At 38.0% G+C, this 576,716-nt stretch overlaps 9 protein-coding genes and 1 pseudogene across 12 annotated transcripts; 5 read left to right on the top strand and 5 right to left on the bottom strand.

Moving 5' to 3' along the window:
• The first annotated feature begins 49,608 nt into the window (after positions 1–49,608).
• prag1 (PEAK1 related, kinase-activating pseudokinase 1) lies at positions 49,609–89,985 on the top strand. 2 transcript variants are annotated; one of them, XM_088911935.1, is made up of 6 exons: positions 49,609–49,763; positions 63,496–63,914; positions 64,290–65,950; positions 75,994–76,148; positions 84,738–85,468; positions 87,971–89,985. In XM_088911935.1, the coding sequence occupies exons 2-6, from the start codon at positions 63,615–63,617 to the stop codon at positions 89,003–89,005; spliced, it is 3,882 nt and encodes a 1,293-aa protein (XP_088768061.1). In that variant the 5' UTR covers positions 49,609–49,763; positions 63,496–63,614; the 3' UTR covers positions 89,006–89,985. The 2 variants fall into 2 exon arrangements, with proteins under 2 accessions (XP_088768061.1, XP_088768060.1); XM_088911934.1 differs by lacking the exon at positions 49,609–49,763 and adding an exon at positions 51,043–51,129.
• Positions 89,986–99,535: 9,550 nt separating this feature from the next.
• mboat4 (membrane bound O-acyltransferase domain containing 4) lies at positions 99,536–102,870 on the bottom strand. Its single transcript, XM_088912304.1, has 3 exons — positions 102,749–102,870; positions 101,781–102,005; positions 99,536–100,508 (listed from the first exon to the last, which is right to left on the bottom strand). The coding sequence occupies exons 1-3, from the start codon at positions 102,868–102,870 to the stop codon at positions 99,536–99,538; spliced, it is 1,320 nt and encodes a 439-aa protein (XP_088768430.1).
• A 4,752-nt stretch (positions 102,871–107,622) lies between these two features.
• On the top strand, positions 107,623–119,722 carry oaz1b (ornithine decarboxylase antizyme 1b). Its single transcript, XM_088910805.1, is given in 6 exon segments — positions 107,623–107,878; positions 111,052–111,103; positions 111,105–111,191; positions 116,953–117,125; positions 117,801–117,886; positions 118,771–119,722. Coding segments are annotated over 6 exon segments (654 nt in total). The 5' UTR covers positions 107,623–107,753; the 3' UTR covers positions 118,902–119,722.
• A 6,762-nt stretch (positions 119,723–126,484) lies between these two features.
• gldc (glycine dehydrogenase (decarboxylating)) lies at positions 126,485–183,451 on the top strand. Its single transcript, XM_088910806.1, has 25 exons — positions 126,485–126,928; positions 127,214–127,292; positions 138,542–138,677; positions 145,067–145,231; positions 145,948–146,025; positions 148,851–148,998; positions 152,743–152,939; positions 158,513–158,609; positions 160,496–160,601; positions 161,061–161,200; positions 162,427–162,507; positions 164,247–164,344; positions 164,898–164,982; positions 165,075–165,116; positions 165,695–165,837; positions 168,913–168,988; positions 170,111–170,236; positions 170,562–170,711; positions 175,333–175,445; positions 176,236–176,377; positions 176,672–176,783; positions 179,799–179,894; positions 180,358–180,530; positions 180,802–180,882; positions 182,802–183,451. The coding sequence occupies exons 1-25, from the start codon at positions 126,632–126,634 to the stop codon at positions 182,940–182,942; spliced, it is 3,102 nt and encodes a 1,033-aa protein (XP_088766932.1). The 5' UTR covers positions 126,485–126,631; the 3' UTR covers positions 182,943–183,451.
• Positions 183,452–186,675: 3,224 nt separating this feature from the next.
• On the bottom strand, positions 186,676–333,868 carry uhrf2 (ubiquitin like with PHD and ring finger domains 2). Of its 2 annotated transcripts, XM_088910809.1 has the most exons (17): positions 333,556–333,868; positions 304,430–304,506; positions 293,470–293,715; positions 266,376–266,650; positions 222,527–222,745; positions 206,806–206,915; positions 202,370–202,556; positions 201,185–201,308; positions 199,392–199,499; positions 198,482–198,586; positions 196,544–196,650; positions 196,147–196,309; positions 194,920–195,057; positions 192,560–192,740; positions 192,079–192,233; positions 190,827–190,925; positions 186,676–187,767 (listed from the first exon to the last, which is right to left on the bottom strand). In XM_088910809.1, exons 3-17 carry the CDS (start codon positions 293,713–293,715, stop codon positions 187,621–187,623), a joined length of 2,364 nt encoding a protein of 787 aa, XP_088766935.1. In that variant the 5' UTR covers positions 304,430–304,506; positions 333,556–333,868; the 3' UTR covers positions 186,676–187,620. The 2 variants fall into 2 exon arrangements, with proteins under 2 accessions (XP_088766935.1, XP_088766934.1); XM_088910808.1 differs by lacking the exon at positions 304,430–304,506 and having other exon boundaries at positions 333,556–333,858.
• Positions 333,869–338,599: 4,731 nt separating this feature from the next.
• Positions 338,600–339,773, bottom strand: LOC148837800 (uncharacterized; annotated as a pseudogene).
• Positions 339,774–346,905: 7,132 nt separating this feature from the next.
• On the top strand, positions 346,906–377,697 carry brd10 (bromodomain containing 10). Its single transcript, XM_088911980.1, has 8 exons — positions 346,906–348,740; positions 352,658–352,858; positions 355,659–357,253; positions 358,562–358,641; positions 359,014–359,103; positions 364,344–364,459; positions 367,279–367,469; positions 371,076–377,697. The coding sequence occupies exons 1-8, from the start codon at positions 347,305–347,307 to the stop codon at positions 374,819–374,821; spliced, it is 7,455 nt and encodes a 2,484-aa protein (XP_088768106.1). The 5' UTR covers positions 346,906–347,304; the 3' UTR covers positions 374,822–377,697.
• Positions 376,421–384,879, bottom strand: mlana (melan-A). Its single transcript, XM_088911981.1, has 5 exons — positions 384,824–384,879; positions 384,205–384,296; positions 381,376–381,472; positions 380,953–381,072; positions 376,421–379,561 (listed from the first exon to the last, which is right to left on the bottom strand). The coding sequence occupies exons 2-5, from the start codon at positions 384,276–384,278 to the stop codon at positions 379,493–379,495; spliced, it is 360 nt and encodes a 119-aa protein (XP_088768107.1). The 5' UTR covers positions 384,279–384,296; positions 384,824–384,879; the 3' UTR covers positions 376,421–379,492.
• A 4,180-nt stretch (positions 384,880–389,059) lies between these two features.
• Positions 389,060–427,181, top strand: ermp1 (endoplasmic reticulum metallopeptidase 1). Its single transcript, XM_088912169.1, has 15 exons — positions 389,060–389,361; positions 390,792–391,096; positions 392,116–392,243; positions 394,657–394,762; positions 395,621–395,767; positions 397,959–398,051; positions 410,139–410,351; positions 411,637–411,857; positions 416,400–416,574; positions 417,253–417,443; positions 418,650–418,802; positions 419,000–419,202; positions 419,365–419,480; positions 419,782–419,945; positions 420,328–427,181. The coding sequence occupies exons 1-15, from the start codon at positions 389,060–389,062 to the stop codon at positions 420,493–420,495; spliced, it is 2,685 nt and encodes an 894-aa protein (XP_088768295.1). The 3' UTR covers positions 420,496–427,181.
• Positions 427,182–428,608: 1,427 nt separating this feature from the next.
• ric1 (RIC1 homolog, RAB6A GEF complex partner 1) lies at positions 428,609–557,601 on the bottom strand. 2 transcript variants are annotated; one of them, XM_088912301.1, is made up of 26 exons: positions 557,079–557,601; positions 528,607–528,714; positions 481,319–481,398; positions 470,352–470,459; positions 464,290–464,432; positions 463,080–463,216; positions 459,827–459,915; positions 458,297–458,385; positions 456,992–457,136; positions 456,449–456,497; positions 455,329–455,481; positions 450,176–450,364; positions 449,246–449,284; positions 448,641–448,751; positions 447,800–447,889; positions 447,178–447,338; positions 446,914–447,052; positions 446,023–446,139; positions 444,747–445,466; positions 444,170–444,328; positions 443,880–444,016; positions 442,839–443,125; positions 438,872–439,066; positions 437,676–437,853; positions 436,583–436,771; positions 428,609–433,513 (listed from the first exon to the last, which is right to left on the bottom strand). In XM_088912301.1, exons 1-26 carry the CDS (start codon positions 557,217–557,219, stop codon positions 433,231–433,233), a joined length of 4,236 nt encoding a protein of 1,411 aa, XP_088768427.1. In that variant the 5' UTR covers positions 557,220–557,601; the 3' UTR covers positions 428,609–433,230. The 2 variants fall into 2 exon arrangements, with proteins under 2 accessions (XP_088768427.1, XP_088768426.1); XM_088912300.1 differs by having other exon boundaries at positions 459,827–459,918.
• Positions 557,602–576,716: the final 19,115 nt, after the last annotated feature.

Below are 576,716 nucleotides of genomic sequence, written 5' to 3' on the forward strand. Positions count from 1 at the left end.
GTTCATCTTTATGTGTAGGTTGTGTGGCCTCCCGCGTTTTTTTGGCTGAAGTTGTAAATGACTTCAAGTCTCATATCAAGCTCTATCACATTGTCTAACACCGCGTACACAACCATGTTAACTGTAGTGGGTAGCGGTAGCGCGAAGCGTATTTCAGCTCTCAGATTACCTGTTTTGATAAGTGAATAATGACCTGTGCACTCGTCGTCGGGGCTGAGATTGAAAGCGAACAATGTGTAACCGCGCGCATACTCCTCACGGTCCACCAGAAGTGGTTTGTCTTTCAGATGCTTCCCGGATGTTTCCACCAGATTAAAATATTCACGGACGCAATGTCCATTCTGGAAGTCTGGTTGAAGCGGTTTAGTGGGGATTTGTTCACCGTCGCCACCGTTCACCAGAAAGTTCACCAGAAAGTTAACGTTGTAGTGTTTAAAATTGAAGGGGTTTTGTGTAAAACTGCTACTGAATGCTGCGTTGTCCACGAACCCCAAAATTACCACTTTGGGTAACTGCCCGAGAAAGAGGTTTTCTTGGTTACCACATGGCTCCCTGCAGGCAGACTGAAGACTTTCATCTGTACGTGGTCTATGGGGTATTTAGCGTTGGCCGTCAGGAGTGCTTCGGCGTGTCCCAGTCTGACCCCTGGTGACACTCTGACTCTTTTCACAAACAAAGATGCCGAGAGTACGCTCAGTTTGTGTTCTCCGACGTTGTTCATTAAGCAGAAAACATCTCTGTTGCACGTGAGTTTTATTTTCAGGTCAACACCATTCAGTAGTAGTTTGTCCTAAAAAAACAGGTCTGCGTGAATGTGACGCAGGAGCTCCAGTTTTCAGCTTTGCGTCGTGTATGATGCTCTTTTTCGGAACCCCTGATTGGGTCCATCCAAAATTGTGGACTCGTGTTGCCCGGCTGTGTCTTTGTAAAAGAGCCCGGTTGAATACTGTGTCTTCAGCATCTCTTTACTGTAGTTCAGGACAGAATCTATAAAGGCTCTGTAAGGATAACAGTTGTTGCTCTGGCTGATCAACCGGTCTCCTACGGTGATGTCAACCTGGCTGAAGATGGCAACGATGGGGTAATTCACCAGACTCACACGGGCTGCCGCATCAATGTCCCGACCGTCAGCTTCCGTTATTTTACAGGTCAAATAGAGCAGCGTGTTGTTTAAATCTAAATAATCTTCTCCGTTGCCTGCGATGTAGAACTCCAGAGGTACGTTTTCTGTTAGGGCCATGAGGGGCAGAACTTCTATGCAAAAGCTTTTCTTGATGCTTGTTTGGGTAGGCGCTAATTGAAATATGTCCAGCTCCGACTTTGCGCATTCTGCAGACCCGCCATGAACAAAAGCCATATTTAAAATATGTCTCGTTTCGTATCTCGTTGATTGCGGTGTGTCACGGCCCTCTTCTTGGTCGACCTAAAGCTTTTATGAGATGACTGTCTTCTCCTAGCTGTTCTTTTATCAGGTTTTGGAGGCCCCTGACGGTAAGATGATGACGTCTGTCTTTTTCTCTTGACACCTCTGCGGATGTATGCTAGACCCAAACCTTCCTGCTGATGTGCAGCCACCTTAGACATGACCGCGCTTGTAACGTTGCTAACCACGTCTTTGGCGATGTTTTTAGCCGCAGATGCCATGTGCGGCTTAGCTATTTCAAACCCTCGTTTCAGAAAAGGCACGGCTTTTCTAAAAAGTGCTCTGAAAATACCCCCTATACCCGCGCCATACTGAACTGGTAGCCCAGAAAATCCTGGTAATCCGTAACAAGCCTGTTGTTTGTAGTAGTGTGTATACAAAGAAGGATCCCCATAGCTCTTGATGACCGTCATCCGTTTAGATGTTTGTCGCTTTCACAGGTCTGAAATGCAGCTTGACGATGACCTTACCAAATGCAAATGACACGTGCTCGTTTTGATCCATCTTTATTTCAATAGTGATGTTGTTAAAATGATCGATGCTCACCGGCACATAATGGGGTTTGTCGTACAATACTGTGACGAATTCACCATCCACACCTCTGAATGGCACACAACGCAAAAGCGGTGCGTAGACGTCGCCTATTAACTGGTGTTCTATGATATCAGTGTATATATACATGGTGTTAAATCCGCCAGTCATATCGACGGGGTGCGGTGATTTTACACTTCCAACACCCGATTTGAAACCCAACATCCTTGCCAGACGGTTATGCACATGTATAACAAACCGGTTATCACTAACAATCTTTACCGACCGGCTAATGGGGTTGTATTTAAGACTTACAGTCGTTAACTTGGATTTTTCCGCAGCCCGTTTCATTTCATGCAAGAGAATGTTGCTGTAGTACCCTCTAGGTAAGGTACATGTCCATATAGTCTTGAGCTCTTCGCTGACGAACAGAAAAACTTCGTCTTCATCAAACGTGTTTAGCGTATGCGGATAGTGTAGCTCGACCAGGCCCACTTCCCAGCTCCCGTCCAGGTCAATCGCCTTTGCTAGATGCTCTGTGAAGCACGCGCTGGTGTTCTTTGGAAACATCTTTGAGGATGAATTACTGGCCAGCGTAACATAGAAGCCATTGGGGTTCATTTTTCACCACCTCTATATGTCTCTGACCTCAGAAGCCTTTACCCAACTATTGAATTTATTGCTCCAACCGCGCCACTTTACCAAAAGCTGTTTGTTTTTGCCACGCCCCCTGGCTGCTAAAATCTTTTGGATGCGGAAGACGTTCTCAACATTGGGGTTTATCTTCTGTAGCTCTTCTGCATAGAAGGAGCCCTTAATGTCGTCGCCTGCGTAGTCCTGCAGTTTGTAATAGGGTCTCAGAGCCGTGGTCCGCTCTTTGACAATGAAAATTTCATCTGTGAAAGTCTGTTCATATCCCTTCTCAAACACTCCCTTTATTTTGGACACCCGCACGCGATAACCCACATTAAATGAAATTCTCTTAAAGTGTTCACCATAGACCATTCTCCACACCTCCAGGGAGTTGTCGGCCGTAACCGAAGCCGGGGTTCGTTTAATAGTCGTGTGGGAACTATGGTTATAAGAGTAAATAAGATCTGATAGGACGTCGATATATCGAAAGGTGTTTTTGTGTGGCAGGTACCTCCACATTTTTGTTTTAATAGTTCTGTTAAACCTCTCGACCACGGTAGCCTTCACATCGCTGGCCGTAACGAAATGTTCAATATTCTCACGTTTGAGAAAATTTTGGAAGGTCCTGTTAAGAAATTCTTTACTCTCATCCGTTTGTAGCTTTTTAGGAGCACACCCCTCTTGCAGTATATTTCGGAAGGCGCCTGTCACGGCCCCTCCAGACTTGGTTTTCAGTGGCACGGCCCAAGCATATTTAGACAACATGTCTATACATGTCAAGATGTAACAGAAACCTTCGTTGAACGCGCGGTTCTCTCTCATGTCCACCAAGTCAGCCTGCCAATGCCAGTCCATTTCAGACACCAACGTCCTGTTTCTCTTAAAGCGTACGCGCGCCGGCTTGTGCAGCGTATAAGCCGCCTGGCCAGACAACCACTCGGCCACCCGGCGGTGGCTGGTGCCACTCACACCCTAGGATCTCACGGCCCTCACCAGACTCCCCACGCCACCGTTACTCCCCGATTCCCTAGGTTTATAATAAAGCGCACTCAACCCCGCGGAAGACATGGTCCCCTTCCAAACCAATACACGCTTTCATACACATAAATCAAGGGATGCAGCGGCTGGGGCTTTTGGACCCTGAGGCTCCGGCCCGACCGGCAGGGGGACAGCGGGACTTCCGACCCTTCACGACTAACCACTGGCTCCTGAGGGGGTGGGACATGCACCCATAACAACCCACCATTGGCTGGCAAGGGGGCGGGACATCCACCCACCGCGGACTCCCACTGGCTGGAAAAGGGGCGTGGCACCTGTCAAAAAAGTTTGACAAAAGGTGTCGCTTTATACTACTCATGTAATAAGTCTGTTGCATTTGTAGACAGAACAGTGGATAATGGCTCCAGGTTTTTGCATTTTATACATTCTGTTTAAGTACTTGTACCTCTTTCTTCTCCAAGCAAGCTTAGTCACAGTTTCACAAATCTTTTTTTCCAGGTTTAAATCATGGCAACCTGCTGCCTATCAGGGACACACAGGGACAATTAAGAGAAACCACTTAACAGGGACCGCAGTCCCAATTTCTCAGATATTAAATCTAAGTAAAAAAAATTCATTGAGTTCATAGAAACAATTTCAAAATTAAGCACAAAACCATTAACTTTTAACAGCTGATCAATCGCAAGAATGTTTGGCAAAAAAGAAATGGGCCATTTGACTTTTTACTTTTTTTTAACATCACATTCTCTCTACTACGCATATCATTTCCATACCTCCTCCCTACTTATCCAAGATTTCTGGTTCCCTTCTCTCCAGCTTCTCTCTTCTTAACTCAGCATCCCTCAAAAAATTATTTACACACATGAAACCCACCACATCTATTTTAGGTCCCATTCCCACCACTTTATTTCAGTCCTGTTTCTCTTCTCTCTGTCCCATTGTCCACAATATTATAAATGAATCCTTGAGCACTGGCGTTGTACCAACGGTCCTCAAAATTGCTGCCATTACCCCCGTGCTAAAAAAGCCTAACATGGCTCTCAACAATCTTAACAATTTTCGCCCCATCTCCAACTTACTCTTTCTTGCAAAAATTCTAGAATGTGCTGTCACATTTCAATTACATAACCACCTCATGACAAATAACCTATTCGAACCCCTCTAATCTGGCTTCCGTCAACTTCACAGCACAGAAACTGCCCTGGTCAAAGTCACTAAAAATCTTCTAATAGCTCCTGATTCTGGTTCTCTTTCTATACTCATTCTTCTTGATCTCAGTGCTGCTTTTGATACTGTTGACCATGACATCTTACTTTCTTGTCTTCAGACTTACCTCACTGATCGCTGTCACTTGGTCTCTCTTAATGGGTATAGGTCTGAAATTGGTCTTGTTAAGTCTAGTGTTCCTCAGGGCTCAATACTGGGCCCCATGCTCTGCAGCATTTACATGTTTCCACTTGGTCAGCTTTTAAGATCACATGGCCTCAGCTATCATTTCTATCCTGATGATACTCAAATATACATCCATACCAAACCTGACACTGATGTGGCTTTCTCTATTCTATCTAATTGCATCTCTGACATAAAAACTTGGATGACTTAAAATGTCCTTAATCTTAACTGTGACAAGACTGAAGTCATGCTTATTGGCACCCCCCATCAACTTTGTAAAGCCAATCTTGTAACCCTCTCTGTAGATAGTTCTGTACTTGAGGTTCAGTCTAAATTGAAAAACCTTCGGATGATATTCGATTCTGGCTTAACATTCGATCCACATGTATTGTCAAAACATATTTTTTTCACCTCAGAAATATTGTTAGACTGTGCCCTATGTTATCACTAACTGTGGCTGAAAAGCTGATCAACACATTTGTGTTCTCTCAAATTGACTACTGTAATGCAACTCGCCTGACCAGGTCTAGTGCAAGTGATCACATTACTCCTATCCTGGAGTCCTTGCACTGGCTTCCTGTCAAATTCCTTGTGGACCTGTCTGAACTAATATCACCCTTCTCCCCACCTCACAACCTTCACTCTTCTAATTCTGCTCTCCTAACTGTCCCCCAAGCCCGTCTACATTGTATGGGTGACAGGGTCTTCTCCTGTTATGCCCCCAAGTTCTGGAACTCTCTGCCCAAGGATATCAGAGAGTCACCTTCTCTAAACACCTTCAAATCCAGACTCAAAACACTCTTCTTTAGAAGAGCCTTTACTTAACTGGTTCCATTTTGCTCTGCTTCTACTTTTCTTAGTACCACCATCCACGGTCTCCTCTGTATATTGTAATTGTGTTTTATCTTGTGTATTATTTTATTTATTGTTGTTGTCATTCTGTAAAGCACTTTGAGAAGCCACCTTTAAAGGCGGTGTATAAAATAAAGTTTCTTCTTATTGTTATTATTATTAAGAGGGAAAGCAGCAATCATCGCATCGTTCCATGTGAGCCACGTCCTGGCTAATAACAAAAAGTAATTCAGGGATCGAGAAGTAATACAAAAAAGCATTTGCTGATGCTGCTGACTTGCTGTTTGGAGATTTCAAAAACAAACATTTTTGACGAGGTTCAGACAGGTGTGGCCTGAAATCAAAGAGTTTCTCAAGTTGTCTTAACATGCCCAATTAGAAGATGCAGGGACAAAATAAAAATGTCATCGACATGATCAGCAGTGTCAACATGTTCAAAAAAAGTCAGCTTCTTAGTGCCAATACTTGTTCACTGTAACATGAGTCCCTTTTTTTGTTGTTGTCATTTTAGTGATGGTAGAGTTATTCTACTGATGTGCCCACAGTCTGTTTTTCCTGTATCAGAGCTTCAAATTCACACTGGTAGATTGCACTGGACTGGCAATGAAAAAGTAGATCTTACATTAAAAAAGGTTGGGCACCCCTGATTTAGATGAAAAGGCTAGTCTGCATTTTTAGTTTAATTTTGTTATTAACTTCTTATAAGGCTTTTTGGGGAGTGGAATGGTGGATAGTAGTTGGTGCTACTGACTCACTATTTTTTTTATTCCAGACTTGGAGACTGTTCTCCACATTCAAATGGATTTCCTGGGTAATCTAGTTTTTTATCCTCTCCCAAATACATGTTGGATAGCTGCGATAGGTTGCCTGATGTCTAACCCTGGCCATGAGAAGTCTTGGGTATCCAGTTCTGCCTTTTGTCCTGTAATCTCCAGGATAGATTATGGCTGGTCACAATAATTTTCTTACTGTCTCCTTTATTTATTTTTTCAGGGCTCAGTCCTATTAATAGGCAAAACAAATTAACACTGACTAGATTTTTTCCTTTCTTTTTAACCCAAACTTGCACTTGCAAATTTCTTATGCAGACATTTCATTGACCCTACTTATTACTTATATTGGAATACCTGTGTCAGTCTTGCTCCTGCCATTGCGGTTGTCCATGTGAAGCAAACTAGTGCTGCTATAGCAGCTGGCCATGCCTGTACTCATGTAGTTGTTTCCATGTATATGTGATGAGGTAAGAGACCTAAACCACCTGTGGGCAATACATATGTAGAACCATGCCCACCTCAGGTGTGGAAGATGATTAAGGTCTGTTGTGAAAGTGCTGTGGGCTCTGGAGTGCTGTGTCTTCCATCAGGATTTTAAGATTATTCCTATGGTGTCCCATTTTAATTAAAATTAAACATAAACTGTTTTTTTTTACTTTGTTTTACTCACAGACTGAATACTCTAAGTTCAGTTACAGTACATGCCAGCAAAAACTGAAGAGGTGTTAATTGCAATATTTCATATCAATATCTGGTAACAATTACAGCTACAAGTCTTTTTAGATAAGTCTATACCAACTTTGTCCATTTATGTCTATTCTTCTTGGGAAATTTGCTCAATCTCTCTCAGATTTACAAACAGCAGTTTTCATTAAGTGACATTACTTTAATGTTTTTCCACATTGTTTTCCTGTGTTCATTTCTCCAGAATGTGTTTTAAAAAAAAAAGGTTAATCAGTAATGATTTCCTCAGCAAAAAAACAGCTTAGTTGTTAAAGATGGAGACAACAATAAGCCAATGTCTTGATTTTGTTCTTTATAGTAAAAAAACAATATTTCTGAACAAATTGCGAGTCTGTGTTGGAGGGTTTATTTTTCCTGAAGCACAAAAAATAGCCTAATTACTGTCACTTTCTGCAACACAAACAGTTCAGGAAAAATTGTTCAGTACTTAATTCTAACCATTTAAGAAAGGACAATCTACATTTCTTTATATAAGAACAGACTGTTACAATCCCTGCCTCCTGGCAACGGAAGAGGCAGAAGAAAGCGTAGCCTTACTCCATCAGTTTACCTATCAGTTTTCTTATTCACCACCACACCCCTGTCTCATCCTGTACTTAAACACCTGACTTTCCCTACCTCCTTGCTCAGTACTGGTTTTCCTTTCGAGCTTCCTGGTTGCGCTACTCCTTCTTCTGTCTTGTATCATGCTCGGTTTTCGGATTACGGATTTTCCCCCTTTGACAATGGTTTTTCGGATCACGGCTTGGCTTCGGTACTCACGCTCTGTTTTGGATCTCTGGCTTCCCCTGGACTCTCGGATTGCTCTATTGTCTACGGTTTCGGATCACGCTTTGGCTTCGGTAACTCATTCCCCATTTGGATCTCTGGCTTCCCCTGGACTCTCAGTTCATTTCTTCGACTACGGCTTTCTTTGGATCACGGCTAGGCTTTATCAGCTCCTGCAAGTGGGTTCTTTCACTGGTTTCGGTTTCTCTTACCAAATCCGTAACAGAATACTGAGCCATTTAACATGGACCCAGAGGAGCAAGAGGAGATTCGCTCGGTTTTGGATCAGCACTGGCAAGCCTTACTCCAGTTGCAGGCTTCCATCCAACAGATTTCCGCGCACCTGTCGGCAATGCCGCCCATCGGCAATCGAGAAAGCAACGCTGGAGCTACCGCTTCGGCTCCGCCCCCGCCAGCTCCTACACCTGCCCCTCGACCTCTTCCACTTACTCCACCTGATAGGTTTGACGGCAACCCTACAAAATGTCGGGGCTTCTTAGCACAGTGTGCGCTGGTTTTCAGGCTCCATCCGGAAACTTTTTTTTCTCCTCAGGACAAGATTGCCTTCATAATATCACTATTAACCGGCCGTGCTTTGGAATGGGCTACTGCCCTGCTAGATCGTGGGGCCCCCGAAGTTCAGGATTATGATCTCTTTTTAGGAAAATTTAAGGTTTTTTTGTCATCCCTTAGTTGGGCAAGACTCCGCCTTCCGCCTCTCCTCCATCCACCATGGCCGCAGGTCTGCACAAGATTATGCCATAGATTTTCGAGTAGCAGCAGCGGAGACTCACTGGGATGATGAGGTCCTTATTTTTCTTTTTCGTCAAGAAATAAAGGACCACCTGGTGAATATGCCGCAATTGGGCAGAACCTTGGAGGAAGTAATATCCCAGGTGTTGGAATTAGAGCTTAGAATTCGTCAGAGGAGTACAGAAAGATCTCGGACACCAATACTAGAGGCTCCTCGGCCATCACCTACCAGAACTTTAGACTCAGAACAACCTATGGAAATTGCCCGCACCCGGTTAACCCCTGAAGAACGAGAGAGACGCCACCGAGAGGGTCGCTGCATGTACTGTGGAAAATTAGGACACTTTAAAGCTGACTGCCCTGCTTCATACTCATCCTTGAGGCGCCGCCCACCTTCTCAAGATCCTAAGGTGAGTGAGATAACTCAATCCCCTCAGTTTTCCTCAGGATTTTCTATTCTATCTACACTATTCTGGGGTAATCAACGGAAGCCTCTTCTTGCTTTTATTGACTCAGGGGCGGCAGGAAACTTTATAGACGCCTCCATCGCTCGAACTTGGAACTTACCCTTGACCCTGGTGACTCCACCTCTTCGTGTTCAATCTATTGATGGTTCCCCAGTATCTCCAGGACTTATTAGGTGGCAAACAGAAACTATAAGCTTGCAGATTGGCGCCACCCATGTGGAAGACATCTGGTTTTATCTCCTTGAGACCCCAACACATCCCCTTGTACTAGGCTTTCCTTGGCTACAACAGCATGACCCTAACATTTCATGGTCCCGTAAAGAAATTTTAACTTGGGGACCCAGATGTATTAGGAATTGCTGTCATCTACCCGTAAGAATTGCACTCACGGCGATGTCCCCTTCTGGTGTTCTTACCATACCCCCTCAATATTCTGATCTACAGGAAGCATTTAATGAGCAGGAGGCCTTGGCCCTCCCACCTCATCGACCATATGATTGTGCAATTGACCTTTTGCCAGGTACTATCCCTCCTAAAGGTCGTATATTTCCGCTCTCTAATTCTGAATCTGAGGCCCTGAAAGTTTACATACAAGATTCTCTGAAGGCTGGACTTATACGTCCATCCACTTCACCTGCATGTGCCAGTTTTTTTTTTGTGGAAAAGAAGGATGGTGGGCTCTGTCCCTGCATTGATTATCGTGGCCTCAACGAGATCACAATCAAGAATCAGTACCCTTTGCCTCTAATTCCAGCAGCACTTGAGTCTGTGCATGGGGCCAAGATCTTCACCAAACTGGATTTACGAGGGGCCTATAATCTAATCCTCATTCGGGAAGGGGACGAGTGGAAGACGGCATTCATGACTACCCATGGACATTACGAATATTTGGTCATGCCTTTTGGTTTGGTTAATGCCCCAGCAGTGTTTCAGTCTTTTATTAAATACATTTTTCGTGATCTGCTACAAAGATTTGTCTTGGTTTATTTGGATGACATTCTAATTTTTTCTAATTCCTTCCAGGATCATGTTCTCCATGTCAGAGAAGTACTCTCCCGGCTCATTAAGAATAAACTTTATGTCAAACTGGAGAAGTGCACCTTCCATGCTTCTAAGATTCATTTTTTAGGTTACGTCATCTCTCCAGAGGGGGTGGAAATGGATTCGAATAAAGTCTCCGCGATTACTGATTGGCCCACACCCAAGAATCTCAAACACATACAACGATTTCTCGGCTTTGCTAACTTTTACAGGAAGTTTATTCGAAACTTCAGCTCGGTGGTCGCTCCTATAACCTCTTTAACTCGAAGAGGACCAAGACAAGGTAAATGGACCCCTCAAGCAGAAGAAGCATTTCAGCGCCTGAAACACCTATTCACAACAGCCCCCATCCTAAAACACCCTGATCCTTCTTTGCCTTTTGTGGTCGGAGTGGATGCTTCTGGCCATGGTGTGGGTGCTGTTCTCTCTCAACGTCATGGAGAAAAACAGATTCTTCACCCCTGTGCCTTCTTCTCTAAGAAGTTATCCCCTGCACAGATGAACTATGATGTTGGTAACCGTGAGCTCTTGGCCATTAAGCTGGCACTGCTTAATGGAGGCACTGGCTAGAGGGTGCTCATCATCCATTTTTGATTTACACTGATCATAAAAACCTGGAGTATTTGCAATATTCCAAACGTCTTTGTCCTCGCCAGGCCAGATGGTCCCTTTTTTTTACCAGGTTTAATTTCCTTATCACCTACACTCCAGGCTCTAAGAACATCAAAGCAGACTCTCTCTCACGGATCCACGACCCTTCTGAGGCCAAATTGATTCCTGAACCCATCATCCCTTCTGGTAAGTTCCTGGCAGCTGTAAGATGGGACATTGAAGTAATTGTTCGACGAGCCTTGGTGGGACAGACGGTACCTCCTCAGTGACCTCAGGACAAATTATTTGTCTCAAATCCAGTCAGATCTGCAGTTTTACAATGGGGACATGACTCCCGTTTCGCTGGACACCCTGGATTCCAACGTACCTTGGATTTCATCTCCAGAGACTTCTGGTGGCCAACTATGGCCAAAGATGTCAAGGAGTATGTCCAGGCCTGCTCTATCTGTTCTCAAATGAAGTCTTCCCGGATGAGGGCGGCAGGCCTTCTTCAACCCTTGCCCATCCCTGACCGCCCCTGGACCCACCTCTCAGTTGATTTTATTACTGACCTTCCACCTAGCCGTGGACACACGACTATTATGGTAGTGGTAGACCGCTTCTCCAAATCTGCTCATTTTATTCCCCTGCCTTCTTTACCTACGGCTCGGGAACTAGCAGAATTGTTCGTACTGCATATCTTCCGTCTGCATGGCATCCCTAAAGATATTGTTTCGGATAGGGGCCCTCAGTTTGTCTCCCGATTTTGGAAGGCCTTCTGTAAGTCGCTGGGCGCTTCAGTTTCACTTACTTCAACTTATCACCCTCAGGCCAACGGTCAGACGGAAAGCATGAATCAGGAACTGCTGACCTACTTACGGACCTAAATCTCCTCTACCCATGATAATTGGGTGTCCTTGCTTCCATGGGCAGAGTATGCACACAATTCGTTGTATACTACATCTACTGGCATGTCTCCCTTTAAGTGTGCCTTAGGTTATCAGCCTCCTCTTCTCCCAGACTCCCATCCCGACACGGAGGTCCCATCTGTTCAGGACTATATCACAAACCTGCAGACCTTCTGGAGAAAGGCCAAAGCCACCCTTCTTCGCACCACAGCTCAGCAGAAGAAGGTGACTGATCGGTGCCGTCGAATCCCACCCAGATTTCGACGTGGTCAATTTGTTTGGTTGTCTACCTGTAACCTTCCTCTAAAGCAACCTTCTGGCAAGCTTGCTCCCAGGTACATTGGTCCTTTTCGTGTCCTCACCCAGATTACCCCAGTAACTTATCGGCTGGCCTTGCCTCCTACCCTTCGGATCCACCCTACTTTCCATGTTTCCCTCCTTAAGCCCTTTCACAGATCCACCCTGTCTAAACCACAACAAAAACCCCCACCGCCTCGAGTAATTGATGGACTCCCTGCTTACACTGTCAATAAGATCCTGGATTCCCGATGGTCTCGTGGATCCCTGCAATATCTAGTCGATTGGGAAGGCTACGGTCCAGAGGAGCGTTCGTGGGTTCCGGAGAAGGATATTCTGGATCCCAACCTCATCCGAGACTTCCACCTCAACTTCCCTGATTGTTCCGCTAGGGCGTCAGGAGCCGCCCGTAGAGGGGGGGGTAATGTTACGATCCCTGCCTCCTGGCAACGGAAGAGGCAGAAGAAGGCGTAACCTTACTCCATCAGTTTACCTATCAGTTTTCTTATTCACCACCACACCCCTGTCTCATCCTGTACTTAAACACTTGTCTTTCCCTACCTCATTGCTCAGTATTGGTTTTCCTTTCGAGCTTCCAGGTTGCGCTACTCCTTCTTCTGTCTTGTATCATGCTCGGTTTTCGGATTACGGATTTTCCCCCTTTGACAACGGTTTTTCAGATCATGGCTTGGCTTCGGTACTCACGCTCTGTTTTGGATCTCTGGCTTCCCCTGGACTCTCGGATTGCTCTATTGTCTACGGTTTCGGATCACGCTTTGGCTTCGGTAACTCGTTCCCCATTTGGATCTCTGGCTTCTCCTGGACTCTCGGCTCGTTTCTTCGACTACGGCTTTCTTTGGATCACGGCTAGGCTTTATCAGCTCCTGCAAGTGGGTTCATTCACTGGTTTCGGTTTCTCTTACCGAATCCTTAACACAGACTTACTGACTTTCATAAGGTCTAGTCATTTACTGACTTTCATGAGGTCTTCAAATAACAAATGATTCCATCAGATGAATACATTTCATGACATGATCTGTAATGTCTCCTGTGTAGTTTAATTTTCTCCTTTTCTATTTTCACGAATCAAAATGTGGGTGCTTTGAAGAGGTGTATCAATTTTTTTACTAAGGTTTAAAGTGGGTTGTAAGAGTCAGAATTGTGTTTTTCCTTGACATTTGCGTTGAAAACTTTAATGGATAGTGGAACAAAGGAATATTTGTATCTGTTTGACTTACATTTGGTAACCCTTAAGTATTTGCCAGAAGGAAGGAGGAGGATGTAGGAAGGATGTGATATAAGTTTTCCTGCCTGTTTGATTACGGATTTTTCAAATTTTTTGAAAATTTGTTTTGTCTGCAGGGAGGGATGCTGTTTCACTCCTATGACTTTCAAAGCTGTCTGGATGAGATGGTTAATTTGAGATTTTAAATGAACTGATAGATTACCAAACCATACTGTAATACCATATCTGATAATGCTCTCGATTACAGCATCGTGAAAGAGTAGCATTACTTCCTGTCAAACCCCAAACACTCTTAGTCATCGCAGGAAATATAAGTGCTGCTGAACTTCAGAGCAAACACTCTCAACAGCACAGGTTACTGTCTATGTGTACACCTAAGTACTTATATGAATCAACCTAAGTGATAAGTTCATTGTGGATTACTGCATGTGAGTGATCACCAACTGCTCTGGGATCAAAAACAATTTATTTTGTTTTTTTTAACATTCAGACTTAGGCTATTGTTGTCACACCATTGCACAAGCCTTTGGATTTCTGACATGTATACAGATGAGCTGCTACCTCTATGCATTAAGCCAAGCACAGCTGTATCATCTGAGAATTTGAAAATGAAGTTGCTTTGACTACTGCTTGTACAATCATTTGTATAAAGTGTGAACAGAACTAGAGAGCTCACACAGCCTTGAGGGGCACCTGTGCTAATAGATCATGACTTGGAAAGTTTTGTTGATCCTGACAGGTACGTATCTAAATAACAATTCAGCACATACAGTATAAGAAGTTTGGCATGACACACCAAATCAATCAATAAATAAATCTTGCTTTCTGTTAAAGAAACTAAGATGGTCATGGTGCATTTCATCTCACTTTTGTACAGATATCAATCCATTATCAAATGGTTGCCAAATATAGTCCTGGGGGTGTTGCGGTCAAAATCCAAGTCCAGAGGTTTCAGAAAAGGTCCAATGGTGGAGGGGTCGAGCACTCCGGAACAGCTAAGCAGGTGTACTAAACGTCATGTTGGAGCTGTCAGCTAGCAGGAATGGATTTAGTTAGGGTGAAAAAAGGTTGGTGACATTGTTGGCCACCAGTGTCGAGCCTTACTTGACCCAGCGCAGATGACGTGTCTGTTCGTGGAACCAGACCAGGCACACACACTTCGTCAGGGTGGACTCCCAGAAGGGAACTAGTAGCCAGGCTGATTCAAGGAGCATGCCCTCAGGGGGGGTCTTGTCCAGAGAGCAGGCCAGGCATGCACTCTTAGAGCAGTCTTCTCAGGTGCAGTCTTCAGGGAATGCCCCTGGAGCCAATTGCAACGGACTTACCACAGATGCTTCCTTGACTGGATCGAGGACAGGATGCCAGTTCATTGAGGACCAGGACATCTGCAATGGTTGTAATGTAGATAGGTGGAAGAGTTAAACAACCTACCTATAGCTGTGGATACAAGTGATTGGGAAGCTTGAATCTGGATACAGAAGGCTAGGTGCTAGATGTAGGAGCATTCGTGAAGGGCAAATCTCCCAAGAGTGCACCAGGGTTTTGAGCTTCCAACGGCTCTGTCCAGATTCCTAGCAAACTAATGATGAGCCTTAGACTAGTTCGATGGATACATTCACAAATGGTCAAGTCCACTGTAGGGCTAGGGGAGGAAGACAGGTGCAACAGGGAAAGAGCAGGACCGGATGGGACAAAGATGCTGATTAGTAGTTGGGCTGAGGCAGTCTGAAGTGAGGGCAGGTCCAGGCGGAACAGGAGTGGTCTGAGTAGGTGTTGAGTAATCAGCTAGAGGGAGACAGTTGAAGGGTGGTGTGGTAGGGCCTACTGCTGGAAAAGAGTCAATGATGGAGCGCCCCTACGGAGGTACTTCTGGATTAAATAGGAAAGGAAAATTAGAAAAAATAGAAAAATTAGATGCCTAATTATTAAGGAAAGCACACTGGCAGAAAAGGCAATCTGGCCAGGTTGTTAGACCACGGAAAACCATGAAAAACATAAGAATGTTCTCAGTTTCCTGTGGCAACAGCAGACTGCCGCTAGCCAGCAGTGTGACAGGGGACCCTGTTCTGCTTCTTCTCTTGTTCTCATTCCAGCTGAGCTGCTAATCACTGGTACTACTTTTATCTGATCCACTTGATTATTTTGACTTTTATTTACTTGTTTCTGCATTGGCCCTTCATTTCCAAAACACAGTTTCCAAATAGTACTTTGAATGTATTGTTCCATCAACGCCAATATGCAGAACTTTCTGCAATCTCTCCTTACCATTTTGTAATAGGTAACCATTGTCTGATGAACAGACATAGGTGGAAATGATGATGTATTAAATTCCCACTTCTAGAAATGCATTTTCTTTCTGCAGAGGTATGATTGTTTACATTTCAGCTAACACACCCAAATGAGGGAAGTTCTGAAATTCAGCGACGAGTAGGATTTTGATACCATTTACAATCCCATTCATATTTTTAAGAGAATGAAGCAAATTTATAAACAGTATAAAACTGTTACAGGAACAGAATTGAGAACAATTGCATTATTGTTCTGTTCCAGTAAACTCCCTAAATCAGGCCTTTTTAATAAAGTCAAATTATATATCTATTCTGTGCATATGAAGCAGACATTTTGGATTAAAATTATCTTTTCATGAAAGTTAAATATATGATTAGGAGAGTCATTCTCAACATTTAAAACACAGCCTATTGATTTTTATACACAAGCAGTTCCACAATAATTGTTTAGTTAGTTAATTAGTTTCTAAATCTTAACAGTTCAGTAAGATTGCCTCTGGTATGAGTTGCAGCAAGAGGAAGTCTACTCTCCCCCCTGAGATGCCAGTCTATCATTGTTTCATACTAAAACACAATTTTTGGAAATTCTTTTCATTATTTCAATTAAGAGAATGTAAAGCTATGATTTTGCAATTGTGTATGTTGTTATAACCAGTTATGTGCATGCATCCTTTAATTTTAATCTTCTTTTAATTTGATAATTGAAATAATGTTTTCTTCAGAAATGGAGACCGTTGACACACCTTCACACTAATGACAATTCTATAGACATTAGAATTTATTATTCTTACCCTGGACTATGTGACTTCCCAAATAAGAAACTGTGAATGCATTAGGACCTTGTTAATGGGCTTGTGTTTGTCTGCCAGATGTGCTCACCCAGACTTTGGATATTAACTGCTTTAGTTTTCTAAATCATAGTCAGGAAACCTTTAGTTAAACCATTACTGTACTCAATATACTCCCTGTAGTAGATCACTATATTCACAATACTGAACTAGAAAATGTCCCCTTGTAAATAGAATTTTAGATGGCATGAATAACTAAAATTTAGCTGGCCAAAATAATTTAAAAGAAATGTCAAAGGCTTTGACTTTCCATTAATGAATTTTTTGTCTGCTTCATGAATAAAACATCTTTACCAATAAGTACTAGTGTTACATCCGCTGCTAATAGGAATCCTCCACACAAACGGTCTCACCCCAATCATACACCAACTGGAGGCAATCCCCTCAGACGTCGCTGATCTACCCTTCAATCAGAGCGCCTCACTTGCTAACACACCCTCCACTTCCAAACCTACTTAAGCCTTCTCCGTTTCACTAAACTTTGCTTGGTATTGTTAGCTTCTTTGAAACTTCTTGCCTCGCTTGGATGAACCTTTGGATCTTGCTTTTAGATACTTGAACCCCAAACTCACCCTCGACCTTGACCGCTTTGGATTTGTCTGCCATTCTCCTTTTGGATAACCTTTGGTATCAAACCTGGAATTTGCCCTCGACTACGTCTCTGCCTAACGTTTTGGGATCACCTGAAATCTCTCCCGACTCGGCTCCTCAACTCCACATAGGGTTCTTCATTCGAACTACAACGTGCCATGTTACAACTAGTCAGAAACTCAATGATAATTCTGGATTCCAAAGGTTACCCAATGGCAATTGTGCCATTCTATAAAAGCCAAAGTGATTTTCAACATCTTTATTGAAAAGTTCAGTCTACTGCTGCTCCATAGTTTTTCAGACATGACAGATTTGTGAAACGTTAACACCAAAAAGTCTTGTAATCTGCCTGTACATTCTGATCTGTGTGGGAGGTAAGAACAATGTCTTCAAGGACTTAGGACAAGCTTACCCACATGTGCCTGTTGGAACAAGACCTGTGAAAAGAATATCCGTGAGAACCTCTTAGCTGTTCAGGAGCCGGCTATGTAATTCTGTTCCAATTTCAGAGATCAGTATTTTGTTCCAATCCCAGAGATCAGCCATGGAGTTAATTTTACAACCATATGGTTTTCTGTGGTTATAGTGCTGAAAAGAGAGCGTATTTACACACAGACATGATGACTCAGTTCTGCTTAAAAGATGTATACAGGGAAACGCGTGATGTAAATGACTTTCAGAAATTAAGAACATTCCAGCAAAGGTTTTGTTCCAGAATTAAACACCAAAATGTCAATCAAGTTACTTTAATAATATAGATTTACAGTTTAATATGAAATAAACAAATTATCTTTATTATCTGCTTCTCACAATAATTTAGGTTATTAGAAATGGTATGTGTGTACCATACTGCATGGTATATACTGTAGCATACACATGCAATTTTCAGACCTCTCAGAGTGCTCATTGACCTGAAATGGAACAATATTTGTTGTTCAAAATAGCTAATAGTTTAATGTCACATATTTAAGTCACAGGGTTCTGACAGTAAAACACAGGATTGGATTCAAGAATGTAACAGTATTGAAATACCAGTGATACTGTTTTCTAGAAATTTACAAGTTTCTAATGACAGTACATCTTTATAAGGAATGTGACAACAGATTAAAAGTCTTCACAGGATGAATGTTGAATTCCTTACACAGTATAATTTGTATATTTGTCTTGAAACTTCAGAATAGAACAGATGACTCCCTTATACAAATCACACAAAAGATGTAGGAAGCTTTCAGCCATTTTCAGCAAAAAAGAGACTGTTTAGTACTGCATCCACTTCTCTTTTCAGTGTGCTTTTTCCTTCCTTATACACAATGAAAATTTAGAAGATGACATTTCTAATCTGTGAAGAAGGACTGAGAGATAAAGGAGATGAAGGCATTTCTAATATGTGGGTCATTTTTCTTTTTGGAAATATGATTAGTGCTTCATTTGTGATACATCCCAAATATTTAGCTGTGAATTATGCTATGAAGGTTTATTATTTTCTATTAAAATGTAAAAAGCAAGTTAAATCCTACCAAAACTGTAGCTCAATAACATGCTTTTGATGTAATGAAGCTGCAGCTTTTCAAACATTACAGGTTTGCCTTTGCTTCCTGGAAACAGTCATTAATGCCACCTCCTAGCATTACGTCTCCCCTGTTTACTTCTCAGCTTTTTGCTGTGTAGTCTAGTGCTGACTTGTACCTCACATTGTACAAAGTACACCACACTAGCAATAGAAAATGTGATTCCTATTAATAAATGGTGATATTTACAGAACCAGAGACTAAGGTTTTTGTGAGTCTTTACAGTACATGTTTCTGCAGAAATAAATTCACATTTCTGTGCTGTTTATTGCACAGGGTGAATAATAGAAATGTTTTTCACAGAGCACATGAGTCACTTTTGTGCAAGTGTCCACCACTAATACTGAAAATACTTACCACAGTAACTAGTCTCAGCCAAGGCTAAGACAGACATGGTCTTTCTTGTGCATAAATGAAACAAACTAATATGTATTGTAATAAAGGTCACATTCCTATATTAAGTGCATGATATAGGGAAAACAATGCAATTCTAAAAGTAATGTGGTAGATTATATATAATATCTACATAATGTGTCACAAAATTTCCTACTTGAACCAAAATTCATGCCTTCTAAACAAGCATTAGTTGGTTTCTAAACAGAAAAAAGGGAACATTTTTATTTACATTTCCAGCATATAGACAGGTATTTGTCACCATACAGCAGCTTTAAAAATACTTTCATCTTATTACTGTATGTTTAAACTAGTATTATCTGTACCTACTATAACTACTCATTTGTCAAGAGCACTTAACCAAGGCACAAATGGGTTCTTCTTGTAACAATTTGGGAAGTAACAGTAAGTCTGTAAATCCGTTTCCTAATCCCCTTACCAGAGGTCACACACATGCCCATCCTTCAGGATGTTGGCTTAAAAGTCTGGCACTAATGAGATAGGAAATGTGTGGCATCAATCCTGGTATTCAGCTTCCCAAAGCAGTCAGCAGGGTCAGGATGTGAACGACTGACACATCTCCACTAAAACCCACATCTTATCAATGGATCGTTACAGTCATGAGTTTCTCATACAAAACAACTGTGCCCTCCTGCTTGGATAGATTCACAGGCAGTTATTCAGTAAGTGCCAGACTAGTAGGCTTTTCATAGAAGATGCTGGGAATCATTCATGCCTAAAGAAAAATCTTAGTTTAACAATATTTTGTTTTTTGAATTGCATCACATTAAAGTACAGTTGCTGGAATTACCATAGTTTCTAAATAATATTTAATATACAATTTTGTTGTTACATGAATTATAATGTATAAAAAGCATAATTTTAAGCTGAAGATGTGGAGGAAGAGTTTCTATGTACAGGGGTCAACAAAGACATTACAGAAGAGCTTCTTTGTAAAGGGAAGCCTATACACAATAACAAAAACATTGCACTTGACACTTTTTCACACCATATTTAACACAGCAGGAAGGTGTAAGAGGACCCGGGGAAGGGTCATTTATAACCGGTATTTCCGGAACGAAACACTGAAAATACTCGATATAGACCTGGGCAAGATGGCCACCCAGGATGACCAGCTGACCCGCTATTGGGAAAAGCCTACGCAGCAAAACAAGGAGACACAGCTGAACTACATCAGGAAACAGGATATAAATGCCCCAGAAGCGATGAGCCGGTGCGGAAGTCGATAAGGCGAAAGTGCCTTGGAGGAAGGAGAGATTTAGGAGTGTACTGAAAGGAATTTAAGAATAACGGACTATTGGATACGGTTTTGACTAAGATTACGGATTACGGCTTGGATACGGCGCAGAGTAGTGTGGACATACGGATTTAGGAATTTAGATCGTTTAAGGAAACTGACAACAGATTGTGGATCGGATTTGGAAAGACGTACCGACGAAGAACAAAGAAGATCAGTGTGGTGTGAGTTAGATCTCTTTTACACCTGTTTTCCCCCGGCGACACCACAAAGGATAAAGCAGTTTCTGCAAAGCCAGAATTCATAGATCCGCTATAAAATTTTAAGAACCCAATTAACCCGGAACAGTTCTGGAACAGAGGAGTATCTGGAACAGAAGTATCTTTGTAATGTCCTTAATACAATAATGTGGATATTTTCACAAAACTAGCATTCTGTACAATTAAATACAGTTTAAGATGGAAACAACTGTAAAAGAATAAAAATAATTTTGGTAATTAAATTCAGCTTACAACCTTTGGACATCTGAGCTTGACATAATTAGATTAATTTACTTAATTAGAGTTTTAAATGCAGGTGATAACCTACATCCAAAATCTCTAAATATGAACTGTTGCCATGAGGAATGTTTACCTATGATTAAAATGCAAAGCATATAGACATTGCTGTGCAAATAATTTCAGTTAGCTCTGAAAACAATAGGTAGGATTCCTCTGTCAGCCACAGGATTTGAACTTTACAGCCACAGCCACAGATCCTTAGCCACAGAGCCACCATTCTGCCTCCATTTTTTTCAAAATGATGGAAACTAAACACACCCGTTATAAAGTACATTTACTTTGATTAAATAAAATGAATTCCAACATTTCTACATATTCCAAAAGAAACTATTTTTTTCTTAAAAATAACACTTAACTTTTTGTAATAGATATTAAATCTGCACTTAAAATTGACTAATTTTGCTATGTGCCACATGGTGAAGCAGTGTGGTAGAAATTTAGGAGTCCCTGTTTCTCATTCTTCTGTTTGTTTTCTTATCCTCAGGGCTCTCGCATTCCTACAACTAGTGAGAGCTGTGGAAAACAGGTATCTTTAGTAAACATGTAATTTGCTAGTATAGTGGAGATGAACAGCTTTAGAAAATTACACGAAGCTTATATGTCTGGCTTTCACAACACAGAAACCAAAATGTCAGACCACAGCTGACCCTTGTAACAGGAGTTATAAAGAAAGTCACATATATGACCTTATTAAAGTCCACTGAATTGTTTTCCAAAACATATCAATTATAGCAGAAGCACAGAAGATCATCTAAAATATAGTGAAAACTCAAGTGTTTTTATCTCAGTCTACTTGATAGTGAGGGTTGAACTGGAGAAACCACCTTTCATCTTTATAGCCAGAGGACGTTTGGGAATATAACTTTAACAGTTATAAAACTGAGATTTCTATGTCTTTATATGTCAAGAAAATAGTAAAGTAACATATACACGTGTATATGTAAAACACTACACTGAAACAATTGATATAGAGACATCTATACATCCAGGAAAAAATATAAAACAAGGGTTATTGAGTGTTTCAGCTGGTAGAAGTCTTCACATTGAGCAATGCTACTGTACCTGGAGGTCATAGGTTGGTGGCTTGGAGGCTGTGGGAGTATTAAAAATGTGGACAAACTCCATTTGGATTGCTAGTGAGCATCACAAAAAGCCTTTCATGCTCTTTATAATTAAGTTCCTCTTCAGAATACCAAAGTAAAATAACAAGCACCTGTCTCAGAGCAGTCATGTGTATGCTGTATATTCAGTTTTCATATTTTGCTTCAGAGATTCAGTGCCAGACAGAACTTGACTTCAATGAAAGACTCCAAAACTGTATGAAAAATTGAAAAATGACAGCCAGTTCTAATGTTACTAATTTCACCAGGGACAACACCATCCAAGAACTGAATGCTTTGTGAATGTTTGGAAATACTTGGTGAGGATATGTTTGGCTTAACCTGCTTGGTTAACAGGTAGCCACGGGGCGGAGCAGTGGCTCTGTGGCTAAGGATGTGTGCCTGTGGCTGGAAGGTTGTCAGTTCGTAGCCTGCAGCCGACAGAGGAATCCTACTCTGTTGGGCCCCTGAGCAATGCCCTTCACCCAAGCTGCTCCAGAAGCACCGTATAAATGGCTGACCCTGTGCTCTAACCCCAAGCTTCTCTCTCCCTGTCTGTGTGCCTGTGTGTCTCATGGAGAGCAAGCTGGGGCATGCGAAAAGACAAATTCCTAATTCAAGAAATTGCATATGGCTAATAAAATAATATGATCTTATCTTATCTTAGCCATAGGATGAGGAGGCTTGAACCCCATTCAGAAAAGGCAAACTAAGAAGTAGCAACAGGGTGAAGATAGAGGTAGTAGAGGAGAGATGCCTGAGATGAATGTGAAGGGACGTGTTTGTGTTCTATATATACAGTACATAAATAGCAAATTTCGTAATGATGGTGATTAGGTACAGCTATGTATGATTGACTTGCCATTGTTATCCCTCCTAAACTTCTGTTAATAACTTCCATGTATTGAAATTTAAACTTGTTTACATGTTGCTAAAGTTAAAATAGCAGGACTTAAATGTATTAGAAATGCATTATGCGAAGTTCACTTCAATATATTTCAGCTTCTGTCTGAAGTTCATTTTCTTTGTGACTTGTCATAGGGTATCACTTTCTATACCTTCTTTATATCTATAATATATTTATGAGCTCTGTAACATTACAGAATCAAATGTAATGTAATAAGATGTTATTCCTTATGCAAAGTGATAATATTTTATCATAAATTTGACACAACTGAGTGAATGAGGGGATGGACAAAGGGATCAGATATGGCTGTTAGTGTATCATGTTGCAAACATGTGGAGTACGGACAGGAGCAAAAGCATTGTGAATGTACAGTGGACAATGGCTGTAAATAAAACCACTGGAAAATTCAGATGTCTGGGGAAGTTAATTTCAGCCCATGCTGTGTTGTTCATGGAGGACACAGTATAGAGGCTGGCATACAATGTCTAGTGTGAGTCTAAAACAAACATCAGTGGTAAGAACCCTTATTATTGTAACTCATTCATCTGGAGACACCAGATGATAGCACACTTAAATATTTACAAATTAAGATATTAAAGCATATGATAATTCTAATGATACCAAGCTAATGTTAAACATTTCCAAGTTATAGATAGTCCCTCATAGACTTGGAGAGGTTTTTAATAAAAAAAAGGTCTCGCATATTTTAATGTTGTAAATCAAAAGTCACTGATATTACGAATCATTAATAAATATTTAATCTCTACAGGAATACAATATGTTTTCATAATTCAAACAATATTACTTGATGCTGCACCATGGTCAGTTTATACTGTATACAGCACTCTTCAACTAAGTTGGGTTTAAGTTTCAGTTTCAGAGTGTACAAGGTGTAGTGTACAAGATTTACATTTCTCATGACTCCCTTACCTTGTCAATGCAGGTCTTTTTAATAGGGGCTTACATATCTGAGAAAAGACAAAAGCTTACTTTCATTTAAGGAAAGGATTAACTGCCAAAGGGGCCTGCACTGTGCTCACATAACTGATCGAAGGTAACAAAACATGCCTGTTGTTTGAAGCAACTGATTGAAGCAACTGATTTGCTTGCCTGTCTCCTGTTTCATTGCTCATAAATGTCACAAGTCATTACTAGTCTAGGATCTGTGAAACATCTTCACGCAATCACATCCTTGCAGTCACTCCCTTTTTAAAGAAGTATAATTCTCCCAGCAGTTGCCCACATTACCTCTGCTTTGTGTGAAATGTGTGCTTTTTCTTGTGAGCTGTGCTCACACAGTAAATAGATCACAATGCTAGATACTGCCAGGAATAGCACTGACCGAAACTGTGTTTTAAATATTGGAGGAAACAACTAAAAGCTCATTCACTCACAGAGGTTAAAAGGCATTCAGGGTATTTCTTAGTTGTTATATAAGATATTTCAGGTTTGGTTCTGAACAGTTCTCATTTTGGGTCAGAACGTTTGAACACATACTGTATCACTGGTGAAGTTTGATTTCCCATTTTTAAATGACCTTCCTTTAAAAAAATCAATATGTTTTAATTAAGAATGGTTGATTAACAGCATGTATCAAACCTCCCAAACTGCTTAAATAGTGGTGTACAGTAATTTAAAAACTGATAAAAGAAGGAATGCTATACTTATGCCAAAGTAATAAAAGCCTGTGTGCATGACATTAGTACAACAACACATTACTGACAGAAACTAAGAAACAATTAAATTGGAGAAGAAAACTCTGATTTATGAATCTATTCCTAATTTAGTTCCTAATTATAAATTTGGAAACAAATAATTTATCACCTTTTCATATACTAAGATTCCAGCATTTAGGGAACCCTTAATTCTCCATAACATAAAAAACAATTCTCTATTTTTTATTTCAAATTTTCATGTATTACTCACAGAAGATCATGAGGCAAACTTCAATCTGCATCAAGAGGAAGAAAAATGATATGACTTTAAAATCTCTGAAATTCTATCTGTACACCATGAAATTGATTTCTTTGGTCTTGGAATTCAATAGTCCAAGAACATTAATTTGAAAGAAGTATTCTTTTTTCTGTCATTGTCAGGATCCTATTTGGAACCTTTGGAAATGAAGAAAAATAGTATTATGATAAGTTATTTTGTCATTTTGCCAAACCACAGCTATGTACACCATAATTCAATTTTCCTGTCTCTCGCTAAGAACACACATCACAGCTTTCAACTAATGATTTTTTTAAAACTCTTGAAATTTTTTGAAAGAGAACCAAAGCTCTAAGCACACGATAAGCCTACATTTATCCAAAACACCTTAGGTTTCAGAGAAATAGTTACTGCAACAAAGAAAAGAAAGATATATTTCCTCTGAAATTTTTGAAGATGACATCTATGGCATACCATAAGTGTGGTTTACCTATTTTTTTCATCACATCAACATCAATATATCAGTTTAAAGGGCTAGAGCATAGTAATTGTTTTTAAAAAAAGCTTTTTATTTTTGCTAAATTTGCTTCACATCCTGTACCGAAATCATGATATAAATATATATGATACAAATTCTATCTCTTAAAAAGAAAAAAAAACTTTCAATTCAATCACATTATAAAATCAAAACCAATTTTAAAAGACAAAAATGTATATTAAAGCATGACTGCAAGACATGCAGTTATTATTGAATGCAAGTAATTTGTGTCTTGTGTGGCCATTTTCTTCTAAGTCAGTTATAAGTTTCCACTGAACAAAAAAATTATAATCCATTTGTACTTTGTAAAGAATAAACATTATTCTGTTTTACAGCAAATATAAACATTCAGTATTTGTTTAATTCGGAACAAAGCTTTTTTTGAATAATGTTCTTGTTTGTTGATAGTATTTGCAATTTTCTTTCACATAGGCCCCTGGAAGAAAGCCTGAGACCTGCAAAATATTAAACTCAGATTATTATAAATGAATACTAATTCTGAGGACTAAGTATGGCTATAGGCCGAGTCTTGGTTATCAAATTGATACAATGATTTGCAGATGTATATCAGTATTTCAGGTACAACCCATTGTAGGTTTAAAGCTAATTTGTGCATTTAATTATGTATTTAATTACAGTATGTGACTTACTAATATGCTCTATTTGGACTAGTGTCAACTTTCATTGCTGTGCCAATAACATTCATTTACAGGGTTACTGTAAATCTGTGTAATCTACCATAGATTCTACTATTTCTGTATATCCATAGTATGTGATAAAGGTGTGGTAACATGTGGATCAAACTAGATTTGATCCTGACTCTTGTCTAACTTAACTTTGTTTTTACTTAATGTGAGCTTAGCTCCTGATTTTTCTAATACGATTCCAAAGAGTTAGCATCAAATAGGAATTTCCCAGTATGGGACCCAGGGTTCAATTCCCAACCTAAGGTCCTATCTGCACGGAGTTTGTATGTTCTCCTCATGTTCGTTTGTTCTCCTTATGTTCACCACTGGGTGCTCCAGTTTCGTCTCACAGTCCAAAAACATACAGTAGGTTAACTGGTTTCTGGGAAAATAAACCTTAGTTTGAGTGTGTGCCTATTTGTGTCTTGCCACACCCTGTGGTGGACTTGTATTCAGTCTGGGGTCTACCTTGCCTTGTACCTGTTGAAGTCAGGATAGGCTCCAGCTCCCCAGAGACCCAGAATTCTCGGGGATTGAATAGTCATTCTTCACCTGGGTAGCACACACCCCTGGGGGAAGGAGATGCCCTTTCTGGGGTGTGAGATGTCAGATTTTTTTTTAATAATTAAAAACACAAACTACTTCAAAAATGTTTGACGAGGGGTACAAAAACTTATTTTGAGAACCAAAGGTTGCATTAAAGGTTAGGAACCACTGGGGAAGAAGATTGATGGGTGGGTTTAGTTAAGGGTGCTGCTGTGGTAATGACTGAAAGCAGTTTGTTTTTGCCATATGTTTGGTGATGAGAAACCTTAACTTTTTTATTTGTAAAGTAGTGTCCATTTATAGCTTACATACTTGTTTAAAGTTTTGTGCATGTGAGATTAATAGAAAATGTAGGTACTTTTACTGAATGGGAACTGCAATGCTATTTTTATGAGTATTGATAAGTGCATTTCAAACTGCAATAAAAATAAAATGTACAAGGTAACTTGTAAAACTTCCAATTTACAACACAAAATAGAATACATTTCTACATTTCATTGCAACACCATTTTCTGCTATTCAGAACAAGGCAACAAAACTTCCACTGACGTGTGCGGCCCTATCACATCATAAACAAGCAGGCTTGTGAATACATCTCTTATAATCCAATAGAAATATTGCTTTCGATTTCAACACAGTCTTGCCGACAAATACTACTACTGTATTTTGCATCCAGATCATGTTGTAAGGGTCTGCAGTGAAATGTCTGTTGCACAATCTGTATTTTATATGGTCCTTCATGACATTATTATTAGTCTTTATGGAAAGTAGTGAGGAGGAAGGGCCGAATCATCTTGCAATTCGATTTACAGTACTTTCACAAAGTTCACGATTTTGGGCTTAATTCAAAATGTGTAATTTTTTCTATAACATCAATGAATTTATTTTGTTACTGAGATTTAATAACCAGTCTAAGAAATTGGAATTGCAGTTCTTATTTAACCTACGTATTGAGTCTGACTGAAACATTTTCCACATACAAACAAGATTCAATACTGTAGGGAATTCCAGATTTAATGGCATGGGATGTCCACGGGATGAATCTCTGGACCTATTTCTGCAGAACACTGTTTCAGCAGAGATCACAACAATAGACAAGAAAAAAATGCAACAATGCAAACAATTTAAAATAACTAGGCTGGAATAGTGGGAAAAGGAGCCAAATTTGTTTGAGGAATAAAAAACAAACAGACTCTTCTGCCATCAATAATCCTGAGTAATGTTCAGTCTCTTAGAAACAAGGTTAATGTGCTACAAGCAAATGTCAACTATCTCATGTACAGGGACACTGGTCTACTGGCCTATACGGAGCCTTGGCTCACAGTAGCAAGAAAAACACAGGGAGGAGGTGTTTGTCTGTATATCAACAAAAGACAGTTTAGTAATGTTATAGTATGTGAGAGGATCAGTTTGCCTGATATTGAGTTGCTTGTCAGTATAAGTAAGACCTTTTTGTCTACAGAGAATTCCCACAGATATTCATCGAAATGTAAATGAAACAAGTGCGGTTAGAGCTTTTGTAATGTAATTCACTCTCTGCAATGTCTGTCCCCTGATGCACCTAATTTGATTCTAGGTGATTGTAACTACTACAATATAAGGATGTCTTTGAAAAATTTCTACCAATATGTCAACTGTCCAAGTCAAAACAATAGAACTCTGATTTTGTGCTACAACTCTACTCATACAAGGCTACTGCAAAAGCTCCACTTGGTTCATGCAAGCATAACACTGTGCTCTTAATGCCAACCTGCAGGACATCACTGAAAAGTGCAAGTGCAGCAAATAAAGGTCTGGTCATATACAGTAACAGTGCAAAGCGTCTGCAGGACTGTTTTGATTGCACATGTGGGTCTTTTTTTTTTAAATATTGTGATGAACTCACAGATGTGGTTTGAAGTTATGTGTGACCTGCCCTCTGTTTGTGCCACCTTATTTAAGCTGGTGCTCTCGCTACTTCTGGCTCTGCATTGGAAGATGGATGCCCAGAGGCCCACCTAGCATCAAGTCACCCATTCATCCACGGCTTGAGGACATAGGCCAACTATTAGCCAGTTATAAATGGTTATCACAATTATGTCAAAAACATTTAATCAATATCCAAAATATTTATTTTTTTATTTTTCTAAAAATATACTTGTGAACAGAGTGTCAAATTGTAATGCTCAGCAGATCCGATTTAAGTATATCTTCATACTACTGAAACTATAGGCCTCCACTGTAGAAACTGTAGGTATGCTTTGCTACTTCATTGCTGATTACATAAGAAAATCTAAAATTATGTATGCAATGTTGCCATTCTGTGAAGAATGGAACGTCTTTTAGCTTAGTTCTTCAAAATCAAGGTCCTGGAGTACTGTTCTGTCTTGTGGTTTTCATTCCAGCTGAGCTTTCTTAATTATGCTTATTGAGTATTTAAGCAGACTATTTGCTTATTTAAACAGCTTCAGCTTTGAAATAGTAGGACTGTGTTAGAAATTACCATGAACTCTGTGCCAGATGTTGAAATTGTAGATAACTTCTCATTTAGGATTGTTTATGTGACCAGGTGGAAGTTAACCAGTGAGACTAAACTGCACTAAGAATGCTTATTTGGGGGGAGTTTGACAATCTCACTTGCTCTTGGTTTTACTAACAGAGATCTGCCAAACTTCTTGGAAATAGTATGCATAGAATAGAAACTTATTTCTAAAACCAAAACAATGTAGCAAACAGTTAAAAACAAGGAACAGGTTAAATTAAGAATGCAAAAGGCATATCTAAGATTTCAGATTAATCAAAATCTACAAAACATGTTGCTACTCTAGGACCAGAACAGGGAAACTGTTTTGAGCCATACTCATTGTTGTCCCAAATAGAGAACAACATTTTTTCCTTCCTTTGTTCAGTTATTATTTTATTACTCTCTCTTTGATCTGCCAGACGTGTTTGTATGCCCAAAGGTGTCTGGCTTTGGCAGAAGAGGAAAGTGAAGTTTCAAGAAGAGCAGCTTAAGACAGCGAGCAAGGTCTTGCTCCGAGCTCTTTAAACCTGTCTGTGATAAACATGCTTTCTATGATAAATGAACTTTTTTTTGCCCTCTAGCTAAAGACAGGTAACATCACCTTTCAGAACAGACTTTGTGTGGTCGTCAGTAGATCTACAATAACAGGAAAATCATATTTACTCTTTGGCTTTTTGCTAGATTCTGGACAGAAAGTAAAGAAAAGAAAAATATGCAAGCATTATATTTATTATAGACAGGGTAAATATAACAAAGGAAAACAAACATAAACAAAGTGTCACACATGAATAGGGCTCCATAGCCAAAATGTTGCGTCTCTTTTCTCATCTTTACAGCATGGAATAAACCTTTACCTGTGCCTTTGCAGCCTATGCATGCTGATGCAGCTACTGTACCTACTTGAACATCTATGTGAATATAACAAGATCATCTTCATATTCATTTACAAAAATGTATTTTGTCATGTTAAAAGGGCATGTCAGTCATACTAGATAGAAACTAAATTAATATCATCAGGCAAAATAATAGTCTAATGTTAGTCCTGACACCAATTTGATTACAAGCAGTTTTTAAAGTTGAATGACACACTCCCACTGGTCTGAGCACTGGTGTGAGGTCAAGTGGCTTCTTTAATTCTCATGTGAACAAATTGTTGCTGGAGAAGTAAATGGGTAATATTTTAAAAGAAAAAATATTGTACAAACGTACAAATAAACTTCAAACACACAAACTAAAACTTAAAGCTAACATATTCTAATTGAAATGAGTTATTAAAGCCCAGCAATAGAACTAACAAAGGACCACATTAATACACTCAGAGGTTTATAAGGGAAAGTAAGACTACATTATGAAAAAATACATATTTTCTACAACATGCCCTCTAACGTGATGCTTAATAGACTAAATTTGGTACCTAACAAAAATGCATCCAAATAAACAACAGTGAGACATCTATCTGTCAAATCTCAAAAGGAAAAGTAAATAGTAAAAAAGTATTAAACATCTAGTCCCTTCCTTACCCGTTCCTGACAAATTTTGATTTGTCAAAGAACCCAGTGGTGAAAATCAGCTGTAAAGCTGTAACTTACTTTCTTCTGTTCTCCTATATTATCCTTCTATTCTTTTTTGGTCATCTACTGGAAGTTCCTACCTGATTGTTGTGAAGATTGTTGGTTTTCACTCAGCAAGGATCCATTTATCTAGTTAAATATCATGAGTTTTTGAGCTGCTTATCTAATGAAATAAGTCATTATTCAACAATTATACTCACTCAGTAGCCAGAGTGAGTGGCTCTACCAAATGAAGGACAATAAATGTTACCAGTCTGTACACATTCGTATGAGACCCAGAACACAACATTAACTAAAATTACTTAGACTTTGCTATTGATATTACTATAGATGTGAGTAGAATTTGTTTGAGGAGAGATTTATATACTGTATATAGCATATAGCAGATACAAGATAAATACATCTTGCGAATCGTTCAAATCTTATTGATGTCTTGGAAATTCACAATTTATATATAAAATATAATTCTACAGTTTTCTTTTTCCTTGTCTGGTCCGAACTTAGGTTGTAAAATAATATTGCTCCATATTAAAAAAAAATAAATAACTTTTAGTGAAAAAAGTGTAGGTACAGTGTAAAAACTGTAAGGGTTTAAACTGGTATTTGGTATATAGTCATTTGGAATGCATTGGTATACATGTATATTAACAAAGATTAATTGTATATCCCCAACTTCCATTTTTATATAAATATGTAATAATTAAAAATACATATTTAAAGGAGAAAATAGTTATTCCTTACATTTTGTCTAATGTATGATAATCAGATCTCAAACTGAATTTTGATATTTTACTTTTTTCTTAGCTTACTAGATTTGTACATTCTTTACTCCTATGTATCACATTTGTTCACTTATATCCTGGACAGCACCTGAAACACCCAATTATGTAGCAGGTGTTTATCTTAAAGTAAACCTTGGCCTCTATTGCTTTCTGGAAGCAAAGGTCCTGTTACCTGCAAAAAACAAAAAGTTTATACTTAAACCAGTTTCTTTATACTGTAGTTAAGTTGTTTGGAGTACAACTAACTTTGTACCCCACTCAGCAGCAAGTCTAGAACATGTCACAACGTGTAAAGAAGTGAGTTTAATCAACTTGTATCAGCAATTTCTAAAAGATTGAAAATGATCCTGAAGAAAGGAAGTACCAAAAATATAGGTACTGCCCCATTCCATATAAAAACCATCACATGTGGTTGAAAAATATCAAAATTAATGAAAAGATCTACACTTATTTTATGGAGAGTAAAAGGGTTGAAGTCTAGTCCAGTAAAGATACAAAATAGTTGGGAATACATATTAGATATGCCAATTCCATGGAATCAAGTTTTTAACTTGATATATAGAACTACCATCGATGTCTGTATTAGGATTATTCCATTTAAGTTACTACAATATTAGCGACTAAAAAAAAAAAAAAAAAAAAAAAAGCTAAATCTATGGGGTTTGGAAAACTCCCGTCAGGGCGGAACTGACTGCGGAGGATAGGGATCCTATGCGAGGCTCTTGAGAGAATAAAGGTTCAGAGACGATAGGCGAAGGCGTAGAAGGAGAAGTAGCCGAGTTCAGAATCCGGGTAAGCGTTGTAGAAGCGTCGGTACCGAATCGGCAGGCGAGAGCGTAGTCGAGGAACCAAGCAGGGTTCGGGATCCGAGAAGGCGTTGAGGGAGCGGGGGTACCAAAACAGGAGGAGTAGGGGTCATCGATGAAGGAAGGCAGGGTCCAAATACCAGGAGAGCGTAGAAGGAGCATCAGTACAAATCCAGAAGGCAAAGGCGTTGTCGAAGGAGAAGGCCAGTGTCGAAATCCAGAAACCAAACCGTAGAATCAGGAGAACCGTTCGTAGGACTAGAGCTCAAGGAGAAGATCTCAATCGTGAGCAATCAAAAGGGGCTCTGGTGAAGGTTTAAATAGAGGAGAGGTTGGTGCATGCACGTTTGGGAAGGGAAAAGCTCGTGGGAATGCGGGAGCGCTTGCACGCGTGAGTGCGATTCGTGACAAGTCCCATACTGTATGTGTAAGTTTTGCCATATACAGGAGGAAGATGTAACACACCTATATAGGTTTTGTTCAAAGGTGGCTTTATTTTGGACTCAGACTGAGCAATGGATTTCTCCATACAGTGTTGCCAAGTAGATCTTGTAAATGTACTTTTGGGAGACTTAAGAAATAATTCAGATGATACTGGAAACTTAATTATAATGTTAGGAAAAGCCTTTGTCTTTAATACAAAATCCACAAGAAACTTAAACCTAAACAGTTTCAAGATTTTTCTAAAACACCACTGGCACCTTGAAACACTAATTTCAAGTGATCAAAATATATTAATTACCTTCAACATAAATGGGAGAAACTAATTGAGGGGGAAGTTTGGAACCCACCTTGACAGAATAAGAGATTCAGCCTTATACACAGTTGAGAGGAATGCAGATTGGGTCAGGTGGCAATATGTGGGAGAAGGATAATAGTAAGCTGGCTGCTTCTCAAGTTGTCTTAACTCTGTGGAAGTCACTGCTTCCTTTCTCATCTGCACCACCATGTACAATGATTAACTGTTGTAACTCTATGTATCTGTCTTGTGTATTCTTTGGTGTTCTATAAGAAAATGTAAAAAAATTGGTTATTTGTCCTTACAACTACTTAATATATTCTATATATCTGTTTCCTGTTAAAACGTAGAGATTAGTGATCTAAAGGATAGAGAAAGGATATTGCTTAATTGTCACTTATGAGCAGTTATTGTAATTTATTGTTCCTGTGGAAAAAAAAGACACAAAGTTATAAATATCGAGTGTTGTGTAGAATATATGGAAAGGAAGGAAATTAAAATGGTTTGGTAAAGGAAGTAAATGTATTAAAAATAAAAATATCCTCCGATGCTTGTGGGGGGGTGGAGGGGAATGGGGAATAAAAAAAAGACGTGAGGAGGGACAGTGCTATGGGGGCTATATTGACTTTAGGTATGCATATTATTGTCATATTTGTCAGATTTTGTTTGTCTATCCAGTTCTATTCTCCTTTAATCAAGGTTCTCAAGCTTTCCTGGCACAAGCAGTAGGACAGTTGGCAATCAACAAAGATTGACCAACACGCTCTTTGCCTAGAAACGCATTAATAGCCCCACAGTCTGTGGCGAAACTGGGGGCTGTGGAACAGGCTGAACCAGAGAGGAAGCCCAAAGAATAAAGGAAGAAGAGATGATGCAACATTATGCCTGGTCAATGGCACGCAGTTTTTTAATTAGCCCTATTTGCTGGGTCTAGTTATACCTGTGATCACCAGACCACTACTGCTCCTTATTTCAGCTCTGAGCTCTGACCAGAAAGTGGATACATAAGCCTTGGCCAGGGGGACTCAAGAGAAAAAGGATTTTGGACACAGATTTTGCACTACTGGGCAAAGGAAAGGACTCAGAGACCGGGGGACTCAACAGAGAGTAGCAGAGGTAAGCTCATTCATTTATTTCTACCTCCCCTGCATTTGTTGCCAAGAGACAAGATAGAGGGAAGCATATTAGGTCATATTGTTTGGGACTATAGGGTCTGGAGAGAATGTTTTTGGCACTAGAGGGACTATGCAGAGTTTTGTCTTTCCTTGGTATGACAGAAGGAGGCTCCCCAAGATACTGGAGAAAGGTTAATCGTGAAAGGTGCTGTTGGACTTTTTTCCTTTTAGGAACTTCTGTTTGGAGTTACTCTGGACAATGAAGTTCTTGCCTGTGTGTTGTTGATACTTTGTGTCATATGTTGTGAGTATCAAGTAATCAGTGATAGCTATTGTAATTAAGTGAGGAAAAAGAGGGCAATTATGTACAATAATGATCTGTGAGTCAACTGGTGGCTCTGGAGGATAGAAAGAACCTGTTGCATGTAGAAGTGTCCTACCACCTTTAAAATTGCTTTGGCTACAGATAGGGGTCACTATCTGTGACACCTGTACTGCGACATACTTTGAGCCATTCAACCAATATTTGAGAATCACTTAGCAGTTGTGTATTGAAGATCAGGAAATAAACGCCACTTGAAAAAGAATGCATTAACACTGGGCAGCTTCAAAACCAGTAGCTCCATCACATTGCATATGTGGTAAATGCAAACAAAACAGTTTTATGTGGGATATGTAGAACATTTCACACTTTTACATGTAATTTACATTAAAAAATACAGATACTTTTTTAATGTCCAAACATTAAATCAATATAAACAAAAGAAGAATGCACTTTTGTGATTGATTCTTGATGTGAGATGATCATCTAAATATGCTGTACTAATCGTGGCCTTACTGATTTCAACAGCCTTTGGGATTGGACAGGGCAGCTCTTTGAAATATTTGTTGTACAAAATGTTTCAAACCTTAATTTGATTAAAATTCAAATACACAGCTTATCAGTTCCCATTTAGATTTTTGCAATCACCTTAAGAAATTGGCATCATATTTAATTCTGTGTAAAAACCGTTTTGAAAATCAACTTTTTTATATTTTCAAAAAAGAACAACTTTCACACCTTTTTTCCTGCCGCACTATTTGATCTATTCTCTAGCAAACATCTGAGAACAAATTCTGTCCAAATTACAAAAATTCTGTTTAAATAAAAAGCTTACTTTCATTATTCATTTTTAATACCCAGTATTTTTCTTGTCACAATTTTAAACAAATTATTTCCAGAAATCAGACAACAAATATTTCCTCTGGAGAATAGTGTATATTATTTTTTTATTTTCATTTTCAAATAAACTGAAAATTAATAAGATGAACTACCACACCTTCAGAGGAAGAAACTTACTAAATATTATTAAACACAAGACCTTCATGATGTTAAACAGTCAATGTTTTGACTGGTTACATTAGTCAACATGTTAATTATCTCTAATCTCTTAAACCATCTCTGCCAACTAAACAAAATGCCATAATAATTATCTCCTGGCATTATCGACAGTATACTGTATGTGTATGTCTGTGTACTTCATAAATGAATAAACAAACCTTTTCCTGGGCACAATAGATATGGAATTAAATGTAGGGATCATAGTGATTTAGAACAAATCAGGCTGATGTATTTGAATTAAACAATACTGTTTTCCAACATCTTGAAATATAGAAGGATTCATTCTTATTCCAAACCATAATATTCATTTTTATTGTAAAGACATCACAAATAAATCTAAATATAAACCTGAATATGACTTAAGAACTTTTACCCCCTAGATTAATCACTCATTGAGACTTCGTGAGCTGAATCTGGTAGAAAAATAAAGTGAAATATGTTGCATAAGCCATTAGTATATCTCAAAACAAACATCCACACCAGATTATTCTGAAAATGCAATTATAAGAAAATATTACAAACCATTAAATTGCAAAGTCATGAAGGTAATAGGAATCTATTTTAACAAACATGCTGTGCAACTTTATGTTAAAGATAATGGCATGATTTGTTATAATATAATTTTATTATTGGTTAATTACTATTAATATTTATTGTATTTATTCTTGCTATGGTTTTAAAATATTTCTGAAATGATTTTATTTTTCACACCTTTACTTCTGCTAGTGTGAGTAGATCCCATAAGTCTATTTATATGCTAAGAATACAGAAAAAACATAATACCAATTTTTGATCACATTTCCCTTTGTTTAAAAAATGTTCTTATGGTCTGAACCCTTTCCACATTTTTTCTTTCTTAGCCATTAGGTTACAGGTCAAAGCCTGCCCAGAGAGAAACCAAAGCTTAATGCGTCTAGCAGCACCATAACCTGATACACCAGTTTCCAGGGAGATTAGACTATTTCATGTATGCTTTCCAGATGTTAAATGAGCCATGACCCTAGATTTGCCCTTCACTAAATTTCCCAATGAAAAGTACAGTTCATCCACCCAGACACTGACAAACCAAGGATAGTAAAGAGATGACTAAAAATGAGAATGCAAAATGCACAACAGAGTATATGACCGTAGAAGACACTGGATGTTCTTAAATTGTGGGGATTGTCAAGGTTAGAAGGTTATGTTCCTGTTTTAAAAAAGTGGTGGTGTATAATATGTATATCAATCCAAGAAAGGCTGCTTATAACCTACATAGGGCATTAAAAATCTTAATTGGACAGAAACCAATCCGTTTAAATAACATCAGAGTGTCAGACTGTGACATAATTAATTTAATTTTTAAGGCCTGGAGGTTTGATCAGACAGGGAGACTCCAGATGATGACGGCATCATCCAGATGCCTTCAATACATTGGATGAAGTCTAGATGTGACCTATTTACAAGCCGACAATGTTTAAACCACATGCTGGTGGGGAAGCAGTCATTTGGTTAATACCCTCTGTTTTGACTTATATGACACAGCTTTCTATCTATAAACCCCCTGGCACTTTGGTTTTAGGAGCCAGAAGTTTAATTCATGAGGAATCATTTTTTATCTGGAGGATATGTACGGGTTTTGTTCTAGCAAGGTGCTGAGTTTATTATGGTCTTTTCATCCAGTATTTTTGGTGAATAGAGAGTTGAGGCAAGAGAGAAGTGCCAGTCATCTTTGCAGCTGCACACTAAATTTGTTGTGATCAGATTGCACCAGACCTGTAAATAAGGGCAAAACCTTTTTTATTTACCAAACTTAGAGATGTGAATCTGAAACATGAAATATTGTAAGTGTAAACAAAACAGAATATATTTAAAAATTAAATCAAAAGAGTGGAGTGGTGCAACACAGAAGCTGGATTATATAAATGTGAGATCTTACAGAAATCACAAACACAGGGAATTGCAGATTTTTTTTACTCTGTACTCTGGGAGACCTAGAGATGGCAAACTTCAGATTTCACTTTGTTTAACTGTGTGTGCAATGCTGAAAGTATTGTTGATGCGTTGTGAAACATATTACATTTATTTAAAGAAGGTATTTGAATTGTCAAAAACATGATAAATGCATAATAGCTTGAAAGTCGAAGTGATCTTAATCTTTAAGACTTAATAACTGGAAGAACAATCAGGGACCCCTTGCAATATCCTATACTCTTGATCATGGCTATTCACTTTAGTTTATTAAATGCCTGGAGGATTCTTCATTTTTTTCCAATACAGGGGAACTTTTCTCCCCTACAACCTTGTAAATGTATTTAGCACACAGGGATTGCTGGCCTTGTCTCAACTTACAAAGTCTGCCTGGTTGTAAGAACTCTGAGTTTTTGAAGGATAGATGCCTCCCACTCAGTTGTAAATCATTAGTTATAAGCCCAACAACCTCTTCTTTTCTTGAACGGAGGCTGCAGTTTGACACTGTTTAATACAACTACTTTAGAAGTCAATCAATAGTGAAGTGTCGATCTTGATGAGTGGACTTAAAACTGCAAAAACTTCTTGTGAACAGAGGTGTCTGCTTTTTTTACATGAGGACTTTCTAAAGCCCAGAATCACACAAGGAATTCCCACCTGCCTGGAACACACTTCCATCCCTCTGATGTAAATATCTGTCTAAACAGATAAAGGAATCTAAATTGCTCTGTGGGGAGTGTTTAACAGAATACACTATTTATTCCACAAGCACATTTGCTACATTCCTGGAGCCAAGTTCACAAGGAGTGTCACTTTTTTCTTTGTCTGAGCCACATATCTAAATGGCCTCTGCTGTTCTCTAAAACTGACATATTTGTGAGCATCTTTCATTTAGGCCTTGCATCTAAATATATATCTCTAGTGTTTTTGGGTCCCTTAGAAAGGTATGAAAATATAGAGAGGATATTTTAACTTAGAATTTACTGCATCTAATGTCCCCTGAGACATCCTTGAGTGAAAAAGGACTTCTGCTTGTGTTAAATACTTGAACAGGCATAGCAAACTCAAGAGTTATATTTGTTTCCTCTGCATGTAGCCTGACAGCTTTTCCAGGCTACTGTGTTGTTTTAGAACAGAGACTGATAATTAAAACACCAAAGAAATATAAACTTTTGAACCATAAAACTCGTTATAGCCTGTCTGAATACTGTTAAGTTGAAGTTAAGTTAATGGAGTCCTTTTCTACAATAATACAGTATGAACTTATACAGTATGAATTTTTCTAACTTAAAACAGAAACTTTAAGTTCTAAATTACCACTAAGGAACAATGTTATGTGTGTGAATCCTTTTGCAGTAGCATAAAATGGTAGTATAAAAAGTGTGTTTTTAGACATCAATGAACTGAAAATAATCACATGACTCATCTAATGGAAATTGTGGAAGGTGTTTCTCATTCACATGTTCAAGCTTCTGATTACAATGGATAGATGCGTCAGAATGTATAATCACAGTTCAAGAATGGCATGCTGGCATGCTATCTCTGAATTCCAAACTACACCTACCTACATATTTAAATAAACATAGAGCTACTGAAGGAAAACAGTGGAAAATTAAATTGAAATTACTACCCTGCTTCTCACAATGCTAGATGCTCAATTTTTTGTTTTACTTTTTGTTATTCTATGTCATATTGTGTAGAAAACTTCAAGAGTGTTAAGAACCCCAGAGGAATTTAGATTAAACAATATTTTTGAACTGATGTTTCTACTATGTAACTATTTCATAATTCCCAGACTACCACTGTTTGCAACCAGTACAGGCTTTTAGGCAACTAAAAGGCATACTGATCACTTCCCTTCAAATAAAAACTTCCAATTTATCTCTCTAGCATATTGTGTTTTTCCTTCTACCTCAGAGCAAAAACCCATCTTTGGAAGAATTGTACACTAGAATGTTTGGAGTACTCATTTAATACCCTAACTGAGTTATAAGTTCATTATAGTAGCTTCATTTGACATGATTACACATCAATGAACAAGTAAAGGTTTATTCTGTGATCAAAAGAGAAGAAAGAAACACAACATTTGACAATGTTCATGAGACACCCGAAGAAGGTTCCACAGCCAAAATGTTGTGTCTCTTTTCTTCTCTTTTCAGCATGGAATAAACCTTTACTTGTTCCTTTGCTGCCTGATGCAGCTACCTACTTGTACTACTTCACTTACATTGCATGTTTTTGCTCCATCAAATCCGAAATCATCTGAGTGATCTTCAAAACCTAGGTGAATTATGTGATTAAATATTAATTATATATTAATTTATTTGAAGGCTCAAAAACCCTGTAATAACATAGAATGGATGTATAAAAAGTCCATTTAAGTATGTCTAGTATAAGTGTAGGTAGAACAGTGTTGCGGTGGTTTGTATGTTCTCCCTGTGTTCACATGGGGCTCTGGGTTCTCCGGTTTCCTCCAAAGTCCAAAAATACATTGGCAGGTTAATTGGCCCAAGGTGTGAGTGTGTACATGTCTGCGTTGTTGTCTGTGTGTCTTCCCTGAGATAGAATACTGTCCTTTCCAGGGTGTACCCCGCCTTTTGCCCATTGCTTGCAAGGAACGGTTCCAGCTCTGCCCTGACCCTGAATTAGGTTCTTCTTTCTATTGGGGATTGTGAAGGATTATTATATAAGAATGCATTATCATAAAGCTTCAAGAGACTTCTCACAAAAAGTCCTACAAATAGCAAAACAGCACAATATACACATATATGATTATACTTATATGATAGTATAATTATAATGATTATAAAAAATGCAACAATGGGACATAAAAGATTATAAAAGCCAGCTCTTTAAAGAGGTTGTTTCAAGCTTTAGGAAAATTCAAGAAATGATGGAGACTGACTTTAAAATAAGATTTGAAGAGATCATGGTATAGTGACCTACAACCTGCAGGGGGGACTTGTTTTTCATCCTTAAATCACCAGAATAAACACAATGAAAGAAAATGTTCGGCATGGAATACAGAATTACAATTACAGACAAATGTTTACAGGCAGAATGTAGCAAGTACCAGAGAGGAAATCATTACACAGTTTGCTTCAATCCAGCATGTGAATGCAATTTTCAATTCCTTACATTTATTTATACTGTACTTTTTACCCAAAGGATCTCAAAGCACTTTAATTATAGGAAGGGAACAACTTCATTCACCACTGAAGCATTGTAGCTGCAAGCTGTAGCTGAAGTGTTTTGCAGCAGCCATTTTACACCAGTAGCACCACTACACAAGAGATCAGTTAGAGAAGTGAGCAATTATTTTACCAAATGAAGAGGCGCTTGGGGAAGGTCAAACTGTCCTTTACTCTTTTGAAAAATGCCTTGTGATCTTTAATAACCAAGTAGTCATGACTTCAGTTTAACATCTCGTTTGATAGGAAGCCACCTCCTGCAACAATATCCCATGTCACCATACTGGGGGATATCATTGTCTGGAAATTCTGGCCCCTTGGGAAAATTGTCACCAACTGGTCCTCCAATACCACTTGGCAGCAGAAACCTGATTTTACTAAGATGTCTGCCAGCCTTACACTGGACAGGGCTACCCTTGCTTAGTTTCTGAGCTCCTAACACAATCAGGATAATATGATCATGATAAGGAATTAATAGTTCTTGCACTCTTCGTGATCAATGGTACTTGAATGCCAACCAGTATTACGTGATTAATTCATTTAAAAAAAGCAGTCTGGCAAAGAAAATGAATGTAGAATTTTTTTTAGTTTTTCTAAAGTACATAATGAAATGAGCGTTTGATTATTAATAAAGCATTTCAGACAGTTATCTCCTGTATTGCTACAAGAGTTGATTGCAGTAAACAATCAACCTTGTCACTTTGCTTTATGTACAGAGTAGCAAGCTTGGTCATTGTGGTTAAAGTTTTTTTGAGGAGATAAATAAGAGTCATAGAAGGCCAAATCTGTTTTGACCAGTGACTAAAACCAGCATTGAGAGTCAATGAACCTTGGGGATTACCTGTTACAGGGTGGGTGATGTGTGTAGGTGGAGCTCTGGGGACAACAAGGCATTTCCTTTTGATGCAAAGGAACATGGTTTATTCCATGCTGAAAAGAAAAGAAAGGAAACACAACATTTTGGCTGTGGATTCCAGGTTACATAATGGACTTTTATATGGACTGCATGGTTACTGGCATTCTGGGAAGGACTGGTACCAGACCTCCCCAAGGCATTCACAGACTGCTTGAATTGGATTTAACAGAAATGTTCTGCTTCACTGGGATTCAAAGCAGGAGCCCACTGACCTGATTCTGCCCTCCCCCCTGAGCCACCCCCTCCCCTGCAGGCACAACACACTCTCTCTCAACATCCCACACAGACACTCAAACACCCCCCACTCCCACTGCCTTGTGAAACCTGCCAGTAAACAGCCTGAAAAGCTGTTTTGTTTTCATTGCCAGTTGCAATTGTCTCAAGCAAGGAGTGATAGAGAAGAAAACTGAGTGAAGGAGGAAGGAATGGAATCTCAATAACACCAGTTGGAACAGGCTGAGCCAGTGTGGTCAGGTGGACAGAGGCAGTCAGAAAAGTTTCTCCTTTTCTCTACAAAGCCAAAATATAAAGTCACTTTAACATCCCAATACCACCCACTCTGCCAAGAACGTGATACAGACATACAATTAGCCTTCACAGTAAAAGCTTATTAGCAATACCATACAACGTCACCAGGAAGTAAGCTTTTAGAATATACAATAGAAATGCATTTGATGCAATGGAAAAAATGTAATAATAATAGATAAACAAAAAAAGATGAGAAGTTGGATTGCTCTGAAATGAGAATTATGAACCATCGATTGCTATATTTTTTTCTATCTTGAATTTATTTGCAAAACAATCACAACACCTTATAAAGGGCTGTTGTTTTCCTACATGAAAATGTAAAAAGATCAGTTACCCTATATAACCTAACTCAAAGTTGCTTATTGCTGTCCATGTACCACAGCACATCCACATAACCCCCACAGCACATACTAGCAAAACAAGCACAGGAGGGTATTGCTTGATGAATCACTTTGACCAATTACCTTCTAGCAACAAAACTATCAAATCAGTCTCTAATCTCTAAGACACTTTGACTAACATTAAGTTTTAAATCTTCAAATTAAAAACTGCCTGATTTGCCTTTTTAAAAATCTGTATTCTCAGTATACATTCTCAGTATAATGTTCACAGATATTTAAAAGTCTCTACTACAGACTGACCATTAAATATTATTGGCTGAAAAGGTTGCCCATAGTCAGATTAAATAGTGAAAATGAGCTTTTTAGTTTTGGACACATTTATTTTCAGTGTACTGGACACATTTATTTTCAGTGTACTGGATTGCCACCAATTTCCAAAAGAACTGATGAACTCCAGGTAAATCACACATATATCATGTGTATATTTATCATCTGCATATACTGTATTAACAACACTACTCTGAATTTCATCTCATTAGTACGTTTTGAGAACAGAAGTGGTGACAGTACACAACCCTGGGAAGTACCTGTGTATAAAGCCAATTCATCTGAAAATATGAATCAGAGGCTCTGAGGTCTGCCTGCGACCTCTGAACCTCTGAGAGTTGAATTGTATGTTGCATAAGCCAGGATTGTATCTAAATTTTTTAGTGAAGTCTTTGCTGCTTCAAAGGTTTTCACTACCTCACTTATTTTTGTCATCTGTCAGTTTGACAGGTTTGCTGACCATATCTTAATCAGATATGATTTTATATATAAAATATGTACATTATTTTATTAAATAATCTTATCACAACCAACAACCACACAAAACACTATAATACCTCATTTCCTGATATGTGGATTAACGTTAGTGTAACGAAAGCGTTCTTTCAGGACGCTATGCAGATAACACAATCTGGGGAGGAGTGAGGAAAACACGGGAAAAAAGTCCCTTATCCCGGACTCAGTAGGTCAGGACGTTGTGATGAAGCCTATGCCGTCGAGTCGCTCCTAGACTCGTGGGTAGGTGGACTTCCGGGCGTCCATCTTCCAAAGCTGAGCCCCGATGGGCGGAACGTCTGGTTTATATAGCACGGGGGGCTGGAACCGGAGGCAGGTGCGGGAGATGAGTATAAAACAAGGAAGGGCTGGAGAGTCCTTAAGAGGAGGGGTTTATGATCGTGACAGTTAGGATGCTTTATAATTGCAGAAAGGTCCTTGAAAACTATACTGACCACCATCACCATCACTATATCCAGGTGGATGCTGCACATTGGTGGTTGTGGAGGGGAGTCCCCATTACCTGTAAAGCGCTTTAAGGGAATGTGTCCAGAAATTATTATTATTATTATTATTATTATTATTATTTTATTATTATTATTATTATTATTGAGGCATTGCTAGTGCTCTCAGTGTCACTTGCATACTGGAATTCACTCAGTGCTAGAAGAGCAGAGGGGGTGCTAAGAGTACAGTTGATGTTTCCTACGTAAAAATGCAAAATGATCAATTGGGAAATAAAATCAATCACCAAAACTGTTTTCCTCTTTTACTCTGATTAAATTTAGAGTAAATCTAATTTGTAAGTGACATTCTTTAAATGAGATATAGAATTTGAAACTGTGACCTAATCTGGACTCATACTTCCTCCATATTTGACATAGTAAGCTGGTTGTGGTGTCATTTTAAAACTCCTTAATAGGTTTTTTGTTCTTATTTATTGGTTGTATGAAATGTTCTGTGAAAAATGGACAGTTAAAACTTAAAACTATATTACATTTAGTATATTTTCATATTAGATTTCATTTTTTACAAAATCCTCTACAGTTTTGGCAAGCTTAATTTGTATAGCTTAATTGGCTTTAAAGCTCTAAAGCCAATCTTTTTGTCAGGATAGAGTAATTTGAAGAAAATTATAAGCCACTATAAGATTACCAAAAATGAATTGTTTAAATCAGCATGCCCTTTTTCCCCAAATTTAAGTTTTGACCAAATCAATGGAAAAATGTTTTGTTTAAATAATTGAAAACATGAGGGAAGATGTTAGACAACTCAAGACATTTTGTTTTCATTCCAAAAATAGTGAGAAAAGGAGAAACATCGACAAGAAGGGTCTTTCATATGTTTCACAAAAGTGTTCTGGATTACTAACATTATATCAGTTGTGCAATTGTTTCATTTATAAGATTCCCATGTTGCCCTAAATTCAGCTCTTTACTGTCCCTGGAGTCTAGACCAATGATGACCACCAAATGAAACTGAGGAAGGGATGAGAAACATAGATGAGATTTGGTGTTTTAGATGTGAACAACATTTTATATAATGAAATGACAGTTGTATAACAGTTTTCACACAACAGCAAAACTGTTCTCCTGAATAACAGAGGAAATTCATTAAAATGATGGATAGGTGAAAATTTTGATATTCCGTGTCTGATGAACAGAACGCCACCCACAACTAAAATTTAAATTTTCCCTTTAGCCAAACATATAACAATCTTTTATATGGAACGACCCACCTCTCTTGAAAAATGTTTGTGAACATTTTAAAATTGCACCCACAGTATTGTGTAACATTAGTATAGGACATGAAAGCAAAGGATGAAATTGGTATCAGCAAAATTCTACATTTATCTCTTTAGCTTTCTTTCTATGTTAAGAAAGTTAAGTCAAGACATTCAACTGCTTCCTAGAGCATGTGTCCTACTGTATACTGTATGTAATGTCTCACAGTCCCACGGCACCCTGGCAGAGCAAGTGATGTAACATCTACATGATAACTTTTAATGATACACAAGTAGCTCATATGTGTGGCTTTATCTCCAAGGTATACAAGAAAATAAAATCTATGTGAAAATAATTTAACAGTCTGTATTCAGTCAGAGGTCTTGTAATGGTTCATTTAACACATACTATTTTTAATTGACACCAATTAAGATGAACAAGAGCTAACTGGTTTTCATTCAGTTATCAGAACACTAATAATCTAATCAGTACCTGTCCATCTATAAGGACACAGCATCTGTAATTCTATTTCACTTAGCAATATTGTTCTTTCTGCACATTAACTGCAGACATCCTTATAATTAAAATATTTATTTTCATCAGGGCTCTTCTGGGATTGAGTTAACATTACCTCTACCACCTGTTTTTTTTTTTTATTTGAGGAGAAATATCCTGTGTTAGCCCTGAAGGACAGCTCTTCAGAGTTTGCAATTGACATTAATAAAGGACACTCAAACTGAGAACAGATTTGAAAGAAGTGAATCCATTTTGATTTCAAACTTCTTACTTTAAAGCTAATAAGACTAAGTAGACAGGACAAAAAAACCTTTTTACTCTGTTATAATTGAATCTCAGTCATTTAACTGTCTTATAAGTCACTTTAATAAGTGACACCTGAAGAAGGCTCCACGGACGAAACGTTGTGTTTTATTTCTTCTCTTTTTAGCCTATTACTTATTCCTTTGCAGCCTACACATGCTGACACAGCTACCCACCTGAACTACTTATAACAGTAAAAATTTATTTTGTTTTTTATGTCTCTTTAAATTGTCATCTTAAGTCAGTGGAGAAGGGATACATTAGTATAGTTAACTGAATCTGCTTTAAAACCTGCTGGTTTCCAGACCCTGACTAAGTACATTTGGGAACCACTGTGTTAAGGAGTTAAAAGTCTATTTAAAGCAAACACCATTCAATTGCAAATTTGATTTGTAATGAAACATTGTATTTAACTTTTCAGCATAGCATCATCACAAACATTTCAAATAACCATTTTTACAATGCCTTCCATTTATTGTGCCCAAACAAACAAAAACACTTAGTTGAGTGGTTTAGGTTTTGTAAATCTTAAACCTCCCTTTCTGAAAATAATTTAAATGTAATTACTAGTCAAATGTAATCATTTGAAAGTAGTATCTTAATTTGATAGGATTCTTTGACATTTTATAAAGAAAGAAAATTAAAGAAGATAGTTGTTTCAGAATGGAATTTATGGAATATTTACAGCTCTCAGCAGAAACAGAATATAATGTACACAAAGATTGCACATAATTGTTTTGAGAGATCTTTTTTTTCAATGAAAACACAGACACTTTTACAAATGGTGGTTTAAAAGCCTTTTTCTGTATACCATCCAGCTGAAAATAATTCAGGCTGATTTCCCTATTAATAATTCATCTAATGGAGAGATGCATGGGTTGTATTTATACATTTATCAGCTGTGTTGGAAACATTTCAGTAAAATGAACATGCTTTTAAATAAATTCTATTGTATGTATCACAGCAACTAAAAACATTAAAAACAGTCAACAATTCTTCACAAAGTATTTACAAAACACACTCTAGAATGTTTGAAAACAGCATTATTTTTGTAAACACATATTTGGCTGTGTACAGAAAAATTTTAACTTTAAACATTGAGTATGTATGTTGTATTGTAAACTTTCATTAAAATATTAGCTATTCTATTATTCTATTCTTTTCATTTTTTCTATAAAATTGAATATTTTTTCTATTCTTATATTTTTCTATAGATGTTATAAATGTGATTTTGTGGCTTTGTATTTGAAACTGTTCAAATTACATTCTTGAAAGGCCATTTTGTTTGTCATCTCTGATAAGGAAAGGGGGAAATTAATGACTGAAAGCATGTGGAAGCAGTCTAGCCACAGGCACTACGATTTAATCCTGGGCAAAAGCCAAATTTGCCACTTCTTTTATACAATACCAAAGAAGGACAGTTGCCATCCCTGTTGTTTGAGTTATTCACTTGAAAATTAGAATTACAAATGTGAAAAACACTGACAAAAGGGACCATTGACCGATGTCTACAGGGCTCTCTCTGTCATATATATTCTACTTTATAGTAACATTTTCAAAAGGAGGAAAATGAAGACTCCTTCAATGAAGTCTCAAGTCAGTAGAAGTGGTAAGTGACATGACATGAGACATTCTCAATACACCAGGCCAGTCTGTGGCTCACATCAGAAGAAGGCTCCACGGCCAAAATGTTGTGTTTTTTTTTTCCTTCTTTTTTCAGCATGGAATAAACCTATTACTTGTTCCTTTGCAGCCTATGCATGCTGACACAGCTACCCACCTGAACTACTACAGTCTGTGGGTTGTTCTGCCAGAGAAGCTGTACCTCTTTGGAGTTCATTTGCAGCTAATTCCACCAGCTTTGTGGAAACTGAAGAAAACTCAGCAAGATGACACGTGGGCCATGTGTTTTAAGTGATTACTTTCAGTTTTCACTCTGTGACTGTTTTTTGTCTTCTAATGGGGAGAACTTCACCAATTAAAAACCCAGTTTGCAGGCAATAAAATTATGTTTAAAGGCACATATGTCAGTCTTAGGCAGATGAAACATAAAGCATATACTCAAAATATATAAATCATTTTACCATTGTTGAGTAAAAAGAAACAAAAAATGTATATATATATGTTTCTTATTCAGCTTCTCAATTATATGGACTCCAAGAAATATCCATCCAGGTGGCATGGTGGCACAGAGGCTAGCATTGCTGCTTGACAGGCAGGGGTCCTGAGTTTAATTCTGGACCTGGGATGCTATCTGCGTGGAGTTTGGATGATCTCCCCATGTTCGCTTGGGTCTCCTTCAGGTGCTCTGGTTTCCTCCCATGGTCCAAAAACATATAGGTAGGTCAATTGGCTTCTGAGAAAATTGGACCTGGTGTGGGTGTGTAAGTGTATCTGTCTGCCCTATAATGGACAGGCACCCCGTCAAAAGGGTGTACCCTGCCTTGCTCCTGTTGCTTGTCAGGATAAGCTCCATGAACCATGTATTGGATAAAGTGGTTAGAAAATGGATGGATCCACACAGTGCAAGAATGTTCTCAAAAGGTATTTCACTTTTTTTTTCCCTTGGACATTTAACGTGTACATTGGATTATTTAATTCACCTTACATTTACTAGTTTGGTATTTTTCTATTTTCTAATTTACCCTATTAAATGATGCTTTACCTTTCTAAAAAAACTCCATGAACAAGATAAAAGCTGAAAGAACTACTTTGACTGATTTCTGATTTGACTGTTGTGATTGAAGACTGATGTGTTTCAAGCTTAACCACACATTCTGTTTGGTTTCCCTTACTGGAAAATTGCCAGGCATGATGCTGATTAAAATAATGAGGTGATGGCTTTGGAAGTTGGCTGTCTGAAGCTAATGAATGGGTTTGTGTTAGAACTCCAGTGACAATTAAATTAGATTGTGAGTAAAACACAGTGGGGTGGATGTGGTTTGTTTAACCAAAGACAAGGGCAACACTGGAAATTGTTTCATTCAGTGCCCACAAAAGGCAGGGAAATGCATTGTTATTTCCCACAATGGATTCCATTGTGCTGGACACAGTGAATTCTTGAGGCGGAGAACTCAGCAGGTGAGCTCTGCAAGAAAGGATGAGTATGGGCATTACACAAACATTGTAACTGCATGCCTTTTAGCCCCAAATGGTACTGCTACCTCGAGTAACTCATAGAAAATATATTCTATCCATACGTGCAATTTAGATTTCTAGTTAAATAACACTGTAATATTCAAATATGGATGGCGTATTTCTAGTACTCTATATGCATATAACATAATACTATTCAGAAAAACATAGTTATCATTCACACTAAAGCTGGTTTATGGGGTTAAATATCTATTGTGCCAATTTATGAACAAATGATCAGAAACATCTTAAATCATATAATTGGGTGTAAATACGAATGACTCATATTTTTCCTGCCTTTTCTATTGATTTATAGTTTTACAGATTATTAGGGGTATGTCAGTATGACAGTCCAAAATTCTATTGAAATTCGTTCAAGGGTGGGGAAAAAATAGCTTTCAACAATTTATCCTTTTTCCATCGTCAAAACTTTTGTGCTCTTTCAATCATCGATTGAGTTGTTCTTCCCCTAGTCGTTCACACCCCAGACCCCAACCCCCACCCTGCTTCCCAAGTACAGATTTAGGCTGACTCAGCCGCGGCATATCAATTCACACATGGAGCTCCACCTCCCTTTTCCGTAGATACCAGTTCAATTTCTCCCTCTCTTCGTCATCTTCTTCTGAAGTGGTGTACAATTTTAAAGATTCACCGTGGAGAAAGCTGCTGATGGCGGTTTTTGGATGGAGGTCTAATAGCCTGTCGGTTTACAAGCAAGGAATTTTAAAGCAGCAAGAGAAAGCTTCAGACCGTCCGCAGGTTCGGTTCAGGAAGCATTGGCTGTTGCCAAGCGAATCTGGGAAACAGCAGGTAAACAGAAATGAGACCGTTTAAACTCTCCTAATTGACTCATTCACGCGTACTGACTGACTGGACTGCGCGGTGACTACAGGACCCCGGTTCAGACGTGCTAACAATGAAGGAAAGATTGCAGGATATGATTAATTGAAAACAATAGCATTTACAGGGAATGTGTAATTCAGTATAAATTACGAACAAGAAGAAATGCGACTGTGTGATAATTATAGGAGTTTATGAGTAAAATGCTGGTTCAGATTAGTAGTTGGAAGTACCATGCCCTTTTCATATAGTATCATGTTTGCAATTTTTGAGGTTTTCTGAGGAATAATGTATATTGGCAAGCAAACACGTGTCTTAAGAGAATTGATCCAGACGCGAGGAAAGTACAGTAAATTATCCTCGGTTTCTTCGATATTTTCCCAAAAACATCGATAACCTTTAGTGACGTTGTAAAAATGTATTCGAAAAAACGTCTGTGGCGGAACAGTCATTATTTTGTTTTACCAGGAACAAAAAGTTGTATTTTGATGAAGCGGTACTTTTACAAAACACAGATTGTTTAGGGGTATTAGGGGTGAAATACGCTAGTAACATAGATTTATTAATGATAAACTTTAAACTGATAAAAAAAAGTGACTGCGTTGGAATCAGTTTTGCACGGTATGTTATTTCCGTTGGATTAGCAAATACAAGGACTTTCATTCTCCTAGCCTGGTCTCTACTGTACGGAAAAGCACTTTAATCCAAATACCTTCAATTTAAATAAATGAACACTATTGTAGAAAGTAGAAACTTGGAGTCTAAAGTCGAAAACAGGGAGTTGTTGTTATTATGATGATGTGGTATGCAACTGTATGAATAATTAAAATATCTTACTCAAAATAAAACGTAAACATTCCTTTATGTTAGTTGGGAATTAAAATTCTAAAAAAAAATCATCTGGTGTACCAATAACACTTTAATCTGGAATCGAGTTTAGCACCGTTTTCACTAGATTAGAATACATAGTGGGGTTTTTTTTTAATTAACGTGTGGTAGCATTTCTAAACTTAATTTTCTGAGGCCAAAATCACCATACATTTTTAACTGACAATACGGGTAATGGACAAATCGATATATAACATAGGATATAAGCATTTCGAGTAAGAAACCGTTTTAGTTCTAAATGAGAGAGAAATAAATGAGTTCAACTGACTTGTCTGAGAAACTTCACGTTTGAGACGTTGGCAGAGAAGAGGGAGTGCCTTTCTGTGTAGTTTAACAGCAGGCAGGGAAAGAACCGCTTCCTGTGCAAGAAAATCAGTAGCTGCAGAAGTTACTGCAAGACATTACCTGCAGGGACTAATTGGAGGCTGAGAGTGAACCCATTTTTACGGTTAGTAAATGTTGTTCAAGTCATGAGCAATGTTTGGTGTAGCATCTAGGTTGCTTTCTCCTTTGTCGTTCAGCCATCGGCTTCTGGAATTTGGTGTTGAACGCAGTTCAATAACGGAGAGGAAAGTCTGCTATGAGGCGTTAGTGGCGGGTCTAAGATAAGACAATATCCGTTTAATTTCTTTCGTACGTATTGAGACTTCTACCACTGCTCGAGTTAAAAGGCTACAAACCTTTCTGTAGCTAGGTCCATCGTCGATTTTAAACTTCTTTATTTAAAATAATTAGCTGAGAGAATCGAAGGTAGAATCCGTTTTCGGTTTATCGTCAGGTGCCCCCAGATCTTGACTTTCTGTTTCACCTAACATTGCATAGCGTGTGACTAGAACCATCCTGTCCTCCACAAAACAGGGTTTCGGTCAAGTCTGTTAAGCGTAGGCATGTTGTGTTGCGGATCGCACCTTTATGAAATTTTGTTGCATACGATTTATCAGTGGTTTCGCTCTTGTCGGTTGCACTCAGTATTTGCTGTTATTGATATGATCTTTCATTGTGATCGCCACTTGATTTGCTATAAATGTATAAGATATTTAATTGTCCTTCATATAATAAAATAGGTAAAACTTGGGTCGAAGTAGTTCAAATAGGTAGCTGCGTCAGCATGCGTAGGCTGCAAAGGAACAAGTAAAGGTTTATTCCATGCTGAAAAGAGAAGAAAAGAAACAGTACGTTTCGGCTGTAGAGCCTTCTTCGGTTGACCTCTGTCATTAACCCTGTTGCTTTGCGAATCTGTTTTTCCTAAAAATTGCTTTTCCAAGTATAAAATTTCCACAGAAAAGCACAGTACAGCAGAATTTATGAAAGTACTCATTTGTATATTGTATATTCGCACTTTGTACCTTGTTATTATCATGAGACAAGCTATTAGTAGCAAAACCTATACAAGTTCAAGTTGAAGTTTATTGTCATTATACTCATACACAGGTATATGGTATAACAAAATGCCATTTAGCTAGCTCTCAGACGGTAAGAAAGACAGAGACAACAGGCAATGTGCAAAACAACAACAGGAAACTGTTAATGTGAAAAACAACATCAGTTGTGCAAAATCATACATCAGCAGAATGAAAAAAATTGAAAATTATGCGGAGTGAACATCTTGACATGTGAGGTAGAGGTAGATTTCTATGTGTGTTTGAGTTTTGATAAAGAGAAAAGGCACTGTAAGGGTTCAGATTGTGGGTGAGAGAGGCTGGCTGGGAGTTTAATAGTTTGATAGTGCGGGGGTAAAAACTGTCTCTGAGTCTGGTAGTCCGAATCTTAGCCTTCTTCAACCGTCTTAGGAAGTACAGGCGCTGTTGCGGTTTCTTAATCGGACAAGTGGCGTTGAGAGACCATGTGAGGTCCTCAGTGATATGGATGCCAAGGAATTTGAAGTTACTGACCCTTTCCACTTCAGTCCCGTTGATGTGGTTAGGGGCATGACCGTTTTGCAGGTTTCTGAAATCAACGATCAGCTCCTTGCTTTTGCTGACGTTGAGGGTGAGGTTGTTGTCTTCACACCACATTTTAAGGAGATTGACCTCTTCCCTGTAGGGCCTCTCATCAACTGTGGTGTGATCGGCTAACTTGTTGATGGAGTTAGTGTAATGTTTGGCCTTACAGTCATGGGTGTAGAGGGAGTAAAGCAATAGACCCCTGGGGGACCCCAGTGTTCAGAGTTAGTGTCCTGGGGGTGTGGTTTCCAAGCCTGACAGCCTGGTTGCTGCCTGTCAGAAAGTCCCGAATCCAGTTGCAGAGGGTGGTGTCAAGACCCAGTGCACTGAGTTGTTGACTAGTTTCTCTGGAATGATGGTGTTAAAAGCTGAGCTGAAGTCTTGCGTATGTGTTCTTTTTATCCAGATGGGATAGGGCAGTGTACATGGCAATGGAGATTGCGTCATCTGTGGATCTGTTGTGCCAGTAGGCGAATACCTTTAATTGGGATAAATCAATTCCATTGCTTCTTTGCTGTGTGCTTTTTATATCTTTTTCTACAAAATTGTATATGTCAGTATTTTCAAAGAGCTCTGTGCTCAGTTATGACTTCAGAAAAAACACTAAAACGGTCATTTACTTTATTGGCAAGATTACTTTGATGTTTTGAATGTTTTTAGACATACAGAATTCATTTTAAGATGTTTTTGTATGTCATGTATGTAGGTCATATTTTATATATGTAATATTATAAATTAACAATTAATAGGTTTATTCCATGCTGAAAAGAGAAGAAAGAAAACACAAGGTTTAGGCTGTGGAGCCTTCTTCAGATGTGAAGTATAAATTGAAGTATACATAGTATGAATTAATTCTACTATGCATCACATTTACTTTGGTGGTCCTGTCATATATACAGTATATACTTCCCCTTAGGATACAATTTAAGATACTTCTTTAAGTGTTATGTACAGTATTTCAACTCCCTATTGAAATAGTAAAAATTGTTATTTTATGCATCACAGTAAATGGAAAGTTAATTTTTATTTAGATTTGAAAGTTTTACATATCTTAGATTGACTACTGTTTAACTTTATCTCAAAGTCTAGAGAATCGAAGCACATGATCTTACTATAATAGTACCATTTTAGGTTATTTGGCCTGAATTTTTGCTTTTGTGTAAAAAATTAGAAGTTCTCATTAACTATAGGAATGCTTCCTTCGAACAAAATGTTTCAAAGACTGCTATACAACACTTTACAGGCAGCTGGACTCCCGACAGGTCTCACTGCACTGTGTTGAATGTTGAATATGCACATCTTGTGTAAAATAATAAGAGAATATTTTGTTTTATACATACATAAAAAATTATGCATTTTTATACATACATTTTATACATTTCTCAAGGGTAGTATGTAAAGATGAATAATGATTCAGTTACAAACAATGACAAAAATGTAACAAATTTCAATAAAAAATATTTATGTGTTGAAAAAACGTAGTTCAGTTTTTCACTCACGTTAAGTAAAATATAGGAAGTGCAGTGAGACCTGTCGGGAGTCCAGCTGCCTGTAAAGTGTTGTATAGCAGTCTTTGAGACATTTTGTTCGAAGGAAGCATTCCTACAGTTAATGAGAACTTCTTATTTTTTACACAAAAGCAAAAATTCAGGCCAAATAACCTAAAATGGTACTAGTATAGTAAGATCATGTGCTTCGATTCTCTAGACTTTGAGATAAAGTTAAACAGTAGTCATTCTAAGATATGTAACACTTTCAAATCTAAATAAAAATTAACTTTCCATTTACTGTGATGCATAAAATAACAAATTTTACTATTTCAATAGGGAGTGGAAATACTGTACATAACACTTAAAGAAGTACGTATCTTAAATTGTATCCTTAGGGGAAGTATATATATATATGGAAAAAACTATAGGGAAAAAACAAGGTTGCTGCTGGAAGAGGTGTTAGTGGGGCCAGCAGGGGGCGCTCGCCCTGCAGTCCATGTGGGTCCTAATGCCCCAGTATAGTGATGGGGACACTATACTGTAAACAGGCGCCGTCCTTCGGATGAGATGTAAAACCGAGGTCCTGACTCTCTGCGGTCTTTAAAAATCTTAGGGTGTTTCTTGAAAAGAGTAGGGGTGAAACCCCTGGCCAAATGTCCCATTGGCCCTTACCAATCATGGCCTCCTAATAATCCCCATCTATGAACTGGCTTCATTACTCTGCTCTCCTCCCCACTGATAGCTGATGTGTGGTGAGCGTTCTGGCGCACTATGGCTGCCGTCGCATCATCCAGGTGGATGTTGCACATTGGTGGTGGTGGAGGGGAGTCCCCATTACCTGTAAAGGGCTCTGAGTGGAGTGTCCAGAAAAGTGCTATATAAGTGTAAGCAATTATTATTATTATTATTATAGTGGAGTGTGCATCTTGTGTATCTGAGATTTTACATTTGGCACTTTGGAATACAAATTTTGGGCAGTGTCCGCCTTCAGTCATGACTTTTGACATGACTTTGCGAGCCAGAAGCTCAAGTCTATGAACTTTGAACTTTTTTACTAGCTGGACTTTCAAGGGGCTTAAACAGGGAAGATTTTCTGAGGAGCTCAACATGAAGCAATTGGTGCTGCAGTGATAACAAAGAAGGGTGTCTCCTGTTGTGGGCTTTCTCTTATACCTCCATGAAAACAACACTCAAATATATGTATTTATAAATAATAGGGAAGTTCATAAACAAACTGTCTTGCTGAGGGTTCTTTTTTGTCATGAAAGGTGTATATGTAGCCCTTCTTAGAACCATACAGTCGCAGTACTATTGCAAAGGCTTTTATTGTCAGTTTACCTTTGCAGTTTGTTAGACCAACCCAGAGCAAACAGTTTAGTCATTAGCACTGCAAGGGGAATGTTTGTCTTGCAGGTGCTGTTTATGACTGCAACATTCACTCAGCAGGTGGCAAGGCAGAAGGTCAGTGTTGGAATAGATAGGAATAAACAGACTGAATACAAAGCAGATCTTTATTTTGTATCGGAATGCTCTAAATGTCTAAAGGACAAAGTTGGAGACCTGTGCCATGAATGGGTTGAAGAACTGATTTCCTCTATTATTGCGAATGTTTGACACTGAATGTTTTCTTGCTCTTCAACCAAAATCTAAAATCAGATAAAGGGAACTTGAGTGAACAAATAACACATTTTTATACTTATTTAATTTATTTAATGAACAAAACCAACTGGCACTGTGTGAAAAAGTAATTAGTTAAATCAACCCAATTAAAGGGATAATTAGAGTCAGCTGATTGAACACAGCAAGGCTTGATTACAGCCAGCCCTGCTCAATATAAACCTCACTTACTGTATTTTGACCCTTACTATCAGAGTCAAGTTGCCAGCACAAAGATTCAACAAGCACATTATATCACGATCAAAGGATATTCCTGAAGAGATCAGAAAAAAAGTTGTTGATATCTTTCAGTCTGGAAAGGGTTACAAAGCCAATTCTAAGGTTCTGGGATTCCACTGAACCACAGTGAGAGCCATAGTCTCCAAATGGAGAACACTTTGAACGGTAGTGAATTTCCTCAGGAGTGGCTGGCCTGCCAAAATTCCTCAGCGTATAATCATCCAGGAAGTCACCGAGGATCCTAAAAAAACATCCAAAGAACTGCAGGCTTTTCTTGCCTCAGCTAAGGTCAGTGTTCATGACTCCACAATCAGAAAACTGGGCAAAAATGAGCTTCATGGGAGAGTAGCAAGGCAGAAACCACTGCTAACCAAGAAGAACATAAATGCTCATCTCTCATTTGCCAAGAAGCATCTGCATGATCCCCAAGCCTTTTGGGAGAATGTTCTATGGATAGATGAGTCAAAAGTGGAACTTTTTGGACGACATGGATCCCATTTTGTCTGGCGTAAAGCAAACACGGCATTCCACAGTAAGAACATCATACGGTCATCCGTCCATGAGCTGAAGCTTAAGCACAGTTGCAGCAAGACAGTGATCCGAAAAACAAAAGCGAGTCCACATAAGAATGGCTGAAAAGAAGCAAAATTAAAGTTTTGGAATGGCCTAGCCCTAGTCAAAGATCAGACCTAAACCCAATAGCGATTCTGTGTAGGTTCCTGCCTGATAATGCAACTTTAGTTCCCAAAGGTTTACATTGGTGTGGATGAGGTGCTTTACGCTTACATTTGCATAATCTTCTGTGTTCACTGGTATGCGTCTAAATAAGTACTTTAAAGTTTTTTGGCCAATCATCAGTGGGATTGTATTTTTAACTATACATTTAAAACAAACCTTTTATCAGCAAGGCCACAATACTGAATGCAAGAGGAAAACAAGAGTATATTAAACAAGAGTAGCTCAAGTCTATTGTAAATGCTAGCAACAAGATAAAAAAGACTTGATGAAGTACATTTTAAAGTACTATTGATAAAGTACTTTGCTCCTAAGCATACAAAATTACATTCTAGGGTCTCTACCTGATCAAACAATGTATATTGAGCTGCAGGTAAATAGTTTGAGATAATATGAGTGTGAAGTAAAAATGGTTTGGCCAGTGGTAATTACATTATAATTAACATTTAATGATTACGATTTAACATTTAATTTATTTAAAAAGCAATCCACTTATACAGATGTGGCAATTGTGTATTAAAGAGGCTAGTCCTGTGTTGTTATAGCTAGCAGTTAAGGTATAATATAATATAGGTATAATATTAAGACTGGATAAGACCTTGGATAAACCTGTTTCCACTGCTGACGGAGTGAATGAAATCAGTAAGTACTTATCTCTTGGCCTAATAGGTTGCAAAACTAACAATTGATCAGATCAATTGATTAGTTGAGTGGGAGACTGTGTGACAATATTAAGGAGGGAAAGCAATATTAAATATTATTTTAATATGATTAAAGTGTACATTAATGCAAAATAACAGTAAGAGACAGATTAAACTAGTTCAAGTAGGTTGCTGTGTCAACATGCATAGGCTGCAAAGGAACAAGTAAAGGTTTATTCCATGCTGAAAACAGAAGAAAAGAAACACAATGTTTCGGCTGTGGAGCCTTCTTCACACACCTTAATTTTATTTCCTCACATTGCTCATTAACTTTAAAGCATCACAGTACTCTTTATACAACATTTCAGCTGCCCTTACTGTAGACTATTATTTTTACTCTTTTACACCCATGTACACATAAGCATGTTCCATAATTTAATATTGATCTATACTCTTGTACGTTTTGGGGTAAGTACAGTTTTATTCTGGGAACTTGGAGCCCTTTCTTGTGGAAGTGCCAGAAGTGCACATTCTTTGTAAATTGAATGTATATGCACGTGTCTTGTACAGCATTAATTAGAAAATAAATTTTCGATTTCGATTCCATTTTGATGTTAGTTACCAGAAAGGGCAAATGTTCTGGAGTAAATAATTCATTATGAAACTACCTTGTGAAACTCTTGTGAATGCTCTTTTTTAAAATCATTTGCGTAGTTTCCTTTCTGAGACTTGCCTACCCTGTCTTTGATCTTTGAAGTTTTTTTTAATGATGAGGCCCTAGATTGTAGAGCTTGCTTTCATCTGCTTAATGGCCTATATTTAGTAACTTATTTGTAGTTTTGCTTTCCCCTATTTTGAGCATACAAATAAGTTAAATACTCTGAAGTAAAAACATTGATACACTTTTTGTTGGTAAGGTTGGAAAAATATAAATACTCAACTCTATACAGGTAAACCTGCATTTAAAAAAATCCTATTAAACCCCTTTTAAGGATTAAAAAATAGTTTTTTTTAAATTACTTGATGAGAAGAATCAAAAGGCATTTCATTTTTATCTACATTTTATTTTAGTTTTATGCAGAAGGATGCTATCGCACAATATCAGTTTAAAATGTTAAGTAGCTTCCTGAAAAAAACAACTGTTTGCTGCCAAATACTTTTTGACCAAATTATTAATTTAATATGTTAGATAACATTTAAAAGATGAAAATCATATTATAATATTCTATAATATTGCAAATAAGCCTCCACTTTTTACAGATAACTGATAGCTTTTGATCAGAGCTACTCTTAATAGTAATTATATCTATCAGGTAGGTATCAGAAAACAAGTAATGTAACACATATATCCCATTTTCAGCCTTAGATCACTTCTAAGAAGGCAGAGGAAATAATGAAAAAAGTGTTTTAGGATCAGTAAAAACCTTCCTGGTAATGAGATAAAAATAATACTATAAAGAGCTATAAAGGTTTTAAAATCCTTTGTCCAGTGTTACAGATGTACAGTTTTCACCCCTGAGTGACATGATGTCCTTCAAAGGAACAAGTAATAGGTTTATTCCATGCTGAAAAAAAGAAGAAAGAGAACACAACGTTTCGGCCGTGGAGCCTTCTTCAGGTCTTCTTCAACAATCACCTGAAGAAGGCTCCACGGCCGAAACGTTGTGTTCCTTTGCAGCCTACGCATGCTGACGCAGCTACCCACCTGAACTATGATGTCCTTCATACCTGTCATTCCACTCAAGGCATTGTTGGTGGCACTGTGATAATGTTTACGATAGTATCACTTTAAGAATGTGGATCAACAAAACTGAAGACTGCTTCTATACTCTCCTTCAAGTCAAGGCATGAGGGCAAAACAGAACCTGAGAGAACCACTAATTCAGTCAGCCAGAAATGATGGGCAAAGTTAATTATAACAAAATTCTTCCATTCAAGTAGGAGTTAAGTTTGCATAATTCGGGAAATATATAAAGTTTTCCAGTTGTGTATTAACTCTTATTGACCTTTATATCAGTTTCTCACTTTTGTAAAAAAGCAAGACAAAAAAGAATTCTGATTTTACTGTTGGAGTTTACATTATTTTCTTTTTTACTACAATAGCAACCAAAGCAAGGTATGTGTGCCTTATTGCAGATGTCTATGTCTGAATCTTGATTTCACCATAAGTATTGGCATTTACATGGAAAGATGAGCTGCTGATGGGGAAGCAAAGGTACCTGATTATGACATTCAGCATTGGGTATAAAATGACTCCATCCTGTTTTTTAAAATATCTCTTAACCTAATTTGACAGTTGCATGCAGTTTTAAGTTGTGCTCTTGTGTAGACATTAATAATTTTAAATTCTCTGTGTTCCAAATTGTGACTATCAGCCCTAATCTTCTCTTTAAAGTCTATGATGGTGCAGGGTTTTTGAAGCCGGAATCAAACACGATAAATGTATGAGACCACTTTCCAAATCCTAGTGCTCCAAGGTTCACGTTTCTTACACTTTTCTTTCTTGTCTGTTTAGTAGTGCAGTTCTTTTTACAAGTACTTTGGTAACGTTCTTTTTGTGATGAATGTGCATACGATTTCATGCAGACTCCTGATGAATAGGAGATACATAGGTTTAATATGTATGCAACATAAAAACAGGAATAAAACAGTGCCATCAAAAGAGTAGGCAGCTTTTTTAAATCATGGATTTAAATACTTTTTTACAACTTAAATTAAATAGGTAATAAATACAAGGATAAGTAAGTTTTAAAAACCTTTTAATTAATATATTGAACTATTACTGTCCATGTACTAAATTCTGAATACATCTGCAGAGGGTTTAATGCTCTGAAAAATAGGAAGGCACCAGGGGTAATATTCCTATAATGTCTTACTCTTGATCAATGCCCTGATGTTTAGATATTGTAGAAATTGTATTGCAAAAATTATTATATAAGGAATAAAATACTCTCACCTAAGACTTTTGCCTTTGTACACTTCATATACACTTTCAGTTGGTCTTATAATTATATTTCAGTTGGGGCTGTTATTATTAAGTCTGGAAATTGTTTAGCTGTGTATATACATTTGTTAAAGATCCAGAAAAAATTAAGTTTAGATTAAAAGACTTTCTCTGCAAGTAACATACTCTTTCACTTTAGATAAAGTTAGTGTAGAATTTAGTCTGCATACCAACTTATTGTAATGCAATGTAATGCTTTGCAAAGTAAGAATAATAGCCTACATTGTTTCATATAGTGAAAACTATGTAATAAAAAAAGATAAGCATCTATTTTGGTATATAACTATACCCAAAGTACAGTTTTCAGAATCCTTAGAATGTTAACATTTTACATTCCTGAATTAGATCTATAACTATGGCACTGTTAAAACTTTTACTTCATTTGAAAAATGTAGATAAAATTTAAATAAGAATTGATTATTATAATCACATCTGGTTTTTATACTTTAAAAATGACAAAGAATATATAACAGCATGTTACTGTATTGTCTGTTCATCATGCAAAAAGCCAGCTTTAGACAACTGGAGAGGAAGTGAGTGGCATGGCACTTAACACTGCTGTCTCATGGTTCTTGGGTTCTGGGTTCAGTTTTGGACCGAAGTTCTTTCTTTGTGGAGTCTGCATTTTTCTTGTGTTTGTGTAGGTTTTCTCCATGTGGTCCAGTTGGCTACCACATTCTGAAGATTTGCTGACTAGTTTTATTGCTGACTTGTTCTTGTTTTTGTTTTTACCCTGCAATGGACTAGTGTCTTCTGTAGGGTGTAGTCCTGCCTTCTACGATGGGCCACAGACGGCCAACATGCCTACGTGGAATAAGCTACTTGCTTATGATGAATGGCTGAGTGAAATTATGGGGAAAATATACTGGACATAAAAAACTATTACTCTAGAAAAATGAAGTACAGTCCTTCCTGCACGCTCATCCTAACATGAAATTCTAGCAGGACTGTGCATGTCTTCATGCTGCTCAAGTGACAACTGTCTTGCAAGATAAGAATGTGATAGTTCTTCTTTGACTGTCCCACTCTACAGACTTGAACATTTCTGGGAAGAGCTAGGATGATATGTGGAAAACAGCTCAGAGACCAGTGAGCAGGTACATGCTTTATGAGGGGTATGGGTAGGTATCCCACAAAACAGCATTTGCAAACTGGCATTAAGCTTGCATTGCAAATGTAAAGCTTGTACTGCATCCAAAGGTGGCCACATGCTACTAGCCTGTGACATTCCACAGTGATCCCATGTGTTGATGTAGCTTGCTGATAACTAATGTTAATTAGAATAATTAATTTACCTGTGTCACTTCTGTTTCTTTAAAATGTCAATGTACTGGGTACAGAAAGATGTTCATGATAATAGTTCTGATAATAGTGTATTCCTGTGAATATTTAAGATGAAGATTACTTTATTAGCCATATACAATTTCTTGCATTAGAAATTTGTCTTTTTCACATACCCCAGCTTGCTTTCCATGAGACACAGACACACAGACATGGAGAGAAGCTTGGGGTCAGAGTGCAGGGTCAGCCATTGTACAGCACCCCTGGAGCAGTTGGGGTTAAGGGCCTTGCTCAGGGGCCCAACAAAGTAGGATTCCTCTGCCAGCTACAGGATTTGAACCAGCAACCTTCCAGCCATAGGCACAGATCCTTAGCCACAGTGCCACCACTCCACCCTAGGGCTCTGCCCTCCACACATATTTTGCAGCATTTTGTATGCTTTCAATGTTTCTTATATATTATGGGTTACCTAACTAACCTAATGGGCTCTGGATTTGTTCTATAGCAGTGTAGTAACAAGAAAAAATCTATAATTCTACTCTGGAAATCAGTTAATTTAAAATATTATACAAAAAAGGATATGCAAAAATAAGTTGCAACTTGTACACAAAACCTGTAAAACACGGACAATTCTAAACTTCTATGAAAATTTAGTACTTTAAACATTTTATTTTCCTTTAATTAGTCACTAAACTGTTATTCATTTCTTCAGCTTTTTATTTACTTTTATTTTTTTCAGTATGATACCTTCTATTTCTTAAGTTGTTTTTCCAAGAAAAACCTTGCTTAACAATGATCCTAAGCTGTGTGGTTTTAATTTAAATGTTTTGCACTTGGCAGGAGAAAAGATTACTGTGTATCCTTATAAATTATTTCCAAGCACTGAAACAAAGACACAGATGGTAGTGAACCAGGCATTTTCTTTTGATCATTTAGTTACTGGTTTCATTGGTCAGGAGGACTTCTAATCTTTTACATTTTTTAATGTTGGCTTTGGGGCAATTTCACTTAGCCTACATGTACTGTATAAAGATGTTTTCAAAGTGCACAGTATGTGTGACTGAAGTTCATTGTCAAATCAGGTTTTACTTTGGAATACGTAATGCTGACTGTGTTAGTGCACTTGGTCAGTTAAATGGTTTATTTGAAATTAATTTTTTGAGTAAGAATTTGAGTGTTTATGTTTGTGATAAGGAGAAGAAAAATCAGTGAAACTGCTGGATGCTTTTAAATAGCACCTGATTAAAACCTGGAAAACTCAGCTGATTTTGACTTCTTATCCAGTTACTCACTTTAATAAAATAATTAAGGTTTGATATTGAATGGAAACCAAAAACAAAGGTGGTACTCAAGGACTATGGCTATCTACCACTGACCTTTGTTGGTGAAAAATGAAGATAAAACCTGAGAGAGCTAGAGATGAATATGTTAGAATAAGTTTATAGAGAAAGGAATTGCAGTTACAAATTCAAAAATGTGTATTTGTTACCACATTAATTTCTAATCTGCATTTCTGACCATATTTAGATTAGTGTATAAATAAGTGACACATCAGATATGTTTTTCGCACTTCCTGGTCTGGTTTCAGATCAAAACCTCAGCCTGACCTCCATTATTAAGGTTGTTGTGTTAAGATTGAAATTGCTTAAAAAATTTCTGCTGCAAAGGTCCTTGAAACAATTAACCAGTGATCAAATCTAGTTATCAACATGATTTTAGGACGACACAGTCAGCTCCAGGTATTCTGGAAGCTTATTCTTGGTATATCTTTGCATGAAATCTGAAGAAATGCCTTTATAAACATGCATGAATGTCTTCTCACAGGTTTGGAACACTGACAGCTCTGAGTCCAGGGTACTTTGTTGCATTTGGTGCACCATGTCAGAAGACACCCTGTGTTCTGGATATCAGCTGGCTTTGCAGTGATAGTGAAGGGACTGAAGATGTCTGCGTGTGGAGACTTTGCCGAACACGTGTGGAAACCGGGCTCCTGCAAAAACTGCTTCTATCCCAGAAGTGCCCACAGACAGGCAAGGCCTATTGAAACCACTGCTCAGAACGGCATCACCTTACAAAGAAATTATGTGGATCGAAGGAAAACAGATGCAGCACAGAATGAGGATGACTGTGTAATTACCCCCCCGTCCTATTCTAAGCCCACAATTGCAGTTAAGCCTACGAGAATGAATTCAGAGACATCTGATGTGTGGACCGATTTGAATATGAACACTGACCTCCAACAGGTAAACTTTTAAAAGTTTAGTGTGAAGCACTTTAGCCTCCATATACATGTCATGGCAGTACCATATTATTGAAGGTCATTTAATGATTGATCTTTAATTTCTTATAAAACAATTGTTCCAAGAAAAAAGCTGCTTGCAGTTATGCATGAAGGAATTTATGTTCTGTAATAATGTTTCTTTTGGAAATTTACATTTGTGGTTGGTGTTTTTATAATAGTTCTGTTTCAATATCAGTGCATTTTCTCATTTCAGAAGGGCCCAAGTTAGTTATAACCACAGAAGAAATAAGACACAGAAGAACTACTTAGTAGATAGACATAAAGTATTACTCTCAATGATATGTCTCATTAATTTTGTGGATTTCATTTATTTCAGGACAGTCAGAGTCCGAACGAAAAACTTTGTCATAAGAAGATGTTGGGCCTCACACAAGTTTACATGGACAATCATAACAGCAGCAAAACTTTAAAAGAAGCTGTTTTTCAGAATGCAGCTGGAGATAAATGCAGCTATTCAAGTCTGTGTTCTGCCAGCACATTATCCCCTTCAGGTCTTCCAAAGGAGTCAGTTTTCATTAGCAGCATCTTTGTGACTCAGGAGGATGTACGAGCACCTTTGACTCTTGGGGAGAATGGAACAAGCCCCTGTGAAAGCTACCGACCACAGATCACAAAAACAGCCATGAGCACTTATACTAACAGCAACTCCAGAGGCTCTTTACCAAAGAAGGAAGACAGGACACTTCCCTTGAACAGCTCTGACAGTTACAGGGAAGCCCTCTGCTATGGCTCTTCTGGACAGGAGCAGCAACCAACATTGGAGATTGCAATCAACATACTCACAGCTAACCCCACCACCACTGCTGGAAACTCAGTGAAATCAAGCACTTCTTTCTCCTCTGGCTTTCCCCAAGAGAGGGGGCTTCAGAACTCTCATGGGAGCCATGGGCGGCTCTCCAGCAGGGTTTCTTCAATGGTGTCTGAATCTACTAGCCTGTCAGACTCCTGTTCTTATCGGAGCAGCGCAGACTGTCTCATCTGTTCTGAGGGGCTGGACCAATGTAGACAGGCAGGGTGTGAATCGTTTGCCTCTCGTGATGCACAAGTCAAGGAGAGGCCTCAGAACCTGATCTCTCCTCCCAGTCCACCAACAAAGAGCCAACCCTTGCAGTTAAATAGTGAACCCATTTATGCTGAGAGCACCAAAAAGAAAAAAAGGTCCCAAAATGAGAACCCTGTCCAAAAAAGGTCAGATATAGAGGTAGACCTCACAGGTGACAAAGACTGCCAGAGAGCTAAGATTACTGTCATGGCAGCTCACACTGAGGAAGACAACCGAACATTTTACCTAAGCAGTCCTGACTCAGCTGTGAGCACACAGTGGCCACACTTTAGCCCCACTTCCACGAAAGATCCTAACAGCCCTTCATTCAAGTGGCCCTCGGACAGTTCTGATACAGCTTCAGCCTTACTGCAGCCCAGACTTCAACCCAGTCCACCAATCCCTCCTAAGAGAGGCAGTCGATCTCCAAAATCATTTTCTTCCACTCCAATATCAGATATGGAGGCTGAGTCTTCTTTTCAAGCTGAGGCGCAGAGTTCCTGCTCCTATTTACAGGTCCAGAGCAGGTCCACAGGGGACACACACAATTTGGGAACCTCAATGTCAGCCACAGAAAAGAGACACAAGTTCTTTAACACAGCCTGGAACTGGGAAGGCAGAATAGAAGAGGAGGAGGAGGGGGGAGAAGAGACGGTGCATCAGTGCAGGCCACACGGTCTCATTAATGGTGCCGCTGTCTCGGAGCCGAGCGATTCAAAGCCTGGGAGCCCTGCTGCACACAGCAAGGAATATAATCAGCCAGGCAGAGCTCACAATGGTGCCAGTCATTACCACCCAGGCAGAGCATCAGAAAAGGACAAACATAACAAGAACATGTTAGCTAAGGCAGCATCTTTCACTTCAGACTTCCCTGCAGAAAAGAACAAGGCTAATGAACAGATACCACCTCCCCCACCGCCGAAAAAACACCACAGGTATGATATTAATCTCTAGTTTATTACTTTTATTAATGCTGATTTTGTACTGAAATAAATACAATGTTGTAAAGCATATTCTGGTATAGTGTTGTTCAGTATTTTATGTGTTTATTACTGTATCGTGTTTCAATCTGTTATTTTTAACTCTAGTGTCATTAAATGCTATTTACAAATAAATGCCTTTTCAAACAAATAAATACAAAATGGTTAATTGATAAGTAAAAATACAAGAGTAATTAGTGTTTTCTGTTTATTTTAACCCACTTTCTGTTATTTGGTTTTGCCTTCTGAATGATAGCACATTGTTCCAGTATGAGCTCTGGGTTATTGTGACTCCTGGTCACCAAGAAGAAGTTGGTTTCTAATGATAGAGTATTAGTAACTAATGATTGTACAGTAACTCTAATCCTAGTGTTTATAGCCTAACACTAAGAGTAAAGGGTTCCTTTCTAGTCCATCGGACAGCATTGCCAGATTTATGCTTTCTTGCAATGTCAGCTTTATAACTACATCACGACAGAAAAGGTTGAACTTGAACTGGACATAGAGAAGCAGCGTTGGACCTTGAGACATGAGCTCTTGGAGGGTCAGTGTGAGGTCCAAGATATGTTTCCCCCTTTAGTGAATTTTAGAAGTCAGTGTTTCGAATATGGAATTAAGAAGTATTAATCAAAAAGACAGTAAATGTATTCAAGATATACTGTATAATACAAATTGGAGTGCACAATCTCCTCTATTGTTTTTTTAGTATTTTTGTACTAATTGCTATATCATTTTTCTTGTGACATTGCATTAGTTTTTATTGAAGAATAAAATAAAAATGTTTTGATTAGGTATTCAGTTGATGATATTTCTACCAAAAGTAATAGCAGTTTTTGTTTTAAGGTGCTTAATCTTCTTCCTGATGATATTGGTATAATAGATTCAGGTTCAAAATTGACTACATTGATTCTGTGATTTAGAACTTTTTTATAACAATTGAATTTTATGTCTTTACACTGGGTAAAAATATAAAGTATATATAAAGAAAATGTATTAAGTAAATTGATAAAGATAAAGTGTTAGATAACTAGTGTTTAAAAAGTGATGATGATTTCAAAATATTTAGTTTCCAACACCTCAGTCTTTCTTAAAATCATTCTTCTCATGTGAAAAACATGACTAGAATGGAACAGAAGTGCTTAAATCCACTATTTGGAATGTGGATCCAGGCCTGTGTGCCTGATATACAGTATTTATTAACCAAGACTTTAATTATTTGTAAGTATCATTAAGGGATGATCTAACAAAATGCAAAACAGTCAGTATATTAGTAAATTCGGTGATATAGTTATATTTTTTTAATTTAGGAGAGAATCAGAAAGGGGTGATAGAGGCAGTATGTGAAACAGTCTTGTTTTTAATTTTCTATAACGATCTGAAAGTTATCTGTGTTTTCTTTATCCTACTTGCTGTCATTTCCCATTCTCAATTTTAGCTCTGCTGAGATCTAAAGTCTTTTCACAGAAGATAGTCTGGAATGTGCCTCAGAGCATGATGTATTTTTTTTCTTTTTTTAAAGAGAAGAAAGAAAAGATTGAATAACTAATGGCAGCTGAGAGTTTTGTGATAAACGTGTGATGTTTTGACAAACCTTACATTGTTTGTTTGTGTCTGTGCACAATGGAGTGCTGTCCTTGACCATAAAGAGGGTTCTCTTTAGAAATGAACAAAGGAAATATTGGTTAGATAGTACACTACATGGTATTTTCTCAGGATCTTTTTGTCGTCATGCAGAGATCAGAGGAAAAATACTCAAGGTTTTTCTTTTTTACTTACTCTACTGTATGTGCAGTACAGGTTTCCACAGGAATGAAAGTTTATTTTGAAATATCATTGTAACCTCAGGGTGCTTAAAGTGCATGTGAATGACAGCATGATTGTCCTGTATTTAAAGTATTACAAGTCATAGCTTTATTTGTAAATTGCAGAAGTTGACTTTGAATTGTATATATAGTCAAATGTTTAATTTTATGTGATTACTTGTTGCTTTAATTGTGTTATTGTGTAAGCATTTGCTGCCCAGTGTACCGTATGAAGGTTTAGTGTGGTATAATATGATACATTCTATAGTGAAGCATGGTATAATAATTGATGAAGAAGTTGTATAGTGAAGCAAGATGCATTTCAGTTATGGTATGAATAACTCGAAATGTCAGGAGGCCTTTGTTTTTTTAGATGAAGACTAGAGATTTATTTGTACTAATGTTTTTCTACAAGGTTGTGTTTTTACTCGTCCAATATACGGTCCTATATATCGCTTTTTTAAACTGGTTTATCCACAGAGGGTATTGATGAGCAAAAAGAGGCCTTACTTGGCAGGCACGGGGTGCAAGGCAAAACTAAACTCTAGATGTGTCACCAGTTCATCACACACACATTCACTCACAAGCATATGGTGGGCAATTTAGAGATGCAAAATAATTTGGATAGCAAATTTAAAAGGATCCTGTGAAATTCCATGCAGCTGTAGGGAGAATATGCAAACTCCATAATGTTAGTGCCTAAGATCACAATTGAAACAAACCCAGGATCCAAGAGCTATGAGGCAGTAATGCTAACCACCATGCCACCATTATTTTTATATTCCACTCAGCCACACTCAGTGCCATCTCAGAGACTTTCATACAGACAGAGACGTACTTGAATGGAACACTTAAGTGCACTGTACCACTGCACCGGGTTATGTTTCTGATTTTCTATGTCATATTTAAGTTAATGAAGTATGGAAATGATCCTTAAATTTTGGAAATACATAAAAAATCAGTTTAAAAACCTGTTCAGTTTATCTCCTTATGTGTTTACATACATTCTGCTGACATAAAAAGTCTACACTATAAAGCATCTGGTGAAATCAAACAGGCATTTTTAATTATATTGTTTCCTTAAAATCCTCACGTGTTCATGGGTTAGGCTGCAATACTACAGGTAAAGGTGCCTCTATGATAAACATCACACGGATTAAGATAGAGTGATATAGATAGTCTTGACTGATAGTATACTGTATGAGGGAGCCTCTTTGAATTCTACTTTCTAACACTAAAGGTCTGACACTAAAGGTATCTTTCCACAGTCCATCTGTATTACAGAGTCTTGGAAAACGACTGGAATTCTAAGCAGTTAGGGGAAAAGCTTATACTCAGATTAACGAAGAAAAACAACAGGCCTCCTGAGAGGTTCTATCGGCATAGGCTCACCTGAGTTTAGGTTGAGCTCTTGGTTCAAAGGGTCAAGCAGTTATGTTGCTAGCCGACCTGGATTCTCCAAGCAGGGGGCTCCCATCGGTGGTAGGGTGGGATTAGTTACAGGTTTAGGCAAAGGCTCTGTCAGTGCTGAACATCCTGCACAGCAATGTGATAAAAGATTACTTCAAAGGTGTTCAGGTCAGCGGAGTGTACCTAAATATACTTGTTCTTCACTATGTGAGGGCACTTGGGCACTTGTCTTGTGAGCCAAGAGATGAAAAACACACAACTGTCTATCCCAAAATGGGTGGGTGTAACAAAAATTGTTGGCTATACTATTTTTTTAATTAATGATTAATGGAATTCAAATTATCCTGGCACTGTTAAAGAGCAGCACATAGCAAATTGCTTTTGAGGTATCAATTTCACACAGCTTTGACATGTCAATCTAATTGCTTTTGCAGGTTTTCTCAGTTTTTCAACTTTTTATCAACAGTCACCCACACAACACATCTGGAATGATGATCATTTTACTGGAAGATACATAGTTTTCTTATTTTATAAAATTAGTAATGAAACATGTCTGCCCTTGTCCTGTGACATTGCATGTATGTACAGACACATTAAACAGACACGTTCAGCACAACTACATATTTCTTCAGAACAGGTCTTGGCAAGTACATGGTGTTGTCTGAGAAAAGTGGTGTGTGTGTACAAGCTTATTATTCCTTACTTTATTGGTATGCTTAGTAAAAGAATATTTAGTGAACAACAACATAATTAGAAATAAAAAAATCACATTTACACAACAAATTTCTTCTGAAGAGAAAATGTGGAGAATTGCTATAGTTGATGTTGATTATTGCTTTTATCTAATGCCTCCTTGTCAACCCAGTGATAAGTAACTCTCAGCAATGCAATTTTCTAGTCAGAACACATACCTAGAGCTTTAACAGAAAAAAACAACATAAATTTGGATTATGTAGATACTACAGAATTTTTTCCAATTTAATGGCTGATGTCAGATACTGCAGAATATGTTCCAATTTGGTGGCTTTATTATGGCATGAGCCCTTAAATATTTTACTACTGTACTAGTAAATATTGTTCAAGAAGTATTGTTTTACTGTATTCTTGGTCCTAAAAGTAAACATAGTATCTTAGCTGAAAGCTTTTTCATTGTGTATGATGTATATAATAAAGCCTTTGTGTACAAAAAAATACATATTTATGTGTAGTACTATACAGTGAACTGTATGTTCTGCTCTGAAGTGCAACCTGACTGTACTAAAATATATTTCTGCATCACTACAGTGTTATATTCCTGCCTGGTTGTTTTATTATCTAAATATATATATATCTAAACGTCCAAAATAATAGGAATAATGTTACAAACTAGTGGCAAGTCGTTACTCTTAAAGTTTTGATTATAGTGTTTTTGTTTTCTCTCCAGATAAATACTTTGTGTTTTCTCTGTGCAAAGGACAAACCTATTTACCTCAATTATAAACATTCCATATCAGTGGCTTTTGGAATTATTGTAGGAAAATCATTGCATGTTTTGTAAAGCTGAATTGGAAGAATTTGTATTTCTATTCTTTAAAAGTTTTATATGTCTTATGTATCATTGCATTGTACTTAAAAAACAGCAACTGCATTTTAAATGTGAAGAAATGAGAAACTAGAATATAATGTTTTGAAGGTAGCTGATGTAAGTGAGTATTGTTTTTAACTATACTTTTAAACTCTGCAGAAATATATTGTCAGTGCCCAAGAGCAATGTGGGTGTGATCATTCCTTACCATGTCCATGTAATTATTCACTGAGTTGGGCAACATGTTTGAGATGCACATGACTGGATGTCATTTATTGTGGAAGCATCTTTAATCTGAATCTCGTTTAGGTGAAATGCTAATGTAAACCTTACTGAGGGAGATGTACAGTATTTAAATTGTGGCCTGATAAGCAGGTTTATTGTGAATGTACTTAAATAAAAACAGTCTTTTCAATTAAAGAAATTTCTCAACAAGCAAATGAAAATCTTAAAATGACGGGAATTGCCATGAAATTAAAGATTGCTCGTATCTTATCTGCATTAACATGTCTTTGATTAACAAAATTATATAAATCATCAATATCATGTCTGATGTCTATTCCTAGCTACCATGGATTGGTATATTATACTGAAAAAATTGATATTCCAAAACAATTTGCAAACAGCAATTTCAAGGTATTGAATAGGTGGTGGTGCCAGCTTTTTAGTAGAAAGGTCAATGAAATATTATATGCACCTCTAGTGATAGAGCAGCACTTATGTAATTTTGTAGTTCAACCCTTTTTTTGGACAACTAGGTGAATGCCTGTGCCACAGAATGTCTCAGTTAAACAAAATGTTCACTACTGGGTTTATCACTACTGATAAATTCCTAGTTTTTGAAACCTAAAGTTACATTTACATTTACTTTAATTTTTATTATTCTATTAGATTAGAATTCTATTACTGCAGTGGATGATGGCATTAACTGGTTGTGACATGTACAGAAGAATCATAGGGTATTCCAAAAGCAAAAAATAGGGTTAAAAGAAGAACTATTTTTTTAAAAAAGGAATGCAAAATAAATCATGAGGACATTATAGTTGCCAGTCTTAAAATACTTGACAACACATCTCTCACCATAGTTGTGACAAGGTGAAGAAGAATAGGCCATGCAAAATGCAAACAATCAAGTGCAGAAAGCAAATTGTAAATAATAATAATATGTTTTAATAAATATTAATTAATAATAATAAATAGTACGATATAAAATGTATATGTAGATTCTAAGGGGGCGCCAGAAGATTGTTAGATATTACTCTTTGGTAAATTGTTTAAAATATAAAGCACTAATTTTTTAAAATAAGCCTTAGCTTGATAGACAAAATATCATTTGTAACATTATCTGACAATGAAATGTAGCTGATGCAAGTTCTTAAATCATGGAAACTTCTCAAGGTAAAATAATTTTGCCCTTACACAGTTGCTTAAAGCTTTCACTCTTTTAGGTGGGAGTATAAATGTTTTTGATTTTTTTTAGAAAAGAATGGAAACAAAATTCAAAGGGCACTTTCTTATAATCTATTCCTATGTTTTTTTTTTAATTATAGATGTAACAGAAGTGCATTTCCAGGTGTCCTAAATCATTTATTTAGAATTTGACATGATAAATATAACTAACAGCATCAGGAAATGGCTTTGTGCTTTGGTTTTGAACATACTGCTAGATGTGTCGCACCAAAAAAAGGTAATAGACTCAGGAAGTTAGCTTGAGACTGTTCTCAGAGTGTTCTCAGATTTTAAAAGTGACCTATTTTGACAAATGATGATCTGCAACTGCTACACAACTTTGTCAGATTTGTCGTATCAGCCTTTGATTGTGTTTGTGAAGGCTCTGTACAACCCATCTCTGAGGTAAGAATGACATCTTACCACTACATTTGTTACCAGCAAACTCTTGTGGTTACAAAACAAAATATGTAAGGTTTCTATATTGATTTGATTGATGACAATATCTTTTATTTAAAGATGCAGTAGAAATGCAAGCCCATATCAAGTACACAACTACCAAAATCCATTCAATTATCTTTTTTGAGCCAGCTTCTTTGCTTGCAAATGCTGAAATGGCTTTAAAAATAAGCCCCATCTGAATTTACACAAGACAAATCACTAGACAAGATTTATTAAAATATTAAAGGCCAATAGTATTTTCTTAGCAGAAGAAAGGCTTAGTTTAGCATATCCTGTTACTAAGAGCAACTGTTAGACGTTGCTTGAAAAACTATTTTTTTAAGAGGAACTAATATTTGATAGAGATTAATAGAGATTAACCGTTTTAAAAAAAGTACAAAATAATGATTATTGGGTTTGTGTTAACCTTTCAGTTGTTTTTTTCCTATGCTTTATTCCACCTTTCAACTGGTAGGTTCCTCTCAGTGAGGCTAGCAACCTTTCTCTTTTCTAATTGGTTAGAGAGAGGGTTTCAGTCTTCTATATGATTCTTCAAGCTTTTAGCTTTAATAAATACATTTTGAAAAGGGTATATGTTTTTAACTGAATACGCTGAAAAAGCATAACGAAAGAGTTGCACACCATCAGACCATTTTTTATGACAGAATTACATATGCATGATAGAACTTGAACATTATTTTTGTACTCAGTCTCATACTGTATTTCAGGTTACATTCTGGTTTAGTGTTGGCAGCCTTAATTTATTGATCAATCCGATAAATAACCAATGGATGAAAATCCATTCATCCATCTATTTTCTTACCACTTCATTCAATACAGGACCGTAGGAGATAGGAATCTGTCCTGGCAAGCTGTGGGTACAAGGTGAGATACACCCTGTGCTGGATGTCAGTCAGTTGCAGGGCACACAGACACAAACAGACTTTTTCCCAGAAGTCAGTTAACCTTCCAGTATGTCTCTGGATTTTGGCAGGAAACTTTGGATGAGGGTGTCAGTGATGGACTGGAGTCTCTCCTTTAGTCAGCCCTGAACCTCCACTAACTGTAGTCTGTGGTGTTTGGCTGGTTCAGATTATTTCTGTAGGAATTTTAGTGCTGGGAGTAAATTAAGTACATTTTTTTTGCTTACTTTGTCCTGAGAAATGCGAAGTGAAGCAGACCTTCCTGCTCACTTGTCACTGTAATGACTAATGTAATGTCGTCAGCAGACATTTCACGGCAGAAATCTTCCTATGTAATATGCGAGCAGAGTCAACAAGTAAGTGGTATGTGGAGGCTAAACCGTCTCAAAGTGTGCAGCAATATTTCTGTTAGATTAAAAGAGATGTATTTGCAAGTTTGCTTCTTTACAATGTAATAAGGCTGCTTTACGTCTGCTTTACATACCACTAGTACGCCAGCTGGTACGCCATATGATCCTGGAACTTTGTTGTTTGCACTGAAAAATTGGGATGGGTTTTCATATTTTCTATTTTAATATGTGTCGAATATGCAGCCTACGTACTATGATACAGCGCGCTAATACTTGAGTGGACACCAGAGCTACTGTATAATTTTATACCATTGTATAGGAATGTGTGCTACGAACGCAAGTGACCAATTGTATTTAAAAAACTTATCTCCAGCAAATAGGGAGGTAGGAGAATGTGCGTGATTTTGGAACAATGCCAATGTTGTAAGCACAAGAATGCATAGAAATGTGTGCTACAAACGCTGGCAATCTTGTGAGCACAGGAACGCATGATAGATAACAGAAAAATATTTAAGAACTGTTCTAGGTTAATTAGGTCATTGAGAATTTCTGGGGTTCCTATGAGAAGAAGACTTGTAGGTGGTACTTGGATGATTTGGTTTGATCAGGGGTGGTACTTGGTCCAAAAAGATTGAGAACCACAGAACTAGAAGAATAGATATACAATTAATTGTTTGAGGACTTTACACAACATCATAACTGTTATGTGATAGGTTCACCCAAACAGGAACAAATGTCTAAGGACAGTATCCTCTTTAAACTGAAATATCATAAAACACCATATTTAGAGAATGGTGCATATGTGTAGATATAGGAAAGAATGTTTTATATATTCAAAGATAAAAAAAATGTGTTTGACTACAAGAGCCACTCATCCCAAAAGAGAGAATTGCATCCTTTAATCCTTTTGTAAGGTCATGTAATTGAAATAGCTTAGGCCTTTTTAATGGATAGTTAGTTTATCTAACCTGTTCATTTACTTAGAATGAATGTCCTTAGGTCCAGTCTTTGCATTCTCTCTGCTTTGCTGTTTTGTTTTGACTTTTAAGGAATTAGATGGGCTGAACAGCCTCCTCATTTTGGCAGAAGTTATGTTCCTATGGTCTGTGACAGAGAATCTTTGACTTTCCATTTATTTTAATGTTCAAGAACATTGCAAGTTATGTTGATGTTTTGTTGTGATCTCATAATTTCAGAATTGGAAGATAAATCTACTGGATTTTTAAGATATTTTTGTCTCTGAACTAACACATCCGTTTCTCCCAAACTAAACAAGTCGGCAAGCTAAACAAATCTTTCAGTGAAATTCTTGCCTTTTTTTCGCAGGAGAAGTGATTTGTTTGTGGGGCTGGGAGAGTCACATCACTGCTTATTATAATAAATGTGGCTGCAGGACTACAGTCTTCTTAGTTCAGAGATCAAAGAAGGAAATAGGAAGTTGAGAAACATTTATGACAGTTCTATGATGAAGAGCTAGCAGGCAGCTAGTGCCACTTGCTCTGACAAGTCTGTGGTGCAGACAACTTGACGCATAAAGTTCATGGAGTTCTGAGAGCCAACTTTGACAAGTTAAATCAGGCTTGTAAATGTACAGTTTGCTTGCACATAGATAAGAATTCTGACTGGTTTTGTTTAAAAAACAACTAGTATTGGACTGGTATAGGGCACATAACTAACTTTGTAGAGATGTAGTTAATGTACATTTTACTAACTGAATATAAGTAGTACAGTATGAAAGAGCAACACCTGTAAAATGTGCTTTTGGTGCATACATTCTCTTGTAGAGACTTTTAAGTTTTACTTGTTGTGTTCTATCATGTGTGACTTGTGAGAGTTTTTTAGCAGTCAGTGTGCAATGTAGAACAGAGGGTTGGAAAGTATATCATAAATTAAGAGGTAAGCTAGCAGAATTTCTAACTGAATTGCAGTGGCATATCTAAGGAGCATAGGAGCTGTGTGGCACTTGGAGATGCTGGAGTTTGGATGGTAACCAATAAAAGTCAGCATAATGTGTTCTCGATTTCATGGTTACTGACCTATGCCTTTGCCTTTTCTGCAGAGTATCTAGTAAAATGAGTCAGAGCAGTTCTGACTTGGAGAAAGCCAGTCATGGTTCAGTGGAGAGCCTTACCCAGTCCCTGAAGGGTCTCGGCAGCAGCTTTGCCACAGCCTCCTCCGACAGCTTATCAGACTCCAGGATATTCGGTGATGTTGGTGAGTGTCAGCTTTTGCTTTTTGGAACATACAACATGGTGACAGGAATACTACTTCACAGCTCTTTGATCCTGGGTATAATTCTGGTCTAAGGTACCTTCTGTATGGAGTTTGCATTTTCTCTTCATAACTTTCTGGATTTTTTGTTTGTTGCTCTGGTTTCCTCTAACAGTCCAGAGACATAAAGTATAGGTTAATTGGCATTAATTGTGCCCTGTGATGGACTGGCATCTCACTCAAGATGTTTGTTCCTTGTGCCCATTGTCTGCTGCGATAGCGTCCCATCAGGACCCTATTTAAGTAGTTATTGAAGATGGATAGAACATAATGGAGCAGAGCGGTGGCTCTGTAGCTAAGGATCTGCGCTTGTGGCTAGAAGGTTGCTGGTTCAAATCCCGCAGCTGGTAGAAGAATCCTACTCCGTTGGGCTCCTGAGCAAGGCCCTTAACCCTAACTGCTCCAGGGACGCCGTACAATGGCAGACCCTGCGCTCTGACCCCAGGCTCTCTCCCTGTCTGTGTGTCTCATGGAGAGCAAGCTGGGGTATGTGAGAAGATAATTCCTAATGCAAGAAATTGTAAAGGGTTAATAAAGTGAATGTTATTATTAGTATTAATAACAGTAATTGATGTGAGTTTTCTTCAAGGAGAGTGATATCTGATAAAAGCACCTTAGATGATTGGTATCCAGTTCTGGACCTGAAAGGCCAATGTATCATTTACTCTTTAAAACAGCAGCAGACACCTCAGGAGCTGAGAGAAACTGGTTAAACTGATCCTATTAAACCAATAATAACTTGATTTACATTTCAGGTGGGTTGCTGCGTCAGCATGCGCAGGCTGCAAAGGAACAAGTAATAGGTTTATTCCATGCCGAAAAGAGAAGAAAGAAAACACAACGTTTCAGCCATGGAGCCTTCTGCAGGTAACACCTGTAGAAGGCTCCACGGTCAAAACATTCTTCTCTTTTCAGCATGGAATAAACCTATTACTTGATTTACATTGTTAAAAGTGGTGTTGAAATGAAAACCTGTAGACACACCAGCCCTCCAGGACCAGCATTGGACTTTCCTGTCTTACTCAGTCAAGAATTTAAATATATATGGGCATCAATAATTTACTCAATTTACTCATTAGGTGTTATTACAGTATTGTTTTTAACAGTTTTGGCTGTTACAATAGCTTAGTTTGGGTGAAAAGAAACAAATCTTATCATTTAGTAATGTTTAATTCTCATTGATCAGAAACTTTGTGATCACCATGAGTAGACATAAACAGTACATGAGCTGACAATACAGTAAGCACTGTTATAGTAGCTTACCCACCACATTTACACTAAAGATAAAAGGGCACTGCTCACAGCTTAATAAACTATATAATATTTATCTATACATTTATTTATGGAAATATCGAATAAAGTAGTTTACATTATAATAAATGTTCAGCATTGTTTAAATTTATTAGAAGTAAATTGGCATATAAGTATTGACTTCTGGCATCTGTTTTAGCTGTAACTTATAATGTAAAATAATTTTGTTACAGAAGAACTGCAAAAAAATGCAGCAGACGTGTTCTATGAAGCAGTGTTCATGCACGTGGACAAAAGAAAACCCTTAAACAACAGGCAACAATAACAAGGTTTCTGATATACAAACAGAAGCTTTTATGGTTTTTCTTCCCTTCTGAATTTCTTTGGTTTGAATTCAAGAGGAACCACTTTATTCTCCTTTTACTTGTACTGAACCAGATGAGATTTCTCCTCATTAGGCCATCAATTCACAACCCAGAACAGCCAAGCCACAGTAACCCTTCCCCCATGGAGGACTTTCTCTGAGGGAGATTCTGACAGTTAAATCAGTAAGTCCCGAGGATTCAAATCAAGGCCAAATCCTTACCCTCTCATAGTCTGCAGTTTAAACTGCTTTATCATACAGAATGGCCATTGCATTTTTATGGTCTCTTCTGCGTAAGTAAGTAGTTAGTGGTCTCGCCACTAATTGTATGTCTTTTCCATGGAGGATAATACAATATTAAACACCCAGACTCCTTGTTGCAACTCACAATGCTATAATTTGGGAGACTTGTGAACTGGAATGACTTTGTCATTAGTGTTTTTTGTGAAACCATCATGCCCAGGATTTTCCTCAACTCTTCAGGTGATGCTCTGCCTTTACAGTATATGAGAAGCTCTGGTTACTTTTAAAAAGTTTTTTTTAAGATTGTGTAGCATTTTTAAGGCAATCTAGTGGGACAGCTTTCTAGTAGTGATTCCAGTGTACACCATTACCTGCACATAAGTGTTAAGTAACCCTTCAAAGTTGCTTGAGATCTGGTCTGTTAACATGAATCATTACTATGGGGATATTTTTGAAACTTGATCTCTAGTGATGCATGTAAAGTTCAGAATTTTCTTGTTTCCCCTTTCTTTTACAGAGGAAGTGTTAAATTACAGACCATAATAACAAGAAGCATCTAACAATTGATATCTTCAGTTTCACTTCACTTCCTGATCTCTTTCCCAGAAATAGTCTAAACAGCTAGGTTTGCAAAAGATAAAATCAATAACTTCCCTTTTATACGAAATTATTGACCATAGTCTCCTAGGTCAGTGGTTCTCAATCCTGGTTCTGGGGTACACCTGTGTCTGCTATTTTTATTTCAACTAGGTCGTTAATCACCAGTGCTGATTGGTGTCTTTAAGTGATCTGCCTGCTGGTTTAGACTAATTTTTTCTGCACTCATTCTCCTTGGTTTCAAACATACCTCAATCTCAAACAACTTCAACACGAAGAACTTTCTGTACTAGGACCCGTATATCTAAATTAAGTGTTCTTGAGAGGTAATCAGTTGATGATGAAAAGATGCGGATGGGAATAACACTGTATCAGACGATTCTCTCAGTGAGTCACTTTTTCCTTCTTTCCTTCTAGACAAGACCGATAGTTGTATTTCAGCTAGCACACCTGGATGAGTGCAGTTCAGAAGCTCACTATTAAATACAGAGTTCATACCATTACAAATCCCATTGGACTTTTAAAAAGCGAAAAGAAAATTTAAGGGCATTAAAATAAATTAGTACCCATGATTAAGGGCTCAATAGGAACGAAAATCTTCAGCCATTGGGGTTCACATGGCTCCAATTCTGGTAATCAGCTTCTCATTAGCGCATGTAGTGCAAAACAGTCATGGATTTTTGTTTTCTCAGTTCACTACCTTTCCCAAAAAAAATAATTATTCTATTATACTTCCCATTTAGAAAATGCTGATTGTTTTTGTCTACTTCATGTCTGCAACCCTGCATCGACACCACAACTTACCAAATCTAAGTATAAAGCAGCTTCTTAAAATCTGTGGATGAAAATTTCTTTTCTTTTTTTAATGAGCAACCAATTTCAGCATCAGCGATGCTATAATATCTGGTTTTGGACATGCTTTTTATGTACCATTAAATCTTTATCACTGTGCTGCTTTTTGGTGAGTTCTTCTCTTTTGTTGTGTTTCACCTATTTATTGAAGATTGAGAAGTAATACAATTTTACAGTTGACAATTGGAATAGTACAAACTCCATAGCAGTTTCAGGCAGTCTCCTACTGTTAGGCTGTTGCAACATTGTTTAGCTTTGCAGCACTGCATTTCCTGAACCATGTGCATTTGCGTATGTGTGAGTGTGTCTATGAAGAGATAGTACAGACTTATAGGAATCCCATTGCCCAGCAGCAGAGGGCAACAGGAATAAACCAGCACCATAGCCAGCAGCCATATCACTCTGCAACTCACAACTGGCAACCCACTGAAGCTAAGCAAGTGTGAGCCTGGTCAGTACCTGGATGGAAGACCTCCTGGGAAAAACTAAGGTTGCTGCTGGAAGAGGTGTTAGTGGGGTCAGCAGGGGGCGCTCACCCTATGGTCCATGTGGGTTCTAATGCCCCAGTATAGTGACAGGGACACTATACTGTAAACAGGCGCCGTCCTTCGGAAGAGACGTAAAACCGAGGTCCTGACTCTCTCTGGTCATTAAAAATCCCAGGGCATTTCTCGAAAAGAGTAGGGGTGTTACCCTGGTGTCCTGGCCAAATTTCCCATTGGCCCTTAGCAATCATGGCATCCTAATAATCCCCATCTATGAATTGGCTTCATTACTCTGCTCTCCTCCCCACTTATAGCTGATGTGCGGTGAGCGTTCTGGCGCACTATGGCTGCCGTTACATCATCCAGGTGGATGCTGCACATTGGTGGCGGTGGAGGGGAGTCCCCATTACCTGTAAAGCGCTTTGAGTGGAGTGTCCAGAAAAGCGCTATATGAGTGTAAGCAATTATTATTTATTATTATTAAACACTTGTGCAACATAAGCTGGGTTAGCTGCTTCTTAAGGAAAATGATTCTGCTTAAAGATGAGAAGGTGCAGAGACACCAGGAGGTGGTTGCCAGGGAAATGCATGCAGGGAGCCAAGAGGCATCTCACAGTTACATAGCTGCTGCTAGATACAGTCATTTGTGGTCTAAACTGTTTCAGCCCATGCAAGGGTTACTGAATTAAGGTTTTTTTTTCTTAAAGATGGGCTCCAATTAGAATGGTAATGTACAGTTTTGTATTGGAAATAAGTTGAAGTTAAGACTAATGTCCTTTAATTTAAAATATCAAAATGAATGCTATCACAAGTGTCCTGTATTTACCAGACCCAAGGAACTAATTTCTGCCATTGCATGTAATTTTACTCAATTTATGCATCTTTTATTGTGGCTCTGGACCTCTTGCTTACCTATTTTGTCTGTTCATTTAAGTGTATCTTTTGCTTAGATTTACCACCATCCATCCATTTTCTAATTGCTTTATCGAATGCAGGGTCACTGGGGAGCTGGAGCCTCTCCCCAGCAAACAGTGTGCACAAGGTGAGATTCACCCTAGATGGTATGCCAGTCCACATCAGGGTGCACTCAAACAAATTCAATTTAATTAACTTTAAAAGTGTAAACAGCATTACACCTTCCTCCTTCTCAATACTGCATGAACTTGATTGACATTTTGTTTTGGATCATTATCTTGAAACCATAGTTGGATCAAAAAAAATTGAAATCACCTTTGGTAACATGGTGCTGTAGCAGTTAGTGCTGCTGTTTCACAGCTCTTGGATCTTGGATTCTTTACCTAGGTTTCTTTTGTTGCATGCTCTCCCCATGTTTGTGTAAGGTTTTCTCAGGGTGCTATGGTTTTCACCCAAATACACACTGGCTGGGTCAGATGAGGTCTCTAAAAAACATCTGTCTCTGTCCTGTGTGTCTGAAATAGATTGGCATCATGTCCAGAATGTTGACCTGCCTTGCACATCATGCTTCTGGTATAGATTCAATGATGCCATTACTCCAGCAGTATGGATATAATACAAACTTTTCCACAATATAATATACAGTGGTGTGAAAAAGTGTTTGCCCCCTTCCTGATTTCTTATTTTTTTGCATGTTTGTCACACTGAAATGTTTCAGATCATCAAACAAATTGAAATATTAGACAAAGATAACACAAGTAAACACAAAATGCAGTTTTTAAATGAAGGTTTTTATTATTAAGGGAAAAAAAAATTCAAACCTACATGGCCCTGTGTGAAACAGTGATTGCCCCCTAAACCTAATAACTGGTTGGGCCACCCTTAGCAGCAACAACTGCAATCAAGCATTTGCGATAACTGGCAATGAGTCTTTTACAGTGCTGTGGAGGAATTTTGGCCCACTCATCTTTGCAGAATTGTTGTAATTCAGCCACATTTGAGGGTTTTCGAGCCTTAACCGCTTTTTTTAAGGTCATGCCACAACATCTCAATCGGATTCAGGTCAGGACTTTGACTAGGCCACTCCAAAGTCTTCGTTTTGTTTTTCTTAAGCCATTCAGAGGTGGACTTGCTGGTGTGTTTTGGATCATTGTCCTGCTGCAGAACCCAAGTGCGCTTCAGCTTGAGGTCACAAACAGATGGCCGGACATTCTCCTTCAGGATTTTTTGGTAGACAGCAGAATTCATGGTTCCATTTACCATAGCAAGCAGCAAAACAGCCCCAGACCATCACACTACCACCACCACCATATTTTACTGTTGGTATGATGTTCCTTTTCTGAAATGCTGTGTTACTTTTACGCCAGATGTAATGGGACACACACCTTCCAAAAAGTTCAACTTTTGTCTCGTCAGTCCACAGAGTATTTTCCCAAAAGTCTTGGGGATTATCAAGATGTTTTCTGGCCAAACTGAGACGAGCCTTTATGTTCTTTTTGCCCAGCAGTGGTTTTCGTCTTGGAACTCTGCCATGCAGGCCATTTTTGCCCAGTCTCTTTCTTATGGTGGAGTCATGAACACTGACCTTAACTGAAGCAAGTGAAGCCTGCAGTTCTTTGGATGTTGTTGTGGGGTTTTTTCTGACCTCTTGGATGAGTCGTCGCTGCGCTCTTGGGGTAATTTTGGTCAGCCGGCCACTCCTGGGAAGGTTCACCACTGTTCCATGTTTTCGCCATTTGTGGATAGTGGCTCTCACTGTGGTTCGCTGGAGTCCCAAAGCTTTAGAAATGGCTTTATAACCTTTTCCAGACTGATAAATCTCAATTACTCTGTTTCTCATTCGTTCCTGAATTTCTTTGGATCGCAGCATGATGTCGAGCTTTTGAGGATCTTTTGGTCTACTTCACTTTGTCAGGCAGGTCCTATTTAAGTGATTTCTTGATTGAGAACAGGTGTGGCAGTAATCAGGCCTGGGTGTGGCTAGAGAAATTGAACTCAGCTTTCCAAAGATGTGATAAACCACAGTTCATTTATGTTTTAACAGGGAGGGCAATCACTTTTTCACACAGGGCCATGTAGGTTTGGATTTTTTTTCCCTTAATAATAAAAACCTTCATTTAAAAACTGCATTTTGTGTTTACTTGTGTTATCTTTGTCTTAATATTTCAATTTGTTTGATGATCTGAAACATTTCAGTGTGACAAACATGCAAAAAAATAAGAAATCGGGAAGGGAGCAAACACTTTTTCACACCACTGTATATCACTTAGTTTGATTTCTGTGAGTCGTTCGGTTGAATAGTGATATATAAGGGGTTTGGCAGCATTTATACCTTCACTGCTATAATGTCTGTAGTACCGCAGTGATTATGCCTACCCCTCTTAGGAGAGCAAGATGTTTGCTTTAATTTCCGTTGTTTAATGTTAACTATATACTGTATGTACTATTTTCCTTTTATGACCAAGGCACTATTATAATGTGTATGCACAGGTGTCATTTTTAACAAGAATTATTTGAGGGTAAAAAACTATCTTTTTAAGGCCCAAACAGGACACTTCTTTTGTTTCTTCACATTAATACTCATAGCTTTCAAGTTTTCAATGTCAGTAATTCTCTGATCACAGTTCTTTTTTTCTTTTTTTAAGTACCACTCTTATAAGTGCATTTTCTCACAACATTATTATGGGCCATAGATTTTTTTTCACCTCTGCCATTATTTTAAAAAAGCTCTGGGAAGTTAGTATGACAAAATAGCAAAACTTGTCAAACTGCAGAATGGCATTCAGAACATTGTTTTGGTCTGTAAAGGAGCTGGAAGCAATCATGTCTAAGATAAAAACAATCCAGCATGGCTTAGTGGATGACTGACATTTTTGCATTATGCATGGAGATTTTGATGAAAATCACTTTAATGTCACACCTTTTTAGTGCCAGTTACAGAAGATATTTAAATTGTATGTTCTCAAGAGTATGTGAAACATTTTGTACAGGCATTTTACACATATTCTGTTGAACTGTATAAATCAGGTAACTAGTTAAACCTAGGCTCCTTTGACAAATATTTGAAAAATTAAAAGGCTTTGATGTTCTTTAAAAGTAGATGAAACTACAATAAAAAAAAACAGAATAAGGAGGTGATAAAAGTTTTAGAAATCTCTGTTTTCAGTTTAAGAATTCTCTTTATCACTTTTAAAAATCAGATCCACAACCAGTTCAGTGAAAAGAGTGAAAGCGTTGCACATTGCAAATCATCACTAAGAAAAAACATATTGATGTGTAGCATGAAACACGCAATGGCAATTTGGATGTTCTAAATTATAAAAAGATGCATACACATTCACTAAGGAAACTGCAAAACTACATGGAGAGGTACTTTGATTTAGAGGGCGGAGACAGAAACTGAAAGACAAAGAACTAGAAAGAGTGATCTGAAAGTTACGTAAAATGATGCATTGTGGGCAAGAGAAACATCTGATAATATTAGTGATCTGAAGGATTTAAAGTTAATGGGTGCCAAGATGAGTAACATAGAAAAAGAGCAGATTGTGAAAGGTAGTGTAGAGAACCTCAAATCCTGTGGTTTAGAAGTTTTTTATTAATTGGAAGGTGTTTGGCTGTGTATTTTTATTCTGAAATTTAAGGCCATTGCCCTGTGGGTCCCATTGGAATAGGGAGTTGAGGGTTGATTCAAGAGCCCTACATTTCCTTATTTTAAACAAAGTTTAAGATCTATACTGTAGTTACCTGAAGAAATGGGTTTGGGCCAAATTGTTCTATGATTCCAGAAGGGTTGTTTGACAATAGCTTTTTTCTCCACATTTCTAGGTTACCAGGAAACATCTCATCTGCCGAACCCATCCCACATCCCCAGCAGCCCTCTGACCTCCTCCCCAGTTTCCCCTCATTCTGAAACCTCGAACAGCCCTGGTCGGTCCCTGCTGCCTCCTCCTCTCCCAGAGAAAAAGCTGGTAAACAGGACCGTGTCTGCCCCGGATGGCTCTGCAGGCAAAAGGGGAAATCCTCACCTGAACTTTAGCAGCTCGGAAGGTAATGTCTGCAGCCAAGACGGAACACAGTTCAGCTCTCCCTCCAGTCCAGTGGACCAGCGGCATTTGTACTCCTCCAGTGAGTCTCTAGAGAGGTGCCATCCTCATTTGAGCTGCCAGCTGCGCACCAGAACACTGGATGAGGCAGTGGGAAAGAACAGGAATCGCCTGGGCCCACGCAACAGGTCCAGGGTCTCCTCCTCTTCCTCACCCCAGCTCAGTGCCCCCAGTTCAGGCTCCAGCCTTCACCTCCAGACACTTCTCTGCAATATTGATAGCAGGGAGGGCATCTACTCCAAGTTGGGTGGCCTGTACGCAGAGTCTCTGCGACGCCTGGCTCTCAAGTGTGAGGACCACTTTGCCCGCAGTCAGAAAAACCCACTACGCTTTGATGAGAGCAACTGGTCTCTCTTCAAGTTGACCTGCAACAAGCCTTGCTGTGATGCTGGTGATTCTGTCTACTACTCTGCGTCCTGTGCTTCAGATCCCAAGAATACCTATGCTGTTAAGGTAAGGGACTTAAATGCACTTTCTTGCACTATTATTACAAGGGCCATAGGTTTTTTTAACCTCTGCCACTCTAAAAAAAGCTCTGGAAACTTTAAAACCTTCATATTTATCATAGTTAGTATGACAGAATAGCAAATCTTCTGAAACTGAACTATGACATTCCTCAGGATTAATGTGGGAATTCTGCATTTTGAAGCATTTTGTATAAATATATACAGTACCTGTTCTGCTGATTACTTATATATATATTTAGATAAATCCCATGAGAGAAGCATAATTATTATCCTGAGAATTTTGGTTAAAACCAGTGTTTGGTTAAATTCTCCAGTCCACGAAATCAGATTGATTCCCAGTTACTTGAAATATACATTATGCAGCAAAATGAGTGAATGTGAATAGAAGCTTTGCCAGACTAGTTTGAGACAAAGATAAACTATATTACCACAAATGTGTAATTTTTTGAGTATGTAGCCATTGACTTAGTATAAAAATCCCAGCATTCTTGATTCGAAACGATGGCTAAATGTATCCAGGATAACCTGGATTATGGAGCTCAAGCCAGTTCTGAATGGCTTAAAAGACTTTTGTCTTGACTTTTGAATCCACAAGGTGTGCTTTGCTCTTCATTCATCAAGGACTGTGCTTCATTTGCTTCATCAAGGACTGTGCTTCATTTGCTTTTCCAAGTGTAGCCCTGTCTTAAGAGAGTAGGTTATAAAAACTGGCTATGATTGCTTAGTAGTGTTGGTTTAAGAACTCCTATAAACACACTGAGCGACTTCCTGATAGCGTCAACATTACAGTCCCTATTCTGCCTGGCTGTTGCGATGTCTAGCAGGTCCCTTTCAATAGTGGCACCTGTACAGCTGGTTGTCTCCTATCACCAGCGCACACAGAAGGAACTCAAGCGGGATTCCTTTTAAAAGGTTATTTTCTAAAAAATTAGAAAAAACCATGGGAGGGTTTCCAGAGATATTTACAAGTTGGAAATACTAAAAGCTGGTAGCGAGATCTAACTCCTGCCTCATAGATGTTATATTTTTCCGTTTAAAACTTCTACTACACTATAACACATTTAAACACGATACAACATAATAAGTTCTAACATTACTATTACAGAGGAACAAGTAATAGTTTTTTTCCACACTGAAAAGAGAAGAAAACACAACGTTTCGGCTGTGAAGCCTTCTTCGGGTGTAAGAAAGATAGGGCAGTCAGCAAAGATAATAGAGCCTGGGATAACAAAAGCCAAGAGAGGAGGCGGGAGCAGGGGAGAGGCAGAGTGGCCAATCACGTGGTGCGAGGTTGAGAGAGGTAAGGAGAGGTGTGAAACGAAACCTACAAATGAATAGAGAGAATTAGAAGAAAACAAGTCTGTCAGTGAGAGAAGGGGAAAGGTGTGAACCAAGTTTCAGGATAATTTTAGTTTCTGATGTCTTTCTGCTATAGGAGTTAAGAAACCCTACTTTAAGAACGCAGATGAAGAGATCAATGTGATCATGGCCGTCAGAGGTGAAATGAGAAACTAAAATGGAGAAAATCTTCACAACCCTAACATGTTCTCTGAAGCGGTCTCTGAGTCTTCTTCCTGTTTCCACAACATAGATAGCTGTGCATTTTCTGCAAGCGATACAGTAAATAAGGTTGCTGGAGGTACAAGATGCCATCTGGGTGATCCGGAATTGTCCTGAGGGGCCTTGAATGAGTGTGGTGTTAGATATGTACTTGCAGGTGATACAGCGAGCTCTGCTGTAGGGGAAAGTTCACACCTTAACCCTTCTCTCAACGACAGACTTGTTTTCTTCTAATTCTCTCAATTCATTTGTAGGTTTCGTTTCACACCTCTCCTCACCTCTCTCGACCTCGCACCTCTTGATTGGCCACTCTGCCTCTCCCCTGCTCCTGGTTCTCTCTCTCATAGTTTTCTCTCGCATAGTTTTCCCATGCTATATTATCTTTGCTGACTGCCCTATCTTTCTTACACCCAAAGAAGGCTCCACAGCCAAAATGCATTTTCTTTCTTCTCTTTTCAGTATGGAATAAACCTATTACTTGTTCCTTTGCAACCTACGAATGCTGACGCAGCTACCCACCTAAATTTCTATTACAATACACTTAATTCCCAACAGACATTTTTTTTTACCTAGTGGCTTAACACATATACCTAACAGAATTCCATATTCATCTCTGACAACCTGCAGCCCCTGAATACACTTTATTTAACTACCTGTCAGCACGAGGCACAATTCCTGACTAATGTGTCCCCACCTCATCACGTGGTTACACAAGAAAAAGAAATATATTGAGAATCATTCCTATTCTTTCTTCCATTGCCATTGAAATTGTATCTTTAACATTGAAGTTTGAGATTTGGAGTTTTATTGAAATTTGTTTTGTGGGTTACCTTAGAAAAGGGTGAACAAAAGTTGATACATGTTGAACATATGTTAGCCCACTGGGATTTACTCTTGAACTTAACATGTCCTCATTTACCATTTGCAGATCTGTAAAAGCCAGACTCCAGATGCCAAGCAGGGTCATCTTTATGGCCTGGCTGTGCAGCAGACCCTGCTCCCTCACTTCAATCTGCAGCAGGACTGTGGACATTTCATTGCTTGTGTCCCTCAGAGCATGCTGCCCCCTGATGAGGCTGCAGAGCCAGCAGGGCAGGTTGAGCAGGAACGAGTAGTGGTGATCACACGGGAGGTGCCACACCAGAGTGCAGCAGACTTTGTGAGAGAATGGGCCGTCTTCCACAATGCCCAGCCAGAGGTTTATGAGCGGCGTGTCTGTTTCCTGCTGCTGCAGCTCTGCAATGGCTTGGAGCACCTGAAAGAGCACGGTGTGACCCACCGTGACCTTTGCCTGGAGAACCTTCTTTTGGTTCATCATAGCCAGCTCAGAGACAACAAGGATCAAAAGCAACTCCCTCGGCTGCTCATCAGCAGCTTCGCAAAGGCGAAGCAGAGGGCAGCCGACGATGTTGCCTGCGATCCCAAATTCAAAAAGGACCATGCCAGACTGGCACCCGAAATAGTTTCAGCCACGCAGTACAAAAAGTTTGACGAGTTCCAAACAGGCATCCTCATCTATGAGCTCCTCCACCAGCCCAACCCCTTTGAAGTGAGCCCTAAACTGAAGGAGCAGGAGTACTACTGCGAGGACCTGCCTCCAATCCCCGTCCTCTCCATCTACTCTTCTGGCCTGCAGCAGCTATCCAGCCTGTTGCTCCAACCCGATCCCATCAAGCGCATCCACATCCAGGAGGCTAAGCGGATTCTGCAGTGCCTGCTGTGGGGCCCTCGCAGGGACCTGATGGAGCAACAGTGGGAAAGGCCTGGTGAACTGGTCCGTCATGAGGGTTTGTTGAACTGGCTGGATGTCAAGAGGGCCCTTCTGATGATGAAATTTGCTGAGAGGTCTCTGGAACCAGAGCAGAGTACTGAGCTAGAGGACTGGCTCTGCTGCCAGTATTTTTCCTCTTCCAACCCAGTGTCTCTCTCCCACACTGCTGAGCTGCTGTATTTCTTGAAATGACCTGTAAATTCACAAGACACATTTGCATCTTATTTTCTTGATTGTTTTTGCTAGTAACTAATCCACCCAAGAATTCTGATTTCCACTAAACCCCAATGCAGCTTGACTCTTGGCATGTGTGGAGTTAATGAATATTTTTTAATTCTAATCTCACCCTTTTTCAGATGTTTACAGATAAACAATAACAGAACTGTTTGGAACTGTGCTAAAGAAATGGATTGAGCCCTAGAACAACCAAGCATCTACAAGCACATTAATGTCTGAACAAAGAATTTCAGGCAATCTGTCTGAATTAAGATAGTCCTGAAAATTAACATATACTGTAAGTAGAATTGAGTGAATTTACTAAATTCATAGACATATGTTTTGTTTTTTTAGTTGTATAGGTTACAGTGCCATTTGTTCTCTGTCATTCAATGGAACTGGAGAACTTGGTTTCAACCCCACTTGATCACATCTTAATCTGAAACCACTGGTACGTGACTTGAAATGTCATTATTTAATCTTTTTTCAAGTCAGAATTTTAAAATATGTATGTCACCGAACAAGCAAAGAGCCAAGAATGTCTTAAGTACGATGGATCAGGTCATGTACGAAGGTACTTCTAAAAATCCATTGTATTTTCTTACTTACCACTAGATTGTTTGTTTTTTGTTGTCTTGATTTTAATCATTTTAAGTGACAAATGAAACAACTGCTCTTCTTATGTTTCATTTTTACCTATAGTGCTACAGTATATAGTACTGAGAGGTTATGTTGGTTTTCATTAACAAGGACTCTTTTCCTGTTGATAGCATGGACAAACTACTGAAACAGTACAGCTTTTCTGAAGCTACAAATTTGCTGATAATAGCAAATTGCTGCACATAATCTTAAAATGTACTATTTTTGTTTCTGTAAATCCTGCTTATAACTTTGAAATATCCTTTAGTAATTTAATGTTTCAACTAGATTTGCAAATAAAATGTAAATATGTTTTCAGCCTTTTTTGAATTACATTTTGTGTTTCCTTCCCTATTTGTGAGGTTTTGTTCTTTTGTATATCTGGCATTATAATAAAACAGTGATGAAAGTCCTAATGAGCACATACAAAGTTATAAGCCAGAGGTCATTTTGGTTGTTTGTTTGCCAGTAGTTCATTGATCAAAAGATCTCATACAGCCTTTTATTTAAGGATCCCAAAGGGAATTTGCGAAACCCACAACCTTTTGTGTGAATACAAGTCTTTTGTTTGCACTTATAAGTGCACATTCTCTTATTGTTATGGATGTCAGAAGAGTATTGGGAGATCCTGTACCGAGTAATAAGCCAAATCCTAAAATACAAATCTGAAAATCTATAGCGAGCGTAGTTGATCCAAATCATAATCCAAAAGGCAAAGTTAAAAACCAGAAAAAAGTCCTTTAGTCCACAAAACCAGAAAGAGTAGTCCAGAACAGCAAGCCAGAGATGTAATCCAAAAAGCGAAGTCAAAAAGGGGAAAAACAAGTAAAAAAAAACAAGGAGCGATTACATAAACAAGAGAACGCTGAGTACTTGGGGTGAGCTACCAAAATATTGAGCAAAGAATGAAGGAGAAGAAGGTCCTAAAATAGTGAAATAGTGATTAGATGGGACAGGTGAGTGGTTAGTTTTTTTTTAAAGGTTTACGCCTTCTTAAAGGGGCCGTATGGGAAGCCGGAGATGTAACGCTTATTTTCTACTTCTGTCCTCAGGTCCTTGCTTCATTATTGATTCTAAAGTGTTGACATTGTCAGTACCATTCAGGATTTTAAATACTTCAACAAGTACACTTATAGCCACCTCTGTTCAAGACTGAAAACATTGTTACTTTACCCTGTCTATATGACATCCCCTTCAGGTTGTGAATTAATCTTGTTTCTTTTCTTTAACTGAGACTTTTATAACAAATGTCTCCAGCGCTAACGAACATGGAAGGATAGGTGAACCGTAGTGCTAACATTTTAAATATGTTAATCTAATGATTAATTGGAAGGCACATCAGCAGCCTGTTGTGTGTTTGCACCCCTGTTCATTCCATCTTCTCTACAACTTTAATTTAGCCAGGATAATAAAATAATTTGTCTAGATTCCTTTGGTATTGTTGTGTAATTAAGATTGATGTTCAGCCTTACTTAAACTGCCTTTATGGTTGTCCAGAGTCATACTGCTGATGACATAGAAAACCTCTGTAACAATGAGTTACAGGGGGGTAGGTGATAGGACCAGTTACTGTCACACCCTCCACATCTAGAGGGCGCTCCTGCTCTGTCCTGTTCCAAGTTTCCCTGTGCTTTACTTGTTCTTCCAGTGTGTCTTGTTGTCTGGGGCTTTATATTTCCAGGTCTCTCTATCCTCCTCGCTCGGCATTGGGATCGGTTGTCGAGAGGCTCGCCTCACCAGGTCACCCCACATCTGCTACCTAAGGGCTTATGGGCTTACTCCACCCAATGCCTTGAGCCCAGACCAAACCCCCTTGTTTGCTCCGTTCCTGTCTCTACGCATAGGGTCCTTCTGTCTTGCCAGTCTCTAGCCCCCGGCTTCCGTGACAATTATCTTCCAGATTATGGCACACTTCTTTGAACGTCTGAATTATTGAAGTGAGATTTACAAAGACTCAGATCAGAGTTCTCCATTAGTAACTAAAAAGGTACGATTTCAGTTAGTGAGAGAAACATCCATCAAACAGATCATTTTCATTAACTAGCAACCGACTATTTCCATAGACAGTCAAGACGGTTTTACTTCCAAGAATGAATAAAGTGCATCACACCTGGGATCACATTCTTAACCTGCTTTTCAGTAGCTGGTTACAAGAAACAGCACACATTCTGCAGAGGACATTTTTTCTAATTGTTTTTGTTTGGAAATATTTGTGCTGTATGATATCCAGTCTTTTAGTAAATACTTGTAGGTATCCTTATAAAATAGTTCATACTATAGGGTCACAACCTATAGTTTTTGTCAAAGTCAGTAATTTGAATCTTGAAAAACAGTATTAAACTGATAATCCCTTTAAAATGTATCAGTATTAGATATATGAAATTTGACTTGCTGTCATCTCATGAAATTTTAGTTTTAAAATATGTTAACAGAAGGGATTTTATATCCAGTATGCCATAAAACTAAGGCCAATTGTATCTTTGCCAAATATCTAATCACTGCTTGTTAGAGAAAGACTCAGTAGGATGATAGAAATTCATTGTCAGGAGAGGGGATATTTACATTCTGATCCAGTTAATACTAGAGGTTTTTGCCAGGCCTTTGCAAAGTCTAAAGTTTTCAACAAAGTGAAATATGTCTGGCGGTGATTATTTTCCTCAAAGGTGGAATGACTTTTGTTCTGTGTAATATTCCTCATAAATATCAAAAGATTCCTCCATCCTAGGCAGATTTCGTTGTTGTGGAATATAGACTAGTGGTGTTACACAAGATGGCTTTACATCTTTTGATCAGCAAAAGTAAATATTGTGCCTTTTATTTAAATCTTTAGTAACATCTTGCTGAGCACACCACTTAGATCAAGGCAGTTATGGTACTATTTCTACTTGGATATTTAAACATCTTGCATTATGCCTTTCAGTTTAATCTTGTCAAAGGTTTCATGATAGAGTTTTTATGGAGTTATTTCAATTTTGAATGATAGTGTACCTTTACATATGTTTAGAGAGCTGCTGTGTTTGTGCTGCCATCTGATTTTCTAAGTATAAGTCTGCCTTTTATCCATTGCATTGAAATTTCAAAAGCTATCTTATATAATCTATGAATTAGACTAAAGGCAGTGCTGAATTCAGTATGAACTTCAATTTACATGTAGTTTGTAGAGGCTCTAAATAATGTTTTACTGTACATATGGCATGAAAAATCACAAACGTCAACTGATACAATAGGATTCCTGTGGAGATCCTTGATGAAGGAACTGGACATTCTTGACCAACATCCACCAGACTGCCATCATTTAAGCTATCACAAAATGAAAGCCTTTTCATGATTGAACTGTGGAGAAAAGTGCAAAGACACTTTAGTAACTGAGGAAAAGTTCTGAAATGCATAACAAGACATTTAATCACTCTTATTAGATACAAATCTCATCAGAATTTACACTTCTGCCTGTGTTAATGTTATCAATAGTTTGGGCATAAGAAAGTAAAAGAAAAGTTACTGTCAAATACTTTTCTACCAGAGAATTTAGAGATCGTGAGTCAATTATAATGAAGAACACACTGGAATACAAACAATAACTTGGGAAATAAACACATTTTCCTAACAGACTGCACCATTAATAACTGCATAAAAACTCTCATAGATATTCAGAATTATTCTTCATTAAAACACATTGAGAATTGTTTTGCAATCATTCTTAGGGAAGTCCCTAAGAAAGATGGAAGACTGTCTTAGGTATGGGAAGTCCCAGTTATCAAAACCCATGCAGGGAAGCAGAGGTGTGGGAGATTCGGGTCTACCCTTGCTCCCCAATTTTTTTCCCCAACATTGTTAAATTCCTTAAAGACGTTGCTCATTAAAAACATAAACTGCAGAAAACAGAATTTATGATCTCACTTTTCAAAACTATCTTCTTTATATACTAACTTCTGTTCATTTTTTTTTACCTTTTATCGTTGATGATCGCTGACTGCTATTTTGTCCATTCTTGTCCTGCTGGACTTCAGTGCTGCCTTTGATTCCATTGATTATATTATCTTTCTGAATAGATAAGAGAGGGTTGTTGGTATTACTGGAAGTGCATTGCTGTTGTTTAAATCTTATTTAACTGAGTTTGCAACCCTGAAAATTTTAATCGCTATGCCTTGAAGTTTTTGCTGTAGCCAGGTAAATCTATATAAATTTATTTCAATTATCTATAAAATTAGTATTTAACATTTTTGTTTTCATTCAAATTTTAAAAAGTTGTATGGGGCTTACAACTTGTATCGGAGCTGTGCAAATTCCAGAGTTTCAAAACTACCCTTATTCAAGTGTACAAGCTGAAATGGCTAATGCAACATAAGAAGAAGGAAAAACCACTTGTCAGAGGAGAATTTGATACACTGCTACATTGCCAAAGCTACTCATCTTCAGTTGATCAAATTGATAGAGCTTAAGGTCCTGTTTACTGATTGCTGGAATTGATGTACATGAACTAGGGTAGTTTTTATGATTTGTTATTCTTCAAGCGGGTAATTGAACTAATTGGGCAAACACTGCAGGGGATGTGTGAACTTGAGATGGACAGGGCTTTCTTTGCTGGGTGTCAGTGCACTTGCAGTGTTGCGACCAAGAGCTGCACCACTTCTACAGGTGATGCTAGCATTACTGTAGAAACTGTGGGGCTCACAGTGTGTTAAATGGTGAATGACTTAGATGGCGTATGTTGGATTAGAAATATACACTGTACTTAAACACTTCCACTGCTATCTCCCCACCACCAGCAACTGTGTAACTCTATAGAGTAGAGGGTTAAATCTTTATACTCATGGCCACGTGGTTGTGGGTTCAAATCCCAATGAAACCTGAAGTTTGTTTTGCCAGCAGCCATATCACCCTACAACTCACAACTGGCAACCTTCTAAAGCTAAGCAGGTGTGAGCCTGGTCAGTACCTGGATAGGAGACCTCCTGGGAAAAACTAAGGTTGCTGCTGGAAGAAGCATTAGAGGGGTAGTAGGGGGCGCTCATCCTGAGGTCTGTGTGGGTCCTAATATCCCAGTATAGTGACAGGGACACTATACTGTAAAAAGGTGCCATCCTTCAGATGAGATGTAAAAACGAGGTACTGACTCTCTGTGGTCATTAAAAATTACAGGGCATTTCTCGAAAAGAGTGGGGGTGTTACCTGGCCAAATTTCCCATTGGCCTTCACCAATCATGGCCTCCTGATAATACCTGTCTATGAATTGGCTCCATCACTCTGTTCTCCTCCCCACTGACAGCTGATGTGTGGTGAGTGTTCTGGCGCACTAATGCTGCCTTTGCAATATCCAGGAGGATGCTGCACATTGGTGGTGGAGAGGAGTCCCCATTACCTGTGTAAAGCATTTTGAGTGGAGTGTCCAGAAAATCATTATATAAGCATAAGGAATGTATTATTATTATTATTATTATTATTTTGGTACAAGGATCATAGGTGAGCAGAGAACTCAGAATTGACAATTCCATACCCACTATAAAAATCTTACATATCACAGATAAATAAAATATAATCTTAACAAAGCCTTCCCATTCATGTGGAAACTTGCCATCTCAGTCATTATACTTAGAGGACTCAATTTGCTTAAACTGTGTTAACAAAACTGTAGGCTGACATTGCTACCAGCATTCTCTTTTTCACTAATATCACATCTGACTGATAATTTCTAGCTTCACTTTTTGTGGGAAAGGTTTTGGTCTGATTTATCACTTATTTGTATTTTAAACACAATATTTTGATTATATTTAAGCACATATTGGCTATAGGCAGTAATAAATTAACAATACTGACAAAATGCATGTTTACCACTTTTTTTCTTCTAATATTCTGTTATTCCGCTATCCTATATTAAACAAGAAATATTAAATAAACATTGAAATTTGAACTTGTATTTTTACAGTAACTCAAAGACACAACTTTGCCTATTGTGACACCTTTGTTTTATAGAAATGTCATTGCTTCTGTGAAGCAGAAGAGTACTACAAATCAGTTTATAAATATTTTCATATGCATTCTTCAGTATTGCAACCAGTTATCCCATAGTTGAAATGTGTCTGCATGCTGTGTTTATTTACAGCAAAATATTCAGTGCGTTTGTTTTTGTTACTTTTGTATTATATCAGATTAAGTTGTTTTTTATGTGGTGTTATACAATTCAGATCTGTTTAGGAATAGATGAATAGGGATGTTTCAGCATTTAAATATGCTTTGGCAATACACTTGATGTGGTCAAAGTTTGGTCCCAGAATACTTGTGGTTGGTGAATTCCTGCCACGAGTTTGCAAAAAAGCTTGCATAAAAGTACTTTCTGTATTATTTACAAAGCCACCTCTAAAAATCATTTTTGAAATATGAACATAACACAGTGAGACACAGACATTGGTCTTTTGATCATTTTTAAAAACCTGCAACATTTCTCAGACTACATAAACAGCTAGCATATGCTGGTAAGAAACATCTGGTAAGCTTCGCACAGTATGGAACCTTAAGTAAGTAGTCCTCTGAGTAAGTAGCATTTCCTTTATTAATGAGTCACTCACTATCTCATTCTGTAAATTAAGGATATGAAGTCAGAAATAAAAATGATCAACAATTAATTACTGAATGAAGTGAATATTCCAACAACATGCACACCTGTTATTTATATCTAATTCATACTTATGGGTTTGGTACCTTGTGATTTATTTTCTTGGTGTGTATCTTGAAGAGATGCAATTCTCTTGTTTCCTCTGTTCTCTACACTTCACATTCTGAGTTTCCTGAGTGTGGCTTTTCAAAGTCCCTAAAATAAGTTATATAAAGCCTCTAATTTAGGAGATTGTACTGAAGCTCAGAATAAATTCAGTGTAGAGAGATTTCTCATTTTTTTAAATCTTGGAATCAGTCCAAGTATTCAGGACAGAAATATTGGATGCTATCTTTTGCTATCATGCTTTTGTCTTTTTCAGGTCCGATATTGTTACACAGTGTTTGCTGATGAATCCAAGCATATTTTTAAGACTTTTAAGTATTTTAGAAATTAGGCTGCTTGAATTTAACTCAAGCTAAAATGCCTGAGCAACTTCTTTTTTCAGCTTCCTCACATTGCCTCCCTTTTAATTTCTGAATAAAATTTAATTTATTGCTGCTTATCTGAATAACTTTGCTCCTGACTACATCAGTGAACCGTTAACTCCCTATACATCTGTACATCATTTGTACTGACTGTGGAATTCTTCCAGTTCCCAAATCAAACTTTGAACATTGGGAGACACTCCCCCCAGTGTGCTTTCAGTTCTGTTGCTCAAGATGTATTGTTTCTAGATTTGTAGGGCCTTGTGACTGACAACTTTGGCCAGCATCACATTCCCAACACCAAATTTGCTTCTGGGAAAACTGGCCCTGGTGTGAATATGTCTGTGTGTACACTAGAATAGACTGGTGTCATGTCCATGGTGTACTCTGCCTTTTGCCTGTTGCTTGCCAGGTTAGGTTCTGGCTCCCCCCAGTGGCCCGGAACTGGAATCAATGGAGATGCTTGGGCAGGAGTATCCAGTTGCTACTGAACTCCACTAGTAATGATTGATAGCAACATGACTGTATGGCACTACTGGAACTCATCTGCTGCCTCTCCTGTGGGTTTACACAGTTGAGACAATATCACAGCAGAACAATGCATATCCTTATGCTTCTTGTGAAACCACTGCTATTTTCTATGTTAAGAATGTGATACAATAAAAGGTAAGTGGACCGGCTATGAAGAATCATAGTCATTGTCAAGTCACTTTCCTTATAACTTGACCCAAACTTTTATCTATAGTTCGTAGTAGTTATAGTCACCTTACCTCACCTATACACACATTTTGTTCTACCAATTTACTGTTTGTATTAAGTAGATTAGTTTTGTGTCACCTGTATTATGTGCTCATTTCAGTTCAATTTCAAATCCTATTATTATGCTTTCTGAATGATCCCTCTCCCACTCAGAAAATTCTGATACAATACAAATTATTTTCTTGCAGTCACTGAGATAAATCTCTGATCATTTGTTAAATTTGTATGTATTGACACCTGCTGGTGAGCATAGTTTAATTACTTATCACTCAATCTCACATCTGAAAGATTTAACCATATGAGAGGAATACAAATTCAAAATTCCCCAACATGATGATGGGGGGCATGGATGACTGATGGATTTTAACAGTAGTTTCTGTATACTTCTTGAAGTTAGGTACATTGCTATAGTAATGAATGTGACTGAATCATTAGATGATTTTGTTTCTAAAATAAATAAAACAAGCACCAAAGTTTGGTATTGTTTGTTTACTCAAGCTCCATTAATATATCATCAGGCCCCACATGAAGGTCTATTTACAGTCAGTGGAGAAAATGTGCAAAAATTCAGAAAACCTGAAGGGGGTGACTACTTTTTCATGAAACTGTAGAGTACATCCCACAGGAATCTATGAAAACGTCCTGCTGTGGTCACTCACCCGACTAGTTTGCTGTTAATAGGAAGTAGCCTAGTTAGTTTCTCAAAGAGGAGATTATGCTCTTTGTTCTGTTTTGTTTACCTGACCAACCCTCAGGTGTGTCAAATTTGGTGAAGGATGTGGGCATAGGCTGTGATCTGGGAAACTGTACACTCTTGTGGCTATTGTAATGTCAGTATGAGGGAATTTTATTTTTTTAATTAAAACATAATTGGATTTCGAATGAATGAGGGATCCCAGAACTCCATTATGGCTGAAAACAGAGGGCAGGAAACATCTTTTCCACAAACACTGTAAAGACGATTCTGGAGATTTTAGAAGCAGTGAAAGGTTTTCAGGGGAAAGCCATAAAACAACAGTCTCCCTACTCATCAGAACCCTTAATGTCAGGATAAATGTCATCTAAGAGATGTACACAAGTGGCAGAAAGAATAGTTTTGCCCCATTATGCTCATTCTGTATGGAGTATTGCATGATGCACAAGCCTACCCTTATGAAAAGGAAGATGGAGAAAAGAAGATGAGCCAGCAAAAAGAGAATCACCACATGTGAATGTAGAACAGATGAAGGTGATGCCTAAGGTCCTGGAAGCCTTGAAGGGAAGAAGGAAAAAGAGGAAGAAAAGTCAGACACAGATGTTGTGTACTGAGGGAAAGAAGTCACAGGCTATTGATTTGATCGATCACCAGACAAGCAGAAGGCTAATTTGAAGAAAACTGAGTGAGGCTCAGCAAGCTGAACAGCAGAAAAAGTCTTGAAACCAAGATGGTCACCTGTAAGATACAGAATATGAGAGAGCTTTTTCCACCACCATCAATAAAACACTAAATAATGGAATTTCTCGTGGAAGAATGGTGTCACATTCCTCCAAAAGAGTTCCTGACGCATACTGAATGTATGCCAAGGTGCACTGAAGCTGTTCTGTTAAAATCTCATGAAGGCCCAATGCCCTATTAAGACCTTTTATGTTGGTGTTTCTTTTATTATGGCAGATACCTGTTGTACTGGCAGACCGTGTTTTTGTAAATCCTTTTTTCTAAAGGTATTTTGTAGTGTGTTTATACATTCAATACTCATCAGTTTGGTTCAGTGCAAATTGAAGTACACCAAAAGGCACCATGGAAATGCTGAGGAGGCTCCACTGATTATATTTATTTGGCACTTTGGTCATGTGCATTTATACAGGTGTTTTGAAACATACAATTAGTATATAGAAAATATACAATATATAGTCTAAACATCATGGTAGTTTACTGTAAGTTTTAGTTTCAATGTTTAGCATTTAGTACACTAATGACTGTAACTTCCAGTTAAGCCAATATCATGTGCGTATTGCTAATTATACTAAATGCAAAGATGAATGAAACAAGGCCTAATAAAGAACTTTAATTTGCTGTTTTCTAGGTAGAACAACCAGTACCAAGCAGTTAAGTAGAGGGAACAGGCCAATATAAGCCTTGAACAGAAGCCACACAGAGGAAAGACATCTTAGCTCAATGATGACAACAAAGCATGCTATCACTAACTGAGTCTGGAACCAGGTCAGAACTTTATATATGAGCCTCTTCACTTTAGAGTCCATATAGGGGCTTAAATAGTGATGAATGCGGTAGTCGGCTTCTACAGTGGCAGCCCAACACAAAAACCCAACCAATTGCCCTGGGTGAAGCCCATGCCACCAAGCTGAAAATCCAAAAGTAAGTAACAAAGGACTAACATGACACTTCTGAAACACCAGTCTGCGAAGCCATTCTGCTGTGGTCTTATTCCACATGCGAGCAAAATGAGATATCCTGGTTAATGTCTCCAGAGTCAAGATATTGCCATCAGATAAGGCATCCCAAAGTGGACTGCCATGTTTGTTGTAGCCTCTGAATCCCAGGCCTGCTGCATTATTCAGAGACTCGCTCAGGGTCCAATGAGAATAGTAACTCAATTTATATAACAGAGAAATACCCCAGATGAACAGAATGCCTTCAAGGACATTAAAATGAGCTTGGCTTAAGGAACTGCTACTTAAGTGGCACCTTAGAAAAGTTTTGGCTCCTTCCAAAGATAAGACCAGCAAAGTTTTTTGGAGAACAGCTCCCAGTGGAAAAGGAATAGAGCTGAGACCGTTCTGTTCCACAAAGGACCTGAAGTAGCTAAAAGAGCACAGGGGTCCTCCAAGCAGTGCGGGAAAAAACAGAGTGTAGCTAAGGTAGGGGATCCATAAAGGAAAGTTATAATGAACAGAGCTCTGTGCCTTGGTCTGCAATGATTGAAGTTTCCCATCTTGAATATCCATCGACAGGGATGTCACTCTCTGGGTGAGCAGCATCAGTGAAGAAATGGCAACCAGGAGCCTAAAAACAATGAAGCAATCATAACTGCTTGGAAATAGGTTCATTATAAGTAATTATAGGTACAGTACACCTATGACTAGAGCACACTTGTGATCTAAGATTCACAGTTGAGCAGAGTGTACAACTGCAAAGACTAGTCTAGATAGAAGAGATGGTTCTGGGATGATGTGATTAAGAAAAAATGTGTAATGTGCAATGTCTGCCAAGATACTTTTAATTGGGATTTTTAGGTATCTATTTGCATATCTCCAGGCCTTTAGGTTTCTGCCTCTAGGCTGGTCTTTTAAGGTTATTTTTAAGTCATTTGAATATTTTTCCTTAAATCAATGATGTGTTCTTTTGCTTTCAAAACATTTAAGTCCAAAGAATGGAGCACATGGATGAATTGGCCCATGGTGATATTCTGAGTTTCATAACAAACTGACGACTCTGTGTCTTCAGCAAATCTAATAAGATGTCTATATATGTGTTTGCTCTTACAATCAATAGAGTATAAAATACAATAAAGGGGACAAGTGCAATGCACATCAGATAACCACCACCTCACTTTGACATGTTGAAACCTGTGCATTAATAATATAAAACACATCTATCTGATTAGGTTTTGTTTTAAATTCTTTGAGAATTTGTGTTAAAAGCAGAGGAAAAAATAATGAAATAACATACTAAAAATGACTTTGCTTGGTCAACAAGTTTATAAATCATTTTGAATCTTTAAGGCATGTTCATTCAATTCAAGCTTTATTATCCCATGAGGGAAATTTGCTTAAGTGAATATTTACATTAATATGTCTTTTTCTATTCGTCTCCCTTCACTGTATACAAACTGCAGGGATGAATTAAGTCCTATGTGTCCTTTATAATGTATCATGTTAGATAATAAAATATATTACAAAAGCCAAAACTCTTTTAGGCTGAAGTGGCTATTTGTATTTATTTACCCTTCACTACAAATGCTATACTCCCTCCAATGTGCAGTCATCAAACACCTAATAATTTTAATACAAAATATTTCTTTACTGGCAGAATTAAAGGGGAACTACAGCGCATTTCAAACAACAATAAAAGTAAAATGTACTTACAGTACTTTAACAAAGTTCACAATTTTGTGCTTAATTCAAAATCTGAATTTTTTTCTATAACGTTCTGAGAAATTGGAACTCCAGTTCCCTTTAAAGCCAGAAGTATCTGTGTCTCAACATAATGAAAAAATAATTGAAAAATGTCATTTCTATCAAAAAAAATTAAAGCAATATTAATGTAACACATTACCTGTTGTCTATGGATTCCTGAAGCCAGTGCTCCTTGTAATGGATGAAAAGATGCCAAAGAGTTTGCCAGCACATTTGTATGAAAAATCCCCAAAAGTGAACATGCTGGGGATGGACTGACAGTACAACCAGTACAAAAGTTGCAGCAGGGGTCAACACTATCAAACAGTATTGGCCCATTGTAACAATAGCTAGGACACATCCTCCCAGCAACAGGTAGATGTACCTGAAAAATACAAGATTTTTACTAATCCCATATTCTGAAAGAAACACATTCATGAATGTTTGAAATACTATATATAAATGTATAAATTGTATACAGTCCCTACTAGCCTTGTCTTTTTGCAGGGAGGGGGTTTCTGTTGTTTCATAGCATTAAATTCAGTATTTAACTTGGATGTTTAACTGACAATACTAAATATGAAAAAGTGTAGTTTATTTTTTATATGAAATATGAAAAAGTGTAGTCATTTTAATTTTTATTATACTGTGATTTTTTTACATATACATTATACACTTTTACCAGTAACAAAATCAAACTGCTTTTTAAAACATAAAACACACTTAAAATCAACATATAAATCAGTGATCTTTCAAGATAACTAATATAAACTTTGACAAATTCAAAATGAACTTGAAAAAGAACATGTAACACAGTATCTCAAGTTACAGCATCTCAACTACCACTTAGTAGAATTACTATTGTATTTCAATACTCATACAGAAGCTACAGCTCACAAATGGCTTCAAGCCTTATCCAAATTATTGCAAATGAGCAAAAATAAATATAGTTTAGCAAACAATACTCATCACAATTAATAAATTCATTAACCTTTTTCCTAGACAAGGTGTCAATATTGTAAAAAATACAGTACAAAAATGCCCTTGGTCCTTAATCTAAATCAGGACTACTAATTGTGGTTGAATATGTTTTTATATGTACAAGAGAAGCAAACATGAAAAACCTACCTTGAAATCACACCAAGGCATTTTAATTTAGTGAAAAAGTAAAAAAGCAAAGCAAATGGAAGAGCAGAAAACTGATACACTATTTGTGGATGTAGGTCAAAAACACACCAGCTCAAATCCATGTTTTTGTGAGTTTTAACTTTTTTCTTTGCCTCAATGACTGTGTAACATAGCCAGCTTGACCTTATATCTTAGCTAACATCTGCTTCAAGCTATTCTCTTTACACAAATATTAACATAGATTTCTAAAATGTAAAGCTGTACATAAACATCTTGTGATAACAGCAGTGCTTCTCAATTGAAATGACGCAAATTAAAAAGAAATTCCTCTTTAGTGCTGCATGAATAGTGTTCCTGCTGTTTATCCAAGGTGCAGACATGGAAACATAATTTCTCAGCTACCACAGCTTTTTTAAAATGAATTTCTCTATTTTAGCTCTGTGATATACTGTATCAGTGTACACAATGAAATCCCCTAAATCATATCTTTGTTACCTGAGGGAAATTCTTTTTTATCCATTTACCTTGATATATGTGGCTGATGTTTGTATGGAATGGTGGCACACTCTATCTGTTAGATAATTGTGCTTGAATAGTAAATGCAACTAGTGCAGATATATACTCCTTAAAAAATCAAGTATGCTTTCTGTTTTTGTGCCATTTAGCTATGAGTTATGGGTCACGAAAGTCATTAACTGCAATTTAGTTGAACATAAATTTCAACAATTCATACAAACTTAAAAACCTTGCAAAAAAGGGAACAGAGGGGAAGCAGCACCATAGAAAGTTTCCTAACTAATAGTATCACTGTATGATATGACAATGGAACATGACAAAGACACACTACAAAGGGTTGTGGCAATGGCACAGAGGATTATAAGATCTGACTTACCATCAATCGATGAGATCTATGCCACCTGTTGTCGTAATAAAGCTTGATTCATTATTCAGGATCCCAACCATCCCAACCACAAACTTTTCTTCCCCCTACGCTCTCCCAAGTGGTACAACACCATAAAGCACTGACCACTAGGTGTCATGCCCTCTGCAGCCAAAGGGCGCTCCTACTCTGTCCTGTCTCTAGTTTCCTGTTTTTGCTCTCCTTCCGGTTTCTCTCTCTCTCTGGGTCTACTGTATATATTTCTGGGTCACTTATTCTGCTTCGCTCAGCATTGACGTTCGGATGTCCTGAAACCTGCCTAGCACCAGGTCGCCCCATGTCCGCTGCCTGAGGGCATAGGTTTCTATATGGCATTTCCTGAACAGCTGAGCCCGGGCTAATCCCCGTCTCGCCGCTACGCATAGGGACTTTTTCGTTTGCCTGCCTCTCCACGGTTTGTCCTTTCTGACATCCGTGACACTAGGCTTAAGAACAGTTTCTACACTATGGCAGCTCATTAACAGCTTACTGTGTAATGCCTTAGAATTCAATGCACCTCTGCATTCTGCACTTTTTAACTTAGCTATCACGAATCTATTCTCCTGTGTGTTGATTGTTCTGTAGTACCCATTGTATGTTGTTGTCCTATGTTGTGCATGATGGTCTGCTGCAACTGTCATTATTTATTATTTAATGTTTTGTAATGTACTGTGCACATTGTGTGATGTTGTCTGTTATACTGTGTAGATCCTGAGAACAGCGTGAATAACAATCCCAAAGTACATGTACATATGGCAAAATAAACTCCTCTCTCTCACTTTTCAATACATTTACATAGTATTTACTGTAAGTCCCTGTCCTCACCTATGGTCCTCACCTGTGGGTAATGACCAAAAGAACTAGATCACAGATACAAGCGACAGAAATAAGGGTTTTTCCACTGGGCCGCTGGGCTGACTCTCCATGACAGGGTGAGGAGCTCGGCAATCCGGGAGAGCCTCAGAGAAGAGTCGCTGCTCCTCCGCTGCCTTTCTTCCAATAAGTAACAAGGATAGTAGATAACACTACAAAGCATATAATATGTTTATAATTTCTAGAGGGATTGTGAAAAGGTCCCTGATAAAATGTTATTACATTAAGAGCCATTGCAGTTAAGAATAATATATGCAGATGCCAGGTTTTCCCAGACTCCAGTTAATCTACCACTATGTCTCTGGACTGTGAGAGGGACCAAAGGACACAGAGAAAACCCATGTGAAGCTGGGGAGAACATAAAAACTCCACATGCAGAGAGTAACCCTGGAATTGAAACCAGAACCCAAGTACTGTGAGGCAGTAATGCTAACCACTGCACCACCATGCCACCCCACATGTATCCTCTTCCTGATCTACAGTATATAGATTAAACTCTGATATACTTAGCAAGAGAAATTTTAAGATGTTTTCAGAAAACTTCACAAAAAAAAGGGTGAGTAGAAAACACAGATAGGATTATAAAAATACAGATAATTTCACATATCAAAATTATAACCTCATCAAAACAATGTGGGGGAGCAATAAAAAGCAAACAGAATGGCATTCTGAAAAAAGTCTGAATTATTAATCCAGGGAAGTAAGGATACACTAGCAACACCCCCTTTAGAATATTATGTTCTGATTTGGCCACCACAAAAATGATATTATAAATTAGAAAGATCTGGCTCATCAGAATGTCTTATAAAGTATCTATTCATTGTTACATTGCAGGCGCTGCTGAACAGTGCTGTAGCAAGCTGACAGGCCGAAACCCAAGCACTGGACTTTGTACATCTCCAGAAGATTCCTGGAGAACTGGGGATGCAGCAGCTAGTGATGAGAGTTGAGCAGGCAGGCTGACAATCAAGCAGAGAGAAAGGCTGTTGAAAGACTAAGTGAGAACTGTCTGGATTAAGGGTAGTGAAGTGGCGGGTTGAGCTGGTGGAGGGCTGTCAGAGATGAAATTATTAAAGTGAATCTCTGCTAGATCTACATTGTTGTAAGCTAATGCTTGCGATAGGAAGAAGAGCATAGAGCTAGTGTCTCACAGCTCCAGACCCTCGGAGCATCGTTCTGGAAGAGAATTAAGCCTTAAATTGGCCGATCAATCCGGCACCTGATTACTAGATTGGCTGCCTGATTGATAGATTAAGCGTTGAATAGAGAGAATGTCTATTAAATGCAGCAGGTGGCAGTTGGCAAACGTTTATGTTCATCACAGATTTCTGCTTTGCTCAGTTTTGGTGTTAAAGTGAGGCACTTGCCTAAACTGGTTTTGGAAACATGATGTGTATCATGTCCTTGTTTATGATTCATACCTGAAGCTATATATGAACTGATACTTTACCATGGGAGTATCCTTATTTATTTAATCTAGGGGTATTTCCATAGACATCACCCTAATGCCTGCAGCTCTGCATGTGATTACATTTTTAAAATCAGTGTTCTGGGCTGTAATAAATAAAATTTAAAACACATATCTAAGGAATGAAAAGAAAAACTGCACACTCATTACTTAAATGGTTGGGGAAACATAATAATCGATTATATTTTTACAGAACTGCAGTATTTACCTGATATACTGTAAATAGGGCTTCCAATAATAGTCTAGTAAACATTATAAACAGTTCAGACCTTCTCACCTGCAAATGGAAGAGTGTTTTTTCATAAAAATAGGAATACATTTTCTGCTTATTGAGGATTTCAGAAATAAAAATACATTTTCCTAGTAACATCAGAATAGTGCCATACATTTGGACTAACATTAGCATAGTTAAAATCTTTTTTAAATTAATCTCACCATTGCAAGAATGACACATTTTGTTCTTAATTTTAAAACAGATTTTTTTCAGAATGTGAAAAGTCTAAAGAGAGTTTACTATGTAAAGGATCATATTATATAATAAATATGTAGTAAATATAACATAATATAGAAACATTGCTTTAATATTAGTTTCTAAGAATACTTATAAACGTATAATTTGTTGATATATTGTCTAGGGAAAGCATTTACATATGTTATGTATTGACAAAAAAGATGTATCAAAAGATAAATTAAATACCTGCAGTATTTAAATAGTATAAACCTTAACTGCTTGTTAAAATAGGCTACTGTACCTCCTTATGTTTTAAACAATATAGTTTTTTCTGAATATTAATAATATAATAATAATTGCTTACACTTATATAGCACTTTTCTGGACACTCCACTCAAAGCGTTTTACAGGTAATGGGGACTCCCCTCCACCACCACCAATATGCAGCATCCACCTGGATGATGCAACAGGCATCATAGTGTGCCAGAACACTCACCACACACTAGCTATTAGTGGGGAGGAGAGCAGAGTGATGAAGCCAATTCATAGATGGGGATTAGTAGGAGGCCATGATTGATAAGAACCAATGGGAAATTCTGACCAGGACACCAGCATTACACTTTTCAAGAAACACCCTGGGATTTTTAATATCCACAGAGAGTCAAGACCTTGGTTTTATGTCTCATCCGAAAGATGGTGCCTGTTTACAGTTTAGTGTCCCCATCACTGTAGTGGGGCATTAGGACATGGACCACAGGGTGAGCACCCCCTGTTAGCCCCACTAACACCTCTTCCAACACCAATCTTAGTTTTTCTCAGGAGGTCTCTCATCCAGGTACTGGCTAGGCTCACACCTGCTTAGCTTCAGTGGATTGACAGTTGTGAGTTGCAGGGTGATATGGCTGCTGACTTATTAAATTTTCACACTCTAAAACAAGAAAACGGCAGGCATTCGAGAAATAATTACATTGACTTTTTGCAGAAGCTGGCGTTTGTGATGTTATTTTTGACAACATGATGTGATTTACATATCAGCTGCTGGTAATGCTTAGGGAAACTCGAGTGCAATACCGACTCCAGCCACTCTTATAGATGCGAGTCACAGTAATTTTCCATTCTCTGATTGACGCCCCCTCACTGTAGAGCGTCCTCACCTCACTGGATGACAAAATAGCTTGTTTTTCTCGCCACCGCCGCACGGAGTTTTGAGACCGATCTTTAGTCCCATCAGCTTCATTCCCAAAACGACCATCGCCCTGAAGAGTCAGCTCGTCGGTCCCCTCACCGAGGCCGGATGGTAAAATCCAACCTCCAGCGGATCCTAAATAGTCATTGCTTTGCCCGAGAGAAAGAAGGAAAACAACAGTACCACACCGTCATGGCTGCTTTAAGTAGTAGTATTTGTGACATGATGGACAAGTAAGTGAATGTAAAAAAAAGCTGGGGGCGGGTAGGTTTTATATAGCCACAGTGTCTAAGAAAATCGCAGATGTCACCGATTAAACGTTTACGAATGAAAATTATTATTTAGATATAAGAGCCGTTTTTCCTTTTATGTGTTTATTAAAATTTTCACGCCGTCTTTTCTGTGCGTCTATCGTTTTTAGTAAAACATGGCCCTCTTTAAACCTCTTCCTTATTAATAAAGCATACGTCACAGTTCATTTGGGGATCTACCTTTTTAACTAGTAGGAAAATATCGATATGATCAATGAATTTAATAGTTATAAATAACTGTTTTATTGTATAACTTAGCACATTAATTTGATTTTGTCGATAAATTAAAGACAGGCCCTGTTCAGAAGAGCTATAGGAGGGAAACGTGGACACATTTTTGGACTTCGATTATATTGTCCGATATAATTGTATAGTAAAATTTGTAAAAGTGGACTATTTGTATGGATTCTTTCTTGTTTTTTTTTTGTTTTTTTCTAACATTCAGCTCCATTCTAAGGCCTTGTTCTCCTTGAAGGAGACGACGGCTACGTCACAATAGTCATCCTACTTCCTCTTTCACGTAACTTGCGCCTGTGGTTAATTGCACAGTAGTGAAATAACTGCTGCCCTGCATTACGGTTTCATTCCCAGTGCGTCTTCATCGTATAAGAACAGTCTCGATACGTTTCCTGTTAAACAAACACTGGAGAGCTTGTGGTATTTTTTGAAAAACAAATGGATAGTCTAGTTCGTAAACACAACTACAACATTTATGTAGTCAGACAAGAACGATAGAGCCTTATTAAGACTCACAATATGTACCCCAAAGAGAAACACTCACATTATTGCAATTTAGATACCTTTTACTAATCGTGCTTACACTCGAATAATAAACTGCGGTAATTGTACGTTCGTAACAAGACATCGGTTTTTGATATTTTGTGTTTTGCAATTGCTTTAAAGCTGTTTAATTGAATACAAACTATTCTGCTAATCTGTAGGATTTACTGTTGCAGTCGGACACTATGGGCCTCCCAGGTGGAATTTCGTAGGGGAGTGGCCATGTTTCTGGGGCTTTATGAATTTTTGGGAGGAGGTAGAATATCCTCGGTCGTGGCGATTCCTCTCCTCTTAGGTAGAATGCCTGTTTTTTGGTTAGGTGTTTTAGTTCTACCAGAGTTTGTAGGATTTGCCCTATTTCTAGTGCTGTTTGTTTGTACAGCGGTTCTTCTAAAGTAGTACAGTGTTCCTGATTGTTTAATTGTCTGTGTGCTTCTGCAATGTATTGTTCCCTATCCATGATAACTATTGCACTCCCTTTGTCTGCTGGTTTTATGACTATATGTTTGTTTTCCTTTAAATGTTTTAAGGCTATGGTTTCCTCCTTTGTTATGTTGTGTGAGTCCCTGTATGGTCGGAGTTTTCGTAGAATTCTGTTGTCCTCTTGAATTATTTCCTGGATTTCTGATGGCAGTTGGTTTTCCCCTGGTTCCCAGCTGGATTTAGGCAGGAAGGGAACCCTTTCTGTGTCGGTGTCTTTATCCTCAAAGAAGGCGGTCAGTTTAAGGCGACGGTGGTATTGCCGTTTTTTTCATTGTCGTATTCCTTCATCCTATATGCAATGTTTTTGCATTAAAGCATCTGTGTTTTTCTGAAATAAGTTTTTTATTTATATACTCGAAACACGGTTGCGTTTAATCCAAGAAATTTTTTACGCTGTCTAGTTTGTGCACTTTGCACTCTTCTAGTGTTGCTAAGATACCTGGATCTATTTAAGTCTAGTGCTGAGCATAAACTATAATAGAAATGCTCAATCATTTTCATGTAAACAGAGGTGCCTTTCAGGCGTTACTCCGCACAAACAAAAAGCTACAGATATTTAAAATTAACTTTCAAACAAATCAGTATTAAATAGTATTTTTTATTGTTGTGGATTAAGATTCAACAAAATTAGTCAATATATGTTCTAAAATTGGTTTTGATGGGTGTATTAATCTCTGAAATAATGTGTAAAAAATAAAATGAATGTATAAACTTAAAAGCGCTGTATAATAGTGCTTGCATAAAACATAGGGCAGAAGTTGAAAAAAAAGTAAAAGGGCCAAATAGACTAAAGTCTTTAGTGAGAAGATAAGTGTCCAAGGGATTTCTGTCTATAGTTGCAGGAACTCTGATCTAGACAGTGGGTTTCACAAACATGGTGCAACACAAGAGAAGGCTGCATTGCCCATTGCGTAGAGCTTGGTCTTCAGTAAAGTAATTTCTGAATCTGCAGATCTCGGGTTAAGTATTGGAGTGTACTCATGTAGTACATCACATTAATGAAAGAGGAACCAGACCCCAGTACCTAATGAGTCAGCAGGAGAACCTTAAAATCCATTCACATGTAGGCAGTACAGTGTTACCCTTACCCCACTGCATTTTAACATCAGCATTAGAACAGATGACAGTTGAATCTCGTATTTATTTTTCTTTGTGTTTTATTTGGTAGTTAAAATGGGGTATTATTTTAAATAAAAATTTAGAAACCCTAGTTTACAATTATTGCTTATGGATATTCATATGAACTTGAAATATCTTTGTGTAAGAATCAATAGGTAGATTGACCACTGCTTTTCCTAGTTTATGTCACTGATATAGATTTTGGTATAGTTCACAAACAACTCGAGTTGGTTGATCAAACTAGGAGGATTCAACATGCATTCAGATGTTAAATGCATGTCCTAATCCTAGTGCTAATGTCAGTTTGCAGTGGTTTAACAATCTTGCTTTATGGTTGGTAGTGATTCAGAACAAACCTGTTTGTATATGTGTAAATCATTCTAAACCTAGGAAAAACATTGAAAGATGGATCTAAAAAGCGAGATGCTAAAACTTTGGCTGTGGATGAGAGAATGAGGGATAGCCATAAGATCTTTGAGAAATGTATACCTAGAAAAAGACAACTTTTTTGACAATACATAGGATATGTTTAAAATGGAAGTTTAACAATGTAAAATGGTTTAAAAGCTAGAAGGGCTGATTATCACTAGAAATGCTTTAATAAATTTAGACCTGCATTTGGGGTTATGTCACATGAAAAGTCTCTACCTAGTGATGGCAGGAATAACTGAAAAGTTAGTGTGGTCTCATCTAACCTGTGTACTGTTTTCCAGCCTGTCTCTGCACTGTAGCAGTACCCGTGGTCCGGGGCCTCTGTGGTGCTCCTGATGCCCCTCTCCCACCCCTGAAGATCCCAGGTGGGCGAGGGAATGGTCAAAGGGATCACACTCCTTCAGCTCGGCTGCTGCACTCAGTACGTATTTCCTACTGTTGTATCTCAGCTGGAATGCCTGTGAACATTGGTGAATCCAGAAGCAGGGCTGTCTCATTCTGAACCTAGAGCACGAAAATCGAGTGGGTTGTACAGGGCTTTATGAGTTATTACCTTCTTTACATCTGTTGTAGGAGTGGGAAGTTACTTGGTAATTGTGACTGATATTTCAATTTGGAGCTCAGCTGGAATATAAGATGAAAAACATTTTCAAGGCTCACACCTAAATTCCCTGATACTTCTTTAATTTTCCAAGATGGATAAATTTTAATTAATATTTTTATTAATTTCTTATATAAGAAAGGTGTTCAAAATTATCAGGCTGTTAAGCCTATTGCAAAACCCCTGCCCCTCGCACAAAGTGCTCCTGCTCTAAACATATTATCATTTTACTTCAAACTTAATACAGCCAGGTTGAGTGCCAACAGGATAAATATCATATGCAAAAATGGGATTTGTACATGAAAAAGATGGTGGTCCAACCATTCATCTGTTCCTTCTTTTTCTTTCTCAATGTGTGGCCACTACAATTTCACCAATTAACTGTAAACTTGATAAGTACCATTGCAGTTAGCAGCTAACATCTGATACACTGCTATTCCTGCTTATATGGTGGCTATATTTTGTTTTCACAACTGAAAATGCCTCTGGCTTGGAAACTGGTGCTCTGATAACAGAAACTTGGCGGATGTCATGGGCAATTAGCTGACATGAGCTGCTTCTGATGTGCACTTCATGCGTTGCAACGATAATTTTCCCTCCTGCATTGGGTTGTAACCTGTAATATTAACTGCTCCTCTTAAAATAGCTTTGCCATTGCTCTGTGCACTTTATATATATAATTCTAGTGGCACTATAAATAAAGTATTGTGAAATGGGGTTCATGCAAAAAAGAGAGGGGCATTTTGTTCTCTTCTCTTGTCCTTCTCCTGTTCAAGAAACATAACGTGTCATGTGTTGTTTAGAAGGTGGCAGCAAGAGCACAAAACAAAGATCACAGAAAATCCCATGTGTGGCACTGGTGACAAATTTCTGAGCAAAATATCCAGATGCATAACAATATATATGTTATAGTTATAAATATATGTTGCTTTGCACAAAAAGTTTAGTTAAATTACTTAATGGCATGAACTTTGGAGACATTAAAAAATAAGGTGCAGAAACACTTTCTATTTTACAATGTATTTACATACAGTTGTTTTTTTTTCCTGGTTATAAATTTGTTTCACAAGGTAGGTGCTGAAAGTGGTGTTTTTTCCCCTTGCTGTTTTGTATAGTTTATAGGCGTTCAACACTGCCATATTAGACCTAGATGCTTTTTTTGACAGATGTTTGCTGATATGTAGATAACATTAAGATGTTTTTATTTCAATATTCTGAACAAGCCCATTGGCAATAACTTTTTCATTGACTTTGAGAATTTTGAATTCTTGAATTAAGTCTTTAGTCTTCTCTATTAAACGAGGTTCAGTTCTAAAAATCTAAAAAGGTGACGTTCAGGCTATGCAGAACATAAGAAAGGTTAGAAACAAGAGGATGCCATTTGGCCCATCTAGCATGTTTGGTAAGGCATTCCTTTAAACCTGGGTGTAAATATGGTTGTTCTTCTCTGGACTGATTCCAAGAAATGGATGGATATAGTGGCTATTGTTAAGAGCACATCTTACAGTACAGCTAATCATTTTAAAATAATTGGAGTTACCTTTGTCTTTGAGGGCCAGTATAAATCTCTTGTCAAATATTTACTATTCAAACTGATTCAACTTAAATGTTTTTGTGCACATCTAGAATGTAATCTTAGAAAATGAGATGAATTGTCATTGGCTCTGTGATACGAGCTTGAATATCTAAGCTTTGTAATGAGGAGATGGCTGGAGGTAATATATCCCTTTATCACCTATCTTAGGCCTATACTTTCTGGTTTAAGTTTATTAAACTAGTTAATTACAGGGTGCACATGTGAAGACGGTAGGTAGAAGGTAGTGGTTCAGGCTAGTAGTGTTAGAACTTTCACCAAAATTCAATGAAAACAAATTACTTGGAATATTTGCAAAACACTGCTCTTGTAGCCACATTGTCCTGTAGGTGGCAGTAATTCACAATTAAGTCTTCATTCTTCTTTGATTGTTACTTCTGGGGGGAAAAAAGCTTTCCCTGTATTCCGTGAAGAACACCAGTGCTTGTATAGTTCACAAGTTCTATACAGCCCTGTATTTTCCCCAAGTGACTTACATTTATACAGCCGGGTAGTTTGGAACAGTCCTTACTCAAAGTACAGAAGCAGTGTTCTACCCAGGATCTGACAAAACTAAACCATTTTTACATGTTTTAACAGGATTTTGTTTCAAAACTATCTTGGGTAAGAAGTAAAATGGGTTTTTATCCTGTAAAATGGCATTATAGCCACAGCAGCAGAAACTGGACTGTACATTTGTGAAAAAGACACAAAAGGCTTTAAGTGTAGTCATGGGGAGGACAAGCACTTAAGAGATTTGAAAACCTACTGCCTGTGATCCTTTATATTTGTTAATGCACATACCAGAAAATAGAGATCTATTTGGCTATCTGACAAGTGTCCTGCTCAAGGGTACAACAGCAGTCCCCACCGAGGATTGGAAACTGCAGCCTTCCAGTTCAAACTGGTGCTGCTCCACAGAGCAAAAGCAAAATTGATCTAATATTACTGATGCATCAGACATTTTTTAAATTTGTTAAAGATTTGCATTTAGTTTTTTGTGTGTCTCTCCTTGGTATCGTAAAATTTGAAAAATTAATTGAAAAATTGAAGAATGCAAAATTTACATATTCAGATTTTTCTCCACTCCAATACCCTGATACAACATGGTTGGTAAAAAAGTTAATGAAATTTGGAAGCCATAATTGTAGAGCAATATCTGTGCAGAGTCCTCAGTAATCCTGTGAATATCTGGGAAATATGGTTATCCTTATTGGAGGCTAAGCACATAATTCAGTTTCTGGTAACTCACATGCAATGTTTCCTTGTAGTGCTCTTATGTACCTTTGTTGTCTGAAATCTCCATACTGTTAATGGCTGTATATAATATACTGTATGTAAAATAAACACTTACCAGAGGTTAATTATACTTTATGAATAGAATCTAATTTTTGCATAGTGTTGCTTCTTTGGATGAAGTAGGAATAATGGAAAATAACTGCCTAATATATATAACTATATTATATAAGAATTGAAGGTAGTATTACTAGGATATAGTTTATATCTTAGCAAAAAGAAAAATGTAACATGAATTGTTTTTTATAAATGAAGTATAATAACATAGCCTTTGTTGCTAAGAACTATATGTCTAGATAATACCATAAACCTCTTTAAAAAGCAAGGTTATTGGAATAAGTCAACTTAAAAGATACAGGACAAAAATCACAATGTCATTAAAGGATGTAGAAGATTCAATTATTCCTGACACACACAGGAACAGAGGCAGAAGTATTTAAGTACACCTCATCCAGACAAGCCAGCTTAACTGGGGTTCCCCTAGTAATTCAGTGTCAGTACTCATATTTAAAACTATAACGCACATCTTCAGATAATTTCTGCAGTTTCCTCCAGAGGGGGGCACAAGAAAAAAAACCTCAGTGTCTCAGTGTAAAACTAGGTCATTACTTTTGTTCTGTCAAATGCGGCTCATTATTTAGTACACAGAGAAGGCATCATGAAAAGAAAGTAAGTTGCTTGCTTTTACCACATCCTTTCATGTGACTCACAGAAAGCTGTGAGATGGACCTCATGAGTTGTGAAAGGATAGTGTCTGTACTCATGTAAGAGCTGCCAAACAATACTGATATTGTAAGATGATTCAATGGTTGAGTTATCAATTCAGCTTGCTGCTAAGAGGGAGGGCAGTCACATTTTGTTTTCTCTTTTTCTCAAGTGCTTAGCTTTGTTGCTGGAGAATTCAGTGCAAATCTTCTCCCGGATGGCTACATGTTTGGAAGGAAAGCGACAGGGATTTGAGGATAAGTTATTAGTACCTTAAATTTGAGGATAAATTATTAGTACCTTAATCAAACCTCAATGTTTAATTTAGTTCCAGTGTGAAACTTGGATTGAATTTTGTCAATGTGGTGAAAAAACTCCTGGGAACTTAAAGTATAGTAAATAGCATGGGGTAAAAACCCCTGGGACTTATTCCAGTGAAGAACATCTTCTGTACTTGGGAAGCAGCACTTGGACAAAACTGTTCTGACACAGAAATCCGTATCTAACTCATGACATCGACTCAACTGCTGGCTATGGCTAAGAATGCTGAACACGTTTCTGTCTACAAGAGAAGGAATTATGGCTTACATCTCAAGACTATTAGCTCATTTAAAATTGGAGGATTTCGGAGTCATGTTTCGTTAATTATAAATTTGCCGCAATCATGGTTTTGGGTGGAGGGCAGCGACAGACAAAATGTGGAAGTCAGTTATCAGCACTTACAAAAGTTGGGGCACTATGCGGTAAAATTGTGGCATTTATGCTTGAGAATTCACATATGAGTAGATTTAAGAGAACCTTTTCATTGTGTTTAATATTTCATTTTGATTGCATGAGTTGCATGTCTAAACAAGCTTGGAAATGACGCTTTATGATGCTTTATCTTTTACAAAACTCCCTTCTAACTAAAAACTTTTATTACACCCACTCATCCCTTGGTCTTACACTATTTCAACAATTATAGGCTCTGCTTTCCCTCCCTTATCTTTGCACAGCTGCATCCCTTGTTAGTCTCTTTCTTTTTGGGATGATTTTATCTTTGCATTTTCTGCTAAGTATACCATATAGGAAACTGGATTAAACCATTAGTTTATTTTGACTTTTTTAGCGTTCTAGCATTTGTCTGTGAGTGATTCTAGAAAAAGCGAATAGAATGCAGAGTTTTAAAACATGTCTAAATACTGTAAAAATTGCACTTTCAGAGCAATTTCTGGAAGTTCTACTTTTCCTTTTTTTACATTTGAAATTGCAGATTACAATTTACAAACTTGAGTATAAAATAGCTGGGCTTTCTGGCTGTAACGCCTGTCCAACCTACCTGCAGTGCCATTCATCATTTGGTGCACAGTAAGTTTTACAGTGCTAACTGGAGTAGCAGAAAGCTAGGGACTCCAGGCAGAGCTATCCCAGCATGATCCAGTGGCACTCCATTATTTGTGTGAGGCCAGAACTGCAGGAATCCTTGTCGCAGTCAGCAAATGACATGGATGGCCACAGACCAAGCTCTTTTACTGATTGAGCCACTCTGCAATCCTCTCCTTCTTTTTAGTATAAATTATACTGGCCTTCTTGAATGTTCAGTGGTATTAAACAAAATCTAGGGTTTACTGGCAGCCTTTGTTTTTGCCTTTTGGGATGCATGCTGTCCGCTATTAAAGTGAAATTGTATTTCAACTTGGAACCAAGTTTGAACACTTTGGGTCCAGCACGTCTTGGAGAGCACTGTATACTGACTACTCTGCTGAATCGTGTGTCAGTGTAGGTTGCTTACACAGTGGGAATTTAAGGATGTTTTATTTCTGAAAAATGTTATATTATGTCCTCTGTAGATGGAAGTGTGTGGAGACAAGTGAATGCTGGGGTACTAGTGAAGTGAAGGCTGGGGATTGGTATGACAGGATGCGACACATGACCTCAGATATTGTTGTGATAATAATTGGAAAGTAAAAAATCTGAAACTTATACTTGAAATATTTCTGTATATCATTACATGTTTTTCATTCCCAGGATGGGAAGCTCACTGTTACAGAAGAGCCCGCTGTGAATGGACGACCAGGGCTCCTCCATTTTCAGAGCAAACCTACCCACTCCAAGGTTATCCAGTGGGATGCAGTGCTGAACGGCAACAACTTGTACGTAGAAATCCCCTGGGATGTGCTACCTGAAGGCAGCAAGGAAAGGTGAGTCCAGCAAGCCTGGGGTACAAATAAAAATAAAAAAGTTATTGTACAGGCCTGTCTTACCATTACTGTGTGTGTTCTACAGTTTATACTTTGAAATAAGTTTCAAGAAATGTAAAAGTTTTTTTTAAATGCTTTGAGATTATCTTAAAGGCATTCTATAAGAAATGTCATACTGTAAATTCATTTTGCTTTTGCCTGTTCTGTTACAGTGTGGTTCTAAATTGATGTTTTGTTTATTATTTTGCATTTAGCTACCTATTCAAGAAAAAAAGCTTTAAAAACAACCTTTGAAACAGTTTTCTTCTGGTTTTCAGATTGACCTTTTAGTTTGAACTGTTAAGGCTGCATATGACTTGGAAGTCAGCTTTTTTAAAAAGTTTGTTGTCAGTGTTTTTTGCTTGGCAGGCAGTTTATATGCATAGTGAGAAATGAAAGAACAATGGAGTGTCTTGTGGGAGAGGGTGGAAAAAATTAAGTTAGTAGTCCTTTTTTACTGGTGCAATAAACCTAAAAATTATTGGATACAGCACGTTTGCTAGGCCAAAGAATTGACTGTATTCCTAGTCCTCAGAGTTCCACCTCATGCTTAACATTATACAAACTTTATCTGTGCTAAGGACCTCTCGGAGCACATTGTATTTCACTGCTTTCCATTTTTTATCTGATGAACAGCTTTGTGGCCCTCTTAGAGTACGCTGAAGAACATCTGAAAGTTGTCAAGGTTTTCCTTTGCTTTTACAAGAACAGAGAAGATAGAGGTATGTACTGAAACTGTGCTTGCAATGTCCTTGTATGACTAAGATGTTTATTCACAAAATTATACAAGGACTTTTTCATATTCAGCTAGTTGTTTGTTTCAGTTTGTCATTAAATTAGTTTTTTTAGAAAGAGAAAAGCACAGAATGCATCAGTCTCAGCATGGTTTGAAATTTTATGTAATTAAAGATTTAATATTTTAAATAGACTTAAAAGTTTATTAAGTTTTTGCTGTGTTTTCAATGGCTTATCTTAAAAATAATTTTAAATTTGTGAGGGTTACCGAATAATATTTTGACATTGTTAAAAATATAACATTTTAACTGCTTTCTACAGAGAAATGGGGAATTTCTGTTTACATTTTGGGCAGCTGACCCATAAAGCATAAAAATAATGAATATGTTTACTGCATAAAAACAATTCAGTAAAGTCTTATGCTGCATGAATCTTTCAGGATGCCCAATAAAAAAGATTGTAAAGCAATTTTGTTGTATTAGGTTCTATATGATTTCTTCCTTTTTTAGAAGTGTTGCAATGTATTACTTTGTGCAATTTAAAAAGTGCTGAGTAAAATGTAACCCTAAGGCAGAAAGAGATTTGAAAACGGTTCATACTGCTTCATGATAAAGGCTGTTTACAAGATCAGACTACCATTGTACAAGCTGATTGTAAATGTCTTTGCTGTTGGGCCTTTTCCACAATCTTTACGCTGATACTTGTAGCTGTGATTGTGCTGGCATGTATCAACTCTTAAAAGGTTTACCAGTTTTGCTGCAGTCTATCTGTGGTGAGATTTGGTTATAGTTGGCAAAAGGCAGTGAAAGATCTGCTTTGATTTAATATCCATGCAAAATCAGTGCCTTAATAGATTTTCTTTTGTCTGTAGCTAAACTGCTCCGAACCTTCAGCTTTCTGGGCTTTGAGGTTGTGAAACCAGGCCATGCCCTCATCCCCCCTAGACAGGATGTGTTCTTCATGGCATACACCTTTGACAGAGACTCATCTGATGAAGAATGAAGCAACCAATCCATTATGTTTTATGTGACTCAAGTGCTTATTGCCTTCTGTGCTTTTGTGTTCTAAAGACGCTTCTTGTTATTGTTTTAGATTATGTTGTGTCACAATGTTTTTTTGTTGTGAGCTTGGTTGATAAACCTTAAATAAATCAGTACTTTCAAAACAGCTGTCCATTTTGGGGAATTTTCACAAGCTTATTGTGATTTAATAAAATCAGACCTAAGGTTGATGCTATTATGTTGAATGTACAACATGTCTATTGGTTTATATTTGCATATTACATTTCTTAGTTCTTATTGGCTTTCAAATTGAAAAATCATAGTTTTGCCCCAGAATGAACATAGATTTTGGTTTAATGCACGCACTGAGGATTTAGAAGCTGAAATATCTTGTATGGTTACTGGTAATTCAGTGCTCTAGATCTTTTTTTTTTAATCACCTCACTCTTATATAAGCAGTCCTAAGAAATAAGTGGTCAGCTGAAAAGGAAGTATCATTGTTTGAATGAAAACATGTACTGTATGTGAAAAAGATTTGGCTTCTTATCTTTCTTTTTGCTAGAAAGCCTTATAAGGAATGAACATTTGTGAGAGGCGCAATGATCCCAAAGTTTTCCTCTTGTTTTGTCTTTGGTGAACAATGTGATGCATAGTGTTGCCAACCTTTAGGATTTTGCTCCATGCTGCACTCAAATTTGAATATATCTGGCATTCCTTGAGTTTTTTTTTATTTTATTAGTTTGACAGGTATTCAGGATTCACCGGCATAGTGGTACCTTTATTATTGTGCTTCTGTGATAATAAAAGTTTTAAAATTGTGAATTGCTTATTTGCTTGTCTGCCAACCCTTGGTTATTATCCAAAACTGAAATGTATCAATACATTTCTGAAAACTGTTCTAATAAGTAGCATGTACAATACGAACAAGTAGAGATTCATTTCACACTAGAAAGGAGAAAAAGTGTTTTGGCTATGAAGGACAACAGATACTCAAATATCCTTAAAGTTGGTCCATACTCTTCCAGTACTCAACAATTAATCTAGTTCTAATCTCTCCATTCATTTACAGATTGCTGCCTTCCATTTTCCTGGGTATTTGATGCTCAAATACTCCCTTGTGTTGGGTTTTAATTAATATGCTCATTCACATTTTCTTTCTCCCCCTTTACTCCACATTACCACTTATTTCTAATCTTTCCCATCATACACCTGACTTAGTTTCCACAACCAACATGTGTAGAATTAACCTCCACTTGTACTTTTGCACCTATTCTTTCCGACCTCTATACAGTGGCTATCAAAAGTATTTTCCCCTTTTGGACTTTTTAACATTTTTCTGCGTTAAAATATAGAATCGCAGTGTATTTATGTGGGATTTTCTGCTCTCAATAACATCAAAGTGAAAAAATTCTACAGATCTTCCTAAATTAAAAATATAAAACATAAAATAAATGAATGTGTAAGTATTCACTCCCTTTACTATGATACACCTAAGTAGGCTCTGGTGCAACCGAATGTCTTTAGAAGTCATATAATTTGTTGAATGGAGGCCACCTGTGTGCAATTAGGTTGTTTCACATGAGTTCATGATAAATATACCCATTTGTGGGAGATCCCACGGATGACTAGTACAGCTCCCAACAAACACTACATCATGAAGACAAATGGACTTTCAAAATAATTTTGGGATAGGGTTATTGTATCAATCGGAAAGGGTATAAGAAAATTTCCAAGGCATTACATATCACCCAAAGTGTAGTCAATTATAAAGAAACGGAGGAAATATGGCACAACACTGAAGAACAGTGTCCTCAAATGCCGAGATTCCAAGCAAGATGTGCACAAGTCAGGGAGGCCACCAAGACTCAAGCCTGGAAGACTTGTACAGCTAGAAGGAAAATGGATGCAGCAAAGTACATGGCTGAGATGGGAGAAATTGTACATATGACAATTGTCTTGGTGGCTCACAGATTTAGGTTTCATGGGAGAGTGACAAAAATCATCAAATCTCGACTACACTTTTCCAGGAGGTGTGTGGAGACTGAGACCAAGTGGAAGAAACTTCTATGGTCTGATGAGACCAAAATTGACCTTTTGGCCTCAATGGTACATGCTGTGTTAGGCACAAGTGTAACAGTGAACATCGTCCTGAGAACACCATCCCTACTGTGAAACATGGTGGTGGAAGTATCATGCAATGGGGAAGCTTCGTTACATTAGGGCCTGGAAGACTGAAGATAGACGATAAAATGGAGTGCAAAGTATAGAGAAATCCTGAAGGAAAATCTGCTGCAGTCTCCAAGAGACATGGGAATTTGGAGAGGAATCATCTTCCAACAAGACAATGACCCAAAACATACAGCCAAAGCCATGCTGAAGTGGTTTAAAAAGAAAAAAGTTCTGGAATGGCCCAGTCAAAGCCTGCACCTCAATTCAATCTTGAATCTGTGGCCATCCAACCTGAGGGAGTTTGAGCAATTTCTTAAACAAAAATGGGCAAAGGTTATAGCATCCAAATGTGCAAAGCTATAGAAGCTTATTCAAGAAGACTTATGGCTGTAATTTCTGACAAATGTGCCTCTACCAAATATTGTCTCAAAGTTAATTTTGTTAGTATCTGTAGAATTTCATTTTCACTTTGACAATAAAGAATGTTTTTTGTCAACCAATAACAAAAACTCCCAGTTAAATATATGATTCCATATTGTAACACAATAAAATGTCATAAAGTCCAAGGGAGTGAATGCTTTTGATAGCCACTGTACAATATAAAGGTAAAAACAATAACCTCTCTCCTGAGGCCTAGAATACATACTCATGTTGTAAAGCAATGTGAGTATGGGGGGTAGGAAAAAATGGGAAAACAGTTCAAGAAACTGGATTTAAAAGGAGGCTTAAAGAATCTTTTTCTCTTTGGAAAAAAAATGGGTTTGTTTTATACAGTCTGTCTTAGGCTATTATGATGGCATGCTAGTTAATGGGTGCCACATGGTTCTTGAGTCCAAGTCTACTTTATAATTCCTTCTGTTTGGAGTTTGCATGTTCTCCCTATGTACCTTTCTTTCTACCTCCCAAAGATTTGCTGGCTAGTTAAAGTAGCATCACTAGGTTGTCCCAGTGTGCATGCCCTGCAATAAATTGCTGCTCTATTCAGCATGTGTGCTGCTACACAAGACTGCCATTCCATCCATCCATGCATTTTCTAACTGCTTTACTCAATACAGAGCTGCAAAGCAGGATACCTAAGATGAGATGCCAGGCAACCACACATTCAACCAAGGCCCATTTTATTACCTACCAGCATGTCTTTGGACTATAGGAGGAAAACAACGCACACATGGGGAGAACATACAAACTCTAAGCAGGTAGACTCCAGGAATTGCACCCAGGTCAGAGGCATCGATGCTAACCACTGCACCACCATGCCATCCTTCCACAAATCTCATGAGGAATAAATGGCATTATGATGATGGATGGATCTACCTCCCATGTACAAAGAGATAGAAAGCTGACTGTTCCCTGTAGTTGCATTGCTGAACCAGATCCTTATTCTGCAATATACTGTAGTGCATGGGTGAGTGAGTCACAATCAGTTTTATTTTTATTACATGGAGAGCATCATCTCTGAGTGGTATAACGTGAGTGGTATTGCCACAACATAGGTTGTAATGACAAAAATAGCAGTCACGGATACAGTCATATTTTAAATGCAATATCTAAGATTTGGAGTAACACACTAGTCTGTGAGCCTGGACAGTACCTGGATGAGAGACATCATGGGAAAGCTAAGGTTGCTGCTGGAAGAGGAGTGGAGCTATCGGGGGGTTCTCACTCTGTGGTTTATGTAGTTCCTAATACCCCAGTATAGTCATGGGAACACTATACTGTAAAAGAAGTTCCGTCCTTTGGATGAGACGTGAAACCGAGGTTCTGACTCTCCAAGGTCATTAAAAATCCCTGGGCATTTCTCGAGAAGAGTAGAGGTGTTATCCCAGTGTCTTGGCCAAATTTCTCCCTGGTGTTTACCAGTCATGGCCTCTTAATAATCCCCATCTATGAATTGGCTTCATCACTCTGTTCTCCTCCCCACTGATAGCTGATGTGTGATGAGCATACTGGCGCACTATGGCTGCTGTTGCATCATCCAGGTGGGTGCTGCACCTTGGTGGTGGTGGAGGGGATCCCCATTACCTGTCAAGCACTTTGAGTGGAGAGTCCAGAAAAACACTATATAAGTATAAGGATTATGTTTATAAATATTTGCATGTTGGGTTTTGATGAACATTTTAGATACATTGATGCCACCTATAAGAAACAAAGAAACATTGCTGAAGAATGTTATCTTCAGCAAGCAGTTCTGCAATATAAGATAGTTGATTTTAACTCGCATAAGTAGGCATGCAACTCGTCTCTCAATTTAGTTGCTTTTTATGCATTCAAACAAACCACTAGATGGCATAATTTCTTCATGTCTTGCAGAGTCTAATATTCACCCTTGCGTTTCATAAGAATTATTTACATAACCATCCATCCATCCATTTTCTAACAAAATCCAATTCAGGGCCGCAGAGCCAATCCTGGCCAGCAATGGGCGAAAGGCAGGATGTACCCCAGATGGGACACCAGTTCATCACAGGCTAGACAGACATACACACTCACATCTAGGGTCAATTTTCCCCTAATCTGCCTTATCTGCAGGTTTTTCTCTCTCCCTCACACCTGTAAAAGACTCCACAGCTGAAACTTTGTGTCTCTTTCCCTTTCCTTTCAGCGTGAAACCTTTACCTGTTCCTTTGCAGCCTATGTGTGCTGACGCAGCTACCTACCTGAACCTACTAGTACTGTATGTCTTCGGGCTATGGGAGGAGACCAGAGCACCTGGAGGAAACTCAAGCAAGCACAGGGAGAATATACCAACTCCTCCCAGATAGCACCCCAGGTCCTGAATTGAACCCTGGGCCCTGTGCTGAGAGGCAGCAATGCTAACAAATGCACCATTGTGTCACCGCCCTTTACACACCCATACAGGAAATTCCACTTCACAGAGAACAGAATTTCTCTTAACAGGATGAAGCATGACACATCCGGACTCCTTAATGGAATATCTATGTTATTTAAGGTTTTTATTTCAACTGGCATCAACCCAACCTACCACTCAAAGTCTCTGAACTTGATGCAGTGAACTTTATATAGCGTTCCATCAAACAGATACAGTACGCTTATGGCAATCAGCAAGCTGACATGAAGTCACCAAGCTCAAGTTTTGGATTAAATCCATACCTACAACTATGACACGGGTAACAGACAAACATGATGCTATTTATCTTATACTTACTGATTTCGCAGTTAGTATGAAGGACCCCAAAAACTACCCTCTTCCGGTGTCATACACAATGTATTGGAATAAAGTAGGGACTCCCATTCTCATCCATGAATTTCCTTGTGCTTAGTTCCCCTTTGTATCTTTCAGGTCCATCTTTATGGGGGGGGGAGAGTCTGATGTCATTTGAATTTGTAAAGCCCCTTCATGAATAGTAGAAATGAAAAGGTGTTCTTTCCTACTAGGAGAGACTGGTTTATTTTATTTGGTTTATGGACATAGCTTCTATACATTTAGGCCGGAGGCATCTGTGGGGAGTTTTCAAAATATTCGAATCCATACAGGGCTTGATGAAATATTGGTGAACAGCAGAGGTGGGTGGTTCAGAATTAGTTTGGGAGGTTGGAGAAATTTCAGTCAACACCTAGAATGCACAGGTTCTAGGGGAAGGGCCTAGTGTTCATTGTACTCACGAGAACAAATGTCAGAGGAGGCAGTTCAGTTTCTACAAGAGAAATCCTGGCACACCCTTACTGACCAAATATGGTGGTATTCTTGACAGTTTTAGGTCTCTTTAGTTTAGTCACTCTTTATAGAGGTCTATAGATATTACTTATCATATCCTATAAATTAGAGGACCCTAATCATATTTACAGATGGCCAAACTCTATAATTTTGCAGGTTTACTTAACAAGATTTGGAAATGTGCAGCAAATGTGCTTTCAGAATGGACAGAATGGGGGCCCTGTCCCAAAATTGTGCAGTCCAGGTTTGTACTGCTAACCTGCTTGAAAACAACTTCTACTACTACTAGATCAATTGAATGTCACAAATAATACTTTGTAAAGCCATTTGCTGCCCATAATATGAAGGATTTTAAACTAAATGAAATAATATGCAGATTTTACTAAACTAATTGGGGAAGTAAAGTCCCAGACCACAAAAAGGATCTAGAAAATATACTGAAGTGGTTTGAATCATGTCTATCATAATTTCTGTATAAGCAAGTACAAGACATTGCAAAAGAAACTCAAATTTAAATGATGTACTAAGGAAGAAAGTTAAGCAACCACTTGAATATATTACCATGGATGGTTGACCTGAAATCAGGATGCATTTAAAAGTTATTTACAGTAATTTACAGTACCTGCATAACTTGTGGAAGATCCTTAATTGTAACAACATAGCTTATAGAGTCCACCCTAATGGGACCTTACTAACTTTAGTAGTTCAGGTGGGTAGCTGCGTCAGCATGCGTAGGCTGCAAAGGAACAAGTAATAGGTTTATTCCATGCTGAAAAAAAAAGAAAAAAGAAAACACAACGTTTCGGCCGTGGAGCCTTCTTCAGGTGTGTTTTTTCTTTTTTCTTTTTTTTTCAGCATGGAATAAACCTATTACTTGTTCTTTGTTGCTTACTAACTTTACTTAACCAGTATCCCAAGGTGGCCACCATCATTCTACAGTCTTTCAAAATAGATTAGATAGGTGATGGTAGCCACTAACTACTAACAACTACCAGGTGATGGAAGATTACCTTTGATGTACGAACAACCACATGAACAAACACGACAAGCATTCCACATTCTTTACATGAGGACTTTTTTTAAAAACAAGTTTTTTTAAACAAACTACACTTACTGATCAAACATTAGGAAGTACTATCAAAGGGACAGATTCTTTCAGGGGCAGGCAAATTATGGAGAGCACAATTTCAGTCTTCTCCCTACCTCTGTGGAGCTTGCAGCTCAAATCTCACACAGTTCCTTACTCCATCTTAACCTCACTTTTCTTATGTTCTTAATTCATTTTCTTATAACTGGAAAAACTAGACTTGCCCAAATTATTGGAGTAAAATAATTTCAATGTTTTACAAATAATCAAATATTTGTAAAAATCTAAATTGTCATAAGTGCATACAGCTACTAAGTTATTCACATATCTCTTGAAATATTAATTTAAAAATAAAAAAACTGCAATATTAAAAACGAATAAACGGCTGGTGTCTGGTACGTGTATTAATACTGTATGTTTATTTTTACGACTGGAAAAATATAATTATCTGGGATATTGATACAAGGACAGCGCACACATTTCCGATATAATGGCAGATGCTTGTTTTGTTTGCTTCAGCTAGTGCTGTTGCTCAAGCTCTGTAAGGAAGCACGTGAGAAAGTTCAGAGCAGCTGTTGACGGGGGCTTGTCTCTGCGTCAGTGAGCTTTCTCGTATCGATTGGTTAGTTCTCTTATAAGCAGGAGGCGTGTTGAGCAGGCACCTTTTAAGTACTTTAGAAGGGTACCTCCGGAGAGTTCTCCATCACCTGAGGAACAATACACGCAGCAGACAAGCAGGAGGCTTATTTTGTTAACTCATATTTCTGTTCTTTAAAAGTTTTATAAAGTTAGACTGAAAATGCAAAGTTGTGTAAAATCATGGGGTTTCTTCTCTAGGTCTGTAAGCTTTCAGCCTCCTTGCAGCAAGCTGTGTAGTCAAAGCCGCGTTTTAATGGGGAAACAGCGAGGGAAATCAATTGCACACAGATATCAAAACATGATGCTTGTTACTGTCCGGGGATTAAGAAGCTCTGCAGTTTTTTCTTCATCCAGGCAGATAGAGAAAATACTGCCCCGACATGACGACTTCTCCGAGAGGCATATCGGACCAGGTGACAAAGAGAAACGAGAGATGCTTGGCATTTTGGAGTTTGAGGTATGGTTGACGATAAACATGGTATAAAAATACCACTGGAGAGATGCGTTGTTCGTAATCGTTGTCTGAGCGGATTATTACACAGTAACACTTAATAACATTTCTATGGAAGAGTATTAAATAAAAACATACATATTGAAACTGTTAGAGCGCACAATAAAACGAGCACCTTAATGGGGAAAATAGGACATGGATGGCATTTTTTACAGTTTCTTCACCGTGCACATATTGTGCCTTAAATCGTATTGTGTGCATACACTTAAAACTTTCATGTTTTGTTTTCAGAGTATTGATGAATTGATTGACAGAACTGTTCCAGCCAGCATCCGTTTGCGAAGAAATCTGAAAATGGACGATCCTGTTTGTGAGTTGTATACTTTTGCATATTCTATAATCACGGCACATCTGTTTTTGATACTTTTGTACAACGCGCTTCTCTCCTTGGGCGTATATGCATTTAGTTCATCATGTAGTGCATTTCTAGACGAAGAACAACCCTGGTTGTAAATATTCGCACCCGCTTTTAACTTTATGTAAATCTCATCGGATAAGAACGATTATCTTGTGCTGTGTGCCCCCTCCTCCACTTATTTTTGCTCAGGTTTGTCTCAAGTTTCAACTCCGCCCTGTTGCTCGGAAGTGAAAATGAGTTTTTTTTTAACATAATACTGTTACAAAGAGGTAGTGCTTTGTTTAAATAATGTTCTGGATTTTATCTTTTTTCTTCTTAAGTGTCTCAGCCCTCTTGCATCAATGTATATGTAATACCGCTCAGTGCAAGTGGACATTGCTGGGGTGTTTCGTCTTGTGAAATGTTCCTTTGAACATATTTGGAGTTGTTTTTGTGAAACCCGACTAGGAGCTCTAATCTCCTGCTGTGTTCTATCCATGCTAATAGGACAGCAATTAGAGTGTAAAGTTCAGCCTTGAGCTGTCGGGAAGCACGGCCAGTTCAATCTGGTTAGCTCGAGCATTACATCACACCCACAGCAACACGCGATGCGCTGGAGTGCAGAGCTACAAAGGAGATGGCTGTTTCCAAAAATGGCCTGACGTTTATTTATGCTGTTTTTTATGGATTTATTATTTGAATCTACGTTTACCCCCTAGAGAATTTTTGATTGTGTACATTCAACCTAATCAACCTTATCTTTGAACATATACAACCAGATAACGTTTTGAATATGTAAGCATAATTCATGTTGGCTGTTTTTGTACAGACGTTCATGAGACACAAAGTCAGAAAAACCACAAAGCTGCTGGGGTATGCACAATTCTATCAAAGACAGAGAGTTATTATTAAAGTTTATCGTTCTGAATTCAGTAACATTTTGTTTGAAAGTAACCTCTGAGTAATCTTTGGATTTTTGTGATATGCAAACTTTAATTACAAAAACAGTGAAGCTGCATTATGTATTTTATGTCTGTTTATGTGCCGTTTATAACTGTAACCAGGGAATAATCCAGTCCTTCCTTTTAGTTCTTGCCTTTGGCCAGAATGTTTGCATTGGAAGTGAGGTTTGTTTCTTGAGCAAAAGTAAAAGTGTTAGTGAAAGTGTGTACTTCACAACATTGTTTTATAAACCCTGAAGTCCGGACGTTAAGAAATAATTTGTTTTCAAGACTTTTTACTATCCATTTTTATAAGTGTGAGGGGAATTGTGTTTTCTTATTCTGCCTAGATTTGGGTCTATATTTAAATTCAGGTAAATGAGCTGCCCCATGCTTGAGGGTACTGTAGTAGTGTCAGCAGTGTGTTTTGGTATTTCATTAATTCTTGACTGCATGACTATAGACTTTATGCAAACATATATGAAAAGAATCCACTAACATGAATAAGAATGACATAAAAAACACAAAAAAACCTTTCTGGTATGATAATCCAAGGGTTGAATAATGATAGTGTTCTGTCCTTAACGAAAGTTAAAGGTAGTGCAAGCAGGGTCCCAAAATCGAATACAGTAACTTAATACCAACCATTTGCTACTCATTATTCTGGACATTTCTCAATGATTTTTGTACTTGAGAGCACTAACAGCTCTTCATATACAGTATGTGAGTTGTGAGGCACAGTCTGGAAACTTAATCCGTTTCCATAGTGGGGAAGAATAAATATTTCAGTCTTTTTGGTGAAAATGTAATATTTATGTTATAGTTGTGAGCATCACATTATGCAATTTGTGAAACCAGTTTATTTTCACATTTTCAGTTTATTTTCTGTAGCAGACAGAGAACTATATAACCCTGTTGGCATTGGCTATTGCTTATAAAAATAAAAATTGTGAATCATAAAATGACAGCATATATTATACCTAAAAAGGTGTGAGTGAAGGTTTGCACCTCTGTACAAACCCTGTTCACATGAGCTGAGGAATTCAATTCTTTGCAAGATATGCAGTTCATTATAAGCTTTAGTCCTGAAATTAAAGTTGTGAGAATATAAAAATCTGTATTAAATTTAAATTTGGTAATTTTCTTTTTGTGCCCAAATAATGGAGTTTGTGGAGCGTTTTGAGTCCCATTTTAAATAGGAAGGAGTTAAAGGAAAGAAAACTCTCGACAAATGGATAAGCAGGTTTAACATACAGCCTGTACTGTTGGTGGTAGAGCTTCAGACTGAGCTTGCAGAGTGACACAAATTGTCGAGGATGGCAGTTTTATAGGAGCACTGGTGTAATTAATTTTAATGGGTAAATGATGGAGAAATGATGGTCTTTCAGGGCTTCCAGTGGCTTGAGCTCATTAAACTTTCTTACCCTCTGTATTCACTGAATGATGACCCAAAAAGTCTGTCTGGGGAAAGAAATTGTTAAGAATTCCATGTTATTCATTAATTTGTGGGACTGCTGCAGAGGGCAGCCTGAATGTGGAGTGATGCTCACACACAGAAGCAGAAATGGATTCCACACAACTATAATATATTAGCAGCTTAGTGATATGTCAGTTAGCACCACTTCCTCACAGCTCTCAGTTCTTGCATCATTTGTGGTACCTTCTGTGTGGAGTTTGTGTGTTTCCCGTTAGGTTTCTGAGGCTGTACTGTAGGTACTCAATTTTACTCCCATATAGAAAAAGAATGTGTTGGTTAAGGTAATTTGTGTCTAATTTGTCTGTGTGTGCGTGTGTTTGTGTGTCAAGTGAATGGCTTGTCAATCTGGATGTGGTGCTGTCTTGAATCTAACAGAACAGGCTGTGGATTGACTTTACCCTTTACAGGAATAAGTGGATAGATGGATACAACATGCAGATGAAAAACAAAGTTGAATTGTTATAGTTTATTTGAGGCTATATAACATCCCACTTCTGATTAAATCCTTGCTAGGGGTCAAGAGTGTTATAACAGTGCATTGAACTTTGCCTTTTGCCCAGTCAGCTACCAGATCCTAGCTACTGACAGATTCCATTATGCAATAAGCTGTCCTACTGAAACAAAGAAGGGGCAATAGCAGTGTCTGCTTAATCAGCAAGGGAAAGCTTGCCTGGTAATACCTATTAGAGATTATGTTGCTCTGATACTCATGCCAGATCATTCCATATCAGTTTTCAAATTTATTTTCTGCTGCCCCAATGAGTTTTAGATTACTGTGGAAAACACTGCTCATAACAGGTTTGAACAGCATAGCGTACTGTAATAAAGTTCTTGGGATTATATTGTAGGAATGTAGAAAATCTGTTTATTTTGTATTTATTAGAATTGGCTACAAGAAATGAAAATGGCCATGCTTGCAGAATTTCCAGTAACACTGCTACTTCCTCAAAAAATGGTATTAAAAATATTTTTAAAAAATACATGAGTTGCAAAGATAGTTTAAACCTGAATGATAGCTTGACTGCTCTGTTAAATTTGACTTGATTCACCTGGATATGAAGAGTTTGATTGCATGCATATATCTCTTGTTGAGCAATAAGTTGTAGATGTTTTCAGCTGATTGGAATGTGACCGTTTTAGTTGCTAATCTTTTCTAGACCAGATTTATTTTGTCACAAATACTTGCTAGAAAATAGCTAGTGCCTGGTTACCCTGGACACACTATGATACGCGGTGTTACATCCATTTACACACATTTCCATTTGATTTATTGTATTGTCTAACTTTGATAGTTGTCAGGCACAGACTCTGTATAGTCTGTGTAAATAACTGAAAGCTGTCTGTGATAAGGTCAATGTAAAAATAAATCGAATAGAAAATGAGCATAATAATGTATACTCTGTTGGCTTATATTTGATTTATTGAGTTGTTATGCCTTTTCGTTATTTTGAGTTGTGTATAAAATGTTGTGTATAGTGTGTATAAAAGAAACGTAGACTTGCTGATGTCCATCTGAGGATGGCCACAAATGAGAGCAGGAAATTCAGTCCATCTTGTTTTATTGGTGTACATTTACTGAACCAAGGAATAGTTATAGCTGCATCTATTGGAATCACACTGAATCAGCTTTTGTAGTGTTTTTGAATATTTTACCATGTTGGTGCTATTAGTAATATCTGAAATAACCACAGACTTAATCTTGTCAAAAATGGACAATAAAGTCACTGAATGAGCACTGACATAATGTTGACATATTGTAAAGTGTCAAATCAGATTTCAAGGTGTTTTGTATCCTGTTCAAATGAGCTATAATGAGCACAGTAACAGTTCCCATTTTAAATAATTAATCTTAAAAACACTTGACCATTTTTAAAGCATTTCTTCAGGGAAAGAAAAGAACACACAGAACATCTGCCATTGTGAAAGATGCCTGGAGCACAAAGAGCAAGAAAGAAAACATCTGAGTTCACAAATCAAGAAATTGCTCACTATTATTGCCCTGCTTTCTTAAGCTTAAAGACAGTGTTCAGTATCCAGTATACTTGTGTGGATAGACAATACCTAGTGCTTTTGTTGCAGCACTGTTTTTGGATGAACTTGGACACAACAACAGCAATACATTATCATCGGTATCTAGAAACTCTTGACAAGCAGAAGAGGAAGTGGATGTGCCAGGCATTCATCCAGATGATCTTTTGATAAGGGTGGCAGCACTGCTACAGTTGTGAGAAAGAGTTTGTGAATCCTGTGGAATAATTTGTATTCCTACATTTATTGTACCAGAAGTGTGATCTGATCTTAATCTAAATCATAATAGATAAACATAATCTGATTAAACAAATAACACGCAAACATTTTTTTCTTGTCTATATTGAACACATTGTTTAAAAATTCACTATGCTGGAAGAAATGAACCTTTAGATTTTAGTAACTGGTGGAAACTCCTTTAGCAACAATGACTTCAACCAAACATTTCCTCTAGCTATTGTTCAGTTCTGCACATCGGTTTAAAAGTATTTTGGCTTATTATTTATTTCGTATGACAAAAATAAAGATCAGATCACATTTCTGGAGGAATACAGGAAATTACAAAGGTTTTGCAATTTTCCTCACCACTATGATTATTTCAGCCTATTGAGGAAAGTCTGGACGCTGTTGATCAACATTTCCATTTCCATTAATGCTTAAGTACACTGCCTGTATTTTAAAGGGCCTACACCTTTTAATTTTCCTTCCTAAATTTCTGCTGCAGCTTTGTCTTGATTTGCAATGTGTTTTTAGGCATGGTTTCAGTTATGCATGTTCAGTTGTGAATATTTTTCTACACAGTATGGATTCACCTTGTATGACCGCATATTGTCTTGTCAGCCTCAGTCAGAGAGGACACTGGGGGAAGGTTGCTTAAAATGTACATGAAACGTAAAGCATATAAAAAGTGTCATGTTACAATATTAGTAACAGTTATTGTCACGTTTAAATTTAATTTAATATTTTAATATTATCTGTATAGAATAAATTATGAATGTTAACTTGTAGGCTTGGATGAATTTAGTTTCTTTGTGTACAGTTGTTTTGCACTATTTTCAGGAATGTAACCAACATGTAAATTGAGGCTCAACTGTACAAAAGTATATCACACAGTATAAGGATGGATGTGACAGAGAAAGTACAGAGTTGTACTGAAAATGCCTGACTGAAAATATAGAAAATGAAACCTGAAGGTGAACATTTGTGATGTAAAGTGCAGGTCTTCGTCATTTAACCCATTTGTAAGTATTCAGGTTTAAAAAGCAGAAAACACCCATAAGTTAATCAATACCTTTGATCATGTTTAGATTAGGTTGAGCTTTAAACCTAATTGAAATTGAAATGAACTTTTTTGGTTATTTTTTGTATTCAATACTGACTGGGTATTCTCCTCCATCAGTATGAAGTGTTGTTATGCAGTGAGTAAGTGCTCAGACCAATGTGTACTGGCAGAACTCCACTCAGCAGCACTGAGAATTAAACTAATTATCTAGCTATCAGGAAATAGGCCATATGTTGTTAGTCTTTCCACTTGAGTAAATGATTGAAATCCATATAGACAAATCAGTAACACACTGTTAATAACACACACTTAAGGAAGCTTACCAATCCACCGTCAAAGCACCACTGGGATCATCTGACCACAATGCTGTGCATTTGATTCTGACCTACAAAATGGCCCTGAAGAGAGGTAAAGCTGAACGCAGAGTGGTGCCGGTCTGGGCCAAGGACTCCATACAGTGACTGCAGGATTGCTACGAGTGCACAGACTGGGACATGTTTAAGCACTCATGCTCTGATCTCGATGAACTGACTGATACAATCACCAGTTATGTTTCTTTTTGTGAAAATACTGTTATTCCTCTGAGATCTTGCAGTGTATATTCTAGCAACAGGCCCTGGGTGACCAAATCTCTCAATTCAGCTCTTAATTAGAAAAAAATCACTTTCCTTCAAGGTGATGCTGTTTTGTTGAAGGATGAGCAAAAGAGTGATTGAGAAGGCTAAACATAGGTATAAGGATAAAGTGGAGGAAGCAATGTGCAAGGGTAACTCATGCTCTGCATGAGAGGGTATTAGGTCTATGGTGGGAGTGCACAAGAGTGCAGCAGTATTAATACAGGTGGTAAGTCAGACACTGACTTTGCTGATGATCTGAATCAGTTTTATCTTCGGTTTGACACAATTTTTAGGATGAAATTAGTGCATTCAGAGGCAGGATCTCAGCTTATGCAATTAGAATTGACGAGTCTAAGGTATGTGAATGGTTCAGTCAAATTAAGGAGAGAAAGAATCCCGGTCCTGATTCTATTGGGGGGCAGAGTATTGAAAAGGTGTGCTTGACTGCTGTGTGGCATATTTTATTTTTCAAATGTCATTAACCCAACAAAAGGTTCCTAAGGTGTGGAAACTATCAGTCGCAGTTCCAGTAGCTATGGTTAAATCTCCCAGTTCAATCGATTACAGACCAGTAGCCCTCACCTCTCTAGTTATGTAAAGTCTCACGGAAAGATTATGAAAAGTGAGATTTTGGCCAAAGTAAAGAATCAACTAGATTCATTACAGTTTGCTTATAGGGCAGGGAGGGGGTGGAAGATGCTACAGCATGCTTTCTCAATCTTGTCCTCCAACACCTTGAGGGAACAAGACACATGCTAGACTGCTGTTTGTGGATTTCTCCTCTGAATTGAATTATATCCAACCTCATCTACTGGCAACTTAGCTGTTGTCAAACTTTGGTCTTGATCTCAATCTTGTCAGCTGGGTTATTGATATCCTAACAAACAGAACTCAGAGAGTTCTGTTTTATCCAACAAAAAGCATTCTTCTACTGGTCCCCCAAGGATGTGTATTATCTCCCTTACTCTTTGTCCTGTACACAAACGATTGCAAGAGTCATCACCACTCAAGACACATAATCAAATTTGCAACTCTGTCATTGCTAGCCTGCTGCTGGCAAACAAGAGGAGCCACGGACCAATCGTTGATGAGTTTGCCACCTGGTGTGAAAAAAACTTCCTCGAGCTAAATGTGTCCAAGACCAAAGACATGATAACTGACTTTAGGAAAAACACCCACACTCCCACCCTAACCTACTTCGGGAGACTTCAGTGGAGATAGTAGAACGAGGCAAGTACTTGGGGACTGTTCTGGACTCCAAGCTAAATTTCGAAGCCAATACTGCCCTGATCCTCAGAAAAGGTCAACAGCTTCTTTTTTTTCTTTAAGGAAGCTTAAGTGTTTTAAAGTTGATGATTCATTGTTGATTTTGTTCTATCGATCCTTCCTTGAATCTGTTCTAACTTTTACTCTGATCTGTTAGTTTGGCAACCTGAATCTGAGAAGCAAGAATAAACCGGGCAGTCTTGTGAAAATATGTCAGAAGATCATTGGTGCTGACCTTCCAGCCCTTTCCTCCATCTGTCATTCACATGTTTTGCGTAAAGCAAAATCCATGATGATCCTTCACACACCTTGTTTAATAATTTCCAGTTAGTCCCATCAGAATGCAGATACCGATTCCCCAACTCTAAAACCAACAGATTTAAGTTCTCATTCATACCAGTAGCCATATTGTTACTTAACACTTAACCTTCTATGCAAATATGTATATTGTTGTTCCTGTCGTTTTTTTCTTCTGTCTGTACACCAGCGCTGCTGCTGTAAAACAGCTTGACCCCCCGGGAATAATAAAGACTCTCTCTCTCAAATAAATATTTATTTTAGTTTAAAATTTTTAGCTGAGTCTCAGGTGTTTGTTTGAAGTTAAATGAAGTGATTAAACAATTATATGAAGGTCATTTTGATTAACTGATCAACTCACCGTGACATTATGTCCAATAGGGTAAGGAATCAAAATATTTTACGTCACCCCTCAGTACTTCTTAACTTAGGTTAAACAGGCTTTAGGCTGTGGGGAGTGTTTCTTGTCACTGAAGCAGTCACAATGACCAGACAATGACAAATGTCCAGGCAATTGTACTAATATTTAATGATTACTAAACCATTTCTAGTGGATCAGGTTTGGATTCTTGGGAATAGAGTAGGGAGAAAAGTAGGTCCCAACACAGTATAATTGAGTATTACAGTAAGATGACATGAAATAGACAGGAGAAAAACAGAGCAATTAGAGGGCTACTACAGGATGCATGCAAGTAAATAGTGCACTGAAGAAACCAACTTTGGTATTTAGATAGGGTGTATGGTGCTATCATTGTGGGAATATTTATTAACCTTTTGTGGTATCTAAATAGTGCGTGAGTAAACTAAATTTAGTAATGCACTCTTTTGATCAGGAAAAGATGTTCCCATTTGTTTTGCATCTGTTTAGAGACTGATTAAGTCCTATGGATTTAGACCTTTTATTAGAAAAGCAGGTTCCCCTTTTACTGCATGGAATTTGGGCCTCATTTGTAGGGTTCTGCTTTCCTGGTTCTGTAAAAGGCAGGGTCCTGGTATGCTGTATTGGTACAGAGATTTACAAAATATGTGAGCTTGTAAATATTTGTCCTTTAAACTTTGCTGCCTAGTTTATTACATTGTTACCTTACTGTGCCAGAGATCAAAGAAAATGTGGAGCTGAACATATACAGACATGCATTTTCTGAAAGGTAGGTACAGTAGGTTTGTTATTGTTAACTTTTATAATTTGCTTGAAAGGCAAGCTGGTGTCAGGTTTCTACTTATTATTTTATCATTCTCTCTTTAATTATTCACATCCCTTAGCTTGTAACCATACACTTGAGTGATTTTGTTGCCTAAACACTCGATCAGTTACCTCATCAGTGCGACAGCTGAATGGGCTCCGGTGATGAGGTTATCTTAACCTGGTAAATACTAAACCTGTTGAAATAAGAAAATTGCAATAAAGAATCAACATTCCATCTAGTCCTATACTTTCATGTTATTGGTATGTTGGTGGCTGAGTCACCTCTCATGGATTTGCCAGTAATGTAGCAAAGTCCTTTTTAAGGATGAATCAAGGTTTTGTTTAGATCACCCTGGTGAATGATTGAGTATGGTGCAGACATGTAGAACAATAGGTATGATACTCTGTGCAGCAGTGTCTAGTCAGTGCAGAACCATTTTCCAGCAGAGCTGTTGTATAGTCCTCATGTTGCTTGCTTGATGAAGAATTTCTTGTGTGATGAGAATGGATGGTTATACTGTGGATGTATTGATTTCCTGATTTGAGCCTCCTTACATGTTTGTAATATAAACTGAGACAACATGTGGCTTTTATAGCTCAGAGATCAGCATCAGGCACTTACTTGTCCATGATCTACAAGAAGAATGAGTCAGAATCTCACAACAACCCCTTTACAACCTGGTTTTACAGGTATACAGCTGGAGTTGCTTCCAGCAGCAGCCAAATTTGAACTCAATATATTGTGTATGTTCTAAATATTTGCTAAGGATCTTTTGTTGACTTATGAAAATGAATGCTGTTTCTATTAAATTATGGTATTTTACTGTAGATTCTCAATGATTCATTTCACCTGTTGGCATGAAAGCCCATTTTCAAGTCCATTGCATGCATTTCAAAATTTGAAATCCTTTTCATCTCCAGAACATGTCAGAATCTCATCAGTTTTTCTTTTAAGATTCACAGCTAACTGGCTGTGAAGTTCTGGAAACACTAATTTATCAGAGGCATCACCATCACCTTTATTGCCCATCCCCCCCCCCCCCCCCCCATTCTCCTGTGAAAATGCAGGTGAAGTCTGCAATATAAACTTAATAATGTCAGTCATATGCGCTAGTGTTGTTGTACTTTTACTTCCTACTGAAATTCTTCCATTCATGAAAATTCCTTATATTGCAGGCTAACGGTCCAGTTAATCTCTATGGAGACCAAATGTAGTATATACTCTCTCACTTATTACAATGTAAATGCAGATGAGAACTCAGTTCACCTCTCAGTTTGTTGTTCACTGTTAATAATTATTCCTTGTTTGTGTTGATCTTTTGAGATTAGGTTTTTGTACAATGATGAGAAAAATTTAGTTTTGCAGATTTTGACAGGCCCTGCCTGGACTGCCCTCTAGATTGTGAGTTCATAGATCTGTAAAGTTAGTCATAAGCATAAATTAAACACTAAAGAATAATAAACGAGTCTCTTACTATTTTTAATTTGTCTTTATGGAAGAGTACATACCTCCATAATTTTGTGTAACAGAAGTTGTGTTTTTTTGTATAGTATTGGATTTTTAACTAGTAACAGGACCATATTATGCTCTTAAGCTGTCGTATATTTTGTGATGCTGAACGTTTGCCCTCCAAGTAGTGTCATGTTAGGATGGGTTCTAAAACTGAGGAAGTCATCCATCTAAATACATCTGAATGAAGCACACTTTACTATATACAAGATATATAATATTCTGTATCAAGGATGAGCTAGACTGAGCATAGCAAAATATGCACAATTTAATATTTAATAGGTTTATTCCATGCTGAAAAGAGAAGAAAAAACGCAACGTTTCGGCTGTGGAGCCTTCTTTAGGTGTCCTGAAGGCACCAGAATAAGGCTCTAGAGCCAAAACGTTGTGTTTTCTTTCTTCTCTTTTCAGCATGGAATAAACCTATTACTTGTTCCTTTGCAGCCTATGCATGCTGACGCATCTACCCACCTGAACTACAGTTTAATATTTGCGTGACAAATGATAAAGAAATTAATTTAGCTTGGGCTATTTAGTGTAAAAATATATATCCTTTATCATGTCTTTAGAAATGCAGTCTGAACTGATAACCTGAGTGTTTGTTTTTCTATCTCCCAGGTGAAAATGAAATTTTGGAATCTTTGCATAAGATTGCAAACAAAAACAAGCTCTGGAGATCCTACATCGGCATGGGCTATTACAACTGTTCAGTTCCCCAGGCCATACAGCGAAACCTGCTGGAAAATTCAGGATGGTTTGTTTCACTGTTTTAATTTCTAAGCCACATGCAAATCCTAAACCAGTGTTGCCTATATTGAGGTTCGGCAAATAATGGGTTCATGTTTATAGGCACAAAAAAGAGTAAGAGTAAAACTTAATACATTTAAGTTTTGTTTTTTTTTGTAGTTTTTACTGACATTTTTTACGTCCCTTTTTGTCCATAAATTTTCAGTTTGAACATTCAAGGTTAATTAAAAATACCCACTTTAAATAAGTGTAATATTTGGCTGTAGGTTACCGTTTAAGTCAAGCAGTGCCCTCAAACACTGCACAGCATGTACATGTTCAGTCAAACTACTTTGAAGACCACTGTATCCCCCAATAGCTTGTTGGCTCATGTTTGACAGTGATGACTGCCATGGCATTGATCCCACTAGATATTCAAAAGTGTCAATTTTCTTCTCATAAAATGGGAAATCTGCCATCTGTCCCTCTGACAGGTTTAGTGGCTTTTTACAGCCTACACTGTAATCTTATCATTTACATCTTGGAAACCCGTGCCTCTGTTTTCATATGACACATTAGACAGGTCTGCTGTTGTTTTCTGCAGTGCATCAGAGGCATACCTGTCAACAATTATATCTCTTGTAAGATCACCTAAATCAACCTTTTTACAGCGTGTCACACTGAGTAACAGGCCTGGTCTGCTACTGCTTCACAGTCCTCAGGAATCACAAGACATAGCATGTTCTGAGCCAGACTCACTATTTTGGACAGGAAAGGTCACTCATCTACACTATATCATTCTCTTAATTACTGGTACAGCAGCCTAGTATAAAAGATTCTAAAGCCTGTAATTTGCACAAAAAGTCATTTTGTGTTTATATTGTTTCTCAGAATTTAGAATACATTATTACCATCATCTGCATTTCATGTATTTCAAACATAATACTGAAAGTCTGAATTAAAAAATATGTACTCTTGTAGACTGGATTCCATCTCTATAATAAATTGGGATTTTGCTTTCCTTAATGCAGTGATACTGTATGTGGAATTCCATTCATGAAAAGTGAATTAAGAAGTAGGTTCCATATTGCAACAACACGCAAGGTAACGTTGTTAGCAATTTATTTAAAACATATCATATGTCCTGTTCTATCTGCAGCACACAGGGGGGGAAGTTTTGGAATACTGGAGATATTTTAATTACCTTGGCTAGCCAGAATGTTCTCAAGGTGGTTCTATTGAAGTCTAGTGATGTATTATCTTTGTTCTTCTGTTTATTGTTGCAACTACTGAAATTTGTAGGCATATCTTACCTAGGTCTTATCTGCTAGTTGTTAAAATAACTTACACAAAATTACTTTGTGTGTTGAGCTCCTTTATTCTTGTTTACTCTGTAAGGTTTTATGGAAAGTCTAGTTTTTCCCTCCCAGAGGCAAACCATCCCCTGTTGAGCAATATGAGCTGTAGAGCTCTGGCTCTTATGAGTCAGTGAGAACTATGGGTTTCAGTCCATCCAAGTAATTGCCTTATTAAAATGATTGCTAGTTTAACCACTTGAAAGAATTTAATCCTTTTTCTTTGTCTTAAGTTGCAAAACCCAAAACCTCTGCAAAACTGCATCTCTAGCAAGAATTATTGTCAAGCAGAAATAAGAGAGGGGCTAAAGACACTAACACTATTGCAATATGCAGTTGTTGAAATCAATATGTTTTGTAAACCATTCCAAATTGCCCTCTAGACCATGAAATTTTGCATAAAATACTTTTAAAAATCTAATCAAATAAGAAAGAGGTAGTTAATAATAACTACTCCTTTAATTTATATAGCACTTTTCTGGACACTCCACTGAAAGCACTTTACAGGTAATGGGGACTCCCCTCCACCATCACTAATGTGTAGCCCCACCTGGATAATGCGATGGCAGCCATAGTGCACCAGTATGCTCCCCAGGACACCAGGGTAACACCCCTTCTCTTATCAAGAAATACCCTGGAATTTTTAATGACCACAGAGAGATGTCTCATCCGAAGGACAGCGCCTTTTTACACTACGGTGTCCCCATCACTATACTGGGGCATTAGGACCCACACAGACCTAGGGGTGAACACCCCCTACCGGCCTCATGAACACCTCTTCCAGCAGCAACATTAGCTTTCCCAGGTGGTTTCCCATTCAGGTACCGACAATGCTCATACCTGCTCAACTTCATTGGGTTGCCAACTATGAGTTGCAGGGTGATATGGCTGCTGGCTAGTTAATATGATGGTCATTTTGAAATTGTCTATTTCTAAAAGTATATGTCCCTTAATTTAATTTCAAATGCCACCTGGTGGAATGGCGGTCATCAGCAAACAAGCATTTTAAGTTGCATTGTAGTTTAACAGATTGGAGAGCATTGGTCTTCCAGAAGAAGTGGCATTATGTGTGTGAGCAGGGGTAAAAATATCCTAAATCTGTTTATTGTGAGGTTATGTTGTGTTGGCCATGATCTAGAGTGTTGAGTGGGTTCTGGTGTTTAAACATGGCAAAGTGGCATCAGTCCATAATATATACCATAATATTTGTCCATGATGAGCTCGATAAATGCTATGTGATGAGATTTTTAATTAGTTTGTGGATGGGAATATATTCCTTCAGTCACTGGTGACAAAATCTGTTTACCAGCCCAAACCAGAAAACTCTGGTTTAAAATCCTGTGATGGTTTGTCTTGTGATCTTGACATGCAAGTGCCAGGTTGAAAATAGATTTCTGGAGTATATACAGTGGTGTGAAAAAGTGTTTGCCCCCTTCCTGATTTCTTATTTTTTTGCATGTTTGTCACACTGAAATGTTTCAGATCATCAGACAAATTGAAATATTAGACAAAGATAACACAAGTAAACACAAAATGCAGTTTTTAAATGAAGGTTTTTATTATTAAGGTAAAAAAAAAATCCAAACCTACATGGCCCTGTGTGAAAAAGTGATTGCCCCCTAAACCTAATAACTTGTTGGGCCACCCTTAGCAGCAACAACTGCAGTCAATTGTTTGTGATAACTGGCAACGAGTCTTTTACAGCACTGTGGAGGAATTTTGGCCCACTCATCTTTGCAGAACTGTTGTAATTCAGCCACATTGGAGGGTTTTCGAGCCTTAACCACTTTTTTAAGGTCATGCCACAACATCTCAATCGGATTCAGGTCAAGACTTTGACTAGGCCACTCCAAAGTCTTCATTTTGTTTTTCTTAAGCCATTCAGAGGTGGACTTGCTGGTGTGTTTTGGATCATTGTCCTGCTGCAGAACCCAAGTGCGCTTCAGCTTGAGGTCACAAACAGATGGCCGGACATTCTCCTTCAGGATTTTTTGGTAGACAGCAGAATTCATGGTTCCATTTACCACAGCAAGTCTTCCAGGTCCTGAAGCAGCAAAACAGCCCCAGACCATCACACTACCACCACCATATTTTACTGTTGGTATGATGTTCCTTTTCTGAAATGCTGTGTTACTTTTACGCCAGATGTAATGGGACACACCTTCCAAAAAGTTCAACTTTTGTCTCGTCAGTCCACAGAGTATTTTCCCAAAAGTCTTGGGGATCATCAAGATGTTTTCTGGCAAAACTGAGACGAGCCTTTATGTTCTTTTTGCTCAGCAGTGGTTTTTGTCTTGGAACTCTGCCATGCAGGCCATTTTTGCCCAGTCTCTTTCTTATGGTGGAGTCATGAACACTGACCTTAACTGAGGCAAGTGAAGCCTGCAGTTCTTTGGATGTTGTTGTGGGGTTTTTTCTGACCTCTTGGATGAGTCGTCGCTGCGCTCTTGGGGTAATTTTGGTCAGCCGGCCACTCCTGGGAAGGTTCACCACTGTTCCATGTTTTCGCCATTTGTGGATAATGGCTCTCACTGTGGTTCGCTGGAGTCCCAAAGGTTTAGAAATGGCTTTATAACCTTTTCCAGACTGATAAATCTCAATTACTCTGTTTCTCATTTGTTCCTGAATTTCTTTGGATCGCAGCATGATGTCTAGCTTTTGAGGATCTTTTGGTCTACTTCACTTTGTCAGGCAGGTCCTATTTAAGTGATTTCTTGATTGAGAACAGGTGTGGCAGTAATCAGGCCTGGGTGTGGCTAGAGAAATTGAACTCAGCTTTCCAAAGATGTTATAAACCACAGTTGATTTATGTTTTAACAGGGGGGGGGGGCAATCACTTTTTCACACAGGGCCATGTAGGTTTGGATTTTTTTTCCCTTAATAATAAAAACCTTCATTTAAAAACTGCATTTTGTGTTTACTTGTGTTATCTTTGTCTAATACTTCAATTTGTTTGATCTGAAACATTTCAGTGTGACAAACATGCAAAAAAATAAGATATCAGGAAGGGGGCAAACACTTTTTCACACCACTGTATTTTGTCTAATGATGTAGATCTAAGATTTTTTTTCCTTCCCGACTAATACTCAGCTGCAGTATATCCCTCACAAAGAAGGAAAGTCTTGTAAGGGTGTATTAGGTACAATTTTGGCTTTATGGTATGGAAAGGTGGACTTCTAGCAGACAGTTCACTACACTAGCCTTGTTTCAGAACCTGATCAATATCTGCAAGAGCTGCATTTGAATACCATTTGCAATTTGTCGATAGTACTTTCAACTCTCTGGATTTGCTCTTGCTTTGGATGTATTGACTACCGCGCAATTTGTAATAGTGCTCTTAGTTAATTAAATGTATTACTCAGCATCCAGAGTTTCCATTTGAATATACAGTAGGCTGCTCTACACTTTTATTTGCCATATTAAAGACACCTTCCTGAAAGTTGGCCTGAAAGTTTAAAGGTAACAAATGTACAGTATATAAAAATCGGAAATGGCAAACCTAAATCGGTTTTGGTGCACAAAATTCTTAACAAGTTTATTAAGTAGCTAAATGTGGCCTGTCTGTGTGCAATAATAGTGGTTCATGTGATTTCAGAAAAGCTTGAAAAAGCTCTGGGGTTGACAAGGCAGAAAATGTTGATGGGTCAGCAATATTCTGGTCACCCCATAATGGAAGCTTGTATGAAACATGGAAATAAAAGCTCCCAAATTGTCTAGTCTGCTTTCTAACACTTTACCTGCTTAGTAACCCTTTTCTGCAGATTTGAGCTTTTTAAATTTACAACTTTTATCTTCTGTGGTGGTCAAATACCAATTTCAATTTATGTACACTACACTGCGAATTGTTCTCCATTTATGTTGATTCTTTTTACTACCGTGGCTGATTTTTGAAACCTGTCCTTTTACACCTCTTAAAATTAGTGGTTTGAGTGGGGAGCAGTGTCAGTATGTTAGTTGCAAATGAACTTGCATTCCATTGCTCCAGAAAGACACCAGACGTCAAAATTGTATTTAAATTAGGAACATGCCTTCCACCCGCTCTCAGTGACCGACCAGTTTCTTTTTAAACCTCTCCATTCATTTACCTCACCTGGACTTTGTCTCAAAGATTACCATGTGTTTTGACACTTCCTCACTTGCTCTGCCTATTTTCACATGCTCTTGTTATCCTTTGCTTTGTTTCCTTCTCCCTCAGTCTTTTCCCCTCATACCTTTTTTTTTATTTTCAGCTTGCCATTTATCTCTGTATTCATTTTAAAATATGTGGTATAGGAATAACGTTAGATGCTGCTAGTACATACTTCACACCTGACTTTTTTACTAACAGTTTAGCTGTCGAACTCTTTCTTCTAAATTGGAAAATAAATATAAAAATGTTATTCAAATTTCCTGATATCCAAATTTTTTCTGGGCTGTTTTCCCATTTAAATCAAATTGTACTTGCCTGTTTTAAAATGTGGAACAAATTTTAAAGTAGCAAAAAATAAAAATAATAAATTCATTGGTACTGCTGTTGTACCCTTTAGTAAACACTCTGATGGCATCAGTAAAACTTCTCACATATTTTTGGTACGAATTACAGTTGCTTTTGATAAAAGCTTAAGCTAAGCGAATTAAAACATTAGTTCATAGGAATTAAGGTGGTGTGGAGTAACTTGGTAGTTTAGTCTTTGCTTTATTATGGGTTTAAGAAAGCTTATGGAAAAGAGGTCAGTTGTGAACTTCTTGTGAAATATTCAATTTAAAATACTTTATTCATCCCAGGAGGGCAATTTTTTTAATATGGCATTCCAAATGGGTTCCAAGTGATTTACATGAGAGTAACCTGGTTTTGGAAACCCTATTTGAGAACCAGTTCTCATTCCAACTGTGCACTAAATTGTTAATTTAATTGGGTTAAGTAGTTGGGTTAGGTTGGGTTAAGTAGTTGAAAAGCATTTGATCAATACTGTAACTTTGAGCTCATCTGGAGAAAACCAGAAGTAAGGTGTGGTTGTATGAAAAAGAATGACATCCAAAGTCTCACCTGCTGTCTTACCTGTTCTGACCCTCTCTCATTCAGGGTGACTCAGTACACTCCATACCAGCCAGAAGTTTCCCAGGGGCGCCTAGAAAGCCTGCTTAACTACCAAACCATGGTGTGTGATCTCACTGGCATGGCGGTTGCCAATGCCTCTCTCCTGGATGAAGGCACTGCAGCTGCAGAGGCTATGCAGTTATGCCACAGGTGAGAACAGTATTATGTCTGTAAGGGCCTAAAGAGTAGCCTTTCAGATGTAGTTAACCTCATGTACATTTTGCATTTGATTAATTTTTTACATGTTTAATCGTAGAAGAAAGTTGCATTTAACCCAAAAGAGGAAAACATCCTCTCAATTCTGCAGAAAACTGGTATGTCTAGCAAGATTTCAAAAGCAAGGCAACAGTGTGGCCACAAGGCACAGGTAAAAATAGTGATAACAGACAATACCTTGTTAGAGAATAGGGGGCTTTCCAGGTGGCAAGAGTGAGAGTGAAGTGGCCCTTCTTGTGAAGCAACAGCTGCATTCCAACTGTAAGGAAACATGGTAATAGAACAGGACATGAAGAACAGAATTAACAGGAATATATAACTACTTAACTGCAATGTGTCAATTTACATAAAAATCCTAGAGACCATGGATGCACTTTTAATAATTAATTTATGTGGATGCTATGTGGATAGATTTCTTTAAAGACCTTGGCCAAATGACCTCACTTGTAGCTGTAAATGTAGAGATTTAAACAGAAAACTTCCAAGAATATGAAAAAAAGCTAAAGTATTTTAATGAACAGCTTTACCTAGTGTAAAGAACAAAAATATGCAGGAAGACACTGCTCCGTTGATTATGTAACATCTTTTTGGTTTTCCTGGACATGTTTGTTTTTAATGGCGAATGCATTTCTTTGTTCCATTAATTCCAGGCAGAATAAGAAAAGGAAGTTTTACATTGACCCTCGCTGCCACCCTCAGACAATAGCTGTGGTGCAGACCAGAGCCAAGTAAGAACCTATGATTAATATACATTTATGCCTTTACAATTCTTTTTGCGCTAGTCACACAAATTGTAATGAACCCCCTTCCATGGTGAATTCTGGTCCACTCCTCCTTACAAAACTACTGCAGCTCAATGATGTTTAAGGACATTAGTTTATGCACAGCTCTTTTTAGGACCTGCCACAGCAACTCAGTGAGGTCTGAACTTTGACTTGGCCATTCCAAATCCTGATTGTTTTCTTTTTCAGTCATTCATAGATTTACTGGTGTGTTCCAGATCATTATCCTGTTGCATGATCCACTTTCGCTAAGCTTTAGCTGTTCAACAGATGATTTCACATTTTCCTCTTGAATGCGCAGGTATAGAGAGGAATTAATGGTGGACTCAATGATTGTGAGGTCCAGGTCCTGTGGCTGCGAAGCAGCCCAAATCATCACCCCTCCACCACCATGCTTGACAGTTAGTATAAGGTTCTTGTGGTTAAATGCAATGTTTGGTTTTTGCCAAACATATCATTTTGCATTTTGACCAAACAACTCTACTTTTGTCTCATCTGTCCAGAGGACATTGTTCCAGAAGTCTTATGGTTCATTCAGGTTGTTGTGCAAACTTGAGCCATGCAACAATGCTCTTTTTAACAAAGTTCAGTTTTTCCTAATGGTAGAATCATGAACTCTAATGTTTGCCATATTGACAGAAGCCTGTAGATCCCTGGATGTAACTTTGGGGTTCTTTGCAATCACTAGGTGCATAACGGTCTGATCTTGGGGTGAATTTGCAGGGATGCTCACTCTTGGATAGATTGGCAAAGCATCTTGAATTTTCTCCATTTGTAAATTCTTTCAAAGAACTTTGGAAATGGCTTTATAACACTTCCCAGAAAGATGAGCACACATTTTTTTCCCTGAGACTGTCACAGATATCCATTGACCTAGGCATGATGTTACCAAAAATCTGAGTGCTCCAGAAAGAAACTGACAAAGTTTCTGATTTTTATATTCAGATGGAAGCACTTCTCGATGAAATGATAATTATGTGTACTTGTTAATTAGCACCTGATGCTAATTACTTAACTGATATAGAAGTAGTAAGGGTGAAGACTTCTGTATGTTGGTTGATATTTTTGTTTAATAAATCACAAAGTAAAATTTGTGTGCGTTGTCACGTGAAGTTAGATTTATCTACTGTTATAACTTGGTGAGGACTAGGTGAAGATCAGATTTTTCTTAATATGTAAAACCATATAATCTTAAGAGGGTGTACTTTCTCACAGTGTCACTGTAAAATTGGGAAGAATACACAGAATACTTCTAGCTGTGGATTAAGGACTTTCTCATTTAATTGTGAGGTCAAATTAATTTGCAGGTGTTACAAATAATACAACATTAATATTACGTTAATGTTTTTACAGTCTTTGCAAAATAAAATGTAACACTATAAACATTTCTTAATACTTCATAATTAAAAGGGAAAAATTGCATCTATAGACAAAGTTTTTCAGAAACTAAAGACATATTTAATTGTGAGGAAAAACCACCAGTCCACAATGCTTCTATGTGATTGTATTAACTGTCAATATTCTAACCAACTTTTAAAGTCCAGTACTACAGTTTGCTGTTTATTTTAGGTGCTTGTCCCTTAAATAGCAGATTGATTAGAATATATTTCTTCATGTACATCACAGTACAGTGCTACAAAAGATCAATTTAATTTGAGCATGATCCTGTAAAAATAATTCATGTGATTATACCATATTGTGCAGCAGTTATGGAGGGATTAGGGAACCATTATGCAGCAACATTCAAAGAATGCATTACCTCAGTATGTGTAAAGAACAGCTAGACAATGAAACTGAAAAATGTCCAGTTAGCTAGTCTACCAGTTAGTTTAATTTGTCCATTCCAAAATGAAAAGCTGAGGTGGAGTCAGAAGTAAAGAGCAGATTGTTAGAAGTAACTACTGCTGCAGTTTACATTTTCAGACTTATCTTTTTAGAAAACACCTCAGATTTAAAGTCAATACTGAAATTTAAATCTAGGATACATGACTTGCTTTTAAATGTTCGAATCTGGCATTTTTCCTCATAATGCTTAGTTCACTCTTTGATATTTTTGTAAGCTATATTTTTTACAAAAGTGACAATTAAGGTTTTGAAAAAAGCTTAAGCATTGCAAGTGCTATATATCAAGAAAACACTGTTGACCCGCACACCTTCTAACATAGAACAGAGAACTGTATGTGTAGAATTTAAGACATGTTATTTCAGCAGATAGAAGCCGCACATGCATGTATATTTCAAGAACTAAAGCACATATGTTTCTAAACATCTCCCTGTTTGATACCTATAAAATGTTGACAAATGAGTGTGATCAGCAATTGAGATCCCCCCTAGGTAGGAAGATGGCTAATCAAACCAGGTGAATGTGTAGCTTTGGTACACTGATTACTTAGAATTCTCAGTAGGTTAGGGTCTGAAAGACGTTTTAAGGCAGATGGTTTTCATCCGCTGACTGTTGTGTGCAGCCAATGCTTATTGATGAGAAATATAATAACAACAAACAAGATTATGTAATCATGACAATCAGAAAGTTTGTTAACACTTTCATATATATAATTATTTAATTTCTGCTATGTGATGAATCCTTTAAGACTAGGAGGAAAAATCTGCAAAGCCCTTTAACTTTTCCAATCAAAGCCTCGTTATCTTTAGGTAATATTAATGATGACCTGTTAACAGTTATGGACAGGAAAAACCACAGACAGTTGCCAAGTGGAAATACAGTAAAATGTCATACAAAAGAAATAACTTGAATTCTTTGTTTGTGGTAGCTACATTGGGGTAAAAACAGAGCTGAAGTTGCCCCACGAGATGGACTTCAGTGGAAAGGATGTCTCAGGAGTCTTGTTCCAGTATCCAGACACTGAGGGCAGGATTGAAGACTTCACTGGGCTGGTGGACAGAGCTCAGAAGAGCGGGGTGAGAATCTCCTGGCAAGGGAAAATATAGGGTATTTTCATGGGAAGATTTATGGCCTGAAAACCTTCATATACAGTGGCTTGCACAAGTATTCAGACTCTTGCAGTTTTCCCATTTTGTTGTTTTAAAGCTTGTAGACTTTGAAGTAGCAATTAATATGTTATACTGTATAATGTTGCAGAGCGTCACCATGTCAGTGCCATTTTTTGAGCTATTTAACAGATGAGTTTGCAGCTTTTCTGTTACCAAACTTAGTTTATGGCAATGTGACTGGATAACTGTCCCATGTTCAATCATCACACAACTCTGGGGAGAATAACCTGAAGTCTCTATCCATTCCCAGAGCATGTTTATTCCAGCTTCCAGTGATACCTACTTTTACAAAATCAAGAACCTTGCCTTATTTGGTAGTGATTAATCTCCAAAATTATAAATTGTTTCTGTGTTTTTCCATCCCTGGGGAAGCTCTTGTCTACCCACTGAAATGACAAAAGGGGGAAATTTATTTTGTAACTAGTCTTGATCCACATATAATTGCTGCAAAAGGTACTTCCACCAAATTATGCAATCAATGCATTTAAAAAATTTTTCTGTTGAAATTTGCTGTAACCCTTGGTCTTCAGTCTGACCATTCAGGTTTTGAATAAAATATTAAGTTTAAAAAATGTGTATGTATCATTTTGTAATTTCACCATATGAAAGGGCTGAAGCTTAAGACCAAAAACAGGTTGTACTCTAGGATATGCTGATGCTTTAATTCATTTGTTTCCATCAGTCATGATAAGTTTCCTGTTCCCTGCTTATGAAGAGCTGAACTATTACAATGCTGCCACCACCATGCTTGACAGCAGAGATAGTCTTGACTAAGTGATGTAATGCTTTGCATTTAGACCACAGTGTTCCATTTTTTCTAGTCTGACCGCAAAACCTTTTGCCATGTTAGCAGTATCTATTGCGTGCTTTGTTCTAACCATTATGCAAGATTTGAAATGTTTTTTTTCATTTCTACATATGACACCTTTGTGGAATCACTAGGATATTACCCAGATTTTCTCCCATGTCTGTCTCTGAACTCTTTATACTGTAAATTGGCCTCATGGTAGAATCCATAATCAGTTTTCTCCTTGTCTGGCTGCTCAATTTGGGCAGGACAGCCTAATGAAGCATTGTCTGTGTGCCTTCTACTTCTCAATGGTCAATTTCACCAGGCTCAAAGAAATACTTAGTCTCCGAAATGCTTTCATACCCTTCTCCTGATCTGTGTCTGTATACAACTTTATCCGTGAGTTGTTTTGAAAGCTTCTTAGTCATGATAGAATCTTTGCTTTAAATTCACAACCTGACTGAGTGACCTTACCGAGAGTTGTGTTCTGAAAACCTGTGAACCAGAATAATTGCATGCAGATAGAGCCACTCAACTAATCTGTGGGTCGTTTTAATTTTTTGTATATAAATAAATTTAGGTTTGAATGCTTATGGAATCATTTTTCTTTCATATTAATTATCTCTTTTGTATTAATTTTAATTCATTTTCTTTTTGTATTTTGCTTTGAATGTGTGGAATAGTTAGTATGTATAATAAATAATTGCTACTTCAAAGTGCCATGACTACAAGCTTTAAAGGATCTTAAAAGTGCATATTGTTTTCCAGCTTCCTTTTTATAGAGGAAGCCTTTATTCTCATCAACCTCTCACTACATTTTTGATCTACTTTGTTCTAAGGTTTTTGTTCCTGTCATATTAGTACATAAAACAGTAAGAAGTCCTAAAGTCCACAGTGAACTGTACAGCTGCAGAGGCTGGTCTGGGAATCATGCCCATGATCCTTTGGACTTCTGCCTTTTCTTGATCATGAGACCAGACAACATGGCCTGACAATCATTTGATTGGAATTTGTGACGTACCTTACGTATCCAAGAATGCCCCTCCATAACTGCTGCACAATTCCTTCAGGAGTCTTTAGTGTGCCTTGCCATTCTGACCTGTTTCTGCATTGCAGTTTAATTCCTGTCTTAATTTTGAATATAGTTATTTCCTTAAAGCTGTCAAATGTGTTTACTGGGCACTCAGTCAGAAATGCCTAAAGGTCTACATGCTTAGAAGGCTAGATGCCAGAGCATTTATTTTAAGATTTGCTGGGACAGGGATACTTCCTATAGGGTACGAGTTTATGTCAGCTCATCATTAGATTTTTTTCCCTCAAACCAGCACACTTTAACCTGCACCTGAATTAATTGCTTTTCTTTCAGCTGTGTTTATTTACTTGAGTTTAGGTTACACAAATCCATCCATCCAATTTCTAACTGCTTCATGCAGTTCAGGGTCTCGGGAGAGCCAGAACCTATCCCAGCAAGTATTGTGATGCCAGTCAGATGCCAGACAGACATAAACACACACACTCACACCAGGGGCGATGTTTCCAGACGCCTCTTAAATTACAAACTCCACAATGAATTGAACCCAGGGCCTCGGTGCTGGGAGGTAGCAATGCTAACCACTGCACCACAGTGCTGCCTTTCTAGCTGAAACCTTTTAAATTAAAATTAACATGCAAGCTGCAAAATGTGTTTGAATTTTTCTTCATTGTCGATCTCCATAGAATTTTTAATATTTAATATTTTAATATTCCAGTTTTTGGTGAAAAGACTTTGTCACTCAAACATCTAAATCTTGGAATCTTTGAATGGATTTGTGTCATTTGTGACCTTTAACATGATTAAGTCTGCATTAAATCAATGGTCTGGTTGTATGGTTTAATTTCATAGTTGATCTTTAAAGTTCAAAAGCATACATTTGCTAAACAGATGTTGGCTATATGTTACTCCAGCATATGTTCATATGTAAAAGAGCTGACAGAAATGCATGTTCTGTCAGTTAAAAAACAGCTTAATGTCTTTAATATATTGATTGTATTATCTTATTATACAAATGAATAGAATCCTTTGAAATCTGTATTTAAGATTTTAAGTAGAAGCATAAGAAGGCAGTTATTTCTGTTATATCATTGCATCATTTGAGAAGAAGGGAAAGGCAGTTAATCTTGCTTTGCAGTTAACAAAAAGTTCAACCTTTTCAGTGATCTCTTTTGGTTTGAATGATTTCGAAATGGAGTATATGGAAATCCCTGGATGCCATGCTCTGTCAGTGGCTACATTATACCACTGGATAGAGGTAGAATTATGACTGTGTGTGTATTCCTTTTCTCCTTACAATGCTTATAGAATTGCTTATAGGTTTAGCATGAAGGATCTTTTGTATTAATTTTATAGAATACAGTAGACTGGCAGACTAGACAATTATTTGATTTCAGAAAGAACGTGCTTCTGTTGCTAGAAATGGAAATCATGACTCGCGTTAAACTTAAAGCAGTTTTTAGTTTAAATCACAAGAAAAAAGTGAATTGAAACTAGTAGGTCTGTTTTTTTTTCTGTCCATATAACTCACCCTGCCCAAATTGCATAATCTGGCTTGTTTGTACAGCAGATCACACCAATCTGAAATTTGGATCTAATTTATCATCTTCTAAATTGTAGCACGCTTCCTTTTTTGCTGAAACCGGCCCTGACTTAAACCTACTGTAAAGACTATAGATGTTTTTTTGTCTGTTAGCACATCCTTCAATAACAGTGGAGAAATTATCTGAGGATTGGCGCAACCCAACACATTCTTTTTCAGATTCCTGGGGGCAGTGTTTGCCACATTGAGACATAAATAATAAATTAACTCCACTCTTCATTCCTCTAGGCCTTAGCCTGTTGTGCAACAGATTTGCTGGCCATGTGTGTGCTACGACCACCAGGGGAATTTGGAGTGGATATCGCTCTGGGGAGCTCACAGAGATTTGGGGTGCCACTGAGCTATGGGGGTCCTCATGCTGCCTTCTTTGCTGTGAAAGAAAATCTGGTGAGAATGATGCCAGGCAGGATGGTTGGCGTCACAAGGTATGTTTTCAGTTTTTTGTTGTACGCATATTTTGGTGAAACAGTTTCAGAAGTGAACCAAAGCTTGTTCGAACCTTTAAAGGATTGGGTTTTAAATGAGAATTAGAGGTGAGCAGTTTGATTCTTTTTAGTAAATTAGTTCATATGATTCACCAAATCACTTAAATGAAAACAAGCTACTGAATCATTGAAAAGATTCATTAACGCTGTCCCATTGTATTACTGAAACCTAGTGCAGTTTGAGAAATGAAACATTCATAAAAAATCTAGAGACTAATAAAGTATATAGAATGTTTAGTTGATGAAAGCAGTAATCCATAAAGTAAAGAGAAGTAAAACTTGCCAGACCATTAATAGAAAATTAGGCACTTAATAATGTGGCACTGTTTAAACTGGTGAAGATTTTTGCATATTGCATCTAAAACTGAGCTGAGAAAGCTAAGAAATTTGACTGCCAGCTCTTGCTGACCTAATTCTTTGCTACAAAATTTACTGTTTTGAATTGCATCAGTTGAAGGGCCCAAAACCCCCTGGCAAGTAGAATAAGTTTTTCCTATTGTCTTATTCTAAATGAATTCCCTTTTACTTTTCAGTTGTAACCCTTGTTTCATTACTGAGTATTAAATAATCCCTAGGCTTGTCCTACCTATACCCTTATGATCTTGCACACTTGTATCAAATTTCACTTGCCTTTGTTCTGGACTGAATATGAGATCCTTAACTTACCTGACAGTTCCTTGAAACCAGGAATCATTATTGCTGTTCTTTAAACTCCCTGAGCTTTATAAGGCTAGAAGATCTGTTTTGTGGTAAGACAACCAAAATTGAACAAAATAATCTGAATGGATAGAACTTTACATTATAACATTATAGCATAATTTACCTGAATTTAAAATCCATGCTCTGTCATGTAGCCTTGTATTATGTTTGTTTCTTTTCTTTCCCACATTGTTTGATGTGGACAGAGAAGAATCTAAATAAACAGCAAAATCCTTTTTGGTTTTAACTTCCTGCAGCTCCAGATCAACCAGAAATATGTCTAGTGTACTGTACTTCCCTATGGCCATTGTGGAGCACTTCAAATTTGTCAGTGATACATTTTATGTCCCAAATGTCTGCCCGCTCCGTGATTTTGTGTATGTTTGCAATTCCCTTTCCAATGATTGTGTTTGCTACTTATTTTATTAACAAGATTAGGTTTTTATGTTGACATAATGTACATCTATATGAGGAAGCAATTAAAAGGCAAGCAAAATGTTAGGGTATGTAATTCAAAATGTAGAATTTAAATTTAGGGATGTTATGTTAAAATTGTATGACGCACTAGTAAGGCTTCGTTTAAATAATGATTACAATTTTGGCTTTGAGAATAGCAAACAGATTCCAGGGTTTAAAGGAATGGCATCCTTTAGCTCTATACCGACAGACTGAAGCAACATAACCTTTTTAGTAAAGAACAGAGATTACAAAGTCACCTGATACACACAGGGCCAAGAACCCCATGAGTTCTCTTTGTACAGTGAATATATTCAGTTCCTCTTTAATCTGACTGATGATTTAGGGGAGAGAGCCTGGAGGAGGGATCGAAATAGAAATGAGAAAACCACAGATGCAGAGAACTATGGGTAAAACAAAAACTGATAAGGGCATAACATTTGAACAGATAATAAAAATTGTAAAAGGAAATGGTGCTTACTCAGGCACATTTCCTGTTTAGGCTGTTAACTGCCTTGTTCTACAATTGACAGAAATGCTTTGATAGAGTATTGTTACAAATAATGGGTTAAAAATGGAGAAAATCAGGAATTGACTGAGCAGATTGACTTTTAAATTTTACTTATTGATTAAACTTATGAATGATTTTGCCAAGAATATACACAAGCATTTGGTATAATTAGAGGCACACAAGTTCTTGGTTCTTTGGCACAGCTTTGGTGAAAACCATAATAATGCAGGCACGCTACACACTAACCTACACACAACAAAGACCAAAATAAAAGATAAGCTGCCTTATTAACTAAGTAGAATACAACCTGCAGTTTAATATATCTCTCTCTCTCTCTCTCTCTCTCTCTCTCCTCTCAATTCAATTCAATTCAATTCAAGGTGCTTTATTAGCATGACCGATGGGTACAATCAGTGTTGCCAAAGCAAATGAAAGTAATGATATTTACATGAAACAAAACAAAAATAGAAGTAAAATAAAATCTACAGACATATTACAGACATTTACAACAAAGACATATTATAAAATATTGACATATTCTGTAGGTGGCTGGAGCATTATTGGGAGACAGACTCACTGTTCCTCAGGCTGTGACAGGAGATCACATACTGGGCTGCCAGTTCAACTGAGTTCCCTCCTCCCTCTCCCAGTAGGATTGGGACCCGTTGTGATTCTGGCAGGTGTGGGAACTCTGGGATTAGATTTCTGAATTTCGGGAAGAATGTTTCTCTAATCCCAGAGTATCTGTCACAGTGCAGTAGGAAGTGCACCTCTGTCTCTATTTCTCCCCGCTGGCAGTGGGAGCACAGCCTGTCCTCTCTGGGCAGCCAGGTCTGCCTGTGTCACCCAGTTTCTATGGCCAGGTTGTGGTCACTGAGCCTGTACTTCGTCAGGGTCTGTTTCTGTTTGTTATTTTTTATTTTGGTCAAATATTCAGCTAGTGTGTATTGTCTGTTTAAGGTTCTGTAACATTCCAGTTTATGTTGTGTTTGTGTGTGTGTGTGTCCCAGTGTGTGAGATATTGCTGTTTGATCTGTGCTGTGATGTGGTTGAGTCTGGGTTGTGGTGCTCTAGCAGTGCTGTCCTGAGGCTGGTTAGTGTCGGTGTGGCTCAGGTCGGTGAGCCTCAGGACCAGCTGGCTCAGGGGGCTCTGTTTTGGGCTCAGCTCTTGGCTCAGCAGGGCTTTGTGGTGGTAGGAATTTTGGTCACTGTTTTTTAGGTGTAGCCAATACTTTAATATTCTTTTCTGTATGTTTATCAATAGTGGGTACTGGCCTAATTCGGCCCTGCACCCGTTGTTAGGTGTTTTTCTCTGCGCACGGAGGATGTTTCTACAGATCTCCATGTGCAGAGTTTCTATGGGGTGTTTGTCCCATTGGGTGTAATCCTGGTCTGTGAGGGGACCCCACACTTCACTGCCGTATAGGGCAATGGGTTGGATTACACTTTCAAATATTTGGAGCCAGATTCTTGTTGGTGGGTTGATGTTGAAAAGCCTCCTTCTTATTGCGTAGAAAGCCCTGAGTGCCTTCTCCCTCAGTGCCTTCACTGCCAGGTCAAAACTCCCGGAAGAGCTGATGGTGAGACCGAGATACGTGTAGCTGGATGTGTGCTCCAATGTGTTGTTGTTCAGTGTGAATTTGTACCTGTTTCCCTGAGGTCTGGCTTTCTTCTGGAAAACCATAACTCTGGTCTTGTCCAGATTGACTGTCAGTGCCCAGGTCTGACAGTATTGCTCCAGCAGTGCCAGGTTCTGCTGCAGCCCCTGTTCTGTGGGCGACAGCAGAACCAGGTCATCTGCGTAGAGCAGGAACTTGATTTCTGTGTCGTGTAGTGTGAGACCAGGAGCTGCAGACTGCTCCAACATTCCTGCTAATTCATTGATATAGATATTGAACAGTGTTGGGCTCAGGCTGCAGCCCTGTCTCACCCCGCGGCCTTGGGTGAAGAATTTAGTCCTTTTGTTTCCAATTTTCACTGCACATTTGCTCTCTGAATACATTGATTTAATTATGTCGTACACTTTGCCCCCTATGCCACTTTGGAGTAGTTTATAAAACAATCTCTCATGCCAAATCGAGTCAAATGCTTTTTTGAAATCGACAAAGCAGGCAAAAATTTTTCCTTTGTGTTTTTGGTGGACGTGTTTGTCTATCAGTGTGTGTAGGGTGTAAATGTGATCAGATGTGCGGTGATCTGGCAAGAAGCCAATCTGACTTTTACTCAGGACATTGTGTTCGGTAAGGAAGGCCAGTATTCGTGTATTTAGGATACTGCAGAATACCTTCCCCAGGTTACTGTTCACACAGATGCCCCGGTAGTTGTTGGGATCAAGTTTATCTCCACTCTTATAGATGGGCGTGATCAGTCCTTGGTTCCAGGCCTCGGGGAAACATCCAGCTGTCATGATGAGATTGAGGAGTTTGAGCAGGGCTTGTTGCAACTTTGGGCTGCTGTGTCTCAGCATCTCATTTATGACACCATCATGGCCACAGGCTTTGCGTGGTCTGAGGGCCTGGAGTTTGTCCAGTAGCTCCTGCTCAGTGATTGGGGAGTCTAAGGGGTTTTGGTTGTCTTTGATAGCCAATTCCAAAATTTTGAGTTTTTCATAAATGGTGTTTTGGTCTGATTGATTTGTATTTGGGAGCTTTTCATAGAGATTTTCAAAGTATGTTTGCCAGATTGTTCCATTTTGGATGGCCAATTCTTCTGGTTTTGATTTGTTTAAGTTGTTCCACTTCTCCCAGAAACAGTTCTGATTTAGTGACTCCTCAATTTCTGCAAGTTGTTTGTCTATGTATGTGTTTCTTTTCTTTTTCAGCGTGTGTTTGTAAAGTTTTACCATGTCACAGTACCTGAGTCGCAGATCTGTGTTGTGTGGTTGTCTGTGTTTTTCATTTGAGACTTTTCGTAGTGCATTTCTGATGTTTTTGCACTCCGTATCAAACCACTTTTCTTTTGCTTTTGTGTTTTGGTAGTTTTTTGATTTAGTTGTTTTTAGCTTAGATTTTGATGCTAGTTTGTGGAATAGGTGATTTAGTTTTTGTGTGGCCAAGTTGATGCCTAATTTGTTGGTTTGATACAGAGTGTTTAGGAATGTGTCCATCAGTGTCTGAATTTCGTCATGGCCCAGTGCAGTTTGGTATCTGTCTAGGCTGTCTGTGTCCCATCTGTATGCCTGGTTGAGGTCATACAGCTGGCTGGGCTGTGTCAGTGTGTCTCTGTACTGGTGTGCTCTCTTCATCTCTCTCTCTCTCTCTCTCTCTCTCTCTGTAAAACCAAGATGCCACAAAATAAATGCGGACCTATTTCTCTATTTTAAAAATGTAACCAGTAATCAGAAGAGGGTGGGTTTAACCAATGGTTGCATTACTTATACACATTATCAAAGTTCAAATACTTCACTGTTATCTGGTCCTATCAAGTGATCTGGAACAAGAACCTCTTGCTTCTGATATATTTTGCTTGTAGCCTTGTCTCTAAAGGTAAACTTTACGACTACTTTGATCATTGAATCTGGACTCCCTACTACATCTTCAGCCAAACATCCCTTTGCTTTGAAGCTAGAAATGTTGACACTAGCCAGGTACCCATTGTATCTAGAGTCTCAGAGACACTTCCATACTCACCTATACCTCTAACAGTATATTTGCATTTCTGTCCAATTAAACATGCACATGCACAGCAATGCAAGTGGCTTCCCATTTCTAGAAACTCCTTTAACTCTTACAGTTAATTTCAAACTCAAGGCACCGAGGTACAGAAAAGTCAAACAATTTCATTATTTTGATTATTTGCTGTCTTTCAAGCACTATTTCCCAGAGAAAATCTATTATTTTATTTCTAGAGATGCAGCAGGGAAGGAAGTATACCGTCTTGCTCTTCAGACACGGGAGCAACATATCCGTAGAGATAAAGCCACAAGCAACATCTGCACTGCCCAGGTAAGCAGAGAAACATTGGGGAGATCAGTCTCCAAAATGCTTGAATGAAATATCCTAATGTGATCTAAACAGAAAAGGGAGCATTTGATACATGATAGAGTTCGATTTTCAGATTTTTTAATGTGGAACTTTCAGAATTAAAGGCAGCAGATTTGAAGATCATACGTATATTTCTTATCTATGCTTTAAACAGTTTTTAAACCAAAGTATACTGTATGTTACGATTAATAATCAAATTTGGGTTAATAGAATACGACAGCGTTATTGTGTTCAGATCCTGCTCTTCCTATTTTATTTCAGTAATCTTAATTCTGGTATAGTAAGTAAATTAGTCCAGACTGATAACAAAATCAAAATGAAATGATCACAAAACAGGAGAGTTTGCAAACAATGCAAAGGCATTTTAAAATGCTTAGACAAAATTGAAGACGAGGCAAATACCTAGTCAAACCTCTACCCAGTAATGTTGTTGAAACCTTTTGTTCTTGCAATCAAAGTAGATTGGTCAATGTAATTTGCTACAGTGGCCCAGCTGATTCAAATGTCCTTCAAATATGTCAAACATACCATAAATTATTGAAAAACTATGCACAACTCTTAAATATATTACTTATTTGTAGTGTTTCTTATTTTTGGTGTTTATTTAATAGTGACATACATCCTTTTAAAAATGCAATTTATATTATCTTCACTAGATGCCAAAACCCCTCTGAGTTTCCATTGTTTTATTAACTATAATTATTTAAATGTCTGAGTCCTGATTATTATGTAGTATGCAATTCTCTGTTCTGTTAAAATGTATATTGTTGGAACATCTTGTTTAACAATTGATGACAATAAATGCACACATTGAAGTAACTCATACCCCGCTACACAAAGACTTTGATTTTTCACTTTAACAAATCTATGAAGATGTTTCTCACGTGTTTCCTGATCTCTGTAAATTCACAGCTATTGCTAATGCTCTTAGACAACCTGTCATAAAAATCAGTCATATCTACTTTTTTTTACTTCTACAGAGTGAAATTACATATTTTTTCTTCAGTAACATAATTACCAGGCCCTTATTACCATATTCAAACATATCCTTTTGAAATCAAGAGAACCTCACTGGTACAAATTTAGTCAGACCACTGGTTCAGTTGCTGAGGTGGCTCACTTTCCAGGTGGCCTTCCCTAGTTTTTAATCTTCGTTGTTTTCACTTGGCATGGTGAGACGGATTGCACAACATGCTGTGTCCAAGAATAAAAACTATATTCTTTTGATAAACATATTCTTTTGATGTGCTTCTTATCTAGAACAGACTAAATCTCCTCTCTTCTGTATAGAGTGACTGTACAGGGCTTGAAGTTGACAATGGCTTTAAAAAGTGTCCTTGAAATTATTTCTGAATTTCAACATTGCATTTTTGATGTTAACAAGTATTACCTAAAAAAATATTTTTTTTACAATTTGTAACATGACATTCATAACTATGAACTCTGTATAATATGATGCAACAGGTGCTAGATGTTACACAATGGCTGATCCGGCTTTCCATAAGCTGACCTCTAACTGTATAACAGGATAAACTATAAGACCACACCTGTCTGGTGATCGGGTCTAGAGGAAAGTTGATAAAAATAGTGATATTAAGATCATTAATGATGCTTTATCATTAATATAAAAAAAGTTTTAATCTGCAATGGATCTTAACTTGCAATAAATGTATTTTAATAAGAGAAAGAGAACAAAGAGAACAAAAAATACATTTTTGATGGATTAAATGATCTTTTGAGTATATAATATTTTATTATATATATGTTAAGTCTTTTCATATTGAGTTTTGTATGTAAAAATTGAATGCACCCACCATATGCACCCATCATGCAATCCTTTTTTTCAGGCTCTTCTAGCTAATATGGCTGTAATGTTTGCAGTCTACCATGGGCCTCAGGGGTTGAAGCACATTGCCAAGAGGGTGCACAATGCTACCTTGATATTGGCTGAAGGTATAACTGTATCATCTTATAACTGTGTGCTGCATTGAGTGATAATGGTTTCTGGTAATGATTAGTTATTGAAGGAGAGAAATGATCACTGTTTCAACATTAGATGGGAGCTTTTTAGAATGTTAAGCATTGGTGTATTTTCCTTGCAAGTCAATACATCAATTGATTTGTTTTTGTGTTTGATATTAAAACCTGTAATAGCAATACATAACAAATAACATCCTGACATAATGACTTATATGGTAAAACAAGCAGAAAATCAGACATTTGTCAAGACAGGTCTGTCTTGTACTGGAGTTGTCTAATGGCCAGTCATGGAACAAGACTACTCAGTTATGCATCAATTATTAAATGCTGATGCAATTCTGTATTACAAATAAAAACAGTTTGTTTTCATGAGATCATTTATGGCCATGGAGTTGAACTGGAACTAATGCTCATGTAATTCTTTTCCCATAGGTCTGAAGCGCGCTGGACACAAACTGGAACATGATATGTTCTTTGACACGTTGAAGATTCATTGCAGTGTGGCAGCAAAGGATATCCTGGCGAGAGCAGTGCAACGACAAGTCAACCTCCGAATGTACAGCGAGGGACTGGTAGGTGCTACCTTTAGTGTAGAAATTAAAGAGAGCTTGCTTCTGATACGCAGAATATACTTCTAGCGTCATGGTGACCCAAAACTGAATATAGTAATGTAAATTGGGTCTTTGTAGTGGATTATAGAACTTGAGCATGGATCTTGTATGTTCTCCCTGTGGTTGTGTGGGTTTCCTCTGGTTGCTCTAGTTTATTCCATCAGTCCAAAGACCTACTGGTAAGTAAATTGGCTTCTGGGAATATTGGTCCTGATCTGAGTGTGTCTTGTATCGGTGTCTGCTTGTGCCCTGAGGTGGACTGGCATCCTCTCCAGGGTGTATCTTGCCATGTGTCTGTTTCTTGCTAGGACAGGCTTCAGCTCTCCTGCAATACTGCATTGGATAAAGCAGTTAGAAAATGGATGGATGAATTTATGAATACAGTTGGCTCTCAACATTCACAAAGGTTTGATGCAGAGAATCATTACGAATAGCCAAATTCACGGAAAACCAAGTCCACCCCTATACAGTCCCATAATGTATAACAGTACATAGTTTGTGTCAAAAGACAGTAACCCTCCCTTATATGCTAATTAAAGTACTAATGCATTGATCAACTAAAAGAAACAGTAACTGCAAATTTATAGTAATCAGCTAAAATAAACAATATGAATCCCTTCTCTGTGTCTAGCTTGCTCAGCCTTTTCAACATTTAGCCTGTAACGTCATCTCCTGCCTGTCATTCCCCCAGAACCTGGAGTGTGGACACGGACTCTGGAGTGTTCATAATATAAAAACAAGACCCGGTTGAGATGCAAATGCTATGTAGTGGGTACCTGGGCTGGAAGAGGCTCACTTACTAGCTATATTCCTCTCCTAGTGTGGTGCACTGCTCATTTGAATGTTGTAGTTGACAGAATTCAGCTCAGTTTCATCCCACTCTTCTCTTCTTTCATCCACCTTGACCCAGTCGGCCAGATCGAATTGCAAATAAGCCTTTAACGCATGTCAATTTTGCAAATGTTGACACCCTACTGCAGTTTCTTTAGGTCAAAGACCCTTTTGAACACATCCTTTGTGCAGAAAGAAGCATTACTGTATTGTATCACATTCTTTAGTGTTAAATGTTACTTGTTTAAAGAATTGCTAAGTTTGGTTTATGAAGTTAACGGTTTACACAGTATTTAAAGAAACAAAAGTTTGATTATCCATACATCAGTTCTAAAATTGTCTCTGTACTTCTCCAGGTTGGAGTGTCACTAGATGAAACGGTGACGGAAAGAGATTTGGATGATCTTCTCTGGGTGTTTGGTTGTGAATCCTCATCAGTAAGTAATGGTTTTTGTTAACCCCTTATGTTTTGCTAAAAAGCACCTTAAAGATGCTGTGGTGAGATGAGACCAAAATTGAACGTCTGGTAAAAACCCAGTACATCTTCCCATCCAAATAACACCATTCCTACAGTAAAGCATGATGGTGGCAGCATCCTGTTGTGGGATTCCTGTCCTTCAGTCACTTCAGCTGAGACTGGGGCATTTGTCAGGATAGAAGGGAAGATGGTTGGTGCAAAATACAGGCAAATTCTTGAAGGAAACCTGTAGCCCTCAGACAGGAAGTTGAAAATGGGAGGATAGTTCACCTTTCAACATGACAATGACCCAAAGCACACCGCCAAAGCAACTGTATAGTGACTGAAGAACAGGAAGGTGAATGCCCATGAGTGGCCTAGTCAGAGCCCTGACCTAAATCCCATCGAAAATCTTTGGAATGACTTGAAGAGGGCAGTCCCAACAGTCACCATGCAGTTTGACCGAGCTTGAACAATTCTGTAAGGAGAAATGGGCAAATATTCCTCCCTCTAGGTGTGCAAAGTTGGTAGATTTATCCAAACAGACTCAAGGCAAGCAAAAAGTGCTTCCACTAAGTATTAACTCAGGGAGGTGTTCTCTTATCCAACCCAGTTATTCTACTTTTTTGTTTTTCGTTTTTTTCAGAAATGTAGCTTTCTTTTTTCACTTGGACTTGGTTGCAGGGTACAATTTGTAAATAAAGCTGGAAAAAGTCTGTTTTTGTCTTCTTTTTGGGCTTTAGGGCAACAAAAGGTGAACATTTTGAAAGGGGGTGGTGAATTTCTATTTCCACTGTATACTATTTCAGCTACAGTATAGTGCATTAGGAAACATAATACTATAGGAGCAAAATACTGACTATTTCAGTAGATTAGCAATCTTTACAATACTCTGAGGCATACAATAGAATGTGTTGCATCAGTTTACTTATTATAATAGATATATACCTTCCTCGATAAATGTACTATGCAGTAGTGAAGTGCGGTGCATTTTCAAGTAGGTCATGCAGGAATAATATGTTTTAATTGATACCAACTAACAACTTAACTAGTACAATACACACAGAAAATAACTATCACCTTACTTGTCGATGAAATTCATTTGTTCATCTTTCTTCACGTTTTTAGATATGGAGGTGTTCTGTACGTGTAACTGTCCTACTATTTTAATTCTGCATGATGTCAGCTGTTTTGCTAGTCAGTGTCGCCAATTGCACAATATGGTTACAGTACAGTCGTGGAAGTGCTGATGTAACACAGCGTTGATTGGAGAATTTGTTCTGTGATGACCATACTAGCCAGATATGGCATAAACCAAATGATGTGCAAATGAAACAATAACAGTTTTATGGGATGTAAATATTGTACTGCACACACTGTACAGTATGTTACAATGAAGGTATACAATATAACAGTTCTGAAAGTAGAATATTGCTGCCTATTGGTTTATTAACTCTATTTTGCCTTGTTTTTGGTACACAGATGGTGTTTCTTAGTGTACATTTTAGTGTGTCTGTGGACACTGCAATGGATGTGATGTGCCATAACACATTGGTGCAATAATGTCTTCTTGTTGTCATACAGTGTCTTTTGTGTTTTAAGAGGATACAATGAGAGGGTATAACTTTACAATATGAGAAAAGTATTGCTTCCTTTTTTATTTTTGTAAGTGCTTGAAAGTATTGAAGACTGTAACTAATAAGTTCTTGATTCCCCCAGGAGCTCATTGCTGAACAAATTGGAGATGGACTAAAAGGCATCATGGGAACACCATTTAAGAGAACAAGCAAATTTCTTACACACACAGTTTTCAACAGGTTTGTCTGCATGTGCATGAGGTGTAATTATCTTTCTTTTGCATTTAACAATTCTGGAAAATTCTCCCCACAAATACTTTATTAAGTTTGGTTTTTGTGCAGAGATGGAAAATAAAAGGAAGAACTAGAGATGGGGCATTTCTTTAAAAAAGTGTTTGAATTGAACTGTGCAAAGTTAGAAAATAGGAGGGAGGGAGTGACCTGTTGATAAATGAGGAGATATGATATGATGAAAAACAGTGGTACAAAGTGACAGAGACTAACTGAGCTATGTGAGGAACAGAAGAATGCGCAACACGCACTAAGAGAAAATATAATATCAAGGAAAAAATGTGAGGTAGTAGCTCGCCCAGGTACCAGTACAAACAATTCAAAATTCTAAATAACTTTTTCTTTACACATGGCACTTTTACTAGATTATTAAAATTGAAGTCCCTTCTCCTCTTCTGGCACGAAACTGACCTCTTCTGTCAAGGCTGTCATCAAGTCAAAATGTTCTTTCTAGCCATGCTGTTACATAGTTTTGATTTTTTTTTACATCTGTCCACTGCAGCTATCACTCTGAGACTAATGTTGTCCGCTACATGAAACGACTGGAAAATAAAGACATTTCTCTTGTACATAGCATGATACCACTGGTAGGTATTTAATTAGAAATTTACAAACCCATCCTTTCTCTTTTAGCACTGTATTCTGAGTAATTTTTGTTTTGTTCTGTTCTCTGACTCAGGGTTCTTGCACAATGAAGTTGAATAGTTCCTCTGAACTCACAGTAAGTTTTTTGCTGTTCTCTCTAATGCATTGCTTTAATGAATTTCATCAATATGACCTTTAGACAGGAATTAATGGGGAAAAAAAGAAAAAAACAAAGACAAGTAATAAAGTTTCAGTATTTCTTTTAGTGCCAAAACTGCAAATCAGATTAATAAAACTTGAATTTGATTTGAGGGGTAGGGATTGCTAATGGATGTGGGATATGGAATATTACTAATGCATGATATCCTGACAACAGAAGTATTATATAGATCTTATTGCATTTGCTACTGAAACTGTAGAACACCTTGCAAATGACTAGGTAAGATCAGCACAGCATTCTGGAAATTTGTCATTTGTTTTTTTGGCCTTTTAATATTTAGTATTTAAATTTAAAACAAGAAGTCCAATATAAAGTATAATGCAATATAATTTTATCCCAAATAGAAGCTTGATGCATCCAAAGAGCTTGCTATGTTTGCCTTCCCCATACAGCAAAATAGAGCATGTTTCAAGATAGTGAAAAAGAAGTCCTTTTCAAATACAGAAACCATTGAAATACTGGTTTTATTTGATGGCTGATATTTCTTTTGATAGCCAATCACTTGGAAGGAGTTTGCAAACATCCACCCATTTGTGCCACTTGATCAGGCTCAGGGTTATCAGCAGCTCTTCAGGCAGCTGGAACAAGATCTCTGTGAGATCACAGGGTATGACAAAATCTCCTTCCAGCCAAACAGGTGAGCTCTTCCTGGTAGAACTAAAACCCAGGTTCCACTTTGGCAATCACATATTGTGTTTGTACAGTATATATTGTTGGGGTAGCAACTGCAAGTGCGTAATGTGGATTGTGTACACTTCTCTAATGTCACTTAATGTTCATGGTTTTGAAACTTATTAAATGCCTTGGAAGAAAGGAATGGGATAACACCTTCTCTAAGCATTCACACTACAATGTTCCTGTTACACCATATAAACATTTAAGGTTCTTCAATTCTTAAGGAACAAATTAATTCACACTTTTCATCACAAAGGAACCTAAGGCAATTTAAATATAAGAGGGGAACCACATCATATGCAACAGAATAGCAGCACCCACCTTGTTGACTTATGGCAGACATTATGTGCCAGTAACTCACCTCTATAGTTTTGAAATGTTCCATGCTATCGTCAATGATCAAGTATTCAGGACCTTGGATAAAACTCTTATCAGTGTCCCTGATCCCTTTACTTGTGAATTGGTTTTGAAAATTCTGATCCAGAGAGTAATGTCCCATCTACTGGTCCACCAACACCCCTTGCAGCACTAACTTGGGTTTTCCTTGAAGGTCTGCCATTCTAGTATTGAGCAAAAGCGAGAGAGTATCTTTTGTCATCTAACAAGATAAAATTACAAGGTGGTAACTCCCACTTGCTGCCAAAAGAAATCTTTACTGGAAATGTTTGCGAACGGATGGATTAACCTTATTAGCAGTCGGGAGACTGCAATCTGAAAGTAGCACCTGAGGCTTTCAGCCATCGTGGTTGATCAAATTAAGATGCATGTATCCATACACAAGGAATTATTTTCATGAATGTGAAATTCATTAAAGGTTTTAAAAGGTTTGTTCAAAGGGGTGCGAAACACAATCAGCTGATACAGAAAGTCTACCAAGCTACAAAGCGGAAACCACTATAATAAAAGTGTCTATTCTATCTTCCAAGACAAACTTCCTTGCCGCTTCCTCTCTCTGATTTCAGTTCCACATCAAATCCCTTTGTGGTAAAATTACATGACAGTCAACCCTTTGAAAAGCTCATTTGAAACAGCTACAGATATTTTCAGAAAAAAAGTATTTTTTCTTAGTATTTAGAATACAGTTAAATGCCCAAAGATTTTTTCTCTTGGTCAGCAATAAAATACAGAGGTAGGGGAGTTGTGGATTCTAGTAATGGTAGAATTCCTTTCTCGAACATCATGCAGTAGTTTCAGTTTCAAGATGGCAACTTGTGGCTGAAACCTTTGTTTTTCAAAGTGATCAAGACTTTAAACACATTGCTGTCAAGGGAGGCATGTATATACTGTAGTTTTGAAATGAATTGGTTTGCAATTATTGTTACCAGCTTTATTTTGGAGAGGATTCATGATTTTTAAAAAATGGGTATATCACATTTTAATTTTTTTTATTTAAAATGGCATTTATCCCTACCCTACTTTCATGTGACTTCATGTGTGTCTGTGTTCAATTCAACTGCATAACTTCACACGTGGCATCCTTCGTAAGTGTTTACATGAACGTTTAGCTATGGATCTTGAGCAAGTGGTGGGACATGTATTTTTATGATCCAACAATTTCTCTTTACTAGTTTGCTTTCAGATTTGCAAACTGTGTTGAAAGCAGTAAATGTAGGTTCTTCTTTGTAAAATACATAATGATTTGTGTAAGAACAGATTATTCTCTGGATACTGACTTTCCTTCTTTCGAAATGTTTGGCAATCGATTTACTGTGGATGTTTGGCCTATTTTCAGGTACAATAGGACCCAGTTACTCAATGTTAACCTTCAGATTTGTAGTCTGTAATGTAGAAAGTGCCCTGTTCCATCTCCGGTACATTTAAATGTTCATAGTTTGGGTGTCATGCCAATTAGTAATGGAATTTTAAATTTTACACAGTAATTTTTACTGCCTTCAGATGATTTTCTGTTATTTATGTATTTTTTGGAGTCGATTTACATGTGTTAAGACATAATGTGGCCTATCCAGTAACATACTGGATACAACAGATCTAATCCTGAGAAGATTTTACCAGCAGTAACAACAATTCTAAGTGGTTTTACATCAATAACGTGAACTGACTGTGATTGCTATTGCCTTAAACAAGCACATATTAATGTAGCATTGTTAGTAACCATTGAACTTATCTTGTGTACATACACAGAAATTTACTTTTGTAGATAGCATGCATTTTATTTTAAGTGTACATTTAAAGTATTTATTGTAATTGAACACTCATGTTAGAAGTTGTAAGTTAAAAAATTAGACTGCAACACTTGGAAAAGAGTGAAATTTATCATAGACATTAACTGCCACTATTGTACAGATATGAGAACTAGAAGCCATAAGCATGGATATGAATAATCATCATAATAAATACTTAAGCATCTTAAGCCTTTTAATGACCAGAATGAATTTTTCATTTTTGTGGATATACAGTGCAGTAAGTGCTATAATAAAGTACCTATGGTTTCTCCAAATGGGAGTGAAGCTTCAGCTTACAATTCTTGGTTGGGATTTTTAAGCAATGCCAATCATACTCACTGACATGGACAAACATTAATGTGACTAATCTGCTTCCCACAATATTTATTACTCATAACAAATGGGAATCCAGAATGTGATAACAGATACAAGCAGTAAGTGATACTAATCTATGAAACAGAGTGATTTAGTCTTTAAAGTCACAGAAGACCTTCAGTGATTTGTTTGGTTGACTGTCACAGCATCACTCATAATGTTCCATAGTGCAAATACTAGGATTCACTAAAGATGCAAATGGTTATCTCAGAGCAAAACATTTTTGTCCTCAACATTTTTAAATGATAAAATGCAACCTTTTATAGGTGTATACATTGTGCATCATCCCAAAAATGTATTTTAAATTTTTACAACACATAAATCTAAAATAAGTTAAAACTAATATGAATGTATTGCTCTTATTTTTTATAGGTCATATATGGAAGAAGGTAGCTTTGAGCTGTGTCATTGTGTACATTGTGTAATTACTTTACACCCTCTACATTTGTAATCATATTAGTTGTTTTTTTGTTTTCCAGTGGTGCACAGGGAGAATATGCTGGTTTGGCTGCCATTAAGGCTTATTTAAATGCAAAAGGAGAGACTCACAGAACGGTGAGTCACAGAAACTCAAAATATTTAAAAATAATTTTAAAAATCAGCAAAATCTCTTGGAAAAAATACATGCCCTATGATAGGTCATTGCATGATGCATGATGTCTTGGATCTCTAAGTTAAGGTATAAGTGTAATGGGATCATGTTCTTGACTAATTTCTAAAACGTTAAAGCTGTTCCACTAATTGTAACTTTTGAATAGTTCCAAAAAGAGGAACACATGGTTCTCCTGTTTCTGTTAGGACAGGGACTATATTATGCTGTAGCACTTTAAAACCTCAACATTAATGAAAGTATATTCTGTTTTCTTTTAATGGTGCAGAGCTGTTCAGCAGAAAGCCATGTGCTTAAACTTCATCTCCTATTCAAACCATTTTTTTGGTGCTGTTTGGGTCTTTTGTTAATGTGAATAGAAAGGAAAAAAATAAATTAACACAGAGAATAGCTTGTGAGGATAAGTGTCTTCACTTTTCACAGCACAAATTTAGTATTCTCTTTAAAGGTAGTTTCTCATGCTTTTTTGGGGGTTTACCTTATAAGACCTCCAGTCTCTTTGAGATAGAGTCCCTCAAGTTACTGAACTAGTACAAATCCAGAGTCCAATGTACTGATTTTCAGCAAACAGAAAACCGCCAAGTCATTATGATGACTAGAGAGCGCATGCCTTGAATATCTTGTATAAAATTCCATATTTGGTGATTTTTAAGATCCACCAAGGTGCCACCTGGTGGCAGACATTTCTCATTTCTCTTTAAAAGGAAAAAAGCAATCAGCTGACCTTGTCTTACACAGAACATTATCAGTGCCCTCACTGGTCTTGCAATCCAGTTGTGTGTTATTGATAATTTGAAGTACATAGCTGCTAGTGATCTGTTCATGTTATGTTTAAGATTGCTTTTAGTCTTACCAAGTAGTTGCATTGCATTTTCTTTTTTAAAATTGAAAGTCGTCTCCTTATGTTCACTTAAATTAGCAAATGTAAATGATTCACGAATGACTTGCCCATCTATTACAATAGGTATACTGAATAATAAACCAGTAATAATTACTTGCCCATGAACTTGGGAAACATTTTTAGTATGTTGTGTAGAAAACATGGAAACTTTCTCTCATTTTCAAAGGTTTGCCTCATCCCGAAATCGGCCCATGGCACAAACCCTGCCAGTGCCCAGATGGCAGGAATGAAAATCCAGTCGGTAGAGGTGGAGAGGGATGGAAGCATTGATGTGGCACACTTGAAGGCCATGGTAGGTGTTCACTTCCTGTTTTGCTGCTGTTTTATCCTGCTTTTATATGTTTGATGGGAAAGCTTTTCTTTTGGCATGAATACTTTTCATTTCACTAATAAATCTGATATTTGTGTCCTAATTCTAAGAACAATAAGTATACCTGTTGGTTAGGATTTACCTTTTCCTTTTGTCCTGAAACCCAAATACTGTGTCTGTGATTTAAATTTGCTTTAAAGTTGGGATTATAGGGAATTACAAGATTGATTATATGCAAACTATTTAAGTGTGTAACCGTCAACCCTGAAATGTGTTAGCTAACTGTTTATATTGACTTTATTCTTAGGTGGACAAACACAAGGAAAATCTAGCAGCCATTATGATTACCTACCCTTCCACCAATGGTGTTTTTGAAGAGAATGTCCGTGACGTCTGTGAGCTGATTCACAAGCATGGAGGCCAGGTTTACTTAGATGGTGCTAATATGAATGCTCAGGTGAGAAATGCTACAAACCCAATATGTCAATTACCATACTGTTAAGATAATAACTATACTTTGGGGCCGGCTGTACCTCACCCAGAACACCTGGTGGATCTTATATTCTTTGAGTATTTGTTATAGGAGTTACCTATATAAAGAAAAAGTCAGTTCTTAGTTTTATGTAAATAGCAGAGTTTTACAATTTATAATTTATAACAATATACATATGTTTTTTAAGGTTAAATGATAAGCTTTGTTTATTAATAATAATAATTGCTTACACTTATATAGCGCTTTTCTGGACACTCCACTCATAGTGCTTTACAGGTAATGGGGACTCCTCTTTAGCCATGTTTGCTATTTCATCTGCAGTATGAGTTTTTGAAAATTAAGTTTGCCTTTCATTTTGAATGAAAATCTCCACATTCAGAAGGACAAACAAAGGAGAATCCATATCGTGCAATGGATAAAAATATTTTGGATAAAATATCTAACCAAAAAGGATCAAATTAGTTTTAATTAGTTTTAGGCAGCAGTTTACAATCAGAAAAGTAACTAAGTAAGTAATTTAAGATTTTCGTATTAACGTTTTCGTGATCCGTGTTAATTAGCTCATTATTAAATTCCCGCTTTTCTATATTAAGCTGAGGCACCGCTTTGATGGCACTTTGTCATTTTTTCCCACAAGCACCCTTTCACTTGCACTTCTGTCTCACTCCACATTTTTGTTTGCTGAGCTAGACAGTCTTGTCTGCATTTATGTTGCAGCCCCATGACTGCCCTGAAGCCCGTTTTTTTATTAGGCTTGCTGTCCTTGTACCTGAGTCTCCCTTTTATTTTTATTTTTCGCTTTTCAGGGTGCTTGTTATTCAGTTTCTCCATACCCAAGCCTCTTTTTTATTTTTTCTGACCCATAGGCTCAGTGGCATTTTTTTTCTGAAGCCTGCACTTTACTCTGCGCAGCTTTCCCTTTTTCTGGACGTTCACTATTTGGTCTCTATGTACCTGAGCCTCCCTGTATTTGTTTTCTGGACGCTTGCTATTTGGTTTCTCTGTTCCAGCGTCACCTGGCGCACACAGCCAGCCTTCAGTCAGCACAGCAGTTTCAGCAACTTCAAGTCTGCCCTTCTAGCCGTCTGGTTCCTTTCCCAGGAAGCTCGCAATTCGGCTCCTACCATACATGAGACTCCCTGTTTTCTAACGGACTGATTCTGTGTGGCAGCATCCCAGCTTCCAGTCTTTGCTCTGCGCTCCAGCCTCTGCTCCAGCGTGGCCAGTGCCCCAGCCAGGTCTCAGAATCACCTGACACAGCGGCTCCAACTCTTAGCCTGCCCCCCAAATCACCTGAGGCAGCAGTCTATACTCTAGCCAGCACCTTTAATTTTCACTTTCTCTTTTCATTGGTCACTCCCTCAACCCTCGAGTTTGCTGATCTGCACCTGGCCCGTTCGGTTCCTTTTTTAGGGGTCTTGCCCTTTTCAACAGGCTGTATTCAGCAGCCTTTCTTTTTGCCAGGGTTGCAGCAAAAAGCCTCTCCAGCCTCTCCTGGGATCGATGTTTTGCCCGTTAGTGACAGTCCTGGGCTGATTAGCCACACTGGCCAGTAATTAATTCTCATAATCACCACCTGTGCGGCTGTATCCAGCCACAGTATTATATCTACTTTAAAAGATATGAGGCATTATTGAACATTGAATTCTTCTTCAGAGTACTTGGTGTTTTGTATATTAGTATCTATTTAAGTGCATAGGGCTATACTAGTTCTGCTTCTAGTTGTGTAACAGAAGTGGTTGAGTTGAATAATTTAGTTTCAGTAAAAAATGTGTTTCATTTAGTTTTCACCCTACCATAAAAAGATATATTGATAGTTATTACACCAATACATATCTAAAACCAGGACAGGACCCCAGCATGTAATTCTTTTCTGTAATGTCATTTACAGTTGTCACAGTTAGGAATAATTGAAAAATAATTGGTAGTTTCATTTTTAATGGTTGTACTTTACATTACTTCATCTGATGTATAGTGGACATCACTGTACAGAAATTGTGCTTAATGGCCTCACCACTGAGTATGGAAGTTATTGATGCTGTTTTCCAGGCAAAGAGGAAGCTCTCAGATGAAGTGATCTCTGAAAGAGAATTTAAAACAATGGCGGACTGTCTCTTGACATGATAAGTTACATAACAAATGATTAATCCCAGAAAATGACCCATGAATTCTACAAAAGTTTACAATTTAAAATTTGCTAACAATTTTACAATTTAAAAATACGCTAACAAAATGTATTACTGGAGTGTGTTTCAACTTTACAATCAAGCCAAGAAAAACTTAATTAACTTAATACACAGTTTTGGAAAAGCCTGAGTATTGCCCTACCTCTGCTGACCAGAATGTAATTTGTATTGAATGTGTGCTTGAGTGTTAAAATCCTGATGATAAACATGCTTAGGGGGAACATTCTCTTTGAAGTAGTGTCAAACTTGCAAAAGGGAGGTACATGTATCTTTTTCAACAAACCATTTTTTCTAAATGGGTGTCATGTAATGGAGACCCCCTGGCGGCCATTAAGGTGTATGCATGTGTCAGATTAAACTCACATCCTCAGGCATTTATTTTTCATTTACTTGCAAAGATTAAATCATCTTTCACAGTGTTTGTTTTTATACAGGCTCATTTATTTTCAACACCCCTTATCTAAGGAAGGGAGAGTTACTCTGGCATTGGAATTATTGGAATTGTTAGATAAAGGGAGATAAGATCTGTTTACCCTCAAGCTGTGTTGGCATTGATTAGGTTGTCTGAGAAGCAGTCCACAATTCGGTGGAGACAACAGACCAGATGACTGACCACTTATGAAGCTGAAAGTTCTTGAATTTCACCATTCAAGCTTACCTGACCACTATATTTTAAAAATAAAACAAAAGAGGAGAGCAGAGATAACACAGAAACAAAAGCAGTGGAAGAAGTCCTACGTGATTGTTTTTTAGAAGTGCACAGAGCATGTGCTTTAATTTGCGGTCTCTCTGGGATATATTTCAACATTGTATTAAATAACTCTCCGGCTCTATGTAGCTATGCAAACCAACTTTGAAACAAGCAATGTCATGAGCAACAAGTAGGAGAAATTTAGTGTTGATATATTCAGAACTCTATGAATTGGCTTCATTACTCTGCTCTCCTCCCCACTAATAGCTGATGTGTGGTGAGCGTTCTGGTGCATTATGGCTGCCATCGCATCATCCAGGTGGGGCTGCACATTGTTGGTGGTGGAGGGGAGTCCCCATTACCTGTAAAGCGCTTTGAGTGGAGTGTCCAGAAAAGCGCTATATAAGATTAAACAATTATTATTATTATTATTATTATTATTATTATTACAATAAATGGATTGCCGTTCTGGGAAGATGATGCATCTTCCAGTTTCTTGTTGAAATGTTGAATGTTTTGTCCAAATGCAGTGAAAATCACAGACCAAAAATGGAGTGACAGTACAATCTTTATCATTCACATAGCAAAACATGGAAAATGTAAAATAATTAAATCTTGAATTTATAGCAAAGGTTAAATTAAATAAAGTAAATGATCTTTTTAAAAGTAGCTCTTTTTAATAAATGAATACATTTGTACGTCAGTTTCTTAACATACCATATGCTTAACTAAAGTGCTGAAATCTTAGTAAATTTTATTTATGAATACATTTTTCGATTTGGCAATTGGTTTTCTGCATGTGGTAGAGTAACAGTGGTGTGAGCATAATACATGGAACAGCAGGCAAAATGAAGGAGAAAGTATTTCAAGTGTTGTACTTGTCTTTGTTTTGCACTTAGACATTTCAGACAAGTCAGATGTGTTTTGATGGTGTGTAGACTGGACTGTTTGTGGCCCAATAAACAAGGTCATTTTGAGCTATGAACCAATTCACAAAAAGTGATCTACCAAGTGGACAACTGTCAGTGGAGAAGAGATTCATTTTAGACCAGCTACTGGTCTAAAGACAAGGCTGGAATCTTTCTCCTTTATCCCTCTACCTTAACATTTCAGGAAGTATAAAGATTATTCTCTGAGCAGCTACAGCAGAGTGGTATTCAAGCATCAGACCTGATCAAACACCAAACCATTCCCAAACTACATTATTTCATAAAAAATGAAAATTTAGGTCATGACAATTACAGGTGATGTTTAATAGTGAATCTTCTGTAATTTGATACACATTATTACTTGTGAGAATGTATAGAAAACAAGCAACATTTTATGCATGTTTAGTAATTCACTGATCCTATTTTAACATTTTAACATTTAAAAATGCTTAGAATTCAGAATGTACATCTTCTATGTTTTCTCTTTCATGTGTCCTGTAACCCCACATGTCAGGCAGAAATATTACAAATTTTTTTCTTTAGTAGAAGTTTCTGAAATAGAACTTGTAATTTCATTAGTTCAGATTTGTATTGTACTGCAAGTCCTGTTCTGTTCCTATCTTTTACATGTATGTTCCTGACATAGTTATAGGAATTAGTGATTTTTGTCAATGGTCAGTGAAACCACTGCAGATACCATGCTTTTACTATGCACATCTGAACCTCTGCCCTATTTCTTTGAAGTGAAATGTCTCCATTTCTTGTGTTTCCTGTGGCAGGTGGGCCTGTGTCGCCCAGGAGACTATGGCTCGGACGTCTCTCACTTAAACCTTCACAAAACCTTTTGCATTCCTCATGGTGGGGGAGGCCCAGGCATGGGTCCCATCGGAGTGTGAGTATCTGGTTGCCTTTGTGGGGTTTAAGCATATTAGTGCAACTACCTCTCCACTTCAGAATAGTCATAACTTCTGCATTTTCTTGTTTTCATATCCATTTTTCTTGTGCAACTATATACATTATGAAACATAATTTTCATTGTTTTGAAAATGTGCTGATTCACATTCAACTACTTTAGGCTCATTTCCATACTATCCCAGCTCTCAAATTAAAGGTTAATTCAAATTGCTTGAATTGAACAAGAAAAGAGAAGAAAGAAAACACAACGTTCCGGCAGTGGAGCCTTCTTCAGGTGTAATTGATTTTGAGTCTTTGCTTTTCATCATATATTTTCCTAAATTACATGTTGCCTGTTTGCTCTTTTAATTGTTTCACCACATTGTTCTGAAGATGTAGAAGGTGTGTTAAGATAAATATTTTTCGTAAGTAACCTCTATTAGCTTAGCATTTTCAATTTTGTATTAAAAGTTTGTTTTTCCAACCTGCACAAACAACCCTCCACTTGTTTACATTTAAAACTCATCTTCCAGGCTTTTGCCCAGTCTTGAATTTTATCTGAATCTTGGATCCCACACCAAAGTTTTTAGTGACATAGAGGATGATCAAACCTTTTACTGAAGATATGTATTTTAGGATAATTAAGATGATTAATTATGGATTAAGGTGAAATCCTAGGATTAATTTACTAAACCACTAGTAAAATGACAGTGTGATATGTAGGGAAATACTTCCCCTTTTTAGGTAATCATTTCATATTGAGAATTGCATTGAATTTGTCTTTTCAGAAAGAAACACCTTGCTCCATACCTACCCAGTCACCCGGTTGTTTCTCTCCAGTCTGACAATACTGCTCGATCTCTTGGCACCATCAGTGCTGCACCTTGGGGTTCAAGTGCAATTTTGCCCATTTCCTGGGCATATATTAAGGTAAATTAATTTATTTTGCAGAGAAAGCACCATGCTAGAATTTAAATTATACAGGATTATGGTCCAAAAAGATAGCATCTAAACAGGTCTCCATACACTGGCATCTGCCCCAATAATCATTTCAGCAACAATTGTTCAACAAAAATGTTTTGTTTAAAGTATACTGGAATGGATCTTTGTGTTTTTTAGTAAGTCCTGAATAACTGAATAGTATTTTCTTTTAATGCTCACATGAACTGTTAAAGATAATAAAAATTGTACCACTGCCTGCATATTTTTCTTCCTGAAATATAGATGATGGGAGCTAAAGGACTGAGACATGCCACAGAAATTGCCATACTAAATGCAAACTACATGTCAAAGAGGCTTGAGAACCACTACAAAGTGCTTTTCAGGGGCAAAAGAGGTAAGCACCATCTTAATGTCTCTTCCATAACAATTTCAAATACACTCTATTGAGAACTGATTTCTGTAAGATCTCTCCCTCCCCAAAATAGATTTTTAATCTTTCTGAGCAATAAAGCAATTCTTGAAGACACATGTGAAGACAGATCAGGCGAAGGTATAAAAAACCCCTTTGAGCACAGTAAACCTGATCATTAGGAAATGAAAAGTGTATCATATCACAACAGAATTACCTAGATATTGCTGTCCCTCCAAACTGAGCAGCAGACAAGGAGGAAACTGGTTAGAGATGCCAACATTGAGCCAATGATAATTTTGAAAGAGACAGAGCTCAGTGGCCAAGATGGAAGAAATAGGTCAACATATTGCAGTTACTCTATAGAGTTGCCCTGCATTGCCAAGTGGCAAACCCACCTCAAGTGCTCTATTGAGTTTGCAACACAAAACTTTTTAATTGATAATGCAAATATATGGAAAGCTTCAATTTTTCTAATCTCGGGAAGTGGTACTTGTTAGGAATTTTTAATGTTATTCTGCCACCTTGTAATTCTTCTTTTCTAGTGCTAGGGATGCACAAAAATGTACTTCAAAGAATAAAGATCCTGAGTGCAGTTAATCCTTTTTGCAAATTTGTAGATAGTTTTTAATCTCTGTGTGATGGGTCCTTACTAAAGCATTTTTCATAAATACAGAATCTGCAGTCCATTTTTATTATATACAGTCATGCTTAAAAATATGTGAATCCATTGCATAATTTGAGATTATTTTGTTTTTTTAACCACAAAATGCGATTTTATCAGAATTTGTACCTTCCTAATTGAAATAAAGTATAATAATTCACCAATTTGAGTGTTTTGAAAGAAAATGTCCATGCAGCAACATAATACACACAGTATTATGAAATTGTGCAGGTGCAAAAATAAGTGAACCCTTAGTTCTATGACTTACATCAACGTAAAGCAGGATCAGGTGGGTCAATGACAGTGTTAATAAATTAACCGAGATAACCAATGAAATTGAAGATCTGAAACGTGTTTTAGGAGCAAACAAATAATTGCAAGAAAGCAGGTCAGTTACTCTTCCTACGAGTATAGCATCATGCTTCAAACTAAGGAAACATAAGCAGAACCGAGGAAAAGTAGTGGATGCTCATCAGTCTGGACAAGGTCATAAAACCATTTCAAAAAGATTTGGACTCCATAAATCCACTGTTAGGCAAATAGTATACAGGTGAAGGGGATTTAAAACAATGGCATCCCTGAAAGAGGTTGATGTCCTCCTACAATTTCACCCACAAGGAGAATAATAAAAGAGGTAAAAGGTAATCCTAAAATAACATGCAGAGATCTACAAGCCTCCCTAGCTGCCTCTGGAGTAGAGGTGCAAAGATCAACAATAAGAAGAACCCTGAACAGAAATGCCATCTATGGAAGGGTCACCAGGAAGAAGCCTCTCCTGTCAAAAAAGAACAGAGCTGCCCATCTGAAGTTTGCCAGAGACCACCTGGACAAGCCTGAAGAGTTCTGGAAGTCTGTTCTCTGGACAAATGAGTCCAAAATGAACTATCTGGGCAAAACAAGAGCCAACAGCCTACCACCAACAAAACCTTTCCCCTACTGTCAAGCATGGTGGTAGCAGTGTCCTTGTATGGGGCTGTTTTTCTTACTCTGGCCCTGGGCAACTTGACATCATTTAGGGAATCATGAATTCTGAGAAATAGCAAGGAATTCTTGAGAAAAATGTCAGGCCATCAGTTCGAAAACTCAAGCTGGGCACAAAGCTTTAGGATTGTTTCAACAAGGCAACAATCCTAAACATTGAAGTAAGTCCACTAAAGAATGGGTTAGGAATAAAGAGGCTCTGTGTCCTGAAATGGCCAAGCCAAAGCCCTGACCTGAATCCTATTGAAATGCTGTGGCAGGACCTGAAGAGAGCTGTTAATGCAAGACATCCTTCAAACCTCACAGAGCTGGCTGAATTTTGCAAAGAGGAGTGGGAAAAAATCCCTCCAGCAAGATGTCAGAGACAGATAATTGGTTATAGGAGGCCGCTGTGTGAAGTTATTGCTGCTAAAGGAGGTACCAAAAGTTATTGACTGAAAAGGGTTCATTTACATTTGCACACAAGAATATCTGGTGATTTGTTAAATATCACAGTCTAATAATCTCTTAGTTCAAATCCCTTTTTATGTGTGGGAAGTCTTTATTTAGGACATTCATTCTATGTATTCATTAAGAGTTCAGGGTCATATAAAATATCTCTATAATATCTAAAATAATGACCACAAACTTTCAAGCATGACTGTACTTTGTTTTAATATAGAATAACCCACTTTGGCATAGGCACTTGCCTCTGTTTATCTCGGCTCACAGCAATGACCCAGGTATCCACATGGGGAGAATTAAAAGCTCCCCTTATCAGTCACCTATGGAGACATTAATCTTTACATGCTGCAAACTCTGTAGGGTGAACTCCTATTGAAAGGAAGGTACATCATCCATCAACTTCACTATGAGTCAGCAGGCACCTAGGAATCCTTGGCGAACTATTCCTAGCCATGCCCTGGGTGGCACTAACTCAATTACACACCACCTCATGGGAGCTTGCTGTCACAGTTGGCTAGCAACATAATCCAGGCTCAAAATCAAGATGTCTGGATTGCAAGTCTGTTATGTTGTGTCTTCGGACTGTGAACCTTTACTGTTTGAACCTTTTTCCCCATGTTAAATATGCGTATTTGAAAGGTTTCTGAAACAAGATCAAATTAATACTATGAAAATAATTAATACTTTAAAGTAAAATTAGTACTATGAAAATATGCCATACTTTGTCTTAATATTCTACAGTGTATTGACTTTTCACAACAAACTAATTTTGTCTCTTCACATTATTTGCGTCACTTTTCTTTATTGCAGATTGTGTTGAGTTTGAGTCTTTTGATGTTTGCATTTCAATTTGTATTTCATTTCAGTAAAGATAATGTTCTCAAACTCAAAACTGCATTCTTTCTTGGTAGGTTGTGTGGCTCATGAGTTCATCCTTGATGTGAGACCATTCAAAAAATCAGCCAACATTGAAGCTGTGGATGTGGCAAAGAGGCTGCAGGATTATGGTATGATGATGACAGCTGCTGAGCAGGGGCTTGCTGTTTGCACATATATAAAATAAAAATTAACTTTCAATAACTCTAAAATTGTACTTAATCCTAGTGGTGACTATGTATTTTTTTTTCTGACTTAAAAAAACGACAAACCCTTTGTAATAAAAAAACGTTTTAACCATTTTTATCTTTGACATCCTGTACAAGAAAATGCCACTCTTGGCCTGAATTCTTTGAATATACTTATTTTCTTGACTTTGGATCATTGCAGTGTGTGGTACCATAATATCAGTATATGGTTTAATATACAACTGTGTAACATCTTTAAACTACTGCGACACTTTGTGTGTGACCTTGTGAACATTCAAGTAGTGGCATGATTCTGCACACACTGTGCATGTGATGCTAATGAACTGTGTTGGGAGGTAATGAATTCTCATTTCAGTCCTAACTCTCAGATCCTTCTTTCATGCAGGTTTCCATGCTCCCACAATGTCATGGCCAGTGTCTGGCACTCTGATGATTGAGCCCACTGAGTCCGAGGACAAGGCTGAATTAGACAGGTTCTGTGATGCCATGATCAGCATCAGACATGAAATTGCTGAGATTGAAGAGGGAAGGATGGACTCCCGAATTAATCCTCTAAAGGTCTGTAATTATTTGAAAATTGAACATATTTTTAAAACCCACTGACATTTTTTTTCAGTTGGAACTGATTAACTTCACAATAGTACCCACATGGGTATAGTCCCAAACTATAAACTACAGTGCTGACCAGCCAGAAAAAAATGAAGCTGAATAAAGTTGTAATAAAGTTGAACAGAGAGGTTGTAACCTGTGTGGTTGTAGAATATGTAGAATTTGTGAGCAGATGCCATTTCTACTCTGCACTTTAGCTTAACATGAGATTTCGTTCTAGATGGCACCTCACACTCTGGCCTGCATTGCGTCTTCTAATTGGGACAGACCCTACTCCAGAGAGGTTGCTGCATTTCCACTGGTAAGTACCTCTCTGGCTGTAACTGAAATACTATGGCCCTCATTTGGATAAACTGGAGAAACTATGGTTTCAGAAGACTCAAGAGCCAAAATGTGCTTTTCTAGTTACTATTTTATTTTGTATGAAATTAACCTCTACTTGTGCCTTTGCAGCCTACTGTACATACTGATGCAGTCATTGTGCTACAGTAGCTGTAGAGGGAGTGGCATGTGCTAAGGGAGGTTTTGAATAAGAGTAACATAATAAAATAGGTTTGCACTTTATCAGTTACTGCAGAGTAATAGAAGGTATCCAGTCATGAGCTAACATGGTCTTTTGAAAGGCTTTTTATTAGAACCATTGGACATTCAACTCTTGCCTTTTGCATCTTGCAGCAATCATGAGGAGGCATCATTATTCAAGTGGTGATACAGTAGATATAGATTTAAGATCAAGAGTCCAGCCCATCTGAGGCAGGGAAAATGAGTATATACATCAAATGACATTGTCCCCCATGAGAAAAATTGAAGGCATCTTCATTGCTGTACTGTATAATAATATCTATTATTACTAGACACTATGACAAGCATTTGTATTGTATGTGATAAATACTGAACTACCAGCATACAGTGTATGATTATTTAAAGCATGACGAAAGAATTAAATACAACTTGCAGTGTATTTTACCGTGTATCGTCTAGTATTTATCTGAAGTATCTGGCAGATATTGTCATTGCTTATATTAAGTTATCATTGATATACATATCTACTCATTGTTTTCGAAAAACAAAGACAAGGGTTGTCCTTATTAACATCTTACCAGGTATTACAGTTACTATTTTTGTCTCTATTTTTCTCTTAATGTATGTTAATTTACCATTTTCTTGTGTTCTTGAACAGTTCATGGTCTTTTTGCCTATTTTTAGTCAGTGTTTTGTCCAGAACACCACACTGAGTAATGACCTTCTCTTCTTCTCTGGCTTTTTCAAAATACAAATACAGGACACTTAAGCACTTTATACCGTCATCAAAATCACTTTAAAAGAAAATGTTAATGAATCCATGCCTTGGCTGTGTTAGCACTGGTAATGATCCCATGTGCAAATCATGGTTTCAAAATTATATTGCAATGTGATTAAGACTGTCTTTAATAATAAAGTTTAATAATTGGGCACCAAAACATTTTGTTGAGTTAAGAAACCCTTCTTTGAGAATGCAGACGGAGAGATCAGTGTGACCACGGCCGCCTGAGGTGAAATGAGAAACTATGGGCTTGGAGAAATCTTTAATCTTCACAGCCCTAATATGTTCTCTGAAGCGGTCTCCTAGTCTCCTTCCAGTTTCCCCAACGTAGATAGCTGGGCATTTCCTGCAAGAGATACAGTAAATGAGGTTGCTGGGGGGTACAATAAGTCTCCTAGGTGATCCGGAAGTGTCCTGAGGGGCCTTGAATGAGTGTGGTACTTGCAGGTGATGCAGCGATTTCTGTTGCAGTGGAAAGTGCCTGGTGTGGATGATTGCTGAGGGCGGTCAAGGGAGCTGTGAACAAGAAGGTTATGCAGATTAGGTAGCCTGCGATATGAGATGATGGGGCAGTCAGAAAAGAGGGGACCTAGTGGAGGGACCAGGGGATTTTGTTAATGGTACCCATAAATGTATACAAGTAATGTTAAGTCTTTAAAAAAAACAGCATTGCAACACTCTGCTCCCCTAAGGTTCTGACCTCAGAACTAGAATGAAGTATGCAATTTTATAATGCTTATCTTTTTCCATCTTCCTCATGCTGATATTTGGTGTTTGTGTTGTTTTTTTCAAATTAACATGTGAGAACACACTAGCTCATGTTTATGGTTTATTGGGCTTATATTTGAGCTTGTGTTCTTTAAAATTCCCCAGCCTTACAAAGCATATTAAGGAGAATATTAAACATTGTTTTCCAGCCATTTGTGAAACCAGAGTCCAAGTTTTGGCCAACAATTGCTCGGATTGATGACATTTACGGAGACCAGCACTTAGTCTGCACTTGCCCGCCGATGGAAGTTTATGAATCGCCATTCGAAGAGAAAAGGGTCTCTTCATAAAAACTTGTTTGCATAAGATGCCGAAAAGCTGCAGCATTTGAACTTACTGCATTTCTGGAACTGTGGAAGTTCTTCAGCATTTACAAGACTTGCTTTATATTTTTTCCTTTGGTGCCATTTTCCATTAATGTGCACTTGGTGCCTCAAGTTTTTACTGCATACTGTATGAATAGTTGCCTTGACATGTTATTTGATCAAGAACTACTGCTTTTGGTATGACTTCAGTGTAACATTTTCTTGTTATAGTTTTTTGGCATTCAAGTCATTAGATATTGGTGAATTTTATTTCTGTGTTGACTATTGTGTGATTCAACCACATAATGCATTTCCAAGAATAATTGTATTCATTTTTTATGGGGATAATTCATTTAACATTTTTTTAATATTCTTTGTAAATAAAGCTTAAACTGCTTGTAGCATTCCAATAAAATATAGTTTTGAAAAGATGGCCTTTTATGTGATCATGCAAAATTGTTAATGGGATACCAAGAATAAATGCCTTTGACATATGACATGCCTATTTACATATTTCATTACATTTCAGAATTAAAAACTGAATTTGTGTGGTAAGATTGTGTGGAAGGATTTATATTTAGAATTCCATTCAGATGTTTCATCCTAAGCCTCTAGATTTTCATTGATGTACCTCCTGCAGTAGATCACTTTAGGGTACATGACCTACTGGAATTTCAACAGCGTTTGATAAAATGCCACATTAAAGACCAAAATGTGTATGTGTGAAGTGGAGTCTACTGGAATGCATATATATAAACAATGTAAAATATTTTCATTCATTTGTAAAGAATAAAAAAGATGCACATTTTCAGATTCTTTAGGCTCCTGGTAGTGTATGCAGTGGACAAAGAATAACTGGGGTGCCAAAGGGTTGCTGCTCAAAAATAGGTGGGGTTGCTGATAATGTCACAGCAGCACAAGCAACACAAGGGTTTAAACAAAATTCAGGACTAAGGATACTCTTGACAAATTACATTTTAATATGTACAAGAGCAGCATATTACATGCAGGAAGCAAGAATGTGCTTTTCAAATTTCAAATGGGAAGCATTGAGCAAGAAGAAATGCATGAGAAAGAGCGAGAGATTGTTGACTTCATTCAATAAGGGAACATGGGGAAGCAATAAAAAGGTAGGTAATATTCTTAAATATGTCCTTAAGAGAAGGGAATTTTAATCAAGGGAAGTAATTTTACAAGAATACAATCTGTTATTTGGAATAATGTGTTGATTTCAAACTGTATTCTACAAGAATATGATGCTGTTCTAAAGGTAGTACAACACAGAGCAACCAAATTAATTCCTGGTCACAGACTGGGGAATCACAGACTGGCCCAGTACATGCAAGATTGCATTTGGACTTAATTTTTTCAAATCACTTAACTGATGTTAGTGGCTCCTAATCAAGCAACATCAGTAGGGTAAAACTCTCTCTAAACTGCGTCTAAGTCTAAATCAGAATCAGAATCCCCCCTAAATTGTGGCCAATTAACCAATTAAGTTGTCAATTACCCTAAATATTTTTCAAATATTGAGTATAATGTTTTAAAACAAAAACATAATACAAAAGAAGAACAATATTTCCTTAAGTATTCAAAATCATGAAAGGCAACAGAAGGACCCAGCAAAATGAGTGTAAAAGTTTAAGGGTATTTGTGACCAAAAAAAGGAGATGCTTCCATAGCAGAAAATTGAGAGTCTGGAAAAAATTGTCATATGGTTGATGCATACTCCAAGTGATCCTGTAAAATGGACTCCTATCCTATGGAATCATGTCTTACCCATCTTCTTTGGTTACTCATTTGTGTTGAAGTTGAACAGGGAGTGTTGCTATCCTGAGAAACTGTAAACATGGGCAGTATGTGCATACATAGAATGAATCATGTAGAAGTACCACTTTAAAACTATTACTAAATGTATTTCAAGAGATTATCAAGATACCCGAGTTCAGTATTTCTAATAAAGCTTTCAGAAACTAGAATATATGTGAGTGATGAAATTCATAGGTGACTAGAAAATGTGTATAGTTCCTTGCAAGATGACAAATCTAGAATCCTTAACACTTCAACGAATAAATATTTGTTTTTGGGTTTTAATAAAATTGTTTAACAAGTTGTACTTGATGAAGCAAGCAATTTTTTATTTTATGTGATATTTTTATACATATAGGTCCTAGTGGTTTTGTAGCCTTTTTATCATTCCAATGGTTTAAAAGGTTTACCAAGTTAGTTTAAGCTTATTATTATCCCACTACACAGTAGATCAAGGAGTGAAATGAGAAGTTATGCCAGTTGAATTACGACACTTTCACAGAGGTCTGACTGTGGAAGACTGGAGTGGACTTTAGCCTGGATACAGGGGTTAAAATGCTCTCATTGTGATAAATATTGTCACGGAATATTCAATGTTAAATTCAGGACCTCAGTTTGACTCATCCAAAAGCACACCACTTCCTACAGCATGCTGCCCTGTTACCTGTTACCTGTATATTTGGTTCATGAAACATGGTGTAGTCAGTAAAAAGATAAGCACTGTTTTATGAATATCCATTATCAACTTTTTAAACAATAAATGAAAATAATACAAAATAAGTACAATAAATTATTCCAGGGAACAAATAAATACTCGTAATAGCCACAAGAGGACTCACCCCATATTAGACTTGCTGGGGAAAGTGATAGGCCGTAGCCACTAATTTGCATCATAGTGCACTCTTTAACAGCTTCAAACCTCAGGTTTCAACTGAAATTATTAACTGTTGCCGTCCTTTTGACAATTGGTGATATAGAGGGAGTCCTCAGACAACAGTCACGTCATTGTTTTTTTTTACTGGTTTATATCCTGCTTCATCTGTTCTTTTTTTCTTCCAACATACAATGAATCACTAAATACAAACTCATAACTGGGATAAAACTGAATATCTCATAAGGGCTCTTATTTTTCCTGGGGCATGCTGTAGGCAAAATGCATAATCCATAGTAAAATAACAGATTGGTCTTTGCCCAGATTGAATATGACTAATGTCAGGTTTTGTGACTGTTTGTGGAGGGATCAATTATATTTCCCAGGTAGCCAAAGGTAGACCTGTTAAAGGTATCCTTTAACCGACAACCTTTTTAATCCACTTCATTGCAAGAACTGTCTTCAGTCCTGTAATTTAAAAAAAAGGTACTGGCAAAGATCTACACAGTAATAAGCAATACAGCAATTAAAGTTTAAATGGACTAAGCTGGAACATGCACTCTGGCTTTGGGCGTCACTGTGTTTTAGTAGCACATAAGGTACATTTTAAAATATGGATATGAACTTCCAATGTTTAAAGTAGAAAAGTGAGTGTGTTTGGAGAGAGGAACTGTGGCTTTGAAGCAGTGAATAACAGCATGTAATTTAGTTTTATTCTTTCAAAACAAATCTCGTGTTTTTAATTTTCACTTTTTATACTTCCGTACTTTCTGTTTAAAACCCTAAGATAATTATATTTTTTAGCTCTTAGATTACTTTTAAAAAAATACAGATATTTTAAAAACTTTCTCATTGTTCATCTACAGCCAATTAGTTCACTGTTTAAATGTTTATACAGCAGGAAACCTACAGGCCCTTAAATACTGGACTTGTGCTTTACTAGTATATACAACAGAAGGAAAAGATGACAGTTCAGATCTTTAGAAGTCAAAGCACTTATGAATGAAAGGGTAAAGTCACCAATAAAAGAGACAGGCCTTTCTGGAATCAAAATATTTAATAGGTACATATCAAGTAATATACCATGTATAAAATTTCAGATCACAATATGAAGCAATGTAACCCTCTTCAAGCTGACTGCTGTAGGTAAGATCGCCACATACAAAGGAACTAATGATTAAAATATAATATGCAACTAAAATATATAAAAGTGGCATATTTAGTAGTAAAAGGAATTTAGACGTGACTTTTTTTTCTTCAGTAAGTGCAATAAAAACATACAACACAACACTAATGCAAGAGCAAAGCTTCAATTTGATCTCTAAACTGTTAGTAGTCGACTGTAGAGCACAAGAACGAAGAAAACACAATGAAGCTCACAAAAGTTAGACTATTAGCTTGCCATTCGGTGCAGAAAAAAGTACAGAATTATGAAGTCAAAGCTAAAAAGGGGTATGCACATCACAGTTTTTGTAAGATATACTCATTAAAACATTATTTTGTATCTTTTAAAATGTTGTTGTATTCATTGCAAAAAAAAAGAACAGAACAGCAACAACAACAAAAAAGCATTTATGGATCGGGCACAGACATTACCAGGAAGCAGCAAGGAGCTGAACTTCAATGAACCAAAAAACAAAACTGAAACCCCCAACCGATACCTTCTCCTGTTCCCTGAGGTAGTTGTGAAATCTCAAGCACCTGCTAAATTTTTGCTGCTCTTGTTTTTCTTTTTATTTAGAATTTGACTGGCAGCTACTACCTGGGATACTGGTCTCAGAGATAGATGGTGTTGGTTGTGTGGAATCCAGTCTCCGGTTTAGGAGCAAAAGATACAGGTGTGGGGAGGTATGAGCTGTTGAACGGCTGTGGAATCCATTGCTGGCATCTCAGTACACGAATGGCAGGCCGGTGTGATTGAAGAGCTGGGTTAAGAACTGTCAGTCCGTGTCGGTTGAGAAATGACAGCCTTGCACGATCGTCTCATCGACCTTTGCTGTAGCCCGGGAAGAACTGGTCCAGCAGCGACTGAAGGATCTTGTTTAGAACCATGATGTAATCTTTCCCCAGGTCGTGACGGCAGGCTGGACAGGTGTAGACCTCCGCACGGAAAGACCTCTGCAGGCAGGTCTGGTTCAAAAAGTTCACAAAGAGAGAATGGACATGGAGAGGTTAGATTCATACAGTGAAATCATATAGCATGGAGAAGTTAGATTCATACAGTGTAATCATATAGTTTTTAGAGGATTGTTACTGATGGTAACATAAACTTTCAACCTAACCCATCTCTTTATATAGTTTCTACAGCAGGGGGTGCCCAATCCAGGTCTGGTTTGGAGGCATTTTTGCCAGTTTTCTAGGTGTCTAAAGCAGCAGCATCTGAGGAGCTCGGAGAAGATGTCAAATTAGTCTAACTAAGTCGAAAATGGGCTGATTGAGTGAAATAAAAGCCTGCAGATAAAATGGGTTTCCAGGACAAGAACTGTACATTCCTGCTGTAAAGCAATTAATTATGCAGTGCCATATTCTTCTTTTTTACCAAGTATATTCAGTGCATGGTCTGTCAACTTAATTGATTACTATTACATATACAGTAGATAAAGATGAAAATGTCCCCTTCTCAAAAATTAAAAGTTGTATTCTTTATTTTCTAAAACCACATTAATATCTTTTCACAACTGAAATTTCATGAGCCACATAAATTACTGAGGTGTAACATAAATTCTAACTGGTGAGTTCTTATCACCACAAAATTATTAAATTCCAAAGTGTTGTGAAAGTAGACTAATTAGCAGCCATATTTCCACCGCTGTACCTTCTTTATTTAAATTTAGCTAAATATGAGGCTCAAAGACAATAATGGGTGATCTTAATAAGAGTATATGACCATGGCATTCCAAGAAACAATAACATAAAAAACAAAATACTGTTCATTCTTATTTTATGCTCTTAACGTGAGCCTGACAAATTTAACATTTTAGATTTAAGAAATAGAATGTCTGATCATGCTACTGATTGTTCAGGTATCTTGGATTCCATGCAAACAAAGCCACATTTCTTTTGCCATGAAACATTGCTGCTGTAAAATTTAGTCACACAGTCACCTGATGTTTGTGTTTGAAAAGTTTCAGAGTTGTTGCTTTGCATGTGAATTTTCCCTGGATTGATAAGAATAAGACTTTGCCACAGGCAACTATTTTATTTTTTACCATGTAGCTTTAATTAGCATTCTTTCTATTATTTTGGATATCACTAATATGAAATATGAGTTGTAAAAATAAATGAAAGCATTAGAAATTGTAAGATTATCAGTATTGGATACTGCATACAGCCCTCCTCAAAATAAATACATATTTTTGTAAATAGAAATATACAATTATTCACAACCTCGAAATATATTAAAAATGCTGAAAAAATGTTATCTTATCATTTGGTAGTTTCACAATGCCACAGAAAGTTTCTAAAAGGTTTTTACCATTATCAGCACTGAGAATTAAAGGATGTTGAATACAGAAGCAAAATGGAGTAGAACTGTGTCATCATATGGCAAGTCAGAGAACTGCCAGAATATCTAACATAAAAGATTACCAACCTCAATAACTTATTATTGATAACAAATGATAATAAAAAAAAAACTCTGGCATCATCAGAATACAATGTCTTCAAGACTAACGTGTGGCTGACCTCATGAATCTGAATTCCATGGCAACATAAAATGGAAGGACCATTTTTGACTTTTGATTTCAAATGAGACCACATGAAGCAGCTGTATAAAACTTTTCTCAATATTTTAGTTTCACCAGGAAAATGACCAGCACAGAAAGGGCCAGCCCATGTTATCCTTTGTGTGGAGTATTGAGGTGTACTGTAGTGCCTTGCATAAAACCTCACCCCTTTCAATGATGTCCCATTTCGCTGAATTACCAAATGATGTATACTGTACATATAAAATTCAAAATTTCAATGCTCAGACTGAATTTTATGGGTGAAGGAAGTTGAAAGTCAGCAAAAATCACAATGAAAATAAAAACTAAAATATGCTTATTGCATGAGTATTCACCACATGCTAATACCACAGTTTAGTGGAAGTTCCTTTCGCCAGCAGTTACAGCTGTGACTCACTCACAAATCTATTTGTGCCATTTCTTTGCAAACTTGGTTAAGCTCTGTCATATCGAATGTGAATTTTTGATGGACAACATTTTTCATGTCTTGTTGATTTTCTATCTGATCAAAGTACACACTTTGACTGGATTAGTCAAGTAAATTCACTTATGACCTAATTATGGAAAAAGGTAATCAACATCAATTTTATCAATTTAATCAACATATTTTAGTATTGAATTTCCTTTCCAGCACTTCTTGCGATTTAACTTATTTCACCCACAAAGGGTTTAGTTTATAGATTCAAGTTTTAATTAAAAGTTTTCACTTTAAATATGTGCATCATTTTGTTAACAATTTCATTATTGCTTTCTAGTTCAACAAAATGGGACATCTTTGGAAGAGGGTACATTTTTACAAGGATAAACACTATGATAATACTAGGATATTTTATCTAAAATTCTGTAGACAGGCAATTGAGCCTTCCAGCTGAATGATAACCAAAAATACAAAATCTCCAAATCTACTACAAATGGTACTCCAAAACATAAAGGCAAAGAAGAATTAATAAAATATAGACTAATTTACTGACAATGTAAATAACTTTAAATTTTTTTACTATATTAAGAAAATCTTAATGTTCTGCAATTTCCCTCATGGGATAAATAAAGTATCTAAGTATCTATCTTATCTGGGGCAGATATTTTTTACAATATCCAGCATTGATAGTCTTACAAATATTCATGTCTCCATAATCCACACTTACATTTTTTTTGACGCCAATATTCCCACTTACATTACATACATTACTACTATTATGCTGAATAAATTTGATGTCAACTGTATTTTTTTTGATGGTACTCAAATAAAGTAAGATTTTAACACAACTATTTTTTCAAGTTAAAGTTTCAAATGTTAAATCCCTGATTAATGCAATTTGTGCATAATTAACTTAAAATGCCTCCCCTGAGAATTAATAAAGTATTTTGAACTGAATGTAATTAAATAATTAACTGTTGGTTTAATAAACTCAACAGCAGCTAATACCCTTTGTACATGGCTAATACCCGCAGCCTTTTTCCTACCTTGCAGACATTGTGAAGACACTCTGTTGTGATAGGCTGATACACCAGCTCCTGGCAACAAACACACATGAAGATCTGCTCCACCTTCCTAAGAAAGTTCTGGATGAACAAGAAAATAACTGTGATCAGGTACACACCCGTGGTTCCTAGCTACCAGCAACCCATTATCCCAGATACTACTGACTTGCATGGTACTATTAAGACAATATGCACACCAGTACACATGCCCACTAAAGTCAACCACCATTTTCAGATAAAGAATTTTTGAGAAACAAAATATATAATTGGAGATCAATCACAATACTTTTCCAACCTTTCCACACCATATTCCAATGCCCTTTCCTCCACTCAAAACATATCTGACAACAGAGAGTGAGACTCTGAAAGAAGTCCCCCTGCTATTAGTCTAAGTGAATAAATGTATTCATCACTTAAAACTGAATGAGTCAAATGTACCAATGGCTTAAAGTTCTTCAGGATAATACTATATATTATTATTGCATATTAATATAAATAAATTATATTATCACATATTTCTCTTTTCCCTTATTCATTACTACTGTATATGTGGTTTCCATAATGCTATGCTAAATTATTCCAAAACATGCTAATACGCAATCTCAGGAACTCCATTCAGAGCAACAATTGAGAGACACCAGTCTGTTCACAAATGTTAGAGATGAAATTACTTTTAGAGACTCATCAGGGCAAGACAGAGATTGTATTAGTAATTATACCAAATATAATTTAAATAGGAAAAAATATATATACAGGGTCTCTAGTGGCTATTTAATTGAGCTCCAAAAAATAAAAAAGACCACAAGGGATATGAAAATAAATGTGGTATTTAAGTGATTTTTCTCTATTTATTAGATGGGCACAAAACACAAAGCAGCAACTGTAAAAACCTGGTCAGCTAAGATGCTGCTCAATTACTCAATTACTATGCTGCTTAATTACTTAATGATACTCAATATTGGTAGTGTTCCTCAGTTTTTTTTTAATTTTACGAGTCAGGTGCAATCCATGTCCAGTAATAACATCTCTGAAAAGATGTCTCTTTTTGGGTCAATAGGCTGTCTCCTGTGAAAAAGATGTGAAAACTGATAGTTCCAATACATCATTTACGGCAAAACTAGAAGGCAATATTAGTTAATTATTTTTTTCTGTAGCCCATATTGCACTAGCACTGCCATAACATCCTAGGCTGCTGGTTCCTGTTACTTCTCTACAGGAATGAATACTGCCTTACTGGTCCCTCCATGATGCAATTGAGGGCTTCATCCCAGAGTTTCCTGTTGAGGCAGTCCTCCCTGATGAGCCATTGTTGCTCTGCTGAAAGCTGGAATGCTTCTCCTTTTTCTGCCAACTTCCCCACCTTGGCTGGAGTCTCATGATCTTGTGTCTCTGAGACGCAAAAAAAAAGAAACACAAAACAAACAGTACAAAGTTACCCTCCAATGTACTCTGGCAAGACTGCTCAATAGAACAAAATAACACTGAAATTAATATATCTCATGTTGCTGCTTTTCAAATCGCATTTTGAGTTTTGCTACAAGGCCACCATAAGTCCTAGTTTTAAGTCTTATCTAATCCTCAACATCTAAGAAGCAACCTCAATATTAATACAAATGCTTAAATGCTTGCTTCACAGCTTTAAAAAGGTGATCTGTGGAAACTGTCCTGGTTATACAAGTGCAATTGATAACTGGGTCTGGGGTGATGGTGTGCACCTGTCTCCTGGGGTCTCTTCTGACTGCCATTGCTCTGGGGGCAGGTCTCTGGCTCTTTCTTCTCCTCCTTCCCTTTCTCCTTCTTTTCTGCCTTCTCTGGCTTATCCTGTTTCCCAGAGTTCCTCTTGCCTCTGTCCTTTTTAGACTTGTTGGCCATAGCTTCCAAGTAGCCCTCAGGGTACTGCCCAAGAAAATAAGACATCAAAAAGATTAGAGAGTGTTTCCAGATAAAATTAAAGACAGGAAAGAAATCAAGATGAAACAAGTGAATAAGAGAAAAAAAAGAAGGAAAAAATAATAAAAGAAAAATACAATGGAAAACACCTAAACACTCTAAAGATTTTGTTTCTATCACTTTAGAGCATAAGACAACTACTGCACTCATTCAAAAGAAACAGTTCAAGAAAATACATATAGATCTTTGAGGGCGTGTAGTACTAATGGGGAAATTATGCTATTTGATCATCATTTTCCAATTAGTACTACATAAATGTTATTGGTATGGGTATCATTCTGGTTTTATATCTCTAAAACATAACTAGTGGCTGGACAGATACTGTACATCACAGATCTACTAAATAGCACTGTTTACTCAGAAAGACTAAAAAAAGTAAATAATATAGCCATCAGAAGAAAATATAATCCAAAATAAATGGGAGATAGAAAATCTACAGCTTTGAAAGAAATTAGTAAGGGAAACTGCCAACTAGAGAAAGAGACTTAAGCTAAGGCAGGAAATATAGTATATCAATGCCTTTTGTAAACTTTACGCTGAATTATATAGCAATTATATATATTGCTATATAATTCAGTAAAGTGCTCTGTGACAATGGTTTTGGAAAAAGTGATATTGCAAATAAAAGACTGATATGTTTTTATCTTTTGCAAATGGACCAAAGTCCACCTACCCATTATCAGAAAGCAGATTGTTCCTGTTAAGGTTTGTGCCAACCTCAGACCTATTCTGAAAGCACAAGGCACAGGTGGGACTACGTCCTGAACGGAGTGTCAGTTCATGGCAGGGCACACACACAGTTTAGATACACCACATAACCAGATCCAAGGTGGAGAAAACCCATTTGAACACATGATGAGTTTGCAGTCTCCACACAGAAAGTATCCCAGTCCAGAAATGAACACAGAACCTAAGAGCTGTGAAGCAGCATGGCTAACTGCCACAATACCAACCTTCTCCTGACAAACTGCAGTGAAACCTAAAAACCGTGATGCCAGTGAACACTGTTTCTTATAAAATTCTGTAGGTTTTGCTTGAAGCTGGCACTAGGAAGCAGCAAATAGTTTGCAGTAATAAGCCTGCAGAAGTGAGCTATAACCCCAAAAACAAAACAGAGACTTACAACAATGGATAGCCGAGTTTCAGTGATGACTTATTCAGCCAGAACAACATTCATCATATTGTTGGATTTACAAGACATTTATATTTCTTAGAATAAACTTGTACATTGTTGTAATAAATAATCATTGTACCTGCTCCCTTTTTGATTGACACACATATCATTTTTAACACTATACAGACACTGTAAAACTAGTGGACAGCTATTTCTCTCACATTTCTGTTTCAGCATTGACTGTAAATCACCTTATTCTTTGTAAAGAAAAATGTAGTTTGTTGTTGATCTATGTGTAGTGAGTATACTTTTCTTGCAGATTATAAAGAGATTTACATTGGAGTTTATATTCATTTTCTTCTCCCATCTACTACTCTTTAAAAATTAACACACAAATTGAAAACTTCAAGTGAAAGATTTGTTCATTTTAATACTGAAATTGCATTTAAATTGTCAATTCATACACAGACAGTTTACATTTTGTTTTATTAAATTCAATTAAATAATTGCAATTAAACAGTGCACCAATCTAGGTTACTGCAATTTGCAATGCACTCCATCAGATGCTCATTTACTTTCTGTAGAAATTTAAAGATACAAAATTAAAAATTAAGAACAGTGTAAAACTGATATGAATACTCTTAAAAGGTTTTGTACCAATGTAAATGGAACTCTATTCTTACATACTCTTCTATAACACCACCCTTGTGAACTGCCAGTTTGATTGCCAGTTTCACACTTGGCAGTACGTGGAGGGCAGTACAAAGATAAAATAAAAAGTGAAATCTAATTTATATTAATTCCCATAATTTATAGTGACTGTTCTTAAACCATAACCTTGAAAGATATAGACATAAACACTGTATTTCAGCCCTTTCAGACCAGCATTTTAACATGGTTTTAAAAATGGAGGCATTAATGAGCTGAAATTGTGTAGGTGTCATTTGAATGAGTTACAAGAACGTTTCAGTGTCTCTGACAGACAGAAGTCTCTTGTCAGGCTCTTCTTACCTGCACAGACAGGCCCAGTTTCTTGATTCGCTCAGCCCCTTCAGGTGTCCAGGGTGCTGGCTCTGAGTCATCACGCCTCAGCAGGTAGCGCCACACCAAGAAACCACACTTACCAATTTCTGGCCAATACTTTACTACCTAAAACATAGGGCACCATTATAAGTTGACTAGTTAAAACTTACATACAGTTAAATAAAATCTGCTTTACTTTTGTTTGACATTTTCCATAAGTAAACATTTTTTTAGTCTGAAATCCCAGTTGGAATCCAAGTAAAAGGCAGCTCTGGTTGCTGACACTGCATTGGCTGCTCCACATTCCTCCTTCTGGCATCACTGGATTCTAGCTTATCCTGATATTCCAAAATGGAGCTTGGATTCATGGTGCTGGTGGAAGGACAGTGGAGGATTAGAGTGCTGCTGTTTACAGTCAAACAGGCAATAGGAAAGCTCCATTACAGCTACCTGTATTTTAGGGGTTCCTGGGTAGAAGCTTGGAAGAGGTTGCACTGAGGGAGATAACAGATGGGAGGTGTTGTGTGGTATGGAAGGAACATTATAGTTGGCATTTGTTGAAAAATGATCACAAAAAGTCATTGCTAGAACACTAGTTCTATCAGTTCAGGTGGGTAGCTGTGTCAGAATGCGTAGGCTGCAAAGGAACAAGTAATAGGTTTATTCCATGCTGAAAAAAAGAAGAAAGAGAACACAACGTTTCAGCCATGGAGCCTTCTTCAGGTGTGAGGGTGAGGTGCTCTCTTTCTTCTTTTTTTCAGCATGGAATGAACCTATTACTTGTTCACTAGTTCTATCAGTTCAACACTTGGATTTATTTTGAACCTGCACAGTAAAACCTTGTTTTCTTGGCTAGCTCAACAGGTCATGAGCTAAGATAGGATAAAATACAATAAAATAATAAACCATGAACTTATTATTCAGACGTGAGCGAAAAAATGAGCAATAGCTTATCTGATAATAGATATTGTAATAGTCATATTATTGAATTTCTGAAACCCAGCTATTTACCTCTCTAGCTTCTCACAATCATGAATTAATTATACAAAATCCTTTGGTTCTCCTGTGACATATGCAGACCTATATTTCCATGTGTCTGTACATTATTTATTTTGTTTCAGTTTGGTAAAAGAGTGCAGGGTACTGACATTTAAACTTGGCCCATGTCTAAACCCCTCCATGAAGCATCTGCCTCAGACTGGAGAAGAGGCCCACCTTGTAGATGCCATCATAGCGGTTGCCCTCTTCCGGTGCGTACTTGCTGATGCGCCTGCCTTTGGAGCTCCGGACCACACGCACTGGCTTCCCCGCTCGCCAGTTTCTGGACTCCGCCCCGTCTTTGTCATTGAGGGGGGCATCGCAGTTCAGAGCTAGAGCTCTTTGAAAGGTGTAGAGAGTGAAAGGCTGAGGTTGGATCAAGACTGGTCAGTCAATGAAAAGTCAAAGTCTTTTAAAGTTTGCTGACCTCAATACAAAACATTAGAAAAGAGAACTTTAAGGCTGGACTGCTTTTTTAAACAAAGACAGATTTTAATGGTCTAAGAGTGATAAAGGTCAAGAGAAAACAAACACTCTGAAACAATAAACATTGGCTGAAAATCTTGACAGGTACCTGTTCATGTGGGTCAAGGTTTGGTCAAATGAATGTTCTCCAATGCGCTTATTTCCTGAAAGGTCTCGCCCCCCACTCCCGGTGTAGGTGAACTCATCTCCCCTGTCCTTTTAGGAGAGACAGGAGGAAAGCCCAATCATTATTAAGATGGGATTGACAAAAAAACAAACACTATAATCACCAGTGATTCCGCCACGAGTCACCAATATTTCCTAATGTGAAACTATAGTGGAGTCTTTCTTATTTTGCTGATGTCAGCTCAAAACTAAATTCTCAAAAGAACAGAATTCACAAATTATTATTAAAATTTGCCTCCTATATACAGTAGCAGGGCGTCAGATTGACCCAGAGGACTGACACGGCTCCAGCTCAAAGTATCCTGTCTGCCATTTGACCAGACAGGAGAAGAGGCCAAGGGTGCAGAGTCCACAGTGGAATCGACTCCATTTAGCCACAAAAGCACTATGTACTGGAGGAGGAAGGCCTCGTTCTTAAAATGTTGCTCTCAACTGGAAATCTTAGAATACAGGGATATAAGAATACAACTTGCATTCTAGGACTGAAGCTCCAAAATACCAGTCCTCTTACAAATTATACTTACATCTCAAACACCTTTATAGTTTTCTTATACTGAGGTGCTTTTACAAATTATTATGATTTAATTTTGGAATAACAATAATTCTATTTTTCATATTTTATACTATTCTATTTTTCATATTTTCATGTTTTTATTTATATATATATTAACTATATGCTAAAGGGCCTGTCTTGGTGCTCTGAAGTGGCTCAACAAAGAGTGTTCACTGGAACTGTTCTTTTGAGCCCCTTAGACCTGAAAAGTGTAAGTAGCTACCAGTCTCTAGGGTTGCAGTTTTTTATTTTACAATGTGCAATTTAGCATTCTGTATCATTCTAATACCTTGTGTATTATAATGCTTGATTTGTTATGGCTGTTAACCTATTGCTAGATGTAAACCTATTAAGGTAATTACTTTTTCTTCTCGTTCTTCACCTTTTTTATGCTCTTATTTCTCACTGATCTTCTGATTTAACAATCTCAAATGTTGGTTTTATCTTCCCTCTTTAAAGCTAAACCATATTAAGATACAAAGGAGATTTTTCATTAAAAACGTATCTCCACACTGCATTTTTTTAAATAAAAAGATATTTTGAAAAGTCAAACAGAACAACTAATATAAAAATAGAATGGGAGTTCATACATGATCTTAAAATAATACCTGATACCACTGTTTCTGCACTACAAAAATGCAACCCGAGAGTCTTGTGTGCAGGGAGCAGTCAGAGGTACAGTAAAATCACATCACGCACATCTGAGAGCACATCTTAGGTACACATTTTTAAAAGTGCTCCAATATAGGACACTCCCAAAAGGTGTATTATTTTGATACCCTGTGTATAATTATGCTTTATTTCTTATGGCTGATACACTTATGTACCAGATATAACCTGAGTGAATCTGTTACAGCATATACAGGAGAGATCTTCATCTGCAACTGCCAATGTGAGGACTTGGGATAGTGAATCTTCTAAGTACAAGTTTAAAGTGAATGAGCTGGTGTACTAGGTCTTTAGGGGACGTTTCTTTAAGACTTCTAATTTAAAATGCTTCTCCACAGGTTTTTATTTTTTCCCTATCTGCCGACAGGAGATTTATATGCGGGCACAGCAACATTTGCAACTCAAAGGAAGAGCTCTAAAAGAGGATGCAGGAGCAGCAGGGGAATAGAAGCCTGAATATAGTTATCAGGGTACAAAGCTCATCTGTCCACAGGGTCAGCACAGCTCGCTGTAATGAGATGACAGAACAAACAGCATAGGAAATCACAATGCCTGCCAGAACATCAAATTAAACCCCCCCCCCTCCAGACAACACTGCACTACAAAGCCTCCCCCATCCACCCTGAACAAGGCACTCACCACTTCGTCTTCGAATCCTCCGGCCAGCACCAGTGAGTAGGAGCCGTCATTGCTCCGTCCATGGATTCCACCCACGTGTGGTCTATGGACACCAGCTTCGCTCACCTACCAGCAAAAAGACACAACAGAAACCACAGCAGCTTAGGTGTGTGAAAGGGCCTGGATCTTTTTCTACTGTTCTGCTTGTTTAACAACATGTGGCTGAATAGTGGTTTTATGGTTTAGATTAATGCTTTCCACTTTATGTACGTTTTAAAAAGTATCTTTTTCATCATTGCAGTTAAGTCCTTCCAGAGGAGATGGCCCTTATTTGCGTTTTAAAATAAATATTACTGCAGTGAGTAAAATATTGCCTAGAATTTGTGGAGGGGAAAGTCATTAAGAAACAACAGGACTTTAAACAGGATGTCTGATGCCAAGCACAAAAAACAAATGCAACGTATATGGCTCTTGTTGCTGGGTATTTCAGAATCCAACAGTTTTTGTAAAATATGTCCACCTTCTTTACCATTAATCTCAAAACAATTAACCTTATACACCTCAGAAATATTTAATAAGTCCTGGAGTTGGCAGTCAGTGAAAAGATTTTTATTAAGACACAATGTTGTTTTGGTGGGAACTTCAATCTACAGAGTGTAAGTTGAGCACGTTGTCTCCAACACACATTATAAGGAATTTCAAAATTAGCATTCTGGCTCAATGAGAATATTTGGAGATCAAAACCTTATGTGTCACACCTATGCTAATACAAAATCAAATCTACTAAGAAGGAGAATATACAAAGGAATATTATATTCCTTTGGCAGAAACACTACATTATCACTGATATGCCATCTAACATAGCAAAACATTAACAATGCAAAGCAGTAAAATCATAAAAACTCTTGAAACATCTCTTAAACTTGCTTACTTGCACTCTGAACTTCCATGTTGTTCCTACAGGGATTCCAGGTATGGGCCCATAGTGGTTTGAGGGGACAATTGTGCATTCTTTAGTGCGACCAACACAGGCCATCCCCTGCAAAAAAACAGCAGCACAACAAACATATTATTTAGCATTTTGGCAAGGTTAAATTCTGTTGATGAAAAAGAGTGGTTATAAACAACAGTACAATGTAAAATGGGCACATTTTAAATTCTTTCCTGCCCTGTCTTTCTCACACCTGAAGAAGGCTCCACAGCCGAAACGTTTTCTTTCTTCCTCTTTTCAGCATGGAATAAACCTATTACTTGTTCCTTTGCAGCCTACATATGCTGACGCAGTTACCCACCTGAACTACTTAAACCTATTAAACTAAAGGTCTAATGTATTTCTTTCTCCCCAAAACACTGTATCACACATCACAACAAAAGTCTTCACCTTTATTTCAGTTAGCTTATTTGCATATAAAATACATGCTTCTCACAGTTGTAACAGGAACAAAATTAATGAATGCATTATGTGGTGGAAGATATTTCAGTACTTTACCTGAAGAACATTTGGACCTTTTCAACCAGTCATGTCTTGATTGCTTTTGCCAAAACTTAAATTCTAATTATTTCTTGTCCAAAAATTCGAATTATTTCAACTAAAACACAAGAATGCTATTTTATAAACCATTAAAATATACAAATAACTGAAATTATTTAAAAAATCAAAATTTATAAAATAATATAACTTGAAATAAAATACAACAATGGTTTCAGCATTAAAAATGGGACTAAAATAATTTAAAATGTGCCCATTTTACATTATAATGTAGTTGTTTAGAACCACTCTTTTTCATCAACAGAAAAATTCAACCTTGCCAAAATGCTAAATGAGAACAGCCGAACAGTGCTTCATGTTTGATTCAGATTTTCTGTTTATGACCATGTATGATTATGGCCAGCTAGACCCACTAGCAGTTTCAAATGTTTGTCTGCATTTCATTGTGTCTTATTGCTTCAAGAGCTCTGCTTGGAAGGAAATGAGTCAATATCAAGGCTGACTTAGTATTAATGGTTTGTTTTCCTCATTTTCTTTTCATGCATAAGAAAGTTATTACCATATCATATGCCCCCAAACCCTCATGAAGAAATCACTAAATACCTGGGCTAAGGAAAGAGAGAGTTCTATACTAAGCAATATTAGAAATGGCAGAAGAGGTATAGGAGCTACAGTACACATTTCAGCAGCACTTAATCTCTTAAGCCCTATCACTACAAGAATGTGGTCTGAACTCCTACTGCCCTCTATTGCCAACGTCAAGATTGAATTGCTCTGCAGTCTTTACATATTCTTATTCATAACTGTATTTTTGTCAAGTTTATTCTATAGCAGTAGTCTTTTAATTGTATCTTCTATATTGTACTTTACAAAAGTTTACAATTTATCCAACTATTAGTAATATGACTATTTCACTTGGTAAATTAACATTTTGTCTGTAAAAGTGAGCTATTCAAAGGCATCTGACAAATATATAATAACTAAAAATAACAATAGCTAGGCAATATGCTGCAAAATAATATGCTGTTAAAGTACAACTGTTGTTAGATGCCAGCTTTAATGCTACATTGTTTAACTCTTCCCATCAATGAGTCTAGGGAGACACAATGTTTCATTAAATGGTGAGACAATTTCAAAGTTTATTGGAGTGGACAGATACCAGTAAAGAGATCAAGCAGCGCTCACAGCTGACGGTCTATAACCACACCCACAGATCATTTACATCACAAACTCACCTTGCCCCAGTCCCTTTGGCTTTCAGTGTGTGCAGAGGGCATCTTGGCCTTCTTCTTGCTCGCCTTCAGTTTTTCACCTGCCTTCACAACTTCACTGGTGTCATTTTTGCAAGTAGGGCAGTACCTTCAAAAAGGCAACATGAAAGTCTTAGCAGTGCAAATAACAGGAAGACTGTCCCCAGCAAAATTTTAAAAATGGTTCTCCCAACATTTTTTAAATTCTAACAATTATTTATAACACGTTTTTTATTTTTTTTCTTTGTTAGATGTAAAACTTCTAAATTTAATGGATTCTGTCTGCCTTTATGATTATATTCTGATATTGTATATTTATGATTCTGCTTGGGTATGCTGCAAAACTAAACTTACTTTCAAACTGCATCTTCATGTACTTTTTTATGCTATGCAGTTCAAATACAGAAAACTGAGTTTTCTGGGATAATACTGACAATATTACATATACTATATGTGGAGAAATTCACCTGAGGAACAAGTGATTTTCTCAATGATTAAATAATGAAATTAACATTAAATCTATGGCATCATGTGCTGGAGCCCAAGGTTCAATTCTCAGCCTGGGGTGCTATCTGTGTGGAGCATGTATGTTCTCCTCCCACAGCTCAAAAACATACTGGTATGTTAATTGGCTTCTGTGAAAACTAGCCCTGGTGTGAGTGTCCAGGGCTAGTTTTCCCTGGTGTGAGTGTGTGAGTATAATGGGACAAGTAATAGGTTTATTCCATTTGAAAAGAGGAGAAAGAAAACACAATGCTCCATGGAGCCTTCTCCTTCTCACACCTGAAGAAGGCTCCACGGCCGAAACGTTGTGTTTTCTCTCTTCTCTTCAGCATGGAATAAACCTATTACTTGTCCCATTATATTTTTAGATAAATTTGGCTTTAAATGAAACCACAAAAATCTGCACTGGACTAATTAAAAAGTCTTGGCCAGAACCAAAAAGAACCAATGCAGTAGACTAAACTTTTGTTATTTCGGTGGAAAATAGTCACATACCGTCACATTTTCTTTGACACATTTCACTGAATTGAAAAGTTCCCATAATCTTACACATAACAGAAGTAAAATCAGTCCTGATAGAACTCCAACAGCACTTAAGATTCCCCATTGTTATTGCCCTGAGCTTTAGTAGCAACTCTTCTGGTTGATAACATGAGCAAGATTTACCAGTCCTCGTCCTCGGGTATCTTGGAGAGAGGCGGGTTCAGGCAGTAGATATGAAAGGCCATGTTGCACTCATCACACAGCAGCTGCATGTGCGCATCTTGCTTCCCTCCGCACACACAGCATGAGCAGAACCGGCACTCTGCCTCTGGGTCAGCCTTGCAGTGCTTACACTCCGGCCCGCTCTTTCCTGGAGCAGAACACAAACACAATGTTATGAACATTCTGGGCCTCTGCACTAGAAGGTGGAAGAAGAAAGAAAAATGAATGCATAACAGAATAAAAGGGCAAGAAAAACAGTGTATTTTCTTTACAATGCACAAAACCAACCAGGAATTTTACTGCAACCCCCGAGACTGTTCCCCTCAAAACATCTATAAATCTGTAAACAAGGATTTGCAAAGACTGACTTCAAGAAATAGTTCTGACAATGACAAGGATATTGATAAGCATTTCACTAAGAATATACATTCAAAAAAACTTTTCCTTATATTTTAATAGTAACACCGAAACATGACAAAAATGACCTTTTCATTGTTTAATTACTTTTATTAATCAATATATTTTTACATTGACATGTTGGGCGTGATATGTGCATTTTTTTATTGGTGTAGAATGAAAAAATCCAATAAATTGCAATCGGCCTGATTTGTTTCTTTCCCCAATACAACTTTTCATGCTGCTAACTACTGTACAAATTTCAGTAAACAGAAAGGAGCTGCAAGTGAATAATTTCTTGAATACTTTAGAGTGTAGAACATAGGGACCAGCTATTACTCTGACTTAAAAATGTCAGAGTACAAAAGGTTACAGAGAGAAGGCCTTAAGAGTTACAAGTTGATACAATATGACTATGTAGCTTCCTCCAGATAAAAAGTACCTCTTTTGAGGTATTGAAGGCTCTTATGTTGTTTCTACTTGTGACTTCTGTATAGAGTTTTACTGTTACTGTACACTGCATGCTAAACAGGATCTTTTTAGTGCATAGTTCAATTTTAACACATTCCCTTTATTTAAACTCTGTTAATTAATTAAATTCTACATTTTAACTATATAACCAAACAGGTTGACATCAACTGTAAGTTTTACTAGTTTACTACCTATTCCACAGTCTCGATCATTGATATAAATAAGAGCGGTGGTTTATTGATTCTTATGGTACTCGATTGTTTACAACACCCCGAGAATTCATCCCTGATATTTGTCGTTCTATTAACCAGTTCCCATTCATTGAATGACCTTGAATGACTATTGCTTACAATTTTAGAATCTTCTATGAAGAAATTACTGTTTGTGAGAAAGTATTCTAACATATTAAATATTTCATGCTATATTCTCATACAATATACTGTATCTATTTGTATGTTGATTACTGATGCCTTTTCAAACTTCTCTAACAAATTATTTAACCTAAATCCCCACTGACACATTATCTTCTAGTTTCTAATTATTGTCTTCATAACCTTATATATAATAGACATAAGACTTCTTGGATTATGTCTTCTTGGATTACTTCTTCTGAATTACTTTAGCAATTTTCTAACCAGTGGGTATCAACACTGCTTAAAATAATTGCTGGAAGGGTTTTGCTAATGAATTTGTAGCATTATATGAATAACATCTTCCTTACGTACAATGGATAGAATATCATCAGACCCTGGAGATTTATCTTGATGATTCTTTAATAATAATATTTAATTAAACAACCTTGTCCTGGGTTATCCTGAGGCATGTTGTAAATTATTTCTTTTGTAAACACGTGAGTGAAATAATCACTTAATATAAAAGCTACTTCTCTTTCATCATCCAAGTTTTCTGTTATTATGTCTGAGACACCTCATTTCATAGATCACTCTTCTTTTGCTGTTGTAATACTGTGTTAGCCTCCACTGCACTATTCTTTTCTTTGGCTTGGTCTTACTTTGATGATGTTGTCCCCCCGCAATGATCAAGGGAGAGAGACTCATGAAAAAATTGCCCCTGTCCCAACAGTGGAGGCAAATTCCCCACAAATTTGAAAGGAAGAAAACTAAAAAAATAAAAAATACCAAAAATATTTAAAAATATTAAGGAAAGATTTTCTTGATTGAATGAGAAATCAAAAAGAACATAGATTTTAACCTTTTGATTAAATGTAAAAAAAAGTAGATGATTCAAACACAAAAAAATAATAGCTGGTTTTAACCTTTTAACTCATTCAGTAGTATACTCAGACTCCTGGGCTAATCTGTATCTCTATATTAGGGAATCTGAGAAGCTCACATACAAGTTCACATTCCTGACAATACCCTGAATGTAACACACCCAACCACACCTTAAGGTAAGAGGACTTTTCTAATTGTACAAAAACGAATAATGAAGCTGTAGGGATGAGCATCTGACCCTAACCCTAAACCTAACCCCCCCCCCCCCGCCTCTTATATTCTCGCAGGAAGGAAAGTCCACAACCGCAAGAGAGGAAGTCCATAACCTGATTGAAGGGCTGGAGAGACAGATACCACTGATAAATCTGAGCATTATTATCCTTTATGCGGTAAAATCATTGGATCGCCAATAGATTTAAGGGTGTCCAGGGCCCCTTTAACTGTCAGGCATTCCAGCTCCACCACAGAATACCTGAGCTTCCTTGGCAAGAGCTTCCTGCTAATGAATAAGACGAGCTTTTGATTCTCCTCCTCTCCCAGTAGCAAAACTGCACCTAAGCTTGTAATAGATGCACTGGTATACAGTACATGCCAATACTCCATACACAAGCTGAAGGTACTGATGAAAGTGGCTTTCCCTAGTCTCTCAAACAATTTTGGGAATTGGGTAAGTATCAAATGTTGAGACGCTGTTGAGTGATCTGAAATCCACACAAAACTGGATTCCCATCTTTCTTCAGGACCAGGACCACAGTCTTAAAAAACATGAAAAGGTTATAGTGTATTGAGTATGGTACAAAATCCAATATTCGGCTGTCAGTTATAATCTTTCATCCATGCTTCTGTGATTTCAATTATGTCATAATCATATGCTGAATCAAGAGCTTTTATTTCTTGCTTTTTGTTTCTGATTATTTGGCTTCCAGAATTTCTTTAGATTCTCCCCTCTTACATTCATGTTTAAATATTTTTGAATTTCACTGTAGATCCTTACTGGTACTCATCTTATTCAAAAGTAATCAACTGTTTTCTAATACAATTTATACAAATGGGCTTTGTCATAAAAAGGTTTCCAGTAGGTGAAGAAGATGAAGTTTTCTTTACCATGCATCTACATACCTCAGCTGCTACCTCATCTACAGTATATACTGTACATCTACATAACTCACACTCCCAGTGTTTCAGTAAATTATCATTTACAGTTGTTCATTTTTACCAGGTGCAAGCAGAATCACTGAGAAAACCACTGACTGGGTTTGTTTGCAAGGTCTTTTGAGTTTGTTTTTTATCATAAGCATGCTGTTCTTGTTTGTGCCTAGATTATAAAAGTGATTTATAAAATATCAGAGGGTGTGTTCCTTCCAAACATATTCTGGACATATTTAATATTTCTTTAGTGTTCTGAAACGCACAAAAGAACAACAAAACTTGACAGACGTTACAACAAATTAGGAATAGACTTTAATAGAATTATTTGTTTTATTGTTTTAGTTAGTAGTATTCTAATAGTGTATATTTTGTTTCTTTCTCTAAGGGTTTTGAATGTTTCAGAATCATTAATCAATTCTATGCTGACCTTGGTATGAGCTCAAAAGCATGTAAATATTGTAATAAGCTACTGGTACAGAAGCATCAGTGTACTAAATTTTAAAAATTGGTTATACTAAGCACTCTTTTCTTTTTAATATGTGACCTAAATTATTTGATTAGTATACTGTAATATTAAAAAATAATGGAATTTTCCAATGAATGCATCTACAACGAATTGCAATGAATCCATCAATTTTTAAAAAATTATATTATTATTTAATTATTTTATTATAATGAACTAGAAAAACAACTATAGAATTTCCACTGCATGATCATATTATCTGTGGACAGAAGCAGTGTTAATCTCTTGTCCTGTGCAGTAACAGCAAAAGTAAAATGATAAATGAAAGCTGAATTAAACAGCCTGAGAGAATGTCAAAAGGGCATCCTGGACTTCCTTGCATAAATGCAAAACCTAAAATTTATTTCTGGGACAGCAACCAAAATAGTTTATAAAGGCAAGACAACACTCTGTCCTTTATTAATTCAATGTGTAAATTGCAACCAACACTCCATTTTCACTTTGGATGTTGGCATGATTTTATGTGATTCCAGACATGCCACAGCCACTTTGTGATACATTAGTGTCATTAATTTATTACTGGCTGTGGGATTGACTAATCTTTCAACAGCAAATTCTCAAAAAAGTGCTACTCACTTTTCTATAGTAACAAGAGTTTCTTTAACAACACCCTGAAGGCTTACGTTTAAACTGCCCATCAGCAGATGTCAATGGTGGTGCCCCTGGCTTCTCAATCTTGTAAATTTCCTCCACAATGAGGAGCTTGCAGTCACTAATGACATCATCAGGGCCTCTGAAATACAAAACAGAGAAACACCATATGTCAATTGCAAACTTCACTACAAACTGTAATAACATAATCGACCTTAAGAGGACTTAAATGAGTGGTTAAAATGTTTGCCTTTTAATTTATTTTTTTTTCCTAGTGTGTCCTGTACTGTTCAATTTTGGTATCATATCACTTTCTGATCTGCTCTGAAGCCTGGCAAAGAGGGAATGTTAGGGAAATATAACGATTACAGAAAACACTTCTTCAATTTAATTTTTATGACTGGTAAACACACATGCTTGTTGCTCACCAGTTGCTGTTGCTAAAAGAGCTAAGTCACTATGAGAAGCAGGAACAGTCACAAGACAAAACTGCTTTCACCCTGTGATACGTATAATTAGAATAAAAATAATGTAGGTGATCTAAAGTGTTCATGAAAAGCTAAGAATAAACACACAGCAAAGTGTTTTGCTATTAAGGTAAGGTGAAGTGTTTCCTCTTACATTCCAGAAAGAATTGAATATTTATTTTTGGCATCTTTTTGACCATTCTCAGAACTGGGAAAAAGTAACAACTATGCAAATATTCAAATGAAATTATACAAATAGTCTTTCTGTCACTGGAATAGTTTCTTGAGTATGAAAATATATGGCATCTTTAGTTTAAAAAAAAATCAATCTTGCTACATACTTTTTAAACAGAATTCACATACCAACACATCAAATACATTTATTTAACACTTAAATAGAGCTAGAATTAATAATGGACTACAAAGTTAAAAAAACTGCCATCTGATCTTATGTTCTCTAAAATCTGCTAGGGCTGCTTAGGGATCATAGCAGGGCTACTGGAGGCTTGAGCAAAGAACTTCACTCAGATTGCATACTGTATAAATTAATACTCTCCAGATTCTCATTGTACTCAAGAATTTGTTCTCCGGTAACTTACCTGGTAAAAAAATTTAAAACATAAACTTACGGGTCATCTGAAAGGATTAAGGATTCGAGATGTGTGTTCTTGAAACAAATTAGGCCCCATAGACAACTCAGATCTGGGCTATATCATTATCTTATTATGACCAGATTTATCTAAAAAGATGTGCATAACGTCTGTGTGAACTGTAAGGTCTATAGCATGAAAAGTGAGAATGAAAATGCACCCTTTTCTCATTCAGTGACATCTCAGACAGCATAACAACAGGAAGATTTTTGCAAACTGATCAATCTTAATATGCTCTAGCACAATAATGTTAAATTTGAAAGTTTCTTGTTTTTCAACATGGCTTCATCAACAGCACCTACACTGTATTACAGACTTTTTATTAAAAATTAAAATCTTGCATCTAATAACATTTGCTGTCTCCTACAAATCATGCATTTATTATGAAATGGTTTAAACCTGACACTCATTTTACTGTATATGGTGACCACTTGAAGATAGCCTGGTCTCTGTATACAGACTCTTTTTGTAAGTTGTAAGTACTAAATTACATTTTATCCATATTTCCCAGGTACATATCCTAACTTTCTTGTGTGCCAGGTTGATAAATGTCAACGACGGTTCCTGAAAGGAATCTACTAGTTTCTTCTTTGGTATTTGTCTATTCAAATTGAAACTCTAGTCCAGTATCTATTTTATTGCCTCTAAAATGTGTCTGTCCACAACAGGGTAAATGGACCCTCAAGCCGATGATGCCTTCCAACGCTTAAAGGGCCTTTTTACCTCTGCTCCTCTTCTGAAATACCTGGATCCCACCCTTCCTTTTGTTGTTGAAGTTGACGCCTCAGGCCACGGTGTCGGGGCCGTTCTCTCTCAGTGTCACGGGGACAAAGGCATCTTTCATCCTTGTGCTTTTTTTTTAAAAAAGTTGACCACGGCTGAGATGAACTACGGTGTCGGAGATCGTGAACTCCTAGCCATCAAGTTGGCACTTGAACAATGAAGACACTGGTTGGAGGGGGCACAACACTCTTTTCTCATTCTCACTGACCATAAGAACCTGTCTTACCTTCAGTCGGCTAAACATCTTTGTCCCAGGCAAGCAAGATGGTCTTTAATTTTCTCAAGGTTCAATATCATAATTACCTACACCCCAGGTACCAAGAACCTCAAATCGGATGCCCTATCATGCCTCCATGAACCTCCAAATGTGCAACAACCCCTGGAGCACATTGTCCTGCCCAGCAGGATTTTGGCTGCCGTAAGATAGGATATTGAACAGATAGTAAGACGTGCTCCTGGAGGCCCACCCCATACCCCCGCAGTGTCCCCTGGACAGACTTTATGTGGTCAACTTGGTCAGGTCTGCAGTCGTTCAGTGGGTACACAACTCCTGCTTTGCTGGACACCTCGGTATTAAACACACTCTTGAGTTGATTTCTAGAGACTTCTGGTGGCCTACAATTAAGAAGGACGTTGGACACTACGTCCATGCATGCACTATCTGTGCCAGAATCAAGACTCCTCACACTAAGACCCCTGGATTGCTTCAACCTCTACCCAGTCCGGAGCCCCCCGGGAGCCACCTCTCGGTAGACTTCGTCACTGACCTAACTGTCAGCCAGGGTTGCAACATTGTCCTAGTTATCATCGACCGGTTATCGAAATCTGCTCATTTCGTTCCCCTGTCCTCTTTGTCCACCACACAGGAACTGGCCAACCTTTTCATTCAGAATGTTTTCAGACTCCATGGAATCCCCAAGGACAGGGTCCTTTGTTTGTTTCCAAGTTCTGGCATGCCTTCTGCAAAGCTCTTGGAGCCTCCGTTCCTTGACCTCTGCATACCACCCTCAAGCTAATGGGCAAATAGAACGTACTAATCAAGAACTTCAGACTTTTCTCAGAGCTTACATCTCTTCCATGCAGGACAACTGGGTTTCCCTACTCCCCTGGGCGGCATATGCCCACAATTCCCTATTCACCACTGCCACTGGTTTGTCTCCGTTTCAGTGTTCTCTTGGCTACCAATCCTCTTCTCTCTTCCTGGATACCCTTCCAGAGATCCAGGTGCCATCTGTACAAGATTTTATCTGCAACCTTCAGCACCTAACTCAGAGGATTTAAAAATTTGCCTTAAAGACTAAGCATGCAAGCTAGGCGTCATATTAGACACAAGGCTCTCATTTGACTCTCATGTTAGAACAGTATCTAAAACATACTTCCTACAGTTAAGAAATATTGCAAAACTAAGGCAGTTTCTCTCCACTCAAGACACAGAGAAATGAATGCATGCTCTTGTATACAGCAGGTTAGACTACTGCAATGCCCTACTATCAGGGAGCACCCACTACTCTTTCAACACCTTACAGCGAATTCAGAATGCAGCAGCTAGAATTGTTACTAGGAGCAGAGAGTACAACCATATAACCCCCATACTTAGCTCTCTTCATTGGCTATCTATCAGGTACAGGGTGGACTTCAAAATCCTTCTACTTACTTACAAGGCTCTCAGAGGTCAGGCACCTGTTTATCTAATGGAACTTATTAATGTTTACCATCCAAGTTGCCTGCTTAGTTCACAGAATGCAGGTCTTCTTCATATTCTACGAATTAATAAAATAACAGTTGGCGGTAAAGCCTTTAGTTACGGGGCCCCTAGCTTATGGAACATCCCATGTTCGGGACGCTGAGTCAATCTCAGTATTCATATCCAGACTGAAGACCTATTACTTCAGCCTAGCCTACTCACACCTTACATTATAGCCTGCTGCAACCATGGCTGCTGGTGCTGCTGTACATGCCATTGTATGTCTCTATGTTGGCCCACCAGGTAGATACATCTGTTCTGACCAAACTATCCACAACCAATTGCTGATTTCCGCTGGCATCTCTCCAATCGATCCTCTGGGGCGTTGGGAGCCGCCCATGGGGACAGGGGTAATGTTACGCCATGCCCCTGGAGCACTCGTCATTCCACCTTGCATTCCAGCACAGTTCCCAATTAGCCCATTTACCCCAGCCTATTTTATGCTGCTTCACACTCTCCCCTGTCCTCAGTATTAGGGTTTTTCTCTAGGGTTGTAATCCTGCTACTTTCCTTTAATCACACAAACATGGATCCGTACAGAATCAAAGATGTAAGATGGTTGTATGACATCATGTCTAGAACTAGGCACATACAGATGCAGCTATTCAAAGTTAGCAGTACAAACCTGTACCTCGGGAAACTACACGTGCGTCACTGTACCGTACCGCAGTACGTAAGTGATTAGCTGGCCAAAATGACCAACAGCGGCACTTGTGGTGCATTGGTCGGTAGTGGAAAGATTTAATCATTTAATCTCTTTACTGTGCACGTTTTAATCTGCTTAGTATTGAATATTTAGATGGAATTTTACAACTAAAGGGAAATTTTAGTAGCTGAGCATAAAAAGAAGAGTGGCATAATGCATCTGAAGGTCATAAACGATATTAATTTAGGAACACAAACATATTATGTAAACCGTATATTGCTGGTCTTGGTAGTTTAAAGAAAAATACACCAGTAGTCCATTTCTCCCTAAACATTTTAAGCATCAAAGTCTTACATGTGGTTATTTCGGAAATGTTTTTACGTGTTCCTTCTGACCATATTACTGTAGGTTTATATACTTTGTGAAAATTGATCGTTTTAACCTTTTCTGCGAATACGCTTGTTATCGGATTAATCAAAAGCATAATTTTAGAATTGGATTAATAGGGAATATAATATGAATTCGCGTATCTAAATAAATTAATAAAGGTATAACTATATTCATGCACTGTTGCACAAACAATAGTATAAGACTTTTCATTGATATGCACTTGTCACATGAGTGCTTTGGTGGCGTGATAAGTTAAGTGACTGATAACCTGGAGGTTGAGTGTTTAAACCCAGCTGTTACTAGCTTTCTTTTAACAAAAACATTTCTTTGAAAAACTGAAATAGCAAGTATTATTGGCATTATATTGACATTTTTTATATTTCTAAATATCACAACATGTTCGTACTGTATGTACACAGCAGTACCGCAGCGTGTAGGGCGCAAATCCACGAGAGCCCGAAAGCCCTACATTAATGTTGTGCATTCGCCTGGCACTGCACGGTTTTCATCTCTCTCTCTCTCTCTCTCTGCGGGAGTGCTGGCTGTGAAAACAGTAACCTGTCCCCACACACCCTGCCCCCACTGCGATTAGAATATACACAAAGCACTGAAATCGTTAGAGTAGACGATCAGGTGTTTACTGGAGTAAAGTTAGCTTGAAGTTCGAGAATGATTTTGGCACTTTGTTAAAAGAAAACTGAGTGACAGCTGGGTTGGAAAACTCAGTCTCCAGGTTATCAGTCCATCACTTAACCTATCACACCACAAGGCGCTCATGTGACAAGGGCATATCAATGAAAAGTCTTATACTTTGTTTGTGCAACAGTGCATGAATATAGTTATACCGTTATTAATTTATTTAGATACATGAATCCATATTATATTCCCTATTAATCCAATTCTAAAAGTATGCTTTTGTTTAATCTTATAACGAGCGTATTCTCAGAAAAGGTTAAAACGATCAATTTTCATAAAGTATATAAACCTACAGTAATATGGTCAGAAGGAGCACGTAAAAACATTTCCGAAATAACCACATGTAAGACTTTGATGCTTAAAATGTTTAGGGAGAAATGGAATACTGGTGTGTATTTTTTCTTTAAACTACCAAGACCAGCAATATACAGTACAGTTTACATTCAGTAATATGTTTATGTTCCTAAATTAATATCTTTTATGAGCATGTGAAAGGCATACTTTGTATGATTGGAAACGAATGCATGATCAGATCAATGAAATGGTGTGGTGTTACCTTTTGTCAATGAAAAAATAAAGTATTTTCGTTTACAAAGATGGTTACAAAGAATGTAGACCAGGGTAATACTTTTGAGTTTACAGCTTGTCCAAGGTCATTCATTAATGCAATTAGTGAAGACTTTGATGCATAAAATATTTCTGCATAATTAAAATATTTATGATAAAGGTGGTAGGCTGTGTACTTTTGTCCAACTGAGCAATCTTGCTTTCATAAAATATACCAACTTTTTAATGTATAATGATTAACATGGTGTAATACACAGTTTAAATTTAAATGTTTAAAGAGTATACAACTTAAATTCTTAATTGAATAAAGATTGTCCCTTAGCAGTGATCAGGATTCGAAACTGGATGTTTTCTGGTGACAGCTCAAATGCTGTACAGGAGAGGTTAAGCTTTATTAGCTCCACCTGCCGGTTTTACAAGGTGATTCCGGATACTATTAACACAATCTAATTTGCATACGGTACAGCGCGGTATACTGCGACACGCCCACCGCGTTCTACCACAGCATACCCCGCTTGTTTTGAATGGCTGCATCTGTATGTGAGTCCTGCTGCTGACTGTATTAATTCCCAGGAGAAAGGATTAATAGAAGTGACACTGACATGTGAGTAGAACAACCTTCTTTCTAGTTGTCTTGCGAAAGACTTCTAGACTACTGGAAGTTTATACTGAAGTGAGGCACTGCGAAGAGCTATCGGTAACATAAGCAGAGCATATCAGTTGGTTGTATATTATTTGGAAACTGTGTTACAGTACGTGTGTCGAGAGAAGTACCATAAAGGCAGAAGAAAATGGAGCAATATCTAAAAGAAGGGGACAACTGAGAAAGGGAAAATGAAAGAGAGAATAAGGAAACTAAGAAAGTAAAACTGAAAGAGAGGAAAATAGTAATAAGTAATAAATCCAAACTAAAAGAGAATGAAATAAAGGAAGACGGACTCTGGGCCCCATTTTCTTTAAATTTTCTCAGATCAGGGGCAGAGTAATCCCTAGTATTTAGGTAGACGAATCAGTGAGATAGAAGCTCCACTCATGAGCTAATGTAGGTTTTTGTTTTGTCTTTGTTTGTTATTGTTGCTAATGGTTGTGATAGAGTTGTTAATATTGTGTGCACAAATAAATCTCCCATTAAATGTATTTCTGTCTCAAGGAGCTTTGTCTCAAAACCTGCCTACTCAAGGTCTTGTATGGTGACCGCACCCCCAGCAGCATCACAGTGGCCAGAATACTGAAAAACATGCCAGGAGGAGTGAAACCAGGATCAAAAACTCTGACTTGTACCATCCTTAGTTCACCCTTAGCTGCAAGGTATTCTTGCTACAAACACAGAAGAAGCTTTGAGGGCTGCTGTCAATTCCATTTTCAGTCAGCACCACAACTGGGGACAGTATCCTCTGACACTATATCTGGTGACACGTAATTTTGTATTTCCCTCATGATTCCCTTTGCTCCAAAGTGAGCAGAGTGTCAAAGGCCATGAAAGCTGGGATCTGTACAAGATCTTTACACAACCATAAGCCTCCTGCGGACAATTTTTAGACTTGCCATTATCAGTTTCTTTTAAGGCATAATAAGCAATCTCTCAGAATTTCCTCACACTGACATTTATTCTAATCATGTTTTGTATGTGTCACGGAGCCTATAGAAAGTCTACACCCTTTCAAAAATAATTTTGTAAATCAGAATTTATTTTACCTTTATTTACACTTTGTAAAATATGACCTGAAAGTGAAAAACAAATGCTCAGACATTCTGAAAAGTAATTACCAATGAATGCTTACAAAAACAGGTTGGATAAGTGTACACACCTACAGTATGAGTCAGTAGTTGATCAAAGCACCTTTTCTGGAATTACAGCCCTAATTCTGTATAAGTTTTTACCTACATAGCAAACCTAGATCTGGCAATTACAGAACTGTTCAATTTATAAAGGAAGTGTTGATAGATTTAAACCTTACCTACAAATCATTCCCCAGATTTTCAGTTGGATCAAGATCAGGAATCTGACAGGACTACTCAAGTGCATTTACCTTTCTGTTCTTTAGCAGCTCTACTGTTGCTTTAGCTGTGTGCTTAGGCTATTTATCATGCAGAAAGGTAAACTTCCTTCCCGATTTCAGCTTCCTTGGATAGGGCAGTTTTTTTTTCAAGAATACATCTGGATTTTGCTCTATCCAGTTTCCAGCAGTCTCTGCTGCAGAAAAACACCCCCATAACAGACTGCCGTTTCCTCCACCATGCTTTACAGTACGTTCTGTTGATGATGTACTGTACTGCGTTTTCATAAAATGTTTTGCATTTAGCTAAAAAATGTCATTCCTGGTTTCATGAGACCACAAAATGTTTTTGCACATGGCTCCACCATGTTGCTTTGTATGCCTCAAAGGTACTCCCACATAGCCCAGATTTGCAGAGAGCTGGGTTACTATTTTGACGTGTACATACTGACCAGTCTTTGACATAAAGGCCAAAATCACTTCAATCAAACACAGGTGGAGGCTAACTAACTTGTTTGTGATTTGGAACACATTAAATCAAAATTGATTGGAAGGCAATTGGTCACACCAAAGTTTTCATTTATAATAACTTTTCAGAATATCTAAGTTTTTTTTTTCACTGAAAGGTTGTGTTAAAAAACAAAGGGTGTAAATTCTGATTTAATATCTTGATTTCAATTGTTAGGGCACAAAGTGTGTTACTTTGGAAACAGTGTGTATACATTTTATAGGCACTGTGGTTTCATTCTGTCAAGTCAACTCATTATTTAAACATTTTAAATAATTGCATTCAAAAACTGAGGATCCTACAGAATAAGGACACTACAGAGGACACTACAGAAACTATAGTAGAAATCTGCAGTAAGTTACCTAGACATATTATTGAAGACAGCACCCTGTCTTCTTTTATGAAATGGCTAAATTAGACCCTCTAACTGATTCTGGCAACCAAACAAGTAAGGGGAGAGGGTCCTTCATTTTAATGTACAGTGCCTTCAGAAAGTATTCACCCTCAATTGATTATTTATCGTTTCACTGTGTGCAAAGTCAAATGAAAAGATGTTTAAATGGGATTTTTATCCACTCCTGTATAAATAATTCTCTATAATGTTAAAATGAAATAAAGTATTTAGACGTCTTCAGGATTATATTAAAAATAAAAATCTGAAAATTATTTAATAGATAAGTATTCACCCCCTTTATTTTAACAACCCAAATTGGGTGAGGTATTCAATTATCTTGAGAGATCACACTAAATACGTTAACAATGTCCTGATTGCACAATAAATATCACTGACTGTGAGGTCTCACAACTAAAACAGCAGATCACATCAGTCCTTGAGAAGAACCTGGTTCAGTCAGCCAGAGATCTGTGTTTAAGGCGAAGATTAATTTTCCAGCAGGACAATGATCCAAAGCACACTGCAAAAACTATCAAGGAATGGCTTGAAAAAAAGAAGGTTAGTATTCTGGAATAGCCCAGCCAGAGTCCAGACTTGAATCCAATTGAAAACCTGTGGTATGACCTGAAAATTGCTGTCCACCAACGCTCTCCATCTAATTTGGCAGAGTTGGAGCAAATTTACAGAAATGGCAACAATTCCCCAATCTAAATATGCAAAGCTTACACAGACATCACAAAGACTCACGGCTGTAATTGCTGCTAAAGGACTATGTACAAAGTTTTGACTCGGAGTGGGGGAGGGGGGGTGAATACTTTTGCAAATGAAAAATGTAAGTCTTTCATTCTGGAGCAATGAATCTTCTTGAATAAAAAATATATTTTTTGATTGTGTTGAATTTATTGTGTTATATAAAAATATTTCAATGTGTTAAAATTTTGAGGTGTAACGGGAACAAAATGTGAAAAAAATTCAAGGGGGTGAATACTTTCTGAAGGCTGTAGGTTAATCTAATGTTTTCTGACCATAATCGAAGGGAAAAGGACACTAGCGTTAGAAAAGATTTGTGTGCCTTAATTGGTTACTGTGCTTCATATGGATTATTTTGTTCTGAAGAACCAAATCTTACCTGAAGAGAAGTTTCATTTAATTTCCAGCCAACTTCTCAATTAACACAACAGATCACAATGGATTCTAAAACGTCTTTAAAGACAGGCTAAAGGACAATGTTGTAAGAAAGCTAAAGAAAGAATGTGAGAGAAACTTTAAAGGTCTCATCTGTAAACATGCAAGAAGTGCTACAAATGAGCAGAGACATCTGTCATGTTTGATTGCTAGTACTTATCTGAGGATTCAATTTCTTAAAAGAAGACAGGGTATCTATTGGCTTCAATTCTCAGTATTCTTTCTGCATACAAATACCTCATGTACTCCTCATGATTTCCACTTGTGTTGTTTGGTTATTGTTTCACTGTTGATTCTGGAAAAAGTCCATTGGGTTATTTGTCATACCTTTGAGGATTTTGAATCAGGTCCCTGCAGTCTTGTGTTCAAAGTTCAAAATATGTCAGCTTAAGATATTTTAAGACAGAAAGTGGTTCTTGTTACTTCAATTGTAACACATACATGAGAAGATCTTTGTTTTCTGGACTTTAATTCCATAGCACTTGATAACAACAGCAAAAAGTTGACAATGAGAGTTAGAAAGTCCATGAATGATGGAAGAGTCTAATTTTCAACAGAAAGCAAAAGCAAGCATGTGTATATAATTTGTCAGGAAACAGTGGCAATTATGAAAGAGGTGAATGCGAGAAAGCGCTATCAAATAAAACAAAAATCATCTCTTAATTTCTATGTATACAGATCAATCATAAAAGGCAAAATAGCTCAAGGGAAGTTTATCTTCAGGTAAGCTTATTTGTTCAAGCAAATAAAACACAGGTAAGAGCTAATAAGAGAAGTTATGAAGTGTTATGCCCAAGCAGAGCTCCCAGTCTTCGGTTTCCATGGGGATCGACTCCATCTGACCCCACCTGAACCCAGTACCGCAGGTTTTCTCAGCCACCTGCCATCAACTGATTGACAGAAATAACAGAGCCAGACATTGGAGATTCTGCAGACACCAGTGCATGGCCACCCAGCAGGGTTTCTCCTGATTTACCAAGAGGAACATCTGGAACCACTGCAGCTGAACTGTGGAGTCCTGTGCAGCACCTACATTGTTCCAGGACATGTTTCAACTTCCCACCTGTGAATCTGCACAGTTCCCTGCCCCTGCTGGTGTACCAGCACAGTTCGCTGCTCCTACACCGGCTCCATTTCCTGGTCCTGGTCTGATCTGTCCAAGGTGGTCTATATAATATTGCTGCTGTCCTGTAAAGCAGTGGTCTGGGCTTCAGCCTTGTGGCAGAAGGCAGACCCCATCCGTAGTAATTACCTCCAGTTTACTCAGACATCTGAGTGGTCAGAAAGGACTCACAGGGCTGGCTTGTTGAGTCTACACACCAGATACTCACCTGACACAGAGGGATGCCTCAGCTCCTGGATCTCAAGAGCATTTCTACAGTAGAACAACAAAACCCTGTGGAATTTTTTGAAACCATGTTAACTGTGATTCAAAACTTCAAACTGACTGCCTTGGAATATATTGTGTGGTGTAATAAATTACGGACCTTCTAAGCTTTAATTTGCAAAACATTCTGGTGGCCATAAAATGGATACTGTGACACAAGTACACATGTCTTGAGCACTCACAGATAATTTCAATACGTCCTTTACTTTATGTGGACACGATTTACCACTGAGATGTGTGATGGTGTTTGGCACTTCAGTTTTTAAACATTTTTTGTACTCATATTAACTTGAGTTAAACCAATTTCTGCATAGAAAAAAAACAAGTCAATAAGCTTAGTGATTCTGTTTGGCTGGCTGCTCTAGATTTTCTACCTGACAGCTGTTACAATTTATGTTACGAATGCTCTCAATGATAACAGCTTTTATTGTGAAACTTTGTCTTTTTGAGAAACAAATCAGAGACCAGAATGCTGTACAATTATCTTCCCTGAAATAAAGTAATCAATAGTTTTCCCATTGAAAACACTGCTATGCACAAATATATGCCTGTCATAGCTGATTAGATAACAGTTCAACATGCACATTATTCATGATTTTGAAGTGATGGGAAAAGGCATGTGGCATTTTCACGCTCGTTCATGCTGAACATTGAGGAAACACCTTAGAAACTATAATTGGAGTTACAGTAATTTAAATGCTGTGTGATGACCTACTACACAGCCACCACCAACAGCACCCACTTCCAGAATTCTACCAGGGTTTTGGAAAAAGACAGATTTCCTAAGATATACTGTATATTCAATTATTAATGTGAAAATTAAAATATTTTCAAATAATTCTGAGCTGTGCATGTGTGAGACTGTAGAGGTTCCAATATTGTTTTGCAAAAGTGTTATGAACTACCTATGTCAACTCGGTACATAGTACCCCTTTAAAAAACAATTTCCTGGTTCTTTTTCACGTTTGCAAATTTGCTTTTCATAAAATAGATAGTACAACAATGGTCTGGTAATACAGGAAGTTTCTAATTCTACCTTTTTTAAATATGTGGCTTCAAAGATGGGTCCGATGTTTCAAAGTCCCTTTATTTGTATATTTATTTAAAAACAACACAATGAAAAACTGATCATTTCTTCAGTTTTAAAAAAAAATTACACAGCTACAAAGTATTATGATTTGCTAGTTAAGGCCTTTTTTAAGAACATGCAATTGTTAATTTTGCTTTTTAAGGCTAAACTTGCAACTCTTGCGATTATGGTAAAATTCCAAAATATTTTGACCCAATATTTCCAAGACCATTGATAAGGTTATCAAACAGACAAAAAGCCTCTTCAGCTGTTGTCCAGGAAAGATAATGTTTTCTTGTACATAACCTTCATAAATTATTTTTTATATACTGTACAAGGAGAAAAACCAAGGTCACCACATTTTTTAAAAATTAAGTATAGTGAGTTGGAAATTTCTTATCAGTTAAAAAGTAAAAAAGCAACTGACTAAAAATGAAAATAATGGAAAAAAATAAATATTAAATCTCCCATTACAAAATATCTCTCAAAATACCCCATGAAGACACTGAGCACATACTACAGTTTGGGAAACACTGCACACACTTACATTCTAATGAACACCATCTGCGGGTGGTTTCCCAGTGATGAATTTTGTCTAAATGTTTTCAGACTTCATTTGCAGCTTCTATAAAGTTTACTAATTACTACTGCCTCCCACCTGAGAATATCTTTTATGAGAAACTTTTTCAAAAGCTTTCTGAAATCTAAATATACATGAACATATGCTCGTGCATGACCATGACTGTTGTAACTCATTCAAGTTTGTTACACATTGCCTTCCTTTTCTAAATATCCGCTAATTAGCCCCTAGGAAACTATTCACATATAGAAGATCCTATAATTTAGTTTTGATCATTCCCATAACAGTACATATAATAGAAGTAAGAGATATAATTACTGTATTGGCCTGAACAGAGTTTAAGGTGATCTTAAATAATATAATTTAAATACTCTCATTCCTCAATTCTGTTAAATCATTCAAACAGAACAGATGAGACAACTTTAGAAATGAATCAGGAAAAATAAGCATCATATTTACTTAAATTTAGATCCAGTCAAGTACTAAAAGCACATTTTTATTAGTGGTATTTATTGGTATGAATAAGTTCAAACAACCCACCAATTAACATCTAATGATTAACAGCAGAATGTAAACTGTCTTGTTAAAAATACTGCTTTGACAAACTGATGTCCACTGGGTTTTGCTTTAAAAGGCACTAGTCACCAGAAGATCTAAGTTGAATCTTTTTTATTGCAATTTTCACTTGGTGGGCATTACGTTCCAGAACTGATCACGACAGAACATGCTCTTTTATAAATGTTTTATTTTTCTTTGGAACCAAATTGTTTTGAACTGAAATAAAGCACTAAATGCAGAATGTGACTGCGGACTTATCATATAAACCTTGTGGGGTAGAGATGCTTTAGTGTAACAGAACTGAAGACGGCACTGCAATACTGGTAAAAGAAATGTGAGTAGCCAGCTACAATCTGTGAAAGCATGATAATACATTCTATTTTGGATAGTGGCATAACCTTCTTGCAGATGCCATATCAAGCATATTACACACTACACACACAACATGCTGAATCTGTTGAAATAGTCTGGAATAGTCTTCCGCTGTTGGTAGCCTCTCACTTCTATTTTTAGTTTTGTTTAGTAACAGGACAAAAACAGATTAAGAATCTTTAAAACACATGACTAAAACAGACTATGCATCAGGAAGAATACATAAAAAATGGGACAGGTGTGGTGGTTCTCTTGTCACGTTACCTGTTACCAAGGAGAATCTTAATTCAAGAATAGTGTTGTTCAGTAACCCAGGCTGTTGCAGATTTCTTTGGAATGATGATTTGTTATATTATGGGTATTACTATTGGTTTTGCAGTAACACAGAGATAACTTTAAAACTTTAGTATGAATATTGAGGCCCATTCGCCTGGCACTGCGGCTGAAGAGTGCCCGTCTGGGGTACGCGGCGAGGGGCAGGATGGGAGTAGTTGTGGTCAGGGTGGGGACTAGGAAAGCCGCTGACCAGTGCAGCTGACCCACTGCAAAACAGGCGTACAGTTTGATGAGATCGCCCGGATTCTTGTAAATAGTTCCCTGGTTTCGCACCCCCGTTGTACTTGTACCCAATTGCCACCCTATCCCTGTGTAACAACCTGAATAGACCCGAGTGTGTTGCTCTCCCTGGCACTCCCTTGTTCTCTCTCTCACTCTCTCTGCTGGCACGCGGGCAAGGGGGTGCTGTGCTGGCTGTGCTGAAAAATAAAGGGCCATTTTTTACTCAACGAATGTCTGAGTCACTGTGTCCGTCCTCACCGAAACCGAAAATACTACATTGGTGTGAGAAGTAGGATAGGATAGCCCTTCGCTGAGGACAGCGAACTACGCAGGGGAGAGTATAATGCATACGGCCGACACGACAGGTTGTGTGAGCTGGCTTGCCAGCGCGGTGACGTCACAGCCCTTCCCTTGACCTCAGCCGCCAGGCTGACAGGAGATTTCCCTTTAGCTCAGCTGGCTGGTTCCCTGTTGAGTGACGCTGGAGGCCTGGGTTCGTGTCCCCAGGGGTGGGGGGCTGACCTGAGGCGGCAGCGGCGAGGGTGCATACCCACGTGAACCCAAAAGCGATACAATATGTTTTGTTCTGTGAAACTCATGAAATGTGCATCGGTAAACCTAATCATTTTTCAATTGTATTTACAAATACTGTGAAAAGAAGGCTATTCTCTGAACCCTGATGGGCCATTTTGGAGAGTATCATTCTATGATTCATCTTCGTAACAAATGATATAAACACTGCCAAATATAGGGTATTATCATACAGAACAGTATGTTGAATTAAACACAAATGGGTGGCATGAGGTATAAGTATTGAGCAGTATATTGGACTCATTTAAACCATATCATAAGCTGACTACTAAAAATGTGAAAACTTGCATTTAAACAAATTGTTGAGGGGACTCCTTCTAATGTGATTTCACTTGGCATGTTGGAAGAGAGTACTAAGCTAAGTACAGTGAACTGTATGTGTGCAAACAGTAACTTACAGATTGTTACAAAAGTGGTTGGAAAAATTAAATTTGATATAATCTAATAATCTAAAAATACATACTACTTTATGCACTTACATTTGTGCTTTTACTCCTAACAATACTGGTTCCTTCTGTTTTTTACAGATGTGAAGAAAATCAGAACAGGTGAAGTAGTCGAACCCCTCCCAAAATACCAGATCAGAACAAGTGTCTTGTATAAATTCTTACCCTAAAAGGATTTTCACTCTGACTTCCTTGTTTGATCTTGAGATCTCTTTCAAAGAGGTGATTTCCGCATCAAACCAGAAGCCCCTTTCCTCTGGAATCTCGATGTTGTAGTTTACCATGACAACCATGCCAACTCGTAGATGATCCCACTTCAGCAGTGTCCGAGCACGAGGCCTCACATCGTTTGCACACATTTCGACAACCCCATTTTCAGGATAACTGGAGAGGAAGGGAGAAAACAAAGAAGTAAAAGTAAGGTTTATATATAAGCACCAAATATAATAAATATAATATTATATAATAAATAACTGAAAAGAGGCAATTCAACCTATCTAGCCCTTTTGATTGCCAGCAGCTAACTGAACTGACAATATTATCCAGCCATTTCTTGAAAGAAGTCAGCATATCGGCTTTAACAACATTGTCGAATAGTTTGTTACAGACACCCACAACACTTAAAATATACATTTAAAATGTAACCACCCACCCACACCCTGGTACGCCTTGCAGAATTGGTCCTCACACTAAATGCCTTCTTATTCAATAACCTTTTTTACCAACAGGTGAGTGGAGTTGCCATGGGCACCAGAATGGTACCCAGCTACGCCAATATTTTTGTCGGCTGGGTAGAAGAACGCTTCATCGCTTCCTACACTGGCTATGTCCCTTACCTCCACAAGCGATACATTGATGACTGCATCGGTGCCGCCACGTACTCCAACGACCAGCTTGAGTGCTTTCTGCATCATTTCTCCAACTTCCACCTGTCCCTCAAATATACAGTTAACATATCTTCCACTACTCTTTTGTTTCTAGACACCAACTACTCCATCAACTACCCCAGACTCTTCGGTTTATTACAAACCCATGGATTCACACAGCTATCTCCTGTATAGCTCATTTCACCCTAAACACACTAAAATCTCTCTCCCTTTTTCACAGTTCCTTCGGCTACAACGATTATGCAGCGACGACATCAACTTCCAGAACCAAGCCCTCAAAATGTACTCTTTTTTCATCAACAGAGGATACCCCAGCAGTGTTATTGACAGGGCCCTTGCCCGAGCCAAAAACACCCCTCGGACCATCAACTCTATCAGGAACTCCCGCCATAACAACCGCATTCCTTTGGTGCTTCCCTACCACCCCAACACACTTCCTATCCCCAGGACTATTAACGACAACTCTTCCACCTACAGGATGATCCCTCCATTGGGGCCCTCTTTTCTGACCGCCCCATCATCTCATATCGCCGACCACCTAATCTGCATAACCTTCTTGTTCACAGCTCTCTTGACCGCCCTCAGCAACCATCCACACCAGGCACTTTCCCTCGCAACAGAGCTCGCTGTATCACCTGCAAGTACACATCTAACACCACACTCATTCAAGGCCCCTCATGATAATTTTGGATCACCCAGATAGCATCTTGTACCTCCAGCAACCTTTTTTTCTGTATCTCTTGCAGTAAATGCCCAGCCATCTACATTGGAGAAACAGGAAGGAGACTCGGAGACCGCTTCAGAGAACATCTTAGGGCTGTGAAGATTAAAGATCTCTCCAAGCCCATTGTCTCTCATTTCACCTCTGACGGCCATGACCACTCTAATCTCTCCGCCTGTGTTCTCAAAGACAGTTTTCCAAACTCATACATCAAAAAGACTACAGAAACCAAAATTATCCTGCAGCTAGGATCACACCTTCCCCCTTCTCTTAACGACAGACTACTTCTCCTCTAAATTTTCTCACTAGGGCAGGCTGTTCCTTTTCACAAGTTTTATTTTTATTTTTGGCCTTGTGCTCCCTGCCTGCTCCCAGACTGGACCCCACTAAACAGGGCAAGTCTATTCTGCCCCCCCGCCAAGGAGGGTTCTTTTTCCAGGCTAGACCCCATTAGTAGGGTAAGTCCAGCTTGGGCGCTGCTCTTCACCGACGGCGCAGTGTCACCCTTTGTAACGGCACAATTTTCCTTTTGTTTTCTTTCGGTTCCCACTAACCTCACACCGCCAAACAAGAGGTGTGAAGTCAGAATAGGTGTAGAGAGGTGTGAAATGAAACCTCCAACGAATGGAGAAAATAGCCATAATTATAGGCAACCAGGCCTGTCCAGAACATATACATGATAAACATACTAAGCATGACAGGATTCAATTTGCTTAATTAACATATTAACCACACTGGATTTGAAGCCCTTGCATTCAATATATTTCACTATACTTGCTGTCCCTCATTTACCGAGGTGTTACAATTTTTTGGTTTACAGATGTGATATAAGAAGTTACAGATGTGATACAACTACACTGTAAGCAAGCAAATTGGCTTTCCTCTGTTAAAGTATATTAAATGCAGAACTCATGGAAAACATTAGCTAAATAATAAGATAGCTGGACAAAACTAGATGTTGGGTTGTTTTAAGATTTCAGCTACTGTACTGTAATTTGATCCCACATATCATAATCTCACTCAATTTGACTTCTGTTGACCATAAATTAAATCATTGTATTAAGTTTCACAGTACATTGTGAGAATCTAATACAGACTATTAGTTAAAACTTAAAATGTTCAAGATTTGTGGATCAAAGTGCATTAACCATCTATAATGATATAGATTACCTACTTCCATAGAATTTTAGAAAAAGTGCATTGACTTGATTTCAAGATATTTCACATTTCAGGAGAAACGCAAAACACAGCCTTGAACCAAGTCCAATCAAAAGTATGCCAAGGAAAGCAGTCACTCTTTACATGATATGTGGAGAAACACTGCCAGGGGCAAAATTCAAATCTCGACCAGAGCCTTGTCACTTGGCAACACTTGATACTGTGAAATTAATACAAGTCAGCAACAAACTGATGTGAGAAGGTCCAACACAATATGATTTCACTGCCCTGAAGATGCTCTTTTTTCCCCCAATATGGAAATCACAGTTCACTTTGTACCTTACAATTTAATTAAGGCTCTTATTGCACAGGATTCATGAACTAAAAAGTCTTGTACAAAAGATCGGTTTACAGAAAAGCAAATAATGTTATCTAATCATTAAACTCCACTTCTGTTATTTTAGTCAAAATAAACTAATAATAGTATACAAAATCAGAATCTAGTGTTTGTGAATTTTCAAAATAAAGTTTATAAAGCCCCAATTTTAATGCAGCGCAAATGTGATTTTAGTCTGTACACCAAAGTGTTACTGTCTCCTGTTTCACCTGTTTTGCACAGCTGCTATATCTGGGCAACTGTACTTTGACTAAGCTCATAAGATTGTTCTTGCTACAGTCAATATTTTGTTGATCATTGTGATAGAATAAGAGCACTAGATGTCATCCATCCATTTTTAGTGGTTCTTCTTCTTAGAAGGGGAGCTGGAGCCTATCCTGGCAAGTTAGGATGTCATCCCAGACTCACCCATCAGAACCAGTAAGTTGTCCATTGCATGACTCACACCACACCATGTGCCATGCTCTTTAAACCTAGTGAGTCCCTGAGGACACTTTTCATTGCATTTCATGATTATCATGATCATGAATATTCTTCTTTTATTTCACTTGTCTGTGGTCATATTTGCCAAAAAATCGAGTCCTAAAACATTCTATTATACAAATTAATCTGCACTTTATATATAAGTTTCCTCAAATATCAAATAGTTTGTTTTTATGGAATCCATATCAGAACACAAATTGTAAGTATTCAATAATCTGTGTAGAGCTGCATTTCATTTTACCCATCAATAGAAAACATATCTGCAGTGGCAAACAGTTTGAACTCCTAAGAGACCAGGAAACACTGCACTGTCCAATACAACACTCTAAAACAGAATAAGCTTGAAAACACTTATCAATCTCTTAATAGTCTTTTTGTGATTATATAAGGGAAGCAAAAATACTGCATGCAGTAAAAAAACAAAAAAATTAAAGCGAATCACAAAGCAAATCACAAGAAGAAGATATTTGATTAACATAGTTCCAGACCCTGAAATACAAGGTTAATGAGGAAAAAGAAAATGTTTCAGCTAATGAAGATCATAAAAGACAGAAAAGTTGAAGCTAAAACCTACCCTTCAATATTCAGAAAACTGAAGGAGAAGGACTGAATTCCTACAGGCCTACCTACAGCATTAATATAGTATGGTCATGCATATGCTATGTATAAGAGGTAAAATAAAATGTATTTTAAAAATATTTTTCAGTTTAAGCCGGAATGCAACAAATCAAATACAGAAATCCACACAAAACAATATTACCCTCCTCTACGAAGAGTGTTTTTTCAATCTTCCACCTGGCATCATGAACCCAGAAAACAGAAAGCTCTATATAAATAATATATAAAAAGCCAGGATCCAATGATGCCAGGGGAAGGGAAAGCAGAATTGTCCAACACCAACATCCTTTTAGCTTCAATGCAGCCAGACAAATAGATCTGTTCCTGGGGCAGTAAAAGACTAAGACTATGACCAGAATCATCATTCAGCAGGAGCACCACTTGTGTGAGCAAGCACTAATCTGGTCTGGAACAGACACATGAGGACACAGGTCAAGCTCACGCTATGAAGAAGATTGAAAAAGTTGCTTACTAAGATATTTGGAAGGCAAATATTGACCAGGAAAACACAGTCATCTGTAATATTCCATTTCTTCTTCAAAACAGTAATAGCTGTTTTTTTGTATGAAGCTTCTAACAGAAAAACAGAAGAAGCCAATCTCTTTGGTTTAGCCCTGAAAAATAAACTTTTATACATGTATAATACATATATACTATTATATATGTAGTCAACCTTACACACAACCTGCCCAGGCAACATTAGACATAGTGAAGATTGCAGAATGAAAAATATGAGATTGCAGCTCCTGGAACAATGAAGACCATCCTTCTAAATACGTAATCTAGAAAGTGAATCCCTCTCTTTCTCTAATGAAAAAGCATTATTTCTTGGACAGATACTCATTCAAACATTCATAAACCTCTAGCAAAGACAATTTAAAAGGCATTTCACAAGTGCATAAATATTCACCCATCTTTCAATACTGCCTCTTTTAGTTGAATTTGCAAATTACAGTATATACTGTACTGTATATACAATTTTAAAACTGAATATTTTTAAACAAAACTTATTTTAGTTTTTGCATTCAGGGTTTGATTAAAAATATTCACTTTAATGACATCACTTGTAATTCAATAAAACGGGACACCATTTGAAGGGTGTGAATAAGTTTGCAAGGCACTGTATATAACACTAGCACTACACATCCATTTCAAAATTCATACACTATTTCACCCAGACTGTACTTTTTTTTTCTGCATGTCTAGAATATCAATGTTATTTCACAGACACAAATGCACTTTCTATGAACTTACATTGCTGGCAGACTTATTTCCTCTGTGGTAAGAGGAGAATAAAGTGAGGCAAGGTTCAAAACAAGGCCCTCCATCTATTTTCTGCAGAGCTAAAGCTTTTTTCTGCTCACATAAAACTCATTGACCTCTTCTAAGGCAAAAGCAGCTCTCAGCTGAAACAAACAAAGCATAATGAATGAGAATGATTGCTGTTTTATCTGAGACTTTAGTTTTGTCTTAGAGTATATTGAAGTAAATCTAGAGCACTGAATGAGCTTTACATGCTGGACATATATATTGGGCTTTGGACTAGACTGGAACTGGTAATAATCATGACACTGGCTTCTCCTAAACAACTTTAGGATTGGTTGGCACAGCATCAGCCAGGAAATTGCCAGATGAAAGTCTGTGGAGTTACTGTATTTTAACTACAAAAAAGGTGGTCTCTTTATGGTACAGTTTAGAAAATACAGATTTAAGACCTCAGGGTCTATGAGACCACAGGTACAAGAAGTGGAAATGAGGTTTCTCTGGAAGGCTGCTGGAGGTCTGCAGTCCAGGAGGACCTTGTAGTAGAGTCACTGCCCTCTGGATCAAGAGGAGCCAGTTGAGGTAATTCGAGCATCTGGTGATGATGACTCTTGGGCGCCTCCAGCCAGAGGTGTATCGGGCACAGTCTCCTGGGAAGAGACCCTTCCGCAACAACCACTTTCACTGTATCAGTCTGTGATGTAATAATGTAAATGTTACTTTCACTTCCTTACCATTTATTGTAATAACAAAATCTTTCACACTTTTTGAATTAAACTGTAAAAGTAAAAACTTGTAGATGATACTATCATGAGAGCACCTAGAAAAAATGATAAAACGACAGAATATATAGTTACATCTAGATAAATTGTAGGATGCAAATCAAGGAATGTTATGTTAAAATTGTATAATGGATTAGTAAGACCTCATTTAGAATACTATGTACAATGTTGGCCACAACATTAATAACAAAGATATTGGTGCTCTGGAATCTGTCCAAAAAAGAGCACCTAGACTATACATTCCCAGACTTAAAGGAACATCCTATCTACTCTAACAGGCTAAAAGTATTTTTATTAATACTTTTAGCCTTGGGAGTGAGAAAACTGAAGGGGGACCTAATTCAAGTATTCAAAATACTCAAATGACTTGACAAAGTTAACCCATCAAAGTTCTTCAGAATAAGCACTAGAGGAAGTGGAGAAAGACGAAGTAGAATTGGAAAATATGAGAAGATGCTTATAAAACTGAGGCAACTTTTTGCTCAAAGGGTTAAGAGTATGGAACAGCCATATTTGCAAAACTGATGTCTTGACTTCTCTCAAGAAATTGATGAATGAGATTTTCAAAACACGTAGGGATAATACACTAGAGAGCAAACATTAGATGGGCCGAAAGGCATCCTCTTGTCTGTAATCATTCTCATGTTCTTCCATATAACACATAAATGAAGAATAAGGATAGATTAAGATTCATATACAGCCTGCATTCTACTATGTAAAGGGAAGACCATGTCAGTACATATTAAAAATAAAAATTGAAGAACTGCTTCATCAACTGCTTTTAAATTAACACCAAAATAGTAAAAAAAATAAGACCATCTTTTTTAATCCAACAGCACATCCTTGAGATTCCACTTGTGGATCAAAGTCTAACTCCTATAGCATACCTATATAAGGTGCTAAACCTTATACAGTACATTAAGAAAACAAAATCCTTAATGCTACCTTTTCACATTTACCTGGACAAAACCTCACTAGATTTTAAGAATTAAGAAGGCACATGGGACAAAAAAGAAAGGTTCAGTGTCTTTACAACCCCTTTATTAGAGAAGTCTGACCTCATCACCATACAGTTAAGGTCACAAGTTACATTTAGAGGTGGGTGTCTAGCTATGTATTGCATAGGATTGTATTGTATAATCACCAAATACTTAAAGTATGAACTCTGGAAGACAGGGTCAAGGTCTGTTGAAAGACTTTTATAAACTATAAGGTTTATAAAAGACTGAAGACACTTGGGCTGGGCTGTAGGTTTTATGTTTTTACTAGTTTTGCAACTGGAATGTACCCTTTGACCAATATCTCCTCTTTTCCATCATCCACTCTCTAGCCTAGTTGGATATAATCGACCTCTCTCTCGATCTCTCATGCAACACTAATCAAACTGGCACAATCATGCAAGAATACAATGAAGAGAAAGCTCAAACAAAACTCTGTAAAGAATACTAAAACACATTATTATTATAATGATTACCACCAATACTTTTATCATTAACGGTGTTACTATACTGAAAGGCGATAAAATTCAACATGAACTTTTCTTTGTTATTATTTCTATGACTGCTATTAATGACCATTTGTTTTAAGCCTGACAGAATTATACAGACAGTTACTAATTCAAACTGGTTGGTCTTTCTTTTGCAGGATAAAAGTACCTTTGTATAGCATTGTGGAGATTTTACTAGGGTTACCGATGTTGTACTGTGACAGCTCGAAGATTATAAATCTTATTACCCAATTTACATTGACTAGTACCTTTCTTACATGCCTGAAGTATACCAAAGAAAAAATCAAGAAGGCTTCTAACATTTAAGACACACTCTCCTCGGTTTTAGATTCTGTAATATGTCAAAAATAATTGTAAGGAACATATTGCAAACAGCAATTTGTGTTTTGTGCCTAACGGAAGATTCAGACAAAAAACTGTCATGAATTAAATTTACAATATGTTTTACAAAGCATACCAATAGAAACCAAATCTGAACATGAAACAGGAAGAAAAATCACTTTTGTCACTGTCTGTACCAGTCTATATGGTTTTAAACTACAAGACATAAGCAGTTTTATTCTGTTTAACCTGAAAATGTACAGTACACCGAAAATCAGTATTCCTCCACCTTAACTTGGGTCAGACCAACTGTTAAAACCTGTGAACTCAGCTCAAATTTTAAGCATTTACGACTGGCAAAGTAATGCTCCTTAGGTCTTGGTAACTATGGAAACCTCTCCCTCTGAATGAATTTGCCAGAAAGAGAAGATTCCAAATTCCTCCTCTAGCTGCAGGCAAAATGAGCACATGCATAGGTTGCAATTTAGAATGAGTGCATTAACCCCTCTGTGGCTGGGCCTGAATGACAAGTGGTCTTTCAAAAATCACACTTCCTTTGTAAAACGGACTTGCATTAATTAGGGTTAGGTGTAAGCAATATTGAAACACTGAAACTTAAAAAGTACTTCCCAAGTAAATTATTTTAAATACAGAAAAAATAGAGATTCTTCAAAATTGAGATGGTTACAATGGAGTACTCTTCTGAAGTGCAATCACACAAACAACACTTCATTTAAAATATAAATTTAAAAATACATTTTTTATCTCAGGGCACAGCTTTGGCAAACTACCTATTGTCAGGAATTATAAATTCAAGTAGTGCATTTCCCGAGAAAAAAATGAAATATTGAGCCTGATCATAAACATATATAATGAGCTTCAAAAGAAACCTGCATGTTTGCAATATGCATGTTTGTTTTTAAGGGAATAAAGTATACATATTATGGATATTGACTGAATTTTTTGACTTCATCTTGATAAATGGATCATGATAAACTGCTTTAGTGGTTATAAGCGCTGTACAAGCAGTATATCATTTCATTTATTGAGCACATGTAGTGAGTCAATATAACCTGTTGAATGTCAAGGCTGGTGAAATTCAAGAAAGAAAAACACAAAAAAGAACCAACATTACTCACTTATCAAGAGAATGCCTTTGTTCCATCAGTATATACAATAGGAGGCTGGACTATATTTGACGCTGGACAACTTTCTGTTTACTGTAAATAGCAATGAAACCATGTCTTTGTTTATCAATTAATAAAAGTTTGTAGTGATCACCAGAACAAACAACAGACACATAATGATATGTTAATTGTTGTGTACAACAAACAAATCAATAGGAAAGGCTAAGTGTGATGTTCTGGGCAGCTGCGTCTTGTCGTCAAATGATTACTGGAAACTTGACTGCTTAGTACAGTATTACATTGATAATGTGCCGAGACCTCACTTGCTGCCCTTCCTGCAGGCTCATCCCAAGTTGAAAACATTCAAGGTGGAAATACACACATTGTCATGCTGCTAATGTAACCGTGGTTTTCTTGTGAGATGAGAATGTGATAGCTACAGTATAATACGGATGCCCATCTCAACAGACTTGAGCCCATTTGAACACTGTGCGATGAGCTGGGTTTTCAAGTGGCATCTACAACTCAAGAGACCATTGAGCAGACACATGCTTGTTTAGGCCATATGTGATGAATGGGACAGAATTCCAACAGACATCAGCTGAAACCTGATGCACAGCATGCATCACAGGTGTTCCAGGTTGGTGTGTTGAATCCCTTTCAACAGTAGCCACACACTACTACACTTGTGACTTTCAGTCACATAATGAATCCTGATAGCTAATATATTGCAGTTATGGGTGATACTTTATATAAAATACATGAATTGTTACACCATTTATATGTTCATATCAATACAAATGACTATATATCTATTATCTCTGAAAGTCAATGAACTATAGCCTCTAGATTCTACTGAGGACTAAGTAGCCAACGGAAGGAGACTTAAGTGTTGCCTTGCACACACGAACAAAGGAGAGAGTGTGACTTACAGGTTAATATTTAGCAAAATGCTGTGTTTTATAGTTTGTGTCTTTGTAAATAATCAATATTACAGGTATAATGTTACAATATTTAACAATCATTTTATTAACTGATTCTTTAAATACAAATAGGGAGAATAAACTGAAGAAAAGGCCATTTCTGTTTTTCAGGAATACTGATCACTTATAAATTTCAGTTCAACGAAACCACTACAATTTGAAACCCACATCCTTTTGATTGCTGCCTATCCAACTCAGTCGCTAATGGTGGCAGCGGCAAGTACCCTGTTGTGATTTTGTTTCACATTTAGAAATCTTTTACATATGAAGTTTTAATCAGAAGCTACTTTTTGTAGCATAAGGCAGTATCATTTTAGGCACAAGACAACTTCAATTAAACATCATTCCACTATGAATGGAATGGAACTGTCTTTAAAAAGAGGCTTGTTGCTAATAGCACAACAAAGCTGTTTCTGCTTCTCATCTGAGATGACAAGAGATCAAATCATGAACTACAATGAAAAGCCATAAAGATGTGAGGGTAATAAAGGGGAGGATTCAAGTTGGCTTCACTGAGTCTGGGAATCTCAGAGATATTCAGCAACAGTACAGTTTATTTTTTTTATATTACTGTACTTCATAAAATGCAACATATTTCACTTCTTAGTAGTATACACACAAAACACTGTATCCTCGATGGTGACAGAGGCTAACGCTAATTTATGACCAGGGTTGGGTTTACAAAAGTACAAAACATTTATTTTCATTGACAATATAAACTGATGTTGTCACATTGCCTGAACAAAACCTAACTTTTCCAAAATATTATCTATTCGTACAGTGGTAGTAGTCAATGTTGTATCTGTTAAATAATTAAAGCATTTTCAGTTCCAGTTATACCACAGTAAATTCCACTTTGGTTAGTGTTGTTTGTATAGTTATCTACTTTCACAATTCAGAAATATCAACCAGTTAAATACCATTTGTCACTCAGTCATTGGTGTTATCATGCCAAGGGAATATGTGAGCTTGTAGCATGTATGAAGAGGTATGGTATGTAACAGCAAAAAAGGAAAAAGGACCATAGTGCAACTGGGGGAAGGGAGGTCTCTTGCATGTCACTAGAGGGCAGCAGTAGTCAGTAGTCAATAGACATAAGAAATGTAAGCTATTAAACTATATAAATTATTTCTTTACACAATTCACATTAAACTATATCAATTAAATATTCAAATATAATGCACAAATGACTAAATACTATCCCATACCAGCTGTTTAATATTCTAAAACCTTTTGTGTCACAAGACATCTTTATTAATTTGGACATTATTAATTTGGAAAAGGAAATAAACAATAAGCAGCACAGTGGCCCAGTGGTTGGCATTCTGACCTTGCTGGGGCACTGGTTTCAATTCCTAGGGTTCTATGTGTGTGAAGCTTTTATGTTCTCCTCATGTTCTCTTAAAAGTTTCTTCCAGGTGCTCTGGTTTCCTCCCACTGTTGAAAGACCCACTTGCAGGTTAATTGGGTTCTGGTATGAGCGTGTGCATGCCTGTGTTTGTGTCTGTGCCCTGAGATGGACCAGCGTCCTCTCCAGGATGTATTCTGCCTTGTGCCCACTGCTTGCTGGAATAGGCTCTGTTTCCCCTGCGACCCTGTACTGATAAAGCAATTTAGAAAATGGTTTGATCGATAAACAATAATCATTATCTTAAATATAATACAATAAAACATTGTAAGTTTGCTGCTTACATACCAAAAGCAGACAGATTTGGTCATATTTACTTTTCTTCCTGAGGAGATGCAGACACCCACTTGCTCATGCAGTCAAAGCCTGAGCCCTATTTATTTCACAAAACAGACATTTTTATATTAATAATTTAATATATTGCATTTAATAAATGAAACATTACAACACTATTTCATGTTTATATGTTACTGTAAGGTAAAGAAAATATTTATAAAGTTGAAATCTGTTTATATTTTTAGGGATTTTTAAAAACATCACTGGTTTCATATACTTTATCATGTACAGTGCCGTGAAAAAGTATTTCTTCTATTATTGCCTATTTGTCACACTGGATGTTTTCAGATCTTTAGACATAATCTAATATTAAGTAAAGGGAACCCGAGCGAACAAATAACACTTTTTCATTATTATTTCATTTATTTAATAAACAAAGTTATCCAACACCCACATCACCTGTGTGAAAAAGTAATTGCACTTAATAACCGGTTGCGCCACCTTTAGTTGCAATGACTGCAACCAAACACTACCTATAATTCAATATCAGTCTTTCACATCACTGTGGAGAAATTTTAGCCCACTCTTCCTCGCATATCTGCATTAATTCAGAAACATTGGTAAGTTTTGGAGCATGAAGTGCTCATTTCAGATTTGCCACAGCATCTCTATTGGGTTTACGTCTGGACTTTGACTAGGTCACTCCAAAACTTCAATTTTGCTTCTTTTCAGCAATTCTGATGTGGACTTGCTTTTGTGTTTTGGATCATTGTCTTGCTGCATGACCCAACTACGCTTCAGCTTCAGCTCACGGACAGATGACCAGACATTAAGAATTTTCTGAAACAGAGCAGAATTCATGGTTTCTTCAATTATGGCAAGTTGTCCAGGTCCTGAGGCAGGAGGGAGGGTGTTCTAAGCAAACACAGCATCCACACACCATCATACTACCACCACTATGTTTGACTGTTGGCATGATGTTCTTACTGTGAATTGTTGTGGTTGCTTTACTCCAGACATAATGGGACCCATGTCGTCCAAAAAGTTCCACTTTTGACTCATCTGTCCATAGACCATTCACCCAAAAGGCTTGCGGATCATCCAGGTGCTTCTTGGCAAATAAGAGATACTCTCCCATGAAGCCCATATTTGCCCAATCTCTTTCTGATTGTGGATTCATGAACACTGACCTTAGCTGAGGCAAGAGAAGCCTACAGTTCTTTGCATGTTTTTTTTTAGGATCCTATGTGACTTCCTGGATTTTATGCTGAGCTCTTGGAGAAATTTTGGCAGGCCGGCCACTCCTGGGAAAGTTCACTACTGTTCCCAGTGTTCTCCATTTCTAGATTAGGCTCTCACTGTGGTTCGGTGGAGTCCCAGAGCCTTAGAAATGGCTTTGTAACCCTTTCCAGACTGATATATATCAACAACTTTTTTTACCTGATCTCTTCAGGAATTTCCTTTGATCATGATATAATGTGCTTGTTGAATCTTTGTGCTGGCAGCTTGGTGGTAAGGTGACAGTTTGATGGTAAGGGTCAAAATACAGTAAGTGAGGTTTATATTGAGCAGGGCTGGCTGTAATCAAGCCTGGCTGTGTTCAATCAGCTGAGTCTAATTATCCCTTTAATTGGGTTGATTTAACTAGGTGGCAATTAGTTTTTCACACAGTGCCAGTTGGTGTTAATAACTTTGTTAGTTAAATAAATGAAATAAGAAAAAAAGTGTTATTTGTTGACCAAGTTCCCTTTATCTAAGATTAGATTTTGATTGAAGACCTGAAAACACTGAGTGTCAAAAATTTGCAATAATAGAGGAAATCAGGAAGTCAGGGGGCAAATAAGTTTTCACAGCACTGTATAAGCATTTTGTTTGTGTCCATGTACTTGTATACACAGATCTTTCATTGGCATCTTCACTTTCAATTAAATTCACTGTACATCACTGAATTTGCTTTTATACAAAAACAAAAGCATATGCTTTTATACTCATACAAACTTTTCCCATTGGAGCGTTAAATCTGTTTCTCAGGATATTAAATACGTTTTTGTCCATCATTTTACTCCCGCAACCACTAACACAGCACAGCACTGACAGACAACGTTGCTGCAAACAGGGATTTATAGTGTGCATCTCCCTGACGCCCAATTGGGCAAGAGTCAGTTTGCATCAATCGATTTTGTGGCATGTTTGAGGACTCAGAGGACTTCACTGATTATGTTTATTTGGCACACTGGCATTGAGCCACTCCCTTTATGTAACCCCAAATACATACAACACACATCTAACTTGGATAAAAAATAGTCTCACAGCTGCCACGCAAGCATGGAATAACAGCTTATAATAATGACATTTCATTTCACATACTAAATCATTTACTCTCATAAAACACATTACTATTTGTACCGTTGATGGTATTATCAGTCTGAAACTATTTTAAGAGGAAAAATATGATTCCTTGCACTAAACAACAGATACAACCCCTAGTCTTCACATCCAATTGCTCACAGGTTCTTCTCACACACATGATACCCCCTAAAATGCATTTTTGCCTGCATGGAAAGGCAAAGTGGTTTTCTGTTCAGACATACAGTATATGAAAAAATAATTTCACCAAAGCTTGATGAAGCATTCCTAAACCAATATTCACACTTCAATGTTTCATGTCGTCAAGTTCGAAATTATGGTACCCATTACACTGCACATGGAAAAACAAGTCAGTACTCTGTACAGCCATTGTTGGCATTAATTGCTAACATAAAACAAGTTAACACAATGGTGTGTTCTGGCTGCTGCTGCCGCTGTCTGATGGTGATTATGGAAATGAGTGAGCTTGATGTAATTGTCTTGTAGTGGCACAGCATTTGGCATCTTGAACATGACCTATTACTGAAATTACTATTGTCACTGTAATGGAGGAGTGCAGTATTGGTGTTTATGTGACATGTTTCTCAGGTAGATTGTGAATTTCTAGTCATAACTGATATAATCATAAGACAAACCAACTATGAAGACCAAGCTTTAAACGCCGGGATAAAAATAAAGACAAAAAGTGATTAGTTTATAAACTATAAGATTTTAAGAATATTTTAAAATTGCTAACAGTCATTAAGAAGCAAAATGTGCATCATACCACACAGACACTACCTAGATCAAGTATCCCTTCTAACCTAAAGCAGCAGAGCAAGCAGATAACTGGTTAGGGGTGCCTCTATGAAGTCAAAAGCAATTCTGAAGATTTGTAAAGATTAATGCCTGAAATAGAGTCGGTATTCTTAAATGGATAATGTGTCAGTCCCTAAACAAAGTTGGGCCTTATGGGCAAGAGGAAGGAAAGAAGGTGTTACTAAAACAGTTTGTAACAAAACAGGTTAATGATACTGCAGACATGTGGTGAAAGGTTTTGTCTTCAAACAAGAGAAAAAATTAAAACTTTTGGTCTAAATGCAAACTGTTACATCTAGCACTAGCCAAAAACAGCACATCACCTAATTAACACCATACCATCAAGCATGGTGGTAGCTGCATATATTATGAATATATGAATAAACAGCAGGGACTGGGATGCTTGTCAGGACTGAGAGGAAAATGGATTATGTGAAGTAGGAGAATCATAGAGGAAAATCTAAGGCAGCCAAGAATCTAAAATGAAAATTCACATTTCAGGATGACAGTTACCTGAAGCACAAGGCCAAAGCCACAATGGGACCGCTTGACATTAAGTGGCCCAGTCAAAGCCCTGACATGAATTCAATAGAAATGTTGGGGCAAGACTTATGATGACTGCAGTTCATTAACAATGCACAACAAACTTGTCAGAACTAGAATGAATTTGCCAAGAAGAATAGAAAAAAAGTTGGATATTTTCTTTGCAGGTTTTACTAACATTCATCGGTGTTAAGTTTGATTATTACAATTCTGAATAAAAAAAGTTTATTGGAAAATATCTGCTGTGGTGCCTCCGGGGGAAAAGTTTATGTAATTGAGACAAAAAGTACTCACACCACACTTCTCTTCTTTAATTTCAGTGGAGTTTTTCTCCGTTTCTCCAGTTTGTTCGTCTTCCAAGCCAGTCCGCAATCCGTTCTCTCAATCCTTCCAAAGTTCCAAAGTCCGTAAGGTACCACAAGTCCACGTCGTATCCAAATCACAAACTGTAAACCGTTATCCTTTATTTCTTCCGTTAATCCGTTAGCCTTCAATCTGTACCAACACCAACCTAATTCCACTATCTCCTCCAAACGCATTCACCTACTGGCTTCCGCACTGGTTCACTGTTCCGGGGCATATATATTTTGTTTTCTGATGAGACACACCTAGTCCCGTTGTTTTTCGGAATACGCCCTTTCCATCTACGGGTCAGCTGGTTTCTCTTGGCGGCCATCTTGTTTAGGTCTAAGTCGAGTATATTGAACAGATCGTTCCTGAAATACCTGTCCTGGATAACCCTTCCCCTGGTAATCTTACATACCCTCCCCCTGAGATAAGACCCGTCCTCGGGCTGTCTGGAATAGAAACAATGCATTCGCGAGAGAGCATCGACATTACCTTGTTTCTTTCCAGGTCTATAAACCATTTGGAACTGAAACCTCTGGAGACTAAGGCCCCATCGCGTAATTCGATCGTTTTTGTCCATATTTCTTAACAACCAGGTTAGTGGCGCATGGTCAGTATACAAGATAAATCGTCTTCCCAATAAATAATATCTTAAATAATCCAGGGCCCACTTTATCGCGAGACATTCTTTTTCTATTGTGGAATAATGTTTTTCCGCAGGGTTTAATTTACGGCTAATATACAAAATGGGGTGTTCCAGTCCCTCAACTTCTTGCAATAGTATGGCTCCAATCCCAGTGTCAGACGCATCAGTTTGTACCATGAATGTTTTGCTAAAGTTAGGCACCTGTAAGACTGGTTGAGAAGATAAAGTTCTTGAAAGGCCCTCTCTTCCCTTTCTTGTCCATTTTATTTTTTCAGGACAAATCGTCTTTGTTAAGTCGTGCAATGGGGCGGCAATGGAGGCAAATCCTGAAATGAAACGGCGATAGTAACTCGCCAATCCCAAAAACGTTTGTATTTGCTTCTTTGTAGAAGGTTTAGGCCAGTTTCTAATTAACTGCACCTTCTGTTCTTGAGGCGTGATCATTCCTCTCTCAATCGAATAGCCAAGATAATTGGCTTCCTGGGTCCCTAGACAACATTTGCTTGGATTAGCCGTTAATCCTGCTTCTCGCAAAGCTCCAGTTACTGCATCCAGGTGTTGTAGGCGTTGTTCCCATGTCATGCTATGAATTACAATGTCATCTAAGTAGACAGCCGCAAAATCTCGATGAGGTCTGAGTATCCGGTCCATTAATCTCTGATTAATCTCACAGCGCAGGAGCGCTGTGTAAACCAAATGGAAGGACCCGATACTGGTACAGCCCCTCCGGGGTGGCAAAAGCGGTCTTGGCTTTAGCTTCTTCGGCTAGGGGAACTTGCCAATATCCCTTCTTAAGATCTAGTGTACTGATATATCAGGCGTTACCTAATCGCTCGAATAGCTCATCTATAGGGGGCATAGGGTATGAGTCAAACAGCGAGATCTCTTTTGAAATTATTACAGAACCTAATAGTTCCGTCTGGCTTGGGTATCAGTACCATGGGACTAGCCCACTCGCTATGGGATTCTTCTATTATTCCCATTCTTAACATTTTTTCTACCTCTTCCTTAATTAATTTCCTTTCGGCTTCAGGAATTCGATAGGGGGGCAGTCTTACCCTGGTTCCGTGATAATCTTATGTTGTATGAGGTGAGTTCGACCAGGTCTTCAAGGAAAAAAAATATTTGTTTTGCGATAGGAACTCTTGTAATTCTTGCTTCTGCGCCGGAGCCAGGTCCCCCACGGCGATAGCACTAGTTTCTTCTTCCAAAGGGTCAGGGGAGAAGTGGGTGAGCAGAACTTCTGCACCATGCCATCTCTTTAATAAATTCACATGGTAGATCTGATGCTGTCATCGTTTGTCAGGTTGCTTAACTTTATAAGTGACCGGACCCACTTTTTCCACCACCTCATAAGGCCCCTGCCAGGAGGCCAGGAATTTACATTCCAGGGTCGGGACTAATAGCAATACTTTGTCCCCTGGCTGAAATTCCCGCATAATAGCTCCCCTATTATAAATCTGCCTTTGTTGCATCTGGGCCTTCTCCAAGTTTTCCTTCACAATGGGAACAACATTTGTTCCACATGTTCAATGACAGTCTGTAATGGTGAAGGTTGATGCTCCCAAGACTCTTTGACCAGATCTAATAAGCCCCGGGGTCTCCGAGCATATAATAACTCAAATGGAGAGAACCCAGTCGAGGCCTGCGGTACTTCTTGAATAGCAAACATTAGATAAGGGAGCAATTGATCCCAATTTCTGCCGTCCTTTTGCATGGCCTTCCTCAGCATGCTTTTCAGGGTCTTATTAAATCGCTCCACTAGTCCATCTGTTAGTGGGTGATATACCGAGGTTCGGACCTGATGAATACCCAAAAGCTTATTTAGGTCTCGCATGATTTTTGACACAAGAGGAGTTCCTTGATCGGTTAAGATCTCTTTAGGAATTCCCACTCTAGAGAAAATTTGCACTAGCTCTCTAGCTATGTTTTTGGCTCTCAGAGGAATGGCTTCAGGGTACCTCATGGCATAGTCCACTATTACCAGTATATACTAATGTCCCTTTGTGGTTTTAATCAGGGGACCCACTAAGTCCATCCCAATCTGCTCAAAAGGAGTTTCTATAATTAGGAGGGGAATCAAAGGGTTTTTATACTAAGGTTGTCGGGTAGTTTTCTGACACTCTGGGCATTCCCAACAATATCTCTCGATGGCCTTGTATATTCCGGGCCAGAAAAATCGAGAGTAGTCTCTCAGCTGTTTTCTTCACGCCCAGGTGTCCCATGGGCCAAGTTGAGGAGTTTCGACTGGTAGGCTAGGGGAATAAAGAGTTGCCCCACTGCTTCTTGATCCCTCTTCTGCGATTGTCTTTTACCATAAAATAAGGGTAACTCAGGGTACTATTATAATTACACAACTTTCCATCAATTTTTCTCACATGTCCCCATGCATGTCTTAAATTCCCATCTTCCAATTGGGCCGTCCTAAACCTACCTCGATGTTCTGGTGGCTCCCAGTCCAGTAAATCCATATTTAAGAACTCATCTCCAAGTTCAGAGCCTTCTTCCGGTTGGTCTGCCTCTCCAGGGGAATCTGTGTTATCGTCCGAGTCTCCCGGACAGGGGAGTAGACTTTGCCTAGCCAACTGGACTGTATTCAAAATTTGGAGAAAGTGGGGACAGTCATGTCCCAACACCACAGGGTATGGCAATTGTTCAACCACCCCTATAGTCGAACTATACGTTTCCATTTCTGTAGAAATGGAAACTTTCGCAGACGGATACAGCTTAGTTTCCCCAACTAAGTAATAGGTATCCCCTCCGCTTGCCTGATCACGGTTCCTTCAGGTAGTGCTGTAAAGGTCACCAGGGTCACCATACTTCCAGAGTCTAACAGGGCCTTGACAGGTTTTCCCTCTGTCTTGATTTTAGCAATGTGGGGATCCTCACAGGATGGGATGCTTCCCGTGAGGTAGTTGCACTTTGCTTACTCTCTGGTGTCCACTTGCATAGGTTCACACAAGTTGGGACAGTTACTGGCCAAATGTCCCTCTTCATGACACTTAAAGCATCTACAGGACTCTTTCCATGGTCGGGGCCTTTGAACCAATCTTTCCTGAAGAGATGTCTTAAATTGTGGTGGACCTCAATAGTCCCTGTACTTTAGTGACTGAAACTTCATTCCATTCCCCGAACTCTGGGGGTTTCTCCTCTCCTCTTTTCAAAATTCCCCTCTTTCTTCCTTAATCAAGGCTTCAGTGGCATGCTGTCGGTCCACTAAATCAACCGCCTGGTCATCTTACACTGCATACATTATTTGTAATTTAACTACTACAGAACCTGGACTAGAGTTTCACTTTCTTAATTTATATGGTATATAAATGCATCCTTCACTTGAAACAATGTTATTAACTAATTACTGTATAATGTATATATAGTACTTTTTGATAATCAATGGTATCAGTGGCATCTATCTATCCCTGCAAGTAGTGGTAAAAAATCCTAATTTAACTAGGTCTAGGGAATACATTGATATCTGCTTATCAAGAGACAAAAAATAAATGAAGCTAAACAGTACATCACATGAACATTCAAAAAACATACACAAGCTTACTCTTAGATCTAGCTGCTAACAGGGGATAACAATTTCAGAGAGCTTATGCTGAAGAAATGTAGGAAAGGAAAATGATTTCTAGCTGGCTGTAACAAAATAACCTCAGTGCTAAAGCTGTTTGTCAGTTGTGAAAATAACATAAAACAAACTGTTCCAAAAAGGAGCACAACTCCACCTCTTTCGTAAGGTCGACTGGTGCTGCCAGCTGCACAGTGGTGGCTACAGCATGTGAGGATTGAGTAAGGAGTGAGTGAGGAGCAGGTGTGTGTTCTGAGTGAGAGGCAGACTGGCCAGACACGAGGGAAGATGCCAGCTACTGCATGTTGAGAGGAGTCCGTATAAGGAGGGACTCCAGCAGTTTGAGTAACCCACACACAGATGATATAATACCTTGAAAAAGACATATTTGTGACACCTGAAGAAGGCTCCACGGCTGAAACGTTGTGTTCTCTTTCTTCTTTTTTTCAGCATGGAATAAACCTATTACTTGTTCCTTTGCAGCCTACGCATGCTGACGCAGCTACCCACCTGAACTACTACAGCCAGTAAGTAGTCAACCTACCTGACAAGGTTAGAGAGGGACATTAGAGAGTATAGCTAGGAGCTGAGTTAAGGGTAATGGTTTTCTTTCAGATTGTTGTTTTATTTTCTTGGTGACTCCACATTCTAGCCCTATTAAATTCCTATTGGCACCCGCCCCTAAAGGCACCCCAGGGCAATTTCCACCTGGAATGGATGTACCCTTAATTGTCTTGGAAAGTTTACTCAGTACAGGCCTGATTAGGGCCTTGAAGTCAAGGGAAACCCTTGGGAATCAAATCTGAACCTTCAGATTTGTATACAGATGCAGCCATTCAAAGTGCGCGTTACAGACACGTACCGCAGGTGGCGTCGCGCATTGTGACGCAAGATGATGCTCGGTACCGCGGTACGTGATTGGTTGACCGACAGGGGCACTCGTGGTCCGTTGGTCTGTCGTAGAAAGACTTACAGTAAACGTCTTTGCTGTGCCCGTTGTAGATATTGAATTTTACCACTGAAGGGAAATCTTAGTAGCTGAGCATAAAAAGAATAGGAGCATACTGTAACGCGTGTGAAGGCCATAAACGATATTAATTTTGGAACATAAACATACAGTATATGGCTGGTCTTGGTACTTTAAAGAAAAAATACACACCAGTATTCCATTTCTCCCTAAACATTTTAAGCATCGAAGTCTTTAACTAAAGAGATACCGGAGTCAACAAGCATACTTTTAGAATTTGATTAAAAGGGAATATAATATGGAATCGCGTATTAACATGCTAATGCGTTGGTGTAACAGTCCGGGCGTGGCAAGCTTCCAATGTCAACTTGACTCGATTGGAAGACAATGAACGTATTTTAGCCCTAAATGAATTAATAGCAAACATGGTTTACATAAAAGACATTTTTCCAAGAAAGTTTATAATAATACGATCTATAGTTGAAATCTGAGCCTAAATATAAAGGACAAGCATTTTCAGAGAGCAATCACACTGTGTTTATGTAGAAAAAGCGATTAGGTTTATGAGCAATCTAATTACCTATTCGCTTAAAACGCTATATAAAATAAAGTTTATTTAAAGATGAATGATAAGTGTCGCAGTTTAAATAATTTTCGTAGTAGGGCTTGGACAGATTCCAAGTGCATTTTTGCAATTTACGTTGCATTGTCCAATGTGCTGCTGTAATACAGTTTAGAATACAGTAAGTCTAAACAGCTTTATTTATGAGTTGCAATTTAGAAAAAGTCAAAAACCGAACTCAAAATGCAATTTAGAGCTTTCTGGCAAGAGGAGACACCCAAATTAATAATGTAACATGCCACTGTTTGTGCATGAATGAAGTTATACTGCAATTTTCCTTAGATACGCGATTAAAAAAAATAATTTTTTTGAATCCCCGGCGGAACACATTCCATAAGAATCAGCGCTTTTATACAGTATATCGCCTTTAAACACATATATTTAAACGCGATTCAAATCAATATAAATGTTTATTTTGTAACGCATAGGTGACTATTCATTGTTATTAAAAAGACTTAAATCCGATCATGTTGTGATATTTAGAAATATAAATTTGTTTGGTGCGAGTGAGGTTTTATTTAATCTCTGACCAAGGGAAACGTTTCATTTTTTCAAAGAAATGTTTGTTAAAAAATAAAGTCATAGTTCCATGGGATTCAATCACAGACCGTGTGACATGGGAGTCAGGAAACTAACACACAGCGCCACCGGCGCAGTCACATGCAGAGTGCTGAAAAAGCACTACAGAAACATTATCGACAGACAATGTACAGATTTGATAAAGCTATAAAATAATGTAATTAGGCACAGAACAAGTTTACAGCACAGTACAATAATAAATGCTGACCATGACTTTAGAAGCATAAATTACCTTACACTCAATTTAAACACAAGCTGTCTTTAGCCCTCTAAGCTGGTTCATACAGAAATGTAGAGTACCAGGCTCAGAACACACAGCTTCATTAGCGAATACATATGCAGGACAACTAGAGAAGACATTTACAGAGGATGGATTTTTAGAAACATCCCATCAGTGACATCACTGAAGTCAACTCCTACTGTAGGTAACTGTCGTGTGGATAGTTTCACAAGAATCAGACAAAGGTTTAAGCATCGCTTGTTCTAGATAAAACTGCAAAAAAAACCAACAACCCATAATGTACTTCTTTGCGGCTCTGTTTGCCCAAATCATATATTCACAACGTGAAATTAGAAAATAATATTAGGTAACCAAAATCCGCAATATGGAAACAGAACCTGTGTAATTGTTGACAGATGATGTTCTCGTAACATTTTTACAAGACGAACTACAACATTTAAAAAATGACTTGTATGTACTTGATATCTCTAATCAATCCACGGCGATATAGTTAAAGCAGTCCCCGCACAAAATGAAACTAAAACGCCCTGGGCATACCGTTTCGCGCTTCTTATCAGTTGCTCAAAAGTAATTTGACCGTATGAAATGCATAATATAAACCTAGAAACATATACAGTACGTGAGCAGTATTTACGTAGTATCGGTGTCAAGACATACCTCTCAAATACTGTAAATCAAGTTAAAAATATCTCAAGACCGATTCTGGTCATAATGAAACCATGTTTCGTGTATGTTTTCTTTAAAGTACCGAGACCAGCCATATACTGTATGTTTATGTTCCAAAATTAATATCGTTTATGGCCTTCACACGCGTTGCAGTATGCTCCTATTCTTTTTATGCTCAGGCACTAAGATTTCCCTTCAGTGGTAAAATTCCATATAAATATTCAATACTTAAACGGGCACAGTTAAGACATTAAATATACATATACATACTGTATACAGTACAGTTTGCATACGGTAATATGTTTATGTTCCTAAATCAATCTCTTTTATGAGCATGTGAAAGGCATGGTGAATCGATTCTCAAAAATTACTGTACTTGGCATGATTGGAAAAAAATGCGTGATTGCGAAATGCTGTGGTGTTACTTTTACAAAGACGGTCAATGACAAAAATAATGTGGACCAGGGCAATACTTTGAGTTTACAGCTTGTCCAAGGTCATTTATTATTAATACTATTAGTAATATCTTCGTTAAAGACTTTGATGGGTACAGCTCAAACATGAGAGGTTGAGCTTTATTAGCTCCACCTTGCGGAAATTCTGGATACTATTATTTTGCTAGCGGTATTTACCGGTAACTCGCGGTAGACTGCATACAGCGTACCGGAAAATAATGCGGTATCGCCCGCGCATTTTGAATGGCTGCATCTGTATGTCTTACTCAGTACACACATCAGAAAGAAATATCCAAAACAAATCCTTCATTTGAATTACAAAAATAAAAAAAATCATTATAAACCTCCCCTAAGTCTCAACCTAAACCTCATGGTCAGAATTCACATCTATTGACATCTATTTCTGCCTATTGGATTAGCTTTCCATAGGCAATAAGTTTGAAAATATCCTAAAGACACCCAGTTTTTTATCGTCCTTTTTCAATTTTCATTTCATGTTTGGATTTCTCGGTTTGTATGTTTTTATTTATGTAGTTCTAGTAGGTGGCTGCGTCAGCATGTGTAGGCTTTAAAGGAGTAAGTGAAGAAACACAATGGTTTGGCTGGGAACCTTCGGGTGAGAAGGCTTCATTGTGTTTTTTTTTCTCTTTTCAGCATGGAATAAGCCTTTACTTGTTTGTATTTAAGTCTAATTTACAGATTAAATTTTCACAATTATACGGTAAGGACATTGGGTTTTATGTATTTTGGTTTAGTTCTTGCTTTTGTGATTGTATTATTCTGTTGGAATGATAAATTATCGATGGACTTTGGAGCATCTCTGAATTGTGTTGCCAGATAAATGGTTTTCTAAAAAAAGACTGCATTGTTGTATCTGGGTCCAAACTACACCACTGTGAAGTTGAGGTTGTCTTGTTCCTTTTGATATACAGTACAGGTGCTGTGTTTTGATTTTGTTGATAAAAATTGATTAAATTTACACATTATAGTGCATGCAGATGAAGAATAGAGGTAACCCCTATCTGATTAATTTGTTGGTTTATTAGAAAATTGTTTCCCTGATGTGAAAACAAATGTAATGGTTGCATTTAAAGGTTATTGGAGATCACTTTCATGTGATACTTTGTGAAACTATTAAAAAATATATTGTAATACAACATAAAATGCAACAGACTTTACAGTTTTCCAAAGCTGTATCTTTTCTGTCTCAGCAAGTCCCATAAGGAAATAAACTGCACAGTTAAGCCTTACGGCTTGTGTTGGGATGTCTGTTGGGCAAAGACCCTCTTCATCAATTGCCCTGTTGTGTAACTACCCCATGTGGCATCACAAATGGTTTCCATAAAAATTATGGAGTATTTTTTTAAAGAAATAGAAGCATACCTTGGGTATATAAATGTGGAATTTTCTTTTGCTGTTGGTTTTATTTAAATTTGTTTCTATTTCAAATAAAATAAGCAGATGCACAATTTTCAAATCCTACTTCTGAAAGCATGAAGCTTAACATGTTACCACATTAGAACTACCAAATTTTCAAATACTGGCTGGCAGCAAGCAGGGTTCAGGTTTGAATGTCTTTCACAAATCAAGATCTTCCCATTAACACGAAACCAGTCTGACATTTAGATGACAGCAAAATCAAAGCCCTCTTATTTCAACTTCACCACCAAAAAATAACATTCTGAAGCATAACATTTCCCCTTTAAAAACCAAACATCCTTGCATTGAAAGTTTAGAAGATAACAATCCAGAAAAAAGGGAACAGTATGTATGGGAAAAAGAGCTGATTTGCGGGTGAAATATGGAACAAACCATGAGCCAACTAAACATCTAACAACAGACATGATGCGCTGTATTGCATTGGATGGCCATCTGCTGTTGTCAGACCACACTGAATAAAATCATTACCAGAGGGAGCTGTGTTCTGAACCCAATTGTCGAGGCCAACATTAATGTAAGTGTTTCCACAATGGCAGCCAAATATAAAAACAGACCAGTCCCCAGTCTAACTTAGTACTACACAGAAAATACTGCAGAAAAAGTATACAAATACCGATCACAGAAAATCAAGTTGGATGAAGAAAGATGACAATCTCTGCTTCTTTTCATTCTAGCATTAGTCACCTGAAATCATAATATTGGCTCAAAACCGATGACAAAACTTAATACTGGACAAAAAATATTTTGGCATTACACCTGAACTACGGATAAACAAATAAGTTTTTGAATAATGGCTACTAAGAAACAGAAATCCTTTTAGGTAGAGAGGTAATATTAAATTAATTGTGAAACAGCATTAGCATGCCAGATTTATCATAAAACAAGTAACCAACTGTAATTTAAAAAACATATATTTTTTAGAAAATGTTTTATTATAGGGTAAATGTAGTGAGAATGCAGTGTGATCCACTATTTGAAATGCACCAAAGCTGTAAAGCTTCTCTTCCAAGAGCACCTAATTTCAAAAAGTGAAGACATAACAGGAGATATCAGACAAAATTATTTCTCTTTATCTGAGAAAGGTGTGATTATGCTGTAGCTATCACTCATTTGAATTTGTCTTATCTTTCTCTTAATAAATAAAAGTCTGCATGTGATTAAAATAAATAACTTCCCATTTCTAACCAACCTTTGAAACAGATGTAAAGCTGACAGTGAAAGCTTTCTGAAGATGCCCATTTCCCTATTGAAAAATTCAGGTGAAGAAGGCTCCACAGCCGAAACGATGTGTTTTCTTTCTTTGCATGCTGACGCAGCTACCCACCTGAACTACTACTTAAGTGATGACTTCAAACAAAAATATATGAATCTTCCTTAAATCCTTAATTCACTGATCTATCTTTTCATTCCTGGGATAAGCTAAATGTATTGTATTATCTGTCCAAGATCAAGCATATTTAATTCTAAGACATATTTTCTTTTTATAACACATTTATTACATTTTGAAAACACAAGAAGAGCAGCACAAATTACAACAGATAGACAAAAAGCTCAGGGGTTCTACGAATGTATCCCAATCAGTATTACTATCCATTTGTTTAGTTCTCCATTTCATATAAACAATGCTGTGAGAAAATTACCTTTAGACTAAGAGAAGAAAGTCATATGGAGTAATTAGACTTGCCACTGGTTTCCAGTGTCTTATGGAAAGATGTAAGCAGGAAGAGCAGAATCAGAGACATATGAAATAACCCATAGAGCAAATAAGTTCAGGTCAAAGAGTATAAACATTTCTAGATGACCGGGATGAACAGGTAAAGTAATAGACAGTGGTTCTAACAAGAAAGCAAACAATAATGGTGATAAAGGACAGACTTATCACCTCTGTCTGGTGCTAATTGAGGGGACATCAATCCCCTATTCTGAACACAAACTTCAAGACTATTGGGTAGAAATTAAATTGATATAATAATGATATAATAATTTACAAAACCAAAGTGATCTAGAATAGCCAAAAGCCAAAAGGCAGTTCTATTTCAGGAGCTCAAATGCATTCCCTTCACCTACTGTAAATAAAAAACTGCACAAAAGGTTAATTAATGAGAGGCCTCTTCCTAAATGTGGGAAATCTCCTTCTTAAAAGATACTTTACTGTACATTACAGGAAACAAACAGCTTGTCAGGTCATGAAACAACAGTTAGCACCAAGTGCTTAAAAAAGAGCCTTTTCATATCCGAGTTTAATACCAAAAAAGCTTATAGCTCTAGTATTCTAGTGGGTCTTTAGTTTTTTTAACAAAACCAAATTAGAGATTATTTTGATCTCTGTGAAAAGCTCTAGTTGCAAAGAATTTAGTAGTGAAGCGTTACCTTGATCCTACACTGCAGGCAACATCTCAGGCTTATTACCATCTAAGGAGATTTCTGCTCCTGCATTAAAAAATCTATTAACACCAGTATTTCTCAGTCACCAATAACATACATTTATAACTTCTGACAAGCATTTCGAGGCAAAGGGAAGAATGCATAACTGGAAAAGAAGCAGCCAGTTCTGGGTTAAAAAGCATAGTATTTCCCCCTGTAACAAGTGCATATTCCAGAGATTCCAACAGTTTAAGCTTCACAAAGGTCAAACTGCATTGCAACACCATGCTGCCACAAATGTTAAGTCACACAAAAATTATATATTAGTGTAGGTCCAAATGATTGAAAACTAAGAACAGGTTCAATCTAGGGCATATAAACAAAAATAAAATATTTCAACAGAACTGGATGAGAAAAACAGAACACCACAGGTCTTATGTTCTGTCTTTGACAGGACAAAAGCAAAAAACATACTACCTTATACTGATTTTTCTCAATAAAAGAGGCTAACATACAAAAGAGGTTGTCTGTTCAAACTAGGATACAGCAGATAAAGTCTCAATTGCTAAAAATTAAGGTTAAGGTTCAACCTGATATCTAGGTGGTGCTGAGAGCTACAGGTTCTGCAAGAACAAATCAACTTCTGCTATTGCTGGGGCCATAGCATAGATGTTCGTGAAGGGTCCATGGCCAAACAGGATGAGCCACTATAAGGGAAATAGGAAAGGCATGTAATATAGGGACCATGCTGGAGTTGGCCAGGTTATTTACATCAACGTTGGTCCAGCCTTAGCCATTTAACATAGATCCCTATAATAAACGGTAAGTTTTTTCTGTAGGTCCTCAACAACACATTACACAGCTAGGATGATCTGCTACACAAATTGCAGTAAAATTTAATACTTCAGTGTTTCACTGAATCAGAGTTTCTGTTTTGTAGTGAAGTGCAGTGTTTGCCATAGTAAAAGAATTATCTACAAAACAATTCAGTCTGGGATAAAGAAAAAGGTACCATTTCTAGTGTCTAACAAATTCCTACAGCTTTGAGACAAATATTTCTAATTCATCTGCTGTGTCAAAGAGATAGGATTGCCCACCGGTCAGATGGGTTAAGTAGGACCCTAGACCAAGTGAAAACAGAATAATACAGGAAAAACACATGAAACGTAGTCATGCTGAGGTGGTGTGTAATTTTTTTGGCCCCCAGAAGGATGAACTGATAGTCAATTTAGTTAAGTAATTTAAAAATGAAGATATAAAATCTGTTAATTTAAATCTTAATTTCTTCGTGGCAATCTTCTGCAATTAGACATTATGTCATAATTTTTTTGTAAGCATTTAGTAGGATCATCTCTGCCCAAGCCCTAAAACAGTCTAAAAATGTTCAAGTTAGATAATCGGTTTCTGGCCTCTAGTTTAACCAATCAGGATTTAAGCTGGGTTACCTTCAGTGTTGCGTGTATGATGCACGCATACAGTTAAAAGTTTGCGAACCCATAGGAATCATATTGATTTCTGCATGAATGGCTCCTTAAATGTGATTTGATCTTCATCTAACTCATAATAATACATAAAGACAGTCTTATTTAACAAACAACACACACAACATTTTACATTGCCATATCTTTATTCATCAAATGGTTTAAACAATCAAGGTCATTCATGGTATTTTAACCCTTATATTTAGTAACTAGTGGAACCTCCTTTATTGGCAATAACATCAACCAAACACTTTCTGTAGCTGCTGATCAGACCTGTGCAGCGGTTAGGGGTATTTTGGTCCATTACTCTATACAACACTGTTTCAGCTCATGTATATTTTTGGGATGTCGTGCTTGAACAGCCTGCTTCAGATCATGCCACAGAATTTTAATGGGATTGAGGTCAGGACTCTGACTTATCCATTCTAAAATATGAAAATTCTTCTGTTTCAGACACTCTGTTGTTAATTTACTCCTGTGTTTTGGATCATCATCATGTTGGATGACCCAACTTCTTTTGAGTTTTAGATCACAGACAGAAGCCCTGAAATTCTGCTGTAGAATATCCTGATACAACTTGGAATTCCTTGGTCCCTCAATGATTGCAAGCCATCCAGGCCCTGAGGTAACACAGCAGCCCCACACCATTATACTCCCTCCACCATGCTTCACAGTTGGGATAAGGTTTTGTTGTTGCTATGCAGTGTTTTGTTTTCTCCAAACATAACGCTGTGTATATTTACCTAAAAGTTCAACTTTTGTCTCATCTGATCACAGACCATTGTTGCAGTAGTGCTGTGGAACATCCAGGTGGTCTTTAGCAAACTTGAGATGGGCAGCAATGTTTTTTTTGGAGAGCAGAGGTTTCCTCCATCGTAACCTCCCATGAACACCACTCTTGTTCAGTGTTTTTCATATGGTAGACTCATGAACCCAGACGTTATCAAATGCAAGAGATGCCTGCAGATCCTTAGCTCTCACCCTAGGGTTCTTTGTCACCTGTTTGGGGATTGTACGGTGTGCCCTTGCACTGATTTTTGTTGGATGCCCACTCCTAGGGAGAGTAGCAACGGTGCTGAATTTCTTCCATTTGCAAACTATCTGCCTGACTGTGGACTGATGGAGGCCCAAGTCTTTAGAAATCCTTTTGTAACTCTTTCCAGTCTTATGAGCTTCACCAACTCTTCTCTTGAGGTCCTCTGAAATCTCTTTTGATCAGGCTATATTGCACTTCAACAGAATTCTGTTGTGAAGAGCAGGTAACCAAAATTGTGTGATTTTTTACATGGCAGGGCAGGTCAAACCCACACCTGAATTGATTGGAACACCTGATTGATTGGAATACCTCAATCTAATTACCCTCTTTTCAAGATGTCATTATCCTAGAGGTTCACATACTTTTTCTATCAATGACCTTGATTGTTTAAACCATTTGTTCAATAAAGATATGACAATGTAAAATGTTGTGTGTGTTGTTTCTTAAATAAGACTGTCTTTATTTATTATTATGACTTACATGAAGATCAGATCACATTTTAAGAGCCATTCATGCAGAAATCCAGATAATTCCAAAGGGTTCACAAACCTTTTCTCACAACTGTATATTGCCATGCATCTTCTCTGCAGTCTACCTAAAAAGTTCTGCATTTTAATTTATGTAAAAATGAAACATAACATTAATTAGATTTTTGCATGTAATGAAAATACCAATGTCTTTACCAAAACAGTAGGAGATCATGAGAAGGGGGTAGTGTATACAGTATGCCAAAAGACCAGAACTAATATGGCAGATGTTCTAATTGATAATGTCATCTTTGCAATAAAGATCAATGCTGCCATGCTTGAATTCATAATTATGTGTTGAGGTAAACGAGAATTAACAAGAGCTGGTACACCTAGAATTATGCCTTTTTAAAGGGCATTAACTTCTGGATGAATTGTGACAATTGTATTTTCATACATTGATAACAGACAAAAATTACTAACAAATGATGGAAGAAATTAGTTAAATTTCCTTTAGACGATGCAAAATTGCATTTAAATACTTGTTGCTAATTGTATTCATAGTTTTCTGGTTTTGTATTTTTGACAATATTTCAAAATTAAGTATTTTTATTATTGTTAGTAAAGTGTACTGTACAGTGAATGACAGAAATGTGTGAAAGAAGATCTTTAATTTCCTCAATTTCATTTTTCTCTGTAATAATTATTTAATATTTGCCATATTGAAGTTTGGTGAAGGAAAACCCTTCTTATTTGTGTCAGTGTTAAATGTTTATCTTCTAACACATCCGATTTTATTTTATTCAAAAGCTTTCTTTAAACAGAATGTTGGATGTAGTCTTCAGAGTATCAACTTATTGTTACGCATTCTACACGTGCCGCTCTCCCTTCTTGCATTCCCACGCGCACACACTGTGAGACAAGCTCACGCCGCAAGTAACGCCAATCACCTTTTCTCCCGTCTCTATTTTAGTTCTCCTTTTTTCTCACTTCCCCGCTCACTATTGCGGATTCTCTTCGAGCTCCCTAGTGCGCGGTTTTTCTCTTGCTTGTCTCCGGTTTTCGAACTCCCAGTCTGTCTTTCGTTTTCTCTTTCGTCTAGTGATTTGGATTGCTGCTTTCCCGTTTGCGCCTCCGTGTTTCGATCGTCTCGCCTGCTTCCTGGATTAGATTTTTGCCTTGTGATTTGGATTGTTGCTCCCTGCTCATTTCCCTGTGTGCCGACTTACTCGCCTGCCTCCTGGTTTTCGTTTTTGCCTTGCGATTCTGCTCAGTGTTTTCCTGTAGTCTAGAGTCCAGCATAGGATCCTATTGCCCTAACAGCCCTTCCTAACAGAATAGTGAGCCGCACATGGATCCAGCGGACCAGAACTCCACTGCCACCTTTTTGCAACAGCAGTCCCAGGCTCTTCTACAACTGACCTCTGCAGTTCAACGCCTAGTGGACAACACCACCCGGCCGCCACCCCCTCCAGTGGCACCCGTGCCTGTCCCACCCCTGGCTGCTGCTGCTTGCCCCTTGCCCCCTCCCACCCCGGAGAAATTTGAGGGTGACCCTGCAAAGCTCCAGAATTTTTTAACCCAGTGCTGGATGGCCTTCCACCTTCGACCAGACTGTTTTCCCACTGACAGAGAGAAGATTGCCTTCTTGGTCTCCCACCTCTCCGGTCGAGCCCTGGACTGGGCTACCTCCCTCCTTGCTCGGAATCTCCCCGTGACTGCCGATGTCAACCAGTTCGCTGCTGCCATGCAGTCCATTTTTGGTCAGCTCCACTCCCACCACATTGCCATCTCCCGTCTCACCTCTCTCACCCAGGGTTCCCGTTCTTTTCAAGAATATGCCACAGAATTCCGCCTCCTGGCCTCCCAAGTTCCCTGGAATGAAGAGGCTCTTATCCACCAGTTCTGCCAGGGCTTGTCTTCTGCCTTACAGGACCACCTCACATATCTTCCATTGGACTTTCCCTCCTTACAGCACCTCATCTCCCGTCTGGCGGAAATTGACATCAGGCTCCAAGAACAACGTTCCCGGCTTCCACCCCCTCCTGCCACCCCCCGCCCGACCGCCTTCTCCAGGCTGTCTTCTGAGGAGCGACGCCGCCGACTCTCCCAGGGTTGTTGCCTTTATTGCGGGGCTGCTGGCCACCTCCGAGCTTCATGCCCTCTCTGCCCCCCCCGTACTTCCCTGCCCTCTGTCAAGGTCGGTATTCTTTCCCCTTCTGCCCCTTCTGGCCTCTTTTTGCCCGCTCTGGTTTCTGGGGATGGTTTCAAAGAATCTCTTCTGGCTTTTGTTGATTCAGGCGCAGAAGAAAACTTCCTAGACTCCGGACTCGCCACCACTTGGAATGTTCCTCGCGTCCCTGTTTCTCCCCCTATTCGCCTACTCACCCTGGACGGATCCCCTCTCTCTCTTGTTGAATGGCAAACAATTCCCCTTACTCTCCGCATTGGTGCCCTCCACACTGAGAGCATTCAGTTCCTACTCCTCCACTCTCCCTCCCACCCTCTGGTTCTTGGATACCCTTGGCTGAAGATGCACAACCCCCATTTTCACTGGTCCAACAGTGAACTGCTCGCCTGGGGACCCAATTGTCATCATCGCTGTCTGCAGTTGCCTCTCAGACTCTCCTCTGTGCACCTCTCCCTGGAGGACACCAGCGGACTCCCTTCTGTTTATTCGGACCTGCGCCTCGCCTTCAACAAGCAAAGAGCACTCTCCTTGCCGCCACACCGTTCCTCCGATTGCGCCATTGACCTACTGCCTGGAACCCTCCCTCCGAGAGGACGTATCTACCCTTTGTCTATTAATGAATCTGACGCCCTGGAGTCCTACATCCGTGATTCCTTGGAATCTGGTTTCATTCGCCCGTCTACTTCTCCGGCCTGTGCAGGTTTCTTTTTCGTGGAGAAGAAGGACGGATCCCTGCGGCCCTGCATCGATTATAGAGGTCTTAATGAGATCACCATCAAGAACCGGTATCCCCTTCCACTCATTAACTCTGCATTGGAATCTCTTCAGGGAGCCTCTGTCTTCACCAAACTTGACCTACGGGGTGCCTACAACCTCATTCGCATCCGTGAAGGTGACGAGTGGAAGACAGCCTTCATCACTACTCTGGGTCATTATGAATATCAGGTCATGCCCTTCGGCCTGGCTAATGCTCCTGCTGTATTCCAGGGTTTTATGAACGACATTTTTAGGGACATCATTCAGAAGTATGTTTTGGTTTACCTCGATGATATTTTAATTTTTTCTCCCAACATGGATGATCATGTCCTTCATGTCCGCGAAGTGCTCACCCGACTCATCAAGAACCATCTTTATGCCAAGTTGGAGAAGTGTACTTTCCATGCGTCCAGGATCCACTTTCTAGGGTACATAATTTCCTCTCTGGGTGTCGAGATGGACCCTGCTAAGGTCTCTGCTGTCTTGGACTGGCCCACACCCAAGAACCTGAAACAAGTGCAGCGTTTCCTAGGCTTTGCCAACTTTTATCGCCGTTTCATCCGAAACTTTAGTTCTGTTGTAGCACCCATCACGTCCCTTACTCGGAAAGGTCCTGGACAGGGAAGGTGGACCCCAGATGCTGATAGGGCCTTTCGTCGCCTCAAGCAGAACTTTTCCTCAGCCCCAGTTCTCCGTCACCCCGATCCCTCTCTTCCTTTTGTGCTCGAGGTCGATGCCTCCGCTCTTGGGGTCGGCGCCATTTTATCTCAACGCCATGGTCCTAAGGGCACGCTCCATCCGTGCGCCTTTTTTTCGAGACGCCTATCCCCTGCCGAGATGAATTACGATGTTGGGAACAGGGAACTTTTGGCCATCAAGCTTGCCTTGGAGGAGTGGAGACACTGGCTGGAAGGGGCCATCCATCCCTTTACTATCCTCACTGACCACAAGAACTTGGCCTACTTGCAGTCTGCTAAACGCCTCAACCCCCGCCAGGCTAGGTGGTCCCTGTTCTTCTCCAGGTTCCGTTTTTTCATTACCTATACTCCTGGCTCCAAGAATATCAAAGCTGATGCCCTATCCCGCATTCATGACGCCATGGACTCCGAAGACCCTCCAGCGCCCATTGTGCCGCCTGACAGGTTTCTCGCAGCTGTACGTTGGGACATTGAAGACAAGGTGAGAAGGGCTCTCCGGAACCTCACAGTCCCTCCCCAGTGCCCCCCGGACCGACTCTTTGTTCCTGATGCTGTGCGCTCTGCAGTTCTTCAATGGGGCCATGACTCCCGCTTCGCTGCTCACTCTGGCACTCGTCGCACCATCGAATTCATTTCCAGGGACTTCTGGTGGCCTTCCCTAAAGTCTGACGTAACAGAATACGTACGAGCCTGCCCCACCTGTGCTAGGTGCAAGACCCCTCGACAGAAGAAGGCTGGTCTATTACAGCCTCTTCCCATTCCTTCAAGGCCTTGGTCTCATCTCTCGGTCGACTTCCTGACGGATCTCCCGAAAAGCCACGGTAAAACAACTATCATGGTGGTCATCGACCGTTTCTCTAAAGCTGCGCATTTTGTTCCTCTTCCAGCCCTCCCATCAGCGCGGGAAATGGCAGACCTTTTTGTCCAACATGTTTTCCGCCTCCATGGCATTCCCAAGGATATTGTTTCTGACAGGGGCCCGCAGTTCACATCTAAATTTTGGAAGGCTTTCTGCCAGACCTTAGGGGCATCCTCCTCCCTCACTTCTGGTTACCACCCCGAAGCCAATGGTCAGGCGGAGAGGATTAACCAGGACCTGCTAACTTACCTCAGGTCCTATGTCTCTGCTGCCCATGATAACTGGGCTGCCCTTCTCCCCTGGGCGGAATATGCCCACAATTCTCTCTATACCTCCTCCACTAATATGTCTCCGTTCCTCTGTTCACTGGGCTACCAACCATCGCTCTTCCCCGACACTGTTCCCGACTCTGACGTCCCTGCTGTTCGGGCATATTTTTCTTCCCTCCCGGAACTCTGGAAGAAGGCCAGGACTGCTCTGCTTAAGACCTTTAGGAGACAGAAACTTTCTGCTGATAGACGGCGACGTCCCTTTCCCCGTTTACGTCGAGGCCAATTTGTCTGGTTGTCATCCAAGAATATTCCACTCCAGCAACCTTCCCGCAAGCTGGGTCCTCGCTTCATTGGCCCCTTCAGAATTCTATCCCGTGTTACCCCTGTTTCTTACCGCCTCGCCCTCCCCCCCACCCTCAGGATTCACCCCACCTTTCATGTTTCCCTCTTGAAGCCTTACCACAGATCCCCACTCTCTGCTCGGCAACCTCGCCCACCTCCTCCCCGACTGATGGATGGAGTTCCCACCTATACGGTGAATAAGATTTTGGACACCCGATGGCGTAGAGGTATCCGCCAGTTTTTGATTGACTGGGAGGGTTATGGCCCAGAGGAACGTTCCTGGGTTTCTGAAGTGGATATCCTGGACCGAAACCTTATTCGAGATTTCCTTCGCACCCATCCCGCACCGGTTATCCGGTCGTCAGGAGCCGACCCTGTGGGGGGGGGTACTGTTACGCATTCTACACGTGCCGCTCTCCCTTCTTGCATTCCCACGCGCACACACTGTGAGACAAGCTCACGCCGCAAGTAACGCCAATCACCTTTTCTCCCGTCTCTATTTTAGTTCTCCTTTTTTCTCACTTCCCCGCTCACTATTGCGGATTCTCTTCGAGCTCCCTAGTGCGCGGTTTTTCTCTTGCTTGTCTCCGGTTTTCGAACTCCCAGTCTGTCTTTCGTTTTCTCTTTCGTCTAGTGATTTGGATTGCTGCTTTCCCGTTTGCGCCTCCGTGTTTCGATCGTCTCGCCTGCTTCCTGGATTAGATTTTTGCCTTGTGATTTGGATTGTTGCTCCCTGCTCATTTCCCTGTGTGCCGACTTACTCGCCTGCCTCCTGGTTTTTGTTTTTGCCTTGCGATTCTGCTCAGTGTTTTCCTGTAGTCTAGAGTCCAGCATAGGATCCTATTGCCCTAACAGCCCTTCCTAACACTTATTTACATTTATAGATCTGGAATTTGGAAAGAAGACAAGTGGATTGTTGAAAGAGTCCATGTAGTAAATGGATACATTTTGTAGTGCTAAAGGTTGTGAAAAGTGAATTTTCATAGGTGAGCATCATATTTGTAGTCCTAGCCTGTCAGGAAAGAACGTTTCTTTGGCTACCTTATCCTTAGTTTTTGGGTAGGGGCAGGTCTGGTCAGGGCTCTTTTGCTGATGAATACCACTTATAATGTCTTTATAACACTTGCCAGGAGGCACAAGAGGCAAATACATTTTTTACAAAAAATACTGTAGTTGTAATAACTAATAAAGTTATTATGTTATTTATTGGATCTAACACGACTTATTATTTAGATCATGCCTGATTACAATATTAAATAAACAATTTAAATTATATACACTCATCTTCTGCTTCCAACCGTTTACATGTGTTCAGCACTGTTGTTTTTGATTATTTTTCTTGTTAACTAGAAATAGCCCATGAAGAATAGGAAAAACAGATTGCAGAACCAGCTGTTAAGAGATTTTGTGGCAGAAGGTACTGTAATGGACACAAAATGTGTACCTTTCTACTTTATTTTCACTTTCAACTACCTCAGATGATATACTAAGCTGAAGTCCTAAGTAATTATTAAAGTTCCTAACAGAAGGTATTACAGTGTTCTTCATAAGGAAGAGAACCCCAATGTGCTTGCTAAATTTGACTTTTGACTTACAGAATCTGACCAGAACTTCCCCCTTCATTCAATTGATAAACTAAACAATATGCTGTGCACTTGGGCAGCTGGCGTAGAAATGGCTGTCACATATCAACCAGATGGGTGCTACATTTATTGTTCGATAAACTTAGTCCCTTCCAATAAAGTGTTCCGTTTTCCTTTAGGATAAAAGGCAATATACAAATGCATGGAATCAATTAATAAATTATTACTTCATGGCCATTATCTTTAAGAGATCTTTTTGGTACTCTAAAAAGAAACATTCAGTTACATATCCATTCCATATTAAAATGAAAATCTCACATCTTATTAAACAGTCCAATTTTCACTTTAATTTTAGTGACAACTTATCATCCTTCTGAATGAGTGATGAAGAACTATGCTACTCAGGTTGCTGAACTCCATACCATCAAATACTGTACATTTCTGTCTGCTCTGTGCTGGGGCTTACTTTCATATTACCTCTTACCTCTGTGTCAGGAATTTACATTTTAATACAGAATGTCTTGTAAGTAAAGTAAAGGCCCCTTCAAAGGTTTGTGGATTACTCATTTCCAAAGACAAAAGCTTTTGGGGGGTTTTGTGCTAAAAACTGTGACAGAGATATGTACCTAGTAATAAATACTCATGTTTTTCCTCAGTTTCTGAATAACATCAGAAGTAAAGAAAGAACATACAGTGGCCATAAAAAGTACACACCCCCCTTAGACTTTTTGTCATTGACTGACACAAAAAATTGTATAAAGTGAAAACAAAAGTCTACAGATCTGCCAAAATTAATAATAAATATAAGAGAGGAAATAACTGATTGCATAAGTATTGTCCTTTGGTATGATGCACTGGACCTAAATAAGCTTTGGTGCAACCAATTCCTTTTAGAAGTCACATAATTAGTTGAATGGAATCAACCTGTGGTAATTAAGGTGTTTCACATGAGATTAAATACACCTACATATTTTTGGTCTCAACACTAAGTACTATGTTTGGCGCCAGTGAAGAATGGCACCTCATCCTGAGAAAACCATCCCTATCATGAAGCTATCATGATATGGGGATGCTTTGCTACATTAGGGCTCGGCAGATGATTGCAGCAAAGTACAGAGAAATCCTGGAGGAAGACTTGCTGCAGTCTGCAAGAGACCTGGGACTTGCAAGAAGATTCATCTTCCAGCAGGAAATGACCAAAAATATACAACCTGGAGTGGCTTAAAAACAAAAATCTCAATGTTCTCCAGCGGCCCAGTCAAAGCTTGGACCTCACTCCAATCAAGAATCTGCAGCGGGTGTTGAAAATTGCTGTTCACCAATGATTGCCACCCAACTTGAGGGAGCTTGAGCAATTTGTAAAGAAGAATGGACAAAAACTGCAATGTCCAGTATCCAATTGTGCAAAGCATATCCCGGGAGACCCGTGGCTGTAATTTTGTAATTTCTGTCAATGGTGCCTCTACCAAATATTGACTAATGAATACTTACGCTTTTCTGTTTTATATTTGCAATTAATTTTGTTTTCACTTTGACATTATAGAGTATATTGTGTTCATCAATGGCAAAAATTAAATACTTTATTATTCCATATTCTAACACAATAAAATGTGAACTCCAAGCGGGGTGAATAATTTTGATATCCACTGTATATGCATAAGCTGAGCCTCACTATAAGATCTATATGTCAAGTATGTCTGACTGGTTTCACTACTATCTATTAGTGCTGGGCGATAATTCTATAACGATAATTATTGCGATATAATTTTCCTCAATATAATTTTAACAAAAGTTCGATAAATGTTCGATATATATGTTTATGCTTTGCACATGATATGTGCATGTGCACAAAATACTGCGCGAGAGCGCGTGTGTGTTGCAGACCGGGCAGCTAACGTGGTGTTGTTTACCCACACAGTGGTGGCTGACAGGATTGTAGTTAGAGTGGAGAAATGAGCGACACTGAAGCAAATGTACTGCTGCCAACGACCAGCTCAAAGAACGATCGTCGACAGAAAAGGTCATTCAACTTCGGTAATTTGGAGATATTTTGGCTTTTTACGATCAGACATAAAACAGAGCACTTTAAACTTTGCAGTCTGTCTGAGACATCTTCTATGTGTTTTATCACACTGCAGTATTTAATTTTTCTATTAAGATATTTATTTTGTAAATTTTACTCATGCATATTTTGACATAAAAAAGACTTGAATACTCTCTACCTCAGATTTGTTTAATGTTTCTGCTGTTTGGCAAGTGTTTGTTGTGTTCTTAAAATAAAGAGTTGTTTAATTTACCAATTAACTGTCTGGTTTCTTCAACTTTCACTCAGGAGAAAAAATCTGCCTTTAAACTTGAAAGAAATAATGATTTGACATTTATCGTGATAATTATCGATATCGACTGATATGAACATTTTTATCGTGATAATGTTTTTGGCCATATCGCCCAGCCCTACTATCTATACAACATATTCTTCTATTTCAGCCAAACACTCCAATGTTGAAGTTCCAGGAATTGTCAGGCACCAATCCTGTGCTTGGCTCTATCTCCAGACCACCTACTTTTTTGGGCATGATGGAAATTTATAACCCTAACCTCACAGTACAGAACAGCTTTAGAATACAGTATATATGCTGGTCTACCCAACCAAGATTGCCTCCAGCATTCCAGACTGCTTCCATTCTTTCCTACCCTTGTCAATGAGTTCTGTCACATGCAAACTTGCTAAAGATTTATTATTATAAAGTTGCCACTTCACAATAAAGATGGTGCTCTGGAATCAGACCAGAGAACACACTGTTAGCCAAAAAGGAAGGATATTTAAATAATGACAGCAAAACATCTTCCACTGAATTTGATTTAAAGGTCAAATGGACACTTACACTTGAAAATATTCCATTTTTGGCAGAACACAATCTCAGCTTTTTATTTGATAACAGAAAACTTTTAAGCTTTTATACAGGAACATTTCTTTACACCGTTCAAAAGGAACAGTGAAACATAAACCAGATATTAGGAATTAGTAGTGAGGACCCTATGGAGAAAACCAGGGCGATCTCCAGAGGCATAGTCGATAGAACAATCCGAGGTCCGAAAGCCGAAGGTAGACAAACCGGTGCAAAAGTACAAAAAAACAGAAACTAAGCCGTAAGCCATGAGGAAGCAGAGAGTAAAAACCAGAACAAGAATCAAAGTACCAAAACCAAAACCAGGAGACGTAGTCAGAGAACAAACCAGGATCAGGAAGCCAAAAACCGAGTAGTAAGTAATCACAAGAATCGAAGTAGCTCTAACCAGGAAAAAAACCTAATACTGAGCACAAGGGAGAGTGTGAAGCAGCATTAAATATTTGATGAGTACTCAAATGGTGGCGTAACACCAGAGGGCTGCAGTAAAAACTATGTGGAAGCGCATCTAAAACTGAAAACAGGAGGAACTTCTTTACCTGAAGGGTTTTGGAAGCATGGAACAAGCTACCCAGCCATGTTGGTGAAGCTTATATTCTGGGTTCCTTGAAGATATGGCTAGATCCTTGGAAATGCAATTATTATAATTATAATTTACTTAATTATTAGAGTGAACTGTCATTCTCTATTACCAGATTTAAGTCTATTGCTTTGTAATATAAAAATATGTATCTTCGGGTAATCTATAGCTGATTTATTATTATTTACAGTAAATATCTTCAGTGCAGTATATATTATTTGTAAATTTAGTACACACATATATACCCACACACATATATTTCATACATAAAATACTCATGATTTTCGGAAGAAAAAAAGAAGCTCCTGAAACATACTCTATTTTTGCATGTTAAAGACGGGCAATGTCATAAAATACAGATTAATCATCTTCCACCCAGATTTTAGATGCATGCTAGATGTCCGTTGCCTTCTCTTGACTACTGAGAATCTGAAAATACTAAAAATCACACATTTAGAAAAAATCTAAATTGCTTTACCTACTATCACCAAATTTCAACATAATCATTATCATATTGTTAGTCAAGGGAAAGAAGACATCAATAGATCATAGTGTTAATAAACCTCTTGCTACGGATAGGTAGGAATGCTTACACTTATATTCTAAATTTGTTCCAATATAATTCCAGTACCTTCTGTTGCAGAATGGTGTGATTACAGTTAACAGTAGGAGTTAGGACAAGATATTCCTACTTCACATTAAAGATGTCACATACAACCAGATTATCAAACACCATAAACAATTCAAACATCACCACAAACTAATATAATAAAATAATATTGTTTAAAAAATAAATATAACTTTATTAGAATGGAGCTTCAGCCTCAAGTTGAAAGAATTTTCATGTGTTGTCTCTTTAGGTTTAAATGTCAGAATGACTGACTCATTGAAAGCGAGAGAGGTTGCTGCTGGGTGGTATGCACTGCCTGTTGACAATTCTCCCCTATTATTCTGGAATATTTTAATAATATTAGAATATATTACTACAATATTCCATAATAAACATTTCCTCAGGACACTTACACTTGAAAATATTATATTTTTGGCAGAACACAATCTCAGTTTTTTTACTTGATAGCAGAAAACTTTTAAGCTTTTATACAAGAACATAGCTTTACACTGGTCAGATGGAACAGTGAAACATAAACTGAAGAGCTGAAGTGAAAACTATGTGGAAGCGCATTTAAAGGGTTTTGGGAGTGCGGAACAAGCTACCCAGCCATGTTGGTGAAGCTGATATTCTGGGTTCCTTGAAGAAATGGCTAGATAAGATCCTTGGATGACTTCAAATCTTTGAATTAACTACTCACTTATAAATGTGCTTTATAGGCCAAATGGCCCCCTCTCGTTTGTAACCTCTCTTAGGTTCTAATCTTCTAGGACTAAAGGATACATTTCAGAATGTATTTTCTAGTTTACATTTTCAAAAATATGAAAGAATACACCCTCTTATATACTCATCCCATGATATTTGTGTTAAGCACAAACTCACCTACCAACAGGGGTAGGAAACATCTGAGGTGCTCTCCCAGCAAGATACACATTTACTGACCTTTTTTAATTTCAACTTCAGAATGTCAAAACATACTGTAAACATGACCAGAGAGTGTTAAATCATATTAGACGATGATTCTAAACTTTCTTCTAAAGTGTCCATTTGACCTTTAAATCAAATTCAATGTAAGATGTTTTGCAGTCATTATGTAAATATCCTTCCTTGTTGGCTATCAGTACGTTCTCTGGACTGATTCCAGAGCAACATCTTTATTATAAAGTGGCAACCTAGATGTATGCAACATTCTAAAAGAGGTCTTATTGCACTTTAACATTTTAACAGCGATTGTAACCTACAAGTTATACATCCTAACATTAAGTTTGCCTTTTGTAATTCTTACTAATTTTCTAACTCAGGAGACAACCTTGGTTCTTTCATGCCAGTAAGGGACTTAGTACTTTCCAATAAATTAAATATTGAATTGATCCTTAATTGCTTAATTAACCTGGGTGTCCAAGTTGGCAACCCCTTTGTTTAGAACATTAAAATAATGCTTTAAACACCTCAGTCTTTATCATACTTAGCTTCTTTAAGTTAACTGTTTACCATTTTATATTTGTAGTTTATGTTTCTGCTTCCAGCATGTAAATCTCTACACTCATTAAAAATATGTGTCATCTGTTAGGTGCGTGACCAATCTTGAATATTTTCCTGCATCTTTTTGAATATCCTTTGCCGCTTCTACAGTTGTAATAATCTTACTATTTTGGTATAATTTGCAAACTTGACTAGTGTACTTGCTTCATAACTCCAGATAACTGACAGTAATTAAGAAGAGAAGTGGTTGAACTGCAGATCCCTGTGCACTCACACAGGCACTCTATGCTCTCTATACATAACCAGTTCTGTATTACCTTGAATGCCTACCACCTGCAATTTGAGAATTAATCCTTAAAATTATCAAAAGGCTTCTGAAAATCTTACTATTGTATGCTCACTACTGCTAATGGAAGTTAGTTGAAAAGATCTGCGGTTTCTAAAACAACATTGACTATCCTCTAGAAACCTAATGCTATACAGATGATTCTCTACGTCTGATTGTTTTTTCTATAACCTTAAAATATAATAGAAATAAGATATCTTCATCTTGAATTATTTGGCAATAGAATATGATATAAATAACTTATTGCTACACAAATAATATAAATAACAATATAATTGAATAAAAGATATCATTGAAATAATGTGAACAGGCTAATGAGAAAAACACACAACTGAACGCCCAGCTGGGTGAGACTCTGGTTAACAAGGGAGATGCTTAAGGGAGGCAAGAGCTGTGGAGTAGCCATAAAAAGTGTCCTCTCCTGCATTTTTTCAGGGTAGAGCAGACTTATCCATTTTTACATATATCAATTTATGCTTATTCTCCTCTTCATTGTTGGATTTAAAAAAGACTATTATGGTGTTTGGCCACCATAATAGTCTGATTATTTTGATAACCGTCTGATTGACATTGCCCACTGATAAAAATGTTCACAGAACCACCAAAATTTGCTTTGCTTTATCTCATACAGACTCACTTACCTTTCCGGTCAAAGGGCTTGCCAGCATGCATGACTGCTGACACCCTGCGCCAACAACTTACATACCTCTGCATGAATCAACTGAGAAAAACATGCAAAACAGGGCCAATTTAAGGAAAAATCAAGAAAAGGCCTGAATATATTCCTCAATGACATCCTGAATCTATGGCACACAGGGCTCCTTCAAAAGGCTGATGCATTACTCCCCTCCCAATGGCACTTACTCGTCATATTTGATATGATAAGTAACATCCTCCTCACTGTTCAAGCAGTCCATGTAAGATGTGGAAGGTGCAGTGTCCAAGTTAAACGCAGAGCTTCCATTACTGCCATGGGAAGAATGGTTTTGGTCCAGCTTGCCATTAGTCCTTTTGCTCATCTTCCCACTTTTGCCTGTGGGCTTGCCATTTTGTCCTTTTGTGGCTCTGGTCACGTTCTCTATACTTGCTTCAAACCAGGCGCCTATACTAACATCCCTGCAGTCCACGAGCTCATTTATCTGCAAGAAACAAAAAAGTCCTGTGTTAAAACCACTGCTTTTAAACTCCACACATGTTTCAACGACCCTCTGTCAATTATACCCTAACAAAAAAACTTGCCCATTTTACTGGGAAAAGCCAGTAAAATGTCTGATTACTTTAATTTGTTATCACCCTAACATTGTTTACACAAGGGGATCCAATTATTTGGTTTTGACTTATATTCTCCTTTGTAACTCAAAGGTACAACCTAATTCTTTATTGTCACCCATTCTGAGCAGTAGGCACACAAGGTATAAAGAAATGAGCATTATTAAAATATTATTCCTGTCATTGTTTCTATGACTCCATTTCCTTACTGGAAGACAGTAATTAAATAATGAAATGACATTTATATATGGATTACATCTGAAAAAGGTACAAAACTTGCAAGACAGGGGTAATACCAATTAACCCAACCTGAAACTGGATGAAAAACAACTGTATACCAAAAACATATAAGAAGCTATACCAAAAAATATGTACTCATGCAAAATAGAAATGCAAAATTTTGTGGAATGAGAATACTATAGTTGCAGCTTACGTACTTTCACAAAAAGTTGTCAATTTGTTTTAAGCCCTCTGACCAGCAATACAGCTTGTGCAGTGAGGCATTGCAATTTGCCAATCACATGAAAGCTCATTAGGTGCTGTTTTACCCAACGAGGTCCAGGTGGAACAATGCCTGATCAGGTCACCTTTAAAAAGGCCTTAATTCAAAGCTTAGGTCACTCCAAGAAAAAAGCCAAGCTTAGTCAGTTTTCTTTGCATTCCATAATGCTTCGAATGTCACCAGAAGCAAGGGAGAGGGCCATTGGGATGCTGCAGGCAGGCATGTCATGTGCCAGCATTGCCAGACACTATGGAGTAAGCCGCTGCACTGTATCCTGACTGCAGGGAAGGTTTCAGCAGACCTGCAGGACAGATGACTGTCCAAGACCATCTAAATAAGCAACAGAGGAATGAACAGAAGAAGAACATACAAAATGGTATGTTCAAATTTATAGAAGGATTTTGATTAAGTTCTTATGAAAAATTAATTCCCAAACAGCAACTGATAGTTGAATCTTATGCAAGTATTTAAATTGAGAAATTGTTAATAGATGGTAATTGGAGAGTACAGCTAAGGGATGAATACTCAAACTGGTTATGATCTAATCAGTGGAATACCTCGGGGATCCATATTAGGCTGATTTCTTTCATCAAACTAATTTATTTCTCTTATTACTGTATCATATACCAATTCTCTATATTCTAGTATAGTTAAGTAAACTATTCAGGTTTGCAGACAATACTAAAACAGAATGATTACCAAACATAGCAGAAGATTTAGACAAAAATTAAAGACTTGGAAAATAAATGACAGATGTCAGGTACTGTAGACAAGTTCAAACTATAATAATAAAGATTGAAAAAGCTGGATTTGGAAGAATGAAAAAGGTTTAGATGTTCATTGTTGGTACATCATTTACATCTAGATAACATGGGAAAGCAATACACTGCTAAATTGACAAAATTTTAGGACATATGATTAAAAGAGTAAAATATACACTAACTAAAAGGATGTTATGTTAACATTTTATCAGATCTCATTTAAAATATTGTGACAATGTAGGTCTCCAATTTTCAAAAAACATTTGGAATCAGTCCAAAGAAGAGGCATCAGGTACATTCAGCAACAGATGGCCCCAAGAATCCCCATTTGATGGCAGTATTAAGGGCATACAGGTAGGTCAGTGTGGACCCTAGTAATGGACATGTCAAGAAAAGAGAAAGGGTTCTAGACCCAGGAAATGACATTATTAAGTGTAACAATGTGAGGGTGGGAGGAGCAGCAGCAAGCACTGGTAAAAATTCAATGCCCCAACTGAGAGATGGAGGCACCAGTGTGAGGTTAGCAGGAACCAAAAATAACACAAGAGGAAAAACAAGAACAAAAAGGGAAAATAAAAATGCACCACGACATCCAGGCTGAGCTTACCCTATTTAACGGGATCCAGCCTGGGAAAAAAAACGCTTAGCACAGCAGTAACCAGACTGGACCTTGTTAAATAGGGCAATGAGCGCAAAGCCAAAACAAAACAAAAACTCAATGTGTGAAAAAGGTCAGCCTACCCACGTAAAGATACATGACGGGAAAGGCAAAAGGAAATCAGAAGAAGGAAAAACAACAGCCTTACGCTCGGGTACAATCCCTTCTTGGACTGCCGGTAGAAGTTCCTGCCCTCCCGGGGGTAACTCTGCAGCCAGCAGCCATATCACCCTGCAACTCACAACTGGTAACCCACTGAAGCTAAGCAGGTATGAGCCTGGTCAGTACCTGGATGGGAGACCTCCTGGGAAAAACTAAGGTTGCTGCTGGAAGAGGTGTTAGTGGGGCCAGCAGGGGGCGCTCACCCTGTGGTCTATGTGGGTCCTAATGCCCCAGTATAGTGGCGGGGACACTATACTGTAAACAGGTGCCATCCTTCAGGTAAGATGTAAAACTGAGGTCCTGACTCTGTGGTTATTAAAAAATCCCAGGGCATTTCTTGAAAAGAGTAGGGGTGTAACAAATTTCCCATTGGCCCTTACCAATCATGGCTTCCTAATAATCCCTATCTTTGAATTGGCTTCATTACTCTGCTCTCCTCCCCACTAATAGCTGATGTGGGGTGAGCGTTCTGGTGCACTATGGCTACCGTTGTATCATCCAGGTGGATGCTGCACATTGGTGGTGGTGGAGGGGAGTCCCCATTACCTGTAAAGTGCTTTGAGTGGCGAGCCCAGAAAAAGCGCTATAGAAGTATAAGCAATTATTATTATAACCCTGATCGTCTGTTTGGTCGGAATTCAGTGTTTTGAAGAGCCTTAACAGCTGTGGCTCGTCCTTAGGCACGCAGTACAGCTGCGGCTACTAGGGTAACGCATCGCACTTCATCCGGGGCTCCAATCCACACTGAACACACCTCCGCGTAATGCCACAGGTGGATGATTATGATATGTGACTATTTTTATGGTTACCAGCCAGCCAAACATTTTATCCAGAATAATAACAGTTGATAAAATAAAAAACGAGTTGATGAGACCCACTCACAAAACATGGCCACATCTGAACACTCCAACATGTTAAACATATAGTTAAAAGCATAGAATTTAAATCAAGGGATTTTGTGTTACAACTGTATAATGCACTCTAAAAAGGCCTTACAGACATCTTTAGGATTAACACTGAAATACAAAAGAGAACAAGAGGAACTTTTTTAACACAAAGGATTGTGGGAGACTACTGTAGAATAAACTGATAACCTGGCTTCCAGAATTCAATGCAATGCAAATGCATATGTTATTGTATGTCTGCAGAATAAATAAAAAAATATCAACATGTATCCTTCTAGATAAGAAATATTTCTGACATTGCATGGGTTTACAACAGGTGAAAAATCTGAAGACAACAGATGGAGTATATAGCTTCACAGATGCAGACAGCAAAGTACTATGTATTTTATTTAAATTTACAAAGGGGCAAGTAAACAACTGTCCTCAGGGCCTCTGAGCACTCTACTGGTCTTTTGACCAGGTAGAGACAAGCTCTGCAATACAAAGAAATTTCAAAACATTTTTAAGGATGTGAAAAAGCAAGGAAAGAAAAACGTAGTAGCTACATTTTCCCCAGTCTGATTATTGCAAGAGCACAGAAGTTAACATACTACACCATTAGTTACAGGGTATACGGCCACCTGTCTGACATTTTAGACACTATTTTAAATTACTGCCTACATCAAGGAATTTGTATAAATTTAGGGTTTGCAATGATTGTCAGGCATATTCCCCACTTTTAATCTTAGATGGCACAGAAACTAAGCCAATGCAATTTGTCGCAGTCCAACGACTAGAGAGGAACCAGAGCAAGCAATTTCCCACACTGATTAAATCAACACACACAGGATAACCAGGAACACAACTAACAGGCAGACACTGTGGAGAAAACGCACATTCAGAGTCATATTCATAATGCATAACTGCGTTTGTAGTATGCAAACATAAGCAACCCTTAAAATGAAATGGAGTTCTTTTTAGCAAGCGCAAGGTTTCATGGGACTTGTATTCACCCTTATTATACTTGTTGCAATGTCTGTCTTCACAAGTAGCACACACTACAATACTAAAAAATAGAACAAAAAAAGAACAGCTGTCTTGTATGATTTTATCTTTTTATACAATACGTGCTGTCACAAAAGAGGTACATTTCACAATATGCTATTAAAGGCTCTGGAAGGTAATTGAAAATAACTGCAAGTATGTTCATTATCGGGAATGAGAACATATTTACAATTAACTCTTCTGATCTAATGAACTGAAATTGTAAACAACACGTTTGTACACAAACGCATACACCCACACTATCATATGATGTACATAGAAACATATGTCCCTTAAACAAGACATTATAAATAGATCAACTGCAAAACGTTCCTTAATGAATTATGTATATAAAAACTTAAAACACTTTAAAATTTACATTTATACAACCCTCCACAAACCCTAATACACTTGAAATAATGCACATGAAATAATGCATGCATTTATTCAACAGAAATAAATTAAAACAAACCAAGAAAAGTCCCATATGGACTCCAAAGAGGTTTAAGCAATGGGACCAACAATTATGGTGTTCACTGTCTGTTTTCTCTTTTATGATTTTCCAGTTGATTTAGATTTTACATAACTAAAAGAATATGAGTTGTTACACACTGTACCCCAAATATCATTAATAAAAACACTGTAAACATGAGGGTGTCTAATCATCTACTGTCCTAAACAGGATTTCTGTTTTAAAATGAAGGTAAGAAAAATGACCAGCTTTACAGTAGAAAAAAGAATTATGTAGGGTAAGATATCTTTAATACAATAGTTTATTATCTCTTTCTACTTATTTCTAAGCACTCCTCCTATCAATCTGCCACTCTGGCTTGTGTGGCTGCTCTGCATCTCCACTGTTAAATATGTCTGTGAAAAACTGCGGGAATGTGACTTTTTCCAGACGCAGGCAAAAAAATAATTTAGTATTATTATTGCCTTATCCTGAAGTAAATTCTACTATTTAAGAAGAGGATAGATATATGTATATACTACTATACTACTATGAGTAGTAGTATCACAATCAACACAAGAGGAAATCACCATGCTATTAAACTCAGTCTGTATAGGAAAGTCCTTGAAACTCCTTGCTGTCTTGAGCCCACTACCTGTCAGCATTAAATTATTCAGTATACTGTATGTGCACACTGTGTTTCAACCAGGTAGTATGCTATAGCAGTGATCTTTAAACAGTCAGGTCCTAGGAAAACCAGACCCAGAGGTAAAAACAGTATTCTTTTAGTCACAGAGCCAGAAAACGTCCACCCCTAGCTATACTTCTTCTCCAGTCACTCTGTCTAAACTTAGCTGGGAAGCTAAAATGCCTACCAGCATTAAAATCCCATCCAAACCTCTTCCCCAAAAACTCACAAAATATGTTAACAGTCATTTCTGTTGGTCACTTCCTTTTCTCACTGACACAGCATGTAACAGTGGTTCTGGACTCTTCCTATAGAGCAGAGGTTGGCAGTCAACTGGAAGCCTCTGTTTCCTGGTTTTAAAAGTCTCCCAACCAAGTGTCTTCCAACAATTTCTCAGGTACCTGAGGAAAGCAGGTCATAACCTACTGCTCTATGGAGAATGTGTTTGCTGGGCACTGTAGAGACTCTTTTGCAGTTGCTTGTCTTCATCCTCCTAGTCTACTTTTAGGTAACTGATGACAGCACGTCATTCCACATTCTCCTCTGGGGAATGTGGTTCAGATAAAAACCACTGCCGTCTAAAACAACCATCTTTTTCCAACATCCATTCAGATTCTACTACGTATTCTTAGGAAAATTGTTTTGTTTCATTTCACAGAGCTACAAATTCTCTCTGGATTTAATTGAAAAAAAAACAACTACTGATTTTTTTTTTTTAAAAGTCTGACAGCTGTATCTTTACACAGGACTTGATGGGTGATTTCTACAGATGAGGCCAAGCCTTTAGCCTCAGCAGCTGTATGACCTTCTAATATGACCTTCTGCTATGCTACAATTCTAAAAGCAGAGAGCACTTACAGTTATATTTTCATATCCAGAAGCACACCTTGGGGTATACTGAACAATGTGTGAAAGTCAGATTGTTGAGAGAAAAACAAGGATGTGTTTTATATTTTTAAACGTATTACAGTAAAAATGGCATTTGCCTTTAAAGTCAGCCGGCTTTTCATTGTGATGACTTTTTGTAAAGATGATGCATACAAATTCATATGGTACTTTAGGTTGTAGATTTGTAGTATACATTGTTTTGACCAAATATTTTGATCTATACAATGTATAATAGATATCAATATCCTAAAGATTTCCTAGTAATATCAACATGAATTAGCTTATAATATTTTGTCTATGATTTAGTCCCCAGCAAATACAGCAATACTGAGCAACTTGCCGATCTTAAAGAAAAAACAAGGTTACTGTTTTCTAATGAGATCTTGGCTTCAGAGTTTTTTAACTCTATTATGAATTCAGAAAACAAGACATTCCACATCTACACAGGGCAGACCTCTTCCATATTATTTATTTATCATATAAATCCCAAATTCCTTTAAAATAATTGATTTGACATATTACTGAAGGTATGTCAGGCTGGATAGTCTGTTTTATAATGGAATATGTCCACTGAGCTTTACATACTTTGTATATGTATTATATATAAACCTATATAAGTTGCATACATTCTGCCAGACCTTTAGCTAGGGAATGTAAATATCACAGAAATGTAATACTAAATACTGCAAGCTTAAAATAGATATAGAAGGTCTATAACCTAATGTTTCAGTTTAACATTTGTCTTACATGAGTATTCACATAGACGTAGTATACCATAGTGGATATACTTCAGAATAATTGGTATAGAACATTTTCAGAGATCACACAATGGTTGGTATAGATGAGTGGATGAATTTAGAAATTCAGAAAAATCAATCTGAATTCTGGAAACAGGACTAATAAAATATGGGACTAGATGTGATGAAATTCACTCCTGAAATATCGATAATCATTCACCATTCACTCCCAGGACTGTGAAAACTGCATAAATAATTATTAATGGAGGAGCAAATCTATTTTTTTCTACTTTCTTTTTTACCCTTCTTGTTTTTACAGACAGATCATTTAAATTCTAATTTTAATTAAAAGCACATACTGTCTGAGAAACATACAGTATGCAAATAAACGTTAGGGTATGTTTGCACTTGTCAAAGGACCCACGGGTGGCTGAACCCAGGACTTTCCAAGTCCAAGACTTAAGCATATATAGAATTCACAACATCAGTCCACCTACCCCTCAAAAATGGCTAATTCTATATTGAGCTTCATGTTCTGATTGCCAGAAGCTTCTTTCTTTTCACAAAGAAAACTAACCCAGAACTTGACGATAGGTAACTTGCGATTAACTGAGGCTTAGAGATCTCTATTGCCGAGTGAAGAATCCATGCACTGACAAACCAGCCAGGAGAGGTGTCTGTCTGTGAGCTGCTAATTGGCTGATTGATCAGCACTTCAATTTCAAGAATGTGTGTTCTTAGTGGCTCATTCATCAGTCAACCAACCATCACAATAGGCACCATCATCTGTGTAACAATCACTCGCAGAAAAGGAGAAGAGTTGGAGAAGAGAGATTGCAGAGACAACAAGGCAAGGCTATCTATCTTGTGACAATATTTTATTCTATAAAACTAGCACTTGTCTTTAGTACAATAAGTTATTTAAGATAACATAAATAACAGAATGAAATGTCAATCAACAATTAAACACAATTAAATGTGAATGCAAACAAATTGCAAAACAGGAACTTGACACAATGAGCGACCGACAATGCCAGCACCCTCTTAATAAAGTGGTTTCATAATTTGGTGAAAATTCACAAGTCTACTTTTGTCTGTCGCAACGGACCAGACACAGAGGTACATTATGGACATGGACATCACAAGCACTATCACCAGGTCACAAATCAGGCAACTTTCATCAGCAGAGCTTGCTTTTCATTTACTGTGCCATCCAAGAGGTAGCTTAAACAATGCTTATATGCTAAGACAAAACAAATCCCAAGCTGTACTATATATGTTTGCAAAGGATTTAAAGAAAAACAGAGAAAGAATTAGAAATATATGAAGAATGCTACTTAAACACTATAAAATTTTACTAACACAATGATAGAATAAACAAGTGACTTTTGTCAATACTAGACAATACTATGCATGCATCTGTTACAGATGCAAGGGGGCTGTTTAAAAAGGTCTATTTTAATGTGTTTCCAGATAAAATGTACTGCATATGGAAAGAAATACAGTATGTGAAGACATTAAAGTGATGCAGAAAATTAATGACTCAAGAAGAACACAAATGTGGTCTTTCATTAATGAGTCTGTTGATTATGAAATCCACTTGGTTGACTTTATCAATATCTTTTGAGGACAAATATCCATCCTTTTGCCAACTGCTTTATCGAATACATTGTTGCAGGGGAGCCAGAGCATATCCCGGCAAGCGAGGGGGCAAGGCAGGATACACCCTGGATGGGTTGCCAGTTGATTGCAGGACACACACAGTCAAAGACACTTTATACTGTTGGATGAAACCAGAGCAACCAGAGGAAACCCATACGAACATGAGAAGAACATACAAACTCCACACAGATAACACTCCAGCAAATGAGCCCAGGTTCCCAGCACTGTAAAGCACCCATGCTATCCACTGCGCCACTGCTCTACCAGATGTAATTAATATATAATATAAAATCACCTTAATATAAACTTTCATGAGAGCTTGATCTCACTATTCTTAATCAAAGACCAAAGCCATATCCACATCTTCAATAGTCCTAATACATGTGAAATCAATGAAGTGTAAATCTGGTTTAAGTTTTTTAAAACTAATTTAAGATTATTAGACTTATTTTATATATTTATATTGAACAGAAAAGGTCTCCACAATCAGACTCAAATCTCCCATTAACATTTTATTTCAATAGCAACACAGAGAACATACAGTACTATATCTTAACATATTGTGACACTGCACCAGAAATCTTTTTTTGTATTCAATTATGACTGTGGCATAAAAATATTATTTACAAACAGTGTAAATAATAAAGGAGGTCAGTGAAAGAGTCAGGGAAACCAACAAAACCGCTGTAACTGTGGGTTCCACACTTTCACAAGATTAACAGGCATATGAACCGTGAGGAGAAGACAAAGAAAAACACAGTAAATACTCACCTATATCCATAATAATTCACCCAGATGAAAACAACTGGTACAGGGACTTTCAACATACAAGACTATGTTATCTACAAACCGAAGTCAAGCAACCTCAAACCAACAGATCTACAAGGTGAATAATATTAGCTGTCAGTTCAGTGCATGCACACAAAAAGGTACTGTCCATCTAGCTTAAAATAGGAAAAGCAAAATAAGCAATACAGAGCAGTAAGGGTGAAAGTTCTTATATTACATTAAAGTCAAACATAGCATTATAACAAGAAAAATATAATCCATTATACATTATATAAAAGCAAAATCCAGATTTTTTGAAGTCACAAAAACAATAATGAGTTGATGTTCTTTTTTCTCCTACAAGAACGTGGTTTTTAAAAGCTTTGGTGAGCTTTTGGCAAGTTCTATAACTGTTGTGAGTAACTCAATGTAAACATGTTCAGTGAAAATTCACAATAACATCTGGGGAAGCTGCCATAACTTTCTTCACATCCACATATGGCATTTCTGTAAAGTAATTCACGCTTAAGTCATTATAACTTTGAAATATGAATGTCTTCTATATGCACAACAAGTCTGTGCCCAAAAGCTATCTGAATATGTTTTAACTTGTCTGGGTTTGATGATAAATAAATACAATAAATACAAGTGTTTACTTGACACATTAACTAGGGTAAATATTTTTTAATGTGTATCCAAAGCTTTCTTCAGCTACCTGTAAATTTGTATACATTCTTATGTGGTTATAGTTCACTTTTAAAGAGTGCAGGCAAGTCAGAGGATCAAAAGCATTTACATACAGTAACTCTTTATGTTCAAAAAAGGTTATCTGTCTGAGGTCTACTTTAATCCTTGCTATGTAATAAAATGAAATGTTGGATGTGCTGGAGGCTTTGGTTCACTTGCCAATGTCTCCCATCACATCAGAAAAATGTTGGCAACTCAAGGGAGTGTTGACGTTCTTTCAAGTTTAAATTCAAAGCTGCAATCTCAAGCAGCAGTACTGCTAATATGCAGTGTCCTCACTCCTGCCGTCCATATCTTACCTTTCTTGACCCTAGACAAAACCAAGCAACATACTTTGCAATTAATTTCTTATTATGATGTTGCTCTTTTTATATGCAAAACCTGTTATATACTGTTAAATTACTTTGGGACACTGGTTTCAATGAAGGTTCACATTCACATTGCCAGCAGCCATATTACCCTGCAACTCATACAGTAATTGACATCCGACTGAAGCTAAGCAGGTGTGAGCCTGGTCAGTCCCTGGACTGGAGACCTGGGAAAAACTAAGGTTGCTGCTGGAAGAGGTGTTAGAGTGTTCAGTAGAGGGCGCTCACTGTACTGAGTCCTAATGCCCCAGTACAGTGACAGGGAAACTATACTGTAAAAAGCCGCTGTCCTTCAGATGAGACACAGAACCAAGTCATGACTCTCTATGTACATTAAAAATCCCAGGGCATTTCTCGAAAAGAGTAGGGCTGTTACATCGGTGTCCTGGGCAATTTTCCGATGGGCCTTTACCAATCTTGGCCTCCTAATAATCCCCATCTCTGAATTGGCTTCATCTCTATGTTCTCCTCCGCACTGATAGTTGATGTGCGGTGAGCGTTCTGGCGCACTATGGCTGGCACTGCATCATCCAGGTGGATGCTGCACACTGGTGATGGTGGAGGGGAGTACCCATTACCTGTAAAGCTCTTTTAGTGTCCAGAAAAGCACTATATAAGTGTAAGGAATTATGAATTGCATTCCAAACACCTCATTTTACAAAGTAAGCATTTTAGCATCTCAAAGCATTACAGATTATTGCAAGGGAATGCATGCAGGGAAATACAGGGAAACATAATAATAAAGGATGCAACAAGAATACTTCAGTCAATCTAGTTGTCTCATTTATTAGTTTATTAGCTAGATGAAATTTTCATACTGTCATTTCTTAAAAGTGCCTTTCTGACTGGGAAGATATTTCTAGATATGTACAAATCTTTGTACAAGGAAGTGTTTCCTGTTCTCAGTTCTAAATTAATTCCCTTTTGGTTTTCAGTTATGATCCTGTCCTTTTACCAAATGTAAAATAGTCCTTTGGTTTAGTCCGGTTAAACTGTGCCCCTGTGGCATGGAAATCAACAAATGAGTGTGTCGGCACAAATTTAAAATGAAAATATAAATGGCAGACTATATTCTTCATATGCATCCTTACAATCATATATAAACTGAAGAACTGCACAGTCCGTACCAATGCATCATCATCCACCTCTCCATTTTCTAACTGTTTTGTCCAATTCAAGGTTGCAGGGGTAACCAGAGACTAACCCCAGAAGCAATGGGGGTAATGGCAGAATACACTGAATGGGACACCAGTCCATTGCAGGGCACACACAGACACAAGCACACAAGCACGTACACATTTACACTAGGGCCAGTTTTCCCAAAAATCAATTAACTAACCAGTATGTCTTTGGACAAAAAAATATGTCTTTCAGAAGAAAACCAAAGGAAACCCAACAAACACATGGAGAACTTGAAATCTTCATGCAGATACCACCCCAGGAATTGATCCCAGGGCCCCAGCACTGTGAGGCAGCAGTGCTAACAACTTTGCCACCATGATTCTCAATGCAACAAATTCTGTCCAAGTTGTACTTCTTACATGAATCAATAGGCAAAGATGATTTTTTTTAAACCACATTTTATAGTTGTCCAGATTTGTTGGTTAGTTGTGGGTAGTTGCTCCATTGCTCACATTTTGAGGCCTCTGTGCTTCTGAAGCCCTCTGAACCTCAATTCCCCGGCACTGGTAGTTTGGCCCTGAAGACAGCTGGAGATGCAAACGGAGGCAGAGTTGTTGTATAGAGAAAGACTGAGGAAATGACAGCATCAGACTTTCAATTTAGAGATAAGCTGCCAGGCCCTGGCACCCACAATGCAGTTGCTACAGTAGCTAAACACTTGCAATGCTGTGTCAGCAGGTTGCCATGGAAACAGCATATGAAGCAAGGGGTGTGAAAGGGCTACAGGAGAAGAGTGCCAAATCAAACTGCCATGAGCATCTGGACTAGAACGTCTGCAGCTGAATGAAAAGAAAATTCAAGGCCAGCATTCTATACTTTTTCTTTTGGGAGAAAATTATAGAAAACAGACACTGCCAGACAACCAATTCTACTAAACAAACAGGCTATTTTTTTTCATAACTGGAAGCAAACTTTTTTATTAGTATTAGTACTTGACACGATGCCTCTATATTGTCAGGTATTGTATAAATGAATTAAATAATCAAAAGTCAGTATTTCTAACAGGACATATTGGAGTAAAGCAGGAAGGGACAAAAAAGATAATACATTTCAAATCTCTAACTTCTCCTCAAAGACCAATTTTCCTGACAATTCTTTTTTTTTTTCTAAGGTGATTGACCTTAATATTTGTGCAGGAAAAGAAGCCCAGCCATTGTTGCAGTCTTAAACCTGCCTAATGTTGGAAATAAGAATAGGTATGTTTTCTTACAGATTCAGTGCGGAGATGAAAAATTGCAATGTCTCATTGAAACTGCTGTTTTGGAGTTGAAGAAGTAGAAAGGAACATATTTGCAAGGTATTTTGCTAAATTTATTCAAGAAATACAAACCATGGAGTATGAAATGGGAATAAATCCAAGAAAATGAGACAGGGTAAAACCATCTGCGTCATAATGGTAATTCCAAAGGTCTTATTACACATGTTTTCAGTCCGCAGCAATTGCAGAAAAAAGGCATTTTATATGAAGCCCTGACCTACATGAGTGAAAAGGAATGGCATAATTCTAGATCTTGATTAAAATGAGTACAAGCAATAGCTAGGAAAGAAATCAATTCCCTCACTACTCCTGTTCAAGACTTTATCCAATAATAACTCTATAATACATTAGCATCATCATTCTTAAATAAACAAATATATCAAAACATGTCTCTCTGCCTTTACTTTAAATCCACATCCAAAGCATTCTGGGAGCTCCAAACTATGACTGAATGGCTCGCACTCCCTCTCCAAGTGTAGTTGCCATAGCAACATGCCAATACCAAATCAACTCAAGTCTCTCTAAACAGTGGGAAACTAATTGCTAATTGATTTCAGCACTGTAGAGTGCCAGGCAGCACTGGTATACTCCAGGTCTTTATGCAAAGGTTCAAGGTTTTACAACCATAAAAGAAATGATCTTGTAACTCAAACAAGCACAAACAAATGTGCACGTGTAACTTAATGTTACAGTGAGTATGAAAAGCAACTTGTAAATGCAGCATACATTCAGAATCAGTGTTTATATTTTCAAAACAGGTATGTAAATGAGAGTGAGCATGGCAAAATCAAATAAAAAAGTGGCAACATAAAAAACTCCTGTAACACTAGGTATGTGATGGTGGAGATTCACTGAGCTTCTGCTCGATAACTCCCTATTTTTCACTCATCTACATTCAGAGCTGTAGTTTCATTCTTTTTCTTTATCTTTTTATTGGTTGGGTCCAACTTCAGTGCCATGCTCCTGAAGACGAAGAACGGTTTGTCTCCAGCTGTGACATCCAAGGAGAAACACTTCAGATTGGCCCCAGACCACAAATTATTTTTGCCAATTATAGAGAGAGCTCTAGCTGTATAAAGCAATTCACTTCATAGCATGCAACTTTATCTGAGACTTTGGGTTACGTTAACCCATCGTTTCAGGCTCCACCAGTCAAGGACTAACCTAAGGCTGGGTCCAGGAGGCCAAGGACCCTGATCTTCAATCTGCTACGCTACATGGATTGTCAAACGATTAGGTGGGAATCTTGGAGTGCCCCCCCCTTCAAGGCAAAGGGAAGTTGGCTGGCTTTCTTTGCTTATTATTCACCAGCCACACCAGGTGAGCAGAAAGCCTTTGCTGAAGCAAGAACCAGCACTGTGGCAGAAGGGGACTTAAAATTTTGTGATATACCCAGTATCGCCCCAGTTGTCACATTGTTGTCACTGAAGCTGCTTTTTAAGGCTCTGCCTGAAGTACATGTGTTTATTTCAAGCCTTTCCAACACCACCTTCTTCAGTGAAAAGCACTCTACGGTTTGACTCTCTGAATAAGGACAACTCCACTCCGTTTCTGACACCTTTTCCTTCTTGTCAGTGTATTACTGTCAGTGTGTGCACTTCCTATATGAACTTTTTCTTTTTATTCTTTTGTCTTCCTTGGTCCTGGTTCTGAGAAATGCTCTGTAACATTTTGCTATAGCTTCATTCAGGGAGTTGTAGGGGGGTTTAGTGTTGTTGGCACCATACTGTTCCTGACTTGAACGTTTTGTTTTGGGAGTATAGGGGGTGGTGAGGGGGATCTGTTTGGCCTTTTTTTCAGTTTGGGTGAGCCGCAGATGATAGTTTTGATTGTGATGTTTATATGCCTTGTACTCCCAGAGTGCGTACCCTATACAGGACCAGAATGCTCCCTTTCTCTTTATCACATGCCTTCCTTGCATATATGAATTTATTTTTGATGCATGCATATGACTAATGTTAATTTCTTATCCTGGTACATGCCCCTTATTTCCCCTAACAAGCATGTCAAGTGACATTTTGCATAGGAAAAGAATATATGTCACCACGACACAGGAATCACAAGAAACAACAATATTTCTCAGCTTCCTAATAAATATTACTATGTGGCTGCTTCCTCCTCTGCAGACAACAAATCAAGGCAATCACTGATTCTGCTTCATCACAGTTTACTGTTATTGATAAGGGGGTGACAGGGAGGGCAGAGTTGCTTTTTGGAAGAGAAGCTTCTCTCATAAAAAAAAAGTTACTTTATACTCCAAACACATTTGAGGCCAAATTCTTTCATCTATCACTAAAATTATTGTGATAGTTAAATACTTCTATCGCTAAAATATGATCAAACTAGTTGACTACAATTTAATAGTAGGTGCTGATATGAATACAGTCACATCCCAGTTCTAGTCAGGTCATCTGGAATACAGGGAGCTCACAAGATCGGGCATCTGCTTGACTTTGGAGATTCATGTCTGATTCAGCTCTGCTTGATACCTGGAGAATATTTAATCCCTCCGCTAGAGGTATTACTTGTTTTTACCCCTGATGCAAATCTTTTTCTAGGATTGAATTTCTTTTGTTTCAGAATCTATTTTTTCCTTACTCAGGATGTTAATATTAATCTTTTAATGCTATGAGACCATAATGCTTTTTTAGCCATCATCTCATTTACTGATATCCTGCTAGAATTGGAATCCAATTGGAAGATGGCTTCAACACTACTTTGCTATGAAAAATAGGATCCCCCTATTGTCTGGGATGCATTTATAAGTACTACTACACTGTTTGCCTCCAATTTTAATAAATCCCATCTGAGTTATTAAGGAACTGGAATCTAAATCAGCTCTTCTTGAACACTCATTGGTAAGTGACTTTTGCGAAACAACAGCTTATGAGCTTCAAATTACTAAGAAAAACTCCCTTCTCTGAGAGTGTATAGAATTCCTTATTCATTGGACTAGGCAGAACTACTATTTTCATGGCAGTAGACCCAGTCATCTCTAGGCTTTAAGATTACAAAATAATGGGAGTTTTGCCAACATTACTACTATCAAAAACTCAAAGGATGATATTGTCCCAGAACCAAAATTCATTAACTCTGAGTTTAGCTCCTTCTATGTGTAATCATCACAGAAAACAATGTTTTGCTAAACTTCAGTTGCCACATTGCTTAGAGAGCAAGGCAGCTAATTTGGATGACCATATTTTGCTGAGTTAAAGGCAGCCTTACAAAGTATGAACAGTGATAGATGGGATCCCTAGTGAGTTCCTGCATACCTTCTGTGATCAACTGAGGTTTTTGCTGAAAATGATACAGAGGTAACCATACGGAGCGGTTCCTTTAACAGGGATGTTAACTGGCATTGTCTTGCTTCTGTTAGCTATCGTCCTCTATCTTTACTGAAGTCTGATGCTAAGTTGTATATCCTCTGTTTGAGAATTCCACCCTGTCAAACTCCCTTTTATTTGACATTTTCAGCAATTTTAGCAAATTATCTGGTTATAAAATCAACTGGACCAAATCAGTTCCATTTATCTTAAATTCCTTTAAATTGGAAGACACAGTTCTACCTACAAACATCCCAGCAGTAAATATTAGGTGTATTAGTATTTAAATATTTAGGTGTTGAAATCTACACCAACTTGAATACTATGGTTTCAGCTTTAATGTTATCCATAGACAAGTTAACACTGATTTGGATAGGTGATTGCATATCCAAATCATCATATCCTGATCTCCTCCAAACAGCTGTTTAAAGTTTCCAAGGCAGTGGACACATCAGGTTTGGTGTGTCATTTGCATATCTGTGAAAGTTAATGCCCAATTGCTGCATGATCTGACCCAGAGGAAGAATGTAAATAATAATAATAATAATTGCTTACACTTATATAGCGCTTTTCTGGGCACTCCACTCAAAGCACTTTACAGGTAATGGGGACTCCTCTCCACCACCACCAATGTGCAGCACCCACCTGGATGATGCGACGGCAGCCATAGTGCGCCAGAACGCTCACCACACATCAGCTATCAGTGAGGAGGAGAGCAGAGTAATGAAGCCAATTCAAAGATGGGGATTATTAGGAGGCTATGATTTGTAAGGGCCAATGGGAAATTTGGCCAGGACGCCGGGGTTACACCCCTAATCTTTTCGAGAAACGCCCTGGGATTTTTAATGATCACAGAGAGTCAGGACATCGGTTTTACGTCTCATCCGAAGGACGGCGCCTGTTTACAGTATAGTGTCCAGGTCACTATACTGGGGCATTAGGACCCACGTTGACCTCAGGGTGAGCGCCCCCTGCTGGCCCCACTAACACCTCTTCCAGCAGCAACCTTAGTTTTTCCCAGGAGGTCCCCCATCCAGGTACTGACCAGGCTCACACCTGCTGAGCTTCAGTTGCCAGTTGTGAGTTGCAGGGTGATATGGCTGCTGGCAAGATGGGGCCTCAATACTGTCCTTTGGGGGACAGGGCAAGTCACTGACAACATATCTGATCATTCCCCAATAGAGACAAACTGCTGGCTTATTGAAAGATAGGCGGAAAACATTTCAAAGCTGTGCCTTGTAGTCAGACATAGTCCCTCAATCTCTGATTAGGGATGTTGTGGTCCACAGTGTCAAAGGCTGCTGTGACAGTATGACAGGAATGGACAGAATAATGGAATGGATCATTAGACACTTTCACAAAGGCAGACTCTGTGCTGTGTAAGGCTCAGAAATCTGACTGCAGTAGCTACTCAACTGCAAGAGTAGATAGAAACTCATGTGAAACTGCAGTTGAGTAGCTACTGCCTTCTCGAGAACCTGTGAGATGAAGGGGAGGTTGAAGATAGGCCTGTAGCTGGAGATTAGCTTGCGGTCAAGGTTAGATTTCTTTAAGAGAGGAGTAACAGTAGCAGTTTTGAGCAGTGATGGCACTGCTCCAGTCTCGAGAGAATTATTAATCAGGTCTGTGATAAACTGAATCAGAACAGGTAAACAGGATTTGAACAGAGGGGTGGCAATAGGATCCAAAGAGGATGTATATGTTTTCATTTTAGAAATGATGGTTGACAGAGCAACTGAAGAGACTACTTTAAAGCCTACAAAGCCTGGTAATGAATGTATGATGTGCAGATTGCACTTGCTGATGTAATTGTTTGCCAGATAATGAAAATTGTATCCTTAAAAATATCAAGAAAACTATACTGTACTTTGCACTTTTCATTGGTTGCTGTAGAGATTACTGAGGGAACAGGATTGAGAAACTGGGTTAAAGATGAAAAATGTCTTGGGATTGCCCTTATCTTCACTGACTAGTGATGAAAAATATTTGCTGAGAGCTGCTTTCAAAGCTACAGCACAATGGCAAGGGCAAGCAAATGAACAGTGAGGACCAATTTCCTCCACAGGATCCTGGAGCGTATGCCCTTGAACCTTCAAAAGATCCTTAAAGAGCTCAGATTCTACCATTTCTAATGTTCCCCAATCTAAAATCAAAAATGTCATTATATATGCTCAGACTATAAACCAAGCTGATTTTATCTCCATCCAACAACTCCAATTACCAGGAGTGAATTAGTTCTTAAATTCTCTGAAATTAAAAACTTTACAGAGAGATCAATGTGAATAAACATTCCTCAACTCCTTGGAAGAGGCTACTTCAAACTGCTAATCAAAATACATTCACTTTAGTTCAAGCAGACTTCGTTTAAGATCATTACTATATTAAATAGCAGTAGACCTGTTATAGGAGGAAATGATATTTGTTCTTCTGAGATAGAAAATAGACGATTTGTCTCATAAAAAAACTTGAAACCCCACTTACACAATTACACCCTAGTTATCATGCAGGCTTTCTTTTTGAATATTTACATGAAGTTAGTGTGAGTAGAAGTTTTATCTTGACAAGTAGATGTCTGACAATTTCAAAAGAATAAAATGTATTGTCTAAATCCATTCAGCTTTTAAAATCTTCATTCTAGGAAATCTCTGATTTTGCATTCCTAGTCTTGAAATATGGGTAACATTAGTGCTGAAATTTCCAAGCTTTAAATGTCCATGGTAAATGGTCATTCTTAAGATCTCCGGCCACAGCATAAAAAAATGCAACCACTGAAGGTTCTTTGAGCATCTTAAAAGGATCAATATACAGTATCTTGTATGCACTAGAAGTACAGTATCTTCATTACTGTATGCCTATGCCTGTATTTTTTAAAATCTGCAATTGTAAATTATAATTTCCCTGCATAACCTAATATTTAAATTGTGTGAATAAAAAATATAAGCCAATTTGTCAACAAACATTCAAAAACACTTACTTAAACAGACTCCTCCACAAGCCTGTGATAGATAATGGCAATACACACACAACCTCCAAGAAATGTGTGTACTCATAAGCCGTCTGCTTTTTTTATTGGCTTCACACTGCAGTGCTTGAATGTAAGCAGCAGAGCTTTGGTGCCAGCTGGAGAACAGACACAGCCTTGGCCCTGCAGGTGCTCAGGGATCGTTGGTGTGAGGTAAACCACATTCCTCCAGGCAGCTACACCCCCAGACCCACTGGCAGCCCTCAGGAAAACTGCTCTCTTTTGCCTGGAGCTCCCAACCACAGTCAGCAATTGGCATAGCCTTGATTCTAACTGACAACAGCCAAGGCGCAGAACTCATCCTACACTCCAAGTGTAATGGATTGTCAAAGAAGGCCTCGGGATATCCAATAATTATGTCAATCAGAGAGATTTTTACTTCTTGAATTAGAAACTCAATCACTTGAAAATGTGTTTGAATATAAACACTTAATTGACAAAAACGAACATTAGCATGTAAAAATACTAAAACCACAAAGTCATCTAAAAATGTCTAGACACGTTCTCTCTTTTATTTAATCAGCAATGCAAAAAACACCATCAAGAACGACAAACTGTTTAGCAATAACAACACCACATACTAGACAGCACACTTTTGAAAATGGAAACTTTAGGACTTTTGAGAAATCCCAAAAACTACAAGAACCAACATTTCACAATCTTGTGATTGTTTGAAATCAAATGTGTTTTTATTATGGCTTTATCTTTTGGATATGTCTGTATTTTAGCCCACTTCACACCTCGAGATGAAGTCATGACACATTTTGTTACTGAGTGACAAACATGTAGGCCTTTTTATTTGAGTTTCACAGTTTTTCCTGTTTGCTTTTATATGTTCTGAACAACAGCCTTAAAGCCTGAGCACCTCATAAAGGGCCCCTAAACAGCAGGCACAATTCCGTCCAAATGGTGTTGTGGTTATAGACAGACACAACTGTGTCAACTTCCAGCTCTGACTCACTGCTATGCAGACTGGTCAAATTTATTAACAGGAAGAAAAAGCACAAAAATGCAGACAGTGTTTTTAAACTGTCACTAGTGAGTAAACTGGCAATTTTGGAGTCAAGACAGTAGTCACGGTGTAGTTAACACCTGTTAAAAAAATCTAATAGGAATCTACTTAAGGACAAAGTTCAGAAGTGTTTTACACAAGTGTTCAATCCTCTTTATTACACAGCTATTATTTTATTTTGGGGCGGCACAGTGGTGCAGTGGTTAACATGGCTGACTTGCAGAGATGGGACCCTAGATTCAATTCTAGGGAAAGCACTGGGGTGCTTTCAGCATGGAGTTGGTACAGTATGTTCTTGCTGGGTTTGTGTGGGTTTCCTCCAGTGCTGTGGTTTTCTCATACACTCCAAAGACATATTATTTGTTAATTGGTTTCTGGGTAAACTGGCTCTGGTTTAAGTGTGTGTGTGTGGGTGTCTGTGTGTCTTCAGAGATGTTGTAACATTCTTTCTGCTTGTGGTTCAAAGAAAGAATGACACTTCGGAAGAATGGAGCTTTTAACCATAAAGAAGAATTTAAAATTTTAAGTGCATAAGAATAAAACAGTGTTCTTATAATTAATTACAACATTATCATAATAAACGTATACTCAATGTTGCCAGAAAAATGCTGGGCAATATGTGTCAAGAGCTGCCTATGCACTCACAGGCTTCTGAAAAGTCAATTTACTACTGGGATGTTTAAAAAAGGCTGATACACCACTGGAAAGGATTCCACACTGCCTCTAAAGCGAAGGTTTTTTTTAATTCTATGGCTTGGATGGCTGTGCTTATACAAAAACATTTCACAAAACATTTGGGGAAAGAAAATTATTCTTCCTGGCGTTCCAGAGGATGGTGGTGTTTTGAACAGTCATGGCACTGGGGTATGAAGGAGGAATTGTGGTTAAATTGTATTTGAGGACCTCCTGCCATTAAAGTCCATATTTTTATGTGCTATTTGAGTCCCCCCCCCAGCTTGTATTTGTACTTATTACAAAGGAAGGAACTCGTGAGAATTATTTAGAGAAATGGTGAAAAGGGGGCTAAAGAGATCTGGGAGAGGAATTTCAGGGCACATGTGAATGGCAGTGATCCATAAATGAATGGAGACAATGCTGGGGTAATGTGTACACCACACTGAAGGATAATTTTGGCTTGTGATGTCTTTGCCTTACAGGAAGCTTTGAATCCCTTTGAAAGGACGCAGATCAGGCAGTGTTGGGAGAAGTCCTGATCGGAAAGCAAGACATACAAAAATATAAAATGGGATTAGGAAAGCACAAAATGTCCTTGTGGTGAGTGTTTCCCCCTGTGTCCTTAGGGTAATCTAACAGGAAAATCTGTTATCAGGGCCAACCAACAGAGCAAATTAAAAACTAGCGAAAAATCAAATGCGGAAAATGCAGTGGCTCAGAGCAAGAGACTGTGAAAGTATAAATCTCTGCACATTGTGCCACCTTCAACAAAACTGCAAAATTGGAGGTTTTGGATCTCTACTACCACAAAGTCTAACAGTTTAACTATACAAGTGTACAAACCACATATCATTACATGACCACACAAAGCCTTAGTTTTTAGAAAAATAACCCCCACAGTTAGCAAAACTCTGGCTGTTAAATACTTCAATATGTGGGAAATAGGGGGTTAGGTTCCTATGGTCCATGTTATACTCATCAACAGCTAACATTACTTGCAACATTCTTCTTTAAAAAGTACAAATACAAGATTGTGAATATAATATTTTAACATATGAAAGTTATACAATACAATTAAAAATAAAACTGAGGCAATTATTTACATTCAATCCTAAAACTTAAAAATAGTAAAACAATTGAATGTACTTAAGAGAGCACTGAAATCAACCATGCACCCTGATGAGAAAAATATGGAACTCAGTGCCCAGCTGGGTGAAGCGAAGCTGGTTCACAAGGGAGATGCGTGACAGATCCAAGATGACAACACAGAGTCATGATCTGGTGAAGAAGCTGGGCACTCTTTAAAAGTTTCCATACAGCACATTGTTTCCGCACAGCATAACCATGTATGAGCAAAGATTTCCTGTGGTTGGGAAGACTGGTACTCAATATGGAAACCATGTATGAACAAGATCTTAAGTTGGCAAGAGACATGTGTAAAAAAGCCCTTCAAAATGTACTGTATGTGATGATGTTCTATGTTTTCAAATGCCAGAAGAAAGATTGCCATTCTATATACAAATGGTGATATACATAACCTTAAACAACTGAAGGCAAGTCACATTAAAGAACCTTGATTACAAGGTATTTGCTAAGGGAATAGTGAATTGATTATTGGATAACATTCTTACAGAAAAATAGCAAACCTGTACTGTTAAAGGAAGGGCAATGTGGGATACTTTGTGTCTCTTAAGATAAATTATCAATATTGAGGGGAACAAACAAGGTTTTTGCACATCGTAGGCTTGGATCTTGATTTGACCTCTAGGGATTATTTATGGGAAACTGTGGAAGACAACTGGACATAAAACAACAATAATAATAAATCAACAATGCCATGCAAATATAAATTGTGGTCTGTCAAAGCCCTTTGGAAATAACAGTGCTTTTCCTTGTATATTTTAGCAGTACTCCGACTTAAAAAATAAAGAGAATAAACAAAAATGTGCTTAAGTATTGAAAGATAAAGGGAAGAACTACCATTACTAAATTACATTACTGCCTATGCAGACAACATTAAATTTTTGTTTAAAACAAAGAACAAAAAAAGAATAGTACAACACTTTGGTGTTTATGATCAAGGGTCTTAAGTAAATTAATCAAATTTAAACTGGGGCAGTATACAGTATGGCCAGCATGCAATTTAAAGTTACCCATGACACAGAAGTGAAATATGAGACTGAAAAAAACAAGAAAAGGGTTGGTAAATGTTCTGATAAACAACTTCCTACTAGGTCCGAGATTAATACTGTAAAAGTACATTTTCTTTCAATAATGTAATTTATAATTTCCTAGTTTCCCCCTCCCACCAAAGATTACATTACTCCGTTAAAATGAGTGAATCTGTAGGACAAATGGGTAACTAAAAGAAACGCTTTAAAAGAAAGGAATGTGGAGTACTAGGCACTGTTAGAATGGGTATTAAATTTAAATACTAAATTAAAAACTGTATTCTCTAAAATCATTGTACGAGATCTGAATAGGAGGCCAGTCTAGATAGGAAATGAGTACAAGAGTTTATACACATAGACTTTATATAAACGTTTATTAAATTAACTGACTTTTGCTTAGAGAGTTTAAATATATATAGAGTTTTATAAAACAAACAAATCTATAACAAAATATGCTTGAAAGTGTTTGGTGAGAATGTTACATAAAGAAGGATATCAGATGAGATAAGCAAAGAAGTTATATAACATGTAAAAGGTAAAAGAATGCCTGAGATGATCCAAGACATAATATGACTATAACACCAGTAGGACATTAGTAAGCAAGTCTTCAGCACAGATCCACAGCACTGTACTGCAGCTTTATTGCATCCAAAAAGACTAACCTAGCAACTCAGCAACTTTACACAGAGAACATTTTAATACACAACAAGGCTGGAGACACAGCACACAAGAGCCCATAGATGACACTTTAGGCAAGGGAAGTGATAAAGTAAAACAACAGTTTCCAATGGTGAGTCCCAAAAGAATAAAGAAAAATGTTAAAAAATGTTACTTAAAAGTAACATTTTTAGCTCTTTCATTTTCACTTGGATTAGCTCTTTCATTTTCTACATTCATGCTGATACTGTATAATTCACCTTATGCATGACTGTCAAACTCATCTCCTTGTTTTATGTTCAAACCCACAGTAAGTAGTCAATTAAACTACTTGTCTATTAGGTAAATTGTATATTTCTTAAGCGTTTTCAAATTTGAATGGAAACATTCACTTCATTAAAGGTACACGTGTCACATCGAATCCCGATTTAAAGTATTACAATCATGCAATTCATTAAATAATTAGAACTATGAAACTGACAGCTCAGACAGAACAAAAACCAGAAGAGACTAAGAACTCCAGGAATTGAGTTTGAGACCCCAACTTTTAAGCACAAATTTCATAATCAGCATCCATCAATTTGGCCTCACTAAAAACACAGGCAGAAATGAGGGGTAATGTTGCACTACTGTTAAACCAGTGTGCTTTCCATGCTTGCACAGTGCACATGTACCAAATATAAAAACAGTGTACAGTTGTTTCCAAAAGTGTAGGCACCCCTGGTCAAATTGTATGTTTCAGTTCATCTCCAAGTGAAAAGAAGCTGACAAAACCTATGTAAATTTAAATATGACATCTTTGTGTAAATTATAATGCATAAGTATTTACAGTTTTCTAGATATTCAAAATAATAAAACAGTGAATATGGCATGTGCAAACTTTTGGGCACTGTGTCAGTCAGCCAGAGTCTTTCCTTTCTTTTGTATATAATATGACCAAATTTGTATATAATATGACCAAATATTTCAGACATTAATCCAAGGACTATGCATTTGCAAAGTATTATGTCATTGAAAACTGAGTGCCAGCATGAAAGGAAATGAAGAAACTAAAGAAATTAGGCAGGAGGTTAGCCATGAGATCTCCTTGATGTGAGATTCCACTGTATATAATAAATCTGGTCATTACATTAAAAAGGTATTCATCAGTAACAGCCCTCAAGTTTCCTTTTTCAGGTTGGAAAGGAAAACTTACTTTCACCATGGATAACTGTGTGTTGACTTACCGCAAGGTAAAAAAAAACAGGATTTAATGAACAGAGCTTTGTATTAGAAGTGTAGCGGCAATGCTTGTTAATAAGACAGAATTAAGTGTTGCTGTGCTTTCCCAAATGAGGCCCATCCCTCTCTTCATCTCTGTGGTGCAGCCACAGAGAAGCTATTCATGCAGGCTGATTTAATGTTTCTTTTGATAAGGGACAGCTCCCAAATGGGGATGCACTTAGCTAAGCCTGGCTATCATGATCAATGGTCATCCATTGGCGCCTATCTGTCTAGGGAGTGCCAGATGGACATCTGGACTGCATTCCTAAGTGTCAGGGGTAAGTGACTCATATCTCACCTTGATCAACCAATCAGGGACTGGTAGGGCCGAGTAACCCACGTGGGTCTCTGATGCCCATGAAACTTTCAGCCAATGAACGAGCTGAAGTTCCTCCAGGTAAAACAGGCAACACAGACAATTCTGGAAGAAGAATTTCAGAGAGGAGAATTCCAGGGGTGCGAGACAATTCCAGGGCAGGACGGCCCAGGAGCAGAAAGGCTCCCAAGGGCAGGACATTCTCGCAGCGCGCCTCCTGACCATCCTGAGACTCAGCCCGGACAACCACGGAACGGCCAGTGTGTCCAAGTGCCAGAAGTTTGCTTTGTTCTAAGAGTCTAGAGCGGAGGTTGCCACGAGTAACCAAAGGATCCACCCAAGGTTAGCATCAGCAGCAAGCCTCGTGAACAGGTCAGAACTGTGGACAGCTGAATCACTATTCAGAACTAGCGCTTCATCAGGAACGAACCGGTCCTCTTCCTGACCTGTTGGGACCCACAGTCATCTTTTCTCCTGTGCACAAACTCTTGCTAGTTTCAGCCAAAACTAACTAGCCGGTCTTCAGAGAGCATCAGCAGCGCACCGTTGCAAGCCACACAGCACAGCCTGGCATGGAGCCAGAGAGCGCGGATTGGACAGCAACAAGCCTGCAACTGCTTCTTTGTGCCTGCAGGAGATCTGAATCCCCAGAGATTGGATGAGTATTCAACTTCACTGCATTACAGCTCGAGAATTCAATTGTTATCCCAACCAGTTGATATCAATTTAATTCCTAAGAGTTATGTACTTGTTTTGAGTATCCAATGTAGAAGTTGGAACCAAGTTCAATTACGAAATGGTCTAAATGAATGATATACCGAACGTATGTCCTCTTGATATGTGTAACTCTTCGTAACTGACTGAATATATACCTTTTGTATTCTGATAACCCTCACGATAAGATCTGTTAGGTTTATATGCATATTCTATGTATTAATAAATGTATCCTCGTGTATTAGTACCTGTGTGTGTGCGTTGTTTGAGTTATATCGCATGGTTGGATTCTGAGACCATTAAAAGAATCATTTTGTGATTTACTGCCACAATTAATAATTGTCCCAGTAAATGCCCAAACCCCTACAGAACTGGTGCCTCATGAGAGCACACTACAGAAGTCATCAGAAAATGGGGTATTAAACATTTATTTTACTTCATTTCAGCAAAAAAATTAAATAGATCCTAAGATGTAGAAAGCATTTTTTCCTGTATTAATTCTAATCACCAGACTAAAATCAATTTTCAATATAAACATTGTTTTATACATTAAACCTCCCCTGGTAACCTATGACTGCAGTGCTGAAAATCAAAATGTAAAACATGCAGCAAACATACCGGCTAAATATAGCCTCCAAGATACAAATTAGATATGTTCTACAAAGGTTCTGGGCTTTGCAACACAGATCTTATCAGATCTGCTTCCCAGCTGCAGGCCTTCCCTGTGATCAAGTCCAAATTCAGGTAAGACATTAGGAAATAGGGCACACACTTGCCTTATACACGCCAATGCCAGGGTCAATGAGAAATGTGCGAGCAGAAGTAGAGGGCTGATTGTCCAGCTGCGGACTTAGAGACTTGTTCCCATTGTTGTTGCTGGTCAGGGTCCCCGAACTGCAGCCAGTGACATCTTTCTCCTTCTTGCCCTGGGCATCAGGTGGGTCAGTCTGTGAACGGATGAGCAGCTGCACAATGTCATTCAGTCCCACGTTATAGTCAAACAGGGTCTGGCCATCTTCCATCTTAGAAAAGAGAATAAAAACCAAGGCTACTCATTAGATGTTCCTGTTTATTTGAAAGAACAAGTTGCACACAGTACACATACACATTTTATGCAGTATACACTCAGGGGTAGCTTTGCAAACACAGATAATCCATCCTTTTTTTCTAAACGCTTCACTGATTCAGGGTATCTGGACCCTGCACCAGCAAGCAACAGGCATACAACAGGATACACCCTGGACAGGACACTAGTCCATTGTAGGGCACACACAGACACAAACACACACTCACACCAGGGCCAGTTTTCCAAGAAGCCAATTAACCGATGTTTTTGGACTGTGAATTAAAATCCAAGCACAGAGAGGGAACCCACACAAACTTCATGTCAAAAGATCCCCAGGTCCAGAATTGAACCCAGGGCCCCAACTTTCCAAGGCAGCAATGTTAACCACTGCACCACCTTGCCACCCACATGCAGCTCATCATAAATGTTAATCTGCATTAAAGAAACTTCAAAAACGTTACAGCACAATAGATGCAGTATGTGGTCCCTGGCATCCTGTAGAATGTGTCAATAATTTCAAATGAGAATGAATGTGGTTATCATTTAAACCCACTTTTCTCAACTGGTTGTGCCATGGGATTCAGATATGAACAGGCGGACTGTGGAATTTTGGAAGTCACACATGGAAAAAATTAAAATGAATAAATTAATTGGTTTATATATTTTGTGGAGTATGCAGAGTGCCGTGTAGCACATTTATTGTATGCGTTCACAAAACAGAGACCACTCACTGTTCATGGGGAATCTGTAGTGAGTCCAGTTTTCCAAATCTGAGTGGTTGAGCAAGAACTCCATGTTTCACTGCATTTTTACATCTGTTCCCTCTGAGATCCTCATTCAGTCACATTCAACAGATTTTACTTAATTTGACATTGAAATTTAACCTCACTTCCAGAACATTCATAAGAGGATACTCTTGAAGTTGAGAAAAGCTGATTTAATGAGATGGTCATCTTTACAGAGCATACTATATGGTATTATATCCACTGTAGAAATAAATATACTTCCATTTTTATCTTCTATGATCCCGATTTAACTCCACCAAAATTTCAAGAGCAAACTAAATCCCATTTTATTTGGTTGAGAGAGCAGCTCTACTGTGTCACACGTATAATTCACAGCATCCTAAAGATGATGGTGGATTGGCTATACCTAATTTAATATATTATTTATGAGCTTTTAAGTTAAGGGCCTTCAAAACTTGGCTGTATATTGTTTTCTTGGCACCCCAGTGAGGAAGGACAAATCAAACCAGAATCTTCTACTGGGGTACTGTTTTGGAATCCACTGGACTTTTTAAAAAAATATAAACTGCTTTCTTCACACTAAAATGAAATTTCACAAATTCTCACCAATCTGTAGTATTTTTTTATTTACTACTCTTTAGTCATTCACTTATTTACCATGGTCTTTTGAAAAAAGTTCAAACTGAAGTTGACACAATTTTTGATTATAATAAAATGGTGTGCTTTAGGATCTATTTGGTTCTCTAGGTTTTTATATTTTATGTCTCAGACTCCACACCTAGGGGATACCATAGGATGTCGCCTTACATTTTCATCCAGTGGCTGATTTGGTTTCAAATCTTCTACAAATGGTCCTCTGGTCTTATCCCTACTTAAATAACACACATACTATATATAAAATTAATCCTCTCCTAGTCATTTATATTTGGGACAGAACTGGATGGTAGTCTTAGTGGGTATAACCTGGGTATACTAGTTGATCCATTTTAGCTGCTAATAAATCATATGCAACACTATATAGACAGTTCCAGATTGGAATTGCTTCCAATTGTCTCCATCATATAACTTAGACACAAAACTAATTTCAATTTTAAAATCAGACAACATTATTATCACATTATTGTATCATAGAACAGAGGTACAGTAATCATGGTGTGACAGCCACTTATTTTCTTATGCTTTAGCAGTACCATTATAGAGCAATTCAAGCTTTAATATTTTATTCAAAATCGGAATGTTCAAACTAAAGACTTCTAAGGGTAAGATAGGTTATAATAAATATTAGAAAAAAACTGCTGAGAAAAAAACAAAAAAATGTGAACATGAACACAGTGTTTCATGGTAGCACCTTTGTCAGCACATACAGCCCTGACTTCCTCCTTAGTCCTCATGGTTGGGTCTTTACTTGACATTCAAGGAACCTCACAGGGATAGGTGTTTTTCATCCCCAAATCATGAGAGCCACTATTATTGCATACAGAAGCTGCTCAACTAGCAGTGTGGCACATTAAGGTAATTTCGTGCACCTAAACTATTTGAGTTTGCTGCAGTAAAGCGTTAAGTGATAGGGTGTCTCTCTTTAAGATTATCTATTCATTTCATTTTGTTTTTTGTTTTAACAAATTGCTAATGCAAATCATGATTGCTTTAAAAGCAACAAAATATGAAAACTGTGCAAGGATCTGAATACTTTTGCAAGGCACTATATAGAACAAACTACAGTTCCAAAATGTTCTGATTTGAAAAAAAAATGTATCTACATTATGTATTAATATCATTCATTCATATTTATCCATATTCATGTTTTAATTCCCTTAATTTTATTTTGTTTTAAAAGGAGTGTAACTTTTTTTCTAAAAACACAGAAGTAAAAAAATAAATACAGCTTAGGATATACAGTATGAAGACACTGGAGAGGCTGGTCTTGTCCCACCTGAGACCCCTGGTCAGTTCATCACTGGACACCCTACAGTTCGCCTACCAGCCCAGTGTTGGTGTGGAAGATGCAATCATCTACATGCTGCAAAGGGCCTACTCCCACCTGGACAAGGCTGGCAACACTGTGAGGATTACATTTTTCGACTTCTCCAGTGCCTTCAATACTATCCAGCCCTTACTGCTAGGGAGGAAGCTGGAGGAGATGCAAGTGGCTACCTCCATGATCTCATGGATCATTGACTGCTGACAGGCAGACCATAGTTTGTGAGACTTCAGAACTGTGTGTCTAAACAGGTAGTGAGTAACACAGGGGCTCCTCAGGGGACAGTTCTTTCTCCGTTCCTCTTCATCCTCTATACTTCGGACTTTAAATAAAACTCAAAGTCGTGCCAGCTGCAGAAGTTCTCAGACGACAGCAATTGTGGGATGTATCAAGGGTGGGCAGAAGGAAGAGTACAGAAGACTGGTCAGCAGCTTTGTGGAGTGGTGTGGGGAGAACAACCTGCAATTGAATGTGGCACAGATGAAGGAGCTGATGATAGATATCAGGAGGAAAAGGGTCAGAGCCAACTTTACTTCTTGAGGAGGCTCAGGTCCTTCAATGTGTGTAGTAAGATGCTACATATGTTCTATCAGTCGGTTGTGGCGAGCGCCTTTTTCTACGCGGTGGTATGCTGGGGCTCTGGGATTAGAGCAGGGGATGCTAACAAGCTGAACAAGCTCATCAGAAGAGCAAGCTCTGTCACTGGGTCTGACCTGGACCCCCTGGAGGTAGTGGCTGAGAGGAGAATGGTGTCCAAACTAGAGGCCATCATGGACAACGTCTCCTATCCCCTCTATGACATGCTTGTGAGAATGAAGAGTACAGCAATAGCAATAGGCTGATCCAACCACGGTGCGACAGGGAGCCCTACAGGAGGTCATTCTTGCCTTCTGCCTTAAGACTGTACAGCGCATCAATTTTGTGTCTTGGCAGGGGCAACATTGACATTGACCTATTTTTGGACTAAGCAGTAAAACTCTCTGCATACATCTGGCTTTTCCTGTTTACAACTGTTTTTTGTGCAATATATGCCACGGACTTCTAGGGGTGCAATATATTTATATTTATAATGTGCAATACAACTTTTTGTGTACTGTTCTGGTTTGTTATTTGTATATTCTGGACTGTGAGCAACTCTTCTTAGTGCATTTATCACTGACTGTACTGATTGTATTGTATGTACTGTATTGTATTGTTGTATTATTGTATCATTTCGTCATACAGTGCTGTGTTGACTGCATTAAGCGCTGTTGCACTGCATTTCCCTCACGGGATCAATAAAGTATCTATCTCCATCTATATCCCACCCTGACACCAAATGCTTAAATTGGGGACTTTTAATTGTAATGAATATACCAAACAAAATAAATTAAATGCCTCCTAAATTTAAGAATGATTCTAAGTGTGACCACATAGTTTCTGGTACAATTTAATGGTGGTGTATTTAAAAGAAGACAAATTTGAATGAAAAACAAAGGTTTATTTTACAAACATTTCAAACTAAATAAAAAATAAAAGACACACAAACTATTATCTATACATTGTTTAAAAAGACTGAGTTTATTTACAAACCCAGGGGTTCTACAGGCTTCAAATCTACCTTCACTCAATAATGGCACAACCTTAATACAGACTAAATCGATGTTTCATGTGGGGTCGCCTGATATGCAGACAGGGTCACAGGAGATTTTTATGAGCTGTTATTATGGATCCCACAGGAGTTCTAGGCAGGGAAATCAGAAATACAGTACATTAAAAAAGTTTCAAAACCAATTGTAACATACCATAATTTCAATATAGTTCAGGTGGGTAGCTGCGTCAGCATGCGTAGGCTGCAAAGGAACAAGTAATAGGTTTATTCCATGCTGAAAAAAAGAAGAAAGAGAACACAACGTTTCGGCCGTGGAGCCTTCTTCAGGTGTGAAGGTGTCACACCTGAAGAAGGCTCCACGGCCGAAACGTTGTGTTCTCTTTCTTCTTTTTTTCAGCATGGAATAAACCTATTACATAATTTCAATATATTCAATTCGGAGCTTCCCTCATGCTCATGAAAATAGTGTGCGCGCTATAGGCGCTATAGTAACCATAACAACTTGCACGACCACTCGTGACCCAATTGCAACCTGTCAAACCAACGTCACCCACTGTTCCGTGCCATATGGTAGCAAGTGTTACGCGTTTTAGTTAATAAGCCAGGAAAATGAAGACATTTCTCTGTCCGGTCGCCTCCACCTCGATACCGACATGTGCCAGTGAAATCGATGTCGAACCTGAGATCCCAAAGTGTAACTGAGCACAGAAATATGATAAATTGTTTCTTCAGTACGGATTTCTGAGTATCCGGGAAAACAACAAGGAAAAGCCTAAATGCCTGTTGTGCGGTAATGTACTCTCCACAGAAAGTATGAAACCAAACAAACTCAAAAGACACTTCGAGACCACTCACAAGGAATACTTGGGCAAGTCAAAATCTTTTTTGAAAGAAAATGCAATGAGTTGAATAGGCAGCGTATTCAGTTTAGAAAAGCCATGACAGTTAACGAGAGGGCTTTTAGAGCATCTTTTGTAGTTAGTTACCACATTGCTAAGGCTATGAAGTCACATACCATTCTGAGACTCCGATACTGCCAGCAGCTATTGGAATGATAAAAACAATGTGTGAGGAGGTAGAGGCACAAAATATGAAGACAAAACCATTATCAGATAGCACAGTGAAATGGAGAATTGATGCCATTGCCTACAACTGAGGGATGAGCTTTTGGCATTTGTCATAGATGTAAAAAAAAAAAAAAGAATTTGTCAACTTTTTGTGCTATCAGCAGAAATGTGCCTTCTTGCCTATGTAACAGACATTTTTGGGAAACAGAATGAACTGAACATTAGTATGCAGGGAAAAACCAAAAACATCCTGTAGCTCAGTGACCGCATTGACGGATTCAGGGGAAAACTAGTACTATAGAGAGAGCGCCTTTCAAAGGCTAACTATGGCCCATTCCCCATCCTCTTGAAGTTTCTGACAGACAATGGTATCGATGACCACTACCCCACAAAAGCAATGAGTGATCAATCATCTAAAGAGCCCTTCAGGAGCACTTTGCCTCTTACTTTCCTGAACTGGACATGTCGAAGTTTGACTGGGTGAGGGATCCATTCCACTGTAAAGTGGGCAGTGCAGGCCTGCCTGCCAGCGCTGTAGAACAGCTGATCAAACTGTCAGGTGATAGGACTCTACTAGGACTGCACTCCCGGGTATCACTGGAGGAATTTTGGTTTGGCACAAAAGGTGAATACCCAGAATTGTCATTATGTGCCCTAAAACTGTTGATCCCCTTTCCAAACACTTATTTGTGCAAAACAGGATTCAGTGCTTTTCTGTGCATCAATTCAAGGTACCTCTTTGGTAGGTTAGGATGGATGTAGGTTGGATTTAACAGCGGAGATGAGATGCGCGCTTTCAACTATATCCCCAGACTTTGATAAGCTGCAGCGCAACGCACAAGCCCAGCCCTCTCATTAGACACAGTGAGTGAAAATGAAAAGGTGCCCAAGACTGTCCAGTTACTCTCACTGATTTAATCAGGCAGAGGATTGCTGACAGCAGATGTTTGATAGAATTTGAGCTAAATCACCAGATTAATGTGTACCTGCATAATGCTATAGTAAAAATGTTTTGTTATTTTCTATTACACATGTATGGATATGGTTTAAAAGCACTGTATTTGGTTGGTTTGGTAAATATATGTCATGATTTGTTAGCTCTTCCTTACCTGTGTTTTGTGTGTGGTGTGGCTACTTATGTGGAATTGTTATTTATGACACAATTAAAATAAAAGGAAAGGGATAAACATGCTTTTATACATGTAATAACAAGTCTGTTATGGTATAATGTAGAACTGTTATCTATAGTAGCTTTTTGTTGAAAAAGTATTCTGGCTCGGCCCACAAATTCCACATGATTTTCCCATTTGGCCCACTTGTTAGTTTAATTGAATAGCCATGCTCTAATTAATGGGGTCGCGAGCATTGTGGGACATGTAAGATGACCAGGGTAAGAGTCATTCGTGACAGGTATTTCTGGAACGATATGCTTAATATACCTGATATACTGTAGATCTGAGCAAAACTGCCGCCAAGAAGAACCAGCTGACACGCTTATGAAAAGGGCCTATTCAATGAAACAACAAGACACAGGTGAGCCGCATCAGGAAACAAAATATAAATGCCCCGGAAGCAGTTAACCAGCACAGAAGCCAATAAGGTGAATGCGGTTTGGAGGAGAAAGAGGATTTAGGATTGTGTTTATGAAAGGATTAAAGAATAATGGACTAACGAAAGGAAAAAAGGATTACAGTTTACGGATTGTGGCTCGGATACGGCGTGGATATGTATAGATTTACGGACTTTGGAATTTGGATAGTTTAAGGACAGAGAAAACGGATTACGGACTGGGTTTGGAAGATAAACTGACAGGAGAAACGGATAAGAACAGTGGTGTGAGTAACATATCTCATTTACATCAACTTTTCCCCCGGCGAGACCACAATTGGTGGAGGATGCGGGCAGCCGCTGCTCGGGACTGAGAATTGTGGAAATAAAACTATTTTTTTTCATTGTTTGTTGTTTTTTTTGCGAGTGTGCTCCCTCTAAGGAAAACGGAACAATTAATACAACAATAGTCCCAAACCACCCTCACCCAGTTTAAGGCTTTAAAAGGACAGCAAGAAGCTATCCAAGTGCAACAGGAGGCGAATAAGATTCAAACTGAAACTAATCAATGAATTATAGATGAATAGAAATTGGTGAGGAAAGAATTACAAAGATTAGGGGAGGAAATCAGACAGACCCCAGTAACAGGGAAAGACACCAGTAATGAACAAATTGGGCTCCAAAAGATGATGGAACTAGATGATGTGGATGCTTATTTAACTACTTTTGAAAGAACAGCCACAAGGAATACATGGCCCAGAGAGCAATGGGCAGGGAAAGTAGCGCCTTATTTAATTGGAGAAGCCCAAAAAGCATATTATGATTTAAAAGAAGAGGATGCAGAGAACTATGAGACTCTGAAAAAGGAGATCTTGGTGAGATTAGGGGTAACAACGGCAATATGAGCGGTCTGGTTCAATAACTGGAGGTATCAAATGGACAAGCCCACTAGGTCTTAAATGTTTGACCTGGTACATCTGGCAAAGAAATGGCTCCAGCCAGAAGAATTAAACTCAGGACAGGAGGTAGAAAGGGTGGTATTGGATCACTTTGTGAGTAGTCTGCCTGGAACAGGCAGTTGACTTAGTGGACAGACAGCATGCCACTGAGGCCTTGATTAGGGAAGAAAAAGGGGAGAAAAGAGGAGAGGAGAAACCTCAAGAGTTTTGGAACTGAAATGAGGTATCAGTTGTTAAAGTACAGTGATTACCGAGGTCCTCCACAATTTAAGAAATCCCTTCAGGAAAGACTGGATCAAAGGCCCCAACCATGGGAAGAAACCCGTAGATGCTTTAATTGTCACGAAGAGGGGAATTTAGCCAGCCATTTTCCCAGCCTGTCTGAACCCATGAAAGTGGACACCAGAGATGAAGCAAAGTGTAACTACCTTACAGCACGTGTCCCAGCCTGTGAGGATCCCCACATTACTAAAATCAAGGTAGGGAGAGAACCTGTGGAGGTCTTGTTGGACTCTGAAAGTATGGTGACCCTGGTGACCCCTACAATACTACCCGAAGAAACAGAGATCAGGGAAACGAAGGGGATCCCTATTACTTGTATTCATGGGGACACGAACGTATATCCGTTGGCAGAAATTAACATTTCTACAGAAAAGGGAACATACAGTTCGACTGTAGGAGTGGTTCAGCAGTTTCCTTACCCTGTGGTGTTGGGACAAGACTTTGGCCAGGAATATATAAGGCCATCGAGAGGTATTGTCAGGAATTCCCGGAGTGTCAGAATACTGCCCTGCAACTTTATTATAGGAACCTTTTGATTCCCCTCCCAATTATTGAAACTCCTTTCGAACAGATTGGGATGGATTTGGTGGGACCCATGATCAGAACCACAAAGGGACATCAATATATACTAGTAATAGTGGACTATGCCATGAGGTACCCCAAATCCATTCCTTTGAATGCTGCCACAGCCAAAAACATAGCTCGAGGGCTTGTACAACTTTTCTCTAGAGTGGGAATTCCTAAAGAGATCTTAACAGATCAAGGAACTCCTTTTATGTCAAAAGTCATGCGAGACTTACGTAAGCTATTAGGTATTCATCAAATTCGAACCTCGGTCTATCACCCTCGAACAGACGGTCTAGTGGAACGTTTTAAGAAGACCCTGAAAGGCATGCTGAGGAAGGCCATGCAAAAATTGGGATCAGCTGCTCCTGTATCTCATGTTTGCTATTCAAGAAGTACCGCAGGCCTCGACCGTTTTTTCTCCATTTGAGTTACTATACTCTCGGAGACCAGGGGGTTTATTAGATTTAGTTAAAGTACCTTGGGAGCATCAACCTTCACCTCTACAGACCGTCATTAAACATGTAGAACAAATGAGAGAAAGAATAAACATCATTGTTCCCATTGTGGAGAAAAACCTGGAGAAAGCTCAGGTACAACAAAAACAAATTTATAATAGGGGAGCTACTGCAAGAGAATTTCAGCCTGGGGACAAAGTACTGGTATTGGTTCCAACCCCAGAATGTAAATTCTTGGCCTCCTGGCAGGGGCTATATGAGGTGGTGGGAAAGGTGGGACCAGTCAACTATAATGTCAAGCGACATGACGAAAGACGTGAGCAACAAATCTACCATGTCAATTTATCAAAGAAATAGCATAGTGCAGAGGTTCTGCTCACCCACTTCTCCCCTGATCCTTTGGAAGAAGAAACAGGTGCTGTAGCCATGGGGGACTTGGCTCCGGCTCAGAAGCAGGAATTACAAGAATTCCTATCACAAAACAAATATGTTTTTTTCCTGGACACCTGGTCTAACTCATCTTATCTAACATAAGATTATCACGGAACCAGGGATATGAGCCATTACAAATGTGTCTTTCCATCATCTCTCATGTACCATCAGCAATACTGCAATACAATCCATACTTCATTCATTCACAATCTAGTATCTGGAAAAGTGTTCTTCTTTGCACTGAGCAACGTATCTGCCTAAGCCAGATATGAGTAGTAAGGATTTGAGATTTACAGGAGAGTGGCAAGGAAATGATTTACAGGGTCAGTGACATCTGTGGTCTATCTAATTGCAACACAAAATACATACTGTTATTCACACTTTTCAGAATATTGTTTTTAATATTAGCTTACAGTATCTTGAATTATGATGGACACGGTGTCATCTAAAAAGGGTACACATTCTAACTGTTTTGCTATGTTCTTTCCATATTATAAACACATTTTTAGAATCTTGCCCAGTAGCATGTGGTTTCCCCACTTTAGTGATTCAAAGGCTTAACGATATGATGCTTCCAGGGCTTTTACATATAATATTATTACTCTCCCTTGTTGCAACGCACGAGTTTGTGCTAAATAAATTAAGATTTATCTTTAAAAGTAGCATGTATTGTCTCAAAACGATGTTGGAATTTACAAGCTTCAAGCTTTCATTATCTAGCTCTTTATAACATAATGGACATTGTATCATTGGTTCATCCTGTTCACCAGTTCATCTGGGACTTAATATTGCCTTATGATTTTTACCAAAATTCCATTACTGGTATTTCTACTCATACTAGTACCTCAATGCTTTCATTGTAGCTGTATGCACATATGCTGTAGTCTCATTGTCACTGGTTTGATTCAAATATACCGTTACCAACCACTAATGCATTTCTGTGGGTTAATTACTATCCTGCGTCCTCCACTGAGATCTCTGTCATGTTTTGTCAGAAACACAACTGTAGGGTGAGTAGAGATATTATTGATTGTTCCACTACCTTTCTTTGATCCACCTGAATGGAGATCGCAGACTACTGTAGATGTGGGCCATGGAGGTGTTTCTAATTTACAGAACCTATGAATTAGAGAATAGAAAGATTGAAAGTGTAAATATTTATGTCTGCTGTAAAATGGTTTTATGTAAAAATTGAAAGCAAATTATTTTTTTTATATTTTCTATGCAAATTTTCTAATTTGCATAGTTTACTCCAGAGTATGATTTGCTAAAAAAAATTAAGTTTCCATTTATGCTGGAAACAACAGTTGTATAAAAAAACAAACAAAAATAACATTAAAGTTTTTCACTTTACTACAACAAGATAGTAAATTTAAATGTGCCCATTTGTAGGGAGAAAATAATGGAGAACAACATTTCTGTCTCTACTGACAGCTTTGGGTCACAAGTTCTGTTTCCCTAAAAAACTGATAAAAATAAAACTAGTAACCGTTATTACCAGTCCATTCCATTAGACACTGTGTGGTCAGAACTTATTTCATTGTAAACAGGTATCTTTCTCACTAAAAAGCAACCTTTCAACTCGTGACAAAAATCAGGTCTCACAAGTAAGTGGATCCTGCAGAAGGAGTCCACAATATTCAACATGGCAGAAGACAGCATTTGAATCTGTTGCCAAGAAAGGAGATTTAAGTTCAAGTCCACTGAGGAAAGTCTGTCTGCCAAAGAGAGCAGGTGTTCTGTTAGTCACGTACTGTACAGACAGACATGTCTTGACAGACTTTACGAAGAACTCAAAACATAAGAATGGTTAAGAACAAGAGGATTTGGCTTCTCTAGTCCTTTAAGTTGAAAACAACTGGTATAATAGTTGCCACAATTTTCACTACCACTTCAACCACACTGAATTTATTTTAAACTGTTGACATCAATGATGTAAAAAACCTCTCAGCCACGAGAAAGGTATTACACAATCTACATTTAAATTAATGTAATGTAAACCAAGTTTGTCAAATTTCCTTTAATGTAAACACAGTGTAAATTGGTCAACATTACAAATAACTGTGTAGTGGTTAGGCAAGTAGGGTTATTTAGTCCCAATTTCTCAGACCAGCTATTAAATCTTGGTAACAAAATTTGATGGTAACATTCATTGATGGTATAGGAAAAAAAAAATTCAAATTAAGCACATAATCAAGAAATTTGTGCAGGTACTGTAAGTCACCATGTGATGATCTCACCGCGGGCAAGAGTGGGAGTTTGTACAAATTGTGATGTGAATTTTACACATTACAATTAGTCCCTGTATTGACTAATGTAATGTGATGAACTAGCGAATACTTACAGGTTGTGCACCACACATTTCACAGCAGAGATGTTCCAATGTGATCTGCACGTAGATTTAACAACTAAGTAGTATTTGCTGCAAAAATCAAAATTGAAAGCAACATTTTGATTTCATTAAAAGAGATGTATTCACAAGCCTGCTTCTTTACAATGTAATAAGGCCACTTCACTTCACCAGATGTTTGGTTGCCTCATCTGAATGGCAGAACAAGGTGGTGCACATATATTTTGTGATTTAAACTGGAGGTTTTACACATTACTGTGTACATTTTACTTTTATTGTGGTTTGAAGGGTACTCATCCATGCTGATTGTTTCTAACCCCAAAATATAAAAATATAAAAATAGCATTGCAGTTCCCCTTTAAATTTAAGAATGCAAACTGTCAATACGTGTATTTTATGTTACATTTTGTGTACTTTCCTAAAAAAAAAGAAAAAAACTGAAATTGGTGTATATTAAACCTTGGGTGCTTTCTGTGAGGAGTCTTTAAGTTCTCCTGACAGCCACATGGGTTTTTGCTGTGTGCGACAGTTTCAGACCTTAGTCCAAAAGATATGCTCACGAGATTAAATGGCATCTTAAAATTGTCCTGTGTGAGCATGAAGTGATAACTGGTGTCCAGTTCAGAGTGCTGCTGGCCCATTGTCTGCCAGGATAGGCTCTAGCTCACTGTGACCCTGAACTGAATTAAGAGGTAACTGAAAACCAACGGATAATCATAATTTGGCAGGGAATTTAAGCAGAGCTACACTGTGGCCATAATTTCTAGGGTATTATAATCTGGGAGCAGAGGTGGAGAAATGATGCGCCACATGTTGCAAGTACCAGAAGACCAGCAGGAGAGCTGTGCCACTTGTACCATTATCTTTAAAGGGCAGTCGCTTTGGTCACTGCAGATGATAAAACATGGTACTCTGAAGCAATTCCTCTTTGAAAAATGTCTTCTGAGCGAATTGCAGAGAAGCTGTTTAAGGCTTTCACTAAGGTAGGTTCCTGAAAAACTCACTGATCGCGGCACTTCATTTATGTCCCAAATAATGTGGAACGTCTGTTGGATTTTGAATGTCAAGGTTCTTCGGACCTCACTTTACCAGCCCCAAACTAACAGCCTGGTCAAGAACTTCAACCAGACCCTGAAAAATATCTGAAGCTTGTGACCACTTATGGTGGAAACTGCAATAGGTCCATTCAAGACCTATTTCTCACTGAACACATGGAGCTTCAAATGTCTACTAGATTTTATTAATTTGAGCTACTGGATGGGAGACTCCAACAGCATTCTCACATGGATAAAGGAAGGCTAGGAGAACAACCAAACTCCCTGACTGTCCAAAGTACAGCGTCCCAGACCTGAGTAAACAATGAGCATGCAATTCTCAGTCTAAAAATCTTTAGAGCACAGGAGCACCAGGGAATAGGGTGCTCATGTTACTCCCAGTGTCCTCCTCCAACTGTTAGCAAGGTGGCAAAGGGTGTTTAAGCTCACATAACACTTGGGCATGTGGATCATTAGGTTTGTAGGTCTGACCAGCCCAACAAAAAACATATCTATCATATCAAATCTGTTGAAGGCTTGTTGAGAAATAATGTGGGGTAACATTCCCACAAGTCAGCCTGTTCAAGGATGTTAGACTCACCAGTTCCCCATCAGGACTGAGACAAACCTGACCAGAGCAAAGAATCAGCTTGTGGTTTTTTGAACCTGGAATCTTTTGGTTTGAAAGAATATAAAGTTTTTTTCAGACCAGCTAGGACATGCAAACCTAATCATCCACCATGGCTCCAGGTGTTGTGGTACAGGTCAAACCCTACTGCCTGCCATATCACAAAGAACAAATACTGTACTTCAGAAGAAAATAAGAGAAAATGGTGATTTTGGTGGTTACTTAGGATTCTAAATCACAACGCTGTAGCTTGTTCACAGTGCCAAAGCCTGGTGGACTGATTTAGCACCACATTGACTTTAGGGAGCTCATATGTAGTGTCTAGTTTTGATGCATTTCCGTGCCTTGGGTGGACAAACTGCTAGAAGAACTTGGCACTCCTTGTCATGCTGAACTTTATAAAAGCATACTGTACATGCATATTTCTCTAAAACTAGATCCTCATGAAAAAACAGCACTCTGGTAAAGTAGGATGCACTAATTCATCACTGCTGTATGCCTTTTGACTTCCATGAAGTGTTCCCCTGCAACATTTCAGAAATTGCTGTACATGTATAGGTTGCCACAACTTAACCAGAAGTAAACTACAGCCTATCAAGATGATGCGGTCATTAACAGCCCGAACTGGAGCAGCTATAAGGAACACATGTTAAAGCCAAGGATTCCTGGGGTTTTCTGGCTTTTATGGGCTGTTTATCCCAAACATCTTGATAGCAGCCTCTTTAACCAACCAAACAAAAAACGAGTCCCTGATATGGTCCATTCAGGTCATTAAGGACTATCTTTGCAAGGATCTGGTCTTGTGCCGCCCTTATTTTTCACAATCTTTTATTTTGCCTTCAGGAACAGGACTGGCAGTCGTGCTGCCCCAAGTGGTTGATGGATAAGTACGCCCCATAGGCTACCTAAGTCTGCAGCTCCAGCCACAAGTACAATAGTACACAACTGAAAAAAGTGCTTGGTGATGAATGGTCTATAAAAGCCCTTCGGTACTATCTGTTGGGCCAACCATTTACCCTGGTGATGGACCAGACTCCACTGAGGTGACTCCATCAGGTCAAAGACTCTCACCACCGAGTGGCCTGATGGTATCTTTCCCTGATGGCGATCTACTTCTGGCAACAGTCCGTGCGCAAATATCCAAAAGGGTGACTGCCTGTCAAGTCTCCTCCAGAATGAGTCGTCACTAGTGCTCATCCGGGAGGACACAACTGCTGCTAACCAACAGCTTGACATATAGCAACTGCAGTCTTCCCTATATAAAGTAGTCATGTTTTCACTAGTGTGTGAGCGTTGAGCTGGAGTCAAGATGCACACTGTGGGAGAGCTGTAACAGAGAAAAATCTAAAAGACAAAGGAGACACAGGAGAAAGAGAGAGAGAAGTAGCCTTGATTGCAACAGAGAAGCTGGTGGCTGCCAGAGAAAAAGTATAAAAAGACACAAGCCACAAAGAAGAGCTTTTTTTTTTCTCCGAATGTTCTTTCCATTTGTAAACAGAAAATAAAAGAGCACTGCTGCACTGTTTTTTATTAAAAAAACAATGTCATTTTTTATCCAGTCTGTTACATAGTTAACAAGTTTACATAGTTACAAGAGCAAATGCATCCAAAAACTTTGTGGTTTGCTTAAGATTTACTCTAGATGCAAGTCAAATATATATCAACCACAAACAGACTGAAATAGCAACTTCAAACTGAAGTCTGTGTTAAGAAAGTCTGAAAAATGGGGGAAACACCATTGGGATTAGCTTCTTCCTTGCTCCTTTTTTTGCCACCTTGAGTTCTACAAAACATACAGTACTTTAAACCATTGGCTTTTTACCATTTGGGCTGCTGTATGGTCAACAGCCATAATCAATTTCTGGGGTACTGGCCGATTACTCTGATGCTAGACTTTTATTAAAAAACAGCATCCTGTAGTCCTCTAGGTTATGCAAAATCATCAGTATGCCTTTTGGCTTCCATGAAGCCCCTATAACATTTCACAAACTGACAAGATAGGCTGCCGAAACTTCACCAGAAGTACACTGCAGCATATTAAGATGATGATAAAGCAGGATTACCTACAGTTAGTGGGCCAATTGGCCACAGGAAATCTACAAGCCACTTGGCATATACAAGATGCAGTATAAAAGGGTGACAAAAATGACAAAGTGCTAATTTTTGCCCATCTCATCTAAATCGCCAGCTAAACTGCAGGACCTCTGTGAAGTAATTTAAACAGCTTTGTTGGCATAAATCCTCTCAGATCTATCACCTGAAAAACAGGTGAACAAGAGAATTTATACTTTCTAATGAATAGAGGATGTATATCCTTCTACTTTTTACCATCTTTTTGGCATAATGTTTAAAAAATGTAATCCCTGATCAGAGAGCAGTGTTGCTAAAAAGGAAGAGAAATATGGACATTTTCTCTGATATTCCAATAGAAAAAATATTTAATTCAACATAGCATTATAAACCCCTACCAGGAGTCAAGGTGCCAGGTGAAGTGCATAGGTACATGAACACTACCAGCCTTTGTTAAGAAAATGATTTGTAAAAACAGGACTGACTCATTTAGATACCTGTTTTCTGTTTCTGCTCTTAATCTTTTACCATAAAAAATAACCAGCTTCCATCAACTTCAGTATATAGTACTTTATGCAATATCTCCTCAATTTGTTTATTAGGAGTTTGTTCTCCCTTAATTCTGTGTAAAGATTTTATAGGAAATTAATTTATAATGAGCAGACAAGAATGGCAATAACAATGTGCCATTCACTCCCACAATGAACACCACACACTGGTACAGGGTTGTACTAATTACAAATTCCATTCACTACTGAAGAGTTGAATGCAGATTTAAAAATATGCCTCAAACATAACCTTTAAGTCAGTTACTGTGTAATTAAGAATCTGGCTGGATCAAAACCATTAAGCACAGGGGTCCCTCAGGAACAGGTTTGGGAACCTCCATCCTAGATCTTCAAATGAGCTAAAGAAAATCCTCTGTGCTTTGTGTCTCATTTTAGTATTCACAACAGCCCTGAAAAAAAGCAGATTTTGCATATGTAATTTATCCACAGACCCTTCACAAAGATCAGCAAGTACAACTGTGGACTAAAATGTAACAATCGTTTTACGTCACAGTCAAAAATAATACATTTAGGACTGGTGCTAAAAAATGTCTGAGGGAAACTGGTATGGTACAATATAGCTATTGTTCTTCTTCTTAAATTGTTCTTGACCCCGACCCCTCTCCTCCATAGCATCCTGTGGCTGTTGAATTGTTCTTCAATTGTTGTCTCTCCCCAAGGGAGACTCTGCCTACCTGCTCACCTTGATGTCACGGCACATACTAGCCACTAATCATTTAACACATCACCGGTACATAGTCCTGTAGAGAATATTCAGCTTGTCTGCAGTAGAGGAGCCATGCTGCAAATCTAAAGTGCCCAGAGCCTGCGCTCAGGTGAGCACCTCTGCCAGCCAAGTCACTTGGGAGCCCCCATAAAAGATATTAAATCCTACAAAATATTTTAATCCTATTAAAATAGCCTAAAAAATTTTATTTTCTTTTAAAAAGAAATATTTATTTAGGTGCAGCAGAGGAAGAGCACTTATTTCAACAGTCACATTACAATCAATTGAGATTCATCCACATCACTTCTGTCAAGCAACTGTAAACTGATGTGGTATGAGGTGTCAAATTACATTTTGTCATTTTTCTGTTTTGGTATTTTGATAGTAAGCAAGGACAGATCATAACCTTTGGGCACTATGAAGAAGATTTTCAAAGGGAATTACAATTTATGTCCTGCATTTTAAAATAAATAATATATTAAGATGTTTTAAGTAAAAAAAAAGACAATTATCAACACTTTACCTTGAAATAAATGTTTTGACATTAAACACTTAATTTTCTCCTTAGCATAAAATGTGCAATTTATGAGTCACCTTACAGCCCATAAATGTAGTAACAATGTTTCCCCAATGTTCTAGTAATAAATCCTAGTAGACTACATGTAGAAGAATGGTATTTGCTTGACAATACGTATAAAAACGTAGGCATGCTTCCAGAAATCTCTTGGAATTTACACACAAAAGTAAAACTCTCTCAGAATCTCAACTTTGCTCCATGTCACAAGAAAAATAAACAGCAATTAAGTCACGGTATTGAATTTTACCAGTCTTATTAGGCACATAAAGCAGTGTTCCAAACCTTACAGATATTTTAATAATTTGCAGTTATCCTGTAGCAATTTGCACTGTATTTTTCAGCTGTCTCATTCTGCAGTAGAATCATAGTTGCATGACCTTTGTTGAGCTCTCTTTAAAAAAAATAATTAATTGGCATGCTGATCAGAGAAACAGAAGTTATATAAGCTACAAAGATATGATTTTTTTGTCAACACACTACGAAAAATAATTTAAGAACCCGCAGTTGTCTCAATAGAAGAATGGAAGACTCTGGAATAGACCTGGCCTTCATTTTGAGTTTAAAATTAAAAAGCAATTATCCCTGAATTTCAAAACATATGTGGATGGTTTACATTCTTTTGTCTAACCATTCTCGTGTCACCCCTTCCTTCCCCTTCACCTGGTGAATGTGAATACACATTGCATGCAAGCTTTCTACAGCACTCTTCTCAAAAATAATTCTGAAAAAAAGGGTTGCCATAGAGACCAGTATGGTACAATTTTTTTTCCACAGTGGCCATTTTTGAAAACCTCCAGACACTATGCAATATATGGCAGGTCTGAGTTCTTCCGAGTCATAAAATGGCTTCACATGCAAAAAAACAGTGCATTTTCACATTTTAAGCATCTTTTAAAAGTTGAATTCTAAATGCGGTTCACTTAATCAATGGTTACCCTAGAGCAGTTAGTGTTCTTTTCTTTTCTACTTAAGAGACTGCTGTGTGTCTTTCTTCACTCCTTCAAATCTGCAACGAAAGTCTCAAATGCTGTAATGCTTCTTACAGCAGCACAATTTTATGCAAAGGTAACAAGCATCGCAAAAGGCAAAGCAACAGTGTGTGCAATTTCATAAGGTTTCTTTGCTGATGAAATTTACAATAGGACTGTACAGACAATTTCATCATCATCTGACCCATATTGCTTGCTTCTTCCAATCTGTGCGGTAAACTCAGTCACAGGGTCACAGGGTCTTCTCATAAAAAGCTAGATATTATCAGGCACACTTTAAGTGTCTATCTGATGCCATCCATAGCAAAAGGAAACATATAACTGGATATAAATTAAACCTTTCCCCTTTGCCTTCTTGAAGAGAACAGTAATAGTCTCACAACAGAAACACTTAACCTCATTAAACAGCACTGCTGTAAACATTCTCTTGGTACTAGACTTTAAATTTTGTTACCTTTAACTTTGGATAGCCTGAACTTTTGATTCAAAATACAAAGAAAATATCACACTGTTAAATCACTAGCCTTATTTATTGTTGACATTTGTTACTCACTTAAGTGAAAATTAAAGAAAGAAAATGCTACAGATTTATGGACACAGCACAGGACAGTTACAAAAAATAATTAATATACAGCACATCCACATCTTGCAATTCTGCAGAAAACAAGGAATGTTGATTTTGAAACAAAACTACTTTTATACTTCTGCTTAATTTTATTAACACAGTAAGCTTTTAAAAAATGTCATTTTTATGATATATATATAAAACTATTCACTCAAAAATCTGGTCTCTAAATTCTACTTCTGAACAGTCCAAACATCCAGATTGTTAGTTCTATTCTATAACATGTTTTGAAGGTTTTGAAATACAGCCAGTACACCAATAGACATTAGAAGCATCCTTTAGTGCCAGGGTTTTCTTATGAAACATTTTAACTCAAGTTTATGCCAGAATTCTCCAGTAAAAGTCCACAATGGCCCAAATTAACTCCTTTGAGGCGTTTAGATTTTTTTTCTTCTGACAAATTCAGAACAGTGCAGGAACAAGAAACTGTCTCCTAAGCCTTGATAACATTTGTAAATAACTTCCAGAAATGATAAGGAGATTAGCTGTACTTGGAAACTGACCACGATAACAGCAAAATCCCATAAATAAAACACAAAAGGTAACATTTCTTCTAATGATTAGTTCAGATGGTACTTCACAATCCTCTTCTGCAGGTTAAGAGCATTCTAGAGGAAAGATACAGCTGCTTAGGAAAATGTTGTAACAGAGGAAAGCTCCTCACATAAGCTGTTTGAGCATCATGGCTATGAATGTTGAAGTCAGTGTGGGTCACTGTTCAAATTGCCTTTTATTTTTTGTATCTAAGAGAATTAAGCTTGAATGCTGAGTGGCATTAAGACATAACTAAAAAAACACACTGCCCCATAGAGCTTGTAGAATTCATCTCATCTCCAAAGAATGACTCCTAAGAATATTAATAAATATTTCAACATCCAAACCATGTCTTTAGAGATATACTATTTTTTCAAAAAAATATGCTGAACCTTTTCTTTCCTCCTCTGAAATCTCAAAATTCATAGCTTTACAGAGACATTTTGGCACATGCATTACATACAAAAGTCTGAACTGCAGTTCAGTATAGCTTATGTTATATTTTTGTTTTGCAATGGATTTCTTCTTTAATATAAACAAAAGCTGACTTCAGATTTGCTTAGCTGCATAATTATTTTTGAGAAAATAAAGACAAAAAAGAAGCATGGCCATATAAAGAATGACAAAAAGACATGTCTGTCAGTTACCTCTTTAGGTTATCTGACATCCTAAAAACAGTCCCAGAAGAGGATTACCAACATAATTTCATGGCCAAAAACAATATAAATCTGTGATTTTGTTTGTAGTTTTAATTTACTCTATAACTTTAAGAATAAAGCGTGGTCTTTGCTTCTCATGGGGATTTAAATGCATATTTTTAAATGCAATTTTAGATTATAGAGACAAGTTCAAGTTGTTTTTACCTTTGGGTTTGTGTGTTGTACTTCAGATATTAAGCAAATTAAGTCCTCCTAATCATTTAGGTGCATGACTGCTTAATTCACAAATATGTTTGTTATGTGATTAATGCAAATAAATTGTTACTAGGTTACAAGATCTTTTATCAAGTTCAGTTCAAGGCTGAACAAGCTATATTACACTTGCAAGCCCTGTTTCAGAGACTTATTGAAATATATTTTCACTTAAAAAAGATTAACAGAAGCTTTTCAACAGAACTTCATTATTTAGGAAACTACTCCACTGAGCAATTTATCCCCACTTCACAGAACAGTTGCAAAAAAAACCATCAAGACAAAATATCAATACAAAATATCAAACAATGTGTTTTGTATAATAATTGTAATCAAAGTGTTTTCTAAGCTGTTCAAATTTAACCTTCAAGAGGTGATATATCTCTGTAATACCAGTTCTGTATTAGGCACTGTTAAGGAAAATAGAATGTGTTAGGGTACAGTAAACCCATTTATAAAGACATCTGTATTCATGTCTGTTTGTTGTGGGAGCACACTTACAACAACTCTTGCTAGTCTCACAGCGCAACAAAATGAAACCCAAGGAAGACCTGACTGCAGTATCCATGATAACGAGCAACTGCTTATATAACTGAATGCTGGGATACACTAGGAAACGCCCAACGCTGTTCCATGAGCCACCAATTTCCCCTCCCCCAATCTCCCTGCTCGGAAGAAACAAAAAAATAGGTCAGTGTTCTCAAGAACAGCCCACACCCCTGGAACAGTCTTTTCCGCCACTACAGCAAACGCTTTCCTCTCCACTGTATTTTTAACTGATTTTTGCTCTTGAGACGGATAGAAAACCAAAGTAAAGAATATTTTTCAAACCTCCACACAGCTGTCATCTTGTTAATAACAGACCTTTAGGTTGCAGCTGTTTTGACATAGCAGATAAATTTTCACTTGGACGAAAAGCTTCTTCACTCAGTATAACCACCTTAATTGGTAAAATCTCGCTGCTTAACTGCTTATCCAGAACAAGTTTCAGAGCAGCTCACTAATATTCAATTAAAAATATGCTAATTATCAAGTCATAAATGCACAGAACTGGTAGGCTGACAGGAAGGATGTTATCCTGGTTGAGCAAACTATGCACTGGTTTGTAGTGTACAACCGACTTCATTAGTTCTATTTTCACAAATCTGCTGATAGAAAAGAGCAGGTGTTAAAGAATACTACTTATTAGTATTATCCTACAGGTGACTTGCATCAGATAATTTATGTTTACTCTTAATGAGAATGAACTAATTTATAAAAAATCAATAAACGGTTTTGGGAGCACTAGGTCAGGCTTTTGTAATTTAGATCAACTGTGTGGAAAAGAAAAACTTATATACCAAAGAATGAATAAGAGCTACATTGACATGGTTAGATGATTATGCTAAAAATTAGTTCTTCCATAAACATGAAAACTTGTGGTTACTGAAATAGAGATGCATGTGTTGGGTAAAAGCAGTAATTTGGTATATATTGACGTGAGGTGTAGAAAGTGTTCTCCCTAAAGAGCCTGTATTTAAAAAATGGAAACACGAAACACGAAACACAACATGCCTATATCAGATCTAACCCCCTTCCAGACAGAGGATGTTGCTCATGAATTGACAGAAGCTTAGCTTATCCAAAAATGCAAATTTGGCAACACTAAAAAAAAATCACCAAAATGCTCTGAGAGGACATGGCTGAACTGTCAAAAATGCCTGCTTGTTCCTTGGAAATGTTGCATTTTGTCTTTATTACTCGCCTGTGGCCCCAATTTCTTTATGTGAAAGACCAAAGCACAAATCCACAGTTAGGACATGTGGACACAAACAGAAAGAAACTCCTGAATTTGTCACAGAAGTGGCCTGCTACTTTAGAAAACAGCTAACTGTCACGGATGTTGGAAGGGACGTGGACGTGGGGCGTCCTGGTACTAGGCGAGTCTCAGGACATACGAACGTCAATGCTGAGCGAAGGTGAATGAGAGACCCGGAAATATATAGCCCCAGAGAGAGATACACCGGAAGGACAGCAAAGCACAGAAAACTAGGGACAGGACAGAGTAGGAGCGTCCTCTGGCAGCAGAGGGCGTGAAACTAACATGTTCTATTCTCCTCTCAGCCTTGTAAGTATTTTCACTGTAAGACCACACATAGAAATCGGACACAGGGATAAAGCACAGAGTTTGAGACAGACAACACAGTGTCAAAGTAGGACAGGACAAGTAGGTGAATTTCACTGGTAATTTAAAAAATTATTCTACTAGCTATTTCTAGTCAATTATACCTGACAAACTGAGAATCCAGGGAATGTCAGTCTAACTATAATGTAACTGCTACTGAGCCCTGGAGACATTAAAATACTCTTGAACTGTATAGTTTTCTGTCTTTGTGTTCTCCCTGTTGTCCTTTTTGTGACAGTTCTGATGCTGTAGCAAACCATCAGGAGCACAAGCCCAGATGTAGAAGGTACACATTAGTTGTACAGCACCTGTGGGAAAGAGGAGGCATATCAGTGAGGGGAACATGGACTTTTCGCAAATGGGAATCTCTTCTGTGCCTGGCAAGCTCTCACCCAGTTGGCTCAATGCCTCCTGTACGGGAAATAAATAGGGTTTCAGGGAATCCAGTTACTGTGGGGTGAGGGGAGGCATTTCTCTTGAATACACTTTTTAATCCCATGGAGTAAAAAAAAAGGGGAATATCCTATAGCAGTTGTAACTTCAATGTGTCCTTCAGAACCCACTGAAACCACAGGTTCATTACAAAATTCCTGTGCACATCAGAGCTAAAAAAAATATCTCTAAAATATTCTCAAAGAGTGCAACAATTCTGCTTTTACAAATCAGGCCCTGAATGAATACATTTGTCTTTGAAAGTTCTGTGGTTTTACCACAGATCAAAAGCTGGAGTGCCTCCAATGCTCTATTTGTTAAAGAGATATTGGATTTATCTGCTTAAAACCTAATTATGTTATGTTCTCCCAAACCATTTGGCTACAAACAGATCAGGGGTCAATTTGATTTTTTTTTACACTTTTGCAGGTTTGGGGGTTACCAAAAACATTAATTCCAGCAGAATTACCCTATACTGCAGGTCTGATACAATGGCTGTTCAAGGCTAATCAAAATGGCCAAATGGTCCAAATGATCAAGTTGTTAACTGAGTCTAAACTAATTATCTGCCAATATAATAACATTACGTTAGCACTCTCACTTCTAGTGAAATCATAACTCAGTCATTATGTTAAATGAGAAAGCAGGTCTCAAAGGAGGACAAATGCAGCAAGACTCTTAGTACAAGAGAAGAATCATCATCATCATCATCAAAGGAAGAGAAGAACAGTAAAGAGAGTTACCTCCTTCAAGCACCAGAAACCAGATTCTAGAGGTAATCCGAACAATGGAAATGAACCCTACACTTCAGAAGGAAGCTTACTGCCTTATTTCTGAAAATTGCATAATCCACAGGCAAAAATATCTCTCTCCTTGGTGATGCTTTGTTTGCAATAGGGTAACTGGTTCTCATTAATTTATTAGCATTTGTTTTAAGAAAGGGAATTAGTCCTGGGCATGATTCATTTGTTGAATTGAACACAGGTTCCTCTTTGCCTTTTTGTCTTGATTTCTTGTTTTCTATGTCTTTGGAAGGCTGTAATGTGGTGCTCACAGATTTGGAAATATACAGTACCTATAATAGTTCTGAAATGTTGTGTGTTGTCTGTTGATCCAGCATGTGTAATGTATTGTAATAAATGTTTGTTCCATTTAAGTTTGCCATCAATTTATAACCATACTATTATGAAGCTGTGCCAGAGAATAAAGAAATAACAAGCTGTGAAATGCTCGATATTCACTGACAATATTCATGAATAGCGGGCTGGTTCCAGTACCTAATTTTTATATTGATTTGTAACTCAAATTATCATTTTTATCACCTGATTTTTTTTTACAAATACTAGTTTGAAATGGACTTTTTAAAAAATTTAATGTTTTGTGCCTAACAGGGAAGCTTTATTTTTTTTTCAGAACAATATTTTGCTTTAAAATTCTGCATAATTATTTTTTGCTTATCTGAAACAAATAAGTAAATAATATAATTTAATAATTCAAAAGATTAATATAATTTATCCTCATTATAGCTTAAACCTTTTATTCAGATTCATCTCTTAAACACATTTTTTCATCTCTTTAAAACATACAATAGGCACCTAATAGGATTTGAAATACAAACTGCTAGCTTCCACTACAGTACTTATTTGAAGAAACAGGAAAGGAGGAAAGATGTACTCAAAACCTATAACTTGGATTTGGCGAGCTGTTTACTGCAATCTAAAAACTCTGTTAGAACAGCAATAATCATGTCTCCCTTGACACAGGACACTCCTGTTTAGGGGACCGGGCATGTGGACCAGACACACCTACAAATTTTGCTGTATATGTGAATAGTCCTTTCATGATTACTTTCAGAGACTGACTTTCACTTCTGACTTCTTCCACTTTGAATCTTTTTCTAACAATAATTCTAGTTGTGATAAAAAATGGACTGAAAATCCATGGAAATGTAATTTTTCAAGTCTCAAAACTCATAAATACTGGTGTACTCTAATCAATTAAAAATGTTAATGGTATATTTAAAACATTACAAGATCTGCTCTGCTTGGTCATCCTCCAACACTAAATATCCCTATCATTATATCCTGAGCCTAGTTACATTGAAGACTGTTGAGTAATAGGGATAATATTAATAATTAATGAACAAAGTGACATTTTTGTACAAAGTAAAACACACAATTAAGTTAACTCTTGGTTAAAAACTATAATAGGAATGTGTCTTAGGACAAACTTTAGTCTTAAAAAAGATTTTGGGAAGTTTTGTAAACAACTTTTTAATCCTTTTTATTACACAGTTTTATTTCTGGGTGGCACTGTGGCACAGTGGTTAGCATTGCTGGGGCCTAAGTTCAATTCAGGACCTGGGGTCCTATCCGCATGGAGTTCGAATGCTCTCCCTGTGTTTGCTTGTTCCCTCCAGGTGCTCTGGTTTCCTCTCACACAGTCAAAAGACACTGTTGGGAGAACTGGCTTCTGGTGCTAGTGTGTGCTTGTTTGTGTTTGTGTCTGTCCTGTGATGGACTGGCAATCTGTCCAGGGTGTACCCTGCTTTGTGCCCGTTGCTTGCAGGACAGGCCCTGGTTCAATCAAGTCTGTGTTGGATAAGGCTGTTAGAAAATGGACGGATGAATTATAAGCTGCATAATGTTATTAAGACGTCAACTCAAAATATCCCACTTACACAAACAAGAAAGCGTCTGCCATGATAAAAATAATGGAATATATATTTAACAAATGAAGTGCACAAAGGCTTTTATATATACAACTGTTACGTGGTGTATAGTTAAATAATATTTTAAAGGAAGGATCCAGCCTGAAGATACACTGTTGTGAGTGGGAAGCATTGTTGTTGGACATTTCCACAGAAAACAAAATGTATATAATCTTAAGTTAAAAGATTTGATCTTAAGCTTTTTTTAAAATGTTCTTTTTTACATCAAAACATTTTCCAGCATCAGAGATTTAAGGATTCTCAGCTACCCATGTTTCTTGTAAATGTAAAGGGTGTCAATGTACTCCAGGGCAGGGAGCCATGCCCTTTCTTTCTCTAACAAGCAGCCCCTACCAAACACATGATAATAATCCATCATTGCAACTTTTATGTCTAGCTTGAAAATATGTACTATCACCTAATAGAATTAAAATATTTTTACTTATTTTTAAATCTCACATTACTGCAAACAAACATCTAACCCTTGAGCCACAACATGCAATGGCAAGTATCGGTCAGAAAACAGCACTTCCGCAGGGAGCCTTCAGCTCTATTGAAGATATACTCTTTGCCTAAAGAGTAAACATTCTGTCAGTTTTCATGCTTGATACACTATTTTCAACACGAAATAAAAAAATATCCCAAGATACATGGGATACATGAACCACCCTTTATTTTCCTAAATGGCCAGCTACTTTTTAATCTTTGTTGACACCCCAGGACAAATACATTTTCTCCTACAGTAAAAGACATGATCCCCCATTGCAAAAATATGTAGGAAAATGCATGTTTTTTTCTGCACTGGTGTTGGGTGTGCCTTAAAACGTTGCACATCTACATTTACCTTTTCTGTATTTGACTAGAATGCTGTTTAATGAAACAAAGTACTGTATGTGCTTCTAAAAAACTTTCTTAAAATCCAACCTTGTTTATTTAATTCGAAAATGGTTATGCTTTTCTACTGTCTCAGTGAAAGATGCAAAAAGCATACCAATTTTGCTGCCATATTTTTTACTTCACCTCTCGGACATTTTTTTAGAGAAGCTGAAGATTAAAGAGCCAGTGTTTCAAAAGTAATGCAGCCAGACAACCTGCTGTACCACTTAGCCAGTCTCATTAAAGGATTGTGTACATTAAATAAAACATTTTTATGGCAGGGACATGTACCAACTGGGAATAACTTTTTGTAACTCATTATCAATTAAGTGCCAAGATTTTATACAATGCCCTTCAAAAGAACAACTGTACTGCTTGCTTTTAAATATGCTTCACAGTGTGCAATATACATACTGTTCTGAATTCAGTCAAATGGGATCAAAGTGTTTTTATTTAAGCCTTAAGAAGATGTGGTTCTTATGTCTTTATGTCTCAGTTTCCTGAGTACTTTGTGTATCCTCTGTTGAATAAATTCAGCTTAAGAACACAAGGAACAAAAAATGAAAAACAACCCAGGAAGTCAAGACAAAAAAGATATTTCATTTCACTATGAAGGGAAAATGGACTAAATTGGTAAAGCTGGACAAATAATTACTGTACTCATTTACACAATTAGGGTGATTTAAAAGAAAACCAGAAAATGCCCACTAAGAACCAGTGAGCACTTCATGGATGCCTTCTGCATGGGGAAAAAAGAAAAAAGAGCTTGGAGAGGGTGTAGTCTGTCTCAATAACCACATAAGCAAAGAAAATAGAAGGAACAGTCAATGCAAATGAAAAAAAGACTAGAGCACCAATAAGAGGAGAAACAAGAAACCTTTTGTGAACATTTGGAAAAACAAAACTTATTTTCAAAACTTTTCCTGGCATACTAAAGTTTAATAAGCAACAGTCTTTATGAAGCTCTGAAGAGAATGGAAGATTTTCTGGTATTAATAATAAAACAAGACAATGAATAATGTGAATAAACAAGACAATAATGTGTCTTTAAAGACAAATAATCCAAATGAAAAAAAAACATTTTGAATTTCATTACAGGCAGACTTTGCACTGAGTCCTTTATAGTGATAAAAGCATAAACATAAAACAAGATTGGGACAGTAACTTTCAAAAACCGCTTTCAGCAGTTTGAAGTCTGGTAGTTTTGCTAGATGGGTCGAATGACTTACTCTAGTTTGCAGCCTTACTTTTCTATCTTGAATGGACTGAAAACCTGATACTGAGAAAATTCACCATGGTTCTCATTCTCCTGTAAAGGACATCAAAATACAGCTTAGTAAAACAACAGAAAGAATCCCAGCACCACTATGCAGCTTCATTTCTTTCAAAACAACAATGAAATATCGAACTGCTAAAATCCTCACTGCATGGTCAAACCACACAATTTAAAAACCAAAGCCCCTGCCAAAGACCACCTATTTCAGTTATGAATTTCACCTTTACAGCCTATTGGGACTTAAACCCTGTCAGTAAATAAAGTAAGTATATGAACTCTGAATCTGGGCTTCTGGCCTGGCAGGACTGCAAAATAATTTCAAAAGACAGACTGCAGAATCGAGGTGGGCACTGAATCCAGATGTGAATTGTGTGCCACTGAAGTAAGTGAATTTCAGCCACATTCAGGTTGCACAATCTGAAAAATTTTCCTTTGGGTGAATGTAAAAAGGTACCACTTTTTTGAGTTTTTCCATGCATAAGTTTGGACGCACATAGGTTTTCAATTTAACTTTTGAGTCATTGTCTGTAGCTGAATCATTATGAATGTATCTTATTCATCATCCTTGAAAAATGTATATAATTCATAACTACATGTATCTACTAAAACAGTACAAGCATACCTTAATGTAAAACAATCATTTGACAATGCAGTAACATCAAAATATTCAACATGGGTGCAGAGAGACCTGTTGGGACTTCTAGTCCTGCTCCCTGTAAATATTGTTGTATAACAAAGAAAACTTTTTTATCAGCAAAGGCTGTCCTGATTTAAAAAGCATTAACTTTTTATTTCTGGGTAATACAATGCATACATATGATTTGAGTGATTTGACATTAAGTACGGGTATTCCTTGCCAACTGTGGATGTCGTTCATACACGTTTTCCATATCGAGTACCACTCTTCCCAGCCGAGGGAAACACTTGCTCATATACTCGTAAAAGAGTGCCCACGTGTTGTCATCTTGCCTTCATCGTACACCTCCTTCGTGAACCAGCATCTGTTCTCCCAGCCAGACATTCAGTTGCATATTTTTCTCATTAGCGTGCACACATGATTATTCAGTGCTTGCTTTAAGTCTCTGGATTCAAGGTAAACAACCTTCACGCTTTACTATTAAAACTACACTGGTGTGAAAAAGTAAGAACACCACATGAAAAGGTTTGTCTTTTTTTACATTTTTGGACAAAAGGATATTTGATCATCATTTCAACAATACTGATAGATAAAGGTAATCTAATTTTAAAAATAACATTGAAAAATCACATTTTGCACTCATTTGTACTTTTTAAATCAACAGAAATGCAATTTCTTGTGCAGAAAAAGTTAGTACACCCCTACCTTTATCATTGCATCAAATGCCTAAAATTAGAATCAGATGCACCAAAACAGGTGCAAATGATTAGAACATCATTAGAGTAGCTTGGAGGGCACTGCCTAATATAAACATCACAAACCTGTGGTCTGGTTTGGCCTTAGCAATTGAGGTGTGTAGCTACATCATGCCAAGATCAAAAGAGCTCTCTCAGGCCCTCAGAAGAAAGATTGTTGATGTCTATGAGTCTAGGAAGGGTTTTAAAGCCATTTCCAAGCAATTTGTAGTCAATCACTCCACTGTCCGCAAGATCATCTACAAATGGAGAAAATTTCAAACCACTGGCAATCTATCCAGGCCAGGTCGTCCCACCAAATTCTGGACAAGAGCTGACCGAAACATACTGCAGGAAGTCTCCAAGAACCCCAGGATAACATCAAGGGATTTACAGAGAAGTCTTGCCTCAGTCAATGTCAAAGTGCATGAGTCAACCATCCGAAAGAGACTGCACAACTTTGCCCTACATGCGAAGTCAGGAAGGAAGAAACCTCTGCTCTCAAAAAAGAATATAGATGCACAACTGAAGTTTGCCAGACCACACCTAGGTGAAGATCAGGACTATTGGAACAATGTGCTCTGGACAGATGAGACAAAGGTAGAGCTGTTTGGACACAATGCCAGACGTCATGTCTGGTGAAAACCAAAAATTGCCTTTGACCAAAAGAACCTCATACCAACTGTAAAGCATGGTGGTGGAAGCATTATGGTTTGGGGCTGCTTTTCTGCCTCAGGGCCAGGCCAGCTTGCAATAATTGAGTCAACCATGAATTCCACATTGCACCAGAGAGTACTTGAGGAGAATGCGAGGCCATCTGTCAAAAAGCTGAAGCTGAACCGTAAGCGGACCTTGCAACAAGACAATGATCCAAAACACTCAAGCAAGCTCCACAAAAGAATGGCTCAAAAAGAAGAATTGGAGGGTTATGGAATGGCCAAGTCAAAGCCCAGATCTTAACCCTATAGAAATGCTAGATAGATACAGTAGGTAAGACTTTATTGATCCCAAAGGGAAATCGATGTGTTACAGCAGTCCAGCCCAAGAAAAGCAAAACAGACATCAGAATAGAATGTTGTGGGGGGACTTGAAGCGGGCAGTACATGCAAGAAAGCCCTTACACATCACACAACTGAAGGAGTTCTGTAAGGAGGAGTGGGCAAACATTTCTCCAAGTCAATGTAGGAGACTAATAGACAATTACAAGAAACACCTACAAGAAGTGATTTCTGCCAAAGGGAGAAACACCAGCTATTGAAGCTATGGGGTGTAATTATTTTTTCCACAGCAGACAATTGCATTTCTGACTTTTTTTTGTTGAATAAATGATTGCAAAGAATAATTTTCATTGTTATTTGTTAAATTAGATCACCTTTATCTATCAATATTGTTGAAATGAAGATCAAATATCCATACATACCAATATGTTGAGAAACACACACCTTTTCATGGGTTGCACTTAAGTTTTCATAGCAATGTATATTTTACTTCTTTCAGACATTGAATAATAACTTATATTGCCCAACGAAGTAGGATTCCTCTGCCGGCCACGGGACTTGAACCGGCAACCTTCCAGTCACAGGCGCAGATCCTTAGCCACAGTGCCACCGCTCCACCCCGTAAGTATGACCAATATCAATGTCCATGATGGTCTATGGGTTTGGAAAGGCATGGTACATAACTGCACAACACTGCTCAAACTATGATGTGTATTCAAACAGGTCCCCTCATAGTCTTTTCTGTTCAAGACTAACAAGGTTCAGTTCCTTCAGACTGCCATTCCTTAATGCTCATGATCTGATTGCTCTTCTCTGGACTGATTCCAAAACAACAATACCTTTTTTGTAATGCATCATTACAAAATCATTCCTGCATATATATTTCCTATTAGAGATGGGCAGTATAACCGGTATAGAAGGTATAGCGGTAGAAATATGTGCCAAGATATGGATTTGGCTATATCATTTATAGCAGTAGAGAATGGATTTTGATGTTTACATAGATTGCGCCACCAGCATCATTAAAAAAAAGTGGTTTGGAAATTTTTACTATTGACCTGTCATAGTTTAACATCCTGCGGTATTTTAGCTCCAACTATATACTGTAATTCTGAAATTCTGAATTTTAACAGCAATGTCAACTAAGAAACTACAGATATTTCACTTGGAATTGAAAACCCTGTTTACGAAGATATTTCAGGGCTGTTGGACTGTTATACTATTGCTTCCCCACAGGTGCCAATTGGCTCAACATTACATTAAAATGCTGAAGAAATAAAGGAAGGTAATTGTTATTTAAAACCCAGAAATTCAGAAGTCTTTTGCTCCTGCACACTTTATCCAAATGATAAGTGCAACACTATGTTTTCAACTTCAGCCATTACTCTGGCCTCCAGAATTACAGTACAAGGACTGGTCCTACCAATAGGCCATTTTTGTGATGGAAAATCCTAAACAAAGCCATTTCAGTGCCCACTCTTTGAACAGAACAGATAAAAAGGTTCAATGGATTACAAAATAAGTTTATACAAAAAAATTACAAGTATCTTTTTACCAGTAATGAAATATTAACCTTCAAATGTTTCAAAACAGCTGTGCTCAAGTAATATATACATACTTCACATATAAGACTATTAAGGACAAAGTTACACATTTTCTCTTTCGTTTTCTTATTTCTAAATTTCATCAGTGTTTTTTTTTTACTCTTTTGAAATGGGCTGGTATTAAGTACAGCAATATGGCAGAAACTGCTGGATGAATAAAACCCAGTACTGCTGTGTTTGCTCCAGCGTGACATTAAGCTGTGTCAGACAGTGCTGACAATAAGGGCTTGTCTACCTGCCCATTATATGAGGTCACACCAAGATCTGCAAGATTTTCCTTTTCATTGTGTGGACTTGAAAAATTCCTCAGATTTTAGTTTTGATTTTATAAAATATTACTTCTTCTAAAGGAACCACCTAAAAGCCAAACCACTTTTGAAACCTTGAAAATGCAACTTTCTAGTTTGAATGTCAATTCCTAGAACCATTAATGTATTTTAAAGTAAAAAACTATTTTTAAGAAGCAGCAGTAACTAAACTTCAAACCTTTTTAAATTATTACTGACTTCCACACTTTACTGTTTGATTTTGTACCTGTTACGTAACCCATTCTTTTTCTTTAATTTCCCTGTTTGCTTTTGCTTAGATCATGCTTTTAGTTTACTACTAATTAGCAGAGTAAACTAAGCACCCCTTACCAGAGTTCCTGCACCTCTTACCAAGAATGAGAGGATTTCCAATAATGGATGGATGTATACTTTATATTATTATATACCTTTTCTCTACCACCCTCTTCTGTGTCGTTATTACAATGGGCAGGTGGAATGCCTGGGTTAAGAAAAATGCTACAACTTTGTCCAGGAGAAAGTATACTGCAGAGTGATTATGCCACTTTCAAGGTTCAAGACTGACAGCCTCAGTCACATGGAAATGCCTTGTAATGTTACTCCTTGAAGCCTTATGTAGCATTTAATTACCCCAGTAAATCACAAATCATTCATTTCTTTTACATCCTCAGCATCATGGGCCATGCCACCACAACCTAAATCACAACCTTCTTCTCCAGCCATCCTCTGTGATCTACGAGACTCAAAAAAGCCCCACTCTGAGTAAGTCAAAACGTAAGATGGCAGAGGTGCTACTGCAGAAGATAACATTCATCTGAACTTCCCTTTTATGTGACACTAGAGTTACTTAAACATTTCTTTAAAATACCCAGGGATTGTACCTTAATCACCTGGCTACCTGAAACAGGAATCCTGTTTCAGATACAGATACACATAACCTTAAAGATGCTCTTATTATTTTTCAGGCCTATATATACTGTACTTCCCTTTTAGTTTCTAATAATGACCCCATGTCCTTTTGTCACTACTGAGTGTAAAAGAGTCCCTGTCAATCTCCCTTCTGAGGTTATTTAGCTCCTTTAACTGTAACGCACATGAAAATCCCTTGAGATCAGAAATTATCTCTCTTCTTTGCTCTCCTTTGGACTCTTTTTAAGGCCACAATTTCCTCTCTCCAATATAGCAAACACAATATATTAAGTGAAATCTTATTAGTACATTGTAAAGCTTCAGCATAACATCCTGGATTTAAATTCTTAATGTTTTGCTAAAGGTGAAAAAATAAATGTAATAGTTGCATTGTTTCATCAAATTTCAATTCATCGTTCATTCTGGCTCTGGAACAGTATCATAAGAAAAAAAACAGAACATTGCCTTCAGCCATTCTAAATAACACAACTAATAATAAGGAAATGTGAATAAAACATGCCTTCTAATAGTTTTTACAGTCAATAGGTACATGCTATCAAAAGGATTTGTTACAATCTCAAATCCTGGTATGAAAAAATTCTTGAGCTCAATCACAGTGACAGATGGAGGCATTAGTCCATTTTGCACCACTTGTAGATGTTCTCTCTCCCAGGAATTTTTTAGGTCAAAGACATGGATAGATTTCTAGATTACAATGAGGCAAGATTTACCTTTCATTTGACTAAAAGGACAAAATAGAAAGATGAGTCAAAACGTCACAAATATGCTGTGTATGGTTTTACTGTACAGTATGTGCGATTCCTGTTTGTCCACTAGTGGAGTGAATCTGAAAACAGGCATTCAATATTATAGAAATGCTGTTCAATTTTTTAATAGTGAACTGACAATTCATACTATGCACATTTCCTGTTACTAACAATCGCTAACAGATAACTGGAGGCTTATCTCAAATAAGCCAATTGCAAGACTTCAAAGTGATCATGTGAAAGATCTTAGACCTAAAGTTCCTCCCCTTTGAAAAAACAGGCTGAAAAAGGAAGCCATTTGCAAACATGACTACAAACGTTTTGCTTCATGAGCAGGGCAAACAGTGACGGCATCGGTCTGCAGTCTTTTTTTAGAGTAATGTCAAACCTGCATATAAAGTAATAAAATATCACCACATACATTCAAAACTGAGACTAACTATAAATGGACTGTACATTCCACAAAAGAGCTGAGCTTCAGTTAAGGCCTCTAAACAAGATGGAAAACTGCCCCATTTTGTAAGGACTTCATTCCCAGAAGCACTCTCAAACAGTTTAAGGGAAAGCAAGCAGCTCATGCTTCAAATTACTTTACACATGGAAAGCCCCCACCCCCTCCCTGTCAAAGCAAAAAGGACCAGGAACTCACAAGACAAAACTGCACTGGAAGCAGTTCAAAATCAAGTAAGCCGTTAAAAGTTTCAGAGTGCACACAACCTTCAGCACATAAAATTACGCACAGATTTACTGATTCTGCAGAATTTAGAGACTGATCTCCAACTTTGTGGGGAACTGGCAAATTACCACTTGCTTTAATAGAAAATGCCCGTGTATTTTGCAAATTCCATAATCACTGGAATCACATTCAATGCTTAAGAGGGTCTCTCCTAAAGTAAATCAATGGATAACATTGTTATCATTTTTATATTCAAGATTATCTGAAAAATGTCTTCATTCCAAAAACTTTCAGGCTGCTGCCTCCCATGTCTCTTGTATTTTAAAACAAAAAAGTTCTCAATTTTGGCATGTTTTCTATATTACAGTGCAGCTTGAAAACAGCATGGTGCTTTTGACATTTGATAATCTTCTGTTTATGACACAAGGCATGCTGAAAGCTACTACATTTCTTACCCACAGAGTGGATAACTGCCATCTTAATCAGCTTTCTCATGGTTTTTGTTGTATTTAAACAATAATATGCAGCACTCATGACATTATACCACATTAAGAAGCTCTGCTTATTTTTTATTAGTGTGAATGGATTACTGTGTTGCTCAAGAGTTTATGAATTACTCTTTTCTTAACAAAATATGAACTAAAATTCCTGATAATTCCCATTACATATTGGAGTCTACGTCACATAGCACTGAAGATAGGGAAGGTTTTCCCTGTGCCTAGCTTGACAGAGAGGAAACCTTAAGTCTTGAAAAGTCAAAATCCTGCAGATTTTATAGCCGACGGTGAAAGACGTATTTAATTCAAATGTCAAAATTCAATGCAATTTTAAGTTGTTTCTTTACCTGTATGATGAACGTTGGAACAAATTAATCAGGGGACAGGATATAAAAAACAGATGCTAGTTGTCTAGAAGTTGTCTAGGATATGGGCTGGCCAACCCAAGAAGGGGTTTTAATTCCCCTCATAAGGCTTACACTGCTCAGAGTAATTTACAGTTTCTTTCTCTGAACTTCCAACAGGCAAACAGTCTATACTAGTGCCACCATACAGAAAAACACCAAATATTGAAGGTTAAAGCACAAGCCTTTCAAAACAACTTTCAAGTGCATAAACAGCTGTGTCTCCTGAGCTATTCCACATAAAATGTCTAGATTAATGCTGGCTACTTTCATCTACCTGGATCCTGAGTTTTCTCATCGCAAAATTCTTCAGCTCCCTTCCGCAAATGTACTTTATTGCAATATTACAATATTGATGAATTGATGTTTACTTTTGAGTTTAAATAACTGTTCAACCCTGAATATAGAAATCATTTTTAAAGTGTAAAAAATACAATAACAACAAAAATGTTTAAGTGAACTTTTTTCTCTTGGTTCCAGATAACTCTACCTCCCACTTAAAATATATTTGCTAATAGCCAACTGACAACACCTAGCTGCCCTTTAAAGGGGAACTGCAGTCCCAATTTCTCAGACCGGTTATTAAACCTCGGTAACATATAATTTCATTGATAGTACAGAAACATTGTACAAATTAAGAATTAAGCAAAAAATCATAAACTCTGTGGAAGTACTATAAATTCCCATGTTGTTGCAAACGCCTGGACTCTTCACAGGCGAGAGAGTTCCCACAAACTGCGACATGAGGAGGCTCTTCCTGCTCACTAGTCACTAAATGCGATGTTCGAGCACAGGTTGTGCAGCAGACATTTCAGCACAGAAATGTTCCAAAGTTATCTGCATGCAGAGTTAACAAGTAAATAGTATTTATAAGCAAAACCATCTCAAAATAAAGAGCCATTTTTCTATTGTATTAAAACTGATGTATTCACAGACCTGCTTCTTTACAATGTAATAAGGCCGCTTCACTTCACCAGAAGTTTTGTTGCCTCATTCTGAATAGCAGAATATGGTACTGGACATCTATTTTGTTATTTAAATTGGAGATTTTACAACTTACTGTGTACATTTTACTTTTATTGTGGTTTGAAATGCATTCATCAATGCTGATTCTTTCTAACCCCAAAATATAAAAACAGCTTTGCAGTTCCCCTTTAAAAGGGGGAAAAAATTAACTCTGCAGTTCCAAACTATCAAATAAAAGCAACCTCTCGTCTAATTCTTATTCCTAAAGCATACCTTGGTATTTAAGGGGGTTATTAAAATAAAAGTATAATCCACAAGTTCAGTTCTGTTCTGCTGTTTAATGACTTTATTAAGTAACACTGGTTGGATCATACTTCTGTTAATTAATATATTTTAGTTTTTACAATTTTAAGTCAACAATTATTTTTAAAAGTTCATGTGGCAAAACTATTCTTTCAAAAACTGATATTAACATGTTTTCACGAACATCAATGTCTGTGAAGATAAATTCAAAACTGAGCTCAAAAGTTTTTTTGTGGAATCAGGACAATGAAAGCTTAATCCAGGAGTGTATATAAATTAAGAACACAGCCCAGAATGTGCAGGATGACAGAGCTTGTACCCCTATACAAGGAACTGAACCACTTCTTTCTAAAAATTACAAAATAATAATAATAATAATAATAACAACAACAACATAACTTTATTAACCCTTTACAATTTCTTGCATTAGGAATTATTTTTTCACATACCCCAGCTTGCTCTCCATGAGACACACAGACAGGGAGAGAGCCTGGGGTCAGAGCACAGGGTCTGCCATTGTACAGCACCCCTGGAGCAGTTGGGGTTAAGGGCCTTGCTCAGGAGCCCAACAGAGTAGGATTCCTCTGCCAGCTGCGGGATTTGAACCAGCAACCTTCCAGCCACAGGCGCAGATCCTTAGCCACAGAGCCACCGATCCGCCCCAAATCCATTACTATGTAAGAAAATGATATGCATGCACATTCCTTTTTAAAAAAAAGTCAGCAAACCAAGGGGACTCGTAAGGTTATTACAACTAAATATTCATGACTTTATACTACTGTGCTCAAGCAATTAATGTGCATCCTTCCTATTTATAGTCACAGAGATAACAGCTAATTACAAATCAGCCAAAATGCAAAGGCATCCCCTGAATTCTCTGAGGTGAAGCATGCAATTTTTACACACTGCCATCATTTCTCCGATGCCTTTTGTGATGCTGTAGCAACATACTCCATTCTTTCACAATATGGACACTAACTGGAGCTAGATTAGATTGTTATGGGACAGTACAAATCTTAATTATCTGTTGTCTAAAATTATAGATTTACCCAAGCAATGCTATATTTATACCATACAGTACAAAGTCATTTAAGCCTTTAAGCTAAAATGGAAACTTTCAGTAAACGGGGCACCACCCATTTTGCTTAAAGCTCTACCAAAAATAACTCCAGTGCAATATAAATTAAAGTCCTGCATGCTTCTAATAGGTTGTCATAGCTTAACTTTCTTACTGTGTAAAATACGTTAATACAATATAATCAATGTGATATAATGAAAGATATAGCCAATTTAAAACTAAGGAAATCTGCTAATATTGCTAACGTGGAATGGTTTAGGGTTCAAGTAAAGAAATCTTAAGAATCATAAGAATAATAACTCCATCACAAATCCTTCACAAACAGCTCTGCAATTTCTACAGAGAGCTCCTTTTACAATATCTGAATGTATACTGTTATGAAAAATAACCTAAAAGTTTCTATTAAAAATTCACCACAGAAACATACAGGTTTTATAAGTCGTTTATTTTCATAAGTGTACATGAACCAGGAGTGAACACATGCTCCTTGGGGTCAACCGTGCATAATGTGGTAGTATGTCACTGAACTTTCTAAATTCACAAAGCATACAGTCCTTCCAACTTTAAAAGAGAGCAGTGTCAGAGGAAAAAAAAATCTTTAAGTGCATATGTAGGATTATTTTTGTTTTTATGTCAGTCATGTTTTGAAGTACTAAACGTGAATCACTTCTGGCGAAAGCTTTTAATGTGTGCATCAGAGCACTTCCAACTGTTTGCATTCCATTCGTACACTGTTCCAGAGATCAGGCCTGACTAGCAAACGAGTCGACCACCACCCACGGCAGTACCAAACTACCTCATTGTCCACATGACTGGGCATCGTACAGCACACAGTGAATACCCATGTCTTTCTCAAAACATGCTTTGTGGGGAAAACACCACTCGATTGCCTTGGAGACAAGTCGGTATTCCTATGTGGTTTAAAAGGACATTAGCAGGCCTAATCCTATTCTAATGATCTGCCTGGACAGAGAGCAGTGAGAGGTGAACAGAGTGATTAGCACGCTGTTCTGTAAACAACACAGCGTTTTCGACAACAAGCCGATACACGTGCGGTTTGCCTCTTCTGTCACATCATGTAAACAAAAAGCAGGAATGAAAAATGAACGTATCTTATTTTCAGTGTGCTGGAGTACACAGAAAGGACGCTTTATGCTAACAACACAAAGTCTGGTGCTAGTCGCACATTAATACAACTTGAAAACATGCATTCGACAATACCACCGCCGAAATAAATTGTCAGCTTACTTATTTGCAAAAGCAAATGCTTAGTTTTCAAAATCACGGCGAACACTCCGTATTATTTTCATTCAAGTGGAAGTAGAGTTCACTTTTCAGTAGTTGCAGATTAACCACTGTAACAAAACTAATGACTGTCAGCAAACTTAGATTTCTGAATGGATTCGGACTTCACTCGAATATAAATACTGTATTAAGTACATGGCTGGCTATATGTATGTAAATACAAAAAGTTAGCAAATTGTTTCAAATTACATGTAATATTAAAATATTTCTCAAATTGATATAGTTGGCTATAGTACAATAAAGGGAATAAAATCATCAGTCTCGTTGAGCATAATTCACCATCCATTTTCAGGCCGCTTGTTCTGAGAAGGCGTTAGAGATTATGTTTTCAATATTTTAATTTATGTGCTGGAAAGCCTGAACACTTGTGGTGGCATCTACTGGCAAATTCTGCATCCCTCAGTTCTTGCGCAAGAACCTTAGCGAATTCCTATCAAAACAGGAAGCTTTAGACTCTGCACGGCACGTTTCATCTAGTTAATCCTGTAGCAAAAAGAAGAAACAACAGAACGCATCAGTTATCAAATGCAATTAAAGGCAAAATGGGTTTACCTGTTTCCCTCTGTAAAACAATCTCTGCTGTTCCGGGTTTACATTGAAGATCTCCTGGATTTTCAACCTTAAACACTCAATTTTAGTTAATCTGGAAAGATCTTCTATGGTTCGTGTTTCTTTTCCGTCTATGGTCCGAACCTGGATCCACATTGTTCTCCTGCTGAGCAATCACTAACGATGTAATCGAAAACAATCTTTAACAATTGAGGGGGTGTGGGGGGGAAAAGGGAAATAAAATGAAAGTGATCACAGGTCCATGGCAGACGCGTTCTGCAGGCGAGTGTGTTTATTGCAGGAGGTGTTCTCACATGGGGTCACGGCGCCAAGCAAAATCTCGCGAAATAAAACCCAGCACTAATTTGCTTTTAAAGATACAGATCCGTTTTCAGTATCGTGTAATACCTAGAGGAAATACTTGTTTTACAACCGTGTGTATCAAAAAGCAATGTTGCAAGAAACGCTTTAAGTTTTGTCTAGAAGCTCTCACTGCAAATAAAACGGAAGAATGTCTGTAGTTAAAGTAAAAAAGCCGGAGATGGCCTTTCAATGTGGTGTGTGCACATGTTGGACCTGTTATTGTAATTAATAACGGGAATAAAACAAAACTCACAAAAGTACCGTAATGCTGTGCTAAGAATTAAATATTACGCTAAATAATATTTTCTTTAGATCCTTTATAGTATTGAAACGTATTAATCTTTATATCAAGATAACGTACAACTGTCAAAACAACATGCCCTTTGTCCACCGAAACACTGAACACACCAGCGGCAGCGATTGTTTTTGTTTTTGTTTTTGTTTTAATCCTAAAACAATGTAATCAGAATTGTGGATAAATCCATGCTGGACACGTCTACTTTCATTTTTTAAAATAATATAAATGTGAACGCAATTTGAGATGATAAAGTGATAGGTAATTTAGATACAACCCCATCCCACCCTGAAATTGATCCATTTGGTTAAAAACTACTGTATATCTTCCAGAGATTTCTATATATTATACAGACGGTATATATTCATTAAAGGCCAAGCCATTTTTTGTTATATTATTATATACTTTAATATTTTTTCTGACACTTTTTCACATTTTTACATTCGTTTCCAGCATTAGTGAGATTCACACTGCAAACTGAACCTCATCCCGATTTCAAAGAAGACAAAATCTGCAATTCATGAATAAATCATTACATTCAAGGTCATACCTCACAAAACCATAAACAGCTTTACAGGACAGCTTTACAGTTTTCTACAAGACAACTCGGGTTTGTAAACCGAACATCGTTGCACGATGAACACAATCTTACTTTCAGTCATGCTTACCTGGGAAGACATCAGTGCATATTATTTAGTAAACTTAGAAACTGATACTCAGACTATCAAAGTCTTTGTATAACCGGGGAACTGAACAAAATTAAACACATTGTACAGTATAACGTCCCAAGATACAGTAAATTCTATGAAGAAAGGGTAACCTGAGATATTCATCACTAGCCGAACCAACATTTCGTGATGCTATGAAGCCTGCCTTCACACTAAGTGGAGAGCAAAAACTTTTAAGCACTGTGATTAAAATGTTTTAAGCAATGATGAGATTCCTTTAAAATTCTTAATTTTCACTGTAAGGACTGAGAACAGCTAGTAAAACAGTCCTTACATTTAACTTTTCAAAGCACTATTTAAGTCATTTGGTAGCTTATTCTAAACATTGACAGAATGATAACGGCCTTTAGTTATACTCCCTGTGCTCATATTTCAACTGTGATAGTAGGGAAGTAGTAGATTCATCATATTCTGCCGGGAAGAGTAGTTAAAAAAATATCCATGCATCTAATTTAATACAGTTTAGGTCAAGAGCTTTACCCTTCTGCATTATTTCTGTAAAATATATCATTTCCATCTATCCATTTTCTAACCACATTTTAAAACCAGTACAAGGTCACAGGTGATCTGGAGCTTATGCCCCCAAGCAATGGGCATAAGGCAGGATATACCCTGGACATGACACCGGTTCATTGCAGAGCACACACAGACACAAGCATGCATATACAGTAGTTACTCCAGAGGCAATTTTCCCAGAAGTCAATTAACCTACCACTATTTCTTTGGACTGTGGGAAGAAATCACATCCAGCTGCACCACAACAATTTAATCCAGAATATCTCTGAAACTATAATTCAAAAAGGCTTTAAAAACCTGCTGGAGAATTGCAGAGACCAAACTGCATAACAAGACATTTATAATACCCACTGTTGGTTTTGAAAGCCATCTTCCATTTGTTTTGTCTTATCAAAATAAGGTTGTATAGTCCTTTGAGGTCCAACATGGTGAAAACACCGGCCTTCTGGACTTGTTCAAAGAGTGCCTGACATAAAGGGTAAAGGGTATCTGTTCTTAATTGTGATTTTGTTCCTATATAATCAAAACATGGTTGGAAAGAGCCATCTTTCTTCTCAACAAAGAAAAATGCTAGCTGGGGAGAAGAAAGGCAAAATGAAACTCCTTTGAAGATTTTCCTGAATTTATTCCTGGCTTGATTCTCTGGAAAACAGAAGGCAAAAATGTGTCCCCTAGGAGTCATGGTTCTTGGAAAGAGATCAATAGGAAAATCATAAGGGTGGTGAGGAGGCAATTATAGATCCCTTTTCTTGCAGAAAACATCCCTGTAGTCACTGTATAAATGGTAGTGAATCTGAAACTGTAATACTGTAAAGGTAATGATGGGTGGAAGACATTGACTCCTGCATAAATGACTCCAAGCAACCAGTTCCTTTTTGCTCCAGGAGAAAAGTCCAGTCTGGGAGAAAAGAAATACTGCTTGGAACAGTGGTATTCAGTCTGGACTATCCCTATTTAGCAGGGTCCAGACTGGAAGAAAAGGAAAGCGATGCCAAAACAAAAGAAAACTCAACCTGCCCCGGGGAATCATTACAGCGGGACAGGAGAAAAGAAAACAATAAGAAGCAAAAATTATGGCCTTACACTCTCTTTCTCCACAATCCCCCCCAGGATTGTCACTGCAGGGTTCTCCCCTGGTGGGGGTTTGCTCGCCCCTCTGGGGAAGTGCTCAGTGTGTCTTTAAGAGATAAGAGAAGATCACTTAATTGGCCATAATACAATTTGTTGTATTAGGAAGTAGTCCTCTCACATACCTCAACTTGCTCTCCATGAGACACACAGACAGGGTGAGAAGCTTGGGGTCGGAGTGCAGGGTCAGCCATTTATATGGCGTCCCTGGAGCAGTTGGGTTTAAGGGCCTTGCTCAAGGGCCCAACGGAGTAGGATTCCTCTGCCAGCCGCAGGATACAAACCAGCAACCTTCCAGCCACAGGCACAGATCCTTAGCCACTGCACTGCCCTCACAGCTTAAAGGGCCTCCACAGCTGTGTCCTTAATTAGCCAGGACAGCTGTGGTTATTAAGGCAACACGTCGCCCTTAATCCAGGACTCCGCCTCCAGACTGAACACGCCCCTGCATTTAAAGGAGTCAAATATCCAAACATATGGCCAATTCAATGAGGCCATCAAGGTTCAAGAGGTTTTTCCCTGCCATTTTGTTCTAATTCATTTCAGACAGCCACATGCAAAAAGCATGTGAGAGCTGGCTGCATCCAGGTGCTCTCTGTAGCAAGAGCACCAAATTGAACAGCATACTCCAGAACAGAGTGATCCCCCTGTTGAAGTCAGAATAGCTGTGATGAAACTTCATTAGAATGAGCAGAAGTATCAAAGGTCCTTTTAAAACTTTGCAAAAATTCTCCCAGGTCAGAACAGATAGCATCTCCTTTGCCCCAGATCACCATTGCCCTGGACTAAAGTCTTAGTAATGATATTATATAAGCCATATAAGCAGGCTGTAGCTCAAAATAATGGAGCACTACATGCTGCTGTTTCACCTGAATATCTCTGGAGTTGGAATACTAGGTTCTTTAAAGTGTGCACCTGTTGGGGGAGCTGTAGGCACAGCAATAGAAGTAGAAGGTTAAAGCAGGAGAGTGGAAAACAATTCAAATTATCCAGAGACTGCTGCATTACCTGATTAAAACAATTGATTAAAGGTGGTGGTCAGCTGATCAAGGTGTTGTTGTGCACCAGCCAAACTTTCTGACTGGCCAGAGCAGACTGAGCCAACTACAGAATCCATTTAGGCTCAGTCTTGCTGTAATGACTGTGAAGGGATTCTAAGGCGAGATCAGTAAGCCACTGAAGTAAAAAGTAAACAGTCCAGGGTAAACAAGCACAAACACTAAGCAGGAGCAAAGACAAAATCCAGACCAGGGTCAAAACCAAAATCAAGGTCAAAGTCTGGAGCAAACAAGGAACAAAACACAAGTAAAAAATCCAGAGCAGGCAAGGGTCAAAACCAAAAGTAGCAACACAAGCAGCACAGAGAGACCACTGAAACGAAAGTAAGCTTCAAGACTGAGCAGTGAGTGAATAGAAAACTGGTTTAATAAATAGTAGTCCAAATGATAATTGGATACAGAAGTGCGTGATAATTACTGACACGAGACAATAGAGAATAGTTTGAGGAAAACTTCTGATCCAAGAGAAGTATTGTAGCTCAGAGAGCTACGTGTTAATGCCAAAAACTACATGATCAGGTTAGCAGAAAACATAATTTAAAACTGCATAAGAACAAGTAATAGGTTTATTCCATGCTAAAAAAAAGAAGAAAGAAAACACAACGTTTCGGCCATGGAGCCTTCTTCAGGTGTGAGAAAGACAAGGCAGTAAGCAAAGGTAATGTAGGCGGGAGCAGGGGACAGAAAGAGAGGCCAATCAAGAGGTGTGGAGTCCGAATAGGTGTAGAGAGGTGTGAAATGAAACCTCCAATGAATGGAGAAAATTTAGAAGAGAAGTAGTCTGTCATTAAGAGAAGGGGGAAGATGTGATCCTAGCTGCAGGATAATTTTGGTTTCTGTAGTCTTTCTGATGTATAACTTTGGAAAACCGTCTTTGAGAACACAGACAGAGAGATAAGAGTGGTCATGGCCATCAGAGGTGAAATGAGAAACAATGGGCTTGGAGAGATCTTTAATCTTCACAGCCCTAACATGTTCTCTGAAGCGGTCTCCGAGTCTCCTTCCTGTTTCTCCAATGTAGATGGCTGGGCATTTACTGCAAAAGATACAGTAAATAAGGTTTCTGGAGGTACAAGATGCCATCTGGGTGATCCGGAATTGTCCTGAGGGGCCTTGAATGAGTGTGGTGTTAGATGTGTACTTACAGGTGATACAGCAAGCTCTGTTGCGAGGGAAAGTGCCTGGTGTGGATGGTTGCTGAGGGCGGTCAAGGGAGCTTTGAACAAGAAGGTTGCGCAGATTAGGTGGTCGGCGATATGAGATGATGGGGCGGTCAGAAAAGTGGGCCCCAATGGAGGGATCATCCTGTAGGATGGAAAAGTTGTCGTTAATAGTCCTGGGGATAGGAAGTGTGTTGTTGGGGTGGTAGGAAATCACCAAAGGAATGCGGTTGTTATGGCGGGAGTTCCTGATAGAGTTGATGGGGTGTTTTTGGCTCGGGCAAGGGCCCTGTCAATAACACTGCTGGGGTATCCTCTGTTGATGAAAAAGGAGTACATTTTGAGGGCTTGGTTCTGGAAGTCGATATCGTCGCTGCATAATCGTTGTAGCCGAAGGAACTGTGAAAAAGGGAGAGAGATTTTAGTGTGTTTGGGGTGAAATGAGCTATACAGGAGATAGCTGTGTGAATCCATGGGTTTGTAATAAACCGAAGTGGAGAGTCGGGGGTAGTTGATGGAGAAGTTGATGTCTAGAAACGGAAGAGTAGTGGGAGATATGTTAACTGTATATTTGAGGGATGGGTGGAAGTTGGTAAAATGATGCAGAAGGCACTCAAGCTGGTCGTTGGAGCATGTGGCGGCGCCGATGCAGTCATCAATGTATCGCTTGTAGAGGTCAGGGACATAACCAGTGTAGGAAGCGAAGAAGTGTTCTTCTACCCAGCCGATAAAAATATTGGCATAGCTGGGTCCCATTCTGGTGCCCATGGCAACTTCACTCACCTGTTGGTAAAAAAGGTTATTGAATGAGAATGCATTCAGTGTGAGGACCAATTCTGCAAAGTGTACTAGAGTGTGGGTGGGTGGATCAAGCGCTGTCCGTTTGTCGAGCGTGTGCTTAAGGGCTGTAAGGCTGTCATTATGGGAAATGACAGTGTAAAGAGATGTGATGTCCATGGTAAGAATTTAGCATTCGGGGCCCTGAAATTGGAAATCATTAAAAGTTGGAGCACGTCGTTGGTGTCCTAGAAAGGCCGAGATGTAAGTAGTCGGACAGTTGCATGCTGATATGATGGGGCGTCCAGGGGTGTCCATTTTGTGGATTTTGGGGAGGAGGTAAAATTGAGATACCTGCGGATGTTCAATGATGAGTTTATGCATAAACTGCATAATATTATTGTGGCACACAGGAAGAAACGGTTAAAAAATAAATTGATGAATAAACATTTTCATCAATTTTCACCTTAAAGACAGGTTATCCCCCACAACCCTGTATTGGATAAAGCAGATAAAAATGGATGGAAGTAAAGTGGCATTCAGTGAAAGGATAATTAATAATATGCCTGGTGATTACTTCACACACAGCTTTTAAATGTTAACATCACATTACAGCATGCCTTGCTGCAGTTGATGGTGCTGCACATATAGTAAGATGTGACAGACTGATAGGACAAATCTTAGATGAGGCTGCTCCATTCTTCTTACTAACAGTGCATGAAATTATCAGTTCCCCTGTTGAACAAATACCATTTTTCATTCTTTTTTCATTCACTCCAGGAACCATGTGTACTGCATATAAATAGTGTTTTGTAAAATTATACATCCTCTTCCAATGATGTTCTTTTTTACGTTTTGTTGAATTACAAATAGTGGATACATAATTTTCTAAATTAATGTTTTTTAATCAAAATGTGAATTCTCGAACTGAACTCTAATATGATTGAATAAAATTAAATGACAGAAAAACAAGCAAAAATAAAAAAAATGAAATGTCTGTACCAAATTAGCAAATTTGAGTGGTTTTGATTTGGTTTTGCAAAAGTGCTCGAACTTATTTAGTTGGTAATGGAATGTCTTCCTCTAAGATTTGCTTTGATACTTTGTTACATCAGTTTTTCTCAATCTTCCAAGACCCTGCTTTTAAGCAGCAGCTCTACAACATAATGCTGCCACCACTATGCTTGATAACAGGGATAGTGTTGACTGGGTGATGTACTGTGTTGCCAGACCTAATGTAATTTTTCTTTAGTCTGAACACAAATCTTATGCCAGTATCACTCAAACTGTTTGCTGTATAACCCCATGCAGGATTTGATATGAATTTGCCACTCTGCCAGCATTGTGGAGTGACCAGGATATTGTTGATTCTTGTATAATTGAACTTGGCTTTACAGTGGCATCCCTAACAAATTTCAAAACTGCTTATTTTTAAGGAATAGGCAGATCTTGGCAGTGTCTGGGTGGTACACTAAAACTTTCACTTCTGAACGATCAACTTCATTGAGTTCAAATGTATATTCAATATGCCACTTAATTTTTTTATACATTTCTCTTGATCTGTGCCTTTCTACAACTTTATCCCTGAGTTATTTTGAACACTACTTGGTCTTTGTAGTTATATCTTTGCTTAAAATTTACTGCTTGACTAAAGAACCTTATAGAAGCAGGTGAATTTAATCTGAAATAATCTGAACCACTATTATATCATACAGGCAGTAGCCATTCAAAGAATTGCAATATGTATGTATCTATTTCAATTTTTGATAATTCTTTGCAGTACATTTCAGACAAGAATAAATAAAGTTCTAAACACTGAATCTTTTAAAGTTGGTATTACCTTCTCTGGTGTTGACAAATCAGTTGTTAGAAACTGTATTGCTCAGTTTGATTGTATAACAGATCTCTCAACTGCGGACCTGGCATAATGGCTTGTAGATGCTTTAGGAGTCAACTTTGCTCACCTCTTCTGTCTTCATACTAGTGCAAGATCATGTGCTGTCAACATTTTTTGCACTGTGAAAAACAAAACATTTACAGCAGATTAAAGATCTGTTGGAGGACTTATGCAGATCTCTATAGCACCAGAAGCTCATTTACCCTCATTATGCCACAGGTTTCACTGTTGTGCAGAAAATCAAAGATACCCTGGATTACTCAAGCCTACTGCAGCTGCACTCTAAATGAGTCCCTGTCACAGTCAGCTAATGACATTGTTACAGCTGAAGGTAACTAAGTGTAACTAAGTGGGAAGTGTCTCAAAGAAACAATGGGTAATGCCTAGCTGGTGTCAACATTTCCAGCTTCAAGCAAAGGGGATGTTTGCTGAGATGTAGGGGGTAGAGATTCAGTGATCAAAGCAATAGTAAAGCTTACCTTTTGTTAATATTAGCTAATAAAATTCTGGCTAAATGATTAAGTTACAATCAACAATCCAGAAAGGCAAGGTGCAAAACAGCAAACAGAAGATTAAAACGGACCACGAAGAGAGAACAGAACAGGAGAGAGGGGAGACAGGAGGACAAAACATAAAGTGTGTGCCAGGCAAGAGGTCCTTGTTCCAGATCACTGGAAAGACCAGATTGGAGCAAAGGATTTGAACTTTGCTAAGAGAGCTTGTTATTCTGTGTTTTTAGGAACTCTGATTTCCTGAGTAAAGAATCCCTCAGGTAAAAATGGTCTCTCCTAGTTGGTGTGTGCATTTTTGGAATAGGGAGATAGATTCCCATTTATTTTGTGGCATCCAGCTTTGCAGAGAGAGATATTTAACAACAGGTCGTATTCTATTTAGTTTATAAGGCAGCTTTACCTTACTCTGACCTTTCTATGCATTAAAAGTTGAATACTTGGTAAGAGTCTGACGTATTCTGAATCTGGTTAGGATGTTAGACCTCTGGGACATCTTGTTTGTAAGCTTGTACTCTACATAGGGAAACATTGTGTACATTGTATGTTGTATGTTTGCATTGTGTGTAGTGTAGTGTGTGTCACTGTCATTATTAACAAATATTTGTTAGCAAGTATGTCTGAATTATTACTCTTCACTAAAACTGTGCCAGAGAATTTACATGCCTCTAAACTTTACTGACCGCCTGAGTACAGTATATTCTTGGCAGAAACCTTCACAAGTTGGAGGTTATCATAATTTATTTTACTTATTGACTAATTCACTCAATCATTTCCTGATTTTCTCTATTTTTGTAACCCTCATTGGTAGCAATTGACTGTTCTCGCACAAACCCATTGTCTCTTAGAGACACTTCCAAAGACACATATAGCCGTAACAATATAATTCAAAACTGAAATAGCAATGTCTGGACAATATGGCTCAGATCCATTTGAGAAGGGAGTATTTAATGATTTTTCCTAATCGCTGATTGGTGCTTTGTTTCTTCCACACTAAGAAGTCAACCTAAATATACTTTCGACAGTACCAGCTAAAGTTAAACTTATATTTAATTTTGATACACCTCCAATTGTAAATTATCCATCTAGTATTTGATGGTGGATTAACATTAAGTTAACAAAGTCTCTTGTAAAAAAAAGGGTCTTTACCAGGTTTATACCCCATAATTGCCAGAAGGGTTGAATTTTTCATGTAAACTGAAACTTATCTTAGCTGTCCTATGAGGGGTCTGATAGCTCAATACATTTAAAGATAAATTATTTATCCCAAATGTTTATAGTCTTGTAGTGTAAAATGTTTAGCATTGTAGTGTAGACCCCTTTCTTTTCAAGGGTTACCTGATAATAGGTGAGACAGTTGTCAGTTTCATTACAATTAAAATTTAATTGGAAAAGACTTGGGTGGCCTGGTGTTCTGCAGCCTTGAAGTGCTTGGAATACTGGGACAACTTCTGCGGCATATTTTCCAGTGCTCATGTTGGCTGGGTTGGAGGCCTCCCTGTTTGCCACCTTTCACCTCACAGTCAATGATACCGTCAGGGTTGCCATGATTAAGTGGCTTACTGATTATGAATGAAAAAGGCTTTTTCACAGCTGTATTTTACAAACTGTGGAGTCTGTAAAATACAATTGCTTTTGTTTTGCAGTTACATTAATATAATTTTTCCATACCAATAGGAGAGAAAAAAATGTTCTTTAAGGGAAGACATGTTTTTAGCATAGGATTGTCTTCAAATCGTATAAAAGCTACCAAGACAGAAGAACACTTCCAGTTTTTTTAAATAAGGCTTTATTTCCTGAATTCTACACACATGCAAAGCTTAAAGATCTAAAAGACTTTTTTTTTAATTTGAGAACATTGCTTTGTGTCTCAATAGAAACAAAAAAAAAATAAGAAAAAATGATCATATCTCTCCACCTTCTGGCTGAAAGTGGAAACAGTAACTTATCATTTTCTATACAATGAATGTGAACATTCATCGTTCAATTAAAAAAAAACTTTAATCACCCCCCAAGGTGGCAATTTAAGCAGCAAGAAGTGCAACATACACCACATTCCAAATAAAACTGGTAAAAACATGGAATCACAACAATTTTGAGAAAAAAAACAGCAAACAGGTCCATAAAATGATTATGAAAGTAACATAGTGTATGTACATTGTAACGACTCTGTCCTATACTAAAAAATAAAATCAAGTCATTAGACATTTAAGAAAATATTAAAATACCTGTACATTTGCAGAGGGTAATATATCTAATAGAGAGCATATTAATATAACTTTCTTTACACTTGTTTCCGAGCCTGATGGCATCTGCGACAAAGCTAAATTTTCTTCTATTTGACTTACACTGTGGACAGCGAAAACATCATCCTGAAGACAAGAGGTCCAAAGACTGATGCTGGATATGAGATGAGCTGAATCTTCAATGATGGCATAGGCCTTCCTCAGGATCTCAGGGACACAAAGCTGAGCCAGGGGTCTTAAAGATTCTCCAATGATTTTAGAGCTGAGGTTCACAACATTTTGAGAACCTGAGTAATGTGAACCAAAACATAAGAGAAAAAATAAAATTACTTTCAATAAAAAGCGACAAAATACTGATTTTGTGGGGGTATTCCAAAGGAACTAATTTTTCTGAAACAATATAACAATCTGCTGGGATTTCTTCACAATGATATAAGTGTTCACAGTGAATGTAAATTTATTATCAAACACAGTGCCCAGGTATTTGTAACTGTGAACTATACCAATCACGTAATCATGCTGATGAACAGAATCCCCTCCAGCAAGGATTACCACAGAGGTGTTAGTGGGGCCAGCAGGGGGCACTCACCCTGCAGTCCATGTGGGTCCTAATGCCCCAGTATAGTGATGGGGACACTATACTGTAAATAGGCACCGTCCTTCGGATGAGACGTAAAACCAAGGTCCTGACTCTCTGTGGTCATTAAAAATCCCAGGGTGTTTCTCGAAAAGAGTAGGGTTGTAACACCGGCATCCTGGCCAAATTTCCCATTGGCCCTTACCAATCATGGCCTCCTAATAATCCCCATCTATGAATTGGCTTCATTACTCTGCTCTCCTCCCCACTGAGAGCTGGTGTGTGGTGAGTGTTCTGGTGCACTATGGCTGCCGTCGCATCATCCAGGTGGATGCTGCACATTGGTGGTGGTGGAGGGGTGTCCCCATTACCCGTAAAGTGCTTTGAGTGGAGTGTCCAGTAAAGTGCTATATAAGTCTAAGCAATTATTATTATTATTATCTCTGAGTGATTAGGGACCTGTCTTTTCAATCTGTTGAATCTAGGAGAGCACACAATTTAAAGTTACTAGTAATTAAACATTTTACTTTTGAAGTGCAGCAGATTAATAGCTTCTTAATTTAACTCATTCACCGAAATAATAACTATATCACTGATTACTCATCAAATGTTTAGTTGATGAGCTTGTTTTAGGGTGAAATGCTTCTTTCTGTCTCTGGGGGTAATGTGGAATCCGTATCTTCCAATGGGAGATCTTGACATTTTCTATTCTGAAAGCCCATTTCACGTACACCCAATTTAACAGAAAATTAAATAATATACTATTATATATAATGTATCTATGTATTATAAATCACAAAAGGCATAATCACAACTTAAAGTCTTCGTTTTAAGATTAACAAAGTATCTGTTAATGTTAATTAAGGTTAAATAGCACACAAATTTTATTGCAGGCCTGTGGTTATTTCTGTAGTGTAGAACATTTGACCTTACTGTGATTATTTTTACAGACTGTATCATTAAATTATTATATGTTCCTTAAATTGAAGCAGAATTGTTTTATTGTGGATGGAAAAACTGGAGATGTTGCAGTGCTGTTTTAAATACGGAATACAATCATAATCAGGCATTAGGTTTCTGAAATCATACTTTCAAAAAATGGCAAAACGTTTTCAGGGTGCTGCTATGGCAACGATGGGTGCTTTGTGACCCTTGACACTGACCTTTGCTCCGCTCTAACCGCGGAACAGGTTATCATGTTAAATAACTGTTACTTGGGAAATGCCATTAAGCTAATGAAACATCTAATCGGGTGAAAGGATTTGGCTTGTTGCAGCTACATAGAGAAAAAAAAGCATTACTGTAGTCCATTATCTCTCTACAAAGCCTGTAACTTACAGTACAAGCGCTTCGTATATTTTGGCCCTAACAGCTGCTGTGAACATGACTGAATATTCAAAAGTATGTGGCTGGAGAACAGGAAGAGCACACATTAATTATTCACTCGTTGAATAAATCGTGTTACATTTTAATTATTATCCTATATAGATAATCTGTTCTTAAAATACGCAAAAGAGTGAAAACCCACATATGAGTACACAAATTATCAACAAGAAAAGCAGTGTCCCCCTAACTGTGGGGAAAATGAGATGAACAAAGACAGTTACAGGCGAGGAATATTATTATATTATTATTTTTTACGGTGATATATTTTTGGCGAGTTAAGATTTTTTTTTTAAAAAGTGACGCAAATTGTAGCAATGCAACAAATCTATGTAATGATATCCAAAAGAATAAGCACTTTATCTACAGCCCGTGGATATCTGAAAACGGGATGTAGTGTTAGAATAACGATACAAATAGCTTCAAAACAAAGTCAGATATTGTATATTTGTAACTGCAAATCATGTGACACGTATCCCGAAATGACCTTATGCAACGGAATCTTCAGAAAATCAGACTTTTTAGAACTTTTAACTTAACATCCCAATCAATTTTTACATTAATTACTTATGCATATATACATGACCTACACAGCATGTTTAAGATATATCACCATATGCTTTGCCTTTTACAGACCTTTGTTGAGTAGTATAGAGAGACCATCTAAACACACCGATGGAGGCTTGTTCTAACCTGTGTCACAGGGCCTTGACGTCAGAGCGGCAGGACACAGGTCGGCTCGGCGCTGAAACACTGCTCAGCTTGCAGAGGGGGGAGCGGTCTAAACAAGTCAATTCTTTTGCTAACTGTTGGCTTGTAAAAAAGAGGTGACATTCGGTAGAAGTGATTGATAGTTATCATAGTATTTGTAAATCTGGGATTTTTAAAATTATATACAATACACATTAACTTAGTGTAAGTAGAAGTGATGGACAAAACAGATTTACTAAGTACCGGTTTTGGAGCGCTTATTGCTCCCGTGTAAGACACTTGTCTAGGGTTAGTAGAGCTGCAGGTAAGGTTATAGTTGGAGGTATCAGATAGTGTTTTTGAAGTCTGCAATCTGTAAAAAAAGAAATTAGCCAGGAATCCGGTTATCCGTCTCCCCGAATGTCATGGAGGAAGCGGTAAGCGCAGGCCCTTCAAACAATGAGCCGTATGGAGAGGCAGACAAAGGACCGCAGAGCTCCAGTGACAAGCGGAATCCTGCCGGCTGCAGGAAGCAAATTGACAGCGCTGATCGCGGAGGGTTGCGAACAGGGCCTGGCGATTCTGCTGGTCAGGATGCGATTCGGAATACACCGGACCTGAGGGTTAGTGCTGCAGTTTTGACCGAGAGTTCGGAGCCCGTGATCCCTGCAGTTTTGACTTATGTTCCCGGAGATGAATCTGGAAATGGGAAAGGATGTGGGATAGCTGCTGAAAAGAAACAGACTTTAAGTAAGTTAAACACTTCTGTACAAAACCTACTAGTACTCAATCAGAAAGTTTTAGAAACTCCTGAGAGAGGGATTGCAACTCCTGATGTTTATTCTAAAAACAAAGAAAATGGGAATACTGATGACATGGAGCTAGAGGCTTTACAAAATGCGATTGAGTTGGATTTAAACAGAACTGCATCAACCCAGCACCATGCTTATAGTACAACATGTAAAGCTTTAAAAAAATCACAACTATCGCATGACACCACCAGCAAACTGGATGTGCACGACAATTCAATCAAAAGCTTTGAAACTCAAGGTGGGTATGATTTTCAGTACCCTTCTTTGGCTGATAAAAGCAATGTCGTGTGTCGTCACTCTGAGGCTGGCAACAATACGCACCAACCGAGCTGTAGCAGTATTAAGGATCAAACGGATATTATTACTGTAGAGGCTTGCAACTTTTATAAATTATTTGGTGCCGTGGGGCATAGCGAAATTAAGAACAAATCAGACGAATGTTTAATATCTGACAGATTAAATTCGCACAAGCTGCCCTCGGAGAAAACAAATGGGGGTTTGCACCAAGAGCCCTTGAGTTTACCCGGTGCACAGCTTACTGGTAATGAGGGTCGTCTGAGTACTGATGGACTCAGCAACGGGACTTCTGTTGCAGCATCGCTGGAAGATGAGGTGTCTGAGTGCAGTAAGGACGGTAGTCTGGCAGGAGAAGGAGCCGAAATATCCGAAGAAAGGCGGTCCTTGCCTGAGGTTTGCTCAGCAAGTTCTTTCATCGAGCAGGACGATCTCAGTTATGAGTTACAACAAGTTTACCGAATATTGAATGGCTTTATGTTGGAAAAGCACAAAGGCATCACAGCTCCCTTCATGAACCCTGTGAGCTCATCACAGTACGAGGATTATGACCGTCGTGTCCAGCAGCCTATGTGGTTGAGAAGGATGGAAGAGAAGTTCATCAACAGGGAGTATGAAACTATCACCGAGTTTGTGAGCGACTTCAGGTTAATGCTGGAAAACTGCTACAGGTTTCATGGGGTTGACCACTGGCTTTCTAAGCAGGCACAGAAGCTAGAAATGATGCTGGAGCAAAAGCTGACATTGTTGTCCAGGTAAGATCTGTGATTGATTACAGTTGTTGTTTGTAACATATTCAGTAATTGTTAACCAGCACACTTACACTTATTGCATCATACTTGACACATAATCTTTATAAAAACAAGGTAGCAGGATCTCGTGCTGACCTATGGAAGCTCTACACAGTGTAAATCCGATGTTTTCCTTTCATACCGTGTAGAGGTCTGTACCCCTGGTTCTGGAGAGCCACAGTGTCTTCACTTCTCCTTCCCATGAGTTCTTATTGACATAATTGGATTTCAGTTGCTTAATCATGAGGAAAACATGTTTTCCAAATAGTTGCTTATTGACCATTTAAGAGATCCTATAACACCTGTAGGTCTGGCTCTCCAGGACCAGGGTTGCAGACCCCTGATCTAAAGTACAGTATTATTATAACAGGACAGTTGGTTGTGCCTAGCACTATGTAATATGTATGTAATTTAATGTGTTTGGATGATTAGGCCATGCACTACTGTTTGTACAGTGATGTTTCAAATAGGAGTAAAACTTTGTTGACTTTTTACTGTGCTGTAGTAGAGAGCCACTAAACGGATTTTGCAGTGCATGTTTGCTTTCACCTTAGCCTCTTTCATGTTGCACCCAACCTTTAAATTTTCATTTATGCAAGGTATTCAATAGGTTGTCTAGAGAAATGGACCCCCGTTTTAATCCTGAGGGACCAGTGTGTCTGTAAAGTTTCAGTCCAGCTGGGCTCTTAACCTCTCCAGTCCAATTAAGCAAAATAATCTGAGCAGTTTAACAGCACTCCCAGCTCTTCAGGTGCTGGTGCTTTAAATAGACCTGGAAAGCCTACTGAAACCCTAGGCCCCCAGGACTAGGATTGGGAACCCTTGATTCGGAGTGCAGCTGAATACCTTTGCAAAGGTGATGGCAGGCAGGAAAAGGAGAAAGGGTGAGCATAAAAGTACATCAATCTGGTTGTTAGTAGGTTGACTTTAGGTGGTTGGTCCCTAATACAAATTGTAAAGGTAATGAGAGAAAGGAGTTCCAACGTTAAGTTTAAAACTGAGAACGTTCTTAGCAAGAAGTTTATATCAGTTTTGTTGAATATATCATAAAAAACAGTGTAATGGACAATAAATGTAAAATAAATTGACACATAACTCATACTACAGAGTAGTGCTTCACATATTAGTAATTTTCACCTCGATAAAATCTAGTGATGTGATGACCCCAAAATATGTATGGATGCTTCAAAAATTATATTTAACAATTTTCTAGTTTGAAAGCAGGAACAATGCTTCTATGTGATTTTGTCTGGGGAGAGAGTATAAATTTACCTTTAGCACATCTCGTATAACACATCTAACCCATCCTTTCTTCTGTGAATTGCTGAGGCATGCAGGAGTACCTCATAAGAAATACTTTGCATTTTTGTCATCTGTAGTTTTTGAGATGGGGACCTGCTCATGAGGTCCATACAGTTTCCTTACTCTGAGCTTTCAGCACCTTGTGTTAACTATCACCAGACTGAGAGCTCCAGCTCTGTACTGTCTCAGGGTTAGTCTCTGTTTTGGGACCTTTTCCCTGACTAGTGATTGTGCCAGGGAAGAGCTCTGCTGTGTCTGTGTCCCTCTTATTTTACCTCAATATAGAAGTTGACTGTATTTGTCTAAGACTTACAAATGGAATTTAAAACTCTGTTCTGAAACATTGGCCTTACTTTTGCAACAGGTGCAATATACTGTATACATAATTCCTGTAAGTTTGTCTATTCAAATAAGTGGTTTGTGAAAACTGCACAATGAAGTCAAGAGGTTTTGGTGGCCATTGTTCAATCATGTTCCCCTGGACAGTGACAGTAGTCACTAGAGGACACTACATCATCAGGTAGCTGGCAGTTCTGTACACTGGAAAATCACAGCGTCTTTTTGGTGGACAATGGTGCTATTAATACTTTCTGTGTTTCCCAGGGTCCTGTTTGTATACAGACAAAATTCCACACTGTACAACTTTCATATATTGCTGCTGTGTACAGTACGGTTGTTGTTAGTAGGTTGACTTTAGGTGGTTGGCCCTTAATACAAAGAATATATATATAAATATATTATGGGCTACTTATTAAAGAAGCAGAACTGCATATTTAAGTTTAAGTCACTCACTTAATTTTTGATGATGACTCACAATCATTTTTGATGATGGGCTGGCCATTTTCATTGCATTTCTTTGCATTTTTAAATTATCTTTTTAACATTGATGAATCCTGTGAATATTACAAACTGCGAAACAACAGAAAGTAAAACATCAGAATCTCCTAACAGTCATTGGAATGCGGTATATTGTTTTCAGTTTCAGTTTGTTTCCGTTTATATGAATCAGATTGGACGTGTTGTGCTTCTTTCAAAACATTGCTTCTTGCAACATTTGTCACATGCAGACTTTTTTCTTTGTTGTGTTGTTTTCAGAACTGATGCATTGATATTTGCTTCCCATTATGTTGTTAAGTTTCTGATGAATTGTTTACTGTTTCAGAAAGTGTTACTCTGTTGTTTCAAGTAACTTTTCACAGTTTTGTTTGTTTTAGTATTTTTAAAAAATGCAAAGCATTTTTTTAAATATTAATGTACTCATTTACATTAGTTCTGTAAACACACCCTCATTGTGTCACAAAACTATGAGGTGAGCAGAAGAGCAGCAGACACAAGCAGAGAAAGGGGTTTGGGGAAAGAATATTTTGTGCCCCTTTTTTAACCCCTTGCAGCCTGTGCAGTGTGTACTTTGAGGTTGCCAACACCGGCCATCTGCTTGTTCTTAAAATGGATATATATTGGCATAAGAATATGCAACTCTGTACCCGCAATTTTTACATCAAGACTAATGTTTCATTTTATAATACTGGATTTTTAGCACAGTTTTACGTGGTATAGACTTATGTTTTTTCTTATTAGTACTGGCACAGAATCTAGCCTATATTCTTTTTATATTTTCTGTTTTTCAAATTTATTGAATAAATCAATACTATTATTTTTCTGCATTAATTTATGCAGAGAATGAGCTCTCTGAATATGAAGTTTTTACATCTGTTATTATTGGATCCATTACCTTTAAAGTTCAGAAAGAGCTAGACAGTGTGAATGGCTGCTTGTTTGTAACCTTATGGTATTTCTTTGTCTCACCTTATGGGGGAAAAATAGAAATGTAATGGTAAACCTGTCCAACAATTGATTATATTCTTTTTGGCGACAGAGTTTAGGCTTGTACTGACCTTTTAACAGCATTAGAAAAAACATTCCATGTGTCAGAAAATAAGACAGGTGGTCTCACGAATACAACAACAAAGAGAATGCAAGTTCTCTGAAGACCACCTACTGGATAGTATCCTTTTTTTGTCCAAAGAAAAGCTTTACTTTTAGTTATTGAATTTGTCCTTTTGTAATGAATTTAGATCACTTGCTGTTTGTTTTATTTTTTAACATGATGACCCCTACACTCTCAATCATATAGCAGGCTTAGCTCTTAAACAACATGTTGTCCCACACTTTCATCTCTTGCACTCACACAATAGAATCTTTAGAACATCATGCCTACAATAAACCAAGCCAGTCTTTTTGGAAGATTCAAACTCCTTTTAAAACAACTTTTAAGCTATTTACAATTTATGCCTATCAATTCCTAAAAATCACAAATACTATTCATCTAGGCAAAGACCTTAAAAATAAAGCAAGATTGCCTATGGTGAGATGGTCAAAACCGGGTTGATTTCAAACAGAATGGCCCATCGCTTTCTTCAATACATCCTGTATTCCTCATCTATTTCCTAAAACTACAAAAAGTATTACAAGCAAACATGCCAGGGCTTTTGGACAGGAAATGTGAATGTTCCCTCTTATTAAGTTAAGTAGATTATTAACAGAGCTTAAACACTTGTGATCCCTTGTTGGTTTTCCAGGACTCTTCGAGAGAAGACCTCTCTTGCAATGACGTCAAAAGGGCGGTATGGGCTGGATGAGGAGAAGGGACTGGTGAGCAGCTCCAGCCGGAGGCGCTCTGTTCCCAGGAGCCTAGGAGCCTTGACAACAGGAGCCAGCGAGTCCCTCATGGTTCAGGCCCTCAGGCTGGAGGAGCAGCAGAGAGCGAAGGAGGAGAGAAGGTAGGGGTCTGTCTCTAGAGGCCTGGGAGTCACTCACACATCATTGCTAGACAGAGCTAAAGAGCCCTGGTGGAATCCTGTAGCCAATTCCAGTTAAAATCTGGAATTCCAGCTTTTCCCTTAATTGTACCTTGAGTTTAGTGTTGCACAAAGCAGCTGAACATATTGACAGCAGTACCCATGATTTATGAAGTTAGATAGTTAAAAATAATATGACAACATCACATTGTTGTATTGTTGCATACATTGTGTAATTATCAATTATCAAGTATTTTATGAAATGATTCACTAATATTTTCACATAAATATGTTGTTATAAGATAGTTAATTATTGTGTACTTATGAGATACAATGATCATTTGAGTGCATGAACAACCTGTTACATTGTGCAATGATACCAACTAGAAGCTACAGATAACTCAGATGTAGCTTTTGGGTTTAGTGTTCTTGACAATGTCCAAAACCGTAGAATTTGGTCATAATGAAATATTGTGATATTTAGCTTATTTGAACAGAATTGTCATAAGCATGAGAACACTAAAATGTATAATTAAACAAGAACGGCTGTATTGTGCACTCGATTCCACTACTTAAAACTGAAAGTCAACTAATAATAATGAAGGTATTGCATGACGATTGTGCTATTACATGATTAACACAAAGTACATAATTTACTGTCTCATAATAACAAGATATATTATTTATCTGGTAAATGACCTAATTTTTATGTACATATGAGGTAATCATCTCATAAATGCATGCTAATTATTACGTAATTATGATATACAACTGAAATATTCTTTCTTGATGGCCGCAATGCACGTCTATAGCTAAGAGCCTGCTACTGGATTCAGCTTCCAGTTTCAAGTTATCTCATCAGTACGAGGGTCTTACAGCACACATAAGTTAAAACTCTTCTGAATGTCACACAATCCAGTCATTCAAGCATTGTATATTATGGATGCTTAAAAATATTAACATTTCAAACAATAGTTAAAATTAAATTGTTTTGTTCAATATATTTACAATACTATTTATATTTCACTAATTAGCATGAAATACTTTTTACAATATACCAATTCATGTTTTAAAATTAAGATTCTGTACTTTATGCCAGGTATATTTAGAGAATTGCTGAATAGGAATTTTATGTGATATAAAAATAATTTAAACAATAGAATTAATTATGTCTATGAAGTACTGGTAAAGTTTAATTTCCACAAGAGAGTAGGTGAATTCTAGATCACTAGAAGAGAAGATACAAACAGTATTTTATATATGCAGTATTATAGATATCATCAAGAAAAAACAGCTAATCAACAGGGATCTTATCTTTTTTTTTCCTAGCATTGAATTTTATTTAAAGGACATATCATAGATACATTTATTATACTGGTTAAGATCGTGAACAGGGCTTCTACTGTCACTGGCTGATAGCATCTGTAGTCACTGCTGGAAGCAGTACAAGATGTAATGTACACCTGTGATGTATGCTTTGGACCAGGTTGCAAATGGTGTCTTCTGGGATTCACTTATTATTCACTTACAGTATGCCTGGACAAGGCTGTTCACTGGTCTCTGAGCTCTTGTTGCCAAACGTCATCCCAGCTCATCTCACAAATGTTCAATGTTTCCTGTCTACAAAACCACAGTTTCAGGACCCACTTAGTATTATGCATTATTTTGAATGTTCTTATATCAGGATGATGCCCAGGAAAGACAACAGTTGAGGACCCAGGACTCAGATCAGTGTAACACTAGAAGTTAAGTTGCCATAAATCCCCATCATACCTGGACAATGACTGGTCTGTTGCTCACACCAGTTAGTGTTACAGTTCTGCATATCTACTCCTCTCTTACTGATGTCCATAAGGGTGGTCTACACAAAATCTTGATTCACCACAAAAGAGAACTCTTCTCCACTGATGGGGAATCCACCTGAGCTGCTGCTCTACCATACCAGTGGCACAGAGACATTGGTCTCTCAACAAGCATAAAATCACAACTCACTTAGAATTTCTCTTAAAGCAACTGATTACATTCATGGCAAACAGTGTATTCATAGAAATATTCTCAGTTTTACTTTGTATGTTTTTACCCCTTTTTATTAAAATTCATAGAAACATTACTGCCTTTTCAGGCAGCATTTATCATTACGCTGGCTGCTTTCTCAACTGACAAACAGTTTTGTTTGTCTATAATCATATAATAAATTTAATTGCAGTGGTCTTTTGCAACTTAAATGGTAATACCTTGTTTATTCTATATTGCTGAACCCATTTTGTGTTAGTGTACAGTAGATATGCTTTGTGTTAGGTCTTCCGCATAAATGAATTTCACACAGATATTTTCTGAAACAAGCTGGAGATACATTAGAAAGTTTTTTTCACAATTTAAAAGTTAATTTCCTTTGTAATGTGTAAGGGGGTTACTACAACATTTATCATGCTGGTGATTACTTTTTTTGCTTTGTGTACTGTAGCTACTATGATGTAACTGAAGCTCAGGGTTCAGCTGAAATTAAGAAAAATCATGTCGGACATTTTTATTTTTAATTATTTGTTTTCTAAAAATGATCCATTTGATTTATCTAGATCTCACCCTTTACATCAAACAAAAGCTGAAATTTCAGTAAGGGTGGGTAGATTTTTTATCTTCACTGTATTTGTTGCAGTGCTGCAGATATCCAAACTTTTGTGTATGTTTTTCAATTAAATTGTGATAATCTATTATAATGGCTAAATTTGCTTGTAAGTTTTTTGTGTTTTTTTGTTCTGACAGTTTTCTCTTTGTGCCTCAGGCAACGCGAACAGGAGCGGAAAGAGGCAGAGGAGGCAACCACCAAGGAGCTAGAGGACTGGGAGCGCAGCCTGCTTGCCCAGGCTCACCCGCAGTCCATGGAGACCCTGTGGGAGCTGCCAGCCATTGGCCACTTTCTATGCCTGGCACAGCAGGCCCTCAACCTCCCAGAGATTGTCTTTTTTGAGCTGGAGCGCTGTCTTCTCATACCTCGATGCAGTTCCTTTCTGGCCAAGGTCATGACCTCTCTCCTCAGCCAACCTCAGAGAAGGGCCACCCTGCACCGGCGCCCAGCCCTGACCTATCGTAGCTGGGAAGCTGCCCTCCGGCAGAAAGTAAAAGGGTGGTATCGGCTCATGGGGCAGGCTGAGGACGTGTCGGCTTGTGCCGAGCAGCTGGGGCTGTGCCCACAGTTCTTCCGGGTTCTGGGCGAAAGCACTCCTCTGGAAGAGAGGCCCTTCCACCTGCTTCCTTTCTACCAGCGAGTGTGGCTGCTCAAGGGCCTGTGTGACTGGGTGTATGAGACTCAGAAAGAGGTGCAGGATGCCGTGCTGGGTCAGCCGATCCACGAATGCCGGGAGTCCATCTTGGGATACGATGGACGTGAGAACGCTTACATCCACTTCCCACACTTCTGTGGGGCCGACCTGCGCATCTACTGCCAGAGCCCCAGTGCCTCACCAGAGTTTCCCCCACCAGCCATCTGCGTGAGGAGGCCAGACCAAGAAGAGGCTGCTGCCAAAAGCAGAGAGGCAAGGCTTACCGCTAATTGGTGCACCGTTGCGAAGGAGAACTGCAGAGAGCAAAGGACTGATGATGGTGCTGAAAATGTGAAAGAAGACAATGATGAAACTGGGTCTGCGTGTATCCGGGCACCTCTCGTAAAAGAGATTTCATTGACTGGAGGGTGTCCTAACTGGGACAATATCAGGGTAAAATCTGAATCTAGTGATGACAGTCAATCTGATAAAACAAACAATATTTACAACCGCCTGTCATGTAAGGAGGAATCTGAGGAGGATTCTAAGATAATGAAGATGGTGCATATGAAAGTTGAACACAATCTTGAGATTAAAGAGGAAATGGCATTTTCTGAATGTGTCCCAACGAATTACAGCAATACACAGTCTTCATCAGGTGGAGATCAGAAGAACTGTGAGGTCAATTTAACAAGCCCAGAGACACTGGGGAGTCCTGAGGAGTTCACAGGCTTACAGCCACCTCTGAGCCCTGGTGAGGTCCACGCTGTAAATAACAAAGTACCTCTGCTGGCCCAAGACTCTTGTGCCTCCTGTGGCTCTCGTATTAATCCTCACTGTCACCAAGACAAGCACCACAGTTGCCCAGCGTCCCCAGAACGCAAGGGGGTATCCCCCAAGCACTCTGCCCAGGAGGGCCTGGTTGAGGGGAAGGGTGCCCGAATGCGTACCAAGAAAAAAAAGAAGAAGAAAAAGAAACTGAAGGAGCTGGGGTTGAAAGATGGACAGAATAAGTTGGGAGGGGTGCGACACAACTTATCCAAGACTTCAAGGCCTGATCATCAGAAGGCAATCGCCACTGTTAAGAAAAAGGACAAACGAAAGAAGCGCAAGTCAGGTGAGATGGCATTTTTTTTTACATCTTTGTACTCTTAGTGTTTTGATGTCTAAAGGCTAAGCATTTAACTATAAAACTTGTGAAAGTATTTTTTGGCAATTCATATTTTTATTGTTTTTTAGTATTGTAAGAAAACAACCTGGAATGTGTTTACATCCTCATGCAGATATTTTCATGCAAGACACTATATTAATATTTTATTGAAGAAGTTCAGGTGGGTAGCTGCGTCAGCATGCGTAGGCTGCAAAGGAACAAGTAAAGGTTTATTCTATGCTGAAAGGAAAAGAAAAGAGATGCAACTTTTTCAGCTGTGGCGCCTTCTTCAGGCGTGTATCTCTTTTCCTTTCAGCATGGAATAAACCTTTACCTGTTCCTTTAATATTTTATTAATATACACAAAATAACATAAAAAGATTGATGCAGTCACCTCCCGCTCTTACTGCAGTTACTGCAGAGCTGGATTTTCATGTTACTTCAACTTTGTAGTGCTAGTCGTGTAACTGTTTAAAGACTTGTTTTAACATAGTAACAGACTGATTATTATGTACTTCAACAATGTTAAAGGGATAACAAATCACAGTCTGTTTCTGATTTGTGTTGAATTTCAGAGCTTGGAGGTTTTAAATTTCCAATTTTGTGCACATTTAACCCCTTTTGAGATGGCTACATACAAAGCCATGTTTAGAGAATAATTATTTAATCCTTTAATTTTATTTTACATAAATTGTTCTTAATTTCCATATACAGTATGAGTCTGGATAGTGAACACAAACACCAATAATCACTTAAAAATGATTGGCATTTGAAGCAAAAATAACACAAAAGGCCAATATTTACTTGTGATTCCTGCTGCAGGAGATATTTTATGGAGTTTCTCTGCTCCATCTGTCAGCCTTCTCCCTCCTCACATGCACCTGGCTTACTGTTGTAAAGATAGACCTGATCAACTGAAATAACCCTACACACAACAAGTTATCTCTGATACGTATGGTTTGCCGTAAGAGTGATATTGATGGTTCTATTTATTCGTAGAAAAAAAATGCAGATTTAGTGCATTTACCTGGACTGAATATTTGGCATTTGAGGTTAATATGCCTCTTATTGGACAAAACTGTAAAATGAAAGTGGTTAAAATAGTAGTAAATAATATTAAAAATAAACTTTATACAAAATGTGTAATTTGTAAACATAATTGTTTTACATTGTTAACATTTGGTATCATGCAAACTAATGCTCATTATTTTGGCCATCTGAAGGTGAAGTTACATTAGCATGTTGTTCGTGTCCAATATTCTTGTATTTCAATAGGAAAAAAGTCTGACTCCAGAAAGACTACTGCAAAGAAGAGAAAAACTGGTCCCAAGCTCCCAGCTGAACCCACATTTCAGGTAAGCATTCTTAATCCAACACAAGCAGTAGCATTGGAATATGTCAAATCTGTCAAACATCAGCATGGTCTGATTATGCCATGAATCAACAAGTGGCATTGGGCAGTGCATCATCTGTGTTATGTGGTTCTGTGCTGACAAGGAGCATGTCAGAGAGTGCTATGTTAAAGTCACAGGTCAAATGTTTGGAGATTTATAGGCCTGGGGGTGGAAATCTGAACATTAAAATACTGTATTTATTGTTTTAAATAAGACATAACCAGATTGGCCAGCAAAGGATTGCTCACAAAGTGACAGAGACGGGACAGTGACAGCGGATTTGATCAGAATTCTGTTCACATGTCAAAAAATCCTGTTTTTCTTTTTTTAAAGCTGGTATGTACAAATCTCGATGAACTCAGGGAGCTGATCAAGAAAACTGAGGAAGAACTGAAGGAACTAGAAAATGCTCGAAAGAAATCTGTAAGTATGAAAGGCAATGTTCTGCTTTTGTTCTTTTTTCAGATATTGTATACTGTATATGTAAGCCAGCCTTCTGGTAGTTATGTATCGACACTGGAAGCTAGGAGCATACATTTCTGCTTATTTTCTTTGCTGTGGCTCCCTCTTGTGGACTCATACGATAGGGTCCTGATCAAGACAGGTATGTAAACACTGTACAGTATGTACACCTCACCCTAGGAGTCTCCTTAAACCAGATATCTTAGTCCATTATGTGTGCTTGATATAGTTTGTGTATTAGTTATATTTGAATACCCTATAATAGAGCTATAACAAATGATGGTAATTTCTTTGTACTGACTTGATTGTGAGTTATTTCTTTCTGGATGACACATTCATATTGTTATTTTATGATTCTTTACTTCATAGAAAATTGTACAGATAATTATAAAGTTCCACCAGCACTGCATATATTGGAAAATAATTTTTTTGAGGATATAAATTATGCAAATTTGCATAGACAAAAGCACAGTCTATTATAACACAAATATATGCAAAGATGGAGTGTTAAGGAATTCACTTCTGGTATGTGATCCCTTTTTTATTCAGAGCTTGACATCTTGTTTTTTTCAATGAATGACAATGAACAAAGGTTTTGAGGTGGGGAGTAGGACAATAGTAAGTCAATCAGGAACTGATCGGAAGCCAGTGCAAGGACTTTAGGATAGACGTAATGTGATCACTGGCTCTAGACTTGGTCAGTATTCTGGCTGCTGAATTCTGGACTTGCTGAAGTTCAAATGGATTTAGATACCACAGCAAGTGTGGAGTTACAGAAATCGATTCTAGAGAAAATAAAAATGTTAACCAGCTTTTCAGAAACAGCGATGACATAAAACATAGTCTGGTGATATTTTTTAGCTGGAAGAATGATGTTTTTACAATATTTTGCACATGTGGGTCAAACGTCAAGCCTGGATCAAATATCACCCCAAAGTTCTTCAATTTTAGATTGAAATTCAAGTACGGTGCAATCCGCAGATAGGGTTACTGTGTTGGCTTTACAAAGTTGATGGGAGCTGCTGAGAAGCATGACTTCAGTCTTGTCATAGTTTAAATGAAGGAAATTTTGAGTCATCCAGGTTTATGTCAGAGATGCAATTAGACAGTGCAGAGACAGCCATTTGAGTGTGAGGGTTAGCATGGATTTGATTATCATTAGCGTAGAAATAATAAATGGAGCATGTGAATTTAATAGCTGACCAAGTGGAAACCTGTAAATGCTGAATAGTAGGAGGGCCAATATTGAGCCTTGAAAAACACCAGCCTTAAGAAGTCCAATTTCAAAATTAAGGTAAGACTTAAACATTTAAGAGCAATGTCGAAAAATCCAAACGCAGTCTCAAAGCAAGAAAGTAAGATGTCATGGTTGATGGTTTCAAAAGCAGCACTGAGATCTAGGAGAATAAGGATAGCTAGAGAACCTGAATTAGAAGGCATAAGAAGATTGTTAGTGACTTTAACCAGGGCAGTTTCTGTGCCGTGTAGTTGTCTGAAACCAAATTGGAGTGGTTCTAAAAGACTTTGCAAGGTTATTTAACTGAATTGTAACAGCATATTCCCAAATTTTTGCATGAGGATAATTTGGATATAGGGAGAAAATTGTTTAGGTCATCCAGAGCCATATTTGTGTTTTTGGCACAGAGCTAATGGCAGCTGTTCTAAAGGCTGTTGGTACCATACCAATGCCCAGTAAGAGACATTCCCCAGGGAATGACATAGTGGTTTAGAATCCACTGAACCTTGGATTTTTATGCAGTCATGTTTGACTGCCATATAGCAATACAGTTTGTATTGACCACTTGCAGGTTTACTGTAGATGTTATATACTCTTTCACTTTCCAATGCTTTTTTGAATAAATTGCTGTTGATTACTGCTAAGTCTGGCTTAAACTCCTACAGTATGTAAAGAATGCCTTTTCTAGTTTTTGTCCCCCCTCATTTTATTTATGTTTCCCAGTGTGTTTTGTTCCCTCTTCTTAGCAGAGGTATTCAAGCAGCTATTCTGCTGTTGAGATGTCAATGATTCATTTGAAATTACTATTCGTGAAGAAACATAAACATCTGTATGTGCAGTAACGTCTCCTGGATTGTCCTATTGCTCAGAGAATGTACTCTGAGGAGTTTCACTTCTGGATAGGTTGATTTTTTTTGTCTTAACCACTTTCATTGTCAGGTAGTACCAGTTTCACAATTTCTCCTGCAGGGTCTTGCCTATGGCTCAGGGTGAAACATGAAGGTGGGGTACAATCTGTGGGTACATGTAGCCCTCTTTAGCTAACACCTTGATTTATTTCTTGTGCTTATCACAAGTTTTAAACTCATGAAACATTCATTCTATTTCCTCCTAAAAACCTTGTTTCAACTTTAGAGGACAATTAATAGCCTTCAGTTATATTGACATGGGATACTGTTTAATAAATCGTACAGGTTAGCATGTGTGTTTGGGCAATCCCTCAACCAATTCATTTTTAAAAGGAAGGAGGAAGGGTGACTCCAAAGCCACTCTTTCTGTGGGAAGGCAGTGAGGTAGGATGTTCTTTTGTTGGGATAGATAGGGATGAAACTCCAGAGCCTAAAAGTACCAGCACCATGGTCAGACCACCCAAGCCACCCATTCCTTCACTGAGCAGTAAACACTAAAAATATGGTTTAAGTTCAGAGAAGGTGAATTAACTCTTAATTTTGCTTGCATAACGTTGTTCTGTTTACATTATGTATGGTGTATAGTAAATTCGGACAGCTAATGCTCTTCCCAGTGCCTGAGCCTGCAGAGGTCAGTAGCCTCTATGCCAGTATTAATCTTACACTTCAAGAGCAGTAATTTTGAACATTCTGCACATTTCACTATTGCCTACTTTTGAATTGTCTGTATAGTGTAAAACCTAAAAAATATAGTGATGAAATAATTAGTGTTGTAACGCTATGCATGTCTCAGGAATACAGTCGTGGCCAAAAATATTGGCACCCTTGCACCTTTTGCAAATAACTCACAATTTTCACTAAAAATAAGTTGAAATTGACCGCAGTATTTGGTCTCCACAATTCTTTATTTCACTGTTAATATTGCAGAACCTTTGTTTTTGATTCAGATCTTAATATATCCTTTAAATCGGAAAATAAAAAGAGATGGCTTTGACAAAATTATTGACACCCCAGACTCAATATTTGGTAGCACAGCCTTTGGTCAAAATAACTGCAATCAAGCACTTCCTATAGCCATCGTACAGAGCACCTCTGTACTGGCAGTTTGGCCCACTCTTCTTGTGCAAACTTCTCCAGTTCCCCCAGATTTGAAGGGTACCTTCTCCCAACTGCTGTTTTCAGATCTCTCCACAGGTTTTCAATGGGATTTAGATCTGGACTCATTGCTGGCCACTTCAGAACAGTCCAGCGTTTTGTCTTGAACCACTCCTGGGTGCTTTTTGAAGTGTGTTTGGGGTCATTGTCGTGCTGGAAGATCCATGACCTTCGATGGAGACCCAGCTTTCTGACACTGGGTATGACATTGCTCTCCAAAATGCCTTGATATTCTCCTGATTTCATGATGCCATACACACGTTCAAGGCACCCAGTGCCAGTGGCAGCAAAGCAACCCCAAAACATCACTGAACCTCCTCCATGTTTCACTGTAGGGAAGATGTTCTTTTCATTGAAGGCTTCATTTTGTTTTCTGTAAACGTATATGGAGATGGTGTGCTTTACCAAAAAGCTCTAATTTGGTCTCATCTGTCTACAGGACATTCTCCCAGAAGGATTTTGGCATGTTCAGGTGTGTTTTGGCAAATTGCAGTCAGGCTTTCTTGTGTCTCTCTCAGCAGTGGGGTCCTCCTGGGTCTCCTACCATATAACCCCCTTTCATTGAGTTGGCGACGGATGGTGTGAGTTGAAACTGTCGTGCCTTGTGTCTGAAGGTCAGCTTGAATCTGTATGGCAGTTGATCTAGGTGCTTTCTCCACCATTCGAACAATCCTTCCCTGCAATCTTTGATCAAGTTTTCTCTTGCGGCCACGTCCAGGGAGGTTGGCTACAGTGCCATAGGCCTTAAACGTCTTCAGAACATGACTTACAGTGGAAACAGCAACATCAAGGTCTCTGGAGATGGACTTGTAGCCTTGAGATTGTCCATGCTTGGCTACAGTCTTGTATATGACCTTCTCAGACAATTCTTTGGTTTTCTTTCTTTTGTCCATGCTCACTGTGGTACACACAGTGACACAAAACAGGAGAATGAGTCCTTTTCCCTATTCAAACTGGTTGAATGAGTGATTTATATATTGCAGGCAGCTGCATCTCACCTCAGGTGAGTTCAATTCCAAAGTAAAGAAGAATCACCTGATTGAAGTCTAATTATTTCTAACTACTTGTAGAAGGTGCCAGTAATGTTGTCCGGGCCATTTTAGGATTTCCTGTGGAATAAGCTAAGATTTAGTAAATGATGCAGCTTTTTTTGTTTTGTTCCACTGGAAACCAAAGAAATACATATGTGGATACAAAAACATTTTTTTAATTTCAACAGTTTTCTGGAAGAAATGTTGCATTATTTGAAAAATGTGCACGGCTGCCAATATTTTTGGCCAAGACTGAATTTCAAGTTGGATTTTCTTTTAACATGTATATTTAATTAACCAGGCTTCAAGCAGTCATCAAAGAAGTGTAAAATTAAAACTTCTTTTAGCCTGTGCTTTCACATAGGCCATCTTTTATGACACAATACTATTGTAACACAGAGGGAATATATAGAAAATTTATCATCAGGCAAGTTTCTCCAAGTGCTCAAATGCTTTATTTTTCCCTCTTGGTTTGAGTAATGGATACTCCACTGTTTTTCTGTCAGCTACATTAGCCCATAAAACATTGACACATTCTCCTCAGTGTTTTTTTTTTGTAGCTCCACAGATGCACTAAAGCATTATAAATTGCAGTTGACAGTCTGTAAATTAAAAGCATTTAATCTGAAATGCAAATTCCTGCAGTACTAATTGCCATTAAGAGCCAGTTAGTTACTCTACAGCAACAACTCAGGTTCAAGAACCTCAACGGTTTTACTTCTGAGCTCAGAATTCTTATGTTTTTAGTGTAGAATCTCAGGCCTGCAGTTTCTGTATTGTATTGATACATCTGAAATGGAGTAATGGAAAACGAACTTGAAAATTCTTGTTGCTTGTCACCCTGATGAGTGCACGTGATGTTTATTGTAGGGGAAATGGTACTTCAGGAGACAAGCTGTGAAGGAATTACATGGCACTCTGATGAGGCTACTTAATGAATTGACACCCTGGGAGCCCAAGCTGGTAAAAGCCTTCCACAGAAACAGGTAATGTCATGGGCCATTCTTTGATGCAGCAGAAGGAGAAATGTTGAATGTATACATTGCATTAGATTGGAAGATTGATTATGCCAATACATACGTAGTTTAGATCTTTTTTGTAAAAATAATTTGCGGATATATGCATGGCCTTATAAATACCTAAAAGATTCCAGTGTGAGGTCCAGAACAATAAAAACCACAAAAGCAATATTAAGTTATTAATTTGGTCAGAACCCCAAAATGATATATTTGCTTGTAAATTAGCAATGCTGCAATGCAATGATACTGCATTGGTTTTGGACAGAAAACGAAAAATACTTTTGTTCAAAATGCTTCCCTATCTCCCCCCGGAGTCTATTTAAGATGATGGCATGTCAGGGAAAGAGGGTGGTTTCTCTTTGGCTGGGTGTGCTGCACATTATTAAGGTTAATATGTAAGTGCAGTATCATGGTTGTTGTGATATTTATTTTTAAATAATTTTACAAAATACCTAAATTAACCACAAAATGGTGATAAAATTTAGTAACTGATGGCTGAATCTTTTCGTTATTTTGCATTTTTACTATCCATAAGTACACACACACCACCTAACCACATAATGAAAGACTCCTGCTTGTGACGATTGCCCACATATGCAACTACTTTATTTTTTGTAAAAAATAGTTAACTAGTAGAAAAACATGTAGTAGAATAAAATGTTCAGCATTTCTTGGTTAAATTTCTAACCTTTAAACAGTTTGAAAACAGACTCAAAATATCATCACAGTTTGCAGTTTTAATTAAAACATTAAAGAAGTCTAGAAACTGTTGTGTGAAAAGTTTTTTCCACTTTTGAATAGTGTTTAAGCTATACTGTGCCAAAGATTATGTATTTGACTTCCAATTTATTTATATTAATTTAACATCACTTCTTTAGGTCCCACAATAAATATATATTAAATACATAGCATATATTTCAATAACAGAATCTTAAAATATATATAAATGTTAATATAGATTAACTTAACAAGAAATTCTTTGACACGCTAGTGTTTACGTCATTCTTACATTTAAACGCTAAGTGCTTTAGCGTGCAAGTAGAAGAAGAGAAACAAGGCAAAATTGGAAGGGAAATAAATACATTTAATCTCTGGAGCCTTCTGCTGTTTGAGGGTATTCTGGTGAAACATACCTAGGATTACAGAACTGGGGATTTGAAGAAGGTAATATAATTATTGTGTATTTTGCTTTATAAGTTATGTTGAAGTATCACCTGGCAGATTTTAAGAGATTTTCCAAATGCATATGTAAACTGCTCTTTACCAACTGTGGATGTTGATTGACACCTGTCTCTGATTAATTACCAATCTGTCTATTTAGTCAGCACCTGTACCTTTTTGCACATCAAGACTTACAGGGTCTAATAACTGAGTAGGAGTCTTTTAAGGACAATCTGGTGGTTTTGCCATACCTGTAGGTCACACTGCTGCCTTAAGCTCAGTTTCTACTCCCGTTGAAAAAAATGGAGGATCGTGGGACTTGCTTTGTATTATTTTTATTATTTTGTAGCTTATTTTTTCTTTTCCTTTTGTAATGAGCCCTTTATCTTGCTCTTTTTTCTGTAATATGATGTGAAAAGATGCTGAAGGGATAAATGAACATTTTATTTATTTTTTTCTGCATTTGGTCAGCATTTGATGTGCTGTTTTTGAGGTCTTTTCTAATATGCTTTAAACAGATTGCAACATCTGAGGGAAAACACTGAAAATGGATACAGCGGAGTAATGGAAAACAGCTGGAAAACATGTTATGGAGGTTTTTAGACAGGAACACATTCAAGATTAAAATAAATTGTTTTAGAGTCACATTTCAGATTGCTGCAAAATTCTATGAGTAAGAGTAAAGAGAAGGAATAATAGTCACAACATATTCCTGCAGATTTCCCTTATTCCCCCAAATACCTGAGGAATACCTGCCAAAATGTTTTCTTTTTTGACGTTTTAACATGGAGTGAACCTCTGCTTGTTCCAGTATATAAAGTTCTGTACATGCATACATTTTAACTAAATTTAAACTGACCCAGCAATAAATTGCCTGTACAATCAGAATAACATTTGTGATTGTTCACAAATCACTGTAGTAAAAGTAATAATATTAATCATACAATGAAACCAAAACCAGATCTACAGATCTACAGCTATGCAGGCCCCTGCACATTTAGAAAAGTCTTTAGACTTACAAAATATTCATGAGGAAAAACAAGATGTAAATTATTTTGCATTTTATTATTTGGAAACCTGAGAAAGAAAACGTAATCCATGTTTTTTTTGTCTTTACAGATTATTTTTTAAAAATAAATAAATCAACTGGGCACAAATGTCCCACTTATAATGACAATCTGTGTAGTACCCATTTGTGCAGCAGGACATTCTGCTGGGTAGTCTGAGCGAAGCTCCTTACTTAGGATTCAGAGATCCAACCGCTGCTCCACCCTGCTGCCTTAGAAACTAATCTTTCCGGGGTGACCTACTTTATTTGGAACAAATAAATTATTATTTTTGTTTAATATTATATTAATTGATTAATATAAGTGCTTAATAATAATAATAAGATAATAATAAGTTGCTTAGTGGTCTAAAGTCCACAACCCCTCTACCTCCACCTCCCAAAATAAAATATTACTTATCTGTTTCCTTGTTTTTCCATCCTATGAGACTTATGACCTTTTGTGTATTTTGGACATCTGTGAATGTAAAGTAAATGTGAAAACATTATAAATATCTAAAACATGATTTTGCAATAATAATTTTGGCTCATAAGGGTCTCCTCAATTTGATTGTTACAGAGCACGGCTGAAAAAGGATTTTGATGATTTTAAAAAGCATCCTGAGTATGACAATTTTGTCAGAGAAGTGTGGACAGGAGAGGAGGGCGAAGGAGATGTGGGCAAAGAGTGCACATCTGCAGAGGGCATCACACAAACCGATGGTGCAGAAAACCAGGACCAGGTTCTGAAGAGAGAACCTGTGACAGCAGGTGGGTAACATTGTAAAAATAATTGAAGACTTGCAAAGCTTTGGTGTAATTTGTGGCAACCTTTTAAAACTGTTTTGAACTTAATGTAGTAGTACAGTGCAATCCAGAAAATTTTCACACACCCCCGTAAAGTTCCATTTTTTGTTGTTATCTTAGCTTACAATCATGACTCTTACGAAGTGGGTTTTTTACTTAGATATACAAAAATAAACTCCATACCGATAAAGCTAATAAAGCTAGTAGAAAACAAATTAGATTTTTAAAGAAAGCGACTCACAGTTGCACATGTATTCAACCCCTTTGCTATGGCAACCTCAAATGAATTCAGGAATTCATAATAGCTTAAAGGGTCACACTAGTAGTGTAATGTTCTCTGTGTGGCTGTAACGTCATGCTGAACACATCTGTCTCAGCATCATGTTACTGTATATGCTTCTTGTCCACAGGAAATAGGAAAGCTTGTCAGGACTGAGAAAGAAATGTATGTGCAATGTGTAGGCAATTCCTAGAGCAAAAAGTCTTGGGTAACTCCAGAGTCTAAAGCAGAGTTGAAAATTCACATTTAAGCAGGACAATGACCTGAAACACAAAGGTCAAAAGCCACATTTAAGTAGTCTGACAAGAAGAGTAAATGTCCTGAATGAAGAGTAAATTAGCCGAGTCAAAGTCCTGATTTGAATCCAGTGGAAAACTTACGGTGAAGCTTTATGATTGTAGACCATTAACTATCCCCAACGTATTTATCAGAACTCGAGGAATTTTTAAGAAAGAATGGCTAAAATGATACCACCTTACTGTGCAAAGCTAGTAGACATCTATTCAGAGATATTGACTTCAGTAATTGCTGCCAAAGGTGCTTCCACCACATATTGACCTAAGAGACTAAATATTTAAGCAATCCATAAATTTCATTTTGTGTAAAATTTCTTCTTTGCAGCTTTTAATGTCCTTCAACATCCTTCACATATAACAGTGTTCAGTTTGATCATTAACATTTAAAATTTAATTTTAATTAAGAATATTTACTTGTAATTAATCTAAATGTGATATTTTAGGCTTGAATAATTTTGCAGGCCAACGTAAATCGTTAATGATGAAAATTATTTATTTAGGAGAACAGAACTGTTCTGAATGATTTAATGTTGTATGGATTGTTTTTCGACAAGTCTTTAAAAACATGGGTACATGTTTATTATGAAAGTAATATTTATTTCCAACTTTCAGTTTCTGATGGCTGTATTTACGCTTTTGTAGTACTGAGAGTAATTAAGTGTTTCTTAAGTCTTCAGATTTCTGCTAACTGTTACAGTGCCTTGCAAAGGTATTCAGACCCTTTAAAAGTTTTCAGATGTTGCATTACACATGATACTTACACATCTTTTTCCAAACAGTGTTTTTATTGCAAAGTCAAACTCAATTTTTTAACACAAAATTAGTTATTTCTTAGATGATATCTTAAGACCCCACACATGAATATTTGGTAGAGCCACCTTTTGCTACAATAACAGTCTTTTGGCTAGGTATCTACCAGCTTTGCACACTGGTTAGGAGTGATGTTCACCCATTCCTCTTGGCAGATTTGCTCCAGCTCGTTCAAAGTTCTCGGACAATGCTTGCGGACTGCAGTTTTCAAATTATGCCACAAATTCTGGATAGGATTAAGGCCACTCAAGAGCATTTACCATTTTATTTCTAAGACACTACAATGTTGCTTTGGCCCTATGCTTGGGATCATTGTCCTGCTGGAAGGTGAATACTTTCCCATGGTACAGTTTTTTAGCAGACTGAAACAAGTTCCCGTGCAGTATTTGACTGTACTTTGCTCCAAAAATGTTCTCTTCAATTCTAACAAGATTCCCAGTCCCAGGTGATGGGCAGTATCCCCTAGCATGATGCTGCTGCCACCATACTTCACTGTATGGATAGTGTTTCTTGGGGCATAGGCAGCGTTTGTTTTTTTTATTTGTACATAGCGCTTTGAATTTTGGCCAAAAAGCTTTCTTAGTCTTATTTTACTCATTTGACAAAACCTTTTCCCAAATCTTGATCGCTCTTGTGCAGTCTGGCATACTCCAGACAGGCTTTGAGATGGTTCTTTTTGAGTAACAGCTTCTTGCAACCCTCCCGTACAGGTCAGTGTTGTGCAGAGCTCTTAATGTTGTTGACTGATGCATCTTTACTCCCCACTAAGCCACTGGACTCTGTACTGTAGATCTTTCAAAGAGATCATTGGTGTTTCAGTGGCTTCCTTCACAAGACTCCTTCTTGTTTGGATGTTGAGTTTTGAAGAACAGCCTTTTCTAGGTAGTGTCTGGGTGGTGTGATGCAGCTTCCACTTCTTGATTATTGAGCCTACAGTACTTGCTGTGATATTAGGGATATTTAATATTTGTGTACCCTTTTCCTAATCTATACATTTCTATTACTATCTGTAACTTCCTTACAATGTTCTTTAGTCTTCAGACCAACTATCCATAAACAGACAGTAAAACAGGGTTTTTTAATAAGGATTAATTGTATTGTCATGCATGGGAATTTTAAATAATTTGGTTATAATATAATATGGTTTAATATAATTAGATTATATATTTATACTGTACATACTAGCAAGGGAGGCATTAATCATGATATGATTTACCTACTGAGGTGTGATGAACATAAATCAAAATAGCTTTAATGGAAATGCAAAAAAAGATTAATTGTATTTCCTGTATATACAGTGCATAAGTATTGGATGTATTATTAATAGAATCAAAGTCTTCAGATCCCCAAAAAATGCAGAGGTTATTTTTATAATAGAATTATCTTAAAAATATTTGGGCAGGAAAACAGCTCAAAATCTGCCGTGCATTTGAATTTTTTAATATGGCATGCACACTTTAAGTTGAATCCTGAAGTGAGGTTCCAACTCTTAAGGGATTATTTTACAAAGATATATTAAGAGTTGCGACAGAATGCCCTGTCCCCTGCTGACTTTCACATCAGTACTTACATTAACCTTATTTCATTTCAGTCTTATTTAGTCTTTTTCTACTTTGGAAACTGGTTTTATTAATTATTATTCATTAATATTAATTTAGTGTTTTATTATTAACCATTGATACTTATTGATTATGCAGGACTATTTAAGATTTGTATCCTATGGCATTGAACATCTACATCTACTGTAGGCTCAGGTCTGGCTGGGAGCTTAGATTTAGTTTGTTTTCTTGGATTTAGATTCTCACCATATTGAATGGACAGATGTAGTCAACAGTGTAGCTAGGACATGTATTTCCTACAAGAGTTACCAGATGTTTTTACAAATTATTTTACCCAATTGGTTACAGTATCTGACCATGCCTTCATCAATTTTACTGTTTAATGAGATGTATAAAAGTGAAATAAATTTGTGGTGATACTGCAGTAAACTGTGTAACTTGCATTGCTTAACATGTTGCGTATCTATTGTTTTTGACCTCTTTTGAATTTGATTCAAATTTCTAAAAAAGATTTTTAAATAACCAGTTTATTTTAAAGTATGTTTTCAACTTTATATAATAGCATGATTAAATTTCAGTTTAATACAATTTGTATTTTCTTTATTTGTAATAATTTTTATTTCAGGGGACACACGGCAGCAAGGGGCAGACTCATCAGTGAGGAGTCGGGTGTTGAAAAAAGAATTTTCTTCCCAAGATGGGCAGAAACTGCCTTCCAAAAATCCTAAACGCAGACAAAGTGGTAGTACTGATGAGGAAATAACTCCCAGAAAGAGAAACAAAACTGGTGGCAGTGAGGAGCAGATGTCACCTAGACCACAGCCTGAAATGCGAGTGGGAGAATCAAAACTATCCATACAGCCCCTGACTCCAGAAAATTCCAAGGGTTCAACTGTCCCCATTTTCCTAAAGGGAGGCAAACCCATCCAAGCCTTGTTGGCCAAGAATGTTGGGAACAAAGTGACCTTAATCAGCCAGCCTTCAGCAACTGCCAGCCAGATGTCCAATAAGGCAACTGTTCTACCACAGACAACGAAACCTCTAACTTCTGTGCAGTCCCCACCGAAAAGTCCTGTGCAGGTGGTCTACAAGATGTCTAATAATAGCTGCGCACCTTTGGATTTACTCAGGAAAGGGAGCGGCCCTGTGAAGATTGCAGTACAACCAGTTCTAGATCAGAAGACAGGAGAAAAGGTAATGCAGCAGGTGGTCATCTTGCCCACAAACCTGCTTATCCAAAAGCAGCTGGAGAAGGATTCTCAGAAGCAGAAGAACCCAGGTGTTCCTGCCTCTACAACTGCCTGTACTTTGCCTTACCCCCTTAGCAATGCTCGTCCTGATGACGTGAGTAAGATTCCTGTGCAGCAAGTTGCCCCATTGAATGATGTCTCTGGCAGGGCCTACTCTTCTTCCGGTGTGTCTAACAGTTTGCACATAATGAAAACACCAAAGACAGAGGTGGTAGCAATATCTTCAACATCCACCTTAATCGGTACCTCTGTCTCTAAAACAGGGCCAGTGCAGTGCCTGACACAAAGTGCAGTGCCCAACAGAGCTACAGCTGCCAGTGCTCCATCTGAGAGTCCCAGCAGAACTTCTGATTCCAAGCAGGAGCTGAAAACTGTGTGCATCAGAGACTCTCAATCTATTCATGTCACAACCAGGGGAGGAAATACAGGGGTCGTCAAGGTGCAGACCAGCTCTGACCACAGCACTTCTAGCCTATCTTCCAGTCCAGTTTTCACTTTTACCCCACAGTTTCAGGCGTTTCTGGTTTCTAAGTCATCTGCCTCTTCTACTTTAACTCCCTCAGGAAGTACCTGCACTGTTGCAACTACATCACCAACAGCCTTTTCTTTGTTTGGTGGATTGCCCTTTACTGGCTTGTCTCAGATTTCCTCAGCTATCTCTATTCCTGTCAGTGTGAGTCAGGCAGTAGGGACAACTGTCAACGTAGCATTAAACCAGCACAAAAGTGCTTCTCTCACTGTGCAGGAAGCTACAAGTAAGTCCACAGCAATGACAGCTTCTCGACCATCAGTTGCTATGAATCCAGCATTGCCCACAACTCAGCAAAACACTGTCAACATAGCAGTCTCTACTGCAAGCCTGGCTAAACCCAGCAAGGTAATCACACCAACTACTGTGGTGCAGTATGCCAACAAACTTCCAACCAAGAGGTCTCAACCAGAGGCATGTTTGGAAGAACGATCGCCCTTACAGAAAGTCATCCTTGTTACACCACCATCTGGCATTGCCTCTCCTGTACCTTTATCAAATGTTAGCTCTTCTACTGCTGCTTCCACTGTTCAAACTCCAAGGCTAATGTTTATAACCCAAGCATCTGCCCCTGTTCGTCACCCCGCTATTGGAAATTCAAAACTTCCAGAGCAATCTTCCTCCACAGACTCCCCTGCAGCATCCCAACCTTGTGTCCCCATTTCACCTCAAGTCAAAGATGTGAAGATTGGCCTGAATATAGGTCAAGCCATTGTCAATGCTGCTACAGACACGTTGCAGAATATTAAAGTGATTGGCTTGTTACCTGACTTTGCTACTAGGTTACCAGAAGAACCCTTGAATCAGGTGAAGCGGAATAGTATTTCTGGATTAGAATCAGGTATGAAAAATATACACAGTAGTCCAAGTGTTGCTGCAGTCAGTGTTTCTGCTCAGACCGCTGTTAGTCTTAGTGGACCCAGTACTGACGCTTCAAAAAGTACAGGTTCAACATATAGTAAAGCCAGTGGGTGTAATGATGGCACACCCCTGTCTTACTCAACTCTGAAAGCTGGACATTTTGCATCCTCTCTTCTTATAACTGCTTCTAAACAGCAAGATATTTCATCTACCAGCACTTCCTTGGCTTGTGCTTTGAGCAGTACATCAGTGGGACAAGCAGGGGGTAGTGCTCCAAAGACTGCTCTAGCTCCTTCCATGAACAGTTTCATTCAGAATGACCCTACAGTAATGAATGCACTTCCAGCCAGGACGTCAGTACTTGCTTCTGCTGTGAACAAGCTACGATGTCCAATCCCACTTTCCACAAAACGCCTCCCAGTATCCTTGACCTCGCTTACCACATGTCAAAACCAGCCACGCAATGTGTCAACCCCCACACAAATCTTCAGCACCCCTGTTCCTGCTCCTAGACCTGCCTGCCAGCCTACTGCAGTCAACCCTTTGAATGAACCTTCTGTGCAGCAGAAGATTGTGATCAACACCACCGCACCACTTGCTCCTGGAACCCAAATTGTTATTAACAACACTAGGTTTATTGTCCCTTCTCATGGTCTTGGTCCTGGGAGCCATGTACTCCTCATATCTAATCCAGGTACTTCTCCCACTGGGCCTCAGGGAGGCTCTCAAGCTGCCCAGAAAAGTCTGTCGGGTGGATCAGGTGCGGTCCCCTTTGGCACTCCAAGCCAGAAGCCAGAAGCCAAGGTGGTATCGACAAATGCACGTTGTCTAAATACTCCATATATACCACAGACTTCCACAGCACTGAAGGTAAACCTTTCTCAGGCTCTTCCCTCTTCTCAAGTAAATTCTCTTGGGAAAGGTATTGGGAAATGTTTGGCAGCCAGTAGTGCTGTTTCTGTTGTTCCAGTTTCACAATCAGTGGCAGCAGGTTCAACTTCACTTCATGGTCAATCCAGTGCTGCCAAGATTTCAACAGTAGCATCATTGACTGAGGGCAAAGGCTTATCAGTTGCTTCAGTACAAGCTCTAAGTAATCTTGTGAAAGAGAATATTGCAGTGACAGCCCCGCAGACAGAAAGCTTAGTCAGCAGCACAAAAGCTGCAGGACCTACAAATATAGTAACTAAAGTACAGCTGACATCAACTGTACAGCCAGTCGGGGCCTCTGTTTCAAGGGCACAAGTGTTGCCTACAGCCACAGTACCACCAATAGGCAGTGTAGTCTCTAGGATACAGTCTTTGCCTGTAGCAAAAGTACCACCAATAGGGAGTACCTTCAACAGGAGACAGATTTCCCCCATAGCAACAGTACCCCCCTCAAATACAGTTATAATGGCACCTGCTCAGCCTCTCAGGGCGACAGGCTTGGAACCAGTGAGAATGCCTCTGCTTTTAACTAACTCAACACCCATGTTAAGCACAGCACCCCTGCCTGCAAGCTCTGCAGCACTTCTGACCAGTGCTTCTCCCAGTAAGCTAATGGTGAGTCCAGAAGGAGCCATTTTAAATGCCATCAGAAGTCCCAATTCCAGTCTGTTACCAGTGTCCAAGGCTGTGGCTACAGTGGTGGTGACACCAAGTTCCAGTACAGGAAGAGTGCTGCCTATCACGATGGCAGACAATCCTCAAACTACAGCAGAGCCAGATAAAGGAAGATCCAATAACTGAGACTATAAGGCGGTGCGCTAGAGCACTGGATGAAAGTAGTCCAGATGTTATTCCATAACATACGAAATTCTGCCTGCTCAAGCAGTTCAGTTTGGATTTGCTGTATACCAGTATGCGGCATTTTTCCTGACACACAAAATGCAGTATTTCAATATGGAAATAAAATGTGAAATCCCTCTGAATTATTGTTACAGTTTGGCAAAAACTAAATGGAAAATAACCTACAAATGTGGCAATCAAGACTTGCTATCACTGACGATAGGAAATGGTGCCACAGGCTGTGACTCTGCAAAGCCAGTTAAAGCCTATATTACATGTTATATACTGTAATGGACAATACCCTTGAATACACAAAATGGGAGCTGTTCAGGGTGAGCAGTCTATTTCCATAAAGTGGATTATCAATATGTTCAACAAAAATATGTTAACTTGGAACATCTTTCCCCCGAAGGTACTTTTGAATAATTTGCTTTCCCTAGCTGTGTAAACAATAACCTTCTAAGGATAATAACTCCATGGAATTGCATATCCAGGCAATGGAGCCACTTTCCTAAGACTTTTCAGTGGGTGACTAAAGTAAACATAGTTATCTTCTTTTCATGCTGCCTCTGTTTATAGTATCACCTTCCCATATCACCAGGATTTCCTCTGATTGTTTTCACATTAGTGGACAGTAGACTCCCTGTAAGCAGCATTCTGTATAGTACCGTCTCCATTCTCACAAGTTTCAGTGCTCTGCCCTAGGCTTGGTTGTAAGTGAAAAGAGGACTGTATGTATGTGTTTATATATATACACACTAATATGTTTGATGCCAGTCAGGAATTATATGTTTTTGACAGATGTGTGGTGGATTTATGACAGCAGTGCTCCCGGAAATGCATCAGTGATGCTGAGTGCTAAGAGGACAAGCTGTCTATTTCTACTTTTTACATATTCAAGGCTGTTTAAGCTTTCACTTTTTATCACTGTTTGCAAGTGAAAGATAGTTTTTCATCCCCAAATGAAAGTCATTTGTTAATTTCTGCAAAGAAAATGCTTACATTTACACGGTTAGAACAGTTCACACAAAGCAGTATATTAATAATGACCCTTTGCAGTACTGCAAATTGAAAAATTTTGAATTACTTTTACTTTCCTACCCCAAACAGGCTTGTTGTTACAACAGACAGGGTTGCAAAGAAACACCTAAGACTTAAATAAATATAACAGATTTTTTGTTCAATGAACATGAACAATGAAATTTTTCTTGAACAAAATCTCATTGTTCTATTTCTTAGATCTGTAAATCCACAGTCTTTGAGACACCTTGATTACCCAGTAACAGAGTAAGGTAGTTACAACTGTAGAAGCCCACCTGCCGCCCTAGCTGACATGCTCTTCATTCATGACCACACCCCCATATTAAAAAAAAAAACAGGCCAAGGAGTGTTGTTTTATCAAGAGTTGTATACATTTATTTATAAATGAGTCTTCTGTTCACGTCACCCTTTACCACTGGTTATATTGCTGATGGCTTTGCTACTGCACTGTTACGTTTCTATGTAAAATTGTAGACAAATTTTGGATATTACCAGTTTTAGAATCATTTATGAATTAATGAATCGATTTGATTTAAAAGAGATCCTTCTCAGAAGTTTATTTGCCCAGGCAACAACACCATCAGTTCTTAAGTGTCAGCTGTGCAAAGCTTCAGCACGCTGTCTTTTGATTTGACATGCAGCATCTCTTGCAGGTTTCTATTAGCTTACCCTAGTAAACACAAGGTCAGTTTGTCAGTTACTGTGTATGATTATACAATCTGTAGCAGAAGATGTGGGTGAAAGTGAGGTAACAGTTTCTGTCATCAGAACTGTGTTCTGGAAAACAAGAGCTTTATAAAAGGCGTAGTGCGCCAGAGAAAATGAGTGAAGATGTTTACAACGCACAGGTTCATGTCATGTGTTTATTTAAAAATAAATTGAGGTTCTTAAAGGCTATTAAAATGTGTTTTATTCCACCAACTACCATAATTGATCATACCAATTTGCCATATTTCTTTGTCCCTTAACATTGTACTTTTTTACTATCTTGTTAGTAAAACTCTTGATAAAACAAGACTAACCCTTCTTCCTCATTGCTTTTAGTCAGGTGTTGCAAGGTGGATATTAGAAGTAGTTAATACAAGATCTGAAGGAAAGAAAAATGAGAGTGATAGCCATCTGACTTAGTTTGCAGATCCAGTGAAAGATCAAAGGTCCATGATGAAACAAAGGATGAAGGTAAAGTCACCCTGAAATGTATCAGCTGTTTCTCAGTATCAGCATTCATTGTTGGATTGTGATGCCAAGTGCACCTTTAGGGGAAAAAAAATTGAAAAAAAATTGTGAATATAAAACTTATTTTTTCCTCTGAAATGGTACAGTCATCTTTGTTAAACTCTTAGCTCACAGACCAGGGTTAGTAATAGTCATAGACTTATTTACCTTAAATAACCTTAAAAAAAATCAAGCATAATACTAATTGTGGGCTGTGAAATGGCTGGTCTGTGGTTTTTCTGTAAGTCTGAAATAAGGGTTTTTTTGTATATTGAGATCAACAATGACAAAGGTTTCACCTATTTGTCATTTTTCTGAAAACAGTTGTCCAGTATTTTGTTTCATTTGAATAATTGCCAACATTCATACGTAAGAAATGAAGTTGGAAGATGCTGAACTTGTAAATATTTGTTTGAACCCGCCCTACTGAACATATGTATGGAATTGTAAGGTGTTATTTATGTTTTCTGTTTACATAATGTATAGATTTTTTTAAAGTATTTTATTAGATATTTTGGACCATTGCATTGTTTAGGAAATTGCAGAATTCTCTGCATGGAAATAAAGAGAACATTCTTTGTATACAGAGCTGGCGAGTACAATTCTTTAAAGGTCCTATTTTGCACAAATAGTACAAAAACGAAAATGCAGATTAATAGATTGTCACAAAAAGAAACACTTATTTAGCACATAAATGAAATGAAACTAGTATTTGTGCTTAATAGTTATTAGTGTAAGGAGTAGCAAAATGAAAAAGAGATTTGAGAGCTTACTGATGCTAAAAAGATATCTGATGAAAATGTCTTCTTTTGGTAGGTGATTCCAATGCTTTAGCTTTTAAAGCAATGCACTAACGGAACTACAGTTTACTTTGGGACCACTCTGTAATAAAATGTAATCACTTTTTTATTTTTTTCTGAGACCTTGACGATATGCTTCTAACATACCTACTGCGACCTTTAAATGAGTGCATGCTCCTTGATTGGCACTTCCTCAGGAAGGTAACTTGTGAGTTTTAAAACATGATCATCCTAAAGAGAGACATACTTTAGCTCAGAATATGTTTAATGTTTCCCCCACATCAGTGGTTTCCAACACTGGTCTTGGGATACCCCTATCTGCAGGTCTTCAGTTCAGCTGAGTTGATAATCTGTAGTAGCAATTGATACCTATAATTGATCAACTTGCTTACTTCGACTTTTGTTTACCTATTTTTACAAAAAACAGGTTTCAAAGATTAATGGTGTTCTAACAATTTTGCATTGCAGAACTTTATACAACCTGTCCTGCTGAAACAAAAACCATTAAGAGACAGTGGTTTCCCAGAACCAGGTGGTAGACTGAACAAAAATAGATAGCAATAAATTGCTTAAGATGTTAACTGATGTTAACCGTATATACATCTGTTATTTTGATGAGAAAGGCATACAAAAAATGGCAGGAAAACATTTTCTTCTAGATTTGTTTTGGGGGGGGAAGGATGGTAAATATTCATACGAATGCTTAAGCCTCCTTTAGGTGTAGTTCTGTTGTGTATTACTATAATTTTACTTCCTGGTAAAAACAGAATGACTCATAAAATAAAGAATGACTGCCACATTATTATTACTCCAAAACTTTGAGGAAAGTTAAACCACTGTGACAGCTGTTCTCCTTCCATAAGGGCAAGGAACAGGACCATACTACCATATCAATTACCACATCTGATACTGTATCTTTTACAATTAGCCAAAGAAGAAAGGGTTACCCAAGGTCATCAAATGAATTTTTTCTCCTTTTCAATTAAAATTATTTTTGAAAGTTGGGCAGAGTGAATTCTAGATAATAACTAGGAGGGTCACTGGACAGGAGATGTGAATGGATGCTCCAGTTAATGAAGGAGAGGAAGGCAGATATTTTTTCTCAATTGAAGTGTGTTCTGAATACTAAAAACCAATAAATCTACCCAATAGAACAGCATAGAGGGTATCAGTTTTGGGAAAATATAGGAATTTCTAGTCAAATCAATGGACCTTCTCATTGGCTGATAATGAGAAGCATGGTTTGTACAATCATAAAAGTTATACATTGGATAAAATAAAACTAGCAATGAATGATGTGAACAGAAACTTCTGGAACTAAAAAAATATTATAACCAGGCAAGTTAATTGCAAATATTTCTGTTAGTTTTCTACAGAAACAAATCTCATCCTACACCATGATCCATTTATCTGTTTAACTGTCAGATACAATGAACAAAGTAGTACTCCAGTAAAGAAAGGCACATTTTAACTGTGAAGCACATCTGCGATGAAAGGAAATTAGGTTAAGAGAATTCATACTGATAAGTTTAGTCTAGGCTTGTTTTTGACTTTGCTGGCTGTGGTAATTCCATTGTCACGCGGAGTACGGAGGTGGTGAAGGTCCAGAAGCTATTTTCTCATAAGGTGGAGGAGCACTAGGAACCTGAAACAGAACCAAAACAGACTGGAGTCACATCGTCTTGAGTTTAAAAAGGGGGAAAAAGAAGCAGGTTTTGTTTATTCACGGGGTCTTTTCAATACAACAAAATACATTACATTGCATAGAACGGTGCATTTAGTTTTAGGTCAGTTACAAGCTGTTAGAGGACTTTGTAACCTCTGAGGGATTTCAATACCAGCTCAACAAGACATGGTAACATGACACAAATCACACAACCAGCTATGGGGATTCTTTTTAATATCATACTTCCTGCATGCATTCACTGACACGTACATGTACAGTATAAGATATACACACTCTTCACCTCTCTTTCCTTCACCAAGCTGTACAGTACATAGGGTTGTTTTATATATTTTATAATATTTCAATTGCAGTCATTAGGCTTTAGTTACAACCTCTTCACAAAGTGGGTTTGTGTCTAGTTTGAAGTATTGACAACAGCCATATAGATATTTTAAATGTTATTAACTTTTAATCTTAGAAATTATCCGTGAATATCAAGAGACATTACAGATGCAGAAGTGTGAAGTTGCAAGTTGCATTTTTATTGCTTCTCAATACAGAAACGTCTAGAGTCTATAAGTTCTTTTTAAATTTTCATCTGAGCACAATCCATTTTCTATACTTGGATTCATCCAATATCCGAAAGCTGCTTAGGTGTAGTAACGGTCACCATTGCCTCTCTTGGAAACATAAAGTGCACTCTAGAATGGGTGCCACTCCATCACAAACAGGCACATGAGCACACAGATAGTTTAGAAAGACGGAAGCCACTGTGTCTTCAGAAAGGGGGAGAAAATCCAAGCAAACATGTGTTAAACATACAAATTCCACACAGAAGGCATCCTAGACCAAGACCAAGCTTGGGACCCAAGAGCAATTAGCATTGACACACCACCATGCTGCTTTTTAACTTACACATGTACTTAATTGGACAAAATAACCCTTTTCAAGTTCCTTAGCCATATGGGAATTAAAGATCCCTATAAAACCTTTGGATTCCAGGACCAGAAATAGTCCATAAAGTTGAAGAATTTATTGCCAGGAACATGAAAAAGCTGGTGACAAGGAAGTCTGAAACATCTGTTTTAAAATAAAACCAAATACATCAAGATTTAATAGCTTTTATCAGTTTTCTGGTGATCTGGTTACAATTCCAATACCATGGTTCAGCCTCCCACCCTCATACAGACAAATATCTGAAGAAGGCTCCACAGTCGAAACATTGTGTTTCTTTTCTTCTCTTTTCAGCATGGAATAAACCTTTACTTGTTCCTTTGCAGCTTACGCATGCTGACGCAGCTACCTACTTGAACTACCAGAAAAAATGTTAAATACCACACTATATTTTCCCTAATTTGCCCATCTCTTACCACAGAGTTGAGATTGTGGAACTCGCTTAGGACAACTTTGTTCTCTGCAGATGCTCCTTCCTCACTGTAGTGATCAGACTTCATTAAAGATCTGAAAGAACTGCGATCTAATCCTTGACTCTGTAAAGAGGAGCAATTCAGTCACTTAATAATTAATCCACCACAGAAGAGAGTGTAATTCATTTCTGGTAATAAATACACTTAATCAAACTAGACACAAATTGTTAAGCAGAGTCTACAAGTGTAAGACTGATACTTTGTGAACCTGAAAGTGAATGATATGCAGTGCCTTGCATAAGTATTCACCCTTTTCCAATTAGTACAATGATGTCCGCAACAACTGTAAAGTCTCAAAATTAGCTGGATGGGCTTTGTGTGCAGGCATGGAGGACTGGAACCTGCAGGTTTGAGCGAGTGTCTCACCCGGATACTTTTGTACCCACGTCTCCTCCTGTAATACCAGCATCCGATGATCAGCAGAGCTGCTAGAATGATGACCAGTAAAGCTATCCCTGCCGCCCTGAAATGCAATTAGAAACCCTGATTTAAAAAACATGAAGTTGATTACTATTTCAGTAAATGTTGAATATTATAAAATATTAAAAGCGGAACTGTAAGCAAACAGATCTGCCACACTGTCAGAGTAGATTCATTTGTACCACCTCTTTCGATTCTGCTGAGGTAAAAGCAGCTCTTCAGGACTATGGTTGTGTGCTGACTGTTTTAATTCAACAAATGTTCTTAGTTTAAATATTAAGACCATTCACTCAATGTTTAATTAATACAATTTGCATTCCAGACATTACAGTGTATTGAAAATGATCCATTTTCTGGGTTATACTAAGAATCTCAAGTTTTTATAGATTTTGTTTCTTTCACAGCAAGTAGTATAACATTGTTAGTGCATGGGATCACTCTTTAATATACTGTTATTCTAATGACTTATTTGAATGCTGTTAAAATATTTTAATTAAAATTATTTTAACAAAAAGCTACTTTTGCAGGGTTTAAATAGCTAATTCATTGTTGTGAGAGTTACTGTGTGCTCCAACACTGGACCCTGGTTTCCACATTGCCAGATGGACCCAAGTTTAGTGAAAGTATGCACAAAAGAGCTTTACATTCTAATCTGAAAATAAAAGATTAGCTGTTCTCAGATTAAAGACAACAATGCATAATGTGTACCTTTAAATTAAGATCCTAGACATGCACTTACAAGGCATTCTTGTCACTACATTTTCTAATTGGATCTATACTGATGGAAAAAAGAAATGCAAAATTTTCTGGAATGAGAATACTATAGTTATAGTTTATGTACTTTCGCAAAAAGTTGTTAATTTGTTTTAAGCCCTCTGACCAGCAATACAGCTTGTGCAGTGAGGCATTGCAATTTGTCAATCACATGAAAGCTCAATAGGTGCACTTTTACTCAACGAAGTCCAGGTGGAACAATGCCTTAATTCAAAGCTTAGGTCACTGCAAGAAAAAGGCCACACTTAGTCAGTTTTCTGTGCATTCCATAATGCCTCAAATGTCACCAAAAGCAAGGGAGAGGGCCATCAGCATGTTGCAGGCAAGCATGCCTTGTGCCAGCGTTGCCAGACACTATGGAGTAAGCCGCTCTACTGTGTCCCGACAACAGAGAAGGTTTCAGACCGGCAGGACAGATGACCGTCCAAGATCCGGTCGCACTCGAGTGACCACATCAGAGCAGGACCTACAAATCAGACTGGTCCATCTGAGAGATCGTTTCAGATCAGCCACCTGTACTGCTGCTGAAACTGCCGGCAGACACAATGCCTGCATCAGTGACAGGACAGTGAGGCTCCATGCTCCTGGTCTTAGAGGAAGGCGACCTGTCAGAGGCCCTCTGCTCACACCTCCTAGATGTCACACCCAACTGGCTTGGACCAGACAGAGGCTGCGATGGACTCATCAGCAGTGGCATCAGATCCTCTCCATGAATGAGTCATTCTTCAGCCCAATTAGTTAATTGCTTACACTTATATAGCGCTTTTCTGGACACTCCACTCAAAGCGCTTTACAGGTAATGGGGACTCCCCTCCACCACCACCAACGTGCAGCATCCACTTGGATCACCACACATCAGCTATCAGTGGGGAGGAGAGCAGAGTAATGAAGCCAATTCATAGATGGGGATTATTAGGAGGCCATGATTGGTAAGGGCCAATGGGAAATTTGGCCAGGACGTCGGAGTAACACCCCTACTCTTTTCGAGAAATGCCCTGGGATTTTTAATGACGACAGAGAGTCAGGACCTCAGTTTTACGTCTTATCCGAAGGACGGCGCCTGTTTACAGTATAGTGTCCCCGTCACTATACTGGGGCATTAGGACCCACATGGACTGCAGGGTGAGCGCCCCCTGCTGGCCCCACTAACACCTCTTCCAGCAGCAACCTTAGTTTTTCTCCCATCCAGGTACTAACCAGGCTCACACCTGCTTAGCTTCAGTGGGTTGCCAGTTGTGAGTTGCAGAGTTATATGGCTGCTGGACATTATTCATAGTCATGAATAATGAATGTCTAAATAGTTTTGCAGTAATTCTGATTTTCCTGCACTGTCCTCTTTTGAAGTGCACCAGTGTCTCCACAAGTTCATTTAAAACATTCAGTTTATGTTCATATTTTTATCAGAATTTCATGATTTTCACAGGTATTTATTGATAGTACTAAAGCCTTGTAGTTACCAAACAGGTATAATTCTACCTGCACAACCAAAATACTGCAAAATATACAGTCTGTTTGAAATTAAGACTAAAATCCATATACAAAATAGTGTGATAATATTTGAAGAGATTGGGAGTTGAAATCAAGTGTTATTGTTATTTAATATTTAATAAAAATTATCATTATTGCTTAAAAAAAGTACAATTAACTGAATAGTATTATTAAGCTGTACTGTTTATCTGATAGAAGCAAATCATAATACAAAATAGAAGCCTACAATAATAGAAACTAAATTAATAATTGTTCTTTTGTATACTTCTGTAACTGTAGGACCATTTGGTTTATATCTTATGAGACCTTGTCCATCTAACATTCATTATGACAGAATAGTAAATATGAATATCATTGTACTTTGGATTGAAAATCTTTTAAGTGCACAGCATTGATTATATTTGTGAAGTTCTTTTTCTATCAAACACTTCAGATTATGTGCTGAAACTCATAGGACATTCCTAACACAGCATGAGGACAGAGAGCATAAGAAAAAAATATATGTATACTAACTCTTCAGCTCGAACATAAGATCCACCTCCAGTACCTCTGCTTGAGAACTGGACAGTGAATTCTCCTCGCGGCATACTGTCTCCTTGGCACAACTGGAGAGAGAGGAAAGATTTATATTTGTTGTATGCAATATTATTATTAGAAGTAGTATTCGTTTTTTTAGGCAACAGGAGAATACCTATACTATACACAAACTGTGCACCCTAACTTAAACTTCGATTTATTCTTTTACAACTTCTTTAACAACAATGGAATTAAGACAATTATTAAATCCCTATCTCTCCACAACTGCAACAATAAAAAGTACAGTATTGACAAGGGGGGCTATTTTTAAAAAGCAATGAAGTGTTAATTGGTTAACAAAGCTAAAATGGTCAGTGTAATAATTAGAAAAATAAATTTATTTCAAGCTTTAAATTGAATTTACACACATAATTATTGACTTCACATGCTCATCCAACTGTGCATTTTAATTTTTCAGCAAAATTAAATAAATCAGCCATACAACATCTCTATTTAATAAACAAAACAAAAATTGGATTACACATTTTTGATTAGTTTATGCTGCAATGAAATTTAATGTGTCATTTAAACAGAAAAATTCTAAACAGTAACTCACCAAATTAAATTTGAGAACTGCCTCTCCTGATGACCAAGACGATGCCACAGAATTTGCAAAGTGCCGGGATGGAATCCCCTTGATCCCGTCCCTCTCTTAATCTTCTGCATAGAAGAAAAAAAGGGGAGGAGAGGAAGGGTTCTCATGACCATCACGGGTTTTAGTTTCTGACTTAATAACCATTGATTCAGCCTAATTAGCGTGAAGACATCAGCCTGGAGTGGTGGATACCCTTCATACTGGACCCGTGAGCCTGATCTCCTGACTTATCTACTAAGCCATAAGACCTGCAAGTATGCAGGATACAAACAGAACAGTCAAAGATGTGCTACATTTCAGAAATTATAAATATATGTATTTAACATACTGTATATAAATCATAAAAATAATTAATACATATGCAGAATAAACAATATTATATAGAAATAAATCTAATGTAAATATATTGAATGTAATGCTGAAATATATAATGCATTAAATACAAATGGAAAATAAGTCATATTTAGTTTATTAATATAACACCTTCATCGCTGATGCTATTGCTGGATACTGTATGAAGGATTTTGGGACGACAAGCAGAAATTACAGGCTATAAAAAAGCTATGAACAGGAAAAATAATTTTTGCATTTAGAAAAAAAGTCCCAATAAAAAAGAAAGGAGCGATATTTTAGATATATATTTTAAAATGTACTTTGCTGATGGCACATATGATATTAACGTGCCTCACTTTACATAAGAAAATTGTAAAATTATAATAAAAAGAAGTCCACTGTGTCATATTATTTATTTATTTCCATCTCTTCAAAATTACAGTATTTTTTCTTTGTAGTCACTTAGCATTTGTACATCACATTGGATCTTTGACATCTTCAGGATGCCACACCGTAAGGAACAGTAGCTCTTATTAAAGCAGAAATTTAAATGCTGGGACAAGATCTTTTACCATTGTGCATCATGACTTTAACACTGTTTAGGAACTTCTGATCAGTTTTGTAAAAGTAAAAGAATATTATAAGCAGAGGAAAGTAAAGTATGAAAAGTCCAAAAGTTTTGAAAGGCATCTGTGGCTTTACAGAAAGATTTACTTTTGTCCCTGTGGATACTTAAATCATCAAAAATGAAAATAAAAACGAGCAGATTCTCAATTTTGCTTTTTCTTGTTTACACATGTAATTGGCATGAAAGATCTATACCAATCATGCCCTTCTGCATTTCACTTTCATGTGAAATCTCTAATGTTATTTAACATGGTGCAACATACTGTATAAAGCACAAAGGAATACAGAAATTGTTCAATTTGGCAGGCCAGGTGCTGCCATGCCTTGAATGAAATCTGTGCTGGAGCATGCAGCATGTGGTATCCAGAGATGGTGATTGGTGGATTGACTTGCTTAAGAATGTACATATGTTGATGGGTTCTCCATACATGGTTAATCATCCAGTCAACCAATCAGCCTATCCTAGGGACCTTCCTACGGCTATAAAAGCCAATGTATTTTATGTTTTAGTTAGGATTTGAGTGAAGACTTTGTAAGAGGCTAAGCTTATTTTGGGCTTTTGTTTGTAAACAACTGGGCTGCTTTATTTTCTGTGCCAGACAATTTCCCTAGTAAAATCTGTATTTTGGAACCTGCTGTGGCTGACTCTTCACTTACCTGACCCTGCCTGAGTCTGACGCTGCTACTGCTTGGGCCGGCCTTTGTAGTGTGATGTTAAGTGATAAACATCCTCTGAAAAATAAAGCCTTGTGAAATTTCCTGGTTATTTTTGTGCACTGGATTGTTACAGTTTGGTAGATATGATACCTGTGAAGATAGCAGCATACAAATCTCTGTACTTTTCTTTTGTAAGTAGTGCTGAATGGGATCCAATCCAAAGAGCACAATTTTCTGATACCTTTTGGTATGTTGCTTATTTGTAAGGCTCCTAGTTTTTAATCTTAATACTCACTAATCTAGATTGAGAATGGGACTCCCAAGACAACCAGGTACTTGCTCTGATTGTACCCTGAGGTGTATGATCCAGACATCTCAAATTCAAGCTTGGGTCATGTCACTCAGTCAAATGTGACTGAGATTCCTTAAGTGGCAGCATACAACTGGCAGAGTACTGCCATGGGTGGCATTTAGTAAACCGTGACTCTTTCAGCTCCTGACAAAATGGTGATGATTTTTGAGTGCCTGTAGACTCATGATGATGTCAGTGAGGGATGCGTCTGGACTCCAATCACTGCTGAAGCTCCTTTATGTTGCTGCAGCACTACTATCATATTAAAACATTTCCCCCTTTGATGTCACAGTTAATTTACCTCACTGGCCCTGAAATATAAAATATCAATCTACTGAATATTGACACACATTTCTTTGACATTTTCTAGTTTTGTTTGTATCTCCTGTTTCCACTCCTATTTGTCTCTAAATATGACGCATTTTCAGCAGCATTAATTTTTCCCAAATAGTGCCATCCTGGAGGAGTGGTGACAGCATGTGGTGTCTGTGTCCTCGAGGTTTTCTCTTTTGCAGGCTAACAATGATGATATGGATCCTGGAATCTGAAGAGAAATCAGTGTACATATTTCATAGCCATGAAAAACCCATGGCTGCCTTACTGCAGTCCTTCACAATGGAACACATCAAGGTGGATGTATGGAGTCTTTTCTGAGTATTGCATTAAAGGAAATAGTTTGTGCTCATGGTCAGGGATTACAAAGTTACATGACAAACGAATTAAAAAGGAAAACAAAATGTTACGGTGTATAGTTAAAAGTGCATAATTTATATCTAGGGATGTTATATTAAAATTGTATAAAACACTAGTGAATATTAGAATATTGTGTACAAGTTTGGTAACCTCATCATAGAAAGGATACACTGGAATGAGTCCAGAGAAGAGCAAACAGAATCCAATAGATACAGGGCCTTAAAGGAATGTCCTACACTGACAAACCAAAGGAAGTGAAGTCTTGAATAGAGAAGTCTTCGAGGGGATCTGATGCAAGTATTTAAAATCTTCAAAGGCACTGACAAAGTCAACACAGTGAATGTCCTCAGAACAAAGAGTAGAACATGAACCTGAGGATACAAGTAAAAACTGATAGTACATTTAAAACCATATACAGGAGGCTCTCCTTTACCCAAATGGGTTGTGACAGTACAGAACAAGCCATCCTTATTGCTGAATCCTTTTTGTTGAAGCCTATACCCCGACATCTTTCAAGAATCTGCTTGATGAGATCAAATGAACTAGATGTGCTGAATGGCCCCTTAATTGCAGCTTTTCTTATGGCTAAAAGACTAAGCTCTGCTGGGAGAGGGGCAGGGGGAACTGTTAAACTGACAGATTTGATCAGCTACACACTTTGTGCAATTTGTCATTTGTCTTCACTGCTGTGCATAGGTATTGACTGGCTCAGTATTCCTCTGAGCAGTCAATGCTCCTACCACCCATTGGGCACTATCTTTGGACTTAATCACTATCATTGAATACATTAATAGCATCACTCCCAAAGCCCTTTATCCAAGTTAAACACCATTATATTACTATCTAAACCAAAATGGCTTTTCACCAAATAGTGAAACCAAAATATCATTTCACTGTGCAATATGGTGATAGTAAGCAGAACTGAATTTATCTGTTATTGACCCCTACTTAGCACAATGCCTGCTTCTCTGTAGGTTTGGGGTTACACTCTACAGAACTTGTAATAAACAAAGTACCTACAGTTACCTGAACGCAATACGGAGTTATCTGTATACTTTGTGTAATACGGAAGTTCCAATAAAAAAAATATTTTTTATTTTCTTTGCTTTCTATGATTAACCTCAAAAGTGCATTTAAAAAAAAAACAATTTTTGTTAACAGTATTAAATTTATTAAATTTTTCCAAAGTAAATTTAAATCACCTAGTTCAGATGCCATTTTCAGATGCTATCCATTTAATCTGGAATACAGTATCTTCAATTGGGAAGACAGTAATTTTTTTAGGTCAAAAACGGACATTGCACACATACTCTTAATCTTATCTCAGAAAAAAGCACGAATGAGAAAAATCTCACATATAGAAATGTTTTAAAGCAACACCTGACCACCACACGGTTTGCAGCAGCTCTTTCGATAATAGATTATGGGTTCTGCCTGAAAGCATAATCAACGTATTTCCAGGTTGCCTAGCTGTTGACGGACAGTTTTCATTAGATAGTTTGTCCCTGTGTCGTATCCGTTTGTATTTTGCCCAAATGACGCTCGCCGACTTGCCCGCAGTAAAAATGGAGAGGGACACTACTGTAAGGAGAATAAAAGGGTATCGTACATGCAATAATATATCGGAACCGGCTACGGATACATGGGAACTGAATGAGAACAATGACTCTGGGGAAGATAAAAAGAAGCTTGAGTTTGGTTTGCGTTTGCTGGAAGAAGGAATCGGAGTTAGTCTAGTTGCTATATTCCTTTTTATGTTATGGGGACTAGTTCATTTATCATTACAGCAGCTTGTCATCCGAACATTCACCGACGAGTTCAATGCGATAAGGGCAAGGTACGTACAGAAATTTGTATTATGGTATTAGCATTTAAGTATTTAATAATATTAGCATTACCTACACCTCTTACGTCACGTTACTTAAATACGCCCATGGCTTTAAGATGAATGAAATCTGCCTTATATCAAATCTGAATATATTGGCTTTAATACAGCTTAATGCGACTGTAGCAGAAATATTCCAGACAAACAAGCCCTCCACGCAGCACTCGGGTACTGTATATTAGCTTTTTGTTTTTGAAGTTTGGCAGAATGTGTCTCCAGATGGCAGCTAAGCAGTTCGGACTTTTTTATACACCAACCTGCGTTAGATCCTATTTGGCAAGGGCAAACCGATAGGATAGGTATCTATAGTATTCTGTTTTCTTACACAGTTGTTGGGCTTTGTTGTATAACTTTACCAAATCAAGACTGAATTAAATTCTCGATTACTGATTTCGCTTAGTGTCTCCTTTGCGGATATAGCACGGTATTAAGAGAACTGCAAGTTTCCTTGTTCTGCGGCTGGTGTAGGCAGATCATGTTGTGGAATCGAAATACTAAAGGTTATTTTAGCATAAAATGAAAAAAAAAGTTACGTTACGAAAATGTTAATTTATAAACAATTCTTATTTATTCGTTTCTTTTTCAGAACCATCATTTTCAGTAATTGGCATATACTGTATTTGACTGTAATTTCTGTGTTGTACAGTGTCATATATGGAATTTACTTACATTTAACATATTTCTGAAGTATATTAAAGACGAGAGAATGTTTGTTTTATCGTATTTCTGTGTATTAAAAATGTATAAGATTCAAAAACAGTAAATATGTTTTTACATAAAGGCAGATCCATTAGGAGTATACACATACAGATTGTGAGTACAGCAAGAAATTCCGAGAACTAGATTCCTTTTGGTATCAAGCAAATCGTCATCTAGCCAAGACACTTTAAAAATTATACAAGACTGAATGGTAATGCTAGAATACCTTGAAAATCAGTCCTTTAATAGTTTTCAATTGAGTCCTTTAAAATGAAGGAGACGATTAATAGTAACTTATTTAACCTGATAGTTCTTTAGGTTTAGGTTTAAATTAACCTAAAGGTTACTTTAGGTTTACCTGTAGGTTTAATTTCACACCTCTCTTCACCTATCCTGACTTCACACTACCTGATTGGCCACCCTGTCTGTCCCCTGCTTCCGCCCCTCGCTCCTCCTCTCCCAGCTTTTGTTCTCCTGCTACATAACCTTTGCTTACTGCCCTGTCTTTCTCACACAGAAGGCTTCACGGCCGAAACGTTGTGTTTTCTTTCTTCATTTCTCTTTTCAGCATGGAGTAAACCTATTACTGCCCACCTGAACTACTTCAACCTACAAAGTTGTTTTTCTGATTTACTACTGCTGTGTCTTTATCTTCTCGTGAGCACTGCTAATGTGTGTTGCAGGAAGCATCTTGAACATATTACCAGTGTTGGGCCCAGACCTGTTGGAAGTCCGGAGAATGAAGTCTTGACAGTAAACTATCTCTTGAGTCAAATCGAAAAAATAAAAGCAGAGAGTGCGTCAGGACCACACTCCATCTCAGTAGATATCCAGAGACCGACGGGCTCTTTCAGTATTGATTTTTTGGGCGGCTTCACCAGTTACTATGACAAGGTCACCAACATTGCAGTCAAGCTGGAACCAAAACAAGGGGCCAAACATGCCATGCTGGCCAACTGCCACTTTGACTCAGTGGCCAACAGCCCAGGTAGCCCCTCAGCTCTTATTTGATTAAAATCTGAAAGTCTGACATTTATAGACCTTTCATTAGTTCCCTATCTCATTCTGAAGTTTTGTATTGTCATGTAATCATAAAAATAACAATAATAATAACTTTTCTTTAGAAAGCACTTTTCCAAACCCAAGGAGCAAAGCATGAAGTAAGAAATGTTTTCCTAATGGAGAATAAAGGAATGATCAGAGCTTAGGTTTAATCCTAAATCTACCTCTAGTTAGTACTAATATTGAGTTAAGTGTAAATCCAAAGGTAGGGTTAGGATTTGATGCAGGTTTTAGGTTGAGGCACTTGGACTGCAGTTTTAGACTGGTAATGCTGCTGTGTTATCAAGTGTTGAAGCCTTCTATTATCAAGCCAGACTCTAGCTGTGGGGCCCAAGTAGGATGAAAGTGTTATTCTTATTTTCCTTATTGCAGTTGGGATTGTACCATTATGAATATTAGTACTTGACCTTTATGCTTTGACTTGATTTGACATCTCTAATCTGTGGGAACCCTTTAATTATAAGGGGTGCCTTTTATGCTCTTTTGCATTTTCCAAATGGGCCAATCTTCTTGAAAGCAGGGGTGCACAACTCCTGTAGTTGGTCAGATGTTTTTTGGTTTCATTCTGTCACTGTCAGTAGTTATTTGTGATAGAATACATGCACCAGATATTGAAAGGTCTTAGGCACCTAATGAATGGTTAGGGTAATTGATACTGTTTCCATGCACTGTGTCAGCATTTCTTATAGCCCTCTTCATGATAATGTTTGTTGAATATAGCCATTTTCAGTTGCACAATTTACAGTAGGAGATAAGTTGAGAGTAACAGATTTCTGGCCCAGGATGGAGTGTAAAATGTCTGTGTATAAAGTTTTTATAAGCCAGCCTGATGTAAATCATTTAATAAACTTGATACCTCTGCAGTCATGCAATTTGGCATAAATTGCTGGCAAGAGGCACAGTTCTGCTGACACTCAGTTGGTTTTCCTTGTCTGCTGACTCCAGGAGCAAGTGATGATGCTGTCAGCTGCGCTGTGATGCTGGAAGTACTTCAGTCACTCTGCAGTTTATCCACTCCTCTGCAACATGCTGTGATTTTCCTTTTTAATGGAGCTGAAGAGAATGTGCTTCAGGTGGGGCCTATTTGAAGAAAAACATGTACCACACGTTGAGAATGGAATACAGATGTTACTGTATACTATTCCTTGGTTTCGATTACAATTATTCTCTTGTCGACATTAGTGATAAATATGTGACTAAACTTATATTTAATTCCACTGCATTGTTAAACCTAAGTTCTGAAACCCTTTTTGAGAAGGACTTTCTTGCACAGTGTAGAGCAAAGAGCCACAATCCAGTAGCTCTTGCTTAAAGTTTAAATGAGTAAAAAATGCGAATTTTGATTAATTTAGTAAGTTACTTCATTCAATTAAGAGCTAAGGGTTGGTAATATTGTTATTTAATTTACAGTAATATGTAAATAAGTTAATTTGTAACAATCATCTGCTTAAGAGGTCAAAATGAAAGTGTTCGAGTTGTTTAGAAATTGGTAATTTGAGGATGACCCCTAAATATGACTCTTCCGGACCAAGGTTGGCTTGGTCCCCCCGGCGCATAAACATACATTCAGGAATAAAGCAAAAACTGGACAGCAATATGAATTTAGACAGCATTTGTGAATTGTTGGTTTTCCATATATGACAGTTGCCAATTTGTTCTCTATTGGTGTAACATGGGAATGTGTACTGTATGTATTCATGGCATTGTGCATTACATCTGATCCCACAGTTACCAACAAAACAGCTTGAACAAAAAAAAAATGTGGAATGTTTTAATCACTGGGGGAAAAAATCCTTCACATTTTATTCCTCACAATCTTATTGTCCATTGAGTTCAGATTTTAGAAAATTGATTTGCCTGTATGTTGACAAAGCATAGGTCTGCATGGTCACAGCAAAGGAGGCTATATGGGTAGTGAAGAATCAAGTAAGGCTTTATTCCATGCTGAGAAGAAAAGAGACACAGTGTTTCAGCTGTGGATCCTTCTTCAGGTGTTAAGGTGTTCACATGTATTGTCACCTGAAGAAGGCTCCACAGTATAAACATTATGTCTCTTTTCTTTTCAGCATGGAATAAACCTTTACTTGTTCCTTTGCAGCCTACGCATGATGACACAGCTACCCCCTGAACTATATAGTTAGTGTACTGATTGAAATGAGCATCTGTCCTAATGCATTGTAAGGAATGAGACCACCATCAGCTATTTTAAATTGCTGCACTTAATGATATTTATTGAGTAAGGTAACGTGCTCAATAAAATGCTAACAAATATTTCAGTAATATGTTTTCTGTATACTGTGAATCAAAGGACTTATTGTCCCTTATAACTGCAACAAATAAATAAATAAAATTGATAAATCATTTAGATGCAGAGAAGACCATTTAGCCCATGTATCTCGTGTGGTGTATAATAGCTAATTGATCTTGGGATGTTATCCAGCTGTGTCTTGAATGAAGCCGACACATCTGCCTTGATAACATGTTTGGCCTGACAACTTATTTCTGATTCCCACTACCCTGACTTGTGTAGCACTTTGCAATCTCATTATCCCAAAGAACTTTACATACACTGTAAGAAGGAACCCAATATAATACATCCACCCCTGAAATGTAGCACTGGTACACTACAGATCAAAAGTTAATTCACTGTGCTGATTAACAATTGTTGTTTTAAGATCAAAATGAGGCCCGCTGTGAAAGTCGCAGGGATCTGTGCCAAATTATTTGCACCAGGTTGCAGATGCTATGTTTTTGGAATTCCCATTACTGTCATAGAATCTGGACAGACATGTACCAAGTCACTGGTCTCTGAGCTTTAAATGCCACAAGTCATCACAGGTCATCCAACAAAAGCTCAACAGGGTTAAATTTGTATGAGCAGGGCATTCATGCATAGTTTTCACCTATTGATCTCGCAAGAAAGTTATGCTTGTTATGCAAGCTGCATGAGAACATGCATTGTCCTGTAGAATGTTGTCATGTTGGGATGAACCTACAGGAAGGGCTCCAAGCGAGGTCCCAGGACATAATCAATGCAGCAGAGTGCAGTCGGGCTGTTATCTGTCACAACAGGAGAAATTATGTAGTGATTACAAACTCCTGGACAGACTAGGAACATTTGGACCTCCCCCTATTGACTGAACTGCTTTACACAGCACTTAACATACTTTTCAGCCCATCTGCATCACATTCACTGTCATCCACCAGGGTGGTCTGTCCGAAATCTTGATTCCCCACTACATCAGTGGACTCACATACCAGTGGCATGAAGGCATTTTTCTCTTGATAAATGGGGCACATTGATTCCTTCCTACATTTTTCTATTTTGATTTTTCACCGGGCTTGACATTCAACTGGTTAAGCCACCTGATCACCTGAGCCCATTCAGCTCTCTCACTAATGAGGAGATTTAGTACTTATTGAGTTGTCATTAAACCTTGGGGACCTTTAATCATTTTTCTGTTTTTTTTCTTTTACTTTTGTCAGGCTAGTCATGGGTTCATCACACAACACCCATGGGCAAAGATTATCCGTGCCTTCATCAACCTGGAGGCAGCTGGAGTCGGTGGCAAAGAGATTGTGTTTCAGACAGGTGTGCTTTATCTCTCTGTGTGTCAGACAGAAGAGGTTGTGTTCTACTGAGTATACTGAAGTAAAGAATAGTTGGTATATGAAAGATCTTAACTGCAGCTGAATAAAAAAGTTGCCCCTGATGGTGTAAAAGTTTTGTGTGAGTGCCAACAATGTATATCAATCAGTAATATTGTATATAATGTTGGTATTTACTACCATTTACTGTAATTAGTGTCCTTAAAGTGGTGGAAAAGCGTAAGTGTCTTTTGCTTTTAGTTTTGAACAGTTTTGACTAAGTAGTTATGGACTAAGATGGTGATGCAGAGGTTAGTGCTATTATTGCTGTTCCAGGACTGTGGGTTCACTTTCTGACTGGCTCGCTATCTGGAACATGTTCTAACTGATTGTCTCTCTTAAATTGTCTGTTTCACGATATCCTTGTGACACTGATATTCTGTCTTCTGCTGCTCTCAAGTGACTTGTTGATGGATGGCTTGTACCATTTCCTGCCATTTTCTGAAATGAAACAAGATAAACATTTCAGCTATCTGCTGATAGCTAGTAACAGGCCTGGAATATGATACTGTGTTTTCCATTAGGCAAAAGCAGGAAGGCTCTGTCAAACAAAAAGCTACCATCAAATGTTCATTTTGACAGATGAGTCAGAATTTTTATTTTCATTTTTGCCAAATTACAGCTAACTTTCAGGATGGCAGAAGCATAGTTATACTGTGCTGTCCTTCATCATTGTTTTAAAAATCAAAGGAAGCTGCAGGGAAATATTTTAGGTAGGTACCCAAGGCAGGAAGCAGAATTGGTCTCAGCTGCAAAAGCTATTTGCAAGTTGATGACCAGTTTTATTTAACTTCCTTCTCAGGTCCAGAAAACCCCTGGCTGGTTCAGGCTTATGTACACGCAGCTAAGCACCCCTTCGCCTCTGTGGTTGGCCAGGAGGTTTTTCAGAGTGGCATAATCCCATCAGATACCGACTTCCGCATCTACAGGGATTTTGGAAACATTCCAGGTAAATCCAGGGGATCCAGGCAGTGGTATTCATTTTTGGGATTGCCACCACACCTGTACAGATGAAGCACAACAGCTGAATTCAGCAAAGTTATCCATGATGTTTTGCGATATATGTCTGTTTTGAAGCTAAAGTATGTTTTTCACATGACCAGACATTACCAAGATTATACTAAATGCCTTGCTTTATTCTACATTTAAGAATCAATCAGTAATTTCTTCTGTGAGTCTAGAGAAGATTTCATGGATTAAATGTTTATACTAAACCTTTATATACAGTGTCGTGAAAAGGTATTTGCCCCCTTCCTGATTTCCTCTATTATTGCATATTTATCACACTGGATGTTTTCAGATCTTTAGATAAAATTTAATATTTGATTAATTAAAGGGAACCTGAGTGAGCAAATAACAACTTTTTTCATTATGATTATTTCATTTATTTAATAAACAAAGTTATCTAGTACCCATATCCCCTGTGTGAAAAAAGTAATTGACACTTAATAACTGGTTGCACCACCTTTAGCTGCAATGACTGCAACCAAACACGTCCTATAATTCAATATCAGTCTTTCACATCACTGTGGAGAAATTTTAGCCCACTCTTCCTCGCATATCTGCTTTAATTCAGAAACATTGGTAGGTTTTCAAGCATGAACTGCTCATTTCAGGTCCTGGCACAGCATCTCTATTGGGTTTACGTCTGGACTTTGACTTGGCCACTCCAAAACTTTAATTTTGCTTCTTTTCAGCCATTCTGATGTGGACTTGCTTTTGTGTTTTGGATCATTGTCTTGCTGCATGACCCAACTATGCTTCAGCTTCAGCTCACGGACAGGTGACCAGACATTATCCTTAAGAATTTCTGATACAGAGCAGAATTCATGGTTCCTTCAATTATGGCAAGTCGTTCAGGTCCTGAGGCAGCAAAGCAGCATCCCCACACCATCACACTACCACCACCATGTTTGACTGTTGGCATGATGTTCTTACTGTGAATTGCTGTGTTTTCTTTACACTGGATATAATGGGACCCATGTTGTCCAAAACATTCCACTTTTGACTCATTTACCCATATAACATTCTCCCAAAAGGCTTGGGGATCATCCAGGTGCTTCTTGGCAAATGAGAGACAAGCATTTCTGTTCTTCTTGGTTAGCAGTGGTTTCCAACTTGCTAGTCTCCCATAAAGCTCAAATTCACTACTGTTCCAAGTGTTCTCCATTTGGAGATTATGGCCCTCAGTGTGGTTCGGTGGAGTCCCAGAGCCTTGGAAATGGCTTTGTAACCATTTCCATACTGATTGATATCAACAACTTTTTTTCTGATCCCTTCAGGAATTTCCTTTGATCATGGTATAATGTGCTTGTTGAATCTTTGTGCTGGCAACTTGACTCTGATGGTAAGGGTCAAAACAGGAGAGGTTTATATTGAGCAGGGCTGGCTGTGTTCAATCAGCTGACTCTAAATTATTCCTTTAATTGGGTTTATTTAACTACAATTACTTTTTCAGACAGTGCCAGTTGGTGTTTGATAACTTTGTTCATTAAATAAATGAAATACTTAAAACAAATGTGTTATTTGTTCAGTCAGGTTCCTTTATCTAATATTAGATTTTGGTTGTAGACCTGAAAACATTCAACGTCACAAATCTGCAATTATAGAGGAAATCAGGGCATTATAGGGCAAATACTTTTTCACGGCACTGTAACTAGTTTAAGCAGCTTTGAATAAAATCATATTTTATATAGAGGCTGAAATATTATGTGCACTGGATACAGCTCATTAAGACGTTAAACCATAATAATTTCCTTTTGTTTTTTACACATTTGTGTTTATTATTTTATTTTTTTTTCCTGTCCTTTTTAGAGTTGTTTCATTAAGTACTTCTGCAGTTTGTGAAAATAGTCAGCAGGGGCCATATTACTGTAAAATCTTAAAATGAGCAAAGTGTGTTTTATACGTGTAATATCACAAGTTTGCTATATCTTCAAAGCAGGATCATTCTGCTTAAATTACATTGCTAGATTTTGGTAATGTAACCAAAACTTTGTAGTTGTATTACATGGTTACAAATTCCTACATATGCATATAAGTTGTATATTCTTGTTCTACTTAACATATATGTCAATTAGACACCAGTTTGTGCCCTTGCTGTTTCTATTTCAGTACATGATTGTTGATTTTCTCTGCAGGAATTGATTTGGCCTTCATCGAAAGTGGATTCATCTACCACACAAAGTATGACACGCCAGATAGGATTCTCACTGACTCCATACAACGAGCAGGTAAGTGCTGTGACAGTATGAGCCCCTGTTCTGTAGACCACACTCCTGTGCACCTTGACACTCTCTCAGGAGGGTTTATTTAGTAATTGTCAGGGGAAGAGGATGAAGTTGAGGATGAAGGTTTTTGTGTTTAAAAGAAAGTTTCAAAAGAATAATTTCATAAGCATTAGCTAAAATAGAATAATTGTTGAGATGTGCAGTAACTATGATACAGAAGATATCTTTCTGTTATTATTAGTCTTTTATTCCTTTTGATCCATCTAGAAAAAAATCATTAGTTGTGAGTTATGAGTACATTCTCATAGTTTGCAAATTTATTTTCAAATACATTCCAATATTCAACTTATTTTTCATATTTTTCAAATGACAGTATTCTAAATACATTTTGGAAAGTGTATTTGAAATAAAATAAATTGTTTCACCAACTTTCATGTTAAATGAGGCAGGTTTTAAACTTTAAAGAAAAGTAACATTTTCTGAAAGAGCTGGCAGTTAGTGGCTTGGCTTGTCTTTACACCCTGCATAATGTTGGACTCTTAAGAACTTACCTCATCATCATCCACCCCTTTCTCTTGTGCTAGCCTTTTTAAACCTATTATACCAGGTTGGGCCTTGTAATAATGACCCAGTAAATTGTAAAGTTGTTCAAAATAAAGAGCTATAGGAAATACTTTTTCCAAGTTCCCTCTGCTAGTGAACAGTGCAAGTATGTCTGATTGGTGTACAAATAGGTCTGGAGTTGGAGGTCTTCTCTCTTAAGAATCTCTTATATTCCATGAAGTTAGCCTAATGAGTTAATTTAGACTGTAAAAATAATGCTTTGGAATAATTTATACTTCTCAATGAAAATGCTTCGGAAAGCAACCTAGCACATTTGGAGTTTCATTCTGATGTCCCTTTTCAAATATGGTGTGCATCTTTCTCCTCTTTTCAGTTTTTATTTAGTGTTTTTTTTTGCTCTTACTTTAATCGGTGAATTTATCTGATATTACTATTCCTGTTTGTGCAGCAAGCTGTGTTTGGTTTTAGTTGATTACATGCACATGGTTATTACTGTGCTTATGTGGACTGTGTTTTGTTACATATGTGATGACACTTCCTGTCTATAGCCACTGGTGATTAACTATAAATATGTTTTAAAGTGGGAATGGATTGAATCATGAGTTAACTGAAAGGTCCATGAGATAAAATGAGATAAATAAGTTTGCAGTGCAAATGATTGGAGTTCATGTGGGTGACCCAAATAAATTGTTGCATTAAACAAGAACATCATACAAGAGCATGCAACAATTTATGGAAATAAATATTAACCTAGAGCAATAGCATGCTAAATGCAGTGACTATTGACTGTCTTTATTTGTTTTAAAGAGAACTAAGTGTGTGGCAATCAAGGTCATAATTCAACATACAGATATTTTTAAATACATGTATGTTAGATTGACATGCAACCTGGAATTAAGCATTTAATAGAATGACATTGAACTATTTAATTTAGCTTTCTGAAAACACTGGCTTGCATACTTTATAGTTACTGAATAACTTACGGGTCATTGATAATATTCTTAATAAACGCTAATTTGTATTGTAGGCCTCATGAGCCACCTGAGGAGAGGAAGGCCTGTCACAACAGTATTCAGTGAGAAGTCCTAATATGTGACCATAAAGTATATGAGCATAATTATCACCCACATTCCTGAGCATTTTACACTGCATGGCAATATGGTGAAGTCCTAGTGAGCTTCCAGGGGGCCTCAGGCTCTCTGAGATCTGTATCACTTCTCATTTAAGGGAAAAATACATTGGTCAGAAAATGCAGTTGCCATTGAACACTTTGTAACAAACCAGGGATTTTACTCCTACTGTTTTAGATTTTCTATACACTTTGAAAAATGTGTCTTTTTTACATTATTTTACATAGTCTCTGATAGATACAGTTTCACCTGCTCACAACAGAGTTACAAAGTAATATATACCACTATGACTCTGATAGTGGTCTGCTAATTGCTATCTGTGTAGGGCAGTTGTGTGCTCTTACTGCATCAGGATAGTCTGACATTCCAGATTATTAATATGGTCTATTTGTTGAAACCTCAAAGAGGTCCTTTGTTTGGTGTTTTGTAGCTATGAAGGACTCTGCCTTGAGAATTTCAGAAGATTAAAAGTAATCTGAATTTTTGATGATGTGAGCACAATAGCTCAGGGGAGGTTTGTGCAGTTTTTAACTGCTGAGGTCCAGGTAGATCCTGAAAGTTTGAAGCCGATGAATGGTAAAGTATGGTGTCTTGGCTAAACTTGATACATAGAAATTAATCCCTAAAGTTTAAGAGGCATGATTGAATTTGTATTCTTTTCTTTTTGGTGTTCCCAGCTTCTAACTGCAGCAAAACTGGAATTAATGTATCTCTGTTTTGAAACTTATTTATAGTAACCACAACTGGATCTGAATGTGCTATTTGATATGGAGTTATCTACTATGCAAAAATGTAAGCCATGAACAGTCTAGAAGAACACTTTCAGTCTTATTAGGTAATTTCGTGGTCATTATTTTCTTATGTTTATTCATATCCTGGGATGTAAGGATTTGTCCTTCTGTTGTTCTTTTTAATGTTTTTAAAGGATAAACTATATTAACTTTATGAAGATGTTACCTCTAGCTCACGACATCCTCCTACATGCAATAAAAAGCTGAAAGTGTTTTCATTGGGGTCCATTTTGTTCTGCCAACACCAGTCTTTTTACAGGAGGCCTCGTTTTCAGCTTCTCTGGTGTCTGTCCTTAATACTATAGCTGAATGTTTGTTTTCTCAGCTAAGGATTTTTATCTGAGAAGGGAGTACTGATGCAGAGCAAAATATTCTTACCCTTTCTATGGTGTCACATTTTGTGAGATTACAAAATGATGCATGCACAATTTTTTAAATTAATATTTTATTAAAAACTTGAATGCTCAAACTGAAGACTTTGAAGGGTAACATAACGTTACAAAAATTGAGAAAATCAGGAATTTGACAAAGTGGATAAATCAATAAGTAAAATAAATAATCACATAGTTTGTAAGGATTTTGCCAAGGTCATACCTAAGTGGTTGGTATGATTCAAGTTCAAGTTTATTGTCATTACACTCATATACATGGTATATGGTATAACGAAATGCTATTTAGCTAGCTCTCGGACATAAGTAGTACAAAGAGAAAAAAACAACAACAACAACAACAACAATACAATTGTGTAACAAAAGAAAGACAACAGGCAGTGTGCAAAAAAACAACAACTGGCAATGTGCAAAAAACAACAACAGGCAATGTGCAAAACAACAAAAAGGTAACAGGTTATGTGCAAAAATATGCATCAACAGAATAAAATAAAGGGATAGAAATTATGGGGAGTGAGCTTTTGACATGTATGGTAGAGGTAGATTTTAAATGTGTGTTTGGGTTTTTGGTAAGAAAGAAAGAAAGAAGGCACTGTGAGGTTCAGATCATAGGTGAGAGGTGAGGTGAGAGTGAGAGAGGCTGGGAGTTTAATAGTTTGATAGTGCGGGGGTAAAAACTGTCTCTGAGTCTGGTAGTCCGGGCACGAATGCTCCGGTACCGTTTTCCAGATGGTAGCAGATCATAAAGTCTGTAGCTGGGGTGTGTGGGGTCTTCGATGATGCTTAGAGCTTTCCTCAAGCACCGTCTGTCATAAATGTCCTGGATAGATGGGAGGGTAACCCCAGTGATGGACTGGGCAGTTTTCACCACCCGCTGTAGGGCTTTGCGGTCAGCAGCACTGCAGTTGCCATACCACACTGTGATGCAGCCTGTCAGTGTGCTTTCTGTAGTGCATCTGTAAAAGTTAGTGAGGATCTGGGGACATATCTTAGCCTTCTTCAACCGTCTTAGGAAGTACAGGTGCTGTCGCGCTTTCTTGATCAGACAGGTTGTGTTGAGAGACCATGTGAGGTCCTCGGTGATATGGACACCAAGGAATTTAAAGTTACTGACCCTTTCCACTTCAGTCCTGTTGATGTGGATAGGGGCATGTCCGGTTTGCGGTTTCCTGACCTCCTCCCTGTAGGCCCTCTCATCATTGTCTGTGATCAGACCTACAAGTGTGGTGTCATCGGCAAACTTGATGATGGAGTTGGTGTTGTGTTTGGCCTTACAGTCGTGGGTATAGAGGGAGTAGAGCAATGGACTAAGCACACACCCCTGGGGGACCCCAGTGTTCAGAGTTAGTGTGCCTGAGGTGTGGTTTCCAAGCCTGACAGCCTGAGGTCTGCCTGTCAGAAAGTCCCGAATCCAGTTGCAGAGGGTGGTGTTGAGACCCAGTGCACTGAGTTTCTAGACTAGTTTCTCTGGGATGATAGTGTTAAAAGCTGAGCTGAAGTCGATGAATAGTAGTCTTGTGTATGTGTTCTTTTTGTCCAGATGGGATAGGGCCGTGTGTGTGGCAATGCAGATTGCGTCATCTGTGGATCTGTTGGACCGGTAGGCAAACTGGTACGGGTCCACTGTGTTTGGGATGGTGTCCTTAATGTGCTTCATGACCAGGCTCTCGAAGCACTTCATGATGACAGGTGTTAGTGCCACTGGTCGGTAGTCATTAAGACATGTCACTGTGGTTTTCTTTGGTATTGGGATGATGGTGGTTGTCTTGAAGCAGGTGGGGACTACGGCTTGGGCCAGAGATATGTTGAAAATGTCTGTGAATACACCCGCCAGTTGATTGGCGCAGGCTCTGAGGACGCGACTGGGTATGCTGTCGGATCCTGCAGCCTTGCGTGTGTTCACTTTTAGCAGAGATCTCCTCACCTCATCTGCAGACAGTGAGAGCAGCTGGTCAGCTGCGGAGGGTGCAGTTCTGATGACTGGTTCTGTGTTGTTGGCTTCAAACCAAGCTCGTTAGGCAGGGAGGCATCATGGGCAGGTGCACAGATGTTCTTCCTCTTGTAGTCTGTGAGGGCCTGTATACCTTGCTACATGCGCCTTGGGTCATTAGTGGTGAAGTGTTCCTCTAATTCCTGTTTGAGCGTGTTTTTTGCATGTTTAAAACCATTGTTAAGATTGATCCTGGCTGACCTTAGTTCTGATTTATTGCCCTATTTGAATGCTGCATCCCTTGCTTTGATTAGGGTGCGAACCTCACTGTTCATCCATAGTTTCTGGTTAGGAAAGGTTCTTATTTCTTTTGTGAGTGTGACATCGTCAGCACATTTCCTGATGTAGCTAGTGACTGACGATGCATATTCCTGTATGTCGGTGTATGATCCCTGTGTGGCTGCCTCTTTAAACACATTCCAGTCAGTGCATTCAAAACAGTCCTGCAGGACCGATTCAGCTCCTTCAGGCCACACTTTCACCGTCCGGAGCGCTGGTTTCACGCGCCTGTGCAGCTGTCTGTATGCTGGGAGGAGAAACAGTGATGTGGTCTGAGTTTCCACAGTGGGGGAGGGGTACTGCCTTGTAAGCGTTCTGAATCTTGGTGTAAACATGGTCCAGAGTGTTTTCTCCTCTCGTTGGGAAGGAGACATGCTGATGGTATTTTGGGAGAACGGATTTGAGATTTGTTTGATTGAAGTCACCCGCGACGATAAAGGTTGCGTCGGGATGTGCAGATTCCTGTTTGTTTATTGCAGTGTGCAGTACCTCTAGCGCTTCTTTGCCATTAGCGTCAGGGGGGATGTAGACGGTGGTGATAATAACAGTTGTAAATTTCCTCGGCAGATAGAAGGGGCGCCACTTGATCATTAAAAATTCCAGAGCAGGTGAGCAGTGTTTCGTGATGGTAGATACATTGTTGCACCACGCGTTGTTAATAAAAATGCACACTCCCCCAACCCTGGTTTTACCGGATTCTGTAGTTCTGTCCACGCGGAAGGCAGAAAATCCGTCTAGGTGTATTGCCGAGTCCGTAATACTGTCTGTTAGCCATGTTTCAGTAAAAAATAAAAGCGCAGCATTCTTTAATTTTTCGTTGTGTGGAGAGTCTCAGTCTGAGATCATCGAGTTTGTTGTCGAGGGATCGGACATTGGCGAGTAAAATGGTTGGTAAAGGATGTTTGTTCTGTTCAGTCTTTAGTCTTGTTTGTAGCCCAGCTCGCTTACCGCATTTCCGTTTTAAACCATTAAAACCATAACGCCTACAAAGGACAGAATAAGGTAAAGCTGCCTTCTAAACTAAATAGATTTCAACCTGAGGTTAAATCTGTCTCTGTGTAAACCTAGATACCACCAAATGAATAAGAATCTCCATATTTTAAAAATGCACCCAATAACCAGTAGAAGCCATTTTTAACTAGTAGAAGATTTTTCACTCCGGAAGTAAGAGTTACCTAAAAAACACAGAATAGCAAGCTCTCTTAGCAAGGGTCAAATACTTCACTCCAATCTTGTCTTTATGGATGATCTGGACAAGGATCTCTCGCCTGGCACGCGCTTTATCTTCTGTGTCCTCTTTTATCCTCTCTTCTCCTCTCTCTTGTTCTGTTCCGACCTCTCCCCTCTTTGCCTTTTTGTCCCACACATTTGACACTCTGAATCATTTACATAGAACTTAATTAACTAAGGCGAACCAGAAGATTGTTTTGATCAGTGTGTCTCACACCCAACACAACTAAATAAACATGCCTCGTTTTGAAGATCTAGGAGGTGGAAGAACACTAGTTAGGTATTACCCATTGTCTTTAGATTCTTACAGACACTTACAATAGTCTCATAGTCACTTACAATAAGTAACAATATCTGTAACAATAGGTTAGTGATACAGTGTTACAGCAAAAGGTAAAGAGAAAAACATTTAACATTAATTGCGTAAGTATTCTGATCTGTGAACTCAGTATTTTATATAAGCACCTTTGGCAGCAATTGCCACAAGTCTTTCTGGGTAGATCTCTCCTTTGCACACCAGCTTGGAGCAGTTTTTGCCCTTTCTTCTTGACAGACTTGATCTCAAGTTGCTTGGATTAACAGTATTTCCACAGATTCTCAAACTCGGGTATTAGGGCCTCTTGAGGACATACACTGAAATGGCTTAAGAATAAGAAAGTGAATTAGGTATTTAGTGAATTGTGCTTTAGGTCATTTTCCTATGAATTGTGTCCCAGTTTGAGGTCAGAAGCAGTTTTACCCCTAAAATTTGCCACTACTTTGCTTCATCTACAGTATGTTCTCATCAGTCTTTACAAGGTTCATAGTCCCTGCTGATGAAAAGCAGTAACGTACGTTTTCCACCATCGTGTTTGACAGAACATAAAAAGAGTTACAAAATGAGAGGAGGTCCTTCGGCTCATCAAGCCCGGTAGTATCCTGGTAGTAGTTTATTATGGGCCGCTGTGGTGACTCTGTGGCTAAGGATCTGCACTGGTGGCTGGAAGGTTGCTGGTTCGTATCCTGCGGCCAGCAGAGGACTTCTACTCCACTGGGCCCCTGAGCAAGACCCTTAACCCCAACAGCTCCAGGGGCGCCGTATAAATGGCTGACTCTGCGCTGTGACCCTAAGCTTCTCTCCCCGTTTGTGTGTCTCATGGAGAACAAGCTGGGGTATGCGAAAAGACAAATTCCTAATACAAGAAATTGTATGTGGCCAATAAAGTGATCTTAGCTTATCTTATCTTAATTGATCTGAGGATTTCAACCAGGTGTTGGCTTCAATAACATAGCAGGTTAGCATGTTCCATACACCTACAACCCTGTGGGTAAATAACAGCATCTTTTCTGGTTTTACTTGCAAGCCTCGTCGTTTCCTTGTTGTGACCTCTTGTTCAGAAGGTCGAGCTTATACTGTATGTGGTTGCTCTGCTCTAGAGTAATTCCAGAGCAGAAATATCTTTTCTATAATGTTGTGATCAACATTGTACAGAATATTCTTAACGAGGTTTACTAGTGCGTCAAACAATTTTAACATCCCTTGATTTAGATTCTACAATTTTAACTGTGTATACCAGCATTTTGTTTGCCTCTTTAATTGCTTCGCCACATTGTCTAGAAGATGCAAATGACAGCATTTTCCATTTTGTATTTTTAATTTGATTTAACTACCTGCATGCAATAGGCTGCACTTGTTTACATTAAACATAATGTGCCAAGTGTTTGTCCTGTTTTGAATTTTATCTAAATCTTTTTGAATTTCGCTTGCTGCTAAAATGTTTGCTACTCCTTCTTTAATTTGGAATTTAAGTTAGCTAACTTGATTAATTTATTTATAATTCTGGAATATAGATTATCGCTATAAATTAGGAAGAGCAGTAGTCCTAGTACAGATCACCTTAATTTGAGTATTCCTTCTTATCTATGCCAATAACAAATTCTCAGTTTAAATTCTCCAGCTGGATAGGCAAGACCTACCTTTTTTAAATCTCTGGTTTAAATTGGTTCCCATTACCTTACATGTAGCCTAATACAGACTCAGTGGTCTATAATTTTTTGTTTCAGTTTTCTCACCCTAGTACAAATCACCTTAATTTGAGTATTCCTTCTTATCTATGCCTATAACAAATTCTCAGTTTAAATTCTCCAGCTGGATAGGCAAGACCTACCTTTTTTAAATCTCTGGTTTAAATTGGTTCCCATTACCTTACATGTAGCCTAAGACAGACTCAGTGGTCTATAATTATTTGTTTCAGTTTTCTCACCCTTTTTATGGATGGATACTGCTTTACTAGTTCTCCAGACCATGAGCCCCATTTTCAGGGACTGTTGCAAGACTAGCATTAGTGCCTTCTGAAGAGCATGTCTGTAGCAACACTGTCCCTTAGAGATTCGTAAGAGGGATGGTCTCACAAGAAAAGGACTCTGTGCTGCTTGTGGAGGCAGAATTCCCATACATTTGTACGAATAAAACAATTTAAAAAACAGGTTTATTAAGAAAATAAGAAAAAATACAAATTCAGAATTAAATTGCCAGTTATTTTGGATGTACTAAATAAATAAATATATTAAATATAGAAAAACAAATGTTTTGTGCTATAATTATAACCCAATAGATGAACTAAGAGAAAACATCAAAGCTAAATTGGCTAGCCATCCATGAAATATTTAAGAGTACATTTATCAGTAAAATTATCCAAAGTGTTTAATTCAAATTGCAACCCTGTAACCAGTAAAACATAAGATGACTTTCCTGGCTCTGGTCTAACCCCCTTCTCATGGGGTTCTAGAGTGGAAGTTCTTGAAATAAATGTCCTGCCATGACTATTATACCTTTTTCAGTCTCTTCCAGTAATCTACAGAAGATAAATGATTTCAAGATTCTTTTGGAATGGAAAATAGTCAAGTATTGAATTTAAATGCTGCAATTAACCAAGGATTGAGGTGGTTTAGCCTAGCTACTGTATGTCTAAAATCATATTATATATGATGAAGGAGATGAAGTCTTTGATCATTGATGAATTTCCAGTACAGATGGGGAAAAATATAAAAGCCTTTAACTTGGAGAAAGTTGTTAAAATATTAAGGTGGATATCATTTTTTAAGACTTGAACTATGAGAAGGATTACAGCGCTAGCTACCATCTGAAAATCTTTGAAGATTTATCACAACCATAAAACCTGGAATAAAAGACTAGAGATACCTCCAAATTAGGCACTATGTAAATGGTTGGATAAAACAAACATAGATCAAGGTAATAAATTTCTTTACAGTTTTATACCTGCTTATCAGTTAAGTAACCAGAAGAAGAGTATATTAAAAATGTATAATAATATTGAGTATATGAAAAAAGATTCAGTATAATATATTATAATGATACAACATTTTCTGCAGATCTGTGGAACATACTGTGTGCATATTTTAACAAAGCTTTACAAGTTCACAAATGGAGAAGCCTCTAAAATTCAAGCAAAATGAAAAGGAAGCAGTTCACAATGTTGAAGAACAAGTAACTACTTACGCATATTCTGGTCATGCCTGAAAATAAAACAATATTGTAATATATAATATATTAAACCTACCATTTCAATTCTCAGTGATATATTTGAGTAATCTTACTTTTGATTACATTTGATTACATTAATCAAAGCTAGAAATATATTAGGAATTCTTCAGTAAGAAAATCTTACTGAAGAGTAGGAGATTAAGGAGATTCATATAATGGAAAAGATCACCTTTTCTCTTAGGATACATGTGGAGAACAGATACTGACAAGCTTGGATTACATTTATGACCCCATTGAGACCTGATTTTATTCTGTGAAAGAAGATGAAGCAGTTTTTTTTGTGGGGATTATTATGTTATGTTTTTACTCATTATATTTCCACATGTAACCTCCCATCTATGCTGTCATAATGTAAATGGATAACTATCAAATACATAATATCATTGTAAAAATTACTTTATTTTTTATATATTCTATGTGCAAAATCTTTCATCATTAAATAAGTTTTAAAAAAATCAAAACTATCAAATGACAAAAAATTTAAATGGGATTAACCTTTAGATCAAAAAGACAAAACCAATATCCTGAGAAATTTATAAGAAATTGAGCAGAAAATAAATATGGGTTTAACCTTTGCTTTGGGAGGATAGGTGGCTCTGTGGCTAAGGATCTGTTCCTGTAGCTGGAAGGTTGCCGGTTCAAATCCTGCAGCCGGCAGAGAAATCCTACTCCGTTGGGCCCCTGAGCAAGGCCCTTAACCCCAGCTGCTCCAGGGGCACGCTACAATGGCGGACCCTGAACTCTGACCCCAAGCTTCTCTCTCCCCGTCTGTGTGCCTGTGTGTCTCATGGAGAGCAAGCTGGGATATGCGAAAAGACAAATTCCTTAAATAGGGGTTTAAATACCTTTTTCCCTCATGTGTGAGATTGTATTCCATACAGAGGGGTTATGGATGCATAGCAGTAACTACATAACTTTGCTTAAAGAAATAACTGCCTTAGCTACACATTCTGTACATCAGCACATATAGAGGGACCTAAAGCAATAAACACAATATGTGCACAATATGCACAATATTTCTACCTCACAATATGATTCCAGCAGTAGTCTCACTAAAAATCCTCAGTCTGGTGCACGCACATTTAAAAAAATCAGAGAATGCTTTCCAGTGAGACACGCCTGACCACACCAAGGCAAAGTCATGGGGCAAATATCTGCTTGTCTCAATCTCTTCTTAAATACAATTGTTTAGACACCACTAGATCCCGAATATTTATTCATGTCCCGTGCTTCTTCTGACTGAGTGATTCGCTATGTTGGGCTTTCAACAGATGTAATGCTTTTCATTTTGAACGGAATGTTTCAGTTTTGTCTTGTTTGACCATGTAAGCTTTTGCCACGTTTCCAGTATCACTTAGTTGCTTTGTTGCAAACCCCATGTGAGATTTGAGATACTTTGTGCAGTGTCCAGGATATACTTGACCCATGGTCATTCCTGACCTCACAATAATGTCCCTAACCAGTTCCTTTTTGAATGGCTTCACTTTGACTATATGATCAAGACAGTGTCTTTTGCCTTTTGCTTCTTACTGATCGACTTCACAGTGCTCAAAGAGATAATAAGGTCTTTGAAATGTGTTTATGCTCTTCTAATGATCTCTTCTTCTACCTTTTTACAATTTTACAATACAATTTTGAAATATCTCTGGTCTTTGTGGTTGAATCTTTGGTTGTCTGACTGACAGAGACAGACGTATCTTTAGTATTTATTTTGAATTTCATGTGAACCACTGTTATTACCCTCAGAGACCATTACCTAATTGTATGGCAATTAAGGCAATATTGTGCACTTCAGTGGTGGATTAAGTAAAGCCCCTCCTGTGTGTTGAGCACTTCAGTATCCTTTGGGGTGTAATGTGTTGCATAAATACTACTAATTGTTGTTATTACTAGGAATCAAAAGAGCTAGATGGTCCCAATGGTCTCATCCTGTGTCTAATCCTTTCCATGCTCTTATGAATATATCTTTCACCTCCTTTGCTTATACAGTATGTGGCTTGTCATGCTAAGGTGGAACTTTATTATGTTCCATAATAATAACATACAAATTTAATAATGTATTTAAAATTGCAAACCTTCTATGATTTAGAAAGAAATATTATGCGGTTTTATTTGAATATTAGTGTAACAGCTCTGATTACCTGCAGTGACCCAGCTTTTGCGTTTGTCACAGGTGACAATATCCTTGCTGTAGTGAAGCACCTTGCCCTGTCAGATAAATTGGCGGATTCCTCAGAGTATCGCCATGGCAACATGGTCTTCTTTGATCTCTTGGGAATATTTGTGGTGGCTTACCCAGCTCGGGTGGGAACCATCATCAACTACATGGTCGCCGTGGCAACTTTCATATATTTGGGAAAGAAACATTCACTTTCTAGTAATGCAGGTGAGTGCCCAGGTAGCATGCTGTGACTTTGTTTATGACTTTCTTTGTTCACTGGTGTTTTATGGGATATATCATTTACTGCTACTAATCCTGCACCTACTTATAATGAGAAATGGTGCTTTCAATCCAGCTATCACAAACTAGTTTGATATTTTTAGCATTCAAATATAAAATTAAAAGTAAATTAAAATTTGAATATTAAAATTATGCCTAAATTAAAAAAAAACTTAGATTTTGGCCTTTACTACAAGTCTAACAAAGAGAGGTTTTCAAGCTGCTTTTAAGCACAAAAGAAAAACAGTTGCACAGTTTGCCAGTGAACTTGGGGAACAGGAGACATTTTAGATTCAAACTGTTGAGAAGACTAAAATAACTTATATTCCCTGAGCTCACTTAATTCTTTAAATCTACGTCACCAAAGCAAACTAAAGCCTCTTACAAAGTGGTTCATTATTATTCTTTGCTGATCTCATGTCCCGTTCCTAACTGCTGTTAATCTGACGGAACATTCATTAGAAAGCTGATCACAATATTTCATTTAAAAAGAAAATAGAATGTGTGGACTCCTAAAGAGGGAGTAGAGAAGCAAAATGAGAAATGCCCAGTGGCACATTTTTATACGCTGTGATAAAGGGCTTGAAATGGTGAAATAAAGAAAACATGAGAAGTGAAAAGCTACTAGGTCTGGAGGAAAGTTTTCAAAAGGTAGACCACAAAAGAAAATGTGCAGTGCCACTTGTATGCCAGATTATAACAAACAAGACTAACATGATTTTCTTGGGTTGGTTTTGTATCCACCATGGTTCTCACTCTTGTAAATTATTTTTTAGAAGATCCAAAAATCTTTGTGATACCTAACCCTTTTAACATGTACTGGCACCACTGGAGGAGATGCTTGTCCTTCAATTACAGCACTGCAAAACCATCAAGCTCCCAGGAGGTCACAGGTGTTTCTGGTGTTGTCAAGAGCTGAGAGAGACCTGGCCTACTAATCCTACCCTCCCCTTGGCAGTTCTCAGCCACTCACGATCACTGCAGTTTGTGAAATCCTGGTCACAGTGGGCTAGCTACATGACACAGGCTTGAACCGGCAATCCTAGAGCTCCATCGACCTCCCAAGTCACCTCAAATGTGTTAATATGATTAACTGACATGTCAAGAGTTTCTTGGTATTGTAGAGGGTATTAACAACTGTACTGAATGCAGACATACTGTATGAGTCAATGGGAGAGGGAGGAGCCTGGTTCTCTGCGCTGTGACTGGGGGTATGTTTTCTATGCCGCAGGAAGAAGATGTGTGCGAGAACTGGTGTATGCTGTTGGCGTGGCCATCATGAGTTGGTTCATCACCCTGCTGTCTGTGCTTATTGTCGCTTTGCTCGTGTCTCTCATGGGAAAAACCATGTTCTGGTACAACCATTTCTATGTGTCAATCTGCCTGTATGGCTCTGCGGCGGCCGGCAAGATGATACTCATTCACACACTGGCCAAGAATCTCTACTATGGAGTGAGTACTCTTCAGTTTTCATGTTTTCTGCCCTCACGATTTTAAGACTAAAAACAGCCATATTGTTTGTTTCCTTTATATTTGTAGCTCTGTATTTTTTTTTAATAAAAAACATACTAAAGACTTATACACTACATTTAGACTTTACTAAGTGTAAAATAATATTGTGGCATGTTCTTCAGAAATTTGACTAGCTTAGTAGCACTTACTGAGAAGTGGTGGAAGCCATTGGATGTGATTGGAGTGTGGGCAGTTCAGATCCTAAATGACTTGTCAATGGTGGTGATCATGATTGCAGCCCGCCATACAGTCACTGACATTTCTCATAGTAGAGGTTAGTGCTCATTGGAGGAGGAGCGTGTCCTTCACTGAACAGGTTAAGGCAGGCATGAAAGATGTATTAGATGATTCTTGAAAGTTTATTCAATATACATAAGCTTTAAATATTGTTCTTGTACCTAAAAAGGTGGAATTTAATGGGAAACCTTTTGACTTAATACACACATCTTTAATTTAATGTTGTTGCGTTTTAGGATTGACAGAGGTGTTTATATTTGTGTTGGTTTATAAAGAAATATTTGTCATATAAACATTGGATCTTACTTTTTAATAAGATGTTAACAACATAAAGATGTTCACAAAATTCTGCACAAATTTAAATACTTAGAAATATCAAAACAATATTTAATTACTGTACTGCAAATATAAAGGCATTGTGTTCTGACTGAATGTCAATATAGTAGAATTTGCTTTCAGTTTATATCGGTAGAATGTAATACCAAATATTTTTGTGATGATTCTTCTTCTTACAAGATTACAAGTCTGATGTGTCACAATACATAACTGATATGCACATGTGATTTTCTAAGAAACTTTTATGACTTGGTCTTTTGAGTGTTGCCGTGTTTCTCATAATTAGCCTTTTCATGATTGGTGTTTCATATTTTATATTTGTAGTTTTGTTTTTGGTATTACTCTGTAAATGTTGTAGTTCTGTAAGTAAATGTCATCTGTTGCATTTGTCCAGTCCTGAATTGGCCCTGAGCTGATATCTCCTTGTTCAATATTATTGATTTAAATGAGGAAAAACTGCTGTGCTGATATACAGTAGATCTCTGAGGTGCCCTACCTATGCCTTCATCCCAGTTTGAGTATTTACCCCTTCTAAGACAGGTAGGCAAAAGCAGTAGGAAAAGAGAAGGAGGAAAAAGAACAGAGAGAAGAAAGAGAAGAGACAGAAGAAGAAGATTAAGAGAACTTGGTCTCTCTGATAGGAAGCTCTGATTTTCTTCTGATTAGTGGATGCATTTTTACAATTGGGATATAGATTCCAGTTCACTTTGGGAGCTTCTGGATTCATAAGAAGAGAGATTCAAGTCTTGGTTATCTTCTTTGTTTATCTCTTGTTGGCCTGTTATGCATTGTATAGGATTTCTGATGTCTGGGATAGAAGTCTTGAGTTTTTCTGGTTGGTGAAAATGTAAGCCTCTGAAATGCCTTGTTTGTTCATAGGGGTAACTTGTATTGTAGTATGTTTTGTGTGTGTTGTTTATTTATTTGTGTGTCAAGATATTAATAGATATTTGTTTATTCCAGTTTGTCACTCATTTATTACTCTTTTTCCAGAGCTGTGCCAGAGAACAAAGAGCTCAAGTGCCTCTTATACCAATAGCACTAGTATATTCTTGGCATATCTTCTTCAGTTTGGGGGTTATGATTTTTTTCTTTTAATTATTGGTTATCTTTAACCTCTGTATTCTATTTTCTTAACCCCTATTTATATCTATATATGTACTGTATATATAACTTGCAGGTGACATGGTGGGGCAGTGGTTATCATCGCTGCCTTGCTGCTGGGGCCATGTGTTCAGTTCTGGACGTTTCCTCCGACAGTCCAAAGACATACTGGTAGGTTATCAGGCCCTGGTGTATCTCGTCCAGGGTGTACCCTGCCTTGCACCCATTGCTTGGATGTAGCAGTTAGAAATGAATGAATGAAAGGATGGATGGATATATAACGTTCAGATAAATAAAAAATAGATTACAAATCTTATGAACTAGGTTTTGCTTAGTTCAAAGGTACAGTAGTCAAAGCTGTTTTGTCTTTTTAATTAAACTTCTTGACTCATCTTTTCTTTAGCTTTATTTTTTTAACGTTGTAACAAGCTTGTTTTTTTGTTGTTAGTCATGACTGGTGCTTTTAGTGTTTCTTGTGCCGTTGAACATAAGTTCTTCAAAAACATTTAATGTAAGGTTTGAAATCTGTTTAAATGAACTGTGGTTTAAATGTCACTAGTTATTCATCCTCAGAAATCTTTCAGCTGTGCCATGAATGGAACCTCATGCTTATGCTGAGGTGCATGGTAAAAGATGCTGTATAAATGTACCTTATCATATAAAATAAAAGAATATATAGGCAACACTGTTAAGATTATACATCCGTCCATAGTCTAACTGCTTCATCCATTTTAGGATAGCTTGGGATCTTGGCAAGCAACGGGTGCAAGGCAGGGTAGACTCTGGACAACAGGGCACACACAGACACACTCAAGCACTCGCACCCTAGAGCCAGTTTATTTTTTAAGATCACTTTATTGACCATATACAATTTCTTGTAATAGGAATTTGTCTTTTTTTGCATACCCCAAGTTGCTCTCCATGAGACACACAGACAGGGAGAGAAGCTTGGGTTCAGAGTGCAGGGTCAAGAATTTATACTGCGCCCCTGGAACAGTTGGGGTTAAGGGCCTTGCTCAGGGGAGTAGGATTCCTCTGCCAGATACGAACTGGCAACCTTCCAGCCACGGGCGCAGATCCTTAGCTACAGAGCCACCACACCGTTTTTATTGTAGTAAAAAATATTTTTTATTTTTGAACTATGCAAAACCTAGTTCATAAGATTTGTGATCTATTTTTCCCAGAAGCCAAGTAACCTAGCAGTCTCTGGACTGTTGGAAGAAACCTACATGAACACGGAGAGAGCATACAAACTCCACACTGCATACAGGATATATATCCTATATCCCTTTTTTAAATATCTTTGATTAGTTTCACTGCACCTTCTTGTATTGGGTCGTCTTTATCCTGCTAACATTCTTTTTAGGCTATGAGCTGTTGATATTTTGCTATATTAAAGGTAGAACACTAATATTTGCATGAAATAGTCTTTGCTGTGAAACAGTGTTGTCATGTTTTTGTATTTGAATAGCATATCTGTACAGCAGTGTTACAGTGAAAGTATTTTCATGTCTTCATGGTTTTATTGAACCACATATCATTGCTTATTGTGAATTCATGCAAACCTTTATGTGCCAAATGCAGTATAATCTTCAAAATAGAAGCAGTATTTGCATAATGCCTGGGTAAACCCTGCCATCATTTGTGCAAAATTTGAAAATCATGGGGTTTTTACTTTTTCACAGTCAAGTGTCAAAGGAGTTCCCCTTTTCTTTAAGCTGATACGAGAGAAGTGGATTTAACATATAGAAAACTGTCTAAGATAAACTAGTAGCAACATCTTTTACATTCATGAGCTTAGTCTGTTAAATTCAGAGAAGCTTCGACCTTGAGCCATTTCTTGCTGAATTTTATCATTGGCACCCAATCATTCACATTCAGTCAAGCTGCTAAACTTGTTGGGGACTGTATAAGCCTGGTTTCACCTTGCCATGCATTCTTTTATATAGATCAATATAATCTACAGACATGGTTGTGTTGCAACGTTTTATTCATTTATCCACTTTTTCTGAGTATCAGTTATTTCTGTTTAGAAAATATGATTCTTCTCAGGACAGTACTTACTGTACATGAGAGTACTGATGGAACAGTGTGCTGTATACTGTACTTATTCAAACCATGCTATCACGAAGAAAACACTTTTTATATTTTATGTAAAAAAACATATTGCAATAAAGATTTATATATATAATATCCCAAGATGTACTCCAAGAGGTTTTTTTAACAGGAGCAACAGGACTTTAGCTGTAGTTTATTGCATTTCTTCAGTGTTTCCCTTTTGTATCACTGCCTGTGTGAATGTTTGTAATAAAATTTGTAATTTGGTTGTTCATTTATTTTTCATTCAAATCCAATTTTTGAAAAACATTTATTGGGCCAAGTTACATTTTGTACTAGTAAAATGTAACTAGAACACCATTTCCAAAACATTGATTGTAGTAAAAAATATTTTTAAGTATTTTAATTTATGTCAATGGCAGGGATATTTGTACACAAAAGACAACCTTACTTTCCCCTCATAATCTACAGAATGAGGTAGAGATAACAGTGAATTTCAAAGCTTTTTATTACAGTGAAATATTTGCCTAACATTTTCTAACCATCAGCTCAACTGCTTGTAATTTTCCATAACAATTTGAATTTGAAAAAATCTTTCATGTTTTTCTTTACCTACAGTATGTTGTCAATCTACATTGTTTCCGTCTTCAAAGTTTTTCATTTTAGTTTGAAAAGAAAGAGAAAGCACTTCTGACTAACGTTTGTTTCATCGATGTGTTGATACAAGTGCTTTGCTGTGTTCTCCAGAATGTTCCGCGCCTGCAGCTGGGGGAGCTGTATTTTGATGTGAGCCTGACTCTGTGGTGTTGTGCCCTGGTGTTCCTCACACAGCAGGGCCTGTGCTCGGCCTACGTCCCCATGCTCATGGTGGCCTTCCCGCTTCTCATAAAACTGCTGCTCTCTCAGGAGTTTAAGCAGAAAGGTGAAGCTCCACTGGCCTTCTTCTGTCTGCTCAATTTTCTCTGCCTTCCTCTTTTCCAACCCCCTCCCTTGTTACATCGTATATGTTGACTGTAGTTGTTACTATACATATAATTTTTTTCTAACACTTTCACTCTACTCCTGTGTTTTGTCACTGTTTTCTTATTCCTGCTTTCCATTTATACTGTCGTCATAGACACATGCCCCTACTGTCACAAGATATAGTTATTGGGGCTCAACTTGCAGATTAATAAATTATCATTTCTCTTGTGTGCCAGAGTTTATCTGACTGACTCTTTTAATGCTGACTGACATTCAAACTCTCATAAATACTACATAATGACATGTCATACTGAAAATGGCAGAGCAAGAAGAAATAATGTGTAGATAATGTATAAAAAATATGAAAATGGGTGTTATTGGCATTCTTTGAGTATTGGGTGGAAACATAAAGCATTTTGCAAGTATTTTTGATCATTGCTCAGAGCAATTAAAAACTTGAAACAAGATTGTAATTCATCTAGGTGGGTTGTGGCTTGTCACTGGTGCAACTTGCCATGCCAGGTAAAAAGCATGAGGTATTTGGACCCAAGGTTTGAAAAGTTTTGTATTTTCTGCTTTGATGTGATCAACAGATGAATCCACTGAATCTGTTCTTCCTTTCTCCCCTCCCTCTAAGGTGCCACACTAAAGTACTCAGTACTGTACCTATTTGGCCTGACTCTGCCCTATGTGCATTTCATGTTTCTCATCTGGGTGGTGTTTGAGATCTTCACACCCATCCTGGGGCGCAGTGGCACAGAAATCCCACCTGACGTGGTGCTGGCCACCCTCATCACACTGGGCACCATTTTTCTTTCTTCCTACTTTGTGAGTATGCTGCCTCCTCAGAGTCATGGGACCACTTGGCCCATCTAGCTTGTTTGCTTGTTAGTAGTTAATTGGTCCAGGTTTCTCATCCCGCCATTCCTTGAAGGAAGCCAGATTTTCCATAAAATCTAAGAAAAATTTCCACTTTGTTAATGTTAATGTTGGAATTCATCATCAGGAAATGGATTACATATTATCTGAAATAAATTAGTCACATTTTAAGTTGTTTTTATGCTTTAATGCTTTTAAATATTTCAAGACACTGTTGTACTGAGGAGTAATTCAAAGAGTGCAGATAAGCTGTATATGTTATAATAATTGTTCAGTTCAGTGGATGGATGTATTGATTCAGTAACTACAGACACACTGACCTTTTAACCAATTCTTTTGTTTTTGCGTAAATCAGCAGCATGCAGTAGATGCTCCTTTTTTAGAGATGTTGATGTAGAAAGTTTTTCAATGCTCATTACATTTTTGTTGAGAAGGACTGACTTTTTCCAAGGGATTGGAACCAATGCCAATGTCAAATTCTAAATTCCAGCATTACAGCATGCTAAGGTTCCAAGCTTTCTTTTCCCTTACATTCTTTACAGAGGGTTAGTGTCACTTTACTTTACTTTACAGTGTCAAACTCAGCCTTTCATTTTGTGTATTTTTGTGATTTTACATGTTGGTTTGTTATCATTTGAGAATTGTGCAATGATAATTTGCCGATTATGCAAATGTTGTTCCATCCGTTGGTGTGTAGAACACCTGGTGGAGTTTTGTGCAAACATTCACTCAGTTATGTGGTTTGTGATGTAATTTGTTCATCTACTTGTGATTTTATTTATTTTTTCTTTAATTGTGTCAAATTATTGATTTGCACCAGTGAATTAAAAAAAGCATATTTGGTTTCTAGTTGTATAACCCAGGACCTGTGCTGTTTAAAGATTGCTGAGATTAGTTGCTTCCAGGGACACCTGGAGGATAATAATGGAACTACCAGTTAGGAGCCTGAAAGTCAGGAAAAATGCCAGTCCTCAGTCAAAGGTATTTACATTTCTGTTAGGAAATAAAGGATCTCAGTAATCTATACCTGGTTTTGATATTGTCAGTCCTACGCAGAGGCAAGGCACAGAGTTGAATGAGCAGATTTGTGGAACCGTGATTCATATCAAAGCATTGCTTCAGATCTGTTTGGCCTGAGTCTTCTTTCTCTCCCAGCTGCACTTCATTTATCTGGTCAGGAGCACAAAGAAGGTGTTGGCAGTGCTTGGTGCTGTCTTTGCTGTGGTGCTCGTGTTGGTTTCCTGTGGCCTGTTCTTCCCTTACTCTGACAATCCTACTAGCCCTCGGCCCAAGCGCGTCTTCCTGCAGGTAACAGAGATGACCAGTCCACCTCTGGACACTGCATTTGAAACTACTTATTATTCATTTCAACACTTTAAGATTTTTCTCACCAAAGACAATACATACCACATTAAGACATGACAACTCTAGTAAATTAACCATTTAAAAATGGAATAATTAAAAGATTCTTAACAAGTTAAACCCTGTAACCCATGTGATTCTAGCACACCACTCGCATGTTCCACGACCTCCATGGCCAGGTGGAGAGGAAGGACTCAGGGGTTTGGATCAATGGGTTTGACTACACGGGGATGAGGTACATCACACCTCACATCCCTGAAATCAATGACACCATTCGGGCCAAGTGTGAAGATAGCCACCCTTTCTGTGGTTTCCCGTGGTTTCTGCCTGTCCGTTTTCTTGTCAGGTGCGTAATCAACAGCATGAAACTATTTTAAATCATAGTAATCTGGTCTGTGGGAGATTCATGAATATGTCAAAAACATGATGCAGTTTTAAAATTTAAAACAGAATGAACTGCCCAGACTGCCTCTCCTGCATCTTCAGTTTTTAGAGTTTTCTTTCTCAGGAAGAATTGGTATCTGCCTGCTCCAGAGGTGTCACCAAAGATGCCACTCCAGTTTCAACTGGTGTCCCGGGAAGAAACAGACTGGGGTACTACTAAGCTGTCCTTTGAAGTCACAGGTAAGAAGAAGCTGCTGGGTCTCAGAGCAGATGTATCTGGTTTTGTCAAGTATTTGACGTTGTTGATTTGGTATTGTGACTAGGATGCTCCTTAATGATTAGAAATTACATTAGACAATTATTATTTTTTATTTTGGAGGATGCTTCTTCCTTATAAAATTCTACTTTTAAAAATATGACAAGGAACTCCTTGTTAGGGTGAAATATTTTAACTCTCACTCTCCTAGTCTTTATTGTTTACAACTTTTCTCAATTCTGAGGTCTGAATATTTTTTTATTTTTCTGCTTTCCCATCCTCAAGGGCCCTGCCATATGTCTCTCTACCTCAGGCCCCACAGTGGAACACTGTTGTCCGGCTGGTCATTTGGAGATTTCACTCCACAGTTTGGCCTCGAGGGGGAGTACTTCATCTTTTACTCCCACGGCCTGGATGCTCCAGCCTGGAAGTTCTGGATTGAAGTTCAGGTGATTTTCTCTCAGGGCACACCTCGGTACTGTCAGAAACATGATTATCAAAGCATGTTCACATTGTACTTTGTAGTTGTGCTTGAATTAGGTTTGAAAAAATCAGCTGGTGCTCAAACCTGCACTTTGATGCCTATAATAGAGTCACACATAAAATAAATGATTTAACTGTTTAGTTTATTGCTGTCCCTTTGTTATGAAACACACTACCTTGATTCATCATCTGATTCTTTTTAAATAACAGTGTTTAGCAACTATGTTTGTAAAACTCTGCAGACTCCTGCAAACTCCTGTCAGAAGCCCCACATTAATAGTTAATTTTTCAGGAGAAACCATTTGTGATGAAAACCCACAATCTCCTGCAATGTCTCTCCTATCCCAGGCCCCCAAGTCTGAGTCTGCTGATGGAATGATCACTGTTGCTATAGCGTCTCACTACTTCTTTGGGGAGGATCAGAAGACACCACAGCTTGCAGACTTACTGGATCGCTTTCCTGTCTGGACCTTCCCTTCTTACTGGGTCAGCACTTACCACCTGTACAAGTACTAGAGCCTGCTAACATTTTTTTAAACAAGCATATTTATGAAAGGGTTTTTTGGATATCTGTATTCCATTTATCTGCTAATGGATATCCTTAGTGTTTTTAAAGTCATGTTCCCCAAGTAACTCCTTTTGTGGAAATCTGCAGGTCCACAGTAGGCTACAGCAGAGTCCTTGCCATTTTTGTTACATTTCTCACTCCCCCTTTAAAGATTACATCTTGAAAAGTAGAGGAGAAAGAAGACTACCAGTGCTTTATCTTTGCAGCCTTCCCAGGGATCACAGTTAGGTCTGTAAACAAACTGGACTCACATGTGTTAATGGGAATGATGGCTTTTAAGTCCACATAAGCATGCCTCTGCAGGCATGCCACATGGCTCAACCAGTAAGAGCACTCTCCCGAGCACAGGCTGACCTCTGTGAACACAGGTTCGAGCCTGGGTCGCCTCACTAGTCCCTTGTCTCAGTTGGCTGAGTGCTCCCAAAGGCGGGGAGGACTGAGTCGGTTTGCAGTGACCCTGCGGGCTTGTGGGGCTGCTCTAGTCAGAGCTGAGCCTCCTGCAGGGGGCTGTGTGATCGGTGATGTGCAAAAAGAACGAGCAGTTTGAATGTGGACGCGTCGGAGGAGTCTGTTTTTTAGAGACAAGACATGAAAACACACAATTGGCTGTTCCAAATTGAGTGGGCATAAAAATAATCAAAGATTCTAAATTTGTCAAAAACAATTGAACTGTGCTTTGGCATTTAGGCAATTCAGAACACATTATACGAGATTGTTTATAAAGTATTAAAATGAATCTTGATTTAAAGATAAAGTATTTCCTGTATAATTCAGGTAGAGTATATATTGCATAATGTGGAAAAAGACCTCAGTGGTATTTACAGTACTAGCTGTTCTTATACACTGTACTCTAGTATTGTGATTTTAGAGCTTATCGTAGGACATGTATTACCTCATTTCCCCTTTTACTGAGTGTGTCTTATTGACCTGACTGCGGACGTAACATTGCTCATACTGTTGTCCAGTGGAATAGTTTTCAATCCTCTGTTAGCTAGTTAATTTTGAGTGGGGTGCTACTGGCTTTGCACTTCCCTCTATTACCACTACAATGGAATTTTATGACCAAAATATTTTAATAATCACTTTTCAATGTTCCTTTATCTTTTTTTATGCCAATTTAGAACATACAATGTTAAGAGGCTTGTTCATTTCCTGTAACCTCAGTCTACAAGCTTGTCTAGTTACATTTTTTCAGTCTTGTCTCAACAGCCTGGGATGCATGTAAAGTAATATTAACTTGTTTAGCAAAGTTCATATAACACGACAAATCTATAAAAAAATTGCTGTATACATTTTATAACAGGTTGTTATGGCATGTTACAAACTCTACTTGCTACATACATTTAACACTATGCCGAGACACAGTATGTTTATTTACTGTATTTTGGAGTTTGCTATCTTGCACTCTAGCTAAGAAAACAATAATTATGTGACTGGTTTAATTTTTCATTTCATATAGTTTTGCTTAGACTGTGTTGGCAGGTAATACTTTGACAATGAATTTTTACTACTGTACAGCACTGTACAGACAGTGACTATTGGAGGTAAAAAGAGTATTTATCTTACAAATTGCATGGAAGTCATCTTTGTGCCAGAAGTCCACCACAAACAGTTTTTCTCACAGCTGCCTTGTGTGTCTGATATGTTAAATATATTCCTACTTTAGTACTCTGTATTTTTCACACATTTTAAACAAACAAAAGGGAGAACATAACTGTATTTTTAGTAGTCATTCAGGAGAATTTTCTTTTCTGGTATCTTAGTCCTTTTCAGATTATAAACATTTGGGAAATGATTACATACAGTGGATATAAAAAGTCTACACACCCTTATTAAAATTGCAGGTTTTTGTGATGTAAAGCCAGAAATCAAGATAAATCATGTCAGACATTTTTCCATCTTTAATGTGACCTTGCAACCAACAAAATTCAAGAGAAAAACAAATAGATCATTATTAGGGAAAAAAATTGAAATTAAAAAACCTACAACACACCCTGGTTGCATAAGTGTGCACCCCCCCAACTTATACTTTGTGGAAACACTTTTTGCATTTATTACAACAGTATGTCTTTGTGAATAAGTTTCTCTCAACTTTGCACACCTGGACTTTGCAGTTTTATCCCACTCTTCCTTACAAAAAAGTTCACGCTCCTTCAAATTGCTAGGGCATCTCATGTGCACAGCCCTCCTTAGGTCATTCCACAGGTTTTCTACTGGGCTTTGACTGGGCCATTCCAAGACTTTGATCTTCCTTTTCTGAAGCCATTCCATGGTTGATTTGGATGTGTACTTTGGGTCGTTATCATGTTGGAAGGTGAAATTCCTCTTCATCTTCAGTTTTCTGACAGAGGCCAGCAGGTTTTATGCCAAAATCATTATCCCATCTATCTTGACTAGAGCCCCAGTCCCAGCTGAAGAGAAGCAGCCCCAAAGCATGATGCTGCCACCACCATACTTCACATTAGGTATGGTGTTCTATGGATGATGGGCTGTGTTGTCTTTGCGCCAAACATATCTTTTAGAATTAAGGCCAAAAAAGTTCACCCTTTGTCTCATCAGACCATAAGACTTTTTCCCACATAGTTTGGGGTGATTAGATGGGCTTGGATGTTCTTTTTTGTGAAAAATGGCTTCCATCTTGCCACCCTACCCCATAGCCCAAACATGTGCAGAATACGGGAGATTGTTGTCACATGCAAGGAGTGACCTGTACCTGCCAGAAATTCCTGCAGCTCCTTTAATATTGCTGTAAGCCTCTTGTTGTCTCCCTGATAAGTTTTCTCCTTGTCCTGTCATCAACTTTGGAGGGTCGTCCTGATCTTGACAATGTCCATGTGTCTCCACTTATTGATAATAGCCTTAACAGTGCTCCAATGCCTTTGATATTCTTTTATCCCCCTCTCCTGATCAGTACCTTTCAACAATAAGATCCCTTAGATGTTTTGTCAGCTCCTTGCGGACCATGGCTATCCCAGTAGGATGCAACCCGAAAGTTTCAAGGAAATCCTACAGGAACAGCTGATTTTTATTTGGGGTTAATCAGAATCACTTTCATTGATGGCAGGTGTATGCTTCTTACCTTTGGACATGATTTTGAATGTGATTGGTTAACTCTGAACACAGCTAAAGCCCCCATTATAAAAGGCTGTACACACTTATGCAACCAGGCTGTTGTAGGTTTTTTAATTTCAATTCTTTTTCCTAATAATTGCCTATTTGTTTTTCTCTTGAATTTTGTTGTTTCAAAGGTCACATTAAAGATGGAAAATGTCTGACATGATTTATCTTGATTCCTGGCTTTACATCACAAAACCCTGCAATTTCAATAAGGGTGTGTAGACTTTTTATATCCACTGTATGATCTTCCCCTTCTCTTTGAAGTCACTCCTTACATAGCTGTCAACAAAAAGAACACTCTAGGTTTAGGGCCTAAATGACTCTCTAAAGGGCTTAAATGACTCCAGTAGCCATTTACACGATGGCTGTATATCCAGTACTGTTGGGAACGCAGAGTGTAGTGAAGTACTCTGACAGTAACACAACCCCTAAATTTCAGCCAGTACCTAAACTTAACTCTAAAACTAAACTAAACAAACAAAAGTACCTATGTGCATAGTTTTGTTTCTGGAGTTCTTGAATGCCGTTGAACTTAGATGGGTTCTGTTAAAACATTTAAGTTTGGCTTGGCCATGTAAAAAATGCTGAAAACCCCAGCACTTCAAGACACAAAAAAGACTCAATTTGAGCACTGAATAAACCTTACACTAAGTCTTCAAACAGCTTTTACTGTCTTCTTTTTGTCCGGGAGGTTGTCTTCTAGCTGCTGTACTGTAGGTTACGTGAATGGGGTTCAAGTGGTAAAGCCACTTGCCCAAGACCAGATTGAACTCATGGATCTGAAAAAGTGACATGTTACTAGTTGACTCTGACTAATTCCTCAGTCATGAGGGTAGGGCTGGGCTCTGTCAGCTCCCAATGACAGCATGATCGCTGTGTCTTCCCTGGTGCTTGCAGTGCTGCTAGTGAGGTATGTGTCTCCCCTACAGTCAACGATAAACCTCCTGCTGTACATGGGGCTGTGAGGAGTTGAAAAATGAGTGGTTTGAAAGTGGGTGGGTTAAAAGAGTGCGTTTGCAGGGTTCATAGCAGTTCACCGAGATGCAATAAACACACAATTGGCCATTCTAAATTATGCAGGTTTATAACACAAAATAATTTAGAAAAACTTGAATGACTTGCTCTTGAAATCCTAATTTAATTGCAATAGTGGCATTATTAATAAATGCAGAGCACTGCTTTTAGCCTTCCTACAAGGAATTTATGCAAACAATACACTACTGTTTGCATTAAGAGATTATTTTTATACTATGCAGCTGATGATGTGGAGCACAGGTCACATGACCAACTTCAGTTTTGTATTTTAAGACTATCAGTAGATGCATTACTGGTGAACTGCAGGTTTAATTTTTCGAGAACAAAATCAAATCAGGAATAAGTGTTTAGGGTGAGGTAGTGTTGATTTATGTTTTTTTCTGCTTTGTTCAAGATTATTTGTATTTCAGAATTGCTCCAATAACAAGCACAAATCCCACTTGTAGTCAGAATGTGTAACCAAGTTGAAATGATTTGCTTCAGATTAATGGATTTTCCAGCTGTAGTTTTGTGCATAGGTATATACAGTAGCAGTAATCACAACAAACAACTCAGATGTTTTAATTTACATTTGAGAGGTTTTTCAAATGAGGATATGTTGAACATAAATCAAATTGAACTGTATGATCATTTTCTTAGTAATGAGGAAATTCCTAAATCTCTGAGCAAAGACCGTATAAGAAGACAGTATAAATTGCAACAAAATTAGATATAAATGTTTTAAATCAGATACATGGTAGCACTTTTGGAGAAACTTGGAAAAAGTACTCTTTTTTATGTGCATGTTGGGTCTGATAGTTTAGTGACTGAACTTTAACATGCTATTGTCACATTGTCAGGAATAATTCTTGTGGATTTAGTGAGAAATGCGTCATTTGGCCTTGCTGACATAGAGGTGTCGGGCGTAAATATTTTTTGAATGTTTTCGAATTAATTTTTCAGGATTTAATAAATAAAGTTACTATATTTAAATTCTGTAGGTCTCACTTAAGCTTCTTTCTCAATAAAGAGGATTTTATGCAATTATAAGCTTATGGAAAGAGTGGACCTTATTAACTTTTGTGAAATTTTCTATAAAAAACTAGCTACATTGGCACTGTAACTGGAAAATAATGGTTTGTACTGTATATAAAAGTGCATAATGAGTTAGCTTTATGATCATATACCTGACAAATGTGTAATTTACTGCACATGTTGCAGAATAGGACATGTATTGCAATATTAGGGTCTGTAAGGCTAGATTTCCATAGAATAAATTGATCTTGTTTTCATTGCTATATGTTATTTGGATATTTTGTTTAGAGTGGTGTTGTATCTGCAGAGGCCTTAGATCTTAGGCCTTTGACCCTCAGAGGTTTGTCCGGATATGCACTTTTGTCCATTTGTTATTGTGTTCTGAACATCCAGTAGCTGTTAATGAGAGAAAAACATAACTGTTTTTTTACTGATGCTTTTGGCTTTTTATTTTTTGTAGCATTTTTACTTTGTTTATAGTTGAATGGTTTTATATTTACAGTATATATAATATCCAAGTATTATTTATATAAAATAAATTCTAAAATGTTTTGTGTTCACTGTATTTATTCAGATGTGATTAAATTGTTACATGTTTAATAATTGTATTTGATTTGATGGATTATTGATTGAAATGTAACAAATTGCCATGATTTTTTTAGGCAACCTTTTGTCTTTTTTTAAACTGAGTAGGAAGTATTTGACCATAATTGTTCAAGCCAGAAAATACATCTTCTCCTGTTTATTCCAGTGGTTTTGTGGCTGGGCATAACACAAGGGCTCCCATTGGGATGTTGAAGCTCTTCCATGAATTGTACTGTATATTATTGTGCACTGAGCTCTTCCCCAGTGTAAAGCAGTATCAAAGAAGTACCAAACAAGTATTTGCTGTCCTGCTATCCTTTGTGATAAAACGACCTGGTCATACAAATGTACTGTATGAGGAAGAATTTGTGATTGTGAAGCTGTTGTACTCCTTTAACTTTAATATAAATTGGAGTTATATATCAAAGCTTCAATCGAAGACAATAAGAGTTTTAATCTACAATGAAAGACAGTTAAATCTAAAGTAATGTTAGTTGCTTTTGATTAATTAAAGGGCTGACAGAGAATCAATCATTGAGAGCTACAGTGTATGCTATTAATATTATTGAGTCAGATTCTATTTGCATAATTAAGATTTTTTAATTAGACCCAATTTTCTTTTTTATGTTTGCAGGGAGCATCAATATTTTTAAATCAACTAGTATTTATCCATATTAAACATTCTTTGTGGCTCAACTGAGCAGTAGTCCGATAGACTTGAATTTTTTTGTGCACTCACAACTATAACTCCATGTAACCAAAATTTAAACAATAAATGGTGTTCTAAATGATTGCTTTTGGAATGATGTGTATGTGACATGTAGCCTGTAATATATAAACAATAAATGCCTAAAAGTGTGAAAATAAAAATATTCTAATCAAACAATTCTGCATTCTCTTCTATATATAAGATTGTCCATTCCACGGTAAGTAAACAGCTCTGAAGGTTTAGTATAGATAATAGAAGCAAATTTAAGAGTTAAATATTTGTTTTAATTTTAAATTGCCAGAGATCGTTTTTCTCAAATAATCACACAATTGGGACCCACCATTTACATCTTCAGGTCTGAACTCACGGCTTCAAACCCTTTGACCACACAATGGAGAAAGAGGAAGAGCTCCTCTCCGCTCTGTGGTGATTGGATGTAAGGTGTGTCCTTGACCTACTGTACAGCCCAGCAAGCCTGTCAGTGTGGCTGGAGGTGGCCGAGGCCATTGCGTTGCCCAGCAGAACCTGTCTGAGTAATCCCAGCCCCTCCCTCTACACTGCCACTTGGAACTTGCAGTCACTGCTGATGCCTGGCTCACAGTGTGAAATCTGCACTTGGACTTACAACTCTGCCTGCTGAGAAGCTCGCTGCTTCTGATTTTTAAGCATCTTAATTTGAAAATGGACATACTTGCTTGCCACTGGGCTCTGGGGCTGTTCACTCAAGTGAAAGACAACGTTTGTGGGAGATGGCGATTTCACAGGCAAATGGTTCATCGTGCAGCTCCTCACTGGTTCATTTAGGGAAAGAGTGAAGCTGCGAATTGGCATCCATGGTTTAGCAAAATGGTTCTTGTTGGACATTACTACAACTGTCTGCACCTTGAGCATTTTCCTTGTCTGGAAAAAAATGGTCTTTTCAGGTGGAGAAGTGCGAATTCAATTCACCAACCAACTTAAAATGAGTATGTAAGCCAGACCATGGAAGCATGAAGCAATTAATACTGCTACTTTTACAATTGTGCCTTGGGATCATTTTAAATAATGAGCAGATAGGTTTATTGCTTGAGAAATATGGCGGTTTGGGCTCTCTTTCTTTTATTGTCAACAGTACCAATTCCATGACCACACCCAGAGTCTCAGTATCCAGCACTGCATGAAATTTTGGGCATTTGCTAAATGAGATATCCTTCCCAGTAACCAGTGACCTCTGCATATAGTATTTAAAGCTCTAGAATTGTATGAATGTTTTTACTTTTGTAAGCCTTTAGGCAGTGTGGCACTTTTTGATGGGTTGCATATCAATGTAATACTAGTTTAAGGAACATTCCAATCAATACAAATTTATAGTATGAAATTTACATTATCCATTTTTACCTTTGTTTCCATAATTATTTTCAATACCATATGTTTAAAAGGTGTTACTAAACCCATAAGACTATAAGAGAATATTGTTTCTTTTATCAGTATATATTAGGATATTAGGGTTACATAATGCATGTATATTTGTAGCTGGGATTCTAATCACCCAAGTCAGCATCATTCTCCAGAAACAGGTACAGCTTTATATACATCAGTCTTAACACAAAAACACAAAGTCCTTTGCTTTTTTAAATAATTTAATGTTGTTCTGTGTATACAGAGAATAAAATACAACAAAAAGTAGAAAATTGTAAAAGAAAAACTGTACACTGCATTCTACTGAAAATTCTTTAACCTCTAATGAACCTGAATGTTTCCCTGTGTCACTGGCATTTTTATTCCATGCAGACAGAAGGGTTTTTAATATTTTATTAACATTCAGTGTTACTTCACGTATCCTTACTGTTTTCAAGTTATGTAAAGGAAATGCAAACTATGGAACAGCAGATGCGAGGTGTGTGCTGCTTTAGGAGAGGAGCTTGCAAGGGGTTTATCAACAGCAACCATTCTGGACTGATGAGTTAATATTTCATGCTACATATAGGAGCATGTGGCCTGAAATATAATCAAGAGCAGAAAGTTAAGACCGCCCCTATCATTATTTGAATAAGGACAGATGGAGTAGGTATCCTATACCTGTCAATTGCATCTGCAAGATGAAGTAACAAATATAAAAAAAAACTCACTGTGCTTTTGGTTTCAAGATATAGCATTTTTTCTCCTATGTTTATAACTGCAACTTCATACGTACGAACTGCAGAGGGTTACCGACAGGCCACTGGATTCTTCATGTAAACTGACTCACTGTGAAGTTCAACACTTTTGAATATTTTCTTTGGTTAAGCACAGTAAAACAAAACAAATGAGAACTGCAAGACAGTGGAACTGTCCTCTGCAGTTTATCGTCGATATAAGAAAGCAAATCTTACATTAAGGGAACTTTTACTTTTCGTGATCAAAGCCAAAGACGGGAAAAACACTCATTTCATCAGCACCCGAGTAGTGTTAGCAAAGGACAGGTGAGGTTATAATTACAAATATTTTGGTCCATAAAAAGGAAACAAACAAAGCCAAAAAAAAGACCTTGTACAGTAAAGCTCTATAAAAATAGACCACTCCATTCTTGTATAAAATAAGTAACATTTCTGCATTGATTCATTTAAATTGCACCTTTACAAATGTTTGCTAGTATCATTTAATACTGCTGTAGGTAGAATCTATTAGAATACATGAAAAAAGAAAGATACAACTTTTTAAAATACTATGTCAATGTCTCAAGCACAAGTTGTTCTACAAGTACAGCAATGAACGTTGAAGTTATTTTCAAAATAAATCATTTTGTCTTTCTAATACAGGTATACAATGATCTTATTTTTAGTAAAAGATTGTGAAATCAAACTTTTTTGTCCATTTTAGCAAAATTTATCACCACGTTAAAGTCTGAGTACAAGATCACATGATTTCATTTTGCACTATTTACATTCATAAATAGCGGTTCACTGATGAATACTCACAAACAAAAATAAATAAGGACAGATAAATTTATGCTTGATAAAAAGTTAACTTAAGGGCATTAGAAGCAATAATTATAAAAATAATGAGTATCTGAAAACTGAACTGCATTGTTTAACTGGATTTCAGCCATCTCGCCCCAAAAAACAGTAGTAAGATGTATTAATTAAAAAAACATTTTGCATGATTCGTGCTGAGATAAATCAAATACATTTTTTCTATGACAACACTGCCGCTAAAAAGTCATAGGCACCGTGATCTCTGTCATCCCACATTATTTTCATTGGAGTTTTCTTCACCTTGTGGACCTGCTTTACAAAGACAAGTTCTCAAAAGCAGTTTAAAGTTCACCAAGTCAAATTCCTGACAATGCCTTGTTACTGCTCTATTAAAATAGCACTAGTGTAAATCAGGTTTCCACTAAAGAGCACTTGTTGTTGGTGACTTTGAACAGTATCTGTTTCAATTGAGCACTGTAAATCAGTAGCAGGCAGAAATTCATTAACCTGCACTGATAAATCAAAATACATTTAGTTGATTTTAAAATAGAATCTTTATTTATAACCCATATTTATTTATATACACTTATAATGTTTGGTGAATAAGTAACACTATTGTAGCCCCAGGTTTGCAAGAACTTTTTAAGGACCTAGTTGGTCCACAAAATATAAAGAGACAATTTTATCCAGGCACTTTCTTGAAAATGTTGTCAGTAGGAATTAAAAGCAGATTTTAGTCCATTAGCTATCAAAGTTTTATACCATTCTTGATCTTAAACGTCTCTCTCCAAATTAGCAGCTCTATACACAACAACTGGTTCAAAGAAAAGCATGCATCTGCTTTTATTCTGAAATAACTCTTAATGCTGTGAGAGGTACTGGGTCTTTAAAAAGGGAATCAATGTAAATACTAAAATGCCTGCCTATTGAATTGGAAGCACACCAAAAGGCAAGCCCCAAAACAATATTGTTTATTAATACAAGCTATCATTCTTTGTCTGGAATTGGTAACTGCAAAAATAATGAAACCTGAATGAAAGTCTCTTTTCAACATCAGTTTAGGAAAAGTCAGCCCACCGAGATCTAAATGAAAGGTTCTTTGAAGTGGAGATTATGAATTATATTCTACTCTGAAGTGGAATATAATTCAGCAGGCTAAAATGTGTGAATTAATGCTTACTATTCAGAAAAACAATTCCAAGCACTGAATACTGTATACTACTTGTTTTGTTAGCTCTGTATCTGTGGATGACTGTAGTACCACAAAACAGTTTACTGTTTTGTTAAAACTGAAGAGGGAAGATACTGTGCAAAAACATTCTTTTTTATCCTTCCCTTTATCCACTGGACAAAAAGATTTCGTTCTCTTTAATTTTTCTCTTCATTGATTTGCTAAGACTGACAGGAGATTAAAAACTGATGTGTTGTTGGCCCTTGATTCCACACATGAGCTTTCAACTACTGGCTCTAATATGTAACTCTGAGCCACAAATGCTGAAAAGACGTCTGCTGGTTTAATCTGTGATGAGAAACCAAAAAGACCTGTTGTAAACTTTCTGATCTTTTGCAGCATCTGAACTTTCTCCACATTGTCCAGTTGTTGAGGTGTGCCTCAACATTTATTTTATAAGAGCTGAAGAACTACAGATGAGAGTATTACATCATTACATAGAGCAAAGCTTCCTCAAGTGTGTTTTCTCTACTCTTTTGTGCTCTAAGACCTTTATCCATTGGATGTGTTTCTGTGAAGCCTATAGCTACTGCAAGTGACCATTGAACCATGCAACATGCATGTCAAGAGGAACTGTACAATATTCACACAAGTGCTTTTGTCAGCCACTTGAAAAGGTTCTTTTATACATAGGTATTCACAATAAGATACAGACTATTAAAACAGTTTATACAAAATACTAGACACTTTCTTTGAACGAAGCGTACCATTTACATACTGTGGTAAAAAGAAAGAAAAACAACAACAAAAAAAAAACAATGGTACCTAACTACTCTTCTGTCATATTTATTTGTCCAAATATCCATCCTTAAAGCCACCATGGTACTGAAACTATAAGCAACAGTGGTATAAAAATATTTAAAAAACGAATAAAAATCACTGCTTTTTATCATTCCAGATCCTACACAACCGGAGAAAATCATCATGGTTGTTTGCAGCTGAATAATACTTTAGAATTCCAACTCTCAGCCTATATGCTCTGTACAGGCAGAGAGAAGACTAGGAAAAGGAACAAATTGGTTTACATTTCCTCTTATGTGTGGCACTTCAAGACTGGAAGTAAAAAACAGAAAAACACACAAAACCCAAAAAGAACTCAAAGCATTTCTTTGAGTTCCTGTTTTGAAACTACCCCCCCCCAAATGTTCCTCATCTCAGATGTTTTTCAGTTCCCCAAAGGCAGAGGCATGAGTAAAGCAGCACCATGCTGAAGACACAGGGATTCTTTTTTTCACAGTATATATATATATGCATGTGAAAGTCTAAAGCAAACTTATAGCGTTCACATCAATGACTTCTATATTTCACAAATACAGGATAAATTAAATAAATTTCCTGAACTCTCACTGCACTCAACAGGAATAAGTCCTGAAAATGGCACCCGCAGTCAGCTATACACATCACTATTGTGAGAAGAAGACTGTACATCACACAGCTGAGTGTATGTCAAATATCCCTCAGCTCCACATTGGTAAATAATAAATGTGATTCAGAAATATTCTTTCATTTTTTTAAATGTTAAGCTAGCATTTTTTGGCAGAAAAGATGTTACTTATGTACTATAGTTGAAGAGATGTAAATTAAACAACTGGACTGTAAATATTGTGCCATGTTTAGAATATTAAAAACATTCAGGCAACAGTTGGACATACAGTAGGTGAACACCAATAAAAGCAGAAAATTAGTAGATCTCTTAACAATCCTTCATACTCTCAGAGAAATTAATTTCAGTTCTGCAATTTCAGTCCTCCCTTGATTACACTTATTTTTTGTTCTGATACCACAATGTACCTAAATTTTTAACTACAGAGTTTTCAAGTTGTATAGCTGATGTATGGTCCTAGCAGGAAATGGTCTGACTTCCAGTCTTGAAGAGCCACTGCACATCATGTTAAAGAGGTAAAAGGATCTTTCACCCCAACTGGCTTGATAGGTTAGATCATAAAGGGAAGAAAAAAACAAAACGATACATGAAACTTAAACTTGCACTGGCTCTGTTGTTTTGCTCCTCTGAGGAGTGCTGTGCTATATTTGCTGTGTTGTCACCCTGAGGCTGCAGTCAGGACAGAGTGCAGTCGTAGGTGCCCTCCTCCAGTGGTGGCTCCTCAGGCTCGTCCCCAGGATTGTCTTCTTCAGGTCTGATAGCGCTAACTCCTCCTTCACTGGGCTGGGTGCCACCTGCGCTGGGGCTGCGGCTGTCCTCTGCTCGTGGGCAGGCCGGCTCTGCCAGTTTGGAGACGCTGGCTGGCTGGAAGGCTTCAGGCTGCACCTGCTCTGCTGTCATCTCCACCAGCTTCTGCAACTGTGGGCGGATGAGGTTGAGAAAGGGCTTGTACCCCAGGCTGTGGGCAGCACACAAAGACAAAGGTTAGACTACAGCACACAACAGAAACCCATTGAAGGCTTCTAGACTCACATGATCCTCTGAGATTCTACTACCTCATGGATTCGTCAAGAGGATCATTGTGGTACCCAGACTAATAACATGTTAGAATTGGCTTGACAACTGGCCAACAGCATTGCTCATTAACCTTGGCAACTTAATTTGACATTTTTTTCAATAATTGAAATTAAATGTTTGGGTCTTTGGTTACCATGTGATAAAGCAGCAAGGCCTAATTAGTTTCTCCAGGAATGACAGAAGTGAGACAATCATTTCAAAGTAGAACATGCCAGTCTAATGAAGGTTATCTTCTCTGGTGGCAAGAAATAATGTACTGTATTTCTGTATGCATGACTAAATCACAATAACTTCAAAACAAAGACCATCCTTTGATTATGCCAATGTTATTAAATAAGCTTCGTACTATCATCTTTTATCAATGATGAAACAATTTTGTATGGTTTCAAATATTGCCATATTATAATTGATGTTTCAAGATGGATACACATTTAATAAATACAAAGGGGTAGTTTGACATACCCTGATTAGCACTAGTCCTAGACTTCCTTTCCAAAACTAACATTACAGATATTCCAGGATTACTCAAAGTTAGTGTGTGTGAAAGGTCACTCATTTTAATTCAGTTAAAATGTCCTATTAAGCTCCATGCAGTTGGGTCCATTACATTTGTTTGTATTACATTTGTGCCATTTGAAAATGCTTTTAAAGGGGGACTGCAACTCTATTTTCATATTTTGGGGTTTGAAAGAATCAGCATTGATGAGTGAATTTCAAAGCCCAATAAAAGTAAAATGTACACAGTAACCTAGTAACAGAGCAAATTTCCAGGTATTGACAGCGTCATGTTCTGCAATTCAGAATGAGGCAACAAAACTTCTGGTGACATGCTGTAGGCTTAATACATTGTAAACAAACAGGCTTGTGAATACTTCTCTTTTAATCCAATGGCAATAATACATTCAATTTATTGACGGTTTTGCCGACTAATACTACTTGTTAACTGCATGCAGATCATGTTTCTGCAGTGAAATGTCTGCTGCACAATATTTATTCGCTCATACAGCACATTACATTAGTCAGGGACTAATGAGCAGGAAGGGCCACTTCACGTCACAATTCGTGGGAATTCAAGTTTGCAACAACATGGCGACTTACAGTACTTTCATAAAGTTTTGTAAAAGTTGTAATTTTCTATAATTTCAATGAATTTATTTTGTTACTGAGATTTCACAACCGGTCTGAGAAATTGGGATTGCAGTTCCCCTTTAAGCAGTATATATGGCGTTTTTATTTCTGAGATTTAAGGGATTACTTTTACATGGTGTTGTGACACTCAGTCCCCTTGCAAATGCACAGTAAAACCAGATTGGTGTCACTTCTTAATGCCTGGTTTGTGCTGTTAAAAGAAGTACTTGTGGTGCTTTGTTTTCTGAGATTCTACATACTTTTTTTGGGAATTAACAATTTAGTGACGTTACCCCAAACTGAACAAATAAGGTTAATTTGCCAAATATCGGATTTAAATATTGTATCTCTAAAAATACAGTATATTTGTTTTACTGATTTGATACAGTGTGTTGAGGAATGTGTTCAATAATGTCTTGATCATTCTGTGATTGTTGGCATTTGTCTAGGCAATTTGTATCCCACCTGTATATCTGGTTAAAATCATAAAATTTGCTTTAAAGTGTGCCTTTGGACTGGTGTGCTCCACAGGGACAGGGGATTGTCCAAATACACAAGGGTTTCCCCTCTCTGAAGTGTATGTGTTCTTGTGTTGAGGTCTCCGAAGAGCAGAACATTTTCCCTGGCCCTGGAAATAGCAGATCTCTGCATGGAAAATTTCTTCGCTGTAATAAAGCAGGGAGAACTGCGGGAGACTGCATTTTGTGCCGCTGAGACGATGGTTTGTGTATCATTGGCTTCTGAGATAATAGAGATTCTTTTTTACAGGAGTAATATCACTCCCAGCATGTGTCTATATACTTAAACTGGAGAAGGTTTTAATTTTGGGTATACACTTCCCACAGACTAGCTTCACAAGACTGAGGCTGCACAAAGAACTTTGGATTATGTAAATAATCGGAGATAAAACTCAGCAAAAATGATACACTATGTCTGCACTATGGAGAAAGGTTACTGTAACAAGGACGTTGAAAGATTACAACAACAGAGAATACAGGCCAGAGAGAACCAGAAATTTTCCAAATTTCTGCTTAATAAAAGGCTGGATAATAACGTTTTTTACTGTATAATAGTATAAAGTATTTAAAGTCATTACAAAAAGTACTAACTTGCAATGAGTAAAAAAAGGTTTTTGTCTACCTTGAGAAACCAAGCACAAATACTACGTTTGGTTTAGAGGAAGCTAGCTTTGTGGACTTCACTCCCCCCAAAAATAATTCCTTATATCTCAGATTTCAAAGCAAAATAAACCCTGATTTGAAAGGCACAAACCAGCACAGGCAGTACAAATGAATGAGAGGGGTCTGGTTCTCCTGCACTTCTAATTGGTTGAGTTGCACAATACTTTCAATGTAAAACCAAAAACAGGAGGCACTTCTTTAACCAAAGGGTTGTGGGAGTATGAAACAAGGCACCTAGCCATACTGAAGCTGATACCCTGGCGTCTTTCAAAACATAGCTGAAAGATGAGATCCTTGGATCAATTAGCAAGAAACGCTGAATGTCCTCTCATTTGTAACCATTCTTCTGCTCTTTCAATTTCAATTACATATTTAACCAAGCCCTTGTCAGAGTCTCTCAAACTGGTGGAGTGATTCCTCATGTCAGGGCCTGACCTGGTGGGACTAATGCTACAGAAGGTGCTACTCATCAGCCTTTACTCCTCAAAGATGAAAAGCACACACACAAGGAATTATTCTTCTACTTTCTACTTAAATATAAATAAAAGTAATGAATCTTCTGAAAAAACTGAGTGATTTTTTTCTGGTGGCCCCTGGTCCTTCACATTGTTAGCACAGCATGTTGTCAGGTCCAGTCTTACCAGTCTGTTGTGGCCCATGTGTCGACCGCCAGCAGGCCATTGCGGATATTCTGCACAGTCTCTGCTGGGACCTCCGAGCTCTGGAGGAAGCTCACCACCTGGTTGATGACAGCTGCTTCCCTCAAGATGAGCCCGATGATGACACACCACTCCAAACAGCCCGCCTCCGTGAAGATGTGTAGCAAGTACCTGGCTCAACAACAGGTTGTCTGTATTACTGTATAGACTATATACAATACTGTGCCCTGCTGAGACTGACTTCATTACACACATAAAATAACTGATGAAGTAAATCATCATCATTTTTTTCTGATCAATTGAACACTTTTAAATTTTTTGAGTTCTCATCATTTATTTCTTACAATTTGCAAACATATAGTTGTCGTAAATTAATTTAATAATACAACTGATACAATAACAATAATATTACAGATAACAGAGGAAGATGAATCATGTGAGTCATAGGGTTTCTTTGGGACAACCCCTTTAGCACTTTGATAGGGAAGATTTGAGCTACATTCTACTTTAAACTCAACACTCTTATTAGTTAAGTGCCCTGTTTGTTTATACTGTAGTAACAATTACTACTACATATACACTTAGTAAAAGCCAATATTTTAAAATAAGATGTATGCTACACTTTCAGAAATATCTTATTTTTAAATATTTCTGAATGTAATGTTAATATGTTGTAATAGGTTTAGTATTTTTCCACCTAGAAGACATTCAACTTACAAAGTCACATTTATTCAAATTACACTGACATAAATGGTGATAATAAGTTTCGATCAAATTTTCACAGGGAACTTTAAGCTCTAGCTCAATTTTCCAAGCTAAATTTATGTATGTGGAAAAAAAGATGTTTTAACGTCCATAATTTTCTTTCATGCTTATGATTAAAAACATACCCTGAAGTTACTTCAATCTCTAATGTGACCAGTGCCTCCGAATGTGCATTATTAAAATCTAGTTTCACAATCCTGATATATCACTTTCTCCAGTGGACATGAACGGGACTGGCATCAAATTTCAACACAACTGACCAGTGCCGAAGAGATGCCAAGTACCTGTGGGGCAAAAGAAACCAACTTACCTCAGTTGCACCTGGGATTTGTGTGGGCCTTTGTTGGCCAGCTCCATGGAGATGTGCTCCAGCTCCGACTGGGTCAGGCTGAGAGTGGAGAAGTTCTCATCCACCATAGTCCAGTCCCCATCTACCATGGAGCTGGTCTCAGTCAGGTCTGTGGCTGAGCCGATACTGCATTCATCACCTGCAACAATGAGACATTCTGTCAAAGCAGAGCTTGCACAAGTCACTGTCTAGTTTAGTGGAATAGCCCTGTTTCTGATGCCACTAATATTGGGGTGCAATAAAGGAGTGGTATAAGCTGAGGAGGATTCAAGCAAAAGCCTTATTATATGTTTTCGTACTTGGACAGCCTACAAACGCTTAAATATGAAGCCTAGATGTCTCTATAAAGGAGACATGCTATTTTTCTGATAGATATAATAACATCTTACATCTTAAAGGTCTTAGAACCTTTATTCAGTCTGTATATAGCCTTCAGTAAGCCTAATATACAAACACAAACCAAAGAGTATGAAGTGGTTTTAATTAGGAGTTGCCCTGCATTTTAAGAAGCTGATCAAAAAAGGGGTAGAGACCCCTTAGCTACAGATTACTTACATATATCATTTATCAGCATTGTATATATGTTCAGAACCTTAAAGAAACTGTTAGAAGTTTTGTTAGGAGTGTTCTAGGAACTGACAATTAAGAAAGCCTGAAGAATGTCAGTTGTCGTATGGTTCTGCTATATTTTTTCAGTGATACAAAAAACAAAAAAATATCTGACCACACCTCAAGAACAACAACAACCTCAGCACTGATAATGACCACTGACAAAGTACAAGATTTTTTAAAATGAAGACCTGGACATGAAGAAAATCAGATTGAAATAACATCTTATTAATAACATCTTGAACACTTTTCAAAGTTTAATCAACATTTAAATCTATACTCTCAAATGGCAATAGCACTGTGATACCTGCCAGTTTTGACTGATGACAGTATAGCCCCCTTGTATCTCCTAGATGTCTTTTGTCTTCCCATTTATCATCACTTTCAAATACTCTCCTCACAGACATTCAACGAATAGATAAGTTAAAAATTTGCTTTAACACTTTGTTAACAATGTCTTTAAGCAGTTTTCGAGCCAGGTTTGTGTGACTCCAAAGAGGAAGCAGTGGAGCTGGAGGGATGCTGCTTGGGACCGAGAGGTGACTGACCTTTGTTGAGGAGAGGAGAGAGGAAGGCCTCCTGAGTGTGCGCCCCATGTGAAGAGCCCGTATCCATCTCTTTCTGTTCGGGGCCCAGGCTGTCCAGCCAGCTGTGGCTGCGGGGAGCGCTGGGTGGGGCCGTGTCCATCTCACTGTTCAGAAGACTGTCTGCCGACTGGGACTTGATTAACTGTTCTCCTACCACTGAGACAAACACACAACAGGCTCAGCTGAAACAGTCGTCATCACACTTCAACACAGACGCAACAAAGAAACGACGCGGTGCTCAAATCAAATAAGATGCTCTTATCTAAGATGTCTTTCTCTTATTATAAGATGTCTTTTCAAATAATAGTACAAATAAGGGATGATATGGGGAATTGTGACCATTATAAGTTAACATTTTATGTATATTTTACATTTCTGAAGATTAAGTCTGAAATGAGTTTTTACAAGTTTTGAAAGCAGACAATGGGGTTTATCCCAGAGATTTGTTTTAGGCTGCTCCTGATCTGCATCTGGACCTGTATATTCATATAAACATTTGTTTTAAGTTTGGGTAAAAAACTGGTTAAATTTGTAGATTACACAAAAAATATGGGAAGTTGTCAACAGAGACAGCAGCAAAGGATTTACAAAAAGCATGGACAAAAGCATGGATTGGACATACAGTGCCTTCAGAAGGTATCCACCCCCTTGAATTTTTTCCACATTTTATTCCTGTTACACCTCCAAATTTTAACACATTGAAATAATTTTTTCTCCCTTCAATAACACAATAAATTCAACACATTTATGAATAAAAAAATATTTTTATTCAAGAACATTAGTTTCTCCAGAATGAAAGACTTACATTTCTCATTTACAAAAGTATTCACCCCCCCCCCACCCCGAGTCAATATTTTGTACATAGTCCTTTAGCAGCAATTACAGCCGTGAGTCTTCTTGGGTATGTCTGTATAAGCTTTGCACATTTAGATTGTGGAATTTTTGCCCATTCTTCAATGCAAATTTGCTCCAACCCTGCCAAATTAAATGGAGAGCGTCGGTGGACAGCAATTTTCAGGTCATACCACAGATTTTCAATTGGATTCAAGTCTGGGCTCTAGCTGGGCCATTCCAGAATACTAACCTTCTTTTTTTCAAGCCATTCCTTGATAGTTTTTGCCGTGTGCTTTGGGTCATTGTCCTGCTGGAAAATTAATATTCGCCCTAAACGCAGATTTCTGGCTGACTGAACCAGGTTCTCCTCAAGGATTTGCCTGTATTTGGCTCCATCCATGTTGCCCTTGATGGCAAGAAGCTTTCTAGTTCCTCCTGCTGAAAAGCAACCCCAGAGCATGATGCTGCCACCACCATGCTTGATGGTAGGGATGGTGTTACCTGGGTGTTGGGCTGTATTTGGTTTGCGCCAAACATAGCGCTTTGCTTTCAGGCCAAAGAGCTCAACTTAAGTCTCATCAGACCACAAAATGTTCTTCCAAAAGGTTTTGGATTTTGTTACATGGCTTCTAGCAAACTCCAGGTGTGACTTAATGTTGGCCTTTCTCAGAAGAGGCTTCCTTCTAGCCACTCTCGTAAAGAGGCCAAATCCGTGAAGTGCTGAAGAGATTCTTCATGTCTGGACAGTTTCTCCCATTTCAGCCAAAGAGTTCTGCATCTCTGTCAGTGTTGTATCTGGCCTCTTGGTCACTTCTCTGACAACTGGCCTTCTTGTCCGGTTGCTCAATTTGTTAGGATGGCCTGATCTTATTAGTGTCTGGGTTGTACCACGATTTTTCCATTTTGTTACAATGGACTTCACGGTGCTCCTAGGAAGTTTCAAGGCTTTGCCAAACTTTTTATAACTTTTTATGTTTTTTTCTCCTAACAACTTCATCTCAAAGTTCTACAAGCAGCTCCTTGGTCTTCCTGACAGCAGGACTGATCTGATCTGCTGTTTTAAGTTGCGAGACCTCACAAAGTCAGTGATATTTACTGTGCAATCAAGCAATTGAACACAGGTGGATTTGAAATGAACACAGGTGTACCTTGTTAACCTATTTAGTGTGATCTCTCAAGATAACTGAATACCTCACCCAATTTAGGTTGTTAAAACAAAGGGGGTGAATTTTTTTCATTTTAACATTATAGAGAATTACTTCTAGAGGAGTGGAAAAAAGTCCCATTTAAATATGCTTTAATTTGACTTTGAAACAGCAGAATGAGAAATCAATGGATGGTGAATACTTTCTGGAGGCACTGTACACTCTGAAATGTAATTAAACTGACAAATCCAAAGTGATAAAAACAGGAAGCAGCAACCTCACTATATATATCACAGATGATTCTGAGCTGTAGTAAGCTATACAAAAAAGGATCTGGGTGTTTATATAGATTCAAATATTTAGAGATTCAAGATTCAGTAATATCTCATTTAGAGTTCAGATTTGGCACTGTACCAAAAGCGTATTATTAGGCTAGAAGTCAAAGCAGAACAACATTATTATTCCTGGTCTTAGGGGCCTGTCCTATACAGACAGATAAAAGGAACTAGATAACTTCACTCTAAAACAAAGGGAATTGAAAGGAAACTGAACCCAAGTCCTCAAAATCATACAGGGTACAGACTCAGCAGATAAACAATAACGTGAGGTCACAATTGAAAATTGAAAGAAAATTAATTAAGGATGAATAATACAAAATTATTCTTCACACAAATGTTGCATGTGGCTTCTAAGCCTGGCAGCTGGGGCCCAACAATTCAAGTACCACTAAGAAGCATATAGCTGAAAAAATAGTTAAAAATTAGTGTTTGTTGACATACAAGAATTATCAGAAAAAAAGCTGCTAATCATTTATTATTTATACTACTTATCACTTCCCTTAACTTCGTCAGGCAGATTACCTATATACATAACTGAACAAGACTTTCTAAACATAACCAGAGACTACACTTCTTCATAACAGGATAGAATTCTCAGGCATTGCCAATATCTGCCACCTGTGGCTAAGGATCTGCACCTGTGGCTGGAAGGTTGCCGGTTCATATCCCACAGCTGCCAGAGGAATCCTACTCCATTGGGCCCCTGAGCAAGGCCCTTAACCCGTATAAATGGCTGACCCTGCGCTGTGACCCCAAGCTTCTCTCCCTGTCTGTGTGTCTCATGGAGAGCAAGTTGAGAAATGTGAAAAAACAAATTCTTAATATAAGAAATTGCATATATATCTTATATATATGGGAAGGACCTGCTTCCCTGATACTACAATCTCTCTAACACAGCTGTGACAAACCAAGTTGAGAAGATTTTTTGGGGGAGTTATTAAAAAAATGTTTGTTCTGTTTCTTTAAAAAATACCCTTTGTGCCTTGATACGCTCTTATAGCTTGGGCAAGGGGTTCATTGTAAAGAGCAAATAGAATGGGAGATAGCAGGGATCCCTGACATGTCCTCCTTTCTAAAGCAATGTTGCCTGTAAGTTTACAAATTACTTGTATTCTGGCTATGGGGTTTGCTCTGAACTTCTTTCAGAGTTCTGAAAGACTTAATTGACTCTTCTATAAATCCAAACCTATTTAATACCTCAAATAATTATTAAATTACTAAACGTGCAATATGGGCAGTATAACCTCACTGCAATCTTTCTTATTTTCTTAAATCTAGAAATTTGTTTTATCAGGTCCTCACACTGGTAATAACACTAATCATTATAATAATATATGCATAAACGGTATTTTATATGACATCCATTTAAAAGAAAGTAAAAGACTATAAAGGTGTAGCAAAATACAAATGGCAAAACAAAGATAGTCATTTTTGAATTAAGAAAATCCTAAAACATTTGTTAACTCCAGGTGGATGATCACTGACCTCTTGGGATTTTACAAACCAACCATTTTACAAATACTTTGCAATTCTTTAAATGCACCATGACTTATAGGTATAAATTATATAAATGATATTGTAAAGCTTCAAAATCTCATGCCTCCTCCTTACCTGTCCTATACCTGCCATTTCGGAACGGAGAGTTGATAGAGTAGGCAGGGATAACTGGGAAAGGCCAGAGAAAGTCTTTGTGGAGCCTCTTCAGGGCAGTGATGAAGTCATCAACACGGGCAGCACGAGTTCGCTCCTTGCACAGCCAACCGATCAGCTCAAAGCCTAGCTGGGCAGAGAAACAGCCAAGGTCCTTCAGCCTGATTTCTTCCAGCAGCCTCCTGGCATGGCGCCACAGCATCATGTCAATGTACATGTTCTCTGCACACTCACTGTCTTTACTCCATCTGGGACACAGAACGGCAAATAAGAAGAATGATTAATACTGAACATTTTTTCTGGAAGATCCAAATCTTGACCATATGACAAAAATACAAAGCCAAAAAAGGAACACTTTCAAACTTGCTTTCACTGCCTCCAATAATCATTTATAAATACAACCAAACCATTAAATATTCAATAAACCAAGAAATAGATATTGGATCTTTTGCATAAAACTAAGTTGAAACTCATAGGTCTATACATCCGGGAGTTTCATGATCCTTCATATTAGGTCTACATTATAGTACTTGACAAACATTGTAACGGAACTTGACTGAGGACTCGATTCAGATATTAAAAAGTTCCAGAAAGCATTAACCAGGTTACTTTGGATGACTTCTTCAACATCTGCAGTAATACAAGAACCCTGGGCTACAAATGTAAATTATGTTTAGGAGCTCAAGACTAAAAAGAAGAGAGATCTTTGCACAGAGTGAGTCTGGAATCAGTTCCTTAGCATATTATTTTTATTGAAGCTGGTGACTTAGGATCCTCTTAGAAAGTATAGATGGACTTGTTAGATTGTTAAGCTATTAGCAGACTTCCTTTAGTCTGTAACCACTCATATGTTTGATTTAATTGTATGTGTAAACACACAGAGAAAGCTAGAGAGAAAAGAAAGATTAATTATTTCCTTCTGTAAGAGACCCAAAAGCGATGAACAATCTGAGCTTCGTACTGAAATTTTCAATTGAGGCTGCTATAGTGTGCGAAAGGTACCTCTTGGCTGATGGCCCTGAGGGCATGCTCAATGTCTTCTGAAGGTTGAACTTCCCAGCACCTAGGCTCTCAGCTGACTGTGACAGACTGATACTCCGATGCCTGAAAAATTCGAACCCCCCAGTTGAACTGGGTTCCTGTTTGATTCAGGAAAGAGAAATCAATGTTCAGAGACAGTTATTACAGAAAATAAATTGTATTTAAATATCTGTTATGAGTACATATAAAATTAAAGTACTATGAAAGACCCATAATTTTCAATCCAGCATTTTATAGGTAAATAGGGTTACCTGAGTGGTTGGTGTGGAGGGTGGTGTCTCAGACTCCCCTGAACCAATGGCTTTGAGAAACCTGATCATGTGACGACACAAATCCCATTTCCCCTGCTCAAGGGCTGTGTTAAAAAGTAGGGTAGCATGCTGTCTGCTCACAGCTGGAACTTCCATGTTCTGTGAAAGAGAATGCCACAGACAAGCAGGGTTAGTGTGTTGAAACATTTACCAAATCAGAGTCTGTTAAAAATAGTACACATCAACACTTATGGTCATCTGATATAGTATATTTTTGTCTCCGCAGAAGATTCAAATTTATTTTGTTGTTGGCTCAAGTTTTTGCACTAAATGTTTTATATATAGATGGACAAGACGGCTACATAACCATAATATAGTTTTTCATAGCTTTTCAGTGCGGTTACATTAATCTGTTAATAATTCTGTCTTATTATTAATGTCCTCCTCTACTCTTATGTTTACTGTTAAACTACTCATAAAATTCCGGTTCTACCACTTGCCCCCCAGGAGTCTGAAGTACTTTAACCATGCATTTACGCTGGTGGAAAGTGGCCGGGAATCCTCATACGTGAGTCACCTGTAAGATGATGAGATAAGAGGCAGCTGTGTCTAAGTCCTGGGCCATGAGGCACTCTTCAAAGAGGTCCTTGGGGTTCCCCACAGCGGCAAACAGGTAATTCCAGAGGGCGTACTCGGTTTTGCGGGCACAGTGCACAATAGTCTGAAGGAAGAGGGGGAACTCTGTGATGAACTTGGCCACAGTGGGCAGCAGAGGGTCGGGGATGGGCTCCCGTGACGTTGCCTCTTCCTCCAGCACCACGTGCACCATCAGCTCCAGCACATGGGGGAAGTAGGGGAGACTGGCACAGGACTGGGCGAGCAGCAGGGCCTGCTCCCCCAGGTTGCGCACCAGCAGCTGTCGCAGGATGTGATGGAGGTAGATCTGGGAGGTACGCTCCACAGTGCAGAAGGGAAAGAGAGCCTCCAGAGGCTCGCTGGCTCCCTGCAGACCATCATACAGCACAGTCTCATTGGTGGCACCCAGCACTAGGGCATCCTCGAAGAGCACAGCGAGCGGGTAGATGTTTATGTGAAAGGGCAGCATGATGCGTCGCGACAGGAAGGAATGGGGTTTGCGGTGATCCCGGGGGAAAAGGGGCAGCCACACCTTCATGCCTGCCTCCCCACAGGCCAGCCACAGAGCCTCCAGGAGGTGACGCTTCTGCTTATTTGTACGACATGTGGTCCAAACATTCTCCACGCACTGTGCCAGTACCACAGGAGGGCAGAAAGGAAGCTGGGTAAGAGAACAAAGACAATGCTTAACTCTTTCTTACCAGCATTTCAGTCTTAAAACATGGAGTATCTTTTTTATTAGTAAGAAATGCACAAGCAAAGCCACAGAATTACACAGATATTTGGATATCCAATAAATCGTTATTTACATATATTCATGCATTAAAAAAAGGAAACAAAATGTAAGAAATGACACTTGACAGAAGAACAGGTTAATGTGGAAGAAATACATTGGTTCCCAGGCACCAGCTTTAACCCACAGAGACAGGACACCCCACAGTATATTCTCTAAATACTCTCATCTTAGAATAGTGAATTAGTTAAAGGCTTCAGCAGATATTCAAAACAGTACTGTTCAGCAAGTAAAAAGGCTTGAAAGGGTTTAGCCTACAATGCCCAGGATACAGAGGTATCTGTAATACAGACTGAAGCATCTAAAACCTAGTTATGAGTCATTGCTGGAAGACTTATTTTTCAATACTGTATGACTAAGCAATATTTTTCCACAGAAAAAACGATGTGTCTGTGAGTGGCCACAAGAATGCAGAATTTCTCACCAGCTTCTTTTGACTGGGTAAATTCTCCTTCTCTCGAACCTGTGGTCCTGAGCGATCCCTCTGCAGCATAATCAGCTGCCCTGCCAGGTTCAGCATGATGCTCTCAGCAACACAGGCCTGCAGCACAGAGGAAGAAGAAAGGAAGAAGAGATTTAAGCACCTACATTGAGTCGAGACATCACAGTGCTGTCCATCGCTGTTATTTATATTTATCAGCTTCATAGTCCTGCTTACCACGTTCATTGAATGTATTATGATACTTAAGAAAATTTATAAATTCAAATATTTTGTTATGTAAAACTGGGCAACATACCACTAGTATGACTGATTTATTATTATTAATATTTAATGGGTTTACACAGTTGTGAATACAAAACTGTATTGGTGATATACCACAGAAAAACACTTTAGTACATAATTAATTTTAATGTACTTAATTAATTAAAGGTAATGATTCAGATGTAAAAAGTATCCAATGTTATCCTCCCCACTGACAGCTTATTATTAACAAACTTATTACTGCCTAATCAAATTGAACATGAGACTGGAAACACCAAACAAGAAAAAGGTTCAGGACCACAGGCAAAGCCTAACAGACTTTATGTGTAATTCTCAATCTAATATATTCCATCAGTAGCTTGTCAGTAAGGAGACACAACTATATTGCCATACCACTATGGTCTCAAACAATCTGGCTTCCCTTAAGTTTCCCCTTAATTCAATTGGTACATTTCTCACTTTTTCACCAATGGATTTGGACTGTAGATGCACAGTGGCTTCTGAGCGAAACCAAGGTATATACTTATACAAAGTATAAAAAAAGAATTACCTCCTACAGTATATATCAAGTGCTTTCAGAGCACTATATAATTGTACAGAATTATATGTTACCTGCTGTGGAGCTTTGAGTGTTATCCCTGTCTCTGTCCTCACAGATGTCAGAGTCACTGATACCACCAGGGTAGGATGGGGGATATAGCGGGACATTGACACTTCCTGAAGGAGTTCAACACTGGCTGTAGGGTTTGGGCTGAAAAGTACACCAGATATCATAAACAGGTGGACATTACATGAGCAATTACAATATGTTTCTGCAAAGCTTTGCGTCTCATTGACATAGATACAGTAGAGGCTCATTTTTAAACAGAAACACACCTGTCTTGCTTCCTTTCAATGCTGTAGAGACAGATGGAACAATCTGCCCTAAACAAGATCACCATGTTCCGGAACACATTCAGCAATAGTGTATCTGAATGCAATTTGGTGATGTTGGCAAAGGCGTTGTCAAGGTTAGCGGACCTCAGGTAAAGTCTTAGCTAAAAATAGAAAAGACATATGATGTAAATCATCTCATAATATTGCTTAAAATTAGTCAGTTAACTAAATCTAGGGGGAAATCACACAAGACACGTTTCTTTTTTATATTAGACTTCATTGGAAAAAAAACAATCTAGCAAAATATGTGATAAAATCTGAGTGTTAGTAACACCTAATTTCATAAAGGAAGCCAAGAAGCAAAGAATTATAGAGTTGAAGGTTTCAGTTGAAGGTAATAATAAAACTCAAGTTTTTACAGTGAAAACTAAGTAGAGAACCAATGTAATAATGCATTGAGTTCTCCAAGTCTCATTTTCAAAGCCAAAGACATCTTATAGTGTCCTGTAAGATCCTTGTGGCTAAAACTGCAGTACATTCAATGAATGCAATTCAAACATGTTCTTATCTGTAATAATTACCATCTAGAATTTGAAATGCACTACTGTCCAATAGAATTTACCTCTTCTTGTTGGTCAATTAAGTTGTAACAGGCAATTACAATGAAGTCCTTCCACCATGCTAAACCACCAGTCACCATCATATTTTGTTCCTGAGTGGAAGAAAATAAGATAATTTCAAAGAGTCATTCTGTTATTATTTCATGAATATTCTTATTTTTTATTAAGTAGGTATGCTTTGCAGTGTGTAAAACTGAAATGCATTGAGTGTAAAAAAAACATAAAATGTGAACAAAGATTTTGTTAATTTAATTTGCATTTATTTTTGTCTCCTAAAGCCAGTATTTATGTGTTACAGATGTTGTGGTGGTTTTGTGGCAAATACGCTTTCAGCACAGATTGAAAGTCAACCAAATTTACTTGTGGTTATATGCTTTTTAAAGGGTCATATGTATCCTGTTCCACAGAGGTGGAAAAATGTGTAAACACAATTATTTCACCATCTTTTCACTTTTAACATTAGAGCTCTTCAGCTTCTGCAAAGTAGATGTTTTAAAAATACATCCACCCAAACACTTGAGATATATAGTCATACATATTGTGTATTAAATATATTAAATTGTTTCATTGTACTTTCAATATATGCAATGCCACCCTTGATATTTATACAGTTTATGTCTTGTTTTGCTTAGAGAAATTCCTGGCTTGACTGTACACAAAAATATTAATTTGGCAAGTGAAACCAATACCAGCATGTACTGAAAAACATTATACTGTTAATTGTGGAGTGGAAAAATAATTTGTGCTAACATAAAAAAAGATGTAACTTATATTTATGGATCCCTTGATAAGACATTTTGTAGGAGCAAGATGTGAGAAAACACATTCTAAAAAAACTCCCACCTGGGTAATATTTCCAAACAGCTTCCATTTCCTTGTGTATAAGGAATAGTGTGCAAACCCGCATCTCCCTGCTACTGCCACACACTGTCCCAGTGTGTCTATGGCTGCAAACTGCAAAAAGCATAAGAACAGCAAAAGAAGTCTTTGAAACACTGAGGATCTTTACAGGAAAGGGGACATGAGATCAAAAGCACTTGGTGTGCTAGGGCAGAAAATCCAGCTCCTCTTTGTGTGCAGGACTCATTTCACTGAACACAGTACAATGCACAAGGATGTGAAGGCCCTCTCATTAAAGTATTTATTTAATACTTTTAAGATTTACTTTAATTCTTTTAAGATTAACAGGTGATTTCCACAGTGGAGACAGACCCTCAATTCAACCTCTAAAAAGCAGCACCTGCTAGAGCACATTATTGACAATATTACTGTTCAGTGCCATGAAAAGCACTTGTAGAGAATTCCTCCACAAAGTTCTGTTAATCTGTCAAAACAGACATTACACTCTGAAATGAAGACACTGTACACTCTTCTTCACATGTACAACAACAGGATTTCCATTCCAGTACAAGGATCAATACTAGCAGTACAGACAGAAAGGGACTCACCCTTATTGGCCAGTTACTCTCTAGATATGTGCTGTGAATCTACAAGGAAAATAAAAAAATAGTTAAAAGGTAATTCACGCAACATTATTAATTTGTCAGTGAATTATCAACTTAAAATCTAGAACAACCTGCCTTAGATTCTTAATTTTAGATTTTTATTTAAGAATGAAAGGCTAGTAGGGCTGGATTTGAGAAAATCTAAAACATAAGCTGGAAAATGAAAGCTAAAGCCTTAGTAACTAAAGCCCAGTTACTGAATATCCTCCTTGTTTAAAAAAAATAATTATAAAATTCAATTTAATAAGAATAATTAATTACATTTATATAGTGCTTTTCTGGACACTCCACTCAAAGTGCTTTAAAGGTAACAGGGACTCTCCTCCAGCACCACCAATGGGCAGCCCAACCTGGATGATCCAATGGCAGCTATAGTGCGCCAGAACGGTCACCACACATCAGCTGTCAGCTGGGGAGGATAACAGGGTGATGAAGCCAATTCACAGATGGGATTAGGAGGCCATGACTTATAAAGGCCAATGGGAAATGTGTCCATGATGCCTACTCTTTTCGAGAAACACTCTGGGTTTTTAATGACCATAGAGGGTCAGGACCTCGGTTTTATCTCTCATCCGAAGAACGTTACTATTTACTGTATAGTGTCCCCATCAATATACTGGGGCATTAGGACCCACATAACCCGCAGGATGAGCGCCCCTTGCTGGCCCCACTAACACCTCTTCCAGCAGTAACCTTAGTTTTTTCCAGGACTTCTCCCATCCAGGTATTGACCAGGCTCATACCTGCTGAGCTTCAGTGGGCTGCCAGTTGTGAAATGCAATTTAATCAATGTTTTTACTGTATGCTGAGATAATTTACATGTACTAGCACATTCAGATTATAGAAACCAGACCTCGGCAGTAAATGGATTACCTGGACTACATGCCAATGCCTGTGTCCCAGTAAAGTGCTTAAACCCTGAGATACCGAAGCAGAGGTGTGGAGAGAGCTCATCTCTCTGGGCAGCCTGTGCTCTGTAGTGGTGCTATGAGCCTGGGCTTGATCCCCACACGTCAGGTACAAGCGATCTTCTCCATGCAGCAGAACCTGCTCCTGGTTACTCTGGGGGAGAAAAGGGAAACATGAACATTCAAATCAGAAAGTAGAGCCAAAGGGCAAGATTCTTTCCTTTTGCCTATTAACCATAATTTAAGCGTTTCAAAAAGTATTCAAACCCAACCAATGGCGTCCCATTGTGTGAAACAATGATTTGTATACATTTTTAAACTTAATATTTTGTTCAAAACCTGAATGCTCTAAGTGGGGAAAGTCACCATGCGCACCTGGATGGAACCTAGCTATGCCAACATTTTTGTCGGCTGGGTAGAAGAATGCTTCTTTGTTTCCTTTACTAGCTTTGTCCCTGACCTCTACAAGTGATACATTGATGACTGCGTCAGTGCTGCTACATGCTCTAATGACCAGCTAGAGCACTTCCTGCATCAATCCTGCATCACTAACTCTCAACTGTCCCTCAAATATACAGTTAACATATCTTCTAGACAAAAATGTTTCTGTTCACCATCCACGACTCTCATCCTCGGTCTATTACAAACCCACAGATTCATACAGCTATCTCCTGTACAGCTCTTTTCATCTAACTCACACCAAAAACTCTCTCCCCTTTTCACAGTTCCTAAGGCTATGTCGACTCTGCAGTGGCAACATGGATTTCCAGAACCAAGCACTCAAAATGTATGCTTTTTTCATCAACAGAGGATACCTCACCTGGGCCAAAAACAGCCCTCAGATCATCAACTCGATCAGGAACTCCCGGTCTCACAACCGCATTTCTTTTGTGCTTCCCTACCATTCTAACACACTTTCTATCCCCAGGACCATTATTAACAACTACTCCATTTTACAGGGCGATCCCTCCATCGGTACCCTTTTTTTCTAACCACCCAATCATCTCATACCTCCAACCACCTAATCTACATAAACGCCTGGTTCACAGCTCCCGCACTCGGCACTCGGCAATCATCCCCACCAGGCACCTTCCCCTGCGACAGAACTCGCTCCATCACCTGCAAATACATATCTAACAACAAGCTCATTCAGGGCCCCTCAGGTCAATTCTGGATCACCCAGACAACATCTTGTACCTCCAGCAACCTCATTTACTGTATCTCTGGCAAAAAATGCCCAGCTATCTATGTTGGGGAAACAGGAAGGAGACTAGGGGACCGCTTCAGAGAACACGTTAGGGCTGTGAAGATTAACGATTTCTCCAGGCCCGTAGTTTCCCATTTCACCTCAGATGGCCATGATCAAACTGATCTCTCTGTTCTCAAAAAAGGGTTTCTCAACTATCGCAGAAAAACAACAGAAACGAAACTCATCCTGAAATTAGGTTTACACCACCCCCTTTTCTCAATGAAAGACTTATTTTCATGTAATCTTCTCTATTCTCATGCAGGTTTTGACTTCACACCTTCCTTCACCCCTCCCCATTTTGCACTTCCTCTGCCCCTCCTGCCTCCTCCCCTGCCTGCCCTGTCTTTCTCACACCTGAAGAAGGCTTCACAGCCAAAACATTGTTTTCTCTCTTCTCTTTTCAGCATGGAATAAACCCATTACTTGTTCCTTTGCAGCCTACGCATGCTGACGCAGCTACCCACCTGAATTAAAGCTACAAGTCATTTCGAATGAATCTGCACTAACTTTAAATACTGGCTTAGTGTGATTTTTACCCATTTTCCTTGGCAGATTAGCCGTAACTGTAACTGTAGCCGTAAAGCACAGGTTTCAAGTCTTTCGATAGATTCTCAAAGGATTAAAATCAAGACTTTCACTGAGCCATTCAAGGACATTGACTTTCTTATTTTGAAGCCAGTGTAGCTTTGGATTATTTTCCTGGTGAAAGGTGAATTTTTGTCCTTATTTTAGGCAGGTTTTCTAAGATTTGCCAGTACTTTTCTATGTACTATGATCCCATCAATCTTGATAAGCTTCCCAGACTCCTCTGATGAAAAACAGAGCTATAACATAACGCTGCCACCACCATGTTTGACTGCTGGAATGGTGTTCACTGAGTGATGCGGTACATTGGGTTTGTGTCAAATGTAACACTTTGGATTTCAACCAAAAAGTTCAAATTCATCACGTCTGACCAAAAAACTTTTTCCACATGTTTGTAGTATTACTAAGGTAACAATTTGTGATTTTTTTCAGTTATATATAAGTCCCCTTTGTGAAATGACCCAGATATTGCTGACCCATTAAAATTCTCCTATTTCTGTCACTAAATTTTTCAAATTCACTGATGAACTCATGGTGTCCATAACCAGTTTCCTCCTTGCGCAGCTACTCACTTTGGAGGGACACCCTAACCCAGGTAGTGTCTGGGTGTCTAACATGTCTTAATATTGACTTTGCCATGAGATATTAAATGTTTTTGAAATGTTTTTTATACCTTTTTTGTGATCTGAGCCTTTTATATTACTTTATCCCATACTTTTTTTTTGACTGTTCTTGACTACTACAATGACTTAATTAGGTATTTTTTGTACCTAAAATAACTGAAGTCTGCCAGAGCACATTTAAATCCTAATGTAATCATTTGCTATTTTTCTTTCATATTTATTATGTATTTACTTTTTTTAAGCTTTAAATATGTGGGGTAAGTTATATAACAAATATTAATAGCTAATGCAAAGGGTCATTAAAATGCGTCAAAAAAATGAAATTGAAATTGTCTGAATACTTTTGCAAGGCACTGTATGTAGATGCTTGCAATTTATTGAGTACAATATTTTTCAAATCACGCAAACATTTTGTTCTATATACATGTCATGATTGTTAATTAAATACATTTTAAATATATATTTTTTAAATACTTCCTTTCCTTAGGCCTGAATTCACAGTAATTTCAGTATTTCACATTATGCCCTCAAATTCTAGTTTCCATGCAAAGCTTGAAATACAAGATTAGAATAAGTTCTCTGCACCCCTCATTTTGAATACTTCAATATCCCTTAATGCAACACTGACAAACATGACAAAGACGCAGTGCATGCTTTTATCTCTAAATAAAATAATCAAGTTAACTTTAAAAATATTTTACTTTGGCACAAAACTGGCTGCAATTTGTCCAAACTCCAAACAAAACCCTGTTAATGTTCAAAAACTGTTCAAATCAATTATATACAAATTCCTCTTCATCCTACACCTTGTTAATTACTCTTAGTGGCCACTTTATTAGGTACGTCTATCTAACAGTGGGTTGGTCCACCATTTACCGACAAATCAAAACAGTCCGAATTCATCATGGCCTGGACTAGCCCATGTCTACTCCTATGTGTCCCATAGTTTGAAATTAACTGGTGGTTGATCTCTATTCTGAATTGCTTGTTCCACTGCGTACAAGACGTTTGACTGGATTAAGATTTGGTGATTGGGAAGGCCACTGCTTTACGCTGAATTCACTGTCACGTTCATTGAATCATTCCAGGGCTTTCCAACCCTTGGGGCAGGGCGTCAACAGTGCAGGTATCAGTGTGAAACAGCAGGAACCCAGATTCATCAGACCAGGTGATGTTCTTCCAATCCTCCAGAGTACAGTGTCTGTGTTCTTTAGACTAGTTGTACTCAGTTCTTAGTTGACTGACTGTAGTCCATCTGTTACTCTGCACAAGCCTGGTCAGCCTCTGTCCGCCACATTTATCAATGGTCTGTTTCCAACCACAGGAGGACCACCATTGGCTGGATGTTATTTGGGCGGTGGCCAATTCTCACCACACCAGTGACACTACTGTGCATAAAAGCCCTGGTAGGTCTGCTGTTCCTGATACACTGGTGTCCACTACCATGTTGCTTTCAAAGTCACTTAAATCTTTGTCTTGCCCATTGTCCCTCTGAATTGCACACACATGTTCGGTAGGTACCAGCCTAACTGCGTTAAGGAGCATTGTCTGCGCATATATTATGATGTTGTCAACATTTGAGAAGTCAATTACAAGGAAGGGCATCTGTACCTAATAAACTGGACACTCGGTGTATCTGCTATATTTTGTACTTAAAAATTTAAAATGTCTACAACAAAATTGCAGCAAAATTGCGATTTGAGAAGAACAAAATGCAGAATCACCCTGAAGATTTTTTTTAATACTTCATTTAAATTTACTCTAAATTGTTGATTGAGATTTAAAATGCTAAATAGGTAAGAAAAATACTGACAGAAGAAGCTGACAGACACACCAAACCTGAATACCATCATGGGCCCATTCTAAATGATTTTACTAACTGGTGCAACGAGTTCTCCCTAAAGGTAAATGTTCCAAAAACAAAGGAACTGGTTATTGATTTTAGGAAAAATACCACACCCCATCAACCCACTATAATTGATGGTCAGCCTTTTGAAATTGACGATAACTATAAGTACTTAGGACTGGTCATTGACAAATGGGACAAATGTTGTGACACTATCTATAAAAAAGGCCAACAGGCCAACAGAGACTCTTCTTTCTTAGAAAACTTAGCTACTTTAAGGTACATAAAACTATTCTTACACTTTTCTACAAATCATTCATTGAAAGTGTCTTAACATACTGCTTCACTTGATGGTTTGGCAACATAAGTACCGGTAATTGAAATATGCTGTGTAAATTAGTGAAAATAAGTGGCAAAATAATCGTGAATAATCAAATCAACTTAAGCATCCTTTACAAACAGAGGGTGACTAAGAAAGCCAAAAGCATCATGGAGTGTGTGTCTCACCCCGTCCATTGCGAATTCAAACTTCTCCCATCTGGGAGAATCCTCTGTGCCCCCAGGTGTAACAGACTCAGGAAGTCTTTCATTCCCACTGCAATTACACTCTTAAACAATGCAAAGTAACTACCTTGTCTCTTGCTTCTTATATCCTCTAACACTACTGTATTCTCTTCCCTTTTGATGATGTTTATTTGTCATTGTGTTGTGTTTGACTGTGCCGTAAAACTAATTTCCCCTAGGGGACAATAAAGCTTGAATTGAATTGAATAAAAACCGCTCCATCATTTCAGCAATTAGAGCTGTTCACTTACTGTGCAGGGGTTAACTGTTAAGGCGCTCTTGATGAACTGAAACTGCAGAATGCTGCCCTGCTTTAAGCAGTCTTTCTTTTCTGTTTCACTACTTGAAGACCGATCGCCTTCACTGCTGATCACCCACAGGTGGTACCCCTCCGCACCCCAACTCTGCAGGAAATAGAAAAGCTTACTCACACAGAGAACTCCCAGAAAGTTACGTTTTATGTAGCACTAATGCCAAACTGCATAGCTTTTTTGTTTAAAAGAAAACTTGGCATTGTCAGATATTCTAACTGCCTGCTACACTCAAACCTGTGACATACAGTAGCATAAGTAAGAAGACATGTATATTCTCATTGAGACAAGCTTGTATTTCTACAGCCACAGGTGGTACTTCTTACTTTTAGTTTAATTAGTTTTTTGCCAGATGAACTTCTTTCAAGAAAAAAAAGCTGTATCGTTTCACTTCTAGCATTTCTTAAACTAAGTTAACATGCTCTTATAAACAATACAGTGTTGGGACTTCCCACAATTTTACTGCTAATATTAATCCAAACATGATTTTACATGCATCTGAAATATTGCAGTTTTTATACTATAAAACAAAGCACACTTGTCTCACAGTCAACACATTAATATCAACAATTACTGTATATCCATCTTTAATCTAAAAAGATCTCAAAACGCTGTTCACATACAAGAGAACCCACTTAAATCACCACTGTAAAGCAGCACCTGTGTGGTATGTGGCAAGCATTATGCGCCAGTGTCCCTTAGACAACGTTTGAATTAAGGAAGAACCTTTAGGTAGGCTTGACTGTAAAACCCCAGAGTGGAATTTTACCCAGGACACCAGGGTTAAAAGCCTTAAGAAGAGTCCTATGGGATCTTTGATTTAACATCTCAGCAGAAGGATGGCACCTCATACAGCAGTGTTACCATACTAGCACTTTATTTTGAATATCATGGACCAGGGGAAAGAGTGCAACTGGTCCACCACACCACTTACAACAGCACCTTGGTATTCCACCTGAGGAGGCCCACTGACTTATCTTTAGAAATCTAATGATACAGGGTAGTAATATGAGTAATTATTTTTTATTTAAGGGGAATTTAAAGCCGTAAAAAAACTTACCATAGAGACGATCCTTATGGGTTCTTTTTTTGTACCATCTGAACGATAGCTATGAAAAAGAAAAACAAGATCTAGCTCACCTGCAGTTTTTAGCTTTGCAGTTTTAACAGAGTACTATGCAACTGAAGAAAATAGGTAAAAATAGGTCCTACACTTTATGTAGAATATTAGTTCTATGAAGAATTTAATAGATTTTATTGATTCTTTAACAAATAAGAACAATATAACAATGAAAGTCAAACTAAGTGACAGTGCAGAATTATTACAGTGGCAATCTAGCAGCCACATTATATGATCACTTCTCAATAGTGTCAGTTTAGTGTGAACACACTAGGTTTTTCCAAAAGACAAGACTACCAATTAAACAACCCAATGTACTCAATGTGCAACCCATGATAGAGTTAACCAAGTCAAAATTAAAGCAGTTAAAACTTATTTAGGTTTTCCAGGGTTTAAGTTTTTAATATTAAAAGTATAACCAGTCCATTGTTACACAGTGCAGGGTACCATGGAAGGCACTAGAGAAACAGAGGGCACACTCACGCAAAATCTTCCCCAAGTGTACAGATAAGGTGAGCCCCAAACACACTCCACAGAGAAAGGCCTCCACACTCCCATGTCACCATGGCAACGCTGCAGTCAGGTGACCATCGGATCAGCTTCACAGGCCCTGTTTTGTTCCAAATGTCTGCAGCACACAAGAAATATTTTATTTTTTCCCTAATGATTTGTACTAAAGCTTGATGAAGAAAAAAAAAAATTTTTTTCTAATGCTAATTATCTTTTGGACATGTAATCTTAATTTTGTGTAATCATCTTTACTCAGAATGCCCAAAATCATATTACTGAACATGTTGTTGAAGGACTTCACAAAAAATTACAACAGTATCTTTGTAATAAAAAGCAATATTGGGCAAAGTACTGCACTTGTTTGCATTAACTCAGTATGACATTGCACGTATTTTGTGTCAGATGAGCTTCTTTCAAGACAAAGCTGTATTGTTTCACTTCTAGCATTTCTTACTGCTAGAAGTATGTATGGGTATGTATAACTATAAAGTTAAAAGCTATGAATATAAAGAAACAAAAATTAAAGTGAATGAAATGTGCCTTTAATGTAAGAGGCCATTAATACTATATAATAATACATTAATAGCACTGCTTTTAACACTGTGAATTAAAAACAGGCAAATATGAGTTGCCACACAAATAAAAAGCTCTAAGCAAAAAAAGATTGTATCCTGACATTCTTAATTTTAGATATAATTTATTCAGCCTTGTTTAGTAGTAGTAGTAGTAGTAGTAGTAGTAGTAGTAGTAGTAGTAGTAGTAGTAGTAATAATAATAATAATAATATCTGCATGGTTATCAGTCTTGATTAATGGAACAGGTAAAGGTTTATTCCACATTGAAAGGAAAAGAAAAGAGATATTTTGTCTGTGTAGGCTTCTTCAGGTGTCCACACCTGAAGAAACTTCCACACCTTAAAACATTGTGTTTCTTTTCTGCATGCTGATGCAGCTACCTCCTTGAACTTCATTCTTGGACTGTTTTAATTGAGAAAGGACTGCTTTATGTCACCAATAACCTGTAGGTGGCAATGCTCTACCAGATTAATCAGGCTAGCTACACAGAACTCAAGATTTTAAAAAGGGTTAAAAATGAACATAAGAAATGAAAGCTCAAATCCATTTCATGTTTCTTTATAATACAGATACTTTAATAAAAGCCATTTAAACAATCAAAATAGACTCCTGAACAAAGAGCATAACATTTTACTAAAACACATGTGGTAGGTGTAAATGAACTCAAAGCCCTGCAGAAGAGACAGAGAGATCCTGGACTTACCGGGGTAGTGTTTTGGAGTTAACTCAAGCTTGTGTGAGAGCTGCATTGATGCTGTGGTGCTGTCTATCGTGTAAACTAAAACAGAGCCACTGCATAGGACAGAAAAAAAATAATTTAACATCAATAAATTCAAGTAAGAAGGTCCTGTAATTAATATTCACACCACTGTGCTGGAAATAACTCAAATCCATTGACTATATCTAAACCATTAGCACTGTAAGGCATATCTCTTAAAGCAACTTAAGACATCTGTGTGCAAATGACTATGTTTACAATTTCACTCCCCATATTTACAAAGACAACAACGCTGAACTAAAGGCATTTTTAACACAGGGGATTAAAGTATCCTTCTTACATTATTGTTAGCAGTTTCCTCTTTGTATATCAGCTAAAGAAGTTTTTGTGCTTTTTACATGTCACAAATGCAGAGGCTCGTTCTTTGGGATTATGCTTTATTAAAAACTTTTTTCTCTACAAAGTAGTTCTCCAAGGCACACAAAAATGAATATTCAAACACCTTGTCATAATTTATAACAGCTAAAGATTACATATACTTCATATTTACTATTAGAATGTCCTGAAGATAAGCTTCTTTCACAATTTTAGAGTTTTCACGGCAGCCATAATAGACAAAAAAATCTTATTCAAATGATCAAGAAACTACAATGATGTGTCTTTTTCAAATTTCCTTACATAAATTTTATTTGTAGGGGAAAAACATACATCCATTTTTTAAAAAAATACCACAGACACAGGACACAGGCTGCTATTTTCACACTTAGATCAAACATAAAGTATATAATTCTTCTCAAATGTTCTGAAAACACCCCCATGAAGCACAAAGCACAAACACTGCATTCCATAACTGATATCTGGAAAGAGCTTATAGAGTTCACCCATTTCTTGTCATCTCAACATGATGATTCGTGAACAGTTTATAGCTGGTATGAGGACTTTTGGCTAGAACTGGGCAGCAGCAACTCTAAAAACACATCTACCACACATTGAGAAGATGAGGTGAAAAATGAATTGACTCATGTGACAAAATGGCACAACATAAGATATTTTCTGAATTCCAAATCACTGTTGGGACTTTTACAGTCAGATGTTTGTGCTTTTAAATTGTCACACATGGCACGATAAGGAATACCATGTGTACTTACGTCATTAACACATAAAAAAGGGGAGCCTGTAATTCAGCTTTTTATCTGCAGATGTTGTTGTGCTTGAGTGAGAAAATTATTTGCACTATGAATAGCTTCCTGTACATATTTAGTATTGCACCACCATGTTAAGGCAGCTATATCACTGAGCATGCTAGAAAAAGCACATTTTATAATTTATGTTTTTAACCAAGTGTTGTTTGTTTTGCCTATGTGTTTTGCCTAAGGACCTATGTGTACAACAAAATGCTCATCACTAATAAAAAATAAAGCTAGACATTTTGTTGGCTAAAAGCGTTTAGGTTAGAGGGACAATGCGTTTGAATAAAAATAGTCAAAGCTTGAAAATGTTTACATTCGGACTCACCTTGAGCATCCAAAGGCCATTAGCCTGTACTTGTTATTCACTGCCACACATGTGCCGTCTGCAACATCGGGCGCCCACACACCCTGTAGCTGCTAAGACAGAGTACATGAGAAGTCACACTTGGAGTAAGTTTCTAGACCATTTTCTTTTAGTGGAATAATCTATCCTACTAAACGTGGTGCTGGATTAACAATGTCACTACCACAACACAACATCATAGAACACATTCTTGTGCTAAATTAATCTGAGGAGGAAACTTCCATCAGTAGCTTGTTTTTTCTTTTTTACATTTTATTTCTCGTATATTAAAGACAAGCTTCGGCTGCATGTAACTCAGGGAAGAGTCAAGGATATCCGTACACTCATGAATAAAATTCTTTTGAATTGCTCAGCGATAACCAGACATTTTTCACCTTGATTTTCTTTCATGCCGATTAGCACAGACTACAGAAGCCATCAAGATCGAAACAACAGAATGACAGGAAAGGTTGGAAGCTGACAGACACACCAATGCCTAGCTGTAAAATTTAAAAGCATAAATCTCTATGAATGAAAATGTCAGATAAAAAGAGTAAAGGAATTTGTCCTGAAACATCTGTACCTGTCACAATGCTTATGCACAATTCGTGCTATTGATAATTAAAAGATAAAAAGATAATAATGGCTACAGTCTTTAAGACCACAGTTGTTCTAATCACAGTTCTTATTTGTAAAGGCATAATATTACAAATGAATGGAGACTATCCAATTAATCTTGCTCATTTGGTTGCTGCTACCAAGCTGTTGATTCAAGCTGTTTCTTGAAGAATACTAAGGAATCTGCTTTACACATATGTCATCTTCTTGAAAGGAAGGTTTAACATAAAAGACACCAAGTTCCTGTGTAAGAATTGTAAAAATAATTTTGTAAAAACGTCGAAAAGGTTACAAATGAGAGGATGCCATTCAGCCCATCTTATTCACTTGATTGCTAACAGGTATGGGGGAATTTACTTTAAAAGCTTGTTCCAGAGAATGATATCCATAAATGTGAAGATGTGTCGTCTCTTAACCATCATGAAAGCATTTTTAATTAAAAATTAAGTGGATATTCCATTTCTGAAACCGCTAGTATTTCAGACCACCGGAGAGCTTTAAGTTGCAGGTTTAAAGTATGTTGGAAGAGACAAACCATTTTTAGGAGAATAAATCCAAATTTAGGAGATTAAATCAGCTCCTGAGTCTACAAAATGGTGGCCTGACTTGCATAATTGAAAACCTGACTGAATTGAAACCCAGATTACTCCTAATCAAAAACCATTGGTCAATCAACTCCAAACCTGGTATATGTCTATTCACAACACAGTTGTGAACCTAATTCACCCTGCAACTCACAACTGGCAACTGAAGCTCAGCAGGTGTGAGCCTGGTCAGTACCTGGATGGGGGACCTCCTGGGAAAAACTAAGGTTGCTGCTGGAAGAGGTGTTAGTGGGGCCAGCAGGGGGCGCTCACCCTGAGGTCAACATGAGTCCTAATGCCCCAGTATAGTGACGGGGACACTATACTGTAAACAGGCGCCGTCCTTCGGATGAGACGTAAAACCGAGGTCCTGACTCTCTGTGATCATTAAAAATCCCAGGGCGTTTCTCGAAAAGAGTAGGGGTGTAACCCCGGCGTCCTGGCCAAATTTCCCATTGGCCCTTACCAATCATGGCCTCCTAATAATCCCCATCTATGAATTGGCTTCATTACTCTGCTCTCCTCCCCACTGATAAGCTGATGTGTGGTGAGCGTTCTGGCGCACTATGGCTGCCGTCGCATCATCCAGGTGGATGCTGCACATTGGTGGTGGTGGAGGGGAGTCCCCATTACCTGCAAAACGCTTTGAGTGGAGTGTCCAGAAAAGCGCTATATAAGTGTAAGCAATTATTATTATTATTACTAATTCTGACAATCCCTTATCTTCCTTGTCAGTAACCTGAAGTCTAACTCAGGGTGGATATAATGTGCACCAAAAACTTGTAATAATTTTTTTTAATAACAGTATATGCACATTTGCTAAAAATTCTACTTGACCATCTAGCCCACTTTACCATGTTTTCAAAAGTGGTTAATGTTAGAAATGTCTCTCTACAGGAAAGAAGAGAAATGATTTTGCAGTACTGATTGTTAAGGGAGACCGATGCAGTGTCTTGCTTCAAGGACAATCACACTACAGAAAATTACTGAACATCGACAGAGAATAAGATAACAGGCAGTCAGATAAGCTGGGAAAAGCTGCACTTGCTGAAGTCCAAGTGGTGTTGCTTTATTAGCAAAAAGAGAAACTTTATTTGCAGGGCCCTATGCAAAGGTAGATGAAACATTTTATCAGTATTATTTTTGAATTATTAATATTTTAACATTTTTGATCCTAACAAGTATCACTAAAAGCAAACATCTGAAAGATAATATCTGGCACTGCATTAATGAGTCATTAACTATGCAGTTTTAACACATTTGTGTAGGAACCAGACTGCATAAAAAGTGATGCTGATTTTACTCTGTGTGTAACAGTTGCCATCATTTGAGGTTGATTAGCAATAAGGCACATTAGTTATACAGGAGTTGCTGTATGACATATATACTGCTAATTTCCAAGACAGTATACAGTTTTGCTTTAAAATAATTTTGTTCTTGTTGTTTAATGAAACACTTACATGATAATGTATCATAAAATACATGTAATATATAATATATATAATGTATATAATATAATATATAATATATATAAAATACTTTTGCTTATCATGTGTTATTGTAGTTGGCAATGGGTTGTGAATATGTGACATAAGTTATTCAGATTTTTAATTTATTTTGTGAGAACCAATACTGAAACTTAAATTAAAAAAGAAATCCTTAAAAAAAAGCTTAAAGTTTCACCTGACAATGAAAACATCTGTATCCATTTTATATAATAAATGTTGACATTAAACATTACAAAATGAAATGTTTTAAGAGGAAAGGGGTGTTTATCACTTTGAGTAATGGTTTCAGGACGCCACATTTGAAGTCACAATGTTTCACATTCATTGGTAGTTGTTGGGGAAAAAAATACAAAAGGTCAACAGATGTAAAAATAATAAAAAACATAACAATGTAGCCAATACAGTGTTGCAAAAAAACATAACTTGTAAATAGCTAACCTTGGTTCAGCCTTCTACTTAGACCATTCTTTTAGAACAATATTGTGATGGGTGCATAAAATTATTCAGATATGTAAGGAGTCTTACATCTGCAGTAAATCTGTTTGCCACTGGAGTGATGAAGCCTAGACGACCATCGTCAAAGACAACTGCAAAGCCATCAAGTGTCATGCAGTACTCCATATCCCGAATGTGGACACCTTCCAAATCCAGAGAAGGACCTCCTACACACAGAACACAACAATTGAGAAGAAAGACACTTAAATCATTTGGTTATTGTTGAGGTTTTATTTAATTTTAACCAGACACAGTAAATTGGTTTTAAACAATGCATCAAAGTAAATCTAATGACCTCACTGGGCTGTAAAACTAAAATACTCCTTTTTTTAATGTCACAATTCAAATTTTCTTAAATCAATGAAAAAAAAAACACTTACTGCCGCGCTGGATTGTAGCAGCATTTTTGTGTTTAAATTATCTGCTTAAAGCAAAAATTGTTTTGTATTTCCAAAACATTCACGACATTCAAACACCTTCCTCACACTGTTGCATATAAATAAGTCTCAGATGAATCTCATTTCTTTTTGTTTTTCAAAGCTTTGTGAATAAATAGCTTTAAACCAATAAGGCTCTACGTAAATTAATTTATGATTCTTTAGCTGGCCATTGAAGTATACTGTAACTCTATATGCATCACAAAGTGCTGTTGTAGCTTAAAGATTTTAAGCTTGAATAAGCTGAATTTACCATCTCTCATATAAAAATATATAAATAACATTGACTAAATCAGCAAAAGATTTGACTTAAGTGGTCATAAAAGTCTTACCAGCCCTTTTAATATACACATGCATGGACCTTGGAAATTACTGAAGGCAGTAGATAAGGTGGTCAAAATAGGTGGTTCCTAACTGGCATAGAAGAAAAGCTTCTGCTTAATATGTGCCAGAAAAGCGCTATATAAGTGTAAGGAATGACTAATAATAATGTATGTTAGAGAACATTATCACCATGTTATCAATCTGATAATTCACTTGGAGAGTCTAGTACTAGAAACAAGGATGAATGAATGGTCAATGAACTTCATTGTATTATTACTAGGAGGTATATTTTTAGGTTAGATAAGTACTGGATTAGATCATTGCAAGTAATCTACATTAAGCTAAATGAATTTGTAAAAATTGCTATTTTAAACAGCACTTGTGTCTGTAACACTACTTATGAGAACAGTATCATTGAATACACCTACATATTCACCAAAGCACTATAAAATGAACAGTAAACTGACTGAGGGCCTCACCTCGCGAGGACTGGAGATCTACTGAGAAAGGGATAGTACAGAGGTTAATAGCCTTTCTGCCATTGGTCACACCTTCCCAGTGAAGGATATGAAGAAGACCATCAGCTGTGGCCACAACTAGGTCCTCCTGCATGGACTGAAAACTGCAAACAAAAGCATGTCAATTACATTTTACACATACAATATAGCTGCAAGTCCAACTTAAAGTGTGGAATAAACAATGACATGCCTCTGAGCAGTTCCTAGCAGTTCCTGAAAATGGAATATTTGTGCACAAAGCCATTTGGAGCAGTGGAAGAGCTCATCCAACACCCCATTAAAAAGCACAGTATTCAAACAAAGTGCAAAGAGGCTCTAACACAATTGTCGAGAACTGTTTCTAAGTTTTTTTTCTCGTGGTAGCCCCGATATCTTGTGATACAAACTGGATGTAGATAAAAACATTAGTAGATAATTTAATAGTTTTAAATGGCTATTTTACTCTGTAATATGGTCTGTGGTTTTGGCCAAAACATTTTACCCTAACCCTCATCTTCAAAGCACATATTTCATTGTCAGTATTGACCCAGTTTTACAGTATTGATAAATGATTTCACAGTCCACATCGGGAAGAAATGATATTCCTTCTTCTCCCTTTCACTGATTCTTGGCTTACTGAAACCTTCAATCTATCAGTCAATAAGGTTTTCTGCTGACACTACAGTCACACACAAAGTGTTTTTAGAAAGCAATGTTAAGCCTATATTACTGCTTAAGCATACAGGCAGGATAATACATGCAATAATACAGCCAAAGTAGGGGTAAAATCAGAGAACCTAAGTTATTGTGTAGAAACCTCCAGAACCAGCACATCAGATAGGTAAGATAAAGGGATCCTTGAACAATGTCTTTTTCAACCTACAGTACTAAAAGACTTGTGAATAAAAATAGGATATTAATGTAGATGGCAGTTTCATTGTCAATATATAGGCTCTGGAAGGAAGAAAAAGGCAATCAGCTATCAGCTATCAGCCTCTAAAATATGCTTTCAGAATTGTTTAGGACCACTGTCCAGCACAACACCTAAAACGAATAAAGAGGCATAAAAACAAAGCTTGTTATGGTACTATGATTAAAGCAAAAACATGGAAGAGCTCTTCAATATTGGAATTATATTTACATAATGTCACCTATGTGCCTCACATGAAAAACAGATCACAAGAGGTACAAGTTTGCCTTGAATAATGGAACACTTTCAGAAGTACAAACGTAAAGATGTATTTTTACGTAATCATCTATCAGGATAACAATTATTTTTATACTTGTTATAAGTGTGCTAATTACACATTCACCCCCAATAGAAGTGCCAACTCAGAAAACATACAGTAATGAAGTAAATACAAAGAATAAATGGGTCAAATATAGTAGGAAAAAAGTAAAAATAAAAACAAAAGTGAGGCAGGGACATCTGAAAGCAGAATAAAGGATCAACTTGCCATATATGAATATTAACATACTATATGTGAAGTTACACTAATACAGGCAGTGGTACAAAAAAGGCACTGAAAACAGTAAACATTTCTCAAGCATCATAGCACATGGTTCCATAACAATACCGAGAAGCATTAAAAACAAATAAGTATATTTAACCGCATCAAAACTGACTATCACTCACTGTTAATAACATGCTCAGAGAGTTCAGAATTAAGACAAATCAGAACAAGTGAAACCAAACCTGCAGAGATCAACAAATATAAGGTCTTCATAACCAAGAATTTAACAATTTATCATCCATTAATTGTTCCATTAATGAAATCAGTAGGTCTATAATTACACTATAATTCTGCAAGACCTAATATATGAAAAAATGACTGTGATGTTTTTTTTTAAAAAAGGTATGAAAAGCCTCTATTAGATTAAACAAAGCCCCTATCCAGGACTAAGGTCAGTAGATCGAAATCTATATAACCTGGAACACGGAAAAAAGTTAACCAAAAATATCCCTAACAAATCTTCTGAAGAAAGCCAGCTTGCATGTCTTGCATATTTCAAGCAGATATAAGAAATAAAAAAATCTTGTCTAAAATGATATCTTGTACTTATCATTTACTTGTACTGTATAATGACAACTTATCAGAACAGGTTAATGGTGGTAAACAAATGAGCTAACAACAAAGTGGTAAACAAACTCAGACACTGATTATTTTGTTGATAGAAGAGATATCCATGCTGACATCTGCCTGATCTTCCCGTGAAAGTCTGCAGGAATCAGACTTCAGATTAAATTTCTCGATGACATTTCAAGATGTAGAGGTTTGTTTCATGCTCAAAAGAAAAAACAAAAGAAATGTTAAACTTTATTCAGGTGCGTGGGGGAATGAGGGAGAGGGTAGGACTACATTCAGTAGTGCTTTATCATTTCTTTTTACTCTTCAATGTGGAAGCAACCTCTAGTTCTGGAGGGCTGTTGGACCTGCATATTTTCTAGGTCTTTTAAAAATAACCAGCACCTGAACAGCAGGGAGTGGCTGGTAACTAGTACAATTATGCTAATAATATACTAATTCCTATAAACCTATACACAGGCCCTGAAGGACTAGGACTGGGATCCCTGCCCTCTTTGTTCCTTTGCAGCTAGATGCAGTGAGACTCTGGCAAAAGAAAACCTGACAATTTATTTAGTCCATGAATGAGAATACTTTGAATTGTTCTTGTTTACATGACTTTAAAACATAATTGCTATATTTCTGCCAATTATGCAGCATCCATTTCAGTGTACTGCCTCAGACATGACCATCTGTTTAGGTTATATTAGAAAACACCTGCACATCAATTGGTTCCTACTTGCAAAAATCAATCTGTTGTGCTAATAAGGCAAAAATCTGCAAAGACAGACAGGCAATTTATTCCAAAAACACATTAAAAAAAACCCAAAGCAATGATTAAGATGAGAAAAAAATGACCAAATGCAGACTAATTTAAACTTCCAGATGAAGTGAGACTAGCAAAATAAGACTGGCAATTTATTTTGTTCTCTAAATGACAATACCTTGCATTGCTCTTGTTCACATGTCTTCAAGACATAATTGCTATGTTTTGCAATTTATAATTCATAATTAAAATTTGAAGTTAATTTATCTCTCAAGATCCCTTCATTCTCTTCACATCACAGATGCTAAACCTCATCAAAAGTCCATGAAAAGCTGCTAAAGCCTCTTTGCATTTGGAATAGCTGTTAAAATGTGCCAGGTGGTACTACCTTTTAACCTTTATGACAAAATGTACAGCAATATTTTCTGTTTCAACTACTCTGTATTCCTATCTAAGTATCAACAGAATAGCCTTCAAGCAGAAGTGCCAAGATATTCCAACTTCACCATGCAAGAGATGAGGTTTGAGGTTGAGTTTTTTTTCTTATCTCACATAAAACAATCGGTAACGGTAAAAGACTTAGTGGTATAGTAATAGTAATACAGTGCCATATCACCACTCCAAACTCCAAGTGCAATGAGAAACGTCACCTTGCGGTAAAGAAAAAGATTGTGAATGACAGAGTATGCTCCTATTTTTTTTAAAGACAGCACAAGTGCAAGATGGGTATATAAAATTAATCTCCTAATCCTGGTTACATGTATTTAAACCAGACTGGTCAAGAAAACAGGTCATAGTGCCAAGTCAGAAAGCAGCAGCTTTGGTTATCATCTTGTTGAACATAGGTTGGGTAAGATAAAGAATGGTTCTCTAGAGATTCTTTTAGAATTGAGATATGCATTCTTATACACAGCATGACAAGAAACAATCATCATTTTGCTTTAGAAGATGTTGATATATCTATGGATGACTCCAAGTGGTCTTTCAGCCACAAGCCATAAGATGGATCGCATAGAGGAGGGAGCCAAAAGGCAGTGCCCCAGCAATAATGGCACTCAAATGAGAACAAGGAACATGGAAAAGAAAACAAGAGCCAAACATGAGACAAGCATCAATTAACCAGAGAGAACAACAGTATACTTTTTTCTTGGAACTGGGGTGACTAATATTGTCCAAAGAGTTGACAAGATCCTAGCAAAGGCAGGTGAAGATGTAGCGGTTGTTTATTTTAGAAAACAAATATATCACTCATTCCATATCAAACAGATTCACAAATCTACTAAAAAATACTGAAGAGAACTAAATCAGTTTTTTTCTCCCAGGAACTCTTTCTACAACTTGCAAAGATTAGTAACTGTTAATACTAATCCAGGAACACAACACGTGGCTGAGTACAGGGTGTGCTGAAGAACTTTCTCTCCCAGTGACTGAAATGGTAGACATGGGTAACAACTGCTTGACTGCTAAATTTGTCAGAACACTGACTTGAACAAATGCCTGACAATATTTTCAAATATTTAAGGAAGATCACTTTCAAGATGGTGAGAAAAACAGAGGAGAGAGAAACATTATGGAGCTGTGATCAAAATATCCACAACAAAGGTCTACTATTTCAGGAAAGCAGACTGCACAGGAATGAGCCAGAGATTAAGAGATGGAAAACAAGATGGATATGGATTCCTTAGAGATGGCAAAACTTTAAAGATATTTTGCTTGAAAAACAGAATGCATTCTAAGAAAAAACAAAGGCTAGCAGTGATCCAAATAATTTAATAAATAAAAAACAAAGCGATTTATAAAATGATAAAAAAATAAGATCCAGTTCAGAAAATATAACGACATCATAATGACATGTAAGTAGAGGTAAAGGAGCGGTGGCACTGTGGCTGGAAGGTTGCCGGTTCAAATCCCGTGGCTGGCAGAGGAATCCTACTCCATTGGGCTCCTAAGCAAGACCCTTAACCCCAGCTGCTCCAGGGGCGCCGTATAAATGGCTGACCCTGCGCTCTGACCCCGAGGTTCTCTCTCCCCGCCTGTGTGCCTGTATGTCTCATGGAGAGCAAGCTGGGGTATGCGAAATTACAAATTCCTAATGCAAGAAATTGTATATGGCTAATAAAAGTGATCTTATCTTATCTTACATTATAAGAATGGCTGAGAAAGACAAATATGGCAATATAGGCCAGAATATTTTTTTTCAGTAAGGTGCTAAAAAAGGTGTCAAAATCAAACCAAGTAATTATTGACCAATATGTTTTGTAGTATGTCTAAAGCATGTGTTTGTTAACAATAATTAGAACTAAAATGGGAAATCATCTGCATGTCAACAGGATATTTAGGAATTGTCACCATGAATTTAGAAAAGGTAGATCTTGTTTAATTTGTCAGAGTTCTTTTAACAAGCCACAGCAGTAACGGATACCAAATGTTCCTCATAAAACATTAAATCTAAATTTTTCAGGTGGCAGGCATTCAAGAAAACGTGTTGTTGTTTTTTTTTATTTTACTGATGAGGTTTTAGAGTGGCACTCTAAAAAAAAGTGGTCAGCAGTGCTGCCTTACAGCACAATTGAACCCTGGGTCCCTGGGTTACATTGGGGTGCTATCTGTGTGTAGTTTGTATACTCTCTCATGGTCATGCGGGTTTCATATAGGTAGGTTAATTGGACTTGGGAAGATTGGCCATGGTGTGAGTGTGTGTTTGTGTGTGTGTGTTTCCCATCCAGGATGTATCCTGCCTTGCACGGTTTTCTTGTCGGGATAGATCCTGGCTCCCCTGTGACTTTGAAATGGATCAAGGATGAAGAAGTTTTGGCTTTACAGTGTTTTTACAACTTGAAACAGCATTTGAAGGTTTTCACAGCTATTGCATTACTGCATAGTTGTAGTTTCCTACAAAAAGTAGTCTTTCTGAGAGAAACAAATTCAATGATGAAAAAGTAGTTTTAAACAGTTGCACCTTGTATTCTCAGACGATCTGTACTGTTTAGAGAAATGGTGCCAAGATCCGAACTGTTGAATGAACAATCTGGAAGTTAGAAGGACTGTTCTGTGAACTATCCCCGGTAAACATGTTACTATCGATTAAGTACTTTTTATCAAATGTGTAGAGCTCAGTTGATAACAGTCCTGTTGCCCATTAGAATGATCAATTTAAATCTGGATAAAGCAGTGTTTGGCAGCTCTGCAGCTCATAGTGCATTAAATCTCACCTTGTGATAGGAGCTTCCAAGTCTACAGGCCTTTTCATCTCCAAGCTCAGAGCAAGAGCACACTGTTCCTCTTTGTAACCAGGGGTGACCTTCACACGAGGACTTCCTCTGAAACAAATAAAAATGACGATTAGAATGGAATACAGTTATTTAGGCTAATTCATGTCTTAACTGGCAACAATGAGCAAAATGACTGCCATGTGCAGCACTACCATGATCAAATAAGTAAACCGCAAGGAACAGCAATATGAGAAAAACAATGGTCTCTCAAAGCTTTAGCAGTTCACGGACATTCAGATAATGAATTCACTATGGTATGTATTTCAAGATGGTGATTGCATAACATCAAGTAGTGAAAGAATAAGTAACAATTTCTGTAATGTCCTTTAGTGTAAATGTTATAAACCAAAGTTCAACCTGTTCTGTCTGCAAAAACAAAGCCTTTACAGGTACTGTGTACTGTGTGAGAAAAGTACTGATGGGGCTGGATTGCATCTATGCAGGTGATAGTGAAGAATTCTAATAAGAAATTGACTGATAAGAGTCTTGAATGTGTTTTAAAAACTAAGAAAATACACAGCACACACTTAAAGATGGCCTGTCCTGCTCTGAAATAAATGCTAAAATGTAGCACTCAGAATGCACTCTAAATAAACTGTGGAACTTATATTTACTTTATAGCAGCAAATGCAGAAAGTTGAAAAAGCTGTTGTCAACTAAAATGCATACTTCATTGATTCTGAGCCTTCCATAATGCACATGGAGGTAATTTTAAATATCAAACAGCTTGTCAAGTTTATTTTTTATCCTGATAAATGTGGCCACTTAAACATTGGTGCATGAATAATTTTGATTTGAATGTGTCCAGGGAAATTCACTAAATAATAATAATTGCTTACACTTATATAGTGCTATTCTGTACACTCCACTCAAAACGCTTCACAGGTAATGGGGACTCCCTTCCACCACCACCAATGTGCAGCATCCACCTGGATGATGCGATGGCAGCCATAGTGCGCCAGAACACTCACCACACACCAGCTCTCAGTGTAATGAAGCCAATTCATTGATTGATTGGGGGATTGGGGATTAAAAGGCCATGATTGGTAAGTGACAATGGGAAATTTGGCCAGGACGCCGGAGGTTACACCCCTACTCTTTTCGAGAAACGCCCTGGGGTTTTTAATGACCACAGAGAGTCAGGACCTCGGTTTTACGTCTCATCTGAAGGATGGTGCCTTTTTACAGTATAGTTTCCCCGTCACTATACTGGGGCATTAGGATTAACATAGACCGCATTAACATGCCCCCTGCTGGCCCCACTAACACCTCTTCCAGCAGCAACCTTAGTTTTTCCCAGGAGGACTCTCATCCAGGTACTGACCAAGTTCACACCTGCTTAGCTTCAGTGGTCTGCCAGTTGTGAGTTGCAGGGTGATATGGCCGCTGGCCATCCTAAATCCATGTAATCCTAATGCAAACAGATTTCAAATGGCAAATCCTGAAAGTTCGGAGAGCTTTCTTTACCTTACAAGATCACAGATACTAACCTTAAGATGAGCTCATGTATCATGTAAATATTGTATACTATTTCCTAAATGTTTCACAGTCCAATTTTTTTTAGTGTTTAAAAAAAAAGACTTAATGAGCCTTGAGACAGATGTCAGGTTACTCTTGACAGGTCAAAATACAGAGTACAGCTTTAAGCTACAGACCTTAATACATGATTCTTCGCATAATAAAAGCAGAAACAGTTCTCTAATAGAGAATACCAGACTTCATCCAGCCTGTTAGACCTGCTGTCAAATTCAGAATCCCTATTCCTAAAGGGACTGGCCATCCTTCTGAACAACCCCCGCAGGAATACTCAGCACCCACACAGCTATACGAAATCACAGATTTGCGTCAGCTTCGCTCATCACAGTACTTAGTGTAGGCTGGCAGGGTTGGGTTTCCACTTGAAAGTAACACTTTTTAAAGACAGTCATTAAAAGAGTCGATGTGCAACTTACTGAAATGTTAAGCCAGCTCTGTTATGAAAAGGGAACAATTATACACATTTGACAATTTCTTACATCAAACCATAATGAGAAAGTTCTTGGCCTTCCTTCATATAAATCCATTTTGACTTAAAAATAACTTGATAATCTTTGCATTTTTCTGAAACCTTACAATGGATGCCATTTTGACGCAGTGGTTAAACACAGTGGTTTGGCCTTGGGGAGGCTGGAAGAAGGAGAGTGCAGACAGCATCTATTGAAACTCAGGCAGGAGTGCGGCAAGTCTCTATGCTGCTTTACTAATACAGGAAGGAAACAAAACAATTAAATCTGTGGGATAATGTGTAGGTCAGCATTTTATTCAGAACTACTGAGAAAAGTGACAGAATTATCTATAAAAGGCAAAAGAGGTGCAATTGATATAAAAAAAGTCCAGACTCTTCAAGATTAACTGTTAAGAATATTAAAACTAGTAAAAATGTTTTAATATTCAACAAAATATGGAAACTTTGCAATGTGGTGAATACTTTTGCAAGGAACTAAATGAATGGTTGTGTCAGAGGTTACAGCCTAACCCTGGTCAGGAATAGCTTTCTGTAACTGCTACACTCAAACTTGTTTAACTTTCAATAAAACTGCATCTCAGCAAGACAGGAAAGGGAATCGATCAAATTTGGCAACAGAGCAAAGAAAATCTTTGTGGATCTATACTTAACACTGAAGCACTTACTGCAGTTCAGCAGCCTCATCAAAGAAAGGAAGATGAAAAAGATTAAGTTTCCAGGTCTTTATGGACTTACTCTATCTGAAGATTGTTTTGGGTTCTGGTGCATTGTCTTTGATTTTTCTAGTCTTGAGGACATGTTATAGATGTACTAACAAGCTAACTTTGACTCAAGTTCCGAAATGAATAAAATATGCAACATGTAGAACTACTCCACGGGCCTTGTTCTGCAAACAAAATGAGCAAAGTGTCGATACAAGTGGATTCCAGTCTTATTAAGAGAAAATGCATTTTAATTTTAAGACTGCACAACATTCTACAAAGATTCAGCAGGCAACAGTCTATAAGAATGACAATTGTTAATTTTATTGAAAATTAGTATCAATGCTAAATAATTCAGCATTAAATTTAGATGCCTTTCACAATGATCAACTCTAGGGAAAACTGTATTCCACAAAACACAAATCCTAACTCAAATTTTATAGGCTTTAATATTAATAAAATTATACCACCACCTGAAAAGGAATTGCAGCACAGTAGAACCGTTAACTATAAGAGGCTTTGTTGGCTTTTAATGTTTTTAATGTCTAAATGAAAACAGTACCTATAATTGACATTCTTTCCTAATTAATGTTAACAAAATTACTTAAGCACAAATATTTCCTCACAACATTTCTATAAAAGCTAATGACATCTTTACTCTAATGTTTGGAAGATGTAGCCATAGATGCAGTCCACTTTTTTAAGAAAGCTATTGTTTTTAAAGAAACATTTGCCAAGCTAATGCAAATCAAGAAAATTTGGATGAGCCATTATTAATAATAACAACTTAAAATACTGCACAGTCTGAGATGCAAGTGATGTATAACCCTTGTGCACACACTACAAGGATCTACAAGTGTACTGTAGCCTTTCGTGGTTTAGCTATACATAGCCCACTTGTGATGCACAGTTCTTGGATAATTTGGGAATACATTTTACTTCTTGTCTTGCCCTTGAACAAATACTTTCTATGTTGATGCCACAATACTACCAAACAAGCATTGTAAATAACCATCTTGGAGACTTTCCTAAACTTAAATAAAGGACCAGTCTTTGCTAAGGGATTTTATGAAACAAATGAGGCACACTGTCCCACTGTCCTTCAGGAATGCCCATGTCCATGAGAAGCAATTCACTCATTCCACTACATTCATAAGTGGTTCACTGACCCTTGCATTCTGAAATAAACAGATAAATGAACTCCATTATTACATGCATAAATAGTTCAAAATGCCAATTTAAACTAAAATTAAAGATGACATGATTTAAATTTAGAATATATTTTATTAAAAAAAACAACCGAATAAAATATCACAAAGATGCACAAACTGCAGGATTAAAAAAATATTTGAACTAACTTGGACTAAAGGTTTCCCCAACCAATAGTGCTATAGCCCCTTATTAAGCTTTTAAAGAAATTATCCTTAACTTTCATTGTCTTACAATAACTCTTAAAATAACATTGGAACAGAAGACTTCTTAAAGTCACAGTAATAAATAATGGATACACAATAACTAAGTTGTATCAATTTGAATGATAATGCAAACAAAAAAGCAAGCATAAAACAGATAAAAACATAAATCCATTAGTTGTGCACAAAACACCTTTGGTGCACTAGGTTATAAGGATTTAAAACTATTTTGATCTTCCAATTATTGTTTAGACTATGAAGTGCTGTCTCAAATGCAAAGCTGATCCTTAAGTATGAGAAAAATATTCAGCTGCAGCGTGCTTTCTGTCTAGACTTGTCCAGATAGATATACCATGGTCCAGACAAACTTGCAGATAATGTCTCCTTACACAGGCTACAGGAAAACATCAATCAGACTTGCTGAAACCGAAGACAAGCTCATTGTGCTTGGTGAAGCTCATCCGTTCTAACTTATCTTTGAAATATCTATGAGATGTGCAGATTATGCCAGTCATCCATTTCTAGGTCAACAAGATACAAAAGACATTTCTGCTCTAGAATCAGTACAGAGAAAAGTCCGGAACACAGTGTACTTCTTTAGTCTGAACAGAGAAATATGAAACAGAGGACACAAGTGGAAATTAAGTACAAATGCATTTAAAATGAGGAACAAGATTATTCCTTTATATATAATGGTTGTGGTGAGAAAGGAACAAGCTACCCAGCCATGTTGTCAAATTCAATACCCTGACTTTCTAAAAGAAATGTCAAGATGAGATTCTTGGATTAATTAGTTACACTACCAAATGGGCTAGCTGAGCTCAATGCCCTCCTCTCATTTGCAGCCTTTCTTAGGTAATTGGGTAGCTGTGGCAAAATTTCTTAAATTCTGCAAGAACTTATCAAGTTGTGTGGTATGTACAGTATGTTTTAAGGAAAACAACATTAAAATTGTAAGAAAGTGAGTAATAATTCATTACAATTTTTCAAATAAATTGCATTACAAAATAAATTCTCAAAACAAAAAATGAATTAAGCTGTGTAATACTGTATATTAATTATAAACTCTATTTCAAGTATCGCTCTAAAAGTGTATTTGGAAGCAGACACAAAAATCGCCAAGAACTTCAATTACATGTGTAGAGTTTGTTCAATGCAAAAAAAAAACTTTTGAACTAATACTAATAAGGTTTTTTTTCTTTTTCCTACATAATTTGTGAGCAAGGAGAAAATTTTGCAGACAGGGTAAACTGGTGAAAAGGTCAACAGGTCTACTTATTTGCCTCGTCCACATTTTGGTTTTATTTTCTCACCATCTTAACATACGAAGTTTTTGTTATTGACTTTGTTGGTTGCATAAAGTTGTTAATGCTGAGTGGGTTTTATGCTTGCCAGTGAAGTAGAAGGCCTTACAGGCTTTACATGCAGTAGAATTCACATGTGCAGAACAGGCCGCTCAAGAGGCTTATGGCCGGTAACACAGTAGAGTTATTATCCTGTTAAACTGATTTCTTTTTTCTTACTATTTCTTACTACTTTTCTTACGTAAAATCTTTACTTAATTCATCATTGGAGTTAACAACATGACAGTCAAGTCATACTGGCACCAAATATAAGCATCTTCTATGTCAGTATACATGTGGAAGTAACCAAGTCAGATGATGGAGCAGACAGTACAGTTTGTGCTGTACAGCACAGTTATGTAAACATGAGAAATAAAGAAAACTGAAGCTTCCCTCCTTCACAGCTTATTATTTTCAGAGGAATTTGTGGAAAAAGCAAATTCTTATGTGAAAATGCCATATGTAATAGAATATCAAGGTTAAGGGTCACAAATGACCATCTTTGCATTTGAAAACAGGTACTGATAGCAAAGTTGCATAACTAAAAAAATATTTTGCTCCAAATTCTAAAAGGAACATAAGAAGGGCTTGACAGGAGTGTACTCCAACAAGCAAGGACCTCCAGTTGTTTCTTCCGAGAAGCCACGGTTACTCTTTCAGTAATAACACTAAAGAAATGTAAATAAAAAAAAGCACTAATACTTCTTTCATTTTCATGTGGAGGTAGAGAAAATGAAGTATGATAATAATTAGATATACAGTTGTTCTGTATCAGGAGCCTTTCAAGTACAATCTGGGGACTGTGTACAGATCAGCAATATGCCTTAGAGAGACCGTGTGTAACAGAAACAGAATCTACATACACTGGGCAAAAAATGGTTAATAGATTATAGAAACAAGCAATGTGCTCTTGAAAATCAAGACATTTTGTTAAAGGTAAACAAGAGAAAGGCTCTATATTTTAAATTGGAAGCAATATGCCAAAACTATTTAAAAATTCATAAAAAATACTTCAATAACATGGAAAAGTAGCACTATGTATAGCTAAACCAATAAACAGATGAATAGACTGCAGTGACAAATGCTATCACTGTAAGCAACAGCAATATAACATGTATAAACAATGATAATGGGCTTATCTCTTAAAATTTTACAGATCTTGTTATTTTAAAAAATGTGTTGTTTTACTGTTGGCAAAATGAAAGGCAGACTTATTCTGTAAAAACAGAAGTGTTTAAACATTACCGATTAAAATGTCAATAATTCTGGATATAACAAGGATATTTAAATAAAATCAGTTTGACAAGCAGTCTGATTTTACCATCATTTCTAAAAGGTTTCGTGCTTTTTGTAAAATTACAAAAACCAACACACAACACATAAAAAGAACAAGATGGATGGAAAAGCTCTGTGTTGTTTTCAAACTAAAGCAAAATGCCCCAAATATCTCAATTATGAGACTATGCTAAAGACTCTTTAGCATACTGAGGCTTTACAAAATGAAACTTTGTCCAACTTGAACAGGCTAAACCCAAAACACGGGGAACAAGAGAAAAATAAAATTCTACCCTCAATACTCACATTTTTAAATCCCTTTATTTTTAACACATAAGAACATGCACGTTAATTTAAAACCATCCTAGTTATTATATTGCTTAAAATTTCAGCCATAATTTCAGTATTCATGCAGACATGGAGCCACTTTTGTTGTCCTTATATTTAAACTATCTTTAAGGTTATATTACCAGACAAGGCTGGTGTTTACTCAAGGGTAAGGTACGGCTTTGGCATGGCCTTCTGTGCTTCTGCTTCAAGCAAAATCTAAGAAAATGTTGGTGGTTCAAAAAAATGTGATTTCATTGAATAGTTAGCTTGTGATTTTTAAATTGCATTTAATAAAATATGCAAGTTAAATCCAAAACATAAATGAAAAATGTGCAACAACCTTTCACATGAAAAGAAAAAAAGCATCTAATACAATACTTTGTGTTCTATATTTATTACTACAATTACTTTAAAAGTATACCATATATGACAATAAAAATCCACTTAAAAGTAAAAGTGTTTTGCTTTAATGTCTTTAGTGTCTTGTTTAGTGTCTTGGTAGTTCTAAATCAGAGACAAAAAGATTCCTTAAACAGCATAATTCTGACAATCCTTACAAATATGAATGTTACCTCTTTTGGAACAATTCAGTTTGCTGAAATCTAATATCTAATATGATGTCCAAACTTGCATTAAGTGTACTGGCATTCATGATTAAATGCAGTTCATTTTAGAAGCAGTAGCAAAATGGACTGAGACTTTATTTCCGTGCAAAACATACAGTATGCATACAGCTGCACTGCGATAGAACAAAAGTAAATTATTCAGAACCTTCATTAGACATTTCCAAAATAATTTCAATATTGTGAACACGAAAGTACTGAGGACAACTTTTTTCATTTGCTCATAGTGGTAGGCACAAAAGATGTACATGTCCACATCAGGTATGGATTTATGAAATATGTAGCAAAAAATGTAGAGTCGTCCTATGATACCTCCAAGTCCCAGCAGAGGTAATAAAACATTTGTACTACTGAAGTTGTTGTTTGTAAACCTGATGAAGATGTTGAAGCCCAATGTAAGCAGGAGAGAGTGGATGTATGAAAAGCAACAGAGGTACTGGGAGCATAATGCTGAACATCCATGTAAATTATTTTAAACCATTTTCAAATTTCTACTGTAAATAAAATGCTAACAAGGTAGCTTATAAAACTTTTTAATTATAAATTTCAAAGACCACAATCATGTGCTGTTAGTCCAGTTTTGAAACATTTCCACTCTCATGTACCTGTTGTCTGAACTGTAGGATTTCAGAATCTGGAAAATCTCTCACTATCTGATATTGCTCTGTATATATCCCATGGGTAATCCATCCATTCATTTTCAAACTGTATTATCCAGTACAGGACCACAGGGGAGCTGGACCCTATCACTGCAAGCAATGGTTGAATACAGCCTGGAGAGGATGTCAGTCCATCCCAGGGCACACACTGGCACAAACACGCACACACTCATACCAGGGCCAACTTTCCCCAATAAGACAAAGCCAGTTAACCAACCTGTATTTTAGACTGGGAAAAAACCGGACAACCCAGAGAAAACATGGGGAGAGCATGCAAACTCCACTCAGAAAGCACCCCAGAGGATATTTTAAGGATATTTGTCTCTTAATTTTCAAGATTAAATCCATGACTAAAACACAACATTGGTTTAAAAAAAGATATTAGCAATAGCGTATGTCATCATGACTTTTTTGTTAATGTTACTAGACTCATCTAGTATTTGCCAGATTTCAGTAAAGCACTTTCTAATTTTCTTGTCATTTGTGAAAAATGTTAAATATTCGAGAATGCAACATTGTCCCACATCAATCGCATTCAATCCCTGACCATCTACACTGGCAGCGTGTGCATGCTGTTCTGTTCCTTTTTAGCTTCAAGTCATTCACTCACAATCAGCAAATAAGGATTTTGCAAAAATGAAATCAATGAGTCAAAACACGTAAAAAAAGGATTTTCACGTCTTCATGTCACGAGGAGGCGAGGGACCTGTGCTTAGAGATTCCAGAGCACTGACAGTCTCAAACTGAGTGGTGTCAGAGCTAAAGCTGCAGCACAAGTTAAGCACAGGGTGCTACCTGTCCAGACTTCGACAAGGAGGAAATGCGCAAATCATCTGTGACTGCGCTATTTTAAAACTGTGGATTAAAAACCAAGGGATCTACGCAATTTTCCAAGCAATTCTATGGTGTAACATTAGCTTCCATCCAAGTGGTCTTGGCACACTGCTCAGATGACAAGGAACAAACTCTGAAGACTTGAAAACTCACAGTATACAGTACCTGTGATATTATTTTAATTCTGTTATTAAAAATCAGAAGAGCTGCAAGAGAAATTATCGCATTTGGAGCTTTCCCTTCACACATTACAAAGAAAGTCTTCTGACTTATAAATTTATCTATACGAGTTATCTAATTTATTTTAGATGTAAATGTATTTTATCTTAAATATAAACCTAAACTGAAATGTATACATATTCTACCATAGCTAAGCTCCTTCCTATAAAGTGGGAAAGTCGGGGAAAAGGCCTTTCTTTCCATATGTTAAATAACAGCACACTTTTAAAACTTAAAATTTTCAAAGTTAAAAAATATGCTAATTTTATTTTGACAGTGTGCAAAACATTTTCCACATGAAACAGCTTCAAGCACCTCAGCATGGCAGCTGCCCCACCGGTATAAACAATATGAAGTATTGTTTCTTTATATAATTCAATGTGATACAATTTCTGACATGTTTATTATGATGCATTAAACAGCAGCCAATCAGGAAAACTTTAAGCTTCTCAACCCTTAACAACTGTGTAAACTGAGGAAATTACAAAGAGCCAATTAGACATGCCATTGACTGGAATTACGTTTAAACTCCAATTAAAGGATAACCAAATTTTAAAAGTTTGTATTTTGTTTCAGTTTAGTTTAAGTTTATATATGAACCATTTTATATACCCTGTTGAAAAAACCCTTTGATGAAGGGGAATTTAAATTGGTACTGAAACCAGACGACCGGAGACCAGATGCTAGTGGAATAGTCCCGAGAGTAACACAGAGACTGAGAGGGAAGTAAAACCCCATCAAATAGAGCTGTTCTTTGAAAGCCACAAACTTAAAAAATAAAAAAATGTAATTTCGACATATGAAGTCGACATGTAGTATGGGTATCGATATTACACTAAGAACACTAAGACACATTTTGCCATGTAACTCTTTTTGTTTCTACCATTATGGTGACTAAATTCTTATTTAAAACTTTAAAGACTCCTTTCCATAACCATTGCACTTTACGTTTAAGCCTATCATATCTATCATGTACCATGTCAATTACAAAAACCCTATATAATTAAATTACAACTTAGCCAAAATAAGGATGTGCTAGGGTATAACATTAGCTTCCAACCAAGTGGCCTTCGCACACTGTTCAGACAAGAAAGAACAAACTCTGAAGTATACTATAGTATACTGGTATAATGGTGAACAAACACACTTCAGCTTTTGCAGAATTCAACAATAATTTCAGATAACTAAAGCACGTTTTCAAAACTTTGAGCTTTAAGGCTAGATCTGTTCCACTAACTACTAAAAATAAAAAAAATGATTTAATGGTGTAATAAAACAGCTTTGAATTCCATTAACTACATTTAAGCACAGTTTTAAAAAACAAGCGAAAATGTATCCTAAGTAACAACAGGGTAAAACACTTTTGAAAGCTGTCTTGGAAATATATGAGGAGTGTGCAGTGGGTTGTCTAAAGCAGCCTGAAGTGCCTCTTTTGCCTCTGAGTTTCATTTCTGCTGTAGACAGAAACCCTTTGGAAACATCGAGAAAGGTATACAGACGACTCACTTGGGATACACAGGCTCATACAGGTATTTGTCCTCTCCATTACCCACAACGTCAAAGAGCAAGATGTATCCATTTGCAGTCTGGAAAAAAAAGGGAGAAAGAAAGACAATGAGCATAATAATTTATTAAAGCTGAGCCTTATCTTTACAGCTAATTAAATTAACAGGTCCCGAGGGAAGAGCTTCTGTATTGTCATGTTGCACAAGTTACTGTATATACTGTATACAGTTCAACAAAGTCTCAAAAATGTTCAAGAAGAGTACGAACTGGAATTCTGTTGAAAACAAATATACATACTATCAGAAAATATTGATACTAAAGAATTTGTCAACATAATATAGTCTATAGCCATGTAATAGGGCTTAGTAATAACTGTTTACCACTATAAAAGTATTTTGGGTGTAAAGGATGTGTTATTAAATACCCTTTTCAGTTCTTTTGTTTTTATGAAGCATCACTTCATAAACACAGAAATAAGATAAATATGTTAAATTACATACAACCTTCAAAGAAATGGACTGGTAAAAAACAAAAAAGAAAGCCTATTAATCAAGTTCATTCATCCATTCTCTCAAATTCAGTGATAGGAAGTCAATGCGATATAGAAAAACAAATTGAAGAACCAATGTTCTTCAGTAAAACAAATTAAAGATGAAAGGGGATTAGTCACAATTAACAGTAGATTAGTTATCAGTCACCAAATGGGGTAAGAAAAAACAAATGACACATTATGTATATTGTATAGCAGTAGAAGACCCAATTTTGTGTGACGCAACTCAACAGCTTCAGTAAAGAACTGTAAGAATGTGTATTTGTCGATACCTAGTGGAAAGATATCAAGGATACTGACAGTAGCAGTCACAAATTTACACATCTGTTTTCAAGTGTACACAGGTCCTAATGTGTTAATATTCTTATAATTAATAATTTAGCCATGGATAGACTGCCACCTTAGCCGACAATGAAAGAGGCACAATATATGTATACTCACATTCCACACTGCAAAGGTAAAAAAAAAAGAATTCTTGTTAGCCAACTTATTACTTCTCAGCCTTGATTTTGAAAAGGACTGTGGCATTTCCAGTAATTTACAGAGAGGCAAAAAATAATATTCGCACTATTAGTCATTTGCTGAGTTTTTAATGTCTCCAAGTGTATACTGTATATACAGTGCTTTGCTCACTTTTCACATTTTGCTGGTTTAAAGCTAGCAGTCACGACACTCTGAAGTAGCAATGAATATTTCTTATATACACAAATGTCTCTATACATTCACATTCAAAAAGAAGTAAAAGATAATTAGTTTGGCCTCTCTGTCCAATAATAGTGGTTCCCAAGATTTCAGGAGCAAATATACCCATCTCTGTAATGTTCCTCAGTCAGTTAATTTCAAGCAAAGATTCAACCATAAAACCAAGGAGCTTTAAAAAAACTCTGTGATAAAGTTGCATAAAGACACAGATCAGAAGAATGGTATAAAAACATTTCAAAGACCCCTCATATGTATTTGAAGGCAATTATATACATCATCAAGAAGTGGAAGGCACCTAGAAAATGTCTAGATCAGGCTGTCCCTGCAAACCGAGCAGCTGGACAAAGAGAAAACTTGTTAAAAATGTTACCAAGAGGCCAACAAGAATTCAGTGCCTGAGACAGGAGAAATTGTCTCTAGGCCAACAATAGCCTGACCACTACATAAATGGGACTTGTATTGAACTTAAAAAACATCTCAAATCCCACATCAAGTTTGAAATAACACTTGATGAACACTGCGCAAAACATTTTACGGTTTGATAAAACAAAACTAGAATTTGATGGTCAAAATGGAGTGTTATAAAAGTATTATATTTGATGCAAACCCACCACAGCACATCATTTACAGAACATCATTCCTTCTGCATGGGAGTGGCTGTATTATGTTGTGGTTCTGCTTCTCATCAGCAAGAATAGGGAAGATTGTCCAGACTGATGGGAACATATACAGTATGGAGCAAAGTATTGGCAAATCTCAGAGAAAAACCTGTTTCAGAACTAAAACTTGGTCAAGAATTCACTTTATTCAGGACTGACACAAAGCACAAGGCCAAAGCCTTCAAATTTTGCAGTATTTTTAATATAAGAAAGTGAATGTTCTTGAGAACCCAGTTAAAGTTCTTACTTGAATCCTATTGAGAATGTTTGGAAAGACTCAACAACTGCTGATCACAAGCAATCCCTAAGGAACTTGAGAAACTCTGAGGAACTCTTGAGCAACTCTGCCAAGAAAAATGGGCTAAGAATTCCACCAAGCCAGCCATACACACTGCAGATGATAAAAAAGACTAGTGGTGCTTTCACCAAATATTGACATTTACAGGTGTGTATACATATACAGTACAGTACAATCAGCATATGTATTTTTTATCTTTAGTTTTTGCTGACAGTACTGTAATTTTCATTATCCTTTTAAGTCTTCAATTTAACAATTCAGGTTTAGAGTAAAATATTAAATTACAAAAGTGTATGCAGCATTTTGCAATTTCACAAAATCTCACACCAAAAGGGTGTTAATACTTCTGCAAGGCACTGTATACAGTGTAACAGGATATAGAATAGGAAAAAAACTTTATATAAATTACACATAATAATAAACTTTTAAACATAATGTCAGATTTAAAATAGTAACTGTGGTTCATGACGCATTTTTCTTTTGCCCAGACATGCCCGGAGATAACAGGGGAAGTGAAAATTGATTTGTTTTTTAGTACTAAAATCAGCTGGGTGACCTGTAATAACCTCTGAAATTCCAACATGTTGCTTAAGATCACAACCCTTCAATTTCAGTGCTTCAGGCATCCTCTGAAATAACATCCCTCTTAATCTAGACCAATTTCTGCAAAGTAATCATCTCTGTATCCACAGATTCCACAGAAACATTAGTGATCCCCCCTAACCTCAGGATATCTCATTATGTTTTAGCTGAGGAACAACACTGTACAAATTGTAGTGCAAAACAGGTTATAAGAAAAGAGAACATAGGTAAAGAAGCCAAAATGTTTTTGATAAAGAAATACTGATAAATTAACACTTCCTTGCAGTTAAGAAGGTCTTTTAGTTTCACCTCTTTTTTGAGTCACTCTACCTATTGTGATGAGATCAACCAGACAGCATGCAGTGTAAATGTGATATTGCATGTACATGTGATAATACATATTATAGTTACATAGGAACACAGCATGTTAGGATATTGCCATACCCTTAGAATTAACAGTTGACTTTACTGATTTAAAAACAACAAACATATTTCAAACAAACTTAAGTTTCATGTGGTCCACAAGAACCACTAGAAACTAGAGCTACACTAGTTAGCAGCGTTGTATAGAATTCTTTTGTACCATCTGAAACATAACTGCCTCTCTAGAGTGGCAGAGTTATTTCCAATACAAATACTACATAGACTGCAGTTCTTTTAAACAAGAGAGCCACTGGCTGATTAATCAACCTAAACATTTGTACAAATAATAGTATATCACCATTAATTTGATGATACCTTATGCAAAACAAAAAAACAATTCATATAACTAATACAATTAATATAGAGAACACAAATTATTCAAAATTACTAAGTACATAATACAAAAATTGAAATACTAAAGATATGGTGGACTACTAGCTCAGTGGCACCATGTGGAAAAATTGCAACTCTATAAGAGAAATGACGGTTCTTACAAAGTAGTTTTTCTATCACAACTGGTACTTCATGATTTGAAAGTTTCATGGGGATGAACATAAGTTACACAGGTGAACTTAATATAAACATTACAGATAGTTACATAAAGTACAATTGAACTATTAAGCTACCAAACATTTAAAATACAAATGCCAATAAATGCACATCACCAAATTCCTAAAAATACTACATAAATGATATTTAGTTGTCTTGATATGCAACCTTTTTGGACCCCTCCAATCTGGCTTCCGTCAACTTCACAGCACAGAAACTGCCCTGGTCAAAGTTACTAACGATCTTCTAATAGCTTCTGATTCTGGTTCTCTTTCTATACTCATCCTTCTTGATCTCAGTGTTGCTTTTGACACTGTTAACTATGACATCTTACTTTCTCGTCTTGAGACTGTGTTTGGAGTTTCTGACACTACTCTCAAATGGTTCAAGTCTTACCTCACTGATCATTGTCACTTTGTCTCTCTTGGCGGATTTAAGTCTGAGATTGTTCTTGTTAAGTCTGGTGTTTGTCCGGGCTTGATACTGGGTCCCCTACTTTTCAGCATTTACATGTTTCCACTTGATTTCTATGCTGATGATACTTAAATATACATCCACACCAAACCTAACACTGATGTGGCTGTCTCTATTCTATCTAATTGGATCTCTAACATAAAAACTTGGATGACTCAAAATTTCCTTCATCTTAACTGTGACAAGACTGAAGTCATGCTTAGTGGCATCTCCCATCAACTTTGTAAAGCCAATCCTGTAACCCTATCTGCAGATGGTTCTGTACTTGAGCTTCAGAGTCTTAATTGAAAAATCTTGGGGTGATAATTTGATTCAGGCTTAACATTCGACCCACATGTGCAGCATATTGTTAAAACATCTTTCTTTCACCTCTCAAACATCGCTAGACTACGCCCTATAGTATCATTAACTGTGGCTGAAAAGCTAATCAATGCATTTGTCTTCTCTCGAATTGACTACTGCAATGCTAAACTCGCTGGGGTATCTAAATCTAAAACATTTAACAAACTCCAGTATGTCCAAAATATGGCATCCAGAATCCTGACCAGGTCCAGTGCAAGTGATCACATTACTCCTATCCTGGAGTCCCTGCACTGGCTTCCTGTCAGGTTTTGTGTCGACTTCAAAATCCTCATGCTCACCTATAAGGCTCTGCATGGATTGGCACCTCAGTACCTGTCTGAGCTAGTATTGCCCTACTCCCCATCTCACAACCTTCACTCCTCTAATTCTGGTCTCCTAACGGTCCTCCAAGCCCATCTACACTCTATGGGTGACAGGGCCTTCTCCTGTTATGTCCCTAAACTCTGGAACTCTCTCCCCAAGAAAATCAGAGTCACCTTCTCTAAACTCCTTCAAATCCAGACTCAAAACCTTCTTCTTTAGAAGAGCCTATACTAAACTGGTTCCATTCTTCACCCCTCTGCTCCTACTATATTTAGTACCACCATCTACCGTCTCCTCTGCATATTCTCATCGTGTTTATCTTATGTATTTTTTATTGTTTATTTTTAATTGTTGTTGTTGTTGTTATTCTGTAAAGTACTGTAAAGTATTCTGTAAAGTAAAATCAGGCGCTCCAGTCTCTCCGCAACAGGGATGATATCGTCATCAAACCAGCGGACAAAGGAGGTGCTGTTGTGGTGTGGCGTAAGGATCTATATATCTTTGAAGCCTCTAGACAACTAACTGACACTTCTGCCTACCTCCCTCTCCAACAGGACCCTACCACTGACTACCAAAAGGAAGTGGTATCCACCATTTCTCTTCTTATCAGCAGTAATGAGCTCCCCCAAGAGGCAAACCGGCTCATCATGGAACATCCACAGGTATCTCAATTTTACCTCCTCCCCAAAATCCACAAACCGGACACCCCTGGACGCCCCATCGTATCAGCATGTAACTGTCCAACTACTTACATCTCAGCCTTTCTCGACAGCCTCATGAGACCGCTGGTTGAAGATCTTCCCTCATACATCAAAGACACCAACCACGCGCTCCAACTTTTTAATGATTTCCAATTTCAGGGTACCGAATCCTACATTTTTACCATGGACATCACATCTCTGTACACCGTCATTCCCCATAATGACGGCCTTACAGCACTCAAGCACATGCTGGACAAACGCACAGTGCTTGATCCACCCACCCACACCCTGGTACGCCTTGCAGAATTGGTCCTCACACTGAACGCATTCTCTTTCAATAATCTTTTTTACCAACAGGTCAGTGGAGTTGCCATGGGCACCAGAATGGGACCCAGCTATGCCAACATTTTTGTCGGCTGGGTAGAAGAACGCTTCTTCGCTTCCTACACTGGCTATGTCCCTGACCTCTACAAACGATATATTGATGACTGCGTCGGTGCCGCCACATGCTCCAATGATCAGCTTGAGTTCTTCCTGCACCATTTCACCAACTTCCACCCGTCCCTCAAATATACGATTAACATATCTTCCACTACTCTTCCGTTTCTAGACATCCACTTGTCTATCAACTACCCCCGACTGTCCACTTCAGTTTATTACAAACCCACGGATTCACACAGCTACCTCCTGTACAGCTCATTTCACCCCAACCACACTAAAAACTCTCTTCCTTTTTCACAGTTCCTTAGGTTACGACGATTATGCAGCGACGACATCGACTTCGAGAACCAAGCCCTCGAAATGTACTCATTTTTCATCAACAGAGGATACCCCAGCAGTGTGATTGACAGGGCCCTTGCCCGAGCCAAAAACACCCCCCGGACCATCAACCCGATCAGGAACTCCCGCCGTAACAACCGCATTCCTTTGGTGCTTCCTTACCACCCTAACACACTTCCTATCCCCAGGACCATTAACCACAACTTTTCCATCCTACAGGATGATCCCTCCATTGGGGCCCTCTTTTCTGATCGCCCTATCATCTCATATCGCCGACCACCTAATCTGCGTAACCTCCTTGTTCACAGCTCCCTTGACTGCCCTCAACAACCATCCACACCAGGCACTTTCCCTTGCAACAGAGCTCGCTGTATCACCTGCAAATACACAGCCACCACCACACTCATTCAAGGCCCCTCAGGACAATTCCGGATCACCCAGACAGCATCTTGTACCTCCAGCAACCTTATTTACTGTATCTCTTGCAGTAAATGCCCAGCCATCTACATTGGAGAAACAGGAAGGAGACTCGGAGACCGTTTCAGAGAACACGTCAGGGCTGTGAAGATTAAAGATCTCTCCAAGCCCATTGTTTCTCATTTCACCTCTGACGGCCACGACCACTCTAATCTCTCCGTCTGTGTTCTCAAAGACGGTTTTCCGAACTCATACATCAGAAAGACCACCGAAACTAAAATTATTCTGCAGCTAGGATCACACCTTCTCCCTTCCCTTAACGACAGACTACTGTTCTTTTAAATTTTCTCCATTCATTGGAAGTTTCATTTCACACCTCTCTGCACCCATTCTGACTTCACACCTCTTGATTGGCCTCTCTTTCTGTCCCCTGCTCCCACCTCTCACTCCTCCTCCCTCCCAACCTTTGTTCTCCCGCTACTTTACCTCTGCCTACTGCCCTGTCTCTCTCACACCTGAAGAAGGCTCCACGGCCGAAACGTTGTGTTCTCTTTCTTCTTTTTTTCAGCATGGAATAAACCTATTACTTGTCACTTTGAGAAGCCACCTTTAAAGGTGTATAAAATAAAGTTTATTACATTCATTACTTGGATTTGCTTACAAGGCTACATTTCAACAGTTTTCTGTAGACCTATAAAGCTGCTTTATTACAAGAACTTGTCCTGAAACCACATATTTGAGTTTTTACCAGTTGTGAAGCTCATATACACCAGTTAGATTTAGTAATTCAGTAAAAAATAACAAAGAGCATGACGTCAAAGGCAGACTACTCTCATAACTGCACGATTAACTGCAGTTTCTATAGAGACCACTGCAAAAATAGCTCAAACACTTTGAACAGTAATCATACAGCACCCGAGCCAAATACCCATTTCAAGTCAATTGGCCTGAGGCGAAAACCATCCACAAGTGCAGATGCAAAAGGCAGTGGTTTGTGTTCTCTACAAATATTTTAAAAGTACAGAGTGCAGTATACATATATAAAAAGAGAAATTACTGAACTAAAGTCAAGAAACCAGTCAAAGCTACAGTCATAATTGCTACCCATTTGAGCAAAGGTACATCTCATGGGCCAGTAACACAGTACTTGAAATTAGTGTAGTGAATTTAAAAAAAAACTAGTTTTTTTTTTACAGACTTCAGGATGTTGTTGGGCTACCTCAGAGTTTATTCTGAGCAGCTTGTGTGCTACATGTTATGAATTTATGTACTAACTGCTCTTGTTATTGTATATTTTATGGATTATCTTTTCCACAAATCCTACAAATTAGCAGTATGATAAATCTTATTGGCACCAAGTTATTGCTCAAATGGAAGAAAGAAAGGCTTTCGCAGGGCCTTTCAAGACTAAATGACAACAAGAGAGAAGGGAATTAAGATCAATATTGCACATACAAACACATTTGTCACAAGTTTAGGATTTCCCAGTTAGATGTGCAGACACCTCCTTTGGCAGGAAAAACAGACTTCTATTTCCTGACCTGGCCAGTACAATCCATAGTTCTTAAACCTACTAAAAACCTGTAGAATCGGTGACGTGTGCAGTTCAATCCCATACACCATTACCCTCATCATAACTTGAGGTGCAGGCCATCCCACAAGAAAAATAGAACAGAGCTACAAATATTCCCCAACCTTAAAAGCTTGTGGAATAGATGCCATATTGTCTTCAAGCTGTTTATGCTACTTGCAAGGGACCCACCCACAAAGTATTTGGTAGTGCGATTCAAACATTTTGCCCTACGGGTATACAAAACGTTTATTTAACTTGTGCTATACTAACATCCCTAATAAACTTCCTGACAATCATCTTTGAATGAGCTGTTCTATATCTGTTTTTACTAAAGTTTTCAGGGAGGAAATATGCCATCAATCAACAGTTGCACAAAAATATATATGAACTGCTCCACTATGACATCCAAACGTGATCATACTGGGTGCACACGTTCTAGTATTTCTCAAGTATCAGAATTTGCTGTGTTCAGTAAAAATAAGAGATCATATCACAGCTAATCAGCAAATGCTTTCGCTAAGATTAAAAGTAAGACAGGATGAGCCTGTTTAGATCCTGCTACTAATGAACTGGCTTATATGTGCACTACTAGGCAAAAGATCAGTGCTGTATTTTTTAAAAGCAAAGTCAAGTATCTTTCACATGGTGGATGTGAAGCACATCTTAGTCTTAACTTGAGTTGTTATGCAAGTGTCAAGATGCATCTGATCTGTGGAAGAAAAACTAAATGTACAGTGAATATCAAATGTCTACCTCCCTTTTCACAATTTCACCTTTAATTGCCTTATAGCCTGGAATAAAATGGTATTATTTGTATATACTCCCCTTGTGATAGCAGTTCTACAGTAAATTAGCTCTGTCACCTGAATGCCTTCAAAACCACAAACCAAGTTAAGCGACTCCTTCTGTGATAAACTGCACTGATTCACATGATTTAAAAATAACTTTAGCTGTTCCTGTAGGTATTCTCTACTGGGTGGTACAAGCAAAGACTCAACTGTGAGCATCAAGAAGCTTTAAAAAAACAGTGGGACAAAGTTGTGGAAAGGCACAAATTTTCACAGGGAGAAATCATAACTAATCATAAAAAACTTCAGAGGCCTGAATATCCCTTGGAGTATGATCAAGATGATTATTAAGGTGGCACCACCAAATTCCTGTCTAGATCTGTCTGTCCCTGCAAACTGGATGACGGTGCAAGAAGGGAATGTATCAGAGAGGCTACCAAGAGGCCAAAGGCAACTTTGAAAGAGCTAGAGGCATTTATGGCTGAGACTGGTCAAAGTGTGCATGTAAAAACTGTACCCTAAGTACACCACAAATCTGGCCTATGATACCAACATTTAGCAAAATGTGTTGTGGTTTGACAAAACTGAAGGTTTTAGTTTTTTGTTTGCCAAAAACCTTTTGGCCAAAATGAAAACTCAACAATGTACATCACCCAAAGAACACCATCTCTTAAGCATGGTGGTTGCAACACCATGGTATGTGGATGTTTCACATCTGCAGGAACTGAGGCACTTCTTATGACAGAAGAGAAAAGGAATGGACAAAGATCTTGAGGAAAACCTGCTGCCCTCTGCAAGCAAGCCGAACTCTGGGATAGAAGTTGAGCCCTTAACCTGAAGCACACAGAAAAGCCTACACTGAAGTGGCTAGGAAACAAAAAGGTAAATGTTTCTAAACGGGCCAGTTAGAGACCCAACCTAATTCTAAGTGAAAATTTATGGAATTTTTTTCTAGGAAACTGACAGCTTGAACAGTTTTAAAAAGAAGAATTGTAAAGTATTACTAGTTATTACTAGTATTGCAAGTCGTGCAAAGTTAGTGTGAGTATTAATTCAGGGAGTTAGAGATTTATCCAATTATGACATTTTAGCTTCGTACTTTTCCCAACAAAAACAGTCTGCTTAAAAGTGTGAAGTACGGTGTGAAAAATTGTGAAAAACATTTAAGAGGGTGCAGACTTTCTACAGGCACTTTGGAAGTACAAATATGAGCCTTCACAGGTTCTTTATTAAGTTGCATTATATTTAGTTTTTTTTTTTTACCTCAGACCAATTAAGCATATTACATTTAAAAAATGAAAAGGGGGTTGACTGAAGAGCAGAAGTAACTAGGGCATGGGGCTGAAGAAGGAATAGCAGAACTCTTTCATGCACAGCTATCTTGAAATACTCCTCTTATGTATACTCTGGGACATTATTACTATCCAAGTCTACTAATGTCTAAGAATGTCTGACATTATAACTTTTAGCTTAGACTGATTGTAACTGTAAGACCAGCTCTGTTTCTAGATTAAGAAAATCAAAAGTAATAACAGGAAGTGCTGCATGGATGCTCTTGCATAAGTCATGAATAAAAACTGCACTGCACTTTCTTCTTGAAGAACAAAGTACAAGTTATACTCAGTATTAACAAAAAATATTACAATTTGAAACATTCTAATAGTGTACAACACTAGACAAAATGAGAAACAATCAAAGATAAAGATGGTGCGGAAGAACTGGTTCAACACAATGTATAAAAGAAATCTGGAATTACAGACATTGCTACAGATGCTACCTAATGTCCTCTATATGTAGAGCACCTGTGTACTATCTTTGACCTGTACTGCCTGCTGTTTAGCAAGTGAAGTGAATTCATGCTACAGGGCAGTGTGGAAAGGTACTTAGTAACCATTTTCAATCGAACCAATGTAATATAGTATTAGAATCAAAGGCCATGGTAATGGCAAGACACAACAGGAAAGACCAAGTACATGATCTGTGCACAAGATATAGGGTAGGAATATCTGCACCCTTTTCTAAAACAGACCCTTAATTAGGAGTTAAGCAAGAAAAATGTCAATAGTACACAGGGTTTTCATTGATGTGCTAGTTATATGGTTCTCAGATCGGATCTGAGAAACTTGGAGGGGATCCACATTACAAAATAAATCACGTGCTTAAATCAACATTTGCTAGCAGTAATCACTTGGTTTTGTCTCATTTAATATGAAACGACTAATATTAGCACTACAAACATGATGGTTTTTCATTTGCACTTTGGTTTCCAGTTTACAGTAGAGGTCTTCGCTAAATGCTTGTGCCCAGAATTTCCATCTTAGGTAATTAGATTATAATACAATCATCAATTATTTAAATTTCCTCATTATTTAGATAAGAGGTAATGAACATTATGAGACAAATACAGAATACCATGGTGAAAAAGTAATGAATGAAATGCTTGGATTTGCCAAAGCACTTTTGTGCTTAATAATAATAATAATTACTTACACTTATATAGCGCTTTTCTGGACACTCCACTCAAAGCGCTTTACAGGTAATGGGGACTCCCCTCCACCTCTCCATCCGCCTGGATGATGCGACAGCAGCCATAGTGCGGCAGAACACTCACCACACATCGGCTATTAGTGGGGAGGAGAGCAGAGTAATGAAGCCAATTCATAGATGGGAATTATTAGGAGGCCATGATTGGTAAGGGCCAATGGGAAATTTGGCCAGGATGCCGGGGCTACAACCGTACTCTTTTTGAGAAACACCCTGGGATTTTTAGTGACCACAGAGTGTCAGGACCTCGGTTTATGTTTCATCTGTAGGACGGCACGTGTTTACAATATAGCGTTCCCATCACTAGACTGGGGCATTAGGACCCACATGGACCGCAGGGTGAGCGCCCCTTGCTGGCCCCATTAACACCTCTTCCAGCAGCAACCTTAGTTTTTTTCCCAGGAGGTCTCCCATCCAGGTACTGGCCAGGCTCACACCTGCTTAGCATCAGTGGGTTGCCAGTTGTGAGTTGCAGAGTGATGTGGCTGCTGGCTAAGGCTTAAAGATGCTTAAAATACCTAAAAAACTGGTAGGTATTTTTACAGGTTGTTTATAAATGAAGAAAACTGATAATTACCTTCATTTTAAAACCAAGGAATGCAGATAATGTGCCTTAAAACCCGTTTGTGCTCTAATCCTCAGAAAATTAAAACAAAGTTTTCTGGGATACCAGGTTTTGGGATTGGGCACAAGGAAAAACAGGGGGTAATAGAAAGAAATTATCTGTTTTATTAACAAAGCATTTTGTAAACATAAAATCTCTAAATAATATGTAGATGTATTGATCTAACAATCTAACAAGTAAAGAAAAGAGGATCTCAGAACACAGATGTGGTTGTCATATCTTTTGATTTAAATCAGAACTTTAAAACTTCTGCCAAATGTAAAACAACAGCATTTAAAGTTCACTTCAAAAACATTGAGTGCTTCCAGTATGATAGTATAATCGACCAAGTCAGTGATTTAAGTAGAATCACTGTAATCCATTTTAGTTATGGTATGTTATGGCAACTGCAGTGCTGCTGACCGCAAAGCCCTACAGCGGGTGGTGAAAACTGTCCAGTCCATGGGGTTGCCCTCCCATCTATACAGGACATTTATGACAGACGGTGCTTGAGGAAAGCTCTAAGCATCATCAAAGACCCCACACACCCCAGCTACAGACTTTATGATCTGCTACCATCTGGAAAACGGTACCGGAGCATTCGGGCCCGGACTACCAGACTCAGAGACAGTTTTTACCCCCGCACTATCAAACTGTTAAACTCCCAGCCTCTCTCACTCTCATCTCACCTCTCACCTATGATCTGAACCTCACAGTGCCTTCTTTCTTTCTTACCAAAAACCCAAACACACACTGAAAATCTACCTCTACCATACATGTCAAAAGCTCACTCCCCATAATTTCTATCCCTTTATTTCATTCTGTTGATGCATGTTTTTGCACATAACCTGTTACCTTTTTGCTGTTTTGCACATTGCCTGTTGTTGTTTTTTGCACATTGTCTGTTGTTGTTTTTGCACATCGCTTGTTGTTGTTTTTTGCACACTGCCTGTTGTCTCTGTCTTTCTTTTGTTATACAATTGTATTGTTGTTGTTTTTTTTCTTTGTACTACTTATGTCCAAGAGCTAGCTAAATAGCATTTCGTTATATCATATACTGTACCTGTATATGAGTATAATGACAATAAACTTGAACTTGAACTAGTTCCTACAAAAACAGAGCATTTTGCTCTCTTCCTTTCAACACAATAGGCAAGGCAGGCTCTTCTGCTACAAATAGAGTATAAGCTTTCCAATCTAAACACTTAAAAGAGGAAATTCCTTTAAGTAAAGTCAAATAATTTTAAAAGAAGAGAAGACGACTTCAAAAAGCAGCAAAGGAGAAGGAAAACTATTGCTGACACTATAGAATTAAACACACAATCTTGTTTTTTTCCCTGAGAGTCCTGACAAGATCACCCTAGTAGCATAAATATTTCCACTGAAATGCTTGATCAAGTTGCTCTTCCTGTTTTCACAAGAAACACAAGGCTACACATTATATTCTCTACCCCTTTTTCTTTACACAACACTTTAAGACCAATCTTTAAAAAGCTGCTTTATGTTATTGTACATCCCTGAGGATATATATATATATCATGAACATTTCAGATTCTGTAGACTATACAGTGTGTCTGTGTAAAAACAAACATAGATATATTTAAAATAACATTTTCAAGTATAAATGTTATTAAAATTGAGTTGCTTCATAAATTTTGTCATACTACTAGCTTGCTTTTTTCAATATATGGATTTTCAGCCTGGCAAAGTCTTTGGTGAATCTGCCACTTACTGTCTAATGGTATTATACCAGCACACATCAAAGCGCTTCATTCTTTATAAGTAATACTGGGCTTTAAACCAAAAACACTGTCAAATGTTAACCAAAATGTCAAAAGATCACAAAATAGTTTCACCTTTAATGGTGACTGACCTCAGGTGGTAAAGGGTGACACACAAAAATCGTTTAATATCTACAGCTGTGATCAGTGAGGCAACTGTGAATGTCAGGAAGGAAACTAATATTTGTCAGCAAATTCTTATTTGCTAAAGAAGCTTATCTGCGGTTATCTCACCACAAGCTTTTGTTTTTGTGCTCTAAACCAGTGGTTCTCAAACTGTGGTACGCGTACCGGCAGTGGTACGCCAAATGACCCTGGACCTGTGTTGTGTGCGCAGAAAAATCGGGACGGGTTTTCATATTTTGTATTTTAATACGTGTCGAATACGCAGCCTACGTACTACGATACAGTGCGCGCTAATAGTTCAGTGGACACAAGAGATACTCTGTAATTCTATACCACTCTATAGGAATGCGTGCTATGGATGCAAATGACCAATTGTATTTAAAAAAAGCTACTGTATCTCCAGCAAATAAGGAGAAAGGAGAATGTGCTTTTGTGATTTTGGAACAATGCTAACGTTGTAAACACAGGAATGCATAGAAATACGTGCTACGAACGCAAGTAATCTTGTGAGCACACGAATGCGTGATAACAGAAAAATATTTCAGAACTGTTCTAATTTGAGAAAAATACACCGAGCGTCTCTGTGTTTCGCTCCCATGCGCATGAAATAAAAACTTTAAATAAATACGGAAATAAAAACGGAAACGCGGAAAAATGCAAGCTTGCGGATTGCTAAAGCAGGTAAGCTACACTATTTTGAAGAACCTTATTTACCGTTGGCAAAAGAGCTGACACGTATTAAGTGTGGAGAAAAAGCTGCTAAACAGCTCGACCTGCTGCCCCCCTCCCCGTGAAAGACACAGTCATTCATAGAATTATTGAAATGAAGGATTATATCAAAAGTACACTGATAGAGCGCGTTAAGATGAGCAGATGTTTTTCACTGCAATTTGATGAGTCTGTAGTCGATTTGGTCAATTTGCTCGTTTACGTTAGATACGAGTTTGAGGGTACGTCCCATGAAGACTTTCTGTTCTGTAAACCGCTACCAACAGGAACTACAGGAGAGCACATATTTCAGCTTCTGAATGAATTTATCGAAGAGAATGGCCTCGACTGGATAAAATGCGTCAGAGTTTGTACAGACGGTGCTAGAGCAATGACAAGCCGACATAACGGTGTAGTTGCACGAATTAGATTGGTTGCTCCAGAAATTAATGTACGCATTACAACATCCACCGCGAGATCTTTGCCGTCAAGAAAATGCCTGACGATTTAATATGTTAGACTCCGTTGTGAATTGTATCAAGGCTCGAAAAATTAATTCACATCTGCTTTGCTCAACTAAACAGGCTCACCCCTCTCACTGAAATGGTGCTTTTTTATTAGTTGTTGTTAATGTTTTTTTCTGTAAAACACTTTGAGAAGCCACCTTTAAAGGCGCTATATCAAATTAAGTTTATTATTATAATATTTATTATATGTATGTGTGAGTGTGTGCAAGCGCGCTCATGTTGGTCATTGAGAATTTCTGGGGTTCCTATGAGAAGATGACTTGTAGGTGGTACTTGGATGCTTTGGTTGGATTAGGGGTGGTACTTGGTCCAAAAAGTTTGAGAACCACTGCTCTAAACAACCCGTCTTGACACAATAGAATCAAGTGAGAACTTTTTAATCAGAACTTGATTAGCACACCCTTGTTACTACAGTCATAAGTAATTGCTGGGTAAATCTCTACGAACTTTGCAGATTGTGGCAGATTTGCTCAAGTCCTTACAGGATTACTTACGGACAGCAGTTTCTATGTCCTTCCACAGGTTGTAAATACGATTAATCTCAGGACTTTGACTGGTTTACTCAAGAACATTCATGTTCTTATTATTAAGCCATGCCATGCCAGTGTTACCTTGGCCTTGCTCTTTGGATCACTGTCCTGCAGAAAAGTGACTTTATGCCCTAGTTTTAGGTTTTTAGCAGAATGGAGCACATTTTCCTCTAAGAAAATGTCTTTTTGTCTTTTTTACATCCATTTTCCCCTCAGTCTTGACAAGCTTCCCAAGTCCTTGCTGATGAGAAGCAGAAATTTAAAATAATGTGATCATGACTTTGTAATCTTTCTTAAAATATAATTAATGAATATAGATTTTTTCTTTATCTTAATAAATATTATCTATTGTTTTTTTTGCTTTGGAGAAGGGTCTGTATATAAACTGTGTCATGACTACAAGGTTGAAAGCAATAAAATGTTAAAATAGTGCAAGGATCTGAGATCTGAATACTTGCACAAGGTACCATATATTGATAACAACATGACAAATCTGATACTCAAGCTTTTGTCATTTCATGCAAGATTGTGCTTAATGTAGGAAGATTAAAAACGATCTGTCCAGTTCATGACTGTTCACAAAATTGTGTACAGTGACAGCTGAATTTAGCCTAAGGGAGCAAATTTAACTATTCCAAAGTTTATCTAATCAGGTTCAGCGTAGAAAAGAAGTATAACAAGAAACCATTCTCCATTTTGCACAGGAGTTTGTGACTGTGTTCTTTACAACTGTCTATTATCCAGACAGTCTTTTATCACCCCAGGACTCAATGATTTTCTCAATGATGGGCAATCAGCAGGAAAGTATGCCAATCATTTTAGCACTGTTTTCAAATATTTCTTTAATTCACAGCTCAGCACTAAATCTGAAACAGTGCTCTGAGATAAATGGCAGTGTACACTACATTGCATTAATTGTGCTTCTGTTTGGTTCTGCCTTCTAAAATGAATTACAGAGGTTTAGGAACAGGTAGCCTGCCGTAATTGGTTAATAAATTCATAATTAGTGCTTGTTAAGTATGTGTTACAAGTTGGGTGATGCAAAAAATCTATTTAATTAAAGCATTGTGCTTTTCTGATTGGAAGAGTATGCCTAATTTTTCCACAACCATTTCACTGCCTAAACAACCTGTAGAAAACATTTCAACCAACTTCCCACTTCTGAGACACAGATGAGAAAGAAAAAGAGCTTTAATAGCTGCTAAGCTGTTCCTCAGCTTGAGTTCACTTGTTCACTTTTTTAAACGGACTATTAAGTCAGGGTTACTGACCACTAGACGCAGAAGGTGGACTTGCGAACCAGCACTGGCCCGAGGAAGAGTATGTACTTAATTATGAAACCTAGGGGAATGAAATGGCAAGTTTAGATGCCATTAACAAAGGAGAATTAACTGGGGCTTTTTATCTCTCTCATGTCTACGTATACCACACAGATCAATAATTCTCACAGCTGGTTCTGGTGAGCCCAGCACTACATTCGTATAAAATAACCTATAAAATAAGTATAAAAACTTAAGTCAACAGTAGATTTAATCATGTAAACATGAGCTCAGGGAGAATGACAACTAAAAGAATCTGTGACTTTGTGACAGTTAGGATCACTGGTAGAGAATATACTGTATTTAAAGGCACTACTCATAGGCCACACTTTTTTTTAAATCAAAGAGTTATCAAAAACCTTCATAAAGAAGAAGTATTTCCAAAATCATGTTACAAAAGCATTCTAACGACCTAGAACATGCACAGAAAATATAGGTTATAAATCTTTCTGTAACTCACAGCTGAAATAAGACAATCCTCAATTGCCTATTTTAATCTTTATAAAAAAATCCATTAAAACAGTAGTTTGACCCATGGTTTCAAAAACGTAATCAGCACTGTAAGATAGAAGATTAACATTCCAAACTAGAACTCATTTTCTACCATAGAATAACAAAACAACTTTCCAGAAAAGGCTTAGATTGGTTTCCCCATTCCACTAACATTGAAATGAGAAAGATGCAGTGGTTGAATCTCAACATGCAATCACACAGATGAAGGCCAAACAGCTGGTGAGCATCTGTGTTTGATGTGAAACCAAGCACGTTTATTTTCCATCTCCTAGTGTTCAGACACAACGTGGTATAGTATGCTATTTTGAGCTGTTTTCGGGAGAGCTTTTGAAATTATAATAAGCCACAGGGAGATTTATGTTTAAGGTTTATTTATAGGAGGTGCATTAAAAACATACAACTTCCACCAAAAAGCAAAGTAACCTCATATTATTTTCCTGAGATCTTCAAAAAATGTAACATCACTTCAATGTAGCATTTCAAAAAGCTACCTAGTCTTGTACAGATGACAATGTGTCAAGAAGCTGCCTGACATAATAAAAGAACATTCAAAATAAAAAGAGTTTAATCAGCTGGAACAAAACAAAGTGAGTTTAATTTGCCTTACTGTTTCTTTGAGCAATTAAACCAATGCTGGATTCTATAGCAATAGGTAAAGAAGGGATCAAAAATGAACATTAGCACTTTTAACCTTTTCTATTTTTTCTTTTAAAATTAATAATGGTATTCTGAGAACCAATTCAATAGAATGAAGCTCATTTACTGAAAGAATTTGCAAATTGCTAGGAAAATTTTTGTTGCTTTATTGTGTTTCTGAGTTATAGATTTTCCAGCCTGTGCCAAGCTTACCATCTATACCTAATTATAATGCCTTAACATTTATATTTCCACTGCAAAAACATACATTTCAGTTTAAGTTCATCTCAGAGTATCTGAGTCTGAATTTTACTGCAGCCTGTCTAGTTGTGACAAAAAGGAGTTTGAGTTTGTCCAAATTGCAGACTTCAATAAGTGATCAATAACTTATTTCAGTAGCAAAAGGTTTGGCATAAATGGCTCCAATGACCTCCTCTCATTCTTCTGATCTGGAAGGTTGAAACTCGGAGCATTTAAAAATCAAATTAAATGTGACTTACATTTGACACTGCCATTGCATAAACCATTTAATAAGAAATATGCCTTCCCTCTCGTCCCAGACACTCAAGTACTGTAAAACAGTGACACCTCTGACACTATGGCTGGGCTTCTTTCCTGGAGTGCTTCATTCAATGTCAAAGGTTCACCCTATCTTAACTTTCTAAAACATGCTCTTTTCCTTATTAAAAATCCACGCTTTCCTTACAAAATGCAAATATTAGGAATTTCCTCCTACTTGTATTTGTATGAATTTAAATACATAGCAAGATTCTGCTTGTCATTAAACTCAATATAAGAAGGAACATGAGTCAGTACTACAGCACTCTGACAAGCATTCTGACTATTGTACTGAAAGAATTTCACAGTCAAGGAACTTACAAGTCATGGAATGAAAGCCCTTGTGTCAAGTACAAATTAAAACATGAAATTATTTTGTCATTCTACAGGATTTTGAATGTACTGTAATTCCGGTTCATCATATGAAAGAAAGTCAGAAGAACGGTTTATAATTCACACCCAGGCACACAATTGACAGCTGAGATTCTGCTTTCACTGAAAATGACATAAGAACTCAATGTCCCCTAGCAACAACCCTTTGGTGAAACATCAGAAGCTCTGAGTTTTGAAAACTTGTCAACACGAGAAGTTATCCACTCCGGAGGTGTGGACAGAGAAGAGGTGTGTTTCAAATTGAAGCAGAAGGAAATAAAAACAAAAATGCAACAGCTCAGTGCAATGCAAGCACAGCACAAAACCATCACCCTAATGTCAAGTTCTATTCAGTTTAAATGTGCAATGAAATCTAAGCTGTGCGGGAAAGATGTACATCTGAGCACAGAAAATTGGATAAAATGTCATTCATTTCAGTCATCAGTCCACATATTTACAGATATACTAACTCAGCTTTTGGAATGAAGCCTATCTTTACACATTATATACAAAAAGCTTACATTACAGACAAAATGTACAAGAACTAACTTTGAACCAGAAGCTAAATAGTAGCTTGCTGAAAAACCAGAACTAGCAACCCACCACCAGCTTCTGAACCAAACTATGCTCAGTGAAGAACATGGCTGTCAACAACAGCACATTTTTCTCATTGCTTCTTATGATACATGTGGTAGCTCTGTCTTTTAGTTGCACTTGCTCTCACGAGAGATGTAACAAGTTTTCATCAACATGATTTATATATTATATTCAATACTGCATATTGTTAACCAGTTATTTAAAAAAGATCAAGGTCTCTTTAAAACAACAGCACCTGTGAAGCTGTTCGGATGGCCCAGTAAATCCAGTAACCCACCAGTTCAGCATGTTAAGAATGTAGGTGGCTGTCGCAGAGTCCCTTACAATCACACCTCTTTGTAGTTTAGGTGCATAGAGAAACAAACAGATAATAGACTGATTATTATTGGTGACTCAATATGCACGTTAAATGCTCAGATCTTAAGTGCCTTCCCTAAAGCACAGCTGAGACAGCAGGAGGAAAAACTCAACCTACTTTAATTGAAAGAAGGGGAATGAGACAACATGCATGTCTGTAACATTGAGGAAATATCTGGCTACAAAAATGAGCCTGAACTCTGGACCAACTTTCAAACATGACAAAATGCTGAGCACTGTTATAGTCTAGTTGTAAAGTTAAGACACTACAAATAAAAAAGAACAGCAGTATACTCTCAGGTTCACCAGATTTTCTTTTCACCTTCAAACAGATATTTTGAAAATGTTAATTCAGCAAATCAAAATGAAGACTCATTCCATAAAAAAGCTGTTACTAAAATGTGAACTGGGTGTCTAGTTGAAGCTCTAATTACATTCAGGTAAAAAAAAAATATTTGAAAATATTTTTCTAATTAACACACTCCCAACAGTATTTTTGAAGTCTGCAGCATCAAAGCATTAGGGCATAAAATTAGAAGAATGTTTACAAACAAGAGGGGGCCAACTGGCCTATATATCTCTTCTGATTTTTAATAGCTAATTGACACAGGGATCTTCAGGCCTGCCTTTAACAAAATAACTTTTTAGCTTGTTCCACATTTCCACAACCCCTTGTGTAAAGTGTTGCCTGTTTTTCATTACAGTTTCAAAAGACGTCCACTGCATTGACTTTGTCAAAAAACTTCAAGGATTTTGAATACTTGATTCAGGTCCTCTTGTAATTTTGTCTGCTCAAGAGAATGTTCAAAAACATTCCGTTCTTTAAGCTAGTCAATGCAGAGCATTCCTTGGAGCCTGGAAACGTGCTTGGTTCCTCCTCACTGGGATAATTCCAGAGAAGAATGTTTGTATTGTGGTGACCAAAATTTCACACAACATTCTAAATGAGATATTACTGTTGGATTTTATAATTCCAATGTAACGCCACTAAGCGTTCACAAATATATCCAATAACTGTCTGTTATCAGTGTTTTTTTTTCATAACTAGCTTCTTCAAGCTCAGTATTTGCCATTTTATATTTACAGTTCACACTTTTGCTGGCTGCATGCAAAACCTTGCATTTGTACTTTACTTTGTTCTAAGAGTCGAGAACGGAGGTCGCCCTTGCGTAACCAAAGGATCCACCCAAGGTTAGCCCAGCAGCAAGCCTCATGAACCGCCAGTACCCCACCGCAAACGCTCGCCTGATCAATGAGTGAACTACGGTCGGAACTGTCGACAGCTGAATATCAGTATCCAGGATTAGCGCTACATCAGGAACGAACCGATCTTCTTCCCGTCTAAAGAGTGTGACTTGCTTGGACCAACAGTCACTTTTCATGTGCACAATCTCTGCTAGTTAAACCAGGACTAACCAGCCGGTCTTCAGAGAGCCCACTGCCAGCGCACCGCAGCAGACATCTCTCCCTCCTTCTTCCACACCTCATGCCAGACCAGCACTGCCTGGCACTGGGCCAGAGGACGCCGATTAGACGCAGCAACAACCTGTCACCGTTCCCTTGTGTCTGTGGAAGATCTGAATCCAGATTGGATGAGTATTCAACATTCTGCATTACAGCTCGAGAATTCAATTGTTACCTCAACCCCAGCTGATATCAATTTAATTCCTATGATGTATGTACTTGCCTTTGAGTATCAAGTGTAGAAGTTGTAATTAAAGCTCATTAACGAAATGGTATAAATGAATGGTATACTGAATGTATGACTGTCTTGGTATTTGTAACTCTCTGTTATCGAATATATGCCTTTTGTATTCTGCTAACCCCCACTATAAGATCTGTTATGTTTATATGCACATTTTATGTATTAATAAATGTATTGACGTGTATTAGTATCCGTGTGTGTGCGTTGCTGAGTTATCCCACAAGGTCGGTTTTCTAATAACCATCAAATAATCATTTTGTGACTTACTGCTACAATTAATAATTGTCCCAGTAAATGCACAAAACCCGTAGGTGTTTGCCAGGCCTAAATTTGGATTAAATCTTTTTGAATTTCTTTTGCAGGTTTATTAACCCATGTTGTGTGACATCATATGTGAAACTTGACTAGTGTGCTAAATATACATAATCAAGATCATCAATATGAATCAAGACTTCCTGAAAATGTTGAAGTGCAGTGGACAATAAAAAGTTTTTCATTCTTAACTTTGAAAATCTGCCAAACTACAACAACAAAAAGGTCTCCCAAAAACTGGAGGAATTTTCTTCGAATAAAAAGAAGCCCAGCAAGGCCAGAGAAACACTTAATGGATCAACTCCATAATGCAGAAAACTGACAACAACTGATACAATACCGATCATGTACAAGAGACAGCACAAAACTAGCAGAGGCTTTTACAGCTTTATGATTTCATTCTGTGCTTTCTGGCAAGTTTCCTGTGTACTTTAGAGACTCTGGCAAGACAAATGGAGGAATTCCGGAGAGACGGCAGAGGAAGTCTCATAGGAACCAAGACTGGCAGAGCTGAGGCTGAAAACCTGGCTGATGAGGAGTTCACCTCCCTCCAGAAGTACAACCTGAAGAATTTAAAACTTTGCCCTTTTCCCCAAAGCAAATTTGTCTTACAGATGTAATATTTGAAACAGTTTTCTTATTAAAAGAGACAAAAGCAGTACTAAAGAAGTACTGTCTCATTCTGATTGGTGTTCATTTCTCTGCTTGGAAGCCACTGAATGCTGTCTAATTTCTATCCTTACTTCAGATGTACATCTTTAGTTAATTTGTGAGGTCAAAATTCTTGAAATTTAAAGTGCTTTGAAGGAGCTGAGTAATGTGTTGGACTGCAAGCTGCATATATTATAGCTTCTGAAAATTGGCTCTGTTGAACTCTACTTTCCACCTACTCAGACCTTTTAATTAACCCTGCAACTCAGTGCCATCTCACACCCTTTGAGACAGTGCTCACCATGAAATAAGCTGTAAAATGAAAACTGAATAAATTGCCTAAACAGCACTCACATTTTTTAATACTGAAAAAAGTGTCTAACTTCTTTTTGATGTTCAACACCACTGCATGGAATCACAGTATAATTGTATCTCATCTTCAAGCTTAATCTTATATTCTGTCACGTTTGATGATAACCACTGGTAATTTGTAGACTCTGTAAAGTATAGAAAAGAGTGGCTCCTAGACCTTTCTTCCCTGAACAAGACTACAGTACTCTGTGAAAATAGGTTTATTCCATGCTGAAAAGAGAAGAAGGAAAACACAATGTTTGGGCCTTGAAGCCTTCTTTTCTCTCTTCTCTTTTCAGCATGGAATAAACCTATTACTCGTTCCTTAGCAGCCTACATATGCTGACGCAGCTACCCACCTGAACTCTGTGAAAATGTCCACTGATTGGCAACTAATTTATTAACGTTCCTGCTATGGAATAATTAAAATATAACTGAATTACAACAATAATGTTTTAGATTTAATCTGTATTACAATTGCTTTCCAAACAAATGAATACAAATTTATATTTAAAATGTATTTATTTCAGTATACCTGTATAATTTTGATTGTGAATATTAAGAGATAGTCATATAGAATCCAGTATTAAATGTAGTAAACAAAAACCTAAATCCTAACAAAAACAAATATAACTTCTCTGGCCCTTTAAGGATCTGCTCCACTCACCCCTTTTGGGGAGGCGGCTAAAAAAGTTTTATTACGGTTTATGTTATTATTGTATGTATGGCTTGTATGGTTATAATAGTATGGTTTATTATAAGGTATATTATTTACTTAAGGACTTAAATCATATAATGAAATGAAAACTGTTTTTAAGGTGAAAATTCATAAATCAGAATCAAACATTTAAGCACCCCTGGTCAGACTGTGTGTTTCAGTAAATCTCTCAATGAAAAGAAGCTGACAACTTCTGTGTGGTAAAAACTTAAACAGGACATCTTCTGCAAACCTAAAAGCACAATTAGCAATTATATACCATTTTGTAGATATTCAAAATAATAAAACAGTGAATGTTTTATTATTTTAAAAATGTACAAAACTGTAAATATTATTGGCATGTGTAAAAGTTTGGGCATTCTGACAGTCAGTACTTAATAACACATCCATTAGCAAAAATTACAGCTTCCAAATATTTCCTGTAACCAGCTTCTTTCTGTTCTTGCTTTTGGAATTTTTTTCCCCACTCTTCCTTGCAGAACTCTTATAGCTCTTCTAGGTCTTCTTACATGCAATGCATGTTTAAGATCTCCCCAATTTCAATAACATTAAAGTTTGGGTCTGTGAAGGCCATTTAAAAACTTTAATCTTTCAATCCTGTAAATACATCATAATTTAGAGGTATGTTTTGTATCGTTGTCTTGTCGAAATATCCAACCTCTTTTCAGCTTTAATTTCTTCAGTGACTCTGGGACATTAGCTTCTATGATTTGTTGATATTTAGTTGAATTGATTCTTCCTTCCACCCATACAATATTGCCTGTGCCACCGGCTGCCACACAACCGCAAAGCATAACAGATCCATCCCCATGCTTAATGGCTAACATGGTGTTCTTGTCTTCAAATGCTTCACCCGTTTTTCTCCAAATGTATCTTCTGTGGTTGTGCCCAAAAGTTCATTTTTCATTTCAAAAGTCCACGGCACTTAGTTCCAAAAAGCTCTGCGTTATCAAGGTTTTGTTTTCCATACTTTAGATGTTGTCTTTTGTAATGAGGTGTATGCAACCCTGTACTCTGGACTATGGACAACTACTCCTATATCAGCTAAACTTTTCTGTGTGGGTTGTGGGCTGTGGGTTCTGCTTTACAGATCTGACCAGTTTTCAAGCAGTTCTGTCAGAGAGTTTTCTGGGTCTTCCAGATCTTGCCTCGTGTTCAACAGTTCCCTTTAACTTCCATTTCTAAATGATGTTTCTGACAGTTGAAATTCTAAGCTGGAAGCATTTAGAGACCTTTTTATACGCTTCCCCATTCTATAAGAGTGAATTATCTTTATTTTCAAGTCCTCAGACAGCTGCTTAGATGGGCCCAAGTCATCAGAACAACAATCACCACTTGAGAGGTTAAAGTGTCTGAGTATTTGTTCAATCCTGGAATTGTCTTCAAACAATTTAATTAAAGGCCTAATGAGTCAATCAAGTTTTGTGGTCTTTGAAAAACACACAATGGAAAAAGTAGTAATGAATAACTGGAAAGGTGCCCAAACATCTGCACATGCCACATTCTGTTTTTTTTTCAATCTTTTAAAATTAGTGAATAAATAGTAATGTTGCATTATAATTTGCAGAAAGATGGTGGGTTTAACTTCGTATCATGTAGAGGTTGTGTCACCTTCAGCTCATTTAGAGATTAACTGAAACATAACTGAAATATCAAATAGTTTTAGCCTCAAAATAAGTCATTAACATTAAATACCTAAACCACATATACAAAGTACTAAACAAACAGTGAAATCATATTAACCAATCAGGTCTTCATCGACCAATTAACAACCAACAGCCCAATCACTTGGTTTACATTTGTATAAAAGAAAGAATAATCATCACATTACGAAATTTGAAAGGTGAGATAGTTTCACAGCACTACCACTAGATTCTGATTCACATTTCTCTTGATCATTCACCCACATCCAATCACTTAATTACTTCCATTTTCTGGGCCAATGTTATTGCGATTTGTGCTTTCTTTACTTTCTCAGCTCCATTCTGAGATTTATCCACACATTTTGGACCCATGATGGATACTGATTACACAGATAAAGCACAAATTAAAATAAATAAAAGAGTGTGCACACTGCAACACAATGAGGACAGAGTAAATAAGTCTAAACAGAAGAGCAAAGTCCTTTAAAGCTGGGCATGTCTTTCAAGAATTATAGCCTAAGCATGTATTGCTCTACATACAGTAATTTTGCCGCCTATGAAGAGGTTTTTGTTTGTAGTGAAACAATTTTGTTGGTAGGGTGAAAAACAGGTATATAATTAGTGGCTAAATTGTAGTAAAAATTCATCAACTGGAGGATGTAAATAGCGGGATGACTATATTAAATCATACTGCATTTGTGGCCTGTGAACTCTCAAGATAAGACTTCGACATCGCTTTCCTGAGTTTAGCCCAATGACCTGCAGAAGATCTGGTAGAAGAACATGGAGTCTGTTCTTTCTGCTGGAAGAGAAAATCAGCTGAAGAATGTATTCATGAAGCTGAATTTGTTATCAAGAATGATTGAAAAAATATTGTCATGATTTGTACACCGTTCCAACTCTACAATCAATATTTTGAAAAATAGTAATTTGAAAAAGAACCTTCTAATATGTATATTTAAAATAAATCCAAAAGAAGGGTGTATATTTCTTTCAACTTTATCTTTATCAATATTTACTGTAAATATAAACAATAAATAAATATAAGGATATTTTATATATATATTATAATAACAATGGAAAGCAACATTTAAGTTCAATAAAAAATCCTAAATCATACAAACAAAAAACAGTTTTTGATGACCGCAATGAAAACTAAGATATGGTGCATTTACTCATCTTTATTAATAGTAAGGCTGGCTAATATATCAATAGACTGGTCAATCATTGTACTACAGTATCATTGATAGTCAAGTGACTACATAGTTATCATTGGTGGTATAACAGCTTTTGGTACCAGCTGTGTTAGTGGTTCTGTGAGCCTCTGAAAAAATAAGATAGGAGATAGGTGACAACAGTTTGCATTTAATCTTTATTCTGCATTGTAAATTGTACAAACTGTTGTAAAATAATTCTGAAAGTAACTCAAAACATATGAGCTACTAGTATACAACTATATGCAATTAAGTCACAAAGCTTCTAACTTATCACTGGAATGAAAGGCACATAAACAAGACCACCCAAACACATACTTAGCAGGTGCAGATAATGCGACTGAAGTATGAAGCATTTCCTTTCTTCCTCTGTACGTAAGCTTATAAAGTCTATCAGATTTGTCAGTCTGCCTGTTGAAATACCTGCAGGCATTTTTTCTCTTCAAGAAGGCTTTGGACTTAGAAATGTTGTCTATAGCAATGAAATAAAAAAAACTCTGCACTGGAAAAGATCAGAAAACTCCTGCCATGTTCAACATTACTCCTTGTCAGCACACACTTACAATACAGCAGGTGTTCTGTGAAGACAGTATTGAAGCTTGAGGGACATAATCAAAGAAATGAATGAAGTAAGTTTCTTAGAAAGTGCTCAAATTCTGACTATTAAGTATTAAAATTACCAGTGCTAGTCTTTGGTATTGCATAGAATGTTTTAGTACTTAGACATACTGTACACAAAAGAATATGTAACTGAACAGAACTTCTCTGTGTATCAGGTTACCCACTGAGACCATTTAAATACATGTTGCAATAAACTGAGACAGACTTATTTTCTGTCACAGTCTGGGAGAACCTGTGAAAATAGCTATGTGTGAGAGATCTACGTCTGTGCTGGCACTACAGCTGTAGAGGTCAAGGCCTGTGTTGTTTGGGAACATACAGTTGCTGTTTAGAGAGCAAGACTAGACTCCTACTATGATGTACTCTTTGTGTTTTAGCACTTAGCCCAGCTGAGAGAGCAAATAGAGATCCTAATGATAATCAATTCCTAAGTAACTGCTGCCAGACAATTTAGCTATACTTCGACACACTCAGATATGAAAGATTTTGTATTTCCCCAGATAACTAAATCTGTAAGGCATGTGCAGTAGCTCTGAAAATTAAATCCTGCCAATATATTGATGTGTCCCTTTCCAACTTTGGGTATTTAGCACAATAAGTGAATATTGGCAGACGATGACACTACCACATTAAATCAATGATAGATCTGAGAGACCTGCTTAGTACCTCAATAAATCACAAAAGGACTACCTCTTAACACTGAAACTATGATTGTTATGGTTACTAAAGCTGAATACTGTGCAGTCTTGATTTCTACAAAATGATTTCTCCCTAAAATGAAATCTATAATGTAATTCCTTTCAACAACATCCTTCGACCGAGTTACATTTAAAATTCTTCAGGTCTTTGTATCCAGAATTCTTAATCACAACAATGTAAAAATCACAGATTTCAGTTTCCTCCCTCCCATCTCTACTACATTATTTAATTTTTACAGTGTCTTTTTTTTCCAGTGTTAATATTGGTGACAAAAGTCAGAATATCCTCATGATTTCAAAATGACAATCTAATAGTGTGCACTGCACTTAAAATTCAGGTAAGCATTCCTTTGCATCTCATCGGCCGACAGTGTTTAAAATTAAATTAATTGATAAAGAGTTTTATTTTCTAACAAATATTATAAGTACTACTATTTACTACTAGAAAACTATGATTGATCTATGATTTAAGAAATCAATTACTTTTCTGAAGTAAGTACACTAAGTGTGCCAGTATTACAATTCTATTTTCTCAAATTTAAAGCATAAAACACTTTATCAAAATGAAACTCACTCTGATTCCTTCCCGGGAGGCTCCAGGCAACAGAGGAAATCTACCTAAATATTAAGGTCTAATTTCATAAGAGGAGAAGTTTACAACCAGGCATTGGCAACCTCTATAGATGTGAAACGCTGTTAGGGGGTCTACAGAAACAATGTGGCACTTCACACGAATTCTAGTATTGCATAAACTCACTCATGCATACAGTGGACCTGTTTTGACAGTATTCTTGGCAGACGTGATGGCTGGTACCAATACCAATATGAACGTCATACACACTGATTAACATCTATCACAACTGGTAAATAATTCAGTAAGGATGATAAAAGCATCACTAAGAGAAAGATGTTTGTTCAATAATTTAAAAATTGAAGAAGTGCAGTACACATTGTGATGGAAGCCGAGTAACTGTATCAACTGGACTGTTAAACTATTCAATAAAATATGGCTTATTAATAAAGAGATGACAGGCGTGGAAAAATAATGGAGTCCATTTGGAAAATTGTCATGCGACACTTTCCTTGGAAGTAAACGGATAAATTAAGACAGGTATTAAGGTAGTGTGACACAGTTACGAATGAATGTGAAAAAGTATTTTGATTCTGATTTTCTACGTTATTGCACATTTTTTACAGTGAATGTTATGAGTTCTTTAACCAAAACCTAATGTTAGATAAAAGGGATCCTGAGTGAACAAATTACACAAAATTGATATTTATTAAAGAAAGTTATAAATTCAAGTTAGAATTCACCATGGGCTTTAGGGCAACACCTAATGGCCTGTGTAAAAAAGTAATTGCCTCTTGGGACTCAATAACTGGTTACACCACCTTTAGCAGCAATACAGTAACTTCAACCACAACGTCTCTCACAACGCTGTTGATGAATTTTGGCCAACTCTTACATGCAGAACAGCTTCAACTCAATGACATTTGCAGATTTTAGGGATGAGTGAGAAACTGTTCATTTCTGATCCTACCATAACATATCAATGTGATTTAGGTCTGGACTTTGACTAGGCCAATACTCTAAATTTCTTGTTTTTCCCAACCACACTGATGTAGACTTGCTTGTTTGTTTTGGATCATGGTCTTGTTGCATGACCCAGCTGCGCTTTAGCTTCAATCATGGACAGATGGCCTGATATTCTCCTGTAGAATTCTCTGATCTGATCAGTATTCATGATTCATTCTATGATGGCAACTTATTCAGGTCCAAATGCAGCAAGGCATCCCCAAACCATGACATTACCACCACCTTGCTTGACATCTGGTATGAGGTTCTAACTGTGGAATGCAGTATTTGGTTTTCATCAGACACAATGGGGCCCATGTCAGCCAAAAAGTTCCACTTTTGACCCATCTGCCCATAGAACATTACTCCAGAACTCTTGAGGATCACCCAGGTGCATTTTGGCAAACTTGAGGTGAGCAGTGGTTTCCATTTCCAGCAATGGTGCCATGGAAGCCATTTTTGCCCAGTGTCTTTCTGATAGTGAACTCATGAAAACTGACCTTAGCCCGAGGTGATAAGAGGCCTGCAGATCCAAAAATGTTGTTCTAGCTTTGTGACTTCCTGGACAATTTGTGCCTTGCTCCTGGAGAGATCTTGGCAGGAGGACCACTCCTGAATAGATTCACTACTGTCCCAAACGTTTCCACTATTTGGACAATATGGCTTTGATTGTGGTTCAGTGGAGTCACAGAGCCTTAAAATGGCTTTGTAACCCTTTCTAAACAAATGGAAGAACCACCAAACTTTGGAGTCATTTTTTTTCTCTGAGACTCTGTTCTATATACTACTACAACCCATGACCAAATGCACTGTGAAAAATGTGCAAATATGCAGAAATCAGAAAGTGCACAAACACTTTTTCATGGCACTATACCATTATTTCCTTAATATCACTTAATATGAAACAAATGATACAAACATACAATACATTGCTGCTCATTTTTAATACTTCTGTATTCCTTTCAATACAGTGAGAAAGTTAGCTAATATTATAGTATGGTATATAATCTTTCTGAACATTATTTTCTTCTAAAAATAATCAGAAACAGTAAAAACGGACCCAGCCTCCTCCCACCCCTTGCTACTGCACATCCTCAGGGAATAGCTATACACAGAAATCACTCGTGACTAGAATTCACCATGGGCTTTAGGGCCCTCTGTATATTCTGAATTTTTTAAAGAGTTATGCTCGCTGTGTACCTTGTGAACACTAGCAATTTTGAGGCTCTGGCTCATCTCCTTAGGGGCACTAATATTGCTTAAGAAGCAAAAAGCGTTATGAGTTTTGATTGTCAGCATCCATTTCAAATTCCAAAGTTTAAAATTTGTCCAAAGCTGAAAAGCAGCATTATCTTAATAAAACTATAAAAAACACATTCTGTATGCAGTGCACAAAAAATCACTACTACCCACTGAGAGTGCTGTGTCAGAATCTACTGAGCATAGGACAGAAAGGAATAAAATGAAAAAAAAACAGCAACATGACGTGATGTTTAAAGAAAAAAGTCAGATCTGACAAACAATAACTGTAAGGAATATCAAAAATGAAAGAGCACAGACTGAATCAGACCTTGCAGCTAGCCAAGCCTTAACATTTCAAAACATCCTTTAACAGAATAACGTCTTTGCAGCTTTGATAATAAAGGCCCAAGGGACTGTGAAAGAATTAACTTCCTTTCTACAAGTTCAATGGTCTTGTTCATCTCCGTATCTGAGAAGGGTCAGTGAGCATTTTTTTTTATACAGCTCTTACTGTGCTAAAGCCATAGCAGGACTGGCAACTAGTGCACATCCTGCTCAAAGTTGTACGAACATGGGGGACGTGTTTCTTCAGAGCACTCAAATGTTTATCAATGAAGTGACATAGTACATCATGTTTCTCTTTGAAATAATATCTATTCATATACTGTAGACTGACTGGAATCAAAAGAAGCTACAGTAACATTGCATAATTCCATCCAAGACACCTTCCAGTAACAGACTGGAAGATCAAGCTCACTGAGACATGGAACGAAACTGCTTACTTACCGTCATGTTACAGGACATTCATCATGAACTTCTACAGTACAAAAGAGCCCTGTTGACTATGAATGAAAAATTAACAGAAATAAAGGCTTTAAATTAGCTGATATACCACTCTTCTGGCACTTAACAGGGTGAATATGAATGAGTATTACTTTTCAGCTACTCACACTTTAAAATTAAGACCAAAACTAAAAATCAATCTTATAATAAGATAATAAGATCACTTTATTGGCCATATGCAATTTATTGTATTAGGAATTTGTCTTTTCACATACCCCAACTTTGCTTTCCATGAGACACACAGACAGGGAGAGAAGTTTGGGGTCAGAGCGCAGGGTCAGCCATTTATACAGCGCTCCTGGAGCAGTTGGGGTAAAGGGCCTTGCTCATGGGCCAAATGGAGTAGGAGTCCTCTGCCGGCTGCCAGATTCGAACCAGCAACCTTCCAGCCACAGGCGCAGATCCTTAGTCACAGAGCCACCTTATACTGTTGTATGTTTGGGGCTACTGTTAGAAACAAGATGCAAAAAAGGCAAACTTCTGTCAAATACATTCTTCAGTTCTTTTGTTTGTGTATGACTCCAACATAACCGTATTCACAGCTGTCCCTTGGCTCACTTCACAGTGGCCGTTCCAGCTACACTGGCTTCATGGTGAGGCCACTGTCCTGCAGCCAAGCAGGTCTGAGCCGCAAGTGTCTGTAAAACTTTTACTAAAACTATCTCCTCAAGTACTTACGTTCATATGAAGCTATCTTATCCATTACACATCCAGGTTATGTACCAGTTTTTGCCAATATAAATATATGGGAATAGGACCACTTGACCTGCCTACAACGTCCTACACATCAAAGAAAAAAACACAGATAAGGAAACCAGATTTTATACATTCCCACCCAAACACAAATATTTTTAAAGCATCTGTTCCACTTAAAATGAATTTACTACTGTAACACATCACATCAATTCCAGGTGATGGTATCTCATGATGTTATCTGTGTTACCTATTGTGAGCAGATGAAAATGTAGCTGTTAACTCTTGACATTTGAGTCTTTTGAACCCCCCTTTTTTGACTGACTATGAAATATGCTTGTATGTAAAGTATATCATTAGTCGATTACTCAGCAATCAATAATCCATTTTCTAACATTCTGGCATTAATGGCTGATTTGGCTAAAAATAGCAGGTGATTCAATGTTTTCTGTAAAGGCAGCACCAGGCCAGTGACAGTGCACAGTGTGGGAAAATATGAGTTTAAGTATGCACAATGTTGGATTATGCGAGTGAGCAGTGTTACCTCACAACAACATGAACAATGAAAATAAACAGAATAAAGCACTTTTTCTGCTGAACATTTGGGTTTTTTTTTGGGGGGGGTCAGCATTATGTCCCAGACATGTACAAAAGCTTTGTTTTCAAGTACAGTAAAATCTTGCAAGGGTTAGGAAACCTTGAAGTCTCTGTGAACGGCAAATGCATGAATGGGTAAAAATAATATATTGGTCCGCAGCTCGCAAAACAAGCATCGTTTTTTAGAAAAGTCATTTCAGAAATAGTATTAACATTTATTAGCAGCATTTGTAATAAAAGGGAACACTATAAACAAAGCATTGTTCTCACCACAAAAATGCAAGTTATTGCAAGTGCAACATATTAGATTATTGCTTATCCCATATTGTTGTTGTTTTTTTTATTTTAATGGAGAGCATATTTTCTTTACCTTTTTATATTCTTTTTGTCACTATTAAAAATGTAGCACTACTGTACCATAATAAAGTTTATTACACAGTAATAAGAGACGAGAGTAAATTAATATTAATACTGAACACTTACATACACGTCTAAACCTTTCCAGTATGCGAAGGTGCCTTGCGTACAGGAGCTGGAGATAAAAGCGGGTTTGTTCGCTGATGCTGTGTTGTGGTGGAAGATGTGGATGGAGGGGCAGCAGCAGTCTCACTCCCTTCTTACCTAACCAATTCACTCTCCTGCTCCTGCGGTTTGTGTTTCTCTTTGTTATCATTTTAAATATACCTCATATCATTTGGTACTTTTAGTACCATATTTAGCAGTTTTTTACAATTGTATAATGTTAGCATGCCCAAGGGGTTGGCCAGCCAGTTGACCTTGGACCCCTAGAGGTTTTTTTTCTGCTTACTAAGGAGTTTTTGATTCCTCTCCTCTGTTGTCTTCTGGCTTTTTCTCTTTCTGCTTTGTAATGTCATGTATTGTCACACAGCTTTGTCAAGTGCCTTAGGGAAACCTTGTTGTGAAAGGCGCTATATTAAATTGAATTGAATTTAATATTATAGCAGGACCTGAGCAGTTTTGTGACAGCCGAAACATACATCAATGGTAAACAATCAGAAAAAAAAAGACTTTATAGCCCTTGGACAATTGTCGCTAGAAATACATGTGAAAAACACTGGTCTTACCTCAATTACATCCAAAGCTGTGGTAAAACAAGATGAATAAATAAAAACTAATTTAGAAGACCATCTAGAAAATAGCATTCTAGGAGGTAGCCAGCTTGGATTTAAAAAAGGTGGATTGCACTTAATTGACATACTAGATTTCCTTGAGTAACTACAACAGTACATAATTTAAATCACGACATGTTTGAATTTTGAATGGTTTCTCTTTCTTCAACATGGCACTTTCAAAGGATAGACATGGCACGGGAAAACAGACAACTGCTCTGTAGACCAGGCAAGTCCCAGTGCTTTACTGTTGAGGCAACAAAGGAGATCCTGATACCACATTTTTAATTTGAAAAGGGTTATCTTTAAACAAATCAATTTTATTTGTTTACATTTCACACAAATGTTGGGTTGAAAATCTCCCTAAATATTTTCAAAGTACTAAGAGATGACTTTAGAGAAGAAAAAAAAATTGACTGCTGTAATGGCACACTGCTAAACAGTACACTTTCAATTTTTCCTTTAACAACTACAGTCTCTGAATATAATTCATATCAAACAAATTCATAAGGTCTTATCATCACAAAAATATCATTGAGAATGTTTTTTATGAAAAGCCTTCAAAACTCTGGGATACCAGTTTGAAAACACCAGTCTACCCTGTCTCATGACAAAAAAATAGTTCCTTCAGACAAAATGGCAAACTGTTAATGGCCATTCAGCAAGCTTCTTGCTCTGTAAATTACCAACAGTAATGTTTTAATTTCTGAAGTCTCAGATTCCAGAATGCTGAAAGACATTCCTAATTGCCTTTAATTTGCCATCATCTCCTAGCAACCTGCTAGACAAAAAAGATGAGCGCAAATCAGAGAAGGTACAAACTGGCAGCTATACAGTATACGTAGGGGGAAGGGAAACAGAAACTCAATAGAACTCGATTTTCCGATTCACTAAGCACTCTAGAGGTTACAGAAATCTTCCACAATGCTGTTCTGTACATGAAATAAATTGTATTTTCAAACACACTCAATATTCACTAATACTGTGGCAAAAGTTTCACGTAAAAACTATATAAGAACAAGGGCAACAAAATGATTAGGCATGTCACAACTGAACAGTATTAGACAAGGTTAGATTCTGTTCTTTTTTCCTCCACTAACACTGCTCCAATTGCAACTTAAAAATTACCTGAAACATAAATTGAAATACCCCTTATTTCAGTTTAAAATTAAAGTTGCAGATCACATTTATAAAACTACATTGATTGCTATGTCAATATGGTCACTACACAGAATGCATGTGAACTGAGTTTTACCACACACTTGGGACAGCAGCACACCTGCTGGTGTGTGGTACTGGACTCTCTTTCTTTCCATCCCATCAGGCCCAGGCACACACAGAGGAGCTCTGTTCATGTTACTATTTCCATGATTACCTGCCAGCAGGTGGCAACTTCCATTCTTGGCTGCAAAGTGCTTTGAGGGAAAAGGTATTGGTGTGCCAAACTGCTGCTTACAACACATGAACTATGTAAAACGTCTGTAATGCAGTCAAGAGAAATAAAAACTAAAAACAAATTATCATAACCAGAAGAGTTATGGGTCATGTTTAGAAGCACTGCTGGAATACAACCATACACTAATTAACTAATCTTACCCATAAGCTTGCGCATCAAAATGATTTAATTTCTCTTGCTGAAGTTCTAGCAGTCCTCCACATAAAACAGTGACATGTACTGTGTGCTCACACCAGCTCTGAAAAGTGTCAGACTGTATAATCTTATTACAGTATATACAGTATGCCGTCTATAAAAGAGTAAGGTTGGGGATCATTCAGAAATTGAATACAATTATCTAATCCTTGTTATCCATGCCTGTGCTCAAAAAGTTTGAAATCCTTTCCTGAAAAGTCTGTGCACTATCTTTATATTCACAACAAGGCATCACAGTAAGAGGTAATTGCTCTGTAGTGCTGCACAGAAAATGAAGATGAAGAAATTCACCTTGTTAATTTAGTTCTAAGAGAAGGATGACAATATTAATTACAAGAGTGTTGTGCTTTTGGCAGCCACTCAGAAAGGAATTAAACATGATAATTGGCACCAGCTTGACTCCTGTATTGGCAGGGTCCCCATTAGGTTAAAGACTCTTTTGGCAGGCATGAGTGCACTCAACCACACCGAAACAGAAAGGCAGATAAGGAGATGGGCACAGCTACTCTCCTAGGGAACTCAATCTGGAATATGAGCATGTATGTAGAGGGGGAAAGAACTGAATCAACTCAGCCCTGAGCAGAAAAGACTACAAGGAAACCTGTCTGAAGTATTCAAAATCCTTCAAGACATGGAGAGAGTATACTCAGTAGACTTCAGGATCCACAAGGAAATAGGAACCAGAAATTTGTCACCAAAGAGCTGTGAGGGTATGGAACTACCAGTTGACACTTTAGCATTCTTTACAAGAACTAGCGGGATGAGATCCTCTAAATTAAGTAGTTAACAGCAACCAAAAAGCTAGATGGCCAGAATGCCCTCTTCTCATTTCTAACCTTCCTTATTCAATCATCATCAGAAAGCCAATTCCTCAGAGTAAGGGTCATAATAACCTGGAGCCTAAGCTAGAAGTTTAGGGTCCAAGGCAGGACTACATTCTGAACGGAAACCACTCTATCACAGGGTGCACTTAAACAGGACAATGTAGACAGAAATTAAACGAGTAGGTATAAATACACCTCATCTTTGGGACATGAGAGCACACCAGAGCTTTCACAAAACATCCACAAGGACTGCAGGCAAAACCCACAGAGAAGACACCCCAGCCCTGAATCAAACCCAGCACTCAAGAGCTGTGACGCATTGTAATTAACACTACCAACAGTCCTTTTGAATGCAGGACATTTTATTAAACGAGTAAACCAGTGAGGGAGTAGGAGCAGAGGCTTACAGTGTTTGATATACAAAGAACTACTACTATCAGCCTAACTACAAAAGAACAGTTCTGTAGTTCATAATCAAGAAATGCTAAGGCTTTCGAACACAGTTCTCTGTCCTTAATTGAAAAAGAACAGAAGTAATCAAAGAGAGTTATCAAAATATCAAGGAAGATAGAAGGAAAGTTCAATCAAGGTTTAGATTGTCAGAGAATTAAGCATTGATTTGTTTGTTTTTGAATTCAACAAAAAGGGTAAAACAACTAAACAACTGTCATTTTATTCCACTGATAAATTCCAATTTACCACCTTTACAGAACCTCAGCATGAAATAAAATAATTAAAATTCCAATGGAATAAAATTATATTACACTTAATATTTGCCATCATTATCATCCAACTTTTTTGTGATGCTTTTATCAAAGGCCCTAATTAACATTTACTAAAGTAGTTCAGGTGAGTAGCTGTGTCAGCATGCCTAGGCTGCAAAGGAGCAAGTAACAGGTTTATTCCACGCTGAAAAGAGAAGAACGTTTTGGCTGAAACGTTATGCTTTTTCTTCTCTTTTCAGCGTGGAATAAACCATTTAGTAAAGTATACATTTATACAACACAGTATGGGTATGAGTATAAATGTGTATAACACAGTTAAACATACTAGAATATAAATTAAATGCAGAAAACATAACATATAATGATTATACGTCACATATGAAGTTCAATTTAATGTGCAAATCAACCTGTTCAGCTTCACCAGTTCCCTCTCAGAGATCAACGCCAATGGAAACAAAAACGAGCCAGAAAAGGACAAAAAAAACAAGTGAACTAGAACCACTGCGACAGCACCTGTTGCAAAAACAGCACCTTGTCAAAACATCTTCCGGTGATGGGAGTCCACTGGTGAAACAAGCAGGCTAAGAGATCACCAGGATTACTAGAGTGGTGGTGAGAAGGGTCTGCAACAAATCTGCAGTTAAAACTATACTGCTTTTAACCTGTCAACAAGGTTCTTCTTCTTGGATCTTCAGTGCTCAATCTGTATAATGCTGTTTCTATTCGCTTAAAGTGCAGGAAACCACAAGTGTCTAGTTTCCGTCTCAAGGGTTTGTGTGTGCATTTTCAGTCACAGCCAGCAGAGCTGCCATTGAAATGCCTTTTAGCTTGTTTAAAAAGGTACAAGAAAAGAGCTGTATGCCACTGTCAGCAAACCGCATAGATTACCTAAACATTTCCTTTCACAGATTAGATAAAATTACTTGTCTAATGGAGTATCAAGCTGAAAAATGGCACCATTTGCTAGCACATTTCATCTTTCTTTAGGCTGACTACAAAGTATAATAACTGCTTTGAATGACAGGCACAATAGCAAATTAAATTACAAAGTCTGAGCAGGTCTTGATGAGCAATGGCACCTGAAACAAATAAAAGCAGTGTGGAGCTGCTTCCCTATGTTTATCAGAACTGAGAGATCCAGTCATTCGGAGCAGGGACTTATGGTTCCTTTCCCCTCATGGTTTCTGAAACACTGAAAAGTGTTCTTGCACACTGTCAGTATTCTAACTTTCCAGTTCATAACACTGCATATACAGTATCATTTAATTAAAAAAAAAACAGCTGAGATTTCAATGTACCAGAAAGCATACTATAATGTCAAAGGAAACATTTTACCTAGAAACATTTAATAGGTTAGAAAACAAATCAAACCTCAAGTTTGTCCACATCAGCTGCCAAAGAAAATGAAGGACACTCAGACCTTGGATAATCTGAGTTTTGTTTGCAATGAATACATTAAACAAAGTTGAAGATTAAAAGTAAGAATGGGGTGATTTCAGAGACCAGGAACTGCTGTTTACAGATAAACAGTCACAGTACTGTCTATTCAAACTACAAGTTCAGTAAATCCTCTTTATCCGAGAAAAAGCTGTGGTCAGAGAGAAAAAAGCAGCACAGAAATTGATATACTCAAAAAACAGAAAAAGCAATAGGGAAATTAAATCTGAGAAACCAACTACAATGCAAAAGAAATATTCTTATCAAAGGATTTGTTGATGCAGTTGTAAAGCTAAGGTTCTTTGAGCACAACTTAAATACAAGTTATCACAGCTTTTGCTTGCAATGACAAAGTCAGGATATTTTAAAATCTTTTTAAGATAAATGGAACATTTACAGGACATCTGTTTTCAATGTACAGAATATTAACAAACATAACAATTGAAAACAGATCCCATCTTACAAGCTCTCTGTTAAATTGGGCCTTTTAACTTAAAATGTGTTCAATTAGGACATAGTCTAATTAGTTTAGTGTACAGATGGTATGGAAATCAGGAAGCATCCCTGTTATGCACAACTGTAATTCAGCATACTGTTACTTTTTGGTCTCTTATTGATAGAATTTTCAAAGAGACAGTTGCCTTTAATTAGTTTTTGTCCTCTTTTAACCCATAAAATGACTGTTATTTGGAATTTACAAGTTTATTTTTATACTTTTTATGTTAGCTGCTTATCAAAAATAAAATGTAATAAACATTGTGTTTTAGCTTCCTTTTATTCTTTCTGTGGATATCAAAATAAAATTTTAACATTTTTTGCTAACTATTAAGGAATTGAATGGTTACGTTTCTGACTAAATCCATGACTGTGACCACCCTATATACAGTGCCTATTGAAAGCCTACACACTCTTTCCAAAGTAACACATTTTGTGGTCCCCTCATTATTTGAGTTTGAAAACAGTGCTGTAAGGAGGAATGGCAAACACTTTAAAAATCTACTTGTGCTAAATTTTACAGACATTTCAAAACAGAATTAAGGCAGTATTTCAAGCAAAAGGAGCTTCCACTAGGTAAGGGATGTGTACACTTATTAACTCTTATTTCTAGGTGGTTGTGTGTTATAATGTATAAATAAATAAAGGTGGCAATTTATGATTACTGATTTATCTTGATTTCAGACTGATTTCAGCCACAAAATACATTACTTGGGAGAGGGTGTAAAGACTTTGTATAGGCACTTGTACCAGTGCTTCCCCACCTTGGATGAAGGTAATAAAGATACGGACAAACCCTAGTTAAGAAGAAAAAAATATTGATAATCCTGGCAATAAACCCCCAGGTCTAAGGAACGATCCTCTGGATATCAATTATCCTAAATTAAACCAAAAGGCTGTTGGCTTTTGGTATTGGTGCAAGGAATGGTGGTGGGGCTTTTGCATGATGAATGCAAGGGAATTATGGTCTAGGAATGCGGTTTGTGTGCATGCAGCCATCAGTGGTATTTTTATGGCAATAGTACACCCCAAACCTCCCTCTCATGCACAAAGATTTTGTTTTAATTCATCAATGCTGTATATAAAAGCACACATCTTCCATCTTCCATCTTCTATCAAGACATTCACAGCTGCTACTATTACTAGTTTAGTCTGAGCTACAGACATGATCTTACTTTCTGTATTGTTTGTTTCTACTAGCTATGCATTAGTGCTGTGAGCTATTACTGGTCAGCATTAACATCAGTTTAATTACTACAACTTTGAGCTACCCAGAAAAAAATATAAGGTGAGCAGGTAAAAAAGCTTTCAAGCAGAATATGGAATAAAACTAGTTCTGTCAGTAGCAAAATAATGTACTTTGGATATTGCTACATACATGTTAAAAGAATGTATTTTCCAAAGCAAGTCTCCTTCCAACCCTTGAAAACTAGGATTACTATTGATAAAAGGAAAAATCTCAATAGCAAATGCAGCATCACTGACTTTAAATTCATTCCAAAATGAAGTGATGTAGTTAAGTCATTCTTTTTTGTTATTTCTTTAACATTTCAGAGTACAGTGAGGATGTCATTAGAAAGAATGTCATCAAATTGTATGACAATGAGTAATTTTCTCCCTTGTTGAAAGAGGGAATTGTATAACAGAACCTGAGGACAGATGATGAAGAGCAAGTCATAGCAAATGTGCTGCTATGGCACTGAAACGTACCCCTACAGAAGAAACATGTGCGACAGGCAGACAACCTTTGACACAAAGATTTTGAAATCTGGAGAGACACAATGGCAAGTAGCTTGGGAACTGAAGCATTACCATATAACACATCCTTAACATTTTCATCACAGAGAAAAAGGCCTCACAAGAGTAAAAACAATATTTGTGACAATGGCAACTGGTAGAGGGAAAAGCTTACATAAGGAGTGGAGAAATAACAGCAAAATAAAAACGTATATATATCCAACTTGTTTAGGAACAGGTGTTGAAGACAAGTCAAAATGCCCAGCTATTTTTTTTTGCCTTGTGACTCACATGTGTCGCTATGGAACTAAAAACAAGAAAGGCTCCAAGGTTTTTATAAAAGGATTGCCATTCCCACCATCTGCTTTAAATAACTATGAACTCCTGTGTGTTCAATATAGATGAGAGAAGCCAGGGCTGAGGTTTGTTATGGCTTGAAGCCAGGCCTGTCTGATTTAGTCATATTCAGAGGAATAAAAAATGGAAAGAAATACCACACATACTTTGTGTCCCTCTCCATTGCTCCCTTAATGCTGAAGTAACCAGGATCCTTTGTTCCCATTTAACCACCACTGAGCAGAAGACCAACTGCAGTCAGCAGAGAATCAGATCACTTTTTTACTTGAAAGACCACCATTATAAACAAGTGGCTTGAATGGAATATTGTTATTCCATTCTGGTAAAAAGAAAAAAAAAGATTCTGCTTCACAAATATTATGTGCAAAATGAAACATACTGTGTCACTGACCCCAGTTAACACCTCTGCCACATTTCCGTGGGTTTTTAAAAGCCTATTTCCATGTGGATTAGATTTTGACAGACTATGTGTTTCTGTGCAATACACATTAACCAGAGGATGATTCTATATAAAGAGCAGTCAACAAACACCTAATTTTCCACTTCCTCACAACTTTGTGTCCTAAAACATTCATGTCAAAAGGTGCACTGAGATCACAGGCCAAACAAAACCAAACAGCTGGGTAATACAGTCATAGCAATCTATATTATGGTGCATAAAAGCTTTTAAAATGACAAACAAAAATGAGCTATGATGTTACAGTAATTAAACCTAAAGTAAATTTAAAGCTAATCAACAAAGATTAACTCATGTTTGAAAACAGCTGTAGGGGATTCTTGCCTGGTTTTCTTTAATCTCACTCTCCTGCTCCCAAAACACGTCTCTAGAATGTTCCTGTCATTTCTTTTTAAGCAACCTTCACAGAATCCACCTCTTTACTCCAGCTCATCCGAATTCGGCAGCTCGCCTCGTCTTATATCATCATCATTCTTTGCATGCTAGACTATTTCTTCAGTTTCTCCACTTGCTTCCTGTTGCTATACACATCTCATTCAACTTCCTAGTTCTTAAATACCACTGTCTCCACAATTACATGCCTACAGTCCCCTGTCTCTCCTTGCAACCCCTCCTGTCCTCCTCCTCCACCAGGTAGGCTGGATCCCCTCTCTTCTCCCACTCCCATAGCCTATTTGTTCTTCACCCTTACCCTCAGAGGTGGAATGAACAGAAATCAGAATTATTCAGGCCCTGACCATCCTTAAAGCACATGCTCAAGAAAATTTCAGAGTCATTCATTTATGCAGCACCTGTTAACTGTCAGCCACATCCTTCAATTTCTCACACTGTAAAGTATTAATATTCTGAATTCCCAAATTGTTCATGTAACTTCCTAGTTGTACTTATTCACTGTAAAAACAGAACAGATACTAACAGGGTGTGTTACATTACTGTTCCATATCCATACTATCTACAGAATGTTTTAACTGTAACAGTTTCAATTTGTTTGCACAGCATAGGTTGTGCTATCCTTATTGTTAACTTCTTGTACCTCCGTGATTGTTCTCGATGTTTCTGTAAAATCTCTGTAGTCTCCCTGGATAAGAGCATATGTTCAACAAATGATGATGATAACAGAAATACTTGAAGATTAACATTTTAAGCTCATCTGAATTTTTCATTTTTACTTAATTATATGCATACTGTGGAAGACAACTTATTGTTAAAATGAAAGTACTTCTGTTAAAATGAGATTCAAAATATTATTAAAATGAAAGATACAGGAACCCAAAGTAATGCATGCACACAGATTGAGAACTGGATAATGGGCAGAGAACAGAATACATATTAGGAAACTTTTAGAAAGCAGAATGCCTTCAATGCAGTACCACAGAGGTCTGTCTTTAGACCACTACTCTTCATTATGTACATTAATGATCTTGAGTATGTAATTGCTGCTAAACTTGTTAAATTCACAGATAATCCAATAAGGATGTTAAAAACAACACAATTACAATAGGTGCAAATTGTTGCACACAGACAGTAATAACAGGAATTACAAATACAAAAAAGGCAGTAATCCTGAAGCATCTTGATCTAGGGAAAAAATACAAAAGGCAAACAAAATGTTTGGATATAGAGTGAAATGTACAGCACGCAAAAGGGAAGTAATATTAATAATCAGTAAGACCTTTTTCAGAATATTCTACAAATGTGGCCACCATTATAAAAAAAACCTGCTACTCTGGAAAGATTTCAAAGAAACAACTAGAAGCGTTCCTGGTCTCGTCATCCATAAACCAGTTAAAAGAGCACTTTATTCTTTCGAATGCTCTTAAGTTTTAAACAGAGCATATTATGAGGGGATGTGATATAAGTATTCACAATTCTGACAAATACAGATTATTGCTTCAGTGTCAAAAGAAGAACTCCAAAATAAAATTTTACAAAAGAAAGTGCTTTTAAAACTGAAAATATGAGCGACTTTACAGGGGTGTGGCTGTATGAATTAAACTACTCGGAGCTCACATAGATTACCAGAGAACGTTCAAATATAATCTGGGAGAGATCAGATCAATACATTACTAGGAAACAAGCTAGATGGGCTGAATGGCCTCTTTCTTTTCAATGTTTTGTAAAGGGCTCATACACATTTAACAGATCTACAGCTTGGTAGAGTGCTTGGTTGAGAAATGGGGTTCTTGTTTGAATCAATAAACAACTAAGTTGGCACATCGACCACATGGCTCTCATCTGGCATCAACAGCATGAACTACGGAAGGACTTCAGTCCTGAAACCACATTGATTACCATACATTCCTGCACTCACCAGCCATGCACACCCCTGCTGCCATGTCAGCTGAGATAGTATTGACATGGCAGCCAGTCACTGCTCCACCCACCTGCACCTGTCCACATATCTGCATTCAGCACCGGTTGCCATGAATACCAATTTGACAAGAGATCTGGATTACCTGGAGGCAATTTACTTCATCGCCCACTTCAGGTGGTTCAGGGATATTTAGGGCTACTCAGACCCTGCTCAGGTTTCCGTTACAGACTGAGCTTCCAAAACCTCCGGCTTTTTCCTTGCTGCATGTAATTTTGATTCCTGACCTCTGCTTGCGTTCTTGACATTGTTCCCAGATCATCCTTGGCTTGTTACTCTCAACACACCTTTTGGATTCCCCTTTGTGCTTTGGAATGAGTTCTGTTTGCATCAGCTTTACCCCCTGCCTGCCTGACCACAAACTCTGTGTTCTTGTCTGCTACACTACCCCGCTGCTTGCGAGCACAGCTCTGCCGAGTTCCTAGCTTGCTACAGCACCACTCCGCCTGTGAGCTTAGCACCCCTGCCTGCATGCAGTACAGATATCTTCCATTTTCCGGATATTCTCCAAGGCCTATGGCAACTAGCAAATAGTGACACATGACAGCTATCACAATAGGGTTGTTAACATTTGGGTGAGGCAGACGCGCATTGGCAGCTGTAGCTGAGATGATCAGCCCTACCTAGAATATGTTCTGTTTGGCCCTTTAAGATAGGAAAAAACTAAGGATGCCCTTAACAAAAATCCACCATATCACTCTTAAATGAACAGCCATGTTCAAGGGCACCACCTATATGTAGTCAAAAAAAACAAAAAAGAGTATTAAAATATGAGACCTTCAACATCACGACCAAGATGGACTGTCTAAAAAGACATATTGCATTTGTGTCATCAGAACTTGCCCGACAAGCCAAAGAAAGACCAGTAAAAAAATATGGAGCTGGCTTTTCGTCTTGAAGTGAAAATCGAAGAAAGATAGATTTGCCTCACAAATGAAACCTTTGGCATCTTTTGTAAATTTGTAATTGGAATCAATGAGCACCCCATGATTCTGTCTCATATTAGCAAAGAATCGATATACTTATATCATATTCCCATATATCCATGCAAATTCAGGGATTCATGCAATTCAAACAGCAATGACTCCATGAAGCACTGTTTAAATAGTTATGCACTAAAGCACTGAATGAATACAACCATAAAAAAACACATTTTCAAACATCTCAAGACTCAACCAAGAATAGAAGAAAAATGTTTATATGGTTCAGGAAGATCATTAAGATGAATATCGGAAATGCCTGCTGCTAAGACATACTTAGATTTGGATTTTATACCAGGAAATACCAAGATTGGTTTGATGAAAATGACTAGACTATTAATCAATAATCGATTACTTATTGATCAAATGTGCAAGGCTTTCTCTGCATGGGAGAGCAACCCAAACTCCACAGAGAAGTATCTGACCCACCAGCAAGCAAACACAGAGGTATAAAGGAGATTTTTTAACATGACAAACAGTTGAACAAATTCAACATCTTGCAGACAATCTATATCTGTTGTTCTACAATTCCTCAAGGTCTGTTTAAAGCCTGAATACCTACGCACCTGGACCTTTCAGATTTATCGAAGGGGGGGCCCTCACCAAGGAAGGGACTCATGGGGCCTCCCAAGTGGTTGAAGAGTAAGGCTGCTTGCTCAAGTGCAAGCTGTGCTCTATGATCTAGATGTTACAGGTTCAAGCCTGGCTCATGTCACTACCCAACTGTGACTGACATTTCCCAAGCTGCTGAGTGAATAGTGAGAATATTCAGCCTGGAACCTCAGCAGCTTTATAACATCACTTTATTAACCCTTTACAATTTCTTGCATTAGGGATTATCTTTTCGCATACCCCAGCTTGCTCTCCATGAGACACACAGACACACAGATAGGGAGAGAGCCTGGGGTCAGAGCGCAGGGTCTGCCATTGTACTGCGCCCATGGAGCAGTTGGGGTTAAGGGCCTTGCAAAGGAGCCCAACGGTATAGGATTCCTCTGCCGGCTGCGGGATTTGAACCAGCAACCTTCCAGCCACAGGCGCAGATCCTTAGCAACAGAGCCACCGCTCCGCCCCCAGGTGAGATATATGCCTTTCCTCCAGTCTGCACTGAACCTCTGGTACAGGGCTGTGTGGCTTGTGACACGTTAAAAGACAGCGAAGTCTGCCTCTGCAACAAAATATTCAATTACATCCCGTACCACTTAGACACAAGCTTAGACACAAACTAGCCCTAGCACTACACCTACAAGCTCACACTATATTGAAATGGAATGATTATATAATACTAAAGGAATTTAAGGATGCCATAATTTTGACAATCTTCAAGAAGTGGGACTAATATGATCTAAAAAATCACAGAGTGATCTCCATGATGTCCGTCTCGGGCAAGATTAGAAGAATTCTCCTGAACTGTTTCATTGCTTTTGCTGAAGAACTTTTCCCAACTTTGTTCTCTCCCAGGCAGGCTCCACTAGCAATGAAACTGTGATCATGTTCCATCATCAGCATAGGCTCGGTCATGTTATCTGGATGTGAGACTCTAGGATCCCAGAACAGCTAAGGCAACTGCTCCAGAAGAGCACAGAAAAAACATTTCATAGACATTGTAAAAGCAAACATGTAGAAATCAATGCCTGGGAAGCACCATATACAGTACACACCCGCATTTCTCCTGAAACCTGCCAGAGAGTCTGTTGATCCTATACTGGTATAAGCAGTCACCATCAGATCCAAGGAAGATAATTATCTTTCATCATTAAAAAAAGCTTATGAGTGAAAATATCCAATAAAACTATAATAAAAACAAAATAGATTTTTTACTACGTATTGTAGGATCTTGGTATCATAGTATTTATTACTATTGAACACTTATCCACCCATTACACTTATGAGGCACAAAAATAAAAAAACACTTCTTGTACTCACAGCCACTGCTATCATGGTGTCGTCTGGTTTCCATTCTGCCCGCTGGTAGGACCCAAATTGTGAAGCTGCCCTCTCTGACTCTATATAGCTCACTATTAGAACACTGGGCTGGGGAAAAAAGACAAGAAGTAAAGATCAGACAAGGCAAAATGCTGTTTTTTGTCTTTCTACATTATCCCAACCTTTCCTGGGTCTATTTCTTGAGAAACAGAAGTAGAATATGCCTCATCAAACACATACAGCATTATTTGTCAAGTGACTATAAGATGAACTTTCACAGGTGCAGGTGAACTTTCATAAAGTTTATTTTATGTCTTTTGTCTGTTATGAGGTAGCTGTTACCCACCCTTATTTGTTATTTTATCTGTAAATCTGAAGATTACACATCCTCCAAATACAATTTAAACATGAAACAAGTTCTTCAGACCAGCTTAAAAATAGCTACTTGCAAAAGAACAGCAGGACTACATTCAAAATTGTTCAGGACTACATAAAATTATTTATCTAACTTATGTAACTATCTAGATCATACAGAGGATAATTTTGAGGGGATAATCATCACTTTTGTTGATGAGGCTTTATGAATGCCCCAAAGTATTACAATGATTCAATATTAGAGCTTCTGAATTTGAGGATGAATCAGATAATGACAGTAATGAGATCAACCACTTCTAGGGAGCCTAGAACTTCTAGATTAGTATCCAGAAGAAAAGGTGGATTGACTCCTCAACTGCTCTGCCATCCTGGGCCAAGCAGTAGACCCACGGGGAGGGATTAAACATCTCCACACAGTCCCACGCAAAGCTATCTTAGGAAGGGAATTAAGAAGGAAACTTTTTGTGCTAGCCCGGCAAAGAAATTTCAGCCTTAGGTGAAGGATCCTACAGTATGAATAAAGAACTAGGTCTATCCACCAGAAGTGGGAAACCATTGTTTTTGGGGCCTGAAATCAAGTAAGAAAAAGGGATTTGGGTTACATATTTGTCAGCTCATGGAGCTCCTCCTGGAGCAAGTAAGCTGAGGTTGGCTAATAAACATGCAGCCCTGAAGATCATAAAGTTACTGTACGTGCAAAATAATTGTTAGCTAACTTTTACATCATGTACATTACTCTATGTCTCTTGAAAAACAGTGGAATTGATGGTTCAGAGAAGTGAGGGGACACGGGCACGCAAGACCATCCACGGAGCTATGGCCATGAACATGAGCTGAGGGGAGAGATTTGTTAAGAAACTATATAACTATAAGTTTTATATAAACAATTGTATCGTAATTTATGAAAATGTTTTCTTTATTTTCCCCCCATCTTTTGTCAATTATACACAGACTGCAATGTATTCCAGGGCACAAATATTATAATACCCTGCAGCTCTTCTCTTTTTAATGTGGAACAAAATAATCAAAGCAAACATTTACAATACATAACAGCAGGACACACAGAGACAAATTAAATGGCAAAAAACATAACATATGTCAGGGGTATTCTGCTGCTCAGCTGTTCTTTATGCTCTCTTCCTAATTATGTGACAATACCTACACAATGCAATAAGTTTATAAACAAGGCTTGGTCTCAATTTTCCTTAATTTTAACATCTGACATGCCGCGAAGTTCTTTTATGGCTTCTGTTTGCATGTTATGCATATCTATCCAGGAATCTGGTGATTTCACTAAATGCATCAGTCCAACCTGGAACCATAATTCGAATAATAAAGGACACAATGACTTTGCATACTGTTTTAAACAGTAGTCGTATATACAGTAACAAGCAACTGTATACTGGGGAAAGGAAAGGACTCAATTTGTTGTTCTCTTTTTCTTGTGTATGGAATTTTTTTCTGCAACACTAACACAAGACTGAAAATTTTCCTTACCGTTTACTTTTCCTGAAAATATGGAAAAGTGGATTCAATGTGAAATAACACTGTACTCTCTTAATATTGTGAGATAAGTAAGAGATTACTGATCTTGGTGTTAATTATCCTGATATCTAATTATTTGCCTGATATTTTATTAACCTGACCTGTGCCTTTTTGATAGCTCTTTGTTGTCCATAGTTGACTCTTTACTGGAAGATGCACCACCTATCAGAGGACACCCACAGGAACAGCCAATTTTATTTTGTAATCAGCAGGATCACTACAATTGAATTGCAATAGGGAGGTAATTGATCATACCAGAGCCATTTAACAATTGCTATTGCTATGGGTTAGATAAGTGTACACACCCCTGTTTTCTAGGTTTTCATTTGTATTTACTTTTCAAAGAGTTTAAAGTGTTGGTTTTTCACTTGGAGGTTATGTGTTACAATGTGAAGAGATAAAATAAATTCTGATTTGACGTGTTTTGATTTTAGGCTGTTAGGCCACAAACTGTTTTACTTTGGAAAGGGTGTGTAGAGGTTCTACAGGCATTGTATCCCCCCTGCTAACCCAGATTTATCCTGTTACAGGAGTTTTGGCAAACAACAAGGAAATTACTCTGCCAGCTGTGCCCCACATGTTAGGGTTCTGTTATGGAAAACTGAAGGTGTCAAAGCACTTTGCCATGAGCAAAACACATTGCCATAGTTGATTAAATGAGGGACTATGTCTACAACCTTAGTCATTAAACACTGTAAATGTGACAAGTATTTTTCTCCTTTCTAATTGATGAATTGAATTTGTTTCTTATTTTGGCAGTTAAAGAGAAATTAAACCAGGAGAATATAGCAGACATTTACAGCAGACGTGTAGCTACTGAATAGTAAAACCCGCTACAGGGTTTATTATCAAATTATATGTTATAGAGATGACAGTCAAAATTATAATGTGCAAATGAACTAAATACAAATATATTGATTTCCAAATGTCCACATGACATTCTTTCCCATGGTCACTTCCTTTAATGTATGCTTTGACATTAGCATATATTAGCTTTAGATAGAATATATGTCTGCTTTTTACAGTATATTAATATTAAACTTGCCGCACCAGCTACATTATCTGCATGGAAAATGTTGGTAAATAGAGACAAGATCTGGAGATTTTAAATAGCCTAACTTGAAGCATTTTAGAGTAGATGAAAATTACCTGCTGAAACTCCTTCAAAGTAAAGTCAGATTAGAAAAGCCATAGTATCTTAAAAGAGCAACACAAATCTAGCTTTGATATAGATCTAAGAGGAAAAATGTATACAGCAGGTGCACAGTACAGCACCCAGCTGAACGATATGCTTCATCTGCTTTATTTTATGTCAACTGTACCTAAGAGTCAGGATGCAGATCCAAACACCCTTTACATTAAGAAAACAGGAGACACTGCACCTCCCCTTCTGAGACCAGCATTGGCCACAGTGCTGTAGGATTTACAGTACACTGGAAATTCAGGGTCAAGTTAAGAAACAACTGTTTGGTAAAATGCTAGTTTTTCTCCATATACTGCAATTAGGAATTTAAGGTGCCTACACAGAACCAACAATACCGAAATTACACAAAATTAAAGTCACAAACCTTTGAACAATGAATGCCTGCCATTCACTGTTGCTTTTACTTAATATTACTGAAACCGAGTTTATCTAAGAAACAAGAATGCTGTTAAACTCGGACAACTTTTTTAAACTCATCATGTTCGTGTTACTACTGGCTCATTAAGGTTCAGAACAGTGTTAGGTACTGTTATTTATTCTTGTGACTGGTGCCAGCTTGCAGCAAATTGGATGAAGTAATCAGGCACTCATGTTTAACACCAGGACATATAAATTTTAAGAAAACACTTAAGCATTTGAGATTCAACATGAAAAACATGCTATCCGAATGTCTACCATTATAGAAAATGTTTTCTGACAGATATGCTCACGATTTTGTAATTTTATTTAAATAAAGTTAAGACCATTTTTCATCAATCAGGAGACATTGTGGTTTATGGCACACTTTGCTTATATTGCACTGGAATAAGATTTCCCAAGGGAGACAAAATTAATCCTACAGTACATAGCTACCAGAAAATGCTTTTTCTTAATTCTAGGAAACGTTCTATCAGAGGGCAGCACAGTGATGCCGTGTTACAGTAAACAGCCTGTCTCACTGTGCTAGAGCCCTAGGTTCAATTCCTAGAGTGCTGTCTTTGTGGAGTTTCTACTGTGATTTCTCCACTTTCTGGCACCCCTGTGATCCTGTTTTGGATAAAGTGGTTAGAAACTAAATGCATATGTTGGACATTCATTAGAATAAACATTTTTCAGTATAGTGATGAAGACAAGTGTTCAGTTCAGTGCAAGGTGGTAAGATTTATTGACAGCCAATAAGCAGATGGTCACTCAACATGACATTCAATACAAATGTAACCCTAATCCCTCATCTTCCTCTTCCAATGTTGCTGTATATTTTGCTGGACAATCACCATCGAATGCTTTAAGATTATCGCGATTTGAGAAAAGATTGAGGTAATCTTAAAGGAAATCACAAGATGCTCTCAGTGATTTTAAAGAAATTAAGAGCATTACACCTGAAAGCTATACCCCAATTGTAGAAGATTTTGTTCTTGTTATAGCTCTACATGCTTGTGGATTTCTATCCACACACCAGAAATAGTAATTTATAATATTTTTTTATTTTAAAATTATAACTCATTTTATAAAAAGCTACTTTACTCATTTAACAAGGTGGGGAATGAAAAAAAACAAGGAAAGTAATGACACCCACGACAATTCTGTGCTTGTGAGACAGAGTTTGTCCAAGTTCATATACTACCCATTCTAAACAACTAGGCTCAGAGGTTACCAACAATAATCTGTCTTCTGGCCTGTTAACAAGAGTAGTGAGACTATTTTCTGGTCCTATACTTTTATTTATCCTAATAGCCAGAGTGCAAATAAAAACACTGCCATTTTATTTCTTATAGTTCTGTGACAATGGCAGTACCTATCTATGGTAGGGTTCCGATTCTGAAATAGCAATAAAAAAGGCAAAGTTTTTTACATCTGACACTGGGTCAAGCTTCTGCCCAGCCATTATAATTTTCCACCTCCCAATATGGAATTCTTTAAAATACCATAATGTATTTAAAAATGGATTGAAGTATCTTTCTAGCAGTTCCAGTGGGGGTACTGTATTCTTTTCATTTTGAAAAAAAAACAAGCACTCATTAACATGTTGCAGTTAAGAAATTTGGAATTCAGTGAGTCCATACCACATTTTGGAAAATAGGATGGGAGGGAATGTTATGGACAGATGTTTGAGCCGGGAGCTCAATGTTCCCTATAAGTGTCCATCTTTATCTTCATCTTTCTTCCAGAAAAGGTCAATAAAGAATTCCATTATTGATTTCTTGGTCAGAATAATTAAAGCTTCTACCACAAAGTCATGCATTTGTCTCCTCCGAAACATGTAGGCCAAACATCAAGATATTTTAAAGCACAGCCACTTCTAACTTATACTTGTTGACCATTATAAAGAAACCTGTGCTTTTTGCATCTGTTGCCCTCTATAGTGCAACTCCAAAACATGACATCAGGCCACCACTGCACTGGAGATGTGAGAGCCTGCCAGAGACTAACCTTGCAGTTTTAAATTAAATCAGTGCAAGTGGTTATCAAGCTAAAACTAATTTAGCCCATAATAAAACAAGCCAGCCATTAGCACTTCCCAGGCCTGACTTGGGCTTCTGCTGAGGGCAATACTCAACAGTAAATCACTTAAGTAATCATAATTTTCATTTAATTCCCTAAAAGGGCGTTAGTGTAATCCAGTTTTAAATACCACAGGTATGATACAGCATGCAATAAAAGATCCAACAGACCAGGGCAAATGCAAAAACAGTAGCACACGTATAAAAATGTAATCAAAATGATTATGTTTATCTCAATGAACAACCTAACAGTGCAAACAATATTAGTTTCATGCATGAAGGGGTAATTTACCGATTTAATTGTACTGTTCCCTACTCACTGTGCTTTTTCCATTAAATTTTGATGTTTTCCTTTTTAATTCCCCTGAATTGAGGATCATAATAGCAGTTATAAACTAAAGGAGGCCTTATAGCATTAATTGATTCAGCAGACAGTAGTAGCTTATTGATCCAGGAAGTTCAAACATTTGTTTTAAAGGATTTGAAAGGAACACCATGACTGTTCCTAGAAGCCCACAAACTTTTAGCACTCACTGACATCTGTGGAGCTACATACAGACATACTGGCACTCACTGGGTGCCCCTTTAATTGACCAAGCCTGTACTACAGGATGACTCACTACTAGCAAGCAGTCTTCAATAAAATTTGAAAAGATCTTATTGATATACAAGTATAATTTAGTGACATTTCTTTAACTAAATAAATCTTAAAATCCTGGAAAACCACATGTTTTTAAAATACATTTTTAAAATATTTAGATAGAACTGAGTAAATCAAATTAAATAGTACAGGAAAAAAACAAACTACAGATTCTGACTTCCACTGAACATAAAGTTATTCACAAGTGTACACTTTCCTAGGGTTCTCAAAATTCTGCAAAGTATTTTAAGCCATCATGCAGTTCTGGAATAAAGCAGATGTTTTTATATCCCATTCCATTTTGAAGTATTTTCACTAAAGATAACATGCAACAATGAAACTGATAATTTTACTCTACACACTAATTTAACACTGTTTCAGAATTCAAACAATACCATTCTAATAAATATGAAAAAGTACATACTTTTTGCCTCTCTGAAGTCTTGGTGATCACTATTATTGCAGATCATATAAGAAAGTTAGTTGACAGCAATTAGTGCTACAGCAGAAGACAGAGAATGCTCAAAGGGATTTCATTCCACAACAAAGCCCATATGGTCATGAGGTTCATGTTGCTGTGACTGTCGTTTCTCTTCCAAACTGCTAAATACAAAATACAGTGCGCAAAAATAAATCACTCAGCAGTGACACTCAAAGCAAATCAATTCAGGGATCCATACAGATCAATTTAAGAAAAGACAACGTGCCTTCATTTAACAATAAATGGACTTTTACATGAGCTACATATAAGCTGTAGTACAACAGTTCCAAGACATATTTGGGTCTTAAGGGGCACAAATGAAACCAAACCAAGGAGGGAACATTTAAACTATTTTTTTTAAATGACGAAGCTACAAAAAGTTCAAAACTTTTTTTAGTCCTGGGATATCCTGTAAAACATGCTGTATAAGCTTTTCTGTATGCAGAATATTACATTTTAAGAGATCGGCATCAAAACATCATTTCCCAGATCAACACTACTGGTGTTTATCCGGCGACTAAGTGACCATGTCATCTCAGTGCTACAGAAAGGTTTTCCTGTTCCAGAACCTCTAATTTAGCAGACAAGATTATAGTTAATATCTTATTTGTTCACAGTTAAAGATGATTCATCAGAATTAGTTTGTCACATCTCACTGTCAAGCTTAATATCAGGTTTAAATTTGGGCTCAAATGAAATGAGCTGGTCCACTGGTCCTTAGTCTTCCTAGAAAAATTAGACAAAGTAATCAGTAGTCTTGAACCAAAAGGTTAAGGAATGCCAGAGGCTCCTAACAGCACAATAAAGCATAATGGAGAAGCTGATACTGTAGCAGTCAGCCTGCTAGTCTTCATTAAAATAATGAACACTTTTGATGTTTAAAGCCAGTGCATGCCAATCAGAGTTACATCTACACAGAAATGTTGGCAGAATATTTGCTACTTAAAGCTGCAAAAATCAGCTGAGATTTAACACATCAACTGAATGAAAGCAGATTGGTAGAGGATAGCTAACAAGCAGTCACAATGCCCTCTCTGCTAATGACTAAGCCAGTAGTTCCATCAGGATAACAACCTACCTGCAGACAGTTCTACCAAGTTATAATACCTGTTGATGGAATCAATTTTCCAACCATGATCAAGCAATCATAGCACTCATCCGTCTGCCATTCTAGCAGAAGGGCGACACATCTAACATTCAGTGCCCTGCTGCTTGGGAGTTTCTCCCAGTGAGAGGGACACAAATTCCCTCCTGATTTTTTTACATCCCGATCCCACCTCTCCATGAAAACACAATATTAATCTGCAATATACTGCTGCTTCTGGCAATATTTAAATTTCCTCAAAGTCAGTACTCTTCAAAAACGGAAAAGCTGTCAATAAAATTGTAAGAAAAATGCATTTTTCCCCAATTTCCTTCATCCTTTCAATTGCCATTAATTGACAGTTCACGCAGCTCCAATCTTGAAGCCCAAATAACAGTAAGGTATATGATACCTAATATATTGAGGATACATCAAGAGGCATAAATAACTGCACCAAAAGGAACATCTAAAATGTCTGTCCAGCGTTTATATTGAGATTTACAGTTTAAACTATGACAGCTCTTCAAAGATTAACACCACTCACATTTTTAAAATCACTTTTGATACACAGTAGTACACAGTCCTTAGATGGCCAAAAGTTTTGTATTCATTATGATGAGCAGATACGTTTCTGTCATTTTGTTAAGAAGGTACAAACCATGTAAAATCTCCCAAGACATCAATATTCAGCTGACTCCTTCCCAAAACTGAAACAATTCTCCTTATGTGTAGGACTATTAGCTGCCAGATGCTCCTTTGACTGTTCGAGCACTTTTCTTGCAAAGAAAAAAAAACATGAAAGGCAAAGGAAAATTTCTGAGCACTTCAAAGTGTGAGACTTCGCTGAAACAAGATGCTGCCTGTCTGACGTCTCTGTACATGGAGTGCCTTGAAGTCGGCTGAAGGTAGGCAAGCTTGAACAGATACCCAAAAGCCTTCACACACAAGACGAAACCTGTTGCTTTACTCCTTATACAAAATAAGTGTTAAAAAAACAAAGTAAATATTTTAATAGTAGCTTACTGCAGCTCTTTATTTTTATAATATTGCTTTAAGTCCACAGCAATATAATACATATTGTATAATGGTATACATTTTGCAACACTGTATGTTTAGATATGCAAAACATCTCCCTTTAAAATGCAGTCATTATTTATTCACTAGATACTAACTGATCAAAATGTAACTGCCATCTGAGTAGAGGATGTAGGGTGTTTTTATCATTATTAACTACAGTATGTGTATCTCTGTTTAGAGTCTGAGCTGAAGCATTTCTTGTCTTTTATTTACTTTTCTGAACAAATGTAATATCTACTTGCTTCTGTACATAACTTTTATATGACATTTTACCTACATCTATGGTAGGTAATATACTGTCGATGTTACAGTGGTAATTGGCAATAGTACACAAGCTAAAAAGGAACAACTACAGGTTAAAAATAAACCGAGAAGTAGAACAAAAAAAACATTGTTTTGACTATAAAGCTTTCTTCAGGTGTGAAGAAATATAATATCACTGTGGATATAAAGTATGTATCTTTTTTACATATGCGTAAGCTTATTCAGTTATATTAGTCATATTAACTGATACAATTACAGTATTACTTTTATTAACTATTATTGAGAATACATTTTGAACAATGGCCTGCATACCTAAGAACTATAGCAACCTTTCAGGAATCTTTTTATACACAGCGGCTGTCTGCTCCACTGTGAAAGAAACTGAAGGAGCTAACCAACTGCACTACTGAATTAAGTCAACCTGGATCAGCTTTGAACAGTTCAAACAGCAGGAACTCAGGCTTCCTGGGGGGGGGGGGGGGACTATTCAATCACTATAATTTACAGGTTGTTGGAAACAACTAAACAGAGGTTAAGGCCTTCTTAAGAACCAAACACCTCACGTAATCCCAGACATAACTAATACCACACCGAGTAGAGACATTTAGACCATGAATGCACTTCTTTGAGAAGCGTAACCAAGACCAGACAACATCACAAAGGGATTTACATGAAAATAAATGATTATTCTTGGTTTTCAAAGCAATTGAGACACCTTTCAATAAATATTTCTATTGACTTCCCCCCCATAGAGAATTAAGTTACATACAAACTCATGAAGGTTGTTTTGATTTTCACAATTTATAGGCTTAGGGACTGATCTAATTAATGACATTAAGATGTTACTCCAGTTTCATCTAAAAATATGAAATTCTAAATAGAACAGTTTAATGCATTATAATATGCAAGATTGTATGCATCTGAAATCCTAGGAAGGAAGTAAAATCTCTCAGGTTTCTCAGGGCTCAGTCTGTCTCAGGTTCAAAATCAGCCCAGGCAATACTACCTTTTAGCCACAGTAACTGTTCCCACAACATGGCTTTAGACCAGCCTCATGTTGTTGGCTGTTTTGCTTCCTCACATACATATGGCCCTTTCAATGAGAAGTGACAAGATTATTACATTACTAAAGTGCATCCTCCAGTGGATTATTGTTACTCTGAGCCTGTCTGATTCACAGGCAATGGGATTACCTTGTGCAGAACAAAGGCTTCTTGTGACAGCAGATGGTAGATAAAACTGAAGGAACAAAAGGAGAACAGAGTGAATCACAACTCAGGCCGTCATGTTAGGCTCCAAGTGATAACTCCAGACCCTCTTCTTCTTTGTTTTTTTTATTGAGACACTCATACAGACTACAAATAAATCAGTTTTGCAGACAAGGATTCTTATAAGGAGCATTACATAAATTATAAAAGAAAGTCCACAGCCGGCTGCTCTCTGATTTGAAAAGGCCCAAGGTCCCTGCAGGGGACAAGGACGTGTCAACTATAGCATGTGTTTTTCTGCTTTCAGCCACACTTCCTGAAGTGTGCTCCTAGTGCAGCAGATGAGAACTTTATTCACTTTTCCTTTGATGGCAATTGGTTTATTTCAGGTTATTGAACTATACATTCCCATTTACTGGGGAGTCTGTAGATAGTACTTGTTACAATTTATTGCAACTCTTTAGTCTGCAAATAATTGAAAAAAGAAACTTCCTAACACTGAAAAGAATCAGAAACAAACATCATACTTTAATTACATATTTTTTTTCATTTAATTACGATCAGTACACAAAAACACAAGTCTGTTTTTCCTCATGCCATAAACAAAAGCCACCATTTTACACATAATACAAATGTATTAGAAGATTTCTTATTAAGTTGTGTGCTGAACTTCAAGACATTTTCAAATGCTGAAACCTCATGCGTGTATTTCAGTCTGGAGCTCAAATGTGCCACTACAGTCTAAACAGCTTGTACACTTAATGCATTCCACAAACTCACGTCTGCTGTACCCCAGACTTTAATGTACTTTCTGGGTCCATGTAGTTAATCACGACCTTTACAAAACACCAGTCAAAATGTATATCCCCCTTACTTAGGAATTGGGAATACTTGTACATTTGAGAATAAATCCTCAAATCTTCTCACTAGCCTGTCGCCATTAATAGAAGAATAACACACAGTAACCACATTTGGAAAAGTAAAAAATATCAGAGCAGGAAGACAGAGAAAATGCTACTTCATAGGATCTGAAAACAGCCTTGGTTGCATGAGAGCTAAATCTATGCATGCTTATGTTATCAAAGTCAATTCATGTGGAATGTGGAACACATTGAAGGTGTAATTCCACTACATAAATTACATACTGTAAATGACCAGAAAAAAACTCTTCCTCAAAAACCAACTGAATAGTGCAAAAAGCACAAAAACTTACATTTATGTGTCCTACAGTGCATCATTTGCCTGTAAAAAATACGTGGCCTGCAATCAGACCTCTCGAAATAGTGATCTGGGGACTCCTAAGTGACTGAGGTGATAAAGGCGCTTGCCTGAGCACAGGCTGAGCCCTAAGATTGTGAGTCTTCGTCATGTCGACTGAGTACTGGGTACTGGGTAGGGTGGGATTTGTCAGCCACATCTTCCTAGGCTCTCAGCTAGTCAGTGACCCCCGCTGCTGCCTCACGGGGACCTGTAGGCTTTAACTGGATTTTACTAGGCTCTGTAACACCAGCAACAACAAGCTAAAGAATGTACCTTCCAGAAAGAAAATCAGTGATGGAAGTTGGCATAATTATTATGCAACACATTAAAAATATATATATATATGGATAAATACGATCAAGATACCATACAATTTACAGATAGACCATATGTATATGAAGATAATTCCAGATAGAAAACATGTGCGAGTTAAGTCACAGTTTGTAGATAAATGTACACTATGAAATGATAAACATATGCTATCCAACAAATTTAGACCTGTGTGACACAGATTCCAGAAGTCAATAACACATGGCATCATCTGGGCAGACAGGAACTAAGCGTTGTACAAGTTTCACTGTTGCCATTCATGACAGTAAATACATTTTTCTACTATGTGTTCATGTATCATTATACCCATACTCTAGGTACTGAGTATTTCAGCATTGTTTCACAATGTCGGGTTGGGAACGGTATTTCCTGTTTGAGCAGCACAGTGTATCTTGCTGTTGCTCTGTGAAATTCGTAAACCTGTACACAACAGAAAACTGTTCCAAGAGCTTGCAGATCAAGTACAGTCATGTTTAATAAATAAAAAGAAACAAATTTCCCCTGGGCGGATGGCACCCTGGTACAGAAACTCCTTGTATAAACACAAAATTTTGCTCAAATTAATCTCACGTGACTATGTCTCACTTTCTTTTAGTCATAAGACTAAACTTTAAAATATTTCAAAGGTAAAACATTGTATGACAATCTGTTTCAATATACATTTGTATATTTTAATTAATTTAAGTTAGAAGACAAAAAACAGTGATGAAATTAATCATACCATACAGATTATACAACAAATATTTTATATTTACTATTATATTTCAAATTCTTTATTTCATTAATGTTTTTAAGCACCTATTTTCCATATTAGTTGCAGATCCTGAAAAGGAAAATCATTACTGGCACCAAATATTCCAAAGCTCAAACTGTATTAAAAACACTAGACACTCACAATATAGGATATGAATTATTATTACAGCAAAACAAAGTATTTGGTGCAATAAGAATCAGAAGATTCTCAGAGTCTTATAAAGAGACCCGACTCACAAGAGCAAGATCGCTCTTTCAAGCTCTCATTTCTGTCTCAGATTTAGATGGGAAAACAATTGGTATCTTTTAGTGAAATGTCATAATACAGCTGTATTATTTAAGTTAATGTTAACTAAATGATATATATCAGCATCTGGTGAATCTTCTATCACTGAAGTCCTCATGCTGGCACACTCATCCTAGCTTAGCCATCAATAAAGAGCAGTGCTGATCACTGCCATGTTAACTTGGGCCTGTGTGAGCAACTATCTAGTACTGGCTCGGGGATAAATAAGGATTAATGTGTCAACCTGTAATACACTACCTGAAAGAGAAGAACAATGCTTTTTTCTTATGTTAATAACAGATCCAGGGATAACTCAGAAAAGGCTAGAGGGTTTGCAGAAACAGAACCGCAAAAAAACAGTAATAAGAGTTTGACTTATTTACATACAGGCTTTTAACTGTGTGCAAAACCTGTTTTCATTTAGGAGCTCAAAGGTTAAGGTAAATTGAAATAAAGGGAGTTGTTATCATTTACTGTGGTCTTGCTAATGTGGCTGTAAAGCCCTTAAAGAAAATGACCTTTTCATTAAGTAAAAGAAATAATAAAAAGCAACGCACTAAATGCTAAGCCAGTGGTTCTCAAACTGTGGTACGCCAGATGACCCTGGAAATTTGTTGTGTGCACTAAAAAAATGGGAATTAAAAATTGAATAATTACAAATTAGGTAAATTTTTTATCTGTAAGTTAATTAATGGGTTTCAGAAATCTTGAGACGGTTCATATTTTCTATTTTAATCAAATTAGTTATGTGTCAAATACGCAGCCTACGTATTTAGCTACGTCGACCAAGGCGCGCTAATACTTGATTGTTCATACTCCTCTTCAGCTTTCAGACACAGTTTAGCGCCACATTCGCCGACAGAACAAGTGATCGAAAATGAATACCTGGCAAAAATCAAGTATTATGTCATGGCTGAAAGGAATAGACGCCAAGAGTACTGACGCCACGTCCGATAGATCATGCACTCCAGTTGAGAACGAGGAGGATTATACATCGGCCACTAGGGTTACCATATTTGAACATCAAAAAAAGAGAACACCCTGAGAAACTTTCCTATTGCCTTATCTGCGAAGGGAGTCGGGATGAAGTAGGTTTTCAAAATATCCCCCGTTTTAGTTTCATTGGTAAAGTAACGTTGATGATGTTTAACTGTGTGAAATGCATAAGTCCCCTGTGCTGCAATAAAAGTATTCCGTTTTGCTGTCAGATTTTACAAAATAATCTGTTAATTTGGTTGACGAACTCTGTCCTCGAATTGCCTTTTTGTGTCTGAAACAAAATAGGGAGCCTTTCGAGGGAATGCTTCTGCACTGCACAGACTGGGTAAAGACTATACTGACGCCCGATTTCGCTCTCTCATACACGTACAGGACGAAAACTCAACGACGACGTACAAGTAATTCGCGAAGCGAACTAGATAAGTTAAGAAATTCTCTTTCCATCTTTAAAATGTGTTAATTATTCTTCATGGTGAAAATAATGGTGTCGAAATCCCCGACATTTTTGGATATTTTAAAATTCCCTGCAGAGGGAGATAATAGGATCATAATAGAGGTCATGTCCGGGAAAATGGGACATACAGTACGTTACCATACGATAGAGACGTAATGGTAACCCTATCGGCCACCGACACTAGCTCTGCTGCTGAACCTGACACAGACAGCACTGCTAGTCGTAAAACAGCTACAAGGCATTCCGATCCAAATTATCTATGTGCTCAGTGCTATTTTTATTATATCTCTGTGTGTGCCTGCGCGCTCATGTTGGTCAGTGAGATTTTCTGTGGTTCCTATGAAATGACTTTGATGCTTTGGTTTGATCAGGGGTGGTACTTGGTCCAAAAAGTTTGAGAAACACTGTGCTAAGCAATCACTCCAAAAAATAACTACTTACTCAAATACTCTTGTATTTAATACAGTTAGCACTTAAACGCAGATAAAGCTTAATAAAACTTTTATCAAAGAAGAAAGATATCAATGTGAATCCACAAAACAAAAGAACAAGGTACAGCAGATTAAGAGAATTACCCCAGTATTTCTAAAGTGAACAGTATTAAATCTACTTCTTACAATTTATTAATCATTTTCTCATGCAAGAAACAATCCAAATATTCAGATCTTCCATTAAAAAATAGTATTAACTGGAAGTAAGATAAAAAGTAAAAGCAATTATAATCCATTTTAAATAGAAAACAGGTACCTGTATATCTAACAAGTGTTTTCTATGTACACAAGAAAAGCACAAACATTTGTTCAAACAGAAAAATTCCTCAGGATATCAGAGAGATTAATCACCTGAACTTGAGTGATATCACTCAACAAAGAAACTTCCTGATTGTACTGTTATATAAACTAGCAGAGACGTATCCCTCCTTGTAAATGGTATTAATGACACACAAAAGTTAGGAAACTTTTGAAAGCAATTCACTGCCACCATACAGTTTGCATATATAGCATGGCATATTATTTCAGACATGGACCTCAAGATAAAAAAAGACAAGGAACTAAAGTTGCAACACAATGTCAATAATGTCAATATTCTACATCAAGGTATCATATATCATACTTGATACTATGATAGCTACATCAAGCTATCATATATCATACTTTTGTGTATTCTGAATTATTGCAGAGAAGAAACAAAGTTTTCTAATTCAAGTCATGCACCTGCCGAGCAAATGAAACTAGCAAAATTACTATTTTTGTCATATTATTTTAAACCTGGATATACTTCTACATTGTCAAAAAAGTCTCTTTGATCACTCTACATTTTTATACATTCCTTGAAATCCTGACTCAAATCTGATCATTCCAGATGGTTTGTTAATTGTTAAAGGGTGTTGATCTTATGATTAGTAATAATGTTTGACTGCTGATGGAAGATTTGAGAAAGAGGCAGCAGCCAAGTGTGTTAAGCAGTTGTCCTTTCCTTGTTATAATCACTAATATCACTGAAATTGATGCAGTCTGTGTCCACTTTCTTTTTTTCTGAAAGTTGCATCTTTCTGCAGCCAATTAAGTGTTTTTCCATTCTCTGAATTCCAAAGAACAAAAAATATATGAAATCTTTTAGCCATTAAAATCCTTTTGTTTTACCTAAACATATATTAATGATGGATATTAATAATCCTGTGTGAACAAACTTTGCTTTACCAACTTAGAAACATATATACTTAATAACCATCCCATATTACAATATTAGTTATAACACTTTGAAAACTGCATGCATATTGTTATAAAAAGGAATATGAAAGTTACAAAACCACCTTTCATTCACATGCTGTCACTTGAACAAAAGTTTCCTAACAGGACTTCTAGCCTTCATGCCATTTTAATTTTTTGATAAAATGTTCAAGAATAATAAGGTATATTGACATTCTAATATAAATATTTTAATACAGTTTATGTTAAAGATGCAGCTTTTCAAATTAAACGTCTGATACATATATTTTTTTGTTTTGCAGCATTTTTACTGATATCTAAACAACACATTAGTCTATCACTGCTTTGTATCAACATCAAATTTAACTGGAATACAAGGTTTTGTCTCTGATTTAGGCCAATCTGTTGAACTACTGCATCAATTGAAAAGCTGCTGGTTTTCACAAAAGTTATCCTGTTCTATTGCAGAAACACAACTGCCAGGCCCTGCAGTTCTTCCTTACTCATCCGTATGTTTTTGGCTTCTGAGCATGTAGAAAAAAAGTCAACCTGCAGGCAACAAAACTGTGTAATAGTCACCAGCCACTAATACTAAGATTTAATGGGCAGCAAGTACTATCTTGTGTTGCAGAATATGCGTTTATATTCTAAATGATTCAGGAAAAACACTGAAACAATTATTAAAATAAAACAGACCAAATAACATCTGAGGGTGAAACACTAGACCAGTGACTGCAATGCTGGTTGCTCCTAGTTCTATTATTTCTAAGGTACATTGGCATTTGGTTTGAACTTGGATTTATGGGCGAAGTATTATACTGAGCTATTGTAGAGTGCTGATGTTTGATGGTACCACGATGTAAGACCCCGACAATCCCAAAAAGATTGAAGCAAAAAATGTGACTAGCTGGAGAATACATGTAGTGTCCAAACAAGCTTATCACCACCATCCTTTTATTAATACCTAAGAATCAATCACCCACGTACAAACAAATGAAAAGGAGACCCAGCTATGATAGATCAGTGGACTTGTCCTGCTGTTTTCTGGAATCCTGTTCAGACAGGTACCCTGTTCCAAAATGGGATGCTGGCACAAGTTCGGTTATGATTTCAAAAGGCTGTGTAACAAAGACCTTCACTGGGGTGGACTAAAAAAGTTTGGAACTCTGTTAAGTAATCACAAATGTTAATAAAAAAAACAAGCACTTAAGGAAACTTAAAGATCCACTGAAAAGAAAAAAATACTCATCAGGTAAGGAAACTCAAAACATGTCCCATTAAAATGTAGTACACGTCCCATCTGGAAGAGCTCATATTATTGATTGGGCTAAACAGAAGAACTGTCAGAAGTATCACTGCACACTGAAAAGGTACCCTCCGATATAGATCCCCACAATCAATAACAAAGAGAAATAACTGGCAGATGGCCCCAATTTCTGAATAACAAGAACTCGGTTAATGAAAAGATTCTCTACCTTCACTGGGAGCCAGCACAACCAAACAGGAACAAAACTACAGCAGATGGCTACAAGATTTAGTGACTGCCTGTCAGTTGCCTTTAATCACAAAAGTGTTAATAATGCACTGAGGACTCATGAAGTATGTGGTTGATATTTGGTAACTATGCCCGCAGGAGCTTTGTGCCGCACTCATAGCTACCGTTATTAATTTTATGGGCAGAGTTCATATTACGCAGAGTGACATCTCAGCACTTGCATGCTCCAGTTTCATTTAACTAAGTTGCTTCTATTGGCAAGATACATTTGTTTTAATTCTTACTCAAATGCTGATGCACTTATTAAAGTAAGCAACATCAGTAAGATCTTCATGAAGAGATCCGGTAGGAATTCCTAACATACTCCTGCATTAAAGGGATACTGGGTGATGTATTATAACATTTAGAATATTGAAATATCTTATTACAATACATATCTTGCTTTGCAGAAGTATTTATGACCCTTTATGATCCTTGCACAGTTGCACGTTTTGTTGCATTGAAGTGTGCAGTCATGACACTTTGGAATAGCAATTATTTGCTACAGTACATACATACTCCACACATTTAAAGCAAAAAAATCAATACATAATATGAAAGAAAAATAGAAATGTCAATTGCATTAAGAAGTAATATGCAAAAGAATACCGACCCTTTAAAAACATTTTTAAACGACGCAGGATTACAAATGATATCTTTTGCCAATCAGTATTTTTATTGCAAGCTCACATGCTCAAGCTCAAATTTTTAAAGATTTTGTTAAAGATATCTGCTGACAAATTTTGTTTTTATAAATTTTAGCTTGAGCACGTGGGTTTGCAAGAAAAATACTGATTGGCAAAAGATGTGTACCATTTGTAACACAGCATCATTTGAAAACTTTTAAAGTGTCTGAAGACTTTTGCAAGGCAGTGTATGTTAGACCAAGACCAAATCATGTTAGAAAGGACAAGAAATGGAGTGCCAGTTTAGTGCTTCTCCATTTTGTACCACTAAGGGGCTAAATATTCAAGTAGTGAGAAAAACAGTGAAATGCAGGATTATGCTATAATGTACTCTTAAAATAACAGATAGAGCACACCGGCCCATGTCTTTTAAAAAACTTTTTAATAGGGTCTCCACCATTCCCCAAAATATTAAACTGCCTGTTATTATTCACATTCTGAAAAGGGAACAAACTTACACAAGCTTTTCAGCTCCTTGAAAGGACAGACTACAAAGTTTAAGTGAGTAAAGCTCTAAAGGATATATCCACACTATTCTGGAGAACCATAGAACATATTTTGAAAGCTCCCAGGAAACCCCTGGCCTCAGGTCTCCAGGAATAGAACAACCAGAACAAACACAGGAGAGAATTTATTTGCACAAACTTCAGCTGAAATAATACTGGGGCCCAGGGACTATTGCACAACCGCTTCATGCCTGAACTCCTGGAGGCCTCACTGTCACCAGATGAGAATGAAAATAGCTGCACATTAGACTATGACAGCTGGCCAATGCTCTCCAGAGGAACCATTGGAGAGGTCCAAATGTCACACACCTGCCTGCTCCAGAGATTAAAATCATTCTGGGGAGTGAAGGCAGATTGAAACAGTCCCTTCTCCCAAGTTAGCGTGTTGTATTACATCCAAAAGAAATCAGTCAAAATGAAAAACAAAACAACCTTATAAAATGGATTTTGCGATGGAGAATGGCCTCGTCTCATCTGCATAGTTGCTTAATTGCCCTGTAGTACAAGTTTCATTCCATTATTGCCATAACAGGCAGTCTCAGATCCTTTCCATGCAGTTCCATACATTTTTTCAAATAAGTAAACTTAATGTTCTCGTTTTGCTCATCCTTTCTCTTGTCAATGCCCTACAAAAAAAAACACAATGACAGAATATTATAACTTCTAGAATAATTCAATATCCTGTAAAACATACTACAGTAGCTGAAAACCTCATTCACCTCATGAATGCCTGAAATGCTGAGACCAATGACAAATTTTTACATTTTGCTTTAAATCACTTAAGACAGTGCTGTTCCCTTTAGGGAAACCAGGATAAGATATAACGTCTGGAAAAAATGTTGTCAGTTTCAATGACAGCTCAAAGTTTAGATGACACAACATATACCTAATCAAAAGAACAGACCGATTCCATAGAGGCACTTCCGGAGCTATGCTTAAACAAGCAGTAAACTTTGGAACGTGGCTTTCTTCTTGCAAAACACCCTCTATTTTCACTCATGCTCAGTTCTCTCCCAACACAGAAATGACTGCTTAACAAAAAGAAAAAAACTGACAGTATTTAGTATAATTTTATTTGACCACAGTTAAACATCCTGAAAAATATTCAGTGCACCAGAACAAACTCAACGGTGCTGACAGCAGCATCTGACCACATTCACTCTAAAACTAGAGGTGCAAAGTGAAAAGGCAGACAAATTTATTTAGATTAAAAAATATTTTTTTCATAAAATAAGGCTAATTAATATGGCGGAGTATGCAGAAAAACAATTCAAGAAAAAACATTCATGGCAACATGGTCATTTTTTCTCACTCTTAGACAGCATAACAAAAGTTTTTTTTTTGGCATGGCCAGTATAAATATGATTGCTATGATGATACTATCTGAATCTTCAATTTCACACTCATACATCCATACTATAGTGTACACGACAGGTCTGCCAGGCTGAGGCTAGACAGTGGAGACCATCTGTGCCCTGTTTACACTGGGAATGTGGACCTAAACTGCTTTAAGTAATGACAATGCATCTAAGATTATTTTTCGTAGTGCAGGGTTCCTAAGCTGTGCCACTTACAAGCTTGCTGCCGTCATTTTGACAACCCTGAAATGAAAGATACTACTACTCACCGGAAATACCTCTCAGATTAATAAAAATATACCATTGTTTCCAAACACAAATATAAAGACATTCTTCCAGTCATTCTGCAAAGGCCAGTTCACATTGAAATGGAACATGGTCCATTTAAAAAGCCTGAAGTACTCAAATAATCAAATAATAACAGTTCAATATCCATTCTTTTCAAAAATGCCTTCTCTTTGTGTTGAGGGTCTTCCTCTGTCTTGGGGGAGGGGGCGTTGCTGCTGTGTGAGCCAGCCCGAGGTCAGTTTGCGTTTACACTGTAGTTACAGTTGATCTTAATGATCACTCAGGGTCTCTGGGTGCAATGATTCAGCCCTCAGCCAACCCACATCTGTGCAAAAAGCAACCAGTGGAAATGCAGACTTGGTCAATTAAATCAATTACTGTTGTAATCAGCCCTGATTACCACTGTTTCCACAACTTTAGGTACCTTTAAGTCCTATAGGACTGTAGCTCTAGAAGGGAAAAATTGTCATTAGCATTTTAATGCTGTATTTTTTGGTTTTGGACCTTTTATCGTAAAGTAGTGGACATCACATATCACAAATCTGCGGTGGATTATGGAGAAATGTCATGAACATCAGAAAAACATCTACATTTGTTTCATCGACTACAGTAAGGCATTCGACTGCATCGAACACGATAAGCTATGGAAGGCCCTGCAAGAACTGGGAGTGCCAGCACACTTCATCCAGCTGATAAGATCCTTTTATAAAGACCAAGAAGCAACTGTTCGAACACAACATGGAGACACCGAATGGTTCAAAATCGAAAAAGGTGTACGACAAGGCTGTATTCTGTCCCCTTTTCTTTTCAATCTTTACACAGAAATGATCATGAGGAAATTAGATCTGGAAGAATCGGAAATCGGTATGAAGATTGGAGGCTGAAATATTAATAATCTCCGCTATGCTGATGATATAACATTACTGGCGGAAATGGAAGATGGCCTGATATACCTCATATTAAGAATCAAAAAGGAAAGTGAAAAGATGGGTCTCCACCTCAACATCAAAAAGACAAAGATCATGACAACAGCTGGAAATGGAGCAGTCAAAATAACCATCAATAGTGAAGAGATCGAATGCGTCAAGGTTTTCTGCTTCCTGGGATCCACGATCGACCAAACTGGAGACTGCGGCCCTGAAATCAGGCAACTAATTGCTTTAGGCTGTAGTGGGATGCTGAGCATGCACCAAATCTGGAAGAGCAAAGACATCAGCCTCACAACCAAATGCAAAATGGTCCATGCTATTGTGTTCCCCATATCAACGTATGGGTGTGAAAGCTGGACCCTGAAAAAAGCTGACCGAAAGAGGATGGATGCTTTCGAGCTATGGTGCTGGAGAAGACTGTTACGGATACCATGGACAGCAAGGGTCACCAATAAAGAGGTTCTGGAGCGCATCAAGCCAGAAATTTAGTTTGAGGGAAACATCACCAGACTCCAGCTCACTTATTTTGGTCACGTGATGCGATCAGATTCATTGGAGAAAGCAATGATGCTTGGAATGGTCAGTGGAACAAGAAGACGAGGCCGCCAAAGAACGCAGTGGCTCAACGCCATCAAAAAGTACACTGGCTTAGGCATAGAACAGCTGAAAGGGAAAGTCCAAGACCGGAAAGCATGGCGAGAGATGGCCTATAGAATCGCCGAGAGTCGGAACCGACTGACCGGATAACATCATCATCATCAGTGGACATCAAGTTCAATATTTTTACTGTTTCCTATATCATATTGTATAAATAACAAAGGGGTAAAGAAACATTGTTTTATGTTTTCACATATGTTTTCCATTAATCTTAACATTATTATGCACAACAACTGTGTATGCCTATAACAAGGATATAGCCTCTTTGAGCTGCAGCTGGGTGAATGAGCTGAATGAGCCTAACAACCCACTGCATTAATGCCAACTGGCCACAACAATAGGTTTCTCTTTCTGGAAATGGAAGGCAACATGATAAAAATACATGGGATCCTTCTCTAAATATAAATGCAGACATTTGAGCTGTAGATAATGTGGTATCCAAGGAATGAAAACGTATATGTATATATATATACGTCTTGGTCAAAGAAATTCTAAGAATAAGGAATAAAAGGTGAAAAAGTACTGTGAACAAAAGAGAATTAAATCCAATGTGTTAAGAAGATAAAATATGGAGCACCACAGTTGGAGACTTACAAATATCTGCTGCAGAGCAAGAGTTCAGGTTTAGGAATCATAAAATGCCATAATTAAACCTCAAAAACACAGTACCGGAGTGCTGTGAAGCAGCACTTCTCAAGGAGGACTTATATTTCCAAATGAACTGCTCTAATTATTTGCAGAACTATACATGCCGATTCTGGATTTTCAAGGATTGCTGTACTTAATGACAGCTGATGGTTAAACCTAAGAAGTTAGATTCAAATGCCTGCTCATAATCTACAAATACTTCAAAAAGAAATAAATCAAGGCCTAAAAACACAAGGGTGTTTGACTATCCAAATGCTTAGATAGTCAAATGCTTAGCTCAGTGGTTCTCAAACTGTGGTACGCGTACCGGCAGTGGTACGTGGAGTGCCGCCAAGTGGTACGCCAAATGACCCTGGAACTGTGTCGTGTGCGCAGAAAAATCGGGACGGGTTTTCATATTTTGTATTTTAATACATGTCGAATACGCAGCCTACGTACTACGATACAGTGCGCGCTAATAGTTCAGTGGACACAAGAGATACTCTGTAATTCTATACCACTCTATAGGAATGCCTGCTACGGATGCAAATGACCAATTGTATTTAAAAAAAGCTACTGTATCTCCAGCAAATAGGGAGAAAGGAGAATGTGCGTGATTTTGGAACAATGCTAACGTTGTAAACACAGGAATGCATAGAAATACGTGCTACGAACGCAGGTAATCTTGTGAGCACACGAATGCGTGATAACAGAAAAATATTTCAGAACTGTTCTAATTTGAGAAAAATACACCGAGCGTCTCTGTGTTTCGCTCCCATGCGCATGAAATAAAAACTTTAAATAAATACGGAAATAAAAACGGAAATGCGGAAAAATGCAAGCTTGCGGATTGCTAAAGCAGGTAAGCTACACTATTTTTGAAGAACCTTATTTACCGTTGGCAAAAGAGCTGACACGTATTATGTGTAGAGAAAAAGCTGCTAAACAGCTCGACCAGCTGCCCCCCTCCCCCTGAAAGACACAGTCATTCATAGAATTATTGAAATGAAGGATTATATCAAAAGTACACTGATAGAGCGCGTTAAGATGAGCAGATGTTTTTCACTGCAATTAGATGAGTCTGTAGTCGATTTGGCCAATTTGCTCGTTTACGTTAGATACGAGTTTGAGGGCATGTCCCATGAAGACTTTCTGTTCTGTAAACCGCTACCAACAGGAACTACAGGAGAGCACATATTTCAGCTTCTGAATGAATTTATCGAAGAGAATGGCCTCGACTGGATAAAATGCGTCGGAGTTTGTACAGACGGTGCTAGAGCAATGACAAGCCGACATAACGGTGTAGTTGCACGAATTAGATTGGTTGCTCCAGAAATTAATGTTCGCATTACAACATCCACCGCGAGATCTTTGCCGTCAAGAAAATGCCTGATGATTTAATATGTTAGACTCCGTTGTGAATTGTATCAAGGCTCGAAAAATTAATTCACATCTGCTTTGCTCAACTAAACAGGCTCACCCCTCTCACTGAAATGGTGATTTTTTATTAGTTGTTGTTAATGTTTTTTTTCTGTAAAACACTTTGAGAAGCCACCTTTAAAGGCGCTATATCAAATTCAGTTTATTATTATAATATTTATTATATGTATGTGTGAGTGTGTGCATGCGCGCTCATGTTGGTCATTGAGAATTTCTGGGGTTCCTATGAGAAGATGACTTGTAGGTGGTACTTGGATGCTTTGGTTGGATTAGGGGTGGTACTTGGTCCAAAAAGTTTGAGAACCACTGGCTTAGCTCACTGAAGCATTTACAACAAGGGCTGGAATGATGACTGAGGACTGAAGTTGCTCATTCCTCAGGTAAAGGATGCATCTGCTTGATGTTAAGTAAATTGAGAAGAGTCATGAAGTGTTAAATTACACAATTAGTTTAATTAAGTAAACGAGCTCTGAACCAAAGTCAGAGGACACCTGAACCCTCTAGGAACATAATCTGAGGTGTCATACTGCCCTTAAGGCTTTATGACATTGGAAACTGACATATCAACTAAGAACATTAGGAAAGATTAGACACAGGTGGTGGAATATTTGCATCTTGATTGCATAAGGTCCAGTGGCTTACCACTTGACCCTTAGGTTATTAGCTTTATTGTTTTCTACTTAGATTTCATTTTATTTCAATATTTTATTTCATTAGATAAGTGATTATTTCTTTATTTTTAATATTATTTGGGTAAACTTCTTTAAATAATGAACATCAAAAATAGGAATAATTTAGAAATACAAATCTCAACAACTTTAGGTGGCCAAAATCAACTTATCTTGACATTTCAGCAGTGCTAAAAAGGATGAGTCGCAACAGTTTAAAAGTATGACATACTCAAATTATCAATCACTTAACATGTAGCTTTTCCTACGTTCTCAAGCTGAAAAATCAGTCTGGTCAAGAAATCACCTTGATCTTTACAGCTTACTGTATTCTGATCACAGGGAAGTATGTGGCCATAACACAGGGGAGTGTTCAAATAACCTCAATACCTATTCATTAAGATGAAAAAGAAAACTGGTATTTCCAGCATAAAGGGGGCAAGGAAGTTGTGATGGTGAAATGTATTACCCGTCACCTTCTTTTGACTAGAAAAATATCATCACATGATAGTTTGTACATTTTTTGTACCACATGCTCAAATGACCATTGTAGTTTTAAAGGACATATGAATCATCCAAGACAGTGTTTTGCCTTCCTGGCGAGGTGTTACAGGATATCTGTCAAAGCAATAGGAAGTCACAAGGCATGATGGACACAGGAAACAAAATATCAGAGCAGTGAACTAGAGGATGGACAAGAGAAAATAATTAATTTCTCAAAAGCAATGTAATAAACCTTTGCACGGCTATTAAGTTTAGAAAGTATCAGGAACTTAAGAAGGGTTACAGATAAGAGACCCTATAGTTTCTTAAATGATCAAAGAGATTCTGATTCGAAAGCTTGTTTAGAAAGCTTACTAAATAAATGTTTAGTTTTCATTAATACAATGTGTCTGACGTATTTTGTAAGGCACAAACTCTAAACATAGTAATAGCAAACTAACAAGGATCACAAGGGGCAGTAGTCACTTCACATTTGGAGTTCAGTTGTGAACTCTGGACATTGTCCTCTCACGCACATCTACTAATCCTAGAAAATCCAATAAGTTATAAGTATACTCACTGACATTTCTTTGCTAGGCCATGTGTTTTCTAATACACTGCCACTAATCCTCTATAAAAACAAAACCAAGAATGAACAGCTAGGGTGACATGTCAAAGATACTGTAAAATGAGGATTTCAGATGTCCAGAGAAACTAAATGCTTCTGCCTGGTTCTGCCTGGTTCATACAAACCCTACAACAGGATACAGATTCATTTATTCCCTCACACTGAACTATGGTGTAAACCCCACAGGCTAGCAAGGTATTGGAAACTCAGTCCACAGACAGCATAAGCTACTTTATTCTCAGGTCAGTTGTTGGGGAGAATAAAGGTTTCTAACTGGAGCCCTAGAAAAGTGACAGTCTGCCTTGACAAAAATTGCCTCGCTATCTAGGCCTTCTTGCTTAGCAAAAGTTGGAATTAGTAAACCTTCTTTGGGAGGCACGGTGGCGCAGTGGTTATCATTGCTGCCTCACAGCACTGAGGCCCTGGGTTCAGTTACCGGGGTGCTATCTGTGTGCAGTTTGTATGTTCTTAGATTATGTATTTGTGTGGGTTTCTTCCAGGTGCTCTGGAATCCTCTCACAGTCCAAAGACATACTGGAAGGTTAACTGACTTCTGGGAAAACTGGCCCTGATGTGAGTGTGTGTACATCTGCATTTGTGTCTGTCTGGCCTGCGATGGAGAGCAGTTAGAAAACGGACTGATTTATACTTTGGAATTGTTCCAGACACCTGCTTGGATTTGAGAGAGTATACCACATTGTGGAAGTGAATTTAAAACTGAGAACAGGGGGTACTATTTTATCCAGACAGTTGTGGGAGTATGGAACAAGCTATGTTAGCTAAGTTAAAAGTTTGGCTTCTTTCAAGAAATGACTAAATGAGATCCTTGGATCAGTATTAACTGCCTAACAGGCCAAATAGTCCAAATGGCCTCCTCTCATTTTTAACTTATATTCTCATTTAATATAGTACCACCTCATTAATAAACTGCATTGTGCATTTAATTAACATAATAAGAACCCAATGGAACACAAGAAAGCCAGCAACCCCTTGCAAACATTACTATTAAAATGATTTAAGGATTTTTAATGCTGAATGTAAAATGAGATATATCACTAATTATAAGGCAGGTTTTTCAACTGTAGACAAGCAAACAAAGGATGAAACAGCCTGAGGAAACCAGTTGTCCCCTTTCCTCCACTGTGCCCTCGTTAAATCCATATTATTTCAGCTTATCTGGTATTTTTTTATTCTTTCCATGAATGCAGTTAATTTGCAACACTTTCACGTGCTGTGGTTTGTGAATTCTATTTATAATTAAGCTAAACTGTTTTGATTGTAAAATTAAGTGTAACAAAATAATCAATGTACAGACTGACTTATCTCCCATTGTCTCTCGGAGACGTGCTGGCTAATAGCTGTTTTGAGCAAATCCTTTGGTACGCAACAGTATATTTTAAACTTTAGACTGAAATTTCCACAAATTAATTTGAATTCTGTAAATGAACATGTGTTGACCAATTATGCTTCTAGAGAAGCGGTTCAGCAGTTTCGGGTAGATCGGAATTTATATTTTGGGAAACTCTAGGTCGGGAATGTTGACTGCATTCCCCATTACCAGCACTTCCTGTAACCTGTAGTACAATATACACCGAATATAATCCAAATGCATCAGAGGACCTTAACGTTAATTCCAATATTCATGTTATCATGATACTATATATGTTATATAAGGCAATCTAAACTAAGAACCTTAAAACGCGCAAAAAAAAGCATTCGTGTATATTAGCGGGAGTTCATACCATCCTACATTCATTAGATATTCCAATACAGGTTACTTAGATACCTCATTCGTGTAACATAAGAAATTAATCAAGTGCTTCTATCAGAATGTAATGGGTGCTGTCACACTGCGTTTAATCATCTTTGATCACTAATAATCATCACTAATAATGATCATTATCAAACAGTACCGATCGTTATATTAACTTTATAGGTAGTTGATAATGTTGCTCCTGACTAAAGCAGAAATTTAAATTAGCACACTCTACTAGCTAGCGAAGACACTTCAACGTAACTAAGCAAAACACGGTTTTTCTGCGATTACTCGGCACCAGGTGTCTCCAACCCAGATCTGGAGCAACGCAATCCAGTTACTACAGATTTGGAACTCGGAATCTGTAACTTCTGTGACAAATTAGGCCAACTAAGTTAGTCGAGGTAGGAAGGCTACTTATATTTTGGGCCCAATTCATTTCTATATTTCTTTATTTAAATCGGATTAGTTAAGCAAATTAATGATTTAATGGTGATCTGTAAAACCAGCTGAACTGGGAGCACATCTAGGGATACGATACCTGAAAACTGCCACATCTTCAATGTATCAAATATTAAGCTGATACAATATATCTTAATACATAACAGCAAACAAAAACTGAAGTCAGTGACGCGGCAAAGTACACAACACTGAAGCCACGCATCACAGCTTTGGTGAGAAAATCCGGGTATTCGTACATCTGTCACACAGACATTTTTGTCTGAATTCAGATTTCGGTTCCACACTGCAGAGACACACTCACCCGACTGAACCAGATGCTGAGTTGAGTCTGTGAAAGCACAGAGAAGTAAAACCTTTGGGAACTCGGCTGGATGTGAAAGGGCTCTTCCTCACTTCTGAGAGGGCAGAGCAGCCTCCGGGGCCAGCCAGTTAAAAAATACATGATTAGAAATTAATTCCCACTCGACAGTCCGGTGGATGAAGTTAATGCCTTTAATTTCCCGGCTTCGACAAATGGAATTCGTCCCAGCGACACATTAACAGTTTGCGCTCCCTCTTGTGTGTTGTTTCCAGTCCAGCCGCACTAGAAAACCTAGACATGAAGGCTGGGAGCTTTTCGCCCGTATGAAAAATTGTTCATTCACGCTAATAAACAATCCCAAGTCTCGGTACCATCCGCAGTCAGACCTCCGAGTCAGTGATGTGTCGCATTCCCATACCCGAACAACTCCACCTTTCTTTCACAGCAATTGTTGTTATCGTATCTGAAGAAGCATCCGATATTGCCCACTACTCCTCTCTCAGCCGCCATCTTCAGCTTTCCTACTCAGCTTCCACCTGATTTGCTCTCCCTGAAGCGGCCTCTCCGCCTACAGTGAAGTTTTGCTGCGTAAGGGGAAGTTCAGTCGTGTCGTCATAGGTACAGCTGCGGCCATGAACCACCCACCAGTGACGGCCTGGCGCCCCCTGGCTTTCGCATAATATGGCTTTCTCTCCAGAGAAAGCCATATTTCCTCACAGACCAGGATTACACTCAATGGGACAAACACCCCACAGAAACTCTGCACATGGAGATCTGTAGAAAAAACACCTAACAACTGGTGCAGGGCCGAATTAGGCCAGTACCCACTATTGATAAACATACAGAAAATAGTATTAAAGTATTGGCTACACCTAAAAAACAGCTACCTAAAATTCCTACCACCACAAAGCCCTGCTGATCCAAGAGCTGAGCCAAAACAGAGCCCCCTGAGCCAGCTTGTCCTGAGGCTCACTGACACAAGCCACACCGACACCAGCCAGCCTCAGGACAGCACTGCTAGAGCACCACAACTCAGACCCAAGCATATCACAGCACAGATCAAACAGCAATATCTCACACACTGGGACACACACACACAAACACAACATAAACTGGAATGCTACAGAACCCTAAACAGACAATACACACTAGCCTAATAGTTGACCAAGATAAGAAACAGCAAAATGAAACAAAGTACAGGCTCAGTGACCACAGCCTGGCCATATAAACTGGGCAACACAGGCAGACCTGACTGCCCAGAGAGGACAGGCTGTGCTCCCACTACCAGCGGGGAGAAATAGAGACAGAGGTGCACTTCCTACTGCACTGTGACAGATTAGTCTGCACTGGGATTAGAGAAACATTCTTCCCTAAATTCAGAAATCTAATCCCAGAGTTCCCACACCTGCCAGAATCACAATGGGTCCCAATCCTACTGGGAGAGGGAGGAGGGAACTCAATTGAACTGGCAGCATACACAGTATGTACAGCTACAGAGCTGTGTGTCCGAATAGGTTGTTAGCAGTACTGGGGCTCCATAGGGGACTGTCCTTGCTCCATTCCTGTTCACCTTTTACACCTCTGACTTCAGGTACAACTCTGAGGCATATCATCTGCAGATGTTTTCAGATAACTCTGCAATTGTGGGGTGTATTAGAGAGGGGAGGGAGGAGGAATATAGGAGCTTGATTATACCAACTTTGAGGAGTGGGCGGAGCAGTGGCTCTGTGGCTAAAGATCTGTTCCTGTGGCTGGAAGGTTGCCGGTTCAAATCTTGCAGTCGGCAAGTAGGAGGAATCCTACTCCGTTGGGCCCCTGAGCAAGGCCCTTAACCCCAACTTCTCCAGGGGTGCTGTACAATGGCCGACCCTGTGCTCTGACCCCAAGCTTCTCTCTCTGTGTCTGTGTCTCATGGAGAGCAAGCTGGGGTATGCGAAAAGACTAATTCCTAATGCAAGAAATTGTATAGGGCTAATAAAGTTATGTTAACCACCTCTAGCTAAACAACAGCAAGACCAAAGAAATGGTCATGGACGAAGGAATAAGTCTCTTCTGAACCCTGTTTCCATCCAGGGTGAGGAAATAGAGGGGGTGCAGTCCTACAAGTACTTAGGGGTACACCTGGATGATAAGATGGAGTGGTCTGGTAACACTGATGCCCTGTACAAGAAAGGTCAAAGCCGACTATTTTCTTAGGAGGCTCAGGTCCTTTGGTGTGTGTGGAACACTGCTACACATTTTTTATGAATCAGTGGTGGTAGCGGCCATCTTCTACGCTGTTGTGTGCTGGGGCAGCAGCATCATGACAAGAGATGTAAATAGACTTAATAAACTTATCAAGAAGGCTGGCTCTGTGTTGGGGCTGAGCCTTGACCCCCTGGAGGTGGTGGCTGAGAGGAGAAAGCTGACCAAGCTCACAGCCATCATGAACAATGCCTCTCATCCTCTTCATGGGACTGTTATTGGGCACTTTTTATAGCAACAATTTTAGCGGAGCACTTTTAGCAACAGACTGCTCCAGCTATGGTGTTCAAGGGAACGTTTCCACAGGTCTTTTTCACGGCGGCTGTCAGGGTGTATAATGCTTCCCCTGGCTAGGACTGTTAGCCCTTCATTTGCTCGTCTATGGACAGCATGGGCGGAGCGGTGGCTCTGTGGCTAAGGATCTGTGCCTGTGACTGGAAGGTGGCCAGCAGAGGAATCCTACTCCGTTGGGCCCCTGAGCAAGGCCCTTAACCCTAACTGCTCCAGGGGCGCCGTACAATGGCAGACCCTGCGCTCCGACCCCAGGCTTCTCTCCCTGTCTGTGTCTCCATGGAGAAAAGCTGGGGTATGTGAAAAGACGAATTCCTAATGCAAGAAATTGTATAGGGCTAATAAAGAAACATTATTATATGTTGCTCCATTGTACTTTTTTTGGACACTCAATCTGTATATATTTATGCACATTTTGCACATATTTTATTGTTTTTACAGTGACTATGATCATATTTTGCACACACCTATGTATTTATTTTTATTTTATATTAATTTTGTATTATTGTACGTATTCTAATCTTTCGGCTATTCTGATGTCTGTTTTTTTTTGCTTGTCTTGGGCTGGACTGCTGTAACACATCAATTTCCCTTCGGAATCAAAAAAGTCTTATCTATCTAGCCCAGTATGTGATCTCCTGTCACAGCCTGAGGAACAGTGAGTCCGTCTCCCAATAATGCTCCATATGTCTACAGTATATGTAAATATTTTATGATATGTCTTTGTTGTAAATGTCTGTAATATGTCTGTAGATTTTATTTTACTTTTATTTTTTGTTTTGTTTAATGTGAATTTCATTATTTTTATTTGCTTTGGCAACACTGATTGTACCCATCAGTCACGCTAATAAAACACCTTGAATTGAATTGAATTGAGAGGTAAGCAGAGAGGGAGTTCCTCATTTCTATAAGATTTTATTATTTTCTGGAATTGAACAAATAGTTTAGGAGGAATGCAAAATCAGCAAGACAACAGAAAAAGTGTAATTTGATCATGAAAAAACAACATCACCAAACTTAATCAACAAAACAACTGAAGAACTAAAGACCTAGGCAAAGACAGTATAACAGGATAAAGGATAAAGGAGCTGATGAGAAACTGCAAGAGATCAAGAGGAACAAACAACAAAGAAGGAATTAAAAGAGAAGATAAGGATAAATAAAAAGGAGACGGTGTTTCCCCCATGCCAGAATTGTGATCTCCACCTTGCTGCCAAGACAGGATGTGCAGTACCACGCGATCCAGAGAATCAACTCGGAGATCTCATGGTGCTGTGCTCTGCACCCAAAGGTCTACCTGGCTCACCCCACCCTGGGACCTTAGAAAAAAAACACAATCTATTGCCAAACAGAGGAGTACCCCCAAAAAACCTGCACCCCCCTCCTGGACGCTCCCCAGCACTCAGCCCAGTCCACAAGGCTCAAACCAGCACCACCATACACCCCTCCAACAAGCAACAGGTATGGACCAGAACCAGCGCCATCATGCAACCGCCCCAACCAGTCCACCAGAAGAGCTGGACTGAGACCCCCCTGCACACCTACACTGCAGCTCTGGCCAGATCATCGCACTCGGAGATGGGACAATTTTGGTTTCTAAACACTAATAAATTCTGTTAATGATGTCCTACATTGATTTGATATAGTTCCAGAAAACAACAATAATAATAAGAATAGTTGTAAAACTTCAAATTCACATAATTATCACTCTCAATCACTATGTGGAACATTCAGGGCCTGGGCAAATCAGCATTTGAACTGAAGAACACAGATCCTGCGTTTATCAAAAATATAAAGGAGACAGACGACATGATTCTACAGGAGACATAATGTTGGGGAGACATATCCACCCACTGTCACCCAGGCAAGGAGATCAAAAAACACTCAAAACTCTTGGGGCAGAGACTCTGTGGGAAACATTGTGTGGTTCAGAGCAGATCACTTCATACAACGAGTAAAGAGAGAATAGTCACGTGTTTGGCTCAAAATCAAAAGAAATATCATCTGTACAGAAAACAAGGTTTTTCCAGTGTGCATTCTACATCCTACCCACAATGTCCCCTTACTACAGTAAGAGAATTCTGCATACAGATGCAGCCATTCGAAACAAGCGGGCGATACCGCATTATTTTGTGGTGCGCTTGACGCGGTGTACCACAAGTTACGGTATTAATACCGTAAATTCTCGCATAGTTCCGCATAATACCACATGGTACCGCAAGTAAAATAATAGTATCCGGAATTTCCGCAAGGTGGAGCTAATAAAGCTCAACCTCTCATGTTTGAGCTGTCCCATCAAAGTCTTTACTGAAGATACTACTAATGGTATTTATAATGAATGACCTTGGACAAGCTGTAAACTCAAAGTATTGCCCTGGTCCACATTCTTTTTTTCATTGACCGTCTTTGTAAAAGTAACACCACAGCATTTCGTTGATCCAATCACGCATTTGTTTCCAATCATGCAAAGTACAGTAATTTCTGAGAATCTCCGATTCACCATGCCTTTCACATGCTCATAAAAGATATTGATTTAGGAACATAAACAGATTACTGTATGTAAAGTGTACTGTATACACTATGTAAATGTATATTTAATGTCTTTACTGTGCCCATTTAAGTATTGAATATTTATATGGATTTTTACCACTGAAGGGAAATCTTAGTAGCTGAGCATAAAAAGAATAGGAGCATAATGCGTGTGAAGGCCATAAACGATATTAATTTTGGAACATAAACATACAGTATTACAGTATGTAAACTGTATATGGCTGGTCTCGGTACTTTAAAGAAAAAATACACACCAGTATTCCATTTCTCCCTAAACATTTTAAGCATCGAAGTCTTTAACTAATATGTGAAATAACGTGTGTATAAAAAGTGGTAGTTTTAAGCTTTTCTGCGAATACGCTCGATACCGGAGTCAACAAGCATACTTTTAGAATTTGATTAATAGGGAATATAATGTGGAATCGCGTATCTTAAGAAAGTAAGGAGATATATCAATTCCAGGGCCAGGGAAATGTGCTGCTCTGCAGTGAGCTCAATGCACGAATTATGGCAGACTTTTCCAGCACAGAGAGAAAAACTCATATATTTGGACAATCCCCTCTGTGGCATACACTGGTCACCTCACACAGGTCCAGTCATGATACCTATGGCATGAGCTGTTAAAGACCTGTCAAGGACTGGGCCTTTTATATCGTTAATGGCAGGACCAGAGGGAACTTCCTGGGTAGCAGGACTGCGTTGTCACTGACATGAAACACTCCACTACAAGTGCCATTACTGTCAGACCACAAAATCCACTCAATTCAATTCAATTCAAGGTGCTTTATTAGCATGACCGATGGGTACAATCAGTGTTGCCAAAGCAAATAAAAATTCACATTAAACAAAACAGAAAATAAAAGTAAAATAAAATCTACAGACATTTACAACAAAGACATATCATAATATATACTTACATATACTGTAAACTTATGGAGCATTATTGGGAGACAGACTCACTGTTCCTCAGGCTGTGACAGGAGATCACACACTGGGTTGCCAGTTCAATTGAGTTCCCTCCTCCCTCTTCCAGTAGGATTGGGACCCATTGTGATTTTGGCAGGTGTGGGAACTCTGGGATTAGATTTCTGAATTTAGGGAAGAATGTTTCTCTAATCCCAGTGCAGACTAATCTGTCACAGTGCAGTAGGAAGTGCATCTCTGTCTCTATTTCACCCCGCTGGCAGTGGGAGCACAGCCTGTCCTCTCTGGGCAGCCAGGTCTGCCTGTGTCGCCCACTTTCTATGACCAGGCTGTGGTCACTGAGCCTATACTTCCTCAGGGTCTGTTTCATTTTGCTGTTTCTTATCCTGGTCAACTATTAGGCTAGTGTGTATTGTCTGTTTAGGGTTCTGTAGCATTCCAGTTTATGTTGTGTTTGTGTGTGTGTCCTAGTGTGTGAGATATTGCTGTTTGATCTGTGCTGTGATGTGCTTGAGTCTGAGTTGTGGTGCTCTAGCAGTGCTGTCCTGGGGCTGGTTGGGGTCGCTGTTTTTTACGTGTATCCAATACTTTAATACTCTTTTCTGTATGTTAATCAATAGTGGGTACTGGCCTAATTCGGCCCTCCACCTGTTGTTTGGGGTTTTTCTCTGCACACAGATGATGTTTCTGTGGGGTGTTTGTCCCATTGAATGTAATCCTGGTCTGTGAGGGGACCTCACACTTCACTGCCGTATAGGGCAATGGGTTGGATTACACTTTCAAATATTTGGAGCCAGATTCTTGTTGGTGGTTTGATGTTGAAGAGCCTCCTTCTTCTCCCTCAGTGCCTTCACTGCCAGGTCAAAACTCCCAAATGAGCTGATGGTGAGACTGAGATATGTGTAGCTGGATGTGTGATCCAATGTGTTGTTGTTGAGTGTGAATTTGTACCTGTTTTCCTGAGGTCTGGCTTTCTTCTGGAAAACCATAACTCTGGTCTGACAGTACTCCTCAAGCAGTGCCAGGTTCTGCTGCAGCCCCTGTTCTGTGGGTAACAGCAGGACCAGGTCATCTGCATAGAGCAGGAACTTGATTTCTGTGTTGTGTAGTGTGAGACCAGGAGCTACAGACTGCTCCAACATTCCTGCTAATTGGTTGATATAGATATTGAACAGTGTTGGGCTCAGGCTGCAGCCCTGTCTCACCCCATGGCATTGGGTGAAGAATATGGTCCTTTTGTTTCCAATTGTCACTGCACATTTGCTCTCTGAATACATTGATTTAATTATGTCATACACTTTGCCCTCTATGCCACTTTGCAGTAGTTGATAAAACAATCTTTCATGCCAAATCGAGTCAAATGCTTTTTTGAAATCGGCAAATGGGCACTCTCTGACCAAAGTCAGATCACACTCTACATCAAGAGAGCTCACCAGCACATAAACAAACTGACAAAGCCCAGCAAACTGTATGACCTTAACCAGGCATATAGTTGGTTACAAAAAGTCTGGACGAATACTAAATGACAAGGAAATTCAGACATTATTAACTACATTCCAAAACACTCTGTATCAATCCAACAAATCAGGCATATATTTCAATTCAATTCAAGCTTCATTATCCCCTAGGGGAAATTAGTTTTATGGCACAGTCAAACACAACACAATGACAAATAAACATCACCAAAAGGAAAGAGAATACAGTAGTGTTACAGGATATAAGAAACAAGAGACAAGGTAGTTACTTTGCATTGTTAAAGACTGTAATTGCAGTGGGAATGAAAGATTTCCTGAGTCTGTTGGTTTTACACCTGGGGCCACAGAGGCGTCTCCCAGATGAGAGACATGTGAATTTGCAATGGAGGGGGTGAGACACACTCCATGGTGCTTTTGGCTTTATTAGTCACCCTCTGTTTGTAAAGGATGCTTAAGTTGATTTGATTATCCTGATTATTTTGCCACTTATATTCACTAATTTACCCAGCCTATTACAATTACCGGTACTCATGTTGCCAAATCAGCAAGTGAAGCAGTATGTTAAGACACTTTCAATAAATGATTTGTGGAAAAATGTAAGAATAGTTTAGCTGAGTTTCCTAAGAAAGAAGAGTCTCTGTCGGCCTTTTTTATAGATAGTGTCACAACATTTGTCCCATTTTAGGCTTTTGTCAAAGACCAGTCCCAAGTACTTATAGTCATCAACAATTTCAACAGGCTGACCATCAATTATAGTAGGTTGATGGGGTGTGGTATTTTCCTAATATCAATAACCAGTTCCTTTGTTTGTGAAACATTTAACAGTTAGTAAAATCATTTAGAATGGGTCATGATGGAATTCTGTGTCCTTTAATAAACTGACCAGGGCTGTGTCATCAGCAAATGTAATGAGATGCAATCATTAGTTTACAAAATTTACAGCAGAGGGGACAAGACACAGTCCTGTGGTGATCCAATTGATGTGTAGTGAATGTCAGATAAGCACTCCCCTTTTATAGCATTTGGCTATAAAAGACATAAATCTCATGTTTGAGAAATTAGCCTTTAAACTGAAAATTAACATGAATTAATACAAAAGACTCAAAGAAGAATGGTTTGATAAAGAGTGCAGGGCACTAGAAGAACTATCAAACCAAAAACACAGACAACCACACAACACAGATTTGCACCTCAGATACTTTGAAATGGTTAAACACCACAAACACACTATAGAAGAAAATAAGCACACACCTAAACAAATACAGCAGAACCTGACACTGCAGTAGCAATAATATCTGACTTGGTAACTGACAGTCGATCTGGACAATACCAGTGTCATCGTTTTCCAGAAGAAAGCCAGATCTCAGGGAAACAGGTACCAATTCACACTGAACAACAATACATTGGAACACACAAACAACATCACATACCTCAGACTGCCAATCAGTTCATCTGGGAGTTTCAATCTAGCAGTGCAGGCATTGAAGGAGAAGGCACGCAGAGCCTTCTAGGCCGTTAGAAGGTGACTAATCAACATCAACCCTCCCATTAAAAATGTATGTAAAAAACATAAAACAGACATTTCTGTAAAAACATCCTCTATGAGCAGAGAAAAACTCCTAACAATGCATGCAGGGCCAAATTAGGCCTATACCCACTACTAATCAGTACAGAAGAGAGCAATCAAATATTGGTTACACATGAGAATCAGTGACCAGGATTCGTACCAGGCTCTACTGTGCCAAGAACTGAACCCAGAGAAGAACACCCTCAGCCAGCTGGTCCTGAAGCCCACTGACACCAACCAGCCTCAGGACAGCACAGCTAAAACAAGACGAATCAAAATCAACCAAATCCCAACACAAGCTACACTACCTTACCCACTGGCTACACACACACAAGCACAACACAAACTGGAATGTTAGAGAATCCTAAATAGACAATACACACTAGCTGAGTATAGCTGAATATCTGACCAGTGTAAGAAACAGCAAAGAGAAAGAAAGGCTGACAAAGTACAGGTTCAGTGACAATAGAACCTGAGCATCACAGGCAGACCTGGCTGCCCACAGAGTACAGGTAATCTCCCACTGCCAGCAAAGAGACGAAAAAGACAGAGATGCACTTTCTACTACACTGTGAGAAGTATTCTGCAATTTGACAAACATTATTCTCCCAAATAACAAATCTGTTTCCAGAATTCCCACACCTGCCAGAATCAGAACAGCTCCCAATTCTACATGGAGAGGGGGAGAGAACTCAATATAACAGCTAGCAGCACAGTATGTGATCTGCAGTCACAGCCTGAGGAACAATAAGACTGTCTCTCAATTATGTCCTTTGTGGTGTATGTTGTGTGTAAATGTTCAATTCTGTATTTGTAGTATAAATGTATGTAGTAGTAGTATATAGTAGAAATATGTTGTATTGACAGTATATGCTTTGACAACACTGTAACTTACCGGTCATGCAAATATATATGTTTGAAACAAATTTGAATTATATGTCTTTTTCATTCTCACATATCTTACATTTTTTATTGTCTGTCCCCATGCCCCGAACCTACTGCAGCTTCTACAGTACTATCAATCCCTTTAAGGTGGGGAAAATGAGTCCATGCTACATAACCACATGTAGATGAGCAATTAGGGAATTTATTACATTTCCTGAAACTCACATTTGGGTTACCTGTTTACCTTTGGTAGTGCTAGACTTTCCATTCCATAGTGAAAATGAGTTTTTAACATTTAAATTAATAAAATAAAAAGGTATGGGATAAACTCTTTGTGCAACACATGTTGCTTTTAACATAGTGTATATTGTATAAAATACCTATAATTATGGAGATTAAACACTTTCATGTGTGACTACAAATATTTATAACTTTTGCAGTCATATGCTTTCTCATTACAATAGTGTTAGTTTGCCTCCCTAGTTTCTGCAATCAGAACATGAAGTTTTAACATTTTAACATTGACATAGTTTTCATGTCTCTCATTCGAAACATGAGATGGAGTGGCTGTGCCCCCTGTGACTGGAAACAGGAGTGTTGACACATTAGTCTTTATGGTATACTGTAGATTTTTGGAAATATTGGACAGAAAAATACTGTCCAATTTAAAATAACTTGTGCAGAGACTAACTATATGTATTGTGACCACTGTCCCTTCTATCTGACATAAAAATGACACTGATATTTAATAATATTTATCAAACAGACAAATACAGAACATCAGATCAAACAAAAGCTCCTAACTTCCTAACTGTCTTTAGGTTGCGAACACCTTTCTCTTCTAATGTAGTATGTATTGATACAGCTGACTTGAACAGCTTGAACAGTCTTCTTTTACTTTTTCCAAAATGCTGCCCTCTGTTATGGAGCTCAACATTTAGTTTAACAATATTAATACCACCTAATATTACCACATATAGCCACTTGAACAGCCTAGATTTTCAACCAGTCCATTGAGAATACTAGAATTTTCACTTCTTTATCCAAAGAGTTGTGGGTTTTTAGTACAACTCGCTCAGTTATGTTAAATCTAATTGCCTGGCTTCTTTTAAGAAAGGATCTTATAGGCTTTTCGAACCCGATGCAGAAGCCTTCGTGACTTGGTGTCTAAATCCCAGAATGTTTTTGACTGTTTCAATGTAAATTGTCTTAACAGCCTCCAATTTGCTATTAATGTATTGGTTTTCTATGTCAGTGAAAGCACCAAAAGCATTGAAACAGGTTATGAGGTTCTTGCCAAATTCCTTGCTTTTCTTTGGGCATTTCAATAAGTCAGTTTCTGCTTGTTTCTGATATTGGCCATGTGGTATTCTTCTTCTGAATTTGAAGATAGCAGCAGTTTAGTAATGGCCACTGTAAGCATCTGCACCACAGTAAGCTCACAAAAATCACAAAAAAAAATCACAAAAATATAGCAATCATCACCGATCGGAGGAGACCATTTGGCCTATCAAGTTTGTTTTGAAATCAGTAGTTAATTGATCTAAGGATCACATCCAGTTGTTTTTTAAATAAACCAGCTCCAGAACACGTGCTCCTGAGTCTCCTCGGGGGCAATGCGGATTCCTGGAGATCGAGTATCTGTAGAGGACCTCTCTGGTAGCCAGTCTCTTGTGTACGGCCATCCAGTTGAGGTCCTTCAGTTCGTCGTCAAGTTCTTTAGGCTGCGTCCTTTCCCAGACTTGTCTGGGAACATACAGCCTTTCGTTGGTGACCAGATGCCCCCTCACCTCTTTGTACAGGGCTCTGTGGTTGGTGCAGAGCTCTGGCTGTCTCGTGGCCTCGTACCTCCTGCTCCACTTGACAGCGTGGGTGTAGAGCTCTGGTCACCTCTCTGCCTTGGGCCCAGTGTTTGACCACTGGACCACATGCCTCATCAGGACGGAGAGCCACAGCCTGACAAAGTACTGGTATTTGTGGCCGATGGGCTCCCGCAGCGCCCGACAGAGGTTGCAGTAGAAGATGCAGTCGAGTTTCAGGGGGAAATGTGGGACATCTCGACCCCCTTCCTCGACCGGCTGACACATCCGGTTCCTCGTGACGTACTCGTACCTGCCGCCCCAGACGAAGCCGAAGATCATCCCTTGCAGCTCTCGTCTGAGTCTGGCCGGCAGCGGGTACACCACTGCCAGGTAAACCAAAGCCGGCAGGATGTCTGCTTTCAACACCATCACTTTCCCAGCTTCGCGTTCACCTTGGCTCCTTCACTCCTCTCGGTCCAGTTGATGGTCTCGTTGCCCTGGCTCTAGAAGGAAACCCCCAGTATTTTGAGGGGCTCCGTGCAGAGCTCGAGACCCTCTGGCACTGTCGTCCTGTGCTTTCAGGGCCTGAAGAACTTCAGTTTGCTCTTTCGGTGGTTGAGCTTCGACCCTGAGGCTCTGGAGTATTGCTCCATGACCTGCAGGGCCCTCCTCAACCCCCTGTCCGACCTCAGGAACAGCCTCGTGTCATCTGCGTACTGGGAGGTCTTCAGGGTTTCCCCCGCGCCTCCCGGTATCTCCAGGCCGTCGATGACAGGGTCCCGTCTCACCTCCTCTGCTAAGGGCTCTGTGAAGAAAACATAGAGAAGGGTGAAAGGGGGTAGCCTGGTCGTACTCCGGATTCCTGGGGAATGAAATACCCCAGGTTTCAGTTGACATTGACTCTGCTGCCCACGTCAGAGTATAGTATCTTAATCCAGCAGCTCTCAGCTCCTCATCCACGATTGGGCCCTCCAAGTCCTCCCTCACCTCTTCCAGTACTCGTGCCTTCAGCCCCTCCAGAAAAGCATCGCCTGCCTCCACCTCCATCTGCTTTTCTGAAAAGAGATCCTTGTAGAAAGCGGTGGCCACTTCTACCTTGTCGCTCTCGTCCAGCACTTCCTATCCATCTCCCCATCTCAGGCTGTGGATCACCCTCTTTTTCTGGGCTCCTCGGACCTGATTGAAGAAATAAGAGGAACAGGTTTCATTATTTACCAGGAAAGCCTTGGCTTTCTCGGTGTGCAGTTTGCGGAGGCTCTCCTTCAGGTCCCGTGCCTGGGCTGAATTGAAGGCTCCTCCCCCGTTAGCTGAGCTGAACTCCTCCTCTAGTTGTTTCTGGAGTCGCGCAGCTTCCTTCCTCTCCCTGGCCGCCTTCCGTCTGCAGTACGTCTGCGCCAGGGTTCGGGTCCTGTCCTTAACCGACTCCCACCATTCCACCACAGAGCTGTAGCCGTCTTTCAAATCGACCCAGCTCGCGTAGTCTTTACGGAACAGTGCCCTGAAGTCGTCTTCCTCCAGTATCTCCCGGTTCAGCTTCCAGTACCCACGACCGAATGCCGGCAGGTTGGTGTTAGCCACCACCGTCACGCACTCGTGGTCGGAATAAAACATCGGTGACACCGTGTGCAGAAAGATGTAGTCCAGGCGGCTGCACGCTCCCCGGGAGTTTCGCCATGTCGTTCTGGCGTTGCTTGGGCGACACCGTCTGAAGCCGTCCACCAGGGAGAACTGCTTGAGTAGCGACTCCAGCTCTGCCGAGCTGGCGTTGCTCCCCTTCTCCCGGTCGACGTTGAAGTCCCCGCCGAGTACCACCTGTCTGTTGGTAGTGCAGCAGCTGGCCAGGTCAGCAAACACTTCCTTCCGGATAGAGGGTTCCGTTGGAGCATAGACGTTAATTGCTCTCAACTTCTGCCCCCTCCAGTCGATGTCTGCGACCAAGATCCAGCCCTGCACCACCGAGAAGGAGGAAACCAGCGTCATTTCTGTGTTTCCAAGGAGGATTCCCACTTCGGAAGAGTGGACCCCTCCTAAGCTCCAGTGTGATTCTCCCTCCGTCCACTCCCTGGTGAATGTCCGCTTGTCGCTTTCATCCTTCAGGTGGACCTCCTGTAAGAAACAAACTGAGAAAGACTTTGAGGCCAGATCACGAAAGACTCCCTGTCTTTTCACCGGGTCTCTCAGCCCTCTCACGTTGGTTGTCAGAAAGGTAAGTTTCACTGTCATGATTAAACAAGTGAAAGTTAAACTTCCTCTCTTTGTACTTACAGTGGAACTGGGGAGTCTACATCTGGGCACTGTTTAGCCTAGATGTAACTCCTCTTGTTCGGGTCCTGGGGGGGAATATGCTGGGCTCCCTCCAGGTCTCCAGGACTGAAAATTAAAAATGCTGGACAGGTCCAGCCCTACCATCAGTCCCGGCTCCAGTGTGGCTTCAAAGTAGTCCTTGTCTTCCTCGAGGATACTCTCCGCCACCACTTCGGGAAGGCTCTTTTCTTCCCTTTCTCCAGTTGTTTCGGGGACCTCCAGTTGCTCCTGGACCTCAGTGGAGGGGGTCCCCACTTCTGGGCTGCCTCCTTCTGTTGTCCTTGGGCCTCGGGGGAGGGATGTTCCGTTTCCTCCAGGACGAGGAAACGGTTCTCCCTCACCACTCTTTTTTTCTGTCCTTCCGATGGTGGATCCACCCTGCTTCTCTTCTCCCACTTTCTCTTTCCCTTCTTGGTGGGAGTTATCCAGGGCCTTTCCTCTGGTCGGCCATTTTGTCTGTCATCTTGGTGGCCAAGATGGCTCCACTGCAGCTGGAGATGTGGCCTCGGCAGTTTCGGTTCTCTGTGGGGGAGGTGCGGGTTCTTTGTTCTCACCTCCCTCCCTTTGTCTCGAGACCGGTTTCTGTCGGCCGGCTTCCACCACCTGCGCAAACGAAGGTTTGCTTACCTTACATTGGCGAAGGAGGTGTCCCTTGGCGCCACATCCATTGCACGTCTTGGCAGCACGGCAGTTTTTTGCCAGGTACCCCTCTTTGTTGCAGTTGTGACATCTGACGATGTCACACGTGTTCTCCTTGTGGCCGGACTGTGCACCTCTTGCAGAAATCCAGCATCCTGGGGTAATAAAGGTACTCCCTGTCGGCTCCAAAGTTGAAACGGGCCAGGGGGTGCTAGAAACTGTCGCGTTTGCTATACCAGACACTGAGACTGTCCCTTATCTCTGTTGGCTAGCTCACCACAGTTACATACCTCCCTAGGAAGCTGTTATCAGTTCCGTTGGCACATAGGGATTGTATGTGGGGACTGTGTTGGTCCAAGAAGACAACATGGGAAAACAAAAACCTGCTATTATTTTTCTTTACAACCACAGCATTTACACACACATTAGGGGACTGATGGAACATGTACACAGTTTTAGGGTGGTAACTCGTTAACAGACTCTACACACTTATTAAGCTTCACAGGACACTTAAACTAACATAAGTCTATTTACATGAGCAGGATGCTTGACAGAATCAGCTAATGTCTGCCACGGGTTGTCCATCCTGCCCGCTACTGGCACCAATGTAGTGTTTTTGAGTTTTCACAGGACAAAGAAGAAGTAGAGACAAGACAGCGAACCAAGTGACTGCTTTTTAATAACTTTATTTTCTTTTCAATAAAATACAGGGAATCACAAAATAGAAAGCTTTACATTAATATACATACTTAAAACAGTATATATTACATCTCATTTAGTTTTGACGCGGTAATAGTTATATAGCAACAATTTCTCCTGTTCTGGTGCAAAGCACATTCTTTACTTAAACATGATAATGTTTTTCACAGCTTCTTGAGATATTGTCCTATGTCGTCTATTTCCCACAGATTTTCTGCTTCCTCCCTCCCTTCTCTCCACAGATCTCTGAGGTAATAGTTTTCTCGGGTGATGAACAGGGCAAGGTTACCTGCTGCCTTGACTGGGACCTCAATGCCTTTGAACACCCCCATGTTCCTCACTCTCCACAGGGCGTCTTTCCCACTGTTCACCACAGCCCAGATCCTGTCAAACTTCCTCCTGACGTGTTTGACATGCTGTATATAACAAAAGCAGTGGTCAGGGAAAATTGGGGCAAGAGAGCTTGCAACCAGTCTTCAAACTGGGCCTAGAAGGCCTTAGCAAAAAAGCAGGACCACAGGAGATGGGTCACAGTCTCCTCCTCACCACAGCCCACCCTAACACAGCGAGGGCTGGGGGTGAGGCCCCTGCAGTATAAGAAAGTTCGCACTGGTAAGCACTGGTGGATGACACTCCAGGCTAAGTCTCTGTGAACGTTGCACAGAAACTTAAGAGGATGTGTGTTTCCACACCATCCTTGTTTGGGCTGATGTTAAAATGCCCATAAGGGTCTGCCTATTGTTCTGGGGTGCAACGAAATCTTCCAGTTTTTGGAAGTTTTTGCTGACATCTTGGAGGGGAATATGGCCAATTGGGTGAGATCTTAGAAAACTTTTAACTGCCCCATAAATTGCAGGGCATGTGTCAGAGAGTGGGGACATCCAGCTTGGGTCTGATACCCCACACTCTGAACACCTCCCTACATACCCAGAGCCTGGCAAAATAAAATAAATGCGCTTCAGGGCTGTTACAATGCCTCTCAGCATAGATGCCAGGAAAATACATAGCAGCTTCGTAGCGATATCTAGAACAGATTTCCCTCCTGAGTCTCTCCTACTTCCTACCCCCTACAAATTGAAACATTAATCTTCTCAGCACCGCAGCAACACAGTGTGGGATTGGGAAAGTAGAAACCAGGAAAGCCAAGCCGAATAAGAACTCAGCTTTGATGACCAGCCCCTTCCCTGTCATGGTGCAGTCTAGGTCCTTCTGTTACATCAGTTTTTTGTTAATGATGAATAATTCGATTTTTCGATTTTTAAGAACTTTATTTTCTTTTCACAAAAAAATACAGGACATCACAAATTAGAAAGCTTTACATTAATATACATACTTAAAACAGTATATATGATCACATCTCATTACATTTTGACACGGTACCAGTTACATAGCAACAATTTCTTTTTTTCTGGTGCAAATCACATTCTTTACTTAAACATGATAATGTTTTTCACAGTTTCTTGAGATATTGACCTATGCTCTCTATTTCCCACAGATTTTCTGCTTCCTCCCTCCCTTCTCTCCACAGATGTCTGAGGTAATAGTTCTCTCGGGTGATGAACAGGGCCAGGCTACCTGTTGCCTTGACTGGGACCTCGATGCCTTTGAACAGCCCCATGTTCCTCACTCTCCACAGGGCGTCTTTCCCACTGTTCACCATGGCCCAGATCCTGTCAAACACGTCAGGAGGAAGTTTGACAGGAGAGATGCCGTATATGACGAAAGCAGCGGTCAGGGTAAATTGGGGCAAGAGAGCTTGCAACCAATCTTCAAACTGTGCCCAGAAGGCCTTAGCAAAAAAGCAGGACCACAGGAGATGGGTCACAGTCTCCTCCTCGCCGCAGCCCACCCTAACGCAGCGAGGGCTGGGGGTGAGGCCCCTACGGTACAAGAAAGTTCGTACCAGTAAGCACTGGTGGACGACACTCCAGGCTAAATCTCTGTGAATGTTGCACAGAAACTTAGAGGATGTGTGTTTCCACACCTTCCTTGTTTGGGCTGATGTTAAAATGCCCACAGGGGTCTGCCTATTGTTCTGGGGTGCAACGAAATCTTCCAGTTTTTGGACGCTGACGTCTCGGAGGGGAATATGGCCAATTGGGTGAGATCTTAGAAAACTTTTAACTGTCCCATAAATTGCAGGGCATGTGTCAGAGAGTGGGACATCCAGCTTGGGTCTGACACCCCACACTCTGAACACCTCCCTACCTATCCAGAGCCTGGAAAAATAAGTCCAGGTACGTGCTGCAGGTGCTGTTGCAAAGCCTCTCAGCACAGAGGCCAGGAAAATGCACAGCAGCTTCGTAGCAATATCTGGGACAGACTTCCCCCCCGAGGGTAGCGGCCTGTACATTATTTCCCTTCTGAGTCTTTCCTGCTTCCCACCCCATAGAAATTGAAACATCAATCTCCTCAGCACCGCTGCAACACGGTGTGGGATTGGGAAGGTAGAAGCCAGAAAATTCAAGACAGGCAAGAGCTCAGCTTTGATGACCAGCACCTTCCCTGTCATGGTGAGGTCTCGGTCCTTCCATTGCATCAGTTTTTTGTTTAAGATTGGCAATTTGTTCTGCCAATTTACTGTTCCCATCTCTTCTCCAAAATACACCCCCAGGACCTTAATTCTCTTCTCTTGCAGCCTGAGATCATGTCCTTCTTTTGGCTCCCTCCAGTTCTGATAAAAAATCTCACTCTTAGATTTGTTAATTTTTGCAGAGGAAGCCAAAGAGAAACGATCACAGCACTGCAGAGCTCTGCTAATTGAGGCATTGTCAGAGAGGAGCAGGGTGAAGTCATCCATGTACAGAGACGTCTTTACCTCTCCTCCCCCACTTCCAGGCACTGGTATCCCATTAATGGCCTGATCCTGGCGCAAGGCACAGGCTAAGGGCTCCATAGCCAAAACGAATAACAAGGGGGATAATGGGCAGCCCTGCCTCACCCCTGAACAGACTTCAAAGGGGCGTGATCTATTGCCTTTAACCATTACTCTGCTGTTGCTACCTGTGTACAGCAGTTTAATCCACTTTCTCATGATGGGGTCAAACTTCATGTGCTCAAGTACCGATGTTAAGTACTGCCGGTTTAGGCGGTCAAAGGCCTTTTCTAGGTCTACACCTAAAATGCACAGAGGGAGGGAGCGATCCTCCGAGTACAGACAGACATCCCTCAACAAGGCCAGGTTGTCGCTCATCAGGCATCCTGCTATCCAACAAGTCTGTTCTTTCCCTACCAGTGAGGCCACTACATTTTGTAGGCGCAGGAAAAGGGCTTTGGACAGTATCTTAGTGTCCCCGCCTAACAGGCTGAGGGGTCTCCAGTTCTTTATGTCATTCTTTGCTCCTTTCTTAAACAAGAGAGAGATAGTGCCTTCTCTTAAGGAGTCAGGCAGCAATTCTGTCTTATAGCTTTCCTCGAATAGGAGCAGTAGCGGATCCTGAAGCAGATCCCAAAAGGTGCAATAAAATTCTTTAGGGAGCCCGTCAGCACCTGGAGTTTTCCCTTTCTGTAAGCTCTCCATAGCCTGTCTCAGCTCTTCTACTGTCAAATCCCTCTCAAGTACTTCCCTATCTTCTTCACTCAAAACGTTTTCTAGCTTTGAGGTAAAAAAATGAATTTCTTCATCCTTTACCTCTGTAGAGCTGTACAGTCTTGAGTAGAAGGCCTCGGTGCAGGAGAGGATAGCACTCGGCTCTGTTCTCTCTCGTCCCTCCTCATCAACTACACTTTCCATGACAGACTTGGAGCCTACCACTTTCCTGAAAAAGAAGCGAGTACACTTTTCATTTTCTTCCAAGAACTGCACTCTGCTTCTTAACAGCACTCCTCGACTACTTTCTTCGGCTATGCTCCGGATGTCCTTTTTTAAAAGGGTGATATCCTCGAGCACATCGAAGCCACTGTGCAGCATCGTGTAGAGACGCTGCAGCTGCCTCTGTTTCCTGGCTAGCACTCCTCTCAGTCTGGCAGCAGCCTTCCTTCCCTCAGCCATGAAAAAGGCCTTTGTCCTCACCTTCACCCCCTCCCACCACTCTCCTACTGACCCGTACAGACACTGCAAGGACAGCCACTGTGATAGTTTCTCCTTGTAGCGGGATACTACCCCCTCGTTCTCTAGCAGCTTTGTGTTGAGTTTCCAGAGGCCTGGGCCAAAGACAGTCCCGCCCTGGAGTTCCACTCTACACCCTAAAGCCTGATGATCTGAGAAGAAGACAGGCTGAAGAGTGACCCCAACAACTTTCACTCTCTCTGAGACAAA

Source organism: Atractosteus spatula, chromosome 3 (genome assembly GCF_055471065.1).
Source record: "Atractosteus spatula isolate fAtrSpa1 chromosome 3, fAtrSpa1.hap1, whole genome shotgun sequence".
In the NCBI taxonomy this organism is placed as follows: Eukaryota; Metazoa; Chordata; class Actinopteri; order Semionotiformes; family Lepisosteidae; genus Atractosteus; species Atractosteus spatula.

Coding starts and splice junctions, on each gene's coding strand:
- prag1 (XM_088911935.1), top strand. CDS start 63,615: ATGTCTGCGTGTGGAGACTTTGCCGAACACGTGTGGAAACCGGGCTCC. Junction 63,915..64,289: donor TGAACACTGACCTCCAACAG/GTAAACTTTTAA, acceptor CATTTATTTCAG/GACAGTCAGAGTCCGAACGA. Junction 65,951..75,993: donor CCGCCGAAAAAACACCACAG/GTATGATATTAA, acceptor CCTTTTCTGCAG/AGTATCTAGTAAAATGAGTC.
- mboat4 (XM_088912304.1), bottom strand. CDS start 102,870: ATGGATTTGAGCTGGTGTGTTTTTGACCTACATCCACAAATAGTGTAT. Junction 102,006..102,748: donor TGCCTTGGTGTGATTTCAAG/GTAGGTTTTTCA, acceptor TGTATTTTTCAG/GTACATCTACCTGTTGCTGG. Junction 100,509..101,780: donor CAGGAATCCATAGACAACAG/GTAATGTGTTAC, acceptor CATTGTTTTTAG/GCTCCTGGTTGCCATTTCTT.
- gldc (XM_088910806.1), top strand. CDS start 126,632: ATGCAAAGTTGTGTAAAATCATGGGGTTTCTTCTCTAGGTCTGTAAGC. Junction 161,201..162,426: donor GAATGTACAGCGAGGGACTG/GTAGGTGCTACC, acceptor GTACTTCTCCAG/GTTGGAGTGTCACTAGATGA. Junction 180,883..182,801: donor AGGTTGCTGCATTTCCACTG/GTAAGTACCTCT, acceptor ATTGTTTTCCAG/CCATTTGTGAAACCAGAGTC.
- uhrf2 (XM_088910808.1), bottom strand. CDS start 333,708: ATGTGGATCCAGGTTCGGACCATAGACGGAAAAGAAACACGAACCATA. Junction 192,741..194,919: donor AACTGGGCCTGTCTGTGCAG/GTAAGAAGAGCC, acceptor TTTCTTGGGCAG/TACCCTGAGGGCTACTTGGA. Junction 192,234..192,559: donor GAAGAGACCCCAGGAGACAG/GTGCACACCATC, acceptor TTTGCGTCTCAG/AGACACAAGATCATGAGACT.
- brd10 (XM_088911980.1), top strand. CDS start 347,305: ATGGAGGAAGCGGTAAGCGCAGGCCCTTCAAACAATGAGCCGTATGGA. Junction 352,859..355,658: donor AGAGCGAAGGAGGAGAGAAG/GTAGGGGTCTGT, acceptor TTTGTGCCTCAG/GCAACGCGAACAGGAGCGGA. Junction 358,642..359,013: donor CAGCTGAACCCACATTTCAG/GTAAGCATTCTT, acceptor CTTTTTTTAAAG/CTGGTATGTACAAATCTCGA.
- mlana (XM_088911981.1), bottom strand. CDS start 384,278: ATGCCGCGAGGAGAATTCACTGTCCAGTTCTCAAGCAGAGGTACTGGA. Junction 381,473..384,204: donor TCTTATGTTCGAGCTGAAGA/GTTAGTATACAT, acceptor ATTGCATTTCAG/GGCGGCAGGGATAGCTTTAC. Junction 381,073..381,375: donor GTGGGTACAAAAGTATCCGG/GTGAGACACTCG, acceptor TCCTCTTTACAG/AGTCAAGGATTAGATCGCAG.
- ermp1 (XM_088912169.1), top strand. CDS start 389,060: ATGACGCTCGCCGACTTGCCCGCAGTAAAAATGGAGAGGGACACTACT. Junction 411,858..416,399: donor CCAAGAATCTCTACTATGGA/GTGAGTACTCTT, acceptor TGTGTTCTCCAG/AATGTTCCGCGCCTGCAGCT. Junction 419,481..419,781: donor GCTGTCCTTTGAAGTCACAG/GTAAGAAGAAGC, acceptor CCCATCCTCAAG/GGCCCTGCCATATGTCTCTC.
- ric1 (XM_088912300.1), bottom strand. CDS start 557,219: ATGTATTTTTTAACTGGCTGGCCCCGGAGGCTGCTCTGCCCTCTCAGA. Junction 528,715..557,078: donor TCAGCATCTGGTTCAGTCGG/GTGAGTGTGTCT, acceptor TTTTTTCCCCAG/CCCAGTGTTCTAATAGTGAG. Junction 464,433..470,351: donor TTGGAAGCTCCTATCACAAG/GTGAGATTTAAT, acceptor TTTTGTTTGCAG/TTTTCAGTCCATGCAGGAGG.